This window comes from Mus musculus, chromosome 2 (genome assembly GCF_000001635.26).
Source record: "Mus musculus strain C57BL/6J chromosome 2, GRCm38.p6 C57BL/6J".
Classification (NCBI taxonomy): Eukaryota; Metazoa; Chordata; class Mammalia; order Rodentia; family Muridae; genus Mus; species Mus musculus.
The window spans coordinates 34,893,366-35,399,764 of record NC_000068.7 but is presented as its reverse complement, the minus strand read 5'-3'; the positions used below and the strand labels follow the sequence as shown (position 1 = coordinate 35,399,764).

The following is a 506,399-nucleotide window of genomic DNA, read 5'->3' as shown; positions in this document are numbered from 1 at the left end:
GAGGATTATCTTGTCTGGAGTCATTGGTACTGTCCATCTCGTAAGAGGGAATGACTGTCTGAGGGATGACCTGGGCCTAGGTACTTCTGTCTTAGGATTTGATTGCTGTGAAGAGACACCATGGCCAAGGCACATCTTATAAAAGAAAACATTTAACTGGGGCTGGCTTACAGTTTCATAGGTTCGGTCCATTATCATCATTGAGTTGCATGCAGGCAGACATGATGCCAGAGAAGGAGCTGAGAGTTCTACATCTTGGTCTGAAGGCAGCCAGGACAGACTCCCTTCTGCAGGCAGACCGGAGTAGGGTCTGGATCACAAAATACTTTAGTATGAAACACCTCTTCCACAGTGACACACTTCCTCCATTAAGACCACACCCCTAATAGAGGCACTTCCCTTGTGCAAAGCATATTCAAACTACACAGTCCCCCAAACGTGAATTTCAGGTGCTTTACTAAAACTTAGGTTCTTGTAGTTTTGGGAACGGCTAGCTGAGGGTGGGCAACTTCACGATAAAACAGTAGGGACAGAGGGAGGGCAAGGTCACTGAGGGGAACAAATCCTGGGGACAATCTTGCCTGGCTCCAGCCTTACCTAAGGTCTTTGCTGCTTCTGGGCTTTACAAGCTTATGAAACCAGCAAGTGGAGTGAGGCTTCCTTTTGTAAGGCAGTCATTCTATTGGACTGCTCTAGGATTGTGAGTTCCTCAAGATGCTGTGTGCCTTTGCACCAACCGACTCCTCTCTGTCATTCATCTCACAGGCTCTGTCTCACAGGGATCTACTGAAAGAGTGGGGGAATGCAGCAACATCTATTCCATCATGCCTCAGAGGACGTGTGTGTGTGTGTGTGTGTGTGTGTGTGTGTGTGTGTACATGAATGCACATGCAGATGTGTGTTTTGCACGTTTGTCTTTGTGCATTGTGGAGTCCAGGAGTTGACATCAGATGTCTAACTCAATTGTTCTCTACCCTATCTTTTGAGCCAGGGTCTCACTACCCCTGAACGGAGCTCACTGACTGTCTAGAGTGGTTGGCACTGAACTTGAGTGGAGTTTGCTGATTGGATAGACTGGCTAGCACTGAACCTGAATGGAGCTTGCCGATTGGCTAGGCTAACAGGCACTGAACTTGAGTGGAGTTTGCTGATTGGATAGACTGGCTGGACTCCAAGCTGCAGGTCATGGTCTGCAGTCTTCACAACAGCAGCCCTGGAGTTCCAGTGGCATGCCCTCACACCTAGACAGTTTATGGGCGTTCTCTGGGATCAGATTAGTGTTCACGTGGCAGACACATTATCAGCTGAGCCATCTTTCCAGCCTAGGCATGCTCCCCACTCCCTCCCAGTGTAACAGACATCGGGCTTGTCTACAAGGGAGTTGCTAGGTTGGGTGGACAGAGGTAACAAGGCTCATTCTAACTGGATGGCACCAGTCAATGTGGGGTCCCAGACTGAATACAAAGGAGAAGGCAGGCAGAGCATCAGCATCTCTCTGCTTCTCGACTGGAGATGGGACCAGCTCTCTCACATCCCTGCTACTAGCATTTCCATCTGTGGTCCAGCAGACAGAACCTTTTCCCTGTGGTTCACAAGCTGCGACCTCGGGGTTTCAGCTTGGGTTCAGGTTGAGGCTCTATGCCAGTGCCATGGCCAACAGGGTTCCGTGCTGCTCGCAGGGCAGTAAGTCCTGGCCTCCTTGTCTCCCCACAGCAGCACATCAGCGGCTCTCAGCTCACATCTCCCTTCCAGCCCTCGCAGCCACTTGGCAATGACAGTGGCTGCATTTGCATTTTTTTTTTTTTTTTTTTTTTTGCTTGTCCTAACTGGATCGTGAGTGTGGGTGCTACTGGCATGTAGTGGGTGGATACAAGGGCACTGCTAAGTGATTCACACTTGCACAGGGTGGCAAACTTCACCCCATCTCAAGAAATGTCATTCGTGGCAATCTTGGAGCGGCTGGAATTACACTCTTTCAGAGTTCACTAACAGATTTATCTGTTTGCCTGTGTGGGAAACTCTAAAGCTCCACTTCCTCCCTAGAAACCAGAGCTAAGACAAAGCAGTTCCCTCTCGTGGACACCAGGGGGCAGGAGTTCCAAAGAGAACCAGTTTCTGGAGTGATGAAAACATTCTTTTTGGTGCTATTAAAGGCAGCGTCATTTGTATAAATGCTATTGATCCTTCATATAAATGGAACTAGCTCTATAGCTTAGTGGTGCTGTAGGTGTACTGTGCAGTTTATCAAATAAACAGGTAGAAATCAACCCTACATATACCACAGTTAATAAAGAAGGCATAAGGGAAGTAGGAGGGAATCTTAACGCTGACTTAGAGGAGAGACACATTGCTTATGTGCGCCAAGGGTGCTACTGTTTGTAGGTGTGGTATGGTTGAGATGTGGTTCTCCCCGTGGAGTTCACACTGAGGTTTGGTTCCAGTGGATAGTGCTGTGTTAGGCATTGACTAGGGATTAATGCTTTTCTATGAGTGAGCTGTCGCTCTGGAGATGGGCTTCTGTGACATGGTTGTTAGCAAGCCTGGCAGCTCCCCTCCACCACTCAAACCCATGCTCCGCTCCACACAGTGCCTCTGGCTGACTGCCACATGGTTTTCAACAGAAACTGAATGGATTCTGGGACATCTGGAGCTGGAGGAACATTTTTTTTTCTTTTTGTAAAGCACCCAGCTTCGGTATTTTGGTGGTAGCAACACAACACACACCAAGAAGTGATCTGGAATTCAGTGGCCCTTGCTTCAACTGCTCTATCAAGGGGAGCTATAGCCTTCAACAACCTGTCCCACCCCTCTCTGGGCTACTCAACTTTATAGGTGACACTGGTCATCAGCATCCATTGGGTAAGAAAGCATCCCAGTAGCGGCGACCACTTGACGACCTCCTCCAGGGTTTCTTGGGCAGCTTACTGCTTTGTATATTTATCAGGTGGACAGGAGACAGTCGGACACTCCCTGTGGTGGAACACCGTCTCCAGAATCCACAGGCAGCCCAACGGAGTTTTTGTCTTTCTTAGTGGCAAGGGACACAACATTTATTCACAATTTACAATTGGCTGCATCTTGGAATTTCCTGGATTGAGAATATTCACATCTGGATCCCATCCAAAGATTGCTGCTGTTCAGTTGTCTTGGTGTAGGCTTGACATCGGGGGTTTTAAAACTTTCCTGTGGGACTGTTAGTCTTGGGACCTTGGAAATGACTGCCATTAGAACAATTTGCTTTTTGTGCATGGCTTTTATTTTGATGTTGTCTTTTTTGGTTTGGGTTTTGGGTTTTTTGTTGTTGTTGTTGTTGTTGTTTCTGTTTCTGTTTTGTTTTGTTTTGGTTTTGGTTTGGCATTTGTTAAAGTTCTTAAATTTCTCTATTAATCATTTTCTTCTAAATTGAATTTGGAAATTTTGGGTTAAATTTGATTTCTGCTCCATTTTCTGCTTTATTAAATTTGTTATATCTTATTTGTGTGGAGGTCCCCTTTAGAGGTCATAGGACAACTTGAGGGAATCAGTTCTGTTGTTTTACTATGTAGGTCTCAGTGACTGAACTCAGGTCCTCAGACTTAGCAGCAAGCACCCTCACTCACTGAGCCATCTTGCTGGCCCATTCCACTTTATCTATGAAACCAGATATATACACATGATAAACATTTTTTAAAAAGATTTATTCATTTATGTATATAAGTGATGCATTTGCATGTGTGTGTACATGACAGAGAGAACATCAGATCTTATTACAAATGTTTGTGAGACATCTTGTTGCTGCTGGAATTGAATTCAGGACCTCTGGAAGAACAGCTAGTGTTTCTTAACTGCCGAGCCATCTCTCCAATCCCAGCTAGACTTCTTTTTTTTTTTAATTCAACTAATTTTTTATGATATTCAACACAATATATATTTCTATACCAATCATAAGAATGATGGACATGTTATTAAATGAACATAAAGTAGATAAGTAGATTTTTGTTTGTTTGTTTGTTTGTTTGTTTTATTTTTAGTAGAGCTTTAAAATCTTGGCTTACTGTGGTACAAACCCTAAATAAGAACAAGTTTTAAACATTGGAGTTCATTGTAATAAGGCTGTACTTCAATGTCCCTCACATCATCAAAGGATTTTACCTCCATAGTAGCTAAGCTAAGAGTTGACAGTTCTGCTGCGCCAAGGAATGAATTGTAGGCACGATTATTTGGATACAGATTTCCTGCTATGTTCAAAGCTATTTGATTTGAGTGATTGTCATCATTCTCAGCCCACAGGGAACAGGTCACATTCATTTAAGAAATGGTGTGTGTATTAAGATGGTCTATCCACGAAGCCATTCATCAACTGTTTCAGTGAGCCATGGTTCTGCTTGGAGGGTGGCACAGACATGAGGTGAGGGTAAAATACTGATTCATTGGCTGTGATGATTTTGAAAAGTATTCATCTCAGAAAAAAGAGTAACTTATAAGGTCCTCTTCTTCAAAATTGATACAATAATTGTAAATATCAAGGAAAACATTCAATCTCACCCTTTGTTGTTCTCCTACAAGCCACCTCCCAAATTAATTGCCTCTGTTTCTTTTGGCTGTATAAATTATTTTCAAATATGTATGCTGTTCTGAAAACAATAGCATAGTGTAAAAATATCAAGTAAACAATCCTCCTAATAGAGAGGCTGAGATAGGGGAAGCTCGATTTCAAGACCATTATTCAGTACACAGCAAGACACTGTCACTTACAAACAAGCAGAAAATGTATATGAATTGTACAATATTGGACCTATTTCTCCAATTACCAAATTAGAGAGACCACTGCATAACAGCCCACAAATTTCTAATTCCTCATATTTTTGAATTTTAATCAATTAGGATATGCTGGTAATATTAATTTTCATATTGAGATATTAAGGAAAAGTGATCGTTACTTCCGGTTATTTTTGTTGTTAGAGGTGAAATTATGTTTGTGTGGGTTTGTTGAAAGATTATTCTTGCTTTTTGTAGGGTGTAGTTTCCCTTCTTGTATTGATGTTTTCCATCTATTATCCTTTGTAGGGCTGGATTTTTGGAAAGATACTGTGTAAATTTGGTTTTGTTATGGAATATCTTGGTTTCTCCATCTATGGTAATTGAGAGTTTTGCTGGATATTGTAGCCTGGGCTGGCATTTGTGTTCTCTTAGGGTCTGTATGACATCTGCCCAGGATCTTCTAGCTTTCATAGTCTCTGTTGAGAAGTCTGGTGTAATTCTAATAGGTCTGCCTTTATATGTTACTTGACTTTTTTCCCTTACTGCTTTTAATATTCTTTCTTTTTTTTTTTAAGTGCATTTGGTGTTTTCATTATTATATGATAGGAAGAATTTCTTTTCTGGTCCAGTCTATTTGGAGTTCTGTAGGCTTCTTGTATGTTCATGGGCATCTCTTTCTTTAGGTTAGGGAAGTTTTCTTCTATAATTTTGTTGAGGATATTTACTGGCCCTTTGAGTTGGAAATCTTTGCCCTTTTTTATATCTATTATCCTTAAGTTTCATCTTCTCATTGTGTCCTGGACTTCTTGGGTGTTTTGGGGTTAGGAGATTTTTGCTTTTTACATTTTCGTTGACTGTTGTGTCAATGTTTTCTATGGTATCTTCTGCATCTGAGATTCTCCTATCTCTTATATTCTGTTGGTGATTCTTGCATCTATGACTCCTGATCTCTTTCCTAGGTTTTCTAACTCCAGGGTTGTCTCCCTTTGTCATTTCTTTATTGTTTCAAGTTCCATTTTTAGATCCTGGATGGTTTTGTTCATTTCCTTCACCTGTTTGATTATGTTTTCCTGTAACTCTTTAAGGAACTTTTGTGTTTTCTCTTTAAGGGCTTCTAGCTGTTTACCTGTGTTCTCCTGTAGTTCTTTAAGGCAGTTATTTATGTCCTTCTTAAAGTCCTCTATCATTACCATGAGAAGTGATTTTAGATCCAAATGTAAAAAGCAAAAATCTCCTAACCCCAAAACACCCAAGAAGTCCAGGACACAATGAGAAGATGAAACTTAAGTGCTTTCTTTGATAAGAATTGCCTTGATCATAGTGTCTCTTCAGGCAATAGAACAGTGACTAAGGCAGGGTTTGCGAGAAGAGAACCAATGGATTACATACACACAATCCTATCAGTTCTGTTCCATTAGAGTACCAGAATATAGCTTCCAATAGTGGAATAGTGACACTTTTACCTTAGGGGTAATTTACAGTTGTCTAATTGGACTTAAGACCTGTTCAATAGGAGGGAGTTCTGCTGGCTACTCATGCTGACTCCAGAGGCAGGGAAAGGCTTTCTCTTTGTAAACTTTGATAACTTTGTAAACCCTCAAGGCAGGAAAGTGGCCAGGCACTGGCCTGAGGAGTTCCAGCAGCTAGACCTCTCTGTCATAACATATCTAGCCTCTGTGACTGTCACAAAGGTGGTTTTCAGCCCCTCCAGAGGACCCTCCCCAGATTTGTTAATTTTAGATGAAAAGTCTAAACCAAAGAGCCACCAATCCCTGAACAGGAAAACCCATCAATTCCTGAGCTTTCCGATTGGTCCCGATGAGTTCACTTGGTGGGACTTGAAATCCCACTGGGGATTTCCTTCCTTAGGGTTTTACTGTTGTGAACAGACACCAGACACCATGACCAAGACAAGTCTTATAAAGGACAACATTCAATTGGGGCAGCTTACAGGTTCAGAGGTTCAGTTGATTATCATCAAGGCAGGAATATGGCAGCATCCAGGCAGACATGGTGCAGGAGGAGCTGAGAGTTCTACATTTTCATCTGAAGTTCTGCTAGCAGAATACTGGCTTCCAGGCAGCTAGGATGAGGTATTATAGCCCACACCCACAAGTTCACACCTACTCCAACAATGCCACACCTCCCAGCATGCCACTCTCTGGGCCAAGCATATACAAACCATCACACCCACCAGTCCATACCCTGGAAATCTCTGCCCTTGAAATCTCCACTCCCTAAGAAATCCTATATTTGCTCAGTTCATGCTGTCATCTCCCAGGTACAGAGTCAGTAACCTGGATTCATCATTCTCCCCCTGGACTTGTCCCTCTAACAAATCTCTTTTATGAGATTTGCTGCCTGGTGTGACACTAACAGAGTCAGTGGAATTTATGTACATATGTAAATATGTTTATTTATTGGTAGAGGAGGTTACTATAAACTTGAGAGGGAGTGTGGAGGGAGACATAGAAGGAGTAAATGGGTGGAAATAATGTAAACAAAGGAGTCATTGATAAAATTCTTAAACAAATACATTTAAATAAAAACAGTTCAAAATGGAGTCTTCTGGAGAGCTGTCCCTGACTCTGCTGCCTGCAGATCCTGTTCCCTTGCCTCTGCTGCCTTGTCTGCCTTAGGTGGAGAGGATGTGCCTGTCCTGCAGGGACTTGATGTGTCAGGATGGGTTCTCAGGGGAGAAGGGGAGGAGGAGTGGGGGAGGGGCTGTGTGAGGAGGGGTTTGGGAGGAGGGGGGCTGTAATGGCGGCATAAAGTGAATAAGTAAGTAAATGAATGGAAGACACTAATCTTCTGGTTATGAAAAATAAACTCCAGCATGTGACTTGTTAAGATCACAGCCACCTGGTTCATCCTCAAGGGACACAGATGACATCATCATCCACAAAAGACTGGAATGATGAATCACAAAAGTGTGGATTGACAACAAATCTCACATTGAACTCATTTTCAAACATTTATGCTGCCTTCTCCAACTGCTCCCCCAGGCGTGGTGAGGGTCTGTGATGACGCCTGTGCGGAGTTACTTTGTGGTCTGTGAAAACAGTAGGTGAGAGGTTGTTCTTAATTTCAACCAAACTGACTGATACCCACCTCTCTTCTTGATGCACAGACAATTTCATTTTTGTGGATTAACATAATTTTTTTTCCTTTTTAAAAAGACTTTGCACTGGGCATAATGACACATGCCTTTAATCTTAGAGCTCCATGAGGCAGAGACAGGAGGATCTCTGTGAGTTCAAGGCTATCCTGGTGTACAGAGTGAGCTGCTGCCATCCAGTGCAACATAGTGAAGTGTGTGTGTGTGTGTGTGTGTGTGTGTGTGTGTGTGTGTGTGTGTGTACATATATATGTGGAACTACTGGGGGTTGAAATCAGGACCAGGGGTCTTTGTTTTTGAGCTCAGATCTCACTGTGGGTTCCAGTCAGACCTCGGGCTTGCACTGATACCCTAACCTCTGCCTCTGTGAACCCGGGGGTAAAAGGGAAACCTTGCCTGCTTGGCTGGGTTTTGTAAACTGCATGGCTGAAAATCCAAGGTTCTTGTATGGATAACTTACACGATAGCGTTGGGCCTCCAGGCAGCACACTGCACTAATTTCATAGTCAGTTACTCTGGAGAAGGAGCATAAGCCTCCTGCTGCCCTTCTGGCTGTGATCATCACAATACCACAGCACTGGTAAATTAACCATTTCCTTTATTACTGTACAAGTCTTTGGAGTCAAAGTTGGAAAGTCTCAGTACTTGGTTTCAATGAGGACTGTGAGGTAAGAGATTAGGAAACACAACTCAGTGAGGACTCTGAAGAGAGTTCAGACCCACTCAGCAATGTAGGGGTGCTCTTCTGTAGGTTTCAGGGGTCCTACAGCATGTAGTTGATGATGTGTAGCTCATAATATGTAGGTGTGGTCAGGGTGATTTCTGGGTATAATGAAGAGTGAAAATTTGGTAATTTGGACCTGTCATTCTGTATACAGCACCGTAGCCCCTGAAAGCTAATGACACTCGGTGAACTTCTCTTTATAAAGATTCTAAACAAACAGTGATGGGATTTCTGTTATCTCATTCACAGAAGCTGAGAGAGTAGAAAGAGAAAGAAGCTGCTGAAGGTGGACTTGGCCCGAGTAGCTCTTAGCCCAAACCTCAGATAGATATGAGCTCTTTGACTCATATCTCACAATGTGACTTAAGCTGAGAAGTAGAATTTTAATATCCAAGGAGCCACAGTGCCTTACCTGCTAGTCGGAGTCACTAGGATGAAGTCACAGAGAAGCTCGGCCAAGCTTACTCTGTATGCACAAGACTTTCCCACAGCATACTCTGTATACAAGGCTTCCCACAGGTCACTCTCTGTACACCGGGTTTCTCACAGCTCACTCTGAATGCACGGGGTTTCCTACTGCTTACTCTGGAGATATTCAACTTTTATCTTTTTCTTTTCCCTCTAGGAAAAGAATGAGATACAAAATATTAATCCTATCGCTATTGGTTCTAATGTCTCTCTATGCCCAGTATAGAGAATACCCTTTCAGGTAATTGTGAAAACTTAATGTTATATTCTTGATAAGAATCTGGTGAGTTAACAGGATTTGTCCCTTAAGGAAATCGGCCAAATGTGCAGATCCAAATATATGTGAATTATACTCGTGCCTGTCTCTGTAAATAGAGCCCCCTGTCCCAATGCTTTGTTTCTAATGATATCAGAGATTTAAAAAATTCTATAGATGACCAGGTGTAGTGGCACATGCCTTTAATCCCAGCACTTGCAAGGTAGAGGCAGGCAGATCTCTGAGGCCAGTGTATTCTATGGAGCTATTTCCAGGCAGAGAATCCCTGTGTCCACTGTGGTTGGAGAGGGCTGTAAGAGAAGTGTGTGAAACTACCACTCGCTGTGGCAGCAACAATGTTCAGAAAAGTATGTTAAAGATGGAAACAAGTAGCATCCTCTTTACTGCTGGTGACTTCTGGAATAAAATGTATTCACTCCATAAATATGAGACAAGCAGAAAGACTTCCTAGCTATTTAACAAGTTTCTGCTAAGGATGCTAATCAATCTCATGTATTTGTCTCTGAAATGTATTAGGCAGTGGATGTATTGTTTCCTAAAGCTGTAGCAAAGGGGGTGGGGGGAGGTGATGGTGGAACTCTGCCCACCACGAACGAGACCCTGAGTTCAGTCTCCAGCATAGCAAGGAATAAATGAATACATAGCACATGGGCGTTCACTTTAGTGGTCTTCACCACATTCACTATATTATCTGAGCAATCAACGATATACTTCCAACAGTGTATTTTGAAACATTAGATAATAAGAGAGCTAGATGATTTGTGAAAACCCTTTGTATACTTTTTGAAGTAATATAGTGCTCTTTTTTTTTTGTAATTTCCCTTAAGCATAAAGAAACTGCAGATGACGTATCAGTGCTGGTAAGTTTTTATTTACAAGTATGGTACGACTTGTCCTTTGTGGACAACGTTGGTTGATGATCCACGCTCCATGCTTCCTGCAGTCAGACTACACGAGCACCATGCGACACACACATCTTAGTGATAGCTAAAATTGGAGTGCCAGGAATCAAGAAAAGCAAGTGGGTAGTCAGCCATATTTGATGGAGGGCTGGAAACAGGCTAGGAGCAATTTACTAACAGGAGACAGAGCTTAGGCCCTGCAAACCTTTCCTCCTTGTGAGTTCTGGGCAGTCACACAGGTACAAGACTTGGTTGAAGATCATAAGAAGCCACACCCAGAACATCTCCCCAACATGTCTACCTAAGTATGAGTTAAACGAGGAGGACACCAATAGATGTGGCCAAGTGAATGGCGGGGGGGGGGGGTGTGTGGGAGGGGGGAAGGAGGAATCACAAGGCCTCTACAAAGAGCCACACACAACTAAGGAGATGCTGAGCACAGGAATAATAGTTGTCCCAGGGAAGAACGCACCAACCGGTTTTCTGATAGCAAGTGGTCATCCCTAAAAACATACATACAAGGCCATGAATTTGGAATACAGCAAGAAGGGGGTGTATTCGGGAAGGTTGGAAGGAAGGAGGGGGAAAGGGAAAATGATATAATTATCCTAGAATCTCAAAAATGGAAGAAATGATCATCAAAGGCTCTCAGGAGGTTGCAGTGGCCACACAGTCATGGATTCTGAGAGGGTTGTCATGGGAACCCACAGTGATGAGCAGCAGCTTTATTTTCTGATGCTTCCTATGTCCAGGAGCTGGGTCTCATGATGGTTCTGTGACTTATAACATCCAGAGAGGACCAGGTCTACCCGGGCCAAGCATGAAAGCAATATGTTAAAAAAGGAGTGGATTTGGTGCACAGGGGTGCTTGCTTGTGACTCCAGTACTTAGAACGGAGGCAGAAAGATGAGGAGTTCAATGTTATTTACCTCCATAGTGGGTTTAAGGCCAACCAGAGATATACAAGAACACGTCTCAATAACAGTGGCTACCAGGAGACTTTCAGCTGTTCATGTGAAACAGAACCCTTCTCCTGGCAAAGATTCAAAGATCCAAGGAATGCCCACTGCAGCAGTAGGTGGAAGAGGGAATGGGTTAATATAATTCTTGGGAATTTTTATTTACTTTCTGATACAGGGTTTCTCTGTTGTCCTGGAACTCACTCTGTAAACCAAGCTGGGGTCAAATTCAGAGATGTGCCTGCCTCTGCATCCTAAGTGCTGGGACTAAAGATGTGAGCCCATGCCCAGCCCTGGACAACTTATTTACTATCATACTTTCCAACAATAATAATTCCTTCTATTATCATTAATCCTCCCAGCATTGGAATTCTTTAACCTAACATATCAATACACACCATTTACAGGCAATGGCAGCCAGAGTTAGTTGAATATTATAGTTTAGTCACATCTTTGAGATAACCTTATGATACAACACAGTTCCACGCCTGACTAGTCCCTCTACCGACTCTCCTCAAGATTAACTCTCCACAGTGCCCTTATATCAGGGCTACCACTCGAGTGTATAGCAAAGAAGAAAAGGATTGAGTGAGGAGAATTACTGGACTTTCAATGCCCGTGACTTTGATTAGGATTATAAAAGATCTTTGCGCCTTGATTTCATTATCTAGTAAAATGGGGATGAGAATTATGATAACAATGATAGCATCTATCTTTACATGTGTAAAACAGGAAATAAATAGGAATTAGGAAATTTGTATATTTTTCACAACCTTGTTCAATAAGGATACTTTAATTTTAACCTCCCTTCTAGCCCATCACCCACCAGAGGTAGTGGAAAGGAAAGGTTCATAGGGCAAAAGAAGGTGTAGACCTGGTTAGAAGCAGTTCTTTGGGGCAATTGTCAGGCTAGCAGCAGTTCAGTTCACACAAACCAGTAGTAGGAGGTTGATCCACTTGCAAGCACCGTTCATGAATTAGAAATGGCAGTTCCATCCAGAAGAAACCTCGAGGCTCTGCCAATCAGCCTGAGTCTCCAGAAGCTGCAGGAAGCTGTCCAGACACCACCAGAAGTTCATTGGTGCATTTCTGTCTACAAAGTCCCAACAAATGATGATCAGCAAAGAAGGCAAGGCGAACCAATGCCACAGCATCGGCAAAGCCCAATGAAACCTGGCAAAGAGTGGTAAGGTGAACACAGCCTTGTCCACTGTCTGTTGGGCTACACTTATACCCTTTCCAAACATCACGTGTGTCCACTCTAGCAAAACATCACATGCCTTTTTTCCAGGCAGCTTCCAGAAAAACACCACATGTCTGTTCTCAACAAAACATCCTCCCACATGTCTGTTTCAGTAAAAACATCCTCTCATAAGACAGTTTCCATAAAAATATTACATGACACAACTGAGTCTCCAAAGAAACCAAAAAAATTTCACTTCAGAAAGTATTCAAAAAGTATGAGCTATTAATAGTGGAACTCTAACTTTATCCAGCAAATTAGGAAATACTTTACTTAGGAAAGGGTAACTCAAATGAAATCTGGAAACTACATGCAAATAACAGCCTCAAGTTGCAGTATGATTAAAGAAATTTGAAAAAGACCAATGAACTAGGAAAACTATGGTAGGTGCCCAGTAAGAGATGTGACTAGAACAGTGTAAAAGATGGGTCATGGGAAATTTGTGGCCATATAAGGAATGTGGACATGAACACAGTGAAACTGAAAAATGACATGGTAAATCTTGGGGCTTCCATAGCACAATATGAAAGCCCAAGCAGAAATCTAGAGAATGATTGGAAGGGGACAGAGAGGGAGCAGTCTGCTAATTCTGGAAGATGACATGTGGAAGTATTCTCTTCACATTTACTTCCTTTCAGATTTGGTTTCATCCTACAAAGAATTTTAAGTCTTCTGGATTGGGGATAAAGGTCAAGGTGGAGTGCTTATTTAGCAAGCATGAGGCCATGGGGCCACTCCTCAGCGCCAAACAACACACAAACAGACAGACAGACAGACAGACAGACACACACACACACACACACACACACACACACACACAAAGAATGAGGCCAATTAGGAAGCTGTCCCAATGGCCCAGAAAGAGATAATGAGGCTTGAAGATGCTGGTGGCAGGGGGTGGAATCAGGCAATAGACTTGAAAGAGATTTTGAACGTAAACCCCTTAGGACTGAATCCTGGGCTTCCAGGGGCCCTGAGAGGGTATTGACTCCTGCTATGCTTTGGCAGTGTACACACGTTCAGTGGGATACAAGCTATGACAGTAGGGACCTGGAGGTGAGATGGCAGCATTAAACACTTCACTGTGAGATGTCCAAACACTTAAGACCTCCAGAACACAGTCAAGGGTTAAATTCCTGGAGAAGTCCAAGTTGTATGTAAAAAGCCTGAAGCCACAGAGGAGTGTCAAGAAAATGTCATGTGGAGAAACAGAATGTCTCAGAGAAACCCTCATAAAAATGGTTGTCAGGTCTCAGATGAAGACTCCTCAGCAAATAAGATATTTAATGCTCATCTAGCAGCGGAAATAAGATCTCTTTCTACTGTTAAAACAAAACAAACAAGAGCACAGAGGTAGGGCACAGCTGAAGCAGTCAGATTTCTGTGAGTTCAGGGCTGGCCAGGGCTATAGTAAGACCTTGTCGGGAACAAAAGGAACGAGACATCAAACAATCCCGAGTAAATTTGGAAGCGGGATGGCAGGAAGTTGAGGGAGCTATAAATTCTCTCTGAGCTAGATGACTGTGCAAGAGAACTATAAAAAGCTACGAGGGCTGCCAGGTGACAGGGTCCCGGGCTGCTGGGTGGCAGGGCCCGGTGCCATCGCTATTGGCACTCATCAAGATTGTTCACTGTGAATTTTATATCTTTTATCGTTCTTTTAGGTCTCTGAAAAACCAACCAGAACTCCAGCCCTCAGACTGGTTTAACGCCACGTAAGAAAGCCCGTCTTGCATCTGTGAGGTTAATTCACAAATGTTGACAGATGGGATCAGTGCCACTGTTGGAAGTGTGTGCCTGGAGCCAAGGAGGCCAGAGCAGGGCACTGCATCTCCTGGAACTGGGGTTACAGAGGGCAATGAGCCACTAGTGTGGGTGCTGGGAACTGGACAGCTTCTCTGTTAGAGCAGCAAGTGCTCTTAACCACGGAGCCATCTCCCCAGTCCCAACTTTAAGCAATCTTGCTACTTAAAACTTGATCAGTGGAAGTGGGTGGGTAGGGGAGCAGGGTGGGGGGAGGGTATAGGGAAACTTTCAGGATATCATTTGAAATGTAAATAAAATATCTAATTAAAAAAAACTTGATCTATAACCGTTTGCATCACCTGAAATAGACACATCTGCTATTGTATATATGAAACACACATATATATAAAGTAATATTCCTGTTTATGGTCATTAATCCTGCTTCCTAAGCTTGTAAGCAGTCTAAATCTTTTTTTTTTTTTCTTTCCATTTTTTATTAGGTATTTAGCTCATTTACATTTCCAATGCTATACCAAAAGTCCCCCATACCCACCCACCCCCACTCCCCTACCTGCCCACTCCCCCTTTTTGGCCCTGGCGTTCCCCTGTTCTGGGGCATATAAAGTTTGTGTGTCCAATGGGCCTCTCTGAGTCTAAATCTTTTTAAAAGATTCAAATATTATATCAAAAGTGAAAACTAACATATAAAAATGTTCTGAGTTGATTATCCCTAACTTCCTGGCATTTTATATCCCTCCAGTGTATAGGGCTACTGAAACGTAAAGCTTAAGGAGTCAGGATTCTGTCACTCAAAATAAAATTGTTAATAATAATAATAATAATAATAATAACAGCCTATTTCAGGCCCAATATGTTTCTAATTGTATTTTGATCATCATTCTGAGCATAGACAATTATATGTGCCCAAGCACTTTGCATTCCAAGCCCCTCCAGTAATGATTTGGATTAAGGTCACTAGAAAATTTCATTCTAAGTGTGAAGATAGGACTAAACCAGAGGAAGGTTTCATCCCCAGGACAAAGAGCTTATATATAGCGCTCATCCTGAGCATAGGGGTAAATCTGCACATGAGCATTCCTTGGCTTTCCTTTCATGTCTTCTACTTAACTGTAAGTGCATACTTACATAATGCTCTGGCCTGCTGCCTTCTTACCTTCTCCTTCCTAATATATATACTTATATATTAGTAAATTATATTTATGTAATTATGGAATTCAATATGCATATATATTCAACAATAATTGGGGACCAGCAGGACCCAGGTACCCAGGAACTCCACCAGACCAGTGGCATGGGTTCCTTCGGGTCTGGGCGGTTGCCCTGAGCAGACCTTGGGCACAAACTCCACAGTCAGTCCCACAACACCCAAAGGAAGCTCCACTCCCAGGAGCTCTAACACACCCAGGATCATAGGATCAGAGGTGCCCTAAGCAGACCTTGGGTACTAACTCTGCAGCCAGTCCCATAACACCCAGAAGAAGCTCCACTCCCAGGTACTCCAACACACCCAGGACCCCGGGATCCCAGGATCCCAGTATCTTAGGAGCTTGGTCACACCAGGATCTCAGGGTCCCAGAATCCAAGGATCATAGAGACAGCTGAACTCTGAGGAGTTCTGACACAACCAGGATCACTGGAAGGACAGGATCCAGTCAGATATAGTGAGGGCAGGTAGCACTAGAAATAATCAGATGGTGGGAGGCAAGCATAAGAACATAAGCAACAGAAACCAAGGTTACTTGGCATCATCAGAACCCAATTCTCCCACCATAGCAAGTCCTGGATACACCATCATACCAGAAAAGCAAGATTTGGATCTAAATCACTTCTCATGATGATGATGATAGAGGAATTTAAGAAGGACATAAATAACTTCCTTAAAGAAATACAGGCGAACACAGGTAAACAGGTAGAAGCACTCAAAGAGAAAACACAAAAATCCCTTAAAGAATTACAGGAAACATAATCAAACATGTGAAGGAAATGAATAAAACCATTCAAGATCTAAAAATAGAAATAGAAACAATAAAGAAATGTCAAAGGGAGACAACCTTAGAGTTAGAAAACCTAGGAAAGAGATCAGGAGTCATAGACACACACATCACCAACAGAATACAAGAGATAGAAGAGAGAATCTTAGGTGCAGAACATAGAAAACACTGACACAACAGTCAAAGAAAATGAAAAAAGCAAAAAGCTCCTAAACCAAAACATCCAAGAAATCCAGGACACAATGAGAACAACAAACCTAAGGATACTAGGTATAGAAGAGAGTGAAGATTTCCAACTCAAAGGGCCAGTAAATATCTTTCAACAAAATTATAGAAGAAAACTTCCCAAACTTAAAGAAAGAGATGCCCATGAACATACAAGAAGCCTACAGAACTCCAAATAGACTGGACCAGAAAAGAAATTCCTCCTGTCACATAATAATCAAAACACCAAATGCACTAAAAAAGAAAGAATCTTAAAAGCAGTAAGGGAAAAAGGTCAAATAACATATAAAGGCAGACCTATCAGAATTACACCAGACTTCTCACCAAAGACTATGAAACCTAGAAGATCCAGGGCAGATGTCATACAGACACTAAGAGAACACAAATGCCAGCCCAGGCTACCATATCCAGCAAAACTCTCAATTACCATAGACGGAGAAAACAAGATATTCCATGACAAAACCAGATTTACACAATATATTTCCAAAAATCCAGCCCTACAAAAGATAATAGATGGAAAACACCAACACAAGGAGGGAAACTACACCCTTGAAAAATCAAGAAAGTAATCTTTTGAAAAACCCAAAAGAAGATATCTGCACAAACATAATTCCACCTCTAACAACCAAAATAACAATCACTTTTCCTTAATATCTCTTAATATCAATGGACTCAATTCCCCCCATAAAGACATAGACTAACAGACTGGATATGCAAACAGGACCTAGCATTTTGCTAGGAAACCCACCTCAGGGACAAAGACAGACACTACCTCAGAGTCAAAGGTTGGAAAACAATTTTCCAAGCAAATGATCCCAAGAAACAAGCTGGAGAAGTCATTCTAATATCGAATAAAAACTTTCAACCAAAATTTATCACAAAAGATAAGGAAAGACACTTCATACTGGTCAAAGGAAAAATCTACCAAGATGAACTCTCATTTCTGAACATCTAAGCTCCAAATGCAAGGGCACCCACATTCATGAAAGAAACTTTACTAACGCTCAAAGCACACACTGCACTCCACACAGTAATAGTGGGAGACTTTAACACCCTACTCTCAGCAATAACGGATAATGGAAACAGAAACTGAACAGAGACACAGTGAAACTAACAGCAGTTATGAACCAAATAGATCTAACAGATATTTATAGAACATTTCATCCTAAAGCAAAAGAATATACCTCCTTCTCAGAACCGAATGGTACCTTCTCCAAAACTGACCGAATAATTGGTCACAAAATAGACCTCAACAGATATAAGAAGATTGAAATAATGCCACACACTCTATCAGATCACCATGGACCAAGGCTGGTCTTAAATACCAACAAAAACAATGGAAAGCCCCCACACACATGGAAGCTGAACAATGCTCTACTCAAAGATAACTTGATCAAGAAAGAAACAAAGAAATTAAAGGCTTCTTAGAATTTAATGAAGATGAAGGCACATCATACCAAAACTTATGGGACACAATAAAAGCAGTGGTAAGAGGAAAACTCATAGCTCTAATTGCCTCCAAAAGAAACTTGAAGAGAGCTCACACTAGCACTTGACAGCACACCTGAAAGCTCTAGAACAAAAAGAAGCAAATACACCCAAGAGGAGTAGACAGCAGGAAATGATCAAACTCAGGTCTGAAATCAACCAAACAGAAACAGATATACAAAGAATCAACAAAACTAGGAGCTGGTTCTTTGAGAAAATCAACAAGATAGTTAAACCCTTAACCAGACTAACCAGAGGACACAGAGACAGTAACCAAACTATTAAGATCAGAAATGAAAAGGGAGAGATAACAATGAAATATATCTTAAAATAATTATTCTGCTTGTTGAATATGAACAGTTGAAAATATTAAAATCATGTTCTACAAACAAACAAACAAATTAATAACAAAAAGAGGCCATGAGTTTGAAAGAAAGTAAGGAGAGGAATATGGAAGTATATAGAGGGAGAATGATAATGAAGTAATTATAGTCTCAAAAGGGAAGAAATAACAACATCTTGTATTTTACAGATATAGATATATATATATATGTATTTGTATATATTTTCCCATATATATTAGGAAAGGACATTATATAATATAATAATGTATTATGTATGATATAATAATTATTATATAATTGCATATAATATATTATATATTATATAACAATGCTACATATTATATAATGTACATACACATTATATAATACTTATACATGTTACATATAATACATAAACTACATGCTATATATTAATTTTATATTATAAATTATATTATATTTTATATAATTACATTATCATTTCCTAATACATATGGAATTATATATAATTTAAATTATATGCATATGTGGGGATGTGTAGTTGTACACATGAATGGAGTGACCTACTAGAGAAGGTTGTGAGCCACCCCAGAACTGGAAAGTAAACTGTGGTTCTCTGCAAGAGCGGCATACACTCTTAATGGTGGGACCATCTCTTTAGTCCTTTCCTTTCTTTCCTTCCTTTTCTCATTCTCTCTCTCTCTCTCTCCCTCTCTCTCTCTCTCTCTCTCTCTCTCTCTCTCTCTCTCTCTCTCCTGGAGATCTAGTTTCAATCTATACCCCATGCTGACCTTGAACTCACAACTGTCTCACGCTCCTGATGATCTGATGTGGCCCTTTCTGACGTTACGCTTCCCTTGCTTCTCAGAACTGTTAAGACTTGGGGTTGATGTAATGGGATGCTGCCTTCAGATGCAAGGTATTAAGCATCATCAGCCCCCCCCCCCACACCCCCGCCGATGTTTTAGGATTATCTATTTCACTCTAAAATTCTGTCTTTCTTACAAATACAGAATGGACTCAACACACATGGGCATGAGAGCTACTAACTGGTCCGCTCCGATTGTGTGGACCAACACTTACAATGAGTTAGTCTTGGCAAGTTATTATAAGAAGCATCCAGTTACCGTGGGGTTGATCGTGTTTGCAGTGGGAAGGTAGGTAACATCAAGTGTCTTTTAAACTCGGGCTTTTCATTGTAGAAAATAGAGATGATCTACTGACTCTACTTTATGCTTATTCTCTTTAAGTCAATTCTTGTCACAATCCACAATACCACCACACAGAAGCAACCCAATCTCTCAGCTTCCTTCTATGATCTGGTTTTTCAGTCTTCCCTCCGATAATAACTTAATTTCATGGGACTTTTACCAATCACTGTAAAACAAGTGCATAGCACTTTTCATTATCTCTATTCACTCCAGTATTTTCCTACCTACTGTGTACCCACAGGTGATAAGTAACTGCTTATAGAGACTCCCGCTCACCTGTACATATTGACTGTCAGAGGAATACAGCAAAATAAAGCAGCTGTGATTTTATGCAGCAGGGTTCTTACAGGCTACATTTTCTGACCATTAATCATAATGTAAAAATTGAAAAAATTGAAAAAACAGGCATATAAAAATCACCCAGTGATTTTAAAGCCAAAGCAAACCCACACTGAATTCCTCCTAATCAAATAGAAAACCAGAGCCACGAGAGTCAACTATTTAAAGAGGAAAACAAGTGCAATGAAATGTTTCCACTTAAAGATAGAAGGGCTGACCTATAGACAATAAATATTGAGAGAGAGAGAGAGAGAGAGAGAGAGAGAGAGAGAGAGAGAGAGAGAGAGAGAGGAGAGAGAGAAGAGTGAGAGAGAAGAGAGAGAGGAGAGAGAGAGAGAGAGAAGAGAGAGGAGGAGTTCAGTGAAATTAGGACATACTGCAAATCAAACATGAACCTTGCCAGGTACAAAATGTGAACCATCACCACGTTGTGAAGACATCAAGCTGGGCGTAAGTATGCAATGTGCAGCTTTCAGACTCTGCACCACGTGGTCAAAGCATGAGGAGAGTTTGAAGCGGCCAGTGGAGAGCAGGGCAGCAGCTAAGGTGTGCCGCTCCACACGGTCTGAGCTCCTCAGGAGAGACAGGCTGATTCTTGGCCTCTCTGTTCAAGGTTAGCTGATCTTTCAACCACATTGTGACTTAGCGACGCCTCGCTCTTTCTTCATACTGCCTCTTTCTAGTATACACATTTAATATTACAAAAACATATATAGAACAGGCCACTCAACAAATATCCTTTCCATGTGTGTAAAGTACTCTTTGTGGTTGACCATATTTAACTCACAAGAGTTGAAATAAATAAAAAAATGAAATTGAACCAAATGTCATATGGGGGGGGGGAATCAATTCTAGGATAAAATCAGGAAAGCTCACAAATATGTGAACATTGAATTGAGCAACACAATTTTTTTTTAACTTAGCATACAAAGTCATGGGTTTCGTTATGACATTTCCACACTGTTTGTCAGTGCACTATGCTCAAACTCCCCTCTCATTATTCTAGCCTGCCATCCTACTCCACTATTCTAATGTTCTAATTCTGCATATGAAATAAAACAAGCTGTATTTATCTTCTCCATTATCCTCCCCTGTATTCCTCTCTCTACTCCCATTAGCCTTTTCCTCTTTCAGATCTTTTCACGTGTGCACCACTCTCCTACATTTCTTTATCCACTCATCTGAATGACACGATCTTAAATACCCAGTAGGCCAAGACTGGAGATGTAGTCAATTAGCAGAGCTTAAGAACCTGGAGCACATAAGGCCGTAGGTGACCTCCAGCCGTTCCAGAACAGGTCATGGTGGGTCACAGCTGTAATCCCAATACTTGGGAGGTGGAGGCAGAAAGATTAGAAGATCAAGTTCATCCTTGGCTATACAGCATGTATACTAGGATACATGCGATTCTCTCAGGGAAAAAAGTGAGGGATTTCCTACTTCTCATGAGTCCCTAGGCTTGAACTCTAGAGCCACACATGCAGACATACAAACATGCACACATACATACCACACATGCATAAATATATACTACACTTGCACATATACATGCCACATATGCACACATGTATACCACATATACATACCACACATGCACAATGCATAGCACATATGCACACATGCACACATACACACCACACATGCACACTTACATACCACATATGCACACATACATACCACATATACGTACCACACATGCACAATGCATAGCACATATGCACACATACACACCACACATGTACACTTACATACCACATATGCACATGTACATACTACACATGCACACTTACCATACATTTGCACATGCCACACATGCACACATACATACCACACATGCACACATGTAGGTAGGAATACATGCCCTAACCTTCATTTTTAAGGAGCTGTATAGAGAAAACAACCTAAGACAAGCTAAAATAAATAAATATGGGAGTGATGATAAATAAAACCAAATTTAAGCCCAACTTAGTCCTTTACAAAAGGTCAATAAAGTTGACAAACCCTGAAAAAAAAAAAGAAACAGATTAGGAGAGTTCCTGATAAATACTTGGTAAAGACTCTGCCAAACCACCAGTGGCAGGAGTCACAGCAAAATTGATGCAGGCTGGAAGCAGCTGTCAGGACTAAACCCATCCATCATGTGTCCCGGACTGCATCAAGACAACTGAAATGCGCTTACGAGATAAAACTGGGGAAATCCGAACACAATCTGTAGCTTAGCTGATAGAATACCACAGTTGAGGATTTCCTTATTTGGTACGAAGCATACTGGCCACAGAGAATGTGGAGAGTAGCTGGGGGACACATGGATTGGGAGACTCTGGCATACAGGGAAAGCTCTCTGTAACTTTAATAACGTTCAGAAGTAGGAAGTATGGCTCTACTGAAAAACACATGTGCTATGTTGTGCAAAGAGAAGAGACACACACGAGAGGACAAGGTGTGTTCAGGGTGAAGTGACAATGGCTGTAGGTGTGAATGACTAAAACTGTTTGGTTGGCTTGTTTTCTGGAGGGCAGAGAAGTTACTATAAGGCAGTGATACCAAGAAACATACTGGCAAAGATCTCAGGGAGACAGTGCGGATGTCATGTGTCTGTGACCTCAAGACTGTCTCTAACTGTGGGACTCCTCCTCCAGTGTGGAGTTACTAATGAGACTGGATGACTACACCTTCTTCATTCATTTATAGCACATCAGGATTTTAAATGATTAATTAACTGGACCCTTTAAACAAAGTTCCTCACCAGCTGATATGTAAAAATTAATGCAAACATGTAATTGGTAGCGGTAACGGTAACGGTAAATCGGCTAGAAGATGGACGAGAATGTTTTCATGAGGGAGGCAAAGATTTCTGAAACCTGCCACCAAGGAAACACGGGCAATGTTGACTTCTTTGGATTTGCGTGACAGCATCCAGCACAGTATCACAGAATCAGTGATTCTTCTCATGGCTCACAAATAATATTAGATTTGCTGAGCTACAACACTTTCTCCTAACCATTAGTTATAATTTATCATTAGCCTGTTTCCCAGAATGTAGACCAATACCCAGGACTTAGTTGTAAGGATCGCATAAGCGTTACTGAAGCGGACCCCCTAATGGTTACCTTTCCTCTTTTGAAGTTACCTGTTCTGTTCATTACCTGAGAATCTCTTACCAGTTTCCAGGAGTAGAAATGGGGAAATGTTCTCCAGCCCAACCGTTCTGCTGCCATCATAAAGCTCACAATACAAAATGCAGAGGACAGAGTGCCAACTGCTACACCAACTGTGTGCATAGCTGACGATTCTATGCAGAGATGCACAGCAGCAGAAGCCTGGAGAGATCCCTCTCTTGCATCATGTGTTACCCGGGGTCACCCTGAACTCTGGCTTTCACTTTGGGCAAGGCTCAAAATGAGACTCCTTACCTCACTAATGTTCATTTCTTCTCTCAAAGAGCCCCTCTTCTGTCCCACGATCTGTAGACCCTGCCAAAGAAAACAGAGTACATACTTTCATACTGCTCCAAGAGAGTAGTGGCTATCTGGGTGCTCAGCTTTCGGTCCTGGATAAGCTATGCCCAGGCGATTTCCATGTATGTGTTCCACCCAAACTGTGAGATGAAACTCAACTGCTTCTTGTTTATTCTGCAGATACCTTTTGTACTACTTGGGTCACTTCCTGGAATCTGCCGATAGGTTCTTCATGGTCAACCAGAAGGTCATCATTTACATCATGCTGGACGACTTCTCCTATATGCCATGGGTAGATCTGAGTCGCCATCGGACACTAAAGATTTTTAAGATTAAGCAAGAGCGGAGGTGGCAAGATATCAGCATGGTGCGCATGAAGGTCATCAGTGAACACATCGCAGGTCACATACAGCATGAGGTTGACTATGTCTTCTGCATGGATGTGGATCAGATATTCAAAGCCAAGTACGGTCTGGAGACTCTGGGAGACTCTGTAGCTCAGTTGCACACGTATTGGTACAAGGAAAGTCCAAGCAAAGTACCTTATGAGAGGAACAAGTCATCAGAAGCGTACATAGCAGTAGGCGAGGGGGACTTTTATTACCATGCTGCTGTTTTTGGAGGCACAACCACTCAGGTTTTCAAGATTACCAAGGAGTGTGCCAAAGCAATTATGAAAGATAAGAAAAATAACATTGAAGCAGTTTGGCATGATGAAAGCCATTTAAACAAGTATTTCTTTCTCCATAGACCCACTAAACTCTTGTCACCAGAATATTGCTGGGATTTAAGTAAGAATAAGACTTCTGATATTAAGACTGTCAAACTCGCTTGGAACTTTAAGAACTATAAATTTCTTAGAAGGCGCCTATAATTTTATAGCCCTTCCTTTGCATTTCTGAACTGTGGAGTATCAATTTTCTTGGAAAATTAGCAGCTGGCATATTCTGACAATAAAAAAACAATCATTACAAAGTGCCAAACCCACCAACAGAGAACTTACCTTCAGCTCCCATTCATCCTGAATGATGTAATAAGGGGCATAGCAGTCACAGAGAGTATGCTGAAATGATGTAAAAGGGGCATAGGGTCACAGAGAGAGTGCTGAAATGACATAATAAGGGACATAGTGACCACAGAGAGTCAGATGGAAGGTGATAATTTCACATCTGTGTCAATCTTGCAAGTATAATGTGTTAGTTCAGAGTGGAATGGAATGGATTCTGGAACTAGAAGAGGAAACTAAGTATCCCAGATGAGGAGAGCAGAAGCTGTTGTGGCTGCTTTGTTTAGATTGTATGTAGCCATTGCTATCTTGAATCAGAGAAGCCTTGGTCATTTGTGAGACACTCACAAAATAGGTCCATTAACATTCCCTCACAGGAGGAGGGAAGGGCTCATGAGATTCATGAGGCCCCTCCCTGCCTCCCTAAAAATACATAAATGGTTAATGATGGCTGAAAATAAAAGAAGCTTTTTGTTAGTATGACTAGACTGTAAATTGTTCATGCTTCCATACGTAACAGCAATGCACTCTTTGATTCACTAAGATAGACTGGAATAGAATCATTTCTTTGGTCTGTTGTACATCTGAATATTTTCATCTGGGATGAATATATCCAGACTTCTTAGGAAATGTCAAGTAACAATTGGGGGTGGAGTTGCATGACTTCTGTTATGTTGGTTAATACGTGCAGCTAAGGCTGAGCTATTTGAGAGGGCAGTGTCTTTCAGGGACCATTCTCCTTATCTCTATGAGGATATAATATAATATAATATAATATAATATAATATAATATAATATAATATAATATAATATAATATAATATATATGAGGATGAGTGTATATATATATATATATACATATATATATATATATAGTGTATATATAGTGTGTGTGTGTGTGTGTGTGTGTGTGTGTGTGTGTGTGTGTGTAGCCATCCTCCACGTGGCATGTGGTATGTGGTGGTATACCTTCTTGATATAGTGGCAACTGTGTAACCCCTGCTACAGATGATAGAGGCAGAGGAGGAGTATCCATGACAGGGGATTCCAGAATGGACATCTTTATGTGTTGTGAAATGGCATGGCTTCTTGATGAATGGAGTGTGCTATGAGAATATGTGTATGCCCCCAACATGGCCAGTGAACTAAAGACTACATTGAAATCCCTAGGGCTGGTGAGATGGCTCAGCAGCTAAGAGCACCAACTGCCCTTCCAAAGGTCCTGAGTTCAAATACCAGCAAGCACATGGTGGCTCACAACCATTGGTAAGGAGATCTGATGCCCTCTTCTGGAGCATCTGAAGACAGCTACAGTGTACTTACATATAATAAATAAATAAATCTTAAAAAAGAAAAAAGAAATCCCTAAAAATAGCACATATGGGGTGAGAGTGTAGGCAGGCTATGGCAGCAGTTACATGGTCTCCAATGTGTGACAAGCAAGTGACCACGGCTAAGCTGTTTGCCTAGAAAAACCTTGTTGGCATAAGGAAGAGATTAAAATAGGGAAAGGACATGACGATGCTGCTCTCTGCCTTGGCCTCTGGTTTTTCAGTAAATATGGATAGGGAATGAGAAGGAGATGACAGAGGTGAGAAAAGATTCCCCATGTGTCCCTTCTTTAGTTTTAAATTTTTATTATTTATTTAGTGTGTGGTGTGGTGGTGATGTGTGTATATGTGTGTGTGTATGTGAGAAAGGGGGAGGGAGGGAGAGAGGGAGAGAGGGACGAAGGGAGGGAGAGGGAGAGGGAGAGAGAGAGAGAGAGAGAGAGAGAGAGAGAGAGAGAGAGAGAGAGAGAGAGGAATGCAATGTATGTGAGTATAGAATTCAGGTTTCTCCTTCCACAGTGAATTCCAGGATTAAACTCAGATTGTCAAGATGTTGTAACAAGCATCTTTACCCACTGGACTGTCTCAACATTCCATGCCTAACTTTTAATACAGTGGAAGGGAATATCCAGGACTCAGTTTTAATAAAATAATCTTAGGATCTATGTTATTCAGGATCTATTAAGGGGTTTGTAGGTCAAGATTACAACGGTGATGAAATTATTGCAGATTTAAATATAATAACAAAGAAAGTGAGGTCATGCTGGTTCACGGGGTTGGAAGGCTCAGAGGGTCACAATCCAGAGGCACCAGGGATAACTCATTCATTGCTCTATGGACCAAAGCTTGGAGTCTTTTAGATCTCCAGTGCTGTCAGACAGAAAGTGTAAACTGCCAACCTAGCTTTACTTTGTAAAAAGATTAATTATTATTTTATGTATTTTATGTATATGTATTTTATGCATGCAGTGCCCTCAGAGGCCAGAAGAGGGTGCTAGATCCCTTGGAACGGGAATTCGGTTGCTAGCTACCTTGTGCTCATAACTGTTGAGCCATCCTTCCAACCCTGATCCTTGCTTTCTTTTTGCTATTTATTTTGATAAATAAGATAATATAGATAGTGATGAGAGACGTGCTTGGAACATGCAAAATGTTACATGAGGGGTGGCCATCACCATTACATCCTATTCATTATTCTGCGTTTTTACAGTGGGAGCCATATAATATGTGATATGTGATCCCAAAGATCCCTGCCTGAATCTCTGAATCTCTCTCTCTCTCTCTCTCTCTCTCTCTCTCTCTCTCTCTCTCTCTCTCTCTCTCTCTCTCTCTGTGTGTGTGTGTGTGTGTGTGTGTGTGTGTGTGTGTCTCACTCACTCATATTACTCTGTAGCCAGTCTAGCCTGCAACTCATTTTTGTTGCCCAGGCTTGTCTTAAATTACTGAGGCAATCCTCCTGCCTCAGCTTTACAAGTGCTGGGGTTACAGGTATGAGCCACCACATCTATCTTCTTAAGAATAATGCAATCAGCTGTTTTCTGCTGCATTCTACTGGGTGGTAGATACCTGTTTCCGAATGCTAACACATTGTTTCTATATTTTAGTTACATCTAGATGTAAACAAGACCCGACAAGCAATTTGATCTCCATGTCACCTATAATTCCCCTTCTGGCACCAAAGCCTCAATCTGTCAGGGCACCAAAATGTTTTGATTCACTTAAACAGAATAATTTACGAACAGGTAAATTTGAAAGGATTTAATTATTGAGTATCAATAGTCTAGCACAGTCAGGAGAAAATTTTCAGTCCTCCTACAGGGCCAGAGTTAGTTAAGGACCTGCAATCTGTGCTGTAGGGTTAGGTGCTGATCAGGAACAATAGAGAGTGTACCCCTGAGAATCCTTCTAGTCGGCATAGAGGAGGCGGAAGAACACTAGAGAATCTCACAGGAGGTAGCCGCTGATGCACACTCACATCCTAACCCTGTGTGGCACCATAACTATCAGACTCTCAGACCAGTTTTGTCCAGAGAGCTGTTGTTGACCATCCACTGGTCATCGACCTGTGCTTGCTGCTAGCATGACCAGTGACTCCCATGACAGATACAGCCACTTGCAGCACAGATGCACACCGCTGCTGGAGCACATTAACTAGATCCTTAGTGAAGCTGAGACACTGACTTGTGGTGTCTTAGCCATTACATAGGGTTTCTATCGCTGTGATAAGCAGCATGACCAAAATCAGCTCAGGGAGGAGAGGGTTTGGCTCAGCTTAGAGTTCCACAGCACAGTCCATCACTGAGGGAAGTCATAGCATGAGCTCAAGATGGAGGCAGGAGCTGAAGCACAGGCAAGGAGGAGGACTGTGTACTAGCTTGCTGTCTGTGGACTGCTCACCCTGCTTTCTTACACCCCCCCCCCCAAGACCACTAACCCAGGGAAACCTCCCACAGTGTGCTGGGCCCTTCCATATCAACCATACATCAAAAGACTGCCCCACAGGCTTGCTCATGAGTCAGTTCGGTTGGAGCATGTTCCCAGTTGATGTTCCGTCTTTCCAGATGAAGCACACTCACATCCTAACCTTAACAAGCTTATGTAAAGTTGACACAAAACCAGCCAGCACTCCAAGCACGGTGGCTCATACCCTGTCATATCAGAACTTGAGGAGAGGATTTCCTTCAGTTCAAGGCTAGCCCAAGTCACTGTGTGAAGGCCAGTCTCAAAACAAACAAACACAAGCAAACAAAGCAAACCCCAGAAAGGTGCATGATAGCTAGTGGACATTGTATAAAAACCAGTATATGAACATGTGAAGCTGTGAAGGTGAAGCCTAGATTTCATTGGAGACCCCAAAATGTTAGAGATGCCAGAGTCATGGGATACCTGCCAAGGAGAGCTACAGAGGAGAGAGAAGTGTGTTGCAGTCAACAAAGCAGAAGGAAGTTGGAGGTTTGAGGAGTGCTTTGCCATCAGACATGGTGGTGCAGAGTTTGGTTTTTGGTCTTGGTCCAGTATATCTTCACCTTGCTCCCTGGTCCCTGCTTTTGGATTGGTAATGTATATTCCATGCATTGTATGTTGGAAGTAAGTGATCTGCTTATAGGGAGTTACATTTAAGAGATTGCCATGTGTCTCAGAGAAGACTTTGAACATTGGACTTTTAAATAGTGTTGAGACAGTTAGGGACTATGGGGACTTCTGAAATTGTACTGAATGCATCTCCACATAAGGATATGGCTGTCCAGGGAATGGAATGTGGTGGTCTGAATAAGAATGGGCCCCTAGACTCACACATTTGAATGCTTAATCACCAGGGAGTGGCACTATTTGAAAGGATTAGAAGGTGTAACCTTGCTGAAGGAAGTGTGTCACTAAGGGTGGGCCAAAAAAAGCCCATTCCAAGCCCAGAGTCAATGTTCCTGCTGACTGTAGGTCCAGATGCACAACTCTCAGCTCCTTCAGCATCATGTCTGCCTGTGTGTTGCCTTTGTTTCCTGCCTTGATGATAATGGACTAACCCTCTGAAATTGTAAGCCAACCCCAATTAGATGCTCTGTTTTGTAAGTGCTGCTGTGGTCATAATGGCTCCCCACAGCAATAGAGCAGTGGCTAAGACAGATGGCTTGCCTCAGTTATAAGCAAACAGAACTCCATTTTGAGAATGGTGGAGCATCCACAGATCTAGTTTGGCATCCACGGGAGTCCTCTGGACACAGGGACGTCAAAACGTGGAGTGATGCTCTCCATCAGAGTAATAAACGAGAATCAACTCATTCACAGTGAGTTGATGAATATGATTAATATAAAAACAATTCCACAATATATTTACTTAAACTTTTACCTTTGACTAAGAAATTCTACTTCTAGGAATTTATCTTGCATATAAACTGTCCTGAGTTCAATTCCCAACAACCTCATGGTGACTTACAACCATCTGTAATGGGATCTGATGCTCTCTCCTGGTGTGTCTGAAGGGAGCAACAGTGCACTCACAAACACAAATAAATAAATCTTTAAAGAATAAAAATAACAATCTCTAGGAAGGAAGTGGCTTAGGCACAGAGAACATTTACTCCAGCATGGCATTTCTTAGAGCCAGCAGGGCACAGACAGAATGCCTGGCAATAGAAAAAGAGATGCATAATTATATTTGTGAATGAAATACAGCTCACTTATAAAAAGCTGTGAGATGCATCTATATTCAGTACCATGGGGTGGTTTTCAAACTATCCTGGGTGAAAGAGCAGAACTGGCAAGAGTCTGTCTAATATACTGACATTTGTGGGCCTCCAAAAAAAGCCATGTGTTTAAAATATACGTGCCTGTATGAACAAAGAGAAAATACAGAATAAAATCCATGAAGCCTGTAATGGGGTGGGGAATAATGACAAGAATCAGGTGCTAGGCAAAGGAACACCCACTGTGCCTGAAATCTCCCTTTTGGTATTGGAATGTTTTATCATATGTTCCAATCTATACATATGTTTGTATCTCTTTTAATAACAAAAACAAAATTAGTTTTAGAGGTGAGAGGGAAATAAAGGTACTTGCAATCTCAAATTATGTGTGGCTGTCTCAGTGTAATCGTGTTATCACAGTGATCATCTTTTAATAATCTGAAAATGTGTTATTTCTATAATCGTGAAAATAAGCACCATGAAAACATCTTAAAAAGGAATGATGTGGGGCCAGCTCTGCCTGGGATAACAGTGTCTAAAAAGCATGGGGAACAGCTGTAATTTTTCTCTGTCATCCATACACATACATCATTCAAGATACATTTCTATAAATAAATAACGGAGCCGGGAGAAGCCCCGTTCAGGCTAACCATCCCTGCTGTTATTCAGGCCCAGAACCAATGCTTTGAGTTTGTCCTTCCCAACATCTACTCCACCTATGGGCTGGGGAACCAGATGTCATCACTGAATAGGGGCCATTTCTAGTAGGTCTGCTGGCTGGCCCGCATCTTGGAGCTTCTGCGGCTGCAGGCTTCACATGGGGGATGGGGTGGGGTGAGGGTAGGCTGTGGGCAGGCTACAGGCACAAAGGAAGAGCCCAGTGAGCCTAAGGGAGGCCAACATCAAGGGCAGAAAGGTATGCACCAGCTGGATGGAACTCGCTCTGCCTACCTGAAAGAGCGCCCTGACTCCGGGCAACAGCAAGATATCCAACACGAGTCTGGGCAATCATCCGGAAAACAGAACCCTTGAACCAGACCGATGAGAGACAGAACTAGAGACTGGCAATGACAAGTGTGAGAGGAAACTGTGTCACCACGGAGAGCCACGTGGATGTCTGTGGTCTATGCTGCCACACGAAGCTACATTGATGTCTGTGGCCCACGTTTTCACCAAGGGACTGTTGATGAGAGTGGTCAGAGCTGCCACCTGAAGCCCTGTTGATGTCCCTGGTCCGTGGTTCATGCTGTGGCAAGGGCTATGTCTGGATCTGTGATCCTTCTGCAGCCAGGGACTATGTTGATATTTGTGGCTTGTGCCACTCACTGCCAAAGGCTGTGCAGACATCTGTGGTTTGAGCTGCAATGTGGGTGTGTGTATGGGGGGGGGGTATGTTGATGTCTGGGGGCCTGGCTGCTGACTGGGACCATATTGGTATCCTTGGCTGAAGTTGCTACTCCAGGTCATATTGATGTCCTCAGTCTGTGCTGCCACCAAGGGCTACGATGGCATCTGTGACCTGTGATGTGGCAGATGTGTTGATAATCATGGTCAGTACTGCCACTGCAGGCCATGCATGTGCTGAGGTCCCTGGCATGTGCTAATGCCATGTGGATGTCATTGTCTGATCTCCCAGTGACTGTAAAGGGCAAGGAAGATACTTTTGCAGTGGCATTAATGACTTCAGACTCACAGTTGAGAAAGAGGGACATAGAAGGCTTCAGTGACAGCCCTCACCCCCACCCCACCCACCCCTGAAAAAACTAATAAGAAACCACCAAAGAACTATTAAAAACTGTACAAGGATGCTGATGTGTAGCTCCCCACAAGGGCTTCTGGCGTGGGTTGTGGGAGGATTAAGTTTTTTAAAGGGGCTGGCTACTGGGAGTTTAGCCACACTCCAGTGAGGTATAAGCCATACAGATTGGACTTGTGGCCTTCTCCTCCTCCTCCTCCTCCTTCTCCTCCTCCTCCTCCTCCTTCTCCTCCTCTTCCTCCCCTACCTCCTCCTCCTTCCTTTTGGTGGGGAGGTCACAAGAGAAGAGGGTGGACCTGGAAGGACTGGAAAATAAGTGTGAAGGGATGCATGGTGTGAAATTCCCAAATAATAAAAATATTATGGAAAAAAGATAAACAAAGGAAACTCAAATCAGTTTTAAAAAACTTTGTAAAGGTTTTCAGATTAGACAAAATTCTATTTTTGGCAGCTATAGAACAAGGTGTTACCTCTGGGGTCACTGTGGCAGCAGCTTCTAAGGTTCCCATTATCAAAAGAATTCAGTGACGTCACCATGAGAGAAAACTCCGGCAACAGAAGGATACCACACAATACCTGAGCTGGTATTTTTTTTCCTGCCATTCCTCTTTACATTATCAAAACTAAAGGTAAAGTGACTCATAAGAAAGAGATGTAGCTGGGCGTGGTCGCACACGCCTTTAATCCCAGCACTCGGGAGACAGAGGCAGGTGGATTTCTGAGTTCGAGGCCAGCCTGGTCTACAAAGTGAGTTCCAGGACAGCCAGGGCTAAACAGAGAGACCCTGTCTCGAAAAACAAAACAAAACAAAACAAACAAACAAACAAACAAAACAAAAAAAGAAAGAGATGTATAAACTTTTGGATTATTATGATAAAAATCATAGTTATCAATCCCAAACTTTGACATAAAAACTATATTATTCAAAACAATGAATGATATATCAAGGTGTTCTTGGCTTTTAAGAATAATGTCATTAAGGTCACATGGACAGGAAACAGCCTGGCTAAATAAGCCACAGTCTTACTTCACTCAAACTTTGTTCCAAAGGATCTTGAATTTAAATAGTGAACATTTCACATTGCTCTTGGGACATAGAGGTTGTGTCCAACTACAACCCGGTATGGTATTATTTGCAGAATTTTCCAGTAGAAATGTAAGCTGTATTTGTTACCTTAAATATTCGAGGGGATACATTAGAAAGAGGCAAAAAGAAATGGATGAAACTTTACTCAAATATTTTCTTTTACTCATGTTTCCAAAATTTCAATTGATTAAATAAAAAAAAAAAATCAAAAACCTTAAAATTCTCTGTTTCTCTATATAGTCCTGGCTCTCCTGGAGCTCATATACACTAGACTAGCCTTGGACTCATATTCTCCTCCTTCCCCTCCTCCCCCTCCTCCCCCTCCTCCCCTTTCTCCCCTTTCTCCTCCCCCTTCTCCCCCATGCCCTGCATATTCTTCCTTGAAATCTCTGTTTTCAAACTCCACTTTTTGGAGTATGAATGGTTCATATGTTCACAACTCATGTGGCTGGTGGCTGCTGCATTAATAGGTACACACCTAAAACTTCTTCATCATTAAATATATGTTCAGGAAAAAGTAAACCTCTGTGTCCCTCCTGTACCCAAAGGCAAGGCAAGACCTGCTTTTGATTGATGCCTGCCAAAACCCAGTTTGTGTGCTGATATCTACTATTGCCCCTGTATCTCAGTGCATTAGTGGGTAATGCCTTTGTATACCTATGAGACAGTGTATATATTTTGAGGCTATCAGTTCTGAGGTCTTTAAGTCAATGACTGGCTTTACTATCTTTGTGATACACTTTGTTTGACTGTAGGGTAATCTGAAATCAGACACTGAAGTTGGTGGCCCAATTTCTACAGATTCATTGAAGACACCTAAGAAAGTATTTTTAACCTTTAACCGAAATTTTTCCTCCCTCCCTCTCTCCTCCACTCCCTCTCTCTAGGAAGGAATGCAGTATAAAAAAGAAGCACTGTTGCTAATGCTGTTTGCTGTATTGCTGGCACTAACTCAACGCTTCTCCTACTCCAGGTAACTATGTAACCCTGAGGTATCACAGTCGCTGATTGACACAGCTGACCTAAAATGCTGGGCTTTTCCACAAAGGCATCAAAGCACTCTCCAATGGCAATGGTGAACATATACCTCAGCGCTTTCACTTTTTTTCAACTGTCAAGAAGTACTGATCAAATTCTTGGTTCTAGGTAAGCCTCGTGCCAGCTGGTGCCGAGCCACACAGTGACTCTTGTCTTAGGGAGCTTTGCATTCTAGGTGGAAAGAAACAGCCTGTTTCCTGTGCTGTCAGAGTGCTGTGTAATGATGCTAAGAAGACAAGAAAATGAAAGGGCCGGAGGGAGCTCCTCTCTGATTTTAATCTTCATTTTTTTTTATTCTGCTTCATGTGTGAGTGCCTGCATGTATGTTTATGTGCCGTGTGCATGCAGTGATAGGAGAGGCTAGAAGTAGGAGCTGGATCCCCTTACAGAGGTTTGTGAGCCCCATGTGGTTGCTGGGAGCCCAAATCCAGGCCCTCCACAAGAGCAGCTGGTGTTCCTAGCTGCTGAGCGAGCTTTCCAGCTTCCTATTTTACTCTTAAGGCACTCACTTATAACAATGTTTTCTGAGCCCGCCTTTATTCCCAGCCAGCACTCAGGAGCAGAGGCAGGCAGATCTCTGAGTTTGAGGCCAGCCTGGTCTACAGAGTGAATTCCAAGACTGGCTACACAGAAAAACACTGTCTCAAAAAAAGCAAAGCTAACATTTACATTAGCTTGAAATTCAGTTCTATCTTTGTGCTTCTCTGCTGAGTCTGTCTTCAATGTATTAAACAAAAACATCTTCAAGACAATGGGCTGCTAGTTTAGGGTTTTTGTTTGTTTTTTTTTTTTAAGGGAAAAAAAACCCTTTTAACATCAAAGTTCTGATCATTGTTAATGAGGCTAAAATAGCAACTTTCTAAAGGAAAAACAAAACCAAAAAACCATTAACATGCTAATGTCCCCATACAGAAACATTTAAATTCTCAGCTCCTCTGTGCCCTACTCACCATTGCCTTCCTTGTACCAATGGTACCGACCGATGTTTGAAAGATAGCTAGCTGAGTTGGGTCACATAATGTCTTTAAGGTTACCCCTATTCCTTGGTATCCTAGGCTACATTTATTTGCCCTCCAGCGTTATTGTGTTTTAATGAAGGAAATTCACAGCCTGGCATTATAGTCTTAATACATGTCCCATAAGCTACTAGCAGGCCTAATTTGTCCTGTATTTCATTGCTGCAATCTTAAACCGGTCAGAGTGCTTAGTGCGTACAAACAGATGGAAGAAGAAGTTCAACTGTAGAGTTTTGGTTCTTGTGTTGTGTTTTGTTTGCTATTATTACTACTAATAGACTTTTTTTTTCAAATTTATAGCTAAATTGACTTTTTTTTTCCCTTAAAGAACAAAGGATCACCTACAGAAGATGTATGCCTGCTGGTAAGAGTCCGTCTGTGACCGTCCTAAGAAGTGTGGAGGGAAAAGTGCCTGCAGCAAATGGGTTTCTAGTAGAGATGCTGTACACAGAAGTGTGCTTTGGCCATTGACGTCAATGCAAGCATCCCCGTTCGGGACAGTGATTGCTTGGGTTTCTCTAGATGGATAGCTCCCTCCCTGAGAGCAGCCTGGTTTCCACACACAAGACGATGACCTCATCTTTTCACTTTACAGATTCTTTGCATACGTATCGCGGCTTCCAGCTTTGTGTTTTCATGAGATTCCTATGTATGTAAACATGTCTCCCTGTTTATACATGTTTCTTCTGCCTTTTCTTTCACTCTTTTTCTTCTGTTTGCTTGCTTTGTCCTAGTCTGATTTGGATGTTTGTTTGTTTGTTTGTTTGTTTGATCTTACTATTATTCTTTACATGCCTACCTGTTTTCTAACCAGAGACAGAAAGGGTGTGGATCTAGATGGGAGGGGAGGTGGGAGGAACTCAGAGGAGTTAGGGGAGAGGAAACTGTAGTCAGAATATATTGTTGAGGGAAAAAAATCTATTTGGGGGTGGGCAGGGCAGGCTGTGTTTGTTTGGTTTGGGGTTTTCTAGGCAGGGTTTCTCTGTGTAGCCTTGGCTGTCCTGGAACTCACTCTGTAGAGCAGGACAGCCTTGAACTCAGAGATCCACCTGTATCTGCTTCCTAAGTGCTAGGATTAAAGATGTGCACCACCACAACCAGCCTAAAAAATCTATTTTAAATAAAAGAAAAAAATCTCAAGACAATGTTGCTCAAAAATATAGACAGTTAACTTGATGTAAAACAAAACAAAACAAACCCCCATAAACAAAAGCAAACGTCTCTGTCTGTCAGTACACAGTTTAATGAATTTAGGCACAGATAATGTGGATGTAGAAAGAGAACCGGGGGAACCATACAGTGAAATATCTTTGGCTAGAGATACTTCTGAAAATTAAGAGATGCACTCTTTTTTACCTTCCACTTTATTTTCTTTTTACCTTCCACTTTATTTCAAAATAATAACCACTCACAGGAAGTTGCCTGCACCTTTCGCCTGACATTTCACCCGATGCTCCCTAATGTTACAGCTCCCACGACGGAACTCAAAGTCAGGGACCTGACACTGAGACAAGGTGCCTGTATAATTTTACCTTTTTATCACATGTCAATACTACTACAACCACAGCACCAATCAAGATATACTACTTTTCCATTACAGCCCAAACTATCCTGTTTGGTGCCATGTGATGCTTCCTGTTGTACCCCTCACTTCATCCTGGGAACCACTTCTAGGCATTTTTCTATCTCCATCATCTTGTCATCTTGAGACTTTTCTAAACAGGGTCATAAAATACATAACCTACTGATAAGAGGTGTTGTCGTACAGCAAGATGCCCTTGACAGCCAAGTACATTGTGTTTACTAACATTCTAGACCATGTTACTGATATGTAGTATTTCATATATGAACACAGCAGAATTTGTCAGACAGATTTTAGTGTAGAGTTATATATTTCAAAACCTAGTCTAAGGAGGGTACTCAAATGCTTTAACCTTCCTTCTAGCCCACCACCGACCAGAGGGAGTGGAAAGGAAAGGTTAATAGGGCAAAGGAGGATGTAGACTTGGCTAGAAATAGTTCTTTGGGTTGCATCCAAACTTTGTTGTCAGGATATCAGCAGCTCAGTTTACACACAGTAGCTCGATCCACGGGCAAACATCATTCTCGAGTCAGCAATGGCAGTTCTATCCAGAAGAAACATCTGTCAATCAGCTCAAATCCTTGGAAGCATCAAGGAGCCTCCAGAACACCACCAGAAGCTCTTTGGTGCTTTTCTCTCTGTGAGGTAATGACAAACGTTGATCAGCAAAGAGTGGCAAGGCGAACCAATACCACTCAGCATTGCCCAACTGTCTGATAAGTTACATTTATACCCTTTCCAAACATCCTGTGTTCTCTCAAGTGTCCACTCTAGCAAAACATCACATGCCCCCTTTCCAGGCACTTTCCAGAAAAACACCACGTGTCTGTTTTCAACAAAACGTCCTCCCATGTCTGCTTCAGCAAAAACATCCTCTTATAAGACAGTTTCCAGAAAAATATCACATGACACAACTGAGTCTCCAAAGAAACCAGAAATTTCATTTTAGCTAACAGGTTTTTTTTTTTAATTACTTAAGTGATCTGAGTTATATCTATTCCCCCTACCACTGTTGAACCCACCCACTGAGTTATTTCTATCCCCATTCAATACTATTGATAAGATTTCCTATTTCTGTTTCTTTGCATCAAACTATGCCCATGGTATCATACATTCAGCAATCTATTGAGTGGATGACCCCTGAGGTGAGTCTTCTCTTTGTTCCTAGGAAAGATCACTTAGAAGAACCTCATCTCTCCACCTGGTTTGATCCAAAGTAAGAACAAAATAACAATGTAACTCAATTTAAAGAGAATGTTATTCTGTTATCCAAGTGTAGGTACTCCAGATACCTAGAACCAGCTTTTTTCTAAGACTTTTTATTTTTTACTTTTAAGGGTTTTTTTCATATGTTTATGGTCTATTTTTCAAGAATCATGCAGTTAAGGGGTATATTAAGAAAGCTGTCATATTCAATCTGGTTTAACATTCCTGGTATTAATAGGGAGAAAATGTCTTTAAGTAAAATCTAAAAATGCCAATATTGACTCCTCTAAATTTTAATTTATGATCACTATAATTTGAATATTAATTATACAAATGAATGTTTCACTGTGACATTTCTACAGATGTATATATTATGTTTTGCTGGTGTCAATTCTTCTTGCTATGCTCATTTGCCATTGACACTCGAAGGAAATGATTATTCTGTAATGGTTGTATATAAATCGGTTTTATGTTTGTACAGGATAAACATGCTTATAAAACATTTATAGTGATTTCCTTGACATTGTCTGATAGTTGTAATTTAGGGTTTATTATATTCCAATAAATATAAGTGTGTGTGTGTGTGTGTGTGTGTGTGTGTGTGTGTGTGCACATACCATGTGAGAGTATGGATTTCTAGCATGGAGACTTCAGGTTTTAAGGTCTGGGAAGTTGGCTCTGTGTGGTAAAATGAATGCTTCATATGCATGAGGACCAGAGTTTGGACCCGCAGCATTCACAGAAATGCTGGGTATACGTGGTAACCAGTCTGTTCCCCCTGTGCTCGAAGCGTGGAGACAGAGGATCCCTGGAGCAAACTGGCTAGCTGGCCTCAATGGTAAGCTCTGAATTCAAGTGAGAGACAGCCTCAATACATAAGCTGCAGGGCAAGTACGGAAGATACCCCATGCCAACATCTAGCCTCTACATGCACATGCACCGACATACACCCACATATATGTAAACGTGCACATAAACATATACAGCACACACACGTACAGAAGTAAGAGTAAATACAAACAAATAGGAACTGTAGAGATGGCTCAGAAGTTAATGGTGCACGTTGCTCTTACAGAGGACCCAGGATTGATTCCCAGCACCTGCGTGGCCGCTCATAGTCATATATAACTCCAGTTCTAGGGGATCCCATGCTGTCTTTTGGGCTCATTGGGTACAGGCATACAGGTGGTAAACATGCATACATGCAGACAAAACACACTTAGAAAATGAAAATAAGTAAGCCTTTAAAATAAATAACTAGGGGCTGAAGAGATGGATCAGCAGTTAAGAGCACTGGCTGCTCTTCCAGTGGTCTTGAGTTCAATTCCCAGCAACCACATGGTGGCTCACAACCATCTGTAGTGGGATCTGATGCCCTCTTCAGAGGGTGTGTCTGAAGACAGCAACAGAGTATTCACATATATAAAAACATTAAAAATATAAATAAATAAATAAATAGTCAGACAGACAGACAAACAAACAAATAAATAGATAAATGACACAAAATTTAATCTTTGATTTAGGCTATTCAATTACTATTTATTTTCCAATCTATAATGGGTAAATATTAGTAATGTTTTACTTATTTTACATACTTTCTTGATGTTAGTTTTATAATATTAAATATTTCATTCTTGGCTGTGAGCATGCCTAGGCCTAGAAGAGCAAGTGACGCATGGTTTATAGGAGATCAGGGATTGCCAGGGCTGTGAAAGAGAAGCCATCCATCAGTGCCATCACAGTATCATCACAGGATGACATTAGCCATGCCCAACACTCACCCTACAAAGTAGCAGCAAAAGAGGAGAAAATAAAGTAACGTACACAATAAATCATTGTTACAGTCCTATTGCAACAGCTGCTGCAGAGATGGATACTAAGTGGAAGTAGATGATAATCAGATCCATGGCTCCCTTATCCACTGCTAATACACTCTTGGCCTCTGTTCTGATCACCTCCATTGACGACCCCAAGTCCCTCAGGGGTGCAGTCCTGTTGAGGCACCACAATTTCCCAAGGACCATTAGTCCTGGACATGAGCTTAGTGGAGAGCATCCCAGAGAGTTCTTTGGAAGGCAGTTCTCTTTGCTGTCATTTTTTTTGCAGTAGCAACTTGTATCTCCTTGGTAATGAGAATCATTTTCCAAGCCAGTATATTAATGATATTTTTACCTTTTAATTCAACAGTTAAGAAAACTCCAATGACCTGCAAGTGGTTTTATGGACCATGACTTTATTTCCTGAGGAAGGGATTCCTCTCTTGTGAAGTAGTATCACCCAACCCATGGAATCTGCAGTCATAAATCAAACACTATAAATTAATTATCTCATGTAATCAAGAGCAGACACTTTCTCACATCCACCTACCCTTATGGACTATGCATTTCAACTTTGAAAAACATGTAACCAGGAAAAAAAAATCATTGACAGGACCTCAACCTTGCAGAGAATCAAGCTCTCAATTTGCACTGAAATGGAGACTTCTGTTGACTCTCCCACTTTCTGGTAGGCTGGCTGCTTCTGGACAGACAGATGCATAGTAAGGACAGAGGCTGTGCTGGAAATAAGCCAACTGTGACACACTTCATCATAAAATTCACTGACTCCTCAGCTAGGCAGTGTGTATGACACTGGACACTCACTGCCTGCCTAGCTCCATCTAAGTGATGGACACATTGTTTAGCCACATATAATCTCCATTCCTGTGCTGGGGGCCACTCTGCACAGACTCACTAAGGCAGAACCAGGTTTGAGAGGCAAAGCTGTGATGATGGCATCTAGAGGACTGCTCCTGTTGCTCACTAGCATACTGAGCCTCCTTTGTATGGCGTGTCCTCTGACCAGCATTTCTCTCTCAGAGGAAGGGTTTCATAGTTAAGGACTCTAAAGATTTACCTCTTCATCTTCTGTTTAATCTTCTGTTAAACAATGTTGTATTTTAAAACGTTAACACTTTAGTTTTAATTGTGTGTGTGTGCGCACATAAGTGTACATGCCTGCAGAAGAGTAGAAGGGCTGCTGGGCTCTCTGCAGCTGGAGCTGCAGGCTGCTCTTAGCAAGTCCATATGGGTTCTGATAATCAAATTTAAGTCTTCTGCAGGAGCAGTACACTCTTAACCACTAATCCATGTCTTCAGCCCCTAAATTTGTTTATTGTGAGTGTGTATGCGTGCTCATGAGTATGCGTGTGTATGTGGGCCAGTGGCACTGGATATCTTCCTGTATCACTTTCCACCTTATATTTTAAGTCATGTTCAATACCTGTCTAGGCTGGCTACTCCCTACACCCCTAGGGTGCTCCTGTCTCCCCCTTCCACTGCTGGAATTACAGGCATGCACCAAAACGCCCCATTTAAAATACACACACACACACACACACACACACACACACACACACACACACACACACACTGCATGAGCTTGTATGCATGAGTTTGTGTGTGTAGGAACCCACAAAAGTCAGTAGATGGTGATCTCCTGGAATTGGAGCTACAAGAGGTTGAGAGCCATTATATATGGGTGCTGAGAACTTACCCAGGGTCCTCTGCAAACGCATCACCATGAAGTCACCACTTGGGTGTTGGGGGTTGAATTCCTTGTGCTTGTATAGGAAGAACTTTCTCACTGAGCTGTCTCCCATACCTGTTGCATGTAGCTGTGTTACCCTGCCAAAGCTCCCGGAAAGGACCATGTTAGCAGCACCTACCTAGAGAATATTGGATCCTTGGATGAAAACACAGACACACACACGGGTGTTCAAATTCAACTTGCTTTTTGGCACAATTGCTGGATGCTACTTATCTCCCACCTGGAGAAACATGCCCTTATAAATATTCTTTGCTCAGCATCCTAAATCTGCCCTCAACTTTAGTTGCTCAGTTACATCTAGTCCCAGCTAAACATCCCGACTACCCACCTGTATGTAGGAGCAGGTGTGTGGCCACTCCATCTAAGATCTCACATGGCTAGTCACCTTTTCTCCCTCAGAGGCATAGGAAAATCCTCTCCTCCTCTCCTCTCTCCTCTCCTCTCTCCTCTCTCCTTCTCTCCATCTCTCCTCTCTCCTTCTCTCCATCTCTCCTCTCCTTCTCTCCTCCTCTCCTCCTCTCCTTCTCCTTCTCCTTCTCCTTCTCCTTCTCCTTCTCCTTCTCCTTCTCCTTCTCCTTCTCCTTCTCCTTCTCTTCCCCTCCCCTCCTCTCCTCTCCTCATCCCTCCTCTCCTCATCTCTCCTCTCCTCATCTCTCCTCTCCTCTCCCCCTCCTCTCCTTCTCCCCTCCCTCTCTACCCCCCTCCCCCTCCCTCTCTCCTTCTCCCTTCCTCTCCTCCCTCTCCCTCTCCTTGCATCTGTCTCGTCACAGCAGAGGTTCCCAGCATCTATGAGCTGAGGATCTCTCTGTGTTCCTTTGTTCAAGTTTCCTGTGTGCTGGAGCCACCGTGTGACTAACTCTGCTAAGCTCACAGAGAAACCAATTCTCTCTTTCTAGACTTATATCACTGTGTGTGTGTGTGTGTGTGTGTGTTTTTTCCATCTGAGAATTCCTAAATTAATAGTGGATTCTTGCTCCACTTTGGGTGCCATCTGTTGCATGCAGCTTTGCTAAACCACCTAAGCTCTGGGAATGGACCCTGCTAGCATTTGAACAACTGTGTATGTCTGTGTTTTCATCCTCAGAGCCAATATTCTCTGGGTGGGGGCTGGTAACGTGGTCTGTTCCTGGAGCTTAGGCAGGGTAGCAGAAGCTACATGTAACACACTCCCACCAATTTCTTAACATGGATCTTTAAAATATTTTTTCTTTCATTCTGGCAAAAAAAAAATATTAGCCTAATTTATTGAGAAAATCAGTAATCTTGAAATTGTTTCACTGTCTCATATAGATTTGGGGCAGAGTAGCTCAATGGTAGAACACTTAGCTAGGATATATGAAGACCTGGGTTTAAACACCAGTACTACCAAACCACAAAACAAAACAAAATATAAAAAACCAAAACCACAATGGGCACTGTGTAATTCATGTTCAATACAGATTTTCTTTGAGTATATAGCAAATTTAATTTATGTCTCATCACTGTGACAAAATAGTGACAGGTTTTTGGTTTGTTTTGCTTTGGTTTTTGACAAGATCTCATGTAGTCCACACTAGCCTTGAACTCACTATGTAGCTAAGGATGACTCTGAACCCCTGAACCCTTTGCCTCCATCTCTCAAGTGGAGATCTAACATAAGACCATGCTAGGTAAGTACTCTACCAACTGAGCCACATCCATTACCCCAGTAAGTCTGTCTTAAAGTGTAGTTTAAAATTTGTGAAATATAAGTGTATGCTTATACATTTTCAGTACAGGGAGGCTTAAAATAAATATATGAGTTAAAGAATCCTTAAAATAGTAATGGTACACTTTTAAAGAATTTGTTACTATGTGTACTGGCTAGTTTTGTGTCAACTTGAAACAACTGGAGTTATCACAGAGAAAGGAGCTTCAGTTGAGGAAATGCCTCCATGAGATCCAACTGTAAGGTATTTTCTCAATTAGTGATCAAGGGGGAAAGGCCCCTTGTGGGTGGGACCATCTCTGGGCTGGTAGTCTTGAGTTCTATAAGAGAGCAGGCTGAGCAAGCCAGGGGAAGCAAGCCAGTAAAGAACATCCCTCCATGGCCTCTGCATCAGCTCCTGCTTTCTGACCTGCTTGAGTTCCAGTCCTGCATCCTTTGGTGATCAACAGCAATGTGGAAGTGTAAGCCTAATAAACCCTTTCCTCCCCAACTTGCTTCTTGGCCATGATGCTTGTGCAGGAATAGAAACCCTGACTAAGACACTATGTGATTTTTATCACTATTATTAATACACTGGTAAGGATTACCAAATTGTGTCTTTGTGTAGCTATAGATTTGTACTAAAATCTACAACCTCATTTTATATTCAACTCCTTCTAAGATGTGTATCTTAATGTGCTTGATTTAATGTCTTGACTTCAGTCAGATTATTTATTGCTACTAACACTGCCACAGGGTTATTCATCAGAAACAAGTCTAGTACTTTCTATTTGTCTTAGAAGTCTTATTTTCTCCTGCATTGCACCTATGTGCTTAAAGCATAAAGGAAAAGTTAAAAATGGAATAGCATATAGTGTACATGTGTGTGCATGTATGTACATGTGTGTATGTGTGTGCATGTGTGCCTGTGTGTACACATGTGCATATGTGTGCATGTGTATGCATGTGTGTACATATGTGTGCATGTGTGTGTATGCATGTGTGAGCATGTGCGTGTGCAGGCCAGAGGTTGATACCAATTGTCTCCTTCAGTCTGTTTTTATTCTATTTATGAGACAGATTCTCACTGAGGGCTAGGCTGGGTATTCAGTGAGTCCTAGGGATCCTCCTATTTCCACCTCTAGGTGTGCACCATGCCTAGAATTTTTGACACGAGTTCTAGGGAACCAGACTTGGGTCCTCATACTCTTGTGGCAAGCACCTTTAACTGGGTGAGCCATAGCCCCAGTTCCACAAAGGGGATACTATAGATCTTTCCAGGGGAAAAGAAAGGAAAAGTAGAAGTTAAAAACATAGTAAGCACTCTACAGCTACTAGCTATTATCACTTGCATAACCTATACTGTCACAGTAGGATAATCTGCTGGGTTTTTGTTTTTTTTTTTTGTTTTTTGTTTTTTTGCTCAACAGAAAACGTCCTGATGTTATAGCAACAACTGGTTGGCTCGCTCCAGTCTTATGGGAAGGAACTTACAACAGAGAAGTTCTAGAACAATATTATAAGAGACTGAACATTACCATAGGCTTGGCTGTCTTCGCTACTGGAAAGTATGCACTGCTGGTAGTTGTCCCTTATATTTTGTAGAAATAAGGATGCGCAGCCATGGACTGTCTCTAACCAAAGTACTACTTACTAATGAGTCTGTCATTACTTCTTTCTGCCCTGTGTAGCTATGGATAGCGGTTGTTCATTTGTTTTAGTTTAGTTTAGTTTAGTTTAGTTTAGTTTTGTTTTGTTTTGTTTTATCCAGCAATAGCTGAATGTTAGAACTTGTGCAAACATTTTCATTACTGTTCATTAAACTCTCTTTCCTTTTCTTCCTAACAAACTTTATGTCTTTTCTCAGGCCCCCAAGCTTACCAGATTATCTTTTACTAACCAATACAGCTGAAGGTACAGACCCAGCCAGGCTATCTTTATCTTCTTAGACACCAATGTCTTGTATGTTAATTGGCATGCTAAGTGGCACACACCTGCTGGGAATTAGTGAAGTGTTTGTTTATCTTTTGTTTTTGTAGCTTTTCAAAAGAGCCCCTGAGACGCTTCATAAAGTCTGCTGATAAGTACTTCATGGTGGGCTACAATGTTATTTTCTACATATTGGCTGACAGCACGTACAATCTACCATACTTTGAGTTGGGTCCTCTTCGGACACTTAAAACATGGAGGCTATTTGAGGAAGAGATGTGTCAAGACTGTAATCTCAGAAACATGAATAACATGCATAGCAAAATCATACAGTGTATACAATATGAAGTCAACTTTCTCTTCATGATGGCTGTGAACCAGACCTTCAAGAACAACTTTGGAGTAGAAACCTTGGGCAAATCTGTAGCTCAACTCCATGCATGGTGGTATTTTAAAAAGCCCAGAGACTTCCCCTATGAGAGAAGAACTAAATCTGCAGCTTTCATCCCCTTTGAAAAAGGAGATTTCTATTACCACAGGGCCATTGTTGGCGGCACACCCCTAAACGTCTTAAATCTAATTGAACAATATATAAAGGGAATTACAGATGACAACACAAATAAACTTGTTAGCACATTTGAAAGCCACCTAAATAAATATTTTTTTATCAACAAACCCGCTAGGGTGTTATCACCAGAGTACAACTGGGACCCAAGATTTAAAACTCCTCCGGAAATCAAGCACATTAAGATAGCTTGGAAACCATAAATCATACTATGGTTGTGCCCTGGGGTTTATGAAATCACAAGTAAATACCAGGGAATTCCTCAAAAATAAAACTCTGGAGAGCTTACACAAGTGTGTAATCTTTCAGAATAAATTGTCTTTGAAATTATAATTCTCCTTAGTCTAAATAAAAGTAACTCGATAAGTATTGCCTACATGGTGTGATGTTTTATGTATGCATTATTAATGTGGAAATTATTTTGGAGGTATAGATGATTTTTTTCTTTTTTAATATTTTTATTAGGTATTTTCCTCATTTACATTTCCAATGCTATCCCAAAAGTCCCCCATACCCTCACCCCCACTCCCCTACCCACCCACTCCCACTTTTTGGCCCTGGCGTTCCCCTGTACTGGCGCATATAAAGTTTGCATGACCAATGGGCCTCTCTTTCCAGTGATGGCCGACTAGGCCATCTTTTGATACATATGCAGCTAGAGACAAGAGCTCTGGGATACTGGTTAGTTCATAATGTTGTTCCACCTATGGGGTTGCAGTTCCCTTTAGCTCCTTGGGTACTTTCTCTAGCTCCTTAGATGATTTTTTTTATGAAGAAGTCATACACGTCAAATAGATATACACGAGGGAAGCTTAATATTCATGACTTTGCCCATTGGGGAGGGGTAGTATATTCCTTAGAGCCAATCTCCTTGATCAGTATCCAGTGTGCCTAGGATGTGACTGAAGCCAGGCGAGCTGAAGACATCCTACCAAATGTAGATCTTGCTTTTATTGCTAATTACGTTTAGTTCATTTAAAAAAAATGTTTCTGTCTTATTCTATGTGTGTGGATGTTTTGCCTGAAAGTGTGTCTGTGGACTATGTGTGTGCCTAATGCCCTCGGAGGCCCGAAGAGGCATTTGGACTCCCTGGAACTAGAATAACAGGCAGGAGTGAGTCACCATGTGGGTGCTCACAACTGAACCTGGGTCCTCTGAAAGAATGGTAAGTGCTCTTAACTGCTGAGCCATCTTTTCAGCTTTGAGTTCATGTTTTTTTTAAAAAAGATACAAGAATGTGATGCAGTAAAAAATTATCTTGTCCTTGAGGCACCTAATAGTCTAACGCAGGAGATAAAACTACCCTTAAATGTTTATTTCACAAATTTAAAAGTTAAAAAAAAAAGCCTCAATCCCCTCTCCCAGATATGCCAAGAACTAGATGCTGGTAATGCACATTATGCTGGTGAAGTCTCCTGCGCCATCTGAGCTCCCTAAGAAGCTGGCTTTGGAAGTGGGGTTGGTCCCTCCTCTCCAGGACTGTTTGAATTGTGTCTTCTGGGGGATGGTCCCCATTCCCTGTGATAGTGAGGGAAAGTCTAGCAAAACAACCCGAAGCAAAGCGTGGGCTTGAGAGCAGCTGAAAGGCAGGCTCTTTCCAACAGAGCTCACTAGTATTTATCCTCTGACATGAAAATGTCTGCAGAGGGAACGAGAACCCGGAAGTTCGGCCATAGGAAGCTCATTCGTGCAGATCAGCACAATTGAGAGCCCCTGCTTCAAATCCCCCAGTCCATTTCTGCTGTGTATCTGTAAGCTGTGACTTTGAAGAAGTTCTCTCTCTATGTTGCTATTTGTTCTTTTACTTGGAAGTCTCACTTGAGGCTACCTTCAACTCTTCCAAAGACTTTATCAGGAATGCCACCTGGTGGCATTCCCAGGGTTTCCTGGTGGATCTCCGCTGGGTGTCTGGAGACCTCAATTTGATGATGTTTTGCTGTTGATCCACCCTTGATATTTATTGCCTTACTCTGGGCCTTTTTATATACTCAAGAAATTATCCATTCTAAACCAGAAGTATGCCTATGGTAGATCATTCTCCAAATTGTATAGAAGAATACATATTAGCCAGCATTTACCAATAAAGGGTAGTGAAAAGAATGGAAACACACACACACACACACACACACACACACACACCACCTCAAGGCAGATCTTAACTCCATCTACTGATTCAAATGCTAGTCTCTTCCACAAACACTCTCACAGATACACTCAGAAAAAGTGTTTTAGCCTCTGTCCGATTGCACTTTAACTCACTCAAGTTCAGGCATAGAACCGACTATCATGGGTTATCTCCATGACATCTGGGGAAAGTAAAGCCATGAAGACAATGAGCTGATGGCCAGGGGACATGAGGGACCTGAAGGCAGGATGTCTGAATAGCAACAAGCACAGCACAGGAATCTCCAATGTGAGATTATCCCATATGATGCTGTATCAGTGGCTCTGTGTCATTATTCACGCATTAAACTCACAGAATTTGAAAGCCCAGAATGAACTGGGGCTGCAATCAATGCCTGTGGGCTTTTGGTTTTGTTTTTCAAAATCTCACAGAAGACCAAATGTTAAAAGGTGGATGGCGAGAAGCGCATAGAACTACCTCACTGGAAAGGAAGAGAAGAAAATGCACTAGTGTAACTTTGGAATTCAGGGAAGGATCTCTAGGAAGGAAAGGACTGTAAGTCTAAAAACAAAAACAACTGTACACAAAGATTGGACTCGGGGGCTGGAAAGATGGCTCAGCAGTTAAGAGCACTGACTGCTCTTCCATTTGTGAAGGTCCTGAGTTCAGATCCCAGCAACCACATGGTGGCTCATAACCATCCATAATGAGATCTGACTCCCTCTTCTGATGTGTCTGAAAACAGCTACAGTGTACTTAGATATAATAATAAATAAATCTTTAAAAAAAAGAGATTGGACTCTAGTTGATAAAATTGTTTCTGAAACAGAAGCTAAAAGACAGAGCTTCCAATGGGACAGTTTGAATAAGAAGATAATGCAAATGTATTCTAACTCCAGCTATAAAATAATTATCCATGTGGATCTGGAAAGCTAAATAATTGCAAAATAACTTCAAATAAATCATGTAGACACTCAGTTCTCAAGGAGACAGAGAAAAAACTTTCCACTCATTAACTGCATTTGCATAAAGAGACGTCTTTCCAAAGCTATCATCATAGAAGCTGGAAGAAAAAGTAACTTTGCAATGGAGCAAATAAAACTATCACAGTCATATCAACAGGCATAAGTTGTGTTAATGTCATGCACCCCTTATATGGTGGAATGGCTCCTTGTTACCAATTGAACTACATCCCTCCAGAAAATGCGTTACAATTCTGAACTGTGGCCAATCTGAATGAAACTGAAAAGAAGGGCCACAGTTTAACCTCCAGACAGAGAAAACAGTCACATGAAAACAGAGAGAAAAATTAAAGCACATTTTACTCATTCGTTTATTGTGTATGTATGTGTATGGTGTGTGTGTGTGTGTGTATGTGTGTGCGTGTGGTGTATTGATGTGTGTGAGTGCAGACACACTTGTGTTGCAACATGAACTTTAATTATTCATGCGTCAGTTAAAGGACATTTAGGCTGATGCCATTTCCTACCTATTATGAATGAAGCAACGTGAACATGCTGAGCAAGTGTCTTGGCAGGAGGATGCTGGTACCTTTGCATAGACATCAAAGAGTGGTCCAGCTGGGCCATGCGGAGGAGCTACTTTTAGCTTTGCGAAGTGATTTCCAGAGTGGCTGTATCAGTCTGCAATCTCACCAGTGGTGAGTGAGTGAGCACCCCCTTTCATCCTCTCCAAAACTTATTGAGAATTTTCTTTCTTTCCCTTTTACTTTTTGGTAGGGGGCAGACCAATAAGTTTATTTATTGAGTCGTTGGAGGAATATGGATGAAGTTAAAGGAGCATGGGTAACTGAGATGCATCTGCATGACTGGAGAAATCACACGTGACTATGAGGTGACGACCTTACCGAAACAGAGTCTGTGGGGTACCCCATTCAGTCAGCCTCACACCTCCTGTATGCTCTAGTACCACCTAAGACACATGAGAGTCCAGTGACTTCCCACCCCTCTGCATCTAGAGTGTTCACAGACCTGTTACTATTACCATACACCTAGCTATCTCTGTCCTAGATTATTTTATTGCCACCATTACAGAGGCCAGTGTAATAACCAGTGTAGACGCTGGTCATGCTATGCCCAGAGGAAGCAGCTATACCACAACAACCCCTTTCCGAAAGAGACACTGATAAAGAAGCCTACTAATGAGTCTCGGGGAGAATAATGCATCCTTAAGAGTGAGAGGCACAAGGACGCCAGGTCAGAAGCATGGGTAGTTTTAAATAAACTAGAATATTTGTAAATGAAATTACCCTGCAGGCCAGCAAGCCCCAAGGGCATGGAAACTGCAGAGATGGCTCAGCAATCAAGAGCGCTTACCAATCTTGCAAAAGACCCAGGTTCAACTCATTCGCACAATGGCAGCACCCAGTGCCTTGAAACTCTGGTTCTAGAGGATCCAACGCCCTCTTCCAACCTCTGCAGGCTTTCACATGCTCAAGCATGCACACACACAAATTTAAAGTAATTTTAAGTGAGATGATAATTAAATAAAAGATAAAACAAAAACTAACACATCGGAATTTGACAAAGCAAACAGAAGGAGCTTGTCTGCTTTTAGTTCTGTTATGGAGAGGTGGTTAAGTCGGTCCTATACACACTCAGTGTTGATTTTTGTTTCGAGGGACAGGGTGATTCCAATTCAGTGGTAACCAGGAGAGCTTACAGTTGTGATGCATAGCTGGGTTTGCTTTGCCTGAACTGGTGCACAGGCTGTAATACTGAACTAAACCTGGGAGTGTGGGGACTGGGAGGCACAGGAGTGGGGTGGGGTGGGGGGACTGACTGCTGCACAACCTGAGCTAGGCATCGTGGGAATAGTGAGACTTCATTGGAGGACTAGGGTGTGGGTGATTCACCAGGCTGGGCTGGTGCGTTAGATACAAGACCAAGAAACCCTGGAAGGTAGGAACAACAGGGTGTTTAGAGGGGCACCCTGAGAGGACAAGCTTTCTGCCTTCTATTAAACCTAACTGGGCCAAGAAGTACATGAACATGAACATGAACACTAGATGGCACACCATAGAAAGTAACTAACTGATTATCACTTGTAAAATGAAGCTGCCTCTAGGGGAGCCTGTTGATGTCGACTTGGTGGTAACTGGAATTCTACTGATTAACGTCTTCTGTGTGGTAATTCTGCGCTCCTACATATTCCCTCTGCTCTCCTGTGTTCCAGTAAAGCTGGTCAAATTCTTTCTCCTTCGATATTCACCCAAATCCTTGCAAACTTTCCAACTTGTCAGCAACTGAAGTCAGCAGTGCACCGGTGCTTTCCAACGAGCAGAAACCATGTTGAAGGAGATGACTTACAGTACCCTCACATTCTGCTAAGGCAGTCACGGATGAGCAGGGCGGTTCTTTTCTGTCTCGCTTTGGATCCCCCTGGAATGCTAGACTAGATGTGCTGTGGAATGGATCTGAATGGAGGGGCCATGCAACATTAAGAAATAACATTTCCTTGTCCCACTGAATATCCTTTACTGGGTCACAGTCACTAGAAAACTTCAGGGCATAGGAATAAGCCCTGACACTCATCTGCCCCCAAGTCACATTAGGCTGTGGCAGCCATCTTGTCTCAGTTACAGTGTTGGAAGTCTCAAATCCCAGATAATTAGGGTCTAGAGTAAACAAAGCAGCAAGTGGCTCTACATTAGACCTAGATCTACCTGAACCCCATGTGAACTCAAGCCAGGGAAAGCTGGAGAGATGGCTCAGGAGTTAAGACCACTGGCTGCTCTTTCAGAGGATCCAGGTTCGGTTCCCCACTTTGCTCTTTCAGCATAGCACTGTTTTGGCTTTTGGGGATCTTTTGTGCTTCCGTATGAATTTCAGGGTTTTTTTTTCCTAGTTCTATGAAAACCATATTGGAATTCTGATGACGTCTGCACTGAGCCCCTGGAACACCGTTAGCCCTGTGGTCATTTTCAGAGTACTAAAATGCAGACTACAAAAGAAAGACTATGTGAAGTCTTTCCTCTTCTGTCTTCCTCAGATTCTTTCTTCAGTGTTTTAAAGTCTTTATTGTAGAGGTCTTTCCCTCCCGGTTAAGTTTATTCATAGCTTATTTTCTTTCCCTGATTATTTTACATTCTCTTTCTCCTGAGCCAGCCTCCAGCGAATGATAGAATCCAGTCCACCATTCCTGGGGGTTTGAATCGCGTTACCGAGGCTTCCCCCTTAGTTTTCATTATCATCGGTGGAATCACCAAGAGCTATCCCCTGGTTTTTCTCCTTTCTCTTTTCAGCTGCCACCCTCTTTCCTTTTAACTAGAGAGGATCACTCTTCCCACAAAATACAAGTCAGTGAGAATGGGGGGAGGGGGAGAAAATATGATGAAAAAAGTTACTTTCTCTTCAACCACTTAACAAAGGACAGATGGTAGGGAAACACCACATATTGATTGATATTTCCAACACACACACACATGCATGCACATATGCACATGCACACTCATGCACACACACACATGCACGCACGTGCATGCACATGCACACACACGTGCACACTTCAAAGAAGAACCTCAACCTTATAACACATTGTTTCTTTGCCAATGTTGAGTTTTCAGTAGACTGTGCAGTCATATCAGTTGTTTGCGTTGGTTTCAAATGATAGGTGCATGTGGCAAGATTAGCCGTTTCCGTAGCTTAAACGTTTTAGTTACACTCTTTTGTTGTGTCCCACGGTCAGAAACTGTATTAAGTAGAATATCATGACAATGGACAGGGATTGTGTGGCTGTACTTGCAAAAACAGTTGAACTGGAAAAGTGACTCCATGCCCAACTGTTTGTTTATTTTAGTTTTTAAAAACTTCTTCCATAGTGGGAAGGATACACTACTCAATCATTTCTGTCTCCATTACAAGGCCTCCGCCAGGGTATCTGTTCATGGCTGTCCATGCAATTCCTTTCTCTTGTGCTCTTTTCTGAAAGATCCATTCATGTATCTCATTTTCAATCTTCCTTGTTAACAATCTCTCAAAAATGTTCTTTTCAAGTTTCTGACCAATGATTAAAGATCTGATTTCTATAAATAAGTGCAGACCTGTATCACCTCTTCTTCTGGGCCATAGTTACAGCTAGATACACTGCTCAAAGTCCTAATGTCTGGAACAATAGCTCTTGACTATCCCTCTTCGTTGGCATCCCAGTGTGAATATACTTGTACTACCATAAGATAGAGATGATTTTTTTTGAATGAAGCCCAAGTTTTTATTCTTCCTTCAACATGGAACGCCCATGACACCGGTGTCACGTGGAAGGTGAAAAGGGGACCAGAGGCAGCAATAGTAGATGCTGTGGGTGACAGAACCATGTATGCCTTCATGTAAGAACGTGTGCTGTCTGCACTCACTGGAGTCTGGCTTACACATAATTTCTGTCTGATGATAGACAGCTACTGTGCATGTCCAGCCTTGGCACAGTATTTAACACATTGCCTGAACAACTACTGCTCAAGATGGGTGGTGAAGGTAATGGTTTAGAATTCCCCATTAAACATTGTTTCTTCCAGGGTACAACAGAGTCTGCTATGGATGTCTCAAACAAGAATAAATGGTTCTCTCAGAAGAAGTTAGCATTGGTGTGATCTCAGACTTTAGATATTTGTTTGGTAATTTTCCTGTTGAGTCTTGCTCTCAGAAGCCACACAATGTTTTTAACCACTGACACTCTGGGCACTGTTGGATAGGCTTAGAAAAGCCTAGTGACTTGCAACACCCATAGAGAGTCTTCACCTGCCCTGGGCATGTTCCAGAAGCAGCGGTCATGTTTCTTGTTATTAATAAGTCAGACTAGTGCTTACAAACAGGGTTTCTGTTGTCTTGAGACAATGGGAGTCTTACAATTGACACTCTGGGGATCCTAAATGTGGAAAAGATTCCACACATCCTTTTGATAACGCGACAGGACATGAATGGCTGTTACCTACCCATATGTGATTGTACATAAAACAGCACAGTTTGCTAGGCAGGAACATCTTGGACTTATATTAATTAACGTAGGAAAATGTGTGTGCATCTTTGTGGGTCTACACACACAAAGGGACAGAGTTGAATTGCTTCTTCACTACTTCTTGTCCACATGAAAGGCTTTATTCTAACAAAAACCCTCTTTCCAATTCTGATGAGAATTTACCAAATAGAAGTCAGTCTAGAAAACAGAACTGCAGAAGCAAAGGCCTACGTGTGGTTCTGGCAGAAGCCATGAGTTCACTGTAAGCAGGAAGTGCGCTGGAGAGATGAGAGAGAAACTGGAAGGGCTGGGTGGGGCTAGACTGTGGGATTTCTGTATTAGGCTAGGAACATGGACAGCATTCTGTGGGCTGAGGGGATGGAGTGACCAATTTCCATAGGCTGTAGCCTGGACTGCAACCTCATCACAGGCCTTAAAGATTACAGCAATGGCACAAAACAAAAGCTATTGTCATTTGTAGATTATACCCACAGAAGAATTACAACAATATTAGCCACAGAATAACAGAAATTAGTGTGATCAAAAATGTTTCTCTGAAATTTTTATCTTCCAGATAAAGGTGGCAGATTAAATATAACAATACAACCTCTGAAATCCTGCTAAAACATAATAAATGGATTTGTTTTATTTATTTATTTTATTACTTATCTTTTTATTTTGGCTTTTCAAGACAGAGTTTCTCTGTGTAGCCCTGGCTGTTCTGGAACTCACTCTGTAGACCAGGCTGGCCTCAAACTATATAGATCCACCTGCCTCTGCCTCCGGAGTGCTGGGATTAAAAGCATGTGCCACCCAGCTGTAAATGGATATTTTAAATCCCACAACCCTACCAGTACACAGAGATAACAGAATTTTAGAAGCCATCCTCAAGGTTTCTACTTGAAACTACTGTGGGAAAAGTAGAGCTCTCAAATGGCATACAGCACATAATCTTACAAAGAGATCCTCCAAGCTGACCTGTACTCCTCAAAGTGTCTAAGGTCAACAAAAAGACAGACCCAGCACGTCATAGATTAGACACGAAGGAGTTAAGACAGCCAAATGCACTGTGAGTTTCTCAAATGGAAAAAGAACATCGATGGGAAACTGGTGACATCCAAATGAACTCTGGTTTGGTTATTGGTGGGACTTACAGTCGTCTCTTCATTTTGATAAACACGCCATGATTATGTGCAGTGTTAACAGGAGAGAAGGCTGGGTGGAACGCATATGGGAACTTTTTCTCCCATCTGTTAAGACTCTCTTGTAAACTTAAAAATGATTTCATTATCAAGCTTTGAGACTAAGCCAACACTGAAAGGAGAGAGAGCACGCGCTCATGTTCCCTCTCTCACCCAGTGCACTGGGCGGTCATTTCTAGCATTGATGGTCTCCAGAGTACAGACCGGCATGACTAGGTGTGCACGGCTGTGGTCCTGGGAAAGCGGGACATGAGCTGAGCATGCGTGCACACCTTGGTGATGCTGACCTTAGGGTAGATGGTGGGGCTGCACGCACGGTAAGACTCTGCATGTCCAACAGGGACAGGATCAACTTAGGGAAGAACACGTGGGTGTCTCCGTCCTGCAGTCGGGGCTAGTGGAAATTGCATTTTGCTCCGAACTTCAACTTCCACTTGTTTATTGATAATACTTGAGGCAGCCACGGACTCTTATATTAGCCTATTCCTGCCGTTTTGTTATAATCGCTTATTAGTTTAAAAAAGGTCTTATGTCAGTTCTTTGAGACTTTTCTATATGATTTTGTTTTTTCCTTCCCACACCTATGCCTTCTGTTTCCTTTCTGCATTACTATTATTGTTGTTATTATTATCATTACCATTATTATTTGGTCACAATGACTTGACAGGAACCACTTACAGGAGAGATTTATATTTGTTTACAGGAGCAATTGCAGTCACCACCGGGAAAACATGGCACCTGCGCCAGGGTAGTCCATGGAGGCAGGAGCCTGAGCAGCAGATAGGGAACCGGAAGTCCGAGGAGAAATGGGGCCTCCCATTCCCCGATGCATGGAGTGCAAAGCTTCTCTCAACGATGTGGGTTTCCCTGAATCTGCCTTGTCCACACCTTTATTTTGGCTTTTGTTTAATTTCGAGACAGTGCTTTGTATAGCTGAGACAAGCTGGGAACACCGCATGTCTGAGGATGGCTTTGAACTCCTCACCCTCTTCCCTCTGCTCCCGAACACTGGGACTGAGGCATGCACCACCATGCCGGGCTCTTGTGCATACTTTGAATGCGCCATTATCCTTTCCTCGAAAGCATCCCCTACCCCCTTTCTCTTCCCTCCTTACCCCAATGCTGATTAGAGGCAGTGGGAAGAATCACACCGCCATCTCGAAGTTTTCTCCACCAAACACATTGTTTTACTTGTCTGTTATCTGAGAACGCAGGGTAGCAATTTTTTTTTTTTTTAGGTCAAGAGCAGAACAGAATCACATTCTGCCAGAACATGCCTTAAATGGCCTCTGATCTAATTCCTGAGTGTGCCCTTGATCCCGTCTATAATCTCAGGAGCTCAGCCTTTGCTGTATCCACTCCAATCAGCATTGCAGACTTCCCATGCTCCCTCCCAAAAGACCCATTAAGCTCTGCTTACAGCATCCTACATCCCTCCTGCACACCAATTCCAAAGACCTGAGGACCACATGGTCAGGTCAGACACAGCAATGGCCCACGTCTCTGTACCAGGGTTTTGCTTTCAGTTATTTTTTTCAGTTATTTTATTTTTTATTTATCACACTTGAGGGAGGGTTTAATTTAGCACATGCTTCACAGTGACACAGTTGTCACAGTGGAGAAGGCAACTTGTAGTCTTGTATGTTATCATGAGTTAAAATACAGTACCCCCAAATTGAGATGTTAAAGCCTTGAATATCAGTACCTCAGCTCACTGTTGTATTTGGGAACAAGATCTATAAGGTAATTAAGTTGAAATTTGGTCCTTTGAGTAGTCCCAGATCCAATAGAGTTAGTTGTATTCTAAGAAAAGGGAAATCTAGACACAAGCAAAGGAAAGAAAAAGTAAAGATACAGAGAAATGAGAATTATTTACAAGTCAGAGAGAGAGAGACTTGGGACAGAACAGTCTCTGATAGTCCTTGGGTTGGGGGGAATCAACCTTGCTAATACAAAGAGTAGTGATTCTCAACCTCTAGGTCGAGACCCCTTTTGGAAGTCAAATGATCCTTTCACAGGGGTCACATATCAGATATTTACTTTACAACTCATAACAGTAGCAACATTATAGTTTATGAAGTAGCATCAAAAATAATTTATGGTGTATGGGGTGGGGTCACCACAGCATGAAGAACTGTATTAAAGGGTCACAACATTAGGAAGATTGAGAAACACTGCTCTAGAACAAGAAAGACAAATTTCTAATGTTTAACCCACCTAATCTGTGGGACTTTGCTATGGACTCTAACAACTGTCATGTACAAAGAGAATATTAGATCAATAAGATCAGGTACTACTCAGCACACAGTAGGTTTTCAACAAATGTTGGCCAAGTGGACTTATAGAGTCAATTAATAAGAGTCTCCCTTAGATAAATCTACTAAATACCAACACTGCTATTAATAGTAATGCCCCTCCCCCTATAGGTCCCCCAAGGCTGCTCCTGGACATCTTACCACATACTGTGATGTAATGGATCTGCTACCACACCCCGAAGGAACAAAGTCCTTTGGTGATGACTCACATCCGGGACCAGGAGCAATTTCCCTAAGAAGAGAAAAGATGGGGGAAAAAATCTTACTGTGATGCAGTAACTTAGAATTAAACCACCAGAGGAACATATCAGATTTGCCATCCTGGACAGACTGGCACAAAACGCAGCTTGTTACTCCACAGCTTCTGCATGGTATTTGATTAGCTGGCTTCCTTGAAGGCAGCAAGAACAAGCCTGGATCAGTAGTTTAAAGGACAAGATAGTCAAGACCTTTCCTGCTTTTACTGAAGCATTTCTTATGAGCAGAGGAAAAAGACTAATTAAATTTCCTTAGGACTCATTCAATTATGGACTCACAGCACATCTCTCAGCTCCATCTCTACATCCTAATGTCATCAACCAGCTATATCAATCAGTATTGAAATTGGTACCCTGAATATATTAACCAAAAACCAGAAACATAAAAGAAAACCAATAAGGAGTATTCTGATTTTTAGCTATGAAGACCCTTTTAAAGATGTCCATCTGGGGCCTGGAAGGATGACTGTGTTGTCAAGAGGGGTGATGCTCTCTCAGAGGACCAGAGTTTGGTTTCAGCACCCATGCTGGGCAACTCACAACTGCCTGTTTCTCCAGCTCCAGGGTTCTGGTCCAGACACCATCTTCTGATCTCCATGAGCACTACCTGCACATGCACAGTCCCACATACATGTATGAACAATAATAAAATAACAAATAAATAAACAAACAAATAAATAGACATGACTGCTCCAAGGAATAGAGGAGAAGAAGGTTCATTGTAGATATGAGGGAAAGAATAGACAGAGGCAGAGACTTCTGGGAGTCCAGAGTGAACCTGACCCTGAGCCAGGCCATGGGGGGAAAAGGGGGAGGGTGTAGGGAGGAGGGGAGAACCAGGAGTGTAAAGGGTAGAGCAGGGAAGGCAGGGTGACTGAAATGGCTGGATTATTTAGGAAGGGCAGCTGCGGGGGAAGGGTAGCCTGGCCCCTGAGCGGGAGAAGTTTAGAGGAGTGGGGTATGCCAGCCATACCTAGTAACAGGTAGAGACTGAGGGATGCTGGGAGAACCTGCTGGCCAGGTCTGTTTTGATATGTTAGATAGGCATCTCAGTGGGCCATTTGTCCCAGGTTTGATACCTAACAATAAACACATAATTACAAATAAAATCCTTTTTTTTTTTGAATTCTGAAAGTACTTTATACATACAAAAAAAAAGAAAAAAGAAAAAAAGAAAATTAGTATTTCTATCTGTGTCCTTGTCAGCATGATTCCGAATTGCTCTCAGGAGTACCTTCTCTTTTGTAAGATAAACACTATGCTGTTTGAAGTACACACAAAAAAATCTCATTTCTGTTCACTGCTCTGTACTTCCCATTATGGAAAGTTATTTCTGAGGAACTGAAACCCCAGAAGGTAACAGACCCCAAAAAGAAACATTTGAAACAAAATTCTAAATGATGAATCAGAAACAGACTTGAGCAGTCTTTAAGAGACAGGCAGTAGCAACTGTGATCTCTAAAGGGAGCTGTTCTAATTATTATCTTAAATGTAAAGTCACACAACTTTGTCAAGGTCATAAGATAAATTGCTACTTGAAAATTAGGTTGGCAAAACAGAGGGGAGATTTTTAAAAACCCACTGAATCAGGACAATGAAAAGGGTTTCAGGAGGATTTGAACTGGAGCAGAGAGACCCATCAGTCCCCAACGCTTCTGGTCGCCGCAGCATCTTGAATCACGCTGTTTCTTTTCCACGCCGTTTTGTTCCCGCTGTCCCCCATACCTCAAAGGCACATTCTCCCGAAACTAAATAATCGTTGCTATTTTGTTAGGATTCAGAATCTCAATCCAGTAGCCGTCAGGGTCTTGAATGAACGCCAGTCCTTTCATTTTCCCGTCATCAGGCTTCTTCACAAACTTGACACCTAGTTCTTCAAATCTCTTACAGGCACTGTAGACATCAGGAACGGCAATCCCAATGTGACCAAATCCACGAGGGTCCGAGTTGCCGTTGTGGTAACTCTGAGTCTCGTCATCTTCAGTGCCCCAGTTGTGCGTGAGCTCAAGGGTGGCTTTTCTGGAAAACGTCCATGCTGTCTTCTCGGACTTGTCCTTGGGGATATCGTTCTTATCCTCGTAAGCTAAGAAGTAGAGCGAGAACTTCATAGCAGGGAAGTCAAGCTTCTGCAGGAGGGTCAGTCCAAGAACCCTCGTATAAAAATCCAGGGACTTCTTAGGATCCTTAATTCTTAGCATCGTTTGCTGCAGTAGAAAATCCTTGGTGCTGGGGTCTGGATCGGAGCAGCAGCTGAAAGCGGTCTCATCAGTGAGGCCACTGGACGCCGGCTGTGGTTCTGCCATGGCTGCCCTGGAGAATCACCAACCTGCCCTAGTAGCAAACAGGCCAGCGGACCACACGCTCCGCAAGGCCCCCCTTTTTTTTTTTTTTTTTTTTTTTGTGGTTTTTCGAGACAGGGTTTCTCTGTGTAGCCCTGGCTGTCCTGGAACTCACTCTGTAGACCAGGCTGGCCTCGAACTCAGAAATCTGCCTGCCTCTGCCTCCCGAGTGCTGGAGAGATGGCTCAGCTGTTAATGGCTAGGCTCACAACCCAAAATATAAAATTTTCATCAAAATTATGAAAGGATCTGAAGAGATGGCTCAGCAGTTAAAGGTGTTTATGGTTCACATGCTGGTTTATAACCATCTATAACTCCAGTTCCCAAACATCGCATCTTCTCCTGAACTCTACAGTGGGATACAGACATGCATGGAAAGCAAAACACTCATATAACCTCTAAAAATCCTTATGATCGTTTGATTAATGGTGATAAAACTGCAGGCAAATTTCCTTTCTACTGACCCGGAACTCCACTTTTTAAAAACAATCTGTCCGCATGAGTATAGGAGTGCGTGTATGCGCAAGGGTGTGGACCTTTGTGTGCATGGAGATCAGATTTCTCAGAGCCAGATGCCAGACTCATTGTATGGGCGTTAGTGACACCAGATAGCAGATAGATTCTTTTTCTCTGTTATTAAGGAATTAAAAAGACAGGGAAATGGCTCAGCGTGAAACAAAAACTTACCTCAGACTCCAGAGGCTCCAGAGCCGAGAACCACTGACGCTCAGAGGTTTTTATGTGGGTTCAAGTATTATCTTTTTGATGACACTCGTGTTCTATGGGACTTACAGTGCTTGTGTGCCTCTTTTGGTGTAGTAATTTGATCGCCTGCTTCTGTCTATGAACATCTATCTCCCTTCCAACTGTCTTTCCCTCTGCTTCAGAGGTCCACAGTACCACTGGGATCCAAACTTCTCTTTATGATTAGGGAGCAAGCCATCTCTCCAGTCCTCTTTTAAAAAATTCTAACTTCTTGAAAATTCAAAAGGAGGTGTGTGTGTGTGTGTGTGTGTATGTGTGTGTGTGTATGTGTGTGTGTATGTGTGTGTGTGTGTGTGCACACGCGCGTGTATTACCTGCATGCACTTAAGCGCATACCATGTGTGCCTGGCTTTCACAGAGGCCTGAAGAAAGCAAGTGAATCTGTGGAGTGGATGATCCAGGTGATTGTAAACTGCCCGCTGTGGGTGCTGGGAACTGAACCCAGGTCCTCTGAGAGAACAGGAAGTACTCTTAACTACTGCGCCTCCTAAAATTATTTTTTAAAGAATATTTAGCCCAAACATTTACAGAGAATGTGTGTGAAAGTCAAAATTTGACAGTACTATGGGCAAGTGAAAGTCGAAATATTTAACTCAGAATTGGAAACTCTCATCTATTCCCTACAGTTTGTTCTTCATCTGGGGCCCAGAATTAATGCTGGAACTGATGCAATCTGGAGTGGGTGCCAGCAAATGTTTTGCAAACCCTCTGTCCCAAAGGGCAGCGGCTCACAAATGACGCTGGCTGAGATTGTCTTGAGAGTTCAGTTCAGGAGCACGAGCAGCACAGACAAATACACTTGGAAACACCGTTTTCCTTTCTAGTAAAAGAACAGTGAAACATAAATACTTTATTACAATAAGCAAGGATTAATTTCCTATTTGCACTGCTTCCCCGAGAGCCACAGCATATACAGGAAGTTCACACCCTGGGGTTTATTTATGGCAGAATGGGGAAAATGAAGCTGTGGACTTTGTCAAGGAAGATTCCGAGAGAACAGACCATTAAGCTACCATAGCCCCCGCCTTCTCTACGAGCAGCTTATCGATAAAAGGCTAACCATGTGATTACATGAGTTGGGACATCATCCCCAGGACTATAAATATTTGACCTATTTTATGGGAAGTCAATTTGAGAAAGCTGAATCACAAAGCTTAAAATTCTAGAACCTTCACCCTCAAGCAAAGGTCGACTTGATCCTTCCCACTGTCACTTTCCTGCTTTCTTCTGGACAATATCAGTGTTCCAGAGCTATAAAGTCAAGGGACAGCATTTCATGAGAGGGAACCACCACAAGGCATCTGGAATTACACAGCAAATACTGTGTGTGTGTGTGTGTGTGTGTCAGAGAGAGAGAGAGAGAGAGAGAGAGAGAGAGAGAGAGAGAGAATGTTTCCAAGAGGGAGCTCTCAGCAGTGATGAACTAGCTCTGTATCTTTATAACTGTGTTTATAAGAATGTATATACATGTGATAAAATGGCATATTTGAATACTTATTCTGTCAGGGCCAATTTCCTATTTTGAGACTGCACATAAAACAGATTTAACTATAGGAGTAACATGAATAGAGGGTCCTTGTGACCACTATAATGTCTTTTCAGCTTTCTGTGATTCTATGTTTATTCAAAATAAAATGCCTTTTAAAAGTTTATTTTGTGTACCTTAATATTTCCCTGAACAGTTTGCATTGGGACAGTCCAGGGAGAAAAACAAAAACAAAAACAAACAAACAAAAAAAAAAACCAGCAGTGATTTTTCAAACATGAGGTTTTCAGTTACAAACTGCAAGGGAGGCAACTTGAGACTGGGAGGGTTCTGGCAAGTGCTTCCTCCAGAGCCTGGACACTGTAAAATGTAATTTTAGAATCCAGGCCCGACCTTTCACCTCTCATGAATAAGTCTGCCCCCATTCCAAGGTTGGCTCTTTCAGGGGACATTTTTCACGGGCCACATCCTTATTTATAGAAAGAAGCCTTTCGGTTTTGATTAATCAAATGGGCTCCGTGCTGTTGCTTTCGAAACACCCTTAGCTTGTTTGTTTGTGGTATAATACAAACTTCACGAGGGCTGGCACTGTGTCCACCTCTGCCCACTGCATCAACTGGGAGGCCCTCGCCTGCTAGAGGCCAAGCGCTCCGTAAGTTAATTTTGTCTGAAAAAAGTAATGTACCGCCTGGAAATTGGTCTTCTTTGGGGCAAGAGCATTGACGCGAACTCCTTCCTCTCACTGCCTACCCGATGTACCAGGCTATACTCAGCACCCTCAGCACGCCCCTCAATCTGCAAGACCCCCACTACAAGAGGACGCCTTCCCCCTCACTAATGCCTGGAATCACAGGATGCCTTGCACCGCTCCTCAGCCCCGCCCTGTTCTCACAGCTTCTCCTCGGATCAACCCACTGGAAGCTGGAGCGAGACTCTGGCAGGGCCTTAAGCATTCTGGCCTCACTGTCTTACCCTCCTAGTATCTGCCTGCCAACACCCCCTTCAGGCCACGCCCCCTCCGGTCACGCACTCTGAGGGCGGGAGAGGCGTGTCTTCTCCTCCATTCCCGGGCACCTATTGGGCGGGCCGCCAGCTGGGGGCGGGACTGCACCAGAGCTTGAGCCCCTTCGTTGCTAACGGCTCTCAGTAAAGCTCCGGCTTTGGGAACTGACGAGTTTTTGAGCGACTCTGACTCCAGCACTATGTCTGACAAACGGCAGTCCAGCCATGTCCAGTCTCAGCGGATCCCTGAGTCCTTCAGAGGTGAGTCTCTCGTCCCCCGCACAGCCTCTTCAAGCCCCCCTCTGGGTCCCGAGACCCACCGCCTGCAGTGAGAACCCCCGCAGACCGCCGGCGTGCCTCCACTGCACTGTGTGCGCTTCGCAGAGCCGTCGTCTTCTTCATTCCTGGGTTCTCGGGCTGATACATGATGATTTGGGGGTGCTGGGGTGCAGCCTGCATGGCAGTCAAGAGGGCGCACTCGCGCGGCAGGGGCGTGTATCCATTGCTCGGCACCCTAGCAGGCAAGAACTGGCTTATCCTTTGGGTCCTAGATGCCAGGTGCCTATCACCAGCGCTTCTTTATCTCGGGCGGTGCACGCAGACCAGGACAGACCCTGGCAGCCAGGAGTGGTAGAGGCGCCTCTTCTGCAGCTTCAGCCTCCTCTGCTCATTCTTGTTTCTTTTCTGCCCCAGCGCCTGGGAGGGGAAGCAAGCAGTCCCAACAAGTAGCCTTCAGCAATCCCTACGTGATCCACAGTCCTCTGAACCAGGGAAGAACTCCCACCCTCTTCCTGCCGTCCCCAGCTTCGGGAAACTAATCAATTTCCTAGTAAAGGGCTAGGCTTCAACCTATGACACAGTAGGCGGTATAGGCAGAAGAAAGGAGGTCTCCCTGGCTTTCCTTCCAGTTCCATTGTCTGTCCCATACTGTGTCCACTTTTGTCTTAGAGATCTCTCCTTCCAGGTAAATAGCTCACCACTCTTCTGGAGCCTTCCTAGTTTTGAAGGCAAGAACTGTTAGCAGGCCCTCAGGCTATCTTCTATAAAAAAATTAGAGCCCTTGAGCGAACTACCTCCTTGAGCCTTTAAATTGTATAACTCCTTGGGGTCAGGAGATGCCCAGTAAGAGAAAATAAACCTCGCAGGAGTCCTGCTATCCTCCTGGGAGCTTTACTAATCTAAAGGAATTATTTCTAAAGATGGAATTTCAGGGAGAATGACACGGTGGAAGAGATTTAGGAGGCTGAGTGGGCTTTTCCATCATCCTGCGGAGACAGCTGTCATCCATTCGGATTATTTGCAAAGCCAACCTGGCCTCCCATCTAACGCCCATCCCCCTGCCCAGAAGCATCTTTAACTCTTTCTCAGGCGAATCTTGAGGATCTCAGATGGCTCCAGAGTGTTGTAATAGGAAACCTACAGGATTCCATCCTCGGGATTATGCAGAAAAGCCTGTGTGTGTATCATTCTCCATACTTTAACCCTTCCCCCAACTGGGAGCATAGCAAAATTAAAGAGAGCCATAGCAAAACTGACCCTTAATAGGCTAAGCACTACCCTAAGTGTTTTATAATGTGATCTTATTGAGTCCTCACAACTGATACTTAGTGACTTAGTCACAAAGGCTTAAAATTCAAATGTAATTCTAAAATGTGAACAGGAGAAAAGTGCCAAGTCTGCCTCTTCAGTGCTGGTCTCTGGCTTTAGATCAAAGTGTGGGTGTGTTGGCGGTCTCCTTCACCTGTACTCAGACCACCGAAGTGGGGTTGGATTTGGAGCCCCACCCTAGGACCCCCCTGTGGGAAGTGGATTTGGAGCCCTGCCCTAGGAATGAACTCAATCTCTATTCCTAAAGATCATTATATTTTTCTTGCTCACAGACCAATTTGAGTTTTGGTTCTAGACCCCTTTTCTTGGTTCTACACTTGGCTGTTTTAGACAGAAATCTTGAGTTAGTGAAAATGATTGGGCTTTTTCTCAAGTATTATACAATTGAAATTTTGCTTGGCTTTGTCACTTTTTTATTTAAAAAGCTTTGCTTTTACTGTGTGTGTGTGTGTGTGTGTGTGTGTGTGTGTGTGTGTGTCCATCTTGTGGAGAGATCAGAAGACAACTTTTGAGCTTTTTCCTTCCAACAAGTGTGATCCAGGGATCAACTTCAGGCCATCCATGCTACAGCAAGCACCTTTGTGGGCTGGGGTAGCTCACCTGCCCACCTTTTAATCTTTGTTTTCTCACTGGTAAGCCTCAGAGATTTAACACTAGGAAGAAATCTATTACTATAACATACTAAACAGAACTTTTTAAATGTGCGTCATTTTGCCAAACATCTAATTGCAATCCTGGGACAAGGAAATGTCTTTATTCTCTGTCTTTCAGTAAAGAAACTGAGTCAGAGTGATAAAATTTCAGACAGCCTAAAAAATTGAGAACCAGGTTTCCAACCCAGGCTCTGACTTCCCGAGGGATGTTCCCAGTCCTGCAGCGATCCATAAAGGAGGTACCACAATAGAGGGTCTGGTCCAGCCTCAGGACTTCACTGAGGGTAAGAGGGAGTAAACAAAGGGAGCCTAAAGGATCAGTGTGACTCAGGACCTCCCAGAGAAAGCCACTCCAGAGGACTGCTTCTGATGGAAGCATGCAATTACACAGTGCCAACTCTGCCTCTTTGTGTCTTTGTGGAGAAGTGGTCCCCCGTAGATAAACATGGCCAAAGCTAGGACCAACCAAGGAAGTTAAGCTAGAGCAGTGGACAATAGTGCAGGTGGATGGCAGAGGAAAGTGTTGTTGTAAAGAAGAGCCTTGTCAACAAGATAGATCCCTGGGGAGGATCCCTTGGAAAGAAGCAGAACCATGGGACTGATATGTTTATTTCAGTTGCTACAGTTGATCAGAATGGTGGGACTTTAACTTCTTCAATAATTGACCTGATTAAACCACCAGTGGTGATAAATGAACTCAAACGGAAGACTAAGACTGCAGAAGCTATTGTTTATACAGTTTGTGATGAAATAGATTTCAGTGTCACTGAATAGCATATGCTTTACACTGTAAAAGACAGAGTGAATAACTATCTGGCCTGCTTTTAAAAATGTAAAATGTTGATAAAGTGATTCAGAGGTGACTAAACTAGGTAATGAGTTTTAAAGAGGGCACAGGCAGGCAATTTCCTGTAAACTGTTATGAGCACATAGCAGTATCTGCCTAGAATCCTGCATATACTTGTGTCTTGACTATTGTGTAATGTAACTGTCAGTTGGACCCATCTGTTACCCTTTCCTTTTTTGCCTCATTGTAAGAACTCAGGGTGAGCCAGGTGGTTGTGGCCTATGTCTTTAACCTCAGCATTTGGGAGGCAGAGGCAGGTGGATCTCTGTGAGTTCAAGGCTAGCCTGGTCTACAGAGTGAGTTCCAGAATAGCCAGAGCTACACAGAGAGCAGCTCAGTATGAGGCATATAGCAGATGAATAAATGTTTGCTGAAAGAAAAGGGAAATGGGAGTAAATCATCTTGTTAAACGTTGATAGTTTATTGTTTTTTGATTTTTAGGATGTGGCAATTCTTTTCCTTATGTATTCTTAAGTCTGCTTATTCAGGTGTGTATTAACAATAAAGGAACTATAATTGGCAAGGAAAGATAGTGTACCTTATGAAACCCGAGAGAAGTTAGAGAATCTAGAGGATACAAGTGTGCCTCAGTTCTCTGTAACACACTTGCACCTCCTTTTTCTTTTCTGTCTCTGCCTACACTCTGGGACTACCAAAGAAACCTGGACCTCAAGCTTGTGTTTGATATTTTAGTAGATGGAACCTTGGAGATATAACCAAGAAAATGCCTTCAATTATGAGACAATAAAAAGGATGCCCACTGAGGGAAGGTAGCATGGTCCAGGGAAGTGAGTGGCATTAGAATGGAAAGCCTGGGTTGTGGGCTCAGTACCATCACTCACTACCTGGGTCACTTAGGCAAGTTCCCGGACTTCCAGAGTCAGTCAATTGTAGGCATAACCTTACTGCCCTATCTCCCAATAAGATCTGTGTAGGAGGTACAGAGGGCTTTGTGCTCACAGATAAGCACCAGGGAACCAGGAATGTTAAACACATAGGGTTGGCTCTGCAGAGAGGGGGATGTTTTCTGCCCAGAACGCTGAGAGAAGAAATAGGTCAAAGCTTGGTGAACTTTGTCCTATCTTTATGGCCAAGGCCACGCCAGGTCCTCCCACAGACCGCCATCATGAGCTTATTTTTCTCAGTCAATTGACTGACCCCATCTTTATGGAAGATGTCACGTGTACTTCACAGAGAGTTTCCATGTAGCATGGCTTAAGCTTTACTGTGCACACAGGATTGAGTTCACTAGCATCAGAAAATTTTTTTCAGCAAATTGTGCTGTGGTTGAATATGCCTAAAATAAACTACTTGGGGTCAGACTCTCAAAGTTTGAGCCAACACTGACTACTGAGTTGTGTTAACCAAACTGTCTTCTTATCTCTCACACATCAACACTCTGCTGGCCCTGGGATCTCAGAGACCCCCACAGATATATGTGAATCTTCTTTTGAAATGTTGAGGTTTTTTTATGATATTACTTCATAGAGAAAAGAAAGAATGAAAAGATTAAAGATGACTAGACTTGCAGGGATATACCCACTTCCCATTCAGTTCACGTTCAGGAGAAAGTGGGAAAGACGAGAGTGACGGATTCCCTGACAGAGTTCACAACTCTTTACTGCCCCACGTGTGATCTGTTCTCCCCCCCTGAGATGGAATCCCCAAACACATTGTTAGCCTTGATATTTTCTCCATGGCATGCAGGTCCCAGAAGACAGTTTACCCAATAAAACCACTTATTCCTTATGTGGTGGTGTGAATAGGCTCAGTGTTTGAAGGCTTGACCCATAGGGAGTGGCAGTTAGGAACTGTGGCCTTGTTGGAGGAATCTGTCACTCGGGGTGGGGGGATTTGAGGTCTCAGAAGCTCAGGACAGTCTTTTTCTGCTTCCTTTGGATCAAGATGTAGAACTCTAGCAACCATGTCTGCCTGGATACCATCACCATGAGGATAATAGACTAAACTTCTGAACTGTAATCTTGCCCCAATTAAATATTTTCCTTTATAGGAGTTGCTGTGGTCATGGTGCCTCTTCACAGCAGTAGTACCCTAACTAAGACACCTTATAAGCTATTTATTAATTGCCTTATAGTTGTATTGGTAATAGTGGTCACTGCTTGACTACCCTTATATGTCAAGCAAGCATTTTATGTATTTTTTTTCATTTGGTCTTCATAACACTGTGCACTAAGTACTGTTCTTTCTTCCATTTTACTGATGAGAAAATGAAGTGCTAGGATTGGAATTTGGCCCCAAATTGTCATGCTCCTACATATATCTTAGCAGTTCGTCTGAGGGAAGAATTAGGAATCTAATGATAAAGTGTCCTCTGCCAGAGCAAGCAGTGCTCCTAACTGCTGAGCTCTCTCTCCAGCCTCTGTCAATAGTTTTTACATTAAAAAAAAAAAAAAAACACCCTCAGTCCAGCGTTTATATTTTTATACGGTCTTTTTTAAGGGTCAATGTTTTGTTACAAATGAAAATCAGATGTCAGTTTATGTAAGTAAGTTTTATTAGAACACAGCCACAATCCTTGTCCCTGTGTGTTGCCCATGGCTGCTGTATGCTGCCATAGTAGACTTGAGTATTTGCTCAGGCTCTGTGGTCTGCAAAACCTGTTTTCTCTTTGCCTCTCTCAAGAAAACACTTGCTAAATTCTAGAAGTCTGGTGTGGGATGCTGGTGAAAGGGAGGAGGAAGAGGAGGAAATAGTTGTATCTTGAATATAAATACTTTTGGAAGTAAAAATTTGCCAAGATGAGAAAATGAAGTGCTAGGATTGGCCAAATTTTTCACCAGCCTGTTTCCCCTTTAAAAAGTGTTCTTAGACCCAGATAGCATGCATTTTTAAGATAAAATTCCCAACTATTTTATCTGTCTTTACCTAGATAATACTGTTCATGACAGTTTACAACAAGATGTTCACCTACATTCTGTGTAAGGAAAAGGGAAGGATTGCCTCTTAAATACTGCAATGCAAACGGGTTAGCCCATCCCTTTCCCTTTGTGCAATGGGGCATGTGACTCTGAGTCCCTTATTTTAGATATAAGTCATGTTTCTGGGCTTCCCCAGCAGAGGAAATCCAATACATTTTGGATTAATTAAATCTCAATGGTGAATGGGATTTACTCATGCTTTTTATTGTGCTCCAATTCATCTTAGAATAAAACAGCTGACACAGGACATAGAGTGTCATACACCACTCTGAACAGTCTAGGAGCTCCCAAGTGAGGCACTTCTGCTGTCCCTGTAGCCAGACGACAAAAGTGACTATACAATGTGAACTTTTACATTCTATGATTTGGTTTGGTTTTATGTTAATTTCCTTGAGGTGAGGTCAATTTGAATAATAATAAATTTAAATGTGTAGATATGTGTGCATTTTCAGTCCTTTTGAGATAAATTATTTATTATTATTATTATTATTATTAGTAGTAGTAGTAGTAGTAGTAGTATTGGTTTTCCAAGATAAAGTTTCTCTATCATAACCCTGGCTGTCCTGGTACTCACTCTGTAGACCAAAAACTGGTCTCAAACTCGGAGATCTGTCTGCCTCTGCTTCCCAAATGCTGGGATTAAAGGTATGTACCACTCTGCCCAGTTTATATGTTTTTATATGCACAGTCTTTTGCCTACAGGAATTTCTGTACATGCCTTGTCTGTAGAGGCCAGAAGAGGGCATTGGATCCTCTGGGATTGGAGTTAACAGAGGGTTGTGAGCTGCTGCATAGCTGCTGGGAATCAAACTCAGGTCCTGTGGAGGAACAGCCAGTGCTCTTAATGGCTGAGCCAGCTCTCCAACCCTATAAATCCTAGTTTTGATTGGTTAAAAGTTTATTTTTAATCCAGTTTTCAGAAAAGAGTTTCATAGTGGAAGAAGAAAATGCATCAAAACCTGTCAAAGCAAGGTTTACACCCAAGTACTGTGGGGTCCCTGATCTTCTCTAGTCTTCCCGCTGTCGGGCATTGAAAGGTATTTAAGCCAAATATCTCAGGAATATTGATTGCCCCTTGCTTGTGTGCCATTTCCCTCATATGCTAATAGAAGGAAACACCCTAAGTTAGTAACTGAGACACTCTGAGGAAGCTGCTTCCCACTTTCAATGCCATGTACCTATCTGGGCTTTGAAGAATCTTGATGTAATGGTGGGGCCTGAGCCCCGAAAATATCTTGGTCGAGCTTCCTGGCCTGTCTACATGGGGGAATCTTTGACAATGTACTTTCCACAAATCTTTGAATGTTAAGTGGAGAATTAACTCATTTTTAAGGGGATTTTTGTTTTTCAAAAAGAGCAAGTACTATTTCCCATTTTCAACATGGAAATTCGGATAGAATATTCTTTTCACTGCGTACAGTAGATGGTCTCAGCGACTTCTCATTTGTGGTTACTGAGCTCTAGCTATCTCAGTTCCAGAAGACCAATCCAATGCTCATTGTCCTTTTACAGTGAAGAAGCTAAGTTCCCATCAGTCGTGGGTGGTGGTGGTGGTGGTTGTTGTTGTTGTTTTGGTTTTGCAGAACACGTGCTGAGCATTGGGAGTATGGAAATGAACAAGAGGGACTGTATTTGTAATCCATGGAAAAGCACTTTCCAAGGATGTTCAAGCCCCTGGACTGGGTTCCCAGTACCATAAACTAAAAAACATGATTAAGAACCGTCCCTGCTTTGGAGGTTTTGTGGTGCACTGTGATCAGGAGCTCAGCAATTTGCCCACGGTGGGAGGGACTTACAGTGATGTTTTTGAGATCACCAAATGTTACCAGATAAACATCTTGTGGCCTGTCTGCTCATCTTTGGAATCCAGTTCACATAAAATCTAGACCTATGTGACTCAGAACTGTGAGCTTTTCTGCTAAAAATAGGAAGTCCACCTGGGGTGAAAGGCTTCCTCAGTTAGGATATAAGATTTTTATCCTCAAAATTGCCTGCCCACCCTTGGGCATAGTCTTTAGGGCCAGGGTTTTGTCCTTCCTGGCATGACCTGGTGAAAGTCATGTTGTTTCTGTTACTTTATTCATAAAATGCAATTAGAATTACTTAGCCTAGTCAGGTATGGTGGGCATTCCTCTAATCCCAGCACACAGAAGAGTTCCAGGCTAGCCTGAGCTACATAGCAAGAGTTTATTTAAAGACAAATAAAAAATTAAGACTTCACTGGATGGTTCTAAAATTTAGTGATACACATCACATTTTAAAAGTATTTAAAAAACACAACGCCTGCCTGGTAGGAGACCTCCCATATTGTCCCATGGGAAGGCACGTTGCTTCTGTCCCCTCATTTATAAAGTGCAATTACAACTGCTCTATTATCATCCATGTAATACTTGCTAGAACTTCCCTACAAGCAGTGCCTCACAGTGGCCCTGTCCCAGGTGCTCTGCCAGTGACTGTGTCTGTGCCCTAAGAATTGTGACTTAGATCTGCCAAGATAAACTTAAAGTTGTCTAAACAGTCCCCTGACACAGATCAGAACGTTACAAACATAACCAGTCTCCTGGCTGTGTTTTCTCGGTCCCCTCCTGTGTTTCAGAGGCTCGCTCTAGTTGCCAAAGCCTTTATCCACCCCCACCCCCCCGCCCAGCCCCCAGCCCTGGCTCTGTGTTGCCGAGTTGCTTTACCCCTTCCTCCTGAGCATTGACTCACCACACCAGGTACACCTCTCCCCTCCTGTCACTTCTAAAACTACAACAGCACCTGAAGTGATGGCAAAAGCCCAGGGTCAGCTGGCCTCTCTCAGTCCCCATCTGTTCCACCACAGAAACAAGGAAGATGCTGGACTCAGAAAATAGAAAACTCTGCACAAAAGGCCAAGGTGGATTGCCAGGCTCGAGGGTAAAAGGCAACTGCCGAATACTAACTGTGCAAACCAGAGAAGAAATCGAGGGGATGCCTGGCTGTTGTGAAAGGAGATTTAAACTGTGGATGGAGGATTACGGGTGGATCAGTCAGAACAGTAGCAGACTAAAGAAAGTGAAAAGAAACAAACAGGAAAAAAATAGTACTAGAAAGGAATGCTAGTTTGTCCTTTACCATGGCTTAGCTTTGACTGACATATTGGTGGTTATTAATCTAACCAAAATTACGATGCAGTTTTATAAGTCATGTTGGAGGAAGAGATAAGGAAGAACAACTTCTCTGGTATCAGGGAAAGTCGTGTGGTACTGCTCAGAACTGAAAACGCAGGGCGAGCCCAGGTTGAGGAGAGGAGGTTAGTTAGACCCGGGACGCAGCCAGAAGATCAGTTTGGTTTTGAGGAAACAGATATGGGGAGAAGTGAGCAGAGCAGACACTGTACCTTTTTGTGTTAACTTCTAGAACTGCTTGATTCTACACGTGGGCAGGCATACCATAGCATACATGCCACAGTGCCAATGTGACAGCACACACGTGGAGCTCCGAGGACAAGCTTCAGGGATCGGTTCTTTTCTTCTACCTTGTGGATTCCAGGGGTCAAATTCAAGTTTCTCCATTTTGGCAGCAAGCACTTTTATCTGCTGAGCCATCTTTCTTTCTGGCCCTGAGTTTCACTTTTTAAACTTCGGTAGTGTAACAACTTTGATTTCTTTTTTTTTTTAGGTCAAAAACAGGAAAAGCCCAAGTTCATGAGTACAGAGGCTAATAAAGAACAATAGCTAGAAGGGGGAAATATGCTACTCATTTTATTTATTTGAATTTTAAAATATAGTGTAAACTAGGAAAGAGATTGAAAGAATGTGTTGAAACATTTATTGTCTCTGGGTTTAAAGTAACGTTACTCTCCTTTTTATACTTTGCTACACTTTTGCAGCAGTCATGTATGTATTACATCTATAATCAGACAAAAAGCACTGTTTATATGCAGAAGAGGAAGGAAGCCCTAGGACTGTGACATCCATCATCACATTGTTCTTGCTATTGCAAGAAGCCAGAAACAGCCAGGTCACTAATCAGGAAATGGGTGATGGTTCATAAGCCCTGGGCACAAGTAATTTGTATAACAACAGTGTAATGGGATTATGTGTGTGGATCAGGGTTGTCATCTGGAGTCATGCTGTGCCCTCAGCTAGAATACCCATTTCTTTCTGTCTCTGCCTTCTTGGTGGCATTTCCCTTTCTGTTAGGAAGCTGACAGCAGCTGTCAGCTCCCCATCCCACTGTCGCTCACCTCCATCCTGGTCACTCTCCCTCCTTCCTCTCTGTTTACCTCCTGGTGTCATGACTGCCTTCGGTCCTCACTATACTTGATCTCATTAGAGGCTGAGTAGTCTCTATTTTTGTTATCTCACATCATGAGGCAAAATAAGCAAGTGGTATCTGAGAAGCATTTGCTGGGTAACGCAATAGGTGACGTGAGATAAGACCAGGTACACGTATTTCAGGGCTGAGTGAGACTGAGACAAGGACACTCAGGTGAAGCCAGCAGTCCACCAAGCACAGCTCATTCGTGAGCGGCTGGGATGAAGTGACAACGTGCCCTTAACAAACTGATTTTGTTTTTGACAGAAAATTCCAAGACAGAACTGGGAGCTTGTGGATGGATTTTGGTGGCTGCCTCGTTCTTTTTCGTAATTATAACCTTCCCAATATCAATATGGATTTGCATAAAGGTAAAGAGCATTTCTTTCCCTTCTGAAGCAAGGTCAGCTCCCACCTCCAGAAGCCATGTGATCCATGGGGCAGGTGAATGGATACCAAATTGGCCTGTGCTGTTTCTTTCATCTCTTGTGGATAGATTCTGCTGATGAGTTATAGCAAAATCTTAAAACCCAGCCCCTGTCTGCTCAGCCCTTCCTCACGAGTGAAGTGATGATTGCTATGCAACAGTTTTGTGTCAGCTGTGAGATGCTCCATCGAGGATGGTGGAGGGCGGGCCTGGGCGGGGCTGGGCGGGGCTGGGTGGGGTGGCAGGCTCCCTCCTAGATGGCAGTCCTTCCTTTGGATGATGGCAGGACTGAGGGAGCAGCCCGTGTCCACACACAGCCCGTGTCCACGCACTGCGGAGCCTGGCACAGAGCAAAGGCTCCCCAGTGCAGTTGTCTTTCCCACAATTACTAATACTTAGTCAAATAACTGCCACTTGCATATTGCTAGGCTAACGAATGTGCTGCCTGCATTTTCGGATAAGTTGTATTGTAACTAATGGAATCAGAAGAAGCACTGTAAGCTTTTCTGAGCGAATAAAACATGAGTAGTCGGCAGGATGCTAACAGCCAAGGATGGGCTGGAGTGGGTTTCTCTGCGCTCTGCGCTCCAGTGTTATGAGGCCAGGGTATCTGTTCTGTGTTTTGGGTCAGAAGCTCCTAGATAGAGCAGGCTAGTCTTGGACTCACTTTGTAGCTCAGCTTGGCTCGGACTCACTGTCCTCCTGCTTCTGCCTATAGAGCCCTGAGATTCGAGCATATGTCCCCCACTCCCAGGGGTCTATCGCCTTATTATAGTAAATAAAGATCTATGTGTATATAAGACATGAGCCTCGTGCTTGGAAACAGTGAACACCAGGTACAGTGTTTATAGATACTGTCAGGAAATAGAGCAAACAACAGGAGGCATTGAGCCTGGTCAGAGCAGAGACATGCTTAGGAAGCTATGCATGTAAATTGTGTTCCTTGTGATGAATTTTCATTCACATTTTTTATTCCAGATTGTAAAAGAGTATGAGAGAGTCATCATCTTTAGACTGGGTCGCATTTTGCAAGGAGGCGCCAAAGGACCAGGTCAGTACTCGACTGCAGTCTGGAAGCCAAAGTGTTGGGGTTTTGTATTTTTTAAACCCATCTGTATGTGTGTGTGTGTGTGTGTGTGTGTGTGTGTGTGTGTGTGTGTGTGCACGCGCGCGCACATGAGTGCTGGTGCCCACAGAGGCCAGAGGTTTGGGATCTCTCTGTAGCTGGAGTTACAGAATTTGGAGCCACCTAATGTACGTGCTGGGAATGGAGCTCTAGTTCTCTGGAAGAGAGCACCAGGAGTTCTTAGCATCGGAGCCTTTCTCTGGTCTATGAGATGAGCTGTCTTACTGATGTGCCAATGGGCCCTCTGCTTGGAGCAGAAGTTGTCTAACAAGGACAGGGGCTCTGGCCAGCCTGGGGGCTGCCCACCCTTTCCACTCCTATCTATTTAGAGCGCTTAGGTTATCAGTGGCCTTGACCAACAATGGCCATAGCCTTGGGAGGCTGAGCAGGAAAATCTTTTTTTTTTTTTTTTTAACTTAAGCAGTCTTTAATGAAAGCCGTGCATGAGAAAATCTTAACCAAGGAAAGGGCTGCAGTCAGTCAAATGCTGGGCCTACGGGCACATGCCACCATGCCCAGTGAGGCTCTGGGAATGCAAGGGAGAGCAGAACACTGTCCCCTTATCAAAGGCCACCAATAAAGAAACAGATAGCTGTGCCCTGCATTTAGTGTTAGGACCCAGTAGCCACAGAATCCTGAAAAAGAAGCCAGGAGACCTGGAGAAGAGCAACTGACCTGAAGTGGGAGCTCAGTCAAAGCTTTCCTATTGTAGTCTTATTATTTTAACATTACATGTCTATGTGTGGGTGTGGGTGGGTATGTGCACATGAGTGCAGGTGCCTTCAGAATCCAGAAGAGAGTCAGAGTCCTTGGAGCTGGAGGGAGTTGCCTGTATGGGTGCTGGGCACTAAACATGGGTTATTTAGAAGAGCAGTAAGTGCTCAACTACTGAGCTATCTCAGCTCCTCTGCTTCTCTCTCTCCTTCTCTCTCTCTCTCTCCTCTCTTTCTCTCTCTCTCTCCCTCTCTCTCTCTCTCTCTCTCTCACACACACACACTGTTGTTTATTTTCTTTTTGAGACCGTATCTCACAGGCTAACCTGAATCTCACTGTGTACCCTAAGCTAGCCTCAAACCTCAGCGGTCCTCCCGTTTCAGCCTTCCAAGTACTGTAAATACCTATATGCCCAGCTGTGGCTGGCCTGCCTGCGTTCTGAGGCATGGAGAAGTGCCAGCCACACAGAGGGATTCCTGACAGAAGTAACATCTGCAGAGCAGTGTAGCGGAGAGAATACAATGAGTGCTGCAGGAACTGTGTCCAGTCAGAATGCAGGACCCCAGGACAGGGAGAGTGACGAGAGGCAAGGCGAATCCTGAGAGACTGCAAGGGCTTGAGGTTCAGGACAGTGGGTCATAGGGAGAAACTCTAGTAAGTCTTTAGAGAAGGGTGATCAAGAAAGCAAGCTGTGTTATGAAAAGTGTCTGGGCTATTCCGTAGGACTGATCAAGGACGAGCTGAGCCTAATCGCACTCTCTGATCCTGTATGTTCCAGGTTTGTTTTTTATCCTGCCGTGCACTGACAGCCTCATCAAGGTGGACATGAGGACCATCTCCTTTGACATTCCTCCGCAGGAGGTGAGCAGTTCTCACTATGGCTACCTGACACTGGGTGGCCAGAGCTTGCCGCCCTGACTGCCTTCTCTTTGCCCAGCCCTGCCTCTTGAGCAGGTCTCTAAAATCTGTGTCAGTGTCCTCAACTGTGAATCGCAGGTTGTAAGGATGAGGCCGTGGGGTGTGGTGAGGAGTGAGTGAGAGATTGAGCGTGTGAAGTGCTTAGCACTGTGTGAGAGCTTGTCACAGTTGTTAGAGACACGGTGTGATGCCGAGGACATGAACTTAACATTACTGTTGTAACTATCATTCTGACCACAACTCTATGGGTTTCAGACAGAAAAGAAAAACGTAGTTTAACATCCTTTCTAAGGGCCTTCATTTTTATTTGAGATAAATTGGTTAGAAGCAAAGAATTAGAAAGTGCTCATCTGGCATTTTAGGAACCTCTGTGATCGTTTGATTCTTTTCAGACTTCTTCACAGACAGCTCCTAGTTGACTTTACAGCCAGTTCCTAGAAGGAAGCCCAGCTCTTGGGATGCTGTGTCTGGTGCTTTCCCCCAGCTCAGGGCTGACTACACCAGGCATAATAACCATTGCTGACAGGAAGCCAGCAGGCTGCTGAGGGGCTGGCTGTGGGAGAACTGGAAGAGCAGTGTTCCCTGGCACAGTCCGGGAACTCAGCATGGTGTTGGAGCCTGGCTTTCTCTTATCATAAGTCATAAGTGCAGGTTGGCCACTCCCTTACACTGGCACTGACCCAAGCACTGGGTAAGGCAGGCTTCTCCGTTCACATGAACTCAATGAAGCAGACGTACTTCCCACCCACACCTTAAAGAAGCCCGAGTGCATCCTGGATCCTCTGAATGCTTCCATGTCATTTAGGAAGATGGGTTCCCCGTAGCCCCTTTGAGGGGCTGGGAATTGTGGCTTTTTTTTTGTGTGTGTGTGTAAACACTGTGGGCATCTGGCATGTGGCTGCGAGCTTTTGCCTTCCACTGCTCTTTCCCTGCAAGCTACCAACCTGGAGTGATTGGAACTTGGCAAGCAGCTCTTTCCCAGCCCCTGGGATCTTACTGCAGAGGGAGGTTAAACACTCTACCCACAATAACCAGTGCTCAGAGAAGCTGCAGCATTGAGCGGGCAGCAGCTGTGGCAGCCACACTGGCAGGAATCTGTGAATAGCGTTCATTTCCCCACTGCATTACAAGAAGCTGTCTAACAAGATAGCAATGACCTGTACATTTGTTAACAAATGCCGCTGTTCCCTTGAGTCGGAGAGGTTTTAGATTTCGAAACTAAGGAGAGCGCTGCTTTGGGCGCCTGGCAGAACTAAGGCCTCAGAGAGGCTCTGCTGCTGTTACTTCTCATTGACAAGGCTAGGGATGCTTTCAAATACATCCTGCAGGACTCCTCCCTTGATCAGCAGGACTACAGTTAGGAAGCAGTGCTGCCAGTCTCTTACAGATAAAGGTCACATGGCTACAGCCCGCTACAGCCCAGGGTCAGGGCTCCACGCCTGCAATCCTGTCCTAGGGCCTCATTATAGTTCTGAGTCTCACCTCGTGGCCCTCCACCATGTCAGCCACACTGCCAGTGCTCGAGAGACAGAAGAGCCGCCCCTAAGAAACTCACCGTGGAAAGGAGAAGCAGAGGTGTCCATCGTGCATCCCCATCAGTGTATCACGGCACAGGGGCACAGTGGGTGTGCAGGGAGTGGCCTTCCTGAGAGCAAGAATCAGGAAGTCCACAGAGAACAAATTTGAATGGAGGGAATAAATGAGCCAGAGCAATGTCAGCTTTTAGGTGGCACCACAGCTTTTGTCGAGGGGTTGAATGAATCTGTGGACTTGGATAACTAGGAGAGCCTTATTAAATCTCTAAAGGGGTACAGATAACCTTCTGATGCTTTACCAAAGGGTATCAGCCATTGCCTAGGGGTCATGGAATGACAATGACGAAGCTCTGGCAAGTGTATGATTGCCTTCCTCTTCCCGTAGGTCCTCACTAAGGACTCGGTGACAATCAGTGTGGATGGTGTGGTCTACTACCGTGTTCAGAACGCAACCCTGGCTGTGGCCAATATCACCAATGCAGATTCAGCAACCCGTCTTTTGGCACAAACTACCCTCAGGAATGCGCTGGGCACCAAGAACCTGTCTCAAATCCTCTCTGACAGAGAAGAGATTGCACACCACATGCAGGTGAGGAGTGCCCACTGCTGGTTAGCTGATCAGAGCCAGAGAACTGAAGCTGAGGCCATGACCCTTCACCCAGATGGGGATGGTTGCCCTTTTTCCTTTTCAGGTTTTCTAGACTTTACTAAATATTTTCAGACAAAACCCATGGGATCATGGTACTCAGATGCATGCTGTTTTTAAATTCCTTTTGGTGTTCCCCGCCCTGAACCCATATTATTCTCCTCATAGATTGTAATGGCTCAAGGGCTACTCTGCAAGACAGTATAAGCATTGCTAAAGCTCTGGCCTCCAAACAAATCCCATGAGTCCCCATGTAATTACCTTGCTTTCCAGTCTTGCCTGTGATGTAGATGTTAATAGCTTATTCAATGAAGTTATCATACTGTAAATGCAAACTCCTATTCACAGAGGTCTCTTCATGGTTAAACTCTGCCGATTGTTTAGTTTTGAATAGGTGATCACCCTACACCACAGAGTGCCCTGTCACTTGCTCTGCAGCCAAGGTGGGCCTTGCATTTCTATCTGAGCATTACTACCATCCCCTTGATAATGTATGTGTGGTGCCATCCCAACCTCCTGAGATGGAGTACCATTCATTCCTGCCCTTGTAAAGGAGGAATGTGAGACAGGCTTGCACACACCCGTTAACTTGAGTAGGCAGACTGCTGTGAGCTTAGCCTGAGGCTGACCACTCTGTGTGTAATAATGGCTCGCTGGACCATAGCCTCAGCTGCTCCTGACCAAGGCAGAACATCTGGAACAGCTGCTGTGGAGACTACAAATAAGCAGTTCCTTTATGTCCTCTCAGAAGCTTGCCAACCTACGCGAGCACAGTAGTCACGGAATCAGATCTGTTCCTCGCTTGCTCTGTAGCCCCTGCTTCAGCGTTCCTCTGACGATGGTGCTCTGCCAACTCACCAGTCTTTATCCACCTCATCCACACCACTTTCTGGTGAATGGGCCCACTCTTGGCTTCTGAACAGGCGACGGTGACTCACTTGCCGTCTCTTCTCTTTGCAGAGTACGCTGGACGATGCCACGGATGACTGGGGGATCAAGGTGGAGCGGGTGGAGATTAAGGACGTGAAGCTGCCAGTGCAGCTCCAGAGAGCCATGGCTGCAGAGGCAGAAGCCGCCCGGGAGGCTAGGGCCAAGGTAATGCTTTCTGTTTGCGTACGTTCTGCTATTATTTCAGTTTAGTTTTCTTAAATTCCACACTCTCTCTGAAAGAGTAAAATAGCCATGGATGTTTAGGAAAGCCTTGCCCATCACCTAATATTCCGTTTCCTCAGAGGTCACCATTTTAAACAGGTGCGTGTGTGCGTGTGATGCGTGTGTGTGTGTGTGGGGGGGGGGGTTGATGAATGTGCATTTTTGAGACACGGCCTTTCTGAACCATCTGGTGAGACTGTCTGGTCAGCAAGGCCCCAGGAGCCACTTGCCTCCCTCCTCCACACTGAGGTTACAGATGTGTGCTATGTTACCATGTTTTTGCTTTTGCATGAAGGCTGGGGAATCCAAAGTCTGGTACTCAAGATGGTACAGAAAACACCTTATCCAGGGAGCCACCTCCCTGGCCTGTACTTGCGCTTTAATTGACTAGGTTGTTGCATTATTAGCACGGGTGGAACCGCAGTGCACACACTTGTATCTTAGCCTTTCCACATGGGTCTCATGGGAACATTGGTCTATTGAAGCTGTATCACTGTCTCAAGACTGTGAGCTGTAGGCTTTATTCCCCCGACTCATTAGTAAGGGCAGGTTGACTTTCAGAGCGCGTGACAGTGCATCAGCTTGCTCTGCCCATCCGTCCTCGATTTCTCTAGCCTTTTCCCTCCTCTTTCCCACCAGGAGGCTCTTCCCTCCTGCTGCATCTCCTTCCTCCTGTTCATTCCCCCATCTTTCTTCTCTCTCCATGTTTCCTTTCTTCTCATCTCTACCTTTGTCCTAAGCCTCCCCGAGTGAATGGCCCTTCTGGTAGTGCTGAGGAAATATTTATTAAGCAAACCTCAAAAAAACGTTTCCTGTAAGATGACAACATGTCAGAATATGAAGATATCCCATCAAACCCAAGGCCTGGAAGCACAGGCAGACCTCGTCGGAGCTGCACGGGGCTTTGTCTCGCTGCAGGCAGCCCGTGGTGGAGGGCTTTGTCTCGCTGCAGGCAGCCCGTGGTGGAGGGCTTCTCATTCCCAAGGTCACAGTTTTCCTTGGGGAGCATCAGTAAGGACAGAGATTTCCTGTTAGACGAGTGATTCCCTGGTACAAGGAAGAGGCCACACAGCCCCACCCTGTGAAAAGCTAGACCGGTTTTCATAGGAGGCTTTGCCTGCCTTTGACAGACCTCCTAAGCCAATTTGTCATCATCAAAAGTCATAATGGTCAGTGACTGGCGGACCACAGAACCCTCTCCACTTCATTGGATACCCATTTAAGCCACAGACTGGCTATTATAATTTCTTAGCCAGCCAGTTCTAAATAGAGGAGTACCCTGTTGACAGGTTGCCTCCGGAAGTTTCTATCAGCCAGAATTTCCATGTCTTCCAAGTACACTAATGGTGACATTGCAGGAATCTCAAGTGTTTTCTTGCAAATCCCTCCCTTTCAGGAACTAAAATATATGCAGTGTTATTAAATGTTCCCCGTTACCACCCAATTATTTGAAAAGTAGGAATTGCCTTTACCTTATTATGTGACATTAACTAGAAGCCCGTTATTAGATCATATGGAATAATAATGTCTCATACAGAGTATGAGAATTAAGGGACCCGGGAATCTTCACCTTCTATTCCCACGTCGGTGATAAACTACAGAGCTGTTTTCCACTGAGTGTAGGCTTGACATCCAGACCCCTTTGCGGGGCTCCAGATAACAACCCTCTGCTGCTCGGAGATAGCCCTAAACATGAAACTTGTTTGCCATCCTGCTCAGTGAAAACTGAAGCCTGAAAGAGCTGAGTGATTTCCTCAAGGTCCCACGGCTGATTAGAGATGTGATCGCTCCGTTGCCCCCTTCCCTTCCCTTCCCGATTCCTCTGGAGCCTCCCACCACGGACCTTCCATCACGGTCTCAACAGTTGCTTTCTTCACTTCACGACAAGGAGCAAAGCTAAAGAGGCCAGTTAGAGTGCTGTCCTTGGATGAGGCTGTAAGGTTACATGAGCCTGGCCCATAGCTGTTTGTCTCCAAGGTTAGGCTTCACACAGTGTGACCTGCTTCAGAAAAATACACTAGTAAATGAAGTAACTCTGAATTCGCTGTGAGCTCGCATTCAAGTTCTCATGGAAAATAGAAGTTGGCCGCCTCTTCAGTAAGCAAGTTACAGAGAAGAGAGAGTAGTGAGGTGACCCATATACATGGACTTCAGAGTAAAAGCCCTCAACTTAATTAGCCAGAGGGAAACTCAAATTCAAGCCCCAGGCTGATGCCACACCAGATACCCATCAAGATGGCTGAAAACGCACCATGAACTGGAGCCCTGTGTTCTGCTGTGGGGATGCCCATTGGTACTGCCACTTTGGAAGACAGTCTAGCAAAGTGTACCAAAGCTGGATGATGGCAGAACCTGTGGCCATAGCTCCATGCTCAGCATGGACCTCACAGATACACACTCACATTTACCAGCGGTATGCCCGGGCAGCACCTCCCCCACCCTGGAAGCATTCTGGTCCTCATCCTGAGCTGAATAGATAAGGGCATAGCTATTCATAGGACAGAATAGTATGCAGAGAAAATGAGCACAGAACTGCTCGCAAACATAATCTGAGCTCAGAAAGCTGCTCAAAAGTATCCAACAGGAAGGCACAGATGAGGGCAGGCCTCTAGCCACATTACCAGCTCTCATTTTAAAGTGTGTAGATGAACTCGTGGGTTCAGGCTCCAGCAGTGAAACAGAATGACGTGTGTCAGTCGACACGGAATCGCTGCACATTTGGCCAGAGACCCACCCAGCTACAAGGAGCTTGCTTTGCTTGAAGATGCTCTCCACATGCAAGTGTCCCAGGGCTCTGCCGAGAAAAAAGCCTGTGGCATCTTGTCACCTCTTTGGTGGTTTGCTCGCAGTAGCTTTTGGATGAACTAAATGTGTGCCCATCAGAGTGGGTCCTTCCTGGAAGGAAATGAATTATCTGTGGTCCATGTCCAGACAATGGTGTGCCTAATTGGATGTAAGAGATGGCACGGAGGAGAGTGAGGCTGCCACACACAGCAGGAGTGTACTCATGCATTCACCAGTGCTTGCCTCAGAGCACTGTTACCTACCTGGTTCAGTATAATGCCTGGTACCCTCTGTCCTATTTAATAACACTACACAAGGAACCAGGATTTGGACTTAGGACTCAGATCCTGTCTCCTCCCCTTCCTTATCCATCATTCTCATTAGAGGCAGGTGGGATCTCTGTGAGTCTGAAACTAAATTGGTCTACATAGTGAGTACTGCACCAGCCAGAGCTACATAGTGAGACCCTGTCTCAAAAACAAAACCCATATTATGTGTATACACACACACACACACACACACACACACAAAATCTGTATCAGTTCTTGGCTTCTCCTTTCTATTCCTCTATAAGTTTCCACTTAATCAATCAGAACTTGATTCCCCTGTTTTGTTTGCCATCTGCCTCATGATGATACCATGGAATGCTGTCCCATTTCAAGAGTGTAGTGTGTTAGCTACTTTTCTGTTGCTGTGCTGAATGGCCAAGGCAACTTACTCAGGATTAGTTTATCAGCCTACAGTGATGCTTTTAGGACACGCTAAAAGGAAAGCGTTCTCTAAATAGAAGGGGATTCTACGGGTGTTTCAGAATTTCTCCTTAAGTCATGTTTACTAGACATGCTCCTGAGTGCAGTGTGTGCGGCAGTCACTCACGTGTCAGTGGTTGCTCGGTACTCCTTACCGGAAAGAGAAGGCGTGCAGTACTATTAGTTTTTATTCTGATAGAGCTAAGAGACTTTGAATAACAGGTAAGATGGAACTTTGGTTGGCTGCCATGCACCTCCTAGCATGCACACAGTCAGTATGCTGAGACTCACACGTCATCCTCATCAAACACCATCTCTGAGTTTTCATTTCAATAAAGTCTCCTTTCTCTGCTTTCAAAGGACTGGAAATCCACCTGACTTGCAAAGGGCTTCTGTCCACACATTTAAGTCAGTTGCTCGCCCCTTTGCAGTGCTTTGGCCTGCGCCTTTGTCTGGCACCCTGTTCAGATAGTTTTAGCCCTGCCTGGGAGACAAGGCAGCAGTAGAAGAGAAAGCCTAGAGCCAGACACATCCTGACACAATTCAGTTTCAGGAAGAAGAGCCCCTGGGATCTGAGTGTCTAGGGATTGATGGGCTCCTGGCAAGTCCCGTATGCTGTCTTACTCGAAGACCACTATGTGGCACCATGCTATTTGCCAGCTGATCTCTTCTTCCCCCTGTGCAGGTGATTGCAGCTGAAGGGGAAATGAATGCGTCCAGAGCTCTGAAAGAAGCGTCCATGGTTATCACCGAGTCTCCTGCCGCCCTTCAGCTTCGATACCTTCAAACCCTGACCACTATCGCTGCAGAGAAAAACTCCACCATTGTCTTCCCTCTGCCCGTCGACATGTTGCAGGGCATCATGGGTTCTAATCACTGAGCTGTCCAGGTCTATGGAGAGCTGTGCTGAATCCTTCCCAGGGTAAAGTGGGGACAAAGTTAGCCTTTAACTCACAGGGAGATTAGCCAGAAACTTGACTGTCCCCCTCCCTCTTCTTTCCTGTATGTTCACTAGAGGGGCTTTTAGAATGGATAGAAATCATAAAGGCAGATGAGGGACTCACTCTGGAGCCAGGAGTGTAGCTCAGTAGCAGAGGACTTGCTTAGCATGCCTGGACTTAATCCTCAGCACCAAAACAGAGACATGTTGGCTTGTAAATAACGAGAGAATGAGATGGCTGGCTTATGCACAGTTCTCTTACTCTTTAAGTTTGCGTCTTTTTTCTTAAGTAGTTGAGGCCAACTTCTGACTTCCTTTAACTCATTCTGAACCATGAATGAGCAGGCAAGTCAGGGCAAGGGACACAGCCTAGACATGCCACCTGAGCCCAGGTAGATGTTCCATGACACTGAAGAATTGTGCCACCCACTTCTCTGGCCACCTGTGCATTCATTCCCTTGAGAGGATATTTTGGATTGTTTTGTTTTGTTTTGTTTTGAGACAGGGTTTCTCTGAGTGGCCTTGGCTGTCCTGGCCTTGCTCTCAGAGATCCCCTTGCCTCTACCCCCGCCCCACCCGAGTGCCACCACCACCACCTCGCCTTAAGGAAGGGTATTTCCCCAAAGTTCATCCACCCAGTCTAAGCCCAGAGCTTGTTTGGGAGGGATCCTCTCCTTCCTCCTGCTTGATCCTGTAGGAGCCAACAGAGAGGCCCACGCTGACCCTTCCGAGGCCGAAGGTCACTCCTGCCATAGTCCTTTTGAAAATAGTAGGTGCACTTTTAAAAAAACCTTCTTGGGCCTCCCCTCCCTGACTTGATGACCCCTCTGTGTGTGGCCTTTAAAGCAGCTAATTCCTGTCACAGAAGTGCTCTTTCTCACTTGTGCCTATTCTCATGGATCAGGTTTTTACATCATCTTGATTTTTAAAAATAACTTGGAGTTCTATCAATAAATTTTTATGTCCATTTGATTAGCTTAAGTACTGAAGTACCTTTAAATTTTTTAAAGAAAGCATCATACTTTGCTCTGTACATACTATTAACTGTTGTATACTGTGGTATGTTTTAATTACTAACCCTACCTAAGTAGCATAAGGAATCCCTAACACAAGAGCTTGTGATTGACCTGTGCAGACGCCCCTGCTGAGCCCTCCGTGCACAGGGAGAATGCTTATGTTTGATTCATTTTGTGGGGTTTTCTTTCTCATATAAAACCAGTAGAGGATCACAGTTCCTTATTGTGACATCCTTCCCTTGGCCTGGAAAGCTTGGTGGTGGCTTTTGCAACAGCTTGAGGGGGGGGGGGGATTCTTGACTCAGCTGGAGGAGCCTGGAAGAATGGTTCCCTGTCACAGTAGTACTGTTGACACCTGCCCTGAGCTGTTCACTGCCAGGCCCACGTGGAGCCCATGACAGACACTCTGTCCCTAAGCCTTGAGCCCAGCAGGGTTTTCTAGAGGTGTATAGAGCACTTCCACCTGGACTCAAGTTGCATTTACATTTTGAGTTTAAAAAGATGTTTTTTTTTAATCTGTTTATAGAAGTAGCTCACCTTCCACTGAGGACCAGGAAACCCTGTGTCCTGGTAAAACACCTTGGAGACAGGAAACAATGCCCCTGGTTTTCTAAATTTCCTGTCCAGACACCAACTGGCCTTTGCTTCTGTGCCTTGTGAATTAGTAATCCAGTAGGCTAAAACTCAGTCACAGGGAGGGGAGGAGAAGAGCAAGCCTAGAGGAAGGGGTGCTGGTGGGAGGGTTTCCACGCATTCCCCCCTTCAGCTGTGTACAATAAAGTGCGTGCCCTGTGACCCGACTCTGTGAGTCTTGTTTCTGTCTGCATGGAGGCTATTTTGAAGATGTTCACAGGACTTTGCATTCATACTTGAAGGGGGCCTTAAATTTTAACTTCCGTTTTAGGTTGTTGGATTTTATCAGTTCAGGACAAAGAGTCTGTAATCCACATGTTTACAACACTGGCCAGGATAGAACAAAGAAAAGAACTCAAAAGACTTGTTTGATTGTGCTTTCAAGTCTAGACCCAGGGGACTCAACACCCTCACACAGACATACATGCAGGCAAAACACCAGTGCACATAAAACATTAAAAAACAAAAATAGGTAACTTGGGCTCTCAACTCAGCTATGCTTCTCGGCGTCAGATTTTTCTTACCACTTAAATGGAGTTTGACTTCTGTTTGTAACATCACAAAAGAGCCTTGTAGAATTCTGAAGAGCTTAGTCCAAAAGTCATACTTCTGAGGGGTCCTCCCTCTGCACTGCTGCCTGGAGTGTGACTTGGCTGGTTGAAAGCTGTACGGCAGCTCTGAAAATTGCACACATGGGGGAACTTGTATACTTAAGGAGGGGACGCTCTGATCTGGCTACCATGCCTTCAAGACATCAGAATTGCTGGACAACTTTACACCTATATTCTAACTCGATGAATACTCAGTTACCTAAAACAGCTTTGTGCCAACTAAAGATTTCGCTAAGGAAGCCATAATGTCTCCAGCACCAAGTGCTGTGCTCAGCAGTTTGCATCTTTCACTTGCATGCACAGGCCTTCCTGGTGTGTGTGGACCAGCCCACAGGAACTCTGTGGATAAGTTAGGGCTGTCTGTCTCTTATAGTGATGCCTGTGGCATCAGGCAGAGAGCAGATCCAGGCTCAGGTGATGCCAGGATCTGCTTAAAGGAGATACTGAAAAGATGCAGGCAGCTTTTTTGAATCTGCTCTGTAGCCTGAAGGGTTAGGTAAGAGGAAGCCGAAAGTCATTGTTAAAACAGGTTTTAGGAATCTAGAAACTTGGCACTCATAACAAAAATTGTGGATCTTCCCTAAAAGATTCTGGGGAAGGGCCAGCAAGACAGCTCCATGAGTAAAGGCACCTGCCTCCACCCTAACGACCTGAGTTCAATTCCCAGGACACACAGTGGAAAGAGAACCAACTCCCCCTTGTTGTTCTCTGATCTCCCCAGATATGCCACGACACCCACACATACAGGACAATTTTTTTTTAAAGATTCTGGGGTAAGGAACTAGAAAGGTGAATCAAAGGTGAGGAGAACTTGTTCTTGCAGAGGACCCCAGGCTCTGTCCCAGCACTCTATTACAGGGAGCTCACCAGAGATGACCATTCAGACACAGCTTATAGTCAACTGAAATAGCCTGGAATGCCAGTATGGGACAAGTATTTGGGGACCCAGGTATAGCCCCAAATGTTCAGAGCACGAACATTTTGAAGACAGAAACCTCATTCTGGCATCTTGTGCTAAGACCGCCAGTCCAGAATAAGACCACTACCACAAGTTAAAGCCAAATTTGAAGCAAGCATTAATTAAATACCGTTCAGATGGATGGACTCGTGCCAAGTTGATCCCTGGGTCCCCAGGAAATGACTAGGAGTTGCATTTTGCAGGGACTTAAAAAGGTAAAACCCACAATTCATTGCATTCCCCATCAGGACCAATCAGGGGCAAGCATACACCTTGACATAATTTCTTGCCCACCTATCTCCTGCACACGTGTGATCAAGCCCAGATGGGTCAAACAAGCACAGAACAGACAGGAACTTGTCTTAACTGAAAACATGACTTTTAACCTGCAAGATATACTTTTTCTGTTTTGGTCTCCAAATAACTTGCAAGGTATATTGTCCTTGTTCCTGTTTTGTCTCACACTCGCTTGGCAGCTTCAGGGGATGGGGGGCAGGCTTCGTAGAAGCAAGCAAGCAATTAGACAGAAGCCATACTGGTTAGCAGGAGGGGGTTCCACACCAGCAGGCAGCTTAACAGATGTTAAGATAAGTTAGCTGGGACGTCCTGCCGTTGGGATCCTAAAACAGAGTTAGGTAATTGTCCAAGGGATTCTCTATCAAGATCAACCTGAAATGGCCTCAGCAAGAACACAAGATGAAGGAGCATCTGCACTGCCTTGCCTGTCACAAAAGGCAGCCCACAATCAGTTGCAACTCAGTTCTAGGAGATCCAACACTCTGCCTTCCTTGAGGACCAGGGACACATATGGTGCACATATATACATGCAGGAAAATGCCCCTGAAAATACAAGTAAATAGATCCTTACGATGGAAATCAAACCGTCTGGGAGTTACCATACACCACAAAGTTGTAGGAGGTCTACTGTTAAATTTTTAGCTTTAGCATCTGGTCCCGCCCCAAAATCAATAAAATTGCCATCCACTGCTCCCATTTGCCTCCTTCTTCCTTGGAACCCCTGCAGTGTTCCCAGGGATCTCACTGAGAGTGCTCATTCAGGAGAGGAGAAATTTACCTAGCAACCAGATGTATCTCTCTGACCTGTGACCTCACCAGGAATGGTGTGAGGACTCTTGAGAACTGAATAGTGGACTTGGAAGCAGCTCATCCTCTCTCTCCCAGGAAAACATTCTACAAACAATGACTCTGCCTTTCCCTAAGCTTGCCCATGCATAGTTGAGAGCCAAAATGCCTGTAGACATTTTGCTACCACACTGACACTAAAAGCCAAGAGAGACAGTGGAAAACTTAGACATAGCAGCTCCAGTCTGACACCCAGGCCCATAGACTCAGGACTCACAGAGAGATCCTGAGGCCATTTGATTTGGGCTGGTTCTCTATCACATATAGTCCAACACATCCTATCTGACCCAGCACAGGGCAGGCTTTCTCCCATGACGCACTAGAATCTGTACATGTAATTTTCTACCATTCAGCAGGAGTCCTTCGTTGGGTTAAGCCAGAACCACAGATTTCCAAGGGGTAAGCTGGCTGTGTCCAGAGAAGCCTCCCACCTCCCTGTAGGGAGAGCCTTGTTGTATGATGCTGTCCCTGGGGAGGTGCGAAAAAACCTGCTCACCTAGATAGTGAACCAACTGTAGAACAAAGTTAGGATACAACTGAAAACCAATTTGATGAACCAAATGGGTTTACTGGGGTCACTTACAGGATCAGAATGGCTCAAAGGCAGCTGTATCACTAAAGCCCACCACAGCACGGGGGACAGCTCACAGGCACTGGGAACCTGGAACTCACAGAGCTGCAGCTCAATAGGCTCAGGGATGTCTGTTCCAGGCCCTTCGGTCATTCTGAGCTGCTTTGAGGCAGCCTGGCTTTTCTGAGGGTGTCTCTCAGTGTCCTTAGCAGCTTATATAAACTTGGGAAGGGAGAGCCCTAGCAGATATGGTCAGTTTCAGGGACTTCCTGAAGCTTGTGTGTTGTCTACTTCTGGCCTGAGCTTCACCAGTTTCCCTCCAAGATGAAATGTTTTATCTCTGTGGGGAAAAAAAAAATTGCTCACAGCTCTAGGAACAGACTTCTGTTCTGCTATGCATTTTCAGCATGTTACACTTAGCAGGTCAATTGCTTTGACTTCTGAGAGCTGCCCTTTGGAGGTAGGCAAGGCAGACATAAAGTCAAGTGCAAGCTCCTTGGCACAGTGCTCAAGGTTCCTTGCCTACTGCTCAGCTTTGAAGTCCGGCACTCCCAAGCTACTCTGGCTACATATCTAACCCTGAGTGCACCAGTCTCTTCACAGAACCCCACCTTTGTTTTTGCTACACCCTGCTTGTAATCATGATCTGCCTCCACACCCAAACCATCGCCTCTTCTACCTGGAAAATTCCTCCTCTGTTGCCCTCTGGCAATGACTCAGAATCTCTTCTCTGATGCCCTCAACACTCTGGCAATGACTCAGAATCTCTGGAGAAAGGACCCCAAGGGAATCTTACTTCTAAAGAACTCCCTGGACGGTTTCAGGGCCCAGCCAGAGCTGGAAACAATAGTGTAAACACACACAACTCTCTCAGGCTTCCTATCATACAAACCTCACTCTGGGCTCTTCTACTCTACAGTTCACATACAGAAGCCATTCCATAACTGGAGTGGCGTGGACCAAGAGGAGGGAAGCCGGGAAGAAGAAACCAGAAGGAAGGAGGGGAGGGTACAGGCCTGCTCTTTAGTTCCTTGCACTGATCTGGCACCTCTGTGGAGAAGGGCTTTTGGGACAGTTTGTGGGAATGCCCAAGAGGGAGCTTTGATGCTGGTGCACCAGCAGAGATCCAGGCCTACAGGGACCACATTGAACACCAGAGGCTGCAAACAGAAGTATATCCAAGAGCATCTCTGGTTACAGCAGTTGCCAATGCAGAGATCTCACCAAAGAGTCTTGAGCAGCAGAATGAATAGAAGGGACAAGCTATAAAAGTTGGTACAGGTAGACATCACAGAACGTAGCTCTGTGATGATGCATGGTACCTACTTCCTACTCCAGGGAATGTACTTGGCTTTGAACTCTATGTCCACCACTGTTCTAAGGCTCTTATCCTGTCCAACAAAAATAAAAACGTTGGGATTGGTCTGGAGAGATGGCTCAGCTGTTAAAGAGAACGAGATGCTCTCAGAAGGACCCAGGTTAGATTCCCAGCACCCACATGGCTCACAAGTGCCTGCAACTGCAGCTCCAGGAGACCCAATGCCTTTTTCTCACCTGCTCGGATGCACACTGTGCATATCCATATATGTAGGTAAAATACACATACACAATTTTAAATTGTTTTTAAAGTTTGGGTACAGGTAGCAATAACAACTTATATCACATTATATCTCTGTAATATTACTGAATTATATACCTGAAAGTGACTAAAATTAAATCCTGTCATATACAGCTTGGTATATAAAAAACAAGACAAATTAAAAAAAAAAAAACTTGGACATGGTGGCACATACCTAGAATCTCAGCTTTGAGGGAGGCTGAAGAGATTTGCAATTCAAATCAAATCTGGACAACTTATCGAAACCCTTTCTCAAAACCAAATAGAGCAGATTCAGGAAAGAGAGACGAAGCTGCTCAGAAGGGAAAGGAGCTTTCAGCTCAAGCTCGGTGGCCTGCGTTAGTCTCTAGAACCCACATAGTGACAGGAGGAAAGATGGGACTCCTCAAAGCTGTCCTCTGACCTCTACATACACACCCGCACACACACACCCACACAATGCACACATGTGTGCATGCGTGCTTGGGGGCACACAGAGAGAGAGAGACAGAGACAGAGTCAGAGACAGAGAGAGAGAGACAGAGAACAGGTTAGGAATATAGCTCAGTGGTAGAGAGCACTTGTCTAACTTGCACAGGCTCTGGGGTTCAATTTTGAAAAAAGAAACAAAAACAGACCATTCCATCAAACTAAAACAAAATAAGACATTTCACCATTGATTGGCCCAGGCCTATCTAAAAGCTTTGCAAACTTTATTAGACTAGATGTTAAGAGATTGCTACTCTGCCTTCTCTCCCTCTTGGCCTCTCTTAGGTCAGCCCTGCATCTTGCTTCATTGGTTTCCTGTGCTCATTTGCTTTTGTCTGCTAGACACAAGCCAGGGCCATCTGGGGAAAGGGAACCTCAGTTGAGCAACTGCCTCTATTAGGTGGCCTGTAGGAAAGTCAGTGTGGACACTTTCTCAATTATTGTTTGATGTGGGAGGCCCAGCCCACTAGAGAAGATGCCACCCTGGGCAAGTTGGGGAGCAAACCAAACAAACAGTGTTCTCCTATGGCCTCTTTTTCAGTTCCTGCCTCTAGGTTCCTCTCTCGAGTTCCTGACCTGACCTCCTTTCATGACAGGCTATAAGCTATAAGATGGCACAAGCCATTTCCTCATCTAATTGCTTTTGGTCAGTGTGTTTATCACGGCAACGGAAAGCAGACCAGGATGCTCTGCAGTACGATCTATGCATGGCATTCCTCGGCGTGCCATCAGCTTCTCAAGGACCGAAATGCACACGCAGGATGGATAAAAGTTCATCTGCTCGCTCACTGGCCCATGGGAGGCGTCTGCCTGGGCCCCTCCGGATCACCGGGTCATGAACAGGGAGGGTAGCCATGGAATACAGAAAGCAGTGAGACACCTGGGGAGAACACACTTCAAAAAGCTTTTATTGGCTTTCATTTCCAAAGTACAGACATTTGAAGCAATTCTGTAAAGACCCTGAGTTTCCACAGGGCTTGTTTTGGCTACCGTAAAAAACAAAAACAAAAACACGCGCGCACACATCATAGTTTTCCTGCTTGCCATATGATGTCTTTGGGAGATGGACAACCCTCAAAGGCACTGATTGGTGACATTGATGGCTTTGGTCCTTACTCAGGCAGCCAGCTCAGCCAAGGCCCGGTCCAAAGGATCCACCGACCAGTAGTTGTCATCCCAGCCGAGGAACCAGCCCACGAAGGAAGGAGGCTCAAAGCCCTGCCTAACGACTGTGATGGGGGTCCGCCTGTCCCGATTTGCTGGATCTGTCTCGATGTACCGCTTAGCTGCAGACACACAAGGGGAAGGAGACGCAGGGACTCTCAGAGTGATCTCCTCAGGAAGAGAATAGCCCTACTGACCACCACCACTGAACACAGGCAAAGGCCCCACATGAATTCCCCCCAACACAGGAAGAACAGAAACTTCTACTTAAATTCCTGCTTTGCAAAGTCCTCAGCCCTTCCCTGTGTGTATCATTTCCCCTCTGGTGATTAAGAGACATTAAATAAACTGCTCTTAGGCTCCCAGCCTCTAGATTAGATTTCGGGATTCTGCTTTCCTACATGGGGCCCCTAACAAGGGAATCCTTGGACACACTGGGAATTAGACATGGCCTCTCCTCTTCCTTCCCCAGTAAGCCCTTGGGCATTCTGAAGGGACACACTGATCTCTTCATACCTGCTATAGGTTAGACCTGGCACATCCCTCAGAGCCTCTCTAAGAGCTGGTATCTTCTGTTCCTTAAAGGTGATGAAGGTGAGATCCTCCCACGCCTTCATCTCCCTTCCAAGTCCCCATGGCTTTACTTTGTACACACTTCCCACCTCCATGCCTCACCACAGGTTCTGTCACCAGAGTCAATCAATCTGGGCTGAAGCTTCCAAAGTAAACCTTCCGTCTTTATGAACGGATTGCCTCTGGTCATCACAACCAACTATTGGGATATCACCCTAACCAAGGCTCTAGAAGGTCAGACTATGAGCAGAAAGCCCCCATCCCTATGGATGCTAACCCCTAGGAGAGCATCAGAGGCTGTTCCCACCAAGCCCCAGCCTTTATCTCACGCCCACCTCCCACCCTCACCTACAGCCAAAGACCCCATGCCCACTACTGCCTAAGACTCACCCCCACCCACAACCAGAGAGGCCCCCCGCACCCCCACCCCAAGCCTCACCAGAAGTCAAGGCTTCCGTCTTTTCCTCTTCCTGGGAGTCTTTTCCAACCCAGACAAAGACCTGGAGTGAGATGTGAAATGAAAATCACGTGAGAGGTGCCGCGACAGTCACTGCCCCGTGAAGAACAAGGGTGGAGGAGGGTCCTGGGTGCTAGCAAAAGACAAAACTCCACAACTAACAGCCTTCAAACAGCAAGTAGAAGGGCATGGAACAAAGGCTGCAAAGCATCGACCTACAAATGTGTTTGTCATTAAGCTGTTGGCCTGTAATAGCACCGTCTGCAAATTTGGTTATCAATGATAGTCTAAGAGTCTGGCTTTCCAGCCTCTCCAGAAACACGAGAGAATCTAGAAGCTGAGCTATCACCTTCACTGGGATGAAGCTGAAAGGGAAGGTCCAGTTTACCTCAGGCTATACCTTTCCTCCTGTTTCCTCATCCCAGCCTGCACACCGGCAATCACTGCAATACAGCGGCAGCATTGGAACGCCCTCTCTGAGAGCTCACGAGTCACACCTTTAAAGTGTAGATTCACTCAACAGATGAGTGGACAGAGGTTCTTCATCACTCATCCAACAAATGCACTCGGGAAGGCTGCCCATCCTGGCATCTTGACTGACATGTGTCTAAAGCTTGCGATGAAAAGCCCAGGTCACTGTGAGCCTTAAGACACACACATAAAAAACCCTTGCTGATTTCTACACACCATCTATTGTTTATATCTTTTTGTGTATGTACATGTGTGTATTTGTGCCACAGTGCACACATGGAGGTCAGAAGACAACCTTGGGTGTGGGTCCTCGCCTCACACTTTGTTCGATGTGGGATCTTCTTGTTCATAGTGAGGCAGCCAGACAAGCTGGCCCGTGAGCTCCTGGGGAGTGTCCTGCCTCTGATATCCTCATTCCCCTCTTGCTCAGGAGCATGGTATCACAGACACACCCATCACTCTCGGCTTTTCCTTGGGTTCTGAAGACCTGAACTCTGATCCTCACACGTGTGTAGCAAGCACTTTATCCACTGGGCTATCTCCCCGCTCTGCCATCTATGTATTTATTTATTTATTTATTTGCTTCTTCCAAGAGAATTGCATTCAAGAGCAACTGCCATATATCAATGGCAATTAATTTTATCAAACGCCTTAAATGAGAAAATGCCAGGCTCGAGTCAGGACTGGTCTGGTGTCCCTTTGACTTGTCTCAGGAACCCAAGCACTTAGCATTTTGCCTGGAAGATAGTGAAGCTAAGAAACACTGGCCGAGGACTACCAAGGAGATGCATAAACAGGTAATGTCTCTAACCGCTTAGTCAATGATGACAGCCATATTGTTCAAACTGCAAACACAACTTCCCACTGAGCTTTCCCAAAGCTGCCCCACGGGAGAAAGACATGGGACTTTGTATTCAGACATTCTACAGCCTGGAGGATACTGGGAACAGGCACTTGATAGAAGAGTTACTGAGTTGACACTCCCACGGGAATAGATCCAGACCGGGCAGAGGTCAACTTGATGCAGTCCTTCACTCCCAGCGTCCCCAGTACAGAGCACTATGCAGATGCCCAACTGACACTGGATGAATGAATGAATGTTGTCATCCCTTCTGGGGCCCCCACAGCAGCTACCCTAGCAGATGGCACTAGAGGGATCAGAGCTGGGGAGTGACATTCTCAAGTCTCCAAATCACACTGGGCAGTAGAGCTATGTGACCTGGGTTTCTTTTCTAGGGTGCTGAGCAGATTTCAACAACCATGTATCTTGCCAGGCAGGTCCCACCACTTTCATGTTACAACTGTGGAAATGGCGTCTCAGGGAGAGGGTATGGCTTGTAGCCATTCCAGGAAACACCTGGTGTTGTCTCTTTTATGCCCTTCCCATGGTGACTCATCTTAGAACTAAGAGTCCAGCTTCTCCCTCTACCCAGGTCTTCTCCCTCTCTCCTTCACTCACCTGGTCCCAGGTGTCCAGGAGCATGACGTCATCAGTAGCCAGGTCTTCCTGCATAAGCTCGCCAGGAACCTCTTCGATCTGGGAAGGGTCAAAGGGGGTCAATGAAGAAACATCAGCCCTATTGGTTCCCAGAATGAGTTTAGAGAGGGATGGTCTGCCTGCAGAGACCCTTCCCTGGGCCATCAGACTTTCTCCAGGCTCTGAGGTTCACTGAGCCCTGGACCTGCCTCCTTCCCTAGGCACAAGCAGAGGTGGCACCTCCAGACTCACCACAAAGCGTCCGATCCTGTTGGAGCAGGCAAAGAGTCGAGGAGGATGGGCATCCATCTTCTTGTCCTTAAGCCTGGGGGATGTGCGGTAGGCAGTCTTCCCGCCCAGAGCCTCCCAGAAGGCATCTGTGAGGGGAGATCACCTTGGTTGCCAAGGGAAACCCTTGACCCATGAGCACATCTCACCAGACCCCAGACCAAACTGCCCAAAGCCAGCTGGCTGTTCTCCACTCTAAGATCCCAAGGGGCTCAAGATGGAAGAGAATGGAAAGAAAGGCCTGAGAGGGTAAGCAGGCAGAAAACAGTGCAGAGACGAGAGCACTACAGAACGGGGCTAATTATCTCTTCTCAGCACATGAGTCAGTAGATGCCCAGAGACAGGACAGCAATTTACCTAAAACAGCCTGGGAATGGAAAAACCAGGAGGCAAATCTGTTTTAAGTCCGATTTCCATGCTCTTTCTACAATACCTGCTGTCTACGTGTGTTCTGCATTTTTACAGAAATGTATCACCGTTAAAGATACAACTTCCTTGTGTCCACTCATTGGCTCCAGCTACAGTTCAAGTCCTCAAAAGCCACAGTGACCATCAGCCACCAAATTGGGGCTGGGAGGTACAGAACACTCATCCTCATAGATGTGTCTGCTGGATGGAGAGGCTGCATGCCCACACATGCGTGGACAGAGCATACACAGACCAAGCTGTCCTTCACTGCTTCTGTGAGATACCAGGAAAGGGGGAGGGTTCTGAGTATCAGCAGAAAAGAGGGCTGAGGGCTGAAGCAGGGTCTTCCTCTCTATAGATCTGAAGGTCCGGGGCCTCTTTGACTCTGTCACTCATCGCTCTTACAAGACTTCCTGGGAAATAGTCAACAGCCCCTGAGGCCCCCTCGAACCATCCACACCAAGTTCCCCCTTTCTTCAGGAGACAAGAGATTATCTATCACTGGCTATCACCCTCATTCCATCAATACACTCGAGGTGAAGGCACCAGAGAAGGATGTGGAGATGGAGCTCCAGGCAGTGGGAATTGGTGGGTCCCCGCACCTGGCTCACTGCCTTCTTCCACCTGCACATGCTGGGACCGAAGCACCTTCAGAAGCTCCTGGGCGCCGGTCTTCTCCGCCTCACTGGCTCCTGCGCCCACCCACAGGTAGGCAGCGGAGGGGGTTTTCAGCACAAAGGCATCGTTGGAGTTCAGAGCACCAGACTTAGGCATCACCTGGAGGTGGAGTGGGACAGGCAGCACTCAACTAATCAGGGGCCAGGAAAAAACAACCCTGCCCCTCCTTATAGCCAGGAGACTCTGCAGTAGGACAAACTTCTTCCCTTCAGAAATGGAGAGCACAAAGTTTGGAGACTGAGCGGGTCTGGCTAATTCCCATGTTTCTTGGATGCATGTGATGAGGGAGAAGTCTCCAGAATTTGGGGCTGCCTTAGCAAAAGTTGTATGTTCAAAACAAAGGAAGTGATAGAGTAATTCACAGCACCAAGACCATAGTGTCTGCTGGAACAGAATCACACATGCCGTCCTGGCTGCACAGAGTGAATTCTAGGGAAGGGAGTGTGGGAAAGCGTGTGAGGAATCCTGGAGGAGTAAGGGGCTGCCAGGGAGGAAGCTCTGGTGCGTCTGCCTCCTCCTCCCACCCAGGCCACTGGAGGGCAACCCACTGGGCCCAGAGGACTTGAGGAGGGCAGAGCTGCCCATGTTCTGGAACCTGGCGTTACCTCCACAGCCCTGGTGGCTCCAGAGCTGCTGGCTCGCACTTGGAAGAGGCGGATACTGGCAGGAGCTGTCTGCCCACCATCACGGGAGGTGCCACCCTTGTAGATGATCATGGGCTTCCCGCCAAACAAGCTCATGAGGTGTGCAGGCTCTTTGCCTTGGACCACTCGGCTCTGGCAGTGAGAAAGGAAAGAGTCAGCTTTTCTTTTTCTTTTTAATGGTCCTGGACCATTCCTCCAGGAAGGCCACCACACTGTGTCTGACTATGGTTGGGGGCACTGTGCAGGGAACAACATCAATCATACTCTGCAGCACCACAGTACTGAGAAGAGAAAGTTGGAGATGATGTCACTGCTCAGGCCCCCTGGGTGCTGTTTTCCCACCATCCATCCCTGTGAAGCCTTGCCTTACAGCCCCTGAGTCCGGTCCAAAAACCAGGGAAGTCCAAGTTTATAAACATGACCTTAAAAGGAAGGACGGAGTGCTTGAGTACATTCTTTCAGAATGCTGAGGTCAGTCCCAGACACATGAAAGCGTGAGGGAATGCAAAGAGCCTTTCGGGTCTGGAGGCACCACTGTACCCCATATGGCCCCAACTTCCAACTTTCCCCTATCTCTAGCCTGTCTTCTTACTTAGATCTAAACACAGCACATAGATTTCCTGTCCTAAATGTGCCCTGCAGGGATCAACTGTGTCATCCCCTGGTGGACAACCAAGGGAGATATATATATCTGGATACAGACATTAAGTCTAGTGCATAGGGGCCATGCATAAACGTTTATTGCATGGGTAGGTGAGTAGATAGACAGATGGATAGATGTATGGGTGGGTGAGTGGATGGATGGATGGATGCGTGGGTGGGTGGATGGATGGATGGATGGATGGATGATGGATAGGTGGATGGGTGGATGGATGGATGGATGGATGGGTGGATGGATGGATAAGTGGACAGGTGGATAGATGGATGGGTGGATGGATGGGTGGATGGATGGGTGGATGGATGGATGATAGATGGATGACGGATGAACGGATGGATAATTAGGCAGCTAAGTGAGCAAACAGATGAAGTCCTGACTGAAGCCATAAGAGGCAATACTCTGGCTCACCTGGACAGGAGTTCCTCCCAGCTCCTCATCCAGCTGGGCAGTCAGGATGGCAGAAGCAGCAACCTCATCCTGGGTAGACTGGGCACCCTGCCTAGAAGAGGGAGAAAGACTCAGCTCTAGTTTCCATAGTTCCTAGTTTATGGGCCTCTTTCTTGCTCTGAGCTCTAGTAACCCATGAAGCTGCTTGTTGTAGGGGTGACCTGGGATGGAAAAGTGCAGGGACTGTGGGGAGAGCCAGAGACAGCAGCTTTGTCAACCTGCCTACTCCTAGCTCAGGTACACCGGGAAGATTCCCTGTCCTAAATGTGCCTGCGGAACTCCCTGGGTCCTCTGATAGACATACAAAGAGCGTACTGAGACTCAGATGCACAAAAGTAGTCGGGGCATTTGCTGGTATAAAAAGACAGAAACAGCTGGCATGATGTGTGCCATCTGTGAGGAAAGACACCAGTCAATCACCCTCATGGGGACATGTGAAAAGGACTCCTGGATGTGTGCTGTGTGTGGTAACTTCCCTGAGAGGGAGAGTTAGGGAGACTCAAGGTCCCCCCACCTCAGCTTCTTGCCAAGGCTGGGCCTTATATTGTCCCTGGCACACACCATATGTCAAAAAGCCTCCTAAGACGTTTGAATCGTATGTTGAACTTAGTGATACAGGACTGCAGTTTCAGCTACCTGGGGAATTAAGGGAGGAGGATTGCAAGTTCAAGGCCTGCATGGGCAAATTAGTGGGGCTCTGTCTCAAAATAAAAGGTAAAAAATGGTATCACTGGCAGTGGCTTGCCTAGCATATGCTAGGCTCTGGGTTCAAACTTCAGCATCCCCATGTCCCTGCAATAACGATATCTGTATTTAGCTTTTAAATGCTGATGCTCTCAGTCAGACAGCAGTGGTACACTCCTTTAGTGACAGCACTTGGGAAGTGAAGGCATGTGGATATCTGTGAGTTCAAGGACAGCCAGGGCTACACTGAAAATCCCTGTCTCGCTCGAAAAACCGAAACAAACAAACAAAACAAAACAAGATAAACAAGCAAACAAAAAGCAGAAGCTTTTAAAAATATGGGATTGCCAGACAGTGTGTGCACTTGATTCCTGGGTACCACTCTTCAGGGGCTACGGTCATAAAGGAGCGGTAATCGGTGTCACAGTCCCAGAAGGCTTAGGAGACCCCTTGGGGTCCTAAGCCCTAGAGATGTCCCATGGGATCTTGGGTTAGGGCCTGGGCCAGGAAAGACTGAGGAATGCGGACCTGGTGACACAGAGTAGACACAGACAGATGCACAGCACTGCATCAGCCGGCCCACGGCTGCCTGGGCTGTGAAAGGAAGCAGGCGGGGCAGAACTTATGTGAGAACTGACCAGGGTTTCTTGCTTTGGTTTCTTTTGTGGGTTTTTTTTTTTTCAACTCTTCAGTAGGTCTAAAATTATTTCAAAATGAAACTTCAATGGAGAAGAAATATGACAACTATTATTCAGACAAAAGTCTGAGAGTGTCTAGTAACAGGGTCACCAGTATGTTATTGTTTATCTTTCAGTACTAGGGGAGGGACCCAGAGCCGCCAGCATGCACACAAGTGTTCTGCCACTGAGCCACACCCTGACCCCCAATGCAAACTTAAAGTAAAAAAAAAAAAACAACACTTTATAAACTATCCATGAGTTTTAACAACACAATCTGCTTAGGTGGATCCAGGGAAACAGGGACTCCTGCATGTAGCTGGCAGGAGTACAGGGATATGAAAGGCCCAGGCACTAGCCAGGGAAACTGGAGCTATCTATCAAAATGACTGACAGGTCCATTGACTGGCAATCCACTCCTGGGAACTCATCATAGAGACTTCTCTACACACCCACCTGTTGCTTAAAGTCACTGACACTGATGAGACAGCGGACTAGCACCCAAGCATGCATGGGTGTGGGAGCTTGTCAGTAAACCACAGTACAGCAACCCAAAGGGATGGCATGGCTGTTAGACACACACCCACTCCAGGAAGCTGTAAATTTCCAGGAAGGTAATAGCCAAAAGGCCAGCTACAGGGAAATGTGCTTAGTGTGCGCTTACATTATACATCCTTCCAGTAATCATGCAAAAAGGATAAATAAAAATTGCCAAACTGGTCAAGAGGAAAGGGTGGGGCTTGGCAGATGAGTCACAGGTGTAACGGAAAGTTCAGAATGACACCTTTGGGCTTTGCTTTGGATCTGGAGCAATGTGATTCTATGTTCTTCTGTAAAACAATTATTTAAATGATTGATATAATTAATAATTATAATTTAAATAATTATTATAATTTAAATAATTATAATTGATATATATGTATATATCACATATTTCTGTAGTATAGAATAATCTGTAATTATTACAACAGAAGCCTCTGGAAAGATAAATTAGTATTAGCACTTGGCACTGCCTGGCAAGAGCTGCTGGGTTGGTGTGTCTCTGTCCCTAAGTTGGGCATGACAAGAAGTTCAGGGTTGTGACTCTGCTTGAGAACGGGCCCCAGCAAGGTATGGCTGTCCAAGCTCAGGCCTCTATACTCCAGACTCCCTTTGTCAGCATATTCAGGCACAGTTATGGCTCCACAAACTCCCCCCTAAGACTCAGCAGTTAGCCCAGGCTCCTCACCAGTTGTAGATGATCTGTCCCTGGCGGCCACCGTGGCGGTAGTTGTACAGAATGATGTAGCTGTCGCCTCCATAGAACTGCCCGTATGTGGCAGGGTCCACTGGCACCTTGTTGGAACCTTCAATTCTCCAGATCTGCAGAGGCAGAGCTGAGGTCAGACACTGCAGTGTGCCCTCTGTCACCCTGGGCAAGCTGGGACCCCAGTATAGTGGACAGTGTGGAGAACAGGACAAGTTTTTCATGGGAACGCGGTGCCATCCAGGCCCAAGCAAAGTTAAATAAAGTTAAATAATTTGCCCGGCGCTCAGAGCCCTTGAGAGGCACAGCAGGATATGATCGCAGAGTTCCCGCTCTACCTCTTCCCACCACGTCTGACCAGATGATCTGTTTCTCCCCCCTGAAAAGCCCCTCAAGACAGCTCTAGATTAGAAGATTGAGCCAAGCCTGAGTCAAACCTAAGCCATGCCCCCTGAGAGGTCATATGACTTCCGATGGCCCCTCTCAGAGCCTCAGCTTTCTCACCTGAAAAGTGATGGTGACAACAGCCATAAATGGTGTCAAGCCTTCCATTCTAGTCATGAAGATGCCATGATGCCCCTACCACAAGCTAGCTCTATTAGGCCCAACTGCCATTAACAGGATCGGCATTATATCACCAGTATTTCCACTCTCCCTATGGATTTTATAGGTCACTTTATTCATCGGGGCCATAGTTGGGTGGGCTCATAATGACCTCCCTCTGCAGGCAGATCTGTACAAACAGCGCTAGCAACCAGTCATCGGGAGGCCCTCCAGTGACACCTAGTGGTCAAGTGGAGGCACTGAGCCCGCAGCATGGAGTCTTGGAGGTGAGGAGCATTTGAGGCTCAGAGAGGTTGAGTAAATGGCCAGGCTCAACTCTCTGTCTACCAAACGCTTTCGCTGCCTCCTCTGCACACTGGCCAGTAGTACGGAGAGAACAGCACCCGTGACAGTAATGGTGACTGTCGCTATGCCTCTTAGGGGAACAGTGGACGCTGACCTGGAATGGACTCTGGGCCCCAAGCATCTATGAGCACACCTCCACCTCTCCACCTGCACCCTGTCTCCCCACTCCCGGGTGCTTTATCTCTCCCCTAACCGATCAGAACGACCCCTCCCCATTCCCAGATGTTCTAGCTCATGTTTCTACCTCTTACCTATTTTTTATGGCGGGCCTTTAAAGCACAGAACCAAATCTGTCATACATCTACTAAAACCAAAAGAAAACCCAAGCTATTTTATTACTGCCGTACCCCATGTGCTGCACTCATGGTCCCTCTGGCACCATGCTCCTCAAAAAACAGGTCCTGCCTGGAATGTGTCCCTACTCCCTCACAGCAAACTCCCGCTCCTACTGTGCTAGCCAATCCCAGCCACCCCATTCCCACTGCCTTCCCTGTGTTCCCACAAAATCCCAGAGGTTCCCTTCAGCTCCGGGAACAACGGATTTCAAGACTCTACTGTGGCTGTGGTCACCTCCCTTCCCACCCAGGCACTCCTGGGGAGGAAGATGGAGTCTGGGAGCCTGGCACACAGTAGGTACTCAGGGAATGTTGATTGTTAAAAATCAAACAAACAAAAAAAGTGGAAGTGAAGAATCTCATGTACCACAGGCTGTGGTGTAAACTTGGGAGAAACACCCTCGGGGCGGTAGAGGTTGGGTGTGAGCTATAGCAGGTAGAGAGACAGGGAAGGGAGGCATCTAGCCAAAGCCAGCCCAGGCACAGTGACACTGTAACAAGTACTTAGAAACTGCTTTTTGTTAGAAAGCACTGGCTCACAGGGTAACTGAAGCCAGGAGAACACGGAATTCTCCATCTTGTTTAGGTCTGCATCACTTGCTCAGCTCTGCTTATAGACACGTTACTTCAAGAGGAGTCTCGCAGACCTATCTCATCTGCCTTTGCTCCTTCAAGGCTGAAGGCACTCAGATAAGTCATTGCCCTGAACCTGTGCTCACTCTTGAGGAGCTCGTCGCCTCCAGTGATGGGGAATATCCAAGAGAGCGGGGCGCACCCTGGAGTCAAACTGGCCTCGATATGCAGACTAGATATCAGATGATTAACCACGCCATGCTTGGCCCAAGACTGCTTATTCATACACACCTCTAGCCCCAACTCTCCCTATATCTAAACCCAAAGCTCAAGTCAGTGCTGTGAAGATGGACTTGGGGGAGGGCTTGGGGCCCCTTTTTTTTGTTCTCCCCAGTTTGACTACATTGATAAAGCCTCAATCTGCCCTTCTCTATCCTTTAGCTGGTGTAACGGGGCCAGTGACTGAGCCTGGGCTGTGGAATTCTTTGCTGTAGAACTGTGGTTGCAATTACCTGTTTCTGGCCAGTTCCATCATCATCCATGCCGTGCTGAGCGGCCATGGCGGTGGAGGTGTGCAGCGTAGCAGCATCGAAAGGTACGCGCTCCACGTTGGCAATGTGGCTGGAGAGGTAGCCCAGGCCGGGGCCGTCTGTCTGGTCTGGGTCCCGCCAGTTCTTGAAGAACTGCTTAAAGAGAGGGGTCTCACCGCCCTCTGGGAGAACTGAAACCTGGGAAGGGAAGAGAGGCTTAGGATGTGGCCAGGCTGCCTAGCAGGGGTCTTAGGGAGCCTCAGGGGCTGGTTGGTCCCTGAGGAGGATGGGGGACCCTCTCCATCCCTCACCCCCACTGAACATGCTTCTCCCTGACATGAGAACCTCACCTGGGTCTGCCTGGGGTACTGCATCTTGGAGATGAAGTCAGAGGCTGTTTTGAGGGCAGCCTTCCGCTCCTCCATGTTGGCCTGCTTGCCTGCCAGAAATCAGAATAACAATGTAAGGCTAGTAGCCAGAGGTCCCTGGAAAGGGGTAGCCAGTCCACCTCCCTGTTCTCCTTACATTTAGACAATAGCCAGAGAGCATCACCCCTAATCCCTGAGGGTTCCTAGCTCCAAGAGACACTCCCCATCTCCTGGCCAATAACAGCAACCATGATAACCACTGTGGTCAATTTACTGAATACAGATTCGGCGCTAGAATGACACTCAGATTATTCCATTTAATCCACACAACAGCCTTAAATCACGAAAGTCATGGCTGATTTGTGCCCTCTCATATATAAGGAAACGGGATCTCAGAGAAATCATAGGAAATTAGCCAGCCACATTGGTACAGACACCCAGGCTGCACACTTTACACAGAAGCCTCTTTCCAAGGCAAGGTGATCCTGCCTATCCACTGCCTGGCCTCTGTTCCAGCCCTTGAGAGCCTTTAAGAGTCAGGTGAGGCCCTGGCCAGTCCATGCCCACATCCCTCAGACAGACAGCCCAGACTCAAGGAGCCTCTCAAGTTCTTGCTGTCCCTACTCACTTCCCTCCCTCCCGTCTTCCCAGCATCAGTGTCAGAGGAAGCACTGGGGGTCTTCTCAGACATCTCTGGGCTCTCACAGGAGCCACCCATTCATAAGGACTTCCCTGGTGACTCCTGGTGCAATCTCCTTCACAAAAGGCCCTGATACCCAGCAGAGAGTTCCAAGTCTTATAATAACATATTGCTTAACCCCATTCAGCATGCTGGGGCTCAGGTAGCACAGAGCTCAATCTACACACACACACACACACACACACACACACACACTATATGGTATCCATTAACTTCTTGGAGGACTGATCTTGTCACACAATTGGCAAACACTCATTTGAGCCCAAACAGGGACTTGGGCCCAGCAAGGGCCTAAGATCACACAGTGAATCAGCTGCAAAATGAGACATTGATTCAGGATCCCAGGTGCCTTCATTGTCCCAGCAGCCTCTGTTCCCCCTGGGACTGAGATTCTAGAAACCTGTGGTGACCTAGGACCCGCCCCATACCTTTCCAAACAAAGATTTTCCCATCTCTGCCATGGTCCAGGATGAAGCAGTCCTCAGATCTCAGGGCGCCCTGGGCGAAGGGGTTCTCATCAGCCACTAGGGAGACTGACATGCTACCTGCACCGTTGGAGACCTGTGGGGACAGAGACGAGAGCATGTGAGCACCAGAGACAGGCAGGGGCGCAGATCAACATCCATGCCCACCAGCTCTGAGCACACTCACGCTCTTCCACCTTCCATGTAACACAGATGCTACTGCACCTAGAATAGGAAGGAGGGTAAGTGGAAGGAAGGGAGGAGGAACTTGAGGCCAAGCATGTAGCTCACAGTTGGTGGAGTGCTGGCCTAGCATGCACGAACCCTGGGGTTCTATTCTCCTAGCACCACATAAACCAGGGGTGGAGGTGCACACCCGCAGTCCCAGAACTCAGGAGGTAGAGGCAGGAGATCAGAATTTTATCCTTACCTATGTAGAAAGTTGAAGGTCAGCCCAGGATATGTGAGACTTTGCCTTAGTAAAAGTGTGGGGGCTCGGACAAGATGTAGAGTTTGCTGGGAAGCTTTTGAAATCATGAATAACGGAAAGAAAAATGTCAACCGGCAAACATGATGTGCCAGCCTGGACCATGCTTGGAACGAACTTGGGAGAACCAGAATCATGCCTAGAATTGGTGGGCAGCATTGGCCAGTCTCAGGCTCTTAGCTGACAAATGTGCCTGCTTACTTACGTTAGGCTAAGGAGAAGCGGGATGGGGGGTTATGCACTATCTGCAATATTCCCATAAATCTAAGAAATTCCAGTATAAAGAATTCATTTGACTTAGAAACAAGAGGTGTCCACTAGCCAAGATTTCACAAGACCACTTTGGGTAAGCAGGGATTTCTGAGTCCCCGGGGATGGAGATTCAAGAGCTGGGGACTGACACATAACAAAGTCCACGAGCATCACCCCAGATTCTATAATGACAGGGGCGGGCAAAGGCTGGCACCTGCCTGGTGTGCACAAGCCATGGCCCAACATGGGCCCCAGCAATGAGAAGGAGACCCAAGTATACACAAGGAAGACATTGTCCCTCACCTGGCTCTGCAATGTCCTGTTTTCCTAAGGCACTCTCTCATCCCCAGCATCCCGGCTCAGACACCCAGAAACCCTACCAACATTTTTGCAAAATTGACCTTCTCGATGGGCACAGTGGTGCTGATCTGCAACCCCGGGACTTAGAGGGCTGAGACAGGATCAAAGCTAGCCTGAGCTGTACAGTAAGATGAGATCCCGTCAAACAGATAACACTAACAAAACCCACACACCTAACCCAAGCAAACCAAAACACCAACAAAGGTTGTTTCTATTTTGCAGGGAAGGGGTGGTACGGATGGACTCAGCATCCCCGCTTACTCTCCGGCATCAGTTCCCCAGTCAGGACAGCTGAGGAGAGCAGAGCCTCCGGCCACCCAGCCTGACCCTGTGTGTAGTATGGGTGACAGTACTCCGGGGCTCACCTTGTAGAGCTTGGCCAGCCTTCGGTTGGCTGCATCTTCCTTGGCTGTGTCCTCGGTACCTTCAGGCAGAGCTGGCTTGGGGCCCAGCACCTAGGGGAGGTTGTCAATGGGGTGGAAGAGAATCCATGAGCATGGAGGTTTCTGGAGTCAGGCTTCATAGATAGCCATGTCCATGTCCCAGATGCAACCTGCCTGGCCCTGACATCTTGAATCTACTCCTTCTGAGAACGAGCTCTCATCAAGTACCAGCCGCCCTTCCCTCCCTGTGCCCTGCCCCCAGGCTGGACTTTCCTTCAGTCGTCTGCTTTGATTCTGAGCTAAACGCAATTGGCAAACACCTTCTAGCCAGGTCTGGAGAGGATCTTACCACTCAGACAGGCTCACTGGTCTACGCTGCTTCCGGGAGGCTGTCAGAATTGGGACCTCAGCTATCACCACGACAGAGCTCATATCTGCTCTGCTCCATCCCAGCTACTATCCCTGGTGTCTGGATCTTCCCCCCCACCCCCATAAAACCCCTTTGCAAAAATTCAGAACTAGGTGTCCCCAGCAAGTAGGAGCAAGGTGGCTCAGAACAGAGACTTTGGCTCCTCCACTTCCTGGGGAGCCTTGTCTCTCTGTTGGCAGATTCTCAAAGCATTGTAGCCTAGCTGATAATCCATCCGTTAACTGAAGGAGCCATAAATAAACAGGCATGTCAGAGGAGGCCACTGACAGCTGGGTCTCAATTGTTTCAGCTAGTCCTCAAGAGCTGCTGGGAGGACCTCTTTCTTAGCCTGCTTCTTGTTCGTAGCCTGCCCCCTGCCCACCCCGCCCATACCCCACAGACACCTGCAGCATGGCTTCTGGCTCTCCTCCCTCTTCAGACACGTGTACTTGAGCACGGCCACTCCTCTCGTTGTCCCGGATGCCCTTGGACACCTGTGTGGCCTTCAGCCTTTCAAATTTGTTGCTGCCAGAGCCACACCACTGATAGATATTCTGTAAGAAGACAGAGATCCCAGGAAGTCAGAGTCCAGCCTCTGCACAAGCCCGCCTGGCAGAATGGCAATATGCAGCCTGTGGCTATGTACAAGCTCCCCCTGGCCTGCGCTTGCCCAGGTGAGGGCTGGCAGAGGGCACACACGTCACCCAAGGGCAATGGAGTGATTTGCATTTGAGGATACTGACTGTACAATGACGTCTAGATTGCTGGCCGCTGTGGCTTGCATATGACTTGTTCCTCTAAAGTTTGATGGCAATTTGGCAGTGATGGAGAGAAAGGCCTACATTGGCTGCTAGGATTAACATTTTTCAGGGGGTCAGTTTTTCCTACTACAGAGCAGATCACCTCTGTATCTCAACTGTTTTACACACAGACATTTGCCTGTCTACACTGGCCACTTTATAAAGCAGCCAGTCAGTCTCCAAACAGTGCTGCCAGATCTCCCCCTCCCCAAACCCTAAGACGGACGAAATCAATGTTTACTTACAAGTTATAGCATCTCTGCCCATCTGTTATAGAGACCCCTGCTGGTGGAAAGCAAAACTGCAAGCACTATTTGTCTACAGCGTCCACAGCATTTCTGACCTACACCTTGCCTGTGTGCTAGTTATTTTTATCATCAACTTGACACAACCTAGAGTTTCTTGGGAAGAGGGAACCTCAACAGAGAAATTGCCCAAATCAGACTTGCCTGTGGCCATGTCTGTGAATGACTGTCTTGATTGGTCACTGATGTGGAGGACCCAGCCCACTGTGGGCAGTAACTTCCCTAGGCAGGCAAGTAAGCAGTGTGCCTCCATGGTTTCTGCTTCAGTTCCTACTTGAGTCCCTGCCCTGATTCCCTTCAGTGATGGAGTGTGATATGGAAGTGTCCGAGTGTTCAGAACGGCCCAAACCAGAAACCACCCAAGTTCCCATCAACAACAGGAATAATGAAGTATCTAAGTCCCTGTAGAGTTGAGTGAGCTCCCACAATATGGAGGAATCTCAGATATGCAAGATGAAGAATTCGATATAAGAGAGGAAGGTCTCCTGCACATAATTTCATAAATGTGCAAAAAAGAAGAAGAAGAACAACAAAAAACCCTGAGTCTATCCAACTGAGAGTTCCGATGGCCGCCCCTCAGGGCAGAGGGCCTGGGAGGACAACTGATGCTTTGCAGAGAGCTGTGATGCTTCATTTCTGGATCTACAGTTAAAAGATGGGCAGGTACATGCGTTGGGCGAAACACAGAACAGCAGCTGGAATTATAACACAGCTTGCCATGTCACATCAACAAGAAACTATGCTGAGGCCGAACAGGCAGCTCGGCAGTTAAGAGCACTGCCAGCTCCTGCAGAGGACCTGGGTTTGACTCCCAGCACCTGCACGGAAGCTCACAACCATCTGTAACTCCAGTCCCAGAGGAGCCAAGTCACTCTTCTGGCCTCTGTAAGTACCAGGTATACCTGGCACACAGATGAATATGCACCCCCAAACACCTTTACACATTCCACAGGCTCATATGCACAGAGGTCTTAGGGTGCAGTGTCTGGCTGTGACCATCAGCATGTTTGTGCTCATGCAGGGCTATGAGGCAAGACTGTAGGAAGCATCATCACTAACCTGTAAGTGGGCCTGGGATGTGTACCACGGGCATCATCACATGCTAGCCTCATAGGCAATCAATGATGCTCATGTCACTGTGGGTCTATCCAAGTCTATGGGTGCAGCACTCACTGTAGGGTTAGTATCCATGGTCAATGAGAATCTACAGTCTTGCACATAACTGCCATGTGCTTAGAAGTGAGTGTCTATATTCTTAAAGGTATATAACTGTGCATGTCAGATATCGGGGAGGCTGCATTTCAAGAACTCTGTGTAAACAGTGGGAACCCAAGGCCCATGCATACATGCGTGACATGAGTCTATGTGTGGGAATCTAGGACCAGACTTAGCCATTCTAGATCTGTCTGCCCAGCGCATCCAGCGTCTGGTCTCCATCCCCCAAGTGTTCATGCACCCCTTCACAAGTGTTTTCCCCTCCCCAGAGTCAGACCTGGCCAAGTTCACCACAGTGGCCTTGGAAAAGGGCAGGCAAGACTCACGTTTCCCAGGTCCAGAATGAAGCAGTCGCCATTGTTGAAACTGTCCCAGGACACAGGTACCTCAGTAGCACGGACTACACGGCGTCCTTTGACCTGGAAGAGCCTCTGGACCACCACCTCATTGGGTACCACGTGTTTGAATCCAGATGCCACACCTCCTTTCTGTCAGGTGAAGGAGACAGTGTTAGTCCAGGGGAGGAGATCTGGTGAAGTAGATACACAGGGGTCGCAGGACTGAGGGGAAGAAACTTCTGGCTGGTGGAGAGATGCTCAGCTCAACCAGGACTTTCGCTGTTAGTGTCTGATACCGAGACATTCTTTTCTGAGGTTCAGAAAAAAATAAATAACATCTACCAAAACCACATGGCTAAGATTCCCTCCACATTACATCCCTCTGAACCTTCCACTGCACCTAAAAGATCCTGAGAGCCACTTCCTGGATCAAAGGACCGCAAACATCTCTCTCTCAAAACCAGCATTTCCCAAAGGGCACACTGTGGCATGCTACACGGAGAATCTTCAAGGAAAGGGATCCATCATCCAAGTGTAGGGGGTGCTCCTACTCACGGACCCTGACTGTCACACAACAAACATGGACATACCAAAGGTTCCTATGGTGAACAGCCACGCTTGCCCTGTTTCACACAGTCTCTCCCTAGCTCACCACTCTTCCACCCCACCCCGTTGCAAGACATTCATTAGTTCAGTGGGAAGCCAAAGGAAGCTGTCTGGAATGTCTCCAGCTTCAGGTACTCAACAGCCCTCCACCTTACACTCATTGTGTCCAACCTGACCAAAGCCCAGAGACGTGAAGTGATTTCCTCAGGTGTGCTCAGCAAGCCTGTGGCACACTCAAGACAGCCTTGCTGTCTGCCCTGGGTCCCGTACATCTCCCTATTCCACACACCATGGAGGTGGGAGTTCAGAGGCTTCTATAGGTTCTCAGACCACCCCAGCCAGGACCCTATCAGCCCACCTCCTTGCACTGACCCTAGTCTTACAACCTTGATGGTGTAGGCAGAGGCAGCTCCTGTAAGGCACAGTAACAGTAAGTAGAATAGACGTGATCATAGTCACTACACCACACATTCCACATGTATCTCACAGGTGAGGGGGAGAAGAGCCCACACATGATGGGCCTCGCTCAAGCGCTCACAGTGGGGCAGGTGACGCTGGGATCAAACCCAAGTTCGTCTGAATCTGAAAAATTATGTCATTCTTCCTGATATCAGTTCTTAGGCCCAGGTTCAAGCAGTTTCAAGTTTCTGGGGACTGGAGCGCCCTCTGGTGTCCCTTCTTGGTGTGGACGTAAAGTCTATCAGCATTGCCCATCACCAGGAAGAGCTGTGGTGCCACTGGGTGGAATGACCTCATTGTGGGGCAAGGCTACACCCGTGGCTTCCATCCTGGATGGAACTTTCCCCATCACAGAAAGAATGAATCGGAGGCCAGATGGCCATGGTGCCTGAGACCCAGAGTGATGTGAGGGCTGGAGGAGGGCAAGGGCTGAGGCAGTCACTGGGGACGAGGTGAGGGGCAGACACTGGGCAGTATACCCTAGCACTCTGTGCTTCCTCCACAGTCACCCACAGGACCCCAGGGCCACATGAATGAGCAGCGATAAGGCTGGCACCCATTGTCCATGCAAGACTCACAACAGCCACTGAGGTAGGAACTGTCATGGCATCAACTCTTAGCTGGTGAGCCTGAGAGTCCTGATGCGTGCTACTCAGTGCTGCGCACACACACACACACACACACATACACACACACATGTAAATAAATATATATTATAGATATACATGTACATATGCACATACATATATACACATACACACAACCACATACACACATACATACACATATTACACACACATATACACATACATATATACATATATATATGCTTACATACACACACATACATAGATACATACACCTATCCACACACACATATATACACATGTATATGTACAGACACACAGACACACACACACATAATAAATAAAGCTAGTTCTTAGAAGACACCAGTGAATCTACAAGGGAAAGGATGGGAATTTGAGATTTTTTTTCTATTACTTTTTGTTTGTTTGGTTGGTTGGTTGGTTGGTTTTGTTTTGTTTTGTTTGTTTTTCGAGACAGGGTTTTTCTGTGTAGCCCTGGCTGTCCTGGAACTCACTTTGTAGACCAGGCTGGCCTCAAACTCAGAAATCCACTTGCTCTGCCTCCCAAGTGTTGGGATTAAAGGCGTGCACCACCACCGGCCGGCATTCTATTAGTTTTTTAAACTTTTTTTTTTTGAGGGATTGATTGTTGCTGTCTAATCTAATTTTGGGGTGAGGCAGGAAGAGATCAAATTCTTTGAACAAAATTCTCCAGAGTGAGCTGTTTAACGAGCCATTCCCTGAATTTAATATACAGTGATGAGAGGAGGTTCGTGGAAGAACCAGAGTGACCAACACTATTTGGTCTGTGCCTACAGGGGTGGGGTCCCAGGGTCCTTCATTTCAGAGCTGCTTCTTATTCTTGTCGAATGTATATCAAGCTTGACATAGCTAGTGAGATATGGGAGCAAGGCACTAAAATTTCCACGAAAAAAGATAAAAAGTCAAACTGTGTTACGTAACTAAAAAACTCCTTGGTGAGGCTGGAGCTGTGCATTTTCTAGCTCAGAGCCCTTTTCTAAGCAAAAGTCCCAGCGGATGTCTGGTTTCTAACTGTCTCGAAGTCCAGGGCTCCCGGGACTCATGGGCCCAGCTTCCCTTTGAGCAAAGGACTTAAAATAACCCAGCCTTTGGGGGGGGGGGATGCTATCAGGGCTCTGGATGAAGGTGAAGAGCAGGCCAGGTGACGAGAGATTGGAACCCTTCCCACCCCACCCTGGACAGTGACTTAGGAATGACCGCGGTAACAATAACTGTTGCTCTCCCTGGTGGCTCTGTGTCCCCTCTCTGCCCCTTCTCTGACTCGGAGACACAAGTGGTTCCCAGAAGGAGGCTTTCATGGAAACAAGTCTTGTGTGACAAGCCTGGCTCCTTCGCATCTATAATAGATGAGGGTGGGGAGGCTGAGAACCTTGGTCCGGGCCTGCCAAGTGCGGGGGCGGCCTGAGGACCGAAGAGGAGGCAAACAGGCCTGGCTATGGGCCTCCTCTGTCCTCCAGGAGCCAGTTTCCTTCATGACTGAAGGCTCAAATCTGAACTCTGGCTGGGATCTACCTCTCAAGTGGTCCTCAGAGTGTGGTTCGGAACATTCCTGAAATCCCCTTGATGTGGGAGCGGCTAGGCAGACATGCAGGTTATAAGCCCCATAGGGCTAAGACGGAAGAGGGTCAGGGACTCTTGAAACATCCACTCTGAGCTGGCTCTGGGCTGGGTTAGACCCTTCACGCTTGAGTCTGAACTTCCTTTGAATGACTCTCTAGATGTGTGACCCTGAGTGAGTGTTTAACACCCCTGCACCACACTTTCCTCAGCTACACAATGGGGTCAGTACTGGCCAGTACCTCACAGTCTAACATGAACTGAGTACAGTGCGTAGCACATTCCACGGAAGGCACGTGATGTAAGAACATCCTACTAGCTTGCAGGTTCATTCCACAGGACCTCAGCCTTCCCATCTATGAAATGGGACTGTCGCCGACACCCTAACAGCAATGGTGAGAATGAAACAGGATCCCATAGAAAAGCCTAATGTATCAAAACTATCACTTCAAACCTGCGTGCCCATAGCCTGCTCTGCAATGTTCTCTGGCCAGATAATCTGCCCTTGTGTTCATGACAACTGTCACATTTATATTTGCTCAGCTTTTCCCATAGCAACGGGTAACTGAGGCAGAGGGATGGCCCTAATCTCCGTGAGAGCTGACCATGTGAATCCTGTGGGTCCCCCTTCTCTTCCTTCTTGTCTTCAGTGGATCGACTCTCTGAAGATCACCAGTACTCTCAAATCCTTAGACAGGAAGGGATCTGCCTCGCCTGGACCCCACTGCTCAGTGCAGAGCCTGACAGACTCAGGGCGAGGCTGGGCTAGAACACAACTTCCACCACTTAGAGTTATGTGACCCTTCTGAGCCTCGGGTCTCCTCCCAGGGTTACCTTGGGGATAAAACAAGGTCACATACACTCCCAGTACTGTCTGCAGCATGACAGCCACAAGTGGGAGTGTTACAGGTCTGTCTTCCTTCCCTTGTTCCTTCATATATATGTGTATGTACGAGCCTGTGTGCATGTGCATGCATGTGCAGGTGTCTGTGCGTGCGTGTGGGTGCGCACAAGTGCGTATATGTACACACACACACGGTGTGTACATAATGGGGCCTCAGACACAGTATCTAGCAGAGGATCACCTTGAATTCCTGATCTTCTGCCTCCTTAATTCTGGGTTCAAAAGTGTGTGCCACTATGCCCAACTTGATCTAGGAGCTTGAAGCCATCTGCTAAATGAACAATGGATGGAGAGACTACACAGGTCTTTCTGCAGCCCAGGGCTCAGCTGCTCATCTATCCTTCCTCAGGGTTGCAAGGACCCCAGACAACAGCAGGAGGAGGGAATAGAGCAGCAGCTGCTCAGCCATGGTAACCCAGCAAAGGCAGCCCAGCCCCACACAGCCTAGGCTGCTGGTCCAGGACACACCAAGTCTCACAGGTACACTCCATCACTCAATCCCTGTCCTTCACCTGGGAAAGAGGGAGTCACATCTGCACTGACAAAGAGGACTCTGAAGCCCAGAGAGGGACAGTGGCATAGATAGGGTATGTGTCCTCCTTAGAACCGGGTCATGGGAGACAGGGTCACTTGCTGGGAACAACACTGAGAGTCAGGCAGGTAATGTGGGTTCTGGTCTTAGCCTCTGCATTAACTCACCCTGTGTCCCTAGTCTAACTGATCAATCTCTCTGTACTTTAGTTGCCTCAGCCCCAATAAAATGAGAGATCAGGACTCATCTTGTTCCTAAACTTGTAATCCCCTCTCTACCCTACACATAGAGCCGAGCTTCATCACTATTAGGCTTCTCTTGAGCCGTGGGACACTGCCCAGCTACCTCTTCACCAGAGCCTCTCCCTCGTCCTGTAGGGCAGGTATAACTGGCTCTCCAGCAACCAGAGCGGAAAGGCAGGCTCTGGGTATCATGGGGCTGTCTAGAGGTTACACGGTATATTGGGGAACAGTTTCCTGGGTCCCCAGCTTGAATTTTCTCTGGCTAAAAGCTTAGGAAAACAAAACAAAACAAAACAAAACATGGTACAGATTTGTAAAAGTACAAGTACAAGAGGAAAATGTGGCAGGAGGAGGGGGCATCAGGAAGAGAGATGTGAATGAAAGGGCCTGTCAAATACTCATCACAGGGCCCTCGGCCAACAAAGCCTCAACAAGGACCGGGTGCAGGATCTCAGGATCGGGACTTGGCACACTCCCTGGGCCAATGTGAGAAGGTCTCCTGTGTGCTCACTCTGATGCTGTCAATTGTCTACCAGGCTGTAGAGAATCTTTTCATTGTAAGATAAGGAATCAAAAGCTCAGGGCAGGAGTTTGGTGTATCCAAGACCACTCTGGTAAGGACCCAGGGTTCCTTGCTGCTAGGCTCCAAAGCTTAACACTTGGCCTGTCTGTCCATCTCTCTGCAAGGCTGAAAGACTGTGAACCATGCCATTGACCCAACCCACCTTGTACTTAAGTCCAGACTTGAAGTAGCCGGAGAAGGTGGACGACTCAAAGCCCTGAACCTCACGGTGCTGTACAGCCCGGCCGTTCAGGTAGTCATCCAGTTGCACAGTAAAGATGGCAGCAGCCCCGCTCTCATCCTGGCTGCATTCATTGCCTAGGAAACATGAGGGTAGCATGAGACTGGCTTCTAGAAGGTAGTCTTGGCCCTCTGGGGAGGAGGCATGCAGAGCCAACAGCTCTACTCTGACCTGGCTATAGATATTGAGCTAGTCCCTCCCTGCTTTTCAAGAGCCTGAGTTACTCCATCTGTATAATAAGGAGACCTTAAAACAAACAGAACAGAGCCAGTGTTAAAGACTCTAGGCTCCTAGCTGGGAAGAGAAAATGAGGGAGTGATTGGAGCTGATCCAAGAAAGCACAGGGGTGGTGGTAGGGGGAGGGATTTGGGGTCTCCATGACATCTACAAAACTTGTTTGTCCTCTTGAGGAAGCATAGCGGTCAACATGACCATTCTATAGAAAAAACCACTGGTGAGCTGCAGAAGGGTAGATCACAGGTCAAAGGGCAGAGCTGGGATCTGAACCTGTACAGGCTGGCTCTAGAGCGGTGTCATGGAAACCACTAACAAAGGCCTGGTGTAGAGAGTACTCAGTTCAGGTATATCCATACAGTTGGGGGTCGGGGATGGGGAGGGGCTAAGCAGGAGCACTCCCTCACCCAGCCAATAGTGGAGGTCATACTGCAGATTCCCATTCCTCAGCTGCACAGTCTTTAGGATGACATAGGCATCACCCGTGAAGAAGTCTCCATAGAGGTTGGGGGGCACAGGCACCAGGTCAAACTTCTCCACACGCCAGATCTGCAGGCCAGGCTCCTTCCCTGCCTTCAGGAATTCGGGGTGCTCCACCACCATAGTGCTGGGCTGCAGAGAGACAGGACAGAACCTGAGCAGAAGTGTGGGTCTCAGCAAGGAGAGACCCCAGGCATGAGGGAGGGCAGCTTCGAGCTCTCCCTGTGCTAGAGGAGAATCAACCCCTTTCTGGGAGTTTCTGGCCAGGCCAGGCTGTCTTCCTTTCTGCTCTCCTAGTTGGTGATATGACAGAGGAGGCAGAGAGCTCCCTCCCTTTTGGGGAGATAGCTAAGGCACAAAGAGGCAGGCTGTCTTTCAGGGGCCCCCATTTGGGAGACAACATAGAGGGATAGCCCTGGACTCCAAAGGCACTCTCTGCCCCTATGGATAGACACTCCCAGATAGCAGTGGCAAATCTCTCAGTCCCCAGTGACTCTGCATGCTCTCTTCCAGAACCTTTGTGGCTTAGGACGCATTATCCACCCCTACTCTGCAAATGGGGAAACAGGACCAAAGGGCAAGGGGCCCGATCCTAGGTCCCGTGGTTGGTTTTGCTCCTTGGAAGGGGAAGGATCATCACAGCCCACTAAGGACTGGCTTAGTGGGCCCAAGTGGCCTCCTGAGCTGTCTGCCTCCTCCCTCCTGCCCCGCCCCCAGCATCCCACCCACCAAATTTCCACATCTTGGGAAAGGGGGAAGGAATGGAGCCTGAAGTCTGCAGGGGGAACCTGTTAGGAGAAGGTTTGAGGGTGGGAAAGGCTGCCAGACATGCTCTGTAGGTGCCAATGGGACAGACGGTTAGGTTTGCGCCCAAGGAGGGATGTCAGCAGGTCACCTCAGACAGAGGAAGGTCTGGTTGGAACAAAAAGCAGGCAGAAGTCAGAAGCGATTGGGGAGAAAAACTCAGGTAGTGGAGAGTAGAGAACAGAAAGGGCAGACAAGTGGGAGGGGTCGGGCAGGGGAGGAGACCACAATCAGGGTAGAGAGAAGAGAATAAAATAACAGTCCTGTCCAGAGGCTTTCAAAGGGGAAACCGAACGGGAGGGGACAGACAAACAGCAAACAGCAAACGCAGAGGACTCTGAGAAAGACCAGCAAGAAGGGCAGTAGTTAGACATGATAAAGGAGATGGGATCCAAATCAGTAGTGGGGAAAGATCCGGCCAAGGTGAGGTTAGCCTGCAGGAAGGAAAGAGCTTTGGCCCCGGCCCCCGAACCCCGCCCCCAGGAGCCCCGAAGCAGCAAGACATACTTACAAAGCAACAAAACAGTTTTTCCATTCTACACCTGAATTACTCCCCTTTTCCTAGCGCTGTATCTGCAAGAACTTACAATAGACAATTACTCGGGGAGCCCCGGGGACCCCGGGCACTCACCCGCGCCTCAGACACCCGACTTTGGGGCGCCCTCTCTTGGGCCCTGCCCCGTGATGTGGTGGCTGCATGGGAAGGCGACAGTGCGCACAGCGCCAGGAGGAGCAGCGCGCAGAGCAGTGAAGAGCGGTACGGAGCCATGGCGACGGTGAGGACCCAGGCTGCGGCCGCGGACCCTTGGTCGCCCCAACCTTTAAGTAACCGGCCGTCCCATCCCGCCCTAGCTGAGGACCGCCCAGCAGGGAGGGCCTTGCGGCCCGCGGGGGAGGCGGGTATCTGTCCGGGATCTCTGAGACATCTGGGTTCCCTTCCCACTGGGACCAACCCGACTGGGTGCGGTCGCCCCTTGGACCCTAGTTTCCAATCAGAAGATCCGGCCTGTGGTCTGACATATAACAGATGCTAACTCAGTGAGAGTTTTTCTGGGGCCCGTTCAACCGCCTTCTTATTGGTCCAATAAGCAGATCCAACAAAAACTAACCAAAACAACAAAAAACACCTAGCATGAACTAACAAGTTCATGGCGGTTTCCAACTCAAGTACTCTTTTTGGATTGTTCTCCCCTCCCCCCAGTGACATTTTTTCTTTCTTTCTGTTTTGTTATTGTTATTTTGAGCAAATCTTAGTTTGTTGTACAAAGTTCTTGCCTGTTGACTGGTTGCCCCTGCCCAGGGCAATACTTGTATCCATCTCCTTTAAAGGATAACACCTCCATTTCCTTCTGCAACCTTTTCCCCCCACCTCCCCGCCCCATTTCAGGCCCTCTCCTTCCCTCGCTCCTCATCACTGGGAAATGTGGACCTAAGTTAAACTACTAAGTACCACCTACTATGTCTCCTAGAGGTTGCAGAGGGTTAGATCAGGCCTGCTCAGATAGCCTGGTCTGCAGGAGGCAATGCATCGCTGTCCCAGCTCCCTTGGGAGCCTACATAGCATGACTTCTATCTAACTTTGCTGTCTCCCTCCCCAGTTTCTTCCCACTTAAGGGGAAACAGTTCACAGCTAAGAGAACACAGAGAACAGCTGAGACTGAAGGTTATGGGGACTTCAGATGGCCTGGGTCTTGTCGCAGGGGAGACTGAGAACATTTCCAGGGGAGGGAACAGCATATAGGCAGAGGGCAAGCAAACACAGGCCATGCCCAGTAAATAGCTAGGATCTGATTTACAGGGGGGCAAGGCAAGAAAGGTGAGTACCCCTAGAAATGGGATTTTATCAGGTGTTTGTAGAGGCCTTGAATTCTCTGGGCTCCATGGTCTAGGAAGCCCACCTTCAAGCCTGTGTAGCCTACAGTGGGCTGCCCTGGGCACAACTCAGGGAGGTGATTAAAGCCCACACTGCTTGCAGGAACATTTCTGGAAGCATAAGCCATTTTCACCTCTCTAGATAGAAAGTAGATTGTGCATATTCAAGACACATAATACAACATTCCCTACAGAGCTGCTTGCAATGGACAAGGATATGCATTGAAGCATTGTTCAAAGAGAATTGGAAATGACCCAAATGCCCTGGGGACATAAGTGATGGGACTGTCACACAATGGACCACAAAGCAACTGTGAAAAGAAAAAGAAGTCAGAGCCAGTTGTGCCTGGTAGCACATAGTAGGCACTCAGTAGGCATGGAGAGACCTCCAGGTGCCAGAAGCAAATTGCACAATGATGTCTCTTCCTTTCTATAAGGAAAGAATCTGCAGTTGATGCACAAACCCTTGCAAAGTCAGTAAACGCTGCACTGTTAAAGCTATCACTTCGACTAGGAGAGAGACGTCACCTTGGACACTGCCGTGGCGTGGCTGCCCAGGCTGGAGAGAGTCCTCAGATCACTGTAATGGTGGGAAATTTTTAATACCACACCACGATGATGATCATACAACCAGTTCACGCCACAGAAAAATCACAGAACTGTGTGCTTCGGTGAGTGGACTGTGCATGCTACATGCGTTACATCCTGAGACACTTCCTGAAATAGCAGCTTAAAGCACAAGATCTAAAACATGACACAGATACATCTAGCCGGCCAGTGATGGTGCACACCTTTAACCCCAGTATTCGGGAGGCAGAAGCAGGCAGATCTCTGTGAGTTCAAAGCCAGTCTGGTCTATAAAGAGAGTTCCAGGACAGCTAGGACTGCCCAGAGAAACCCTACCCCAAAAAAGCCAAAGAAAAGAAATATATCCAATAGAGTTGATTGATTGATTGATTGATTGATTAATTGATTGATTTAGAACTGTAGTCTAGAAAGACTGCTTTAAGAACATGCCTGAGGGGATACTTGCTCCTTGGCTGACTCAGGAAATGACCAGGAGCCTGAGCCAGCAGCTGGCCTGGCTACACAGCCCCCTCAGGAACAGGGAAGCAGTGTGGCCCCAGCTTACCCAGTTGGTGATTAACAGAAGGCCAGTATGGCTTGGCCTCGACCCCTGGGGTCAGTGACCACTAGCCCAGGCTCCCCCCGAAGTTAATGATCACAAAGGTGGTGATCTTTGCTGGCTATGTAGCTATGGAGTTTAGGCCATATTAACCAAGGCCCCACCCCTGCCTTCTAAGACCCTGAAGCCTAGAAACTCTCACTCCAAGGCCTCAGTGAAGGAGACCCGGATGGGGCAGCGATACTCTGTTCCCTGCCTGGAAGAGGTTCGTGAGTTCAAGAGAACAAGGAGTTTAAGAGAGGGTAAAAGGCAGGGATCCCCTGTTAGAGAAGGGTCTGCCACAGATGACCTGGATGACTCTAGGCAACTCATTCTTTATGGGTCTAGGTGTCCATACAAAAGGTGCCTCAATACTCTTCTGGACCCAGAGCATGGCTGCACCATCCTGCCCAGAACCTACTTGCTTCTATGCTTCGATGTCCCTATCTGCAAAATGGGGACAGTGGACCATCTCACCTTGGCACGTCCTTCTGAATCAGACCACCTACGATCCCTGCCATATGTAAGAGGTTCTGAAATCAGAAACAGCAAGTCACCTCACCTCTAGATCCAGTGAGTTATCAAGCCCCATAAGACACCAAAGCCTGGAACCTCTCACTATGGTGCACCAGGGAGTAGAGACTATGATAGGGAAACACTGTCTTGCTCTGTTCCCTGCTTGGAAAAAGATGTATGAATTCAGGGGAGCAAGTAGATACACGTGCATAAGAAAGGAAAGCAGACCGATGGCAGAGAAACCAAGACTCGGCGCCACTCGTGTGGAAGGAGGCACTGCTGATATTCTAAACCTTGTCTGGGATTCCTGGACCCAATTCTGTCTGGGAGGCAGAAGCAAGAGCTCTGGCCCCACCTCACCTGGGGAGGGAGCAGTAGCCCAGCCCAGGAAAGGCTGCTGTTGCTAAACCAGTCCAAGCCTCTGCCAAGCAGACATCTCTAGAGCAGCAGACCCTACAACATCTCCCAGGCTGGGCGATGTCTATGTAGATCCTCAGGCCACCGCCACTGGGTGGAGAAAGACTGTGGTACCTCCATTCCAAGACACTCAGACCTGGGATGGCTGCTCTGACTTGAATGTAGCACTGTTAGCACTTCGACTGGTGTGGGTCTTTGGTCCCTGCTCTTTGCTGTGCCTCAGAGACCCCCTTAATCTCCCATCTTGGCTGTGTGTGAGTCCTGCCCAGTGTCCCCTTATACACCAGGCAGCTCTTAGTATCTGACACAGGATGGGTCAAGGGGCCCTTCCCTCCCCTATGGTTGGATCCAGGGTCCCAGAACCATCTCTTGAACCCTTCTTTCTTCTATGATTAGCTTCCAGTCAATCTGTGGATCTCCGTGGGCCTCCTAGGGTGGCTACCAGATGAGATGCCTCACCCTCACCCTCCACCCTCGGCCTCAGTATACAAAAGGCCTTGGCAGGCTGGGAAGACACCACCCTGTTCTGTTCCCTCACCCGAGACATTGCAGCGCTCTCTCTCTCTCTCTCTCTCTCTCTCTCTCTCTCTCTCTCTCTCTCTCTTTCTCTCTCTCTCCCTCTCTCTCTCCCCTTGTGTACTTTTAGCCCACTGCTGTTCTCTGGTCCCCCTGGGAGCACCCACCCTTCTGGCCTAGGATTTTGCCAATAGGGACAATGGTCAGTAAACAGAGAAGGCAGTTATGAAACCCAGTGGAAGCAAACAGGGTCAGCACAAGTTCTGGCAAGCCCCATGCATGGACTTGAAAGCACACAGGCCTCAGCACCTGTAACCAAGGCCTCAGTTTCCTCATTTTTAGAATGAAGAGGATGGTGTCAGGCTTGTGGAACAACAACAAAACCTAAGACCTGGCATGCATTAACTCCCAAAGGTTTCCTAGTTGCTGCTCTCTGCTCTCAGAGGCCTGGGCTGAGCAAATCCATACCTACTGGATGGCAGCCTAGAGGTAAGACCACAGGATGCAAATGGGACTTGGGCTCAGGTTGGGCTGTGCATTGTGGACTGGGTCAGTTCCCATTCTAAGCTCCAGTCACTTATTTGTATACAGGGAACTATGGGAGGAAATAGGAGCAAGCCACAAGACTGCCATATGTAATGGTCACTAGCTTCTTGTCTCTTTCAAGCAGAAAACGACATCTCCAGGCCATGGAGCCGTGTCCACACACTAGACTTAAATCTCAGGTCTGTGGACAACACCAGATCCAAGGCCTGGGGCTCATGGAACAGAGTTCCCCGATATGGCCAGCTGGGCCTCTGCCCTGGTGATGTCTATCCTGGGTGTGGACAGCTATTGGGAATCAGGCCAGTGGGGCTTGGTTGAATCTATCCCAGGGACTGAAGCCACTGACCCTCTCCCAGAGCCAGCCCCACCTCACATTGTGAGCCAAGTCAGGACATTAAGAGGAGGCTTGGCCCTACTGCTTCTGGCCCTATTCCCTGGAAACAAGATTTGTCCTGTCTCAGAGCCCAGGGACTCTTCCACCAGGACTCACTGTAGCAATCAGTTTCCCTGATACTGAGACAAACACTCTAGCCCTAGGAAACTTGGGACGTCAAAAGACTGAGCCCTAGCCCCTTAGTACACCCCTAAAACTCTGTGGTAACCCCTGGAGGAGCCCAGACACAAATGTATGTCAACAGCTGGACCAAGGGGCCCACGCACTGGCACAGTGACTTGAAGCAGGAGGCCTGGGTAGGGTGCTGATCTTGTGCTGCAGACAGAAGGCAGGGTCTGTGATGCCCCAGCCAGAGCAGAAAGGAACAAAGAGATGTTGCTGGAGGCAGCTGCTCCAAGGAAGGATTTGGGAAGCATTACCACTAGCAAAAGCTATGGGTTAAACTGCCACTTAACTAGCTGAGTGGCTCAGAGCCTTTTCCATTTCCTTATCTGTAGGTAGGGATTATAATATCCTCTTCCCATGAAGGTGGTAAGAATTTAATAAGGGGAACAGGCATGAATGCTCAGCTGTTAAGAGAACATACCACTCTTGCAGAGGACCTCAGTTTGGTTTTCCAGCACCCATATCAGGTAGCTCACAACCACCTGTAACTCCTGTCCCAGAGGATCTGACACCCCATTCTGGCCTCTACAGTTACCTGTACTTAACATACCACACACACACACACACACACACACACACACACACACACACATAGAGGGGGAGTACACAGAGACACACATAGAGAAACAGACAGACAGACATACACACAGACACACATATTCATAGATACAGACATACACAAACAGACATATACACACACATAGACACACACATACACACATAGACACACACATACACAGATACAGGCACACACAGAGTCATACACACACACATGAACACACAGACATATACACACAGACATTCATATACATAGAGGGGGCATACAAATAACTTTAAAAGAGTAAATTGTAAAAGATTTTAGCCAGGTGAAATATGTTAGGGGCTTGGCATAGCTTGATGCAGATGAAGCACTGTGAAAAGGAAGCTGCTATTTATGCTGGGTCAGTTGCTTGGGTGAGTTTCTATCGCTCTGGGTCTCAATGTTCATGTGTGTAAATTATAGGTAAAAAGGCCCTTCCCTGCCAAGCATGCTGGTGTGTACCTGTAATGCCAGCACTCAGGAGACAGAAGCAAGTTTGAGGCCAGCCTGGTTTACATAATAAGTTTCAGCTCACTCAGAACCGGTTAGCTAGCAAGATCAGATCTCAAAACAAACAACAACATGTGTGTGTGTGTGTGTGTGTGTGTGTTTAATGCTAGTGTAAAATGCAAATGAGACCACTAAAACAAAAGTTCCAAGGCCTGGGTTTTTCATAAGATGAATTTTCCAAAACACTGGGTTAAAAAAGCAAGCATCTAAGAGACATCTGTACACCCACATCCATAGCTGTCCTGCCCATCACAGCTAAAGCATGGAAGCCAACCAGCTGTTCATTAACTAATAAGAACACAATCAACAAAAATATTCCAACAGAGGAATAGTAACCTTTGAAAAGCTTACAGCCTGCTATAGGAATGGCCCCGGAGAACACTAAACCAGTACAAAACAGCAAATACTGTGAGCCCACTTCCATGAAGTTCTGAGAAGAACCAGGTACAGTGAAATGACCATTGTGAGGGAAGGGAAATGTGTGGCTATTGTCCAGAGCAGACAGAGCTTCAGTTTGATGAAGCAGCCTGCCTCCTTCCATCTTTGGCTTTCTTCCATGGAAAGCCGTCTTATAGTAAAGGCAAACTAGGTTCATTCCTGTTTATGATTATACCCGTTTCTCAAGGATTGGGCTATAACAGTAACTACAAATGGTTCTGTACTGGCTGTCCCAGAAAATGGCAACAAATCATGTATTTGTTTCAAAAGTTATTAAAATCTTGCAACCTTGTCTTTGTTTCAAAAGGTTGTTCTGACTACCGGATTATGACTATATTGTTACAATCACCTTGCAATCATGACTTTTGTAGCAGGAGGTTGTTAGGACTAACCTGCTATGCTTGTATTCTGCTCCTGTAACTCCACGTATTTTGCCCCCAAATCCCTCATTTGGAAACCCCCTACCTCTGGCTATAAAAGCCCTGTTTTCCTCACATCCAATGCTGATCTCTTGGACCCTGCTTTTAGAGAGAGCAGCTCATGCACACAAATTAAGAAGCTTGCTTTAATTAATTTGGCCATGATAATTTGAGCCAGTGGTCTCTCTCCTTACATCTTTGGAAGTAATAAGTTCTGCAAGGTGGAGAGTCCTGGGTACATGTGGTGGTGAGTGTAACACAGACAATGTATTTAACAACCATGGAACCATGTGTCTTTGATATTTTCAGTGCTGGGTTGTGTTACATCTACTCTGCCCATGATAGAAACATCTGCTCATTTTGAGGATCCAGTCAAGAGGAATTATGTGACATGAGTGACCAGCCCTTCTCCAGGACTGTTCACAACTGTTCGGGACTCAAAGACAAAGAAAGAGAAAAAGGTGAGCACTGCATGTGACCAAGTTGATTTGGAGGCTAAGTTTATTTGTCACCAGGATCCAACAGGTCTGGTGGACGCTCCCCAGGACATGACATACAGTTATATCAACCGGAGGGTACCACATCCTCCTGCTAATGGTTCAATACACTCTTCTACATTCCCACACCCTCCACAGCTAACCACCACCACAGTGTCCTCTGTGATGGGTTCTGGCCGCAGCTTGAGCCGATAGCCTGAATGGCACTCTGCAGGCTGCAGGCAGAGGTCCCAGAGAGGACCAAGGAGTAGGCTTGCTGAAGAGGGAGAAGATGATCGGATCCAGGAACCCATGCCACATCTCCATGAGCTCAAACGCTGCAGAGATGACAAGTGAAGGTTGAGTGACCTTCTGGCCAAGGAAGTACCAGGCCACGTTCAGGAAAGAAACTGCAGGAGGCCAGGGGACTGGGCACATGGTTCCTTTCTACAATGATCTTATTTCCTTTTATATAAAATGGGGTTACAGTGCCTACCCTGCTGGATGTCTGATAGGACTGAAGAAACCCCTAGCTCTGAATGTGCTACTGAACTGGTGCTTAGCAATTGTGATGTCCAAAGAAGGCCCTTACGCACCTGCAGCTCACTTGCTCCATACCATCCTTGACCCATCCTGGACCTCCACTTAGTTTTTCACATTGAAACCAAAGGACAGCTGGAGGGTTCCAACCAGAGCCAGAGATTGGGTGGTGGCTAGTTCAGGGATACGTGGGTGTCTCGGAAAGGGCCTTTACCTACCCCTAAAAAGCCAGCCTTGCTATCTACCTCCACTAATTCCATTCCTCTATGGATCTGGCCTTCTCTGTCCTCTCAAAAGAACACAGACCCTAACACTCCCCAGCTGAGTGTGAACCGGAAACTCAACCCCTCTAAACTTCACTGCCCTTGGACATAGAATGACTAGACTATATGACAGATTTGCTACACATACTATTAATTAAAAATAAAATAGCAGAAAATCCCCATGAAGAGATGAAGGTCAGAGGCTAGCAGGAAGCAGAGAAAAAGGATTCACGAGATCTCATGTTCACGTGGTAATCACTGTTCCAGACCCTTCCATGGCCCCAGTGCAGATAGACAGGTCTCCTAAGGCCATCCTCTAAGATCTGGTGCCCAGGAGCCTTAAGCATTAACACTGCCTGACCACCAGAACACCCTCTGCTATCTGACCTCAGCTCCCTGCCTACCACCTCCCAGAACCCAGGAACCTAGCTTTCATTCTGGGCATGTGTGACCTTGGAACTGGCACTCCGGTTCAGAAGAGACAGAATAAATTGGTGAGTTCCGGGTACCAAGAGGAGCTCCTTCTGTAACCCCAGCCTCTTCTTCTGCACCTCCCACAACAGCTGTTAGCAATTTGTTCATGGGCCCCAACAGCAGTGTAGCTGTCTCTCCCCAAAGGCCTGGAATGCAGTTGTTCTCAAGCCAGCAACACAGCCAGGGAGCCAATCAGAAGGAGGATCTGGGGAGAGGAAAATTACCCGTGCTGGCCCTCACCAGTGCTGGTGAGACTGGCTTGGAAAGAGGGGAGCTGGGGGCCTGGCAGCTCTTCCTGAACAATGAACTTGGTCCCATGCCTTGACCCCTGTCTGAGCTAAAGGGATAGTGGGTGCACTTGGGGCCCCAGTACTCCTCTGGAACATGCCTACTCTTTGGCATCCAGAAACAGGAGGAGGAACAGGCAGGCCTTTGTACTGCCTGCTTGCTGAGCCCCAGATCCTACCATGACAGAGCCTGCTGGGGCCTAGGGACACACAAGAGCCAGAGCTCAAGTACCAAGCTCTTGGGACCATGCCTGTCCATCTTATACGCCACACCAGTGTCACATACATACCATGTGACTACATCGCAAGCCAGGCCTTGTGTCCCTTAGGCTTCATGGTAAGGTCTACTTTGTATGTGAATTCACACTTGCCTTCAGTCATGACTACTGACCTGCACACACTGCTATGCCCACTGAACTGTGGCTCAGCCCTGAGCAAGACATGCCATTCCTTGTTTTGGACTCATAAATGGTGTTCCTCGCCCCGGGGGCATATGTAGCCTAAGGGGCAGGGACAATGCAGTGTCACAGTTAAAACCACACCCACCAGCCTCTTTCACCACGTGACCTTGCCAAAGCAACTTCTGTCAGTGCCTCACCTTCTTCAGATCTAAAATGGAATGACAGTAACATTTCTCTGGCAGAATGGTGTAGATTAAAGTAGATAACGCAACGGTTTGCATCCCAGCACCTGCATACTTGGTAAGCACTCTGAAGTATAGCCTGAGTCTGTGTGCCGTGCACTAGAATCCTATGTCTGCTGTGAATGAGGCACTGTGCGTGCTGGGGCAACCCTAACAGCCTGCAAGAGGGTGTGGTTATCCCTCTTACTGAGAAGAAATCCTAGGTTCAGAGAAGGATGACAATTTGCACAGGGCCAGAAAGGAGAGGGGGCAGGAAGCTAGACACAGATGCTAATTAACTGTGGGCAGAGCACTGGAGGAGAGATTGTAGGGAGCACTGGAGGAGAGACTGTAAACACAAGGGAGGTGTTGGGGAGGGGAGGGGAGGTGATGAAAATGTTCTTTCCACTTGTGATGACTTATGCCTTTAACCCCAGCGCTCAGGAGGCAGAGGCAGGAGAATCTCTGTGAGTTCCAGGACAACCAGGTCTACAATTTGCTTAAAAAAAAAAACGTTTATGGAAATGGAAAAATATATATATATACATTTTTCTCTAATCAGTTATGTAAAATATATTTTAGGGATGTTGTTTTGGAAACAAAAGCCCTAGTGTTCGGCTGGAGAAATCAACTTTCCATTGTCAGCAACTTGAGACCCGCCTGGAGCGGCTGCCAGTAGAGAGTGGCTATGAACATGTCTGCAGACAAGGTGGGCCAGCACAATCCTTGGGGGGACCGGGTTTGGAAATTGTGCAAACTCCCAAACCTAGCCCCAGCCTTGGACTGTGTAGATCTGGGTGGGCCCAGGAACCCAATTCTAAGAATCAACCCCCAATGGGAACCACTTGGTAAAAATCATAGTTGGGAAAACTGAGGCTAAGCAGGAGAAGGGGACCTGATGGGTCTCCTTAACCAAACAGCAGGACAGCTGGGACTAGCTGGTCCCTTTCCTGTTTTCTTCTCTCCTTTCCCTCTGCCTCCTTCCTAGGGCGGGCTGCTCCTGCCATCAGCTGTGACTCAGAGTTCTGAGTCATCATGTGGCACTACAGAAGGAACTTCTTAAGAAAAACAATCCCTTACACAAAACTCCCCTGTTCTTAGGAACAGGATAGGCCCCAAGGGCTAGGAGGAGGAGAGAGAATTGGGGCAGCGTGGGAAGCCAGGACTGCCCAGACCTGACTTGAGCAGAGCCCTACACAAGGAGCCTCAGTTCCTCACCTGCAAATAAGACTTCTACTGCACACAGATACTCAGCATGCAGCGGGCATCATGACAAGAACTCTGTGTGTGTGTGTGTGTGTGTGTGTGTGTGCATGTAGAGGCTAGAGATCTTAATTTGGGGGGGGGGGCATGTTTACTCCTTGAACTGGGAGCTCACATATTGGCTCTAACAGTCTAAGCAGGAAGCCCTAGGTGATCTTCTCTCTGCTTTCCCTTCCCACCTCGCCTTGCCTCGCCTTCCCTCTCTCTCCTCCCCTCCCCTCCCCTCCCCTCCCCTCCCCTCTCCTCTCCCCTCCCCTGGACTCTGGTTATAGAGATGCCAGGGAGCCAACAGGTGTGTGGGGCCAGCACTTTACCTTCTGAGCCATCTCCTCAGCTCCATGATATGAGCCTCATAAGCACCATTTAAAACTTACGGTGCCATCATCCAGCTTCGTAGATAAGGAAACGGGCTCACAGAGCTTCAGCTGAAGACCAACCACACAATTGGGAACCTCAAATCAGAGTTTAAATTCAGGGCTACTTGATTTTTTGAAGCCTGTTACTCTGTGTGTGTCTCTCTCCCCCTCTCTGTCTCTGTCTCTGTCTCTGTCTCTCCCTCTTCCTCCCCACCCCCCCTTACAAAGCACCTACTGGCTGCTCTTGCAGAGAACCTGAGTTCAGTTCCCAGCACTAAATGGCAACTCACACCCATCATCTGTATGTAACTCCATTTGCAGGGGATGCAACGTCCTCTTGGGGTCTCCTCAGCACCAGACACACATACAGCGATGAAGAGATGCAGGTGAAACACATAAAATAAAAATACATCGCATTTATTTGTTTATTTATTTATTTTTAAGATTTTATTTACTTGCATGAGTTCTGCCGGCCAATATCGCTGTGCCACATGCATGCATTGCTCTTGGAGGCCAGAAGAGGGCATCAGAACAGGCAGAGAACAGTTTGCTGGCTAAACTGGCTAACCTGCCTGCCCCGCCTGAGCATGCTGCAGAAAGCACCCTCAAGTCCCTGCTACTTGCCATTCCTGTTAGGGCTTCTGTCCTCAGCCATGGCCGGGCAGGGCAGAAGGGAAAAGGCCTTTGACATAGGCCAGGCTAATCACACAGGCCTATAAATAGGACCCTGTGGCTTGGGCTGAAATAGCTGCGCCAGCCCCGACTCCACAGGCAGCAGAGTACAAACAGCCTCCGCCTCCTCTCCCCCACAGTTAACCGAACATTATTCACGCTCCTTGGAGGCAGCGGGTTGGAGCAAAGAGCCACACCTACCTAGAGGGAATCCTGGACCTGGGCCTAGGCTCCTTTTTTTCTGCTTCTTATTTCCATTGCTTCTGCCTGGGACTCAGTTTCCAAAACTGTGAACTAGGGAGGTCAGTTGTGAGCCTTTGGGCCCTTCCAGCCAGGATGCTCTTAGTCTGCCTGTGGCACCCTCTGCTTTTCACACCTACTTCTTTGTGCCCTGCCCCATCAATTTGGAAACTGTGTTTTATCATCGTCCTCAACCTCCTCCTCCTCATCATCATCATCATCATCTCAGTCCTGGGAACCAATCCCAGGGCCCAGCCTACCCTAGGCAAGCATTCTTATTATCTGAGCTATATCCATAGCCTCTGTTGTTGTGTTGTTTAGGATTTTTAAGAACCTAGCCATCCTGAGTGCTGAGAGCCCAGGATGAAGAGTTGAACAAGTCCTGACCAGTTCCTCCATGCTTGGCCTTGGGCCAGACACCAGTGCTAAAGGCATTTCCAACCCTCCTTTCCCCACCCCCAAATCTTCCTGGTGGCCTCTGTGAGCTCTGCTGGGAACATCTTGTTTCTGGTTCAGATTACAGACTTGTGGCCACAGAGGAGTCCCCAGTGGGCAACTTGTGACCTGGGCAGGGCCTTCACCAACGGTAAAACCAAGGCTCCCCAGCCGTCCCATGTACTTAAACCAGGCTTCTCGGCTTCTTCCCAGCCACCATCCAGCCCTAGTTCATGGGTGCAGAAAGCCAAACTGAGAGGGACTGGGGCACCTTCGGGTTAGAGAGATAGTGACTCAGACTCAGACTCAGACTCTCTCACTCCTGAATCCAGAGCTGCAGAGATCTAACTCAAGTCAGCCTAGCTGGACAGTGGGGACAGAACCCAACAAGAACAAAGAACAGAGAAGACCAGCCTGGCTATTCGCTATTCCCCTCCCCATCTCGCTCCCCCACTTTGTGTGTGTGTCTGTGTCTGAGTGTATGTTTATGTATGTATGTATGTATGTATGTATGTATGTATCTGTATAAATGTGTATATGTGTATGTCTCTGTGTGCCAATGTGTGTGTGTGTGTGTGTGTGTGTGTGTGCGCGTGTGTAGTGAAGGGAAGCGACAGGGCTTCACTGGTAACACACATTCTCTCCTACCAGCTCTCAGCATTGCCTGCTCTGACCCACCCTCCCCTTTGCCTTCCACCAATTGGCTGCTCTACAATCCCATCAATCAAATTATTCCTCTCCTTGACAGCCATCTATGCGGTGACCCAGAAAATTGAAACTAACTTTCAAGGTCTCTCTAGACATCCCTGTCACCTCCGGCCGCTCCCAACTCAGTCTCCACCCATGACTCACTTGTCCTCAGGCACATTGGGCTCCTCCAGGTGACCAGCCCCTTGCACATAATGCTCATCTCAGCCCAGTGCTAATCTCAGGGGCATGAAAAGCTGACTGGCTCCCTGGGCGTCTTGGAAGTCAGCAAATGCACCCTGGGTATCAGCCACCACTGTCTCCTCATGGATTAAAGTATCACTGCTCTTGCAGGATGGTACAGCTCACCTCTCTTTCCAGTACAGAAGTCAGCAAGGGCTGCCTAGGAAAGGGAGGGTGGGGCAAAGAACCAAGAGGATCTTGGGAAAGCGCTCATTTCCCAGGACTTCTCAACATAAGGCCTCACATGAGGAAGCACTGGGGCACTTCAATGAGGAAAACCCTAAAGCAACAACACCACATTGGGTGTGTGTGTGCGCCCGTGTGTGTCTGTATGTGTGTGTACATCTGTGTGTGTGTGTATGTGCATGTGTGCATACATGATGGTTCCACTAATAAAATTCTCCTGGTCTCCCACTGGGAAGCTCCTGAAAGCCCCCAGTAGCCTGGAGTAAAACCCACAGTCAAGGGCAGCATGGCCTTATCCCCTTGTCTGAACTTTCCCCATTCCCTCTGAGGGATGCTCTCCCTGCCTAGCCACCCTGCTGTCCTGTACTCAAGCTTTTCTGCACTGTCCACCTGCCCCACCCCCCACCCCCACCCCCGGGCACCTAAACTATCTCCTCCTCCTCAGGTGAAGAAAATCTGACTCAGTGGCAGGAATGACTATCTACACAGGATGCATGGAAAGGATTCGTTCTTTGCCCATTCTCCAACACTCAGCTCAGGGCCTAAATATCTGTCACGTGATTCATGGATTCCAGAATCCGGTGAGCATTTAAGTAAAAAAAAAACAAAAGCCCAGAAAGGGTGGGGTGGGGCAGCTCAGGAAAACAGACCGGCCAGCCTCTCCCACAGCAAAGAAGAGAATGTTCTAGATGAAGAGAAAGCAATCAGTGTGCCAGAGACTTGTGACAAGGCTATCTGCGGATCTGACAGGACCCCGGGTCATCTTGCTCACATGGAGTTCATGGAGGTACAGGACAAGAACAAGCAGGCCAGCTCAGCAAGCGCTCATACTCAGCTAGACCCAAGCAGGTCTGCTTGTGGTCCTGCGGTGTTTGCAAAAGCAGGGCAGGCAGGGAGAATGCAAGGTCCTTGTGACATTGCTAGAGAGCAAAGTACACACAGAAAGGGACACTCCTTACTGATAAAAATCTCTCAGAGGCAGCTCCCTCATGGAGCGAAACAGCACCCCAGAAGCCAGACATGGTTCTTCAGTGTCAGCTGGGGCCAGGCCAGGCCTCTGTCTGGGCCTAGAGAACCTTCCAGGAACCCCTAGCTCCAAGGACTAAGTGTCTTGATGACCATCAAAGGCCCTTTTATCTAGACTTTAAGAGGGATAGTAGGCGGCTCCTGTCATCGCTCAGGAGCTAGGTGTGGCGGAGAGCTGAACAATGCAGGCACTCACTTCCTGATGCTATGGGCAAGCAACAGGGACATCACAGGCTGCTCACTGATGCCATGGGCTGAAGGGCTTTCTCTTCATACAGTAAGAAATTTTCTTCTGTTCAGAACTGAAACACTGTCACAGCGACCCTCTTGGCTTTCCGGCTCACAAAGGCCTTTGGCATCTACAGGCGCATCTGATCCTCCCACCCCCGCGCCCCGCACCACATCCCTGTTAGATGTATGGGAGTTGGGGGGCTGCGGAGTTGTGCAATGCACCTGCCTTACAGGGAGGAAAGCCCTTGGAAAGCAATCTGGGTCTCCTGGCTGGGAGCCCAGCTCTCTGCTCTCCCAGGGCTCTGCAGGCTCACCTGGAATCTGATAGGTGGGCCCGCCCACCCAGCCAGGTGGCAGTGACTCATCCACCCTCCCGTGACTCACACTCCTCAGGTGCCTCCTAAGGTCAACAAGCCGGGGACTTGATGGCCACAACCCAACTTCTCTCACCTCTCTGCCACATGCAGGGAGACTCCCTGCCTCTCCTCCTCCTCATGGGGAATCTGCCCCACCATACAAGGGGTCCCAGAAGACTTGAGAACACAGCAAGAAGCATAGCCCATAGCCTGGGTGGGAGCAGACATCTGGGCACTCAGCCCACCTCATCCCTCGCCCTCAGGGCTCCCCTCGCCTGCCTTCCCCTTGTTGAGGAGCAGATGAGTTAACACATTGACAGTAGCGGCCACAGGAGAAACCTTTAAATCCACAAAGGCTCTTCAGCCACTCCCACTCTAGAATCGTCTAGACTCCCCTGGACACTGGGTGGACAGTGGCTCTGTGTTCTACTTACCTTACAGGCTGCACAAGGAGAGAGCCACTCCGAGAGGAGATGCTATGACAGCGGCTGAAGCACTGGAAGAGAAGCTGGTGGTACCTGGAAAAGGGTCCAGGAATCTCAGTGTCAGAGTCTGAGGTCACATGGGTAAATCCCTCCTACTTGCATACCTCTAGTGATGAGGCACTCACTTCCTGCTAGCACTGCCCACACCTGCTGCTGGAGGGTTGGGCGGGGTAAGAGTGTGCCTCGGGGATGCCAGGCCATGAGCTCCTTGGCATAACTGCTTTCTCTGAGGCTGTGGTAAATGCCACACCCAGAGCATGTTAGATGAGGGGCTGAAGGTCCATCCTTTATCCTAGACCCAAACCAATGGTGGGTTGTACAGCTGAGTCCTCTGGCCTCTGTCAAGAAGGCAGACTCAGGCCCACTCTGGAAGATCTTGCTACCCAAATTGGCTTCTCCCTGCCAAGGGGAGAGTCAGGATCCTCGCACCGAGGGGCCTCACGGGCTCCTCAGATGAGAATACAAGCTCCTTCCTTGAGCACAGAACATAGCAGACATTGCTGATGGTTTCTGCAGTGTCAGTAGGTGATACAGATGTACAGCAGTGGCTGTGGAGCCACGGGAAGAGAGGTCAGAGGTCACACGTTTATCTGGGCCTGGGGAACTGGATTTCAATGGCACCTCTGCAAGCCTTTCACAGATATCTTCCAGAAAGAAAGCCCTAATTCCTAAGGGCAGGTCAAGGCAAGTTGGGTGTTTGGTTTTGGAAATGACATCCTCTACTTCAGTCCAGACTCATTTGTTCACTTGAGGGGCTGCATATGTTCCCAGATGCTTCACGGTCAGCAAAGGGTACCACCATCCATCACCTCCCATCCACCATCCACACAAGGGTCCTGGCAGGCATCACCCTCCTCCACCTCCAGTTCACTTTGACTTCCAACTACTTCCCGCCAGCTCAGTCTCTGACTACCCCAGAACACACCTCAGCTCTCCACCCCGACTGCCACTGCACAGCTGGACAGTCTATCTTTGACTCCTTCGCAGTGCACCCGCCTCAGAAAAAGAAAGCTCAGACCACATCACCGGGTTTGCTCTGACTCTGCTGGGCTCTGAACGGCACCCATACGAACCCCCTGAACCACAGTCGTCATCCTCAGGCATCTTTGGTCTGTGCCTGCCAGACTCCAGCCAGACACAAGCGTGTTCTATTTCCTGCATGCTCTGGGTAATCTTTGTGTGCGCTGTTTTCTTGAATCCCCCTCAGCACCCTGGGTCTTCTGCCACACGAAATTACAGCAGCGTATTTCTTTATTGGGCTATCCCCACAGACTAAGATCTGTTTACGCGGTTCCAGACCCTGGCCCACTGCAGCTCCGGATATGCCAACGGCAGAAGCCAGTGCTTGTACACATGCTTAACACATGTGCTGGCAGGCACATTCATTCCCACAGAGCCTGCTCACAGTACAGATGCTGCCATCTATGGGTAAGAAAAGGACTTGGTTCTCCTTGAGAGTGCGACATCAGGTTTCACACCAGGCTGGGTTTACAATGAGCCCCAGCTAAGTCTAAGTTTGAGGGGTTTCCCTTCTAGAATCTTAAAGCTGCAACAACTCAAAAGCAAGCTCTCCAGACGATGTTGGTACTAGCTAGGTCTCCACCTCCACACTCCCAACGGAGCAAGAAAGAGCGGGTTTCTGTGGCAGTCCTCACCAGCCCAGCTCAAGGTCTCTGGTTCTGAGTCTGCCTGCTGAACACCTCAGACCTCAGGGAGAGGAGAGAGAGTCGGGCTGTCCATCACAGAAAGGCTGGGCTCTGGCCAGGGAGCTCACTGACAGTCAGTGTGCACGCCACCTGGGGACCACACTGATCTCGTCTAGGCTGCTGAGAGGGAACGTTCGACCTGTGGGTGGTGGAGGCTGCCGCAGTGGCTCTTCTCATCCTACAAGGCCCTTCCTGAGTCAGAAGGATTGTTGGGCTTGATGGCCAGTCACACTAAAGGATTCAAACAGCCATCTCCAATGACAATAGCTGCCACTGTCTGCACACTTACTACATATCAGATTCTACAGGCAATACAGTAAGTCTGCCGGGCAGATATTACTACACACACCTTGCAAAGCAAGACCCCAGGCTCGGGGAGGTAAAGTAAGGTGCCATGAATCTGGTCACAGCTAAGATGTTGAGACAGTTGCCACGTCAGACTGCCTCTCTTAGGCCTAGCTTGTACCTAATACCAGGCTGTATAAGGCTAGGCCTCCTGCTCACTTAGAGAGATACCTGAAGCTTGGTTTGCTCAGGTTTACAAGCAAACTTCTGCAGAGGGCAAGAGGGTACACGATCTCAGCCAAGGCGGGCTACTGCTCTCTCTTGGTTTTTTTCCTCCTTTCTTATTTATTTGTTTATTTGTTTGTTTGTCATTTGGCTTTTAAAAACCACTCTTAGCTCAGATCCATACAGAAACAGACTGAAGCCCCTCTGGCCCAGTTAGTCATTCACATACTTACTGAGAACATGTTTATCATCTTAAGAGTGAAACCTTCTGGGGGAGATACTTATCAGAGCCACATTGCAGGCCCTTCATCTGCCTTCTCTCCCTTCAGATGGCTTCCCACTGAGTCAGTCTCTCCTACTGTAAGGCCCTACCTCTCCATGACTTAGCAGAAAACTATCTCAACAACTGCTCACATGCTAGAAACAGTGGAACAATGTCTGACCCAAAGTTCAAAAAGAAGAGGAAGCCCACAGGATGGGTATAAGGAATCCCGAGGGTGAGATAGCAAGAGTCCTGGTGGGGCAGCTCATGGGTGGAATGCCCTCTGGGTTCTATGCCCTGCTCTGAAGAAAAGAAAAAAGTGCCAGGATCTAGACTGACTATTTATGCCTTATCAATAGACTTGCCTTTTAGATATTCATTCTAAACTATCAATTGATAATCTGCCCCCCACTTGTTTTCTTTGAGACAGGGTCTCATTTATCCCTGGCTACCCTTGAATTCAATACACAGCCAAAAGTGATCTTGAATCTCTGATCTTCCTGCCCACTATATACAGGTGAGCACCACCACACCCATGTTAGCATTCCTGGAATCTAACTCTGAGCTTCAAGAATGCTATGTGAGCACTCTACAGTCCTCAGTTTAGAATCTTCCAATTCAGTATGGCCCCCAGACCAGCAACATCAGCATCGGCTGGGAGCTCATTAGGATGCAGAGTCCAGGCCCCAACGCAGCCTACACCTACATTCTTCCCGGATCCCTGGGTGGTCTGTGGACATGGTGAGTCTTGGATCTTCAGAACATCGTTTCTGTCTCCTTTCAATATTGCTAAAAGGAGTCTAACCACATCTTCTCAGGTGCCATGGTGTCACCTCCCTAGACCCAGCCCTAACTGGGTATGGAAGCAGATTTAGGAGAAGAGAAAGGAACATTCACATTTCACAGAGGAGTGGGAGCCGAGTTATAGACCAGGTTAGACCAGTGAACAAATGACTTATCCCAGCTCAGCACCCAAGATGAGCTAGGGGTATGTCCATGGCCAGGTTCCTCAATCTTTCCAAGCCCTTGGGTTGAATAGTAGCCAAAATAAAAATTATTTTGATTTGGATGATACTTTTGAAATATCCTAAGTGATGCCCCTCCCGGTATCCCCCGGTGGGTGTTCAAGACACACTCACTCTCTCGGGGCTTGGGAACCCCAGGCTTGGGGAGTGAAGAGGTGGCAGGCACTAAGCAGTTAGCCCATCTATGCAGGCTGGATCTGGAGACTTGTCAGGTGAGAAGACAGTCAGGAGCAATATCTCCTGCACCCCAGATACAGAGTCTCAGGGATGGCAGGCAACACAAAGGTTGATGCCACAGTCCCGAGTATGGAGGCAGAGAGAAGCTTGGTGTGGGCACCGAAGGGATGCTTAGCATGGTGGAGAAACTGGGGCCTCCAGAGCTGCCAGGGCCTCTGATTAGAGCCCAGCATCTTTCCCTTCGGCTGCCAACCAAGCAGTGTGACAGGGCCTTGGAACTGGGGTTCTTCTAGGAAAATTCCATGTAGGGAGCGAGGGTGAGCCACCCACAGGAGCCCTAACGCCAAGAGAAACCCTCAGCTATTATATTTATTTCCTGGCTTTTGTCTCTCTTTTCCCCTCTACACTTGCCACTCTGCTATGAGCCAAGCAGAGGCAGATTGCAACTCTCCCGCTCACCATCATTTCGGGCAAAACCACGAATAAATTAATTTTCCATTTCTCTATAGATTGTGAGTTTTTCTCGTAACATGGGGGGACCCTTTTGAGCTACAGACGGGATAAAAAGTCCCAGTCCTCTGCAGTATGAGAACAATATGGGAATGTGCAGATGTATACAAAGGACTGATGGGGAATTCCCTCCCAAGTACTATGGTCTACTGTATACACGCAGTTGCCACAAAAAGAATTCAGCTTGGTTTGACATCAGGGCCTCTAGCAACAATGTTTCCCACCCTTGAAACTGTGTAAGACTATCCCAGGAGCCTCCTGGTGGAGTGCAGAACTGATCCAGCAGACGGGAAGGAGGTAGGACTGCCTGATAAACTACTTCATGTCCATTTACATTTGAACTACAGATATGCACAGATTTTTCTTTATACATGTGCCCCCAAATATTGCAAAGAAGATGGTAATACTAAATCATTATTCATTCTTTATCTGAAATTCTAATTTAACTAGCATCCTGTTTTCTTAGTTGCTAAATATGGCCACGCTAAGGGCAGAGCTTGAGATTCAACATTTCTAAAAAGCTCCCAAATGCAGCCCTGCTGCATCTAAAATACCATTTACAGCTATGAGAATGGAATTTTATGCAACCATGAGTTCTACAAGGTTTTTAAAAAAGACCATTTATAGAGTCAGGCAGGCAGTTCCCAACTTCTAAAGGAGTGTTCTAGAATGGAGTGTTCTCATGCTTTATTGAGAAATGCTCTAGGAGAATGCAAAGGGCACAGAGCCCAGGCTAGCCCATGAAAACCCTACTCTGAATGGCATGCATCAACTGGCTTCTACTTCCTGGCCTGAAGCTCGAGAAGCCAAGTACACATGATCACAAAAAAAAAGAAGAAAAAAAGACAAAACAAAACAACAAAAAACAATGGCCCTCTCCCTTTTGCTTTGGTCCCAGGGTATTTTAAATCAGATGAGAAAACAGAAATTCCAAGAGTCTGAATGGTCTATCCTGGCAAAGTACCATGTCATCACTCCTCAAGACCCTAGGAATGGGTTGGGGCCCGGTTGGGAGAGTGCTTGCCCAGCATGGAGCTCTGGGTTCAGTCCTCAGGACTGCATGCTATCAGGCACAGTGGTGCATGACTGTAATCCTTGCTTGGGAGGTGGAGGTAAGAGTTCAGGTTATTTTCAGCAACATAGTGACTAGCCAGCCTGGGCTATAGGAAACCCTAAAAACAAACTAACAAAAAATGTAGGAAGCTGGTGTTGAAATCCTAACTTTACTCTGGAAACCAAAGCCTAGAGAGGCAAACTACTCAGGACTGAACCAGGTTCCCTCTGCTCTTTGACCTAGAATCTCAACTCTACCTTTTTCTGATACTTGGCTGTGCAAAAGATTTGTTGAGAGAATGAACTGAAGTCTAATGTTTTAGGAAAGTGGTCCCTGGATCAGAAGTCTAGAACAGCTAGACTTTAGATACCCAGCTACAGTACTCCTTCAAGAATACCATTTCCCCACCAAGTGTGCTAGGAACAGGGACCACTGTTATTCTTCCTGAGTAACAATTTGGCAAAATGTAACAAAAGCTATAAAACACATCACAACTGAGCCAGGAGCTCCATTTGTAATAATGAAGGAAGAACTCAGGGGCAAGCAGTAGCTCGGTGGGTGGAAGCATTTACTGCAAGACTCATGACCCCCAGGGTGGAGAGAATATATTCCATAAAGTTGTCTTCTGACCTCTGTTCCCCTGCCTTGGCATGTACACACACACACACACACACACACACACAAATGTAAATAAAAATTTTTAAAGAACATATTAAAAAATTGCTCACTAGGATGGACTTACTCCATGGACAGGCAATGGACAGATAACAATTATATACACATAAAAATAATGAAATAAATCTTTTTTAAGAAGGAAAATACAGGAAGGAAACATACCAAATTTTGTAGTGGTGGCAGTTATGGATAGTTCTTTGGTTTTGTTTAGTTGGTTTTGGTTTTATCCTTTAAAAGAAATTCATTTTCCAAATTTTCTATCACAAGCTCTTGTTACCATGAGGAAGGAAGGCCCATGAAGAGATGAAGCACATCCCCCAGTCAGGCCACTAAGCCACCCTGCAAATTTAATTAGTATTTACTCAGCCCAGCCCAGCCACAGCCACAGCCTCTACAACAGAGAAATCAAGAGCCCCACCCTCAAGGCTGACTTACATGGAATATATATATCTTTTGCTTGATAAGTACTTGAACCAAATGATAGATCTGTTGAGGTTGGAAAGTAACGAGACACCCTTTGCTTAACCAACTTAGCAAAATAAAGGAAGCCCACTCCCTCCAGCCAGGCTCCCTCATAACAGTTTCCCACCAGGCTCCATGGCTCAGACCCTTCTGGAGTCTTCTCAAAAAAGCCAGATTAGGAGAGACAATAACCAGAAAAAATAAAAAAATAACAAAACAAAGCCGAAAACTGATCAGATATGTTGGGACACAATTTTAATACCAGCATTCAGGAGCAGAGGCAAGTGGATCTCTCTAAGTTCCGGGCCAGCCTGATCTACAGAGTGAGTTTTAGGATAGCTGGAGTCCATTAAAAAAGCACGCCGGCACCAAACCTTACCCTTCGTTTTGTCAGCGCACAGACAGGGACCCCAACCCAGGCTTTTAGCTGCCTAGCCTCACCCACCACACCCTCTGCTTTTCTCTCCCCTACCCTGCAATTGCCCCTGTGGTCCAAGGCAGGGCAGGAGCAAGTAGGCACGTCTCTCAAGAAGAGGGGGAGGGGAAGTCAGAGGCAGAAGGAACTAAGCCTGCCTGTGGTCTCCAAGTTCACAAACCACATCAGGCTGAAATATGACACACGCTCATTCAGCTGGAAGGAAGGAGATATTTTTACTTAACCTCCCTCGGCTGCCTAAACATTGATGGCCCAGCTACCCCCACCCCCACCCCCCACCACCACACGTAACTCCTGGGACCCGCTTTTCTCTGCTTCAGCCCACATTTTCTTACAAGGTAACAGGGCGACTCCCTTTCCAGCGCTTCTTGGGGATGTCTAAGAGTTTGTCAAACAGTAGAAAGGAAGAATGCAGTTCTGGCTGGGTGCCCAGCTAACAAAAGACCTTGCCTGGGTCCAGGAGCATTAATTTCCTAAAAATAGATAGGAGACTGATCCACACTCTGCAGACCTGTTGATGGTAAAGAACATATGTGTTTATAAATAGTCCCGAGGCCTCTCCAGCGTTCCCGAACTGTGCATGCCAAGGCCCCAGCACACATGTAACAGCTGCAGGCGAGGGCAGGGGAGGGGGGAGGCACATCTGTATCTCCAGGGCTGAAGTCAGGGGACTAGAGAGACCCGTAGATCCCTGGAGCTCCTTGGCCAGTCAGCCTACTGAATTGCTGAACACCAGGTTCACAGAGGGGCCAGAGAAATGGCTAAGCAGAGTGACCACTTCCTACACACACCTGATGACCAGAGTTTGGTTCCCAGGACCCAAGTAAAGGTGGAAAGGGAGATGGACTCTACAAAGCTGTTCTCAGACTTCCATGTGTGTGCCCACACACATATATCACACACCCACACAGTAATAATAAATTAATAGCAAATACAAACGTAATAAAAAATAAAGTAAAAAGTGATAGGAGATGTTTGGAATTGACCTCTGGCCTCTGTGAATGCACTGATGGATGCACACCAGAGTACACACATGCACACACGTGCACACACACACATACACACACACACACACACCTAAGCTATCACTTGTAATTTCTCTTTCATTCTCTTGCCCTCTAACTTATCACCTCCAGTCAGCAAATACTCAAAAATTGTGGGCTGGGGCCAGAAGAGTTTCCTTGAAGAAAACCAGAGATCAATGTCTCAGCAAAGCGCTACAGGCCTGAATGATACCATCTCTATGGCCAGACAACATGTCATCTAAGAGCCAAATTTCCCTTCTGGAGTTAGGGGGAGGAACCCACAGGCTCCAGATGACCAGGAAACACCACGTCCTCCCTCCTGTGTACAGTTCTCCCTGTAACAGTGCGTGTCCTTGCACAGACCACTGTTCACAGTGGGACAACCAAGACAAGGCAGCCTATGTGACTGACTGTCCCTCGATTCATAGCTATAGTCTCTTTTAATTTAGAATTATTTTCTTAAGAAGAAAAACAGCAACAGGGAGACACTAACCGTAACAGTATCTACCTGCGAGCTTCGCCTCATCTGTTTTCAGATAAAATGTCCAGCTCCCATAAACCTGAAGCTGAGTTTCCAGGATCTGCCATTGATCTGCCCAGCAGGCATTGCTCTGGGTTGGATCTGCCTGCTGACTACCAGGCCACCTCCTCAGGGCCTCCCCATGAACTCCCACCTCAGTCACTGCGTCAATGAGAGTTCTTGGTCACTGCCCTGGTGACAAACTTGTCCCAGTATCCTTGTCAGTTCTGCCTTCACCTAACACTCTCAGTCCCAGGACTCCAACCCTGTGCCCTCCATTCTAGTCATGAAGGATGCTCAGTGCCTTTGCACAAGCTTCCCTGCTTCTTAGAATAGCTCCTTCCCCAGCCCTCTTCCCCTGGCAAACTGTTACTCATTTCCAAGGCCTGGCTCACCCAGACACAATTAGTCACCCGCTCTTACATGGCTGAAGAAACTATCACCTAGATGTGTCAAGATTAGAAGTTTAGGGAGCTCTCCTTAGGGCTCCTGGGCCCCTCCAAGGTCAGGACCAGAGCACAAGCCAGAGAATGCCACATCAGGGTAGGAGGGAAGGAAACAGATTGACAGGCGAGCTTCCCCTGGCTCTGAGAGTCCCTAATAAAAAGACTATGGAAAATTCTGGAGTAAACTCCCTCCCCTGGTTCACACGGAAACCTTTGCTGCTGTGTAATTTACACAAGTGCCAAGCCAAGCTCCCTTGGCTCTTTATGATTTTCCCTGGCATTTACAAATAGGGAGGCCCAAGGAAGGGAAAGAGTCTGAAAGAAGCTGGAAGCCACTGGTCCCTTGTTCACATCCTTCATCATCCTTACTTCAAAATCCTCCAAGGAATAGCAACCTCATCCCCAACTGTAGGGGACAGGGTGGGGCCTCTGGCCTTTACAGCATAGAGTCTAAGGTCTCACAGAAGTCAGAAAGAGTGGGCTGGACCTGGGTCTATCCCCTGCCACGGTCTCACTGTGTGACTCAGGCCTTTGGGTCACACTCAGAAATGCGGTGCAACTCCACAGAGAGGGGTCAGTACTAAGTGGCTCAGCAGCCCTGGTGACCAGGTCAGAAATATGGTCTGTAGGAATGGGACAGGACAGTTAAGTTTTCCTCTTCCGTTAGTCCCAGAGGCCAAACAAAGCCAGAGGCTACGGCAGTCCATAAAGGCTACCTAGAGGAACACCAGGAAGGACTCCTGGGTCTTTTAAAGGGTTCATCTCTGCTCTGTGGAGACCGCAAGGACTGAATAAAAGGATGGATGTCTGGGCTGAGGAGAACCTACAGTCGGATCCCCTGCTTGCCGGCTCCTTCGCCCCCAGATCTCCCAAGACTGGGGCTTCCCCTACAGGTCCATCAAGCCCACAAATCCAGAGTCCCGGACCATGGGGAAGTTGCTATAATAGAGTTGGGGGAGGGGCCTGCAAAGTGATGGAGGCCCAGAGACAAGGTTCTAATTACTCAAAAAAGAGATGGTGTTCAGTCAGAAGTTTCCTCTCCAAGCTTGAAGGGAACACAACACGGCAAGGCAAGGCGGGAACGAAATAGCTAGTGCCTTCAGGTAAGTTATGAAGAAGTCAGGCACCTACAAGGAGGAACTTTCTAACAGTTTCGGGCCCCAAGGAAGAAGGTATTGCTCAGGAGTGAAAGCTCCGCTTTCTTCACCTAGCCACTGTTCAACCGTGCGTGGGCAATCACCTGCATGCAGGGTCAGACACCCCCAAAGCAACAAAGACTCGGGCCCATTGCCCCGCACTCGCGGGGTGGGGATCAATGTGAGGTCCGGTGCTGCAGCATACCGAATCTAGGCGTGGCGGTAGCACCGCTCCTCTTCGCCTCTAGCCCCCAGCCACAGTCCTAGGTCCCTTAGAAGAAAGCCAAAGTGAGCGAGCACCTCTTTTCTCCCGCGATGCCCGCGCGTGGGCCCAGCTCCAGGCTCACCCGATCTCGGATGGGCACGGGAGGGAGAGGAAATTCAGCTCGGACCACGACCCCAAAAGTCTGGGACCCGGGCGGCCCGCTTCCTTACCTGATGCAGCAGAGCTGGTGACGGCGACAGCGACGGCTCAGTCCAGCTGTGTGCTCAGCTGGTTCCTGGCCTTGGGGCGGGGTGCGCTGTGCGAGCGGCAGGGTGGGCAGGGCACGCGCCGGAGCCGCCCTCGAGGCGGGCGGGGCAGGCTGGGGAGGAGCGCAGCTGGGAGGATGTAGACTCCGGCTCCAGGCTAAGCATTCATCCAGTGCACAACCGCTTCGCTTCCTCTGTCCCGAGGAAAGTGTCAATCAAGCTCTCTGCGGTCCATAGAAGGAAACTGAGTCTCGGAACATGGAAGGCAGATCCGAGGGGACCTGAGGTAGTGGGAAGGAGACTCAGGATTACACCAAGGCTAGACTCGGGACAAAGAGTGTACTAGGCGAGGGTAGCCTACAGTGCAAAGCTAAAGCTGTAAGGAGAGGGCCTTCAGAGGCAAAGCCCTCTGACTGTGAAATAGCTCCCTGCAAGAATAGCCATGATGTGCAGTCAGACGGCAGCTTGCCCTACTGAAGAGACTGAAGGAGATTTTTTTTTCTTCTAACGTCACACTGAAGTATCGAAGGAGAAATGCCAAGGCAATCCTTCCTAAAATGTGAACAGTAGCTTGGCATCAGAGTCAGGAGGCCTAGACTAGAACTCTGACATGTCCAGCCTACGACTCTGGGCAATGAACTTAGCACATCTAAGCCTCAGTGCAGCCTCTTGTCAAATGGGAGGGAAAGATACTTGACGCCATGGCAAACATAGTGAATCCCTCATAAACCAAGGTTCATATTAGCGTGAAGGCAAATATTCCCTGGGGAACTGGTCAGAGAAGCGAGGGTGAGAGCATTTTCAAGCCAGTGTGAAATGGGACTCCCCCTACCCCCCACCCCCGCCATGGCCCCAGACACCATTTGAAAAACAGAGCATTTATAATGGAGCAGGATTTATAATACAAACACGGCTTCTCTAGGGAAGAATTCACATACAACACAGGGGACCGCACCAAATGTCAGATGCCCATTCCAGGCTGAATGCTGACAATATTCACTTTCCCCAGCGAGAAGCTCTAACACAGGTAAAATACACCGGGATCCCATAATTAGTAGGTGCCAAGGCTGGTGTTTCAGTAGCAGAGAAAGCAAGACCTCAGAATGTGTTTCCTAGTTTGGTCTTTCATTGAGAAGTAGCCAGGAAAGCCACAAGGCCCGGGGAATCCCAGGCTGGCTCTCCCTGCGCCCCTCCCCCCCCCCATGCCTACTCCTCTTAGTGAGTACACCACAAGCCATTCCTGAGGTAGGCATCACGATGTGTACTGTTCAGATGAGATGAGCAAGCCACAGACAGAGCTTGGTCCTCTATGCACGAGGCTTGGCTGTGGCTCATTTGTCCCTGTGTCATACTCTGCCATTCTTCCTGGCTTGGTCAGCACTGCCCAGTTCCACTCTAAAAACTAGAGTGCCCACATGAAGGGACACTCACACCTCTCTCTCGGCTAATCGGATTTTTCCAGAAGCTGCCTGTGACCCTTGCAGTGTAGGCTGAAGGCAAAATCACAGGCTACTTGGCCCTGCACCCTGACGCTGAGCCCCGGCACACATGTACTTTGGAATTATCTAACACGTCATTTCCAAACCCGGGGGTATCTTCCAGACAAAGTGGAGGAAATCTTAAATCTGTGTCTCCCTCAAGCTGTAGAGTATCACGTTGGGATATAGAAAACACCAGAGAACACTTGTTCAAGCCCTCCTGTCAGAGAAGAGGGGACTGAGGTTCAAGAGAGCAGAGGGACTTGTTCCTATACCTCTGATCGTTCCACTCAGTGGCTGGAGAGGCAGAGAGCTATCATCCAAAATTACTACCTCTAGTTATAAGGATAAAGATGGGATGCTTACAGAGGAAGGTCCTTCACTTCCTGGTGTTCACAGATGCTCTAATACGTCCTTTCAGGTCAAGTTTGCTGTGCAGGAATTCTAAAAGTCCCTTCAGCTCCATGTTTGTCTTAGACTATTCTATTGCTGTGACAGAACACCATGACCAAAAAAGTAAGTTGGGGAGTGTGTATGCTTCCTCTGGGGAGTGTGTATACTTCCACAGCACTGTTCAACATTTAAGGAAGTCAGGACAGAAACCTGGAAACAGGAGCTGATGAGAGGCAAGGGTGCTGCTTACCGGCTTTGCTTCCAGCCTGCTTTCTTGCAGACCCCAGGACCACCAGACCAGGGTTGGTCCTACCCACAATGGGCTGGGCCCTCCCCCATCAATCACTCATTACGAAAATGGCTTACAGCTGAATCTTATGGAGGCATTTTCTGAGTTGAGGTTCCCTCCTATCAGATAACTTTAGCTATGTCAAGTTGACATGAGACCAGCCAACACAGTGTCCCATCCCCTTTCTTTTCTGGACTCCTTGAAGCTCGGCATCATTCCTGGATCCTCACCTGCAGACAGAAGGAAGAATCTTGATGTATTCTTTTGACAGAAGACTTCCCCATGCTCAGAATGAGGATGTGAGAGGTGAAGGCCACACGTAGGCCGCGCAGTAGACAACTGGAAGAGTTCACTTCCTTCCCAAGACTGCCTCTTTCTACCCACAGACACTGCTCTTGCTAGAAACCTGTATTTGTGCTATATTCCACATTTGTGACATACTCCAGCCAAAGTAGCAGGTTCACACTACCAAAACTTGGCTTCTCCTACCCTCATCTGTGGATGCAGGGACTCAGTTTCAGGGATGGAGAGATGAGGGGCTGTAGCTTAAATGATAAAATGCTTGCCTCACAGGTACAAGGCCCTGTGTTCAACCCCCAGTACTTCATAAAGCAGGCTTGGTGCTACATGACTATAATCCTAGCACTTAGGAGGTAGAATCATGAGGATTCGATGTTCAAGGCCATCCTTCACTATACAGTGACTCTCCAGCCAGCCTGGGCTACATGAGATGCTGCCTCAAAAAGAAATTCCTTGTTAATTAAAAAATGATGGAATTCTAGTCCAGAAAGACAGCTTTACCAGGCAGAAGGCAGAGGCATCTTTGGAAGGCTGGAGGAGCAAGAATGGACCAGCTCTTTTTCAAAGACTTAGGTGTATGGGAAATGGAGGGAGACAGAGCCGAGGAAGGAGAGGAATCTGCCTCCCTTCTGGGATGGCCACAACCAGCTCACACCAGCTCTCGAGAGTTGATTAGTAAATCTCTCAGAATGTTTTAAAACCAATTTTAAAACAATTCATATAAATAATAATTTGTGTGAACTTGTAATTAAATAAATTACACAGGTAATTCATTCTCAAAGCATGATTTCCAAGTTAAATTTGCTATAGTTCACTACCAACTAGACTTTAAGGTCATTTCGGCTATTTCGTCATATGATACAAATGTTACATGTATTTGGGCACTAATTCATGTCTCTTTCCAACTCAACCTTCCCTGATATCATGCATGTAGCCAGAAAGCAGCCAAGGTAGAAATCAGGAAAAGCCTTAAGTCGGGGCATCCAGCCCTGTATTCCTGAGAGCTTACTTCTAACACCAGCACAATAGTGCCTAAGCTCCGCCCCGCCCAGCCCCGCCCTGCTCCACAGCACAAGACTTTCCAGCCTCCCTGACTCTCAAGACACATTGTCAAGGAAGGACTCAACGTATCAGATATTCTTTCATTCTGCTGAGCCTACCACTGCTGCTCCCACCTCACACAGCAGGCCCAATGATGGTGATATCCACAGTAATAATAACAATGAAAAGTACAATTATAACAGGTACTTAATACTTCCATTAAACTGAGTTTACTTCAGTATCTCAATTAGTAAGCTAGGAGAGCCACAGAAGGGGGTTTAAGCCCAAATCTGTCTCTAGTGGCCAAGGAGAAAGGCAGTTGAGGGTCAAGGTCCTTTCTGTATCTCTTATACAGTATCAAGAGTTATTTCATCTAGGGGCTGGTGAGATGACTCAGTGGCTAAGAGTACTTACTGCTTATGAACAGAACCTGCGTTTCTGCCCCCAGCTCCCACTGTGGGTAACTCCAGCTCCTTTGATGCCTTCTTCTGGTCTCTGCAAGGACCTGCTTCATGTGCACATAACTTAATATATAATAAACAATTTAAAAAATAATTATCTCAGTGTTGCAGCACAATGTTAAGCCCCTCCTTGTCCACTTTAGATATTAACTGAGAGCAATTTATTCTTTTAAAGTCCCCCTACTCTGGGTTTTTTGAGATAGAGTTTCTTTGTGAAACCCTGGCTGTCAGGGAAATCAATCTGTAGACAGGGCTGACCTCAAACTCAGAGATCTGCCTGCCTCTGTCTCCCAAGTGCTGGGACTAAAGACATGCAATACCATAGCTGGCTTCTTTTGGAGGTAGGTTTGTGCAATGCTGGGAACTGAATTCCAGGCCACAAGGTGTTCCGTTCCACTGTTTAGCTACATTCCTTCCTTTTACTTACTAATTCTTTGCATGGAGGGTATTTGGAGTTATTTAAAAACTGTAGCAATATTTTCAGATAACTTATAAAAATGCTTTAAACAAAGAGTAAAGCAGGGATCGGTGGCATGTGCCTTTAATCCATGCACCAGGAGGCAGAGGCACGCCAGTCACTGTATGTTGCAGACCAGCCTAGCCACACAGTGAGTTCCAGGCATCCATGGCTACATAGTGAAAATCTGTCTCAAAATGGGTATATATATATATATAAAAGTAATTCCTAGAAATCCCTTAAATACCCCTTTTCCCCCAATAAGTTGTGTTCATTTGAAAAGCTTTGGGGAAGTTAAATTATTCATGCCAACACCTGGAGCACAGAAAGTCTCAGTCATCATGGGAAGCCCTAAGTAAAGGCCTGGAAGTGCTAACAGTGGATAAGCTTTAATGCCAGTGTGTGCAGCATGCTCGCTGCCTGGACTGAATTATAGACCAAGCCAGACAGCAAGCTGCTTCCAGCTTACAAGAAATAGGCAGAAAGCATGCTCATGTTGTTATCGCCTCCAGAACCTAACAACAGAGCTTTCAGACTGGCACAACTCCCACTCCCACTTCCCAGATGGAGAAACTGAGGCTCAGCAGCAAGATGATGGCTCTTATTTCTGTTGCACACCTGGGAAATGGCCGAGCTGGGATAGAACCCAGGTTTCCTTCTTAGCCTAGGAGAGAAAGAGGTGTGATGATCTGAATGAGAGTGACCACATAGGCCCAGATATTTGGATAAAATTGGTCCCCAGTTGGTAGTAGAACCGTATGGGAAGGAGGTGTAGACTTGTTGGAGAAAATGTGTTTCTGAGCATGGGCTTTGGGGTTTCAAAAGTCCACACCATTCTGTGTTAGCTCTCTCTCTCTCACTCTCTCTCTCTCTCTCTCTAACTCACGGTTGTCTTAAGGAAGTGAATTCTTAGCTACTGCTCCAGCACCATGCCTGCCTGCCTGCCTGCCTGCTGCCATGCTTCTCACCATGATGGTCATATTGAAAGATTTTGTGGTGGAAGAGTATCTTGGCGATCCTGGGCTAAGGAATGCCAGGAATACTACACCTCAGAACAGAGCTCACACAAGAGATTTATTGGGGCAGGAATGATGCAAAATAGCTGCCTCTGAGCATGGATGGAGACAGTAAGGTAAAGGTTGTGTTGGTGGGCTTTATAGCCCTCATATGGAAAATGGTGTCACATTGGTCATTACTGATGACAGGACCATTGGCACTGAGTCACAGAAGGCAGGGAGGAGCCTAGCTCTGGAATGTGGGCAAAGGACTTTTGGGGGTTCTTAGTATGCCAAACACATATACTCACCCTCTGAAACTGTAAACCTTAGTAAACTCTTCCATAAGTTTCCTTGGTCATGGGATTTGTCATGGTAATAGAAAGATAACTAAGATGGGGGTGGTACAGAGATAGAAAAGAGAGAGAGAGAGAGGTAGAGGGAGGAAAGGGAAAGTGAGGGAGAAAGGGAGTGGGAGAGACACAGAGAGACAGAGACAGAAAGAGAGACAGAGAGAGAGAGAGATTGATTCTGGTGGAGGACACAAGGGCTCTACTGGCCTCCCAGCCCATGCCTACCAGGGATTTAGCAGGAAGAGCTGCCTTTGTTCCAGATGAATCAGGCCAGCTGTTTGTGAAAGGCCAGCCCTACTCTTGGGGTGCCGCATAACAGAAAGCATTAAGCTGTCCATGCAGGTCACCAGTGGGAGGAGGGGTGGTGCTTTGTATACAGGACTGTAACCATCGACAGACTTATATTCTCAGCATACAGAACAATGGGCTTTTCAGATGTGGTGATGTGCCTTAGAGTTGGAACAATGTCAGGCTGGCAATACATTACCTTCTTTGGGATGTGAAAAAGAAAAAGAAAAACTTTGAGAAAATGAAAACCAGTAGAGCAGCTGATGGAGTTGAGAGTTTAGTCAATGATGACCTGAGGCTGGGGATGGTTGGTAAAGTGCTTGCCCTGCTTCTCACCAAGATGGGCATAAGCACCAAGGCCTGAGCTCCATCCCAGCGCTTGTGTGGTGTGCCAGTAATGCCAGGGCTGGGGAGGGGACAAGAGAATCCTTCCTGAGGCATGCTGGCCAGACATAAATAAGTAAATAAATAAAAGTGGTGTGTGTGTGTGTGTGTGTGTGTGTTTCCTGTGTGTGTTGAGAGTGATGGAGGAAGACACCTTAAGTTGACTTCTGGTTTCCATATAAACATACGGGCACATGTAACCGCACCCGCAACACACATACATACCCACACAAACAAGCAGATAAACAAGATAATCTCATGCAATTAAGGAAGCTGAGACAGGATGCTTACTAGTTTAAGGCCAGCCTGAGCTACATTGAGAGACATTGTTAAAAAGACAGAAGTTAACTCCCTCCTCCCCTTCCCTCCTTCTTCAAGAATTTCTTCTTTTCTCTTTTCAGTTTCTTTTTTGCTTCTCCTTCCTGATTTTCTTCTTTTCCTCTTTTCCTGAAGCACTGTTCAGCAGAAAACATTTTGCTGGAGTCCAGATATCCTTGCTGAGCCAACTGACCTGCCTCTTCCTTTCAGATGACGTGGGACAAGATGCTCACTTCTCTAAGATTGCCCCCCCCCCCATCTTATCTGCATGGAAGGAAACGTGTCAGAGAGCTCACACCTGACTCACGGCAGCAGGCACACATGCCGCAGCTTCTGGCTGTTCACCATAGCCCAGCACTAGATTCCTGGCCCAAGGATAAACAGTTATACCAACCAACAGACAGGCAGGCAGGCAGGCAGGCAGGCAGGCAGTGGCTGTCTCCTAAGACCCACTAAAGCTAACCTTCAGGTTACTAACTTTTATCAAAGTCACTCTGAGCTATCTGTTCTATTTTTTTTTTTTTTCAAATGAAAATCAAGAATTAAGAATCTCAGGCTGGAGAGATGGCTCAGCGGTTAAGAGCACTGACTGATCTTCCAGAGGTCCTGAGTTCAATTCCCAGCACCCACATGGTGGCTCACAACCATCTCTAGTGGGATCTGGTGCCCTCTTCTGGTGTGTCTAAAGACAGATAGAGTGTACTCATATAAATAAAATGAACAAATCTTTTTTTAAAAAAATGAAAAGAAATTAAGAATCTCAAATTCTGACCACTAAAAAGCCTGCCGCTTTGCTCTTCCTGATGAGTGGCCCCAGTGTCCAGCCCAAGACACACACACACACACACACACACACACCTGCCCCGCCCCCCTGCAGTGCAGTGTTGTTTTCTCCTGGGCAAAGAATGTTGCTGCTCTGTCCTTGACCTCAGGCTGCTGGCCTTGCAGGTCCTGGTCACTGAGCAGGTCCCAAAGACATATGTGGCTTGTCATATAGCCATTCTTCAAGGTCTCAGCTGGCTAGCAACCCTATACCAAAATTTGTTGGGATAACCCCTCACCACCCTTAGGACACTAGCTGCCTCTTGTTTTCTGATGGCCTCCACATTCCTGCTGAGGAATGAAAACAAAGCCCTCAGGCAAGTGCAAGGCAGAATACCCACAGAGGACTTTAAAGACCATTTCCACAATAGGAAAATCGTTAAAATTTCAGAGGCAACCCTAGGACTTATTATTTTATTTTGTTTTGTTTTGTTTTTGTTATTTCTAGACAGGGTTTCTCTATGTAGCCCTGGCTGTCCTGGAGCTCACTCTGTAGACAAAGCTGGGCTCAAATTCAGAGATCCATTTGCCTCTACCTCCCTAGTGCTGGGATTAAAGGCACGTGCCATCACTTGGCTCTATTTTTTATTAATTATTATTACTATATGTTATATATATGAGTGTTTTGCCAACATGCATGCTTGATGTCTACAGAGGTCAGAAGAGGGCATTGGATCTCCTGGAATGTAGATGCTATGAATTAAACCCCAGTTCTCTAGAAGAGCACCACAGAGCCATCTCTCCTGCCTCTGGGATTTGCTCTTTAAAGTGTCTAGTTTAATCACGGTATAAAATACACTAGTGGTATGATCTGGCCTTATAAAGACTCATGACTGACTCCAGGAACTTGATATGTCCAGGGCCGGGAGTGGGTGGGGTTGGTAACCACTGTGGTTATCACTGTCCAGACAGACCGGTCCCCAGCTTGCTTGCCTGGCATGGTGACCATAGGTGACTTGGCCTCTTTATCTCTCCAGCCTCGAGTCCCCTTCCTGCTTGAACTCTGTACCTGTAGCAGTCAAAGCATTTGCTAGTTCCCTGGCAGTGTACCCTAAATCCCTGACAACCCCCCCTCGACTACAAACTGTAACATGCCATCCACTGTATTTCTCCTTATCTTTCCAGACTCAGTCTTGGGGAAATCATTAGGATGCTTTCTCTGGAGGTGGGGCACTCCTTAGGAGGCTTTCTGTGAGGGGACCCTCTAGAAGGCTTTCTCTGGAAGCAGAGAAGGGCATGTTAGACTCGAGGAAAAAGCATTTCCATGACGTTAGATTAAAGCCAGCTGTATGTATTTAGAAGTATACAAGGAACTTGCCAGACAACTGTCTCCTTCTAAGTTGGGGTTTCAGTGAGCAGCCCCTTCCTGGTTTTGAGGTTCCTTTTATGAGGAAGGGTTAGGTTTGATAGAAAATACCTGTTGAGGTAATTGGCTGTTAGCACCTGGACAGAGAGGGGGGCCTTAGGCTCAAGGCTCTCTGTGGGTAGATAAGTGCAGGAATGTGCCAGGTGGAAGGGGGCATCACAGGTGTTCAGGAGCTTAGCAAGGCAAAGGGATGGGTACACACTATAGGGTCACAAGTTCAGCAGAGGTTGGTTTGTAGGATGCATTAGATATAGGAAACAGAGACATTCTTGAAAGGTGTAGAGACTTGGTAACAATGTATGACAATGTGGTAACAATGTGTGACAATGTTTGGTTTCACAGGGGAACCCTCCTCAGGAGGCTTTCTACAGAGAGATCTCCTAGGCTTTCTCTGACTCCTTCACAGTGTATTATATTAGCTGTCCCTCTCTGTCCCCAGGGTTCCCAACACTTCTCTATCCTTGTAGAACTGAGTTCCCCTATCCTGTTATTCTTCACTACAGAACCCCACTCAAATCTCTTCTCATTGATAGTTATCTATAATGGTTTACCTGTCTGTTTCTGCCCCTGAGCTCCCTCGATGCAGGACCAGATGTCTTTCTTCTCAAAGCACTGTGCCCTGGGTGAAATGGAGTCTCTGGCACACACCCTCTGAATGAAACTGACAAGTTAGCTGGTTATCACATCTTCCAAGATAGCCCTGGGATTCCCAGATGTACCAGTGAATGCAGCACAGGCAAGAACTTGCACAGGAGTACTCTCTCAGTGCTGGTACAGAATTTAGGACATAATAGGAGACTAGTAAATATGGAAAGAAGGGATGGATGGACGGTTAGGTGGATAGTTGGATGGATGGACCAATCAGTGGGTAGAATGACAAGCTGGAAGAGCTAACATGAATGCAGGATAATAAAAATGATCAAATAAAAACATTTATAAATAACCCGGTAGATGACCTTATCATTGCTGCTCACTACTGGAAGGCTTCTCTTTGATTCTGTTGGCTTGTACTGATGCATGGAGGAAGTGTGACTTCCAATGGAGTTGGTCCAATCACCATTAAAACCCAATGACTAGGCAAGGCATTGACACCACCTTACATTCATTAGTAACACTGGGATAACTTCTCCAGATGTCTGCTCCTTAACTTCCTAGATTTGTGTCCAATATAACCCTTTAGTTTTCCCAAGTTTTATATTAAAAAGCAAAAATGCAGTCTGCTTAGGTGTCTTCTGCATAGCGTTTGGCTTTAAGTAGTCCTATGTCCGAAAGCTGCCCAAACTAAGAGCACAGCATCTGTTATCAGCTGGAGACCATGTTGAAGTGAGTGGCCTGTATTCACTGGTCATGAGGGGGTCTGTGGCTCATGCTGCAACTGGGAGCAGTACTGATGTTCATATTCTGTGCTGCTGTAGGACGCCATGTTGATGTCCCTGGTCCATGTTACTATGAGGACCTCATGAATTCCTGTGGCCTATGCTGATACCTGAAGTCATGCAGCTATCTGTAGCCCAGGCTGCTGCCAGGGTCCATGTTGATATCCATAGTCTGTGCTGCTGAAGACCATTCTGAGGTCGGTGGTCCATGGTCAGAGATGAGGCCAGAGGACATGTGCATGTCTGTGGTACGTGCTGTCACCAGAAACCATGTGGAAATCCATGATCCCTGTTCCTGCCGACTGTAAAGGGTAAGGAAGCTTCCTTTGCAGAGATATCGATGACTCCAGGTTGAGAACAAGAGACATAGAAATCTTCTGTGACAACCTCTCTCCCCCATCCCACCCCATCCCCTAAAAAGAAACAGGCTACACAGGAAACCACTGAAGAGAGCTCATAAAAATGTGTGATCGGAATACTAAAGTGTAGCTCTCCACAGTTGTTGACTTCTGGTGGGGGTGTGGGTGGAGAAGGACTCACTTTTCTGTAAGGGGCTGGCCACTGGGAGTTTGACCATGTTCCAGTGAGTATATGGACAACACAAACTTGGTCTATATTTTTTCTTATTTCTTTTATATATTTTCTTTTTTGTTTTTTTCTGCTTCTTGTTTTGGGAGGAGGGAGGTCACAAGGGTAAGGGGGTTGGACCTGGGAAGACTGGGAGGTGAATGTGATTGGGGTGTGTACGTGAAACTTCCAAATTATCAATTAAAATATTACACTTGGGGGGAAAAATGCCATCAACCACAGTCATTAAGCACAGAGCTGCCCTGGAATGTTCTGGTTGGGTAGTCAGGACTCCCACACATATTTCTATTTCCACAAAGCTGTGATCCTTATATTTAGATAGTTGTACACACAGGTTTTTTTTAACCTCCTGGTTACATTGTTTAACACATTTCCCCATGCTCTGAATTCTCTCTATATTCCTCTGACTGTGTCACTTCAGGCTCTGCGCCTTACCTGCCATTACTCGCACTCCAAGCACATCTTGTTATGCCCCGATTCCTCGGGAAACCCAAAAGAGCTCAAGAATTTCGAAGTCTTCTGCAATTTGCAAAAGAGTCTTGACTTGATCGCAAACCCCTACAGTGTAGATTCAGAGTGCAACCCCCAGCTCCGATGTTTTAGCACTTATATACCGAGCAGTTAGAGGTTCTTTCAATGCTTAGGGTGAAGAGGAGAGAAGGCAGGTTAGGTGAGTTGTAACTCAGACAGGATACCATGTGGAATTGCAAAGCTGGGAAGGGGATTAAAGATTGTCTTTTGTGGGGCTATCAGGAACTAGTCTTTTGGCTGGCCATAACTGTCTGTGACCTCTGATTACCTCTTTTCTATGATTTAAGCCTGGGACCCTAATCTCCTTTCTTCAAGGATAGGCACCAGCTACGCCTGGTTATCTGGTTGCTTGCCTTGGAGACACCAAAGCTGAGGAGTTTTTGTCATTTGTCTTACTCGGGCTGGCACCCTCAGCTCCTTAAGTCTTCTTGGAGCAGCCAGGGAGGTGGCAAGTACCCCCGAGTTTGCTGCAAGTAGAGTGAGGGGAAGTAGAGCTTCTGAAGGGCAATGCAGAGGCAAGCATCAGAAACCAGCCTTACCCTGCTTACTGTGGGAGAGAGCCTAGGAGGAAGGGGAACTTCTGCAGGAGAGTGCAGAAGCAAGCCGCCTATGCACTTCAATGTCAGAGCTCAGTTCCAGCCTGGGACTGCTTCTGGTTATTCACTCACCCAGCTTGTGAGAGGGCAGACTGTGAGGAGAGGGTGGGCTGTGAGGAGAGGGCAGGTTGTGAGGAGAGGGAGGGCTGTGAGGAGAGGGAGGGCTGTGAGGAGAGGGCAGGTTGTGAGGAGAGGGAGGGCTGTGAGGAGAGGGTGGGCTGTGAGGAGAGGGCAGGTTGTGAGGAGAGGGAGGGCTGTGAGGAGAGGGAGGGCTGTGAGGAGAGGGAGGGCTGTGAGGAAAGGGAGGGCTGTGAGGAGAGGGAGGGCTGTGAGGAAAGGGAGGGCTGTGAGGAGAGGGCAGGCTGTGAGGAAAGGGTGGGCTGTGAGGAGAGGGTGGGCTGTGAGGTCATGCATCTTTCTAGAATACCTGGCTCTGAATCCTTGTCATCTTGGATCCTTAGCTCTCTTTCATCTGAAAACTGCAAATTACAATGCCTCCTGCAGTATGACGCAAGACTAATCTTTAAAAGCATGATTGCATTGATGGACTGATTGATGACTGATTGGGGGTGCATGTGCTTTGGGGCACATACAGGCCAAAGTCATTTTTCCCCTTCTAACACAAACATCCAGAGGACTGAACACATGTTGTCAGGCTTGTGTGACAAGAGCCTTTCTACCAGCTGAGGAGTCTCATCAGCTCCATGCACAACATTTAACCTAGCACCTGACACAATATTACCTTGCTGGTAATATTACTGTTCCAAGATGTGTGATTATCATTGTATATTGTCCCTTCTCATAGGGTTCAGACATCAGGGTTGTTAAATCCTTAGCATCATTACCCAAAGAATTCTTATTCCGTAACTCTTACAAGTAATCCTGCAGAATCCATCCTTGGGCAGTGTGTCTTTCTTTTCCTCAGATTAAGATTTCCTTCCTCAGATTAAACTTCCCATAGTGCTCTGTACTGGGAATTGTGAAATGTTGGTTTCTTTAAAAAAAAAAAAAAAAAACACAGAAGTATAAGAATATGCTTGTGCTGTAATCCTGGTTGGGGCTGCTTTGTAGCAGCTGACTATGATTTGCCTCGTGCTCTAGCAGAGGTGTGATTTTGCCAGCTGCAGATAGTTTCTGATAGTGTGTGACATTTGGAATTCTGGGGACTTTTTGGCTGTTAGTTGGCTTTTTGTTGCAGTTTGTTAAATAGTTATGCACAAATAGGAAACAAGAGGAAGAAAATGAGATATCCTGACGTGAAGATCAGACTTGCCTCAAGGAACTTGACACCCCAATCAGCAGGAAGTCGCCTAACCATAACATTGCCTCATTTCTAACCCCTGACTTTATTCAGAGATCTCGTTCCTCTCCTTTCTATCCTTTTTTCTTTTTTATCTACTCTTAGGGGTTGACATGGTGGGAGAAAAAGGGGTAGAGAAAGATTGAAGAAAGAAGAACCCACAAAGTAGCAAAAGCCAGCTACGACGCTCACCCCTCTGCCTCATGATCCCCTGAGTGTTAAGGTTGACCTGAAAACCTTCCTACCCCAGGAAGCCTCTTCGACACTTGTGATAGTTTGAATGAAAAAGGAATACCCTCTCTGGGCTCAGGCATGTGAACACTCTGTCCCCACTTAGTGTCATGTTTTCAAGAGGTTTAGGAAGAGTGGCCTTGCTGGGCATAGATTTTGTGACTTTCTTTGCCCTACTTCCGGTTTTTTCTCTCAGATGTGATCTTTCAGCTTCCTACTCCTGCCACCAGGCCTGCTACCTGCTGCTATTCGTCTACACCATGATGCACTCCTACCCCTCTGCAACCAAAAGCCTAGATAAAGTGTTCCTTCTCTAGGGTGACTTGGTCATGGTACTCTATCACGGAACATAAAAGTCAGCTACTATAACCTTCAAAGAGACTGACTGCCTCCAGATCCACTTATCAAGAGCACACAATCTCTCCTATGGCTGTTGACCTCCAGTTACTTCCATGTTGATCCTCCAGTTACTTCCATGAGTCTCACAAGGAGTTTTCTAAAACCATTTTCAGGATATAAACCAGTATAAGCCAGCAAAAGGACAGTTAGAAAATTATTTTCTTGGCTCAGAAATTCCATCTCCAAGATTGTTTACTGCAGACAGACTCACACACATTGAAAGGACATATTGACAAGATTAGGCAAATGCTGTCAGAGCAGCAAAAATTAAAAACCACCCATGACCCCCCCCACACACAAGGGAAGCTTATCTATACCTAGACTAAAACTCTTGTGTATTGTAAACTGACAATAGGAAAAGTCCTTGGGTAGGTTTAAGGAGTACTCTCAAGATTAACTAGCTAGGCTTTGGGACATTCAACTTTGATCCTAGCACTTGGGAGGCAAAGAGAGGCAAAGCTATGAATTCCAGGTCAGCCTGGTCTATGGAGCAAGTTCCAGGATAGCCAGGGTTACAAATGAAGAAACCCTGTCTTGGAAAAACAAAACAAAACAAAACAAAAAAAGATTTAACTATAATAATAAGTGGAAACGAAGTTGCAAAAAAAGTACACAGAACTAGAATACCAGCATGTGTGTTAATAATAAAGAAAAGACTAGTTTTGTGTTTGTGTGTACTTGCACAAGCTGTGTTGGAAGAACACATGAGACACTGGTATTGTGGTCACTTGTGGGGAGAGTACTGAGTGGCTGGCAGCTGGGAGCAGAAAGGTTGTTATCTTTTCATTATGTCTATGTGCCTGTGTGTGGTTATGTGCACACGAGTGCAAGTTCTGGAAGAGTCCGCAAGAGGGTGTTAGATCCCTTGGAGCTGGAGTTACAAGCAGTTGTGAGCGGCTCATCATAGGAGCTGGAACTCAGACTTGGGTCCTCTGTAAGAGCAGTACCGCTGGGCAGTCAATGCTGCTCCCAAAGAGAGATTCCCCCCCCCTTTTTTTTATATCTTTCTGCTGCTTTTAAAATTTAAACCATGCATATATAGTCTCCATTCAAAATAATAATAATAATAACAACAAAGATAATAACCTATTGTGGACACAAACACTGCTATGTATGCATGGTGCTATAAGGTTTGCCTGAAGGATTCACATTTGGGAAAGCCAAAGCCTGGGGTCCAGTCTGGAAGGGAACGGCAACCCACCTGCCATAAAAGTGAGGAATGGACTCTTAAGGTTCCAACGTAGTTCTGATTTTAAGTAACTTTTTACCTCCCCTAGGGTGGACTTAAGATATCTGGACCAATATGAAATGGGGGAAAAGAGGAAAGAGAAGGAACATAGCTCTAAATAACAATAGAAGCCAGAGCTGAACTGGCCCCTGTATGTGACTAAAGCTCTAGGGCTGGCTGCAGAGAAGCCATCTTGTGTTATTGCGGGACAGAGCCTGCTGTTGTGAGTGGGTCAGGGTTGGAGAGTCCAACACTGCTTCAGCATCGAAGCTTAGCTGATCTCTGTCCCTCTTGGTCTACCTAGCGTGATCATTTGCCCTTATGAACAGCAGAAGTCAAAGACTACCAACTCTTCAAACAGAAGAACCCTTTCCCTCTCCTTCCTTCCTTTCTCGGTTCCTGATTTAACCAGTATCAACCTGTCTCTTGGCTTAATAGGTTGCTGCGTTGATCTCCTCCTCCTTGGAAGAAACCACTTGACAGAGCAACTTAGGAGAGGTTTACCCCGGCTCACAGTTTATAGGGAACAGCCCTGTTGTGACAGAGGAGGCAGGGAAGCTGGAGAAGTTCCTTCTTGTGGTAGCAGCTTGCAGGTGTTGCCTCTCAGGTCTTGGAAGGTCAGAATGCAGAGAGCTCAAGCTAGTACCAGAAGAAATTTCAACTTTCTGCTCCTGAGATTCTCCTAGAGGCTCCACAGCCTCCCAGAACAGGGGTACCTGCTGGAGACCATGAGTTCAAGCTCTACAGGGACACTTCTCACTCAAACCACAGCCATCAAGCCTTCTGTTAAGTAGAACCAAAAAGCTAGAGACAGGAGGAAAAAGAAGATGCTAAAAAGAACTTTTCTCAAGGTCATGTGGAGGTCAGAGAAAGGAGGGGGAAGGAAGTGAAGGTAGGGTCACATCAATGCCCAGCCAGCCCTGAGAACTGATCTGGAGCAGTTTAGCAAGAAGTAGATCAGCCGAGACAAATGACTGTCTCTGAGCAGGGCCTTGGGGGTGAGGGGAGGGGGGGTCTAAGCGGCAAGAAGCAGGCTAGACCTGAGTCACTGACACAGCCATAACCACGGAGACCCTCCCGTTGCTTCCATCAAAAGTATGTTCGAACTCTGTTTCTCAGTAGCTCATCAGGTGTTATGTCACCCCACCAACACCAACAGCTCACCAGTCGAATGCCAACCGTTTGGAAATAGGCCCTCCCAGCAAGCAAGCTACTACTCCAGGAGTCATGTCCTGTATAATGCTCCAGGCCAAATACAAAGCAAGAAACTGAGGCCCTGGATCCAGGGAGATGGTAACTACACAACTAGATGCCCGTGCTCAGTGTGAGAAGGGCAGCAAGCAGCAAAGGGGGAGATAAATTTAATCGCAAATGCCAGAGGTAGGCACATCTGGGAGAGTCCAGAGCAGGTGTGACCCTGCACCAGACCATGAAGGGAGAGAGAAGAGCCAGACCATGAGGCCAGGAGGATGACGGGTAGACCAGAGAAGGCATGGTAGCTGATGTCCCTGGTTGGCTTCTGCCCTTGGGGTGTCCAGCACTGTTGCACAATGGGCTGGGGAAGGCATGAAGCGTAGCAGGCATGGGTTCCACAAATCTCCATCAGCAAGGGTGCTGGGGAGAAATAGCCTTCTCCAAGACGGTTTTCAGTGAAAGAGCCCCTCGTTTTTGGAGGTAACAAGAGCCATACAGACCTTGGGGAGCAAGTACGGGTTTTCGGGGTGAGTGTACATGATTGGTTGGTGCACAGGTGCTGGGAAGGGTTCTTTTGCATGAAGAATATTTCCAGGTGCTTGCTGGACATGTCCTTATAGGGAGAGAGGAAGCTAAACCTGTGATTTGGCCACCAGGCTACGTGACTTCCTCAAGGGTTGCAGAGGTGGGGGCAGGGTATCCATACAGACTACATGCCCTGGAGCATGAAGACCCAGAAGAGGGGAAGGAGCTATCCTAACTCATGCTGGTCTCAGGGTGAGATTTTCAGGGTTTGGGCACATCTTGCCCTCATTCTTGCTCCAGACTGGCTCCCCCAATCACACAGCTTTCCGACTCCAAAGGTGACCAAAATGGCTGGATTATATAGGGAAGGGCAGCTGGTGTAAAGACAGCCCAGCCCCTGGGCTGGAGAATTTAGGGTAGAGGGAAGGATATGCCAGCCATATCCTGTAATAGGCATAAGTGAGGAGTACTGAGAAAACCAGGTAGCCGGGTCTGCTTTAATATATTAAATAGTAACCTTAGCCATTGTCCCAGGGTTGGGACCTAACATTACAACCTCCTTGTTGACAATAAATGATAAGGGGTGATGTAATCTTTTCTATGACTACGTCCTGCTGCCATCAGAGCATTGTTGTTGAGATCTGGAATGCTGGCCAAGGCTGGGAATAGAGAGGGGAATGTAGGCTGTTTCAATTACTGTCCAGGCTCTGCAGGACTGTCTGAGGCTAGTGAAGTGCAGGCTGGACCACAGGGCTAGCCACACTAGAGCCATCTAAGATACAGAGGCTCAGGATGGTTGGAAATTCTGTCAGAAACACCTAGGGCTGGTGAGTTTGGAGCAGATTGCAGTATTTAGTTGACTGAAAATCGATTGGAACAGATAGACTAGAGACGGAAGATAAAATTAAGGAATTTAGAGGAAAATTTTTATCCAGGGTGTACATTTGAAACTGAGGGGAGTCCCAAGGGGACAGAGAGAGGGAGAAGGAAGGAGATGGGAAGAGGGAAGAGAGGGGCTGAGGGAGAGGGAGGGGGAGAGGGATCCAGCCTCCGGAATAAGGGGGTGGGGGAAACATAAAAGTACTTCTCTGAAGTATGACTTGTGAGAGGTGGATTCAAATTGATTCGCTGAAGCTTTCAAGATGTTTAGGTTTACAAAATGAGATAGAAGTTTTAGATAGGGGCTGGTGAGATGGTTCAGTGGCTAAGAGCACTGCCTGTTCTTCCAGAGGACGGGGAGGGGGCGGGTTTCAATTCCCAGCACCAGCATGGCAGCTCACAACTATCTGTAACTCCAGTTCCAGGGGATCTGACACCTTTACACAGATCTACATGCAGGCAAATGCATGTAAAATAAAATAAAACAAATTTTTAAAAGGTTTAGTTATGTTAGAGATACCACCATTTGTAATCTGTACTGAAATCCACAGTGTAGAAAAGGCAGACCCTTGAGGCATAGTGAAAGCTTGGGAAACCAAATTGATTTGGGGTTAAAAGCTCCTTGGAGTTTCTCTCCATTTAGAGTTTTGTGTTTCTCAGCTGGAGACCAAGTAGCTCTAGGAAAGTGAGGCCAGAGGCCTGATGTTTACTCATGAAGAGAAGAAGGCAGTTGTATCCTTGGGGGAGGAACAGGGTGCTTGAGCTGTTAAAGCTACAGTTAGAGTTCTGAGAAGGATAAATTGTAGCAAGAGATATAATCCAAATGACCTATGTATCAATTAAGATGACAGAGACCCACCCACCACCCAGATCTCTGCCTCAGGCTCCCGTGATGGCTTCGTTGCAGGAAGTGGTCAGAGGCCTTTGGCTGTAATATAGAACAGTCTTTAATCTTCAGCTACCACACAGAGCAGCATCGGCCTTTGACTGCCAGACCCAGGTCTGAGAGGTTTTCCTGTAGAGAAGGGAGGACTAGGGAAAACTGACCTTGCTTTGACCATGCAAAGCAGGGCAATCAACCCAACAGTGCCCACAGCTTGGGTAGACCCTGGCAGCTAGCGAGGTATGGGGCAATTTTTCCCAACGGTTAATGTCACCACAATTCTGGTGTAGTCTTCCTTCCCACCTATCTTCTTTATGGAAAGCTTTTTATTAAACATTTAAATGCCATATTCAGCAGACCTCTGAAGAGCTAAAGGACCATCTATTAAGTATGTCCGGGTTTAGGCTTAACCTCAGAAATACATTAATTGTCCAAAACTGTTCCAAAAATAATTGGAAATATATTAATACATAAAATATTGTATGTCTTAATTATCTTTGACAGTTTAAGTTGGTAGCTTTTATAAGTCTAGGATTTTACAGCTTTATCCCTGTTAAGTTTGAACTTTAAAAAAAATTTGAGTTGAAGATATAGTTGCATTACCTTTAACCTCAAAATAAAACTTTAAACCATAAATACTACAAACTTTAAACCATAAAGACAGGCCATAGGGTGGCTGGGAACTTTTGGTTCACCATTATAGAATATCACAGTTTTGTTTTTGTTTTTTGCATGATTTAGTTTTATCAAAATAGCTAAAGCTTAGCAAAATGAACAAAGGCAAAGGGGCTAGGCACATAATACCATGAACCCGAGTGGACCTTAGGAATTTATGAATCTTATTTATCAGATATATGTTATTACTTGTCTAAAATGAGAGAGCGGGGCCAAAGGGAGACAGTAAGTTTCTTAGCACAGAGACCCAGATGAGTGTAGCAGGCCAGAACCCAGAGATGCAAGATCCAGGCGGGTTCCTTGAAAGGTTGGAGAAGGCTCTAGGAGCCTGAGAGACAGAGAGAGGAATTGTTAGGGGAGAAGTAGCTGAGAAGGCGGGCTCTAGAATTTGGGTCAAATTTGATGGATGACAGGAGCCAGCAGAAACAAATGATCCGGCCATACCTTAGGAGTCTGATCGGCAGCTTGGTTGTGAGAAGCCGAGTTCCTTAGAAGGGAGCTCATATACCCCGATCCCGTGGTTTTGTCACCAGTTGAACAAAAAACAAAACAAAACAAAACAAAACAACAGAAATAAAAAGGAAAGACATGGCCCTCCTAGGAACAGATGGTGGAGAAGGTTTACTGTAGATAAAAAGGGAGAGGACAGCCAGAGGTGGGGACATCTGAGAGATTCCAGAGTGGACATGACCCTGGGCCGGGCCATGTGAGGAGAGAAGAGAGGAGAGAACCAGGCCTAGAGGCCAGGAGGGCAAAGGGTAGACCAGAGAAGGCAGGGTAACCACAATGGCTGGATTATATAGGGAAGGACAGTGGGGGGTGAGCAGCACAGCCCCTGGGTTTAAGGTAGAGGGTTGGATATGCAGGCCACACCCTGTAACAGGTAGGGACTGGTGGCCAGGTCTATTTTGATATGTTAAATGGACACCTCGGTAAGCCATTTGTCTTGGGTTTGAGACCTAACAAGGCCACCTTGCCATCAAGTGTCACTTGGACCCATTTTGGTCTTCAGAGCAAGGCAAGAAAGGTACTGTACAATTCAAACGCGCTCTTTTGTGCTCTAGCTCGGAATCAGAATGGGAGAGGCCAGTTCCAGCTGTTGGTGAGACTAACCTAACCAGGTGGTTCCCCACAATGGTGGAAAAACTGAGAAATGGGGAGAGTACATGGAAATATGACAAGCAGGAAGTTCCTCTGTTCCCTGTGGCACTTAAGACATGGGGTGGCACACATCTTTAATCCCAGCATTCGGGAGACTGGCAGGCAGAGCTATGAGTTTGAGGACAGCCTGAGTTACAGAGTGAGGTCCAGGACAGCCAGGGCTACACAGAGAAACTGTGTTTTTAAAAATATTAAAACAAAAACAATTAAAAAAAAACAAATAAAACCTTTTCTCTGTCTCAGGAGCCCTCCAGTTTTGTTTCCTGACACTATAATCTCCCAGGCTCAGAGCAGTGAGTTTCCATCTTGTATCCTGAGAGTCTCTCCTCCATTGATTGACTCACGATAGTCTCTGAATGTATATTCTCGATCTTTCTACCCTCTCCATCCACTGACTGCAAGCCCAGTTTGGATGTTGTCTTCTCCATCCCCCAATCCCTCAGGGTAAAATTAGTTAACTGGTATAGTGTGGCCCCATCTCTTTGATTAGACTCTCTCCCATTCCCACCTCAGTCCCAGGAGACCAACCCTTGGTGTCTTTCCAGTGCCTGGCATAGAGTGGGCACTGAGGGAACGATTGCTGAGGAATTGCTCCTGCTTTAGAATTTTTCAAATGGCGATGAAATTGTTTGTGTCTCTCGCCCTCATCCGCATCCCCAGTAAGTAATAAACTCCAGATGATGGACGGGGTCTTAGTCATCTCCATTGGCTGCTTACCAACCAGCCCTGGGACTCATGTCAGGACATGCTCCATGGGACTCCATCCATTTGTTTTGTTTTTAAGTGTGGATAATAATTTTAAGATAATTGCAAGTTGGTCTTTAGAAACAATGAATGTTATCTTTGTGCGTACTGCCCCTCAATTTAAAAGTCTTTTTAAAAATGCAAACAGGAACAATAAACAAGGGAGCTATTTAGAGAGTAGATTTCATGAATGCTAAAGTACTTCTAGCAGTTGCAGTCCCGGTGTGTGGGCTTTGAAATGTTATCTGTAGCTAAAGCAATTAGCAGTCCCTTGGGTTGAGTGATACCAGCCAGAGCCAGAGCAGTAAGGAACCCGAGGGCACCATCGTGCCAGCCTCAGGAGAAGGCAGAATGTAGACTTTGTCGTCTGTTTCTCTCTGGGCCTAAACCTTATTATTCTCACTCAATAAGCCTAGGTTTTTTTCTGCTCTGAAAACAACCATTTGAGCTATAACCAACAGTAGCCCAGGTCCCAATTCCTTTCAAAGCACCAGTAGCCATATTCTTTGTTCCAGTTTCAAGATTTCAGAGAAGGGCTGTGCTCAGTACCTGAGTGGAAGCCGCCAACTATACTGGTGGCTACTACACACGACTTTGCTTTTACAAAGAAACTAACTCCAAGGATCAGGAACTGGGAGAAAAGCAATCACTTTTATGGACGTTAGGACCTATTCTTGAGAAAATGGCTTCATATGGATATGTAACTATACACATTTCCATGCAAACGATGGGTGTAAAGACACAGTATTGTGGGTTAGCCACCAGAGAAGACTGCTCGGCCATGGGTTTAAGCCAATAGAAGTCTCTATTAGCCAGCCGGAGTCTACATTGGGTGTTTAGGATCCCAGTGTAGACTTTCCCAAAGTGAGCTTGTAAACACAAAACCACGTTCTGGGTTGACATACTTCAGTTAACAAGAACAGTTAGCCAGAAATGGAACTACAGAAGCCACAAAGCAAGGTGTGAGTACATTAGAGTCTTTCCCAGGACTGTGTGTGGACTTTGATGGATTAGGTCTTTGTTTCAGTGCTGGCAGGTGGTACTGTCAACATGCTGAGGTTTGTGGCCTGCGTGGGTACTTCCATCCTGGGGTTAGTGGTGCAAAGGTCTGTGGCCCTGTTACAACAGCATCTGAGGAGGACTTCCCACCCCCTGCTGTCCCTTACACACGTGCCTGGCCTTCCAAGCATTCCTGTCATCAATGCTGTCTTGTAACTCTTTTAACTGATGCCTCACAAGCTCCTTGCCTCAGTTCATACTTTATCACCTTTGGTTTAGACTGTTGCAACATTCTCCTGTCTTGACACCTCTAGCCTCATTTTGCCTTTATCATCTACCCCATGATAGCCTCCAAAAGACCCTTCTCACAAACATATAATTCTGTCACTGCACTGAGTCAAGCCACGCAGTATCACGGAGCCTCTTGGCATAGCTCTGAGGCTCTCCCTGATCTGTCCCCAGCCCCTCTGCTTTCACCAGGGTTCCTCCCCAGCTGCTCCCCACCAGTCTTCTGAAGTGTCTGCCCTCTCTTCTCCCTCCAATCCCATACCACCATCTCTGCCTGATGCTGCTGCTAACTCTTCAAGGCCCACATGCTGTGTTCTCCATGAGGTCTTCACAGGGTGTCCACTTAGTTCTGGGCACACTGCTTCCCCCCCGCTGTGTTTTCTCACAGGAGTAATCTGTGTCAGGCTTCCCTTGAATCTCCAGTTCTGAGCCTGTAGCCTGGCTCATGTTAGGAATTCATGGATACTGTCTAATGCACAGCCGCTTGGGGGTGGAATGAAGGCGACACCATGGAAGTATTTTGTTTGTTTCTATGCAAATATTGGTTATTGTGAATTGGTCTCTGTTTTGCACCGGTTCTCTTTAAAGACAACAATTCTTAGTGGAGTGCTTTTTCATTGGTTGGAGTCCCTGCGGTGGGTGGGACATGAGGGAAAGAGGAGAGTTTGATTGTCTGTGTTTAATCGGTGACTGTTTGCTAAAATCTTGATTTGGGTGGGGCTGACGTTAGAGTTCATTTATATTTCAGTGTAATAATTGGGCACGCGATGACATTCTGTTCGGATGCCTTTTGTGCTTATTTTAGACCTTGGGTACCGGCTTCCTCTTTATTCAAATGAATACTACAGACTAGCCACAACTACTTAAATCCAGGCAAACACTTTCAGTTGGCTTCTCTTTCAAACTTCCGGGTGAGTTTAACTGAAAATGGCTAAGGGCTGGGGATACATCTTACCTGGCATGAGCGTGGCCCTGGGTTTAATCCCAGCACCACCTTGTGCGGGGCCCCGGTCCCGTGGCTTAAAACTGACCTTACAAAGGCCCATGGTAGAAAGCTGCTGCACTTCACTTCCTATCTGTGTGGAGCAGGGCTTTCACAACACAGTGCAACCAAGACAGAAAACACAAAAGAAGATGTGCATAGGGTCAGCCTAGAGCTACTGTGTCTTCCTTGTCTGGCAGGCTGGGTTCAAGACTCATTGAGTTTTGAGAAATGGGACCGTGTGGAACAAGTTTAGGCTGGTACTGGGCAAGGGCATCCTTCTGTAGAAGCAGACGGGTCCTCCATTGCCTGTTGGTCCAGCAGTCTGTGAGCACCAGAACCTCAGCATTTTAAGTCTGTCAGGCTCCTCACTACCCATAGATTCCCTGACCCGAAAAACTTGCCTGTGTGCTGCAACAACTTCTGAGCTAAATCAAAGAGCAAGACGAAGAAGAGATGCTCTCTGTCCTTTCCCACCGTCCCTGACACACAGGCTGCAGTCTTGCTCACTGGTGACAGCTCTTATTAGCCCAGGGGTGACAGCAGTAAAACAAAGGTGAGTTCAGCCACAGACACTTTCCTGTAGCCAGTGCCCCCCCCCCTCCAAAGACTAGCACTGCTTTCCAGGGTCCCATCTCACTTCCCTAAAACTTCCTGTTCTTTGGCTAAGTGTTTTTTTTTTTTGTTTGTTTGTTTGTTTTTTTTTTAAGCCTCTGCTTCAGGCTATCACTCACTTGAGGTTTCCCTGAGAGGTGTGTCCTGTGTGTCACAGTAAACTTATTCATTTTCTCTTGTGAATTGGCTTCTGTCACAAGGGCCTGGCTCAACTCCAACCTCCTGAGGGTGGAAAGTTCTTTATCAGCAGTCCATGCACCACAGCTGGGGTGGATGTCACTATGCTAAGGGAAAGTGGCTGGAATAGCAAGCTCCTACTCCCGTGATTCCAAATGCGTGGCTTTTTCAAAAAGGCAATATATCACAGGGCCAGAGATGGAACTAGTGATTGCCAGGGGCTGGGTGAAGGGATGGCTTGACTGGGAGCTATGCTGTGACGAAACTGTTCTCTCTTGATATGGTACATTCCCAGTCACACATTTGTTAAGACTCATATAATTGTACATTAAAATGTTGTTTATTTTTCTCAATATGTATGCATGCGTGCACATATGTGCATGTATGTGCACCATATACATGCAAGTGTCTGACATAATCAGAAGAGGGTATCGGTGTGAGCTGCCTGGTATAGGTGCTAGGAACCGAACCTGAGTCCTCTGCAAGAGCAGTCAGTGCTCTTAACCACTGAGCCACCTCTCCAGCCCAACTGTATTTTACCGTATATAAGTAAAGCCTACCTGTAAAAACAAACAAACAAACAAACAAAGGCACATTCCTATAACCCCAGCCACTTAAAAGGGTGAGAAAACCATGGGGTTCAAAAGTTTGAGGCCAGCCTTGCGACTTAGAGAGACTTAGTTTCAGAGTTAGGGAAAAGGGGGAATGTGGAAGAGGGGAGATGGATGTCCGCACAGCCGCTCAGAGCCGTATGGTAGAGTACTAATTTAATATGAGGCCATGGGCTCAGACTCTAGTACCACCAAAAATGGAAAAAAGAAAGAAAGAGAGGGAGAGCAGAGAGGGGGAGAGAGGGTAAGAAAGGGGAAGGAGGGAAGGGAGGGAGAAACAGAAAGGGGAGGGGACAGAAAGGGGGGAGGGAAGAGGAAACACAGGAGTCTTAGTCAGGCTTTCTATTCCTGCACAAACATCATGACCAAGAAACAGCTGGGGAGGAAAGGGTTTATTCAGCTTATACTTTCCATATTGCTGTTGATCACCAAAGGAAGTCAGGACTGGAACTCAAGCAGGTCAGGAAGCAGGAGCTGATGCAGAGGCCATGGAGGGATGTTCTTTACTGGCTTGCTCAGCCTGCTCTCTTATAGAACCAAGACTACCAGCCCAGAGATGGCCCCACCCACAAGGGGCCTTTCACCCTTGATCACTAATTGAGAAAACGCCTTACAGTTGGATCTCATGGAGGCATTTCCCCAACTGAAGCTCCTTTCTCTGTGATAACTCCAGCCTGTGTCAAGTTGACACACAAAACTAGCCAGTCCAACAGGTACCTTGCTAATTAGTGCCCAAATCCTCTTCTTATCCTAATTAGCAGTCAATACAGATTCCTAAATCCTAGTTCTTAGAATCCATATTACCTAATAAACCCAAAGGGAATATTGCTGGTATGATTTAAGAATGTCAACATGGAAGGGTGTCCTGTAATTGCAGTCTACCCACCCCACCCCCACCCACCTCCACCCCCCTCCACCCCCACCGCGGCGGGATTACAGGTATCCTTAGAAACGGGGGGTGGGGGAGGGGGCAGAGGGAGATTTTATGAAGGAGAAAGCAGTGTGAGGACAGAGCAGAAACATTTGAAGAGTCAGAATTGCCAGACTCGGAGCTAGACAGAGGAAGGAGCCACGTGCTGAGAAATGTTACAAGAGGAATGCTACAAACCACAAAACTTGAAAAATGCATTCCGTTGCTAACCTATCAGAGGGAACACAGACTGGCCAGACTTGAATCATCTGTGTTGTTTTAAACCAAGTTTGTCGGGATTTGTTATGTGTAATAACAAGGGAGTGTACCTTTCCTCTGAAGGAACTGTGCTTTTTAAGGCTAGGCATGATGGGGTCCATGCCTGTAACCCCAGCACTAAGGAGAATCCTCGGGTCAGGGCTAACGTGGGCTTCATGGTGAGTTCAAAGTCAGAGACTCTACCTTTCAAAAGAGAGGTCAACAAAAATGAACAGATACACAGCTTGTCTGTCTTTATTAATTTTTGACTGAATCTCACTACGGAGCCCCGGGTGGCTGGCTCAGCCTCGCCTCTGGATTTAAAGATGGTCACAGCGGTGCCTGCTATTTCTAAGAATGAAGAAAAATTTCCCTTTGAATCCTCCTATCTCAGGTGCCCATTCCTAAACCAAGCACTTTTAAGAGTGATCAGGATTTCTTGCCCTTGTAGAAACCAGACCGTTCTGTCCCGAGCCTCCCAGCCCCAGACCATGAACTGTATCAGGATTATAAGAAGGAAAAAAGGCCCACTTTGAGGCTGGTGATCAACAGCACCTACCTCAAAAGTTATTTTCAGGGAAAAAAAAAATTCTCAATTTAACAAATGTTTTATATGAGTAGAAAAACAACTAAGGGGAGCTGTCAGCTCCAGTTCTCAGATCGGCCTCCTTCTTGAGCTCTCACACAGGAGAGATAGCCCGGCTGAATGCTTGAGTCACCACCATTAAGTGGGGCCCGGGACACAAAGCCATCTTCCAGATAGCCATCCCACTTGCAAGAAAGCACAACCATACAGCGTGTACTATTCATCCTTTAGAGACCTAGTGAAGTTCAGAAACCCTGAAATTCAGGTTAGCCGAAGAATCAATGAATCTTAAGTATTAGGAATTCATCTCGACAGAAGAAAGGACGGGATCCTCCCGAGGGGCTCAGCAAGCAAGAGAGAAAGCAAAACCCGGTGGCTTTCAAACCGGCTGTCATCTGGCCGTCCGCTCAAGCAGATGAAGCAAAGGTTTGTCTTTCCTGCGTTAGCCGGTTCTCTCTGACACATTATCCTACAGTTTCAGAACTGCAAAAGCCCCGAGAGTACTAATAATGCTAATTGCCGTAGATAATAATTTAAGTGGTCATTTACTGAGCATTTACTAGGATCTAGACACTGTGTGCTATCACATTTAGTCTTAAGTCTTCTCAGTGAGGTGCGTGCCAGCACCAGGCATACCTGACAGGTGCTGACACCTAAGGAAAGAGAGGGGCGAGATCTCCAAGGTACTGCTCAACGGACAGTTTGTTTATGTGGGAAAGGCTTTCTTCCTCTGAAAACTCATTAGAAAGAAATGTCATTTTACTATCTCAGGGTTTTCACTCTTTATCCTTACTGCCTCTGAGGAGATTTTTTTTCTATTTATTTGTTTGTTTGGGGTTCTATCCCAGGTCCCTGCACATGCTAAACACACGCTCTTGCCCTGAGCCCACCTTAGCACTCACAGTGGCTCTGTCTCTCCTACAAAGAGAGGCAGAGAAGGAAGCAGACATGAGAACTGAAGCCGACAGCTCCCCTTAAATGTTTACTTATATAAAACATTTCTTAAATTGAGAAACTGCTTTTTCCCTGCAAATAACTTTTGAGGTAGGTGCTGTTGATCGTCAGCTCCAAAGTGGGCCTTTCTTCCTTCTTACAATGCTGATACAATTCACTGTCTGAAGCTGGGAGGCTCCAGACAGAACGGTCCTGATTCTGAAAGGGCAAGGACGCCTGTTTACACTTATAAGTGGTTGGTTTAGAAGTTAACTTGAATAATACTTTTGTTTCTGTTTGCTTTTTCTCTAATTGATTTGTTTTTATCATCAGCAGCAGCATCTCCGGTGGCTTGCTAAGTGGCAGAACTTCTTGTTTCCCCCAGCTTTTCAGTTGACTCCAGTTTTGTGGAGAGAATGAAAGCCACCTGTGGATACTGAGCAGCGGAGAGAAGCCGGCTTCCATGTGCTGCTGAGTGTTCCCAGAGCTCTGCGTTTTCCAGATGACTGAATGAGTCCTTTGTTTTTAGAGATATTTAGAGACACAGGTGCCTAACATGGAAGTCCTTTGCAAATGAGTTTCTATGAGCAGCCATCATCTAGAAGCTTTTGTTCAACCCCTCCTGATTCAAAAAATATTTGGTGGCATTGTTTCCAATCACCCTTCTCAAGAAGGACCTGACCCTCCCCCACTCCATCAGATCCTAAGAAGATTATCATTGATTGTCATTGATTCCACTTCCATGCCCCAAAGAGGCCCTGGTTCCACCATAGGCCAACCTGGCAAAGATGTGTGTCTTGAGGGTCAACAATGGCTAGAAGGTGCTTGCCACCAAGCCTGATGGCGGGGAGTCAATCCCTGAATCCACATGGTGGAAGGAGAGACTCTTTCTTCAAGGGACAAAGCAAGTTGTCCCTTGACCTCATAACTGTTGCACACACTCACACACACACACACAATAAATAAATAAATAAATAAATAAATAAATAAATAAATAAATAAAAAGCACACACGTCTTGAGAGACCCTGAAGCTGACCAGAGGACACTGTAGCAGAACCTTCTAGAAGATGCCTGGGAAGGTTTGCCTGGGGCTGCCCTGTTTCTGTCTTGCCCAAGGTCTTGTTTCAGTTCCCTTTGATCCCAGTGTTACAGGTACAGATCTGGGTTCTGGGGGCACCCGCTAGTTCTATGTGTTCCTGGGCAAAGAATTGCACAAGGACGCATGGTAAGGTTGTGCAATCAGAGACACTGGGCAGGTGTAGTAGCACTTGGCTTTAACCCCCTTGTTCAGGAGGCAGAGGCAGGAGGATCTCTAGGAGTTCAGGGCCAGCCTGGACTACATATGGAGTTGCAGGCAGTCATAGCTTCATAGTAAGACTCTGTCTCAAGCAACAGTAACAAAAATAAGCAGTTTATTAAGAAAGACTAAGCATTCAAGAACGCAAACTGCCCTGTGAATAGGCTGTTCACTCTGTGCCTGCTTCTCGTGTTTGTGAAACCACAGGCTCTTCTCTCACATGATCTGTCACATACATGATCTGTCACATGTAGCCCAAGTAGAGAAGCATTTCTAGTCTCCTGTCACCTAGCTGCTTTTCTTCATTTCTTCCCATTCCCTCTCCCTCTCCCTCTCTCCCTCTCTCCTTCTCTCTCTGTCTGTCTGTCTCTTTCTTCCCCACCCCCTCTCTATTTAATTTATTTTAATATATGTGGCTGAGTGTGGACATACAACTGTTCCTTAACACATACAAATGTCAAGAGGTTTTTCACGTCTCTGCCTTTTTTTTTTTTTTTCTTCTGTTTTCACATTAAGGAAGCCATTTTTTCCTTCCTTGCCTCCAATCTGGAGTTCTGGGATACAGATGTGAGCCACCACATCTGGAGACTTTTTGTTTTGTTTTGTTTGGCTGTCCTGGAACCAGGCTGGCCTCGAACTCAGAAATCTGCCTGCCTCTGCCTCCCGAGTGCTGGGATTAAAGGCGTGCGCCACCAGGCCTGGCCCGGAGGCTTTTTATGTGATCTTCCTGGTTCCCATCTGACTTCTTTGACCTTAGGCTTTCTCTAGTCCCCACCTTTCAGACACTGGGGGACAAGGGCTCACTCCCTTCCCTGGTCAACATTCTATATTCAAAACTCTGATTTCCTCTTTTATTCCCACGACCCAACAACAAGGCTGATATTGCCAAGAGCTGCACCGCAGCCTTCTTACCCAAGTGGCAGGATCTACAGCAAGCATTTTGCAGGGTCTGTTTCAAGTAGACATGATGAGAGACACCCAGGCCAGTGGAATGTAGCCCTGTGACACAGGGCGGCTTTAAACAATCTCAGGAGAAAGCATCTTTAGTTTTCTTCATAACCTTCCTCCACCCTGCTGCCTGAAGTGTCATTTTGATCCACAAGGCCAACATCATGTACAGTGTCCTTCGAATGCTGGACCAGTGTTCCAGCCTGGACAGCTCACCCGGACTTCTTTGAGAGAAAGAAACGTCTGGCGTGTTTAAAGCTCTGCTGTCTGGAGTTTTCTGTTGTTCGATTTAGCCAAACCGAATCTTTGGCTGTGCAGTTGGTTCAGGAACCAAGGGGTAGAACAGGCCAGACCCACCTGCCAAGTGAATCAGCTACCCTAGAACTCTGGGTCTCCAGTATGGGGCTTCTTTTGTTAACCTATTATTATGTAATGATCTTCCCCCAAACTTTATGGTTTAGCAGCCGCTTTGCCTGATGGGTTGGCTGGGGGCAGGGGGTGGGGGGGACGGGATGGGACTGGGTGGTTCTAGCCTTGAATCTCTGATGAGGTTGCAGTCCAGTGTCAGCTGGGTTTGGAGGTCTGACTGACCTGGACATCAAAGATGGCTTCTGCAAGGATGCCTCCAGTTCTCTGATGCTCTTCCTGTGGCCTCGGTAAGACCTTGAGTTCTTTTATTGGGGGGTGGAGGGTGTCCAGGGATCTGAGAGGAAGAGGAAGATGTTTGCTTTGTCAGCTCAGAACCAACCGAACTTCTTTTCTACCTCAGAGTGTTGGTTACCAAGACTCAAGTCAATTCCCAGTCAAGTCAAGAGGGATCAAAGCTAATCTCTCAACAAAGAAATAAGAGACTTACAACACCTTAAATCTACCACAAAGCCCTTGAGAGAAAAGCTGCTACCCAGGGACGCAACTGTGTTTGAGATGTCGTCTGGCTACCTGGTCCACTGGGATCACAAAGCAGGCATCTAAAACAGGAGACACTATCAGTCACTCTTCTGCTGCTGTGACCAAAACACCATGACAGAAGCAACTAGTAAAGAGTTAATTTTAACTTGCTGGTCCAGTGGGGTAAGAGTCCGTCAGAAAGGAGGCACGGCAGCACATGGCATAGCCGCAGAGCAGTGAGCTGGGTGCCCACACCTGAAATAGCAAGCACAAAGCCGAGAGAACAAACCGGAAGTGGTGGAGGCTTTTAAACCTCAAGCCCACCCCTAGCAATTTACTCCTTCTAGCAAGGCTGCACCCCTAAACCTCTTCAACCAGCTCACCAACTGGGGCCAAACGCCTGAGATTGCGGGAGCATTTCCTATTACGTCGTCGCTACAGAGGGCAAAATGGTGGTGCCGTTATAATCCCAGCACGTGAAGGGATGAGGATGGTTGATTCAAGGCCAGTCTGAGCTACAGGGAGAGTCTGTCTCAAAGAAAACTCAGGGCTTAGAGAGAAGGCTCAGCCGGTAAAGCACTTGCCTCTTAAACTAAAGATTTAAAGGAAAAAAAAAAAAAAAAAAAAAAAGCAAAGGGGATTTGCTCCTGGATTTGAGTGTTTAGCCTTCCCAGACCAACCTCGTCATTACTCTGTGAAATCCAGGCGTATGCCAGTTCTTCCGGTCAGATCCACACCAGGACACCTCCCCTTCCCATCCCTTGGCTTAAGATGACAATACTGGTTACGTTTTAGAGAGCTTCTGTGCCACATGGCATCAAGTGTATTGCGCACACAGAAATAAGTTGAAAGACTGGAGCTTGTGTTATGTTCTTACCACAAATAAAACAGAGCAATGTTGGAGTCTTGTTCCTAAACAACACGCCCATCTCCCGGGAGAAGCATGGAGGTCGGGAAAGCTAGAGCAGCAGACTCCTGATTTGCCTTCTCATGGACTGCTGATAGGTCCTGTGTTGAGGAGGAGTGTGATCATGCTTGCCCTTTATCCGTAGCAACGGGAATGGAAGTCCCCGGCATTCAGCGGAGATGCAACATATTTGCAGAGGAGGGATCTGTAGAAGACCCTTCAGGTGGTCGGGGCAGGCAAGGAAGTAAGCGGCAAAGAAGTGAGCATGCGCAAAGCAGTGAGCATGAAAACCGTTCAGACTGACGCGTCATCAACCTGGATCACGACCGTGAGGAGTCTGATGCCAGGCAGTTCGTTATCAGCAAGTTTAAAACACAGTACAATTTGGAAAAGAAGTTTTCTGGTGTAATACAATCCCCCGTGCATAAGAAATTCGCCTCAGGGTACATGTCATTTCTTCCAAGAAGATGGGTTCCAAAGATAGACTACCTGTGCTAGCTTGAGGGCCTAAGGAAAAGTCTGGCTTGGTCTTCATCATACAGATAGCGGAGAGGTCATTTGGGCAATTACTCACCTCTGGTCCTGCTTGGCGGAGCTTGGGGGAGCTTGTAGCTATACAGATAATTTAACGGCCATTTAGACTCTTAGTTATCTCCAGTCCTACTTGTGGGACCTACTGGTGGTAAGGGTCATCTAGGTTACTAGCCACCTCCAGACCTGGCTATGGAAACTTGATGTGGCCTGGCCCAAGAGATAACGGAGATCGCAGAATGCCAGGCTATTAATCACTTCCAATTTTCCAGCTTAGGATAGAAGAACAGGTTTGTTTTAACCTTGTTTTGCTTTGTTTTGTTTTACATCTTCCCCATTGGAAAGACAATCCAGTGCGCTTAACCGTCCTGTTTTCCCTGGACATCTGTGAGCACAAGGACCTGTGGGATGTGCTCCTAAGAGGGATAAGAAGTCTTAACATACACAAGTAAAGATAACCAAAACCAAAAACATACAGTTCCTGACTGTGGCAAGGACTTGTTCAAGTCCCTGAAGCTGGACAGCAGCCTTCCAAGTCCAAATCTTCTACCTTTTTGCCACCCAAGTCTTAGAATCACAGAGTTTTCTCAGGGTTTTTTAAATTTTGGGTTTCTAGGTCATGAACCCAGGGTCTCACACATGCTAATCCTAATGAAAGCACTGAGAAGTTGTGATTTCCATGCACACTTCTCGGCCCCGCAAAGGCACACGATCTCTAAGTTACCCCTGGTCGCTGATCCTGTGTGCAGCACTGGAGAGAACACCCGAAGCCCAGGCCCCAGCCCCCACACCAGCACATGTGCATTTCCATAATAATTAGAAGAGATCCACAGACCTCCACTCACACTTGGTAAGTCTCATGGTGGAGCTACACACTTCAACCCTCTAGGATTTCAATGTTAACAGAGGCACTCTCGGTAAAGGTAGCTTTCATTTATTGGGTGTTTAATATGCGACAACTACTACATAAGCACTGCCTTTAAATGACTCCATTTAAATTTATGAGGTGCATATGATCTTCCCATTTCATGGTTGGAAGGCTGGGGCTCATCCAGGAAAAGTGAATTACCCAGACACAAGGGAAAGTCTGCTCCAGTGTGTAAGGGAAGCCGGGTCCTTCCTGCTTCTAAAACCCAGTCTTCTCTCCACATTACAACTTCCTCAATGAACACAATATCCTCGAGACACGGAGCTAATTACCTAAGTTCAAAGTAATTATCCAGATGTGCCCATTAACCAACAGCTTCATGTGCAGTCAGTCAGCTAAGGCCGTCTGGCTTTAGGATCCATCCCACACATCTTGAGAATATCCTTGTGCAACACAAGTTACTTCCTTGAGAACATGTGATTTTAAATACACAATTTCTGAACCTTCCCCCTCCTCCAATATTGTGAATAGGCCTAGCATTTTCTCTCTGAGCCCCCCTTTTATTCCTCCTTTAAGAGAGTGAAGATGAGTCTGGAATATCTTGTAACAGAAAGCAAGGAAGTGTTCGGGGTTGTTGGAGACAGGTAAGAACACACAGGCACCAGCTCAAAGCAGACCCCACAAGTCAAACTTGAGATGATTCAAACATAAAACTTGTGGTGGTTTGAGTAAGAATGGCCCCCCATAGGTTCCTATCATCAGGAAGTGGCGTTATTTGAAAGGACTACAAGGATCTGGAGGTGTGGCCTTGTTGGAGGGACTTTGTCAAAAAAAAAAAAAAAAAAGTTTCAAAAGCCCAAGTCAGGGCCCAGTGTCATCTCTACTTCTCTCTCAGCTACTTCTCCAGCACCATGCTTTCCTGTCACCATTCTCCCTGGCATGATGATAACGGCCTAAGAGCTGAAACTGTAAGCAACTCCCCGATTAAATGCTTTCTTTATAAGAGTTGCTTTGATCATGGTATCCCTCCACAGCACAGAACAAAGGCTAAGACAACAGTGAATAATGACCACAGTGGTGGCTTGAATAGGAATAGCCTCCATAGGGTCTTATATTCGAATGTTTGGTTATGAGGGAGTGAAGATACTTGACAGGAAGTAGGAGAGGTGGCCTTGAAGGAGAAAATGTGTCACTAGGAATGGGCTTTGGGGGTTTAAATGCTTCAAAACCTACTTTTAATAAGGATTCACAAACACTTCGACATCTCCCACCCCACCCCCCAATCTAGCCCACACCACCCAAAGGTAGGGAAAAAAAAAAGATGATAAATAGCATAAGGGGATGTGGACCTGATTAAAAGTAGTTCCTTGGGGTGATTCCAGCAGGATACCAGCAGTCCAGTTCAGTAGTATTAGGATACCAAACAGAAATCAGCAGCGGTGGCAAGATCTGGCAGAAAATGCCAGTCTTCTGCCAAATTGGTGGGAACAACCCGGACCAGCCAGGACTCCAGCAGTTTTCTGCTATGCCTCTCTCAACAAACTGAAGATAAGCAAAGATGAAAACGCAAGACCAACCAATGAAGTGTTGCAAGGCTAGCTATGCAAGCACACTGGTGCTGTCTGTTGAGTCCTATTTATACCCTCTCCAAACATCACGTGCTCTCCCACAGGTGAGTCTGCATCAGCAAAACACCACGTGAATCTGTATCACCAGACTCAGCCAGAAACTTCCACTTCAAGTGTCTTTCTTTCTTGCCTGTGGATCCTGATGTAGACCCCTCTGCTACCTCTCTAGCCTCATGTCTGTCTGTTTGCTAACATGCATCCCGCCAAGCTGATGACAAACTAAACCTCCGAAACTGTAAACAAGTCTCAAATGCTTTCTTTTGTAAGAGTTGCCATGGTCATGGTGTCTCTTAACTGCAGTAGAACATTGATTAAGGCAGACTACAAAAGACTACTATACACTGGATTGACAGTGTTATTATTACTCTAATGGGAGAGGGAGGAGAGGGAATTAAAAACCCGTCTTACAGCTACCCCAGTGATATCAGATTCCATAAGATGATGTAGGACTTGAAGACCATGCTCATGAGCATCATCATGTGAGACATTGTCTAGGAACAGAGCAATCCGTCTCAAAGCATTTCTTCCTAAATGTACTCGTTGATTACAAAGAGTAGGGGACACCCTTGCAAGCTACTTTTAGCAACTGGTTTAGTTTAGGTCCCCCATTAGAAGTTGACACCATGTGCTCTCTGACACGTGAAAAATACAGCCTGCCTGAATGCGCCTTTGTCCTTTGTCATGGTCACTTGATGGGTTTAGAGTCATCTAGGACATATGCATTTCATCTACAAGGAGTGGCACACTGGGTGTGGGGAGCTGGGGTCCTAGGCCAAATAAGAGAAGAGAAGGAGGAATCAAATGGAACATAAGCATTCATCTGTTTCCGTACTGCAGCTGCGGTGCCACCAGCGAGCCTATGTGCGGAGCCTACGCGCCTGCCCCCAGGGCTTGCCGTCTGTGATAGACAATATCCCTGACGGCTTGGGCATTCAGATTACGCTTAGAGTAAACTTTTGTTTTTCTTTACAGCAAAGTTATAATTTTACATTGACTCTGTAGAGGGGAAAATTTAGATCAGAAGGGGGACCCACCCCTTACCAAGGTAACACAGCAAGCTGAAAAATCACTACACTAGCACAACCCCAGCATCCAGGGTTCTGAACAATGCTTTCTCCCTTCTCCATACTAGTCATGAAGTGGGTGGAAGGCCAAGCCAAGGGAACTGGCCTCAGGAAAATGGCACAATTCGATAAGAGAAGGCCAAGGCTGAGCTTCTGGAAGCTTTTCTTTAGAGGTAGGGAGAGTGGAGTCCCTCCACATCTGGGGTTGGGTGTACAGGGGGACCACCCTCATGACCTAATTTTCTCCCAGACCTTTGCAAAGCAGCCTGTCCTTTAAGTCCTTGTTGGGGGAAACTGGTTGCTTTTTTGTTGTTTGCTTTGGGGAAAACCTTGATCAGAGGGTAACTGTTATGAGAAGGGATTTGGAAATTCTACTTGAAAGGGAACAGCTAAAGGGAAGGGCTGAACTTTTTACATGGCTTTCCTTCACGCTGGAGTTGGGGCTGGGCCAGGGCACCTCTTCTCAGGTTGCCAGAAACAAGAAGGGACAGCTGAGCCCTGATGGGGCCAGGTCACCGAGCCTTTATTACCTGCTTAGCTTTAAGGACCCCAAACTCAACGTTTACTATTTTAGTGAGCTAATCACATTGTTTGCTCACTATTTTTTTCTGTAGAAATTTATTCTCTTTAATATTATAGCTATTTTTATTAATGGTTATCTAGCCAGGCCAATTGTTTCCAACTGGAAAAAAAAATCCTCAATTTTTATGGAAATCAACATCATTTCCATGAAAATGAGTCCAAAGAAAACCAAACAGCCAAACGAGGTGATTAAATTCTACCTGGATACTGGTGCCAGGCTCCACCTTTGTTGGAAAAGGAGATTAGGCATGTTAGGGAATGTTTAAAGTCTGTTAGAAATAACCCGATGCTTTTCTTGATTTAATCAGAGGCTCTAAAAGGCAGGAGAGAATGGGATTAGTACTCACTGGTCGGTTAGGTTTCTTAGGCTTTGTGTGAAATAGCTAAAATTAGCCGGGGATCCCACCACTGAGCGCAGCCAAACTTCAGGAGGTGCTTCAGCCAGGTGCCTCACATGATAACTCCAGGGTGGAGAGTAAGACCATGGCCACGTTTTTGAGCCAAACTTGGAACAAGCTTTAACTTAATACTGGCCATGATGATAGACTCTGGCCAAATATTACTGGACTGAAGTCTGTGTGCTTCCACTCAAAAGCCAAGAAAGACAAGGATGCACTGGAAGGAAGGAAGGAAGGAAGGAAGGAAGGAAGGAAGGAAGGAAGGAAGGAAGGAAGGCAGGCTTTTGTGGTGGTCTGCATATGCTGGGCTCATGGAGAGTGCACTGTTAGGGGGTACGACCTTGTTGGAAGAGGTGTGGCCTCATTGGAGGAAGTGCGTCACTGTATGGCGGGTTTTGGGGTCGCCTAGTGCTCAAGCTCCACCCTTTCCTCCATTTTGGGACAGCAATGTATATCCTGTGCCATTATATGTTGGAAGTGTGTGATCTGGTTTTTGATTTTGCTTTTACAGGGGATTACAGTTTAGAGATTGCATGAGTCTCAGAAGAGACTTTGAGACTGTGATAGACTATGGGGGCTTTTGAAGTTGGACTAAATGCATTTTGTATTATGTTATGGCTATAAACCTATGGGGGCCAGGGAGTAGTGTGCGTAGTGATTTGAGTAAGTTTGACTCCCATAGACTCATGTGTTTGAATGCTTGACCCATAGAGAGTGGCACTGTTAGGACCTGTGGCCGTGGAGTAGGCGTGGCCTTATTGGAGGAAGTGTCTCACTGTGGTGGCAGGCTTTGAGGTCTCCTATGCTCAAGCTAGGCTCAGTGTGGCACACAATCTTCTTCTGCTGTCTGCAGATCAAGATGTAGAACTGTCAGCTCTTATGGGGGTGGGGTGGGGGAGTAGCAACTCCACAAAAGGCAACTCCCAGAAGCAGCCTGTCACACAAAAGGTAACCTGTCAACACCTGCTAACTGGATGGCCCTAGAAGATGACTAAAATGATTTCTATCTCAGTCAGGGTTGCTATTACTGTGGTAAAATGTCTCCACCTAAACAACTTGGAAAGGAAAGGGTTTATCTGGCTTCTACTTCCACATCCATAGTCTCTCATAGAAGGAAGTCAGGCCAGGAATCCCAGCTGGGCAGGAACCTGAAGGCAGGAGCCGATACAGATCCCACAGAAATTTTCGTGGTTTGCTTTCTTACAGAACCCAGGACCATCAGCCCAGGGGTGGCACCTCCCACATTGGTCAGGGCCCTCACACATCAATCACTGATAAGAAAATGCCCTACAACACAATCTTGTGGAAGTATTTTCTCAAATGGGGTTTCCTCCTCTCAGATGATGCCAGCTTGTGTCAGGTTAACAGAAAATTATCCAACACAACCACTGTCCTCTATTTTACATGTAAGGAGAAGGAGTCGCTGAGTTATTAGGTGACTGCTAGGAATTGCATAACAGACTTATATGTTTCATGCCTCTACCTTCTAATATTTGAACAACTATTCCGAATGTGTTTAGTCACAGATAATCTCCAGGTCAAGACAAGGGTGAGAACGGCACATAAAAAAATGAATAAGATGGAGATTTGTCAGTTAGATGGAGTGGGATGGTGCGGGAGAGGGGTGTTAGCATTCCATTTGAAGTTACAATAATGCATTTCTGTGTTTATTTTAAATGTAAAGAAATAACTGTTATGGACCAAATCATGCAACCTCACCCCAGATGAACTGGAGTCCTCACTCCCAGTACCTCAGACATAACCGTATTCTGAGGTAGGTTATTCTGTGGTTGCCATTTATATGTCTGTGATAAAACAGGTTGACAAACAATTAGCTTAAGAGAAAAAGGGTTTATCTAGGTTACACATCCAAGTTACAGCCCAGCACTGTGGGGAAGAATCAAACAATCACATGGCGTCCACAGTGGAGAAAAAAGTGGAATAAACATATCTCTGGGGTCTTCACCTTAGCTTTTTTCCTCTCTTACCTCTTGTCCAGGGAATGATGCCGCCCACAGTGGGCTGGGTTAGTCTTCCTATATCAACTAAAGTCAATACAAGGCCCCACAGCCCAGAAGCCCCCTGACCTGTGTAATTCTTCATTGAGGCTCTCTTCCCAGATGATTCTAGGTTGTGGCAAGCTGACAAAACGAAGCCAGCATTCAGGAGACAGAGGGAGAGTTCCAGAAAAGCCAGGGCTACATAGTTTGACTCGGTCTCAAACAAAACAAAACGGTAAGCATCAGAGTCTTTAATGGATAAGTTGAAATAATACCATAAGGGTGTGTCCTTATCTAAGGGTCTGAAACTGTAAGCCTAGTCTGACTGCAGACAGAAGTACATCAGGATGTGTGCTTGTTTCCACCGGAAGAAGGTGGTAGTGTGTAGCCTTGTTGGGTTTGCTTGTTTAAGTACCTGACCAATGTAGCTCGGGCATTTTCAGGGAACCCTGGAGTGGGCCTGGCAAGAGTTCATCATCCTGGCCAGCATTTAATTACAACTTGCTCTAAATTTGGCTCGTTTGCCCAGAGGGATTGATGGAACCTCAAAAAGTATAAGCCAAATTAATTATCTCAGGTATTTTGTTATGGTGATGGATGTCTAACAAATGCATGTAGCAAGCTCACAGGGCAAGATCAATTTCCTTCTCCAGGAGCCCCCAGCCTAGTCAGAGAAGCAGGGTCTTATGGTGAAGTATTGTAATTCCAAGGAAACTGGAGTGAGATGCCTGGCAGTAATCAAACAGGAAGTGGTTTTAGAGCTGGACCTTGAAGGTGACTAGCAAAGAAAATCAGAATCTGGCAGGGTTGAGAGTGGAGCTAAAGCTGGGGAGGGAAAGGGAGTAGGGGTGGGGCCACTCCATAAAGGGTAAGGAATCGCTTCTGTTACAGGAAAGGTAACCTCTAAATGGACGATCCTAGGAAATGAGCAGAATAATTCATAGTCTCTGCTCTCCACCTAAGGAGAAGGAGAGGCCAGCAAGGCCAGCCATGAAGCTCTGGTCTGGGTCAGGGGAAAACAGGAATGCAATCCTTGAGCACACGATGGAGCAGCAGTTGTGTTAGTCACCATGATGTCAGACATAAGCTAAAAAGAAAGACATGTGTCAGTTCACAGTTTTAAAGAGTTCACCACTTGTACTGGCTAGTTTTGTGTCAACTTGACACAGCTGGAGTTATCACAGAGAAAGGAGCTTCAGTTGGGGAAGTGGCTCCATGAGATCCAGCTGTAAGGCATTTTCTCAATTAGTGATCAAGGGAGGAGGTGGTGCTTATGGGTGGTGCTATCTCTAGTAGTCTTGGTTCTATAAGAGAGCAGGTTGAGCAAGCCAGGGGAAGCAAGCCAGTAAAGAGCATCCCTCCATGGCCTCTGCATCAGCTCCTGCTTCCTGACCTGTTTGAGTTCCAGTCCTGACTTCCTTGGTGATAAACAGAAGTATGGAATTGTAAGCTGAATAAACCCTTTCCTCCCCAACTTGCTTCTTGGTCATGATGTTTGTGCAGGAATAGAAACCCTGACTAAGACACTCCTAAAACTGTTGCTTGACCTTGTGTACTTTGGTAGAACATCGCCTGCAATCAAAGCAACACAAATATGGAGGAAGGTTTAACAAGTGTTGTGGGTCCCTCCTAGACACTGGGGACTTACCTCTGAACCAGCTGCTGGGGTCCCCTACCGAATTAAGATGGGTCTTCCCACATAAATGAACAACATCGACACAATCCCCACGGCCTGTCTCCCAGGTGGTTTTAGATCCCTTCAAGCTATCAATTAATCCAAAGGAACGCTGTTCAGAACAGGCTAGAATGTAGTCTTAGTTTTCTTTGCTCTTAAAAACAGCTGCGCCTTGTTCCTCAAAAGGAGGTAAGTGACTGTTGTTACATCTTGTGCCTTGCCACAAATCTATGGGCCACCTTCCCATTTATGGGTGAGAACATGGGTCAGAAAGCTCGTGAGCTGCAGAAACGAACACTAACACTAATCCCATGCCTGTGAGGCGCCAGGCCCTATGCAGAGCGTCACAGTCATGCTCTCATTGAAAGTTCACGAAACCCTCCGGGGTAGGTATTATTTTCATCTTTGGTCTATGCTTTCCGCCACAGCCGTGAGGAACCCAAGAGCCAGCAGGTCAAGTACTCGCCCGAGTGTGTAACTGCGGAAGCCGGACCATGAATGCAGCACTTTGTGTCTTTGCTCCAACAGAAAGCCCGAGCTTGCAGCATAAAAGGGCTTTCTATCTTTTCATTCCTTAATGAATGACCCTCGCTTTTCATGGGTGATGGAGACAAGAGCTGGAGTCCAGAAAGTAAGCCATGGGCTCTCTCTCTCTCTCTCTCTCTCTCTCTCTCTCTCTCTCTCTCTCTCTCTCTCTCTCTCTCTCTCTCCAAGCCTGGACCTCTGGGCCCTGATCCGTGAAATGTTAGGGCGGTACTGACCAAAGCAGAAGGCAGGTTCCTTTGTGTGCCAGGAGGTCTATAATTCTAGCTTCCCCAGGCTTGGGAAAAAGTCACTAATTATTAATCAGAAAGAGAGCTAACTTGCCAAGATTTCAGCAAACGGCAGAGCCAGGATTTGAATCCAAGTACACCTGACTCCGAAGCTTCTCGGTTTACTCTTAGGCTGGAGAATAAGAGGCATTAACAAAGAGACTCAGGGAAACAGCTGCCTAACAAGGGGTGGGCCAGCAACACCGATGGGCTCAGTGGACACGGGCAGGGCAAGCTGGCTGCAAGAGCGGCCCGGCACGGACAACCTACGCCCTCTTGTGGAGAAGTGCTGAAATGCTCCGCTCCCCTGGGTTTTCCATTTTGACTTCAGACTAGGCTAGATGCAGGAGTAGCCAGGGGAGGAGGGTGTTTTACTCAGCTTTAGAAAACAGTGGCCTCAGCTACCATCTCCTACACCTGCACGGAGACTGCCGGCCGCTCTGGGAAGCCCAGCTGCGCTGGGTCCAGTTGTTGACCAAACAGAGATTTTGTTTTGTGTTTTGGTTTTACATCATGTCTGTACTTAACAGCAGCAAAACACAGTACATCTACCTGAAGTGGACTTTCGTCTGCAGTGTAGAAGTGGAACATAAATACGCGAAACCCCCGGAACAAATAATGTTGGCAGGAAGAAATTCAGCTTCCTTCACGTTCCTTTTCTTTCACTTTTGTTGCCATCTCCAGAGTGGGGAAAGATCTCTGACAAGCCCAAGGCACGAGGAATGCTATGGTTTGCCTGTGTCTGAAACAGTTGGGAGTGCCAATTGGGTGCAGAGTGGAGCCTCTGGGCGGTGGGACCTAGCTGGAGGAAGTACGTTGCTGGGACTCGGGCAGTGAGGCATATAGCTGGGCCAGCCTCCTCCCAACATGCCTTCCCCATGATGGGTTGGGAGTTCTTAAACTGTGAGCCAAGATAAAATTCTGCTTCCTGTAAGTTACTTGCTGCGACGTTGCAGCGATGAAAAAGGGTGCCCATACAGGGAGTTTTTAATGCAATAATGCATTAAATGCATATGAGTTCATTTGCCACATTAGAAGCGCACACTGGACTCTGGTGGTTCTAACACAGCTAGGTCCTCAACTCTACTGAAGCATTGCCTGCACCGCCTCGGAGGCTGCTCTGTGGTCCTCCTCGGGGTAGGGGAGGTGGCAGCTAGATCCTGAAGAGGAGAGCAGGGTGTGGAAAGGCTTAGCCAGCGAGCCACCGTGATAGAGCCCACCACCCACCTCAATCAACCAACTACCACCAACTCAATCAACAAGAGTCTCCCCTCCTGCCCACTCTTATTGCACGGGCAAGGACACTGAGGCCCTGAGACATGAAGAAGCTTGCTTGAGCCTCGGACCTGATGAGCTGCCGTTAGATCTCGAGGAAGCAGGAAATAAAACGTTCAAAAGCCATTACCTAGTCCCAGCGTGGAGGCTTGCTATGTGGCTGCTGGGACCTCTGTTTTCTTATCAGCACAACAGAAACTTAATTTAAAAGGTGCCCATGGCTTCTTGACGTTCTACCAGCTACTACAACAACCGAAGTCAGAAAAACACAACGGGGCCCAGAGGGGCTTGAGGGGACCTGAAGAGAGGAGGGCCCCAGGTAGAGGCCAGTGTTTCTTCACGACAGGGGGAATGCCCTGTCAGCTCCGGGCCTCTCCTGCTGCACCTCAGACCCTTATCAGTAAAGAGCAGAGAGCGTCAGCAACCAGAGAGATTTCTTTATCTCTCTGTTTTTCAAGTTTTGACCAAAATCACCAAGCCATAAATCCTTCAAAATGGCTGCTGTGTATCACTGCCACCATTACTACCACCACCACCACCACCATTTCTTCCCATTACAAAGGTGTTGAGGGGGAAAGCTGAGGGGAATAGAGCCTCGGTCACCCGAACTGTGGATAAGCCTGTGTCCCTAGGGCTGAGAAACATGGAATGGACTGCTGAGTTCAACTAATCTCTTCACTTCTCAGATCTGGAGGCAGAGACCCAGAGAGAGAAAGCAATTTCCACAGGGTCCCAGTTGGCTTCGACCTCTCCTCACCCCCTTAGTCCTTAGTTAAATAACAGCAGGTACACCTGAAAGCTACTGTTTATCAGCATAACAGACTACGGAAAGCCACCAGTAAATTACATAGTGGTTACAGAATCTGTTATGTGAGTTCAATTACCTAAGACTTGAAGAATTTGCGGTATTTTTCAAAATAAAAAAAATTTTTTTTACTACAATGTACTTTTTTGGGGTAGTAGAATATAATATATATCATTTGTTATTTTAACCCATATATATATATATATATATATATATATGACTGTATATGTGTGTAGGTATATTCGTATATGTGTTTGTGTATAGGTGTGTGTGTGCATGCACACATACTCACAGGGGTATATATGTGCAGGTGCATATGGAATTCAGAAGACAATGGTGCCATCCCACTTTGGTCTTTGAGACAGGATCTTTTACTAGTCTGGAATTCACTACATAGGTGAGACTGGCCAGGGAGCCTCAGGGAGCCCACATGCCCAGTGCTGGGATTACAAATATGTGCCACCATACCAGCTCTTTATGTGGGTGCTGGGGATGGAACCCAGGCACACATGTTTATACAATGTGCTGGCTAGTTTTTACTGTCAACTTGGCACTCTTGGGAAGGGAAACCTCACATGAGCAGTTGTGCAGTTCAGATGTGTCATATCTCTGAGTGATCGTCTTAACTGATGATTGATGTGGGAGGACCCAGCCCACCGTGGGCAGCATTATCCCTAGGCAGGTGGGTCTTGGCTATATAAGAAAGGTAGCTAAGTGGCTGGGCATGATGGTGCCCACCTTTAATCCCAGCACTTGGAGAGACAGAGGTGGCTGGGTGTCTGAGTTCAAGGCCAGCCTGGTCTAGTTTCAGGATAGGGGGACACATAGAGAAACCATGTCTCAAAAAAGAAGAAGGAGAAGGAGGAAGGAGGAGGAGAAGGAGGAAGAGGAGGAGAAGAAGGAGAAGAAGAAGAAGAAGAAGAAGAAGAAGAAGAAGAAGAAGAAGAAGAAGAAGAAGAAGAAGAAGAAGAAGACATGACAGCCAGGAGTCAAGAGTACCTTGGAAGGAAAGAAAGAAAGAGAGAGGGGGAAGGGAGGGAGAGAGGAAGGAAGGAAGGAAGGAAGGAAGGAAGGAAGGAAGGAAGATCAAGCAAGCTATCTGAGATTGAACAAGGGAGTGAGTCAATAAACAGCTACTTCATAGTTTCTATTCCAGTTCCTGTTTGAGTTCCCTTGATGGTGGACTATGACCTAGAAGCAAAATCTGAAGTACCCTTTCCTAAGTTACTTTCGGTCACTGTATCTATCTCAGCATCAGAAAGCAAACTAGAACACGTGGTCTGCAGGTCTGCATGTTACCTACTGAGCCAGCCCCTGGGCCCCATTGAAGCACCTTTTAAATGTATACTTAGCAGTGTTAGATAGATACTCACTGTAGTGTAACTCTTGCCACTGTTGAGCTTCAGAGATCCTTCATTACTGAAGACTGAAACTCTGTATCAATGGAGCGAGAGCTCCTGTGTTGTGGCTCTCCATTCCTGCTAACAACTCTTTATCCCCTAGGTCTGTGCATTTGAGTATTTTAGGGACTCCACGGAAGTGGAACCATACGATACCAGTCCTGAAATGGAACCATATGATACCAGTCCTGTGACTGGCTTTTTTTTTTTTCCCCACTAGCACACTATGCTCAAGGTTCAGCCACATGTGGCATGAGTCTGAATTTCCTTCCCCTCTGAGACTAAATAACATGGCACTGCATTTGTGTACTTATCCTGTGAGTGGCCTTAGTGGCACTACTAGAATACTTCTGAGGTCTGATCAGGGCAAGGTGCTTACATAATGTGGCACTATATGCTAACATGGTCAAAAGACTTTTCCTGTGTGCAGAGAGAGGATGAGGTAGAAAAATTACACTACACTCAGGCCTGGTGGTGCATGTCTTTAATTCCAGCACTCGGGAGGCAGAGGCAGGTGGATCTTTGAATTTAAGGCCAGCCTTATCTACAGAGTTCCAGGACAGCCAGGGTTACACAGAGAAACCTTGTACCAAAAACCAAAGATAGGCAGACAGACAGACAGACAGACAGACAGACAACACTATTATTTCCCCCAATATTCAGAGTGGTAAGGAAACTCCCTATTAGGAGTTTGGGACTTTACAGTTTACAAACACCCTCAGATCTGTACTTCTCACGTACATTCCCACCCATTCTCTGTAAAGTTCACAAGGCAGATATTACTGGGTCCATTTTTGCAGAGGGCAGCTCTTAGCTGTCTCTTGGGCTCCTGAGTGTAACTGACAGGGATGGAGTCCAATGTGGTAGGCTGGAATACCATCGACCTGTGTGCATCATTCATCGTTCAATAGAATTATACAACCCAACTCTCTCAACTTGAGGTCACACAATATAATTTCTGCTACTTTGGAGAGAAGCCTGATAATCCAGTCTATTCACTGATCTTTTCCTGTGAAGTCTGGCAATGCTTCAGAAACAGAAACCGAGTGCGCCCTCCATGTCCTGGAATAAAGATGGCAAGGCACTGGGAAGCAGTAGACACATTATGGGTGCAGGGATGAGCAAGAAGTAAATGTTTGTAGTTATAAACACTGAGATCAGGGATGATCTAGACTCTTGCTAACGTGTCTATGAAAGCAATGTCTATTCCTGAAACAGAGAGCTGTGACTTCATGTTCAATAAAATTCTTGGTTCTCTGTGTGTGTATGTATTCCTGCATGTGTGCATGCATCTATGTGTGCTCACATGTGTGCATTTGTGTGCGTGCATGTTTGCATGCATAGTGTGTGCACATATGTGTGTGCATGTGTATGTACATATGTATGTGTGTATATGCATATATGTGTGTATGTCTCTATGTGTGTGGTATGTGCTCTTGTGTGCATGTGCCAAGGGATATGGAAGATCCTGCTGAGACCGTCCCAGATGTCAGCCAGCTTTTCAGATAGCCAAGCCTATAGATACCTACTTCCTGATCTTCTCTCTCTTTGCCTATTTGTTTCTCTGTGAACATCCTTCTGATCTCTCTCAAATCCCACGATAGCAGGGAAATGTCTTCTCCTTTCCCAGTTTATATAACGGGATTGCTTCTGCAGCTGTTGATTGGCCCTCAGACTTGATATCAGCCACTCCTGTTTCCTGGGCAGGCATCCATGCCTGCAGGTCCCCTGCTAAGCTTGCATGCCCTCTCTCATTCTAGCTCACTGGCCACTGGGGGAATTTGATGCCACTACTTTGTCATTTTGCAGACAAGGAAATAAAGTTCCTTAAGGAACTTATCTAAAGCCTCAGTTACAGAGAAGAAAGCTGAGCTCAAATCCAGTTATGATGTTGGATCGCTCTGACCTGTCGGTTTGGGGACTTTTGCAGACTTGCTTGGTCTGCTATTTCTAAACCCCACTCAGTTCATCAGGACAGTAGAGGGGATTTCTTTTCTCTAGTTCCCATTTCCATTGGAGAGGATTTTCTTTCTGAGGATGGCCCTAAACCTCTTCTGTTTCATATACTCTTGGAGACATGAAGGACTGATTTGTCTACTAAACCTGAGAATACGTGGCCACACTCAGCTTAGCCTGCTTCTGGCTTCTGTTCACCATTTTTGGAACTTGCCTTGGTCTTTGCAGCCCAGGTCTGGGGTTTGATAGTGGTGCGTTCCTGCTGCTTGATCTAATATCCTCTTCTTAAACCAGGCAGTATCAGCAACGGCCTCCCTCTGCTCCTCTGTTTCACTTCCTCAAGAAGCTCAGAACACAAAGAGAAGACACTGACTTAGAGTTCTGCAGCTAGCCCTAAAGGGGTAGCCTGAGGGAATTACCCTGGTGGGAAAGACTTCAAGTCCTATTGCTCACCTCTCCTACCCCAGTCCATTATGTTAGCCTCACACACACATACGGAGAGAGAGAGAGAGAGAGAGAGAGAGAGAGATCCCTCCCTTAAATTATTTTATTTTACTCTCAGTGCCCTCTCAGGCAAAGAGTGTAGAGTGACAGGTGTGGGTGTGTCTCGTGGATTGAAGACGGAGTTCCCAGCCTGCTTTTCGAGTTAGCACACTTTGTGATCAGGTGACTCATCTGTGGGATGTAAGCAGAAATGGTGTGTGCAGCTTCCGGGCAGACACTACAAGTGTTTTTGAGCCACCAGACAGAAGTTTTTTGTTTTTTGGGTTTTTTTTGATGTTTGTTTATTTGTTTTTCTGAGGGAGAGGCAACAAAACATCTTGAGGGCCCTTGGTTGGTTGTAGTATCTGAATCAAATCTTCTATCTAACGCAGATGGAGTCCTAGAAGTTGCTTCCCAATATGAGAGAAGAGGGAGGCTCTGGCTGGCAAGAAGTCTCAGGGGTTCTTCTAGAGGACCCAAGTCTGTTTCCCAGCAGCCATGCGGGGGCTTACACACACTCACATTTATTTTTCAGTATTTATTTTTTTTTGAAACAGCCCACCCTGTGTTCTGGCACCCACTCATATTAGCATCCCAGGGCCCAGTGATGAGGAAACTAATTCTGTCTAGTAAGCTGATGCTCAGGCTGCTTGAGAGTCAGTTTAAAGTGGAGATGGGGAAGTATTTTTATAATAAAATATTTCTTTTTCAACTTTTTTACACAGTTGTATTGATACAGCACACAATTTTTTAGTGACCATTAACTGGATTGAGTCCTTTAAAAAAAAACTTTATTGATTCATTGTGAGTTTCACATTATGCACATTCATCTCCCCATCCATTCATACCCGCCCTCCACCCTTGCAAACATCCCCTCCAAAAGAAAAAAAAAAGCACACAAATATAAACAAAACAAAGCACAGAAAACATCTCATCATGGAAGCCATAGTGTGTCACAGTGTGTCTCACACGCAAATGTTCACTAGTGAGTCGTTGGTCTGGTTCCAGACCTCTGGTCTCTGTCACACCATCAACCTTGGATCCTCACCAGGACTCCTCCCAGTTATCCTGTTATTGCTCTATGTCATGGAGAGCTTGCAGCTTTGGATCTGGCCCTTTAACACTTCATAGATGATGTAGATTTGGGGTGGGCAAACTCAAAACTCTGGATCTGGGAGTGGGTGGTAGCTGGGCTGGTCAGCCTGCACACAAGGACGAACTGTCCCCCACTGCTCTGGCCAGGTCACTGAGCTCTGCCATCAGCAGGAGGCAGGTCAGCTCTCTCACTCTCATGCCCTCGAGGCCTTCTCTCACTCATCCATGTCTTCAGAGCACAGTGGTGCTGCCCAGTCAAGGTGTGGGGCCCATTCTCCAAAGTACTGCAGCTTGTGAGGGCCTTCACCATTTGAAGGTGGTGCATTCAACACAACTCCATTGTGTTGCCCCATTGAGGTACAGAGCCTGCTCTCCCAAGTGCTACAGCCAGTGAGGGGTGGGGCCAGCTTTGCATGACCCTTTGACATCTACTTGCTCCCAGACGACTTCCCTGACATGGGATGTTCTCGTGGTCTTTGGTGGTAATATGAGCCATAGATATGGACACTGACCCTTGCCAGTGCATGGTCACAGATGCTCGCCAGGCATGGCCCTCTGAGGCAGCATGGGTTGGGACTTCACCAAGACTTTTCCTCTGTAGCCTTGCTTTTCCAAGTCTCTCCTCCCAATGCTTAAACTGTCCTGAGCCTCTTCCTCTCCCACCTATCCACCACATACTTGCACATTGTAGTGGCTCCTGCTGCAGGCAGCCCATTCATGCCAGGAGAAGCTCTGGGTGATCTCTGTGGGTGCCACATGACATGGCTGCAGACAGGCCTCTGTATGTGTAGTGTGGTGGCAGGGAGGTTTGTCAGCAAGGTCTTCTTACAGTGTCAGCCAGGCCTGGAAGCACAGGCCTTTAGTCCCAGCTACTCATAAGGGAGAAGAGTCAAAAGTTCAGGCTAGCCTAGGTAACTTATTGTTGAAAGATAAAAAACAAAGGCTGGAAATGTAGCTCATTGGTAGAACCTCTGCCCAGGGTGTGCAAGGCCCTAGTTCAATTTCCACGACTGTGAAACAAAAAAGGTTTCCTGTTATGAGTTGATTACTGATAGAAGAAAAGGGTTCTGTGTGACTGGGAGCAGGTATGGGAGCCTAAGATGCACTGTGCCGGTTGGCCAGGCCCCTTGGCTCAATGACTGTTTAAGACTCAATGGGTGAAGGTGCTGATCCAGATTGTGGCCTTCCCTCCCCAGTCTCCTTGACTGACCTTCTGGAGAACACCTTATCTCTCAAGGTCAGTTCTGAGCTTCATTATCATCATGGAGAGAAGCTTGGCAGCATGCGGGCAGGCATGGTGCTGGAGAGGTAGCCAAGAGTTCTACATCCTGACCTGAAGGAGACTGTGTTCCACACTTTTTCAATTCAGTTAGACTAAAGACTAAAAGGTCCCATGAACTTGATTTTAACTCGCTTCTCAATCTGCTAAATTTTGGAGCACACCATTTATTTCTTCACCTGAACTAGGGTTTTTTTTTGTTGTTGTTGTTTGCTTGCTCGCTTTTTGTTTAGTTTTACTTAATTATGCATCTCTGAGAGTTAATCAACTACATTAAAAATATATATTTGTTTTTAATTAGGTAGCATTGACATACTGCATACAATTCAGATTACAAATTGTGCAAATTCTGGTACCTTCTAAGGCATTAGGGCAGCAATAGTTTAACATCTGATTCTGGATTGGTGTCAACTCCAATACTACCAGACAAAAATGGATGAAGAGGGAAGCCTGGGAGAGAAGAAAAGAGAGTGAGAGGAAGGAGGAAGGGAGAGGGGAGAAAAAATGATCTGCAGTCCAATATAAGTTTATGGACCAAAAATCCAAAACATATGAGGAAAACTAGCCAACAAAATTAAGATTGTAAAACTAATAATAAAAAAAGTATTATTTTGGTTTAATAAGCACGGTAGATCTGAAAATGACTCTAATTTTTTTATGTTCTGAAATAAGATAAAGAATAAAATAATATTTTTTTTAGAAAAGAAAATATATAAAGTACATAAAGAACAGTGAGACAAGACCAGGTGGTCATGGCAATGATTCAGTACTGAGGGGGTCCGCAATGCCTCCCCTGGGAGCTGGTGACCCCCGAGTAGCTGCTGTATTGTCCAGATGACTGCCGGTCCCAGTGTTTTGGCCTCAGCTTTCTGATAACACCCCATTGAGGGACTGGGAAGTGAGGGAGGAGAGCTGAAAGCAGTTTAAATTGTTCTCCCTCCATACTTTGCTCTCCCCCTCCACAAGCCCCTGCTAGGCTGACTCCCTCCCTCCACCAGTGCAGGCAGCAATTGGGCAGAATGGATCAGTTAAATCTGCTGCCTGAACTGATATCCAGTCTCCCCTTGCTACAGGCATACTTGGTCTTCCTTGATGAATTAGAGCTCCTCTCAACTCTAGAAGGGGATATGAGACTCTATGCAGAGAGTGGAAGGAGAGCCCCTCCCCACTGCATTTTCCATGGAGACCGATGTCCCTGTCATCTCTCCAGCCCATCTTTCCACTGAGTAGTGCTGAGGGTATGTGTCTGTGCGTAGCATCTATGAATGGGGGAAAGGATTGAAAAGCAGTGGAGTGGAGGTGGGAGCTTCCTGGAACAAGATCCACACCTTGAATAATAGGTGTTCAAATCCCTTGCTAGAAGGTCCATAGTTCCAGCCACTCATGGCCCTTTGCATGTAAAATATGGACTCTTTGGAGACTTTTGTTTTTAGGTTGGCCACAGGAGGAGTTCAAAGACAACAGAAAAGATGCTTCCCGATGTCTATTACATAAGTGAGTCACCTTTTTAAAGAGCTGCATAATATTCTACAATGCGGATGTGCTGTAAGTTACTGTAACAGCTATCTATTTTCGTCTCTAGTCCTTTGCTATTACAGTGCCCCTATAAATATTGTGTGTATATCTTCCAACATACAAACAGTGTTTTAATAGAGTTAGCTGGAAGTGCTGACAGATGTTCAGCAAGACAGCTCTTAATGATACAGCATTCAGTTACATTGGGCTTAACTTTAGAAATTCTAGGATCGGTTACAGAAATAACTTTATAATGATTAATGATTATAACTATATAATAACTTTATAATTTCCTTGCTTAGCATGAGTGGCAGTCTTCATTTGCAACAATGTTTCTGTTCAATACTACTTCAAAATGATCCAGTAAGCTGCAGTCCAGATCTCCAAGTGCAGCTAAGGAAGAGTAGCAGGGTAGAGCTCAGAGCAGGAACTCTGGAGTCCTGTCCTGCCAGGCTCCTGACTCAGCACTGCCAATTTTTACCTATAGGACAACTTTTACCTTTAGGCCTATATGACATTACTCCTTTTCATCTGTAAAATGGATGGATACAGTGATGAATTCATAGAGTTGTCTTAGAATGGGACCAGAGAGATGGCTCAAAGGTTAAGAGCATGTATTCTTGCAGAAGACCTATTCCATTCCCAGAATGTACATAGTGGCTTGTAACCATCTATAACTCCAACCATTCCAGGGAGTCTGGTGCCTCTTACTTCTGTGGACACCAGGCATGCGCACGGTGCATAGGCATACAGGCAAATCATTCATACACTTACAATTAAAAATTAAAAAGGCTTATAGAAACTAGGTAAGAAAATGACTTTTGGATAGTTCTTGGTGTGTAATAATTGTTCAGTAACACCAGAAGGTTTCACTTCAGGTAACAAACAGACAGAAACTTTCTGGTTAGGTACAAATTCATCCCTGAGCAAACAGTGACAACTGATGCTCAGTTTTCTCCTTTAGTTACCAAGACAGTATCAAAGCAAAAAAAAAATTTTTATTCTTTGCCATGTTTAAGAAGGAATTCACATCCTGGTACATACAAGTGTTCTACAACTGCCTAGAAATTTCCTTGATTTAAAAAATGTCAAAATATGTACATAAGTATAAAAAAATGTATAAATGTCTTAGTCATTGCCAGTTGCTGTGAAGAGACCTCAGGACCAAGGCAACTTGTAGAAAAGGAAGCATTTAATTGAGGTTTCCTTACAGTTTTAGAGGCTTAGTCTATTATCATCACGGCAGGGAATATGGTGGCATCTAGGCATGTGTGAGAGCAGTACCTGAGAGCTGCATCTCACTCCTTAGGCACAGAGAGGGGTGGGGGACTGGGCTAACATTTTGAAATCTCAAAATGCACCCCTAGTGAGTGACACACTTCTTCCACAAGGTTCCAACAGGGCCACAGCTCTTAATCCCTTTAAACAGTTCACTCCCTGGTGACTCAGCATTCAAATCTATGAGCCTGTGGGAGCCATTCTTACTCAAACCACTACTTTTCACTCCCTGCCCCCATAGGTTTGTAGCCATGTCATAATGCAAAAATACATTCAGTCCAATTTCAAAAGTCCCTGTAGTATATAACAGTATCAACACTGTTTAAAAGTCCAAAGTCTCTACTGAGACTGATGGCCATCTCTTAACTGTAATCTCCTGAAAAATCAAAAATAAAAAGCAGGTCACATACTTCCAATATACGATGGCACAGAAGATACCATTCCCAGAAGAGAAAAGGAAGCATAGTGAAGACATACTGGACCAAAGCAAGACTGAAAATCAGCAGGGCAAACTCTAAATTCTGCATCAGATGTGTGATATCAAAGCGCTCTCCACATCTCCAACCCCCTTTAGCTTTGTTGGCTGAAACAGACTTCTTTCTTGGGATGGTTCCACATTTAGTCGGCAGCTTTCCTTGTCAGCTCTCCTACAACTCTGGCATCGCAAACATCTTGGGGTCTCCAAGGCAATCCAGGCTTCACCTTCACAGATCCATGCAGTGGTCTTTCTAGATCTCCATGTAGAGGACAACGCTGACTCATTCCTGGCTTCAGTGGCTTTCCTTAGCCATGGAGAGAGATTCCACAGTCCATATCTGGTATCCTTGACTCTAAAGTCAGAACCATGTGCCTGAAGCTGCCATGATCTTCTCTTTGCTGGGGCTGGAACATGGCCCCTTGTTCAAATACATTTTCACCACCTTTCTGCTTTCTATGGTTTCTTTAATTGCTTAAAAATTTCCTTAATCCCTTTTGACAAACTGGCAGCTTAGTTGAGTGGGGTCCTCCCCTGAGGCCACCACTGCCTTTATTCCATTTAGCATCAGGCTTTTCTTTTAAACTTTTTCCAGAGCCCAAGACTCTTAGCTCCATTATACTTTCTAGTGCTATAACTGTGCATTCTGTATTTCTCTCTGCCCAACTTGCTTCTTTTCATTGTAGATCTAAATAAAAGTGACCACTAGTGACACAGTCAACACTAGGCTATCTTGAAATCTCCTCTTCCAAGGCCATTAATTCATTAATTCTTCAATTTATCCTCCAGGAATTTTTAGGACAAAGTGGCCATATTCTTTGTCAAAATATCACAAGGATGGCCTCTAGGCCACTCATTATTCCCCTCTGAAATATCTTGAGTAGGTTCCTATTCAAATTGCCCTCGGCACTGTCTTCCATGTTCCTACCAGGATGGCATATTAAGCCCCACTTAAAATCTCCAATGCTTTTTCTAGTCCAAAGTCCCAGTTGTTTCCATATTCCTCCAACAAATGGAATGGTCATGACTGTCACACAACACCCCAGTCCATGGCACCAATTTCTATCTTATATATGTCATATGGGGCCCATTCTTATTTAAACCACCACAATGAATTAAACCACTGACCTCCAGGACTGGAAGAGAGTACCTTATGCTTATCAAATAATAATAGTCCCCATTCAAGGTATTATATGCCAGGAATTTTGTATGCATTGTCTATTTAATTTTAACAAGAAAGATAGGAATTAGATATCACATCCTTACTTTGGAGAAAAGTCTGAGGACCTGAGAAAGTAAATGACATGTATAAAACTGTTGTCTGTATCATGTATTTATCAAAACAAGAGATTTTCAAACTGCTATGTATTTTTCTAATGACATCTCACTTTCCTAAGGCAGAACCAGTTTACAACGAAAGGTTTTAAACGCTTAGAATTGCGACTTTTCTTTGGGGGTTCTGGAAAGGGCCATTTTATCCACTAGGCATGGTAGGGATAATGGTTACAGTCCATAGTCCCTTCAGAGACACACAAGATATGTACCAAATCCTTTAAAATCATGGGGGGAAACCTGGGTGTGATGGTGCATGTCTTTAACCATAACACGGGAATACAGAGACTGGCAAATCTCTGCAAGTTAGAGGCCACCCTGATTCACATAGTGAGTTCCAGGGGAACCAGAAGTACATACTGAAATCCTGTATTGAACCCCACTCCACTCCTCAAAAAAAATCAGGAGAAAAAAGGTCAACTTCTATGCTGAAAAAAAAAATTGCTTTGCTTTGCGTTATTAACATATCCATCCTTGTGGCAATGTAATTGTAAAATATAAATTAAACGTAAATGTAAGATAAATAACGTAAATGTCAAATAAATAATAAGATAAAAAAAGGAAATGTAAGATAAACGTAAATGTAAGATAAGTAAATCCACATCCAGGTTCTACAAGGCAAAAAGACGAAAGACCAAGAAAGTGAAACTGTTGCTTTCACCAAGGTGTCTTGGGAAGGTGGGAGTGGGAAGTGTCTTGGGAAGGTGGGAGTAAAAATGTCAAGTTTCCCTCTTCCTGTTGCTGGTGTCCGCAAAGCAAGGTTAAGCTAGACAAAGATGAAACACAAGAAAGGGCCACCTCCTAGCTACATGATTATACAAATGGGTTGGTCAATGTGAACCACCCTTTTGCCTCTGATGGCACGAGAAGCGTCTCTGGGTGTTGGCCAGCCTTGTTCCTACTAGTCTCCAATTGGTCTGTAAATGTTGAATAAATGCAGTAAATACGTGTGTGTTCCAGAAGCCGGTATACAGAGGCGGCCCAGTGATAAGCAGTTACGCGTATTAAAAATAGTTAGGTCTCTAACGGCGACAATTCTGGACAGACACTGTCAACCCTTAGAAAACAGCGTGCGAACCTGCGCAGTAACTCCGCCGGGAGGCGTGGCACACGACTACGCTTGCGCAGGCTCCTTTCCCCGCCTCCTTCAGGCGTGAGGACCAGTGGGGGCGGGCCGAGGCCGAGGCGGGTCTACTCCGGAGGGGCGAACTGACGAAGGGGCGTGGCCGTCAGGTTAGTCTCCACCACCCTCTTCCGGGCTCCGCTGGCTGCGCGCGCATCCTCCCCCCTTCTTTTGTGGTCCGGCCCATTGCGAGGGTGACAGGAAACCCTGTGCAGGGAGCGCCGCCATCTTGGGCCAGCCCGAGGAAGATCCTGAGGGAGCCGCAGGAGCAGCCGCCGCCGCCACCGCGACTGCCACCCGAGTGTCTGCAACCTCCGGCCAGCCCGCCTACCTGCCAGGGCCTCGGCTGACGGATTCCGGCCTCCCTCCCGCCGCGTCCGCCCTCCGCTTCCTCGTCCTGACGTCCCCCTCCCGTCCGGAAAGCTGCCCAGCCACCAGCAACCCCCCAGGTAACCAAGGCCTTCCGCAGGGGCCGCCGGAGCCAGCCTCCCAGCCCGGCCCTTCCAAGGGGCGGAGGCGAGCCGAGAGGTAGGCGGGCGGCGTCCCGGGCTGGGCCCCGCAGGCCGCGGCCAGCCCGGGGGTCGGCGGAGGGCGCCGGCCTGACAGGACTCCGCGGGGCGAGCTGTCGCCCGCGCCGTCCCGGGCGGCTCGCGCTCCCTGCCCGCAGCCGGGCTCCGAGGCGTGCAGGGAGGGTGTGTTCCCACCTCATCCGTCCGACCTGCGGGGCACAGCCGCGGCCTCCGCAGGCCCGAGTCTCGCCGCCTTTGCCCGCGGCTGTAGAACACCCCCGCAGTGTTGCCCCACGCGTGGCGCGCCGGCCTGCCACCCACGAGCCCCCAGCCGTGGCAGTCCCACCCTACAGGGCCTCAACAAAAGGCAGCGCTTCGGCGTCTCGGGCTGGCTCCCGTGTCCTTGTAAGCCACCGCTCTGTCGTCCCGGCTGAGGATTGGGCGTGTGGGACTGTGCGCGAGGTTCTCCGAATCCCTGTAAAGTCCCTGGCCAGCCTGCACTGGTTGGAACCTAGACAGCATCTAGAAAGAACGAAGGGAAAAAGTTTGGGCATCTCGAGAATTTGAGAAAAGACGATGGAACGGGAACGCTAAAACTCCAGTGTGTGCCAGACACGGGTTTAGGTGTCTTCACACATAGCTTGCTTGCTTCGAGTGCCTTTTGAGAGTTTTCCGCATTTTTTTAATAAGGGGCGAGGGACGGACCGAAGCCAGAAGTTGTCCTGTAGCTGAGTAATGATGGAACACAAATGATGGCTTCTCCCTATCCTGGCTGGTATGTTTTGTACTACAGTACATTCCACGAGGGCTGAGATACACAATACTGGATCGGTTCAGAGAGGAGACAACTGAATTCCATTTTCTCTCCATTCACACTGGGTGAGAACTGATAAGACCCAAAATCTATCATGTCAGCTGCTACTCTGGCAAATGCTCCTTGGAGGAGAGGTGGTGGTAGCATGTCCTCCGTATTTGTGAAGAAAGCTATGTTCTTGGTGGCTGCACAGCCAAGTATGGAAATTCTTGGAAAGTTTACTGGTCATGACATGTTGTTTCAATTACCTTTTATGTAAATGTGATTGTTGAGTACAAATTTGACCCATTAATAATGCAGCTTCCTCTTTTCCCTTCCCTGCAGCAGGCGATTATCTCGGGAATTCAGTGTAACTAGGAAATGGCAGAACCCAAGGCACAAAACCTTAGCCTACACGCTTTCGTGCATGGTCAAGTAAAATCGCCCAAACCATACCTACATGTTAGTTACTGAATTGATCCTAACCAAGTTAGCTAACCTCCCAGACTCAGTGTCCTTATAAATTGTGCCCACATTTCAGGGTCATTTTAAGGATTAACTAGAATTAAAGAAAGCTCAGGTTTGACATGCAAGTTGCCTGTAGTTTTGCTAGCCATATAATGGGTGTTTAATATCTGTTGGACAAGTACTGTCGAAGTAGACTCTGGCTTAATCTTACCTGCCCATTTAGTAGTATATAACCATCAGTAAATCACTTCTGACCCGGTTTCCTAACTTGTAAAATGAATTTTTAGGGTTAGAAATTGTTTATAAAGTAGCTAGTTTATATTAGGGGCTCAGTAAGTGGAGTTATTGTAAAGGTGTAAAAACCTTAGATTATAATTGCTATTGAAAATTCCTTGGAATTAAGGCTTTTTAAAAAAATTTGCTTTATATTTTTCATGTTAAATTGTATATTTGTAAACTTAAGCTTTGCAACAGAGCTTGAAAATTTCTTGCAGCCAGGTTTTATAGGTCTTATTTGCATACTCTTAGCAAGACTTGTAAGATAAAAATGTTCAAACTATAGCTCTCGAGGTGTTTATGACATTAAAAACGTTAGCAATGTGGGCCTGGCAAGATGGCTCAGTAGGTAAAGTCTTTTGCTGCCACGCTGACAACCAGACTTAGATTCTGGAACCCACCCAGAAGGAGGAGAGAAAGGATTCATGCTAGTTATTCTCTCTAATATCTACATGTGTGCCACATGTGCACACATACAGTCATACACAAGTATTTTAAAAGTATGCAGGAGACAAATTATTATTAATATTAAGTTATACTATATTTCAAACTTTTTAAAGTTTGCAAAATAAAGCATCAGTATAGTGAGCATTAATACTGTATTACTGATCAGTGTCTGCAGTGAACAGTCTTGGTCTATCTCTACACTGCTCCTACCAAACTCACCTGGGTCTGAGACAAGTCATTAGTAAGCTTTTACTAATTCTTTCAAGTGCAGGTACCATTGTTTTGTTGTTGTTGTTGTTAAATACTTTTATGGAAATCAGAAAACAGATTTGGGAGTACTTCATTTCTTATTCATAGCACACTATCATTAGTGGGAAGGTTTTGTCTTTCTCTGTGGACATTGTTAAGCAGTCTGGTATTTTAAATTTTTTATTACATTAATTTACACAAAAGTGTAATCTTAAGTGAGTTATGAAAAGTTGGTTTCAGAAATGGGCAGGTTATTTTCCAAGGTTGTATTTCTATTATGGAAAGAAAATTGACCATTTGGATTAGATTGATTATTCGATTAATTATAGAAGTTTCCTGTCCACCTGACTAACATGTGGCATAGAATTCCAGTTCAGGGGCCTCTAAGCAAGGATGCACCCATTCTTGAGTTCCATGAAGGTAGAGACAATGTTACTCCCTTTTTGATTATTGTTAAAACCTTTCAACATTGTTTGTGATTAGTAGATGTGGGGTATTTTTATGTTGTTGGTGTTTAATCACAAAAGTAGTCTGGTCTCCAGTGTTTATAACAAAATACATAAAAACCCTAAAACTGAAGAGCAGTATTAAGACTTTAGGCCACCAGGAGTACTTAGTGTGTTGCTTTCCTCTTGTTATTGTAAAGATTGCCTAGTAATCTAAGGAATAGACTACAGTAGCTGTAAACAGTGAATGACAGTGTATAAATAAACACATAGGAGTTAAAATATAAGCCTGAGAAAATGCCTGTTAGTAGGAGCTTTGTTTTTTACTCTGAGGCCTCTACCAGCACCTTTAGAACTAGTCATTTGGGACTGGAGAGATGGCTCTGTGGATAAAAATCTGCTCTTGTAGGTGCCCCAGGTTTGATTCTCAGTACGCACGTGGTGGCTCACGACCATCCATAACTCCAGATTTTTTTCTTTCTTTTTGGTTTTTTTCGAGACAGGGTTTCTCTGTGTAGCCCTGGCTGTCCTGGAACTCACTCTGTAGATCAGGCTGGCCTCGAACTCAGAAATCCTCCTGCCTCTGCCTCCCAAGTGCTGGGATTAAAGGCGTGCGCCACCACGCCCAGCCATAACTCCAGATTTAAGGGGCCTGACAGGAGTATGTACTATACATGTAGGCAAAATGTTCTCATAAAATACATTTTGTTTAAATTAAAACTCATTTATATAACCTTATTCAGTAAGAGATCTGATTTTGTTTGACATGACAATGACTAGCATGCAATATATGTTTCATAACCATTTAATATAGATGTTTTGACTCAGGAATATGTCCGTGATTTCATTAAGTGTTGCATGTTTTATATAATTGCTATGTTCCATCTTTAAGTAAAGCTTATTTATATACCTCCTTAACATAGGTACATTTCATACTAAGGTAAAGTTGAAAACCCCTTTGTTAAAGCAACATTAAGGATACTTAATATTTAAAACTGGCCACCTGATTACATAGTGCAACAATTATCAGTGCTTAAAGGCACTTTGTGAAGGTTTCTTTTGGTAGCCAAGGACATTTATGTGTCCACCTTGCATGTCTTCAATAATTAGTTAAGTAGAGAGCATTATGCTCTTTGGTGTCAGGCCTCTGAGCTTAAGTTCTAGGTTGTCCATTTACTAACTTTAGAACGTTGGCCAATGTAGTGAATTTCACCAAATCTCAAGTTCTTCAATTTTTGCATGAAAATAATAGCTTTACAGAGTTGTAGGAATTAAGAATTAGTATAAGTCACACAGATCATTGAATGATTTATTCTCAAATTTTCCTTATTGTTACTATGGATAAATAATAATAAATCAACATTACCAATTATTTATATTTCTTAAAATTGTGTATACTCCTAGTGTAATTATTTAATATTTCTTATTCAGAGTGTTAAATTAGAAGCAAAGGAGTGAAAGGTCTGTGCCTTAAAAGTATCACCTGGAGGAGGCAGGGTGGTGCTGTTTGGAAAGGGGAATTTGTGTTTTTAACTGGGCTGGATACAGTATAGACTTGGTCCAAACTGCCTGAGCTAGACAGACTGCTTTCCTCTGAGACCATTTCCTCTTTTGTAAAATGAGGAACCTAGTAGCAGTCTTACAAGGACAGCAGTCAGATGAAGTGGCACTTAGAGTACTGCCTGGTATTTGTTAAGTGCCCCCAAAATGGAAACGATAGAAGCTGTTACTAATTTACAAATTGTTCATCACGCTTGTTTTCATAAACGCAGCAATCCTTTTGTTTTTTTATTTTTAAAAAAATCAGAAGCATTAAAGGTGATCTTATGTCAATTTTATCCAAGTAATTTTTATTTAAAAAAAGGAACAAAGGGTGGCACTTCCTGTAGTCAGACTCAAGAGGCTGAGACAGGAGTATTGTAAATGGTTGGTGTAGTGAGTCCCAGGCAAGCCGGGATGATATCATGAGACCGTATTTCACAAAACAAAATGGGAAGAAGATGCATTTTAACCACACAAGTTACAAAATATTGCCAAGCTCTAAAAAAGAAAGAAAGAAAGAAAGAAGGAAGGAAGGAAGGAAGGAAGGAAGGAAGGAAGGAAGGAAGGAAAGAAAGAAAGAAAATCAGCGGATACTGCAGTGTTGTGACTTGTGCTTTCACCATGAGTTAACCCACATTCCCTGCACATCCCCCACCCTCTGCCTTTTTTGACCTTTGAGCTTTTAAAACAAACTTGCTCTTAAATAACAGAGGACTATTTTTTCTCTTTCCAAAGCTAGGCAAAAATCTTTTGTTCACTTTCTCAGTGGCATGCTTTGAGAAAGTGTGCATTGCTTTGTTCAGAAAGGAGCCCCTTGCATATGACTTGTAAGCATGTATCTTAACTAAGAGACAGACTATGGGATTATTTAAAATTTACCAGTTTCTTATTTTTGAATAAGAAAGATGTTTTGCAGAAATGAATAAATTTGTATTTTGTTTGTTTGCTTTTGAGACAGTATCTCATGTAGCTAAGGCTATCCTCAAACTTAACATGTAACCAAGAATGATCTCAAACTTCTGGACTGGTGTTTTTCCCGAGTGCTAGGTTACAGGCCTGTGCCACCAGGTCTGGTTTATGTGTGCAGCTGAGTCTTGGTACATGTTAGTCAAACACTTATCAATGAGGTACATTCCCAGCACTGTCTCCCTGTTTATGTTTTTCAGGGCTTTTATTTGTAATTATAAAAGAAACTTGAACCAAAAAATTATTGTGGTAAAGTAAAAACAAAGCATCTGTGTTCATCCTGAATAGCGATTATCTAGAAAACGCTTATTATTTTAAAAAATTCATCATTTTAGTTGATATTTTAGAGGATGCTATATGTGACTAGTAGCATGTGCACAGTTAGTCCAAGTAGAATTGAATTATAATTCACAGTTGCTCCTAGAACACTTGAAGTTAGTTGACTTTGGGACTGTTTAAAGACCATGATTTTTGGGTGTTGTGTGTTGGGGCTTGAAGCCAGGGCCTTGTGCATAACTAAGCATGCATTCAACACTAAGATACAGCACAAGCCCTGTAATTTTATTTATCTGTTTACTTGTTTGTCACCTGTCTATCTATCCACCCACCATCTACCTATAACAAGGTCTCTGCATAGCGCTGGTTATCCTGGAAATAATTATACAGAGTATGTAAGTAAACTCCCTGAGATCTGCCTGCCTCTGTCTCCTTAGTGCTGGATTTTAACATAATAAAATAGTAGGAAGCAAAAGTATGTACACAAAACTTTAGTCAAAAGACTAAAGTTTTCTTTTAGTCAAAAGAAAATAGGAAAATCAAGGGGAGGAGTAAATTAGAGAACTAATTTACAAATGATTACTTTGGAAAGGAGTTTTAGGAATTAAAAACTAATTTGAGGAAAAAATATAACTGTTTCCATACAGAAGAGAAATTAATAGGTTAGGAATTTAATAATCTTGAAAATTACTTAATTTGAGGGTTTCTTCTACCCCTTGTAAGTAGCTGGTTCAGAGATCAGGTAAATAATTTAAATCAAGTTTAACCTTGAGGCCAAGTTGTAGTGGGGTTTTTGTTAGTTTGTTTGAGACAGAGTTTCTCTTTGTGTAGCCTTGGCTATCCTGGAACTCACTCTGTAGACGAAGCTGGCCTTGAACTCAGATATCTTCCTGCCTCTGCCTCCAGAGTTCTGGGATTAAAGGCATGTGCCACTTCACTGCCTAGGTTAAGGCCAAGTTCATTTTAAAGTGAGTCCCAGTAGTAGCTAGAAAAGAGGTAAGAGTTACCATCTAGGAGCCCAGCTGATCCAACTAGAAAAACTCCTCCTGAAAGAACTGGTTAAGGGAGTTTTCTGAGATGTGGAGGACTGATTATGTGTCACAACATGCTGGGTGCATTGGGAGCAAGGCATGGACTTGGGTTGACTGTTGTCTGTACAGCAAAGTAAGGTGACTGTAATTATGAGATGCACTCTTTAGTTTTCTGTATTTAAGGATTTCTTTTTCCTTGATTCTTCACCTATTGCAGATGTTCCTCCTATAGATTTAGTTTTGTTATGTTGAAATTTTATTTGAAATATAGCATAAAATTATCACAAAATAGTCATTAAAACACTAGAAAGCACAAGTTTTTGAACAGTTCATAAGTCTTGAGATGTATGAGTTTTGTCTTTCCTTAGCTGAAAACTGGTGAAAAAATAACTTCATTAGATGTTGTTATCGCTATTAGGATGTGTTTCTCTAGAACATAGCACAGTGTTAGACACATTGAGACACCACTACCCCAACATTTTTAAGTATATTATTAATGGGTAAATTTATTTAATGTGTATGCTTGTCCTCCAAAGAAAGTTAACACATGAAACATTTATACAGCACATGAATTATTTGGGAAGATTATTGTTGTTGAGACACAGGTCTCTGTATTGTCCAGGCCGACCTCAAAATCCTGGATTCAAACAATCCTTCAGTCTCCTGAGTATCAGCCAAGATTAACGAGTGTGATTGTGCCTGTGAGATTGAAGGTTTAGGAACAAAATTGGAATTTTTCTTAGGTTAAGTTTACCTGATGACTAAGGAAAGAGTAGGCTGTGGTCTTTGGAAGTATCTTAACATGTAAGCTTTTGGGTTTCATAAGTGTGAATACAGCTTTATAGCATTTTTTTTCTCCTAGAATAGTATACAGAACTCAATTCATGTGTTTTTAATAATTAAATACTATATTAAGCTGAACCATATGAAATTGCTAATTATGTTCTCCTTTTTAAAATTCTATAGGAATGACACTTTTGTGTGATAAAATCTAATTTTGATGTCAATTTGATTTGGATTACATGCTCATTCTAGACTTCAGATTCTTTGCTAAGTATTGATTTAAACTAGAGGAGAAAGTTATTTTTGTATTTATGTTAGTGATTACTTTTGATATTATAACTTATTTGACCAGTTAACAAGGAAAAGGACCTTAAAGGGAGAAGGAACTATGTAATGATGTTTGAATTTAAATTCATAAAGACTTTCTTCTTTGTAAGATTTCCAGAATAACTTTTTTCTTTATATAGTTCCTAGAGTAAAACTCTTTTTTTCCACATTTTTGTGGATCACATGAGAATACTAAAGTAGCATTCAAGAGAGAGTTTGGTCAGTTTGGGAATTTTACTGGCTTAGATAAAAATTTTGTTTGTGTAGTCAGTGTGTTTTCTTAATATGTATGATAATTTAAAAGATAAGTATGCGTGTTTAATATATCTGCTTTGCCTTTGGAAAGGCAGTAGTAATATTGGTTTCTATAACTTGTAAACTATTTTCTGAAGTAACATAGTTTTCTTTGTTTTTAGTGCCACCATGGCAACTGCACCGTACAACTACTCTTACATCTTTAAGTATATTATTATTGGTAAGTTTACTTAATGTGTATGCTTGTCCTCCAAAGAAAGTTAACACATGAAACACGTATACATCAGTACCTAACATACTGCTGCAGAAGTGCTTGCTTTATTGGCTTCAGAACTAAAGCTTTTTGATGAAGATGCATATGTCTTTTCTAACATGGCACTGGGTACTTATCTAGTCTCTGGCCACCAATGAAATGATGGTGGTTGTTCTTCAGGGCCACCTGCGAACTTGTTGAGGTTATAAAATTAACTTCCTGCTAGTGCCGAAATATCCCAATGTCATAAAAGTTTTCAGGTCCTCTTGAATTCCAAAATAAGTAGAGAACACCGATTCAGAATTGGTTGTGACACACAAACACACACACAAATAGATTTGTTTCTTAAATGTCAAGACTTTGCTTAGATTCTCTTAATGCATTTATCCAGGAATGGTTATAAATAACAGGTAAAAGCCCAGATGCTGTGCTGAGACCAGTGGAAGAGCTCTTACAAGCTTATCCTGGCTGTGGGCTTGTGTTTGATCTCTGCAATGGAAAACAAAACACAACAACCCGTAAATAAAGGAAAGAAAAGAAATGTCATCTCTTTTGCTTTGATGTCAAGTTTGTATAGCGTTGTGAGATGGCCTCTATTGTAATATAGAGGTAAGACAACACAGTTAGCCAAACTTCCAGATTTTAATTTGTTATTTATTTGTTTGCTTTTGTGATAGTTCATTTGCATAAACCAATAAATGCACTTGGGATACCCACTTGGAAACAGTTCAAATTTAAAAAAAAAACTCACCACAATAATTTTTCTGTTATAAGTCCTGTTGAACTTGTTGTCTATTTACTAAACACTAATTTACGGCAAAATTCTATCCTGCTAAAAGTTAGAAGTGCTCAGTTAAACGTCTTTTGAATTCATAATAAAGGAGGAAGATGCAGATATTCCAAGTGTTCAGAAACTTGAGGTGTATAGGATATGCTGATATGCAGCAGTCATTGCTTATGATTATACGCGTAAAAATTGAGAAATATAATTACCATCTGAAACATTTTCTTTTTTTAAACAGGGGATATGGGAGTAGGAAAATCTTGCTTGCTTCATCAATTTACAGAAAAAAAATGTAAGTTCAATACTAAAGGTAAAAAAAATTAGTAGTTTACTTTATTGTCACATTCTCTACATTTTAAAAAGTACTATTTTTAGTGTATTTTATGCATTTAATTATAACCTGTCTCTATATTTACACTTAGGTTTTTAAAGTGCCATGATTATTTTTCTGCAGTTTGTTTTAGTAGATTTATTTTTAAGTGTGTGTGTGTGTTTGTATGTGTGCTTGTAGGGTTATATACCTGTGAGTGCAAGTGCCCTTAGAGGCCAGAAACAACAGATCTCCAAGAGTTGGAGTGAGTTACAGATGGTTGTCAGCCATCTGGATGTGCTGCTGGGAACCGAACTTGGATCTTCTCTAAGATCAGTACATAATTTTAACTGCTGAATCATTTCTCGAGACCCAAGGGGCATGGATTTTTTTTTAATGGGTTCAGATAAAATACAGTATTGCCAGTTAAATTGTTAGTTTTTTGTTTTTTAACATCATGATGTCTGATTATATTCACTTTGATTCTTCTTATTTATTCATATATAAATAAAGACAGAGTCTCACTGTGTAGCTCTGGCTGACCTGGACTTGACTATGTAGACTAAGTTGTCCTCAAACTCAAAGAGATCTGCCTCCTGAATGCTGAGATTAAAGATGCAAACCATCATGGCAGGTTTTTTTGATATGTTTATTTTGTCTTTTCAAGACAGAATTTCTGTGTAGCCCTGTGTGTCCTGGTATTCACAGAGATCCACCTGCCTCTATCTCCCAAAGTGCCGGGATTAAAGGTGTGTGCCACCACTGCATAGTATGTATTAATTTCTAAAAGTGTAGAATGTTAAATTTAAATAACCCCATCTTTTTCTTTCACTTTAAATATGTATCTTTTTAATCAACTTTTTATTTGTGTGTGTGTGTGTGTGTGTGTGTGTGTGTGTGTGTGTGTGTGTGCGCGCACGCCTGCGTGTGCATGCACACATGCACCTGCATGATCATGCATGTTGTTCTGTATGAACATGTATGTTACATATGGACTGGTACACACAGAGGCCAGAATAGGGTGTTGGATTCCCTGGAGCTGAAAGTTATAGGCAGTTGGGAATTGTTCAGTGTAGGTGGTTCTGGGAACTAGACTCTGGTCCTCTGGAAGGACAGCAAATAATGTTCTTAACCACTATGACATCTCTCTAGCTCCCCACCCCCAAAATGCATTATCTCAAACATTTTTTTCCTGTATGTATCATTTATTCACTATAATTTAATTTTGAAATAATAATAGGATTTTTTCTATCTTTATCACTGGCTAAAGTTTAGAATACAATTCTTATCATGGGTAGTGGAAAAAGAGGCCAGTATGTTGTAATTGATAAGTAAAATATAATTGAGAACATAGCATTTTTGTGCTGCTTTCCACACACATTTTTTGAAATTTGTCTATTTCCTCTTCTCCAACAGTTATGGCTGATTGTCCTCACACAATTGGTGTTGAATTTGGTACAAGAATAATTGAAGTTAGTGGTCAAAAAATCAAACTGCAGATTTGGGATACAGCAGGGCAGGAGCGGTTCAGAGCGGTTACACGGAGCTACTATAGAGGAGCTGCAGGTGCGCTCATGGTGTATGACATCACCAGGTAAGATGATGTCCCACTTTGGAGTAGACCACTACTTTGGGCAGTATGGTTTCTTTTCTATTGATTTGGGCCTCCTTTAGTTTATAATTGGATATCTGTAAACTAATTTATTTGGGTTTTATGATTTCTACTCTAAAGCTTGAAAAATTAACATTCTGATCTTCTTCCCTGGAAGTTGGTTAAAGAAAGACCATGAGATAATGGGGACCTAAAAGAAGAGCACAGTTTGTGGAGCTGAGTTAGTTGTTGCAGAGAGGTGGCTTTGTATGAGACTTTTCTCTCAAGAAAGGCAAGCCAGTGCTTCGGAATTGTATTCAGTCTGTGTTAAAATTGACACCCTCTGTAAATAGTAGCAGTGAGGAGTGAAATACTTAGTCTCGTTGGAAGCATGATAGACTGAAACAGATCCTGTTTTCTCATCTATAGGCCAACAAAAGGTTCTTTTATGATAAGTTGACTTTTTTGACATTTTGGTGTTGGTTTATGTATGATGTTTGAGTAATTACTCATTTACTTAAATTCATTTTTCTACCATGGATTGAAGTGACTTAAAACATTGCATCAGGATTCAATTCATGACAACATGGCTCTTTCTAGAAACTCAGAACATTAGACATGATGTCACAAAACAGGAATATAAAGGTTTGACTTTGGAGCATGTAGTCAAACTGCCACTTACTAGACCTGAACAGCTCTCTCCTGTAAGATAAAAATGAACCAGTCTCCTTTCATCATGATGCAGAGCGTCAGCCAAAAGCACCCCTAAGAAGACTTCCTCCTTAGCGAGAAGGGAGTGGAACCGAGGGACAGCTGGAGAGTTACTGAGAAAAAGCTTTATGCTGTTTCATTTTAAACAGTCAGCGAACCTGAGCATAAGACTGAGCCGTCCACAGGAAAGGAGCCCCTTGCTAACTTCTCTGACTTTGACACACTCTTGAAAATGCTGCCTTTAGAATATTTATAGGGACTGATTATAATCATGTATCTAAAACCTCAGTAAAGTCTCAGCACACAGTAAAGGAAGTCTTCATTTTCCTCACTCAATGGGCAGTTGGTAACACGATCAGTAAATGGAGACTGTAAACCTGGCTGTTGTACAGAACTGCCTCAATATGAGTTTTTATTGCATTCCTGAAGACTTAATGTAATTAAATGTCCCATACATTACCAATACACTTAAATATGATGTGTGCTTAAAATGCAATTTATTTTGCTTTTTAAACATATCTTTTAAGTATAGTAATACTGTGGTGAAATTTATGTGTATTCAAGTGTATGCAAGCACTTCATATGGAAACAGCAGAAATGTCCATCAGCTAAAGGAATGAATATACATCAGGTGGCTATCCACACAATGAACTGTTTTTGAGCTATAAAAAGGATGACTGATAAATGCTATATGTAAGTGTAAAGGCCACTTGTGACTCTATTTATCTAGAATAGGCAGGAAGATTACAAGGACATGGCAGTTACTGGGCACAAAATTTCTCTTTTGGGGATCCTGTGAATGTTCTAGAATTTAGTAGTGATACTAAAAGTAAATTGTATTTTTAAAGGGTTTATGGTGATGCGTTTTATTTCAGTATTTACTGAAAGAAGTACTTTGGATGTTAGATGACTTTAGACAGTTCATAGTCACAGGTTGCTGGTAGAGAAATGACACTATTTTCTACCACTTATTTCTGTAAATCCTTAACATTTTACAGCTTAGAAGTTCCTGCTTTAATAATGCTTTTTATCTTCGGCATCAGCTATAATTGTTACAAGCCATTTTCCTAAATTGATAATGAAGCTTATTATGTCAGTTGTTTTGCCAGACAGTCAGAATATATCGTGAAGTCAAGAGTAGAAAGCTGAGCCATCCTAACCCAGAGACCGTCTGTGCGTGGATTGATTTGTTGTGTTAGGGTCAACTGGACTAGTGCAGATGACACCATGTGGAATAGAACAGTGCCATAGTCTGAATCTCTAGCGGCTTTAAGTGCCATGCAGATAAGAGTGACAAGATACAAGCTTTCTTTCCGGTAGCTGAGGTCTTGAATTTTTAGATGAACTCATTAAATGCCTTTTTTAAAGGCAGTTTTTAATCTGTGTATTAACTCAGTCCAGAGTAGTAATCTGGGCATGGTGTCATATGCCTGGAATTCTAGCATTTAGGAAGATGGTCACAAGTTGGTGGGCCTGGGAAACATTCAAAAAAGGAAAAAGAAAAAAGAAACTAAAAGAACAATTTAGGAAAGATGAATTATGTACTAATTTAATATGTCTGTCTTTTATTTCTGACTAAAAATCGTAACTTGAAGGTAGAAGCAAAAATATTTTTTCCTTTGGGAATTTTGCTTGGTAAACATTTTGGTACTGTTATCCAATTTGTGATTAGAAAATATGGATAATTTCAAGGAATGTTAGTTTTGACTCTAAACTGCAAATCTTGGTTCTGAATATTCTATGTACCTTGCTTGCACATTGGTGTGTTTATATATATACTTCTGATATTATTAATATAGTTGGATATTGAGCTATTTAAAATTAATGAGTTTGGGAGTGGGTGGGTGGGGGAGCACCCTTGAAGAGGTAGGGGGAGGGGAAATGGGATAGGGGGTTTTCCAAAGGGGAGACCTAGAAAGAGGAAAACATTTGAAATGTAAATAGAGAAAATACCTAATTAAAAAAAAATAATGGGTTTGTGGCCAGGTATGGTGGCACACCTGTAATCAAAGACATGGGAGGATTGAGAGAAAGTTGGCTACATTAAGAGAGGGAAGATGGCTTGAACTACAGAGGGAGACTTTTCAAAACACAAAACAAAGTTTGGCTAGAGTCTTGAGAATTATGTTGGTTGTGTTTACAGCTGTTCTTTGGAGTAGCCATCTCATCAAAGTAAAAATACACATAGTTTGGGTCTTTCAATTAAATTCTGTATATGTATTATGTACAGACTTATATGTTTATTTGCTTGTTTGTTTTTGAGACTGTTGTACAAGCCATGGTATAAGGAATTCACTTAGTGCCATGGTGGCTCAAATTCAGGGCTCTCGTGCCTTTGGCTTGCTGGGATTACATGTGTAAGGCACATCACACCTGGTTCTTTGTTGTTGTTGTTCTGAACAAATGGCAATCGTATGTAGAATCAACACATTTTAATTTTAACTTTTGCAGAAGAAGTACATATAACCACTTAAGCAGCTGGTTGACAGACGCAAGGAATCTCACCAATCCAAACACTGTAAGTCAACACTTAACTGTATAGAGATTTAAAATCAGCTAACCCAAACAGGCTGGCCTTGTACTGGTGAGATATTGTTATTTGGGTGCTAAGATTAAGAGACCATTCCCTCATTCTCTCACTCACTCATTTATTCATTGCATTCAGATTTTCTTTAATGCTAGAGATGCAGGCCTCATTTATGCGAGGCAGATGATCTGCCATGAAGCTACATCCCCAGCCCCAAGTATTTTTATTATACTTTTTATGTTTGGATTTGAAAACAAAAACAAAAAGCTATGAATGAGGTGGTGCTATCAGTTGGAGTTATTATAATCTGAAATTATAAATTTAAAACACTTCTAGATTAAGTTTGTAAAATATTACCATTAGAGGAAACTGGGCAAAACTGTGCAAGGGCTCTTTTTGGTTTTTTACAGTTGCATGTGAATTTGTAATTATCTCAATAAAATGTCAACTAAAAGTAAGTATTCTATATACTTTAAGTAATTAACTTCTTAGCAAGACAGAAAAGATACTGAGCTATTGAAGGACAGCTACCATGCTAGATTTCACAGTATGCAAAGATAAACATGTTTCTGGTCCTCAGTGGGTTATTGTCTAGCAGAGAGAACCTTCAGGTTTACTGAGAAGCCATAAAACCACCTGAATGATGAATTAGAAATGTGAATGGTTCAGTGGTGGAGAGCACAGTCGAGCAGGGCCTTCTGGTATCCTGGAGGGTGTTGCAAGAACAGTGTTTCACTTAGCTTTGTACCTCCTGCACTTGGTAAGAGATCTGTTTTGCTAGTGTAGAGCCTAGAGCTTTCATTTTCATTTATACTAAACTCGGCTGTTGCTATGCATAGAGACCTATGGATAAATGTTCATAGCAGCTTTATTTGTGATAACTAAAAACGGAAATCAGTCCAGCTACCACAGATATGTGAACAGCAACAGTTTGGTTGCAATTCCCACTTCAGTGACCTGGTATTCAGCCACACTGAAGAAGCAATTAGGGTAACAGCATCAGCTGATAAATCTGAAGAGAATTTTGCTGAGTTTAAAAAATCTAAAAGGCTTACATATTCTATGATTCTATTGACATATTTCAAAATGACAGTATTGTAGATAGATAAAGAACAAACTAGTGATGGCCAAGGGTTGGTTAGTGACAGGTTAGGTAGTTGATAGAACTGGGAAAAAACAGCCAGAGCAGTTTCTTGGTGATGATGTTGATAATTCTGTGCCCAGATTGAGGTGACAGCCAGAGTCTATTCTAACACTGCACAGAGCCACATGTGGGTACAGCCACATACACTTTTGAAAAACAAACAAACAAAAAACACTGGTATCTTAGGGCAGTAATTGTACCAGTGTTAGTTTCTCGTTTTGACAGTATAATGTAGCCCTGTGAGTTACTAAAAAATTTTGAAAATGTTTTTTGAAGCACACTTTATTTATATTACTATGTTTCCTATGAAATTGCCTTTTGTTTTTATGGGGAAAGTATGTATTCTTCATTTTTGTTAATGTTTTGTGCCACTTTGTTACAAGACTACCTCTTGAGGGAGGGAGGTGGGCAATGAAGATTGGAGATTGATATGTAGTTGGGAAAGAGAAAATACTTCTTTTTGAAGAGAGTTGTGGTAGAGTGGAGTGTTGGAGATTAAAACCATAGCTGAGTGCCTGCTAGGCAAATGCTTGCCCATACTGAAGATAGTATTTCTTGATTTGAATGGGTTTGATCTTTTTGTTAAGTGCCATTATTTTATTGTTCAAATGACTATGAACATTATTTTCCCTTGTCAGTAGTCACTTGCACTTTGAAGAATGATTTTATTATTGCTGCTGTTGTTGTTATTGTTGTTGTTATTATACCCATGTAACTTACTTGGAAATAATTGATTAGTTCACTGGACCCAAATATTTGAAAGTGGAAGAGACAAGTACAAGTACTAATTTTATATGGAAAAAAAAAGTTGGGAAGCACTTTTTTGTTGAAATCATTGATTCCTAACCTCTGTATCTGGTTAAAGGGGGCAGGAAGTAGAAGAGGGGCTGATATCTTCCCCCTTTGTGCTTTAAATAACAAACAAAACCCCTTTGTTTTCTACGGCTACCTTTAGTCTTTTAACAATTTTACTCGAGTAGGTAACTCCAAAGTAGATGACAGAGTGTGGTATTTGTTCCAGGATTTGAACCTATTGCGTATTTATCCCATCCTCAGCTTCTTTCACAGACACACGCATTGCTGATAAGTTGATAGAAATTTACACCTCTCCTGGGATAGTTTGTCTTTAGGTCACAGTTTGCATTCTCTAAGGTTCTAATGCCCTCTTTGCTAACTCTGTCTTGAATTTAAGGGGAAGGTAATTACTGTTACCCTGAATGAATTAAACTAGTGGTTTTCAAGTTTCCTCAAGGTCCCAGAATCTTTTGAGAACTGAAAGCTATAAGCCTTCTCCAGGGAGTGTTCATGGTAACAGCACTTTGCACTTAATTTTAGGGCCTTCTTATTAATTTTGCTTATTTTTTTTTGGCCTAGACCAGATATGAACAAATTGGCTTGTGAGCCATATTCACCTAATGAATGACTTTTCTATTTTTAAGAGATTTGTGACAACAATAAAAATAATATTCAGCAAGACTTGTGTGGGGCCCACAAATCTGAAATATGCCTTCTCTTCCTTACAGTCATTTTTCAGAACCTGAGCCAGCTTGTTGTGAAAGTTCTGCTCAGTGTTCTTGCCTTATGCTGTGTAGTCCAGGGCTCATCTTTTTTTCTGTCAAGGCTTTTGTATTTGAGAATTTTCATAGGTATTTTTGTTCTAAGATATCTTTTCTTTTGTTCACGAATTAGGTAATAATTCTCATAGGAAATAAAGCAGACTTGGAAGCACAGAGAGATGTTACCTATGAAGAAGCCAAACAGTTTGCTGAGGAAAACGGTGGGTTTGAGACTTAACACTCTCCTATGGGATTTTTTAAAAGAAAGGAGAATTAGATCATGCCGGCTATTCGAATTTTGTTTTTTTAACTTGTTCTATTCAGAAATCTCAATAAGGAAATAAAGTGTTTGTTTCTATGATACCTGTTAGTAGTAGTGCAGCTACTGAGTGACAAGTACTGATCTGCCCCTGCACCTCAGACACGTGCTCCTTCATGAGGGCTGGAGTAGGAGTACTGACAGCTGTGGGGCCTACTCACATGTGACTGGAGCACTCCTGACTCTGCAATGTCCTAATTTTAGTCTGAATTTTATTTTTAGGCTTATTGTTCCTTGAAGCAAGCGCAAAAACGTAAGTATGGCTAAAATGTAGATCATGTTTCAGTTCCATGCAGAGTAGAATCATGTGCTGTGTAAGTGAGTGATGCTGTAGACAGGCGTGGGAACTGTGCTGTGTAGTGAGGCCGTGGACAGCAGGAAGAGCAGTGAGCAGAAGAAGCTCCTGTTTCACTTTACAAGAGAATGGGACCCTTTTACTTAAAGGGTTGTACCTCATTGTGTCCACTGGTAACCCAGCTTAATAAATGAAACTGTGCTGACATCTCACAAGTGTTTGACTCTCACAGCTGAGGTTGAGTTTGGTATCTTGAACATGCACTGGGCCAGCATGTTCACACAGCACCTTAATGATTCAAGGACTCCATACTTAGTGACTAATGAGACACAGCGAACATTTCCTGATTGCCTTGGAGTTTAGCATTGATCCCAGCACTCCCAGTCATAGTTCTGTATCACACCAGGCAAGGACAGGCCAACCTGTTCATGTTATTTATCTCTGCTGTTGGTCCCAAGAGAACTGAGCTGTGAACATGGTTAAACATGACTATGTCACCATTGCATGATAAAGATAGCATAGTTTTATACATGGCTGTTCATAAAATAATGGAAAGCCTGGAATCCTGTCGGTACATTTGGAGAAGTTTTATTTGGAGCACCTGCTCATTTCAGAGTGGCCGTCTCAGTTTTCATGCAGTATATTAACAGAGCCCTGCAGTGAGTAGACGATGTAAATATGCAAACTGAGCTTTAGAAACAGCTTGGTACTGGGTTGTTTACTCACCACCAAAAACATTTCCTATGTTCTCTTAGCTCAGTCTTCTGGTAATCTCTTATTAGATGACAGTGGCTAAGTGGAAGACATCATGGCAGTTGACTAAAGGTTTAGCAGGTCAGTGTAAATGCCTTACATTTTCTAGAAAGCTGTGCTTTGTAAATAAAGTTGTTGATTGTCTCTTAGGGGAGAGAATGTAGAAGATGCTTTTCTTGAGGCTGCCAAGAAAATCTATCAGAACATTCAGGATGGAAGCCTGGATCTGAATGCTGCCGAGTCTGGTGTACAACACAAACCCTCAGCCCCGCAGGGAGGACGGCTAACCAGTGAACCCCAACCCCAGAGAGAAGGCTGTGGCTGCTAGTGACCTCTTTGCTCTGGCCCCTCATTTGACCTTTCACCTCTGTCTGTTGGAAGCAGTACTTTTTACTGCCTCCTTGTCTTCTGTACATCTTACTGGGTTTAATTAAAAAAAGAAAAAAGAAAAAACAACTCTTGTAAAAACAGTTTAACAATACTAAACTGCTAAACATCTAGATGTAATCAGGTTATCAAAGGCAAGTAGAGTAATAAATCTCTCCTGCATGGTAAATCTAGACTTTCCCCCTTTGATTGTCCTTGTGATAGGTTTGTCACCAATATATGATTTAAACTGAGCACTGCTGCTGGACCTGATTTTTACCTTCCCTTTTGGCAAGGCTTTGTCTCGCTGTACGGTTTAAATTTGATCTTTTCAGCCTTCCTCCCATCTTTAAACTGTTGAGTATGTCTGTTGTAGCCAGTAAGTTCATTGCTGTGAAATGACTTTGGATGGTAGAGAAAAGGGGTCTGCAACTGCTTTTGTTTTTGTTGGATAAATTCCCTGTTGTAGGGGTGGCATTTTTCTTGATGAGGTTTGCTTCTGTCTTAGCCTTGCACAGGGAAAAATACCCATTTATCTTTTCTTGTGCTTAATTAATAGCTTTATCTTTTTTTTTTAATTTTTACACTATTTTATCCTTTTCTCTTTAACAGAAAGTAAATATGTATAAAATTTGAAGGAACCTAACTAACAATACCTTCTGTGTATATTATTTTAATGAAGAAAATAAATTGATTACTGGCATTGGAACAGTATAAAATACCAGTTTGTACAGTGTGACCTATATGTGACCATGTTACTCTTCCATTTCACACACGGAAATAAGACACAACAGCAGCTCACAAGTAATACTGGCTCCACTCCTTGGTGCTGGCAGTGTTTGGGGACAGACATAATGCTGGAAAGAGCTCCTGGCATCAGCGGAAACACTAGCGGATTCTACTCCATCTTTGCACTGTGGCATACCTGCTGATTTTCTTAACTGTTCTTGTGTAATCAACGCGCTCACCTGCTTTTCTTTTTGTAAACATTTTGTGTTATAGGCTGCATTCTTGCCTTACTGTATAGGAAAAGGAAGAAGGCTGGGTTTAATATTGCACATTTTAAGCTTTTATACCTTTATCTTGGAATGGTCAACTTCTGGACCAGATAGCCAGAACCACAGGTCTGCTGTTAAGGGATTTTAAATTGTGCGTTTTTAACACTACAGTGAGATAATTTAGTATTATCCTTTGTGTTCATAGTATGAGGGGCTATCTTATGTCATGTTGGCATAAATTATTTTGTAAAAGGGAAGGTGTTTCTAAATGTGTATGCTGACATCATGTAAGTTGCTACTTTGCACTGGGTGGTCTGGCCACGGAAAGAACGCCTTGCAAGAGAAACAGATCTCTAGGCAGCATCTGCTTCACTCAGTTCTTCCCTTCTCTTGGTTGGTTTCTAGCTGAGTTTAAAGTGGCTGGGAATTGAGAGGTCATTGGAAGTGCACGTAGGTAAGCCCCAGCACATTATATAAAATGCTCTCTGCTCATTGCTGTGTTAAAATACACATTTTAAATCCCTCTTTACCAGACACTAATGTAAAAGTACATCTTCTGGATTATAAACATGTGGTAGTTCCAGAGTTTTGTATAGTCAATGTTAAATAAAAGCCAAAACTGGAATGTGCAGAAAATAGGATTCGGTTTTCTTGTGGATTCACCTTTTTGTCCTTGTTTAACTTAAAGGAATCTTGGAGTAGACTGATCTATTCTGTTAAAGATGTAGAGTGATCCATTTGCTTACACTGTTGCATCACAGGGGATTCGCCCAGGGACCATGACCTGCTGGTGTGTGTATATATTTACAAAACAAAACAAATCACCCATCGGGACATAAGGTAGCAATCACAGAGTGAAGACCTTCGGCTTGTTTAGGTGCAATACCCCATTTCCCAAAGTGACAGTGGGTCCTAATTGTTTTTGTGACAGAAGGATTTATTCAGACTGCTGTACTCTTCATTTGATGTAACAAAATGCTATTATCTAAATATTTGTAAATAAAGTACCTGTATCTAGATTAAATTGAACATAGTTGCATTATTTTTGATCTGTAAGACTTTTCAGATGAATATTTGAACTATCAGTTTTTACTACAGCATTGCACTTAGTGTATGGTGAGGTCTGAGTAGCAGTAAAGCTACCAATTGAGCTGGAGTTTCATCCATGTATGTTGCATCTTTGAGGCCAGCACATTGCTAGCTAATAGTGTTCTCCCTTTTCTGTATATGGGGCCAAATTCTATTTGTTTGTGTAACCAGCGTGTAATAAATTTGGGAGCTTAAAGATAAGCAGATTGTCATAGTGCAGCATCTGTGAGCCAGTGGATCTGGGCAGAGTGGATTTCTGTTCATTTTTAACCCACAAAAGCTTGTCATTGTGCAGATGCCTCCTCTGGCTTTCTCACTCTGCTTTTGCTGTGGAGGAACCCCTCTGGTGGTAACTAGTACTCCAACACAATGTGGAGTTGATTTTTGGTGTTTTGTTTTGTTTTTGAAGTAATAACGTGTTCAATGAAATGATGGCTGGAAGGAGTTGGGTGGTGGTGGTCACATGGTACTAGTAAGGCTATACAAGGTTTTTTTAAGATGTCCTCTGGTTGTGTTGGTGTGTGTGGTTGGTCAGACCCAGGATTCTGCACAAACTAAGCAAGCAGCCCCCGGCTGTAGGTTTTGAAATCAGGTGTTTTGAAAGCTCAGTTTTGAGAACTGCTTTAAATGTGGCCTTAAATAGATGGTGTAGTTCCCTCATCATAAACAGAAAAAAAGACCAGGCAATTTCTATTACTATTTATGTGGTAGTAGAGATGAAGATTTATGTGGGAATAAGACTACTTCACCTTCATTAGGTCCTATTCCTGTACTGTGTCAATAGTTGGGATTAGTCCATACCTTTAAGCATTTTGCAAAGACATAAAGTAAAAGTATATGAATACAAAAGACAAGTTTTGTGTTGGAAATACAGGTCATCTAGATAATGTGCAGTAAGCAGTGTGACTTCTATTGTCTCTTGTAATTATACGTATTCTGTAACTAGCCAGATAGCTTAGTGAGGGATGCTGGGCTGCGCTGAGCTGACATGCTACAATGCTGATGGTGGCTCAAAAGGCTGTCTAGTCAACATAGTCAACATCATCAGACAGTTACTCTTGCTTTTAACTAAATGGATCAGTCACAGAGTTGAATGCTTAAAGGTTGTCTGTAATATACTCACCATCAGAACTGAGTCTCCACAGTATAGTCTTGATGTTTTCCACCAAGAATTACTATTTTAATAAGGAAAAGCAGCCTACATGTGATGAATTCTTAATAGGTACTTCTGATGAAGCACTTGCTGCTAAGTAGACCAGGTAAAAAGTGGTAGGAAATGACTGGGATATTGTTATTGTCTTAGAATAAAGGTAACCTGCGGATGACAGACACAAGTTGACTGTACCTTTATTTTCATATTAAAAATAAACTTTGGATCAGAATCAAAAATAATAACTTATTAATTAAGCCTAGGGGCTTTTAGTACATTCTTTTCCATGGTAACTAGACATACCAGTTATGGACTCAGTATATGTGGTTTCACTGTCTTTAAAAAATATTTCATCATTGGAGGAGGAGGAGAGTCAAAAATAGCCCCTTACATCCTATGTTAGATACACACATCTAGTCCCACAAGTGCATGTGATTTACAGACACCTCGGTATAAATGGTACAAACTACAATGCATTTTCAGTCTTCACAGGATCTTGATTGACATTCCATTAGGATGTCAGTGAGGTAGGAGAGTAGCTATTTCCTCTTATGGTTACACATGGCTGTATTCCTGACCTTGGCTGGAGCTTCTTTTCCTACAGTAAGACAAGCAGAACGGATGAGTTAAACCTCTAACCAGACAAGGCCTTACAGGATGTGGTGGTGGTGTGATGACTGGCAAAATAATGTGCTTAAGGACCTGCTGGGGATTGAATCTGGGGACGTACATGTGCTAGGCAAGTGCTCTACCATCAAGCCATAGATAGCTCCAGCCCCCAAATGCTTTAAGATGAACTGCTATAAAATGATGAAAGATGAGGTTAGTTTTCCTGGGGCTGCCAGAATTCCATGTTTTAATTAAGTGCTGGTTGGCTAACGTACCTGCAAGCAGGAAACTTAGTGGCGGTAACTGTTTGGTTCTTCTAATGGAACTTGCAGAACTTGGAAGGAGCTCTGAAAAGAAGGGAACTCATTTTAGGCACAGAATCCAGCCCCCAATCCCAACCCTATTTAAGGCTTCATGCCACTGTGGCTCAGATGACAACCACAGACTAAAACACTGCCTACAATTCACCTATGCCTCTGATATCTTGTAGAGTACCCCCAAGGCTCATGTATGGGCCCTGTGCTATTGCCTTACAGTCTAAGCTCTGGAGGGCCATATGGTCTGGGCCTTTACCTGACTTGTCTCAACCACAGGTGGTAAGATAACCATATTAAAATCTTAGCCCCGCTGCTCATTAGGTTTGTGTCTCAGGTTAGCTATCTGCCCCTCAGGCCAGTCAAAGAAACAACTGTGTATCCATCGAAACTTGGCTGTAGGCTGAGTTCCTTTTTCTACCACCTTTTCCCACTCCTCTTCTTCCACCCTTTCAATCTCCCAACACTAGGCAGGAGAGAAAGACTAGAGGGGAGGGGAGGGGAGGCGGTGGATATTATTAGACTACTTTCTGCTGTTTAGGGATGTTGAGTTCCCTGGGGCAAGTTTGATCTTTGCAGTCAGGATATCTCATGATTTTCTACACTTGACCACTTAACCAACAACTAACTACCAACTGGCTAACCAGCGGGAGCGATGCCCTTCGGGGCTCTAGCACTTATATACCCTTTCAAGAGTCCCCAGAATTCCAAACATCATACACTTGTGGAAACTACTGGCAGCTGGCAAAATCACACCCCCCACAAAAGCATGAGAGCAGCTCCGTATCCCATACCTGAGATCAAAACAAAACCATATTCATGTAACATTTCTGTATTTAAAGAAACTAAAATTCTCACTACAAAACTGTCCTTGGCTAGTCCTTGTGATTTACAGTATACTCAGGATCCGCTGCTTCTTGGTAAAGGTAGGTTGGCTTCTGTATCCTGATCTGTCTGTCCTTTGCTATACCCTTGACCTGTTACTTACAACTTCATGTAGTTCCTTACCTACACAAAGGGACAATTTGTACCTTTCTAAATGGGGTGTTGTATGTATGGTTTTTAGTATGTACATAGAGTAAGCACCTGAAAATGGAAGCCATTTTCTGCTCACAATGTGTTACTGTTGGTCAGTTCCACGAGTTATTTTTTTTTCTATTAGATGACTGATAACTAAGTCCCACACAGAAACCTTTGTGATGTCCAGAGTTTTATAAATAGGAAGTGAAGTCTGCATTCAAATGTCTTTGAGACATGAGAGGTACCACCTAAAACCCAGGGAAACCCACATTTAACCTCACAGGCCTAAGCTCTTACTCCTTCTAAATGTATATGGCTGTTTTGCCTGCATGTATATGTCTGCACTGTTGGGGTGCCTGGTGCTTGTGGAGAAAAGGGTGACGGGTCCTTTGAAATCAAACACATGAATGTGAGAGCTGCCAGATGAGTGCTAGGAACTTAGTCTGGGTAAAGCTTCAGTGCTCTTAACTGCTGAACCATCTCTCCAACCCTCTATACTGAAAATAAATCCAGAAGTTGAGGACACACACTAAATCTCTCCTGAGTCATCCTAGCTCCAATTCCAATTCACCGTCTAAGCTACAGCTTGCCTATTCTTTCTGCACCTATAAGCTTTCCCCAGCGATGGCAGACAAATAGTCTTTGCTAAGACAGTTGAGGGTGGCATTTCAGTCTTTCTGGACCACCTACCCCGAAGTTTCCAAGTAACTCTAGAGAGCTTCCTCTTACCTGACTATGCCCATGCTGGGAGTCCTCCACAAGGGAAGGCAGACTGGGTGATGATGCTGAGTCTGTGGAGGTACTAGTGACCAGTTCTCCTAAAGCATCAACTTGTCTCCTCAGACTGTGTAGGGTGCCCTCTGTCTGCTGCTTTCCTTTGATCAATACTTCTGCTTGCTTAGACATACAGTGTCGAAGTTGAGCCTGGAAAGTGTTATCAGATGTGGGGTTTACATGGAAGAAATGCTCCTGAATGTACTCTGCTTCTTCACATTTGATAAACAAGCTAACTTTAATAAACAGATATGAGGGTAGGGCATGGCAGTAATCACCAATCCTTGCACTGGGGAAACAGGCCAGACAGCCCCAAATTCAGGGCTACCCTGTAGTACTAGGATATTCTAGGGTACAGAGAGACCCTGTCTCAAGGAACAGCGTTATAGAGGTTAAAGAACACAGCTTGACACCAAGATTCTAGATTGGACCCAGTGCCTTGCATGTGCTAGACAAGTGCTGTACCACTGGGCTATCCTCCAATGCCCTAGAATTCAGATGGGCTTGAATGCTGATAGCCATTTGCTATCTGTAATGTCAGCTTCTCTGAACGTCTTAAGTGTGATCTATAAGCATCCTCCTGAGTGTTGCAGTAGACTGCACATGGAAATCTTTCCCTACTCTTGCCAAGTGCCAATTATCTCACAGGGACTTTCTCTGGTTTTTTAAGAGGCAACCTTGAGTTGATCTTCATGGCGGCGCAGCCTTTGACGGAGTGCTTCTCCACGCCAGTGTTCATCCTTTTTCAGAGAGAAAAGGAGACCAATGAGTCACCGACTGCCACAGGTGGGAGCCAACCATCTTTCCCTCCCTCCCTGGTGCTCCCAAATCTGTTTTTAGCTTTCTCGGGGGAGGCGGGAATCAGATTCTCACTCTGAAGCCCGGGACAGCTGGACAAACGTTACCATGATGTGAACTTGGGGAAAGTTGGATTTTTCTTCAAAAATCCTCTCTTTTGTGGTAAACGGGAAGTTCTCTTTCAAGCTTTCCAACTCTCTTAAGTTTTCATTTCTTTCCAAAATAGACGCTAGATCTGCTGGAAGTTCTGGAAGGAACTGGTTGAGGTTCCTCAGACTGGTTCTGATTTCGTCTTTCACCTCCGACTTCAGCGTCCTCATTGCGTCACTGACCTCCATCTGCCTCCTCTCCAAGTCTTTCTGGTTTGCTACCTAAGCAGGGTGGTGGGGTCAAACATCAGGACTTAGAACTGAGTCGCTTAGTGCGTCTTACCTGGAAGATCACACACCCTGGACAGGCTCAGTTAGTACACGCAGTTCTTGATTTGCAAGCATCAGGACCCGAGTTCAATCCTCAGAACCCACAAGGCTGGGTGAGGGACCATGCTTGTCATTCCAGGACTAGGGAGGTAGAGGCAGGTCAGTCTTTGGGGCTCACTGGCCAGCCAGCCTAGCCTAGCAGTGAGCTTAAGTTTCAGTGAGAGTCCCTGTCGCAAGGCAGTAGAACAATTAGAGGAAGATATCGAGTGCTCTTCCCTGGCTCTCTACATGAACCATTTAAGTGCATGCAACACCCACACTCACAGCAAACAATCAACAGAAACAGCTGGGGAGAAGGTTCCATTAGTGCAGTGCTTGCTGGGCACGAGGACTAGAGTTGGATTTCCAGCTTTCCCATAAAAGCTAGTATAGTGGCATGTGCCTGTACCTCCGTGCTAGGGCATAAAGACAGGTTCGTGGATGGGGCATATCCTAATTGGTAAGCCTCAGGTCCCAGTGAGAGCTAGTGAGTTAGTTAGTTTTATGTCAGCTTAACACAAGCTATAGTCATTTGGGAAAAGGGCCTCTCAATTGAGAAGATGCCTCCCTAAGACTGGCCTATAGGTGAGTGCATCAGGCGGTTTCATGACTGCTGACTGATGTGTGTGTGGGGAGGAGGGGGTCCCACAGACTGTGGCGGGGCCACTCCTAGGCTGATGGTCCCGAGTTGTACAAGAAAGCAGTCTGAGCAGGCCATGAGAAGAACGCTAGTAAGCAGCTTCCTGCCAGTAAGCAGAGTTCCTCCAAGTTCCTCCAAGGCATGCTTCACTTCCTGTCCTGATGAAGTGTGGCCTGAGGGCTGCGAGCTGAAATTAACCCCTTCCTTCCCAAGGTGCTTTTGGTCATGGTCTTTTAGCATAGCAACAGAAACTCTAAGATGGGAATCTTGTCAAAAAGCAAGGTGGACATCTGAGGAATGGCGCCTGCGTGTGATCTTTGCCCTCCACATGTATGTGTACAGATGTATATTGCTACAGACAAGGGCATGGGTGCGCATGCACACACACAACACAAAAAGTCAGCCAGTAAACTTGCAAGCATGAAGACCTGAGCTCAAGCCCCAGAACACACATAACCGTGCTGGGCATGGGGGCTCACTGCAGGCCAGTCCATCTAAACACATGCTGGCATTCCTGAGAATGAGAGCCAAGGCTCCTCCCACTCCCACACACATATCCACCAGCACACTCAGGTCCTGGGCCTGCACACCCACTTAAAGCCAGTCAGCTGAGCTGGCTTAGCAGGTAAGGCACTTGTTAATAAGCCTCACACCGAACTGAATCCTCAGAGCCCAGTTCACGAGCAGAACGGCCTCCCACAAGTTGTCTTCTGACCTCCTCATGCTCACCACGGTGTGGGCGCACACACGTACACATTCACACATAACCATAAATCTGTAAATAAATAAGATCACTTTAAAACGCTAGTTCATGGGCTGGTGAGATGGCTCAGTGGGTAAGAGCACCCGACTACTCTTTCGAAGGTCCGAAGTTCAAATCCCAGCAACCACATGCTAGCTCACAACCATCCGTAATGAAATCTGACTCCCTCTTCTGGAGTGTCTGAAGACAGCTACAGTGTACTTACATATAATAAAAATAAATAAATCTTTTTTAAAAAAAAGCTAGTTCATTTAATTTTAAGAGTAGATTTTCAACCAATTCTTTTTCCTTAAGTTTATGTCTAAATTTTAAGGCTAAGAAAAAAATTAACTTGAAGAACACTCTTTACAGTCAGCTTTCACAAGTCCCACATTCCTGTTAAAGAGATACTGACAACAATAAACCCTGCCTGTGCCCGCACAGTGGCCCGGGCTGGTCAGCTGGGGTTCTGGGGTGCACACCTGTTTCTTGAGTTCCAGGTACTCCTGCTGCATCTGGCTCAGCTCCTTCATGAGGCGCCTGGCCCTCTCGTGGTTGTCCTGGGCCACCAGCTCAATTGTAGCCATTTCCTTTTGCATGCAGCTGTTCTCCTGCTTCTGCTCCTAGCATGCAGGGAGGCAAAGGACTTTGCAGACACACACGGGTTCCACACTCACCAGCAATGTAAAGACCTCAGTTTCTACAACTGTGAAATGGAGCATTCTGGAGGCAGGTGTAGTGTGACTGGGAGAATTTGAATCCAGTGTTTGAAGCCAAATCTTTAGCAGTACCTCTGACAAGTCACCTTCCCCTCCCTCAGCCCCATCAGTGACCCATGAAAGGGCAACATCCTTCAGGGGCTGTAGGGATTATCATTTATTGATTTGAGACAGGGTCTCACTGTGTAGCTCTGGTTGGCCTGGAACTCACTGTAAGACCAGGCTGGCCTCGAACTCACAGAGATCCTCCAGCCTCTGGTTTTGAGTCTGGGATTAGAGGACTGGGCCACCATGGCCAGCTTAAATCTATCTTTCCGATCATCCTGCCCAAGTCCTAGTTAAAGCACACCACCTTCTGATAACGCATCAGATTTCCTTCATACAGCAGTTCTACTAGTCCCTCCAGAGAGCGCTGGAAACAGCCACTCCTGGAAACACTGTGCACACTGCTCTGACTGATGTCATCACCACCCCACCCCTTAGGTCATGGGTAAAAGCATGGTAGACCAGGCTTCCTGGTTTTAACGCTTGATAAAAATTAATGCTGAACAAAAAGGGCAGATTGCCACAAACAGGCTGCCTGAGGCTCTGCAAAGGTGCCTACCAACCCAATGCCTAGAGCCTGCAGTGGGCTGAGCAGAGGGCAGAGCTCCCTACTGTGCTGTGCTGTCCACAGGATGGCTGCTGGCAGCCAAGACTCACTGTGTGCTTCAACAATCAATTATGACAAAATACACCAATAATAACCACTGGGGTAGGGCCTGGGTTGATGGATGATTTATTTTCTTCATAATGAAGCTGTGTATAAGAAAAATGCATGTGTCAAGTCGGGTAAACGTATTGATTTCCCTACACTCCCAGGGCAGCAAACACTCACCAGGAGGTTTTTCTCCAGCTGACTGCGCTGGATCTTCAGTGCTTCCTTTAGCCCGGCCACCTGCTTCTCTGCCTTCTTCCTTTCTGTTAAGAACTGGTTCCTCAGGAGGCTGAAGTCGGCCCTCATATCGTCAGCCTCTTTCTGCAGGGCCAGCAGCTCACCTGACTTGGCCATTAGCTGCTGCTCCCGTTCTGAAAGCTGCTGTTCTGGAATGTGAGTGTGCACACTTAGTAGGGTTGGCCGTGGCCCTGGGCCAGCTGTGGGCAGAGCCCTGTGCTCCTTAGTGCAGGCTGCCTGTTAGTGAGTGGAATGTTCCCTACTCTGCTGTTTCCCTCTAGTACTGGCTCGCACAAGTCTGCGGCCTACTCCACAGGCTCAAGAAAGTTTCGCCAAGGGAGAGCAAACTGACTCCAAAGTAAATCCAACTCTAGCTTAGCTCATGCATTCAACCTTCGGCTGCTGACACTGTGTTTCCCAATAGCTGAGGTCACTACTCCCAAATAACTTGTCCTTCAGAGACTCTAACATCCCACTGTAATGTCCTGCTTTCCTGTGCACGGTTCAAGGGCACGAAGAGACACATTGGCCAGTCTCAGGGTCAAACTTCACCATAAAGATACATTCGCCCTACCTCCCTGCGTCCTTGGCCATCCTTCCCAGGGCTGTTGCCTTCCTTCCTGCTTTGGCTCTCCTGCCTCCTCCTGGGGTGGCCAGGTCTGGGTCTTCCTCACATACTTCACCAGACGACCAGGACAGCCCCGCTCCCACCCTTCCCTGGATGGTGGCCGTGGACTTACTGGCCTGGGACAGCATCCTCTCCAGGCCCTCAATGCGCCGCTCCTCTTCCTGCAGGGTTCCCAGGCGTCCTTCAGCTGCCGACACGTCTGTGAGCAGCTGCTTCAGCCTGCTTTTCTGGTCCGTCAGCTCCTTCTCCAGCTGCCTCTGCTGCTGCTCCAGCGTCACTTTACCAGCCTCGAACTTCTGCTCCTCACGTTCTCTTTCTTTCTGGAGTTTTTGAAACATCTGAATAGAGAGACAATAACCTGAGTCGATCATTAAAAGAACAAATGTCCCAGATGATCCTCAGATTCCAGTTCCAAAGAGAGAAGCGCTTACAGAGAAGGGGAGACAGACAGACAGACAGACAGACAGACAGAACAAATGCCAGTGCCTCTGTAACGATGAAGCCACCTGGCCACTGTGAGAAGATACAGGTCGCTAATTAACTAGCATGTGGCCACTAAGCTCTTTACAGGATGAGTGCTGGATGACTTAACAACCTATCAGTTATATTAACCAAAGAGTCCCAGAGAAGGTGCACATGGGCAGTGTGACCTGGGTGGGGAGGTGGGAAGCCCAGAGCCCCGGGAAGCGAGTACCCCTCTGAGCACAGTACCATCTCCTGCTGGTCCAGCCGGAGCTTGCTCTCTCTGATCTCATCCTGGAGCTGCTGGACTTGCTGTTCCTTTGTCTCCGTCTCTTTCTGGCAGCTCTCTAACCTGGCCATCCATTTGCTGATGTCCTCCTGCAGCTGCGTCTGCTCATTGAGCAACTCGTTCTGGCACTTGGTGGTGTGGATCAGGTCCTTTAGGCAAAAGAACACACGGAAACACCTCACAGAGCCACTTCCTAAGGTGACGGTGTCAGTCCAGAGCCCACCAAGTCTGAAAAGTGCCACCTCCTTTATCCTCTCAGCAAACTTAGAGGAAGGTACCCAGGACTAGAAGTTAATTCCTGGCTTTCCTTGTCTTAGCGCCTAACAAGTAGATGGTGAGACCACAGTGAGAGCTTCCCGGCCTTGCCACCGAGGCAGGAATAAACGCTGCTCTGCAAGTAACCCAGGGCTGTCGAGAAAATGAAGGTGCTGGACTCAAGAATTAATCTGCCTTTGTTACTGTATCAAATATTCAGACAAGTTCAAAACTTAGAAAAAATTCTGAAAAAATTTTAACACAGAGAAATTTAAGAATCTAACATCTTGGGGGCTGGAGAGGTGGCTCAGTGGTTAAGAGCACTGACTGTTCTTCCAGGGGTTCTGAGTTCAATTCCCAGCAACCACATGGTGGCTCACAACCATCTGTAATGGGATCCTATACCCTCTTCTGGTGTGCCTGAAGACAAGGACAGTATACCCACATACATGAAATAAATAAATAAATCTTTAAAAAAAGACTGACATCTTAAAAGTAAACAGGTTTTTGTTCTAAAAGTTTTATGTCTTAGAAACACAGAACCCTGGAGGTACAGAAGAAAGATTAGGTGTTTCATCTCATTTGCTTGAAGTCCTCTGAAACACAAACTGTAGCCCTATTCTCACAGGCTGACTCAGAGTCACCTAGAGCAAGGTCATCAGAAGCACAGGGCCACAGCTGCTCTAGTCAACACCTGACCAGACCCTGCTCTGAATGGACAGCTGCTCTGCACACGGATCCCTACATCCCAGCATCCTCGGTAAGGCTTCTTTGAACTGCTGTTTGACTTTGGTCTAACTACTACCTTACTTCTTCTTAGCTTTGAGTAAATGAATCAAGAGCTGAAATAGATCAGAGAACCACCTAAGGACCAAAGCCTTATCTGAAGGCTGTGCTGGGTAAGGAGGCCCTCTGGTGCTGTGTGAGGGAGTGTGGGTGGTCTATGGGGCTGTGTAGACGACCTTATGATGCTGTGTGAGGAGCCCTATGAGGCTGCAGTGCGAACTGTAAAAAGCCAATTATATTTTGAGCCTTACCTGCTTTGCTAGGTCCAAATGGTCTTGGGTGCTATCCAGTTCCTCCTGCAGAGAGTTTATGGCTTCCTGTTTACCTACCAAAACATTTTCATAAAATGCTATTTGCAAGTATACATATAGCATATATGTTTACATACTGGATCCCCCTTCAAAGTACATTGGAACTGAATTTACATTTGTTTCTGTTAAATCAATGATGCCAAAAGACATCAAGGTTATATATATAACCTTGTGGGATTTAAAAAGGTTTCTATATTAAAGAATCTCATAAACATTTAACTAATAATGTTGGTGAGATGCATGGTTTAAAAACAAGTATATTTGGCCGGGCGTGGTGGCGCATGCCTTTAATCCCAGCACTTGGGAGGCAGAGGCAGGCGGATTTCTGAGTTCGAGGCCAGCCTGGTCTACAGAGTGAGTTCCAGGACAGCCAGGGCTACAGAGAAACCTTGTCTTGAAAAAACAAACAAACAAAAAAACAAAACAAGTATATTCTACATTGCTGCTGGAAACGTAAGACTTGGTACACTCTTTCATGAAGACAATGTATAGACAGCATTGCTATCTATTACTAACTATGTGATCTTGAGCAAATAGCAAGAAAACCCCCAATAGCACCATCTGTAAATAGATGAAATACTGGTTCTATGTCAAAAATGCTATGAAGTTTTTATTTTTGATACAGTCTCATGATGTGGCCCAGTTAGCTTTGAACTTGCGTTTCTCCTGCCTTTTCCTACTGAGTGCTGGAGTTACTGGTGTGTCACCAGATCTATTGGTGTTATGTGAATTAAATGAGACAGTACATACATCATGACTAGAACATAATAAAGGCTCAAAAAAATACATCATTAGCTATAAATACTTAGCCATTTCTCCTAAAAAATTATTTGGTAATAAAAGACATTTTTACCATTGCCTTCAACCCCCCCCCCCCCCACATACATAGTCACGGTTATGACCTGAGGGTGATGTCAGCTCATTAGTGTGTGTACTGTGTGTGGGAGTGAGTGTGAACATGTGCCATGCACCAGTGTGAAGGATGAAGGGCCACATCTCGGTGTCAGTTCCCAGGTCTCTCCTTTTAGTGTGCTCTTGAACGACAGAACTCAGCCTGTCAGGTTTGGTGGCAAGTGCTCTTTACCTACTGAACCACCTCACTGGCCCAAAAGTAATTTGTATTAATTTAACCTTTTTTGCTCTATTTTTAAACTGTTCCCTAAGAAACATAAGTTAAAATTTTAAAAGCCAGCTTAAGATGAAATTCATGTACCATGTGTGTCTTAACGTGTACAACTTAGACTTAGTATGTTCACAGAGTGCTATAATTAAATCCATAATCTAATTTTACACCATTCTGCACCAATCACGTCAGCGGAGGGAAGTCTGTGGGTGGAGCCCGGCCTCCAGTTCAGCCTCTTCCTTACCTTGTAGCTGCTGCTGCACCTCGGCTACCTCACTGTGTAGGGCAAGCTTGTCTTGGCTCAGCTGCTCCAGCTCCTGCCGCAGCTTTCTGACACTCAGTTCCAACTTCCCAAGGTTGGACTGCTCCATTTTGTTGCTTTCTTCTGTGGCTGCTAGAACTCTACCACAGAATAAAGTGGACTGTTAGACAGAAAACACCCACACTAACGTGGATGAGGGCAGCCCTGCCTTCCACAGTGCACAGACAGTGGACGTCACCGGGGTGAGGGTAAGGCTGGAGATGGAAGACGCCAGAACTACATGTACAATGGGTCTTCGGGTATCAGCCATTCTAGCAGGCACATTATCAACTGTGGTTTTAACCTGGATTTCCCTCATGCTTATTTTCCATTATATATCTTCTATAAAAATATAAGTTCAAATGTTTTTCCCATTTAAGAAAACAGGTTATTTCTTATCAAGTTTGGAAGACTTTTTACACCAGACGTTTGTGGCCCTAAGTCCTATGTTACATACCAGGTTCAAACTCTTTTCTCCTAACTGTTGTCATGTATTTTTCTTTAGTTTTAATATTATATTTTAGAGTGATCCTTTAAATGTCCAGTTTTTGTTTTTAATTTTATTTTATTTTTGGCTTTTTGAGAGAGGGTCTTTCTACATATCCCTGGCTATCCTAGAACTATGTAGTAGACTAGGCCAGCCTCGAACTCACAGAGATCCACCTGCCTCTGCCTCCTGAGTGCCACCACACCTGTGTAGTTCCTAGTACGATCACGTGTTTCTTATCACTGTGCATTCATGTGAGCACAGGGCAGAGGACAGGCTCTGGGAGCTGGTTCTTTGCCCTGACTCGTGTTTCTGCTCTGCTATGTTCTCCAGGCCAGCTGGCATGTGGCTTCCAGGTGATTTTCTATCCCCGCTTCCTGTCTTGCCACAAGAGTGCTGGGATCTCAGATGCATACCCAGAGCATCTGTCCTCCTTATTAGGTTCCAGGGAATGACCTATGGACATCAGCATTGCCAGGCTTTGAATCCTCACCTCCACTGTCCATAAAATTAAACAAATAAAACAAGACATTTAGCTTTAAATGTCTTGTTTTATTTGTTTAATTTTATGTGCCTGTGTGAGCACACGCATGTAAGGTGTGCTTACCTGTACAGGCACGTGTGAAACAGATGCTCTCTCACTGAACCTGGAACTCACTCTGTTGGCTAAACTGGCTGGCCAGTTGGGTCCACTTACCTCCACCCTGACTTCCTTGGTGATGAACAGCAATGTGGAAGTGTAAACTGAATAAACCCTTTCCTCCCCAACTTGCTTCTTGGTCATGATGTTTGTGCAGGAATAGAAACCCTAAGACAAGATCAATCTGAGAACAATCTGTCTTCTTAGAGCAGTGAACAAAATCTTCCTTTCTACTTATTTCCAGCAAAAGACTGTGTGTCCTGGAGGACAAACTTGGGGGTCTAAGAGCTGCTCTTCTTTTCCCTTTAGAGTCAGGGTCTCACTGGCCTGCAGCTCATGGAGGGTAGGCTAGTGCCCAGAGATGCAGTTGTCTCTATGTAATCCCCATTGCTGGATTACAGCATCTGTCACCGTGTCTACTATTTCTGCTTTAACATGGAGACCTAGAGAGTGAACTCTGGTTTTTCTGGGTTTCTGTTGTTTTGTTTTTTTTTTTAAATCTTTGCTCTTTTGTTGTTTGTTTAAGATGGTTTTTCTGTGTAGCCCTGACTTATCCTGGAACTCGCTCCATAGGCCTTGAACTCGGAGATCTGACGCTTCCGCTTCCTGAGTGCTGGGGTTAAAGGTGTGCACCACCGCATGTGGCTTCTGCTGTTGTCTTGAGATAGGTTCTGACTAAGTGGCACTATGGCTTGCAGCCTACTGTGTAGGCCATGGTGGTCTCAAATCCACAGCAACACTCCTGCCTCCACTTGGTGGGTGCTGGGATTACAGAATGCACCCCCATGAGCATCTCTCTGTTCTCATGGTTGCCCCCATGTCTCTATCCTTGCCCTTACCTTTGGGCGTGGGAAGACTTCTTTTCCCAGCTCTCGCACTGTCCTTGGAGATCCTCCTTTTCTTTACTCAGACATTCGACGCAGGACTGCAGGGCCTGGCTCTCTGCCCTCACTCGCTCTGTCTCCCGCCTGTCTCTCTCCAGGAGCTGTCTCTGCCGCTCTAGCTCCCTTCTCTGCTGCTGCGTTGCCTGCTGCAAATTCTCCAGCTCTAGTTTCTCCTGAGTGAGAGAGAAGATTCAGACACCTTGAAAGAGAAAGGCTGAGGAGGGTGGCCGCGGCTCAGAGGCGTTCTTTCCTCCGTACCTCCAGCACGTCCACCTGCGCCTTCTCCAGCTCCACCACCTTCTGGTCATGCTGGAGCTTCAGACCTTGGAGCTCGCTGGTTTCAAGCTGCAGTATGTCTGCAACATTCTTTAGTTCTGACAGAGACAAAACAGGGTCAGGGTTTGGGAACTGGAAACTAAACAGAACAAACTATAACTCCTTGTTCACTGACCAGAAAGAGAAAAAAATTTTTTGCTGTGTTGCCTAAATGGTATTAATTTTATTTGTAAAGAAAAAACCTTTTTGAAAGTACTGTTAAAAACATTAATTTGCGGCCGGGCGTGGTGGCGCACGCCTTTAATCCCAGCACTCGGGAGGCAGAGGCAGGTGGATTTCTGAGTTTGAGGCCAGCCTGGTCTACAAAGTGAGTTCCAGGACAGCCAGAGCTATAAAGAGAAACCCTGTCTCGAAAACCCAAAAAAAAAAAAAAAAAAAATTTAATTTGTGCTGGGCACTGGCAGTGCACATCTTTAATCCCAGCACTCGAGAGACAGAGGCAGGTGGATCTCTGAGAAACCCTGTCTCAAAAAAACAAAAACAAAAACAAACAAAATAAAAAATCCAACACTAATTTGTTAAATACACTGTAACAAAAACAGTTACAATGCCCCGACTCTAGGAGCATTTATATCCACATCTCTGTATGAAAAGATAGGAAAAATTTTACACTATGTGTATTTGTTCTCTGCAGAAAATCTAGAAAAGGAGCCCAATGGTAAATGTGCTAAGAAATTTCTAGAAGGGGTGGTGACATGATGACCTGGGATGAGTATGAGGGAACCAACTCCCCAAATCTGTTCCGACTCCATGTCCATTTTGTTTGATTGTCTTGTCTCCCCCTCTCTCTGTCTGTCTCTCCCTCTCTCTCCCTCCTCCCCCCCTTCACACACACACACACACACACACACACACACACACACACACGACAATGTAATAACTCAAAAGCTGACTACTATGACAGCACTTTATGGTGTTTTGTTTTATTTATTTATTTATTTAGATTTTTCGAGACAAGGTTTCTCTGTATAGCCCTGACTGTACTGGCACTCACTCTGCAGACCAGGCTGGCCTCGAACTCAGAAATTCGCCCGCCTCTGCCTCCCAAGTGCTAGGATTAAAGGTGTGCACCACCACTGTCCGGCTGGTGTTTTATTTTAGAAGTACACTGTTTGACACGACATGGCCTCAGACCCAAAGTCAAAGGTGATGATCTAAGAGCCTCAGGCAGTCATGAAAGCTCTGGACAGGAAGTTGACTTGACAGAGCGAAGCCTTGCTTCCCCTAGCCTGAGTATGAGTGCTGATGGTGTGTACATATGCTAGCTACTGCAGCTGCGTCCCCCCAGCTGCTTATAGCCCCAGACTGCTAACCAGGCCTATAGAGACTTCCTAGGAGCCTGTGCCCCTCTGGAACATCTCAGAAGAGCTCCAGAACCTCAGAAGAGAAGGTAGAAAATACGAGAGCCAGAGGACCAGGAAGTCTATAGTGAGAGTGATCTTCTAGCTATGATAGGGGCACTATACTCACCAAGTCTCAACCACACGCTGCCTAAACAACACTGGCACAATTCCAAACAGGCTATACAAAATTCTGTACTGCTGAGCTGTACTGCTGTGCATAACAAACTGGGGACCTGGGCTGCTGGGTAACTGGTACTGCTCTAGCAGAGTGATCATGACCCACCTGATCCCCCGCTTCTCTAGGTGCCAGACTGTATATCTGCTTTTTCCTCATTCTCTTCCTGACCTAGTCAGGTGTCCAGGACACAGTAGGTAAAAGCATTTGCTATATAAGTATGAGGACCCAGGTTTGACTGCCAGCACCCACACAAAAAGTTGCGTGTGGCTATGCGTGTACCAGTGACCCCCTGTGTGGCTGTGTGTGTACCAGTGACCCCCTGTGTGGCTGTGTAGGGTGGGGGTGCGGGGCAGAGGCAGAAGAGTCACTGGGACTTGCTGGTGGACATCTGTAACTGCAGTGCTCTGCATATGTGTTGAGGGTGTGCAGAGACAAGCGATCACTGGGACCTGGCTGAGTGAGAGCCCTTGTCTCAACAGCATAAGATAGTGACCCAACAGGACATGGGATGGTCTCCTGTGGGCTGTGCACATACACGGGGATGCACACACAAAAGGAAACAGGGTAACATGAGTAAGTAAATAAGTGGGCTCTCTCCCACACTCACGACTTATCTCAGATGTTTACTCTAGTTTTACGTGGCATTAAAGGGTAAACATAAGCCTTTTCTTTCCAGGTTCCTAAGTGTAAGTCTTGCTGTGGCACACATAAAGGACGGATAGAGATCTCTGGATGAATAGCAATTGGCTCTTTGGTTTTACAAGCTTGAATGTTTGGAGTGCTGAAGCCCTGGCCAAGCATCTCAGTTCCTCTCTCACCAGCTGTGAGAGTCCTTCCCTGCTCTCACCAGCTACCAATATGCTTAATTGCTTTAATAATCCTTAGCAAACTGAACTGAATGGCAGGAAACATCGAGTTCCTTTTAGAATTTGCTCATTACTGAGCTTACAGTTCAGAGGTGAACTTGGCCAGGTGCACTTCGCTGTGACCTGCAGGGCAGATGTGGCCAGCCTCACATTCTGCGACTTGCTCTTTAAACTCACCAGTCTTATGTCTCGACAGCTGCTGTAAAACCACCTGAAGATTCTTTTCCTCTTTCTCCATCTCCTGCTGTATAAGTGCGAGCTGAGTCTTCTTTTCACTGATGTGGACATTCAGTTCTCCTTTCTGAAAACTTAGTTCTTCCAGAAGTGATTTTACTTCCTGTGTTTAAATAAAAGTCAGCTTCTCTGTAAATTACAAATCAAAATCCCCTTTACACCAGTCAGTTCTGTTATTATTCTATTTCATATATCTAATTTGTAATTTAATTTATATTAAATTATAATTTTTTGCCTTTGGTACAAGAACAGTGCTGTATTTTGCAGCAGCACCTACTGTGTAATATGAAGAAATAACCTATGTTCATGCAGATGTGTTTGTGCAATTACCCCATGCAAGGCTGTTCCCAGCCTCAGTGACTGTCAGAGGCAGAAGGCTGGAGGCACAGACAGTCACAAACTGAGGTGCTCAGGACATAGGCAGCTATTATTAAATGCAAGATAAAGAAACTCCTTAAGAGCTGCTTAGAAACAAAAACAAAAACAAACAAACTAACAAAAATCCCAGGAGGTTGCATGTGGCTGAACCACGAGAAACAGGCAGGATGCGATGTTGCCTATGACTGTGATAAGGGCATCCCTGGACAGGAAACACATGAGAAAGCCAAGAAACAAGAGAACCCAGAGTGTACTCAGAGGCCACATGACTGCCTCAGCACCAATACATTAACACCCCAAATGGTGCTATAGGGGGCACTTCTATCTCAGAACACTTTAAAATAAACCTCAGTACTGCCCTGGACTTCTAAGAAAGCTTACAGCAACCATACCCTAATGTGACTGCACTTCTCAGCAACTTCCGTCTCCCCCAGTGTCAGGGCTTCCTGGAGGTCAGCTTTTGCCTGGGCGAGGCTGTCCTGGAGTAGAAGCAGCTCCTCCCTTCTATGCCCCAACTCTGAGTCCAGGACAGCCAACTCCTGCTGCTGGCTTGTCACCTGAAAAGGGAGATGGCAAGTTTGACTCAAGGACACATGTATTCTCCCCACACCCCCCATTGGCCTTGAGCCTGCTTTATTCTCTCTCTTTCTCTTTCTCTCTTTCTTTCTTTCTCTCTCTCTCTCTTTCTTTCTTTTCCTTCTTTCTTTCTATATATTTTCTTTATATACATTTCAAATGCTATCCTGAAAGTTCCCTATACATCACCCCCCCCCACCCCAACCCTGCTCCCCTACCCACCCACTCCCATTTCTTGACCCTGGCTTTCCCCTGTACTGAGGCATATAAAGTTTGCAATACCAAGGGGCCTCTCTTCCCAATGATGGCCAACTAGGCCATCTTCTGCTACATATGCAGCTAGAGACACGCGCTCTGGGGGTACTGATTAGTTCATATTGTTGTTCCACCTATAGGGTTGCAGACCCCTTCAGCTCCTTGGGTGCTTTCTCTAGTTCCTCCATCGGGGGCCCTGTGTTCCATCCTATAGATGACTATGAGCATCCACTTCTGTATTTGCCAGGCACTACTGGCATAGCCTCATATGAGACAGTTATACCAGGGTCCCTTCAGCAAAATCTTGCTGGCATATGCAATAGTGTCTGGGTTTGGTGGCTGATTATGGGATGGATCCCTGGGTAATCTCTGGATGGTCCATCCTTTCATCTTAGCTCCAAACTTTGTCTCTGTAACTCCTTTCATGGGTATTTTGTTCCCTATTCTAAGGAGGAATGAAGTATCCACCCATTGGCCTTCCCTCTTCTTGATTTTCCTGTGTTTTGCAAATTGTATCTTGGGTGTTCTATGTTTCTGGGCTAATATCCACGTATCAGTGAGTGGATATCTAATGACTTCTTTTGTGATTGGGTTACCTCACTAAGGATGATATCCAGACACATGTATTCTTAATACTTCAGTTTATAGTTTTCCATCTCTTCTACAACCAAATAAACCTGATCCAGCAATCCAAAATACGTTTAAAAACAGTCGTTTCCAGGTATCTGCTGTCATACCTGGCTTTTCAGTGTTTCCAGCTCAGCTCTCTTGGCCTGAAGGAGAGTCTCAGACTCTCTAAGGACCTGAAGGTGGTGATCCTCACTGTGTTGCGCTGCCTTGATGTCTCTCTGCAGACTCTGAAGCCTACATGGCAGGGCAGGACTTCAGCAGCCCTCCTCTAGAGGAGCCAGATGCCCACAGCTGCTCCAGAACACTCTCTTCCCATTCTATTCCATCCCACCCCACCCCACCCCTACCCCTCAAAGGCCTTACTCTTCTGTCAGTTTTTCCTTCTTCTCGTTTAGACACTGGAAATCGGCATCTTTGGCTGCTACAACTTTGTTTATTTCTTTCAAGATTTCTTCTTGTTTGATTTTGTGCTGCTCCAAGTCCTCTGCATCAGCCTGGAGCAGTCTACAATGGAGCATTCATCCCCCTGGCCCTTAGGGCATAGCATGGAAGAACCATTCCCCTGAGTGCCTGAGCCCTCAGCACCTGGGCCCCACCCACCCAAGGCCCGAGCTCCACCCACCTCAGAGGCCCTGGCTCCACCCACCTTAGCTGCTGCTCTGCTTTCACAAGGTTAAGTGCAGTCTCCTGGGCTCTCTTTTCTAGTGCCTCAGCGTCTGACTCGGTTTGTAATAAATTTCTCTTGGCATCAGTGAATTTTTCAACAGCACTCTTTGTCTAGAAAAGAAACGGCCATTAAAAATAATTCGGCTGCAGTACTCACTACAGTTATTGGCAGTATTAACTGGTACAACTCTTAGAAAACAAGATTAAAACCAGAAAAATGTAAAAACATTCCTTTGCTCTGAATCTAATGCTTAGAAAATTATCCAGAAGCAAATAATTACTGTGTAAAAATGTAACGAGATAAGATGAATCTTGACAAATAAAAATAGTGTAATAAAACAGAATGCTATTTAGTCTTTAAAATGACAATGTTGCAGCATGCAGATGTTAGAATATGCTGGACCAAAAATAAATCTTAAATGGTATAAGCACTATGAGAGGAACTATATAAAACTATGTTTGTGTCAACAAAGATGGAGCGTTTATGAAAAAAGTCATCTGAAGATGAAGAGAATGGAGATACCTTTTTATTCCAAAAATGTGATTATCAAACCTAGCCAACTAAATGACAATGGCAAGCCTCCATCCACACAGATTCTTCTTACTTGAGACATTATGAAAGGACCCTCACTTTGTGATGGCGACTTACTTTGAAGTCTTTAGACTTCATAGAAGTCCTCCTATGCAAGATTTGGCAAAAAACACTTTCAAAAAATCAACTTGGTTTCCTGATTCATCTAGAGTAAGAAGTTTAATATATCTAAGATTTTAGTTTGCACTGACTCACAAACAGTCTCCAGAGTCAGATGTGGCTGCATGTGAAATCTGTCTATTAACTGGGTGTCATCTCTTCGGCAGGATCCACAATGCTAGACATATCACCGCTTCTCTTCAGACAGCTGCTTTCTGCTGGTTCATTAGCAAAGCCTTGGGCAGGGTTCATCATCTACTTAGGGGAGTCCCTTGGAGGAGAGTGTCTCCACTGTGGTCACTCTGCCTCTATGTGTCTACTGCCAAGGTCACTGATTAAAACAAATATAGGAGATATGTTTTCTCTAGTTCCATAACACCTACATAACATAAATACAGGGAAGATGTTTTCTCTAGTCCCATAGCACCTATATAACCTACATAACCACAGCAACCTAACATTTACAGTAAAAGGACTGCCCATAGGAAGAGACATGAGGATTTCCTTGTTCTCATTTAGAACCATGTGAAGAATTCCGGGAGAGGAGCTATGCCTGTAAAGGCAGATGGACTGTAATGATGTGGAGGGGTTGGAAGTCTGCAGGTCCACAGACTCACTGCAATTTATACTCCGTTAGCTTCAGCCTCCTAAGGAGGCATTCCTTGTCCACCTCTGGTGGTGACCAACACCCTGTTGACTAGCAGAGAAAGCTGATTCAACATCCTGAAAAACAGATTAAAAAACAAAACCAAAAACCGTTTGGGCTCTATGAACTTACCAGCAGGCTTCCAGACAGTACCCAAAGCCCGCAGCTGCAGTCTCTGCCTGGCTGCCCCCGCCTCTCTAATGTTCCCACCAATGCATTTGAAAATGTCATGGGTTATGGCTTTTTTGTATGTTGTTACTATAAAATCTTTATGAAACTATTAATACATCAGAACATGAAATGTCAGGCCATTGGCTCCAGGATAAATTATCTTGTACCTCTTTGAGGTGAGAGCTGTGTTTCTGTAACATCAGTCATGATACACAGAATGTAATAGGTGAAGCCAATCACTCAGTTACAACTACGGGTTTCTATTAACTTAAATTGATCCAAGTTGAACTAACAAAGTAAAAACAGTTCCTGAGGTACTTTGTGTGCCAGGGCCTTTTTTTCTCTGGAATTCTCATTTAACTAAAGAACTCTAGAGAAGGCAGAGCTTCAACTATGTGACTCTGGGCTGCATGTGTAAGCTGAGTTAACACCACGTCCCAGGGCTGCCAGGGAAGCTAAAGGAAATGGCGTTCATGAAGACCTAGGAAGTCACTTTCCCTCTTTGGGTTTATGCTGCATTGTGTCTTAAAGAATGCTACTACCACTCACTCGGTAGTCCAGAGGTAACGTGCCAGCAAAGAACATCTCAGAACCTTTCTTTCTTTCAATTTCAACTTGGCTGAACCTAAATGAATAGAAATCTATGACCCAGAAATTGAAAATAGATCATTACTTCTGTTACCAACTTGATGAAGGAAGATTTCTGTAACAATCGATTTGTTATTTAAAAAGACGCAGATTGAAAAGTCCGAAGTCAAACCAAACAAACAACCACCTCACCTCTGCCCCACAACACACTCAGCCGGGCAAGCAGGACATGCTGGGAACTAAACAGCACAGTGTCTGGAATCTAAAGCATGCATTTAATCCACACTCAACAGACCACACATTCTTAGCTTGAATTTACAGACAAGGTTAGCAAAGTCAGCGGACCTAGGTGACTTGCTCAGATGCCCAGCTCGGACAGCGTGCTCTTTGCCACCATTGCTTTCCAGTTTTAGGTGAAGAGCAGGAGGTTGCCTGTGTCCCCTAGAGGGCCAGCCTGAAGCACACTAGACACACCTTCTCCTTGGTGCATGCAAGCTCATTCTCGGCTTCCGCCAGAAGTCGGTCAGCTTCCCTGAGTTCCGAGCGACGTTTCAGGAGAGTTTTCTCTAGGCACTCAATTTCATCTACGATATCCTCATGATGTTTGAGAGACTTTTCTATTTCTAGTTCAGTCATAAGATTCTCAACATGTCCATCAATGAAGTCCCTAAAAATTACATAAATATCAAAAGATTTTAAACACAGGCAATACGGACATTGATAGCCTATGAAGAATGTTCAAATTTTTACTGTGTTTTGGTTTTGCTTTGTTTTGGAGGCAGGGTTTCTCTGTGTTGCCCTGGCTGTCCTGGAACTCACTCTGGACATCAGATTGGCCTCGAACTCAGAGATCTGCCTGCCCTTGTCTCTCAAGTGCTGGGATTATAAGTATGTGCCACCCAACACCCAGCTAAGGAACTTGCTGACTTTTTAAGAGAGTAGCTACATGTTCAAAATACATTTTTATTATAAACACAGAGTATTCCTGGCAGTAAAAGCACACTATGTCACAAGGCTTGATGGACTTGGGTCAGCATCTGGCCGAGACAGCATAACCACATCATTTTCCTGAAGAGTAGAGATAAAGGAAGTGACTACACAAAAACTCCCAGTCCCTTAGTCCTCAAGGACAGCCCCAGAGCATGCAACTCCACACACTGTGCTGTTTTGTGACTGACTTCTTTATGTTGGAATACAACTGTCATAAAAGATTTGGCAAAAAGTCATGACACAAAATTCAGTAACTCGAGGCTAACAAGACAAAATTATCTGAAAATGGGCTGCTTGGCAGAAAAAACATGAAATCAAACTCAGCACATGGATGCTTTTCTCTGACTAAGTGTTACCCAATTTTCCTGGAGTAATCATTTATACTGCTACCGTGGGAGAAGTGGGCCTATGCCCTGCCCACTCTGTCCTCTTCCCAAAATGTCCACGCACGTGAAAAGAAGCTTTATCCCCCCACAAGCAAGAAGCAAGTTCCAGTCTCCTCAGTGTGGCTCTCACGAGAGCCGTCCACTCCTAGACAGCAGTGGTCACGTCTCTCTCACTCTGCCTGCCTCACAGGCCTCCCTATCACACTGAGGCCCAGGCTGGTCTACATTAAATGACAAAAGCTAGGGAACTGCCATAACTCATGGACTAGCACAGAAGACAGCATTTCATGTACCCGAGCAGACAACAGAGGCATGTGAACTAGCTGACCCCATGCTAAACACAGGCGCCCACAGATGGAGGGCCGGCTATTCCCCTCAGTGACTCTGGCTGGTCACAGCACTGCTCCAGCAGGACTATGCTAATGGTGACTAACCCTGCACTGTACAAGATACCTGAGGAGAAAGAAGGCCTACTTCAAAAGGGACCCCTTACCTTTCATGTTTTTAAAAGGTTTTATGTGTATAAATGTTTTGCTTGCATGTCTGCATGTGCACCACTGAGTGCCTGGTACCCAAGAGTTCAGAAGAGGCTGTATCTCCTGAAACTGGAGTTATAGACGCGTATGAGCCACTATGTGGGTGCTGGAAATTGAACCTGCACCCTCTGCGAAAGCAACAAGTGCTTTAACTTAAAGCCTGAGCCACCTCCGCTGACTGCCCATCGTCACTTTTGTTTTGAAAGGCAGGACAGACAGACAGGGCTTGGGGAAGGCATGTGAAGGTGCAGAGGCAGAGCAAAGTGGTCCGTGGGGAGACCACAGGTTCAGGCCAAGCACTGTGTGAGGCTGAACAGTAACAGAGTCGGGCAGCTGACACTGAATCACAGTGTTTTCTCCACAGACTGGAGAGAAAGATTCTAAAAATGGTGGCAAGTATGGAACCTCCTATGGCGGTCGAGAATTCCCCCAATTAAAGGCCACAGCATAGAAATAACAGAAAGGGTTAGTTAGCTTTTTGTATGCAAAGTCAAAAGGACAAGGAAATCAAACCAATGCCTTAGAGAACGAGGGTCGGAATTCCTGTTGTCTACTTTGGCTATGGTGGATGGGAAGGAAAATGATTGTGCTGTTCAAAGACAACTATAGAAAGAGCTGATCTGAATTATTAACCAGGTGGCCTTAGGTGTGCGCTGTCCTAAATGGTATTTACCATGTGGGTTGTAAGTTAAGTGGAATTAAATTCTGTTTCTTAGTTCCTATTGCCAGCTCCACCTATACATGGCCAACATTTATTATTTTGCAGTTATGATCTAGGACATTTCTAAAACGAGAGGAGAGAATGATTTACAAGGCAATGCTGACTGAGAATGTCTGTCAACACTGATATTATACCCTTTGAATTATAAAATTAAAATGGCGAATGCTTACTTTCGTTGTTGATGTCTCTCAATAGTTCTATGTAATTCTTCTACTTCAAGTTCTAATTCTTTCTTCTCTTGCAAAAGGTCATCAATATCACGGTGCAGCCCATCCACTTCTTCCTCAGAATGCTGCGTGGATGCTTTCTGCCGCCGCTCTTCCCGCTGTTTTGATTTTAAGTGCTGCATTATGTCTTCTAGTCTAGACACTTCATTCTCCTGAACGCAGAAAGTGAATGCATTATAGAAATGCCAGAGGGTGTCTCTCCTGCTTTGCTGTCAAAAGTTGAAACTAATTGGTTAAAGTGGTTATCCTGAAAGATAGTGGGAGAGTCTAAGTCTTCAGTATGGAAAGAAAAATTGAGTCAAGCCACATGACACAGATGAAACTGACAGACTCACATAACTCTTCCATCAGTATAACCATGTGTTTGAAATTTACCACCCCTCTCTGACTCCAGAGTTTAGCATCTAACAGAAGAGACAAACTGAAGTCTCTCTCCACTCTGGGCGCCGGGAGAACTGTTTAAATAAGTTCCCAGAAGAAGAGGTATTTTGCCCACATTTTGTAAAAAATAATAATAATAAGGGAGACCCAGTCTCAAGAAACAAGAAGGTAAAGTGTGAGGAGGTCGGAAAGCACAAGAGAGGCTGGCGAGTCATGCACTGCTGGAGAGACAAAGCAATCTGGCAGAGTGTTCCTAAGTGCTCAGACAGAACTCTCACAAGCGGAGTGTACAGCATAAAGCCGCAGAGAACCTGAGTGATTCCTGCATGGGGGCCTATGGACTAAGTGTGGCCTGCCAGCAGGGACTGTGGCCAGAACACTATCCTCTCCTCACTATTCCCTCAGTGGTGAGTTGGAAGAAGAACGAAGGCCCCAAAAGCACAAAAGAGGAGCTGGGATGAAGTTTAGTAAGCTAGAACCAAAAAGTTAGAAAACAATCAGACTGGGATCTAGCCTACAACAAGAATACAAGGCACATGTACGAAGTCACAGTCACCTAAAACATCTTCAAATAAAGAAACGGTAGATAGATATTAAAATGCTGCTTAATCATTTGTAGAGACTGAGATAGCTCAGTAATACTGTTCTGTGTGTGACAGTTTCCTCCTAGACTGAAATTTTCCATCCTGCAGAAAGCCCCTTAAGCAGGAAGGTAAAGAACTCAAAATAGCTTCAGGGCGTCTCTGAAAGTGACCAGATTCCCTTTGCCCCTTCCTTTCAGCACAAGCTGAGAGCTGCAAAAAGGCACTGAGACCAGGCCAGCTGCCTGGATGAAGCAGAAACCAATGCACTGCCTGCGAAAGGCTTAGAGGAGGGAGTCACTTTGGAAGGGCCGCTCTCAACCTGCTGAGCTGCCTGCTGGCTGTGCAATGTGCTTCATGTCCCACATTTTGTGAACCTGCTGGAGTTAGCCGTGCAGATGCAGCTCTGGGAGTTACTGCCCGTAAGCAACCCCAATCAAACTCACTGGTTCACTAAGCTGGTGTCTGCACTTTAGTCTGTTGTAGCCACCTATCTGGGGTGAGTAGATATGTTTGTTGTGTCGCCTGGGAAACTGTCACACAAATGTTCTTTCAGAGGACTTAGGTTCTTCTCCCAGAACCCACACCAGGATTCTTACAATTGCCAATAACTCCAGCTCCAGGGCTTTGACTCTGACTTCTGACTGAGGGCACCACACCTTCCCCAACACACATACATATGTAATTAAAACTAATAAAATCCTAAGAGTGTAAAGTACTGGGTATTACTAACATCAAATAGGAAAACAAAACTCAAATGTCCATATAAAAGTAATGAAATAATTTATAATCATCAGTTAACCAGAGATAATTTCTGCATGCTGTTTATACATATCTGCATATACAGGCACATGTGTACATGTGGAGCATACTTACATATGCATAAGCTACAGGTACTAGTATGTGGTAGCTTTATATAAACACTAATGCATGGTACAATATGGAGGAAGTTGCAGTCCCCACTTACTAGGTTATGGTGCTCTGGGATGTTGCAATGCTGCACACCCGCGGGGACAAGGGGAACAGCGAAGTTGGCAGGAGGAGGTCCGTATATGATGGGGGCCCCAGCAGGAGGTGGCCCATAAACCACAGTGCCGGGGGTCAGAGGATGGCTGCTGTTGGGCAATGGAGGCGATGGTGCATACAGGGCCACTCCCTGGGGTACAGGAGAACCATCAGGAAGTACAGTATACATTATGTACCCAGGGGGAGGCACAAATGGGGGTTCCTCCTGGTCATCCAGTCCACTTTCTTCCTGGCTATCTCCTCCACTGTCTGCATCTTCTAAGACATAAACAGGAAAGGAGAAAAACAGATTTAGGAAGAAACAACAGTACTTCAATCAAGACACTGGAGATGGAAAACAACTGTGAAAATGATCAGCTGTAGGTATAAGAAGCAGATCAATACAAAGTGTTTTCAGAAGCCAACATCTCATATTTAGTCACCATTAATTATTAATGTATTCAGCAATCATTTGCATATGTGCTTCATACTATATAAAATACCAACAGAGATGTGTTAGGTCAGACAGAACTCTAAATTGATTGCCGCCACATGTGCCACTCTAATTTGATGGATTACTTCTTTCTTATTCCCTAAAGGCAAGGGCTATGTCTGCTAACCCGACAATAAAGCAAGCACACAGTAGGCACTTTCCCAGTAATAGTCCCTGTTTGTTTGCTTTTGTGCTGTTAGGGGTTATATTAACAATGAGATACATTCCTATCCCAGGAAACACTTCCTTAATTAACAGATCATCAAAATGGAGCACTACCAAGTCATGTAGATCAACTGTCTCAGAGCAGCAAAATGATTGGACTATGGCCACAGAGCTATACAATACAAGAGCTTAGACGGATCCAAGTCTTACTCTTTGTGCAGAGGTTAGAAGACTAACCTCTGACAATTTTAGTAAAGTCATGATAAAATAAATGGTACAATGCTCCTGACTCAGAAGCATAAGCCAAGACGCTGCTCAGCTGGAATGGAAGAAGGAGAGTGGAGGGAAGAACCATGCAGTGAGCCGTCTCACTAAACCACAGGATGGCTTGGGATTACAGAAAAGTGGTTTAAAATGTGGAGGTGTAGGGGTGAGACTGTAACTTGGTGGCATATGCTAGGCCCTGTGCTCAACCCACAGCACTGAAAACAAAGGCAGAGAGCCCCGAGAAGCGGGCATGCTGCAGGTATCTATAGATCAGCAGCTTAGCCTTCCTAATGCTGTAACCCACTAACACCGTTCCTCATGTGGTAACCCCCAACTGTAAAATTATTTTCATTGCTACATCACAACTGTAATTTTGCTACTGTTACCAATTGTAAAGATCTAATATGTAGGACATCTGTGAAAAGGTCATTTGACTCCAAAGTAGCTGTGACCCACAGGTTGAGAAACACTGCTTTAGATAGAAACCCTATGGGAAGATAGGTTACTAGTCAACAATACAGGGTCCCACAGGATACCTGAGTAAGAAAAGACTTTGGGATGCATCTATTTATTTCAAGGAACGGTAAGAGGTTATTAACTAGGTAAGAAAAGTGAAGCTTTCCTTATGCAATGCGGCCTACCTCTCTTTGAAAATGACTTATGCAGCGTGCTTCTGATGGGGGAGTAGACCCAGTACCCTGAAGCAGGCAGAGGTCCACTGCTGTCCTTTTCTTCTTGCTGTCCAGGCTGTGGTTTTCTAAGAGGAGTTGAGGCTGTGTACTTTAGACCCAAACCGGAGTCCTTGGTGGCCTGAGAACTATGGCTGGAAACCTGGAGCGATAGGAGACACTGCCTATCATGGAAAGGCTGACCTTTAGACACGTCAAAGTGGACAGCCAAGGCGAGATACATGGAAACTAAGAAAGAATTTGTTACTTCCTTATCATGCCGCTCATTTCTTACAGATAGAAATAAAAAGTGATTACAGGTATAAACTACAGTCCACACACATGGCTCAGCATATTAAATCTGACACAGTAGTGTCAGGTAGGCTGAGCAGCGAGGATTATGGAAGCAGTAGCTGGAGTCCTGTCAGACTGCTCTGTGAAAGAGATGGGCTCTCTTCAAGAAGTTATGCAATAGCGTCCATTTCCCACCCCGCTCTTTTGGCCGTTCTCTGGGCACACGGGTCCTCGTGGTACTGTGGTGGTAACGGCGTGTTACCTGGCTGTGTGAATTTATTTTATGGCACAACTTGCCATAAGAGAGAAGTAAGTCCTCTAAGTGACTAGACCTGAGTGCCCCTTCCTCACACCTGCACTCGGCACTGCCATGGTTTCTCCTCTGCCTTGTCCTCAAGGGCCAGCAGCTGAGGTAAGGGACCCAACACCTTCAAGGAAGCTGGAGCGCAGTGTTCTCTGGGAGCATGCTACCCCTCCCTCCCTGCTTCCCAGTGTGTAGGTCTCGGCTCCAGGAGCACACTCAGCACAGGCGGACAGTGTTGTCTCTTCCTTGGTGACAGGGTGTTGGCTTCCTTCACATTTCTGGGGGTATTCTGCATGTAGGTTATGACTACAGTCAGAGCCCTGGGACCCTGGTGTCCGAGGTGCATCTCCTTGCTATTGCCCTACAGTGACTCTCAGAGTGTCATTAAGGCCCTCTGCTTTGGATAAGTCCTGCTTAGATCCACTCCTCATGTCTAAGCTCAGGTAGCAAGCTCACCCCTTAATTGTACCTTCTTTCCAGCTCCACTCATCTAGCTCTGGTCTCTTCTGTCTTTCACGTGGGTGTTCATATAGTGCACAGAAAGCTCACCTTGCTGTAACTCTATCCTGTGCTCAGCTACAACACTCTCTGATCTACTGAGTCTACTAACAGTAATCTCATTCCCCATGACGTAGAGAATGGCCCCTTGTAAAGGACGGCCCCGTGGGTTTAATGAAGATGCCCCATAGGCTCTTGTATTTGAACACCCAGTCCCTAGCTGGTGTGCTGTTTGGGGAGCTGTGGCCTTGCTGGAGGCAGGCCTGGGGGCTCAAAGCCTTTCACCATTCCCAATGTGCTCTCTGTATCTGTGGTTCAAGATGTGCACTTTCACAGGTCTGTCCCCGCCGCCATGCCTCCCAGCCACGACAGACTTTTAACCTTTGGAACCAGAGCCCAAGGAAACGCTTTATTCTCTGAGCAGTGTTGGTCATGCTTTATCACAGCAGCAGAAAGTAACTAAGACAGCCCCAATCTACCTTTCAGCTCATGCTTCAGCCCTCCCAGCAAACCATCTAACCCTCAAGGTTCCTCACTAGAGCCACAGCAACCTTCCTCTTTACACACGCTGTGTCTCCCTCTTAACACCCCGCTGGGTGCCCGCTCACTGCTCAGCTCACAGCCTCATCTATTCCGCTTCCTTCCTGAACTTGCTCACAAGAAGAATCCCTGAAACCAACCTCTCTGTACCTAGAGCACACACACAGGGCAAACCTACTGTCACAGCATGTCACTGTTCTGTAATTCCACTCACACGGCCCATGAGTTCCGAGGGCAGGGCTGTATCAGCCATCACAGCACTCTAATACAGCCTAGCACTGGCCTAGACTGGTGAACACCCAAGGATTGTTTTAAGAAGGAAATGAAACCTAGGCACCCATTATCCTGTCCACACCTCTGCACAATTCTACAATCATTCTCAGTCAGCTCTTTGGCCTTAGGCCATCCTAACCTTTTATCTACTTCTTGACACTGGCCATAAAAAGGCAAGCACTATTTTCTGTGGGATAGCTCGATTTTTACATCTTAAATAACACACAACACTGAAGAACCTAAGTGTATGTCTCAGCAGAAAAGTGTTTCAGCACCTGCTAACAAATTTGGGGAAGGAGAAAAACTCAGTATATACTTCTAGCAACATAGGATTCCTACTTTTGAGGATGGTGCTGGTGGCATAAAGTACCACCAGCCTTGTCTTCTGAAAGGATCTGCCATGCTGCTGATGTACTCGTTCTGAGCAGAGACTGCATGCCGGAGCTCAGCGATTTCCTCTAACACGTTCTCAATGCCTCCTTTTGTACCTGGAAAGGAAAGCCACTGTATGAAGCTGCCACGCAGTCACAGACTTCCTTTCTCTCCCAATACAGAAAAGAGACTTCAGGAGAGCCAACAGAATCTACCATGTCTCCAAATCTGACTTTAAGCCTGCCCTTGGATAATTAAATTATTTTTTGTTGAACACCAAGAAAACATCTTTCTGTCCATCGATTATAAAGTAATTTGCAAAAAGTTAACAGATGTATAAACACTTTGTCTTGCTAAAATCAAATCCCCTAGTACCACACTCTAAAATGCTTTTTAAATTCTTTAACTTATCAGGAAAGCCATGACTCTCTAGATCAGGCATGGAGTTGACTTCCTCAGCTAAGTGCTTTTCTCTACAGGCAGGAGAAGGCACTTGAGTTTCATAATGACAGCACCATCCCGAATCAAAGCCCAACAGTACTTTACCTGCCCCCGTGAGGTTTAATACATCCCGGAGTCTCGTGATCTCAGCTCTTTGCTTCGCCATGGCCTCGTTCAGCGCCTCAATCTCTAGCAGCTGGGAGTTTGCTCCTTTAGCACCTAAATCTGCATTTTCCATCTCATCTCGGAACTATTAAAAAAACCATACACAAAGTGTCAATGAGCACGCTCAGCTGCATTTACACGTGTAACTAAGAAGCCTATCTTCTTTTTTTTTTTACTTTTTACCAATGAGGAAACCATCTTACCCCTTTCATTTTCATGGCACTGAGCAGGCAAGGCTAAAGTGCTGCCTACTGGATGTACTTCGGTGCTTTGAGCAATCGCCTGCAGTGCTCAGTCTTAGCAACCCAGAGCAGCTAGCCAGAGGCCACCTTGGGTACCAGCACTGACCTGGCCCTCTCTCTCCCTGAGAAGGTGCTGCAGGAGCTCGATCTCTGCCTCCGCTCTGCTCAGGTCCTTGGCTGCTTGCATGGCCTCTCTGCTGAACCTCTCTGCCTCCTGCAGCTCCTATGGACAGATCGTGAGAAGGGGACTGCTGTCACAAATGCTCATCTCCAGTCCTCCTTCCTCTCAGAGTGATCCCCTGCTCCCATCCTATAACCAGCCCGGCTTACGCCTTCACACGTGGTGCAAAGCCTGATCCACCCTGGGGTAGGTGGAGGGTTTTTTGCAAGAGGAATAAAGACTCCCTCTTCATTATCCTAGCCTGCCATGGCTGTCTTTCTGGGGTCTCATTCATCATTTTTTCCTACTATAATCTACTATCTCAAGCTCATTAAAATCTGTGTCCTACTGAGCATCAACACCATTACTGCACAGAGCACTAACAGCCTGTACAGTAGGATTTCATATATATACACAAAATAAACATTTTAAGGCTCAAGATGAGCATGGTGGCACTCACCCCTAATCCCAGAACTTGAGAGGCAGAGGCTAGTGGATCCCTGTCAGTTCCAGGCCAGCCTAGTCTACATAGCTATTTCTAGGATAGTCAAGGCTACACAGAGAAATCCTATCTTAAAAAAAAAAAAGAAAACAAGCAGCAGCAGCAGAAGAAGAAGAAGAGGAGGAAGAGGAAGAGGAGGAGAAAAGTAGAAAAAGAAGGAGAAAAGGAAGGAGGAGGAAGAAGAGGAGGAGAAAACAATTTGAGGTTCAGAGAGACTGAATGGCAAGCCTTCAAAGCTGGAATCCCAGCATGTATATGACAGTAACTTCTCCAAGGAGTCGGTTATCCTTTAATATTCATTTGATGGCTCCAAATAGATTCTTGGGAGTTGTGATGGAATATAACCACTGGTTCTTAAGAAAAGCAGACAGACTCAGCGGTGGTAGTACACACCTTTAATCTCAGCTCTCAGGAGGCAGAGGCAGGCATATCTTTGTGAGTTCTAGGCTAGCAGAGTAGTTCCAGGACAGCCAGGGCTACACAGAGAAACCCTGTCTTGAACCAAACCAAACCCAACAGAAAAGCAAACAGTGTCACAGTGGCTTGTAAGGTGACCAGTTTGCACCAAGGATCAGTAACGCACACTTCTTCACTCTGAGACAGTGCTGATGAGCACATCCTGACTGACTTGGGTACCGACCTCTGCTCGCTCCTGATTAATTCTCACAACAGTTCCGTGCAGGGACTTGAGCTGGTCTTTGGCAATGGTGAGCTCAGCCGCAGCTAATTTATCAGAAGCAGCCACCGCTTTCTTCAGACTCTTCAGTTCTTCATCTAAACCAAGAAACTGTTCCTGAGATCTGGCATCTTCACGCTTCTTCTAAAATAAAAGAATCATAAATGAAGTAAAAGAATCACTTAAAAGCAGTAAATCAAGGTGTAAGCTCCAAGAGAGCCAGGCTCTGTCCCCCGATACAGCACATGTCTAGAATAGTACCTGATGCATACCAGGAGCTTCATAAATAGTCACTGAACATTAACTTCACCAGAGATTTAAAACAAGTTGTGTGTGTGTGTGTGTGTGTGTGTGTGTGTGTACAGTGTGTGCAGATTAGAGGCAGAAGAGGGTATCATATGTCCTTCCCGATCATTTCCCACTGAGTCCCTGAGCCCTTTGAGACAGAATCTTGCTTAGGGCGTGTGTTTTCTGAGCTGGGCTGGAGCCAGCAAGTGCAAGCATCCTCTTGTGTCAGCGTTCTTCACAGCTCAGACTGCAGGTGTATGACTGATTCCGGTTTGCTGTGCAGGTTGCCAGACTCGGAACTCTGGTCCACATGGTTATCAGCACTGCTCCTAGCAGCTCAGTCATCTCTCCAGCTCCCTACACATAAACCCTTTTAAATGTTTTTCTTAGTTAAGAATGTTGAGCTGGAGAGATAACTCGGGAGAGGTTAAGAGCACTGATACTGTTCCAGAGGACCCAAGTTGGATTCCTAAAACTCACATGGTAGATTAAAACCTGTAACTCAAGTTCCTGGGAATCCAACACCCTCTTCTGGACTTGGCAGGCACCAGGAACACACATGGTACATAGCATAGACACAAATAAAACACCCCTACACATAAAAATAAATACATATATACATACATGTATACATATATACATACACACACAGAAGAATAAACTTAAGCAAATAACCTCCCAAAACCCAGCCTTATCTGTTAGTAGCATAACAGATGGGCAAACCTTTAAAATAACTGTATCAGATCCTGGATAAGTGATAGTGAAGACCTTGACATTTTTGAGGGTATCAAAATGGACAAATCCAAATGGTCTTAGGCTTAAGAAGTTTGCTCTTTAATAGTAGAGGTTGGAAAACAAAGAGGGTCTGACTCCAACCATTTTTCCATTTTACGAAGGGAGGTTGATTGCTCTGTGGATTTGTGTCATCTGTAGAATTGGGAAATCAGCTAGGTAGACACAGCAATTGTCCAGGAGGAGGATGGCTAGACAAGGGTGGTGGAAGTCAACAGGTCTTGGTGACTTAACGGTTCCTAGAGGGTAGATCACTTGCTGAGGCAAAGAGGAGAGGGAGGGCAGATGAGAAGGAGGAGGCCCCCCTCACAGTGGGGTGAGGTGAGCTTACTGGCATAGACTGACGCCATGTGAAATGTGACAGTGAGACTGTAATGAGACTAGTCATTGTGCTAGAGACTGATACTCTACTTCCCCAAGGCACGCAGACCCCAAGAAAGTAGGGATCTAAGTTTTGTAGGGAAGCGAGACAGAAGAAAGACAAGGAACTTGAAGCTACTTATGGGTGAAAAAAGACTCAGTGGACTTTAGGCTGGACAAGAAGGAAAGCAGAGACTGAAAAGCTAGAGATCGATGAATCAGAAGTTCAAGGAGGCTGGAAAAGCATTTACATGTGGGGGCCAGAAAGACAGGGTCTGGAATTAGAACAAGATGCTGCAGTCTGTGGTTTCAGAAGTACAGAGTGAAATTTCTGAATGTGACTCAGGAGATGACACTGGGGTAAGTAGAGGAAGATTGAGAAAATGCCACCGGAGAGGCCAAGGTATTACAAAGTGAGGTGAAGAGTGTCAAAGTAATTCCCATGAATGTACCCAGGTTACCACCATTCTGTTATCATTGGTTAACTATCACCTAAATGACCCTACAGCTGGGTCTCCCATTTCCAAGTCTCATTTCCCTCTACAGCCTCAGGTCCACGCCTAAGTAACAAGTGAGGTCCTGTGAGGTCCTGCTCAGCACTGTGCAGGCAACACAGACAGCTGAGTGTGGGCTCCACCTCTGACCCTGTCCCCAGGAAGGATCTGGGAAACAGGTCCCTTACTTTTCTAGGCTTCTCACCTTTTTCTCTAACTCCTGGAGTTGGGCCAGAATTCTTTCCTTCTCTTCATCTGCTTCCTGAAGCTGAAGGTCTGTAAGGCCTTGGATTTTTTCCATACTTTTTAGGTTCTCTTGCAAATAGTGAATTTCATTTTCTAATTGCTGGATTCTTGCATTATGTTGTCTTTTATCAAACTTAATCTGTGAGGAAATACAATTAAGAACTTTTTTTTTTGAGAAAAGCTCTTGATATACAGACCAAGCTAGCTTTAAACTATGCTCCCACCTGCATATCCTGAGTGCTGGGATTTAAGGCTTGTGCCTGTGTGTGTATGTATATATTATGTACATATACACACATAAACAAGTATGTAAACATACACATATAAACACACATATTTATACATACATGCGTACATATCTATATGTCTTAAGCAAAATAAGAGTGCTGTAAAGCTATCATTTCCTTACTAGGGAACATAACAAGGTTTTGTACTAAATAGTGACCAAAGATGTTTTTATCTTGTTCTCTGGGATTTGAATGCTTGCCTTAATATGAACATCAGTAGGTTAAAAACAGATTCTGGCACAACACTATACTTTAGCAAATGTGGTATTATTTTTGTGCTCATTATAAAATATCTCTCACTTGCATTGTAACAAGGAAACCAGTGTTACAAATAGGCCCAGATTTGACATCAATAGCCATATTCAGCATTGGACTTTAGCACAGCACTAAAACGTATTGTGAGGGAAAATAATAACGGGTGTGCTAATTTACACGCTGTAAACATTTGCTGAAGGCCTCCCTCCGCGCAGTCTCTGCCCTTTCTTACTCTGGCTTCAAGTGCTCTTTCGCAGGCCTGCCTGAACTCCTCTTGACCATTCGCCAGTTTCTCTTGCTGGAGAGCCATTTCTTCATGGAGCTTCCTCTCTCTAACTTGGGCTTCCTCTTTTTCCCACTGGGATCGTGCAAGGATTTCACTGAACTGTTTCTGTAGGTCAGCAAGACTTTTCCCTAAGACATCTGAAGGACTATGGATTCTATGGAAAAAAAACAAGAAGGTATAAGTTTGACGCAAACATGCTCATGCTAACATTAAGAGGAGGGAGCACTGTGTGAAGGGACTGGTATCAGTGGAAACCATTGTAGTGAACCACTGGGCCATTCTGCAGACACAGGCTAAGGATGAGTGTCCATAAGCTTGACACTATCCTGCTTTGTACTGGTTCTCTGCCCAAAGTCTATAATGTGGCCCTTCTTTCTGATCACACACCATGTACTTTCAAGAGACTCTTAGATACTTTAACACCATTATTAGAATTAAGCAATCTTGCATCACAGCCTTTCAGAAACATAGTCAGTATTACAGAGCCCGAGCAGGACAGGCTCATGGCTGGTCCCAGCCACAGCTCTGAAGAGGGAAAGTTAATGCTAACTCGGGGTCCTGTTTCCCCTTACCTCATTTCCCCAGCTCCTAGTTTCAACCTTTTCCTTAGCTCGTCTACACGAGCTGCTACTTCCTCTGGGTGAATCAGACCATCAACCACATGGTTAAGGTGATTCTGAAACTCTTTCAGCTGCTTCTTTAACAGGCTGTTGTCATCCTGTGTAGAGGGAAAATGGAAAGGATGTGTTATCTGCCAGCAAATGAATTCATTACTAACAAATGCATAAACATATCTTGGCTACAGAATGAAACTCATATGATGCCTCCTTCAAATACAAAGAATTGCTAAAACATCCCCACAGTATAAAGAAAAACGTTTATATATCCTAAGTGATGAATGCTACTCCCCTGAACGTCCCTAACGACCTCAGGGTCACTCTCCTGCACATCCAGTGCAGCACCTACAAGGGCACACCCATTTTTAAGGGCCTATGGCATTTAGAGGTCTCATCTGTAGACTGACTCCCTAGTACCCTGAGACAGCCTTCTCTGGACAAGAGATTGTCCTCCCCTACTTAGCAGCTTTTCAACTTTCAGAAGAAACCATACTTTGTGGTGTGAGAGACCCACAAGAAGCTCCAGCTCATAGACAAACAGGCCATCAGGGTAACAACCACTCTACAGAGCACCGAGATGCCAAGTTCTTTACAGTCTTTCTTGTGTTTTTGTGTACCATCGTGTTTCTGATAAATCACATCAGAGAGTCAGTATTTCATTAAAAAATAAGCTTTGTGTTAAGGTAATTTTTCCTTACTATAATAAATGTCAAGAAGACTCTCGCACACAGTGGGGGTTCCCCTTCTGGCCCTGATGAGGCACAAACCACACCCAAACACCCGTTTACAGAGAGAGCCTTTACTAAGTTGGGGAAGAAAATTAAAGTGGCTGCCTTCTGATACAAGCAGGAAAATAGCAGCAAATGACCTTGCAGGTGTAATTTTTAAGTAGAGAAAAAGTGGTAGTCTGTGTTAGAATGGGCTACAATGTGGTAGCATATTTTAACTGGGCATGTTAGATGACCCAAAGGGGGCTTTTAAGGGTTCCTTTCTTCCTTCCTAATGTATATAAATTCTCTACCTGAATGTATGCTTACATGCCAGAAGAGGATACCATATCCCAGTATGGATGGTTGTGAGCCACCATGTGGTTGCTGGGACTTGAACTCAGGACCCCTGGAAGAGCAGCCAGTGCTTAACCACCTAGTCATCTCTTCAGCTCCCTAAGGGGGCTTTTAGTTGATGGCCTTCAATACTTTGATTGCTGGGCCTTGGTAGTTAGCCTCAGGAGGAGGAAATAACCAAATAAAGGAATAAACCTTGGTGGCTAGCTTTAGGAACACAATCTAATGTTTTGTTTTGTTTTGTTTTGTTTTGTTTTGTTTTGCAAGGCAAAGGGAATGGGGGAGAAAAACAAAGCCTGCCAGAGCCATATTTGCCAGTTCTCCCTGGCCATAGTCCCTTCAAAATGTATTTATTATGAGCATATTAAAGATAGTTAGGTTACAGTGTCATCTTCAGGTTAGGTATAGTAAATGCATTTGAGATATGACATTTTCAACTTGCAGTGGGTTTGTCGGACATAATCCCATCATAAATTACAGGACATCTGTCCTGCTTAATCCTGGCCATTCGTGACCTCACTCAAGACCCGTCAACCTACTAATTAGCTAGAAAAATAGGATCTACTATCTTCATAATTTGAAGCAAGATACAGTACATGTAAAGTCTGTACAAGAGTTGGACTTGAAACAACGTATCAATTCAGGGTTGTGATTCAAGCTGTGCCAAATATACACAGATAATTAGCAAAGAGAAATGAGAGAGCAACCAAAAGACTGAGCAAAGGACTTTGGTTCTTAGCAAGTTTTGTATTAATAGTTTCCCTAGATGGAAACACTCCATCCTTCAGGCAAGTTCCTTATGTAGGAAGGTAAAGAACTCGAAATAGTTTTGGGAAGTCCCCGAAACTGACCAGATTCACTATGCCCCTCTCTGTGGGATAGCAGAGCTAAGCTGCAAAGATGTCTCTTTTGACCAGAACAGCTGCCTGGAAGGGGTTTAGGCCACCTGAGTCACCTGGAAAGAGCTGTCTGCAGGCTGTATAGCATGGCCTGTGCTGGGGTAGGCTTTGGTAATATAGCTGTCTTTGAGTCATTTCTGTTCCTATTAAGCAATCCCTCACCCATATTCCTGAAAGTAACCCCAATATACAATGCACTGGACCACCAAGTTGGACTTTGGTGGTATTCATCCTTTGGTCTGTATACTCATTCCTATTTAGAGTGAGTAGACATGTGTTGTGTCTTCCCAGGATAAGTTTGTCACACAATAGGAACTATCTCTTTCTTATGTTATCATGAGTTCACTTTAACAAACTGACTTTTAAGAAAGATAAGAGTGCAAATAAGTTATACTCTACATCAGGAGGCCAGAAGGCCAAGTAGGATCTAGTTCTAACTAAGGCAGACCATGGAAAGGACCAGGTTTGGAAAGTTAACTTCAGCTTATACCTTAGATGAAGGCACCCCTGAAGACTTGATTTTAGTTCTTTTCAGTAAAAGTTGCACAGTAAGTATTTTTAGGTGAAAATATATTGGACTTTTTTTTGAGACAAGATCTCACTATGTAGCTCTACTGTCCTGGAACTCACTATGTAGACCAGGCTAGCCTTGAACTCACAGAAATCCACCTGCCTCTGCCTAGAGAATTCTGGATTAAAGGCAGGAGCCACTACTCCCAATTTGAATTTTTCTTTAAAATATTTCAAAGAAAAAGGTAAACTAAAATGAGACAATGTTAACAACTGAATAAATCAGGAAATGGACCAAAGGGATTATTCCGGTTTTATGGTCATTTTAAATTTTCATAGTAAAAATAAAAATTAATAATCCACTAAGACACATAGGGATCTATATAATCCCACACAAAGATGAAAAACTGATTACAGTTTTAATAGCATCTTTACTGAGAAGACTGTGAGAACTGACTATAATTAAGAAATCTTTTTAAAAAGAAAGAAAAAGAAAAGGTCAGGTATGGAGGTATACGCCCTAAATCCCAGTACTCAGGAGCAAATGTTCCAAAGAAATTGCACCCAGAGTTGATTTTCACCTAGTAACCCAAGCTGCTAAGTGCCAGAGTAAAGCCATCACCATCTTTGGGTGTCCCACGAGCACAGATCTTTACCTGCAGCTGCTTCAGCTGTGTACGGAGCTCGTTGTTCTCCTGTTGTTTCTCTTCTGAGGACTGGGCTTTGCCCAGGGCATCCCTGAGGGATTCTCTCTCCTTCTCCAGTTCTGTTTGAAGCACCGATTGCTCTAACTATCATCAGAGGAAGCAAAGTATCAAAGTGCAAAACAGTCAAAGTTCACATTCCAAAACAGCAAATATACATTTATACATGCATCATGCATTGCTATAGTTCTAAATTTATACACTGAAACGTACACACACAAGATCATTTTCTACATGCCCTTCTGACTATTAATACTTAATAATGAATGCATATCAGAATTTGCTCAGCCTGGATACCCCATCAGAGTCTTTAGCGTAGTCCCCAGCACCCACCTTTAACAGTAACTGTGGTCCTCAAATACCTGTATCAAAATAATTTCACATATCTATTAAAAATGAGGGGTCTAGAGAGATGGCTCAGAGGTGAAGAACACTAGTTGCTCTTCCAGAGGTCCTGGGTTCAATTTCTAGAACCCACATAGTAGCTCACAACAATCTATAACCCCAGGTCCAAGGGATTAGACACCTGCTGGCCTCTGCAGGTTACAAAAAAATATGCGTGTGGTACACAGACATACCTACAGGCAACACTCATACACATATTTTTGGAACATGCAGATGAAGCTTGGCACAGTGGTACATTTCTGTATTCCCAGCTCTTGGGAGGCTGAGGCAGGAGGAGGGAGAGGTTGGCCTGGGCTACAAAAATGAGACCTGATCTCAGAGAGGAAGAACGTGAAAGATATAGAGGAAGGGAGGGAGGGAGGGAGGGAGGGAGGGAGGGAGGGAGGGAGGGAGGGAGGGAGGAAGGAAGGAAGGAAGGAAGGAAGGAAGGAAGGAAGGAAAAAGAGGAAAAGGAAGAAGGAAAGCAGGAGAGGGGAGAAGGAAAAAAAACAACAAAATAAAGCACAACAGCAGATGACCAGTTTCTGTCTCAGATCTGACAGGTCAGAATATCTATGGAATCTGCATCCAACAAGCTTTGCAAAGGGTTTCATATAACTAAAGTGTAACAATCCAAGAAACTTAGATTCTTTATACTCTATACTTTCTATGTGGTTTGAAGCCCAGTTCTGGTAGTTAAGGGTTAGAGTACGGCTTTCAATAACTAAACATCAAGGTTCTTAAAATATTTTTGCCAAGACTTACCTAAAATTCAAGTGTTAGGCTGGAACCCCTGTTCACCACCCTCCTTGCACAAGCTGGGAAATACCATCTGCCCTTCCTTCCCTAACCCCACCCACACAGAGAAAGCTCCGGGCTAATAACTAACATGCCATATTACTTCTTGTCTTCTCTGTTTCTGGCAACCCACTCAAGAGTGCCTGCCCAGGGACTCAGTGTTTGACCACGTATGGACACAATCCAGCTCCTAGCTGGTTCTATAAAACCCTCTTGCTTTAACCTGGATGAATGACTTCACTGACCTCTACCTGTGAGATCAGAGAGCCCACCCGAGAGCTGCCTCTAATAAACCTGCCTTTATCTACTTTTAGTAAGGTCTAATCTGACCTATATCTGCATCACTGGGGGAGAGAAAAAGCCTGTCACCAAGTACAAAAGACCATCATTCAAAGTAGCTTGGGCAAACCAAAAACAAAAAGGAGTTCATTCTAAAGAGATGGCATTTAGAAATTTTATTTGCTGCTATTAAAAAATAATAATAATTTCTTTCCCCTAACCAGCTGCTTTTTGCTACTCTGATCCTGCCAAGGGTTTTATAAACTGTAGTGCTCTTGGAAAACACAATACTGACACTTGGCAAGACACCGATCTCTGGTAAGACAAGAACAGAACATTAATCACTACAGCACAGGCCTACTCTTGCTTCCTCTTCTAGTCACACACACACTCTAGAGCATGTGCCTTTACATTTATCACTTTGTACTTTGTGTGTCTGTGTTTGCTGGCAAGGATGTCTGTGTCTGCAGAGGCCAGAAGAGGACATGGAATTCTCTGGAACTGGGGTTTTGATGGTTGTGAGCCACTATGTGGGTGCTGGGATCCAGCCTGGGGCCTTAGGAGAGAGGTCAGGTGCTCCTAACTGCTGACCATCTCACTCTGATGAAGGACAGGCTACGGTGCCCACTTTCACCCTGCTACTTAACTTTTATCTTCTTTCTGCACTTTCTTTGCCCTGACATCTGAAGATCTTGCAGTACACTGCCCTCTCGAACCCTTTGTCAAGGTCACCCACCTTCCCTTTCTATCCCTTTCACTCCCACTCACCCCCATGCCCTAATGAGGCGTCCTTTCTAAAGGTGGTTACCAGTATAACAAACGAGTGATCTTTCAATCAATCATAAAAGGAAACAGCAAACTAAAATCTAAAGTCAATTTAAATAGAAGTTCTTAAAGCTATTCTGAGAAAGGAACCCTAGGCCTATCAAACCCTAACTTACCAAGGCATTCATGCCCACCGTCCCCAGCATCTGCTGTCTAAAACAGGGGTTGGGGGGGGGGGCATGAAACAATCTGGCCACATTTTAACAGGGCTATTGTTTGATTTCAGAACATCAGACTCCCAAAATATGCTCCTTTATATGTTCCATTAATCCATAGCCATTATATTAAAAATATCTGTATTAAGACAATGCCAGGTGTGGTGGCCCATGTTTATAACCCCAGCACTACAAAGCTGAGGCAGGGTGATTTCCATAAATTCTAGGCCAGCCTGGGCTACATTATATAGTGAGATGCTATCTCAAAAGAGGGACAGACAGCACAGGCTGCTTGGTTTGTATTTGGCATATGTTCCTACTTACCTGAGTACGCCTTAGGAGTTTTTCCAACTCTTGCTTGAGCTGGCTGGTTTCAGCGTCTTTTAGTTTTAACTGAGTCTCTAGCTCAGTTTCATAGGCGCTGAGATCTCCCTGGGCTTGCTGTAGGGATGCATTCACCTCATGCTGTTCCTGGAGGGCACTTTCTAGCTCTGCAAGCTCCTGCAAAGATTCAGCATGTTTAAATGCAGCGTCCTGAGTGCTGCATAAGCATCTGCAAGCCACTGTAACTAACCTGAGCACCAAATGCTGGCCAACTGCTACTGCCCAGCACAGACAGACTTTATAAACAACAGGACGCAGGGTCATGCTGGCATATCCAAGTTGAAATACAAACTCTTCTACTAAATGTCACCCGAAAATTCACCAAGTTACCAACAGGTTGCTTTCCAAAGTAATTATCTCTGTGACACTCTAGTCTGAAAGTATATGAGGAAGACAGGAGTGGGAAAACATTTATAAAAAAGGAGAATAATAAGTGTAAGTAAGGCCTGTCCTTCCCTGGACTTGGTGTTTTTACATTCACTGGTTCATCGGATAACAGCCCTGGACATTACAGTTTATACTAAGCAACTGGAGAAGTGTCTCAGGGATCACAGCACTGTGCGGCTAGAAAAAGGAGGTGAGTTATGGACCCAGATCTCTGATTGCAAAGCCCACATTTTTCTGATTAAACCATAGTGTGTCCCTTAACAAAAGAACATGAAAGCACTGGCATTCTAAAGATGGTACACTGGAGCAGGGCATGGTGGCGCACACCTTTAATCCCAGCACTCAGGAGGCAGAGGCAGGTGGATTTCTGAGTTGGAGGCCAGCCTGGTCTACAAAGTGAGTTCCAGGACAGCCAGGGCTATACAGAGAAACCCTGTCTAAAAAACAAAAAAAACAAAAACAAAAACAAAAAATAGCACACTGGACTGAGGGCTTACAACTATCCAGTTAGCACTAAGAAAGACAAACACTTTCATAGCTAAATTCTCATACTGACAAACCTTCAGGTGTGCATATATAATTTCTACCTATTTATTTAGGTATGAAAGAATTAGCTCAAACTACTCTGGATAAACACAAAGATCCTGGGTAACTTCTATTTAGTTTTTCAAGGACCACTTGGCACTGCTTCATGAAATAAAGTATTGTATGTATTCAATAAAAGATTAACATCCAAAATATAAAGGTCTTGCAAATCATTAACAAAAGAAAGATGGTCCAGTAAAAAAAAAAAATGGTCAAAGAATTCTATGAATAGGAATCCACTAGGCTGAGGAAATCAGAACCATAAAGAACAAATGAAAGGTGTGGAACCGCTCCAATGTCTGGAGAAAATAAAGTTTAAAAGAGATACTGCTTTATAGGGAGCATGGAGAAACAAAGTACAACAGCACAGAGAAACAATCAGAAGGTGTTGTAATGGTTAGATGAGCCTTGGGAAGGAGCCTGAGTTTTCCTAGGTGTAATAATGCATTCATTGCAGTGACACTGGAAACTAAGAGCAGACGGATGGAAGGGTGATGTCTGAGACTTTCTGAGCACAAACAAAAGGGATATGTTTATAAGGGCCAGACTAAAGTATTTATTAATCTAAGGAGGCTGAGGAACTTCGCCACTCTTTCAATATTCCTGCAAATGTGAGTTTTTCATAATATAAAGTTGGGAGAGAAGACACCTTTTAAAATTCAGCAGATTAACAAACATGAAATCTGACAAACTGTAACATTTCCTGCTGGTGTGGTGAACTCAGGCAGCAGAAGCAGGAGAGTCACCAGTTCAAGGCCAGCCTGAGCTACATAGTAAGATTTTATCTAAAACAGGTCGTTAAAACAACATAGGGAAATCCTCAAAGCAATGAGGATGAGCAGAAGATGAAAGGTGTAACGTAACTCATGTTCTATTAGCTGTAAATAATGTCAGTTATCAAGTAATAACAGTAAGATGAACCATGGTATTCCTATAATTTTGCTCCATGAACCCAACATAAACATTTGATACAGCATTTTGGGTAGACACACGTTCATATTCTTCAGTTATTTGATGACCCGTTTCTAAGTGAATTTGACATACGTCATTTACTTCCGAAGCTCAAAAAGCAGAAAAGCAAGTCTTACCTTCCTCATATTTTCTGCATCCATGGCAATGAGTTCAAGTTCCTCCTTCTCCTGCTGGACTTCTGTCAGTCTCTGCAGCAATGTCTCTTTCTCATCCTGTAGCTTCCTGCACTCATTCTGGGCCTGAGTTGCCTGGCCTTTGATGGTTCCAAGGTACTCTTGCAACCCACTGATGACACCTTCTAAATCCTTCTTCAGAGCTTCGTTTGCTGCTATCTGGCCTATGCATGATAAAAACAGAGGGGTAATATGTATTTTAGAAGTATTTTGTCTCTTTAGTGATTGGTTATTAGCCCACAGTGAAAGTCTAAGTTTCTTATATATCTAATTTTTGAAAATAGGATAATATATTTCCTATAATACAGGAATATTGTACAAGTATGCATAAATAAGACAAGCATACTTATGACAAATATTTACAGAATGCCTGAATAATGCTGTAAAATTTAATTTTTTCTAAAATAGGAAAAAAGGCATTGCTGGGTGGTAGTACTACCCACCTTTGATCCCAGCATGTGGGAGGCGGCAGAGGAAAGTGGATCTCTGTGAGTTTGAGGCCAGCCTGGGCTACAGAGCAAGTTCCAGGACAGCCAAGGATACATAGAGAATCTGTGTCAAAAAACAAAACAAAACAAAACAAACAAACAAACAAAAAACCCAGAGAGAAAGAAAGAAAGAAAGAAAGAAAGAAAGAAAGAAAGAAAGAAATAATATTAAAGTATAATAAAACTATGAGTTCTTCCTGAATACACAATACAAAACCAGTCAATATATAAGACTCACACGAATCTCAGACTGGCAGCATAAATATATATACCCTGAAGGGTAAAAAGCTATCATAGGGACTGGAAAGATGGCCCATCAGTTAAGAGTAACTGGCTTCTTGTCATGAAGGTTCACATCGGTCTGTAACTTCAGTTCCAGGGGATCCAACATTCTCTTACAGATTCCATGGGCACGGCATGCACATGGTACATAGACATACTTCAGGCATAACAAACACATACATACATTTTTAGTTAAGTACTTAAAAAGTGTATGCTGACACATGCTATTTTACAGGATACTTTTATGAAAACTTTAAAAAGCCTCTCTCAACAACTATTTATCAAGGCAGAGACAAACTGAAGGTGACGATCAACGGATGGAACCTTTCCTTACCTGGAGCTCAGGCTCCGTCACACACCTGATTTACTTCCCTCTTCCTCTACTCTGAAAATGCTATTTAAATTTGCCTTCTTTCTATACACCTTCTATAACTCACAATGAGTTTCCTAACGTCAACGGGCTCCTGAAAGGACTGTATGCCACAGAAGGCAATCACTGACCAAGCTTTTCCTGATCAGCTTGATTTCTTCCCTACTGAAGCCTGATTCACTGGTCATCAACGTAACAAACCATAATAATACAAAATACTTTAAATTTCACTAAATGTTTTTGGGTATGTTCAGCCAAAATTCCCCATCGAACACTAGTAAAAAGAGCTGAACTGTATCCAGCCAAGTCTTGGATTGTCCGTGTGAGCATCTTCTGTGTGCCCTGAAGCTATTTACCCTAAATCACACTTGAGTTCTCACCATCTGTAAGCTGCTGTTCAAGGTCCTTGATCTCTTCAGTCTCTTTGGCAATTCTACAAAGTATCTCGTCCAGGCGGCTTTCGAGCTGTGTGTACTGTCTGTTCATAATGTCAAGCTGCTGTTCTTTGCCCCTCTTCTGGGCTTTCATGTGGGACTGAATTTCAGGGAAAAAAATCATCAATACAACCCAAAATTTTAACACTATTGAAAATAATAACTCTTAGCAACATTTTAAAAACCAGTATTGAAAATAAAGTGTGACAATTTCATCTGCTCTGAGTTAGGCCCTTTAGAACTTTCATATAGATGGTTCTTGTTTAACCTTAGGGTGATCCGAGATGAGATGAGAACACAGAGCCGATCAGGGAGGATAAGCCATTTTTCAAGGGCACAATATAGAAATTTCAGTGTTTTATGCATAGCATTAAAATATGTCTTTTTTAAAAAAGGTTTTCAGAACACTGGTTACACTGACAGCATATTTACAGGGAACATCCAAAGATAATTTCAAAGTATAAATAGGCATTATATTTATGTATAAGGACTCTAAGAGATTTTACTTATAGTTTTTAAAATTTACAAAAATTTTAGGTTGGGAGTTTTATAGTAAATAACTAAAGTCTTTTTAATTTGAAAGAAATAGCATTTAATTATACTTTTAAAAGGTTTCTCAGGTAGGCTTGGAGAAAATGGAGACTTCAGATCAATAAACACATGGGATTCAAATTTATTTTCTATTTCCATTCATTCAAACATTTTGTTCTTAGATATAATTATCTGGGAATGGAGAGGAAGCTCAAAAATCATTTATCCCAGCAGGAATTCATTTGTAGGGCCCTGGGAGGCATACCCCTTACACTCTCCGCGCTCTGGCCCACACACCCTCTTGTTCCTGTGCCCTGACAATTATGATATCATGGAGCCACTGCTAAGTGACAGGAATGTATTATCTCCCCCAGGTGTGCTGAGGAAAACAGAGAGCAAATGATCTAGTCTAACCTTCCACTTCAGAAATGTAAGCCTGAATCTCACGTCAATCAAATGTCTTGACTGGTTTCCTTAGGCAACAGTTCATTTGGAGACAAAATAATTCCCGAGAGAGACATCTGCCTTCCTTCCCCTCAAGGCTCCCAAGACTCCAACCTTATCCAAGAGGATCAGAAGAACAGAACAATAACTGAGGGAAAACTCATTAGGAGAACAGTTAGAGCCCGAGCAACAAGTGCTACTGTTTCCAAGCCTAAGACATGTTAGCTTCTACAAGAAAGAGCTTAGTTTGAGAGGTACCCCCCCCCCCTCAAATGGGGAGCAAATGAGTGGCCACCGCCACCTTTGAGGCCAGCTGTTATTTTACAGGTGGTAGATTTGACGGGGTGTTCGAATCACCTTTTCCCACTCCCCACATACCCATCTTAAATCTTTCCTACAACAGTTACTGTAGGTAGGTAAGAGTTTATATCCTAATAGTACACCAAACACTTTTGTGGCTCAAGAATGAACAAAAATTCTACTGTCCTCTTAATCAACAGCTTAAAATTCGCTGTTAAAAGTGCACTGCAACCTCTATACGCAGGGCAAACATGTGGTTCAGAAGACGGCACTGCTGTGTGTGAAACACGCGGCGCCACGGCCGTTCCTGCGGTTCTTCTGCAGCGGTGGAGCTCACAAAAGAGTTACTGTGAACAAACAGGAACTTACAGATCTGGCTCCTCCTCCGTCCAAGCCCTTTCTTTATACACAGAGGAACGACCATACCTTAACTCCGAATCTTTCCTGTTATGACAGAGCCGTGGGGAACAAAAACAGGCTGCGCAAAGCTTTCTAAGTCTGTCTTCAAATTCATGTGCACTTCCCTCTCTGACAGCCACATCTTGGCAAGCGCCTCCGTGCCCAAGTAACTTCCCAGCGCCTCAAACTATGGGCCTAGTCAAGCATGAGTGACAGCGAGCTAGTCCAGTCACCAGCAGTCTCTGTGGTCAGGCCCCGCCTGCAACTTTAAATCAAAACACAGGAAGCTCCCGAGGGCCAATCACACCCAAAGGCTGAAAGATCACTCCAATTCCCTCTAGGAAAGCAGGACAGATCTTCATTGTGTTTGCAGTTGACAATTGTTCCTCTAGCTGGGAAAACTTGGTAAATAAAACGGGATTCGACTTTTAAACGCCATTTCCCCTTTTGAAACCTAATAAAATGTTTATGTATTTTTTAAAAATCTGAATAGGCTTGGTTCTGAGCTAAGATTTCATTTTTCATTTTTGGATTTTAAAAATCCTTTTGTAAGGAGAGGGTTGTTGTAATAACTTAAGCAAGGGCTCCATCCCTTCCTAAGAGTGCTGAGGGGCAAGTAATTGAGTTTTCCTAAGTCACAATTCTACCCTCTGCAAGTGAAAACCTTGAGAACTGTGCTGTGGTATCAGGACTGGAGTTTGGTCAGTGTGCCTTACTCCTACCTAGCAACCCTCAAGACTACACAGAGAAACCCTGTCTTGAGGCACATCCCTCAAAACAACAACAACAAAACAACAACAACAACAAAAAAGAACACACAAAAAACAGGGAGGTGATGGTACATCTTTAATCCCAGTACTGAAGAGGCAGATGGATCTGAGTTCCAGGACAGCCAAGGCTACACAAAGAAACCTTGTCTCAAAGAAAGACCAAACCAAAACAACAACAACAAAACAAAAACAAAACAAAAGGTCTCTTTAGCCCTTTCCTCTATGTGATACTGCTCAGAAATACAGGGAAACTTAATTTCCCCTTATGCCTAGAATGCCATGGTCATTTGCTGTAGCAAACACAATTGTGGCTTTAATCTGACTCAGGACCAGCAAGCTGCTTCATTCTTGCCTTCTGGGGGATATAGTTTTCTATTGTCATGGCAACCCTTTCACAGACGGAAGACTTAATATGTAAATATAATATAGTAAGATACTACTGACTGTTATACATTACAGGACTTAAAAATCTCTGATTTTTCATCTGACAAAAATTCTTGAGAATAACCTGGGGAGGTGGGCATATAAGCCTAAGAGCTGATCTGGATGCCCAGCCCTCCTGTAAGGCAGGCACAGAGCAAGACCATAGAACCCCAGTGTGGGTTAGGTGGAGGGGACAAAAGCCAACTGCTGAAGCTCCTGACCTAGCTCAATTAATTGGCTTCAGACTCAATAAGAGATCCTGTCTCAAAAATGAGTGAATGAATGAATGAATGAATGAATGAATATATATATAAACAGAAAACAAGTGAGGATGCCAATGGACATTGACCTCTACCCTCCACATACACATGATGCTATGTGCACACACAAATGTACACTACACACGCATGGACGCACACAAATAAAATAATGCTTTCAGTAAGAATACCAAGGCTTAGGCTTCTTTTTTGAAGATATTTTATACCTACAACAATTAGTTTATCCTTGTCAAAATTACATGGCCTCTATTTATAGGTACATACATACAAACATATAAAACTGATGTTAAAAGAGAAATCTGACAAGTACTTAGAGCATTTCTAGTGCACTGTCCTTATCACATTACATTCTGATTCCTGTTACTCCAGAGATCTTCATTTTTTTTATTATAACTTTACAATTCCACCTGTGACAGTAAATTATAAAGGAAATAGTGGCTAAAATATACATCATTAGTAAGATTAACTAGGGTATAGATTGACAGAAAGAGACAAGAGTCTAACCCTATCGTTCACTCATCTTTATTTCACAACACATCATGGCAAACTCTAGAGAAATGTTTTCTTTTTAAGGACAAAATAAATAGAACCAGCAAACAACGTTTGTGGATTATCTGCATGAAAACTTAAAGAGGTACAGAAGTCCTCTGACCTTGCTTCAGCACTTCCTGTCTTTAGGAGACCAATTTACAGAGCACCTTGAAGAAAGTTTCTCTTGCTCTAGAATACTACAAAAATCAGCCACTAACCCCAGTGTGTCATGTAGCCTTCATTTATTGAAAACCAATTTGTTCAAGACTAGGTGGTTCCATTTTGGATATAAATGTTTGATATGAATACATTCATATCTTTCTATCTAATTATATTTATTCATATACAAATAATTTACATATATAATTAATAAATATAAATAATAAAATATAATTATTTGTATATGAATAATATTTTTTTTTCTAACTTAAATCTGTATAGCAAATGAAAACTTTCAGAAAGGATTCTGCTATTAAAATGGTAAGGCAAATACTATCTATACACAGATATAAAGTAGCAGTTCCACGGAGACCGTGGAACTAGTCAAGATTTCCCATTTTACTTACATGTTTTGGGTCTTTGGGATCCAGGCTGTCTGTGGCTAGCTGCACGGTATTGATCTCTTCATGCTTTTCGGCAATTTCTTTTCTTTGCTTTTCCATCTGTATTTCTAGGTCCAGAGCTTCCTGGCGTAATCTGTTTAGATGTTGTAGTCTACCACTCAACTGCTTGAGAAGGAGGTCTTTCTCTGCTTCTGAAATCTAATTCTCCCCAGCCCCCAGCACATAATTAATAAAGGAGAGCAACAACAATTTATGAAGCTAGCACCTATAACTTCAAAAATACTCTGTTATAGAAGACTTTTAAAGTAAGAGCTGTGGTAATTGTCTAGTGTTGTGCTTTGAATGGGAATTGTTCCCACATGCTTATGTATTTGAATACTTGGTCTCCAGTTGTTTTAGAAGATTTAAGAGGTTTGGCATTGTTGGAGGTGTTACAGGCTCGGAAGTTTCAAAAGCCCAAGTCATTCCCAGTCAGGTCTTTCTGCCTTGTGTTGTGATCTCTCAGCTACTACTCCAGTGCCATGCCTGCCTGCCTGCTGCCATGCACCCTGCCACAAGGTCATAGATTCTAACTCTCTAGAACTGCGAGTCCCCAAATTAGACAGGTTCTTTTATAAAGTGCCTTGGTCACGGTGATTTGTCATAGCAACTGAAAAGCAGCTAAGACAGCTAGGCAGTCTCTATGCAGTTTGTAGTTTTATGCTAATTATAGGTAGAAACCCCACCTCTAAAAGCTTATGAACACTGGGAATGTGGTGACAAGTGCACTTAAAGCTGTCATCATCACAGCAGTAGAATGGCTGACTTGATGCATGGACATGCAGCAGGTACGACTCTAAATTGCATACCTTGTAATCCTTGAAACATGTAAGGTAGAAAGATACCACGGCAATTTATTATATTTATTTTTGAGATAGGGTCTTGCTATGTATCCTTGGATGGCCTAGAACTCACTATTTGGACCAGGCTGACCTCAGAACTCACAGAAATCAGCCTGCCTCTTACTCCCGTGCGCTGGGATCAACAGTGTGCTCTATCAGTGCTGCAGTTCCACGTGTAGGACAATAACATCACGGGAAATCCAGGTGTCTTCCTCAATGTCATATTAGGAGGTCATAGGACCAAGACTGTGTGACTTGAGACATTTTATGAATTGGTGTACTACAGTTTAAATATGGAGATAGTCTACCAGTGAGTTCTGAGGGTTGACACAGTAACTTAAAAAAAAACAAACAAAACAAAACAAACAAAACAAACAAAACAAAAATCCAAAACCAAACTCTGGTCCTCTGGAAGAGCAGTAATTACTCTTATAAGTAATATATTGTTTGGTTGGTTGGTTTGGTTTTTTTGAGACAGGGTTTCTCAAGACAATGTTTCTCTGTCTAGCCCTGGCTGTCCTGGAGCTTGTTCTATAGACCAGACTGGCCTTGAACTCAGATACTTGCCTGCCTGTCATGTGCCACCCCACCTGAATTTTTTAAGTAATTTATTTCTACATATTTTATGAAATATTAACAGGATATCATTATGAATAAAATACTGTAACCATATTCTAGTCTACACTAATCCAATAATTAATTTCAAAATGATTTATATGGCTGAATATCCCTGGCTGGTCTGGAACTCACTCTATAGACCAAGCAGGCCTCAAATTCAGAGTTCCTCCTGCCTCTTCCTTCTCAGTGCTGGGATTAAAGGCAAGCACCACCACTACTGCAGTTTTACAGGTAGGAAGCAAGCTCACATTAACAGTGATTTCTCTGGCATGATTCACATACCTTTTTTTGTTGTATAGCTTCTTCCAGTTGTTTAAATTCTTGAGTAGCCCGTAATACTTTTTGTTCTGCTGTTTCTATTTCATGGTGTAGTTCTGACAGTCGAGTTTGTGCTGCAAATTTAAAAACGATTCTCACATACACAAATGAAAAAAATGTCGACTTCTAGAATTTTTACTACTTTCTTTCTTTGCAATGAACTCCACCCAGTTAAGGTGTTCCATTGCAGAACAAAGCTATGTCTTACTTATGATGGCTTCTATCTCTATTAAGCTCTGTACTATAAAACCCTAATTAATCTTTTTTGTATAATTCATAACATCAGAAGGACTGTGCCTGATCTCTCTTACCACTGTTTTAAGATACTAGGACTATATTGTATGTGTGCACGCATTACCTTTTGTAGTGCTGGACACTGAAAAAGAACCTTGCACATGCTAGGCAAATGTTCCACCATGCAGTCATAGCCTGTCTTTTCTTTTCTAAGAACTTAAGAGTACCTCTGTTTACCTGCACTTATTTTTTTTTCCGTATCTTCCAACTGTAGATCAGGTGGTGCTTGGACTCTCGGGGGTGTGTGCTCGTGTCTAAGCTGTCCTCCTTCTGGCACCATCTTCCTGATCTGAACTGCCTGGGCGTCGCTGACAATGTAAGTCTCCGTGGCAAACATATTTCTCTTGTATCTGGATTTGCCAATGTAAGGGCTTTCATCTGGGTATTTGTCAATTTCAGCATACTAAAGCAAGCATATTAATAAGATTTATGGATTAAGAAGCAACTTCCAGTCAAATGACATTATTTACCTTATTAATGGCAAACTTATCACAGAATACTTACATTTATATTAATCTAACATGCCTAGAGGCTAAAAGATATGTTATTCATTCTCTTCTTTTTCATATAGCGAAAAGGAACTAGAACTAAAAATGGTCTCAAAAGGATTACTCCCTCTACTTAACAGTAGAGTTTAGATTAACTGACTAGACTACCCACAGGATTACTCCCTCTACTTAACAGTAGAGTTTAGATTAACTGACTAGACTACCCACAGGATTACTCCCTCTACTTAACAGTAGAGTTTAGATTAACTGACTAGACTACCCACAGGATTACTCCCTCTACTTAACAGTAGAGTTTAGATTAACTGACTAGACTACCCACAGGATTACTCCCTCTACTTAACAGTAGAGTTTAGATTAACTGACTAGACTACCCACAGCTACGGGATTGCTTAGCACTGTTTCATCTTTAAATCAGAAGTCTCGGTGTATTACATTGTTTCCTGATTGATGTAAGATCTCAATCTAATAACTTTTAATATTAAATTTCTAGGAACTAAACCATGCGCGTGCTGTTGAACACACTGGCCTTGGCCACTGGGCAGCTCCTTGTTGATATGGTATTGTTACTAACAGTGGCTAACTATAACTGATGCGAGAGAGCAGAGGCAAGCAAGCTAGGAGCTACCACTCAGAGGTGCTGAGGCACTTCCACTGAAAGTTTGCATCTCACTGAGCTGCACCTAGAGTAAGGTAACAGACAGCTTTTGACTGCAGACGGGGCTGTAGGCAGCAATCTCCCTGGAGCTTTTATCTTTAGAACACGATTTTCACTCCATCAGCCACATAACTCACAAGTACAACCACAGTACAGTTAGCTTTGATGATATCTTTACATCAAGAAACTGGAGTAGACTGGAGATGGCAAGACTGACAACCCAAGTTCAATCTCTGGGAACCATACAGTGGATGCAAAGAAGTAACTTCTGAAAAATGCCTAACCTCCACATGCATGCCCTCCTCTACACATATGAGCACAAATATGTATTTAAAAAGGTAACAGAGAGATTCATGATAAAATCCCCTTGATATTACTATCACTTGTCTTCTTCCTGCCTCCCCCAATCCTGGCTTTAATTTTGGATTACTAAAAAATATAAACTTACCTCTGATGGATAATAATTTAATGGCTCAAACTTGGCATCAATTTTATAAAAGGCCAGTTCCTGCTCCAGCTCATACTGCTTCTGACATGCCCGTGTTAGTTCCACTGTTTTCTGTTTTAGCTATTGGCCAATATGAGACGGATAAGTATCAGTACGTTAACGTAATCCCATGATGATATGGGCAGTTCTAGCAAAACTATATCAAATAGCACAACACTGAGAATATTTCATCTCAATCCCACATTACAAAAAATGCAACACACTTATCATTTCAGAAGAGGTCACATAAAATACCTCTGATATGCCATTTCAGGACACAGTGAGTCATAAAGAACAATTCAGATTGTTTCATGTGAACATGAAACAAATGCCAGGCATCCTGCAATGCTTTGCATCCTGGTCCTGGTTCTGATCACTAATACAGATGTAGTAAACCCACTCTTTGCTTCAGTTCATGGAAGGACATTTTACAGAGGAGGAGGAGATGGGTTTAGCTGATGAATCTTAGCTGTGAGTGTTCAGTATGGGTGGGAGTGGGAGCAGGGGATCTCACTATGTTTGCCAGGAATTTGTTATGCAGCCCAGGCAGGCAGATTGTGTGAACTCCCTGTCTAAGCCTCTTGAGTACCAGACGTATAGACAAGTGCCTCAGTGCTGGGTCAGAATAGCAGAACTCTTTGTAGCAGAGGTTAAAAAATGTAAATGAGCTCAATCAGATGCAAATATGTAATATTAGTAACTTTTAATAATCCAGTAACTTTACTCTAACTGCAGCTTTTTGGTACTCTTGGAGATTTTGGCACTAGGAGGAGAACGTAAGGATAATATAATCTAATTTCTGCATTTGCAAGTGCAGAAGTTGTGTCTCAGATTGGTGAACTGCCTTGCCACAGGTGACCTGACTTCCAAACAGATCGTTTGAGTTCATTCAAAGGTCCGCTAAGGGATTTTTCACTTTTTCTTTTCTTTTTTGACAATCTGAGGGTTGCTTTCAGACAGAAAAGCATGCAGAAATATTTCATCAAAATGCAAGTTGAAAAGAAACAAAGCATACACACGAACATTTTACAAGGCCAGGAGCCCAAAATCGTGCATAAGTTAGCGTGCAGTCCCCTCCTGAGTATCCATCCAATGGAGTAACACTAAGTGGCGCTCTCGCACAACTGCTGTGTGATCTGCATGTGCCAGCTCACCCAGGCTTCACTACTCTACTAGGAGGCGATCAAAGCTGCTCAGAGATGTTAAGCGACTTGCCCAACTGAGCAGTGTTCAAATTCTAGTATCATGGGTTCAAGTCTAGCACTCTGCTGTCCCATGTTGCCATCAATGTCCTCTTGCTGTCTAGTGCATTGCCCACACTGATGTATTCAGTCAATGTTCAAGAGGACCTGAGTCTCAGAGACAACTCACAATCAACAGCATCACTTATGTTTAGGGTTTTTCCCCCCAAAGCAAACTGACAATAGGGCCAAACAAAGGCGGGCATGGCTTTTTTTCAAAGTGATTTTGTGTTTTTCATAGATCTGGACTTAGATGATAATAAGCCCTCAGCAAATATCCGAAGGCACAAGTGCATAAAGGACTGCAAACAGGAGTCAAAGGAAGTAGGCTAGCTGCGTACTGGCTGTGAATAATCAAGAGATGACTGCAGTTAACACATTACTAACAGGACGAGTAATACTAAGTTCCTCACATATTCAAATTTACTCTCCTGTAGACAAAGTCATTTATAACACATCACACAAACACAAACACATTCTCAAAGAAGCAAGCCAGTTTGAAAACTTAAAATGTAAGCAAGCATATTAAGACAAGTCATCATGCGACACCACAGAACACAGTGTGCAGCTCAGCCCTGGAGGAGCTACCTTAGAGAAGAATAAAGACTCAGTGGAAAATGACCTGTAAGAAACCAAGACATGGGCTCAGAGAAGAAAGAATCAAACAGACATGTCACCTGAAGAACAGTGGGGAGAGCTAGGCTCTGATGCCACTAGCATCTCTCTATTGATGACATACCATGGAAGGAAATGGTTATTAGTACTCTCTCAATCTGCCTCTACACATGGTTTCACCGAGCATAAACACCACCTGGCATTACTTAGCTTGCTTTACTCGGAGTTATTTTCACACTCAGAGCCTCAAGTCCTCACAGTTGTGAGGGTGGCAGGGCAGGTAAATATTCCCATTTAAAAAGCAAGAACTGTAAAAGGTCAAAGTTAAGTAGCTTGCAAAACAATAAAACAAAAAAAGAAACCAACATACAAAAACCCCCAACAAATAAAGAACAAGTTGGTTAGTATTTGCCGATGGTGAGGATAGGGGTGTTAACTACAGTTTAAATGGCTCTTAAAAGACTTAATTCAACATGACTTTTATTAAAAAAAAAACTAGTTTAATGCACAATTAATTACTTAATAAAACTGCAAATCACTAAAGATGTTATCACATATTCTGCAAGAGACAAAGAAAAATATAAGCTCTCAAAATAAGACCTAGAATTCTTTTTTTAATCATACATGCTTCCAGTACTTTGGAATAACAAAAAAGAGAAAAAATAATGAAATGGGTAATTTAAAAAAGAAAAATAAATGTAAATGAGGAAAATACCTAAATAAATAAATAAATGAAAAGGAAAAAAATAAAATGATTATTATCTTAAAAAAAGAAAGAAAAATAAATGATCAATGAATACATATATACTATTCACTTCTCCAGCCATTACAAAAACAAAAAAATAAAACTGTAACAAGATTCCATCCCCCCCCCCCATAAATTCACAATAATAAACCCAGTTTGTTCCTTTTACTCACTGCTGTGGAAAGCATAAATTGGTAATAAGCTTTTTAAAGCTTTATCAAGATTTATTATATGTGTGTGTGTGTGTGTGTGTGTGTATACATGTGCACGCACTGGACTTTACTTTAACATATTACTGTTACCATTTCTATTGAAAAGAAGTCTCCATGACACAGGATATGTTATCAGTCTTATCTGTGATGCTATTTGAAACATATCCTAAGCAGTTTGACCAGCTCCTCCCAGCACACAGCATTATGCTCCCCATCGTGCCGTTCTTCACACATTCTCCTTCGAGCAGCACATCACAGTCACCTACAGTTCACAAAGCCCTTGTCCATGTTCCTGTTAACCCCCATCTTCCAATGCTACAGCAGGACATAGTGCTTTTACATGTAAGAGCAGTAACAGAATACAGCCAAACCAATGTATAACAGACTCACCAACTCCTTCTTTGTGCTGAGGTCACTTTCTAGCTCCTCACAGCTCTGTTTTTGTAACATGGCTTCTTCTTTTAATGACTTGTTTAGTTTATCCTGATTCTTTATTTCCTCGAGAAACTTTGTTTGCTTGTTCTTAAGCTCTTCTGTTTCCACTGTCTTCTTCTCCAGGTCTTTTTCCAGTCTTTCTATCTCCTCTGTCAATAAAAAACGAAGTAGCTAACATCATTATATTCTCATCTTGGAAAACATCAAGTATGCTCAGAACAGTGCAAAACAAGTCTAAGAACTGTGTAGCACAACTGACTTCAAAATCAGCTGCCATGCTGTTTAGGGAAAAAGTTGACCACCTTGAATCTGAATCTGACCTATATTAAAGAGTTAAGAAAGGTATGGTAACTTGAAGGGATTTTTTACTATAATTATTATTTGTGTGTGTATGTGTTTACATGTGTGAGTACACACACACACACACACGCACACACATACACACACACACACACACACTCACAGAGGCTCTTCTCTACTCTGAATCTGACCTATATTAAAGAGTTAAGAAAGGTATGGCAATTTGAAGGGATTTTTACTATAATTATTATTTGTGTGTATGTGTTTGCATGTGTGAGTACACACACACACACTCACAGAGGCTCTTCTCTACTCTGAATCTGACCTATATTAAAGAGTTAAGAAAGGTATGGCAATTTGAAGGGATTTTTACTATAATTATTATTTGTGTGTGTATGTGTTTGCATGTGTGAGTACACACACACACACACTCACAGAGGCTCTTCTCTACTCTGAATCTGACCTATATTAAAGAGTTAAGAAAGGTATGGTAACTTGAAGGGATTTTTACTATAATTATTATTTGTGTGTATGTGTTTGCATGTGTGAGTACACACACACACATACACACACACACACACACACACACACACACACTCACAGAGGCTCTCTTCTACCCTTCTGTGGGTTCCAGGATGAGCTGTGTCTGATCAGGCTTGCACAGAGAGCATCCTTCCTCATTGAGCCATCTCACTGGTGTGAAACTGCCATTTTTGTAGATCAAAAGTAGATTAACACCGATTTCAAATTCAGATCAAAGAGAGGCTGATTCCTCAACACTCTAAAATAGTCACTTCATATCCTTTCTCCTCAAACCTCCCATCCTCCAACTAGTCTTTCTCAGCAGAGAGCTTCATGTTTCATTAAGGGAGGGCCCTAATTCTCCTACCGCAAAGACAACAAAGGTACTGACACATACATATTATTTTCTCTCTATTTTTTGATCAAGAAAGTATCCCTGGGGCTGGTGAGATGGCTCAGTGGGTAAGAGCACCCGACTGCTCTTTCAGACTGCTTTTCCGAAGGTCTGGAGTTCAAATCCCAGCAACCACATGGTGGCTCACAACCATCTGTAATGAGATCTGACACCCTCTTCTGGAGTGTCTGAAGACAACTACAGTGTACTTACATATAAATAAATAAATCTTTAAAAAAAAAAAAAGAAAGTATCCCTCCTACCAAAAGATGATCAATGAGAGCTCTCCCCTGCCCCTCTCAAAATCTAATCTCTTTGGACCTCGTTTTTATGAAGTAAAGGAATAAAGGCCTGACTTGCCTCTCCCTTCTGATCTCAGGAATGCTATTTCATTACTAAAAATTTTGAGGATTAATTGCATGTCGTCTCTTCCCATTTCCTTGAAGCTATCAGTGAGTGTTTAAGTCTTAGATCTTTTCTTTACCTTTAATACTTAAGAATTACAGTTATTAAGTATTGGAAGAGTGAGACTGCTGTAGAAATTTCAAACCTTTGATCCAATATCTCCTTCCCATTCCTTATCTACCATCAGTTCCCATCCCTCTCCAGCTTCTCTGAGCAGGAACACTAATCCAAAGCATTTGTTCTTTCTTTCTTTCTTTCTTTCTTTCTTTCTTTCTTTTTTTTTTTTTTTTTTTTTTTTTTTTTTTTTTTGAGGCAGGGTTTCTCTGTTATAGCCCTGGCTATCCTGGACCGAGCTGGCTTTGAACTTAGCAATCCACCTGTCACCAGCCTCCCAAGTGCTGAGATTAAAAGTGTGTACACCACTGCCAGGCCTAAAGTAATTCTAAATCCATGTCTGTGTTAATCTTACTTACTCATATGTCAGCCCATTCACCATGGGGACCACTGGCTCTCTTGAAATCTTTTCTGGGCATCTGAAACTCTGTCTTCTGTACTCTGATCTCACTAGCTTGTCATTTACTGTTTTCTTGGCTGCTCACTGTTCTTCCTCTTCTCACACCTTACACACACACAAACACACACATCACTTTTGAGGTGGGGAACTTTCGGTACATAGTATATGGCAACAGATACTTGCTTGATTAACCAGTTTATGGTGCCATTTCCATTTTAGTAGGATTATCAGGTTTATAATTTACCCTTCCTGTTTTAAATGTTAGGTGTGGTATATTTGTTCCTTTATTCATTGGCTGAGAGTAGGGCTGCACACCTGACATGGGGTAGGTAATACAGGTAATAGGACAATTTGTAGGCGTTTGTACTTTCCTTCCACCAAGTGGTCCTGGGAACTGAACTCAGGTCCTCAGGTCTGGCAATAAAAGCCTTAACCCTCTGAACCATTTCAGCAGACCCTATCCTTCTACAGAACTTTCAAAGGTCAGTTCCCTTCTCATTCCAGTTTAGTGTTCTCTGTCTGTTTGCTTGCTTTGTAAGCATCACCTTACCCAAGCTGAATCTCTCGAAAGCCTCTTGTCTATCCTGAGTGGTTACTGGCTGACCTTCCAAACTTTCCAGGGAACGGAGGTGGAAAATGATGAACTGGAGGTAATGCGGAAGGGCCACAACTGGATTGTCAATGAGGACTAAAGAAGTCAAATCTTGAAGTGGCTTCAACTTGCTTACATCCTGGAGCTGAAATGGTACCACAGCAGTATAGGAATGATTAAACGAACAAAGGAAGTAATAAATCAACAGCATTGCCTTTAGCATGTCAAGAAATCTATTTATGAAACTCATGGCCCCTAATTAGCAGTGTGAGAAAGGGGCACCAAGGGCCATGTGAGCACTGGTGTGTCAGACAGTACTATGCATTGTCAAGGTTCAAAGTGGGACTTGCCTTAGCTCAGACTCTGTAAGTGAATAAAATAGAGGTTCAATCTCAGTCTATATTGCAATGTCTTTATTTTGTATTGATCAAGTATGCATAAAATGAACTGCTATGAAGGATTTTGGTAAATATGAAGATAACTGAGTTATAACTGATAGTTAAAAAATATAAAAACATATATAGATATTCAAACATATGTAGATATTCACATTCTTTGAAAACTCTTTTGTTTATTCAAAGAACTTATGTAGGTTGGGAGAATTAAATTAAATTGCTAGTACAAGTACATATTTTCCCCCAAATAAATATCTATTACCCTTAATGATGTCAATGCCAAACATATAGATGAGAAGATGATATATGATTACAAATCATCAATACTGAACAGTCTTCCTGTTTTTCAGCAGACACTGGGTATGACCTAAAATCAAGAACCCTGAGAAATACTTGGGGTCGACTGTAAATCCAGGGCTGCGTCTTCCTGTAATCCCGTGAGTTTCGAGAGCTGTCAGTGACATACTGAATGGTCTAAGGCTTCCACTCTGAGGCTCGGGAGCTCTGGCAGTAGAAGGGAGAGTGTCTTTCCCAGGTCTTTTTAACAATGGGATAAGAAGGAAGGATTCCTGCTGAGTGTGGCAGAGCATGCCTGTGCACCAACTTGTGAAGACAAAGGCAAGAGAACTACAAGTCTGAGGTGTGCTTGGCTTACAGAGAGAAGCCTCACCACAACCTCCATGTAAGGAACAGAGAAGCGAAATAATCAACAGTAAGATGAAAAAAACGGTGTGTATTCTAATCTGTCTTCACACTTGAAGGAATAAAGAACAAGCCTTAGTTACTCATTGTTCTAAAGTTTCTGAAGCAGTTTTATTCCTCTCGGTTCACCTGAGCCTCTTAGAAAGCATTTTCTCTATTTTAGACAATTTATAGAAATCAAAAGACTCTCCAGGGTCATATTAGGGCAGTGTAGGCCTGTGGACTTTCCCTTTCTAATCTATGACAATTGTCATTAAGTTATATCATGATTGTTCCAGTTGTAACAGCCAATGTATTAGGTATTCAGGAGGCATTTTCTAACAAAGCATGAAAGAAATTAAGACTTTATCTGAAAAATAGGAATCAAATTTCCTATCTCAGAATAACTTTAAATAGATATCCATTGCATCCTTATTACCTATGAAGAATGGCACTAGGCAGAGGGATGTAAGGCAGTGCAATGTGTTACCACTGAACTTAAGAACATGAGGGCAGTCTGTATTTAATACACTGAAGAATCTTAGGTTATATCTGAATATGGCATATGGCCAATGAAACAAGGACGCCAAAAGAAATCTCACTCTTTAAATATTTTCCCAACAAATAAGAAATCTGAATAAAGAAGATTTTAGGAGGATAAAGGGACTAGGAGCAAGGGGCAGTAAAAGAGAGGGTGCTGGGCAGGAGAGGGATAGCGCTCAATGTAAAATACATACATGGACAAAACCTTTACCGTCCAAATCATTTAAATTTTAGGAAAAATAATCTTGCTATTTTGAATAACTTACCGATGATATCTTATTGCCTTTCAGATTGAGGACTCGTAAAGATTTCAATTTCTTTGCGAACCACACTGGAATATGCTCGATTTCATTACCTGCTAGGTTTAGCTTCTGCAGGTTACACATGTTTTCTAGTCCTTCAATTTTGCTAGAAACCAGAGAAGAAAATCAAACATGATGAGTAAATGATCAAGCCCTTTCGCTGTAGTTTACAGTGAAGAGCCGCAGCAGACCAGGCTACTTCTCACAACTATAATTCACGAACTCTTTTCCTGAACGACAAGCACATGGCCAAAGTCAAATTTCCCCAACCCACCACTGCTCTATGAGTATGCCTAGCAACCCTGCCCACCTTACTATATGCAGGATACTATACTATACATAACACAGGAGAAAAGAGGATGCCCATGGCCAACGCTCGACCCCACTGTGTGCCACCGTGCTACCCAGATGTCCACAATAATTGCATTGTCATCACCAAAGATGTACTGTGCCAGCAGCATGTGTGACACATTCTAAAATGATACTGTTTATGGATATATGCGCTGCAGTGAAAATATTTCAAATTAATGAAGCACTTGCCACTCATGCTCTAAACCATGGCGGATGGCATGCTCTTCACAGTCTCTACAATCCAGCTGTCAATCTAACCCTAGTCCATGTGCCATTCTCAACAGATATTCCTCGGCTTCTCTAGCTTCGTTTTTACTAAGAAATTACTTTCATTAGATCAACTCTTTTGAATGTTTTCATATTATGACCTTGATTTGCCAGGGTTGTTTTTTAACATTTCATTTCTGTCTTGGAACTTCTCCAGGCCCACTCTTCATTTGTCAGAAGTCTGAGTTGGGGAGACGGTGCATAGAGGTTTTCAAGATTTGATCCTTGCTTCATTTCCCCATTATAGTTTTCTAAGTAGCTTAAGTCATCATTAGATTTTACTACACTGGTTTATCCCTGTAGTTGTATATTTGTATGTGTATCTGAATTAGAAATGAGACATACACTCCTCATTTCTAGTAGCAATAGCAAAGAATAAAAGGATAAATATACAGGATCAAATTATTTGGAATATCTTCAGGATCAAAACAGCATTTTCTTCACATATGTATTACTCACGTACTAAGGCAAGGAATCACAGATAACAACTAGACAAAGTTACTGCTTAAAATAGAATTACGTTGGTACCATGAAAAGGTATCTGCTTTCGCAATGCTAAGTAAAAACTACTCTATACTTATGTGATACTGAAACATAAAGGCAGATGTGACGATCCAGAATTCAATAAACAAGACTCAAAACTCCTGTTACTTCAAAGCACTCTTTCAGTAGCACAGATACTATTAGTCCATCTCTGGCAAAGAAGACCTAGCAATGCACCCAAAGGAGCAGTCACTCACCTGATTTTGTTATATGATAAGTTGAGTTCACGTAATCGTAACAGCTTGTCCACTTTCTCTATCTTCACTATTAGATTATAGCTGAGATTTAGTACTTCAAGTTTAACACACTTTTCCAAATTTTCGATGTACTAATTGGAAATAAAGGGTAAATACTTTATATAACAGGCTTCTTGACACTTTTAGAGGCTGTTTTGATCAGCAAACCCTAACAGCTTTCCTGGACAATCCCTGCTACAGCTTTCTTTGACCACAAGTAGCAAGGCTCTGCTGGTATTCTCCCTGACCCCAGCAACTCCTATAGAGTAAGAGCCTCAAGCTATTCACCACCATCCCCCTGACCTCAATCTTTCTCTGCCCCTCCCTCTTCCCTTCCACTGTCCTATCCTTTCTTCCCTCCATTAATTAATTTATTTATATCCCCATTGCAGCCCCCCTCCTCTCATCCCCCCTCACATAACCTCTCCCTCAACCTCCCTCCACTTCTCTAAGAGGGAGGACTCCTGGGTATCAACCCAACCTAGCACATCAAGTCACATCTTCTCCCACTGAGGCCAGAGGAGGTGGCCCAGTTAGGGGAACAGGATCGATAGGCAGGCAGCAGAGTTAGGGACAGCCCCTACTCCAATTGATGGGGGAGCCACATGAAGACCAAGCCTTACTCTTTATAAACTGACTACTCCACTATCTAAGGGCCTCCTGTCCCCTCCTCTCAGTTTAAAGGCAGTCACTTTATAGTAGATGTGCACTGCATGGCTAATATATATAGGTGTGGTACCACGCAGGAAGCCTATGGCAGTGACCCAGGTCATTTCCCTGCTACATAGTTCATATTCACCATGTTCACATTTCTTCTGTACTCAGTAAGTTGCGCTGTACTATACGGCGTTTCTACTGCACCTTCCTCTTACCTCCCTCATTTGTCATGAGTACACTTACAAGAATTGTCCACCTCTGCTTTTCTTGCCTTTCTCATTTACTGCTACTGTCCTGATGTCTTTAGCACATCATTGCCTCTCCATCATCGTCCATTCAGCAAATATTTATCCAACATGGACTAGGTGCCAGGAGCTGTTCTATGTATATGAAATGCATATGCACACAAAATGTAGTGGCAAATAAGACATAGGATGTCTTGACTTTCTTGGGATATACAAACATCAACAAGATTTTAGACAGTGAAAACTCAAAGACAATATGGGAGCATCTTGTGCCAGCATGCAAGGCACCACAAGGCAGATTTTTGCCTGCTGTGTACACTGCTAAGCTCTACTGCTGACACAGACTAGATGCCAAATAAATATCTGTTGAACGAAGAGGAGAGGGTGTCTGTCTATAACACCCTCAACTGGTTGGTAAGAAAAAGTCTCACAGATGGCGTATATCCAGCAGAGAACTTAATAACATGTCAGTTGAATCAATTGTGCGTACACCCAGGAACAGAGAACACCAGGCTAATATTTTTTAAAAAGTAACAAAAATCACAAACAAGGATGTGGAGAGATGGTTCGACACTTGCTGCCCTGGAAAAGGACTACAGTTTGATGCCCAGTACCTACATGGTTGCTTACAACCACCTGTAACTCTAGTTCCAGGAGATCCAGTGCCCTCTTCTAGCCTCTGCAGGCACCAGGCAATGCATAAGGTACACAGATATGCATGACCGCAAAACATGCATACATAAAATAAGATTAAAAAAAAAACTAAAAAAAAAAATCCCTACTGTACATAATCCTTGTGAAAATAGAGTTGATGGGTTTGAGAAACAGAAGGAAAGACTTCTAAATGGCCAAGTCCTGTGCCTCCTGTTGTCATCTTTAGCTCCTATGTGCCACTGTTGTCCTGGCTGTCTGAGGTTTCTACCTGCAGCCTCGTGCTCCTGGAGATTTTCCAGCACAAAAGATCCTTCTGACTTTCACATCGGTTTGGCCTCCCCATCCCATTCTCTCTGATTCTCCCTATTTCTACACTTAATCCTAGACACTTTTCACGCCAAACTCTAAATTTTCCCCCTATATCTGCCTCTTTGACTGACATGTCTGGTGTGCGTAATAGCCACAGAGCAACTACATCCTGACGTGATATGTCATTCCTACAACTTTAAAACTTCTGCAGTTTCCTTTTCCTCTATAGCTGTACAACCTAGACCTAAATATATTCTAATAACACTTACAAACAAAACACAAAACATTCTTACTGAGGTCTCACTAAACCTGGAAGAATCACACTGCCCAGTAAACCACCATTAAGAGGCTAATGTGTCTATACTTAGACTCTCCTATTCCTTTCTGTCTGTATATACAGCAGAGAATTTCTTTTAAAAAAGAAAGAAAGAGAGAAAAGAAAAGGAAAGAAAAGAGGTTTGAGATTATATTAAATAAAATACCTGAGAATTTTGTTTTCACTGAAACTAATATGAAAAAAAAAAAGTCTGCTTTAAATGAGATTGGCCCCCATTAACTCATAAACTGATGAGCTAAGAATCAGGAGGTGCGTCCTTTTGAAGGAGGTATGTCACTATCAGGGTATGCTTTGAGGCTTCAAAAGCCCATGTGTCTTGTTCTCCCTCTGCCTGCTGCCTGTGGATCAGGATGAAAAGCTCTCAGCTATCTCTCACACACCTGCCTGCCTGCTGCCTGCCTGCCTGCCTGCCTGCCTGCCTGCCTGCTGCCTGCCTGCCTGCCTGCCTGCCTGCCTGCCTGCCTGCCTGCCTGCCTGCCTGCCTGCTGCCTGCCTGCTGCCTGCCTGCCTGCCTGCCTGCCTGCCTGCCTGCCTGCTGCCTGCCTGCCTGCCTGCCTGCCTGCCTGCCTGCCTGCCTGCCTGCTGCCTGCCTGCCTGCCTGCCTGCTGCCTGCTGCCTGCTGCCTGCCTGCCTGCCTGCCTCCCTGCCTGCCTGCCTGCCTGCCTGCCTGCCTGCCTGCCTCCCTCCCTGCCTGCCTCCCTGCCTGCCTGCTGCCTGCCTGCCTGCCTCCCTGCCTGCCTGCCTGCCTGCCTGCCTGCCTGCTGCCTGCCTGTTGCCATTCTCTCTGCCATAATGATACCATGAAATAAAAACTTGATGTTTCCAAAAGTAATATTTGCTAACTGGGTGCTGGAGAGATGGCTCAGCAGTTAAGAGCCTCCACGACTGTTGCTGAGGACCTGGGTTCAATTCCTAGCACTCAAGTTGGGTAGTTTTCAAACATTAATAGCCCTAGCTCCAAGGGATCCAACGCCTCTGGCCTCCAAAAATATCTGCACTCATGTGTATGTTAAAGGAAAAAAAAAATTCCTAAAAAAAAATTCTGGCAGGCTTAAGACATAAGAAAGTGAAATCAATGCTTATGTTTAGAAACTGCTTGAAACCTACCCTAAATTTCTTGCCGCCATCTTTAGAAAGTGAAAGATTCAGAGACTTCACCAAGGCCAAATTGTCCTGTTTAGTGAGTTTTTTGATGAGGGCTTCTGTAATATACCGGACTCCTACATATGACTCAGCTCCTGAAATCCAGAAAATAGTTCATTATCACTAGGAAGATATGAATATCAATCACCAAATATAAGTCATTTTTACACTATACATAAGAAACTTTAATCCATGCAGATAAACAGATGTTATCTGGCTGGCTGTAACAGTACCTTAATATGTCACTTTATATCATTTCATTACCATAATGAACACAGTCTATCACTTTGGGCTTTGTAGTAAATGTTTTACATTTAAATATGTAATTTGTATAAACCTTTGAAGAAAAACTATTAATGTTCATATTTATGAAAAATTATTTGATCATGAGAGGTGGCTCGATGGTTAAGAGCACTGGCTGCTCTTGAAGAGGACATAGGTTTGATTCCAGTACCCACACGGCAGTTCACAAACATCTGTCACTCCAGTGGTAAGAAGACTCTCTTCTGATCTCCAAGAACACCAGGCACACAAGTGTACACAGATATCCAGGCAAAGCACTCATACATAAAAATAAATAAATATTTTAAATCATTTGCTCAATATCCTGCAACTAATATGGTACAAATTCTAAAATTTCAACTCAAGCAGATACATTTAAAACTGGTATTTTGTTTTATTTGGGGGTGGGGGTAACATGTGTGCAGGTGCAGGTGCACGTGGAACACAATATGGAGGTCAGAACATCAGTTCTGAGAGTCAGCTCTTGCCTTCCACCATGGGTCCTGTCGATCAAACTTTCAACCACATGCATCACTGAGGTTTGTTTCAAAGCTCTAGTTTATTACTTGTTGCTTTATGAAATAGAAAGTATCATAACATTTTATGGACTTAGGGTATCAACTTGGTAGACAACAGACATTCGTTTTTGGCCTTTGTAGAAAATGCCATCATATTGCATTTAAAAAAGACAAAATAGTCTCTCGACAAAACCAACATTCTAGAATAACGATCAATTCAGAACCAACCAGGGACCAAGAGACAGTGAAGCTGTACAGTAGAGTCTAAACTAAGTGTGTTAACAGAAAACCGACAGGTACTCAGGTCAGCAGAGGCTGATGCGATCTCACGACCTAGCAAAGAATAAAGCATTTCTGAAGGCAAACTAGAAGGGCAGCAATAAAATAAAAACTTTAAAAATGCCAGTGGGACCTGTGCATGTTCTATAAGTGGAGGGCAATGCCCTTACAGATCAGCAGCCTGAAGAGCCCAAGCACAGCTAGCACACTTAGATCAAACTTTTACCTTGAAAGCACTCTACTCTCGGGTGAGGAGGAGGTGGAAAACTTCTAGTAAGAGCTTAAATGAACTCTCTACAAGAAATCCACCTTCCTCTCCTAGAAACTTTCCACCGCTAATCCCTTCAGACACCTTTACCTTCATCCAGAAGTAGTCCCTTCTCCATTCTTCCACAATTTCTAACAATTAAAGCAGCAATACAAGGTGGTTTGGGGACAGGGGGTGGGGTGGGGGAGGGGTATATCTAGATTCCACATTTAAGCTCAGTATTTCCCTTCTCGACTTACATGTGAGACAAGACACAGTTTTAGCAGTACCTTTACGTTGCTGGGGCTCCAAAGGCACAGTGCTTTCATCTGTCAGCTCAGCCTGTGCAGGCCACTGTCCGCCAGGATGTAAAGGCTGAGTCTCAGATCCAATTAAAGGTGAAAGGGACCTAGATCGCATGCTGGACCTAAGAGATGATGGCCCAGGAAAATGAGATGACAGCGGCATCTTTGCTTTGGAGAGCCTTCGTTCAGAACCTTTCTTCATTGCAAGAATAAAACCAGGTGGCCATCAAAACCTGTAAGAGTTTCCGAGGTCTTTAACAAGGCTAAGTCTCCACAGCTACTGAGAGTGTTACATTCTCTCTAGAGCTATCAGATCATATGCTGTCAACGGGAAGGCTATGGAATAGACTCTGCCCACACTTCTCCAAGCTTATGGACCAGTGCTTCCTTAACCTCTGATCAGCCTCCACAGAAGGAGACCTGGAAGGCCTGTCATTGACACATGCTCAGCTCAGAGTGTCCCTAGTTACTTCTTTTCTCAGTTTATCAGCTCAAACTTTTCACAGGTCCTTTCCATACAAGGTCACATACAGGAATATTTGACAACCAACACTTGTAAGCACTCTATCCTCCCAGAAGCTGGTCTGGGACACCATGCTCTACTGACATAACCCTGTTCTACTCCATGGCCTCCTTTGCTGGCTCATGTTCCTCTACTTCCTCTAAATGTCAGCGCTCCTCCACAATTCCTTTTTGTTCCCTTTAAACATCACCTTGGGCAACCTAATGTAGACCCTCAGTTCTCAAACGTACAGCTAATTTTTAGGAAAAAAAATATTTAGTGAGATAGTATATTAAGTAGTTTTCAATCCAATGACAAGTTGGTATCAGAAAAGGATATTGTAATAGAATGTTGCATACAAATCTTTATATAAGTTGAATTTGGCCTGAGGCTGCTTTCCTTTGGCCTTGAGTTTCCCTATAGCCAAATACTACCTTCATGTACAAAACGAAACTGAAAGCCCAGTTTAACAATATACTTTTGAAAAAACTAGCTGAGTGTGGTATCAGACCATCTTCAAATAAGACAAATGCTCATCTGCAACCAACGAAGCTGTCCTTGCAGATTCTATTTCTGTCCATAAGTGCTGTCCATTCTCAGAACCCTGATTCACTGAGAGGGTCAGCCTATGAGATAGTGTGTGTTTCTACATGCAGACTTCACAGGAGCTATGGCAACTCAGGGAGGGAAGCAGGGGTGTGGAACCATCACTTAATCTTTCAGTGATCCAGGTTTCTGGAACCCACTGAATACTTCCCTAATTCTATAGGAATCATTACTTAGAAGTAATAATTTACTAATCAGGGGAAGTAACATAGGACCTCATAATAATTTAATGAGGATTTGATAAGAATAATTCTAGATGGTTTATAATTTCAGATTTTTTAAGAGAAGACTATGATGTAGGATACAAAATAATTGAATTGTCTAGTGATATAGAATGCACTGCAACCAGAGACATGGGAGCCAAATAAACCCTTTCCTCCCGGAGTTGCTTTCTGTCACAATGTCTTACCACAGCAATGGAAACCTTAACTAAGACATCTAGGAAGTGGTTAAGGGACATGCCCAGAGCCCCAGTGAGATGGCTCGGTGGGTAAGGGCATTTTCTGTGCTAATTTGACGTTCTAAGTTCTGTATCTGTAGCCCACGGAAAAGTGGAGAAAACCCGACTCCACAAAGTTGTCCTTTGCCCTCCATATGCGCATCACGATATGTGTCCCGTGTCCGTCCCCCCACCCCCATCATCCACACATGCTTCAAAAAGGAAAAAAGGAACAAGCTCAGAGTCACAGAACTGAGGTTAAACAGCAGAGCCCTCAGGACCGCCAGCCCATCTCCATCGCAGTTATCCCGCAGACGGTGACACACCCCGGCACTCTTCCCTCTCTGCGGGAACCTCATCCTTCTAAGCGCCGCACCCCAACTTTGCGACTCAGCAGCGCCCCGACCTAGGCTGTGCACGCCTCTCCTCCCCTGCCCTCCCTCCCCTGCCCACGCCGGCCCCGGCCCTCCTCCTTCCCGTCCAATCCCCTTTCCAAGCACACTCCCCCGCCCCGAATGCGTCCGGAGCCGGCACACCTCACGCTGGACCAGGGCTTTCCGGCCTTTGCCGCCCGCCACCCAGGCTCGGTCCGGACGCCGAAGTACACTCACCGCCTCAGCACGGGAAGGAACGGCCTAGCGGGAGGGGCGAGGCGGAGACGCCGGGATACTTCCCCTCAGGAGACCGACAGCACAGCAGCCATTTTGTTGTGTTGTGCCGGTTGCCGAGAGGGCCAGCTTGGTGTGGGCGGGGCTTGTTATCGCCACGCCCCCGACACGGACTAGTGGACGGGACGGGGCGGAGGCGCTTCCCGCCACCCTTGCCGCCTCTGCGCGCGCTCAATTTGGGGGTGCGAAGCTTCCGGGTATGAACCTGGCGGGCTGTGGTCAGCCCTCTGGGCGCCGAGTCTGTGAGGAGAGATTTTTTCCACTGAAGCAATGGGGGAAGGCTTACGTTCCTCTCCCTAAGGCAACAACCGGAGGAACCAGTATGGAGATGTTCACAGCATTCGATCTTGGGATGATGGAAGGCAGGCCTTGAGCTCTCCCGTGTCTCGATGCACACTATCCTTTACGCGACTATTTTGGAGGCAAATTGTCATACTTGGAAACTGATCGAGCCGGACGTGGCTGCACCTCAAGACTGCTTGGGCTCCAGTGACCATTCACTTGAGCTATATGATCCTAGGATTCACAGTCCAAGAGTGCCCCTTATGTTAGTACAAAAGAACTAAAGCAAGCATTTACAGAGACTTGAGCAGATCATGCCCCAAAGAGCAGCCTTCTACTGTATTTCCTAATTGTCTGCACCATGTGCTTGCGGAGGCCAGAAGAGGGCATCAGATCCCACATAACTGCAGGTACAGACCTTTGTGAGCTGCCATTTGGGTAGAGGAATCGAACCTGGGGCCTCTGGAAGAGCAGTTATATGCTCTTAAGCACTGAGCCATCTCTGCACCCTCTCCATCATCTTTCTTAACTACCTTGTTCTCCAGTCAGGCATTAACGTTTCCTTTCTTTACCACAAACTTCCTGGCTCATTTTTCTAACACTTTTACAAATTTCCTTTCTGCCTCAATTTCTACTCTCATGTAACATATAATCGTCCCCATTTCCAGCAGTTAACCTTAATGATTTGAAAGAACTTAGAACAGTAGCTGATAAGTCTAATTTTTATCATTAAGCAAGACTTCTTAGAAGTCAACTTTCATCTTAACTCTGAAAGAAGAGTTTAACCAAGGGCAGGTGTTTGCTTGGCAAAGAGAACAGCTTGTACAAACCCCAGGAAGGATTGGGAAAGTTGGCAATGAGCTGGACATTAAGTAATTCAGGGCGGTTTGAAGAAAACATAAGTAATGCACAAATGCAGTTCAGTATGAATTATGCAAACGTCTGGTGTGGTGACGCTAAATATGAAGGGGAACCTTTTAAGCAGCATGAAGCCTGTTTGTAGAAGCTGAGGTCGTTTGACCTAATGGGAAGTTCTGATCATTTCCAGCAGGAGGCACTATTGGATCTGGTGGGCATGGTCCTCTCTTTCTCCGCAACTTTGCAGCACAATTTTTGGCTGTTGGAAAGCAAACTCTATGCAAAGATCTATTTAACCTTGAAAGGACTTTGGACCTATTTTCAGACAAAGTTCAGATGTTAGGTATTAGTTCAGTGTACATTGGTGAGATTCTGGTCTTTGGTACTTGTCTTTCAGCCAGAGACTTGGATTAATTGCACAAACTCATGATTGTTTTCCCTAATCTGTAATGGCATTCAGATGAGTTCCATCGTCAGATTACACTGTGCCAGAGTCAATTCATCAGTCCAGTCAGTAGTCATCAAAAAGTACACACAAAATCCAGGGGTCTCTCTCGGAACACTCATTTTTCTCTGCTTTCATGTTGCCCTATTTTCCTCCTTTATAGAGATATAGTAACTAACCTTCTCTGGGTCTAGCATGGTGGAAATCTTGGTTGTACCTCCAGCCTCAGATACTTGCCATGATTATTAATAGTCCATCTTAGCACACTGGAAGAGGCACCCCCAACAAGAGTAAATATACAAAAGAGTGAGGGCAGCTCACATTCCATGCTAATTTATTCCCTGGTATGAGCTGTAATTTTTCTGGATTACATTTAGATTACAATATAGATATTAGCTGGGGAGATGGGAAGGCCATCTGGCTTCTGGCTGTGACTTGTCTCCAGGGCTGGAAGATGAGCCAGGGCACAGTGACTTAGGTTTTTCAAGATCTTTTGTCCAAACCCTGGCAAAGCTATTGAGATTGCTCTTCTTGGATTCTCTTACGAAATCCACACTAAATACTCTGAGCATCACCTTTAAAAGAGAACCAGAGGAACTTGTCAGGCAGAGTCGGCCAGCTTCCACCATTGCCATTACTGTGACTTCCTAGTGTGACTTTAAAAATTGACTAAATTATGGCTATATTTTGAAATAAAGCTTGTTCTGTTATTTGGAAATCTCATACATTCATGTAGGGTATTTTTTATCTGCCTGTCTGTCTATCCCATTGGGTATTTTTGTTGTTGTTTTTTTTTTGGTTTTTTGTTTTTGTTTTTGTTTTGTTTTGTTTTGTTTTGTTTTGAGTCAAGATTTCTTTGTGTAGCCTTAGCTGTTCTGGAACTAGCTGTGTATACCAGGCTGGCCTCGGATTCACAGAGATCCACCTGTCTCTGCCTCCTGGGTGCTGGGATTAAAGTTGTGCACCACCACCACCCAGCTATGGAGTAGTTTTTGATCAAACACAACCCCCTCATTTCCTGCCCAGTTCACCGGCACACACTTTTCCTTCCCAGATTAATGTCTTGTTTTGTTTTGTTTTTCTGTAAAGCCACTGAGTTTATTTAGTGCTGTCTGTATGCGTGTGGGCATTAGGGTTGTCTACTGGAGCATGGGTAGACTCTCAGGGGCCTCATCCCTGCGAAAGCTGAGTCTTCTAACACCCATCCATTGCCAATACCTCCTCAGCTAGGCTGGAGGCTTGATTCCCCATCCATGCTGGGATTTTGCCTGACTTGCTCATTTCTGCTTTTTACCCTCAAGTCTCACAGAGTAAGGTACAGTTTACAAACAAAAAATATTTTCCATGATAAATATAAATCCTCTCTTAGAGGCTTGCGAGTGTAGACATGAGAAAATGACCTGATTCTAGACGAAAATATCAGATCGCCTGCTGCCGTTTATAAAGTATCAAACTTCACAGGCTGCTTTTACTATCTTTTCTCAATTAACTGGGTTTTTGTTGCTGTTCCTGTTTTCTTGTTCTGTATTCATTTTGTTAATATGTGGATACGAAATAACCCTAGCATGTAAGTATTCTGTGGGTATGCTTTAGGAATGAATTTAGATACCATATTGGCTCTCAGAGAGATGGTATGCTAGTTAAAAATGCAGAAGACTAGGGCAGGGAGATAGGGTAGTAGGATTCCAGGCTTCCCTTCTGAGACAGTGTGAATGCAGGAATGCTTATGTCCAACTCCATGCACCTGAAACTTTGTGTCTAATTTTAAAGATCTTCTAAGTCGCCTATGTGGGTCACTATATAAAGAAAGTGCCCCCACTGCTTCTATTTTCAGAAGAATGCTAGCCAGTTAATATAGAGAAAATGACCAAATTAGGAATACATCTTTTTTTTTTTTTTTTTTTTTTGCAGCTCTCAGTATAATATTTCTGATTCCAAGAAAGATCCCCAGGAAATGGTAAAACCCTTGCATGCATTTGGCTGTGGTAGCATACACCTAGAACTCAATTCAAGAGGCCGATGTTGAAGAATCCCAAGTTGCTGAACAGGCTGGCCCACACAATTATACCATCCCTCAAACAACTGCAGACAGTGAGTAAATTTTAAAAAAAAGTGCATGAAATATTGTTGATGAAATCACATCTACTTGGCCTCAAAGCACCACTCTATAGATTATCCGTGACTTGTAGCAAGAGGGAAAGACTTTACAGTGGGCCGTGAAGAGGGAGATCCAAATTCTTCTTATTTGCTTGTCTTGGTGACATATCCTTCCTGACCCCACAGTGTCATGATATGTAAGCGATACCTCAAGTCCCGCATGTCTAAAGTAATTTCTCAACTACTCCTTGAATGCCTGAAAAACTCAATTCCTCCGAAGTATACAAATCATGAGCTGTAGCTCCCGCTCTATGAAGCTCTTTCCTGCAGCTAGAACGACCCGGGGAGCTGATAGTTTGAACATTCTGCCCTTTTTATAAAGGAGCTCTCAGGACTGACACTGAAGAGGCCGCAGCGAGAAGGGATGCTTTGTGTTTATCCAGCTGACTCTGAGATTTTAGTGCCAGCACTCGAGGAGAACCCCTTGCGGTTTTGAAAGCACATATACGAAGGCATAATTCACATCTATAAAATTTACCTGTTTTAAATACACTGAGTCAATAATTTTAAAGTGAAGAACCGTCGCTGTGGCTGGTTTCCTCATGCTTGTTTGAATTTGGTCTCCATTCTCAGCCCCTGTTCCATGTCATTGCTACCTAGTTTCGGTCTCTATAGCTTTAGCTTTGCTGGACATTTATTCTAAATGGTTCAAATTTACTACAGATAGTTTAGTTAAGAAAAAAAACCACAGAAATAGGGTCAAGGTTAAGGAATTAAAGCGATGATAAATCACTCACAGACTAGGAACAAGATAAAGGGCCCTAATTATCTCTGGAGTAAAGGGGAAGGAAGAGCTGATACTGGAACTCTGGGACAGAGAGGGGCACTGCTAAGCACTGACCCCACAGGGAGGAAAAGGGAAGCACACCCTGACCTCTCTCCACCTATTTTCTGACGTCTTACTTTCTCTCTCATCATCTTTATCCAAATTGGAAACCAGAGAGCTGGGGACCTCTTGCTACTTAAAGAGAGATCATCCTAGAGTAGAGCAAAAATCTAAGCGTGGCAGGACAAATCTACAACAACTAAAATACTCATAAGTTAATTCAACAATTTTGGGCATTATTCTCTACATTTTTTTTCTTGTGGAAATGTTCTCTTCTCTTGGCTTCTGTTGTAGTTACTTTTCCTTTGCTGGGATAAGACACCATGACCAAGGCAACTTATACAAGTAAGAGTTTATTGAGGGCAGTTTCTGTGGATGAGTCCATGACCATCAAGGCCAGGAGCGTGGGAGGAGGCAGGCAGGCATGTGATGGTACTATAGCAGTGAAGTCACATCTTGACATACAGCCACGAAGCACAGAGAGAGAGCTAACTGGAAATGCTGTGGTTGTCATCAGTAGAGCAATGGTAGTTGAAGTGATGACTTCTGCAGGTACAGCAGAGGTTCTCAACCTTCCCTTTCATGCAGTTCCTCATGGCGTGGTAACCCCCAACCATAGAATTATCTTCGTTGCTAGTTCATAACTGTAATTTCACATCTGTTATGAATTGCAATGTAATTATCTGTTTTCTGATGATCTTAAGAGACCCCTGTGACCTTCAACCCCCAAAGAGGTCACGACCCTCAGGTTGAGACCCACTGATGTTCAGGTAAAGGATGTATGTGGTGGTGAGGAGTTTCAATGGAAACTTCAAACAGCTCCCATAAAGAGCCTACTGGGTTCTGTATATTTAATAGGGACACAGGCTTCATTCTCCACAAATTCTAAGCTGTGCACACACCAACCCAGAGATTTCCAACAAGGGGCCTCTGCCCTCCCTTCTCCCTCAGGAGCCTTTGGCAGTATGGGTGGGTGATTTTATTGCTCCGAAGGTTCTACTGACATCTATTGTGTGAAGGCCAGATTTTCCCAGCAGCCTGCTGTGCCCAGGACAGCTGTCCATAGCAAAAGCCCACCAACCAATCATTACCCCCCTGCAGGAGTGCTGTGTCCAGAAACATTGACTTTACCTGAACTATTTTTTCTTCTGTTTGACACAAGTTGAAAAAAAAAGAACTTTGAAAGTTGCAATATTTGAGGATGCTAAAGGTTTGTGTGCTAAGTTACACAAGCTCTGGGAGCAGTGTGAAATTTGACCTGCGGAGTTGTTTTGGCTCCAGTGTTTGCCGCTGCATTTGCTTCTCTCCTGGTGATAATGTGAGTCCTTGCACAAACTCGCACACAAAACGAACAAACGGTGTAAATTACCCTTCTCTGGCTAACAGCTTGAGACCAGCACATCACAGACACCTTTAAAGGAAGCCTAGCATTGTGGCTTTCACTTACATGGTTTGACTTTTGCCCAAATGATGCCAAAAGCCCTCTGTTTAAATTACATTCATCTTTCACAACCCAGCTGAACTATTTTACAGATGTCCTTCTGAGATAATGCACTGGGTGGTCAAGACATAATTGGTCGGTTTACATCTCTTCCGGGACACATGTAAGAGACACCTTCAGAGAAATTTGCACATCAACTTCTGCTCTGCCCTCTTATCCCTCTAACAAGTATAAACATGTTGGTAAGCTGTAGCTGAGCTGCCTTGACAGTTGGTGGCTGCCGGGGAAGAATTGTCAGCTTCTTAACTGGTGTGGCCCCTGATAGGTTGACCAGGCTTCGGTGGATAGCCCCACACCCATACATATATGGAAAGCACAAACTAGGCCCAGTATGATATATGTGTGTATTAATGTATGTGCAATATATGTAATATATATAAAATAAGGATGTGCAATAGAGCATAGGGAACTTGTCTAGGAGGTCCTGAAAGGGTGGAGTGTGATATGAAAATGATTAAAACACACTATCTGTATGTATAAATTCTTAAGGAATATGTTAGGAATGCAAATTAAATAGTGCTGACACAGCATTGACAAGCACTGGCAGTTTATACTAATATGTTTAGAGACATTTGTTTTCTTGCAAATAGCAGATATATAGGGAGATAGAAAGAATAGTAATAAAGAAATACATAACTAAAACACTTTCTCCTGAATATAAAACATTATGAAAGTAGATTTAATTAAAAATCTTAAAGGTAAGGTGTATATTTATCTACATATGCATTTATTTCCCAATATATTTGCCTGTGGTTTTATTTACATATAAATAACTAGTGTCAGTTGTTACAGGAATCTTCATCTTCAGTTCTTACATGAAAGCTGTGAAAATCCATTGAAAGGTATACATTTTTTAAACGAAATGCATTGTGTCTGAATGAACTGAAGATTCCCAGTGTGGGAGTGTGTGTGTATTCCCTGCTAAGGAAATACATTGTGTCTGAATGAATGCAGATTCCCAGGGTGGGTCCGGGAGCATATGCATTCCCTGCTAAAGACTAAACTTTTGGGTTACTTAGTAATGCCATCATCACTAAGGTGACATGGTAAGCGCATTGCCCCTTCTCTAGGCTGCCAATTGATGAAGCATTCCTTGTCCCTCCATGGAAGATGTCGGTTGTTCGTAGACTATTTCCAGGACCAAGGATGCTACCACTCAGGTGTTCTCTAAGAGGGATCGCCTTGTGAGCCTTGTCCAATTCAGAGCCATCCTCAAATCGTGTCAGCATGAAAACAAATGTACGTGGGTTTCTGTCACTATCAGAACTAAGTAGATCCCATCAGATATTATTAAGGTGTGGTGGTCTGAATATGCTTGGCCTATGGGAAGTGGCACTATTAGGAAGTGTAGCCTTATTAGAAGAGATGTGACCTTGTTAGAGGAAGTGTGTCACTCTGGGGGTGGGCTTTGAGACCCTCCTCCTGGTTGCCTGGAAATCAGCCTTCTCCTGTCTGCCTTTGGACCAAGCTGTAGACCTTTTGGCTCCTACAGTCCCATATCTGCCTGAATACCGCCATGCTTCCCACCATGATGATAATGGGCTGAACTTCAGAACCTGTAAACCAGCCCCAATTAAATGTTTGCCTTTATAAGAGTTGCTTTGGTCATGGTGTCTATTCACAGCAGTAAAACCCAAACTAAGATGTAAGGTTTGAAGCTGCAGCGACAACAGACACTTACATGTTAAAGGCTTCTTTGTAGCTGTTGTGTGTAGCAACAATTTTGGAATTTTGGTTTCTATAAAAACACAGAAATATAAGAATGTGTTTTCATTTTAATCCCAGATGTGGGATATGGGGCTGCTTCGGACTGTCCACAGCAGCTGACTATCATTTGCCTCGTGCTCTAGCAGAAACATGGTCTTGCCAGCTACAGATAGTTTCTGCAATTGTGTGACATTCAGAATTCTGGGAACTTTTCAGAGGGTACATAAATGTGAGGACATCTAGAGTCAGGTTGGTTGCTGTTTGTTAGCAGGCATGGTCAAAGAAGAAACAAAAGGAAAGAAATTAAATTCAGTGATTTTTTTTTTCTAATTTCTCTCTCCCCTATCTCCTTGTATCTCTCCTATGTAGTGTTAAAGGGTGAAACCGGGAATGGAGGAAAAATAAAGGATGGAAAAAGAAGAATCTACAAACTAGCAAAGACCAGCTCTTTCATGGGAGCAACTGGACTGTGAGTGCTCTGGCCTATCAATGAGTGATTCCACTATGGGGTCAGAGTTTGATGGCCTTACTGGGAAGTGGCAAGGACTTAAGAGATGGGCTTATTTATAGAAGTAGATGACCAGAGACACGCCTTTGAGAGATCTGGTCCTTGTCTGTCATCGGCTCACCTGTAAGTTACGAGGAGAGGGTGCTCCAAAGCATGCTACCCACTGTTCCTGTGTGGCTCACTGTGTCTGGGCCAGAAGCAGTGAGGACAAGTGGCCATGAGCTGAGACCGCAGACTCTGTTAGTGACATAATTCTCTCTCCTCCTTTAAATTGTTTCAGGTATTTGTCACAAGTGTGCTGAGCAGTGCCAGAGCATCAGAGCCAATGACCTGAAGAGAAAGCCAAAGGCAATGAGACTCCTGCCTTCTAGCACTAAGCCTGTCTTCACAGGGCCAGGCTCCCATGGCTGAGTCCTCATTCTGCGTTAATTGAAGTAAGTGTCCTGATGCGAAATCCTACACAATACCTGCTGCTGCCTGTGTTCCTGGGCTTGAAATGGTTGTTCTGTTCTGATTTCAGTTGTCATATGTGGTGATCCCTTCTCCTTGTGTTAATAATTAACACGACCTAGTTGATCCCCGAATTTCAGGTTCTCTTTACTTACATGCAAAGTAGCCTCAAAGAGGTGACAGATATGGTTTTGATACCGTCTCAAGCTATGGGCTTTTGGGGAACACTTCTGTTTCTGATCTTCCTTGAACAAAGTTGGGGACAGGAACAAACGTAAGTGAAGCAGAGAATCTTTGCTGTGTGGTGTGTGTGAGCTGTGAGGATTGATGTCCGTTAGAGTGTGTGAATCTGACCTTTTTGGTTCCTCTGAGACACACATCTGAATGAGAAAGTCCTGCCCAGTTAGAGTCAGTGAGTGGCTAACCCACGGCAGCTGTTGGACCACCCCTGCCTGTAAGGACAGAGCTATTACTCACAATACTACTCAACAAAAACTTAACCAAAGACTACATGCCCAAGTGTGCACACATGTGCATGCACGCGCGCACACACACACACACACACACACACACACACACACACACACACACACACACTTTGTTGTTTTTGTTTTGTTCATTTATGTTTGGTTCTTAGTTTCATTGTGTTTTTTGTTACAGTTAAGCCACGGTTACTTGGGGACCAGCTCTTTTTTTACTTAGTTTATTTTGCATTTCAAAAAATGTTTTGACCATAATTTTTCACCTTCCCCAATTTCTCCTAGATCCTCCCCCCGTCTAACTTCAGATCCTTCTTTCTCTCTTCAAAAACAAACAAGCAAACAAGCAGTATTGAGGGAACTCAGGTCAGAACCCGGGCTCCCATGGTACATGCAGAGAAATATTCTGAATTCTTTGTACAGTGTCGCGGTGGCCCTTACTGGAAGGCAGCTCCTCACTTTTTCGGAAACAGTGACAAAGCATCTCATGAGCAACATGGGAATCAATCACTTCATGGATAAATTGCTTGGTTCGATAACTGCCCATTGAGCTCTTACTCAGTGGCCCGAAGTGAGGGTGTGACAGGCAGAAGAGCTTTCCTCGAACTTGTATCATTTAAGTTATAAATTAAAATACAACAGTATAACTTAAAAATATTATAGTGTTGGCAGTTGCCTGCAATAATTCTCAGCTTGGGTGATGGGTGCACCCCTATCTGTTGGGGCCCCTAAATGACTCAATGTCTGAGTCCTCTGAGGTTCATATGTAATTCTCTTCTGTGTAGTCTCACTCCAGTTTTTACTACTCAGGTCAGATGCAGTTGTGATTTGTTGTTGTTGTTGTTGTTGTTGTTGTTGTTTTCTAAATTCCCACTTAATAAGATTATTAAGAAAACCATACAATTTAAATTTTATATTTCAAAACCAGGCATGGCTGGGGGTGATAGCGCACGCCTTTGATCCCAGCCCTCGGGAGGCAGAGCCAGGAGGATCTCTTGTATAAATTCCATGCAAAACAAAACGGTGGAGTTGAGGAAGACTCGTAACCTTGACCCTACTTATAGACATAGACACTGGAGTAAAATCCTGCCTCATTCGCTTATAAACCATCTGGCCTTGATCAAATTACTTTTGCCTACATGTAGCATAGGAATAATAGCCAAGCCTGGGACATCTCCGACTTCCTGCAGGGAGTGAAAGAGTTCTATAAATTCCTGTCAGAGCCTGAGACACGGAAAAACTCATATCAAGTCACATGCTGAGCTACTGCAGATTAGCTCACACTCAGGACTCTGTCCTTTAGCTTGTGCGTAGTCCTCGGGCTCATCTGTATCGTAGATTTACCTTTACCCACTGATGTAACTCATTTCGAAGATCTTTCTTTCAACTCCGGTTAGTGAGTGCCATTCTTTCTTAATTAGTAGCATGCTAATGTTTTATACCATGCTCTTATTTAGCTCACCACAGAAAAAGGTGACAGAACAGGCCAGGGGCTTAACCTCACACAGCCATCAGAAGACAGAGCTGGTGTCCGATGGCCAGTGCCCATTTGATATTTCTCTTCATTGGAGAACAGTGACCCACTTACATGTTCTAGTCAACTTTGTTTTTGTGTGTTTTTATGTTTACATCAGCATATGAAACGTTATGCTTTATGGCCTTATTTAGTCCTCTTCAAGTAGAGTAGGCCAGTGACCCACTATTACTAACTTCTTAACTATAAACCCACTATTACTAACTTCTTAACTGTAAACCAAACCCTCTGCTCTGTTTTTTAGGACTTAATTTCAAGTTATTTCTTCTTGGAAACTATGGTGAATTTGTCATAGATCATAGAATGAGTGTAGTTTTCTAATCATGACAATTAGAAAATACATTTACAGTGAGATGATCATGAACCAGGGGTACAAGAATGTATCCCTGTCCTAGGGTTTCATTGCTGTGAACAGACACCATAACCAAGGCAACTCTTATAAGGACAACATTTAATTGGGGCTGGCTTACAGTTTCAGAGATTCAGTCCATTATCATCATGGCAGGAAACATGGAAGCATCTAGGCAGACATGGTACTAGAGAAGGAGCTGAGAGGTCTACATCTTGTTCCAAAGGCAGATAGGAAAAAGCTCATTTGCTCACCCCAAAAGTGACATACTTGCTCCAACAAGGCCATACCCACTCCAATAAGGCCACACCTCCTAATAGTGCTACTCCCTGTGGGTCAAACTTATTCAAACCACCACAGTCACCAAAGCTACTGAGCCTTTTCCTGTTTCAGCAGATACATCATTTCAACCCCAATTGTCTTCCGAGTTGGAGCTCCTGAAAATGTTACAGTCCAAGCCCACGGCCATACTGAGGCATTTGACACAACTGTCTCTGTAAAAAGTTATCCTGATGAAAATGTTCGTTACTCTTTCAGCACTGTTAATTTATCACCAGAAAATAAATTCCAAAACACTGCAATCTTAACAGTAAGTATTTGTCTTTCTTTAGAAAATCTAAATAGGGCTGGAGAGATGGCTCAGTGGTTAAGAGCACTGACTGCTCTTCCAGAGGTCCTGAGTTCAATTCCCAGCAACCACATGGTGGATCACAACCATCTGTAATGACATCCGATGCCCTCTTCTGGTGTGTCTGAAGACAGCTACAGTGTACTCATATACATAAAATAAATAAATAAATAAATAATTCTTTAAAAAATATAAATATAAAATATTTTTGGTAAAATATGTATAGTTTTGAATATTAATAGCATAGAGATCTGATCATTTGTATCAGTCTACCATTGTATAAATATTACATGGTTATCACTAACGGATAACAATATGAGTTTATCAAAATTCCTTTTTTATATATTTGGTAAATGATTTATTTATTTTTATTTTATTTTATGTGCATTAGTGCATGCATGTTCATGTGATTGTCAGATGTCCTGAGACTGGAGTTATAGACAGTTGTGAGCTGCCATGTAGATGCTGAGAATTGAACCTGGGTTCTTTGGAAGCCAGTGCTCTTAATTTCTTCAGCACCTGACCCCAAATTCATTCTTTAAAAGTTCTATTCATCTATCCATCCATCCATCTATCCATCCATCCATCCATCCATCCATCCATCCATCCATCCATCTATCTGTCTATCTATCTGGATGTCCCTCTTTGGGCTTATGTGTGCCATGTGTGTTTGGGTGCCTAGGAGGGCCAGAAAATGTCAGATCTCCTGGAACTGGAGATTGTGAGCTTCCTGATGTAGGTGCCTGGAACAGAACCCCAGATGCAAGAGCAGCAAGTGCTCTTAGCAACTGAGACATCTCTGCAGGCCCTGAGTTAAACAATATTCTAAACAGAATTTTGTTTGCTTTTCAAGCAACACATCCAAATGTTAACAATTTTTATTAGAAAATAAAACTGCATCAATATGGAAACATTTGGAGATGAGTTAAAAATAATTTTGTCTATGAATTATCTCTAAAATAGTAGAGAAACATAAACATGCATGCTTTTAACATTTGTCCAAGCTTCAGTAGTCTTTGGTTATATGCATAGTGTCCCAAAGTAATACAATTTTTGTTTTCTTTTTTCTTTAAACAATACATGGCTTTCTTCTTCTCTCCAGTGATCATGGGGCACTGTGCATGGGACCAGGGTCTCATGTTAGGCCACAGTGCTAGCACTAAGCTACAGCTGCACCCCCCAGTGAAATAACTGTTACTGCAGAGAACAGTTCTCGTTGACAATCAGTGAAAGAAATAGCAAGCTTATGCAAATGACTTTTTCTTCTATTACAACATTTCCAGACAGAGGATATAGTGCAGTGTTTGAGCGCTTGCCTGGCATGCCCGAGGCCCTGGGTTCAAATCCCAGAGCCAGGAAGAGTCATTGTAATACATTTGCTTGGGAAAATACTTGCAACCCATCTTATCAAACAGAAAACTGTAAAAATGAGAGAATGTCAGCTTTAGAAGAGGCTCCGTTGCTCCATAGAAACAAACTGATGTTTCTCCACAGTGAGAAAGTCATAAGGGTAGCAAAAATAAAAATGTGTGTGCTGGGAACTGAACTTTTGTCTTCTGGAAGATGATCCAGTGCTTCTAACTGTGGAGCCATCTCTCTAGCCAAGTGAACCTCTTTTAAAAAAAAATGGTGCAGCCGGACAGTGGTGCCGCACGCCTTTAATCCCAGCACTTGGGAGGCAAAGGCAGGCGGATTTCTGAGTTCGAGGCCAGCCTGGTCTACAAAGTGAGTTCCAGGACAGCCAGAGCTACAAAGAGAAACCCTGTCTCGAAAAAAAAAAATGGTGCAATGCTCAAGCTCAGTCTTGGTCTTAATGAGATGATGATGACGACGATGATGACGATGACAATGATGATTTAGGTCAACACACTTTACAACTTTACAGTCACACTTTTCCATTGATGGATTTTGTTCTTGTCTTACAGATTCAGGCCAAACAGTTATCTGAAGGACAAAACTCATTTTCAAATTCGTATTTAGAAGTCGTGTCAAAGCATTTTGCAAAATTAGAAATCGTGCCAATCATCTATGACAATGACTCTCTCTTCGTTCAAACCGACAAGTCCGTGTATACTCCACAACAGCCTGGTAGGGTATATGATGCTTTCTCAGAGGGGGGAAAAATTGACACAAATATGTGCAACTTTTAACATCTGGACTGAGTGGAGACAATTTCTACCTAAGAGAAACTCAAATCCTAATGACATTCATACTCTCTAATAACATTTTCATTTTTACCTTTTAGAGGGGTTGCTAAATAAATCACACAATCAATGATCATTGTATCTGCCCTGATAAAGAAATTGTTCATCAAAAATACGGAAGACATAACTACAAATACAATTTTGGAATTGGGAAGTGATTTATTTTAAAATCTTGCTTGTAAAACATTCTTGGGGGCTGGAGAGATGGCTTAGAGGTTAAGAGCACTGACTGCTCTTCCAAAGATCCTGAGTTCAAATCCCAGCAACCACATGGTGGCTCACAACCATCTATAATGATATCTGATGCCCTCTTCTGGTGTGTCTGAAGACAGCTATAGTGTACTCATATACATAAAATAAATAAATTTAAGAAAATTCTTGGGTTCAATAGCCAATCATGTTAGAAAAAGGAAATCCAACAGAAGAGGGTTAGGTGTTTCGCAGGGATTCAAGTACACTATAGAAATGTCTAGATACTGATGTTCTATGTTTATCCACCTAAGAAAGAGTCTGTCAAGCATGGTTTCATATTTTCAGTGTTACTGTTTGAGGGAACTGACAGAAGCCATGAACGTCGTGAATGAGGAAAACCTATTACTGCCCCCCTCAAAAAAAACTAAAAATAAGACAAAGAAAAATGTCAACTTTGTTTATAAAATATTCTGGTTTTTTTTTTTCATCCGAAATGTGTCATCTAATCCAGAGTTAGGGATGGATTTATGCAAGACCTGCATGTGACAGGAGGAAGCTGGCATGTTTCATCGATGGTACTCAGGAGCAAGGACCAACAATGGCAGGGAGGACCCAGTTTTGCTTTGCTCTGTTTCTTAACCTTGTGCATAGTAGATATCTCCTAATTTTGGTGGCGCTGATGATGTCAGTAGTGAGGTAGACTGGAGCTGTATAATAGCCACCACACCACTCAGCAAGGGCACCGCTTACACTGGCTAGGCAAGCAAAGACCCAGACAGGGTGAAGATGTTGCCTCCAGCTTAGCCAGAATGTCAATGCCAGAACTACTGCTCTGACCCCAACAAGACGGTTTGGTATATGAGACAGTAACCTCTGCCCATAAGAATATTCTAAAATCCTATTGATGTATGTAATGTGAAGATGCATGAAGGATTATCAGCTTAAACATCTTTGAATAAAAGCTTAAGTCTCAGGGCTGGAGAGATGGCTTAGTGGTTAAGAGCATGGAATGCCCTTCCAAAGGACCAGGTTCAATTCCCAGCACCCACATGGCAGCTCACAAGTGTCTGTAACTCCAGTTCCAGGGGATCTGACACCTTCTCATAGACATGCCCCACCCCTACCCACATCTTCACACTCTCTGTCTCCCAGGGCCTCCTACATCCCAGGCAAGTACTCCATCACTGAGGCACGACTTGCTCAGCCCTCTTGTTTTCTCCAAAGCCGCAGTGTCCTCTGTAGCAACCATGCACCTGGAAACTCACACAACTGTATTTCCCCTCTCCTACACAATGTTAGAAGACATCCATACCTGACTGGCTTGCACTACTCGGATTTTGCTGTCTGGCACACAGAAGGCATTTTAATACATCACATCTTCGACGTATAGATTTTATTGATCTTGCCTCTGATACGCTAAGGTTAATATTCTAAGTTAACGAAAAGCTAGGTTAGAAACTATGCAAATAATAGTCATTGAAATAATAATGATAATGTAAACGTCTGTTACTTCTTTTGTGCTGAGTCTCGTGGAAACTAGTTCTTTGTATCTGTGAGTAAGCAGTTGAGGCAGTGTTCCTGTTTTACTAATTAGCTAAAATACAAAGGTCAAGCTAACCCTGAACAGAGGAAGCCAGAAATGAGAGGGACCACAGTTTGGAACTTCAGGACCTGTGATCTTAGCTTTTGCCACATGCTGCTAACAGTTCTTTCTTAATAACTGGACAGGGAAGGTGGGTTTGTTTCCAGTCAGGAGGGAGAATTTCAAGTGGAGGACATGGAAGGAAGGAGATAGCAGGGTGTGGGTTACTGATCATAAATTTTACCTTGTTACCTTGGTGAAATAAGTTTTAATGGGCCTTCTTTGAAGAGTTTACTCAGTACCAGTGAAGAGTGGGAATGGCTTTGGGTTTATGGTACTATTTTTATTTGTGTGTGTGTGTGTGTGTGTGTGTGTGTGTGTGTGTGTGTGTGTCTGTGTATCAAGACTTGGCTGTGAAATGGTTTGAAAACCCTCGAAGAATGAAATTGTGTCACTGTGTCCCCAAAGAGCTGAGTTAGAAGTTTCACTATGCCAATCCATGAGCATGGGAGATCTTTCCATCTTCTGAGATCTTCTTTAATTTCTTTCTTTAGAGACTTGAAGTTCTTATCATACAGATCTTTCACTTCCTTAGTTAGAGTCATGCCAATGTATTTTATATTATTTGTGACTATTGAGAAGGGTGTTGTTTCCCTAATTTCTTTCTCAGCCTGTTTATCCTTTGTGCACAGAAAGGCCATTGACTTATTTGAGTTAATTTTATATCCAGCTACTTCATTGAAGCTGTTTATCAGGCTTAGGAGTTCTCTGGTGGAATTTTTAGGGTCACTTATATATACTATCATATCATCTGCAAAAAGTGATATTTTGACTTCTTCCTTTCCAATTTGTATCCCCTTGATCTCCTTTTGTTGTCTAATTGCTCTGGCTAGGACTTCAAGTACAATGTTGAATAGGTAGGGCGAGAGTGGACAGCCTTGTCTAGTCCCTGATTTTAGTGGGATTGCTTCCAGCTTCTCACCATTTACTTTGATGTTGGCTATTGGTTTACTGTAGATTGCTTTTATCATGTTTAGGTTGGCAGGATCAACATTGTAAAAATGGCTATCTTGCCAAAAGCAATCTACAGATTCAATGCAATCCCCATCAAAATTCCAACTCAATTCTTCAACGAATTAGAAAGGGCAATCGGCAGATTCATCTGGAATAACAAAAAACCGAGGATAGCAAAAACTCTTCTCAAGGATAAAAGAACCTCTGGTGGAATCACCATGCCAGACCTAAAGCTGTACTACAGAGCAATTGTGATAAAAACTGCATGGTACTGGTATAGCGACAGACAAGTAGACCAATGGAACAGAATTGAAGACCCAGAGATGAACCCACACACCTATGGTCACTTGATCTTTGACAAGGGAGCTAAAACCATCCAGTGGAAAAAAGACAGCATTTTCAACAAATAGTGCTGGCACAACTGGCGGTTATCATGTAGAAGAATGCGAATTGATCCATTTCTATCTCCTTGTACTAAGGTCAAATCTAAGTGGATTAAGGAACTCCACATAAAACCAGAGACACTGAAACTTATAGAGGAGAAAGTAGGGAAAAGCCTCGAAGATATGGGTACAGGGGAAAAATTCCTGAATAGAACAGCAATGGCTTGTGCTGTAAGATCAAGAATCGATAAATGGGACTTCATAAAATTGCAAAGCTTCTGCAAAGCAAAAGACACCGTCAATAAGACAAAAAGGCCACCAACAGATTGGGAAAGGATCTTTACCTATCCCAAATCGGATAGGGGTCTAATATCCAATATATATAAAGAACTCAAGAAGGTGGACTCCAGAAAATCAAATAACCCCATTAAAAAATGGGGCTCAGAGCTGAACAAAGAATTCTCACCTGAGGAATACCGAATGGCAGAGAAGCACCTGAAAAAATGTTCAACATCCTTAATCATCAGGGAAATGCAAATCAAAACAACACTGAGATTCCACTTCACTCCAGTCAGAATGGCAAAGATCAAAAACTCAGGTGACAGCAGATGCTGGCGAGGATGTGGAGAAAGGGGAACACTCCTCCATTGTTGGTGGGATGGCAAGCTTGTACAACCACTCTGGAAATCAGTCTGGCGGTTCCTCAGAAAATTGGACATAGTACTACCGGAGGATCCCGCAATACCTCTCCTGGGCATATATCCAGAAGACGTCCCAACCGGTAAGAAGAACACATGCTCCACTATGTTCATAGAAGCCTTGTTTATAATATCCAGAAGCTGGAAAGAACCCAGATGCCCCTCAACAGAGGAATGGATACAGAAAATGTGGTACATTTACACAATGGAATACTACTCAGCTATTTAAAAAAATGAATTTATGAAATTCCTAGGCAAATGGATGGACCTGGAGGGTATCATCCTGAGTGAAGTAACCCAATCACAAAGGAACTCTCACAATATGTACTCACTGATAAGTGGATATTAGCCCAGAAACTTAGGATACCCAAGATATAAGATACAACTTGCCAAACACATGAAATTCAAGAAGAACGAAGACCAAAGTGTGGACACTTTACCCTTTCTTAGAAATGGGAACAAAACACCCATAGAAGGAGTTACAGAGACAAAATTTGAAGCTGTGACGAAAGGATGGACCATCTAGTGATTGCCATATGCAGGGATCCATCCCATAATCAGCTTCCAAATGCTGACACCATTGAATACACTAGCAAGATTTCGCTGAAAGGACCCAGATATAGCTCTCTCTTGTGAGACTATGCCGGGGCCTAGCAAACACAGAAGTGGATGATCACAGTTAGCTATTGGATGGGTCACACGGCCCCTAATGGAGGAGCTAGAGAAATTACCCAAGGTGCTAAAGGGAACTGCAACCCTATAGGTGGAACAACAATATGAACTAACCAGTACCCGGGAGCTCTTGTCTTTAGCTGCGTATGTATCAAAAGATGGCCTAGTCGGCCATCACTGCAAAGAGAGGCCCATTGGACTTGCAAACTTTATATGCCCCAGTACAGGGGCACGCCAGGGCCAAAAAGTGGGAGTGGGTGGGTAGGGGATTGGGGGGTAGGTATGGGGGACCTTTGGGATAGCATTGAAAATGTAAACGAGGAAAATACCTAATTAAGAAAGAAAGAAAGAAAGAAAGAAAGAAAGAAAGAAAGAAAGAAAGAAAGAAAGAAAGAAAGAAAGAAAGAAAGAAAGTTTTGTGAAAAAAAAAAAAAAAAAAGAAGTTTCACTATGTAGTTTTGCAGTTTAGGCAACCACATTACTGAGCCTTCAGAGGCATTCTGCCTTCTGGTCCACAATGTGTCCTGAATCGTAGGTAGAGGATTGTGTTTTAGATGTACCATTCGGGACTGGGCATCCATGGTCATGTTATCTCTGAGCAGTTGATGAGGAAAAATTTAAAAGACCTCAATCCTAGATGAAGAACTATAGGCAGTCATCCAACGGCTGATGGGATCAGAAGAGTCAGCTTTATCCAAGGATGAGCCCCCGATAGCTGATCCAATCCTGAGTCCTAAACACATGTACATAGGAGGGACATAGTATAGTGTGTGTGTGTGTGTGTGTATGTGTGTGTGTGTGTGATAGGAAGGGGTAGAAATGATGCATTTATAGTACTCATGCTTGTAGTTATCAAAACATCAAGATATTAAGTTAAAGAAATATTGAACACAATAAACAAAGACAAAGAAGATATGTTAAGGACTCAAATTCAGACTTGTAGAGATTTAAAAATGCAGTGTTCGAGATAAAAAATATGCCAAGGTTCCACAAACGTTTTCTCTGTGAACCTATCGTTAAAGTATAAAAATAAGAAAGCAAATTTAAAAATAAATAAGCTTTGATACACATACAAAATTTAAAAAGTAGAAGGTCTGGTAGGGTGTCAGGGTGTAGCTATAACCCCACAACATGAGAGGCAGATGTAGGAGGGTTGTGAATCACAGGCTAACCTGGGCTACTTAGCAAACAAACAAAGGTTTAGTGATATGTTTCTGTGACAGAATACTAGCCTAGCGTAGCCAAGGAAACTAGCAGTTCTGACATGTTGCTACTATTCTTTTAAAGAGGAAAGAATATTCACATGTTCTTCACGTGTGCACAAATACAGCGCAATCACGTGATCACGGTAACTTTGCAGAAAGAGCTAATCTGGAGCCTTGCTAGTGTTTGTAAATGGGAGGATGTATGCTATCTGAACCTAACTCCCAATGCCCCAGTAAACTCTTCAGCCCTAAGGGAAGGTAGTATTGAATGCTTTCATATAAACCACAGTAGATCTCTCTCTTTTGATATTATGAAATTCCTAATAAATGGTGGCCTAATTACAGACCTAAGTAATTCTCTACTATATACATATTCTCAGCAAGTTTTACGTATTTTCATAAACTATCTTATTCTGTAGAAGTAACTCATAAGGATTTGCTTTAAAATCAAAGAATCCTTAGTAATGTATATGTTTCCAACCATTTTCTTTTAAATGTGTTTTATCTATAGATTTTATAGCTTTTAATGAGATCTCATTAAAGATGTTTAACAATATATATTATTTTATTCTTCCTCAAGAATGCCATCCAGTGTATTTTAGATCATTTACACCCTGAAGGTGTTTGTTTCAAAAATTAGATTAGTCTTTGTTTAACAAGGATTTTGACGATATGACTTATTCCTGCAGTAAAGGTTCGTGTCTACTCTGTGAATGATGACTTAGAGCCGGCCACCAGAGAAACAGTCTTAACTTTCATAGTAAGTATTTACTTAGTCTCACCGCACTTTCTTCACAGCTGTACAGACTGAGAAGGGCTATTCTCATGGGAGAGCCCTAACTCTTCATAAGTGCTTGCTTGCTCTTCTGTTTTTCCATCTAGAGCTGAAGTCGTATGGCTCTCCTGTTCAGTATGGGCTTCTTTCAACCAACTCCAGCTTCCAGAATTGTGGGACAAGATAAATCTCTATTCTTTAAAGCTTACCTGGCACCAAATATTCTTTGATAACAAATAATGAACTAAGGCAGGGGTGGATTTTCTTGTTGTTTTGTTTTGTTTCCCCACAGGATCCTGAAGGGTCCCAAGTTGACACAATAGAGGGAAATAATCTCACCGGGATTGCCTCTTTTCCTGACTTCGAGATTCCTTCTAATCCCAAGTATGTAAAACTTTTCTGACAAACACCTGGACCTTCTGTTGACAGGCAGAGGTAATTCAATGGAGCCACTGACTGCTGATAAAGGACAACACAGATGTGGACATGTGAAACCTCTCGAAGTATTGTAGCAGTTAGGCCAATTATTGTTAAAATAAAAATGAATCCCAGATACTATAGCACAGCTCCAACATGCCAGAATCTCAGCTACCCAGGATACTGAGGGAAGAGGATCACTTGAATGCAGGCTTTACCAGCCAGTTTGGGAAGCGTAGCAAAACCTTATTTCAATAAATGAACACATGCATACATACATACATACATACATACATACATACATACATACATAAAAGGTTCCAATTTTTTCCCATCCATTCTTTTTATAGAGAGAGAAATAAAAGTTTAGAAAAGAATTTTTACGTAATCCTTTTTTATTTTTCAACAAAACCATCTAGAGCTGTCTCTAAAGGAACCTAACAGAGCATCCATCTATAGGCCAGTGGGGGGTTGGTTACAGTCTAGCACTTTTGCCTAGACAGTACAGAGATTTGGTTTAATAGAAATGTGTGTGAAAGTGTGTATGTATCTGTGTGTGTGTGTGCATGTGTGTACATATGTGTGTGTGTGTGTGTCTGTGCATGTGTGTGTGTGCATGTCTGTGTGTGTGTGCAGGAAATTTTGTACTTTTTTGGACTCATATGCAAGGATTTAAGACCATCTCTATACAGGAGCTGATGAAATACATGTTTAATGAGCACCCCTGGTATGTGTAAACCACAATAAGAGAGCAAGATCCCAAATAGAAATCAAGGAACACAGAGCAGGATATAAGACCAAGGCATTGAGGAATGCATGACATAAACTTACAGCAGAGCTGTTTCCAGTCACCTTCCCTCTGTCCTCTTTAGGGGAATTTGTATTGAGTTCATTTTGAAAACATTTCTCCTAAACTCATGGACTGAAGTTGGAACATTTTAAAATTATAGAATTTCTTTAAATACCACAGATTCCCTACTGCAGAATTAGGTTTGTTATATAATTACTCTTCTTATTTCCTAGATTTCTCCTCATGCCAGTTGTTCCATAGCAGATTATTGGAACGCATCACGGCTACACTCTCCTCCCTCAGCAGCTTGGCATATGTCGTCCTCTTTGCAAAAAAATGCACTGTCTCTTACACTATCTCTTACAGTTCTCTTCTTCAGGACGTGGGAAAACAATACTTTGCACAAATACCATCCCTGGATGTGATGTAATGTCCTCTTTACTCTCTACCTCTGAATTTTGTGTATGTTCTTTTTATCTCTATGTCTTGTTCTCTCTCTCTCTCTCTCTCTCTCTCTCTCTCTCTCTCTCTCTCTCTCTCTCTCTCCCCCCCGCTCCTCCCCCACCAACACTAGACTGTCAACTCCCTAAGAGTGAGCCCTTGTCTGTATTGCTCATTTTACTGATAGGCAGGCACTTGGTTAGATTCTTGTTAAACTGCTGATGATCATCATGGTAACCCTGATGTTCACTTCCACTGATCACATCGTCTATCTGCATGGTAGATAGTATTCTTCTCCTTTCCCAAAGGAGAAGGCATTAACTTGTCTGAATCAAACATGCTAGGAAAGAATTGGGAAACTCTGAGTTGAGTGGGCTGCCCACTCTGTTGTCTGTGCTTCTTTGTCTTGTGTGTTTCTGATCTCAGCGAAGTGCTCACTAAATAGTTTTGAATGAAGGTTGCTGGCCAGGTTAGTTTACTCTTTAAACACGCTGTACTGGTTTCCAGAAAGAATTTTGTTCATATGAGGTGTGAATTTCATCACGGGGATGCCATCTTTCTGGAGACGGTATTTGCAATGTTTTACTATATTGTGGATTTAACTTACACATTCTTGGGTTAAGTAAATTCTGAACTTGTCATCAGCTCTCAAACCATGATCGCTATATTAAAATAAAATATGTGAGAAAAGAATACTATATGAAAAACTAATTGTTAAACAATCTATGTTATCTTTGAAATGTTCTGTTATATCTACTTATTGTTTAAAAACATTTCCTCCAAACTTTTACTTAGGGTGTGTGTGTGTGTGTGTGTGTGTGTGTGCGCGCGCATCCGTGCACACACGCATGTGCAGTTATGTACATATATTCTCACCTCCTCAAAAAGAAACTATTAGACCGACTCTTGGTAACTAAAACTATCCAGTACCCTCTATGATTTCAACTGTTTGGCTTTCCCAGGCACGGTAGATGGACAGTCAAGGCTAAGTATAGAGAAGATGCTTCAAAAACTGGAACTACATACTTTGAAGTTAAAGAATACGGTAATCCTTGGCCATTTTGAGTTATTTATAAAAAGTTAGGTGTTTCCCCCCAGTAATCCTTCTTAGTAATGTAGCTGATACAAACCACTCCTCAGTGCAGATGGTGCACCCTGCCAGGGTTATGGGAAGTGCTGGTTGGGTATAGGTCTGGGCAGTTAATGGTTGTTACAGGTTGTCAGAGGGTCACCATGATGTAGGATAGAATACTGTCATGGGACTGTTTTAGAAAGATTTGATGTCTTCCCCACTCCCTTCTTTCCCTCACAGATAAAACTTACAGAATATCTATCATGCCCACAATTGATCTGCAACCCGAGGTGGAAAAGCAAGGTACTGTGACGCTTAGGTGGCTGTCCAGGAGTCTTCGGTCAGCTTGCCTGCTAGCCCCGAGGAAGCCAGCCAGCCTCTGTAGATCCATGTTCTTCTTAATAGATGTGGTGCAGTCTTCAGGGGAGCCTGGTTTCCTGAGACCTTTCTAGGCTTATGGTTTTAGGAAAGCTAAACAATTATGGGCGAGTTAAGTAGTTACATAAACAGATGATTCACTAACTCCAAGTTGATCAGAGTGTTGAGAGTTGATCCTTGGGGGACAAGAACAATTTTTAACACTGAGCCTGAATGCTGACCCTGAACGCTCCTAACCTATTCATTCTTTCCCTCACAGAAGCACATGGCATGTGTCTTCATCAGCCAACAGAGTGTCTGCGACAGAAGATAAACGAGCAAGGTACTGAACAAGCTCAGTGAAGCTGTAAGCCACTGCGATTACAGCATTCGAAGGACCAGGGAAATAAGACATGGGGTTTCGCCCATTAAAATGCAGCGGGTGGGAAGAAAGGCAGATGTAGAGGATTAATTCACCCCTCAAAAACATTCATGAATTCAGGATTTTATTGGCCATATCCTTAACCTGGGGCAATTCTCTATTTCTTAATGCCTAAAACTATCTAAAAGACTTGTTTTCCACAAAGACATTTGGGGAGGGAGTCTTTGATGGCAGAGAAAGTCGCTGTAAGATTCTCAAGCCTGAGATGTCATGCATGTGTGTGGCTACCATTTCAGCTTCTACATACAAACATCCAATGATAAAAAAATGCTGTTACGATGGGGCCAGATATAACATACATGAGACCTGTGTGCAGCGAGCTGCCCGTGTGAAGATAGGCCCGATCTGTGTCAAAGCCTTCACTCTCTGCTGTAACATGGCACACCAGATCCTAGAAAACAGCACCTTTAAGCACATCCATCTGTCAAGTCACTGTAAGTATGACATTTTCTATCAGAACTTTGCCAAATATGGGTAATTTCTAAGAAAAGCAGTTTTCTTCCCCCACCCCCCAGCTTTCTCTAAATTACTTCATTTTAAAAATTGATTATTCTATTTATTTACGTTTCAAATGTTATTCCCCCCTTCCCAGTTTCCTCTCCACAAACCCCCTATTCCCTCCCCCTCCCCCTGCTTCTATGAGGGTGCTCCACCCACCCACTCCTACCTCACCAGCTTAGCATTCCCCAACATTGGGACACCAAGCCTCCATAGGCCAAAGGGCTCCCCTCCCATTGATGCCAGATAAGGCCATCCTCTGCTACATAAGCAGCTAGAGCCATGGGTCCCTCCATGTGTACTCTTTGGTTGGTGGTTTGGTCCCTAGGAGCTTTAGGGGGTCTAATTGGTTGATATTATTGTTCTTCCTATGGGGTCATCCAGCCAACCATCAGGCAGAGCACGGGGACCCCCAATGGAGGAGTCAGGGGAAGGACTGAAGGATCTGCAGGGGTTTGCAAACCCCATAGGAAGGAAAGCCGTTTTCATGTCCTTGTTGCAACTAAGAGTTGGAAGGCAGACGACTTGTAACGCCCAGATGAAAGTCTGTTGTTTTTCTCGGTAACTGGAAACACTATAGCACCCAGCAGACAACACCTGTCCAGAGTCAAGGCCCCAGGAAACCATAGGCAGCTCGTTATGCAGACTGGAAATGGCCTCCGGATGACAAAGTGCCATGATTCTGTCACAGTCACTAAAAGCTGAAATCTTTCTGTGTCAGCCTTACTAGATGTTTCAGAATTAAAGGACTTTCTTAATATTCTCAAAACCTTAAGGACTCTCATTTATAGATTGTCTTTAAGAAAACAAACCATGGGAATGACACATTTCTGATTTTACTCTTGATTATTTTTTAATTAGTTCTTTTATCTGTAATATATAATATTACACAGTATTAGCTATTATGTATACATTCTACATGTATTATGTTATGCATTGTATATGTATATACATTTGTATATATTATATGTGTGTGTTATGTCTATATTGTATATTATGTATGTATATATTATATAATAATATATATTGTGTAATAATGTTATATAATATAGAATATAATGTATAATATAACCACGTCATTTCCCCTTTCCTCTGCTCTCTCCCAAACTGTCAGTATATCCCTTTGCTCTCTTTTACTTTGCTCTCTTTTATTGTTAATATATATATATATATATATACAGATATGTATATATATATACAGATGCACATATATTCCTAAATATAACCTACTTAGTCTGTATAGTTTTATGTATGTTTTCAGGGATAATCACTTGGCATTGGATAGCCCTGGGGAGGGTGGTTGCTCCTGCTACAGCGTTCCTTAGTGACCTATAGCTCTTTGTGCAGAGTTGAGGCCTCATGGTCTTTACCCCTCCACTCTACTGTGTCTACTGCTGTGTCCGTATTTAGCTCACATTTGGGCAGTCATATTGTTGAGACTGCATAATATAGCTTCTGACATTACCAGGAGACATAGTCTCACAGCAAACACTTGATCCTCTGGCTTACAACTGCCTATGACTGCATAAGATGAAATCCTCTGCTGGCCACTGAGAGCACCTACCCATGTGCACATACCTACACACAGACACCTAAACATATGCATGCTTAAAGTAAAATAAATCTTTAAAGCAAGAAGGAAGGGGGTGCATATAAGCCTTTGGAATATGGGGAATATTAAGTATTTCCCATATAGCACTTCATTTTTGACTTTCCATAAACCTATTGTGTACAGTATGCTCTCAGGAGCACAGGTGAGGAGACTGGGGTTGGAAATTGATGAAGCAGGTGGTATATCTAACCTATTCTGCTCTGACCTACTGTGTGTTTGTTATATGGACAGAACAGAGTAAAAATTAATTGCTATGAAAAAGGTTTTGGTAAATTCCAGGTAACTGACCTATAATTGATACCTATAAGGCTCAGGCCATACAGACATACACATTCAAAGTACAATTCTTAGGTTGGTTTAGGAGGAGTTTTGACAGGCTGAGAAACAACACTCCAAACCTCTAAAACAAATGAGCCTTTTCTCCCACGTGAGTGGGTAGATCCCTTTAATGGTACCAATATTGGTACAAGCAAGCCAGATGAAACTATCATATAAAATTGGAAATAATAGATATTTACTGGATGATTTTCCTGGTTACTCAGCTGACACTAAGTACCAACTATTTTTAGGGAAAATTTGGAACAAACTCTACATACACAATAACTTCTTCCTTTATCCAGGCTTCAAGAGCTTCAAGATGATTCTAGAAAACAAGGCATCAGGACATGTCTAGATGCTCTTAAATTAAAACCCGTGAACATAGTTAAGAATATGGCATTGACCGGGGAACATATGGGAGCCACTCAAGCTAAGACTCCTAGCAGGGAGGATTATGGATCCTGAAGTGACCACTTCCTCCAGCCAGGCAGGACTCCCAGTAGAGGCATAAAGACAGAAATCCACCCACAAAACCTTCGACCCAAACTGTGTCCTGCTTACAAGAAGTGCAGGGACAAAGATAAACAGACCAAGGGAATGGCCAGTGAAAAACTGCCTAAAATTGAGACCCATCCCATGGACAAGAATCCCTGACACTATTAACGATACTCTGTTATGATTACAGACAGAAGCTAGCATAATTGTCCTCTGAGTGGCTCCACCCAGCAACTAAGGGAAAGAGATACAGAAACTCACAGCCAAACATTAGATGGAGCTCGGGGAGTCTTATGGAAGAGTTGGGGAAAGAACTGAAGGACCTGAAGAGGAGAAGGAAGACCAACAGAGTCAACTAACCTGGTCCCTTGGGGGTTCCCAGAGTCTGAATCACCAACCAAAGAACGAGGACTGACTGGACCTAGGTCCCCTGCACATATGTGACATATGAGCAGCTTGGTCTTTATATGGGTGTCCCAACAAACTGAAGAAGCTGTCCCTGAATATGTTGCCTGCCTGTCTGCCTGCCTGCCTGCCTGCCTGCCTGCCTGCCTACCTGTGGATCCTGTTCCCCTAAATGGTCTGCCTTGTCTGGCCTCAGTGGAAGAGGATGAACCTAGTCCTGCAGGGGCTTGATGTGTGAGGGGTAATACCCAGAGTGGGGTACCTGCTTCACAAAGGATAAGGGGAGGGTGGAATGGGGAGAAGATCTGCATGGGGGTACTGGAAGGAAAGGCAGGGTTGATATGGGAATGTAAAGTGAATAAATAAATTTAATTAAAACACAAATATGGCATTGAATAAATATTATGTTTATTGGCGTCTGTGGGTGAGGTTTATTTGGTATTTATTTGGTGTTTCAAATTTTAATGCATGTTGACGTTTTTAACTTGTCATTGGAGCTGAATAATACCCCAGCAACAGATTAGTTTTCTCTAATTACTTTGTGTGTTTGTATGTATAGGTATGCATGTATATATGTGTATGTGGCATATGAATGTGTTCACATAGGTGAGAGCACATATTTACACGGATGTGTGTCCACACGTGGGGGCAAGAGGTCCATATTGGGGTTCTTCCTCAGTCGCCCCCCACTCCATCTTTTTTGAGACAGGACCTCTCATTGAGTGTGGGTTGCTGCTGGGATGTGACCCCAGGATCTTTTTTTTTTTTTTTTTTTTTTTTGGTTTTTCGAGACAGGGTTTCTCTCTGTATAGCCCTGGCTGTCCTGGAACTCACTTTGTAGACCAGGCTGGCCTCGTACTCAGAAATATGCCTACCTCTGCCTCCCGAGTGCTGGGATTAAAGGTGTGTGCCACCATGCCCGGCTGACCCCAGGATCTTATGTCCCTGCCCTGCCTCTCCCATGCTGGGAATGCAGAGCTCTGCATCTGCATGGCTACCAGGAATCCAAACTTAGGTACTTAAGCTTGTGCAGCAAGCACTGTTCTGACTGAGCATCTCTCAACTACAATTTTCTCTGATTGAAAGAGGGCATTTTCAAGAAATTAGGGATTCCTTTTATCATTATTATTATTATCATTATTATTATTATCTTATAAAGGAAAACTGAGGCCCACAGATTCTATGACTAGTATTCTTTAAAGTGTAGCATGATTTCTTTCAATGAATGTTTTACATAGGAAATGAATATTGAATATCTAATTGTAAACAAGCAAGAAGGAATTAATAAATGATTTATTAATATATAATTTTATTAGTAAATTATTATTTCCTCTGCATTTATTATTAATTTTATTGTTAATATATTTGCTTATAATCATCTATTATACATTACATATTATATTTATAATCTAGCATATTTATAAATATATTTATAATAGCATTCAAATATTATGTATAATATAAATAATATATAATTATATTTTATACAGTCATATTAGAATGTATCATATAATTAATTATATAATTATACAATAATTAAATGTCACATATGTTATAAAATATAGAAATAAGTATATATTTATGTAATATATATTTATAATATATTATAGATTATATTATACTATATATTATAATGTATTATATTAAAGGCATGTGCCACCACTGTCTGAATGAGTTGAATTTCTTTAGTTTTAAAATTCTTTGTGGAATGAAACAATGCATTGTAGACAACATCTTGGGAAGGTTCCTACTAAAATACTATTAAGATAAAATGTGATGTTCCAAAATGCTTTTGCTTCCTAGTAATGGTAGGCTGGGCTAAACTATCTAAAGAAGTAGTTGCCTGACTACTGAGTTCCTATCATTTTTATAACTTTTCTGCTTTCTCAAGCTTCCCTTTTGGACTATAGCAGCAATAAAATACCACAATTTTAATCTGTGTTTCCTCAAATTCTCTATGTATTAGTTGGAAACAAATCAGTGGCTACTTTACATGTTGGATGGCATAAAGCACAGCGCACACATACATGCACCAGGGACTGCTGTGGCTGTTGGAAAACAGTAGGACCTTACTGTCATCCTGCACAGCCCCTGGTATGCTGTACTTGACCACGGTAAGTCTCCTAGAGTCATACTCTCTTGGTGACCCTCAGTGGAAGCTTGAATTATCCAACCTGAATCCCCCATGTTGTTCTGCCTACCCCAGCATTCACCTTTCCCTCTTCTCTCCTTTAAGAGATAGCACTCTCCTTTAAAATGGGTGCTGGGCTAGAGAGATGGCTCAGTGGTTAAGAGCACTGACTGCTCTTCAAGAGGTACTGAGTTCAATTCCCAGCCACCACATGGTGGCTCACAACCATCTGTAATGAAATCTGATGTCCTCTTCTGGTGTGTCTGAAGACAGCTACAGTGTATGCACATACATAAGATAAATAAATACATAAATATTTTAAAGGTATATATAAAACTGGGTGCTACTCTATATAATCTCACTCTCGTTCCCATGTCTAAGGCACTCAGTCTCCCTCTTTCTCATCAATCTTTGTCTCCAAGTTAAAGGCAGTCACTTTATCTGACATCCATGCACTCAGTGCATCTAAAGTGAAGCAGGAAGCAATGGAGCTAAAGGAGAGAATTTAGACACATTCAACTCACCACATGGAGTTTATATTTATTTTACATAGATCCTAAGGCCTTATTTTCAGTTATACTTCAGAGCCATAGCGACACAATAGTGTGATGCTAGCACAAAACCAGATATATAGACCTATAAAGTAGAGGACACAGAAATGAACACATGAAGCTGCAGCCATCTTGTTCTAGACAGAAGCTCCAACTGATGTGTGGCAGAAGACAGCCCTTTGACAAACGCTATGGGAAAAGCAGTATGTCACGGAGAAGAGTGAAACTGGATCCCTCTCTCAGCTGGTACAGAAATCAAGTCAGAGGTGAACGTTTGAAACTCCAGCGAAAAATAAAGTGGAAAACAAGATCTAGACAGAGGCAAGGACTTTCTGAATAGAAAATCAGAGCAAACATTGACAAATGAGTTTGTGAGAAAGGAAAGGCTGCACAGCAGGCTTGGGAGACAATGCCGGGGCAAAGGCACTCGCTTTGTAAGCGTGAGGACCTAGGTCTAAAGCTCTAGCACTCAAGGTTTTTTGGTTTTTGGGTTTTTGTTTGGTTGGGTGTTTTTGTTTTTGTTTTTGTTTTTTCATTTGTTTAATGCCAGCATTAGAAGGTGTGGTTGATCCCACTGTCCAGCCAGCCTCGAGGAAATACTAGGCTTCCTATAATAATGAAACAGCAAGCCTCCCAATATTCTGCACGCTGCCGGTACAGAAATCAACATTTGGATAATACAAAGACAACCTTTACTCAGGGCCCAAGATTATCCCAACAGCTTCCAGTTCAGTGAGAGCCTCTGCCTCAAGGCAGAACACACTAGCAGGCAGACAACATCCTACTCTGTCCACCCCAAGTGTGTTCATAAGCAGGTGCACACCCATACTCTATGCACAGGCCACACTATGCATACACCCATCACACACATATACATGCACCACAAAAAATTTGTATAGGAATGTAAAGAGCAGACTGAAGAGACAGCATATGGAAAGGAGAAAGTCCTTGCCAACCATTAATCTCTCAGGGAATTAGTAGTCAGAATGTATAAAGAGCTAAAAAATTAAATGCCAAACAATCCACAATCCAACCAATAAAAGAGTAAATGAGTTGGATATTATTATTATTATTATTATCATTATTATTATTTTGGTTTGGGTTTTCCAGACAGGGTTTCTCTGTGTGGCCCTGGTTGTCCTGGGACTCAATTTGTAGTCTAGGCTGGCTTTGAACTCAGAGATCTTCCTGTCTGTCTCCTGAGTGCTGGATTAAAGGTGTGCACCACCATCACCTAGCCAAGTACGGCTTTCAAAAGAAGTACAAATACAAAGAAGTACTTGAGAACATGACCCTCACTGTTGTGTGACATCCCACAGAGTCATGAACAAACATCTACTCTCTCAGACTTAATATCCATGACAGATCAAAGAAACAATTCTACTCAAGTCTAGCTTGGCAAACCGCAGAGCTTGTTGGGGTTATAGAGTATGGAGTGACTCTGGGGCAACTGAATCAATAAAGACCCACCCTAATGTGGATAAAGAATCAGGAAAGCTGCATCCTTGGAATCTATGGCCAAATCTCCAGGCAGTTCCACTATCAGTCTCTTATCCTCTAGCAAATATATATTGCTTACAAAAACTCCAGTACAGATCCAGTGAGTCTGCTAACTTCCAGGGCTTTCAGAGCCTGGTTTCATGAGCTTCCTGAGCCTCATGAGTTTCCTTAGGTATTGAGTCTTATGAGTTGCCCAGTCATCTCCAGAATGATTCAACTCGGAGGAAATGGCTACATAGCTGCCATCTTCAGGCATCAGGGAAGCATAAATCAAAACTATATAGAGGTTTCATTTCACCAGTCAGAGTCGCCATCATCACAAAAAAAATCTGATGAGGCTATAGGAGAAAGGAAGTCAGTATTAAAGTTTATCGAAGAACAGATCTGCCATATCATCCATACCGATCCTGAATATGAACCCCCAAAATTCAAGTAAACATATGATAGAGATAATTGCAAACCCAAATTTATTGCAGCAATATTTATAACAGTTGATTTAGGGGATCAGCCTAAGAGCCCAGGGCTGAATGAAGAATAAAGAAAATGCAGTATATGGATAAAATGGAGTTTTATTCAGTCATAAAGAAAAATAGAGATCACCAAAAAAGAAACCTCTTGCTGCATCTCAGTGTCTCACTCAGGAGGTGGGGGAGCATCACAAAGTAAGTACCACTGACTGGGGATGGGGGAGACCTTGCATTTGGGGGCTCATCTTGGATTCGAGGAGCACACACACACACAAAACCTCACTACCTTAAGTGACCACAGACTAGATCTTACTTTTGGCTCACAAGCCCGGTATTGGCTGGAAAGTCTGTGGTCTAGTGCGGTCAATTGCAGTGGGCAAACATTCCTTAATGCCATGACTGTGGGGAGTCTGAAGGATGCTTCAGGCCCCCCAGAGGGGGTTGAGAGGACTCTGCTCCTTATGGAAATGGCAAGACAGTATCAGTGAGAGCCAAGTCTTGTTATAACCTGGTTTCTGCGCCCATGGAAAGGGCAAACTGTCTGTAACTGTGACCGTGGAAGGGGCAAACTGTCTGTGTATTGATTGTCTTTCTCTGTGTTTGTTGGTGTTGGTTATATCGTTCTGTGTTCATGGACTTGGATTGACATTTTTGGACATTGGACAAACTAAATCTACCCTGTTAAACATCCTAGTTAAGAGGAAAACTTGTCAGTAGTAATAAAGAAGGGGAAGTCAGTTACTCTCTGCTTCTTTGAATGGCCCACCTTCAGAGTAGGGTGGCCATTCATAGGGACCTTAGACCTGGAGGTGATCGAAGTAGTAGAAGAAAAAGTTCTTAGGCCAGGATCCCTCGGGCACTCAGACCAAGTGCACTATATATTTACCTGGAAGACTCTAGTGGAGGACTCCCCACCACCCCCCATGGATAAAAGCTTTTCTTCCCCCAAGACCCACCTCATGGGTTCTGGCAATCAGGAAAAAGGAAACGGGAGGAGGGATCTGGACCTGAGAAGAAGTCGATCCTCCAAGACCCTTCAATAGCAGAGCTGTTGTTCCAAGACCCTCCTCCTCTACATCCCCCTACCCTTGCCCCCATGGCCTCCCCAGTGCCAGCACCAGCTCCAGGATCTTCAGCCCATATGGGACTGGGGCCATTGTACCTCCCCTATACCGGAAGGAGGAGCAGGAGGAGACCCTAACTTCCTGATCCCGCCATGTGGACCTGAAATCTGAGAGCCACCTCCCCTGAGAGTGCAGTGGCTCTCCTGCTAAGTCCTCTAACAAAGGGGCTAGGCACTTTGTCTTCAGCCAACTTGTACAAATGAAAGGCCTAACACCCCACCCCCACCCCACCCCACCCCACCCCACACTTTTTCCGATAACCATAAGGGGCTGATTAATCTGAGACTGTTTTATTTATTCATCAGCCCACATAGAATGATATCCAACAACTCATGAGAGTGCTCTTCATCACCAAGGAGCAAGAGAGGATAATGCAGGAAGCTAGAAAGAATGTCCCCTTCAGACATGGGGGCACCATTGATTGACCAGGCTGTCATTGACAGCGGGTTTTCCCTGACTAAACTTGACTGGGACTTTAATATGGCAGAAGGTAAGGAGCACCTGAAGGTCCACCGCCAGACTCCATTGGCAGGTCTCAAGGGGCCTCATGATGGCCCACAAATTTGACCAAGGTACATGAGGTTAAAGAGGGGTCACCTGCTGCCTTTCTACTGTGACTCATGGAGACATTACGTCAGTATACATCCTATGACCCCAGCAGCAAGGAACACAAAGCTACTGTGACAATGGCTTTTATAGACCAGACTAGTAGAGATATCAGGGAAAAAGCTTCAGAGACTAGAGAGACGAAAGGATACATCATTGAGGGATTTAGTGCAAGTTGCTGAGAAAGTCTACCATAATAGGGAGACAAAGGAGGAGAAGGAGCAGAGAAAGAGAAAGAAAGAAGATGAAAGGGAGACAAAAAAAGAGAGATAGAGAAAGAAAGAAGGGAAGGAAGGAAGGAAGGAAGGAAGGAAGGAAGGAAGGAAGGAAGGAAGGAAGGAAGGAAGGAAGAAAAGTGACGGGGAAGGAATTTACAGAGAATCTTGGCTACAGTAGTTAGAGAAATCAGAGAAGAGAGACTCCAACCAAAGAGAGACAGAAAATCCCTTGAAAGGGTCCAGTGCACATATTGCAATCAAGAAGAGGCACCACTGGGCCTGAGAGTGCACTAACAAATGGAAGCTGGGGGCAGAAAATCCCAGGCCTTGAGAAAAGCACTCTCAAACAGGGGTTTTATGGCTTGATTACAAGCTTTCCAGATCAGCCATCAGAAATTTGTGGCCTAAAATTCGTGCCCTGTATAACGCAGGTACCTCAGAAGTTCCACACAAGTACCAAGTTGGAGATTGGGTAGATGTGCTGAAACTTGGAAGCAAAGTGAAGAGGGTTGTTCCTGGTGGTGTTGACCACCCCAACTTCCATTAAAATGGATGGAGTAACTGCCTGGGTTGACATCAGACCAGCACCTGTGCCTGACACCAACTGGATATCAGCCAGACACCCAAGCAACCCCCTTCTGCAAGGCCAGAGAAACCATAAGATGGCTATGATCTATCTTCCAGTGCTGAGCCTTGGCAGCATCCACAACCTCACCAGGGTGACTTGGCAGGTGCTCTCAGTCACTGGGGATGTGGCTACATCCACTACAGAGGGACACCTGCATTGTATCTGGTGGCCGGATCTTGTTTTGATCTCTGTGATTTAATGGTGGCCTTGACTTCTGGGGTGTCCCTGCCCTGGAGATACAGGGGCAAGGATTGCCTGAATGTGGAAGACAAGAGACTTGTGAATCTAAACCATACCCCAGAAGCAGCCTTGGAGGGTGGGGCTTGGGGTGTGGACACCCAAAGTTGAGGAGTGTCCTGCGAGAAACCCCCATGTATGTGTGCCCCTGAGATGGGAGAAGTCAGCAACAGGCCCATCAGTGTTAGGGGGCCAACCACTTTCTCTGTGCTACAGGGGGTGTGAAACATTGGGAAGCACATACTAGAGACCATTCAGGGGTAGTTAAAGATTCAATGGCCAACGTCAGCAATTGCTGACCTTTGGACTCTGCATATTGAACAAGCTTATAGCCTTCATAAAAGACAGAATAGGAGCAGTGCAGCTGATGGTCCTGTGCCAACAATATGAGACTCTGAGACCAGGACCTGAAGAATATGAGTTAGTTACCCAAGACTCCTGAGCGTAGCTCCAGGGTTGGAGCTTGTACAAGAAAAAGGGGGAAATGAGGGACTCTCAGGGCTTTTCCAGTCCCACACCCTCCTTACAACTTCCCCCTCCTGCCTGGAGTCAAGGCTAGGCCAAGTTCTATTCTCCATCAACAGGAACATTCTTGAGTAAAAAAATTCTCAGAATGTACTGACTGAGAGTCACCTGACCCTTTGAAAAGTTCCAGGTAGAGTTCAAATGCGTGTCATGCTTGCTAGCCAATAGATTTAAAGGTCAATATGCTTAGCCAGTAAGTTTGAACTGTAACCTTGATGATGTAACCTGTGCCCCTAAAAAGTATAAAAACTGCTTGTAATAGCCATTTGGGGTCATCTTCTTAGTAATTGGCCTTGAGGGACTATTTGAAGGTTGACCCCAACACACCAAAAAATTAACCTCTTGCTTTTGCATCGGAAAAAAAAATAGAATCGGGGATGGAGAGATAGCTCAGTGGTTAAGAGTGAATATTGCTTGTGCAGAGGACCCAGGTTTGGTTCCCAGCACTGACATGGAAGCCTACAACCACTTGTAACTCCAGCTTCAGGGTGTCTGTTCCTTCTCTGGGTTCTGAGATTCTAGATTCTCACATGTACACATAGCTACATGCAGACAAACAGGTACATAGACACACACAGACACAACTGAAGACAAATCTTGAAAAAAAAGCACAACAAAATTTCATCATTTGCATAAAAATGGATAAAACTGGGTATCAACATGTTAAGTGAAATAAGCAAGTCTCAGAAAAACAGAAGTAATACTCTGTAAAATTCTGTAATATTTTGAGTCCAGTGACTTAGTTACTTTTCTATTGCCATGACAAACACCATGACCAAGGCAATTTGCAAAAGAAAGCACTTAATCTGGGGATTACAGTTCCACAGGGTTAGAGACCTTGACCAGTATGGTTAGGAGCATGGCAGGCATGGGGCTGGAGCAATATCTGAGAGCTCACATCTGATCCACACGCACAAGTCAGAGAGGGAAAGAGAGCTAACTGGGAAGGGTTTGGGCTTTTTAAACCTCAAGGCCCACCCCTAAAGACATGCCTCTTCCAACAAGACCACACCTCCTAATCCTTCCCAAAGAGTTCCACCAACTTGGAACCAAGCATTCAAATATATGATCTGATGGGGGCCATTTTCCTTCAAACCAACACACTCAGGAATATTAAAAAGACATTGGTTTGGTTCCTATTGCCCACATGCCAACTCACAACTTCAGTTCCAGAGGGTCCCACAGTCCTCTTACCCATGTGCACTGTACTTACAGATATGTATGAAACACAGGATACTCATACACATAAGATAAAATTTAAAATACAGTATTATGGTGCTGGGAATAGCAGTGTGCCCCTGTAATCCTAACCTCTTATGAGGCTGAGGCAGGGGGATCACAAGTTCAAGATCTGCTTGAACTACATGGCTGCCATGAGGAGCTTGCTGCTATAGTAAAGAATGGATTTTATCCCTAGGTGGAGAGAGTCTTGTCTCTTCCCTTAAGAGTTAATCCAGTTAGGTAGGTCAAGGCCTTGGCTAAGTGGACATTCTTAGGAAAAGGAATCCACTTTAAAATAATGTTCTTTTCTTCCCAGAACTCCTGACCTACCCCCACCTCCAAACGCAGTCCTTACAAGTAAGTGGTCATGAGGTTTAGCTGGGTCTGTTTGCCCTTCTGAGTCCCACTTCAGAAACACTTAATTATTCTTTTTGTCTTCTATCTTTTCTTGTGGATGCCAGACAGACCCAAAGTGTGCTTTTTTCCTGGCACCCTGGGATTCCTTACTCAGAACCCGTTCCTCACTGCCTGCCTGCCACCTGCTTGTCAGAACAGCATGCCAGGTTTTTTTCTCTTTCTCTCTCTCTCTCTTCTAGGCAGCTGTGAAATTTACAGTTTGCTGCTCTGGTTTGCTTTGTTTTAACTGTAACAAACTGTTAAGCTTCCACTGGAGTCTGCTTTTAAATTCTTACAACAATGAGACTAAAATCCCCAAGAGGACACCCTGGTACTCCTGGTATCAGATGACAAGTTTCCTTCTGGACTCTTCAAGATTTATGGTAGTGATTTCGTTTATACATCCCTAAATAGTATCACACCAGAAAGACTGACTGAAAATAAAAATAAAAATAAAAAATGGAATGAGGTTCTCTGGTTGAGCTATTGCCTAGCACATTGTAAGGTTATGCATTCAAGGCCGGTACTGAAACAATATTACACTGTGGTCAACCACATCCACCTAACCCTACCTGTAACACTGTCTTCCTCCTGTCTAAGACTGGAAAAACAGATTCTGATAACTGCTGTATTTGGGAATATCAAAGCTTGGGGCCTAAGTCACACAGGTTCTGGTAACAGGATGAACTTTAAACCATAGTGTTTCAGCACTCAGGAGGCAGAGGCAGGCGGATTTCTGAGTTCGAGGCCAGCCTGGTCTACAAAGTGAGTTCCAGGACAGCCAGGGCTATACAGAAAAACCCTGTCTCGAAAAACAAAAACAAAACAACAATAACAAAAACAAAAACCATAGGGTTTGTCAGGCTCCTCGCCTCTGTCACTTTGTTGGCTTTTTCTTGGTGACAATTTAAGTTCATGAGCATACATTGTCTTTTTGTGGCTAAGAATCTGAGAACTGCTGGAGAAGGGCAGATCTATGGCCCGCGTGTGCTGTGAAATGGAGCTTATGTGACCTCAGTTACTAAAGCAGCTGGCCTTACGCTGAAGCAGGGGTACCACCATTCTCACCAGATGTGACAGTATTGCCTGTCGCCATTGGTCGGAAATCTGTCTGGACTAGACAGGTGCCAGAGTGACCCAACGCTTCCAACTGTCATGGAGATCCTTTCCCACATTCTTAATTGTTGGTTAGGAATTTTCCTGTGTCTGGGTCAGCAATACCCTGTTTGATTTGGTTTATAACTCAAACAGTGGTTTAATTCTTGTTCTCCTGCCCCAGGTCAGATATGCACAAGTGTCCAAGGTGTTACACACATCAGAATGGTCATTAACTCAGGCCATCCCATTCATCTGCTTTGTGTCGTGAGACCCCCTACACCACACACTGAAAACTTAATGGTGCCACAGTTAACAACGTATAAGTTGCTATGGGTCAGTGTTTGATGTAACATTATCCTTGCATCCCACCTTAGAGGACTATTTCTCTAGTCACTTGCACAGCATGCCCTGGGTGGTGGGCCTTTTGATGAATCAAGGAAGATAAGTTGATCCTAAAGAGATAGCATCTCCAGGATTGAGACAGCAAGGGTCAATGTCTGGCTCCAGACTCCCAAGCATAGAATTCCAGGCTACTCACAGGTTGCCTCAAGCCTGCCTTTCAGTGTGTCCTCTGACCCAGCCATCCCTCAGCAATCCTCTGAGTGTCCACTGCCTTTAAGTTCCAGTTTCATTCTCCATTATGTATATTAGACCTGGAACTTAAGAGTAAGGAAGGAAAACAAACAAGACAAGATGCTCCTATGAGAGCAGTCATTAACTATTAATATATTTAGAAACTTGAACTTGAGTGTAGGCCATATATGCAGTTAAGTCAGGCTGCAGAGAACCTAAGACAGGTCACCCTCACAGCTTCCCGGCCCATGTGGCTTATTTCTGGTCCATGGGTGGATCTCAGATCTGCTCTAAGAAGGATTAGTACAGGTCTCATCTAACCCAGTTGGCACCAGATCATATCCAGAGCAGCTGCACCACTTTCTCCAGACCTTGGATACTCTGTATCAAATTCTTTAAGTTTGGGTTGCTTCTTTAGAAGTGAGGCCTGAAACAGGGATATTCCCAAGAGAAATCCGTTAGGAGTGAGCAAAGCACACGCAGCAGGAGAGCCAAGCAAGGGTCATGTAATAAAGTAAGGCCAACCTCACACTGCTCTTGTGGGGGTGTCTGGGGCATTAAGGTACCACATGTGCCTCAGGGGCAAAGGGCAATCACTCAAGTATAAATAGGGCAACAAACTCAGAGAGAAGATGTAATTTCAAGTACATTTCCTGGCTGAGTTGAATTACATGGAGGCGGGTGTACATAGGCGACTCCAGCCATGTCTGCATGTTGAGTGCATTGGCCAAAACAGAGGGCCTGACTGTGGGAGTCACTGCACCGGGTAGCAGCAGCCTTGAGTGTCTCTGACATGTCTTAGTTGCACCAGCTTTGAAACCACTTCTGGAGACTAGCATGTGGATGTCTTCTTTCCATTTCACACTTCAAAGTGAAGATTTCCGGCTTGGAATTCCAGAATTAACTATGGAAGGTAAAAGGCTGTAGTGTGAACACTGAGTCTTCCCTCCGTAGTGCTAATCATTAACTGGAGGACAAATTCAACCAAATACAAGATGAGATCACACAAAAAGATGGCAGTCTGAAGAAAGGCTGTGCTGATGATAGCTCATCCCACTCTGGTCAGAAAGATTTTAAGCATAATCTATGGGCAGGAGGAAACATAAGCTTCCATTTGCCTTCGAAAACTATATGGTTGTCATTTTTCAGAGCCCAGAACTGGATGAGGGACACATGATGTTAAATCTGACTTCTGGGCTCTACAGATGAATTTCTTCCTTCTCTAACATCCAGTGTTACTGCTGTGGGAGTGTTTGTGTAGCCAGAATTCAGATTCTAAATACCTTGTGGTTTTCCCAGGGTATTACCCTGTTTCCTGCTCCCTCACCAACCCTATCACCGGAAGAGTGACTTCCTGGTTGGGATTTTGTTTCAAAATGGAGTCTTGGAAAGGCAGAAATGTGATTGTAGTTTGAACTTCTAGGGGACCCTATTAAACATCCCCAGTGTGCAGCAGATCATAGTCGCTTGTTTGCTTGGAAATCGCATCTCTAGTATGTCTTCTGTAAGCTACCACACATTCACCATGGCCAGCAGCAGTTTGAGAAATGAAAAGCATACCATTGCTTAAGAAACAATAATTTGTGTTGACTCTGAGGGAAACAATATTAAAATCATATTTGACTAAGCTATTGTGTAATTCCCCTATTTGAACAAGTAGTCACCTCTGTACCTAAGGCATCCTGTGACACTTCACAAATGTAGTGACTCAGGCTCCCAGAAACACAGAACTGTTTGCTGTGACCATGGCTACTGAAAGCTATCCTGACAGAACCTCTGCATTCAGTGATGGGCAAGTTATCTGAAACCTAAACTCCCAAACTCTGCAGCCTTAACTGCAGGTATTTTATATAACTTAACTCATGTCTCTTATATGCAAAATGTGTCCTTGTACACCATACAAATGAATGTCTGTGGATACATTTTATATATTTGGATTAACACGTGATAGACTATCGGGTGAGCTCACAGATGATTATGGAACAAATTCACATTTATAATTAATGGGAAATATTAAATGAATTAATCTCTCATTTAGAGTCATTGTAATAAAGTAGAAATGCCTGAAAGTAGATAAAAATCTGAATATACATTATATATGGTATATCATAGATTTAGTGGTTTTGCTTTGTGATAGAACCAAATGTGTTTTACTTCAACACATTTGTTGAAATGTTTAAACACATGCTTAAAGAATGTTTAAAGAAAATTAGAGAAATGTTCACATCCTATCATAAAATATAGACTCAATCAATATATGTTAAGAAATTTACATATTTATTAACTAAGAGAAATGAAAACTATTGGTAAAAGGAGTTACATTTTCAGCACAAATCTGAAAGCAATTATGAATGAATTATGTTTTATTGTTTTATAAGCTATTTAGTCCACAGTCTGCCTGACATGGATCCCCTCTTGTCTTCTATGTCTTCATTGTTGTCTTAGGGTTTTACTCCTGTGAACAGACACCATGACCAAGGCAATTCTTATTAGGACAGCATTCAGGAGCATGGCAGCATCCAGGTAGGCATGGTGCAGGAGAAGCTGAGAGTTCTACATCTTCACCTGAAGACAAACAGGAGAAGACTGACTTCCAAGGAGCTAGGACAGGGGTCATAAAGCCCCCACCTACTCCAACAAGGCCACACCTACTCTAACAAAGCCATACCTCCTTATAGTGCCACCCCCTGGGCCTAGCATATACAAACCATCACAGTTGCTAATACATTTCTGAGCTTTCAGTCTTTCCTTAATGGCAGATGAGTCAGAACTGGAAAAATGGTGGAGGTCAAAAATCAACACTGGTAATTTATAGGAAGGATGGTCCAATTCTTACAAAGGAATTGGCTACAGATTAAACAAAGTCCATATGGCTCCTAATTTTCCAGAATGAACACTAGTTTTAAAAGTTAGCTATATTCTTGAAGACATTCTTGCAATATAAGGAATATTGCAAAATAATGTCTTTTCATATTTTTGGTGGAATGAATCACTTCTTATTGCCTTAAATGGAGGCTATCATCTTACCTCAAGGAATTAGAAGGTTAGCTTGGAGGAAAAACCTCCAGTCATGTGACTTTTCTGGATATTGCTTTATCAACTGAGCTATCCGAGGAACCTACCTGGGGCTCTTGCGTGTCCTCATTACATGCCATCTGGCTCCTCCCAGAGCAGGCAGGCAAAGCAATGTAATTAGAACTAAGGTCACAAGTCACACACCTTTACTTTTATCACAGTCTACACAAGCCTACAGATACTTGGGAGTAGGGTCCAGGAAGGGATGTCTCCGAGCCTGGCCACTCCATCAAGCCAATGGACAAGTAACAAGTCATACGATTCGCTTAAAGAACTAACATTGAGCAGTAAGACTGTGAGGACAAAAAGTATATCCATGCAATCAGAGGTTAACGCGCGAGGCATAAGCCATTAGGAAGTCAAAAGCACTCCGAGAATAGCCCGGGGGAGTTAGTAAGCCCTTGGGAGACGGAGGGTGGGCAGCGCCGTTTTCTCTCCTTCCACTGGAGACTCTTGTTTCTTATGAGGGCCATGTGCTCAACCATTGTCATTAACTCTTGGTTCTCTCCGGAGCTGATTTTCCACCCTTTCCCAGCTCCGTGTTCCATCCCCACCCACGACTCCAGTGACTTTCAGTACCATGAGTCACAGCTGCAGGAGTCCAGCTCCAGCAGGTCAGGGGTCTGAGGAAGAAACGCCCAATCCGTGACGTGAAGACGCACAGATGTCTTATCAATGTAGCAAGCTCTAATTCTCTCATCTTATTTTTAACAAAGTTCCTCAGAAGCCCACGTGTGGTTGAAAATATGTGTCTTGTGATTATGAGGCGATGTTTTTCCTGCATAGACTTTTGTTTTGACTGGTTTATAGGGGATATTTTTTTTTAAATCAATACAATATGAGAATTAGAGCTTGCTCCACCACTAACTTATCTGTGTGTCTTCCTCTTGCCAACTCCGCATTTCCTCCTCAGATCATGTTGGATCTGGACTCCAGCAAGTAGTTTTATCGTTCCTTGGTGGCAGGTCCAGACAAGAGGAGAGAGGCGCCGGTCCCACCGGGGTCTCTCCATGGCTGAGCGGGATGGCGAGTGTCAAGGGCCCAAAAGAAACACAAGGAGTCTTGTTGAAGCAGCAACTCTGCTTATGTAAGTTCGAAACATAGGGAAGGGGATTTTTGGTGGGGTAGGATGATGTAGGAGGCGGGGAAGGATGACAGAGGGTGTGGAGTGACTGACAGGACCAATGGCAAAGCTCTACATCAGCGGATGCAGGGCCAAATCGGTCTTGCTGAGTCACCCTGATATGAAAGTGACTGAGACAGGTCTCAAAACTCGAGCCAGGCTTAGTCTCTCCCACAAGGCCACAGAAACTCAAACCAGGCTCCGGTTTGTCCTCAAGCCCAAACCAGGGCCAATATGGGGCCCAACAATTCCTGAATTACCATGTGGCATGGAAATATAAACTCACCTACAGTTGATTTATATACCATGTATTTATATAACTTGACAACAGCATGCAGGCAGGCAATGCCATTGGCTTTTGTGTGCTCTTAAGCTTATATAAATGTTATCATGGTTTTTGTGCCATTTCAAAACATGGCCCATGCAACACTGTATCCCATAATATGGATGTTCTAGTGATTGCTTTTCCTTCTTTTCTGAGGTTGCAGCCTTATTCTTGAAATTACAAATGACTTAAGGAGCATTCCTATGCCCATCTCTTCAGAAAAATGTGTGAAGGTTTTCAAAGGTGTCTGCTTTATAGAGTTTGCATATACAGCATTCTCTCTCCATTATTTAGCTGTGTGCTAAACTCTGGATAAGATGCTGAGCTACTGACATCTTGGGTATGGATAGTGGTGCAGATTATGAAGGAAGGGGAGGGTGTTGGGGGTTAGTATTGACAGTTCAAGTCATCTGGGAGAGGGAACTCTTCTGTTGTCTTGTTTTTGTTTATGGAAGGGTGGTTTTAAACTGCTATAAAGTTAGTGCATGTTGCACACTAGGAGAAAGGAAGTTGGTGGTTCTGCTGCCATTATTATAACAAGTCACTGGCACAACAATTCATAAACAGAAAAGGGTTGTCTGGGCTCATAGTTTGGGGTATCTTTGAGGTAGACACGTTGCTTTCAGGCTGGGGTATGGAGAGGAAGTAGCTTATCATGATGGAAAACAGAGATGGAGAAGAACCAGGCGGTTCATGACAGAGAAGAGAAATGGAGAAATGCTGTTTGTTTTACTTACAACCGGAGATTTCTGGCTAGGCCCATTGCTATAAGGGTTTCATGGCAGGCACACATGGTATCATGTGTCTGCAATCCCAGCTCTGGGGAAGCTGAGGCAAGGCAAGAGAGTAGAAAGTTCCAGAAGGGCCTGGAACATAACATGATCCTCAAGTCTCAATTTAGACTAATTCAGTTCTGAGGAGCCATCTCTGTTGCTTTGTAGGATAACCATGTCTCACAGAACAGCAGTCCAGTGAGCAATGGTCCTCCGGCCTCCCAGAAGCACCACTCTGAAGAACACAATGTTTTAGTTTTCTTAGTCCTACAAGATATTTCCTATTATCCGTTATTAATTTTGTTATTTGACAACACCACACATTTGTACACTATTTTGATTACTCTTCTCTTGCCGTCTTGAGTCTCTCTCTTGTTGATCCCTACCAGATTCATGGCTTCGGGTTTGTTTTGTGACCCATGTAGTTTAACCAGGACCATCTGTAAGAAGGTTTTAGTAACTGGCCTTGTGGGGAGTTTTTTAGATCAAAACTATAGCAGAGGAGTTTGTCTTAGTCTGAACAATCAAAAAACTTCACCTTGTGTATGCTTGAGTAACAGGAGGTGAATGAAAGCAATTGCTTAGTAGTTTACAGCAATGGCTTAAATGCCATGTGCCAGGGGTCCCAGAGTTCCCATGTAGCTTTTCAGTGTGACCCTGGGATGCATGTGAGGGAGAATAAGCAGAGAGCAGGGCTGCCCTAATCTTGTTCACCCAGAGTGACTCCATTCTGTATACACTGAGAATTTCCCCATGAAACTTGGTTTGGGTGAGCATTTTTCAAAACTAAATATATTTTAATCCAATTTAAATATACATACACCCTACACCAAGACAACTGAATAAGAAGTGGAACTTTGCTTAAGATTCTCCAACTGGAAATAGTTGCACTACCCTTGTGTGAGATGTAAAACCATGGCAGGAAGTTTGGTAAAGTTGAGCAGGTTGAGACCCAGAGACTCGGTGGACACACACCTGGCACTTAGGTGACTCCCTGCTCCCTGCAAGATTCCTGGTCCAGTACATGTGCCATCCTCCTCACATAAGGAAACGTGCAGTCATGTAGGCCCAAATCCAAGTTCTCCATGCTAATGAGGTACCTGTGGTCCCAGAGGGCTTAGCCAATAAGCTTCCCTTTTCAGACATTTCTCCCTGCAAACGGTATTTGATGTCAGGTCAGATGCTGAGAAAGGGGCTATGCATCCATTTTCTGCCATAAACAACCAATAAACTGTTTAGAACCACAGATTGTCTCTTTCATCAAGATCTGCTGTGGGGAGCCATGGAGAAGGCATTTGATTACAGCACTGCAGCTTAATTCTCCTGTAGAAGTAGAAGGCCTCTCTGCAATCCCAGCCTTAGCCACCATCTAGGACAATCACTGCTGAGACAAACCGTGAGCTCGATCAGAAAGCAGGCTGAGCAAGCCCTGGTAAACAAGCATTCCTCCACAGTCTCTGCATCAGCTCCTGCCCTGACTTCCCTCAAGGATGGACCAAGATATGAAACCATAAGCTGAAACAAGCCCTCTCCAAGTTGTTGTTGGTCATGGTGCTTGTCACAGCAATAGCAACCTCAAGGAAGACGACCTGGTCCTCAGAGCCCTTCATGGCACCATTAGCCCAGGGGTGACACTGCACACAGCTGGGCCCTCCACCTCAATTATTTATCAAGAAAATGCTCACAGGCCAGTCTAGCGGTAACCTTCTCAATTGACATTCCCTTTTTCCAAGTTGTAGTGAAACCAGCCAGCATGTTAGGGAAAGCCATCTGCTCTCCACCTTAGGATAGACACTAGGTGACAGTTGTGGGAGGTTCAGTGACCCTCAGGGTTTCCAGCAGAGCTGAGCACCCATCTGCAATATTTGTACAAAATAAGAGTCAACACCTACTCTCCTCTTCCACAAGCAACATCAAACACTAGTGCAAAGGTCACATAAATTAAAACCCAGTGGGCACCTGTCTTTGAACTATATTTAGAGGATAGCTAGATTTAAGCAGTTTTGGTTAAACACTTGAGACACTATGAATTGTTGAGAATGGTCATTTGTTAAACATTTTCTCCAAAAGTGGTTTGAAAATATCACTTACTAGTATTTGCCCTGGGGGCACGAAAGTCTCGCCTTCCCTTGGACTTGAAGTATAACTATTACTATGTCAACCAGGCGTTCCTTCACTCTCTCAAGTTTTGTTTCCCGAAAATGACCAAAAAGTCCTGTTTGCTTTAACTTGACCCATCTTTTGCAACCCGGCTTAATCATTCTACAGGCTTTCTTTGGAAATAAATGAGCTAGATAGTCAAATAATAGTGGCAGCTTTTTTCCCCATTTCAATGATATGTATAAAAGAAATACTAATAGTAAAATAGTGTAAAAATTTTTTCTTGCTACTTCACTTTCTTTTAATAAATTCAGTATTAAAGAGTTGGTAAATAAAACCTTATTGACTTAAGGAAAGTATGTCATTGCAGTGTGGCCAAAAACATAGGACATACAGGACTATGTTTAGACATCTCTTTATTGCTATTATTATTATTATTATTGTTGTTGTTGTTGTTGTTGTTGTTGTTGTTATCATCATTGTTATAGACAGGGTCTCACATTGCCCAGCCTGGCCTCAAACCCACTATATTGGCGAGGATGACCTATAACTTCTGATTCTCCTGCGTCTACCTCCTGAGTGCAGTGCTCACAAGCGCACACTACCATAGCTCATATTCATGCAGGGCTAGGGATTTACCCAGGACTGAGCATGCTAAGCAGACACTCTACCGATGGAATAATACCTCCAGCCCTGGACATTTCTTTTGTTACCTTAAAATACAACACATATCATATACTAATGTACAAATGAACACTAACAAAAGGAAGATTTAAATCAAATTTTTTAATGAGCATGAAACATAATAATAAATTTAATTAAAAATCTTAAAGTTATCTTTTGCTTAATTATACTTAATTATAAATGAGGCATGAAGATCAGCTGTTGTGAGGTCTAGTTGTGTATGCTTCTAATCCCAGCACTTGGGGGACAGGGGCAAACAGATCTCTATGAGTTCGAGGCCAGCCTGGTCTATATCTATACAGTAAATTCCAGGACAGCCAGGCCTGGGTAGAGAAACCCTGTCTCTGAACACCAAAATTTTTAAAAAGAAAGAAAGAAAACAAACTGTCATAGGAAATACTACTGATTTTTGTTCATATTAAGTTCTTGTATTAAGCTATTGAAATCCTCAATGAAAAACATAAATACTTTGAATAAAATATTCTATTACTGATTGTATGTGAATTTTGGAAGAGTGACATGTGAATTTATAGACAGACACACATCCAAGTGTCTGGTTAGGGAATGACATGAGCATCTCGCCGGGATTTCCATCTACCTTTTTCCATCCAATGACCCGTTCCTTCTCTAGACTGGTGTGGATCCCTCTGCAGACCAGTACCGAGGATGCTACTATCATTTCTCTAAGTTAGACTCATTCATTCTAAAACCATCCATTTAAAATGAAATCCCAGCCAGGCCTGGTGGCGCACACCTTTAATCCCAGCACTCGGGAGGCAAAGGCAGGCAAATTTTTGAGTTCAAGGCCAGCCTGGTCTACAAAGTGAGTTCCAGGACAGCCAGGGCTATACAGAGAAACCCTGTCTCAAAAAAAAAAAAAGAAAGAAAGAAAGAGAGAGAGAGAGAGAGGAGAAGAGAAGAGAAGAGAAGAGAAGAGAAGAGAAGAGAAGAGAAGAGAAGAGAAGAGAAGAGAGAAAAGAAGAGAAGAGAAAAGAAGAGAAGAGAAGAGAAGAGAAGAGAAGAGAAGAGAAGAGAAGAGAAGAGAAGAGAAGAGAAGAGAAGAGAAGAGAAGAGAAGAGAAAAGAGAAAAGAAATCCCAGGGAGTCAGTCTCCAGTCAACCTCAGGAACAAATGGAACCTACCAGAAGCAAGTTCAAAGGTGTCATGAACCATCTTGAAGGTGACAAAAGAAAGCCAGAGCCAAAGTGACTCCTGGCTGCCGGCACTGAGCCTTCACGGGGGCAGGCACCCACATGAGAGTCCTTTTACGTATAAAAGTAAGTCTTTGGGTTTAAATTAATGTTAAATACCCCCATCTTTATTACTGGACATGATAGGATGTTAAAACATATTTTATGTTCATTAAAACACCCTCTTTTGTCCATTTCTGAGTTTAGCTTTCTCACTTAAAAGATCTTTTTCTCTGACATTAATAATTAACCGGAGAACTAATTTATCCAAACTCTTCAAACTCAGTTTATTTAAAAGGAAAGTGGTTACAGGGAGGCCATGCCCATGGGTTTATGCCGCTACCAGCCATGGGTCTTTGGGGAATACTTTGTCTTTTAATTTTCCTGGACAAAACTTGGGGACAGGAACAAACGTAAGTAAACCGAGCCATCTTCATTTTCCCAGGCACCTTAGTTACAGTGAGTGAGAAGGAGGTTCATAGGGCTGGGCTAACTTGAAAATAACTGTCCCCTTCTGAAATAGTAAATGGATAGCCTCAGCTCCACACGAGAAAGCTGTGGAAGGGAATTGATTTGCTGAGGAGCTAACAGCTCGACCGTTTCTGTGGGACAGCCACCTATAAAAACGACAGAAATGACTGTTCACTTTCCTGTTCAGCAGAAAGCAAAAGCAAGATCCATCAGCTTCTTGGCATTCATCACTTCCTTATCCTTAACACTCAGTTCTCGCTTTCTGGGTCTAAGTGCAGTGAAGCCCTGGTAACGCATATGGCAGTCTTATAAATCAAATCATTACTGACCACAACTTTAATTAATGCTATATTAGATTACTTTATAGTGGTTACTGAAGCATTCCCAACTAAGGGATCAAATTCAAAACTGTGGTTGTAATACTCCTATATTCATGACCCAATTTGTCATATAATTTCATTGTTATCAAAATCTTGTGCTTTTCAACAGTGATTGTTGTGTATACAAACATCTTAGTATTGGAAGTTAACTGAACACTACCTCACTGAACCCTATCTATCTATCTATCTATCTATCTATCTATCTATCTATCTATCTATCTATCTATCTATCTATCCATCTATCTATCTGACTGTCTGTCTGTCTGTCTGTCTATCTATCTAAAGATGAGGTTTTGCTGTGTTGTCTAGACCTGTCTTGAAGCATATGCCCTCATAAATCTCCGGCATCAGAGCCCTGGCTAGTTGGTACTACAAGTGTTTGCTAATATGCTGAGCCTACTCAGTCCACATATGATGACAAGCCCAGACAGGAAAGGTGACTGGCCAAAGGTCACCTTGATAGAGAGAGGAATTTTACCGAGGTGTCCTGTTCCCGCTTCAGTTCCTCCTCGACTTCAACAGAAATGCATCTGTAGACAGGCAAATGGAAGGACAGGATAAACAGGTGCCATAAGCAACCGCACATGTCCACTCTGAGATTTGATCACAAGGCCACAGTCACTCCGTTACCTTAGCTTCTTTTATTTATTACTTTTAACAGATAAGCTCAGGGAGATCAAGATTAAACATCAGAACCCAGGCCCTTGTGATCTGCGTCCTGAGTGAATTCTTCCTGGCCCTTATACAAAAGCATCTCCTCGCGTTCTCTGAAAACATGAGCAAGGATACGGTTTACATCACAGTGCTTAATTGCTTGGTGGTTCAGCAAAAATATTTGAACCTCATTCTAGTTAGCTTTCTTACCATTGAGACAAAATACAGGATAGGAGCAATTTAAAAGAGGAATTTGTTTCATTTCACAAAGATTTCAGAGCCATCACTTACTGGAAGGGTGTGATAGACAGGGCAGTTCCTGATGGGGCAGCTCAGAAATAGAGAGAGAATGCGTGCCCTCAAGAGGCCACCCCCTTCTCTTTGCATGTGATCCCTTGGTCTATGGCATGTTGTCATTACCCATATTCAAGGTATGTGGATGGCAGTCCTTAGTTAATTAATTCTCTCTGAAAACAACTCATAGACACAACTGGCCAGATGTGCTTTATTACTGGGCCTTGAGACATTTTTCAGTCCAAGAAAGATGATGCCCTGAACAACTTCCTTGTAATAGGTTCTTCAGGTAGGAGAAGAGCTTGTATTCTAGATAAAGAAGCAGAAAATGAATGAATGACCCAATGAAAGAATGAATAAGTAAGGACAGGTAGCTTTAGTATTATGAAGAACAAATGAGAGAGTACAGAAGCCAAGGGGCCATTGTTTTAAAGCAACACCAGGAAAGGACCTTTTACAAATGTCATATGCAAATGGAACCAGAAGGAAATAGGAGGATGCTGTGCAAATGTCTGCAGAAAATAGAAACAACCCGAGTAATATCCCTGCCTGTGCCAGTTCACTGGCCTGAGCTTCTGAGAGTGTGGAAAAATATGCAAGGTGAAATTTCTTCCTAGACACAGGCTGCTGCATCCATACGGACCAGCTTATATGGAGGGAAGTTCTGCTGCCAATGTTTTAAAACATTTATGTATTTATTTGTCTATGTGTGTATGGGAGAGGTGTAGGCATGCCCATTACACAACAGACATGTGGAACTCAGAGACACCTAATTGTCAAGTCTCTCCTTCCACTATGTGGGTTCCCAGAACCAAAGTCAGCCCATCAGTTGGTGGCAACCCTCTTTACCTTCTGAGCTCTCTTGATAGCTTGCAGAAAGATTGTGTGTGTGTGTGTGTGTGTGTGTGTGTGTGTGTGTGTGTGTAGAGGCTGGAAGAAAATTTTACTAATTTCAAAACTCTTGATTCAGTTTAGGACAGCTATTGAGAGTCTTAATTCTAGAAACAGACTATATAAATTCAGTCAGATTATTTAAAGATCTTAATCCTTAACAAACTAATATCTTCATTACGAAAGATCTAGTGATTTTTGTGGCTTTAAAAATGTCCTAATGTCATTAGAAGCTTGCAATGATTCTTAGGTGGTGTGTGGGGAGGGGTGCACCCTGAGCCTGTGAGAGACTTAATTTTTGGGGTTAGCATATTTATTTTCCTATGTACTCACATATGCAGCTCTCACTATTCAAACTTAATGTTCTTGTAATGAGTTGTTAATAAACTCATGTGCACTTCTAAGTTAACAGAACACTCTTTAGAACCGTGTTTCAAAAGCTTGCATAAAGGAAGTTCCCTTCTTGTATCAATTGCATGGGGAAAACAAGAGGACAATCTATGGTTGACCAACAGTTGAACTGTTGCCCTCAGTGACACATAGGAACCGAACCAGACCTGGATGCAAAGTCCCATCTCAGTCATTTATAAGCCAAGTGACCTTGAGCAAATTAAGCTCTGATTATGCATAAAATGAGGATAGCTCTGCAGTCTAAATCATCTACCTCTTGTAGAGGTTAAGAATTCTGGGTAAAGTGCTAACTAGCAGATACCCCAGCATCTGACGACACCCCGAGTCTGCTGTTACTGTTAGCATCACTGTTGTATGTTATTACTGTCACTATCATTTTTTAGCCCTTGAAAAACCTCCATTACTACTTCTACAGATGCCCACAGTGGTCTTGCATTCTATCCTTGTCTGTAGTTACCTATCAGTATAAGATATTTCAATGATTCCCTCCGGTTAACTGGTTTGTGATTCATGTCTCAGACTAGTGACTTTACTTTGGTTGTTCTGCTCACAGATGGGAAGTCTACCATTCACTGCTTTGTGCCTATGCTAAAATCTTCCTGGCCTAGAAATAAAAATGACCAAGTTTTGTGTTTTAGTCAGCACCATCAAATCCTCCTTGGGTGCAGCATCCCGGGGAGGTTCCACTGCGGTCTTTCTAAGTGTAAACCAACCTCTTAACTGTTGCTTAGGTTTTATTACACCCTGTTCCTTCTTGGAAAACTTGCATTTTCTAGCATGATAAATTTTGACTTTCAAAATATTATTTTAATTAAAAAAATATTTTTAGCCGGGCATGGTGGCGCACGCCTTTAATCCCAGCACTCGGGAGGTAGAGGCAGGCGGATTTCTGAGCTCGAGGCCAGCCTGGTCTACAGAGTGAGTTCCAGGACAGCCAGGGCTACACAGAGAAACCCTGTCTCAAAACCTCCCCCCCCCCCAAATTTTTTTCGAGACAGGGTTTCTCTGTGTAGCCCTGACTGTCCTGGAACTCACGCTGTAGACCAGGCTGGCCTCGTGCTGCAGGAAAGGCAGGCACCACCACGGCCTGGCTTGAAATTATTTTTAAAAAATTATATTGAGTGAAGGAAAATATCAGAATGTAAGAAAGCCTTCATGCAGAGGTAGTGAGCTTTCTCATTTCCTGTTTCAACAGCTACGTCATTTCAGCACCCAAAATCCTCCGGGTCGGCTCGTCTGAAAATGTGGTAATTCAAGTCCATGGCTACACTGAAGCATTTGATGCAACTCTTTCTCTAAAAAGCTATCCTGACAAAAAAGTCACCTTCTCTTCAGGCTATGTTAATTTGTCCCCGGAAAACAAATTCCAAAACGCGGCACTGTTGACAGTATGTATTTATTCCTCATTTTTTTAAAAAAATATAATTTTTGGTAAAACTTATGCAGTCTGAGCATTGATAAAATTATATTCTTTAGCGTTCTTCTACAACTGTGGGGTTACAAGATGGTTAACAGTCATTAGTGATGAATGAAACACAAGGCTCTGAACAGAAAAATTATATTTGATTTTGTAATGTGCCCCATGTCCACGTCCTTAAAAATAAAATATTTTCTATGAGGACATCTGGAGATGAACTGAAAATACTTTTAAAGTAAAAATTAGAAATGGAAAAATAGGAATTGAACGTGCATATGACCTGTAGTATATTGCTGGATGCTTGTTGATTACTTGTTAAACTTTACCATTCTAAATTGTGCATATAGTTCCCCATGCTATGGGCTGTTGACGTCTGTAGCCAACAACTCTCACTGAAAACACAAAGAGTTAAAATAACAAACCAATCAAATAACTTTTCATTGAGACATTTTAGTCCTGATTGGTTAGAAGTAAGAGTTCAACTCTTTTTTTCTGTTTGTTTGTTTGTTTGTTTGTTTGTTTTTTTGAGCATGTTCACTGTGGATACTGATGGGTTTATATAAACAAATTCTTTTAAGTATGTCATGTGCTTTGACCACCGAGATCTCTCTCAGCCTCTCCTCCTCCTCCCTTCTCCCCCTCCCACTCCTGCTAGCTTGCTTCCTTGCCAAGTCTCCCTTCTATTTCTTTATGTCAGTGTGTATGTATACCTGTGTATGCGTCAGTGTGTGTGCACATGTGCAATGTCCGTGTGTGTGTGTGTGTGTGTGTGTGTGTGAGAGAGAGAGGGGGGGGGAGAAAGAGAGAGGGGGGGGGGAGGGAGGGAGGGAGGGAGGGAGGGAGGGAGGGAGGGAGGGAGGGAGGGAGGGAGGGAGGGAGGAAGAGAGAGCACGCACAAAATCTAGGACCCACAATAACAGAAAACATACAAACATGCATGTTTCTGAGTCTGGCTTATTTCATTTACTCTGAAGACCTCTAGATGAACCCATTTTCCGGCAGTTTTATCCTTTGTGGCTGATTAAAACTCCATTGTGTGTATATACTGAAGTTTCTGCATCCACTTATCTGTTGATGGACAAGCAGACTGGCTCTGAAGCTTGGGTACCGTGATTGGCGCAATGATAAAGGCGGACATGGAAGCACCTCTGTGGCATGTACCCCTCTTGGTATATACCAGAGCACTGTATCTGGTTATCCCCCTCATAACTCTGTTTTTAGGACCTTCCATACTGCCTTTCCTAGTGACTGCACCTATTCATGTCCCCACTGGCAATATCTAAGTTCCATTTCCATACACCGTCACCAGCACTGATTGCCTTTGTTATCGTTTGGATGATAGCTGTTCTTACTGGAGAGAGATGGACTCTCAATCTCATTGGCATCTCCAGATGGCCAAGGATGTTGAACAGATTTCCATAGGCTCATTAGTCACTTGTGCTCCATTGTTTATGAGCTGTGTCGTCATTTCAGTAGCCAGTTTATTGCTTAGGTTGTTTGGAGTGTTTTTGTTTTGTTTTAGTACTTAGTTTTAGAAAGTTCTTTTTTTTTAAGCTTTTTTAAAATTATTTATTTACTATATGTAAGTACACTGTAGCTGTCTTTAGACACCCCAGAAGAGGTTCAGATATTATTACAGATGGTTGTGAGCCACCATGTGGTTGCTGGGATTTGAACCCAGGATCTTCAGAAGAGCAGTCGGTGGCTCTTAACCACTGAGCCATCTCTCCAGCCCCTGGAAGTTCTTTATTCTAGATGTTAATTCTCTGTCAAACAAATAGCAAAAAGATTTCTTCTGTTATGTAAGTCACTTTTTCTCTTGTTTTCTTTGTTCTACAGAAAAAAAATTAATTTTTCAACTATGTTTGTTAGTTCTGGGTATTGTTATTTCCTGAACTGTTGGGGTCAGTTTGTTTCTTGTTTTTCTGATTTATTGTAATACAGGTTTTCAAAGTTTATTCTAGTGGTCTCTGAAGTTTGTTAATATCTGTAGTAATGTCTGCACTTCATCTCTAGTTTTAGTTTGCCTATTATCTATCCATCATCTATCTATACCACCTACCTATGCATATGTGCATAATCTATCATCTATCTTTCATCTACCTATCTATATGTGCATAATCTATCATCTATCTTTCATCTACCTATCTATATGTGCATAATCTATCATCTATCTATAAGTATGTAATCTATCCTCTATCTATCTAATCTAATATAGCTAAGAGTTTATGAATCTTGTTTTTAGATTAATTTAATTTCAATTGCATGACTGCGTCTTTGGGAGTGGGTGTGTATGTAGCATGAATGCTGGAGCCCACGGAGGTCACAGGTGGCTGTGAGCCCCCTGACATGGGTGCAGGTGCCCATCAGGTCCTCTTGCAAAAGCACTCCCCGCTCTTTCCCCTGAGCAATGGCTCCATCTGAGGCTCATCTCTTCAGAGAAACAAGTCATTCATATTATTCATTTCTTTCCATCTGCTTATTTGAGGTTTGTCTTGTTTGTGTTCTTTAAGAATGTAAAGTGCATCGTTATTTGTGGTTTCTGGTGTTTTTTAATGTTGGCATTTATAACTCGAAAGTTCCCCTCAGAACTGCTCCTATGGGTATCCTCCAGGTTATTTTTTTATGCTTTATTTCTATTTGATTCTTGGAGCGTTTTCATTTCTCTCCTGGTCTTTGATGACTTGTTCACTAGTCAGTGATGTGTTGTTCAATCTCCGTAACTGTGTGTTTCCTATAATTTCTCCCACTACCAACTTGCCATTCGAGTCCACTGTCATTGGACAGAATACAAGAAATCATCTCAGCCTTTTTATTTGGCTAGATATGCTCCATGTCCTAAAAGTGGTGTGTTTCAGACAAATTTCTACGCGTTACTGCAAAAAAAAAAATAAGTTTTCTTCAGTGCTTGAGTCGAATATTCCATGGATGTTTTATTAAATCCATTTGACATAAAATACCATTTAAAAGCTGATGTTTCTCGGTTGATTTGGGGGCGGGCTCTGGTGAGGGTATGATACTGAAGACATCCTTATTACTGTCTTTATGTCGGTCTGTGCCTTCATGGGGGGTGCTTGGCTTATGTTTTGGGTGTGCTCATGTGCAGCGCACATATGTCTAGGACTGCAATGTCTTCCTACTAGATTGTTGCCTTAACTGATACCAAGTAACCTTCCCATCTTTTTGGCTGGTTTTTAAGTTTATTTGTTTCAGGTATCACGGTAGCTGCACTTGCTGGTCCAACTGCTTGGAATTCCTTTTGGACCCTTCCACTCTAAGACAGTTTTGTCTTTGCCAGGAAGGTGTGCTTCTTGCAGCCAACAAACCGAGAAGTTCCACGTTTAAGATCACTACACAGTGCTTTTTGATTGGAGATTAAGACTACTGACATTTAGAGTTATTATTAAAAGTTGTATTAGTAAATCTTATTGTTTGGTGCTCTCTGGTCCTCATTTGAGAATTACTGTCCTAGTGTGCCTTATTCTTTCCTCTGGTTTAATGTTGTATCTTTCTCTTCGTGTTGAAGGATCCTTTCAAGTGGCATCTAGGATATTGACGTGATCACAAACTCCTTTAGCCAGGGTTAACTGTTGGGAGGTTTTCTTACACGTTGGTTCTGAGGGATACCTTTGCTGGACATAGTAATCTGGTTTAGCAGTTGTCTTTCACAGTTAAAAATGCATCACCCCACACTCTCTGGGCACTTGGAGTTTCTCCCGAGGATGCTGCTGTTACTCTGTGTGCTTTGTTTTTATAAATGCTTCTGTGTTTCTGACTTGCACCTTTCAGTCCTGTCTTTGTTCTGTGTATGTGGTGTTTTAGCTATAGTATGCTGTGGGGAGATCCTTTTCTGAGCCAGTGTATCTGGAATATTAAATGCCTCCTGTGCCCAGAAGTCCATCTCTTTCCCTCGATTTGGAACTTGTTCCATTCTGATTTTGTTGACTATGTTTTCTAGGCCTTTAGCTTGAACTCATCTATTCCCACGAACAATAACTTAGTTTTTTTTTCGTGGTGTACGTTCTGTTCACATTATTATTTTATTATATTCATTATCTGGCCGTGCTAAGTTATCTGCATTGCCTTAAATCCACACCTTCCACTTGATGCACTCTATGGATAGTGTTCACCTTGAGTTTTTAAATTCATCTTATTGATGTTTTCATTTCTGGATTTCAGTTTGATTTTTTACTATTGCTTTTTATTGATTTCCCCTTTCATATTGGCTTCCTTATTTCAATTCATATTTTTTGTATTCTCTTATAATTCATTCAGGAATTTATTAATGTATTTTTGAGTTCATTGACCATTTTTATAATCATTTTAAATTCTTTGATTCTTCATCTAATTCCCATTCACTGGGACCCATTTCCATGGCTTGGTAATTTGGGGTGAGTCATGTCGTGATTTTGTTTCTTTTGTTTCTGCAATTGGATTTAAGCAACTGGGATTAGGTCTCTGGTTATATTTTTTAAAATCACCTCTATTTTTTTTTCAGTTAAAATATTTCCCCCTTCAAGGGGGACTAAGTCATAGTAGGACTGAGCTGGCATTCCTCCAACTCTGGGCTGGGGACATAGCCCAATGGCTACACTCTCAGCCCACACGCTCAGGGGACCAGACAGAGTCTCTGCTGCTGCTCTGAGAGTAGAATTTTAACTGCAGAAGCACCCACAACTGATAAGCAGGCCTGTTATGAAAATGCAGTGAACGAGTTCTTACTGTATTCAAAACAATCACCCTTGCAACTCCAATGCTTTTAGGACAAAGAAGGATCAAGGACAGAATAGTGTCTATAAGTGTAAGAATGGGGAAGAAATATTAGTTAAAGCGGCCTTGAGTTAAGTCAAATGAGCTGTTAACATTAAAACATCAAGGGAAGATGGAGAGAGGAGTAAATGAAGATCAATGAAGGCGACGAGAGGAGTGAAGCAGCTCCAGTTAGAGGTGGAATGAAAACAGAAAGGATTTTAAAATGTAACCACAACCTAAAACAGTCGGGTCACCACAAAGTGGCATGGGATGCTCCTGTGCACCTTGGAAGAATAATACAGTAAGAGGTCGTCTACAGCTTCACATTTAGGTATTAAATAACACCTGTTCCTGCATGGTCACATGTCTCAGTACAAGTACAGACTGTCTCCATAAAGCCACGTGTGTGTTCAGGCACAGACCATCTTCATGTGGCTGTCTCGCGAGTGCATGCGTGTACTCGTGTGTGTGTGTGTGTGTGTGTGTGTGTGTGTGTGTTCAGGCACAGGCTGTCTTTATGTGGTTATCATGTGTGTGTCTAGGTGTATGTGACTGTGTGTCTGTGTGTGTCTGTGTCTATGTGTGTCTGTGTCTGTGTGTGTTCAGGCACAGACCGTTTTTATGTGGTCATCATGTGTGTGTGTTCAGATACAGACCATCTTCATGTGGTCCTCACATGTACAAGGGTTCAATATTCTCAGTGGTCACACACCTCAGCACAGGGGCCATCCCTCTCCAGTTTGGACACTAACTCCGCATCATCTTGGTTTTCCTTTGCCTCTTTGGCTTGGTCTCTTCTCATGAGAGCTGAATCTTTGTGGTGTCTGGTTTCCTGGGTTGATCCCGTGTCATGTGTCTCAGAGGCAGAAAGTGTGTGTTTAGGCCAGGCAGGAAAACAGTAGTGAGGGGGAGTCTTGAGGTCTCTGGTGCTAGAAAGGGCTATTGGTGAGCTTTCTGCTGGCACGCCCTCTGCAGCTGGAAGCACTTGCCACGCTCATCCCTGTTCTGCAGAGCCACCGAGTCTCACTCTCATCTATGCTTCAGACATTTCAACACTGCATCTACAGGTAGTCTGCCAGAGCCAGAACAGTCCTGACACTCACCCTGGATTCTCAGAGTGGGCTGTACAGGAGAGAGCTTTGCCTCTAGAACCACCCAGCTCTGTTCCCACTAATCCCAAAGAAGAGACCCTAGCACTCGGTGGACTGTGGCATGGTATTTAGATCCCAGATTTCTGGCTGGCTAGACTGCAGATCTGCTCAGTCATCCTAGCATTGTTTGTTGTCTCTGTGCCCACCTCCTGTGTGTGTCTCCTCAATTGCCATCAGCTTTGTTTTTATGACAGGGTCTCTCATTCTCATTGACCTGGAACTCACCAGGTAGATTAGGCAGGCCAGGCAGCAAGCTCGAGGAATCTGTCTAACTCCCAGGTTCTGGGATTACAAGCTCTGACCCAAAACACCCAGGTCTTTTTGTAAAATGGGTTTGGGGCCTTGAACTCTGGACCTCATGCTTGTAAGATAAGGACATTGCCAATTGAGCTATCTTCCCAGTCATTCTTCAGAGTTCCTACAGTAAACTAAAGACTTTGAATGGCTTTAAGGTAATTTTTCATCATGACATTAGACAATGAAGGGCTTTTGGCAAAACTAACTTGCTCTTGCAGCTCTCTGCCATTTTCTTGCTTCTGATCGTCGGTTTTCATGGTTGGGTTTAGTGGACTGGGTTTCACTATGTAGTCCACAATGACCTTGAAGGTCTGATTGCTAGGCTTCAATGCTAGGCTATACCACTTTCCAAATGATGTAGCATGCAATATCGTGTTTTGGTTCTAATGAGTTGGCTGTGGTTTGTGGCATGCTTAGAGTTATGCTCGTTTGTTGTTACTTTTACAGCTACAGCCCAATCAAGTTCCTAGAGAAGAAAGCCCAGTCTCTCACGTGTATCTGGAAGTTGTGTCAAAACACTTTTCAAAATCAAAGAAAATACCAATTACCTATAACAATGGAATTCTCTTCATCCATACAGACAAACCTGTTTACACGCCGGACCAGTCAGGTAGAGTATCAACCATTTTTGTGGGGAAATTGACACTGTATTTTTAGACCTTTGGACACATGAAATTGAGTAGAGAAAGGTTTTTACCCTGCCCCCACCCAATCAAAGACAGTCGTTAGTTCCTAATGGCTTTTATATTTTCAAATAGCATTTTGGGTTTTAATTATAGAGAAATTTCTAAATAAAGTAAAATAATAAAAAACAACAAATCCATTTACTTCATTATCAGTTATTTCTAAGTAGATAAAAAGCCTCCTTGAAGCCGGATGGTGGTGGCACATGCCTTTAATCCCAGCGCTTGGGAGGCAGAGGCAGGTGAATTTCTGAGTTCGAGGCCAGCCTGGTCTACATAGTGAGTTCCAGGACAGCCAGGGCTACACAGAGAAACCCTGTCTCGAAAAAACAAAAACAAAAACAAAACAAAACAAGCCTCTTTGAAGGTTGGTGGTGGCACACAACTATTTAACCCCAGCACTGGAGAGGCAGAGGCAAGTGGATCTCTCTGAATTCAAGGCTAGCTTGGTTTACGGAGCTAGTTCTAGGACAGTCAGGGCTACACAGAAACCCTGTCGGGGGTGTGGGGGGCACTTTCTAAACTGTTAGAACTTACTCATTAGCAAATGGATTTTATTGCAAATAAAATTTTGACAAAAGAAAAATATTTATTATAGAACTGTGTTCATAAAAAATAGGGGGACAACACCCAACCTGGGGAAACTAGATGTTCAGAAGAGACGGGCAAGACCATGAGACGGTGGATGCTAACATTCAAAGGTTATCTATCAATGAGAGTGCTCAGACAGTGACATAGACGTGACTCTTCTGTTACAGAGGGACGGGGGGGTAGCCAGCCTAAACCGTAATTTACACAGAACAGTATGGATGTTTCTCCTCATGCTCACCTGTCTGCAAACTCAGTCACGTCATCTCTCTGCCTTACCAGCACTGACTTTAAAGCACAGCAAGGATGATATATAAGAGGTGTGTAGATAAAAGGAGGAAGCGAGGAGATTCCGTTATTAATGTTGTTAGGGAAGGACAGAGGATGGTAGGCTGGATCGGAGTGCTTCACTGTAAAGCACCTTGCAATGTGCTAATGTTGGTGGTTGTGGATGACCACAGCGGTGATGTGAATACAGCACCTGCTATGATTGGCTCAGGCAGGAAAAACCTGGGGAGGATGAGGATGCCGTTACCATAATAGTATGAGCTCTTGACTGGCAAAAGATGACTGGGGGGGGACTAGAGAGATGGCTGAGCAGTTAAGAGTACTGGCATTAATAAACCCAGGTTTGATTGCCAGTACCCACATGTGGCTCACAATTTCTGCAAGTCTGGTCCCAGTGAATCTATCGCCCTCTTATGGCCTCTTCAGGTATTGCATGCACATATTACACAACTCCCTTCCCCACACTTTTTTTAAAAACATTTTTATTAGATATTTCCTTCATTTACATTTCAAATACTATGCCGAAAGTTCCCTATACCCTTGCCCCGCCCTGCTCCCCTACCCACTCACTCCCACTTCTTGGCCCTGGCGTTCCCTGTACTGAGGCATATAAAGTTTGCAAGACCAAGGGGCCTCTCTTCCCAATGATGGCCGACTTCTTCTGCTACATATGCAGCTAGAGACATGAGCTCTGGGGGTACTGGTTAGTTCATATTGTTGTTCCACCTATAGGGTTGCAGACTCCTTCAGCTCCTTGGGTGCTTTCTCTAGCTTCTCCATTGGGGGTCCTGTGTTCCATCCAATAGATGACTGTGAGCATCCACTTCTGTATTTGCCAGGCACTGGCATAGCCTCACAAGAGACAGCTATATTAGGGTCCTTTCAGCAAAATCTTGCTAATGTATGTAATAGTGTCTGCATTTGGTGGCTGATTATGGGATGGATGCCCGGGTGGGGTAGTCTCTGGGTGGTCCATCCTTTCGTCTTAGCTCCAAACTTTGTCTCTGTAACTCCTTCCATGGGTATTTTGTTCCCTATTCTAAGGAGGAATGAAGTATCCACACATTGGTCTTCCTCCTTCTTGATTTTCTTGTGTTTTGCAAATTGTGTCTTGGGTATTCTAAATTTCTGGGCTAATATCCACTTATCAGTGAGTGCATATCAAGTGACTTCTTTTGTGATTGGGTTACCTCACTCAGGATGATATCCTCCAGATACATCCATATGCCCAAGAATTTCATAAATTCATTGTTTTTAATAGCTGAGTAGTACTCCATTGTGTAAATGTACCACATTTTCTGTATTCATTCCTCTATTGAGGGTTCTTTCCAGCTTCTGGATATTATAAATAAGGCTGCTATGAACATAGTGGAGCATGTGTCCTTATTACCAGCTGGAACATCTTATGGGTATATGCCCAGGAGAGGTATTGCTGGATCTTCCAGTAGTACTATGCCCAATTTTCTGAGGAACCGCCAGACTGACTTCCAGAGTGGCTATACCAGCTTGCAATCCCACCAGCAATGGAGGAGTGTTCCTCTTTCTCCACATCCTCGCCAGCATCTGCTGTCACTTGAATTTTTGATCTTAGCCATTCTGACTGGTGTAAGGTAGAATATCAGGGTTGTTCTGATTTGCATTTCCCTGATGATTAAGGATGTTGAGCATTTTTCAAGTGCTTCTCAGTCATTCAGTATTCCTCAGTTGAGAATTCTTTGTTTAGCTCTGTACCCCATTTTTAATGGGGTTATTTGAGTCCAGCTTCTTGAGCTCTTTGTATATATTAGATATTAGTCCCCTATCAGATTTAGAATTGGTAAAAATCCTTTCCCAATCTGTTGGTGGCCTTTTTGTCTTATTGACAGTATCTTTTGCCTTACAGGAGCTTTGCAATTTTATGAGGTCCCATTTGTTGATTCTTGATCTTGCAGCACAAGCCATTGCTGTTCTGTTCAGGAATTTTTCCCCTGTGCCCATATCTTCTAGGCTTTTCCCCACTTTCTCTTCTATAGGTTTCAGTGTCTCTGGTTTTATGACACACTTCTTTTTTAAGGATGAAAAAAATTATGATGATTTTTTTAAATAAAGGAAAAACCATCATCTTTTTCATCCTTTCAGCCTAACTCCACATAAAATTAAGTATAACCTCTCACCTTGCACTCCTATCATAGAGGATGCATCCTGGAAATGGTACCGTCCACACTACCCATCACTTAGCGTCATCACTCTTGTATAGCAAGTGTGTAGTCTCAATCCCGAACCCCAGGGCCTTTCTTGGTTGTTAAGGCTTCTTTTGGGAATGGCCTCCTGTTTTCCCATCATGACTTGACTGATAAGAAAATCTGGTGTCTTCATTTACTCTAGATAATGAGATAACTTCTTATAAATATTTTTCCTTTGATGACAGATAATGAGAGAGAGTAGTTAAAAATCAGACTCTGGTGCCATTTTAACTGGGGTCAGATCCAAGCATAGCTTTTATTGACTGGTAGTCTGTGAATTCATTTCTCACAGCCCATCTTCCCCATCTGAAAAAAAAAAAGATACTAATACAATTTGTTTCATGGAGTTGTACCAATTATTGATGTAGGTGGGTCCTGCCCATAATGGGGGAGGTGGGTGATGCCCCTGGGCAAATGGCCCTGAATTTATAAAAGCAGGCTAAGCAAGCCAGAAAGAGCAAGCCAGTAGGCAGTGTTCCTCCACAGCCCCCGGTTCAGTCCCTGCCTCTAGACTCCTGCCTCGAGTTCCTTGCCTAACTCCCTTCAATGATGGAATATCACCTGAGAGTTGTGATCTGAAACAAATCCTTTCCTCTCCAAGTTGCTTCGGTCATAGTGTTTTAGCCCTGTTGGATTTTGTAAGTAGAGAAATAACATACTGTCTGAATCAAACTGCCAATTTCCCACTAACTCTGATAAAAAACACCTCATACTCCCATCCATCCATATGGTAGCTACTTGGTAAACAGTTACAGACACAAGTTATTTTACACTAACGATGCATTCCCAAAGGCTTCCTGGGGTTGCAATGTATTTAACACATTGAACTGTATGTTAAATTCAATACAAGTAGTCTCCTTATATGAATCCTAGGGGTCTCTTTTTTTCAACATACATTTTCATTTATGGATTGTGAATACAGTCTTTCAAATGAGAGTTAGCTCATTAAGAACTGTGAAATTAAAACAAAAATCTACTGGGCTTGGTGGCATGAGCCTATAGTCCCAACTATGTGAGAGGCTGAGGCAAGAGGATCATGAGTTCAGGGTGAGTTCGAGACCAGGCTAACTAATTGAATGAAACCCTGACTGAAAAGTTAAAGTGAAAAGATAGGTGGGTGGTTAGGGGAGTGGGGGTGGGTGGGTATGGGGGACTTTTGGTATAGCATTGGAAATGTAAATGAGCTAAATACCTAATAAAAAATGGAAAAAAAGAGAAAAGATAGAGTAAATAAATAAAGGAAAGATAGAAACAATGTCTGCAGTTTCTGATGATGTTACTTGGTTTTGCAGTAAAGATCAGAGTCTATTCTCTGGGTGACGACTTGAAGCCAGCCAAACGGGAGACTGTCTTAACTTTCATAGTAAGTATTTTCTTTCTATAAATAATACTTTAGCATATTTATCGAGCAATCTCCCTCCATGATCCCATCCTCACTCTACACTAAACCATATGATGTCACTAAACACCCAATGTGAATGAAGCATTATAGATTTACGTCTCCATGACAGACACATAGGATACCTGTACAAGCTAAATTAACAAGGGGAGGATGCTGATATAAGCCATCAAAACCCATCCTTGTTCTACTTCCTTTTTAAAAGCACGGCCATCAAGAAGTAATTAAAAGAGTTGGCTCCTTGACCAAGAGCTCTTGTTGCTCTTGCAAAGGATCCAGATTCGATCCCTACACCCACATGAAGGTACACCACCTCCTCAGACACCAGACACACATTGGAACACAGATGTACACACTGGCAAAGCATTTATGCAATACAATAATGGCAAATCTCCATCGCTTGTAAATTATCCACCTTGGATATTCTTTTATGGTAACAGAAAGTGAACTAAGGTGTGGTCATCGGTTTCTATTCAAAGGACCCCGAAGGATCAGAAGTTGACATTGTAGAAGAAAATGATTACACCGGAATTATCTCTTTTCCTGACTTCAAGATTCCATCTAATCCCAAGTAAGTACAAAAAAATGTTTGTTATTAAACAAATTTTCTCTAAAATGCACATCTGGAACTTTTGGCTGGTAAGGACCTACACAATCAAGTGGAGCCACCTAGTGTTAGCAGAGTGCCATAGATGCAAACATGAGGCTGCTTCCTGGTAGGGAAAGCCACAACTCAGTGTTGGAATCCAGCAGAGCCCACCACCATCCCTGATACTCAGGAGACTGGGGCTGCAGGAGCCCAGGACTTCATCTGCAGCCTGGGAAACAGAGCTCTGTCTGAAACACACATGCACAAACTTCTGATACCTATTAGCTACCATGTGTCTGTATATTTGAATACAGCTACAATGTAACGGAGAGTTCTGGGAGCAAAGCAATGTAGAGATGGAGACCCGGTCCTGCTTCTAAGGGAGAACAGCAGTGCATGTATTAGACATGAGCATCTGCAAACAGCTGCTACAGAACCTCAACCAGCCACTTTATGCTCGTTTCCCCCTTCCTTCTAAAAAAGGAAATCAGCCTGTTTGCATTCTTCTAAAGTATAGGTATTTTATAACTGGGGAGCTTCAGTAAACTGAAAATTTTATTTTATTTTTGGTTTTTAGAGACAGGGTTTCTCTGTATAGTCCTGGCTGCCCTGGAACTCACTCTGTAGACCAGGCTGGCCTCGAACTCAGAAATCTGCCTGCCTCTGCCTCTCAAGCACTGGGATTAAAGGCATGCACCACCACTGCCCAACTGGATTAATTTTTCAGTTGTGTACTTACTTGAAAATACAATGCACTCTACAGTGCAGAATTGAGCTTCTTGCCATTACTGTCATTATCTCAAGCTTTATCTTGTCCCATGGCCGTTATGCATCACTATGAGATTCTATGACTGGCACTGTCCCACCCCGGTACCTTTACACTAGTCACCTCATTTAGCGCACACCTCACCCTGTCTTCCACACTGAGCTTCACCTCATCTTCAGGGCGCTGTCTCTGGGTGTGGTCTACCCCCACACCGCCCCTTCGTATTCTCTTTGAGATGCTTACCTCAATGTCTTTATTTTCTTGTTTCTTTTGAGTTTTGCCGTTTGCTTGGCTTTGAGGCAGGGTCTCACTGTAGCTCAGGGTGACCTGGAATTCATTCTTCACTACAAACCGACCTCAAACTCCTCCTGTCTCAGTCTCAGTAGCAACAGCGCCAGGGTTACAGACGGGATGCCTCTCTGCCAGGCTCTTGTCTTTACAGTTTTCGATAGACTGGGAACTCCCTGAGGGCAGCCCTCTTGTAGACTGCTTGCTTCATCTCAGCAGTCATGGGATGAGGTACTTGATAGAGATTCTTTAGTTATTGCTGAAGATAACTGCAATACACACAGTACAACCAGGACAGCATGTTCTCACTTCACAAACGAGGCTCAGAGGCTTGGTCTCTTCAAACCTGCTCCTTCCTGTACAGAAGCACGAGGTCTCCAACTCACATGGGCTGTTAACTCTGAAGACCGTGGCACTTCCTGTCATTCTTTATTATCATTATTTTTTAACTAAGTAAGTCTTTTCCTTTTCAGATAAACCCTTGCTTCCAATCATTATTCTATGTATGTAAGGTGTAAACTTTATGATCCATAGAAGCATGACCTGTGCATTACATGTTTCTAGAGACGTCACTATGGATTTTCTGATATATTACAGATTGTAATATCGGGTTAACATCCTTAAACTCAAGAATTAAGTAAATTCCGAAGTTATCATTGGTCCTTTAAATCAAACAAAATGACTGTATTAAGATAAAATACCTGGAAAAATAATACAATATGTAAAATCTAATTAATAAATCATTTTTATTATCAAAAGAAAAATACTCAACTATTTCTGTTAATTGTTTTAGAATCTCTCACAAGATATTTACATGCCTATGTATTCTAACATCTTTAAATAGGAATTAGTTAAATTGTCTAGGGCAAAATTAGAAGTATTTAATGACATTCGTGTTTTTAAATATTTTGCTTCCACAGGTATGGTGTTTGGACAATTAAAGCTAACTATAAGAAGGATTTTACAACAACTGGAACTGCATACTTTGAAATTAAAGAATATGGTAATCTCTAATATTAATATATTATTATAACTAAGAGGGATTTTGCAGTACCTTTGGTATGACTGGAAGTACCAGAAGAGGGTGGGGGGAGACAGATGTACGTAGTCATTGTTTGAGTAGCTAGTGCTTAGTTCTAACTTGCCCTGTCAGCCTTGAAGAAGCCAACTGATCTGCCTGGACTGTGTCCTTCATGACATTGTTGAAAGAAATGCAGTCCCTTGAGGAACTTGGCTTGTTAAAGTCCTTCCTAGAATTATAGTCTTGAGATAAATAATTAGATAAAGTGAGTAGAGCCCGATAGCTCACTTAGACCTTGGACATACTCCTATTTTGAGATCGGTCATATTACTGGGTCGTGAAGTAACTACGAGTAGCTGAATCTCCCCATTTCTCATTAGTTTACTCTAGGGGTGTTGGGAGCCGCCCTCACATTTGCCATTACAAGATGGCGCTGACAGCTGTGTTCTAAGTAGTAAACATAATCTGCACACGTGCAGGGGCAGTTTTCCCGCCATGTGTTCTGCCTTTCTCGTGATGACAACTGAGCCGATGGGCTGCAGCCAATCAGGGAGTAATGCGTCCTAGGTGGAGGATAATTCTCCTTAAAAGGGACGGGGTTTTTGCCATTCTTTCTCTTGCTTTCTTGTTCTTGTTCTTTCTCTTGCTTTCTTGTTCTTGTTCTTTTTCTTTCTCTCTCTTGCTCTCTTGCTCTCTGGCTCCTGAAGATGTAAGCAATAAAGCTTTGCCGCAGAAGATTCTGGTTTGTTGCGTTCTTCCTGGCCAGTCGCGAGAACGCGTGTAAGATAGGGGGTCTGTGCTGTAATCAGATTGGGCGTCTCTGCTTAAAGCCACTCTCTCTTTCCTCAGGAAGATTCATAAGAAGGGCAGATAGATGCACTGTTAACAATCAGCAGGGAGACAGTGACCAAATATGCCCTCGTGGGACTCAGCCTTGAAGATTAAGCCCGGTGCCTTGTCCTGCCTGACCTCACTGCTTCCTGCGTTTGCCGCTTTCTGTAGGCATGCAGATCCCTCCTGTCTCTTACTCTCTGTCTTTGCCCCCAATCCACTCACCTCACCAGGTTTACGCCAAACAGGACAGCAGCCGTCCTAGCATCGCTGTTTATCAGTCAAACCATCTCAGGATGACAGTCATCATAATGATGATGCAGAAAGCACCTACTACTCGCTCTTTATACCTCTACATCCTTAGCTTGAATTGCCCCTGCTCCTTCTTCAGCCTCATTTTATATCACACTTGCCCCCCCCCCCCGGCTTTGGAAATATCACACGTGGTGTTTTTCCATTTCCCTCCTGGCCCGGTCAATTTCGCTCACATCTCGTGTCTCAGTCTGATGTTCATTTACTTGGAGAATCTCTCTTTGGATTTGTTTCCTGGGTAGCATCTCAGCACTCAGTGTACTCTGAGATTATTTCCTTACCCTGCTGTAATTCCACTCGTCCTACGGCTACTGTTCCTATGGTGACACACCACAGTCAAAGCAATGTGGGGAGGAAAGGGTTTATTCGGTTTACACTTCCACATCAAAGTTCCACATCAGGACAGGAACTCAAAACAGGGAAGGAACCTGGAGGCAGGAACCTGATGCAAAGGCCATGGAGGGGTGCTGCTCATTGGCTTGCTTCTCACATCAATTCAGTCTGCTTTCTTATAGAACCCAAGGCCATCAGCCCAGGGGTGGCACCATCCACAGTGGGTGGGGCTCTGCCCCATCAATCACTAACTGAAAAAAAAAAAACTCTACAAGGCATTTTCTCAACTGAGTGTCCCTCCTCTCAGGTGACTATAGCTGGTATGGAGTTGACATAAAACTAGCCAGTACTTCCTCCTGCAGCAGATGGGGGCAAATAATAGATACTCACAGTCAGGAATTACTGAGAGAGAGAGAGAGAGAGAGAGAGAGAGAGAGAGAGAGAGAGCTTGGAATACACAGCTCTATAGGAGATGTCTCCATCTAATCCCTCCCCTCAGAGCTCAGAGAACCCTACAGAAGAGGAAGCAGAAAGAATGTCAGACCAGAGGGGATGGAGGACACCAGAAAAATAAGGCCCACTAAGTCAACATGAGCAGGGCCTGCATAGGTCTGCACAGGTCCTCTGTGTGTATGGATAGACTGTAGCCTTCAGCTTAGTATGTTTCAAGACTCCTGAGTGTGTGAATGTGTGGGTCTCTAATTCTTGTGCTTTCTCTTGGGCTCTTTTCCTCTGTTGGGTTGCCTTGTCCAGCTTTGATGTGATGGTTTTGTTTTTTTCTTGTTATATCTTATATTATTATTATCCCTTAGAAGCCTGTTCTTTTCTAATGAGGAGGAAAAAAGGGAGTGGATCTGGATGGGAGGGGAGTGGGGAGGAACTGGGAGGAGTAGAGGGCGGGGAAACTATAATTGGGATATATTGTATGAAAAAAGAATCTATTTTTAATAAAAGACAAAAAACCTAACTAGCACAAGTACTATGGCCAGAAGTAGCTTGCGGGGGGGGGGGGTTGATTTTTTTGGGGGGGGGGCTAGACTTCTAGTTCACAGTCACTGAGAGAAGTCAGGACAGGAACCCACACAGAACCTGAAGCAAAGGCTATGGAAGAACACTTTGGCGCATTGTTTTTCAAGACAGCATTTTTTTCTGTGTAGTCCTGGTTGTCCCGGAACTCACCCTGTAGACCAGGCTGGCCTCGAACTCAGAAATCCTCCTGCCTCTGCCTCCTGAGTACTGGGTTTAAAGGTGTGTTCCACCACCACCTAGTGTGGAAGGACACTTCTTGCTGGCTTGCTTACAAGCTCATGTTTGCTAGATTTCTCCACAGCCCAGGACTACCTGCCCAGGGAATGGTGCCGCCCACAGTAAACTTCTGTATTAATCGTCGATTAGGGCAATTCTCCATAGACATGCACAGAGACTACGACAGCACTTAAATACTGGCTAGATTTGATCTACTAATGAGAGATGCTCAATAAACCCACATTTTCATTTCCTATTTTCAATTTAATAAACTCATTGAATAAATATTTAAGACTTATAAGAAGGATAGGACTTACAGAGTGAGAGACAGAGAGAGAAACAAAGACAGACAGAGACAGACAGACAGAGAAGTCCTTGTTCTGTTTTTAAGGAATTTCTATTCTACTGGAGAAAACAATTTATTGTCCATTATAATTAGTATAAACAAGATATAAAGAAGTGATTTGGGTACATCAAGCCTGGATTCACTCTTGATTTGGAGAGAGGGAAAGCTTATCAGAGATATGGTTGTTGTTGTTGTTGATAATGGTGATGATGGAGATGTGATGATGATGATAGTGGTGATGATGATGTTACCTCTTGTCCAATGAGAAAGTCTCGCAGCTTGCTGTGCTTCGAGGCCACTCTAGTTAAATGGTGACACTGTGTCCTTATTTCTGTTTTCAGTCTTGCCACGATTCTCTGTTTCAATAGAACTAGAAAGAACCTTCATTGGCTATAAAAACTTTAAGAACTTTGAAATCACTGTGAAAGCAAGGTAAGGGCATGGCTTCCTCAGGCTAGCTATGTTAGGTTCTGGGAGTTCAAGGTCAATCTATGACTAGCTGTGTTCCATGACTTTGGGGATGGTCAGGAAGCCTTACACCTTCTTTACTAGATATGTAGTACCCTGCTGGCCTAGTGGTGGCTACATTGACCAAGCTGACCTTGAACTGGGATTAAAAGTCATCTTTTTCTTACTATGGCCTTCTAAGGGTGGAATACAGTAGTGGGGTGGGGGGCAGCATATCATGTGCCTTGTCTAACTTAAAACTGTTAGATCTCATCTGAGTCACCTATTATAACAGTGTTAGGAAAACAACTTTCTGATATTGTTGTGCAGATATTTTTATAATAAAGTGGTACCTGATGCTGAAGTGTATGCCTTTTTTGGATTGAGAGAGGACATAAAAGATGAGGAGAAGCAGATGATGCACAAAGCCACACAAGCCGCAAAGGTAAGATGTTTGCTCAGACCTTGGTTACGTGATGAGCAAGAGTTACTCGCAAACCCTCCAGTGCAATCCCACATCCTGTGGACAGTGCGGCTTAAAGTTTCTGGTTGGCATCTATTGCCCTTCAGATAAATTCCCCCTCCCAAACCCTGAAGCAAGCTAGCTACAGAAATGGGGCACACCAGTGGTCTCTGGGCTTGATGAAGAGACCCTGCCTCAATAAGTAAGGTGGCAGAAACATCCAGCATGATCCTCGATGTCAGCCCTGGGCCTTACCATGCACAAACCCATGCCTGTGTGTTCACACACATGTAAAAAAAATGCGTACATACATGTGCATACAACAAACACAGCATACACACATGCATGCAAAATGAAAACAGAAAATAAAGTGCCCTTTCTTTGGCACCAGCCTCCCTTGCCAGTTAATATTGCGCCATCTCTTCCCTTCCTTGGCTCCAGGTCTGTGCTCCTCCCTCCATCCTTCCTGTCTCCTCTGTGTCTAATTCCTTCTTATTTCTTATGTTCCAATGCTGGAAGCTTTTCTTTGGGAAGTAGTCCCTGACCACCTGAACATGGTTAGCTGGCATTCTATGTGCTCCTAGGCTGTGAGTCTCTCGTATTAAAGCACGTTTTCTGCTTCCTGGTAGAGTGGCTCTCAATTGGGGTGGAGGGCATTTACCCCACTGGGACGTTCAACAATGCCCAGAATTACTTATGATTGTTCTAAAATGAGAGTGCTTCGGGCACTGAGCAGCTAGAGGGAGGGATCTCTCTTCAGTGCAGAGTATCCCACACAACATGGAACCTGTCCACGGTTAAGGGCTGATTTAATTCTGTTACTAGAACTGAGATTAAAGCCCTGGTTCTGTCTTCTCTTACTTAATGTTCTTTAAACACCACTGATGACACAGGGTCGTGTCTTTTTGTGCACATTTTGTACAATCAAGTACTTAGCTTCTGTTTTTTAAAAGATGGTATTATTAATTCAATATGCAAATTAAGAGGCTTTTTAAAATTCAAGGTTCTACTTTAAGCGCTGAGATTTAAAGGAAATAAAGACAAGGACTGTAGCTCAATGATGAAGTGCATGCTTAGCTCGACGTCCCGGCTCAATGCCAGCATCTGTCAATCAAGCTAAATCAGATAAAAAGGCCTGCCTTCGGGTCAAACCATTTTCAAATGAATTAGAAACAGAAGAACATAGTATCTTTTAATAATTCAACAATATAACTAGTAATTAGTGATATAAACAAACTTCATGTCTCTTTACTTACTGTATACTACATTATCAACTTGTACCCGAAAGACCTCGCAATGACCAAAACCTCCCCACACCTGCTACTCTGCCATTCACTTTACTTGTGACAATAACACATGGCTCCTATAGTTTGCCTTCAGTCTAGAGGCTAGTAAGAGCAGACTGATCGTTTTCCTGATATGGTCTTCTCTAACTTGACTCCTTCCGTTTGCTCTTTTCAAAAAGTTGGTTGACGGAGTTGCTCAGATCTCTTTTGATTCTGAAACAGCAGTTAAAGAGCTGTCCTACAACAGTCTAGAAGACTTAAACAACAAGTACCTTTATATTGCAGTAACAGTCACAGAATCTTCAGGTAAGTTTTGTGTGTGTGTGTGTGTGTGTGTGTGTGTTATATATGTGTGTGTCTGTATATGTGCATGTGTAGTGTGTGTGTGTGTGTGTGTGTGTGTGTGTGTGTGTATCAGGGAACCTGTTTCAAAAATACTGTGTGTGCTCTAAGCAAAGAGCTCAATGCTGTTAACCTGTAAAAGAAGGCAGGCTTCTAGAGGATTGTAGAGTAGCCAAGAGCAGTGTAATAAAGACAACCAGTCTTGGAGAAAAAGTGGAGGCAGGTGGGGCAGGGGGTGGAGCAGAGCAGGACCCCCTCCACAGAGAGCCAGAAAGAGAGGGGCAAGGAGTGAAGCCCTGACTTCCAGGACAGCAAACTGTCTAGTCTGAGTGTATGGGGAAACGGGATGAAATGCTAGAAAGAAGGTTGAGGAAGCTAGAGCCTTTATATTGTCCTTGCTGTTACTTAACTGTAATCTGCAGAGTAATATATGAGTACACCATAGCTGTCTTCAGAAACACAAGAAGAGAGCATCAGATCCCCTTAGAGATGGTTGTGAGCCACCATGTGGTTGCTGGGAATTGAACTCAGGGCTCCTGGAGGAGCAGTCAGTGCTCTTCACCGCCAAGCCGTCTCTCCAGGCCTACTATTGCACTCTTTTTTTTTTTTAAGATTTATTTATTTATTTATTATATGTAAGTACACTGTAGCTGTCTTCAGACATTCCAGAAGAGGGAGTCAGATCTCATTATGGATGGTTGTAAGCCACCATGTGGTTGCTGGGATTTGAACTTCGGACCTTCGGAAGAGCAGTCGGGTGCTCTTACCCACTGAGCCATCTCACCAGCCCTATTGCACTCTTAAGACAAGACTTTTCTCTGGGTCAAGCTGATTCTTCCCCAGTTGTCCCCAGATCCCAATGATCTAACGTGGACACCTGTTGAGGCTCAGCCTCCAGGTCCCCTGCCTCTTCCCTTGACCCTTTGAACACACTCTACTGCACCTGAACCTGGAGCGGCTGCTGAAGGCCACTGTCCTCTTTCCAACACCCAGCCTTGTGCTGCAGCCTGACTTCCGGAGACCGTCTTTCTACAGGCGCTTTGGAAGCTCCCGACTCTTGTCTGCACTTTCCCTCAGTTGGCCAACGAATGGAGACAGGTCAAGGGAATGAATAAGCACAGAGAGCAGACAGACGTCCTAACGACCACCATCACCTTTCCGGGAACACTAACTCAGAGTTTGCTGTCCTTGTAGGTGGATTTTCAGAAGAGGCAGAAATCCCTGGAGTCAAATATGTCCTCTCTCCCTACACACTGAATTTGGTCGCTACTCCTCTTTTCGTGAAGCCCGGGATTCCATTTTCCATCAAGGTAGGTAAGGCAGTAAGTAGGAGGCAGAGAGGAGAGAAGCCATCTCAGATGTGATCTGATTTGAGACACGATGAGATTCTCCTGGGATTGATCTGAATTGTTCTGGCAAACAGGCACAGGTTAAAGATTCACTCGAGCAGGCGGTAGGAGGGGTCCCAGTAACTCTGATGGCACAAACAGTCGATGTGAATCAAGAGACATCTGACTTGGAAACAAAGAGGAGCATCACTCATGACACTGATGGAGTAGCTGTGTTTGTGCTGAACCTCCCATCAAATGTGACGGTGCTAAAGTTTGAGGTGAGCTAAATCTTCTTGCTGTGTTTCCTTAAAACCGTGTGAGCTTTTAGTTATGTGTTTGGACTGCTGTACAGAGAGATGTGGCTGATTTTATCCTCAAGTCTTGAGAATAATTCCATAATTTTGCACCCAAAATGAAACAAGTACCTTAGACAATCTGCTAATGTAGTGGGGGGGGGGTATTGTCAAAATTTGGGGGCAGGGGTGAGATTGGAAATTAACTATTTCCTTTTATACCAAAAAGGTTATATCAGAATGCAGGCATGTCAGAGTAGCAAAACTGTCGATGAGTGGGAGAAAGTGCTTCTTCCAACACGTGTATTTTATCTTTTCTGGAGTTAGATGTGAAAGCCCCACCCATTTTCCTGATGCATAAGCTACTCTCTTCCACAGTTCATCTTCTCTCCCAGAAAATGTGCTTAATAAAATCCCAGTGAGCTAATAATCACGAGGGTCACTGGCTGAAGCAGGCTTACACTGGCGCTTATAGAGCCCTTATGAGGATAACCGGGGTCACTGGCTGAGGCTTACACTCACTGGCATCCACAGAGCCCTTATTAAGAGCTCTGTGCTATGGGCCTTATAAAAGATGCATTTCATCAGTGGGATGAAATGCGACCATTCTCCTTGCTGTTCTGTTGCTACAAAGGGAAGCTTCTAACCTCTTTTAGCCAGAGAGTGGATCTGGAATTAGTAAGTGACAGGCAGTTGCATGGGAACCAATACTTATCTAACTCCGGGGCATGAGCTAGGGCCCCTCCCACTGCCCGAAAGCAGGCATCACTGCCCGCTGGGTTTATGAACAATCCTGTGTCACACCTTCCAGTGGAAATTGGGTCAGACTGCCACTATGCTATGCACCCGTAACCCCTATGCTCCAGTCCTGAGCAGTTATGGCTGCCTCCCGGTCATTTCTCCCACCACTGAACCATCTCTGTATAGCCCTGGCTGTCCTGGAACTCACTTTGTAGACCAGGCCGGCCTTGAACTCAGAAATCCACCTGCCTCTGCCTCCAGAGTGCTGGGATTAAAGGCGTGAGCCACCACGCCCGGCTCCAGTGCATCAGGATCTCAGGTGCCCATATTCCTGCCTCAGAATGCCCTTCTATTCGGGTCATCAGGCTCCTCCACAGAGCCCACCCTGCCCTCAGTATTTCCCATACACTTTCTAGGGTTATGTCACACGCCAACTATACAAACACTGGAATGACTGACAAGGGTGTGTCTTCTCTTTAGCAACCGGCCTTGTGAAATTTAGGAATCTGGAGACAAAGATTTAAAAGACATGTTTTACAGAAACCACTACTCACAGACCACATGGGCTTTTGAAATTTTCCTTTCCAGATCAGAACTGATGACCCAGAACTTCCCGAAGAAAATCAAGCCAGCAAAGAGTACGAAGCAGTTGCGTACTCGTCTCTCAGCCAAAGTTACATTTACATCGCTTGGACTGAAAACTACAAGCCCATGCTTGTGGGAGAATACCTGAATATTATGGTTACCCCCAAGAGCCCATATATCGACAAAATAACTCACTATAATTACTTGGTAAGTCCAGCCATGAGAGACCCTGCCCTTCCCCCACCAGGACACTGTCCTTCTGAGGCGGAAGCAGCACTGAGACTTCACACCAGATTTCCAAGCTCGTCCAAGCACATCGCCTCCGGTCTTCCCAAACTACCAGGGCAGGCACCATCTCATGCTGATTTCAAGGGGTGGGGGGACGGGACTGAGAGGTTACAAGATCACACCTCCTCGGAGTTGAGAAAGAGAAGGCTGTGGTTTGAACTGGGGACTCCTGGTTTCCCATCCGATGATTCCATCTAAGTCAGCCCATCTCATGTGTCGTTGAATTCTATCTCACAGCCAACAGTTACATATCTACACCTAACTCAGTTGTGTGTATCTCATTGACCTAACAGGGGACCCAGTGGCTGGTAAGAATGGAACAGCATCCTGTTTCTAGCTAAGCGATGCATCAGCTAAGCACCTGGGAGGGTTCAAAATGTGCCTAAAGGTTGCCAAGGAGGTGGAATGAATTATTCCAGTGTCCCTGGGCAAATGGGCAGTGATCTCTCAGTGTTGTTTAGGAGACAGTGAAACACAAGAACAATAAAAAATGTTAACCTACTAAAGAATTAGGGGAACTGTTTACAGGCTTGTAAGATGTTCGCAGTCCTGCTATCTAGACATGAGTCAAAGGAGCTTTGAAGACGTTTTGGTTTCATGGTATTTCTTTTTAGCTCTAAACTCCCCATTTAGAATCTAATGCAGGACTTTAAAACCTAATCCCCAGATAAGGATTATCTACTATGAGTTACTTACTCATCTGTTGGATTTTTTTTTTTAAGTTAACAATTTAGTGGAGTAAGCTTGAGATTTCAAAAAGGTTTAGTTTGAAATATAGCTCTCGAGGACTCCAGGCCCAGCCCCTGCCCTAGAGCCAGGACTCCAGGCCCAGCTGTGGGAAGGACCAGAATACTGGGTGACCCAGTCAGGACAGAATTCAATTGTTCTGGAAGATGGTGGGCAGAAGAATCAAACACTGGAGGAGGACAGGTCTGTGTATCCTGTTCATGGAGACCAGAAAATGATGTTGCCCCCTCCCCAGGAGCTAGAGTTGTGAGACCCCGACTTAGAGCATTTCTCCCTGGAAGCCAGAGATATGATAATTGTAGGAAGACCTACAAAGACATGGAGATAGACGCGCCGGAGAGGAGGCTGCAACTCACTCTCCCCCCCCCCCCCCCGTCAGAAAGGAGCTGTAGCCAACTCTCCTCCCACTTCGTACTCAACTAGCTGATAATAAAACCTCTTGCAGTTTGGAAAAAAAAGAAAAAGAAAAAAAATATAGCTCTCTAATTTCCTATTATGTGATTTTGAACTAAAATCGCATGACATTTATAGATAGCTCCTGAGCCTCAATGTCCTTCTTTAATTGGGGGGGGGGTGAGGAGGGGGAAAGTTCCAGACAGGGTTTCTCTGTGTAGCCCTGGCTCTCCTGGAACTCACTCTGTAGACCAGGCTGGCCTCGAATTCGGAAATCCACTGCCTCTGCCTCCCAAGTGCTGAGATTAAAGGCATGGGCCACCACTGCCCTGCCCTTCTTTCTTTGTATGTGTGTGTTATACATGCTGGTGTGTGAGTTCATGTGTACATGAGAGCATGTATGTAGGTACATATGTATCTGCCTATACATGTGGAAGCCGGAAGCTGACATCAGTGCCTTCCTTGATCACTCTCCTCTGTTTATTGAGGCAGTGTCTCTCCCCGAATCCAGAACTTATTGATTGGCTAATCTTGCTACCCATCTTGCCCCTGGGGAACCTGTTCCTGCCTCCTGAGTGCTACCGGATTACTGGCAGCTGCTGCACCTGCTGTGTGTGGATTCTGGACTTGAACTCTGTTGTGCCAAGAGCTTTATCTACCAGAGCATCAGTTTCTTTGGTGGAGATAAATATTCCCGTCTCGATGGTGTGTTGTTAGAATTAAAGAGTCTTAGTAAATGTGAAACACCCAGCACACAGTAGAAACATATAGGCTAATTTCCCCTTTTTCAATGTAATTTTTGCTCCAGCTCCAAATGGTGCCCTAGTGAATAGGTTCCGTTTCTGTTTTGTTGATTGTTGTTGCTGCTGTTTAATTCCAGATTTTATCCAAAGGCAAAATTGTACAGTACGGCACAAGAGAGAAACTTTTCTCCTCAACTTATCAAAATATAAATATTCCAGTGACACAGAACATGGTTCCTTCAGCACGACTCCTGGTCTATTACATAGTCACAGGGGAGCAAACAGCAGAATTAGTGGCTGACGCAGTCTGGATAAATATTGAGGAGAAGTGTGGCAACCAGCTCCAGGTGAGACATGTTAGAGCACACTGCAATCCTCTCGTGGCTGGAGGAGGTGGGCCAAAGTAGCAGCCTTGGATTGTTTTTGTCGCATACAAGTGATCTTTCCCTTTTCAAATGCTCTCTTAGGTCCATCTGTCTCCAGATGAATATGTGTATTCTCCAGGCCAAACTGTGTCCCTTGACATGGTGACTGAAGCAGACTCATGGGTAGCACTATCAGCAGTGGACAGAGCTGTGTATAAAGTCCAGGGAAACGCCAAAAGGGCCATGCAAAGAGTTAAGTGAATTTCCGTGGTGACCATGGGGTTGGGTAGCTTCACAAAGTATGGCCACTGGGGCAGGTTGTGGGGGAGGAAGTAAGGGGGCTGCCTTAGTCAGGGTTGTACTGCTGTGAACAGATACCACGACCAAGGCAACTCTTATAAGGACAACATTTAATTGGGGCTGGCTTATAGGTTCAGAGGTTCAGTCCAATATCATCAAGGTGAGAGCATGGCAGCATCCAGGCAGGCATGGTGCAGGAGGAGCTGAGAGTTCTACATCTTCATCTGAGTGCTGCTAACAGAATACTGGCTTCCAGGCAGCTAGGACTAGGGTCTTATAGCTCACTCGCACAGTGACACACCTACTCCAACAAGGCCACACCTCTTAGTAGTGCCACTCCCTGGGCTGAGCATATACAAGCCATCATAGAGGCCCTGGCCTCCTTTTCTACAGTACATTCAACAAAGAGTTTCTTCTGTCCCTAAAGCACGGGTCATCCACCATTTTGGGCTCTTCCAAGTGTAGACACCAACATCATAAGCAGATGGAACTATGAGAGCTACCGTCCTCAGCTGAGGTCTAAGATGGAAGATCTGGCTCAGGGGTGACAGTAGTTACAAAAGTAGCGCAAAGATCCCGGAGAGGGGATGGGGAAATCACTGCATTTGTTTGAACTCTCACTTAAGTCTGTGTTTAGAAAAAAGAATTTGGAAATGGCCAGAGTCCATATGTTCCCATCTATTTCCATGACAGTCAGCTATTAATTAATTAATTAATTAATTAATTAATGAGTTCCTTAGGAGAGGCAGAGAGAACCAAGAAACTATGAAGTTATAAACACTTAGAGAAAAAAGGATTTTTTTTTCTGAGTCAAAATTAAAGCCAAAATAAACTACTTACAGTTCTTTCCCATGTAGAATCTAGACTTTTTCCATAAAACAAAAATTAATGTTGTTTGTTAGTTCATTCCTTCATCCTTTATCACATTAATTTATACATACATACATACATATAATTTATACACATTACACATACATATTAATTTATACATACATATACTATATGTTATATAGTATATACATGCATTACATTATATATAATATATAATCATAGATTCTGCATAGTATATGCTCTGGGATAATTCCTAAGATTCTACTCATCAATGCTATTTGCTTAAGGTTTAATTCTTGGCTGATTTTAAATAGGAAGGTTTTTAAATATATACAATGGAAGGAACGAAGTTGGGAGTGTGGTCTTTGGGCCTTAGGTGTATGAATGCCCGTGAGTTTCACAGATTTGGTGACATGGTGTGATGGCTCATTCCTTTAGTCCTTTGGACGACTTAAGCTCAGTGTCTCTCCCCTTCGGACAGGTCTTTCAAGCTTTGGATGAAAAGAGTGACCTGGGCTGTGGGGCAGGTGGTGGCCATGACAATGCAGATGTATTCCATCTAGCTGGGCTCACCTTCCTCACCAACGCAAACGCAGATGACTCCCATTATCGTGGTAAGACACTCCACATTTTCATTACTGACACGTACCTCCCCCCCAGACATCATTCCTATCCCACTTCCTAAGACTATCAATGGCTCTGTAAGTCTCCTTAAGGTGCGCGCGCGAGCACACACACACACACACACACACACACACACACACACACACACACAAATAAATGTGTAACAAAATTAGAAAAGAAAAAGATAACTCAATAAAAAAAATTTGCTCCCTTTAAATTTGTACGTAGTATATCAGTTCATTGTAGTCTGTGGATCCAAAAAAGCAGCCATACTCAAAACCAAGATCATAAAACCAACCAGGCATCACATTCAAAGGTGTGACACATAGAGCCTAATCTGTGTCTTTTTATCTCTTCTCTCCTACCACACATCCCAACTGCAGCTTCTTCTCCTTCCACTTCTCCCAGATTCCCACCACCTCCCCCTCCCCCAGATCCACTCCTCTTCCATTTTCCTTCAGAAAATAGCAGGCCTCCTGGTCATAATGACTGACCCCTACATAACAATATGCAGTAAGTCTAGCCACAAGCCCTCATCTCAAGGTTGGATGAGGTAACCTAGTAGGAGAAAAAGGATCCCAAGGGCAGCGAAAGAGTCAAAGACAGCCCCCTCTCTCGCTGTTAGGAGTCCCACAAAACCCCAAACTACACAACCACAGCATGTGTGCAGAGGAGCTAGGGCAGACCCATGCAGCAAAGCCTAATCCAAAGCAGCCATACACACACACACACACACACACACACACACACACACTGGGGCTGTTTCAAACACTCACTTTCATGAAACTTACTTTTTCAGATTTTTATGTCCTTTGCCCCATGTTCTAAGCCTCTGTTTTTTTCTAAACAGATGACTCTTGTAAAGAAATTCTCAGGTCAAAGAGAAACCTGCATCTCCTAAGGCAGAAAATAGAAGAACAAGGTACGCGTTAAGTTTCTTGTGACCATAACACATTATGATCACATAGAAAGCTGTAGAAATGAGACACCGGAGAGCCGCCCCCGATTCCAGAAGAATAGGTGAAAACAGATGTGTGGAGGTCTAGCTCACCCCTTTCAGGAAGTTTAGTCCAAACAAAGCCAGTATTTCACTGGCTGTAATCTTGACTCGGGGACTCTCCATCTTTTCTGTTTGTATCATTATGGCTGGCGATACAGCTCAGCGTGGAGCTCGTCCCGCATGCACAGGTCCCGCATTCAGTTCCCTTCTCAGCATGAAGAGGAAGCATTCCTACCTGTAAACACTAGAAAGTAATGACTACTACTCATCACAAGTGTTTCCTTTCTACAGACCCAATAATTAAACTCATGTTCTTTGACTTTGTTCTGGCAAAGATATGTAAAGATAGCATAAGATATGTCATGGCAGGTTATACAAAGATAACACAGATATGTATGTTATGATTCGTAACAATAGCAAAATTAAGAGTTATGGAGTAGCAACAAAAATAACTATGGCTGGGGGTCACCACAACAAACTGTATTAAAGGGTTGCAGCATTAGGAAAGTTGAGAAATGTTGGCTTAGATTATTCTTTAGAAACTACAGCTACTGAAAATTATTTAAATAGTAATATGATAACTAACCATCTTTTGTAATAATTTTAATTTTACTTACTATTTATTTGCATGCTAACATGTGCAGAATGCAAACTGAGACGGGCCACCTGGAGGAGCTCACTGACCTTAATGCTGTCACTAGGAGAGCACTGAGAAAACAGGATGGAGCCCTTACTGAAAGTCTATAAGCCATGTCAGAAAAAAATGTTAGAAAAGGCAGGATATCCAGTTACAGTATAATAGCAAAAGCCATCTTCAAATATGCCAAATTCTCCTGAATATTGCATTTGTTTTACTCGAAAGGGGTTGAAGCCTTTTGAAGGTTAGTATTTAGCTTAGTTACTGGGGGCCCTTCGACCATTCAGTATGAGTTGGAACGGACTACCTGCTGAGGACAAATTGTCCCTGCTTTTGGAGAAGTTTCAGGGAGAGGCTGGTCAGTCGTCCAGCTGGGGCTTCTGAGTGAGGGGGTCCTCTGATGACAGGGACCAAATATCCCTTGAGAGTGCTAAATCTGCGATGCCTCAGCTGCACATGGTAAGGTCCATATGCTGCCACCATTTCAGCTGCTAAGTACAAACATAGTGTGCCAAAGAAATGCTGCTATGACGGAGCCCGAGTGAACTTCTACGAAACCTGTGAGGAGCGAGTGGCCCGGGTTACCATAGGCCCTCTCTGCATCAGGGCCTTCAACGAGTGCTGTACTATTGCGAACAAGATCCGAAAAGAAAGCCCCCATAAACCTGTCCAACTGGGAAGGATCCGTAAGTATGAGTTTTCCTACCAGAATCCTATCTGATATGGGAGATTCTATGTAAATTAGTGCTGCTAAGAAAGGTAGCTTTGATGCTTCAGTTAAAAACTAGAAGTGGAAAAGAGACCTCATCTGTATCCAAATACTTCCATTGTTCTTGGGGCCATTGGAATGGTACAGTGCCCAGTCAAGTTTGAATCCAGATCCAGTGTAACTTGAAAGCCAACTCATCCCCAAAGCTTGAGTGATGGTTTATCCTGTGAGCCTCAAGCAGGAACCTTTGCTTAGATAACTGTATTACATGCTTGAACTCTAAAATTCTATGTGACATCATACCCGTGACATCATACCTATTGAAAATGAAGTTTGTGCTTACACTGACCAAATACAGCAAAAGACTCCTAAAATGAGCAAGTCATTAAGTTTACTTGTGACTGGGGGACTTATTTCAGTTTCAGCCAACAATGTGACTTTTAGAATCACTTATGCATCAGTTTTAGGAAAAGAAGCAAAAGCGAAATGGCATCTACCCTTTTCTACTCTGTTTTGCTTAGCGGTGTATCTTAAGTGTTGTCTATCTCAATGGATACATTCTATAGACATAAATGGTACTGCAATTTAAAAAACATGCTATTAGGGATCATTTTGCCATAACTAGGTACATTAAGTTGCCTCCCAGTTTCTGCTTCTCCAAGTGTAATTCTGATGAATAATCTAGCACATATTTTTTTCACTGCCCAGTTTTTCAACTAGCATCCTCCAGTTGGCTTTAGCTACATGGTACCCACCATCGACGGCCCTTCCTCCCTGCTGAGTCTACTCCCCATTCTAGACAGCGTGGCCTCCCCACAGTCTCATCTGTGCAGCCACCAGCCTTCAGGGCTGTGTGTAGCTCCCTGCCTGACCTGGTCGGGAGTTGGGACAGGTCAGAGCCGGCTTGCTTAGCTCAGGGATCTAGGTCCATACTGCTAATGTCTGGGAGTCACTGTTTCCCATAGTGGAATCTGGTTTTTAGGTTTCTGAGACTCAGTGGTAAATCCACAGTCCCTATTAGTACATCTCAGATGGAGCAGAGATTCCATCCACCTTATTAGTGGAAATAGAAATTAACAAGCCAGAAATCACAGAAAACGTCCATGTTTTCTGATATAAATCTAACTGTCAAAATCACAAAATTATAAATAATTTTATAGACCCACTGATGTTGTGTAAAATCTCAGCTATCCCCTTGCTCTTTCGTCAGTATAGGAATATGCTAAGGTCTAAAAACTCAGTCATAAAACCATTAAGCAATGCCTTCCTGACCCCTTTTGGAGACAGGTAGGTCATAGATGAATGGTTTTACATAAAAATTCACCTGAAAGCAGAACTAATATTGGTTTCTATAACTAAATATATTTCTACAGACATTAAGACCCTGTTACCAGTGATGAAGGCAGATATCCGAAGCTACTTTCCAGAGAGCTGGCTATGGGAAATTCATCGCGTTCCCAAAAGGTACCTTTGATGTTCCTGTGGAAAAGTGGGGAAAGTTACCAAAAAATCTGCATTATTGCCAAAAATCTGGACATTACTATTTCCCCTATAGTTAAGATAACGCCACTATCTGGTTAAATTTTGTTTTGTGTTTTAATTTTGCTTAGTGTACTTTTGTTGGAGAATTGAGAACAGGGCGGCATTAATTATTAGTAAAGAAGGGTACCACTCTATAAAGGTATCTGTATATAAAACAAACAGGTAAAACAAAAATGGAGTTGTATTTTGGTATCTTGGTTAGAGTTTTAATTTTAATGAGAAGCCTCTCTGTAGCAGGTATTGGAAGCAATGCTCAAAACACGGAGCCCCACCTCTTTGTTCTCAGGCCACCCCCACACTAGAGACGAGCGCGGTACTCACTCTCCCTGTGCCTCTCCTCGCCCTTCCCATTGGAAGACCTTTTTCCACATCATTGTCCACTCCGCACTTCTAGTAAAATATCCCAGTGCTATCCTGCATCAGAGCACGACTGGATTGATTACCCGTGCTGCAGGAGTCACGTGGTATTACAGTGGCCCGTCTGGCCCGTCTCCTTACCTGTTTCCTCATTAAAAGAACTCAGTACCTCCAAAGAAAAACCTGACTTCAGATCCCTACTTTAGATCCAGGGCCTGGCCTAGAGTCCTGCTTGTAGAGACATGGGTTCAAATGTGTTGAAGGCACTCTTTCAATGCCATCTTGAACCAACGGTTACACTGACATGCAACTCATTTTTATAGCTTTCTTCCACTAGCCAGGAAACCAGTGGACAGCAGGACCACAGCTTACAAGCACTGGGTACTTGGTAATCATTGATATCGTGCCTGATAAAGAATGGCTTAGTCACAGGCAGCAGGTTTTAGCTAGACTGATTTGTTACAAGCAGTATTACAATTCATTACTTTACTCCTGTATTCTGGCACCTAACATTAGGGAATGTATCTTTCTTTGTATTTTATGCTCTGACAGGACAACAGTTCAGAGATATCCTTCTCACCGCCAATGCTCACACCACAGGTGCAATGTCTGCAAACCTGAGATGGGTGGGCAGATGCTGAATATTTTTGTCTGGATGAGTTTTTCCTTACTAGCAACTCTAATGTTTCACTGTAGTTGAATATTGTGTTTGTTTCTCTTCCTGTTTCTGCGGTAAAATACCTAGCAAAAGCAACTTAAGGGAGGCTGGGTTTGTTGTGGCTCACAGTTCTAAGATTCAGGCCATTGCTGCTGGGAAGTCTTGGCTGCAAGAACCTGGGACATCAACAACTAGGAGGCAAATATAACAAGCACTCCTGCTTCATGCAAGAATCCAAGCCTAGGGAATGGCACTGCCCACGAATGGCACTGCCCACATTGAAGGGGGAATCTTTTCTACTCAGCTGACCTAATCAGAAAAATAGCTCCCAGGCATATCCAGAGGCTAACCAAATCAAGAAAACCCTCCATGGGGACAGCCAGAGGTTTGTCTTGTGGGTAGTCCAGATCTTATCAAGTTGGTGATATTAACCATCACAAATATCAATGTCTGAACTTCCAGAAAACAGCTGCAGGTCACGCTGCCTGACTCACTAACGACTTGGGAAATTCAAGGCATTGGCATTTCAGACAATGGTAAGAAACTGTAAGTCACATGCTCAGTTGAGCAGGATTTGAATCAGCAAGATGGAGTTCTTTGTTACTGTACAGTCCATTCATCTAGGATACAAGGCAAAGTTTTTAATTTTCCTTTCCAAAGGCTCTAATGTACCTACACCTTTGAAGCGACTGAGTTTCTTCTGCTCCTCTACTGGCTGCCAACTATAAAGCTGAGATCAAAGCTGTACTTTCTTTCCCTTCTGACAGTGAGTGGGAGTTCGAGGACAGTTAGAACAACTCAATGTTTTCTCCCTTGGCTGACATTCCTGAGACGTGACTAATGCAGATACTTTATAAATAACTGCTAGATTACTTTCATTTGTTTAATTTTATTTATTTATTTATTTATTTATTTATTTATTTTACAAAAGCTTGGCCTCCACAATCAAAATTTTATACTCATTAAATGAAGCCAACAATAAACATCTTTAAAGATTTGATAATCTAGTTAATAAGCATTCTCGTTTTAAACAGAATTAAATATCTGGCAAGCAAATGAAACATTATTTTTTTAAGAAAGCAAATGTGACAAATTAGTACCAACAAAATGTGACAAGAATTCCCTAACATGATCCTACCTTGCTTTCCCTTTGGGCTGAAGGTATATGTGTTGCTGATACACTCAAGGCAAAGGTGTTCAAAGAAGTCTTCCTGGAGATGAACATACCATATTCTGTTGTGCGAGGAGAACAGATCCAATTGAAAGGAACTGTTTACAACTATATGACCTCAGGGACAAAGGTGAGTAGTGCTTTGAGGTATATTAGAATAAAGAGAGAAATGTGGTTAGAATAAACACACACACACACACACACACAAACACACACACACACACACACACACACACACACACACACACACACACTTTAACTCCAATAAGCATGTGCGTTGAATATTGTCCCGGCAGTACACTTTGGTACATGAAGAGAGACAGCTAGGAGGAAGGGACAGGCTAAGGGTTATGTGATGCCAGTCAGAAGGACAACGTGCAGTAGGGAAGGATGTTCAGGTGAATGTTCAGAGAAAGGAGAGCCCTAGTGTGGTTCACTACAGTTCCTCAGTCATCAGACTCTTACTCCCCACTCTCAGCCACAGCCTGCTTGCCATTTCCCTATCTTACCATTGTTAGTACCCCCACAGCAAGTCTGAACGTCAAAGAAACCCCCAACCCACTGACTGACTCAACCCTTCCCATCATCCTCCAGCCTGCTGACGCCTTTACTCTCCTCTCTGTACAAAGTAGCACTCATGAGTCATCATTTAGCCACACTCTCTGAAATTATATCAACCCTCATCAACTTCCCCCACCCCATGGACTGGACAGTGATGAACTCTGACCACGGGGAACCTGGCTTTTCTTTGTAGAGCACCTATAATAGGTTGACAGGTTTTATCACAGTCACAAGATGTTAGACAGGGACCCAACATGGTTCACAATTCTAAATATATTTTCTAATTTTATTCCTAGGACTGAGTATTTCAGTGATTCCCTCACCCAAATTTTGTATATATTCATATTTATATATGTATGCATATATTTGTATAAAGTTTGTATACACACACATTTCAAAGAAACTATGTATTCCATTGGTACACTTTCAAATCAGCTTCTAAAATTTTCATCTTAAGTTTTTTAAAGATACCAATCTGTAACTTTTTAAACACTTTTAAATATTTAAAAATTACATCAGTAGTTGAAATAAGACTGACACATCATTTAACGTATGTAGTGGGATCTAACTAGTGCAGACGAGAAAGGCATTTTCTGCCAACCCGTTGCTAAGGTGACTGCAGAAGAAACAAGGGGGTTGGCTTTACTGCTTCCAACCCCACTATGGTGGACAGATAGTCAATGGAGAGAGGAAAGACAGAGGGGTGCAGTGGTGGGTGGTGGAGAGGCAGAACTAGAGATGAGACGGTGCTGATAAGTGTGAGAGAAGCCTGTGGTGGCTGGGGGAACATGCACTGCTAAGGAGGGATGACAGGGTGGGTTGTGTGCAGCAGCCTGGGGCTTACACTCGGACTCAGCCCCACAGGCACATGGCACACTGGCTCTGAGCAACGACAGGATGTCCAAGATGAAGAACTTTGGTATCCGTGGTCCACTGTCCCATGCCCATGGTCCTACAGTAGCTGAGAGCCATGTTTATGTCCCTGGCCCAAGTTACCACTGAAAGCCATAAGGATGTCCTTGGCCTGGTCTGCTACCTGAGGCCATGGTGATCCAAGTCCATTCTGCCACCGAGGGCCAAGTCCAGGTCTGGGGTCCTACTGCAGCTGAGTTCTATGTCTGTGGTCTGTGTTACCACCAAAGTCCAAGCAGATGTCAATGGTCTGTGCTGTCACCTGAAGCCATGTTGATGTGCATGGGCCATGCTGCCACAGGCGACATACTGACCTGAGTAGCCTTTGCTGCCACCTAAGGCCATGGTACTTTTTGTCCAAGGCCATGCTGCCTCTAAGGGCCATGTGTGTGTCTGTGGTCCTACTGAAGTGGGGGTCTGTGTTGATGTTCATGGAAGTCCGTGGTCTGTGCTATCTCCAGAAACCATGTGCAAATCTAGGATCCATAATCTCGCAGACCAGAAAGGGCAGGAAAGCTACTTTTGCTATAGATGACTGCAGACTCACAGTTAAGAAAAGGGGACATTAAAACCTTCTGTGACAATCCCATCCCATCCCATCCCATCCCATCCCATCCCATCCCATCCCATCCCATCCCATCCCTGAAAAAGTAACAGCCTAAACAGAAAGTCACCAAAGAGAATTCTTTAAAATGGTGATAAAGATGCTGAAGCATCGCCCTCCACGAGAGACGCCTTCTGAAGTGGACGTGGTGGGGAGGACTCAGTTCCATTTAAGGGCTGATCACCAGGAGTTTGCCCATGCTCCAGTGAGTGCATAAGCAACACAAATTATACGTTTTTTCTTTCTCTTTTTTCTGTTTTTGGGGGGCCTGGGGGTGGGGAGAGGGTCTCAAAAGGTGGGAGAGTTGAACTGTGAGGACTGAAAAGAAGTGCACTCAGGGTTCATGATGTGAAATTCCCAAACAGTCAATAAAATTATGAAAAGAGAGTAAATGTTTTCTGTTAGTCTAGTCTAGTGGGTATATATTTATTCTTATAAATAATAGTAGGCACAGCAGAAATTCCACTCTAAATAAATCACAATCATTTTGACAAATCAAAAAAATTGGAAAACTAGAATACTGACCATTTTATTATCCCTATATCAACATACTTTTATACAATCATTTCTACTTTAAACACTGGAATTTTAATTCGGCTCACTTGTACGATGTCTTCGGCTTCCATTATATCAAAACAAGTCATCATGACAGCTCAGGGCCAGCCCTGTTTGTTCCCTCTCCTCTTAAGTATAAGTTATGTTGTCCTGTGCCCTGTGACCTCATTCACTGAAGTTATATAGAGAATCTGGGTTCTATTATGTTTCTCTGTTGGGGTTTGTTTACATATTTTAGCAGGCAATTACCTAGATATCATCCCAAACTCTAAAATCTCTGTTCAGTTTTTTTCAGCCTGAGCTGAAAGAGACTGTTCTGTGTGTCGTTCAAGGTTCAGCAGGGTTGAGTAAGGAATATATGCAGAACTCAGAGTGCCTTCAGTTTCCAGCTGTGGTGACCCTCCTCGTGCTCTGTCCTTTGGGTCCTCAAGCCATCTAGGTGGGAGGTTTCTGCTGGATACCACTAATGGAGCCACCCTCAGTTTTAAAAAGAGGCTGTTGTTTGCTTACATGTGCTGTCTAGGGTTCACAGTTGGTCTTGGCCTCTTGGCAATCCCAATTCAACTCTTGTTGAATGTGGCTTTTTCTCCATATCGCTCCATCAGTTTAAAAAGTTCTTTCTTAATTTCAACTTACTTCAATGACTTATTGTGGTTATTACTGTTTGGATTTGGGCTTTTGGGTTTAGTTTGGTTGTTTTGTTATTGTTTGAGACAGGCTCTCACCATGCAGTTGAGGTTAGCCTGGAACTTCCTGCATACCCCAGACTGATCTCAAAGCTATGGTCTTCCTGGGATAGCCTCTCAAGTGCTGGCATCAAACCCTTATGACACCATGCCCAGCTGTTATGATTTTTTTTATAATGAACTTATGTTGAATGCTATCAAATGACTCTTCTGTGTCTTCCTTCCCCTGTTCCCCGTGTACAACACTGGGGAACCCTTGGTCCATCGTCTCCTCCATCTCCTTCTATGTCCATCACGGTTGGCATTGGCCCAAAAATGTGGCCAATGGGCAGAAGTCACTTTACATATGCAGGGAACTCCCTCCAGATTAGCTACTGAATGTCTGCATTCTCTTGCACTTATCTGCTTGATTCTGGATTTTATGGATGCTATTCTTTGGGCACAGCTCTTGACTCTATCAGTTCACCAAGTTGAAGATGTAGATGTGTTCACTTTTTGAGCCAGAAATCAGTGAATAGTTAACAGAAGATGAGAGCGCTCACACAGTCTGTTCCCATAACAGTTCAAATGAGGAATGCCCAAGTTTAAACCTACATATTTCTAGAGCTGGTTTTATTATAGAATGGGGCCCAAATGGGAAGATAATAAAATAAGAGACTTCAGTTGGGTTTATATTAGGTAAGCTTTTAAATGAGCCACAAACAGAGTTTTCAATCATTTATCACTCTACCATTTATTATAAGTCAAAGGCTGAGGTAAAGGCACAGGGAAGATACCCAACAGCTAAACCCAAGGCCCCTGCTACCCAAAATGCAGAATGGAGAGAGAACCAAACAACCACATCACCGTAGCATGAACAAAGAATCCTGGTAGCTGTGACATAATCAAGTGGGCAGCACCCTGAGGAAGGGATGACCATTCTAAGCTAGTGCAGAGTTTTCAGATATCCCACGACATCGCTATGACACACATCAGTTCGTATGTAGCTGTAGGAAGTCTGAAACGAGCCTTCTACCAGGCCTTAGAACCAGGGGGCTTACTTTGAACTTGCTAAGAAACCAGGGGAGAGTTTGTGTCCAGACCAGCATAATTCAGGGTGAACATATATAACATAACAAAACATAACATAACATAAATACATACATACCACACATACACACATACATATGTTGCTCTTTCATCAAATGTGGCTCAAATGATGAGCTGTTCTTACACAGTTCTTCACCTGTTGCATTCCAGTTCTGTGTTAAAATGTCTGCTGTGGAGGGGATCTGCACTTCAGGAAGCTCAGCTGCTAGCCTTCACACCTCCAGGCCCTCCAGATGTGTGTTCCAGAGGATAGAGGGCTCGTCCAGTCACTTGGTGACCTTCACCCTGCTTCCTCTGGAAATTGGCCTTCACTCCATAAACTTCTCACTAGAGACCTCATTTGGGAAAGACATCTTAGTAAAGACATTACGGGTAGTGGTAAGAAAAAATATGGTTCTTTAAAAAATATGTTTCTGGGGAAAATGCTATCAACAATTTGTGTCAATAATTATGTTTGGGGCCAGGAGCAAGGGAGAGAAAGGATGGTATAAATAGAACATGGTAACCGTTGAGGGATCCCATCAAAACTCACACGTATTTGTGATACTTTCTTGCAATTTACACATTAATCTGAAATTATGCATAAAATTATTAAATAGAAAAATGATACCTGCTTACTGCAGAAAATAAAAATACCAAAGCCGCAAAGGAAAAGAAAATCACCAATAAAGCCCAAACTCCGGGCTTCCCAAGTTTTACTATTTGATACGCACCTTCTGAGTCACCCCTGCTATCTTATTCAGAAAGTATATCTCGAAATCTATGTGCAAAATATGAGGCTAAATACTGAATATAAAGTAGTGACAGACATTTAAAGACCTCGCCTTGTAGATTTCCCACTTTATAAATAGGTAATAAGCAGGCCAAAGGGGCAAACAGCAACACATTAAGTATTGTTGGCCCTGCCATTTGCTGAGTGTTCTCCTGACATTAAAATTCCACAATTATGATTTTCTAATTTAAAATGAAATATTTTTCCTCCAAGTGTTACATGGCTAGTTTGGCGAGTTAACGACTTCTCAGGTCATCCGAAGCCTTCATTCTTTGGCTTGTTTTGAGCTATGCCATTAACTTCAGCAAATGCGGATTCAGCCAGCACATGACTTATGTCTGTAATCCCAACTACTCAGGAGGCTGAGGCAAGTTTGAGGCCACCATGGCCAATTCACAGAGTCCCTGTTGAAAAGAAAAGCTGTGCCGAATCTTTTGTGCCGATTCTTTCAGGCCCTGCTCATTCCTGCTCATGTCTGTATCACACTAGGAAATAGAGCAAGCTTCTTCACTTTCAGTCCTGGCTCCGAGCTTCCTATCAGCATTACACAGAATAAATGACTGATCTCCTTGTTGGCTTCCTCATCTGTTATTGTAGCACTTACCTCCCAGAGGTTCGTGGAAACTGAATGAGTTAATATGTACAAAGTATTCCGACCAATAATCTGGCCGATAAGAACATCCATTTAAGCATTCACTCTGACCAATGTTCAAATAGCCAGAATCTTTTCATTGCATGTATGCATTGAAGTATTCATATCAAGTTTGCCTTTTCAGAGAAGGAGCGTTTGTTTTTTTTTTTTTTTTTTTAATTTTTTAACTGGCAAAGTGGACTGGAGGAACTTGATCCAAGGAAATTCATGTCTTATATATGTAATTATGCCCTTAATGGAATGTTTTCTGGTTTCTCTTTAGCCAGAAGGAGTCAAGAGGGAAAGCTATGCCGGCGTGATTCTGGACCCTAAGGGAATTCGTGGTAGGAAAAATGATTTTAATTTTTATGTGTTATTTTCCAGCCACAGAATTAAAATGTAACTTTAATGTAACTGTCTGGATCTGTTTGAGTGGGGTCAAACATAACTCTATTTAGTGGACATTACAATTCGAACACATTGCAATACAACTCATCCCCTGCACTCCACAGTCTATTCATAACGACAGTAACAGGCTGTTTTATTATAAAAGCCTCTGTCTAAAGAACACCTGAAAACAAAGTCACTCTGCAAAAGGCACTTTTAGAGACAACACAGTCAGATGATCTCTCAAAGTCCCCTCCACTGCTCCATCTCTTCTTCTTCAGCTGATACACTATGAATCTTCTCAACGAAAGAGCTTTTCCCACATTGGCAACTGAATCCTGAGCTAAGTACAGGCTGCTTCTAAAAGTTAGAATCTGTGGGCTACAACTATTTTCAGCCAGACAGACTACTACAGCTCTTGTTAAATTGTTACAACATCACTGTATTCTGGTTCTTTGTCTGCATTATTTTTACCCTCAAAAAATCCTTTGAAAACATCCTTACCTCTCTGTAACAAAGGAGTAAATGCAACATAGAAACACTGTGTTCTACCTGGAGGCACATGCCATAGCTAACTAAGCTCTGTAAACTCCATACCCTGTCACCCTTAGTTCAAACTTCCTAAATACCTTCACTGACTCATTTTAACTCAGTATCTTCAGGTTTATCAAGGGCTAAATAACAAAGATGCTTCTTGAGGAATGTTCTTATATCTTTACCAAAGCCATCTCATCCATGAGATCTCAGAACTTACGCATAGCATCTTCCTCTTGCCAGGGACTATGCTAAGTGCTAGAGCTGGATTTTCACCATGGTGACTTTGATGAGCCCTACAGTTGCACCTTGGATCTTGGCACCACCTGTAGTATCCCTGTACAATTTTAAAACAATAAAAACAGCCAGGCATGGTGGTGCACCCCTTTAATCCCAGCACTTGGGAGGCAGAGGCAAGAAGATCTCTGAGTTTGAGGCCAGCTTGGTCTACAAAGTGAGTCCAGGAGAATCAGGGCTCTGTTACACAGAAAATAAAATAAAAACAGCTTGTATAACAGCTTAGTTAACTTAGTGGAAGCTTGGCTCTCTGTCAGTACAGTGACAAATAGTATCATGTTTTGGGGGGATGGTAGGATATTTTAACAGTATTTTTATTCTTTAAATGTTTCATACATTAATACAATCTTGATCATAGCTAATCTCCACTACCCACCCCAACCTCTCTCAAGTCATCTCCTTCCCAACTTCATGTTCTCTTTTATTTATTTTTATTTATTTACTTCATTATTTTTATTTTTTTAGCCCACCGGGTCCAATTAGTGTCACCCATATATTCATGGATATGAGGTCATCCACCAGGGTATAGGCAACTTACCAGTGTCTACCTACCTAAAGAAAACCGACTCTCCCTTCTTTGGTAGCTATCAATTGCCAATAGCTTCCTCCAGGAGGGACATAGTCTGTTGTGTGACAATACTTTCCCTGGGGTGACTAAGCACATATCTCCCCATCCACCATAGGGAATCCCCAACAGACCAGAGTCAGAATACCATCAAAGTTCAACTTGGTGAACCAATGAGTTAGACAGGGCTTACTTACCAGAATCTGAGTGACAGGTGACTTACAGAAACAGACATGATTCACAGACTGATGCATCACCAAAGGTCACCTCAGAGTTAGTGACCGATCACAAAAGCTGGGGGCCTGGAGCACACTGCACAGTCTGTAGGCAGCGCCACAGGCTGGAGGGTGTGATTTCCAGTTCTTTCTGATCTAAACCTCTTCCAGGAAGCCTGGTTGGTTTCTGCTTCTCCCAGGAAGCTGGTCTTGTTGCAGACTCTTCTTTGCAGCTTTGCTTGTCAGAGAGGCGGAAGTTTTACTCACTTAGTCTGGCAGGAAGGGACCCAGTGAATCTGGTCTTCCTGGAACTTCCTGTGGCTACTTTTGAAATGTTTACCTGTCTGCTTAAGGAGCTTCCTGCAGGATGGAATGTTTCCATCTCGGAAGAAACTGTTACACAACCGGCCTCAGAGGCCCCTCCCTCATCCCTGCAGGACCTTTTAACTGGCTTGACCCTGAGCCACAGCCGCAGTGGAGCTCTTCCCCCGTCTTCTGGCTCTTATATTCGTTATGCCCCATCTTCCAAGATGTTCCCTGAGTGTAGGGGTGTGGGGGGGAGGGCCATACAGATAGTCCATCTCTAGTATTCTCAGCCAGTTACTCTTAGCACTTGGGACAGTCTCCATGTAACCACTAAACTGGTCCTATTTATGACATACAATAGGAAACAGCTGTAATCTAAAATTCTCTGACCCTGGCCTTCTGAAGCTGTGGAGCTGTGTGCATATAGGAAAGTGCTTAAGTCAGACCGGGGAGAGGGGAGGTAGGAAGAGTGTCTGGTCGCGCTTCCCGATGGAGCTGATGGTCAGACAACACAGAGATTCCATATCAGTGATTTGGGGCAGGCCACCTCTTCCTAGTGGATAATGTTGATATATAAGTCATTTATGTCATACCTTTTAAAGACCAGAAATCTTACACGAAATTCAGTGTGTTCTTTAAGAAAAGTATACAAGCCTAGGGTTTGATTAAAATCCTTGACTATTTTTCTCTTTTTAAGACTTTAATGTTATTATTAATGTGCTTTATTGTGAAAAATTATTTGTTAGTAGATATATAATCAAAACTTGTTTTTTTTCCATTAAGAACTCTGGGCATGTCTGAGTTGAAGGATACCCAGGGGTCCCCCATCCACTCAGAAGATTGGGTAGGAGTGACCGGGACGGGAGCAATGAACAAGACATAATGTGAATAAGTAAAATAGTTAGATTAAATTTAAAAAAAGGACTCTGGGCAAACCTAATCTTGTATTATTGTTGTTTTTGTTACTATTTTTATTGTTATAGGTATTGTTAACAGACGAAAGGAATTCCCATACAGGATCCCATTAGATTTGGTCCCCAAGACCAAAGTTGAAAGGATTTTGAGTGTCAAAGGTAAGTTAATAAATCCAACTTCTGGGCCAGCTGGTAGAGTGGCTGCCTAGCATGCATGAAGCCCTCGATACAGTGGTGCCTGCCCTAATCCCAGCCGTGGGAGACAGAAGCAGGAAGATCAGAAACGGAAGGTCAGCCACAGCTACATAGTGAGGTGAAGCTAATCTGAGTAGCCCTGTCTGAAAAACAGATAAATAAATAGATTTTTTAAAAAAATTCTTTTTTCACTCTGTGCTTCAACCAAAATCAAACATATTCGTGATTACTCTTTATTTCTCTTCATCTCCACACACAGGTTGGCTTATGACAGAACTCTGTCTTCCATTTTCCTTGTCTTCAAACACTTGGTTACGTTTCTAACTCCCTTCCCCTAATGTATTTGGAAATTACCCTGTGAGGATAGGGTACCTGTTGTGAGCCCAGGACATCTCTAGAATGGGGTACAGCTGTTTCACACTTCACTTCCAGTGGTCTCAGCAGTCAGTCCACTAAAGACTTTGCGACCTGCAAATGGCCTTGCGGTACCAGCTTTCCGTCCAAGCTTAAGTCCTGGAGTGGTCAGGCTTGCTTAGCCCATTTGTGTAGCTACAATGAAACACCAGAGTCTAGGCAGTTTATAAAGAACAGGCTCCTATTCTGGAGTTTTTCAAGTCCAAGACCAAGGTAATAGAGAGGCTGGCAAAGGTTGTTCCTGTTTTTACAGCTGCTGTCTTAGTGGGTCACCCTCACATGGCTAAAGTATAGAAGAGTAAAATGTCAAAGGGTAAATGGCTCTCCACACCCTCCCAAAAAGCTTGCCCTCTTACACTACCACCGGTGTGGGTTAGGCTGCAGCAGATGGAGGGTCAGAGGTATTCAAACCAGAGCAGGGATTCTCTGCCCTCCGGGGTGTTTGCCAGAGGGGCATCATTCTTTGCAGTAAGGTAACACATCACTAACAGGACAGAATGACCTGCCTGCATTTTATCTTGGAACCACAGAGTTTCAGACCTGGAAAGGGCCTTTTTGATCACGTGCGATCTTGACATTAGACTTATAAGAAGTTGGCTTGCCCAGGGTTGCACAGTGTCACTATAGACTGGGGGGCCAGCGCCTTTTCCATTCAGGCTCCTTTGCCCTACTTCACCTGAGGATTGGTCAGTGTGGGTTATGACGTCAGCACCTAACTATGCAGCCATTTGTCTACCACATTACCTTATCTGCCACCAAGACTTTATGCTGCTAATCAAATCCAGCTTGCTCCCCTGATTTCTGGGACACAGGTAAACTGCTTATATTAAAAGGGGGGAAAGACGTTGGTCATTTCCTCTTCAGAATACACTGTTGGGAGCAGATAGCGGGTGGTTACGTCCACTTGGGTCTCTTTTTCTTTCAGGACTGCTTGTAGGGGAGTTCTTGTCCACGGTTCTGAGTAAGGAAGGCATCAACATCCTAACCCACCTCCCCAAGGGCAGTGCAGAGGCAGAGCTCATGAGCATAGCTCCGGTGTTCTATGTTTTCCACTACCTGGAAGCAGGAAACCATTGGAATATTTTCTATCCTGATACACTGAGTAAAAGACAGAGCCTGGAGAAAAAAATAAAACAAGGTAAAAAAAAAAACCCAATAATTATTTTATACATCATTTTTCAGAATTCTAAGCAAATATCTTATTGAACATAATATTTAAATTGTTAAGAATTATACATATATGATTACTTATAAAGAATTTTAACAAGAAAGAAAAACCACGGCATGTTCTCTTTTTGAGGCATTTTGGCTTAACTTACCAAAATACTTGCATGCAAACCAAGACACCTATCTCCAGACTCTGCGGGGCTCTCCCATCCTCTCTGAATGGGAGCAGAATGTTCTATTTGATTCCCAGCTCAAGTAGTTCACACAGTTCCTGTGAGAAGCCCAGTGTTGGCCACACCACAGAGGGCTCACCAGGCCCATCCAGCTTGCCCAGGAAGTGAAGGGCTGTGTTCTTCTGTTCTGGTTCCTCTCAGGGGTGGTGAGCGTCATGTCCTACAGAAACGCTGACTATTCCTACAGCATGTGGAAGGGGGCGAGCGCTAGTACCTGGTGAGTAATGGCTGTGCCTTATATTTTCATGCAGTAGTTGATCCATTCATTAGGAATAACAGCCACGGGATAGTGGAGATGGCCCAGTGGGTAAAGGCACCTGCTGCCAAACCAGGCAGCCTGAATTCCATCACCAAGACCCATATGGTCTAAGGAGAGAACTAACTTCCACAAATTATCCTCTTGTCCCACATGCACACACTAGATAATGTGATTCAATTGATAAATTGAATGAATGAATGAATGAATGAATGACTTCCATAGTGAAGCTCTCTTCCATTTGTTCAGACTGACACCCCAGTCCTTCCACACACCTCTCTTGCTCTTACAACTACATCTGATCTAGGTGTGGGGTGTGGATGCACCTTCAAATAGATTCTGGACTTAACTGCCTTTCCCCAGCTTCAGTGTACCACCCTGCCTGGAGCCAGTTTTCTCTGTTCTCGTTCTTCTAACTTCAGACAGACTTGATCTCCTGCGTTGACACTGAGCACAGGAGCCCCAGCGGCCTCGGGGCCAGAGCCATTCAGATGCTTCTCTTCCCACCTAGGGTGAGAACCAACGGTTCCTAATTTTCCCCTCACTGCGCACCTTGCTCTGTGCTCCACTGGAGCCCTATGGTCCCTCATTGCTCCTCTAACACACCGATAGTATATGCTCCCCCACTCAGGGCCTCTGCACCGACTCCTCCCCGGGGGAAGGACTGGATGCCTTATTTCCTTCGGGACTTACTGAAAGTTACCCTCTTAAGGTGGCCTCTGCTGTCTCCTTCTGCATAAGACCACACCCCAGTGCACCCAGCGCATCATGCTTCCTCTCTCTGTGTCCCCAAAGGATGTGTGCAGTGTGTGGGCAGCTTCATGAGTTCCTAGGACCTCTTATCTTCAATAAATTTCATTCAGCAAGAGATGCTTCTGTAACCCTTATAATTTAAGGAAAGACAGTTTAAATGAGGCGAATGTGTATACAGCAGTCTGTTTCACAACATGCTCTCCTGCTTTGACAGGATTCTTAACTTTATCTACTTTATTTTATTGGGTTTTTTTTTTCCCCTCCTATTGAAAGATACTTAGCTTTAACAAGCAAAAATGGCTGGGCGTGGTGCTGCGTACTTACAACCCCAGCACCTGGGAGGAAGTCGAGGGTGGAGCATAAGTTCGAAGCTGGGCTGCATCCCAAGGCCATATCTGCAAAGAATGAGAGACAAAAAAAAAAAAAAAAGACTTGCTGTGTGCCCAGTACTCCATAGGCCCTACCGCATAAACCACGCTTACAGTCTGCAATAATTTAGAATTTTTTGAGAGTCTTTTTATGTAGACCTGGCTGGTCTGAAACGTAAGTATTTAGTTTGGGCCTGGATTGCAGCCATCCTCCTGCCTCTACCTCCAGAGTGTTAGGACTGTGCATATGTACCACCATTCCCAGCAAGGGATAGTAAGTGAATCTTAGATGTTTCTGAAATTTTCATCTTTGGCTTCTTAGTCCTTGTAATCTCTCTTGAACAGTCTGATCTTTGCCCAAGACCTCTATCACTTCTATGTAAATGGCTCCCTTACCAATGTTTCTAATGAACTTCTCTTCTGGCCCAGATCCACATTTCTGGGTGTCTAGATACAAAGACTGCCAGATGCAATGCACCCCCAAAGCCATTGCTTTCTTTCTCAAACACTTTCCAGTTCCTCACTGCACCCTCTGTCTTTCATTAAATCAGAATCCTAAGTTGGTTTTTGATAGCCTTCCTTTAGATCTGTGGCCAGCCTCAGCTCACAGGGTATCTGGGGCTACACAGCAAGACCCTGCCTCAAAGTAAAACACAAAAACCACAAAGAGGTTAACGGGGAAAGCCGCAAGGACAGGAGAATGTAACTATTATACTGGTGCTTTGACACAGTGGAAGCTTGTGTGCTAGCAACAGTGCAGCTGTCATGCGTGAGCCGTTGGCATTCGTTGGCTGGATCTTGGAAGCAGTGATGCCTGTTGAGAGATGGAAGGGGACTCAGAGAGGAGAGAGTGGTGGTGGTGGTGATGATGATGGTGATGGTGATGGTGATGGTGATGACGATGTGCTTTTGTGCTTTGAGATTTTTGAAAAGTTTTGCTCCTGAAATTTTTTCTTTAAAATGCATTTTAAAAATACAAGTTAAAACAGGCTTGGTTTTTTTCAAGACAGGGCATCTCTATATAACCACTCTAGTTGTCCTGGAACTTGCTTTGTAGACCAGTCTGGCCTCGAACTCACAAGAGATCCCGCCTGCCTTTGTCTCCCATGTACTGGATTAAAGGCGTGCATCACCACCGCACCTGGCTAAAGCAACTTTTTTAAATCAGGAGAAAGAAGAGCCCAAAAAAAAAAAACAAAGGACATGAGAGGGCTTCCAAGAGTGGGCTCTTACGCAGCTAGGGAGGTCAGGAGTTCTGTCCTTGGTGTTAGTCTGGTGTGGTTGTTGGAGGGTAGGAGCCACTTTCTAAGTAGGTGACATCAGTAACACTCCCTTGTCAGGTGGGGGTTCTGAGTGCACAGCAGAGCTTAACGGGAAGGGAGGCTGCAGAAAGGAGTCGGACCTCAGAGAGGCTCAGATGCCAGTGAGTTTCCTCTTGTCCATGTGCATCAGTAGTTTGACTCCAAACTGTTTGCTTCCCCCTGGGACCTTTGACTGTAATATGGCTTTTTTTTTTTAACCAGAAATCAATTTTTAGCTTGAGTACTAACTTACAGTGTCATCAGCAAAGGTGTGTTGTTCATATTTGTTGACTGAATGTCTTGAAGATTTTTCAAATATCTCCCTTTGTCATCCTGTAAAATGATGACTTACTCTAGAATTGTCTATCTGAATAAAGTCTTCAAAGAAACTACTCTGTCACTAGAAAGCCAGGAGAGACTTGGTGTTATAAAATCTGTGTGCGGTTTTGTCTTGAAGGCTGACAGCTTTTGCTCTGAGAGTGCTTGGACAGGTGGCCAAGTATGTAAAACAGGATGAAAACTCAATTTGTAACTCTTTGCTATGGCTGGTTGAGAAGTGTCAGCTGGAAAACGGCTCTTTCAAGGAAAATTCCCAATATCTACCAATAAAATTACAGGTGAGGAAATCAGATATGTAAATTAACATTAGTTTGATTTACAGTCTCTCATTTTATTCCCATTCTATTATAGGAGGTTAAGGAAGAGGGGGAAATATACAATTGTCCTAGCTTCACTGTGTTACATGATAAAATGCCCTGACAAGAGCAAGTTCTGTGAGAAAGGTCGTACCTCACCTTACAGGTGCAGGCCACAGCCCACTGTACCCAGGTAGTCATGGCAGCAGGAACCAAGCTAGTCAGACTATGAAGAAAGAATGAATGCAGGCTCCCAGGTACTCAGCTCACTGTATCCACTCTCCTGCAGTCCAGGACCCCAACCTAGGGAATGATGTTGCCCACAGGGGGCTTATCTTCTCACCAACAGTTACCCACAAAGATGCCCACAGGCCAACCTGATCTAGACAATCACTTTCCAGATAATTTCAGAGGGGGTCAGGATGACAATTAGCACATAAACCAGTCATGAAGGGTTTTCAACTGTGTTATACTTGTTAGTGAAAGGGAGGCGCCTTCATTGACAGCTGAGGATCAAGCCTACATTGTCGCACACTTGTCTCCTGGGAAATGTAGGAGGGGCAGAAACAGGACCCTGAGTCAACTGTATGTCTGAATCTTTCTTCAAAGTTAACTCATTTGTCCTTTTTACCAAAACTGTTTGTGTTTATGATATAAAACCTGTTTTAAAATGTATATTGTAAGCTGGGCGTGGTGGCACACACCTTTGATCCCAGCACTCAGGAGGCAGAGGCAGGCGGATTTCTGAGTTCGAGGCCAGCCTGGTCTACAAAGTGAGTTCCAGGACAGCCAGGGCTACACAGAGAAACCCTGTCTTGAAAAACCACACACAAAAATGTATGTTGTGTATGTCTCAAATCTTGCAATTATGAGCAGCACTGCAGTAAACATGGGAGTCTTTTAGATCCTGATTCCCTCCCTGGGTATATACCCTCCTGGAGTGGAGCTGGTATACCAGTGGCTTTGTTTTGAACTTTTTGGAGAACCCAGTACTGTTTTCTATATTTGGCTGTGCTAATTTCCCAGCAATGATGCACAGTGGTTCTCTTTCCTCCACACCCTTGGCAACATTCACATCTTATCTTTCTGCCATATCCATGGTAGCAGCGTGCATTGGTGACTCCTTGTGCTTCTAGTTTGAATTTCTCTGATGACTGGTCACATGAAATGCTTTTCATATACCTATTTGTGCCTGGAAATTTTAATTCCAGAGTGGAGGAGGAAAGAGAAATGGAAAGAGGGAATAGAATTTATTGAAAGAACTACGGCCAAGAGAAGTAGACTGTGAGAGGCATAAGATAAGTCAGGAGAGGTAGAACAGCTCTGGTGGAGGTCTTGTAAGCCTGGCGTTGGATCACCCTGCAAGTCCTACAGAGCCTCAGAGCAGATGTGGTATTTTAATAGGGTCTTTAAGGGGGTGGGGTTGAATGTGGTGAAGATCGTGAAATGGAGCTGACAGATGAGGATGGGGAGTCGAACTAAGGCAGGCGTGACAGAGCTCCAGGGTTCGTGGGCAACAGTAGGCATCCAGCTGCAGGGCATGCTGTAGAAACATAAGAGACAGCCCTAAAAGAGATTGAACCACATCATTCACTTCTTTTTAAACACCCTTTGTTCTAGGGTACTTTGCCTGCTGAAGCCCAAGAGAAAACTTTGTATCTTACAGCCTTTTCTGTGATTGGAATTAGAAAGGCAGTTGACATATGCCCCACCATGGTAAGTACTAGTTTGCTTTCCCTAGTCTGACTTAGCCTAGCACAAACTTGGGGGCAGATAGGGCTCACCAGAGTACACTTCATTTCAAACCACTTTGCACATTATTGGGAATAGCCTTAAGACCAGAATCTAAAGGTTTCTAACTGGGATAGATTCTAGTACATAGTGTGGCCTGTGGACTCATCATGAGTTGACAGAGCTGACACTGTAGACATTGTAAGTAGGAGACCTCCCATGGTTCATTGTTACTGATCACTAAATTGTAAAGCTGGGATAGTTATCTGGGACTGTGATGGAAGAATGATTCAGTGTGTCTAGCTCCCCTCGATTTTTAAATTTAAAATTTTATCTTTGTGTGTGTGTGTGTGTGTGTGTGTGTGTGTGTGTGTGTGTGTGTGTGTGTGCACGTGCCTGCTTGTCCACCTTAGAGACCAGAAGGAGGCATCAAGTCCCCTGGAACTGGAGTTATAGGCAGCTGTGAGCCACCTGATATGGATGCTAGGAACTGAACTCAGGTCTCCTGCAAGAGCAGCCAGTTCTCTTAGCATGCTGAGCCATAATCTCTCCAGCCCCTGGGTTTCCACTCTCCTCCCTGATCTTGTCTCTGCTAAACCTTGCTGCTGCTTTCAGTAGTGCAGAGACTCCCTGGCATCCAATTAGTTTTACTTTTTGGGTTTCACTCTTTTGTTTGCTTGGATGCTGGGGAAGTAAAGAGAAATCTTCCTCCTCATGCTATCATAGAAGCTTCCAGAGGTGGAAGATGGGCGATCAGTAAAGTGCCGGCCACTGAGGCTTGAGGATCTGAGCTCATATCCCCAGCATGAGCATAAAAAGTTAGGTAGACATGACCACCACACAACTACACCTATATTCCCAGCCCTGGGAAGACAGAGACAGGAGGGTCCCTGAGACTTGCTGGGCAACCATGGTAGTCTATCAGGAAGCTCCAAGTCCAGTGAGAGTCCATGTGGGAAAGAACAAGGCTGTAATAGCTTCTGAAGGTTACTATAGATACCAGCCCTTTGATGGAAAGAGCTAGAGACTAGCGCTGAGGTTAAGGACCCCTGCCTGCAAAGTCGAAGTCAACCAGACATGTCCTGTAAATCATGCTACACAACTGGGCTGAAATTTCAGTTCCCAATGGGATTTGCTGAATCCGAGCCACAAACACAAAAGCATTCTGCTTGGGTAGTCCCAGAAGCATTGGAGTTCACACTGAGAGAGAAAATAGTCAACAAGAACCTGGTTCCCAGCGGGAAGGTGCTGGTTGACACTCACACCCACAGGATGCACAGGTTGATCTAGGGGAGGAGCCAGGCAGGATGTTTGCTGGCACTCCCTGGCCCTTCATCCAGAGCAGCTCTCTGGCACTCTCAGGAACTCTCCCTAGGCATTCTGAGGGCCCGAGAGCTCGGGCAGCTCTGGTTGTTTTGCTGCTATGGTTTGGTTCTGTTTCGTTTGGATATTATCCTTTCTAACACAAGACTGTCTCAGCTCTGATATCACAGGATGAAAATCCTGTCTGGGCAGGTGCTTCTCCCCAGGGGCTGCGACAGTGGTGAATCAGAAATTCAAGGGACAAACTTCTCACCAGAAACGGGAACGCAATGACAAAGCATAGGCCAAACTGGACACCCACGTGGTTTCTTCTGAGATAGTCTTTACCCCTTCTCTCTAAAGGGTCTGCTTTGTTGGTTGTATTCACAGGTCTCCAAGGTCTTCATATCCCCCACATCGGCCACTCTCCCACCTCCCCTTCTTCCCAACCCCTCCCACCTCACCCACTTCCCCTACACCCCACCCCACCCCACCCCACTCCCAGCCATATGCTAGCAACCTTAGAGTTGCTCTCATCCATTTGCAGGCTGATGCCGGGGAAGGAAAGGTAACTGTCTTCTGCTCTTGCTTCCAGAAAATCCACACAGCGCTAGATAAAGCCGACTCCTTCCTGCTTGAAAACACCCTGCCATCCAAGAGCACCTTCACACTGGCCATTGTAGCCTATGCTCTTTCCCTAGGAGACAGAACCCACCCGAGGTTTCGTCTAATTGTGTCGGCCCTGAGGAAGGAAGCTTTTGTTAAAGGTAGGACTTGCTCCACATAGTTTCTCAACAGGCACTGGCTGAGCACCGAGGGTCTGCACTTCTGGGAAGTGGTTGCAATGAAAGCAGAGGAAGATGGCATACTTGCCCACATGGAACTAACCATCACACCACAGGGTGATGAATCCTGTTACCCAAATCATTATTCACTCAGAAAATGCGTATTCAATCATTCAATGCAGAGGTAGTTAGCATCCTATGGCTTCTTCCTGTGTCTGGGCACTGTTCTATACTCAAGGGACAAATCAACAAATCTAACCAGAGCTGAATAAATATAAACTGACTGGGTGTGGTAGTGTACTTCTGTAATTCCCAGCATCTGAGAAACTGAGGCAGGGGGATGGAGAGTTCCAGACAAGACAAAATGAGAAAAAACAAAATATCTAGGGCCAACAAGATGGCTCGTAAGTAAAGGGGCTTGCTGTTGCCCAGCCTGACAACCCGAATTCAATCACCAAGACTGGTGAAGGGGAGAATCAATTCCTGCGAGTGGTCCCCTGACTTCCACAAGCATGCCATGCACAAATGCACCCATTCACATACACGTACAATAAATAACGTTTAGTTTATGTAACTGGGTGTAAGCCACAAGAACAAGATAGAGTGGAGTGTCACTCAGTGTATTCAGAGAAATGTTTATCCATTGTACCACAGAGTATACTGACATGAACCTAAATACTGTGGCCATGGAGACCAAGGGGTCCATAACATCACATGTGGTCTGCCATTGGCCAAAATATCATTGTGCAGCATATAACTATATTTGAATGAAAATATGAAAGGAGAGGAAGCAAGTGCCAAGGCTATAGAGAAGGCTGTTTCTGGTAGAGAAAAAGCAAGTGCAAATGTCCTGGGGCCTGAGCATTCCTGGTGCTGCAGTAGCAGCATGGAGGCCAATGGGTGCCAAGCAGTGAGAAGAGCAGGAAGTAAAAGCAGGGAAGGAGAGGTGAGGGAGCAGTGGAAGTCAGGCTGGGACGTTAGGGGTCAGTACAGGGTCTCCAGGATTATGCAAACAGTAATGCAATGGTTAAAGTGCCTGTCTTGGTGTTTGTTCTGTTGTTACAATGGAGTACCAGAGACAGGCAAAGGAAGGCTTTTCTGGTGAAGCCCTCATGGTGGGAAGGCAAGTGGGAACTTTGGGGAGACAGAAAAGAGGACTGGACTAGAGTAACTAATCTCTACCCCCCTCCCCCCCAGAAAAGCATCCACTTATTTGTCCTCATGACACAGGCTCCTTCTATCCAACACTGGTTCAGTGAGAGCAAACCAGCGTGAGCCACAGCAGTGTCCAGGCAAGCAGATAAACTGAAGCTGAAACTGGCCTGTGCTGCCTCCACTTCCCACAGCAGGCTCTTACTTAAGCCACTGAGACAAGACATGTGTGGCTTGACTTCGTCTCACTGGGAGGCAGGAGTGACCGATCATCGGCATGGCTGCAGTTCTGAGCCTGTCCCAATCTGAACTTTTTAAACATTAAGCAAGTTCTATACGAGGTTTATGACTGTCTACAAAATGTTACCTTTGCCATCATTTAAAAATGTCTAAGTTTGCCAGGCAGTGGTGGCCCACGCCTTTAATCCCAGCACTTGGAAGGCAGAGGCAGGCAGATTTCTGAATTCGAGGCTAGCCTGGTCTACAGAGTGAGTTCCAGGACAGTCAGGGCTACACAGAGAAACCCTATCTCGAAAAAGACCAAAAAAAAAAAAAGTCTAAGTTTTAACACCTTGAAACCACGTCTTTGATGCTTCAGAAATAGCATAAAATGTCTTGGGTTTTGTAAGGTGCATTATAAAACCATACACTTTAAAAGATGGGGGAGGGACTAAATAATTCAAATAATATTTAAAACCTAAATAAATCTTTCATTTTAAGTATGGTAAATCTGAGTATGAACGGGACAAAAAAAATCTTGTTCAGAATCATGTAAATCATATGATAGTTAATTGTAAAAAGATACCTCAAAATTGTATGTAAGTTAGGATCTATGTTGTGGGAAATGCTGCACGCGGGTGCTTTCTGTCAGGAAGAGAGAAGGCCTACCTGCCAATCTGGGTGTCACCTCATACACTCCAGGCTGTGATCTTTTTCCTCCAAGGAGAAAGACATTATGTCAAGTTTGTTCTGCTGATGTGAAAAATGATAAGCCTTCATCTACGGCTAGTGTTTGCTGGCCTATAAATTCTTTCTCCTGTGTATCTCGTGACTTTCACCAAATGTAAGTGAATATTATCTATGTACAGTATTAGGAGACTGGGTTTCACAGAACTAATAAACTTCCTGGGTTGACCAAGCCAGCTAATAGGAGAGAATAGAGGACAGAGCCAGATAGCTGCATCTGCTAAGTCCTAGCTGATCAGGCTTGCTGCTCCACTGTCAGACCATGTGTGGCCATCCTTCTACAATGGGGACCAAGGGCACTTTTTCTTGGCCATCTTGATGAAGTTCTTACAAAGAAGAGAACCTTCTAGAAGTGAGAGAGCCGTCACCATGTGCTAGGATTGCATCAAGGTCCCGATCTTTACTTTTACTGAGGAGTGTCCTGTGCTGACCTCAGGTGATCCGCCCATTTACCGTTACTGGAGAGATACCCTCAAACGTCCAGACAGCTCTGTGCCCAGCAGCGGCACAGCAGGTATGGTTGAAACCACAGCCTATGCTTTGCTCGCCAGCCTGAAACTGAAGGATATGAATTACGCCAACCCCATCATCAAGTGGCTATCTGAAGAGCAGAGGTATGGAGGCGGCTTTTATTCCACCCAGGTAACACGTCCTTAGTGTGTCCTTAGCGTGTCCTTAGCGTGTTCTTAGTGTGTTCTTAGCCTGATCCATGTTCGTGTTTCCCACATACACCTTTTACACTCTGGCCTCCATGATTCTTTCTAACAAATGAGCTGCCGTAGGTACAATTTCAGTCTAGAATCATTGGACCCTGGAAGTTATCTGTATTGGTAACTTCATTATTCAGGAGAGGACATGAGCCTAAGGAGGCTAATTCAAGGATCCACATCAGCACCCAGGAGTCCTGAGTCTATGCCCGGTGTGCTTCTTTCATTGTCTTTAAAGACCATGGAAGGTTGGTTGGTTATCAGCAATTACATCACATCCTGTTTAATGAGTAGTGATTGCCACAGGATCAAAGGCACTGATGATTCCTCTCCTGCACGACTATCACTATCGCTATCTACCATCAAATACGGTTTATGTTCTGACCACTGTTATGCAGTTGGTCACTGCACGGCCATGTATTACATAGCAATGTTTTGGTCAATAGCAGACCACAAGTATGATAACTTATAAAATTATAACAGAGCTAAAAAGTTCCTATTGCCTACAAGTAGATTTGTGGTTATCTTTATGTTGTATATAACACATTACATGTTTGTGCTGATGCTTAAGCTTGATGTGAGCAAACTTACTGCCCAACCAATCACATACACATGTAACACCTAAAACTACATACAGTGATGCTTGGTCAAGGATGATAGGCAACTACATCACGGGCCTGTGTGCTTATTTGGGATTTCTATGGATTAAACACAGGAGCTCTCAGCTACTAAGGACATGTTCTACGTCCAAATGCATCCCATCCATATACCATAACTTGTCCTTTATTGAGAATCTATTCGTTTTGCTTCTAAAAGAGAACCATATTAATACATGCATATTTCACAAACAACACGCTCAGGTGTCATGTTCACTGTGTCTCTTGTTTAGGATTGACTTGTACTACCCAGGTTTGTGTGAGCACTCAGTGATGCTTACACAATTATGAAATTGCCCAGCAATCCATTTTCAGAGCATGTTCTGTCTTGAAGTAGTTCATGACTGCATCTGTGTTTAAAGTTGAGCTCTGATGTTTGCCCTCTAGATGTTTAGATAATGGTGGTGTGACTGTGTGAGACGTACAGGGGTTTCTCTAGATTAATTTAGTGAATGTTTGATGGGTTTTATTGCAGAGACAGCCAGGCTTAGCAGGAAAATGTGCTCTATTGATTCGCATTGCTGTGAAAGACACAGGAGAAACCAGACATTTAGTATCTAGTCACAGTTACTCATATTATAGGAGAAGATAAGGAAGATACATAATGATACAATTTATTCAAGTATTCCTTCCTCAAACACTGTTTGAAGAGCAACCATGTGTCCCTTCTCAATGCAATGCAGTGTCCATGTCTGGACACTGTCTCAGTCATGGCTGTAGAGGGACAACACAGCTGAGTAATTTATAATTAATAAACGAGTATTAGCTCATGTTTCTCAAGGATGGAAAGACCAAGACTGAGGGACCATAACTGGCAAAATTAGCTTTGCTGTGTCATTCCAGGAAGAACAAAGAGAAGAAGAAAGAGGAGAAAGAAGAACAGAGAGAGGGAGAAGGGAGAAGGGGGGGGGGGAGAGGAGAAGGAAGAGGCAGAGTCACTCTTTTATTAAGGATAATGACATTTACCCACTGGTGAGGGTGGTGCCACCATGACCTGCACTCCTCCTGTTAGACACCCCGCCCCAACACTGCCACTTTGAACATTAAGTTTTCAACACATCAAACACAGTCAACTACCACACACACCAAGGAAGACATAGGCCTGTGTGCTTCATGGATCTTATATTATAGAGGGGAAGACAGCAATAACTATAAACGACAGTATCCTAAATTGAGGGGCAGGAAATGAACATTAATACAATCAGGAAGGGAGATCTGGGCCTCGCTGTTGGGGTGGTTAAGCTGAGGCTACCAGGCAAGAAAGAGAAATTCCTACAGAACGAGAGGCGATTTTCCGAGTGACTTGCTCAAGGACATGTGTACTGAGTACATAGCAAACCCAGACCTGAGGCCATATTTCCTTCCTGTTTCCGCTGAAAGCAATGTCCTTCCTGTGGCAGAGAGTGACCTTCCTTAGACCTCCCCCAACAGCCCCTCAACCTGCTTCACCTGGTCAGCTAGAGTTTCATCTCTAGACAGTGCTGCCTACCATCTCCCAAGAAGGAAATTTATAGAGCTGGGTGCACATAAGTGTTTAGGAGGCTGAAGTAAAAGCATTTCAAGTTTAAGTCTATGTATCAGAATCCCGTTCTCAAAAAGAAGATGGGTCTGTTTTTAAGCTGAAAATGAATAAAGAAACTAAATGTGCTTTTGTGCCTTGTGGATTCTTGCTAGGATACGATTAATGCCATCGAGGGCCTGACAGAATATTCACTCCTGTTAAAACAAATTCATTTGGATATGGACATCAATGTCGCCTACAAACACGAAGGTGACTTCCACAAGTATAAGGTGACAGAGAAGCATTTCCTGGGGAGGCCAGTGGAGGTAAATGACGACATTTTCATAATATTTTGCAATCGGATGAGATGTTTAAGTCATCCCTTCCGTTCTTACTGTATGTGTGCTTTTATTCGCTGCTTAAACAAGTGTTGAGTACCTCCTGACTCCTAATTAGGGATCCTATTATATCATCATCATTGCTGATTCAAGAATAAAATACAAAGAACTCAAGTCCTGAGAAGGGACAGTCATTTAAATAAGCAAGAGTTCTGAAACACTTCTGTTGAAGTGCAGAGGGGGCCTCCTGATCCAGGCTGGCATGTTCTGTATAGGGAAGGGTTTATTTAATATGTCCATGTGTATAGGCTCTATCTGGAAGAATCAGAAAGGGTAGTCAGGTAAAGAACAATCGTCATATGTAACAGCACATGCAAAAGTACCATTGAAGAGACATGAAACGTGTCTGGGCACCTGCTGCTGCTGGTCCCTTTTACCCTTGCTTGATCTGGGACACAGACTGTGGCTGGCTTGGACTGTGGCTCTGGATCTCTGGACTCCTTGCTCCATGTCTTTCCAAAGCTAGATTATTTTTTAAAGGAAAAATTCTAATGTGTTATGAAAATTTCCCAAAGACAAAGATACATTAGGCAAAGTATATCCTATATTAGTATTGTTGAGAGTCTGCAGTCTAATGCACATTTTTCTAGTTATCTTGTGTGAATTTAGTGCATTTAATATCTAGGCAAATGAAATAGCCCTCACTAACTACATGCCCTACAGATCCATGCTTGTCAGAGTAAATAGATATGAGAAATAAAACTTAAGCAAAAATCATAAATCAGTGGCTCATAGCAAAATAATAATATAATAATATTATACAATAATAAGGACACAGCCATAGAAAAAAATCTAAGCCAATAATTGATGACCCAAACATTTCAAATACAGATCTGATTTCCGACTTCTTTTGAAAAAAATCAGTTCTGGCAACAGGGCTCTAGACATTAGGCATGGCCTTTCTTTTCTTTTAAATAATTTATTTAGTTTTATTTCATGTGCATTCGTGTTTTGCCTGCATGTATAGTTGTGTGGGGGTGTTGGATCCCCTGAAACTGAAGTTATGGGCAGTTACGAGCTGCCACGTGGGTCCTGGGAATTGAGCCCAGGTCCTCTGGAAGAGCAGTCAGTGCTTCTGACCACTGAGCCATCTCTCCAATTTAGGGCATGGCTTTTTCAATCTGTACCAGTCATTTGATATATGCACATCCATTGTATCCATATTCTCAATCTCTCTCTCTATCTCTCTCGGTGGCATACTGTGGGTGGCCTCTAGTTGAGAATATGTCCAAGGGAACATTTAGAAATCACCAGAGACACAGATTATGATTCTAATCTCTAATGAGGAGCTGTAGGTCTGAGCAGCATAGTAGAGCTGCTCCTATTTTCGTGTCCTGGGCTGTGATAAAAATACTCAACAAAAATAACGTATGGGAGAAAAGGTTTAACTCACAGTTCTGGGATACAGTCCATCATTGAGGAGGAAATCAAGGAGGCTGGAGCTTTAAGCAACTACTCGTGCTCGTAGTCCGGCGAGCATGGGAATGTGCTTATGTGCTTACGTTCAGCTCACTTGCTCTAGTTTTTTCAGTCCAGCATCCAGAGAATGATGCTGCCCACAGTGGGCGGGTCTTCCTGTATAAATTAACATAACTAAAGCTCTGCTCTACAGACAAGCTCACAGCCAACCCAGTATAGGCCAATGTAGTCCCTCGTTGAGATGCTTTCTGGGTGATACTAATGATGTCACACTGTCAATTAAAGGAACCATCACACCCTCCTTTGAGTAGGCAGAATTACTTCTCGCTTTAAGAGTAATGCTGCGAGGGGCCTTTAGCCATCTTCGAATCGCATGACCTCAGCGTAGATGCTTCCACATGCAGCTTGGAATTCTCTAAATGTGCCTTTCCCTAAAATGTGCCACAAGAAGCAATGTGTTAGGTAGTTGAATAATAGACATGGGTACTCTAGTCAAAATGCAGTTAAATCTGGTCTCTAATGTGTGTTACTAAGCACAGTGACTCTGAGAGGTAGCGGGACAGAGATGGAGTACAGTGCACAGCATTTCCTAGACTCTTTTAAAGCTTTTCTCATTCGGCATCTGGAATGATGATCTGGATCGGTATCCTGTCAGGGAGACTAGGAAAGGTGATCTATTTCCCTGGGTTTACTAAAACTTGAAGGAAAAGATTGGCAAACTTGAATGTGCACCAAACCTACTTTGCACCATTGTGCCAGGCAAAGAGAACTGAACAAGGCGAGTGTGGAGGGAGTGGGGGCTGAGTCTTCAGCCTTGATCAAAGTAATGGCTCTGAACTACGACAGGTGGATGACAGAGTGTCTCTAGGGAGGACGGTTGTTTAGCTGAATCTGTGTCTTCACTTTTCTCTCGGGGAGTGGGAAAAAGAACAGCAAGCATAGATTTTTAGCAGGATTATGTGGGGTGGCCAGAGGCTTGGGGTAGAGTTCCAGGGGCTTAGGGTCAGGCATCTGGGTGGGGTTTAAATAAGAACAAGCCAGTCAGAAGCAAAGACAATGTACCATCAAGAGGTGGAAAAGAGGGGCTGGAGAGATGGCTCAGTGGTTAAGAGCTCTGACTATTCTTCCGGAGGTCCTGAGTTCAATTCCCAGCAACCACATGGTGGCTCACAACCATCTGTAATGAGACCCAATGCCCTCTTCCGGTGTGTCTGAGGACATCTATGGTGCACTCACATACAAAATAAAGTAAAAATGGAAAAGAGGTGCAAGTGGGAGGTCGTAGAGGACAAGACACATATTGTGGCCACTTCAGAGCCTTGAATCTTGGTGCTTATGAAAACAGACCCTACTGGCACATGAGCTGCTGAGTCTTGAACTAGACTCCAAAAGAAATTTTTTCACTTAGAAAGGGAACTACATTCCTGGTCTCACAATGAATATTTATGTGTGTTATGTATATATATCTATAATTAATGAACATCTAGTTTTATATAGACTATATATTTTATATATTTTATAAATATATAATTTATACATATTTTACATAGAATATATATATATATATTATACACAAACACACACACCTCTGCTTATTGCTTTAGTTGGCTTGCTAAGGAGAGGAGCATCCTGTTACAGGTGAAAGGCAGGGGTGAGAGGTCATAGCATCTTTTAAAGCCTGCTGAGTGCAGATCTTCAATGTCATCCACTTAATTTCATAAGATCCAAGAGAGAAGACTGGCAAGCCCCCACCACCCCAACTCTTTTCTTGGCTCTCTCAAATCAAGAATGAAAGCATGGTTTCTCTGTCCATCCCTCCAGGTATCTCTCAATGATGACCTTGTTGTCAGCACAGGCTACAGCAGTGGCTTGGCCACAGTATATGTGAGTATCTAGCTGGTGCAGAAGAAAGCTGTGTGTCTAGGTAACATGGAAAAAAAATACTTTACTCAAAGTTACAGAAATATGTCTTGGATTACCATGACTAAAGTGGGATTCATTTATCTAATTCTTTGTGATGTCTTGACCATTCTCATGGTTTATTTTAGATACTAACTGATGGTACATGAGTACATGCCCTCCATGCATTTGTGGGAAATTTTATATTTTGCATATATCATGCACTGCATTATGACATTTCTGCCAACAAATGGCTACCTACAGTACAGTCATGTAAGACTACAACAGCTAGTGATGTCATACTACCTTAGTTTGTATAAATATATTCCAAGATGTTTGCACAATGAAAAATTTCCCTAACAAAGATACATATATATATATAAGGCAACTTAGAAAATATCCACATTGTTACATAGTATGAGATCTATAAATTTTATGGTTTTGTGTGTGTGTGTGTGTGTGTGTGTGTGTGTTTCTGAGGTGCATGACATGTGTGTTGTATGGTCTGTAACAGTTGTTTCATTTACTTGGTATCTTTGGGGGTTGATGTTCTTTGTGTGTGTTCACACAACTTAGAGTTGCCCATTCTGAGCAGAAATCACATCGATGCTTCTGATTATGCTCCCTCCCACCTTTTGCACATTTGTTGCTTGAAGGACTATCTATAGATGGCTCGGAGGAACGTGGGTTGTCTGGTTTCCCCTCAATTCTTTTTGCTGTCAGTGTATCTATTTCTGACAGTATCCTACGCATCCAAATATTTACAGGGACTTGTTTGCCTCAAAAGTGTGTAGAGCAGTCAGCTCTTCGTAGGCTAGCTGAGAGTAGAGTAAGAAGTGAATCTGCAGGCCTGGGGAGCTAGCCTCCATGCAGTGAGGTGTGTTAGCCCAGGGAGCTAGCCTGCTGCATGCAGTGAGGTGTGTTAGCCCAGGGAGCTAGCCTGCTGCATGCAGTGAGGTGTGTTAGCCCAGGGAGCTAGCCTGCTGCATGCAGTGAGGTGTGTTAGCCCAGGGAGCTAGCCTGCTGCATGCAGTGAGGTGCGTTAGCCCAGGGAGCTAGTCTGCAGAGTACTGTTAGCATTAGCCTGTGCTTGGCCAAGAGTCATCATTTGGGTTTTTCTGGTTCTTCATGTTTGTTTGAACTGTGGAGTCACTGACTCACGCACATGTGCCGTTTGTGCTAGGCACCAAAGCCACCAGTCCTCCTGTCTCCACCACAGTCCTGCCAACAGCCTTTCCATCTTCCCATTTTACATGGAATCTTCTTGTTTCTGTATCCCAACACAGGTAAAAACTGTGGTTCACAAAATTAGTGTCTCTGAGGAATTTTGCAGCTTTTACTTGAAAATTGATACCCAAGATATTGAAGGTAAGGCAGCTTAATGTGTGAAGTGTTTTAGCTACACAGTAAAAACGCCAAGGAGAGAGTGTCCTGAATTAGGAAACATGTGCTTGTGCAAAAACAAACAAACAAAACAAAAACACAAAATTTCTTCATCTAGTTATTAAGTAGGGTGGTATCCAAGTAACATTACTGCCATTTATTACAATAGATGTAATAATTTTACATATCATTGTAGCTACCATTACAAATGAATATCAAATGATAGAGCAACTAAACTGTATACATTTGGTACTGCTACTTTGTAATTGGTGCTTTTAAAGAATGTAGCAGGTTGTACCGAATGTAGCAGGTTATAAGGCTCAGGGATGCTTTGACATCCAATTGCCATTACATGTGTAAGGATTCTATTTCAGGAAACCTCCTTCTCTCCCAGGTTTCTTTATAACGTCATTCATCTCCACCCCGCCCACGTTGTCCTTGCTGTTTCTCTAGTACTTATGGTCTTTTGAAAAATGTGCTTCCCCCACCCCACCTTTCTTCAAATACACAACCTTCCCTCACCTCAGCTAATAGGCCCGCTTGTCCATGTCCAAAGCCAAGTTCACCTGTACGTTCCTGCCCTCCTCCTCTGACCTTTGCTCCAGGGTCACAATGCCCTCTGATACCTTCCTCATCCGTAACTTGGGCCTGTTCCTTCAGGAAACGTCTACACTAGCAAATGCAGCTCTCTCCATCTTCTTTCCAGATTCCCCAAAAGCATTGCCCACTTGTACTTACCTCCTGGGGGCGGGGGGGTGAGAGATTTGAGAGTAGAGCTTGTCTCCAGCAAAGGAGACATTCTGCTGTGGTCAGTAGCTTTAAAGTCTCCACAAATGCCAACTTCCAGATCACAAATCATGTTTAAGTATGTTTAGAGACTTTCTCATTAACAAGTCTATCAGAACATTCTCCAAAACAACTTTAAAAAGAAACATTTACTTCCCACTTTGTAATGTGTTTGTGTATTTCTCTGACTGCCAGCATCCAGCCACTTCAGGCTCAGTGACTCTGGATTCAAGCGCATAATAGCATGTGCCAGGTGAGACCAGTTCCACAACATGGAGTGGGTGGGGGTTCTGAGCTCTTGCTTCTGCTGCACTACCCTCAGTTTGAGCCTTTGAACATATCCAAGAGTATTTGATTGTTCATTTCTGGTGCTGGTGGTAGATGGTTGGTTGGTTGGTTGGTTGGTTGGTTGGTTGGTTGGTTGGTTGGTTTGGGGAGTTTTGTTTTGTTGGTTTTTCAAAACAAGTTTTCTTCTCTGTGTAGCCCTGGCTGTCCTAGAACTCACTCTAGATCAGGCTGGCTTTAAATTCAGAGATTCACCTGCCTCTCCCTCATGAGTGCTGGGATTAAAGTTGTATTCCACCACTGCCTGGCCAGTTGTTTGTTTTTAAGTGTAGAATACAGCAGGAATCCTTAAATAGCTTACTTTAGAAGGCAGCTTCAGGTTTGCTCCTATGTCATCTCTCCTGGGTTTTGTTTTGTTTTGTTTTGTCTTCTTCTGATTCAAATAGTATATATAACAACCTTTGGTGATCTTTCAGGATGGTAAAGATCTGATATAATTATTCGGGAAAGAAAATACAGAAGGTTGGTCATATGTGGATCATGTCCTGGGGGGGGGGGGGGACATCTCATTCATCAGCAAAACCCTGGTCCTTACAGCCAGCTGCTCTCAGCTCAGGCTGCACACTTGGGTCAGAAACTTCAGAAACGCCCAAAGCTCGGGCCCCATCGGATGCTGCTAGCATCGAGAACTGTTGATGTCAAACCATGTGCTGGCTAAATGCAAAGCCCTAAACTGGTAACTCTATTAGTTTCCTATTGCTGCTAGGCAGCATCCTGGCTCACTCTGAATTAGATCCTTGTCATCATTACTCCTTCTCTGCTCTCCTTCATCTTACCTTTAGAAAGAGTCTTGTGAGTCCAGTGAATGCCTCCAAATAGCATATGCACACCCACAAGCAAATAATCCTCAGCATGGCAGTTCCTTCTCTGGACCTTTCCTATAAAGCATATTGAACTGCCCTACCTCTGAGTTTCTGCCAGTTTTGATTGTCCCTGACCCTGCTGTTCATAAAAAAGGCCCTTTCAAAAGTCATTCCTGTGACATTCTTGACAAGATGCCTAATGCCAACGGTCAACACACAAAAGGAGACTACATGGCATGTCTTTTGGGGGTTGCCTTGGTTTGGTTGGAGGTATTTATTTACTTTTATGGATTAGGGGCAGATGGTTCTAAAAAAGGCAAGTAAAAGTTCTTTTGGTTCTGTGACACTGAAGTTAGTTTGGGTAGATTCCAAAGTAACTAAGCAGTCCTTATTCATTAAAGAAATTCTTTGCCTTCAAAATTCTCTCCTGATTAAAAAATTGCAAGCATAGCCTCATGTTCAAAGGTCTCTTTTATGTAGCTTGCTTGCTTTCTTTCTTTCTTTCTTTCTTTCTTTCTTTCTTTCTTTCTTTCTTTCTTTCCAACCTCTTGTTAGACTCATAAAGAAAAGCGGAGGGGGCTGGAAGGATTTCATTTCTACAACAAAATGCCTCTGGGGAAGACTGCTGGATTTGGCAGCAAGCAAAGGGCTTCTTGAAGGAAGGATTTCTGTTCCGTGATTGAAACAGTTCCCATGGCAACCAGTCATCAAGCTCCACTGACCTTTTCACAGACACTCTCCACCCTGGAGTCCTTTCGCACCCTGCAGAAGCAGTATTTGCATCTGTGAGCCAGAAATCCCTGCTTCCTCCTACCCAGTTCAGAGGATGCTAAGACTTTCTTTCTAAATGACTCCTTTGGTGGGGATGGAGTTACATTTTTATGAGTTAGGGATTTTTTTTTAATGCCTTATTGTGGTAAATGGGATTTTTTAAATTCCTAATAAGAGCTGTTTTGTGTCCTCTGCATGGGGAGGCTGAGGAAAAGATACACTTTCGAACCTCTGCCGCTCCCTAGTCACCTGCTTCCCAAGACAGTTCCTTAGGATGAAATCCCTTGTGAACTAGCTCCTCGTCCCGCTCTCCTGAGCCAGAGCATGCAGATGCTTTTGACTCTCCTGAGGTGAGGTTGGGACCCAGGGTCACCTTGTGTTGCTGGCTCTCTCCCTGCTTCTCCTGCCTCTACCCCAGTCCCCTTTCTCCTCACTTCTCTGACTCAGCCTGCTGGTAGCGCTGAACACCTGCCCGCCATGCCCAAGAGTCAGAAAGATGGTTTAAAACACCTGTTCATACTTCTGGAAAATAAGAAGGTGATTTGTGGAAATTGCTCAGTGAGACTGGACATGACCCAGATTGACTGATCTTCTTACAAAGAGAGAGAGAGAGAGAGAGAGAGAGAGAGAGAGAGAGAGAGAGAGAGAGAGAGAGAGAGAGAGAGAGGCAGAGACAGAGAGAGAGAGAGGCAGAGACAGAGAGACAGAGAGAGGCAGAGACAGAGAGACAGAGAGACAGAGAGAATTCCGATTTTACCCACTTTGCCTCTTCTCAACTTCAAACTAGCCAAATGGTCTTTGAAGCGTTATTTTTTTTTTTTTTTTTGTGGGGGACCCATGCCTGGGCACTTAGAAAAAAGACAAGAGTAAAGGAGAAAAGAAATATAACCAATCACAATCTAACAGACACAGGAAGGAACTGCTGATGTGTTAGTGTGTTTTCTTCCAATCTATTCTTGGGGTTAGGGCTAGCTTTAGGGCTGGGATTGGGCTAGCATTAGGGTTTCAGGTCTCTTTCTAATATACAACTAATATTTTACCTTGGAAGTAGTCTGTTAGAAAAACAAGAATAAAAATCAAGCAACCTAGATCCATTCACTGCTCTGCATGAGTCAGCTGTATAACCCTGACTGAGTGCCGGACTCTGGCTCCAGTTTCTTCATCTGTTGTCGTGGAGTGGATGGTTTCTGTGTCCAGAAGGGCAGGGCGCTGGGATTGTTCCTCAAGGGAAACATGAGGATAAATATCTCCAAGATCTTCTGTGCTCTAAAGCTCTCAGGGTCTGACCCATATACCTTAATACATAGAACCAAATATAAATTTGAAAAGCTGGTAACAGGTGTAGTGGTGCATGCCTTTAATCTCAGCACTAAGGGAAGCAGAAGCAGGTAGATCTCAGTGAGTTTGAGGCTAGCCTGGTCTACATAGGGAGGTAGCTTCAGGACAGCCAATGGCTACATAGTGAGACCCTTTCTCAAAAAAAAATATAAATAGGTAAATCAAGGCTGCTAAGTAGCAGGGCCTTTTCTTAAAGAATCTTATTATTTATTTAATCCATCTCTGATTTATTAATCAATCTCTGATTTATTTTAGCTACAAGCCCAGCAAGGAGGAGTCAACATCCGGGTCCTCCCATGCAGTAATGGATATATCACTGCCGACTGGAATCGGAGCAAACGAGGAAGATTTACGGGCTGCAAGTGTTCCCTTTGAGATGTCGTGAATGCTTGGGTTTCTTTCCTATGTTATTTTATGGGCAGACTTCTATTCTTTTACTTCAATATCTCACTCTCATACAACCACCCAAAATATTCTTTCTAAAACAAATATGTAACTGTGATTTGACTTATGAAAATAATGCAGGAGCATGCGCAGTGATGGTGCTCAGTCCAGAACATGGAATGGTCCTTCCGCTCAGAGTAATGGGCTGTGGTGCGGCTTAATATTTCCATCAATGGGAAAGTCTAATTAAACACAAAGATTAGAAAAGTACATTCAATCTCCCCTCCCCGCTTTCTTCCGTAGCTTGTGGAAGGAGTGGATCAACTACTAACTGATTACCAGATCAAAGATGGCCATGTCATTCTGCAACTGAATTCGGTAAGCTCCGCCTCTCAGCACCCGCACCTTAGCACCACATCTTCACAGGCTGAATACCTCTTCCCCACACCTTCCTTAAAACCTTGACTTTGTCAAACAGATCCCCTCCAGAGATTTCCTCTGTGTCCGGTTCCGGATATTTGAACTTTTCCAAGTTGGGTTTCTGAATCCTGCTACCTTCACGGTGTACGAGTATCACAGACCAGGTAACTGGCTCTGACCTATTCTACGGTTTCCCTGAAGACCCTGCTGCCGTCTTCCTGTAACTGAGAAATGCAAGGAGGCCCGAGAGTCTTAGAGACTGTATTTCTTAGTGCGAAATTCAGAAAGTCCAACCTGTACATTCATTTTTAAGTTCTGCATTCAAGCGACTTTGTAACCAGGCCAATCAGCTCACATTTCAGCCTTTTCCTTTTTCACACAACTGGTCTGTGTCACCCTCAATATTAAAATGCTTTGCCTCAGGTTCCTTTGTGGTAGTCACAGCCTGTGTCCCTTCTCTAGAGAAGCCCGATTACTGTTCCAATTTTGTTTCATCCTCCCAGAAAGACCCCCCCACCCTTTCTGTATTCTCACAGTTGGCACAAACCAACAGTTGCCACCTTGCACTGGAACGGCATGGTTTATGCCATTCCCACCAGTCCCTGACACATGTTCATTCATGTTCATGCCCTTGGTATGTACAAGTGAACTCAGTTCAGCTCCTTCTGAGGAAGTGGGGGATCACACACAGCTTTTTATCCACTTTGGGCAGTTCTGTTTGTTAGAAAATCCTTAAGTGGAGCAAATGCTGACCCTAGTTTTATCCTCTGAAATCACATAGAACGCAGCTAGTCTCTCTTCTCATATATATGCATATATGTGTGTATATGTATCTATCACACATGTCTCTGCAGTGTATACATGTGTGTTTGTGCACTTGCATGTCATCAAGCCTAAATAACTATAATTCCTTCTGAAGACCCTGAAGTAATATAGTTTATTTTATTCTCATTTTTTTTGGAATATAAAATACCTTCATTCTAAGAAGTGACTATTGAACAGTAAAATTCTGAGCACAGAGCCAAAATAACAAAGGGGGAGGGGGTCTTCTCCAGGATAGCTCATTCATAATTTAACCTCCTCAAGCCTGGCCCTTTTAAAGACCATCTCTGAGGCCTCTTGTAAGAGACTCAGTGGCCAATAAATACTGTGTTTCAGCCCAGCCACTTTCTGTAACTCTGTCTCTGTCCTCACAGATAAGCAGTGCACCATGATTTATAGCATTTCTGACACCAGGCTTCAGAAAGTCTGTGAAGGAGCAGCTTGCACATGTGTGGAAGGTAAGCGCCTGCTCAGTCTGCCTTTGCCTGGCCAAGAAATCCTTTCTCTGAAGTAGATACATAATTGCAGCTGACTGAAAAGTGACAATTCCTTACAGCTCCCAAACACCTGGATGCAACACTGTTCAAGAACAGACAAAGGCCACCCAGATGGCTGTTTGGGGGGGGGGGGGGGGGTCCAGGGGACACAATGTGCTTTCCTTTTTACTTTCACCTACTCCCCCCCCCCAAAGGACAGTAGCCAAAGAGAACAGAGGCGGGGCTTGGCCACCACGTATTTTCCTCTCTCTTTTAATTCTGGGGGATCATTTTATGTTCCATTAGACTCCAAAAGTGACAAGTTACTCTCTACTCCCTTCCTTCAAGGGAAGGATGTGCATTTCTGAAGCGCTGGCTGTGGAACAAATAACCATGAGATCATAAGTCCATGTTCAAGACTTTGGTCAGCTGGGTTCACTTTCATTGTAAAATGTTTCCTTTCATTGAAGAGAAGAAAATGGACAGGTCTTAGGAATAATGAAGTTCCTATATGTGATTCTAGATTGCCTCAGGGCTCGTTAGAGATTGCTCACTCCCACAGAGAATGCCTGCTTCAGTACACTAACCTCACTCTCACCCTTCTCTACTCGATCCAGCTGACTGTGCGCAACTGCAGGCAGAAGTAGACCTAGCCATCTCTGCAGACTCCAGAAAAGAGAAAGCCTGTAAACCAGAGACTGCATATGGTGAGTGCAGGTGTTCAACAGAGCTCTTTAAACATGACATGTCAGCAGTGCCTGTTCAATTAGAGAGATAAGACACTGCACACTCGTGGCGCTCCATGGAGATGACGTTCCTCTGGGTCCCTTGTTTGAGTAGAGGTACTACACTTATTCCAAGAAAGTGTTTGAAAATTCACAGATGTTGGGACTTAAGGGATGGCTCAGTGGTTAGGCATGTGTAATGCTCTTCCATAGACACTGAGTTTTGAGTTTTATAACCTCTGGTTTTCCACAAACACTCCAGTTCCTGAATAACAATTTGGAGGTTTATTTATTTATGAATAAAAGCCTAGACCATAGGCTTTGGCTCATTCCCTGACTAGCTGGTAACTTCTGTAACCTATTTAAACTACTCTGTCTTCCACACGGCTAGCTCGCTCTCTTCCATTTCATTTGTCCAATTTCCTCGGTGTCTGGGCTGAATCTCCCACCTCTGACAATCTCCCAGAGTTCCAATCTTTCTACTGGGACTCCTACATACTACTTCCTACCTTTTGCTAATAGGCCATCAGGTTTTTATTGACAGGTGATGTTTCCACACAGTACAGGAGAGATTGTCCCTACAGAGTTTAGTTCCCAGAACCCTTGTTAAGCAGCTCACAACTGCCTGAAACTCCATCTCCAGAGATCCAGCCTCTGGCTTCCATGAGCACCTATGTACATGTGCACAAACTATGGGGTCTGAGAATCGCTGCAGAATTGCTACACAAGCCACTCAAACACCAATCTCAGTCAAATAGGGATGGCTTATTGATCACCACACCCCAAGACTGATTGATCAGGGCCATGTTGCAGGCTTCAGAGCTGAACCATGACCTTGAGTCAAGCTCCTTTAAGGCTTTTTAAGCATGTGCTCTACAAACATCTCTGCTAAGTTATCCCACCAATCATGATTTAGGGATAGAGGACTTCCTTAGGGACATGTCTTTGTTGTACATTTATTCTGCTCCCATTGCTTGGGGTATTCAACTGTAGCAGGGGACTTGCCTTGTCTAACATTCATGTCTTGTCAACCAGGATGTCAGTTACCCACATACATGTCTTTTTCTGCCAAGTAGAATCTCAGTTTCCAGGGAGGTCTTGGGAACTTAAACTTTACTTGACCCCTATTCAAGATGGAAGTCTTATTCTAAATAAGTGCAGGTGTCTCTCTTATGTCGGGGTCCATCCCAAGGGAATGTTCTAAAAGCAAATACCATAAAAGTTTACACACAGGGGCAGGGAGTACTACTGTATAGTTGGTTCACATCCAAGCTTATAGTGGGTAACTATATAAAGCAATTCTACTGACTTCTATCATGATTGGTTTCTAAGAACACAGAACATAACAGGATGTATAATCAACTTGGGCATGAGAAGGTTTCCTAGTAACAGGAGAAACAGCATATGAGAAAGTTTCCTTATAGTATTAGTAACAGCAGAAAATGGCAGGCTTAGCCAGGTAACAGTTACCTAGGCCTTAACATTCCATCTAGGTCTCTCTTTTTAGATTTATTTATTTGATTTATATAAGTACACTACTTTATTTATATGAGTACACTGTAGCTGTCTTCAGACACACTAGAAGAGGGCATAGGATTCCATTACAGATGGTCGTGAGCCACCATGTGGTTGCTGGGCAGGACCTCTGGAAGAGCAGTCAGTGCTCTTAATCACTGAGCCATCTCTCCACCCCACCCCACCCCCATCTAGGTCTTAATATTTTACCTAGACCCTAACTAACACAAACCTAACACAGACACAAAGATAATTTTTAAATATATTTTAAATTTTAAAATAAAATTAAGTTAAAATTAAAGTTTTAAAATACACATAATTTTACATTTTTAAGAAAGAGAGAGGGGGGGGAAGAGAAGTCACAGAGTCTTGCGATTTCACCCGTGTGTTCTCACAGTGGATAAGCAGAGGCGGTAGAGCAGAGGAGGAAAAAAAAGGTTCCTACCTTAAATTTCTCTTTAAAGCAAAGAAGACTACTAAATGGTTTTTAGATGCGTGTAGAGTCACTATCCGTGCCTGAGGCTGTCTTTATTTCTCATTGTCTGGAGCTCAGATCTAAGTTTCCATGAACAGGGGCGGGCTGTCTCAAGTCCCTGAGAGAATCAAGTCCTCGTGTTGTCGTGAATAAGAATGACCTCCATAGGCCCATACATTTGAATACTTGGTCCGCAGTTGGAAGACCTGTTTGGGAAGGAGATGTGTCACTAGGGGTGGGTTTTGAAGTTTAGTTTCAAAAGTCCAATCTATTTATTCCCAGCCTTCCTCCCTCCTTCCACCTGGAGGGTCAAGATAGAAGCTCACAGCAGTTCTGTCATCTTGAGCTCTGCTGTCATGAGCCCATGCTCTCTGAAGCCATAGGCTGTTCTTTCTGCTACAAGTTTCCTTGATCAATGTATCTAATCACATCAAGGACATTAAATGTTTGCTCAAGGCCATGAGGCACATAAGGAACAGGAAGATATTTATTAATAACTTAAGTGACCCTGGTCCTGATGTTGGTGCATCGCTCTCTACGTAATCTTCTCTGTACAATTACTGATGTCAGAATGGACTTTGGATTCTTTCTATATTTCTTTCCTTTGAAGTCATCATCCTCTTTTTAATCTAGAGATTTGCCTGAGGTGGGTTGGGAAGGAAGATCCTTGGAATGAGTGAAAGCTACTTCAGGGCACCCTTGGCATTTGCCATCCTCATCCCTCACCTGAGGGCAAGCCCCGGCATCCACTGCGGGTGGCATTGGAAGTGTTCATTCACCCTGGTTTGTTTTCACCAGCTTATAAAGTCAGGATCACATCAGCCACTGAAGAAAATGTTTTTGTCAAGTACACTGCGACTCTTCTGGTCACTTACAAAACAGGTAAGAACTACTCCTTCCCTTGAATACTTGGACCAGGCACCGTGTGAACCAGGCGTTGGATCGGGCACAGGGGAGATGACTTAACTACAGGAGCAGAGGTCTCACCTTCACGAAGCTTCTAATTCCCGTGAAATGCTCTTATCGCAGACTTCAGCAAATGCTCTGTATGTCAGCAAATGACATAGCCACCTTTTGCCTTCAGCGTTTCACTTTAAGTTATTTAAAGCACCCTTTTAAAATGTGTGTTATTTAAGCATCACATTTATTCGTGTGTGCATGTGCACGTATCGATGATATGCATGGGGGAGGTCAGAGGGCAACTTGCAGGAGGTGGCTTTCTCCTTCCGCCACATGGCACCTGGGCATTGGGCTCAGCTCATCCCGCTTGGAATCAAGTAACTTTCCCTGCTGGGCCATCTTGCTGACCCTTAAAACACATTTAAAATGGAATAAGTGATTTATTAAATAGCTTAAGCTTATTGTCCTATTGATATCTTCCAAACAACTAATCTCCCATTTCAGCGACTCTGAATTCTCCAGTCGGTGGGATTATAAGTCTGAATCTTAATACATTTTTAGTGACATCTATCTTCTTGGTAAATTCTGTCAAGAATTTCAAGTCAGAAAACACTTTGTTCTTGGAGAGAGACAGAGGGGGAGAGGAGGAGGGAGGGGAGGGGGAGGGGGAGGGAAGATTAGATTGAGGTATACAGATATAAAAAAAGGGGGGGCTAGGGTATAGTGCTAGAATGCTTACCTAATCTGTTCAAGACCCCAAATTCAATGTATGTTACTATTACACAGAAGTGAACAAGGGGGGCTTAGCTAATACTCTGAGACATGAAAGTAGGCTTAAACAAAGGGGAAACTCGACAGGTCAAACATGGGGAAGACTGTGTTCTGGGCAGAAGTATCAAGTCATAGCTACTTCTGAGTCCCTTAGGAGTCCCAGAGTTATCTTCCCTTAAATTTGTAATCCCTTCACACCATATGCCTTTCTAGAAAGCTGACCTGTGTCAGCTACCAAATACTTTGTTAATTGGGTACATAAGTAATGCACAGCTCTTAAACAGTGGTCCTGAGGCTTTGAGAGGCTATACCACTCCGTGGCTCTTGCTTTGCTCTTGGCACTTTTCCTGTGGTATCGCCCATTCTCCCTAGTAGTTCTGCAGTAATGCCGAGTCAGCGTTCCGAGGAGAGGCTAAGGCCTTACTACAGGGAGTTTAAGTCAGTGGCCAGAGCCACGCAGTGGGAACCAGCACTGCTGGGTTTTAACCCGGACAGTCTGGCTCCAGAGTCTCAGTCAACCACAGGAGTAGAACATCTTCAGCAATTTTCACCTCTCTGAGGATAGGAGCAGCTCGAGAGAGGTCATAACTAAAGATTAATGTGACTGTGATAAGCTGCCTTGTGTGTATGTCTCAGGGGAAGCTGCTGATGAGAATTCGGAGGTCACCTTCATTAAAAAGATGAGCTGTACCAATGCCAACCTGGTGAAAGGGAAGCAGTATTTAATCATGGGCAAAGAGGTTCTGCAGATCAAACACAATTTCAGTTTCAAGTAAGTCACCAGCATTAACTGCCTCTCTGGCTTCACTGTCCTTTAATACATTCGCGTTCCATTGGTACCTTAATTTCGACCAGCAAGTGAATCATTAGAATTGGCTACCATCACTGTACCTAAAGCCTTGGCTGAGGGATCAACCAACCAAGAGCCTGATGGAAATTGAGAATACATGTCTACATCCACCAGCCTGCACCCTCATATGCAAAGAATTCTAAGTGTAAATAGGATGTTTAAATATGCACCTTATTATCTGTAAAGAGCTGGCCTTCTGAGCTGAGATGACAGCTTCATCAGTAAAGTCCTTGCTGGGCAAGCATGAAGAACTGGCGTCAGTGACCAGAAGAACTATATCAAAACAAAAAAAACAAAAACAAAAGCAGGCATTGGGTCTGGAAAGATGGCTCTGTGATTGAAAGCACAGGCTGCTCTTCCAAAGACTCCAGGTTCGACTCCCAGCACCCATATGATGGCTTACAATAACCTGGAACTCCAATTCCAGGGGATTGTATTCTCTCTTCTGGGCTCCGTAGGCACCAGACATCATGTGTGGCGCACAAACATACAGGCAGACAAAACAGCCACACACATTAAATACATAATAAATAATCAGCTTTTTTAAAAAAGACAAACACACACTAAGTGGTGCACACTTTTGGTCTCAGCGCTGGAGAGACAGACAGGTGGATGGATCCCTGGGGCTCACATGTCAGGCCGTCTCACCTGCTGGCAAGTTCTAGGCCATTAAGAGGCTTTGTCTCAAAAAAAAAAATGTAGACAGTGCATGAGGAAGAACACCCAAGGTTGACCTCTGGCTTCCATTAAGTATGGAACATTGCTGCACCATTACCAATACCAACACTGTTTCCATTTTGCCTTGCTAGGTATATATACCCTCTAGATTCCTCCACCTGGATTGAATATTGGCCCACAGACACAACGTGTCCATCCTGTCAAGCATTTGTAGAGAATTTGAATAACTTTGCTGAAGACCTCTTTTTAAACAGCTGTGAATGAAAAGTTCTGCTGCACGAAGATTCCTCCTGCGGCGGGGGGATTGCTCCTCCTCTGGCTTGGAAACCTAGCCTAGAATCAGATACACTTTCTTTAGAGTAAAGCACAAGCTGATGAGTTACGACTTTGTGAAATGGATAGCCTTGAGGGGAGGCGAAAACAGGTCCCCCAAGGCTATCAGATGTCAGTGCCAATAGACTGAAACAAGTCTGTAAAGTTAGCAGTCAGGGGTGTTGGTTGGGGCCGGAAGAAGAGACCCACTGAAACTGTAGCCCCTTATCAAAACATATCCTTGCTTGAAAGAAAAATACCAAGGACAGAAAATGCCATAAAATCTTGACTTTGCACTCAACTGTGTTGAAAATGGTGTTATTTTATGCTGGCTCAGCCTCAGGCACACCCAGGGGATGGGAGAGATCTGTCAGTAGAGGACCTTGACCCGGGAAGGCCACCCCCAGCCTGGCCTCCTGAGCAGGCAGGGGAGTTGCTCTGCACTCTTGCTTTCTCTGTGCCCCTGACAGGAAAGCCTTTTGCTCTCCCAGCTGCCTCTCCCTCTCAGTATCCATTTCCCCTGGAACTTACTCTTGCCAGTAATTGCTCTACCAGAAGACAAAGCCCCGTGCAAAAGCCCCGGGAAAGGAAACCAAGACTCTGGAGACTGTCATTCTGGCCCGGACCTAGTCTCTCTTGGATCCTCAGTCTGTGCTGTACACAAATGACTTACACAGAGGTTAGATTTCAAGTGACATCATGTGTCGCACTTCAGGTCTCAGGAGTTCACGTAGAGATCCCCACTCAGTGGCTCCAGAGTCTCCCAAAGTACAGGGATGCTCATAATCACCATTTTAGAGTTGCCAAAATGGAGGCTCCAAAACATACAGCAAACCCCCGGGGTATCCCAGGTCCACACTCCTGCCCAGCCCTCTACTAGATTTTTCAGATGAAAGCCAATGTAACCAGAGTTTCTTAAAGCATAGGCTAACTGAATTAACATAAGAAACGTGTAAATAGGTCGCTGACTAGGCAACAAGGACAAAAGGAATCTACCCTTCACCACATCGAGACTAGCAAGGCAGCGTGTCTCATTATTGGCAGAGACTTTTCTACTTCCAGGAACTTCTGTGTCACTGCCCACAGTGCGCATGCAACCACGATGCCAAGCAAGAGTGGAAGGGCTCCAGCTAATTGTGCCTGCGCCTGGCCCCTGCCTCTCCTTGCTGAGGGTAGCGGGGGCCCTGCTTCCATGGCACAGGCCTCCAGGCTATTAGGCTTCTGTCCCCAACTGTGGTGGCAAATAGGCCAGACCACAGTCACCAGATGAAGCCATAAATGCAGCTGAACTGTTGATAGCGTGTGTCATCTCCTCCTCTACCCGACACCTTCTGAGCATGCTTCCTTTAGTCACGTTTTGTGACACCCCAGACTGAGCCAAATCCTGACTCAGCCTGCACTCCTCCTCCGAGACTCTTGCACACCTGCCATCGTTTAATCTTATAGAATTGTGTAGCGTGTGGCAGCCTGAATCCATTATGAGCTCCACATGGGCAAGTGTGCTGGTTCAGCTGGTACAAAGGAATAGTCCTCTGAGGGGGGAGTGCGGATGATTATAAGAAAGATGGAAAATATATATATATAAGAGAAAGATGGAAAAGAAGACTCAGAGACAAAGTTTAGACATCGGAAGGGCTGTCTGGTCAGCACTGCGGCAGCCTCCACTTTAATTCTCTTAGGCTTTATATATTTTACAGCATTGTGGGAAACAAAGCCACAAGCTAACAGAAACAATTCGCTTAAACGTACAGAAAATATCCGTTCCCGCCCCAAAGGCCTCTGCTTTTCCACCAAGGTTAATGGAATCTTCAGCCCCTAGCCTTGCACCTCAGGTGTACCTCTCACGGTTCCATTGCCTCAGCAGGCCGGGAAATCTGCCGACAGGTGACAGGTCCCGACCTGCCTTGACTCTGCCTGCCAAGCAGACTTTTACTTTCTATTTTTTCCCTCTGCTTCAGAGAAGCAGCGAAATGGCTCCCAACAGGTAAGGTCTGAGAGCATTCTCTTCACCTTATTTTCCAGTGTCTGTCACGATGCCAAGAACTTGACAGGGATCCAGGAAGCTCTTGCTTGTGGGCTACCCTACCAACAGATGTTGAAGAATATCAAGATCCAAGTCCTAGACTCAGCTTGGCCCCTAACTGGTAGATTTAGCTCCCTAAATCCCTCTGATAGTCTGAGAAAACAAGGGGCCTAGATGTTTCTCTCTACAGTGCTAAAATTATCTAATACTCTCATGGTGAGAAACAGGAAACAGAAACAAAGGCAGGCATGCATGCAGCAGTGGGGTCTATAAATGTAAAGAGAGCTGAGGATGCCATCCATAGCTTCTGAGGGAAGGGTGCAGGACCTAGCGAGGTGAGGGGGCATGAGGGCCTTCAAAGCAGAAGCGAGACACATAAGCAAGTCACCCCAGAGGTTAGCCAGAACGGCAACAGTTTCCATAGAGGAGCGCTCTGAAGCGAATGCCGAGAAACACAGAAGCAGTTCGTCCAAGTCCTGGTTTAAAATCTTCTTTTATCATAAGTGTGTCCAAAAGTAACTCTGAGGAAAAGTCTAGATTTTTCTTAAGGAAAAGCTAACCTGACACATAAATAATTGAGATTTAAGAAGTTCATCTTCTGGTGGGCAGATGGCAGAGTCAGGAAAACTTAATTCCCAGACTCTATAAAGTGTGGGGAGTGGTGACATATACTTGTAACCCCGTTGCTGGGCAGGTGGGGACAGGTGGGTTAAAAGAGCTCTCTGACCAACCATCCTTGTTTTGGTGAGTCTCAGACCATGTCGAAGAAGGAGAAGGAGGAAGAAGAGAAGAAGGTAGAGGAGGAAGAGGGACAGAAGGGCTGGGTTTTTTTTTTAAAGATTTATATATTTATTATATATAAGTACACTGTAGTTGTCTTCAGACATTCCAGAAGAGGGAGTCAGATCTCGTTACAGATGGTTGTGAGCCACCATGTGGTTGCTGGGATTTGAACTCAGGACTTTTGCAAGAGCAGTCGGTGCTCTTACTCACTGAGCCATCTCACCAGCCCAGGGCTGGTTTTAATAAGCATATTGCTTGATCATCTTTGTTGCGGCCTGGAATGAAGCTTCTGTAAACACGGCAGGCGACCCAGGTCATGTGGCCTCTGTAGCAGCTAGCTGCTCTGCAACCACGTAGTCCAAACACAGCGGGGGACAACACATAGGGAGCTCAGTGGATTTGACCCTTGGGCAGCAGCATAGCCCCCCTTGACCATGACCATCAGCAGGAGGCAGACTATGTGAAGCAGAAGCTAGTCGGTGAGCAGATGTGCCGAGAAAGCTCATGTCTCAGAAACCAGCAGAAAGATCATGCAGACTCAGGATGGAAAAAGCCAACAGAGGCATGCAAGGAATGGGATTGTCTAGAACAAGAGAAACTGAGCAGACGAGGGGTGGATAAGGTACTGTCCCTCAGTGGGAGGAATCCACTGGAGTTTCTTGACATGAATTTAAAGAGAGACTGGTCAGCCTGTGTTCTGGGATGTTTCAAGCCACTTTCAGAATCTAAAGCTACAGACCATGTAGTCAGTTCAACCAGGAACAGTTGTACTTGGATAGAATCTGTTGACTTTGCTGAGGAAGAACACATCGTGGGGTGGGTATTAGCAAAGACTTATGGGACTTGGGCTGTGGTAGGGGGCCATTCTAGGGAGCAGAGCTCCTCTCTAGGCTGAATGCAGGAGCAATCCTATAATAGGCATCTTGACTCTCTTCTAGTTGGAAAAAAAAAAGATGCCTCTGGCTCTCATATTAGCCAGAAGAAGGGGATGTGGTCGTCTTGTGGTTTAAACAATGTTCTTGTTTTTTATTCTCTGCTCAAACAGGATAATAGAGGCACTCTTTTCTTTTTTTTTTTTCTTCGTGTGTTTTGTCTGGCCTTGGCCACAGTACACAAAGAACACTGTAGACTGACCTCACCCACCAGGCCAGCTCATACAGACACCAAGGCCAATGTCCATGTCAGGGGCCGCTCCCCTCTCTCACACACAGGCATACCATTTCAGAGGTGCCCCCTGAGAGGCCATGCAGAGACCTCTCAGAAGTGAAAATCCCTGCCTGGAGAGATAACTATTTATCAGCCAAATCTGAAGGTTCCTGAAGACACAAGACAAGTCTGGGTTAAGTGTCTATGGACTTTTCCTACACCTGAGACTGGTTCTATAGAGTTAGTGAGACAAGAATACCAGTGACATGATCTTTAACTTTTATTGGGAGATTGAGCTGTATCTTTACAGAGCTAAAGAGACGATTCAACTGATAATATTCTTGACTTGCAAGCATGAAAACCTGAGTTTGATCCTCTAAACATACATTAAACAAAACAGGCTAGCTAGTGCATTGTGTTTTATTAAAAAAAACAAAAACAAAAAAAAAAAAACCAGGATATGTTTTGTAGAGCACAGTATGATGAGATGGGAGGGGTGCCTCAGCAGGCCCGTGCTGAGGTGTCCCTCGCCCTGAGGTACCAGCCATACAATGGGTCTAGTATAGAATAGTTTATATGGGGACATGGGAAGAAGAGTTGAGAAGGGAGAAGAGAGAGAGAGAGAGAGAGAGAGAGAGAGAGAGGAAGAAGAAAGAAGAGGAGGAGCAAGAGGAGGAAGAAGAAGGAGGAAGAAGAGGAGGAGGAGCAAAAGGAGGAGAAAGAGGAGGAGGAAGCAGAGGAAGAGGCCTGCCAGGAACACATGAGGTGAGAGGGGGAGGGGGAAGAGGTACAAAAGGGGTTGGGGAGAGAAAAGAGCCAGAGAGTCAGAGAAGGGCAGAGAGAGAGAGGAGGAGCCAAACAGCCCCTCTTATAGCAAGCCAGGCCTACCTGGTTATTGCCAGGTAACTGTTGGGTGGAGCCTAGAAGAAAAGCCAACATAGTGCATGCTTACAATCACAATGGTGTCCAAACAGGCAGATCGTGGAGGGCTCAACATGTCATCGTCAGCCTAGGCAACTTGGTGAGTTTCCTCCCAGTGAGAAGCCATGTCTTGTGGCCTCCTCACACAGACACTCACATGTATATATGCATGCGTGTACACAAACACACATATATAATTAAATAAAATGAATAAAGTTTTCACCGGGCCAGGACAGAAGTCCAAGGCCTCTGACTGGACCCACTGTTCTTTCAACCACAAAGATAAGCAGAAAGGATGGAGCAATCAAACCTCCCTGGGTAAAAGCATAGCCTTCCAGCCAGCACTGTTCAAAGATAACACAGAACTCTGTAGGAGGAACTGAGCTCTGAGCACTGGGGATAGCCAAGCAAAATCTGATACCATGTTCCAAGAATATTGCATGGGCAGGAAGAAGCAGGCCTTGGTGATGGCACAACATCCTTGTATCTGTGAGGCAAAACATCAATAAAGAGCATTTTACCTCCTTGGGTCTCAGGTCTCACATCTGACAACTAGAAGAGCTAATAATTCCCAAGTCGGAGGATTTTGGTAAAACTTGAATGAGAACACAGGAAACTTATAAAATGGCAGGCACAGTCAGAGTTAGGGTTAGTGTTGCTTGTCAATCCAATAGACATCTGGAATCACCTGCACAACTCTAAACACACCTTGAGGCATCCCATGGGATGGAGTCCTGACCTGAATAAAAAGGGAAAGGTGAGCTAAGCATCCATCTATCTGCGTGCTGACTACGGGTGGACCAGCTGCATCAGCTCCTGCCATGTCTCCTTCACAGCTATGGGCTGTGCCATCAAACCGTGAGTTGTACTACATCCCTCCATGAAGTGACTTTTGTCAGGTAGGTTTTCACAGCAGTAAAAAAAAGTAACCAGTGCACACATGCCTCACTAATACCACAGGTGATAACATTAATAGCCTGGCGGTGGTGGCACATGCCTTTAATCCCAGCACTTGGAAAGCAGAGACAGGCAGATTTCTGAGTTCGAGGCCAATCTGGTCTACAGAGTGAGTTCCAGGACAGCCAGGGCTACACAGAGAAACCCTGTCTTGGAAAAAAAAAAATTAGAAACTGTTAACAGTCCAGATTTCCCCCAGAAGTCACGTGATCAGGACCTCCTCGCTTCACAGGTAGAACAAGGAACCCAGGACTCCACAACAGTTAGTTAGAATCAGAGCACCAGGCTCTACAGGCCTCTGTTGCTGGCCTGAGCCACTCCCGCCAGCTCCAGAAATGGCACCAGAGAAAGGAGGTGTTACCCTGCGGAAATGATAAGAAGAAGTGAGATACTGAACCATGAGTCAGAAGCGCTTTCCCCAAAAGCCCAGTACAAAGGAAACCCATCTCTACTGCTGTGTAACTTCTGCTTATATGTGGGGAACTGCCCAGCCTGTGAACCTGGGAAAGTTCTAGAACCTCACCCAGAAATCAAAAGTGACATTCTTAGCCCTGAGGGCTGCAAAGATTACATGCTGCTATGTGCCAGCTAGGTGGCAAGGGCCATCACTGGCTGCGAGATTCACCTCCTCTCTGTGCCTCCCTTCTCTTGGCAAAGAAGTGATCGCTCTCACCAGGCACGGCTTACAGATGTGTTGCAAGGATGAAGCAGATCAAAGAGATGGCTCAGCAAGTAGGAGCACTGGCTGCTCTTGCAAAGGAACTACATGGTGGCTCACAACCATCTGTAACTCCAGTTCCAAGGGATCTGATGCCCTTTCCTAGTCTCCATGGACAATAGTCATGCACATGGAACATGCACATACATGCTGACAAAACACTTATACACATTAAATAAATAAATAAGCCTTCTTTTAAAAAAGAAAGTGTGGAAAGCATTTCAACTTCAAATACAGGCAGGCTCACACTCTTAGTTTCTTTGCAAATTGCTAAAGCAAAATAATCCGATCAAATCATCTTGAGGGAGGAGAGGCATAGCCTGGCTTATAGTTCCAATGGGGTACAGTCCATCACTGTGGGGAGAGCAAGCGGGAGTGTGAGGTGCGCTGGTCACGCTGTGTGGGCAGTAAGGAAGTGGAGAGAGAACAGGAAGTGGGACTGAGCTACCAAACCTCAAGGCCCGCCCCCAGTCATATACTTCTTCCTGTGAGACTCCATTTCTTAAAGATACCATAAATTTCCCAAACAGCATTGCCTGGGAACCACAAATACACAGAGACCTGAGTCTATGGGGGAACTCTTCACCTTCAAACCACAAGGGACAGCATTAACCCCCACGGTAGCTTTGTGCTGAGATATCACAGAGACTTCGTACTATGCTTTTAAAAAAACTTTATAGGGCTAGAGAGATGGTATCTTTGTTAGGGTTTTTAATTGCTGTGAAGAGACACACATGGCCACAGCAACTCTAGAGGGAAGTATTTAATGGGGCTGACTTAGAGTTCAGAGGTTTGTTGTGATGGTGGGAAACAAGGCAGCATGCAGACAGGCAAGGTGCTGGAGAGGTAGATGAGAGTTCTATACCTGGATCCTCGGGCAGCCAAAAGAGAGAGTGGGAGAGGGGGAGGGGGAGGGGGAGGGGGAAGAGGAGAAACATGAGCTTATGGGGGCCATTTTCATTCAAACCACCACAGACGGCTCAGTGGCACTTGCCACACAACCATAAGAACCTGAATTTAGATCCCCCAAAACCACACAAAAGCCAGGCAGACATGGTGGCCATCTGTAATCCTAGTACCCAGGAGACAGAGACAGGGAATTTCCAGGGTAAGATAGTTAATGATACTTGTTAGGAATTGAAGTTTGAGTTCAGTTGAGAGACTCTGCCTCAATAAATAAAATGGAAAACCACAGAGAAAGACACCCAGTGTCAACTTTCGACCTCCACAATCAGATACACACGTGGACATATCTACCCACAATAAACATGTGTAGTATACATACACTACACATAAAATAATGATTGGGAAAATGCACTATTTTAAAAATAATCTTCCCCACAACCAGCTTCCCTGTTAGCAACTATGTTCTTGGCTCAGTGCCCCTCAAAAACACATCCTCTGTCTGGCGGCATCCAGATCACCTAGGAGCCTCTTAGAAGTACAGAGTCTCAGTCCCTACATACAGTCACTGGAAACCTATATTTCAACAAGTTCCCAGCAGCATTATAGGGGAAATAAAGTGTAAGGAGTATTGTTGGTTCTGATTCTGTGGAGCCTGACAGGGCCACAACTTTTACATCTATATAGTGCCAAAGATGCATCATAGGCCATGCAAGACACTGGGCTATTGTGTTGATTAGTTTTCACTGTCAATGTGATACAATCTAGAATCACCTGGGAAGATAGACTCAGTCAAGGAATATCTAGATCAGGTTGGTCTGTGGGCATCTCTGGGTTGGGGGAATCCTCCTGATTGTTAACTGATATAGGAAGATCGAGCCCATTGTGGGCGGCACCATCCCCTAGGCAGAGTCCCAGAACTATGTAAGAGTGATTGACACTAGCTGAGCACAAACAGAAACAAGCAAGCATTCGTTTGCCTCGACTCTTGGCTGTGTGTGTGATACTTTAACTTTCTGCCTTGACTTCCTTGCAATTAAGGCTGTAACCTGGAACTGTCGACTAAATAAGCCCCTTCCTCCAAGTAACTTGTTCTCGAGGTAGCATAGCAAAGCCACAGAAATGAAAGTCAAGTAGCTTTCAGACAGCAATTGACACTGAAGACACAGCAGATGCAATTAAGTAATTCTTGGCAGCCAGAGTACAGGGGAACTGCATGGTGTCCTACACAGAAATCCATACCAGTGAGGGACATGGGAGAGAGTGCACACGCCATGTGGACTCACAATGGTTACAGAGACACTCGCCTAGAATATATCAGTGCAGAGGGAGAGTGCCTCTCGTGAAGCCTCCTTGGCTTGAGACTGTGACTATCAGAAAGGAGCAGGACCATGTTCTACAAACACTGGGTAGGAAGATCCAGGAAACATTGAAGAAAGGCGAGAGAAGAAAGGCCTGGGTGAGAGGCAGGCATAGGTCTCCACGGACAGCTGGTGCAGCAGACCTGTTTGCACTGAAGGGTTCAGAGGTTTAAGGGAGTGCCCACCCAAGGTGGAGGCAGGAATCTCATTGCTGTTTAGATCCAAGCATACCACATCATAATTAAGCCCACCTCCACAGCCATCTATCCACCACCCAAGGCTCTTAAACCCCCACATCTTACAGAGGACACTGCGTAAAACATCCACCCGTATTAACTGATGTCTGATTAGCATGCTTGCTCAACCTGTGCAGAGCATGCTCACCTCAGCCACTTGGTGAGAAGCGAGGCATCGCTATCTTGGTAAAAGCTTGAGGGAGCCGAGACTCACAGTCGCATACCTAGAGAGCATCACAGGAGGCTCTGGTCCAGCTCTTCCCTGGACGTCTTCTCGGACAACCCCACAGGGGTTGCCTTCTTTCTCTTTTACAGATGATGAGAGAAGCCCCAGGGAGAGGAAAATGATTTGCTCAATGCCACCCTCAAGGCTGAAACCCAGGCCTTTTTAACTCCATATCCCGCTGGCCACAGATGGTCTTGAAAGAAGAACATAGAGGTAGGTACCCCAGATGAGGCCCAGCACCCTAGTAATATGGCCTGTGGAGAGGTAGAAAAGGGACAAGTCCTAAAGTAAGCCCTTCAGTTATTCCTCCTGGTAACAGCTTCTCAGGGGCTTGGCTAGCCTGGTTCCAGCCAAGGCCCTTGCGAGCGCCTGCATGGCTGGCCTACTGTCCTAGTTTGCCTTCTGTGGCTACCAGGGGTCGGGGGAGGAACGAGGTTTATTTGGCTTAGACGCTCCAGCATAGTTGGAGCAGGAACCCAAGCAAAAGCAGAGGCGGAAACATGGAGGAGTGCTGCTTACTGGTTTGCTCCCTGTGGCTTGTTCAGCCTGCTTTCTTACACAACCCAAGACCACCTGCCTAGGGGTAGCACCGCCCACAGTGGACTGGGCCCTCCTATATTAATCATTAATAAGTAAAGGCCCCACAAGCCAATCTGATGGGGAAACCTGAGCTCCCCTCTTCACGCGTGATTGTAGTTTGTGTCAAGTTGACCAGACATAAACTAACCAGTGTATCACTCATGGCCATCCAGGACTCGGCCACTCCATTGTGGCCACAATGTGTGCACTCCTTACCTGCATTTCTACCTGATACCCGAGTTCAGAATTTTTACTTTCCTTTAAGCAGCTTGTCCTGCCCCTGTGGTTTATCACTCCCTGTAAGCTTTTTCAAGATGGGGTCTTGCTCTGTCCTAAGCACGGGATCTGGAGCCGGGCAGGTATGAATTATAGTCTGTGCTGCAGCAGAGCACCGGGTCAGAAGTTGGTTGTCTTAGAACTTCCAACCCAGGCGTGAGGATAAAAGGGAGCCCCTCACCCTGAGGACAGCTGGGTCCCCAGAAGGAGGAAGCCGGAAGCCTGATGCAGCCGAGTTTTGTGCTGACGGTTAAGTGTCTCTGACTGAGGCAAGCACACACTCTTAGCTGCAAGGCAGAAAGCAAACACCCGCAACTGGAAGCACTAACTAGAAGAGATTCATTTCAGAGTGTAACAAATGTGGTACCTGAATGCAGCAGACAAAACTCACTACATACACTCAGGAATCACATTCTCTCCTTACCACCTGCAAGAGCTTATCCAGGAGCAAAGAAAATGGAGTCCTGTCTCTGCCTTCCACTGAAGCCTTAAACACCTATGCCAACCTTGATCAGCCTTGAGAGGTAGGAGGTCCTAGAGGTCACACCGCCAGCAAATGACATTCAGTATTCAGTCCCGCCCGTACAAAAGAAAGATTCCAAACTTGAGTTAAGATGCAGACATTTTACCCATGCTGGCAGGGCCCACCACAGGTGGATTCCTATAGCTGGAGGTTTGATTGCAGTGGCTGTTTTTGCTCTCAAGACCTCCCTCCTCTGTTTTCTAGCTATGGCGTCTCTGCTGACAATTGTGGTGATAAATCTTAAATGTGTGGTGTGCTATTTACTATCCCAGTGTCTTCTGACTGAGCTCCAGTGGCACTGAGTGTATTCACATCTTCCGCTGCCCTGCCTGGGCAGAGATGGGTAGGGAGGAGACATGGAGGCAAGCGACAGAAGAACTCTCACCTGATCAGAGCTTTGTAAGATGGCTCCCAAGGGCTTTGGCTCTGTGTGCACTTGTGGGTGGGGCTCCAGACATCTCCTTAGAGCAGTCTCTACAACTCCTTGTCCTTGTTTGATGCTGCCCTATAGCAGCAGCACATTGCTAACTTCTGCAGCTGTCTGAATCCAGCAGGACCCGCTGCTCTCTGATCCCTCCCCATTCTGTGACTTGTCCCCTCCACCGCATGTGAGATAGGCCTAGAAGGACTTCACATCTCCTTTGTGTACGGCCGTCATCTTGTACACAAGAACAGGAGGAGCTCAGGCTGATGAGAGCAGAGCCATTTTCCCTCTGCCTTGCTTGTCTAAGTGGTTGCCCACCTCCAGGCTTTCCATTCTATGAGACAGTGTTTGTGCGGTCTCTGCTCCTCAAACCACCATGCCATGGACTAACTCTGAATCAACTCCAGAAAGCTTCCCTTTCTTGACTTGAGAAGTGGAAAAGCTCATTTATCTCTTGCTTTCTTTAGCAAACTCCCATTCAACCCCAGTCTTTAACAGTTCTTACTGGGACAGTATACAAAAGCCATATAAAGTGTACACATCACATGCACACTGTGATGCCTGTATGGGGGAGATCAAAGTTGAACCTGCTAGTTTCCCAGGATGTTCCACCCACAACAGGGCCTGTGAGAGAAGAGCGAGGCAGAGTAGACTTGCTGGACTCTGGAGAGAAGGCTCCACAGAGGTGACCTCTGAGAAGGGTTTTAAAGAGTGACCAGGATTGGGCTGAGAAGGCTCTGTTAGTAAAATGCTTGCCGTGTCAGCATGAAGAACTGAGTCCAATCTCCAGAACTGGCTGTGGTGATGTGTGTGTGTGTGATCCCAGCTCTAGAAAGGAAGAGGTAAGAGACCTGATCCCTGGAGCTAGCTGGCCAGCTAGCCTTGTCTCAAAACACAAGGTACACGGCTGCTGAGAAGCAACACCCAAAGTTGACCTCTGACCTGACATGCTTAAAGAAAAACAATTAATGATTCAGTCGATTAAAAATAATGGCCAGGATTTGGATTTCAGACAGGAGTCATAAAAGGAGATGAGGACAGGCAGTCCTTTGTGTAAATGAGGCCGAGTGGGAAGGGAAGCCAGGTGGGACCAAAAGCCAGGGGAAGAGTCTCGTGATGCTGAAATACGTTCTGCATTTCTTTGCACCATTAACCAGAACCCTTTAAAATGAAACGCAAACCCATCGCCTTCCAGGACCTGCTCTCTTTTCAGGACAGCTGCAAAGCAGAACCGAGTATCTAGAGAGGCACCTGGTCCTGAACTCACTGCTCTGGCTCTGGGTCCCTACTCCCCACTGAAGCCCAGGGCTCCAAGAGCCCCATCAGGGCTGGGAACAGCACCCTAGGAAGAGTCACAAGCAAGGACTTTCATCCCAGAGCTGGAGCACTGTGCTGTGTCTTGTCTCAGCCTCTGCTCTGGGCCAAATGGGGAAATCCAAGAGTCTCTGAAGACGAGAGGACAGCGGGTTGGATTCAAAACCCAAGACAATTCTCCCTTCTCTTCCTTACGTGAGACTTCTGTGTCTTAATATTTAAATAGAGAACAAAACTAGGCACCTCAAGAGGCGTAGGTAAATGGCAGAGATTTCGCAGGTTTAACTATCTGTGGACAGGTGCTCAAAAACAACCCTCCCACCCCTCTCTCAACACCTCTCTGTGTCTTAGCTTCCCACCTGTTAAATGTGATGGGCACTGAAGAGTAAGGCTGAGTTAGGTGATGTCCCTACTCCTGTCACTGGTCCCACTCAAGGGCCCTAAGTAGAGTCCAGTACCTTTAGTTGGAACTCAGAATTACTTTTCTCTTTTATTTTCAATAATGAAAACACACACAAGTCCACCCACTGGTAGCACACACATTAGCACATACTTAGGATGAGCACACACATCCCAGCATCACCCTCCCCCTCCCATCCCCTTAGCCACCCTTGGTTTCCCTGTTTGATGACATATGAGAGAGACCACATCCCCTCTGCAAGTGCCCACTAGGTTGGGGGAACGGTGCCCAGCAGAGGGCGCTCCAAGTGTGACCTCCTGGCCGAAGTCCTGGAAAAAGGCAATAGGCCAAGGAAATTTCTAGTGGAAAAATTAAGGAAGGATTCCAGGTTTACGAAACCCAGACTTTGAAAAAACAAAAGTGCCGATTTGTCTCCTGGGTTAGGGAAAAAAGACCACAGCCGCAGTCAGATTTCCAGGAAACTCTCGGTGAAGACTAGATGAGGCTGGCACAGGGCAGGCAGAGAGACTGTGGGGTGGCCCAATCTAGACTCAGATGCCCTAGGAAGTGAGAGATGAGGGCAATGGCATGCATGATGGAGCGTGGGTATGCACATGCATCCATAACTGGTTATGTATGTTTATGTGTACCACGTCTGGATGCATATTTGTGTGCAGCTGTAAGTACAATCCCTCAAGTTGCATGTTGCATGATTTCTATGTTCTTTTTGCAGACATGATTTAAAAAGATACCATCGCTAACCTCATGGGGCTTAGCAAACTAACATGCAGTTTCATTTTGGGTGTCAGAGAGGCAGCTTGAGTGGTACTGACAGACACTGGATTTGTAGCCAGACAACCTGGCGTTCCAATCCAGCCGCCCACTCACTGGGTGACACCTGGCAGCTTCCTCAACATTTGCTCTTCTTGGAGGAGAAATCTAAGTATTAAGACCATGTCCTAAGAGAGAACATGCATGTGCCAATTTTCAGTGATGACCCTGGTCGTAAATCCACATCTGGATAAACACTAGAATGTGTCCAGCCTGCATGAGTGGCATCTCGTCAAATCCACACCTTTACTGACGATGTTTATGGGATGCCAGGTTCCACCAGAGGTCTCACCCAGTGGCCCACAGACAGGAAATGTGGACAATCTCATGTGGTTTGAGGGGCTTTTTGTTGCTGTTGGTTGGTTGGTTTTGACTTTTGTTCGTGGTGTGTTCTTAAAAATGATGGTATCACAGGAAAAAAAAAATCTAGATTTCCACTTTCCTTTGGAGGGTTCTGCAGCCATGAGCATGTGTGTGCCTGCATGCCACAGCTACTGCTCCTCAATAGACGTGTCCTTCCCAGGGGCACCCTAGCCTCTCTTGCCTGGTTGGTTTCCAGGGCAGTGCTTGGAGGGGATCCAAGGCAGCTCGGGGGTGCTTTGTGTAGACGTGTTCTCTGGGAAGGAGAAGGACAGGGCCAGGAGCTGATGCTAGAGAGCTGGCCTCCCCCATCCTCTCTGGTCCCAACGGAGGACAGAGAGTGCCTGACTGTCTTCTGTGGAAATCTGTGGCTACGAGCCAGACACTAGTTACAGAAAAGAGCTGGCAAAATGCTTGCCGTGGTCGCCTGAGGACCTGGGTTTGGCTCCCCAGGACCTACATAAGGAGCTGGGCACAGCAGCATGCACCTGTATTGCTGGCACCAAGGAGATCCCTGGGGCATGCTGGCCATGAAGCCAAATCACTGAGCTCCGGGTTCAGTGAGAGACCTTGTCTCAAAATAAATGAGGCAGAGGGTGATGATGGCCTCGCCCTAAAAACAGCCTCTGGCCTGCACAGGCTTGCACGCCCACACACATATGCACATGTATCCATACACACGTATGTATTCGTGTATTGCAAGAATAGGTCTGGAATATGGTAGACAATGACCTCCCCAGAAAGTATTTAGACATCTTTTTAAAAATGAGATCCTTAAATACATTTTGGAAGCCCACAGATGTGAAGCCCAGGAATGATGGTTTCCTGGTGTCACTGGGTCCTCTTAGGATGACAAATCTATTCTAACAAATATTAATTGGGCTCCCACTGCACTCAAGAGGTAGGGTAGGGCTTACAGGGGCCTTCAGAGTCATGTCTATTCTGCCCCTTGGCCCTTGGGGTCCTGTCTTGAAGAGAGATCGTCATCTGAGCAGAAAAATAAACAAAGCACCAAAAGTAGAAGGTATTACTGAGTAGTTCTAGAACAAAAGGCAGGGAGACAGAAGATGTATGTGGCCCTTGAACAGACGGTGCAAGCTGGGTTCTCTCTCTGGGCTCCCCATTCCCCTGTGTAAGGAAAGGAGGTCAAAAATGATGAGCAAGCAACAGCCCCCTTTCATAGCCCTCCTGGCCCCCCAGTATGGGATTCTTTGAGGAACAAAGGCTACTGCCCTGATTCTCAGTCTTATACTCCTACCCTGCATTCCTACTCCCAAGTCTTGGCTTGTGCTGGGAATTCGTCTAGCTTGAGCTGTAAGAGGAATCCATCAGAGGAGTGGTTACACATAGTTTCCCTCAAAAAAAAAAAATTAAATCCATAGTTCAAAAAAAACTAGGCCTTTAGTAGAACCTTTCAGCATTTTCTTACCGTGGTTCCTGGTGTCGCTGTAAGCTCAAATATGGAAAGCAACAGGTGGGCTGTACCCCTTCCCCAGCTTCAGGGTTTGAACAATAAAGGATGCGATGAGAAAATTCTCCCCCATTGCTACAGGGAAAGCAGGTGTCCGGTTTCTAAGAAACAGCCCTCCTCACACCTTGTGGGATGGCTATTCTTGATTGTCAAATAGATCACATCTAGAGCTAGCTAAAACCCTAAGCTGGCAGGCAACCTGAGAGGGATTTTTAGTTTATAGGATCATTTGAGGCTGAAAGACTCTCCTTAAATCCATATCTTTTTAGGTTAGAAAACACACCTTTAGTCTGGACCACACCTTCTACTGGCAGCCTGTATAAATGACATGGAAGAAAGAAGTTCACTCACCCGGTTCTTTCTCTCTCTCTCTCTCTCTCTCTCTCTCTCTCTCTCTCTCTCTCTCTCTCTGTGTGTGTGTGTGTGTGTGTGTGTGTGTGTGTGTGTGTGTGTGTGTGTGTTTCTTCTTATTCTTCCCCTTGCTGGTAAATCCATTCTGTCACTAGCATTAGAGCCCACTTCTTCAGTATCCTGGTATATACTGAAGGCTGAGACATCCAGCCTCATGAACTGAACAACTACTGGGTTCTTGAACTTTCCACTGGTGGACAGCCATTGTTGGACTAGCTGGTCTACAGCCTGTAAACCATTGTAATAAATCCCCTTTCTCTATATATAGATTTACTCTATAAGGTCTGTTGCTCTGGAGCAGTAGTTCTCAACCTTCCTAATGCTGTGACTCTTTAATACAGTCCCTCATGTTGTGGTGACTCCCAACCATAATATTATTTTCATTGCTATTCATAACTACAATTTGTCACTGTTATGAAATGTAACATAAATATCTGTGTTTTCTGAAGGTCTTAGACAACCCCTGAAAAAGGGTCATTCGACCCCGAAGCAGCAGCAATCCACAGGTCGAGAACCCTGGCCAGTACACCTCATTTTTCTCCCTGAGCCCGAGTCCTCAGGGTGATGCGCCAGAGGGCCATCAGACTGAATCCTGCTTCCACCAGACGCCAACTGCCACTGATTTCAGGCATAAGCCTTATTCTTCTGCACTAGCCAATAGCCAACAAAAGCATGGCTCACACAGTGTAGAGTAGTAATCTGGAGGCCCCTGCTGATGTTTCTGCTGTTGGGAAAGAGCCTTGATTTCCACAGTCCATAAAAGAAGGAGTTGATACAAAGCAAAAACAGTCACAGAGCACATGGCACATGGGCAGCCAGCGAAGGCAAAGAGGAGTGGGTTCGGGTTAAGGCCTTCCCCAGTGTGGGATCTCAGGGGTTGTTTTTATCTGTCAAGCTCTTCCCCTGGACCTTGCCACCTGTTATAATCTCCAGCTTTGCCACCTGCTATACCCTCCAGCTTTGCCACCGACACCCAAGTTCCCCAAAGTAACAGCTCTGAGACGGAATTCTTTTTTTTTAAATTGTTTTATTTATTTATTTATTTATTTTCTATATGTGTGTACACTTAGCTGTCTTCAGACACACCAGAAGGGAGCACTGGATCCCATTACAGATGGTTGTGAGCCACCATGTGGTTGCTGGGAGTTGAACTCAGGAACTCTGGAAGAGCAGTCAGTGCTCTTAACCACTGAGCCATCTCTCCAGCCCAAAGACTGAATTCTTTATGAATAAATTCTAGGCCAATAGCTTTGGCTCTGTTCCCCGATTAGCTCCTATCTCAATATCTTCAGTCTCATGTCTCTCTCCATCTGCGTTCTGGTGAATTTCCCATGCCTCCGACTCTCCCAGAATCCTCTCTGTGTACCGGAACTTCCACCTCCCTATTTCCTGCCTAAGTTAACATTATTGACAGGTGAAGCTTCCACACACTGCACAAGACTCCTTCTACAACCTGCCCCTGAGGACGGTGGCCTTTCCATGACATGGCATCTACATCACCTGCAAAGTGCAATCAAGCCCCCTCTGGCTCTACATCTCAAGAAGAGTGAGAAAGCAGGACCATGTCAGGTGGCTGCTTTGGGCCGGGTGAATTCATTCACTTCCTTCTGCACGTTGTCCTGTTCTGGGAGACAGCCACTAGGGCACCAGGACCTTGCCTGGTGGCCTTTACACACACACACACACACACACACACACACACACACAGTGGAGCTGTGTCTTGAGGGGGTGTTTGGGGGGAGGCTGGCTGTGCTCTCAAAAGCGCCCTCTAAAGTGGAAATGTGGATAAGTGATTCAGGGTCTGCAGTCTGCGAAGGAAATGTCAAGAGTTAAGCTGCAGAAAGGCTGGTGTGTTAGGGATGCGGAGTCAGGTGGCCCCACAGTTCCCAACCGTCGCCCTCATGATGTCGGCATGCAAAGTGTCAGAGGAAGCATAATTTCCATCCTGTAACTTTGCCACTCCAGGCCCAAAGCGGGAGAACATGGTCAGGTTTGAATTTGGCTTTGTCTGGGATCACAGTAGAAAAGCACAAGTATCTAGGGCAGATGCCTACCCTTCCCAAGGCTGCCAATCACTGGCTGTTTGACCTGAGCCTAATTATGTACCTCAAGGCCTCAGTTTTCTAAAGACAACAAGACTCGTTCAGAGCCATGACTGACATCAAATTATAGGGAGCCGCTTATTCTCTTTGCTATACGTTTACCACGACCACAGACCCCAGTGTTCCAGGCTGGAGCAGAAGGCTGGTGAACCAGGCCAGTGTAAAGTCTTCCTTGTAGCAACTCTGTCGTGAAGTACAGGAAGTGAAGGTGGGCGTGCCGGGGGAGGGGAGGGGAGGAGAGGAGCGAGTGGGCGGGGACTGCAGAGGCAGGCTAGGCACAGAGAGAATTCCCTTCCCATATCTGGGACCTGAGAACATCTAATTCATGCATTATTTGTAGATTGTGTTCCAATGGCTGGGGGGGGGGGGGGGGCTGGAGTCCAAGATTCAGGAGGCAGCAGAGGGGACAGCCCGTGCGCAGGCTCCTGGCCACCTCTCCTGCTTACATCCTTCTCTCCATCCATCTGCTTGTGTATTTGGGCTCCTTTTGAGAGTATATGAAAATAAGATCTGTAGACAGACTAAGTTTGGAAAAATCCAGTGTGTTTTATGATCATTAAAGTCATTTTCTGCCTTAAAAAAAATTAAGTAAATCTAACCCAGCAGTGGCGGCACATGCCTGCAATCCTGGCCCTCGGAATGCAGAGGCAGGTGGATTTCTGAGCTCAAGGCCAGCCTGATCTACAGAGTGAGTTCCAGGACAGCCAGGACTTCATAGAGAAACCTTGTCTCAAAAGTCATACAAGGGTCCCTCGTCGCCATGGTGAAGCTGAGCAAAGAAGCCAAACGAGGCTGCAGCAGCTCTTCAAGGGCAGCCAGTTTGCCATCCGCTGGGGCTTTATTCCTCTCGTGATTTACGTGGGATTTACAAGGGATGCAGATCCTGGAATGCCTGTACCATCAGTTTTAAGCCTACTTTGGGGATAAAGGACTGTTTGGTCATCTGGATTTGGATGCGATCCAACATGGAAGGTGTATACTCCAGCTGGACAAGAAAGGAGACGTCATTTCAACACTTCTGTGGCAGAGTGGAGGAGCCTGTACTGACTTATGATAGACTATCAAAATAAATATTTTTAACAATGAAAAAAAAAAGTCAAACAAAAACTGAAATAAAACAAAATTCTCTAAACTGGATTGGGGAAGACAGTTCATTCAGTAACGCGCTTTCCACACAGACTTGAGTTCCTAAGGCCTCACGCTGGAGCCACACAGAAACAGTAGTCAGCGTGGTCCTGGGCACTGGAGTACTGGACACAGAGATCTGCTGACCTCTGGGGCTTGCTCGCCAGCCTGCCTGGGCTAATCTTCAAATCCCAGATCTCAGTAAGAAATCCTGTCTCTATAAAACATGATGAACAGCTCTGGGATGGGGGTCGGGGGATGAAACCCAAGGCTGACCTCTGACCTCCATCCACACATGCACCTGCACACACAAACGCAGAGGGAGAGACCAAAAATATCTATAAACTATTATGTCTTGCATTTTCTACCTAAGTGTTCACTTCCATCCCCCTTCTCAGAAAAAAAAAATTTTTTTTGAGTGACTGAGAAACATAAAACAAAACAGAAGCCGCCTTAGCTCCCAGCTCAGTCCTCATCCTGGAGTCTCTGTATCTGGGGGGTAGGGGCAGAGCACAAAGCCTTTCAAACCCAGCCCTAAGGCATCAGGACCACCTCGGTTTTCACCAGTTTTCTGCTCTGTGTCCAAAAATTGGACCATAAGTCTACCTCTAGGAAGCATGGCCAGACACTTGGAAGCAGTTCTAGGGCGTTCACTAGGAGTGTCTGACTCTCCAGCGCACAATGAGTCCTGTGTTAATTACCCAGCATCCTCCTTGTCATTCAGCCCGCCCACAACTGCATGGCAGCTACCACAAACTCCATATAAACTGTAGAAAGCCAGGCGGTACCCTTCAATGTCAAAGGTCTGACTGCTGCGGAACTGAGACAGAACTTGAGACTGAAACCTTTGTGGTTCAGTGGCTCTGAGATCCAAAGGAACAGGTGTGAGTGAGAAGGAAATGGGCGGAGACATACATGATCACGTGCTCACACGAGCATGCGCTTCTCTGTATAACTAAAGACAACCTTATGCTTCTGATCCCCTTCACCCATATTCGGGGTGTTTGACTCCACGCCCAGTTTCATGTGGTGCTGGGGAGAGAAGCCAGGTCCTCAAAAGTACCAAGCAAGTTCTTCATCAGCTAAGCTATGCCCCGTCGCCCTTGTCTGCTTTCCTGATCCTCCCACACAGCCCCAGTCACAGCCTACCAGATATGAGGCCTTTGCCAGGGAGACGATTCCTCTTATGAAACTTATCTTTAGAAAAGTAAAACAAGTGACCTGGGTAGAGGCGAATGGTCTCCAAATGGTTTATTTTCTTTCTGAATCCAAAGCTTCATCCATGCTCGGCTTTTGATTTCCACTGCCTGGCTGATCCCTGGGCACTTAGTGATCCTCCGGTGATGCCCACTCTGTTTCAAGAGCCCCCAAATTTAAGCCGGGTGACTACAGATGAGTTTTGGGTACTTTCCGAAATTAAACTATTTCCCTTGGTAAATTTCCAGCATATGAACTCACTCATCTGAAAACAGGATGTGGCGCGTGAAGTGTGAGGTCAGACTGCCTGCTCTTTTTTCTTTACCCTAGGGCAGAGAGGAAAGAGGGGTGGTCCCAGAAAGGTGAGACCAGAGAGGGGATCTTACAACGTCCACACTTGAGAAATGTCACTTCACCAATTGCACTTGAGAATCGGCGACTTTTATGTGCAAGAGGTAGATCAGCCATTAAAGCTAGGGTCACAACCAAAAACTAAGAAAGAACCAGTGACTTTTAATGTCAGAGACACAGGGAGCTCGTAGACTCCGTTACTGTTAGAATTCAAAGGCCCACAGCGGGCTGAGTGGCATATGCCTGTGATCCTAGCACTTGAGAAACTGAGGCAGGAGGCTTACCAATTCTAAGCCAGCCTAGACTACATAGCAAGACCCTGTCTCAAAAAATAAAATAAAATAAAATAAAATAAAATAAAATAAAAGCAGATGAATGGAAGATCCTTAGAGGTCACCTCTGACCATGCTTGCACAAATCACAGAGGTTGTATTTCGTGTTCCTGAGACACAACACTTGCCTTCAGGCAGACATCCCCTTTCCAAGTCAAGCCCCAGAAGTCTTTATTCCACCAGCCACCCAGATGCAGTATCACCTGCCTGCTAGAAACCTGAAGCCAACAGCAGACCTGCTATGGGAGGGAGACATACACACCTCCCTCATCCAAACAAAAGCCCAACCAAGTAGGTCCTGTGCTTGGGAAGCTGAGGCAGGAGCATGGCTTACAGTTTGGAGTCTTCAGGGCTACACGGGAAGACCTTGTCTCAAAACAAACAAATCAATCAGTTAGAAATCAAGTAAGGAGCCCAAGCCAAATTAACCAGATAAAGAAACACTGACCATCTGACCAGGAGCCAGCGGACATCTGCGGACAGACGGCACCCTTGTGAGATTGCTGGTTTGCAAAAATTACACCAGTTGGTTGGTTGGTTTTTTAATCTTTTAAACTAAACTTATATCCTGACACTAAGTTCCCTAACTCTTTGGAGTAAGAGTGAGTGAGTGTGTGTGTGTGTGTGTGTGTGTGTGTGTGTGTATCAAATGCTGCGTGTGTTTAGCTTAAAAAGCACAACCACTTCCCTGCTTCACCCAGTTTCTTTAGCGCCCAATGCCAAGAGCACTGCACTATCACACTGCCATCTGCATTGTTCACAGAGATTGGCAGAGTTTACCGGGTGCTGGGCTCTTAACAAGAATCCACTGTGGTAAAGCTTGCTGTTTTTCCACTCTTGCCTTGCGGCACTTCAGGCTGGAGCTCAATGTTGTTTGTGTGTGTGCTGAGTATCTCAGGAGTGCAGCCACTGATGGAATGCTAGGAGTCAGCTAGCACCAGGACCCCAACAGAAGCACTCCAGTTCTGTTTCCTTGAGGGAGGAGCGATCAGCCCGCCCCCCGGCCAGCCTCCGAAGCCAGCCCAGCTCAGTCCCACCCGCCTGCCCAGCCCAGCTTCCCTTGGCTTCCGCCAGCCCAGCCCGGTTCTCTGCCCCAAGGACGCTACCGCCCGGTGCGAGCAGAAGGCGGCGCACAGGTTGGTTGCCCGTCCCCCGCGGGTCCCCAGGGTCCCCAAGTGCGACCATACTCAGCCTCTCTCCCTTCCTGAGCGGTGCTCTGGTCCTTAAGCTGTCACTTCGGTTCTGCCCTCAGCTCTGAGCTCGTTCTGATGTGGCAGGGGACATCACCTGCTGAAGGAAAGGGGGCAGGTAGGCAGGAATTCATAGGTAGGCGACTAGACAGCATGTCCAGGCTAAAGGCAGCATGTAGGCCATGGGATCCCAATCTGGACACTGTCACCGAGATGTTCCAAAGTGTGGGGTGTGGCCCAGGTGGGTCCCCAAAGACTAGAAGGAGGATGAGACGCCTCTGTTCAGCAGATAGATTGTCCATTCTGGGAGCCATGGAGATGAGACTAAGGAAGATGGAGGTGAGAAGGCGGTGAAAGAGACCTGTAAAAAGCCACCGCAGTGTAAAAAATAACTCTGAAGGGTGTGAAGGAAAGTGCTGTCATAGAAAGGAAGGCTAGAAGTCCACTGGCCTGCTTCTGATGGGACTGAAATTAGGGCAGGCCCGGAGCATTTGACAGTGTGTGGGCTTATGACAGGGCTGAGTAGATTCCCTGGAGTTTCAGCAGCTGTGCTGACAATCTTCTTTAAACTTTGTATTGCAGTGTGAGAAGAGAGAGTGGATATGGGAGAAGAATTTGGGATAATTGCCAAGCTCATTTTAAAGCACAGGTCTGGTCTCAGTCCTTCCTGCCTCTCTAGCTTTAAGGTCTTGAGCAAGTCACTCAATTTATCTGTGCCTTGGACCCCTGGGCTATAGAGTAGGGGAGGGTCTCCAAAGACTGGAGGGAAATATTGACAAAATGTTTGTTAAAGTACTTAAAACGAGGCTGGAACTGTGGCTTGGTTAGCAAGCACTTGTACGCAGCCTTGGGTCTGATCCCAGTACTGAGAAAAACAAACCACTTTACAGGTAGCACCAGAGCAGCAGTGCCTGTTGTCTTAGCCCACAGCCGTGTGGGAGTATTCTAATGCTGGTAGCAGGAGCTGGGAGATGAGCTGGAGTGGGGGGGGGGGGGCGCCCGTCTAGGACAAGAGAAAAGGATCCAGAAGGTTGGGTGCTTCCCTTGTGTCCCAGTCGGAAAAGGAAAGGACATGTGGGGTGCAGGGGGTTGCTGGTCAGGCTGAGGACGGAGTTAAGGGAATGCCTTTCTGAGAGCAGGCAAGGAGATGAGAGATCATTAGCTGAGCAGGCTGGGGAGGATTCAGTTGGAAGTCTGTAGGATGGAGTAACCTCTTGGCCACTAGATGTCCTGGTGTCACCCCAGGCTTGGTAGACCATTGACTCTATCTAGAGACATAACAGAGTCTAACTTGACCTGACCACCTGGGAGAATCAAGGAAGCTGATAGATGCCAAAACACTGTGTAAGTGTCATTTGCCATTTTAAATCTCTCATTGTGAGAAACAAGAAGGGTGTGACCATCACCTGAATAAATTATCGAAGCTTTTGGAGCAGGTCACTTCAGTCAAGGCCCCTGCCACACCTTTGCCTACTGTGCCAGCTAGCTATAATGGTCAACTTGGCATGACCTGGGAAGGGAGTCTCAATGAGAGATTGTCTACATTGGGTTGGCCTGTGGGCACAAAGTGGGAGATTGTCATAATTGAGTTAATTGATGTGGGAACATCCAGCCCACTGTGGATGGCACCATTCCCTAGGCAGGGGGTTGTAAATTGTGTAAGAGTGGAGAAACTAAGCTGCGTGCAAAGGAGCAAGTATCCATGCATTTGTTTCCCTCTGTCCCTAACTGTGGATGTGATTTGACTAGCTGTTTAGAGTCTTACCTTGACTCCCCAACACACCCCATCAATGATGGAATTGAACCTGGAATTGTAAGCCAAATAAATTTCCTCTCACTTTGCTTTTTTTCGTCAGGGTGTTTTATCATAGCAAAAGAAATGAAACTGGAACACCATCTCATTTGATCACCTCAGCTACTGGGTAAAATAGACATTTTTTATCCCCCATTTTACAGATACAGAAAGTGAGGCTCAGACATATTGAAGACCGTGTGGTGAGTGGGGTGTGGGAAGGCTGCCATAGTGGCGCATGGTGGTGCTCAACTTAATGCCAAGCACTTGGAAGAAGAAGCAGGCAGATCTCTGTGAGTTTAAGGCTAACCTGGTCTACATAGCAAGTTCTAAGCCAGCCAGGACTACAGAGTGAGATCCTATCTATAAATAAATAAATAAATACGACCATGTGGTGGATCTGTGATCCCATTCCAGATCTGTCTAGGCACAGGGCAGTTTGGTTGGATGGAAAGGTATACAGAGGTCACTTTGTCATTTGACAACCTGAAGAACCTGATGCTCTAACACACATCCCAGGCTCTGAAACTTCACGGTGCTGCCTCATTCTTACCTCTTCCATGTTGGAAGAGCACAGCCCACTGCTCTACCACAGGCTGTGCCTTCTTGAACCTCACACCTTCCTTCACTGAGCTGTATGTAGCTGCAGAAGGATTGTAAGGATCGCAGGAGCAAGTCTGCCCAGGACACAGTCAGCCCAGCACACAGCTGTATATTTTCCATGTTCTCGTCTCATGCACGCATGCATCTCCAGTCTGATGGGCTGCTGAGAGCAGCCCCCCATGCACCTGGACTCCTCCAGGGCTTTGTTCTCAACAGGAAAGTGGTGACTCCTGACCAGATACGCAGCCACCTATGACTTCCTGAGTGGGGCTTGGGAGGAAGGTGCTGCTGAGTCTGAGGTGGGGAAGTCTTGGGCTTAAGCGAGGTAGGGCCCTATTTGTCACCATCGTGACTCATGCACAATGCCACCAGCAGAGTGGGGTCATCGGAGGCCTTTCTGCTGCCTCTGGTTGCCTCAGTCATAAATCCTAGAGACCACTTGTCGCAATCCATTTTATTTCAGACATAGGGTAGCCAAATGACAGTGTGAGAAAGTGACATTTACTCAAGGCCACCCAGATATCCTGGAGGACCCAGAACCCTGGAGATTCCCATCAGAAAGGTGAGCCCCATTGTTCCAGAGGTACTGGGGGGGTGGGGGGCACAAAACAGCCTTGGCCTCTCCACCAAGGGTCCGGGAGGAGATAGAGAAGGCAGCCCGTGGTTCTCAGGCGGAGGAATTGTGACTCTGCTGGAGAGCCAGGGCACTACTCTCTTCCTCTGATTCTGTCTCTTGCTCGTTCTCACTCTGAAAAGTGTCTGGACACTCCTTAAAGTTTTTAGCCTCTGTCCAGGGGATTTTTTTAACCACAAAGGGTAATTCCTACTCCACCCTTGCTGTGACTCAGCTATGACGTCGTACCACACAAGCCAGAGAGGAGAAAAAGTCACCAGAAAGGGTGGCCCGGAGCCAGAACCCACCTCTCTCTACAGACTCCACAAGGCTGGTCCTCTGCTCTACTTAACAGACCTTCTGGCCACCTGAAACCCCAAGATGGCCTCCAGCTCAGCCCCTGATGAAAACGAGTTTCAATTTGGTTGCCCCCCTGCTCCCTGCCAGGACCCATCGGAGCCCAGAGTTCTCTGCTGCACAGCCTGTCTCTCTGAGAACCTGAGGTGAGGGGACAAAGCCAAGGGCCGGTGGGAAAGACTGCCAGGGAGGAACCCCTGATGGGATTCGGGGCTGAAGGGAACTGGTGACTGTGAGCAGATAACTTCACCTCTCTGGGCCTAAATTTCCACACTCTTTTCTTCTGAATACTGCCCATGCCCTGGGCTGTGGGTGGATGGATCAGTAGCCACAGGAAGCTGTCAGTCAGTTCAACTACTGTTAAGATGGAACTTTAAGCATCACTCAGCCACTTACTGGGTGACCTGATGTGGACCTTGGATGTCTCCAAGCCCCAATGTCTTATCTGTGGAGCTGTTTTCTGCCTCACAGAATTGTTCCAAGACTCCATCAATAACGTTCCCAGAACTTCTTACAGTAATTAATGTGTCTCCCCTTGGCAAACATCAAACTGTGATTAAAAAAAAAAAAAGAACAACACAATTTTGTTCCATTAGACCCAGTTAAAGGGGCAAAGATACAGTAAGGTATACATTTATGCTTAAGGAGTAAATAATTGGATCAATAGCAGCATTAATAGCCTGCCTTGAGCAATTGTTATGCACCTGCTGTGTGTCACATACCCAGCCAGTGCCTGTGTCCTCAGACCAGCTTCCAGAAGGCAGTACAATCGCTCCCCTATTGCATAGATGAGAACTGCAAAGTCCCCCAGAGAGATCAAGCCTCCTTGCCTCCTGTGAGTTTCCTGCTGAGGATACTCCTAAGTGGCCTTGGGCCCTGAGCACGGTCTTTTCTTTGGGACTTTACAACGGTAAGAATGTGGGGAAACTGAATCAGCCAAATGAGAAGTCCGAATTTGGTGACTGAAGGGGAGGAGGCTGCAGGAGCAGGGCCAGAGGTTGTGGCTGTGGAAAGGCCAGGAAGAGGGTAGAGGCCGCAGTTGTTGGGCTTCCTGGACAGCTGATGCTCTGAGCTTATATGGGGTTCTCCAACCCCCCACCTCACTGAAAACCTGGCAGAAGAATAAGCAGAGCTGACTGGAGCATGCAGGCAGGGGCCCAGCCTGAGGTGCTGTGCTCTGGATTTGCCTTGCTATCCTATGGCCTCGGTCTCCTCACCTAGAAAGCAATTTGCACACTTGCTGTCAGTCAGAGCTATGTGCACAGATATCCTATAGAGCACCCTTGTCTGAACCTGATGCCCATTTCCAGTAGACAGACTCTGAGGTCTCTTCTTGTCAAGATAGGTCAACATCCCCTGGCCAAAAAAGGAGAGACCAGAAGCATATACAGGGTACTGAGAAAAACATACAGAGTTCCAAGCCCAGAACCCCTTGCCTAATCCCTTGGGATTGGACATATTGGGGGAGATCCAAAATTTTTGCAAATTTGGGAAAGGCAATAGATAATTCTTCCAAAAGAGACCCTGTAACCAGGCGCTTGCATGGGTATTTCTACAGTGGGACAATCATAACCACACCACATAGATAAGGAAGGGAACATCAGGTGAAGGCAAGTGGAACTGCAAAAGCAGCTAACAGCAAGCTTCAGGTAACAGTGTACACCCATGGTTTCGAAGACCTTAGCAGCAGGCCTCTAGGATCGTGGAGTTACTGCAAGAGGCAAGGTCCGGGCTTTGAAGTCTGTCAGGAAGGTACGAGTGACCGATGGCAGGTGCCAGCAAGGTGTGGTGCCTTATATGAGACACTTATTCGTGTTTCCCCAGAGATGATGAGGATCGGATCTGTCCTAAATGCAGAGCAGACAACCTCCATCCTGTGAGCCCAGGAAGCCCTCTGACTCAGGAGAAGGTATGTTAGCACAGACAAGAAAGAAGTTCTGTCCATCTTGTGGAGACTAATGAGATGTCTCTGTCTGTGTGGGCCTGAGTTTGATCACTAGAACCCATGTAATAAAAGCTATGTGTGTGAGGAGACACGTGGATCCCTGGGGCTCACTGGACAGCTGTCCTACCCCACATAGTGACTTCCAGGCTAATCAGGACCTGGTCTCATAAAAAAAAAAAATGAAAAAAAAAAAGTAGGGTGGCAGGCCCCTGAGGACCAACTCCTGAGAAAGTGGAGTGAGGAAGAGAGGGGGAACTCAGGCAGGCAGGTGCAAAGCAGGGCCCCTGACTGGTGCATCTCTCCTTTGTCTTGAACCCACAATGAGTTTGCTTTATGAGCAAGGCAAGGTGTTTGTTCACAGTGATGGTAGCACATCACCCTAAGACAACTGACATGTTCTGATTCATGAACAATTGGAACCACCAATTGTAGACTAGACTAGAGCAGAGGTCTATAAACTGGCTCCTGAGCCAAATCCAGCCCACCTCCTGGTTTTATATGCAGCCAATGGGATAAGAATGGTTTATAGGCTTCTAATTGATGGAAGAAATCACATTTAGGAACTCATGAAGCCTCTAGAAAATGCAAAGTCTATGTCTACAAATAAAGTTTTACTAGCATCTAGCCACCTTCACTCTCACCTGCTATCTGTGGCCACTTTCTCCCTACAGTGGCAGAGGTGAGCACTCATAATAGAAACTTCAAAACCCCAAATATCTCTGGCCCTTGACTTGAGAAAGTCAGCCAGTTCCTGATTCAGGTAGAAGCCATTTTCAGATCACCTCTTGTATGAGCCAAGCTGGGAGTCCAGGAGTAAAAGGACCTTTGGAGGGGGCCAGAGAGACATACTTATTCAACACAGCCTTGAACTCTGCACCCCTCCCCCTCCCAAGCTGAAAGGACCTTCGTGTGCCTGTGTAGCACAGAGGCCTTCTGGTCCCACCAGCTCATGCCGACATGACAAAAGTATAGAAAAATATTCAGTTTTATGAGTTCAACTATCTCCATTTAGAGAGTTGGTCTTTACTCTGAGTGTCTCCTTCCTTTATATTTCTTTGTGGAAATGACATGAAGGTAACTGGGGGTTTGTGGTAAATCTTCTACTGGATACAGAAAAGGGATGGCGATCTTTATGTTCACAATTCAAATCCCAAACAAAACTGGTGGAGTCCAAAAGTCCAACTGCATAAAAGCCACCACATAAACCCCAGCCTCTTAGTTTACATGTGAGGAAAACACACTGGGACTCTCAATGCCAGAGCTCCTAGTGGCCAGAATCTCTACTTGGTCATCCTCTCTGTCCCCACAGTGAGAACAATGCAGGCTGCTTTCAGCCAAAGCTCCTCTAGCAGTTCACAGGGCCTTGGGGTGCAGGTTTATGCCTCTCAGTGTGTGACTGGAGGCAAAGTCTAGACCCTATTTCTCCCTTAGTAAAATGCTTGGAAATGCTAAGTTGGTTCTAGAAGGTTCTTCCCAGGATCTGTGACTTCTGAGTCATAGGTGAACAGCTGCCAGGGCTCCCCTTCTTCTTACCCATTGGTCCAGATGTAGTAGGGGCTCCACACCTATCTCTTCCTTTGCACCACTCCTTGTCATTCAGAGAGTGCAGGGACTTCCTGCCTTGCCCAGAGCTGACTAAAGGGCTTTCCCTTCTATTTCTTGGCATCCCCCACACACCCCACCTCTGGTGGACTCTCAGACAATAATAAGGGTCAAGTTCATTTCCATGGAAGAACTTCTGAACCTCCCTGTTTGGCTGTTTTTGGACCAGCTACCACCACATGGGGACAGACACAGAGGCCTTACTGTGGGCCTCTGTGCCCCGTGTGTACAGCACACGGGACAGGCTGTATACTTTCCAAGGCTTGTTTGTCCTTTCCTCTCAGGAAAATTAAAACACACCACTTATATAAATGTTAGGTAACACTGTCCAGATAGACTTTAATGTCACTTAATCTGGCAGCTTTAATTATTTCCATCTCTATCAAGATAAAACCTAATACAAGCAGGCTTTAATGGAAGAAGTACCTGGAGCCAGGTCTCTTATTTAACCCATTTTTTTCTCCTGTCCCAGCTTCTAAGAGACTTTAGGGATGTCCAGGGCTTTACAAGGGCACGGGCTGAAATTTGCTGCCTTGGGACAAACAAAGTAAAAGGCTGGAGAGATGGCACAGTGGTTAAGCCACAGTGTAGTTACAACAGAAATGACTGCCCCTGCCCCTGATGGGAACTTTGGGGGACTTTTGACCTAAGGAAAGTGACTAATACTAAGCCAATCCTTTGCATGTGGTCACTCCTGTGATTGTCTGTGTCTTAGAGTACTTAGGAGATAGAAACTGGGCAGAGAAGCCAGGCTAGAGAATAAATGAGTTCAGTCCAAGGCACCCATCTCACACACCCTCCCCACACCATCTGCTTACCAGCCTGCCATCGTCATCCCTAGTTCATGATACATCAGTATCTCCTTACTAAGGGCCCAGTTACCAACATAGCAAGCCAAGATTAGAAAGCCAATGATAACCTAGTTAAGAGGGGCCATTCTTGCCTGGAATGATCCTCCTGAACAATTGACAGTGGGGTAGGAGACAAACCAGGGACTTGGGGCTGAGGAAGGGCTGGGCAGATAAGGGTGGCTGCTGTGTGAGTATGGGGACACATGTTCAAATCCCCAGCACCTGGGCTTAGCCATGCATACCTATAACACCAGCACTGTGGAAGGTGGAGACAGGATCGCTGGAGTTGGTCTACCAGCCTAGCTCTAGGTTCAGTGAAAGACCCTGTCTCGACAGGTATCTGATGTCCTCTTCTGCTCCCCATGTGCACCTGGGTGCACACATACAGCACACACACACACACACACACACACACACACACACACACACACACACACCAGGAGCTAGAAAATAACATTTGATTCAGTTTACTGAGACCCACACACACACACCTCCCACCCCACCCCCAAACAGGAAACTGTTTCTCTCACTTTCTCCCCTCTGAGGTTCAGTCAAGCAGATTGATTTGTGGCTCACGATAATGCCATGGCTTTTTCTTGAGCCCCAAATGACAGGGGTTTAAGCAGTCGAGTCGAACTTCCAGTGTGTATATATACAGTGGGCTCCTGCCACATGGGGTTATGTCTATGAATCATATGTGGCACTATCAAGTGACCCCCACAAACACTCATATATTGGGTTCTGGCCACAGCACCGACTTCTTTTTTATTTGTACTGGGCTGCAGCAGGCTTCATTTAAGGATGGCCAGTCAGTCTTCTGTTCCCAGGGTCCCTGTGTGTGTAGATCTCCTGCATTTCTTCCTTGTCTCTGTATCAGTGTCCTCTGAAGTGTGATGACCAGTGTGAACTCCCCATCCTCACACTCCTAAAGTGGACAGTTTGCATCTATAATCTTGGCAAGCCAGTGGCATCCTGACAGTCCCATTGATTTATTGATAGGCAATATATCAAGGCTCAAGGCAAAGAAGCTACCTGAACATAAATCATATGGCAAAGCTGTTCTCCTATGCCCTGCTTCATAGCCTGGTGGCATTTTCTTCCTCTCAACCTCAAATGCTTTATACATCACGCATGGACCTGGCAGGAACAATCATGGGAGTCAAAGACCCTGTAGACACGAAGGCTCCTGAGGCGGGGAGAGTGCCCTCAACTACCTGGGTGCACATAGAATAACCACAGGGGCCTTGTGAGAAGGAAACAAGCATCTGCAGGGATGGGAAGGTGATGCAGACTTTAAAGATAGAGGGCCCGCAGGCCAGGGCTGCAGGCAGCCTCCAGAGGAACATGCCGCCGCCAGTGTGTCCTGGTAGACTTCTAGCCTTCAAAACCATGAGATTGTAAGTGTGCATTGTGTTGAACCATTACATGTGAAGTGTGTTTTCACACCAAGAGGCAACCACTATGAACACTTATGTATGTTGCCTCATAGTCTTATGATAACTGTAAGACCAGTTAGGGTTATCATCATTAGGATGAGCCAGACATCCACAAGGCCCACAGCAGGCTGTCCTACCCACAAGCCCTGCTTACCTGTGGGTTCATCCCACTGTGTAGGCGATGTCCGAATCCCATTGTTCTCTGTACTACTTTCTTCTCCTTATCCTTTTGAGCACTGTCAACTTCAAGCCACAAAGGGTGGGAACTGTGGACATGAAGGAGTCATAGAACCTTACCTAGGTCACAAATACCTGCGTCTGGTGTCCCTGAGCCACATGTCAACAGCAGTGACCCATGGGAGAAGCTTCACTGAAATGGAGTCCCCAGAGCCAGTGTGTCTCCCTGATGTGGCCACCCTCTGCTTGCTCCCATCAGACATCTGTTTCCTATTCTTGGTTGGGAACAGCTTGTCCCTGCAAACAGAGGGCAGTGGGACAGGTGGGTGGGGCTTTGCTAGGCTAGGCTCTGCATCCCAAACCAACCACATGAACCAGCTATGAGAAAAGCAAGTCCTGTGGCCTTGTGTCTGCTCAGCCTGAAGCCCTCTGGCTCCCCTCCTTCCATCCTAATCCCCTTTGATTATTCTGTCAAAACAAGTTCTCATAGAATCAAGCTATTATTTACATGTAGGAAAAAAAATGTGCTCATTTTAAGTGTACATTTTGATGAAGTCCTGGTTAATGTACAAAGTCAGGCAAGTCCCCACTGGCAAGATGACAAATGACTCTGTCCTACAAAGAGCTGGTTACTCACAGCACACACAGCCCCTGCAGCCTAGCATCAGACAGCATGTCTGCTGTCAGTCAGGGCCACCATGCTTCTTCTGGACTTCTTCAGTAGGATATCCTGGAGTAGGAAGTCTTTTAACACTCGACTTCTTTCCTTTAACACAATAGCTTCATGTTATAGCCAATGTTAGTATTAATTCTGTTGGATGTCTGAATAGAGTTCTGTAGGGAGAAGATACTTTTTGTGATCCATTTTGTGAACCCCTGGCTGTTCCCAGATGGTTTCCAGGTTGGGCTACACCTGTCTGTTACTACTTTCTCCACCCCCTTTCTTCCACCCTTTAAACCCCCTAACACTAGTTAGGAGAGAAAAAAGAACAGAGAGAAAAGGGAAGAGCTCCCTGAATAATATCAGGAGTTAGAAAAGGGGAGATGCTATTGTTAGACTACTTCCTGCTGATTATGGGTGTAGAGTTCTTTGTAGCAAGTTTGATCTTGCTGGCAGGTAATCCAATTTCTTTTTCTTCTTTTATCTTCTTTGTGAATGACTACTTAACAAACCATAACCAACAGCGACCAACCAAGAACCCACCCCACCTCTCAGGGCCCTAGCATTTATATACCACTGAAAAATTCCCCAGAATCCCACATGTCACACAATATCAGAAATTATCTGCAGCTGGCAAAATCACACCTCTGCTAGAGCACGAGGTAAATCATAGTCAGCTGCTGTGGACAGTCTGAAGCAGCCCCGTATCCCCACACCTGGGATTAAAATGAAAACACATTCTTATAATATTCCTCTGTGTGTGTGTGTGTGTGTGTGTGTGTGTGTGTGTGTGTTAAGAAATCAAAATGCCAAAGTGGTCAGTACATTGGGAATGTTGTGAATTAAATTGCTATGTGTATTCACACACATCTCTGTGTAGACATGACTTTCTGTTTCTCTTGAATAAATTCCTGGGAGTGGAGTATGGTCGACTATGCCTTGTCAGCAAGTAATTTAAGTAAGTAGGGTTTGGCTTTTTGTAATATACTTCCATAGCGCTGGCTGGGAACATAGCCCAATTAGTAGAACACTAATGGCCCTGGGTTCAGTCCCCTGATCTCATACATCAAGACTGTGATACACGCTTACACTCGGCATGTAGGAAATGCAAGCTGGAGACTCAGAAGTTCAAAACTGGCTGACTATGATGGTGCATGGCTTAGTTCAGCACTTGGGAGAGGATTTGATGACAGAGGCAGGGAGAGTTGTGTGAGTATGGGGCTAACCCGTTCTACATAGTGAGTTCCAGGCCAGCAGGGGCTAAGTAGTAAGGCCCTTTATAATAATAATGAGGAGGAGGAGGAGGAGGAGGAGGAGGAGGAGGAGGAGGAGGAGGAGGAGGAGACCCTTCCATAAGTTTTTCAAGGTGTCTATCCTGTTTTGCTCTCGTTACCCCTACCCACATCTTTGTTGGACGGGCCTTGCTGCCCTTTATCTTAGCTGTCATGACAAATGTATCGTGCTCTCATTGTGGTTACGTACAGCACATTGTAGTGACAGTTTTGGAGTTTTGGTTTCTTTGAAAAACACAGGAATATGATAAGAATGTTTTCATTTTAATCCCAGGTGTGAGCTATGGGGCTGCTTTAGCTGGTTCCCAGCAGTTGTCTATGATTTGCCTCGTGCTCTAGCACAGGTGTGATTTTGCCAGCTGCAGATAGTTGCTGATATTGTGTGACATGTGGGATTCTGGAGACTTTTTAGAGAGTACATAAATGCTAGGGCCCTGAGAGACATGGTGGGTTGTTGGTTGGTTGGTTGTTGGTTGCTGTTGGTCATGACTTAAGTACTCATGTGCAAAGAAGAAACAAGAAGAAATTAGACATCCTGACGGCAAAGATAAAGCTTACCTCAAGGAACTCAGCCCTCCCTAATCAGCAGGAAGTAGTTTAATGACAGCATCACCCCCTCTGACCCGTGACTTAATTCAGGGATCTCTTTCCTTTTCTCTCTATTCTTTTTTCTCTCCTACCTAGTATTAGGGGGTTGAAAGGGTGAAAGAAAGAAAAACCCACAAAGTAGCCAAAGGGTCACCTACAGCACATTCCACTTCCATCTACCTCTTTTTGTGACATATCTGCTCAGCATTCTGAAACTGGAGATTGAGGGTTAGCTCCATTTTGCTTTGCATCTGTGTGCAGTAGGGCTCTTTCTGTAGGACAGTTATAGAAGGGCTGAGACTCCTAAAGTGGAACAAAGTAGGCCAGACAGAAGGAACGGAGTGGGTCAAACCATGTGCCTGGCCAGCTCTGGCCTTATCAGTTCCTGTTGCTTTGAGTGAGCCTTGGAGATGCATCTAGCATCCAGTGACACAGTTATCATTTCCAGGTTCACTCTGATGTAGCTGAGGCTGAAATCATGTGCCCCTTTGCAGGTGTTGGCTGTTCCTTCAAGGTAAGAGATTGGTAATGTCAAATCTCTCCATGGTCCCAGACCCTGTGTCTCTCACTCTCCAAACCTTCCCTTCTGGGTGGCTCCTTTGCTAATGAGCTACCAAGCAACAAATTCCACCATTACATCATTGTTGCACTATGGGAAGTGGTTCTTAATGCCCTTGCTTAATTAAGCTCTTGTTGAAGCGTCACTCAAGTGTCCCCCACGCAACACCCCTCTCCATGGTCCTGAATTGTCATTATGCTGAAGGGCAGGGCAGGATGGTTACACTGAAGACTGGGATGTATGATGCTCCCTTGGGCATATCTAAGGACTATAGTCCTGCATATAGCTCCACTCCACCTCTACCATATACAGACAGCTACTTCCCCTTTGCTGGGATAGTGTATCTGGTTTTGCTTGGTGGCTTTTGGTCCATCTCTCCTTGCTGGTCCCCAAGGTCTCCTTCTACTTGGCTATTTACTAAAGGCCCTCACTCTGTCATCAGGGGAGCCCACAATCCATGCAGGAGCATGAGGCTACCTCCCAGTCCTCCCACCTGTACCTGCTGCTGGCGGTCTTAAAGGAGTGGAAATCCTCACCAGGCTCCAACCTAGGGTCTGCACCCATGGCACTGGAGCGGAACCTGTCAGAGCTGCAGCTTCAGGCAGCTGTGGAAGCGACAGGGGACCTGGAGGTAGACTGCTACCGGGCACCTTGCTGTGAGAGCCAGGAAGAACTGGCCCTGCAGCACTTGGTGAAGGAGAAGCTGCTGGCTCAGCTGGAGGAGAAGCTGCGTGTGTTTGCAAACATTGTTGCTGTCCTCAACAAGGAAGTGGAGGCTTCCCACCTGGCACTGGCCGCCTCCATCCACCAGAGCCAGTTGGACCGAGAGCACATCCTGAGCTTGGAGCAGAGGGTGAGTGAGATGGGCATGTTTTCAGAGTCAGCTCAGGGAGCCCCTATGCCATCCAGCCTTCTTGCCACTCATCCCTCTCAATGAAGTAGCCTCCATCCAAGACCAACTCCCCTGTGTACCAGGACCTATTATCAAGACCCTGAGTCAGAGGCTTGGGTTAAAAACCAAAGCCCCAGTATCCAGTGCAAATCAAGTCTTCCGCTTTGAATTCACTGGGAACTTTCCCTCCAGGGCTCACTCCCTGGCTGCGCATTCCATCGCTGACGGGTTGTCATTGCTATAGAATTCTTACCACAAAACCGTGTCTTCCCTGTCTTTGTTCCTGGCTGTGCCCTTCGAGGCCTGTGGAACAACCTGAATCGGCTTCCCCACAGCTGCTCTGGACGGATAGTCAGTGTTCACATCCTAGCAGAAGAATTTTCCCTTCGTGCCTTCACCTGCTCATCAGAGCATGGTGGGCGGTGATGTTCTCTTACTCTCCGCCTCAGTCTCTACTTGCAGGCTGTAGTTCCAGACTTACCTGAGCCTGTAGTTCTCAGTCCTCCTCTTCTACTCCAGAGACTGTACTTTCCACAATGTAGCCAGTCACCGAGATCCTGTTACTTTAAAAAAAAAAAAAAACAGCAACATTGTCTCGTTATTATTATTGTCTCCCATAAAACTGCGCCTGACCCTACATAAGTTCCACCCCTACATAAGCTGCTGAGAGGATGTGATCCATTCACCTTCTCTCTCATGACTGGTTTGTTCTTTAAAATTTCTTTGGGGAAAACTATTACAAGGTCCAGGCACTGGGCCAGGCAAAGCCTCAGTCTATACAATTTACACCCTCAACCCAGTTGAAAAGTACATTCCATGGTTTCCATCTCACCAGACTTCTGGCTCCACTTTAGCAGCTGGGCACTATGCAATGGGTGGACAGAGAGGAAAGGAGCCCACCAGGGGGGAAGCAGGGACAGCCTGGACAGGAGGATGGAAATCATCAGAACTGTAAAACACAGTGAGGGAGACCAGCCAGCTAGGGCAATGGCTGGAGGCTTTACAGGAAGGGATATGTGGACTAGGTTCCTGATGGGTGATTAGGAGTTGGTGGCCAGGGGATCAAGAAGAGAAAGGGACTCCAAGCATGGGGCAGCATGCAGTACAAATGCAGTCTCGGGCTCTGGATGATGCTTGGTCAGGAAAACCTCTTTGGGGTGAATGTAGTCCCATGCCTCACTATCCCCAACTGTCCCTCCAAGCTGGGTGCTGGTACCTCTGGCTGACCAGCCTTCCCTACAGGTGGTGGAATTACAGCAAACCCTGGCTCAAAAAGACCAGGTCCTGGGCAAGCTTGAGCACAGTCTGCGACTCATGGAGGAGGCATCCTTTGATGGTACTTTCCTGTGGAAGATCACCAATGTCACCAAGCGGTGCCACGAGTCAGTGTGTGGCCGGACTGTCAGCCTCTTCTCTCCAGGTGACTCCTCCTCGCGGCCACAGAGACTGGTAGGAGAGGGAAGGCATGGAGTGAAAACAGCCATGCTAGGTCAGCTGGGGTCCCTGACAGTGATTAGAGGGAGACAGACACCGTGCTCTGACCCATGGCTCTCTCCTCCTGAATGTCACCTGCACTCTGTAAAGAGGAACAAAAGTCAGGTTCTTCTTGAGGCTGTGGGATGAGAAGGGGCCTTGGGAGCCTACGTTCAATGGTGAGAGTGGAGCAAATGAGGAACTCTCCAGGAAGCAATCTTCAGTAGGAGGCAGAGGAGCGAGTCAGGCACTGGGGAGCTGTGTGCACGATGGGCAAACCATGGCAACGGTAAATGGGTGGCTCTTTGTTTCTGGGTCCCTTGCTCAAAACAATGATTTTACAGAGTAGTGACTTGGTAGGACCTTGCCATCCCTGAATGTGACCTTTGAGAGCCTTGCCAAGTGCTTGTCCTCCCAGCCTCATTTTACATAAAAATAAACTGAAGCCAAAGAGGTGGGGTCCCCAGCAGGGGCTGCTTAGAGCTGTGCAGAGCCCTTCCCAAGAATGTGCCATCAGGGAAAGAGCTCCATAGGACCCCAGGCTTGGTCACTGGCGATGTCTTGCCTCTTGGAGCCATTCCTAAGGATTTTTAGCAAAACCAAAAAGTACCCTTCTCATACCAGCCTCCAGGGAGGGCCCAACCTTTGGGTAACAGAGAAGACTCAATGCCAAGATTTGGTAGGCCTGGGCCTTAACCCGAATTCTGTTCTGGGTCATAAAACAATACCCAGCCACTTCCTCAGTCTCTAGCTATTTGATGGTTCGTTAAAATGGTAGCTCCCAAGTGTAACTGGGAGGCAAGCCTCAAGGCACCCCATGGAAGAATTAAAACCACAAATGCTAGCTCACCCCCACTGCTGAGTCAGCACTGTCAAATATGGGGCCTTCCCTGTGATCAGAAGGGCAGGTGCCAGCCCCAGGGCTAGGCAATTAGAGCATGACCTACCTCAGCACTTTCCTAGAGAAGAGGGCTGGGCCCCAAACCCCGATATCCTCAGGGTTCCTGCTGAACCCCACCCCCTCATCCTCACTGCCCAGTGCCGCCCTGCTGCCCTGTACTGACACTGGCTTCACCTTGCAGCTTTCTACACTGCCAAGTATGGTTACAAGTTGTGCCTGCGCTTGTACCTGAACGGGGATGGCTCAGGCAAGAAGACCCACCTGTCCCTCTTCATCGTGATCATGAGAGGAGAATACGATGCTCTCCTGCCCTGGCCTTTCAGGAACAAGGTATGGGGAGAAGATGGTTTGAGGGGACGGCATGGTAACGTGGGCCCTGCTGACTTTAGCCATGGACTTGAAGACCTGGGCAAGCCTCCTTTAGTTACTTTAATCCATTTCCTTCTATAAAATGAAGCCGAATGCAAATCCCGCAGCCAGGACTCCCCCAACCCTCTGAGCAGGAGCTGCTGTTTCTGGAACAGGGCATCCCGAGGAGAGATTAAACAAGCGCTAGCCTATCTAAAGCCCTCCCCAGGAATTCCGGTGCCAGCAAGTTTAAAAACAGCCTCAGTGGATAGTGAGAAGCAGTGTTTCCTGGGGTATATTCAAGGGCTTGTGCCAGGGCAGAGTTTGCGTCGTGCTTAGGTGATCCACTTCTCAGGGAGGTTAAGTGGTCTGCTCTGGGTAAAGACGCTCAGCTCTGCGGAAGTCCCAAGACTTGACAGAAGCCCCGCCCCCAGCGGAAGTAGGTTTCTCTGCAGAGTGGAGGGAGGTCCCAGCTCGAGTTTCTGAGTCAGAAGCCAAGGCTAGGTGCCTGTGTCCAGCCTTCTTGTCAGTACATCTTAGTCTCAGCTGCCAATGTAACTATGACATCAGAATCCCCACTGCTGTTGGCCTAGGGAGAGGGCTCAAATGATGAGTCCAGTTCCCCAGAATCCACATCAAAAATCAAGTACAGAGCCGGGCGTGGTGGTGCACGCCTTTAATCCCAGCATTCGGGAGGCAGAGGCAGGCAGATTTCTGAGTTCGAGGCCAGCCTGGTCTACAAAGTGAGTTCCAGGACAGCCAGGGCTATACAGAGAAACCCTGTCTCCAAAAAAAAAAAAAAAAAAAAAAATCAAGTACAGGCACCTGCCATCCCAGAACTGAGAAGGAGGGGACATGAGGACCTGTGGAGCTTGCTAGACAGTCAGCATACATTAATTAACCAGTTATCTCCAAATCTAAATAAATAAGGAAAGCAATTAAGGAAGACACCTAAATGGTGACCTCTGTTTATACACACACACACACACACACACACACACACACACACGTATACACACATGCACACACACACAGAATTTCCACTGCCTTCCTGCTGTGTGGGCCAGTGAAGGGTAAAGCCTGAAGCTGCCACAGTACCAGATGTTCCTCCCACTCCCACGCACAGATGTGAAGTCCTGACACTGCCGCCTCCACTCCGTGTAAACTAAGGGTCAGAGGCACAGCCCAAGCAGTGTGCATGCAGCCCCTCTGACCCCAAACACTGGCCTTCCATGAGGGAGAGTGCCGTCCTCTGAAGCCTGACCATCTACCTGCCTCTACCCTACAGGTCACCTTTATGCTACTTGACCAGAACAACCGAGAGCATGCTATTGATGCCTTCCGGCCTGACCTGAGCTCAGCCTCCTTCCAGCGGCCACAGAGTGAGACCAACGTGGCCAGCGGCTGCCCGCTCTTCTTCCCCCTCAGCAAGCTGCAGTCACCCAAGCACGCCTACGTCAAAGATGACACAATGTTCCTCAAATGCATTGTGGACACTAGTGCTTAGGGATGGGGGGAGGGGGTGTCTCCTGACAGAACCAGCTTAGACTGGGGGACTTAGCTAGACAGCCAGGCCCTGCCTGCCCTTGGAGCCCACAGCCCACGACAAGGAGGAGCCAAGGCTGGCATGACTTCAGCGCCACAGCATGCTGGTTATGGCTGATGTGAGGCTGGAGAAACGTGTGCGTACAGAGACAGAGTGGAGGAGAAGACAGAAGTGCTCTTTTCACACAGACTACACGACACCAGGAGGCCAGCATGCCAGCAGCTTCTGAATGTTGAGACCAGCCTAGATCAGGATGAAAAGAGCCAGGCCTGAGGCTTGGACATTGAGCCAAGGCTATGGGGCCTAAGTGGAGGGGCACTCCTACCAGGACATTCTCTCGAGGTCAGGGCATAACTGGAAAAATGCCCCCATCTCTCTGTTCAGACTCAAAACTAGAACCACAGGGCAGAAGGGTCAGACATTAATGTGAATTTAACCTGCCCTGGACTGAGTTCCTATGTTAACAGACACGCAAACAGGTAAACCCAGAAACTGCCCTGGGAAATGCTTTCTGGCTGCATCTGGAGATCTTTGATGTTTTTACCGACAAAACAAATAACAAAAGCCTTGAATTGCAAGCTTCAGGTGTGAGACCACACCCACAGAGGATTCTGGAGCAATACCCAGGGTCCCCCTCCCCTTCAGCTTCCCATTCACCTAAACCTCTAAACCTAGCAGCCCAGTTACCCAACAGACAGACAGAAGCACACCCAAGAAAGAGCTCACCATGCAAGTCTGAAGCTGGTGTCCAACACACAGCACCTTCACGACTGCTCACAGAGTGCCCAGCCAAAGGGAGACTACACTGCTAGGGTCTGCCATTCCTCCATTCATGCACCTACCTTCCTTCCTTCCTTCCTTCCTTCCTTCCTTCCTTCCTTCCTTCCTTCCTTCCCTTCCTTCCTTCCTTCCTTCCTTCCTTCATTTATTCCTTCCTTCCTCCCTTTCTTCCCCTCTCCTCTTCCTACCCTTTCTCTTCCCCCTTTCTCTCCCTTCCCCCTCACCCCATCTCCTTCTAAAACTAAGTCTCATGTAGCCCAGACTGGTTTCAAACTCAGTATATAGTCAAGAATGACACTGAATCCCTGATTCTCCTGCTCCTAGCTCCCAAGTGCTAGGATCACAGGTGTGTGTCACTCTGTCTGTTACCCAAGGTGCTGGGGATTGAGCCCAGGGCTTCCTCCGTGGTGGACAAGTACCCTGCTTAGCTGCATCCCCACACCTTTAATGGCGCACTTCTGAGGGGAGGAGAACCTTGTCTTCACACAGTGTGAGAGGCACTGTGCTTTCAGCGAAGCACGGACAGCCCTGAGTGTCGTCTGTGCCTGGACACTGCAGCTGCAGGGGAAATAGTGAGATCTGCAACCCACTCTCCTGAATCTTCTAGTTCATCGGGAAGCCTGCATGATAATAATTATCACTAAAAGCAGAATGGCGGGGAAAGCAGACGGACAGATGAGGGAAGGCTTCATGGAAGAAGTGAGCCTCAAACCAGCCTGAAATATGTGGAGGATGTGGGTGTGGAGGAGAGGACAGCCTTGGGGGGATGGGACGTGTCTTGGCTGCAAGCAGGGGCTGGGTGATGAAAGGAAGGCTGGACCAGCCAAAACATAGATAGGCCAACTGGCCAGAACACAGAAATCAACATCTATGAGCTCTTGCACACCTGCAGGGCCTGGGCCTGTTAACAGGAGGGCACGACAGTGGTTTAAACAGACAGATCATTTATCTTCCAGAGAAGCTCTGTGCTGTTCTCTTCCAGGTGACTGAGGGATCGGGGAGGCAAGCTGCTGGCAAATCTCATTTCACTGTGTCCTCACAGCCGCCCACTGAGGTGCACAGGCTTGCACCCATTTGCAGATGGGAAAGCCGAGGCCAGAGCAATCATGGCAGGGACACTAACATTGCAAGCCCTATCTTCGGTGTCCGGTCTTCCTCCCTTCCTCCAGGTTTCCCTCCAGCCATGAAATGGTTGGAAGGTCTTTCACCCAGCCCGAGGGCCAGCTCTGCAGGATATTGCCAACCTTGCATTTGCTCAGAGACCACAGTGAGCCACAGACAATGATAAAAAGTGGGAAGAACTGATTTGTACCCTTAACTTCGAGGTTCTATGTAGATGAGAATCACTTGTAGAAAAGACGTAAAAGAAGCACCAGGCAGAAAGAAAAATCACCCTGATCCCAGAGTCTCGAGAGCACTGCTGGAGATATTTTAGTAAGTTTTCTTATCTTTTGAAAACAAGAAACCAGCTCAGAGAGGTCAGGCAGTTTTCTCAAGGGCAAACAGGCAATAGGCGGATCTCTGCCTCCTGAGCCTGAAGCTTACCACTCACAGTGGTATCCTCCCCAGGGACTTGGGTGAGTGGTAGGACATCAAATGAGAAGTGGCATGCCTCCTGGAACAGCTGCCAGCCCTTCGGGCTCCCTCTCCAACAGAGGCGCCTTTTGCTCGCACGCAGCACTCTGCCCTGGCAGGGAGGCTTCTTGGGTGGGATCCCCTAAAGACCCTGCGCCAGAAGCTGCATTTCATTTGCCTCCACATCTGGGGCGTGCGTGCACACACATGTATGTGTTTAAGCAGAGTGCGTGCATGTGGCACAGATGGGATGTAGGGAGCATACCAGAGGGAACTGGGTATTATAGTCACCTGGGCCATCTGCTAGAAAGCTTTCCTCAAGCCCCACCTGTCTCTAGCTTTTTCCTCCTGGGAAAGTCGGAGAGGTGCAGTGTTAACATGGTCAGCCAGAAACCACTGAAGATCAATAGGAAGATGCAGAGTGGGGCAGACACTGGACCAGGCCACCTACCAAGTTGGGAGCTTTTCCTCCCCTCCCACGATACCTAGATCCTCAGCCTCCCACAGCCAATGGAGTGGTTGGATCCACTCCCTATACACTCCCAGCAACAGGGATTGGACTCCTTTTCAGAGTTAGCATCCTTTCTCTCTCTCTCTCTCTCTCTCTCTCTCTCTCTCCCTCTCTCTCTCTCTCTCTCCCTCTCTCTCTCCCTCCCTCCCTCTCCCTCTCCCTCTCCCTCTCCCCCTCTCCCTCTCTCTTTCTCTCTCTCTCTCTCTCTCTCTCTCTCTCTCTCCCTCTGTCTCGTGTGTGTGTGTGTGTGTGTGTGTGTGTGTGTGTGTGTGTGTGTGTGTGAAGGGGCTTGTAGGTGGCTTTTTATGTAGATGCTGGGCACAGAATTCCAGTCCTCACACTTGCGTAGCAAGAGCTTTACCGACTGAGCCATCTCCCCAGACAGGCCCCATTGGAGAGGTTTTAGGGAAAGAGTTTGGGGGTGTGAGGCACTCAGGGAAGCAACCCCTCCAGAAGAGCCAAGCCACCCACCGTGGGCCTAAGTCTTCAGACCATGGCTGATAGCCTGCCTTACTGGATCAGCCAGGAGCCTGCTGGGGCTACTCTGTGGAAAATTCCCTTGTACACAAAGCCAAGATCTCGCTCCATACTCTCACCCCTGAGCACAGATCCATCTATGCCGTAGTCCCCAGCCCAATAATGTTGGAGCCTATTTGAGACACAGCTCCTCCCTGTCACCTCTGTCCTCCCTGGGACATTCATGTCCCATATGTATTGTGTACTGTGGGGTGATGAGGGCACCCCAAGGCCCTCAGAGCACGTGCTGTTAGGACAGTCACTTGCTGTCTCTGAGGTCACACCACGGGCAGGAGGGTGATGATAGACATAGACCCTGAGCAGCAACTATTTCAGAAGTGCATTTTCACTTGGCCTCAGTCTTCCTATCTATTGAATGAGGCCACTAAGCCCTATGAGCTAACTCGGCACACCATCACACACTGCCAGAACTCAGGTCTCCTACTACATGGGAACATATACCACATGGACACACACACACACACCATGCATATACACACATACATTAAACAGCACATACCACACAGATATACACATACCACACAGATACACACATACCACACAGAGACACACAGATACACACATACACCACATATACACACACCATATACCACATACCAAACACCATACACAGATGCACATACACCATACACACACACACACACACACCTTTCTGCTAGGAAAGCTCCCTTTGCAGATGACAAGGATTTCATCTTCTAATTCTGTTGTCTTAATCTACGTGGGTTATCAATTTCACAGGTAAGACAAGTGCAGTCTTGTCTTGGGATATGAAGTAACTTGCCCCATGGCCCACAGTTAGTTTGTGACTGAGCTTTGGCTTCAGCAGGAGACTGATTATACTCTCACCTTTGACCCCTGAATCTACCTATCCAGCATAGTGATCACTAATGCATGTGGGTGTACGGCAGTAAGACAGGCTCAAGACAGCCCGTCATTTGCGTAGACTTGGACATGGGAATGTGTTGCAACTAAGTTAAATATCTTTATTTGAGAAAGCATCTTGGATTCCCCAGGGGGGTACAAGGTCATCACCAGAGAGATTATAAAAAGCATCATAAGAGCCCAAGGCAGAGAAGATGAAAATGAAAAGAGACACAGAGATGACAATAGAAACCAGTAAGTAGCTGACCTAGAAGCCTGTATGCAGCACAGGGGGGCACTTTTACCAGAGCCTGACAACTTGATCTAACCCTGGAAATCTCACTTCGGGCTGCTAACCTCCAGGGCTGGAGGAGAACGTGGCTTTGAGCCACTGAGTTTGTGGTAATATGTTCCAGCAGCCACAGGAAATGAGTGAAACCCTTGCATTGCGGCTGCATCCAGTTGAGAAGTGTTGAAACCTACCACACAGACTTGATAGCAGAGAGAGAATTTTGCTTATCTCATTAATGTTTCATGTGGCTGACATGCTAAAGTGATTTCAACATTCTGGATATTAGATTTCTAGGAAACTTAGAAACATATCCATAGGCCACGTGAGCTCGACACCCACCCAACCACAGGAGAGGACTCTTTCCATTGCCTTGGCCAGAAGAAACAGGCCCTTCCCCCTCTGAGTGGCCTGTGGCCAGCTCTGCAGAGCTGGGGATGGGGATCCCCCTCTACACACATCCCTTCAGGTGGGGAATACTGTGGTGGGGGAGTGTCCCCCACCCCTCCTTACTCCCCACCCCTGGTGTCCCTGTAAGAAGTGATGGTTATTTTTAGCTCTCGCTGGCTCAGCACAGCTGGCTCTGAAACCTTGCTGGGTTGTAAGCCAGCCCCAACTGCCATCTCCTTGCCAAGGAGGGTCTCGGGAGAGGTCAGTTCCGTGGTTTTGGGGCCTTTCTGGGCCTATGAGCAAACTCCCAACCTCCCTGGCAAGGATAACCATAGTCCATGGTTTTTGGATAATGAAACTGAGGTTCCTTCGAGGTTCAGAAGTGGCTGCACTGGGTCTTAGGAGACCTTTCTCTGGCACTATGACACTTGGCAAGGCTGACACTGTGGGTCTGTCTGCCCAGTGCCAGATGCTTTGGGGCCTCACACAAGCTTTTTTTGAGGCAGAGAGATAGCACTTTGTACCTTGCAAAGTCTTCTTGCTTTCATTTTTTATTTTCAGTGATGGGCTTGACCCCAGAGTCCCTGGTGTACTAAGCCCTAGGAAAGTACTCTAATCAAGACAAGAGCTAGCCAGCAACGTGAAGGAGGCTGGCACGCAAGCCCTTCACTTGCTGAGCCATCCCACCGGCCCATGGGCAAGAGTGCTTGTGAGTGTTCTGTAAAATGGCATCACAGATGTGCTCCTGTAGGAGCTCAGGGTGAAGTGAGGAAAGTAATCTGCATAAATTCTTAGCCCCGAGCCGGCTCAGGAAATGTTTCCTTATAGCTAATGCTGATCCATAACCTCGCTGGACCCTCTCAAACACCGGTGTGTAGAACAGAACACGTGCAGTCAATTTGTGCTCGCTTTTATGCTGGGGATTGAATCCAGGATCGCCTATGTGCTAAGTACCTGCTCTACCACTGAGCTACACCCCAGGCTCTCAGCAAACACCCAGTGGCTGTGGATGTTTTTGTAACCTGCAGACTGAAGCCCCGGATGCTTAGGAAACATGCACAGGCGTAAATTATCTATCAAGGAGCTATTAAACAAAGCCCCGCTGCTGCTTCACCTTTCTTTGCCCAGGTCAGCCTTCCCTCTGCACCGCACTGCTGGCTCCTCCCTTAAACCTCAGCCTCCGGTCTGTCCTTGGCTCAGGCTGCCTCCCTTGTTCTCCTGTAGCCTGAGGAGGTAGCAATTTCATCAATGCCCAGGTTAATTTGAAAGACCAATCTGGCTTCTTTATGGCCTCTAATTATTCAGCAATCATCTAGGTGTGACTGGAAAGGAATTTTGTGGGTGTAATTACCATTTTTAATTGGTCAGTTTTAATGAAAGGATTATCCTAGTTGATCTGTTAGCAGGTGCTTGGAACCAAACTGAGGCTGCCCTGGAGACGAAAGTCACCTTGAGTGCAGGAAGGGCAGCTGGCCTTGCCCGCTGCCTGCCCTGGGGTGGGTTAAGGGGGTGTCTACTGGCCTCGGTGGATCCCACAATCAAGGCAGTTATTTGCAATAAATCAATCCAAATGATTTAGTCTAGAAGATCTTATTTTGTCCTCACACAATATGATCTCTAAATGTAAGTTTGGTTTTAAGCGTACAAAATAAATCATGATTCAATGTAAGGTCGGGTCTCACTTTAAGTAACTAGGACATCAACAAAGCCACTGGAAAACTTATCCTAAGGTCCCTTAGCTATTACATAAACAGGTGCAGCAATCGTGTTCCCTAAAGCCCTGGATGCGGCAGCAGAGGAAGGCTTAATGCTGGCTTCTGTGCTTTGTGTCCTTAAGGGGCCAGCTCCTACCCTTATGAATCTTAGTTACTGTGGGGTTCCAGAGAGGAAACTCCTTCAGGAGGCCAGAGGAGATGGAGGGGGAGGGCTTCCTCCCTCCTTAAGGAGCTTTAAGACTTCATTGTATCCTCCCGATGCCTTTCCAGAGTCCTGCCCAAGGCTAATGCCAGTGCTCCAGGTGTGTAGAGAGTACTCAGGGGCACTGTCTGGTAGCCAGAGGTGTGCCAATAGCTAAGGGGTAGGAGGGCTTAGTAGCTAGACCCATTGGCCAGTGCCCCTGCCCCTTACAACAGAACAGGAAAGACATTCCAAAGGAACTCAAGGAACTGAACCTGAGGCTCCTGCAGGGTCCCCTGGAGTGGGACACATTTAGCTGACAGCCTCTGGTGGCTTGCAACTTCCCCCACCCAGTCAGGCCAGGGCCCAACTTGCCCCTAGGTCAGACCACCTCTTGGGAGGTGATCTGGAGACAAGGGTCCAGGTGGCCCCAGAGATAGCAACTCCCAAGGATCTGTCGCTCTGTTGAAGGAATGTAACCTGAGCCTCTGTTGGAGGCAGGATGACCGGGGAAGCACTTTTGGTTTTCTACTTCCATTCACCCCTGCTTAACAACTGAAATTCTGTAAGGAAGTTCGTGGCTTCTGGATTTATACTTTCAATTATAAGTTGATACCCAGGACAGACGCAAACCTAAAATTTAAACATATAAACCATGTTAAAATGATTCCTAATTCCGACGTCAAAGACTAAAAAGTGAAGTCTGTCTCAGGAAATGCGATGGACTTAGGAGAGTAGTATTATAGGATATTATAACACTACTACTCATCGGACAGGGGCCCTTTGTCCTCCTTCCTCCTGTAGCTGAGATCTTATTGTGGGGTTGGGACTGTCACAGAACAGCACTGGTGGAAGCCGGTCTGTGAGGAAGCCATTGCTTAGCACTAACGTCTGCCAAGCAGGGTCCGTGAGAGTTTCACCAGATTTGGGAACAGCTGCTGTTCACAAACTGAAATCAACTGATAGGTCCAGAGGTCCCAAACCTGGCTGGGAACCTGCTCTCGCACAGGTTATCACAAAGAGTACCAGGCCCTCCCTTCCATGGTTTCGTGGGATGGAGGATTTGTATTTGTGACAGGCTCCAGGTTGATGCAGATGCCCTTAACCTGGAATGCCCTACACAACACTGCCTCTCTCTCGATGACTCGATGACTCGCACTTAGGCAGACCCTAAGTTCACCACAGGCCACTTCGCAGTGCCAGAGAGTTGAACTTTCCTAATTGTCCTACTGTATTAGTCAGGGTTCTCTAGAGTCACAGAACTTACGGATAGTCTCTAGTTAGTAAAGGAATTTATTGATGACTTACAGTCGGCAGCCCAATTCCCAACAATTGTTCAGTCGCAGCTGTGAATGGAAGTCCAAGGATCTAGCAGTTACTCAGTCTCACGCAGCAAGCAGGCGAAGGAGCAGGAGCAAGAGCAAGAGCTAGACTCCCTTCTTCCAATGTCCTTATATTGTCTCCAGCAGAAGGTGGAGCCCAGATTAAAGGTGTGTTCCACCACACCTTTAATCCCAGATGAAAGGCGTAGCCCAGATTAAGGGTGTGTTCCTTAAACTCAGAGATTCAATCTTCTGGAATCCATAGCCACTATGGCTCAAGATCTTCAAACCAAGATCCAGATAAGGATCTCCAAGCCTCCAGATAAGGGTCACTGGTGAGCCTTCCAATTCCGGATTGTAGTTCATTCCAAATATTGTCAAGTTGACAACCAGGAATAGCCACTACAATCCACCCCTTGTCAACTTGACACAAATAATATCTCATGTTCACATGAAACAATAACAAGGTTGTAAATATGCCTAACATGATATAACTATCCCTCGTACAATCGCTAACGCATTAGTAAATTTACAATGGGCATTCATATTACTTTATAATCCTCGTTTCTGCAACTGGTTACGTGGCCTTAATTGGTATTTATAACTACCTTCCTCTACTACCCATTCTGTATTTCCTTCTCCTTCAGCCAGCACCTCAGCAGGTCTTGGCTCTTTTCCTGGAGGATTGACCCATACCTTCATTCCTGATGGGTCTGCGTCCTTTGTCATCCTGCTTGGATTAGGCTGTTGTAGTTTCCCATTGACTTTAATCACAGGACATGGTAGTACTAAGAGACGCCCTAAGGGATCTCCTACACTCCAGACATAATCTTGCTTACCACCATTGTGAAGAGGTAATCCAATTTCCCCATGGTAATCTGGATCTATCACCCCTCCTAACACTGTTATTCCTTTTTTAGCCTGTTGGTTTAAGGGCATTAGAAGCCCAAAATGACCAGGGGGAAGTCTGAGCTTCCAGTTCAATGGAATGTTTGTTGTAGCTCCTGGTAGGAGCACTCCCTTCTCTGGAGCCAAAACTTCTAGGCCAGCAGAACCTAGAGTTATGGGGACAGGAAGCAAAAATTTTCCTAGAGGGTCACTAGGAGTGATAGTAAGTGGAACTATTCCGTTTTCCACCCCTTGATTCCTGGACCCATGAATCCTGGCTATGGGTGAAACTGTACCATATATCGAGCGCTGATTCAAAGCATATACTGCCTTCTGAAGAACTCTGCCCCAGCCTTCCAAGCTGTTACCACCTAATTGGCGCTGTAACTGCGTCTTCAAAAGGCCATTCCATCTTTCTATCAGACCAGCTGCTTCAGGATGATGGGGAACGTGGTAAGACCAGTGAATTCCATGATCGTGAGCCCACTGTCGTACTTCTCTGGCTGTGAAATGAGTTCCTTGGTCAGAAGCAATACTGTGTGGAATACCATGACGATAGATAAGGCATTCTGTCAATCCATGAATGGTGGTTTTAGCAGAGGCATTACGTGCAGGAAAAGCAAATCCATAACCAGAATAAGTATCTACTCCAGTAAGAACAAAACGCTGTCCTTTCCATGAAGGAAGTGGTCCAATGTAGTCAACCTGCCACCAGGTTGCTGGCTGGTCACCTCGAGGAATGGTGCCATATCTGGGACTTAGTGTTGGTTTCTGCTGTTGGCAGATCTGGCAATCAGCAGCAGCTGTAGCCAGGTCAGCTTTGGTGAGTGGAAGCCCGTGTTGCTGAGCCCAAGCATAACCTCCATCTCGACCACCATGGCCACTTTGTTCATGTGCCCATTGAGCAATGACAGGGATGGCTGGGGAGAGAGGCTGACTGTCCACAGAACGGGTCATCTTATCCACTTGATTATTGAACTCCTCCTCGGCTGAAGTCACCTTTTGGTGAGCATTTACATGGGACACAAATATCTTCACATCCTTTGCCCATTTGGAGAGATCTATCCACATACTTCTTCCCCAGATGTCTTTCTCACCAATTTTCCAATTGTGATCTTTCCAAGTGCCTGACCATCCAGCCAATCCATTGGCTACAGCCCATGAGTCAGTGAATAATCGTACATCTGGCCATTTCTTCTTGCAAACAAACTGTAATACCATGTGTACTGCCCGAAGTTCTGCCCACTGTGAAGATTTCCCTTCACCTGTGTCTTTCAGGGTTGTCCCAGAAAGGGGTTGTAATGCTGCAGCTGTCCACTTCTGGGTGGTGCCTGCATAACGTGCAGAGCCATCAGTAAACCAGGCTCTAGTCTTCTCCTCTTCGGTCAGTTGATCATAGGGAACACCCCATGAGGCTATAGGCACATGTTTGGGAGCAGATGGCATTGTAACAGGAGTAGAAACCATAGGCATTTGAGCAACTTCTTCATGTAACTTGCTTGTGCCTTCAGGACCTGCTTTGGCCCGATCACGTATATACCACTTCCATTTGATAATAGACTGCTGCTGTGCGCGTCCCACTTTATGACTTGCAGGGTCTGATAGTACCCAGCTCATGATGGGTAGTTCAGGTCGCATAGTAACTTGGTGTCCTATTGTCAAACGTTCAGTTTCCACTAAGGCCCAATAGCAGGCCAAGAGCTGTTTTTCAAAGGGAGAATAGTTGTCTGCAGATGATGGCAGAGCTTTGCTCCAAAATCCCAAAGGTCTTTTCTGTGATTCACCTACAGGGGCCTGCCAGAGGCTCCAAACAGCATCTCTATCAGCCACAGACACCTCAAGTACCATCGGGTCTGCTGGGTCATATGGTCCAAGTGGTAGAGCAGCCTGCACAGCAGCCTGGACCTGTTGAAGGGCCTTCTCCTGTTCCAGGCCCCACACAAAGCTAGCAGCTTTCCGAGTCACTTGGTAAATAGGCCTAAGTAACACACCCAAGTGAGGGATGTGTTGTCTCCAGAATCCAAATAGACCCACTAAACGTTGTGCTTCTTTCTTGGTTGTAGGAGGGGCCAGGTGCAATAACTTATCTTTCACCTTAGAAGGAATATCTCTGCATGCCCCACACCACTGGACTCCTAAGAATTTCACTGAGGTAGATGGTCCTTGAATTTTGGTTGGATTTATTTCCCATCCTCTGATACGCATATGTGTTACCAATGAGTCCAAAGTGGTTGCTACTTCCTGCTCACTTGGTCCAATCAGCATAATGTCATCAATATAGTGCACCAATGTGATATTTTGTGGAAGATCCAAACGATCAAGATCCCTTCTAACTAAATTATGACACAGGGCAGGAGAGTTAATATATCCTTGAGGCAAAACTGTGAAGGTATACTGTTGGCCTTGCCAACTGAAAGCAAATTGCTTCTGGTGGTCCTTATGGACAGGTACTGAGAAGAAGGCATTTGCCAGATCAATAGCCGCATACCAGGTGCCAGGAGATGTGTTAATTTGCTCAAGTAAGGAAACTACATCTGGTACAGCAGCTGCAATTGGAGTTACTACCTGATTTAGTTTTCGGTAATCAACTGTCATTCTCCATGATCCATCTGTTTTCTGCACTGGCCAGATAGGAGAGTTAAATGGAGATGTGGTGGGAACCACCACCCCTGCATCTTTCAAGTCCTTGATAGTGGCAGTAATTTCTGCAATTCCTCCAGGAATACGATACTGTTTTTGATTCACTATTTTCTTTGGCAGAGGCAACTCTAAAGGCTTCCATTTGGCCTTTCCAACCATAATAGCCCTCACTCTACAGTTCAGGGAACCAATATGAGAATTCTGCCAATTTCTGAGTATATCTATCCCAATTATACATTCTGGAACTGGGGAAATCACCACAGGATGTGTCCGGGGACCTACTGGACCTACTGTGAGTCGGACATCAGTCAAAACTCCATTAATCACCTGCCCTCCATAAGCCCCTACTTTAACTGGAGGGCCACAATGTTTCTTGGGATCCCCTGGGATCAGTGTCAACTCAGAACCAGTATCCAGCAGACCCCGAAAAGTCTGATTATTTCCTTTTCCCCAGTGTACAGTTACCCTTGTAAAAGGCCGTAGGTCCCTCTGGGGAAGAACTGGAGAAAGGGTAACAGCAAAACCTTTGAGTGTCTTATCAAGATCCTTCCTCAGAGGAACCTGGCCACCCCTTCATTCAAGGGGTTCTGGATCTGCAAACTGTCTCAAGTCTGGAAATTGATTCACTGGCCGAGATTGCTGTTTACCACGATCTAATGTAGCCTTTCTTTCATTTGGCTGTTTACCACGATCTAATGTAGCCTTTCTTTCATTTGTTTGAGAATTTTTCTGCTTATACAGATCAAACAAATATGCAGTAGGCTTCCTATGTATTTCATTCCTGGAAACACCATGATTGGTTAGCCAGTACCAAAGGTCCAACCGAGTCATGCCATTATAAATTTCACCTCTCCTGTGCTGACCATTACTGGGTATGTTATTATAAACATTCTTTTGTCTACGCTGTCCATTATAATAACTAGAATCACCTTGTCTCCGGCGATTCAATGCTGCCACCTGGCCCTTGTTACCTCGGAATCCAACTAAACCCAGTGAATTTAATTCATCTAATTGAGCAGAAGCATCTCCAATGCTAAGATCTGGCACAAGGAAAAGGGAAAGAACAAAACCCTTCAAATGTGCTGGTGCCCCTCTCACCAATTTGCGTCTTATAGAGCTAGTGAAAGGCATATCTTCTGGACCTTCCCATTGTGGACAATTATGCTTTACACAATATATCCACTCTAGCATTGCAATTTCCCTAAGTCTTAAAATCCCTTCATCAACACTAAGCCACGGAATATCAGGCATCTCCAAGTCATTTCCAGTAGGCCATCTTTTGATAAACACCTCAGCCAACCATTCAAACAAACTTTTGACACCTTTTTTAACTATGCGAGCTTCCGTATTAAACCTAGAATCTCTACTCAGAGGACCCATGTCAATAAACTCAGCCTGCTCTAGTCTTATGTTCCTTCCACCCTTATCCCACACCCTTAAAATCCATTCCCACACATATTCACCAGGTTTCTGCTTGAATGAATTAGCAAACTCATTAAGCTCCTTAGTAGTGTAGCGAATTTCCTCATGGACTACACTTTCTACCTCCCCTCTAGGAGCCTGTTTTGCTTTGAGTCTGGTTACAGGTCTAGAAGAAACTATTGGTGGGCCGTGAGCAGACTCTGCAAAATTAATTTCCTCATGTGGGGAAGGCATTATTTCAAGGGGTGGGGCTGAGGGTACTACTTCCTCAGGTGGGGCAAACCCTTGAGAATCTGAAGATTCAAAATTCTCAGCTTCAACATGGTCTTCCCACACATCCCCGTCCCATGTTGTAGGATCCCATTCTTTGCCAATTAGAGCCCTTACTTTAACTGTCGACACACTCTGAGGCTGAGACTTGAATTTTCGCTGTAGTTCAGCCAACCTTACAATGAGAGTTTCTGTTTGATTTTCTGCAACTTGAGCTCTATTGCTACAAGAGAGAAGATTCTCCTCAAGGACACACTTAGCAACTTTTAGATCGTTTACTTGTGTCTGGAGCCTTTCGATTTTATCACACAACTCCTTCCTTTCATTCATCATTTTTTCCACAGATACTAAGAGCAGCCAGCCAGTAAAATCATTTTTCGATTTTTTCCCCATCTTGTAGAAAGCTTTGTGCACTGAATCACCTAATTCATTAAGAAAATCAAGGGCATTAGCTTCTTTAAGTTCGGAATATAGTTTCAACCATGGGTCTTCAAAATTCTCTGAGCTCCCAGGAGGGAGAGAATCTGGAGAGGTTTCAATAGTTGAAAGTGCTGGTGGATCAACAAGCCAATTCCAGAATTTTAAAAGATTCATCCTTGTACTTCTGTTACTCTAGAACCACTCCTGGTACCAACTTCTGTATTAGTCAGGGTTCTCTAGAGTCACAGAACTTACGGATAGTCTCTAGTTAGTAAAGGAATTTATTGATGACTTACAGTCGGCAGCCCAATTCCCAACAATTGTTCAGTCGCAGCTGTGAATGGAAGTCCAAGGATCTAGCAGTTACTCAGTCTCACGCAGCAAGCAGGCGAAGGAGCAGGAGCAAGAGCAAGAGCTAGACTCCCTTCTTCCAATGTCCTTATATTGTCTCCAGCAGAAGGTGGAGCCCAGATTAAAGGTGTGTTCCACCACACCTTTAATCCCAGATGAAAGGCGTAGCCCAGATTAAGGGTGTGTTCCTTAAACTCGGAGATTCAATCTTCTGGAATCCATAGCCACTATGGCTCAAGATCTTCAAACCAAGATCCAGATAAGGATCTCCAAGCCTCCAGATAAGGGTCACTGGTGAGCCTTCCAATTCCGGATTGTAGTTCATTCCAAATATTGTCAAGTTGACAACCAGGAATAGCCACTACACCTACCCATCCCGTCCCTCCCCCCCCCGTCCTTCCCCCCCCCCATCCCTCCCCCCGCCCCCCCGCCCCTGGGACTGCACTCCATAGTCCCCAAGACCCCTCCAGGATACCATGTGACACATACACAGCTATGAAGCTAGAAGGTCAAGTCACTGTCTAGGATGACAATGGAGGGATTAGGAGACAGCTGGAAAATGTTTGCCTCTCAAACATGACAACCTGAGCTCAATCCTCAGACCCCTCAGATGCATGGCACGCATGGCACGTAGCAGTGTGTGCTCATAATCCCAGCTCTGGGGGCTGGGAGGCAGGAGGACTTCTGAGGCTCATTGACCAGCCAGCCTAGCCTACTTAGGGAACTCTAGGTTCAGTGGGAAGCCCTGTCTCAAAGGACACTGATAGCATTCCAGTGAATGACATCCAAGATTGTCCTCTGACCTCCATGTGTGTGCATACACAACATATACCCGAATATGTACAACATAAACACTCACAAACATGCATGCACACATCTACATAAAAATAAAAAAGATGGGGGTTGAGAGACAGGTCGGCTGTTCTCGGCTCTGAGAGCCCACATGGTTCACAGTCACCCGTAACTCCAGCTTCAGGGTGATCTGATATCTCTGGGATCCAGGACATCTGCATGACTGCACACATATCCATACACAAATGTGTAGTTAAAAATAAAATGAATGTTTAAAAAGTAACATTTTAAAAAATGACACCATGGAACTCAGCTCAGAGCCATGGACGGAGCAGGGAAGTTTGCAATAAAACTGTCAAAGATTTCCAGAAAACAGACACAGACGGGGTAAGGTCAAGGGCAAGTGAGGTGAGCGGTGGGGCAGACAGGAAACACCTTCAGCCCCTAAGCATGCTGGGAGAGTAATGGGGCAGCCACTAGTAGAGTTAGCTACCTGCTTGTACCCAGACTTGGTACGCAGGCGAAGAGTGGAGAGAACATGGACAACTGTGAATTGCTTGCCAAGACTCTAGTCACTTAATGGAAAAGGGAATGGCCCCACTCAAGCACAAACCTCATCTATTAGATGCCTGAATGACATTTACATGCCAGGATATGTGTTGATTATTAGAATATCCTCAGTTGCCTCTTACTGGGTGGCTGTCCTGTACCAGACACTTAACCTCCTCAGTCTCATCCAGGCCTCTCAACAACTCTAATGAGGCAGGTTCTGGAGTCATCTCCATCGAGTAGCTGAGGAAGCCAAGGCTGTGGGCTCTTGTCTGTAAGCCCCGCCCCCACCCCACCCCCACCCCCACCCACCTCCACCCCCTCTCTGTCAGAGCACCTGCTCTGTGTGAAGCCCTGGGTGGTCCATTCTAGTGGTGACTCATCAGAGCAGTCTCTTATCAGACATCTCTTCTCTTTTGGAGCACTTGCCATTTATCTGGACTTAATTGTTTATAGCACGCCTTATTCCAGAAAGCACTTTGTGTCTTTGGTGGAGAGGTAAAAGAATATCTTTTTACAGGCACAGCTATGACCATGTGGAAGGATCAAAAGAAGCCAGGCATGAGACAAAAACCCAAAGGACAGGCATGAAGTCCTACATACTCTGGGCAGAGGTCCCAAATTGTTCTCAGAGCTTTCTAAACAACAAGGCATGATCCCATACAACAGTTCCTGGTGTCTGCAGACCCCCACATATGGTTACTGAATCAAATGAAGCTCTCCAAGGCCCTCAGACCAGGAGTCTATGAGCACACCGCTGCTCCTGAGTAGCGATGTCCCCAAACAGCCTTCTGCTGGGCGTGTGCAGTACACGCCTCTGAGTGCTGATACCTGAGCCTTGCTCCATGTGAACCTACCACCTGACAGGAAAAGAGGCCAGAGCAGGCACGTCTCTTTCTAGTTTAATCTCTGGAGGTCAGAGCACACACCTATAGCAAATGCTGCACTCTTCTGGGGGCTGTCATTGACCTAAGCTTTCTTTTAAATTGTTTGAATTAATTGTCAGCTTTCAGAAGCCAGAATTTGGCCTGGTAGTGGTAGCAGTGAACACCTTTAGTCCCAGCACTCAGGAGGCTGAATCTGAAGGATCTTTATGAGTTCAAAGCCAGCTCTAGTCTACAGAGTGAGTTCCAGGACAGCCAAGGCTATACAGAGAAACCCTGTCAAAACAAAAACAAAAAAACAGCAACAACTAAAGTTAGAATCTTTCACACTCATACATACACAAAGCCAAATTTTTGCCAATCTCTTTTAAAACAAAAGAATTTTGACAAGGAGCCCATATTCTCAAAGGGCAAAAATTGACTATAGCTTCCTTTTCCATCCCTCTATGGTTCTATGAATGTCCTATTGGCCTCTAGTGTCCCTCCCTAACTGTGCAAGATACCTGGAGTCTGCAGACAGTCTTAGGACATTTTGTGTACCAGAACACCAGGTAACCAGCATCCCAGGGCAGACTCCTGGAACTGAAGCAGGAAGAGCATACACAGGCATTCCTGTAGCTGACTGTGAAAGGTCATGTGATGGGGAGAGGCCGGGCGAGCATCATACAGCTAGCTACACAGCACTGCCCATCCAGAGAAATGGATGGTTTTCTTTCAACATATCATTGGGCTTCAGAGGTTATGAGATGAAGACCACACTCCCTGGCGAGTGGGTGTCCAGAGCATAACTCCTCTGAATGGCTGTGTCAGAGAACCACTTAGAAGAAGCCCTTCCACCCACACTCTCCAACCCCATGCCCAGGGCAACCCTTGACCAGCTCAACAGAAAGCTATGTTGCTGTACCTTGTATCAGGCATCCCTCCCAAAACATGATGAGCAGAGAAGTGGTGTGCCCTATAGGAGTGCACAAGCAGAGGTGTCTAACCCTGCAAGTGGAATCCTAACCACTCCTCTACAGGAGAGGTGGGGACTGTCTGGGAAGTAAATATTCAGCCACAAAGAACCCAGCCCAGGTGAGTTATAATCCAGGATTCTGAGTGGAAACTGCAGGATACAGTGTGAAGCCAGTCTTAGGCTGGTGTGTGTATCAGAAGACCAGGTTGGGATAGAGCGTATGAGAAGCTACAGACATGGCCTGGGTGAATGAATTCCTTGTAGCTGGGCATAGTGGCACATACCTATAATCATTGGGGAGACAAAGGCAGGGTTGTGAATTTGAAGCCAGCTAAGGTTAAACTTGACCCTGAAGCTAGAAGGTTCCTATGGAAGGCTTTAAGTCCCACTGGTGCACAAATCTGTGCTGAGGTAAAGCTACCAATGAGGACTTCCAGAAAGGACTCACACCTGGGACCAGGAAGAGATAGAGGCAGAAAATGAGCGTCCTCATCAGCCTCTCCACCGAAAGCGATGGAAACTCTCGTCTGTCCATGCCCTTTCAAACAGTCTGAACTAGAGACCCTGTGTGTAAAGGATGTATTTATCTGCGATCTGAAAGCTGCGGTTTCTCTTTAACAGCTCCTGGGCCTCATCCTTTGACCAGGCACCAGGAAGGAATGAAGGAGGACCCTCTTGATAATGAGCGCGGTGGGTCTCAGCCTGGCCTGTGGCGTCACTGGCTCTGCTGCCAGCCGTTTCTCATTTCTAACTGGGCAAAGTTTTCAGGACATTTTTATGGGCTGCCCCAAAGCCAGCTGGAAGCACTTTTTCCATAAACTCTCCCGGAGACAAGTAGCCAGGTTTCACATATTAAAATGAAAATGTCAAAAGGGCTGCTAAAAAGAAAACATTGTGGGCTCATTTATGAGGTTGCAGCTCACAAATGCGGTACAGAGGCATCTGCCCATTGTGTTAGGTTGGTGATGGTGTGGGATTGTTTGCTTGCTCAGTGTTTGTTTGTTTGTTTGTTTGTTTAGCACAGGGTCTCAAGTAACCCAGGCTGGCCTCAAAACTTACTTTGTAGATGAAGATGACCTTGAACTTCCAATCTCCATGTCTTTCCTTTCTGCAAGCTAAGATTACAGGGATACAATGTCATGCCCAAAGCTATGCATTGCCAAAGTGAGAACCCAGGACTCCGTGCACGCTAGGCAAGCAACCCAGCTACGGTCTCAGGAGCTACACAACTCTTTCTTGAGTTTTGTTGTGGTATCACTTGTGTGTTTTTGCAAAAGCAGCGGTCAAATTGGGACGATGAGGATTGCTTGCTTCTCAAGTTACTCAGCAAATGGGACAGCTTGAGCAGAACCCCAAGAAGCTACGTTGGCCGTCAGTCCCCACCCCTCATCCTCAGCCTCGTAGTTTTCCACTTACAGTGTCTGTAGGTTCGATGCTCTCATTTCTCAGAGGGGGGGAACCACGGTCCTTCGAGATCAGCTATCTTAACCAGAGTTCTGATCTAGTAGAGGGCAAAGCTCAATCTTGAGTTAAGCTGGATCTAAATCCAGGTTCTGTGTCGCTGGCTTAAGTTGGGCTACTGCTCCAAGAGATTTAGGGGTCACTTGGAATCTTCCAAGCATCTAGCTCCACCTTAAAACGCCTTTAGGGAGAATTCCCCATTTTGAGGACTGGAAAACGGAACGCTTACCTTCCAAGGCCAGCGTCATGGTAAACGGAGAGTAGAACTACCAAGTCTCTCTGCCGGGAGAGCAGATAGGATGTTTGAAATACAGCTTGGAATGACATCAGATCACATTCTCAGGATGACCCTTGGAGAGGAAGCTGGGTCAGACTGAGCCTGCAGCCTTCCTTACCTTGGGTGGAGTTCCTGTAGCTCCCTGACCGTGGCCTATGACTATGCTCTGCTCTCTTGCTGGTCCTTCAGGTCCTTACTAGCCTCCACTTTGCCTAAGATGGGCAGTTTAGCCTGGTTGCTGGTAAGCGAGAGCCTCCATGGCTAGCACTCTGTTACAGAGCTGGAGAAAATGAGCACTTCCTGTGGTGTCGTGGACACCTCTGGATGCTGCAAAAGCCCTGGTACAGCCTCTCTTACCAAGGTCTAGGGAATACCATACAATAGACCCAACAGGTGTGACCATATGACAGGCTCAATAGGTGTGAGTCTGCCAATGCCCTAAGGGACCAGGCAGAGTCTCTCATCTGTGGCTATGAGGCTCTAGATCTCCCCAAAGTTTTCTCTGGTACATCTGTTCCCATCTGGACCCTTCTGGCCTTTGAATGGTCACACATGTGGAGGAGGTAGCTACAGACAAAGCATGGCTGTGGTGAGCTAAAGAAGAAAGGTGGGAGATTTTTGCCCAGAAGATGAGACTGGCAAGGAAGAAAGGAGCTCCGCCTGTTGTTGGGGTGCAGATGAGCCTCAGGGAACCTGAACAGGCTCTGCCCTCACAGCCTCTGAATGCATGTATTTCAGTCTGTGTGGGGAGAGACAGAGCCAGGATGAGACAGAGACACATCCATAGGTAGTACTTACAAGGAATTAATTTGTGGAATTGGCTCGTTAAGACTGTGTCAGGCCAGCAAGCTTGGAATATGTAGGGCAGACTGACAGGCTTGTGGCTCAGGCATGCTGCAGTCTTGAGAGGAATTTCTTCTCTGGAATCCTCGTTTTTTACTTTGCAGGCCTTCAGCTGGTTGACTGGGACCCGCTCACGCCACGGAGGATTGTTTCCTTCATCGTAACTGGTGTGGTCTAACTTAGGGTTACCTTCACAACAACACCCAGATCAGAGCCCCACAGCCTAGCCAAATTGACACCGAAGCTGTCACTAACCAACCCAGAGGAGGTGGCCCTCATTACATCTCCTGCGGTACAGGCTACAAGCTGGACGGACTGACTATGGAAATGGGAAGTACCAGGGCTGAAGTGCAGTCATGTAGAAGCCATGGCCACACAAAAGGTGTATGCCCAGGGCTTGGATTGGCCCGGAAGGCTGGGTGAGCATGTTATCGGTGATTTCAGGTTCTCACACAAACAACAGAAACAGACTCAGAAGATTATATTTGTATGTATTTTATATGCACACACACATGTATATATGGAACAATGACTGAAGAAGAAGAAGGTGTTATCTTGAGATTAGGGGAGGCATGGGAGACGTAGGAGGGAAGGAACTTGGGAAGAGAAGGGAGGAAAGGGAAGGGGGAAGGGAGATAATTATTTTAATTTAAAAAGATTCAAAAATAATTTAAAGAAAAGACTCCTGGGGACTGCCTGAGAGCTGAGTGCAGATCTGGGCAGGGAGAGACTCATTGCTTTCTCGCTCCTCCACTGATTTCTGGCCCAGCCTGCAGTGAGTCTTCCCTGCGTGTTCTTAAATGACCCCTCCCCTCCCCACCCCTCCCTCCTGCCCCTGCCTCCCGGGTCAGAAAATGAGGAATTAGGTGCTGACCTGGGAGATCTTCTCAGCCAGCTCCCTGACCCCACTTTTTGTGTCTAACTTCCAGCTGTGTGACCTTGAATAAGACACTTAACCTCCTGAAGCATTAGTCACACCAAACACACAAACTCCTCACACCTTGCTCACCTTGCAGCTGGGGTGGGGGTGGGGTGAGGTAACACTGGAGGGTGAACTACCACGTGATATCAAGGGTACCTGAAGCTACACATGGACAGGAGCAAGGGCTGGGGAGGGGTGCAGAGCAGGCACCCTGGTTGATGGCTTAACTTTGTCTCATTTACCATCTCCTCAAAACCAAAATGAGGCAACATGACATAAAAATAAGGAGACAAACGATTCTCAATGAGGGCCAGTGGTGTTAACACACCTTTAATCTCAGCACTCAGGAGGCAGATCTCTGAGTTCGAGGCCAGCCTGACCTACAAAGTGAGTTCCAGGACAACCTTGTCTCAAATAAATAGATGGATGGATGGGCAGACAGACAGACAGACAGATTTCAAATATAAAGACTTGGAGTTAGAACAGGCCAAGTATTTATGTGAGATGCTTTATGACAAATGACAGAAAATCACAGATTTGTTCTAAGTTTTAAGTTTAACCAGTGAGCAGCTCTAATGCCCTGGTAAGTATGTGTCCCAGGTTACCCCATAAAGGAGACACAAGGACGAAGGTCACAGGGTCAAATAATTCAATGATTGGGAGTCAGAGGAATACTGGAAGTCATTTGTGTGTGCCCAAAGCCAGCCTGTTTATCTGAGCAATTACCCACTGATTTGTCTGTCCCCACTTCTCTTCCCCAGCAGCTCCTGGCCAGGAACATCTTGAGGCCAGTGGTCTGACTTTCTTCATCAGCATAGCACACCCAGATCCTAGCAGAGAATGTGTTCACAGCATAGCTCCTCAACTGACTGTCAGATGTTGAAAGGAGATATGAAGGACCACTTAATTTTTAACAGATGGACAGACTGAAATTCATAGGAAGGAAGGAGACACTGGATTCCACAGTGACATGGGATGGGGTAGGGACAGTGCTGTGAGCTGGCAAAGGTTCTCTTTCTACAAGGCAGACCCTCGGCTTCTGCTATTTACCCACAAAAGCCACAGGTAAAAAGTGTTTATGGCTTGGCAGGTAATTAAGGCCACAGGCACTTTTGTTTCAAATGTGTTAATGCAATGTTTTCTACCATCATTTGAGAAATCAACACCTCCATGGAGAGAGCGTTCTAAACTGACCCCCAAATTTAGACAACATCAGCTAGTCACCTGCATGATCAGTTTATTCCAGAAGACTGAATATTCAAATATTTTTTAAAAGATGGTAATATTCAAATATTTTGAAAAGCATGTTTGCTTCGTGTAGCACACTCATGGATGCTACGTTGCTTATGACTTGAGCAAGTGGTCCTGAAACAAAACAATGTTCTCTCAAAGTCAGTGACTGCACAGGAAACAATGAGTTATTGTTTGGGAGCCGCATTCCAGGAAAGGCGGTTCTAGGTGTAAAATGGAGAACTTCTCCAGGGGCATTGTTTTCTTCCTTGCATAATTCTACATCTTCCTTAACTGAATGAAAAAGGGAGCAGTGCTGAGGAGGAGGAGGAGGAGGAGGCACAGCTGAGGGGATGGAGCATGCCCTGGTGTGTGTGTGTGTGTGTCTGTGTGTGTGTGTCTGTGTGTGTCTGTGTGTCTGTGTCAGGGTGTGTGTCTGGGTGTGCATCTGTGTGTGTTGTGAGTGCGTGGTATAGTGTGTATATCTGTGTGTGTGATGTGTGGTATTTCTATGTGTCTATGAGTGTGTGTATGATGTGTATATCTATATTATGTGTGTGTGTGTATCTGTGCGTGCATCTGTGTGTGTGATGTGTGTATGGTGTGGTATGTGTATCTGTGTGTGTATGTCTGTGTGTGTGGTGTAGTGTTGTGTAGTATGTAATTCTGTGTGTGTGTGTGTGATATATCTATGTGTCTATGAGTGTGTGTATAGCGTGTGTGTGTGTGTGTGTGTGTGTGTGTGTGTATGGTTGTGTTTCTGTATTATGTGTGTGGTATGTGTATCTGTGTGTGTGGTGTATCTCTGTATCTATGTGTATGGTTTGTATATCTGTGTGTCTCTGTGTATTTGTGTGTGTATGTGTGTGTTTGGTGTGTTTATCTGTGTGTGGTGTATCTGTGAGTCTATAGGTATGTGTATCTATAGGTGTGTATGGTGCATGTATGTGTGTGCTGTGTGTGTGGTATATCTATATGTGTATGTGTGCTGTGTGTATGTGTGTGTGTGTGTGTGTGTGTTGTGATGTGGTGTGGTGCGGTGTGGTGTGGTGTGGTGTGGTGTGTTGTGTAGAAATCCCACTGCCACTCTAAGCCCCCAACCCCTCCCTGCCTGATGTCTGCCAAGCCCAGCTCACCAAGTTGTGATAAGTCTTAAGAGAAGAGGACAGCTAAAGCCAGACATCGCGGAGCTGTGATCCACAACCACCTGCACACCTACCGATCTGCCCTGCCTCAAGCTTCCTGTGCCTCTCATCTTTACAATGGCCAGATGTCCCAACCTGGAGTCTAACTCTTCCCTAGGAAACTTGAACCAGCACCTGTTCACATCAAATGGCTAAGTATAGCAGCATGGGTGACTCACAGGCAGCTGCATTGCCAACCCCCCACCACCACCATGAGTGACAGCTCACTAAATCCACACCCCTGGGTCTCTCACCCTACAGGCAGCTCCATTGGAGCCCTCTCTCTCCAGAACCCATTTGCTCCCTTGGAGGGTGGGTACATGCTGTGTGTGCAGGGGCATGTGACCACGTGTACACAGGAAGGCCTGAGGTCAAGGTCGAGTAGCTTCCTCTCTCCTCTTAGGGTCTTGTGAGCCTCACCTTTATGACTAGATTACTTGGATTTCTTCCCTGGGAGACGTAAATACTTTTTTTTTTCTGAGACAGGCTTTCTCTTTGTAACCTTGGCTGTCCTAGAACTCGATCTATAGACAAAGCTGGCCTGGAACTCACAGAGATCTGTCTATCTCTGCCTTCAGAGTGCTTGGAGCTGTTCCAGTTAGTCTGGGTGGCTGCAATATCTGCCTGCCTCCACTCTGACACAATCCACTGTGCCCACTGTGTCCACTGTGCCCACTGTGTCCACTGTGCCCACTGAGCCCACTGTGCCCACTGTGCCCACTGTGCCCACTGTGCTGGTGCAGTGCATTCTGAGGATCTGGTGTCATTCCCTCATGGTTATCAAGCAAGCACTCAGCCCACTGAACCATCTCTCCAGCCCCCTCGTTAACTACTTTTAAAACCTTTTGGAGGAGGGGGGTGTGGCTTGTGAATCTTCTAATTTTCATGAACTTTTGAGGCCTTGTGAGTTTCCATGCTTCTAGGTACTCCCTCTTCCCTCCACTAGGGAAAGTTTCAATCCTGAGGAAAGCAGCTACAAACCATGTAGAACGAGGGAAAGCCACAGCTAGGAAGAGGAGAAGCAGAGATAAGTATGAACCAGCTGCTCCATCAAATCCTCACACTTTGACATATTTGGTTTTTCTTCTAAGAAGGAAAGTCTTACAGACCCGACTAAACCCACCTCTGTGCTTCTTTCTGAATCCCAGCTAAGACAGGTATCTTTCCTTGCTCGTGCATAGTTAATACTTCTGCATTACCTGACTATCTCTAAAGCCACGCACAGCAGAGCCACACATGCTTAATTTTCCATTACACAATACCTAGGTGCGTCCGTGCCCATTTCCCCCTAGAATGTATGCATGCTAGGGCTCACTGTCTTAGCTTAGGTTCTCTTAGGATACAATTCTATTGAGTGAACCCATCACAATTTATGTATCTGGACTGCTGTTAATGAGGAACCGATTTCTTTCTTCCTCTCTTTTCTTTTCTATTTATTTGTTTGTTTGTTTTTGCATGCCAAGTGGCACTCAACTGAAGGCACCAGCGTCTTAAATCCCACGTGACAATACCCAACAGCTCTCAAAAATACCTAGCAACTGACATCTCCATCGGCAAACCTGAGAGGCCCCTGTGCTGCACCCTAACTGCCCCCATTCCCTAAGACAGACACACTTTAGCTCTTGGCCACACTGGGGACATCTGATGGTGAAGCACAGTCCTTCAATTTACGTGGCCGTGAGTCCTTCTCACATGGCCAATGAAGGTGAACATCTCTTCTTATTTTTGGCCACTTTGGCTATTTGGGTTTCCTCTTTGGGAGATGCTCTGTTAATATCTTTTGCCTAGTTTTAAATTTTAAATCAGTCTTATTTGAAGCTTTTCAACATCAACAACTCTGGGGTCTGGGGTAGGGGTGGGGAACACTCAGAAAACACAGAAATGCAGCTAACAGCATTTTTATGGAGCATGATGGTTTAAATATGCTTGGCTCAGGGAGTAGCATTTGTTGGAGGAGGTGTGTCCCTGTGGGGGTGGGCTTTCAGATCCTCCTCCTCCTAGCTACCCAAAAACAGTCTGCTCCTGGCTTCCTTTCAATAAAAATGTAGAGCTCAGCTTTTCCAGTACTATACCTGCCTGGATGCTGCCATGCTCCTGCCTTGATAATAGACTGGACCTCTGAACCTGTAAGCCAGCCCCAATTAAATGTTGTCCTTCAAAAGAGTTGCCTTGGTCAAGGTGTCTCTTCACAGCAATGGAAACCCCAACTAAGACAGAAGTTGGTGCCAGGGACTAGGTAGGGTATTGGTGTGATAGAGCTGACCATGCTTTTGTTCGGAGGAATGTGGATTTTGGATTTGGAAAGCAGTGGAATGCCTTAAATGGGACTTAATGGGCCATCCTGGTAGGAATATGGGAGACTTTGTTGCTGAGGGTGATTTGAACAGTGGAAACCTGGTTATAGAGATTTCAGAGGAGAAGAATTTTAGTATGTGGCTGAGAGGCTATTCTTGTTGAATTTTGGTGAAGAATGTGGCTGCTTTTTGCCCTTGTCTGAAGAGTCTGTCTGAGAGGTGAAGAGAGTTAAATTAATTGCATTGACAAAGGAAGACTCAAAACAACCCAGTTTAGACAGTGCTGTGGTCTAGTCTCATGAAGAGCATTTTGATGAGTTCAAGGTCAATCTACAAACAAGTTCCAGGACAGCCAAGCTTAGGCAGTGAAGGAGTTGGAAAACAGAAAGCTGGTGATAACGTAATAGAACAAGGAGCCATGTTCCAGCCCCAGGGAGCAGCAGAACTCAGCAGCTTCGGCCGTGTGGTTCTGGCTTTAGAATCCAGAGTAGGAGTCTACTGGAACAATTAATGCTGGTTCGCTGGAGCTAAAAAATTAGCAGTGATTAAGAAGAGACTAGCATCACTGAGGTGACATCTTCTAGGGGGAATGTTTTTTTGAGAGCACAAAGAAGCTGTGTTCCAGAGATCTCCAAGGTTGTAGCTCATGTTTCAGCGGGACTTGGTAATGTGTAGGAATCACCCAAGTGGTACTGGTTTTGAAGGCATGAAGGGGTCACGCAGAGCAGCTAAGACTCGGCACTGTGAGAGGCCATGGAAGGCTGTTGGTGAAGGTGCAGCCTCAGTTGCAATTGATGGCCCAGGACTGAAGAGGTCATGCAAAGGAGCTGTAGCTTGGCACCATGAAGGGAGCCTATGAGAGGCTATTGGTGAAGCCTCGTTGCAGTGGAAGACCCCAGAGTACTGGACATGTCAGTACCATGGGGTGATCATCAAGAACAGCAGCAGCAGTGGAGTGGAGTCAACCAGAACCTAGAGTGCTACAGAGGGCAGAGCTGGAGAAGTGACCCCAAGCCTGGAGGAGTCCAGAAGATCGTGTGTGGATCCCAGACATTGGAACAAGAAGCTGTAAAATTGAAGTTGCCTTGGATTCCTCAAGATGTTCGAGATGCCAGAGCTGTGGGATACCTGCTGAGGAAAGCTGCTGACATGGAGTGAACCAGCCCAGGAGAAAGAAGTTTGTTGCAGTCAACAAAACTGAAAGGAGTTGGAGATATGAAAAGCACTTTGACATCAGACATGGACATGCAGTTTGGAGTTTGCCCAGCTGGTCTTTGGTCTTGCTTTGATTTTCAGTATTTCCTCACTATGACATTTTGGGATGGTAATGTATATCCTGTGATGTTGGAGGTATGTGATCTGTTTTTTGCTTTTTGCTTTTATAGGGGACTACAGTTAAGTGATTGGATGAACATCTTAAGAGACTTTGAACTTTGGACTTTTAACATTATTGAGACTGTTACAGACTAGAAAAACTTAGAAGTTGGACTAAAGGTTTTAGCATTATGCTATGGTTAGGTATGGTCCCCATAGACTCATGTGTCTAAACAAGCCTGTGGGAGCCAAGGAGTGGAATGTGGTGATTTGAATATGCTTGGTCTAGAGAGTGGCACTATTGGAGGTGTAGCCTGTTGGAGTAGGTATGACCATGTTAGAGGAAGTGTGTCGCTGTGGAGGTGGGCTTTCAGACCTAGCTACCTGAAAACAGTCTGCTCCTAACTTCCTTTCAATGAAGATGTAGAACTCTTGGCTTCTCCTGTACCATGCCTGCCTGGACACTGGCAGACTCCTGCCTTGATAATAATGGACTGAACCTCTGAACCTGTAAGCCAGCCCCAATTAAATGCTGTCCTTTATAAGACTTGCCTTGGTCATAGTGTCTGTTCATAGCAGTTTCCATCACTAATCAAATTAGCAATTTCCCTAAGACATGAGGGAAACATGGGATGCTTATTAATCTGCATGCCACCCTTGCACAGGGGCCAGACTAAGTTTCTCTGTATCATTCAAATTTTAGTATCTACGTTGCCTAAGGGAGCACTGATCGTTTTTTTTTTTTTTTTTATTACTCTATGTGTTGGTTTTTCAGGACGGACATGGTTTCTCTGTGTAGTCCTGGCTATCCTGGAACTTACTCTGTAGACCAGGCTGGCCTCGAACTCAGATCCACCTGCCTCTGCCTCCCAAGTGCTGGGATTAAAGGCCTATGCCACCACACCTAGCTAGCACTTCTTATTTTTTTAACCTGGATTATTATTATTTTTTTTTTTTTTTGATCAGTCCCTCCTGAAATTCCCTCCTCCTGAAATACGGGCCTCTCTGTTACTGTATCCTGTCCAAATGCTAGTTTCTCCATGGACCTTAGCCTGTAAACCACTGTGAATGACACACAACCTTTTTGGTGACATTACAAGTCTCCTGTCTTTAGTATGTCAACACCTTCTCACTTCACACACTGCTTTGGAGTTTACCAAAGCACCTGCTCCTTCTTGAGCCTATGTTAACCTCTCTCTAGGCCACGGCCCCGTGAGGCAGAGTAGTGTTGCCCCCGCTTTGGAACAGATAGGACGGGGTATATAAATAAACCTTGGGGGCTAGCTTACCCACAATCCCCCTGCTCAGAGGCAGAACTGGCCTCATAGCAACAATTCCCTAATTCCATGCTAAAGACCTTTTTTATATAAAAGTGTTACCCCTGTACTGGCTGCCTCACCAGATTGCAGGCCCCATTTCTCTTACTTGCCTTTGTGCCCAAAGCCAGTTGTAGCCCTACACAAGAGAACAGTGGATGAATACAGACTAGACAAAGCACGGTATTTACCTTCTGCCCACCCATGGGGTGACAGGGACTTTGCATACAGTGCCTCTAACCTTCCCAACAGCTGGACAACTAAAGTGACACACTCAATCTCACATCCAGGAATAGGTGGCGCCAGCCTGTGAGTTACAAAGCCAGGCTTGCTCTGTTGTCTCTGTCCCTGGAATCCTAAAGGTGCCTCTGGCCAGCCTAGAGGCTCATGACAGAGCTTCCTGTACAGAGAAGGGTTATCTCTGCAGAAAGTGGTGTGCAGCTATGCCTTCCTGGGCTGGAAGAGCCTGTCTGGTGGGGCTGCTACCAACTTCCTTTCCAGGCTCAGCCAGATTCTGCTGTGGGTCAAATCCTCAGGAGGAGCAGTAAGACCCAGAAGTAAAGGGGAATGTGGGCATGTGGAAGAGGACTCCTGTATCTCAAACTGAGGGGGCAGACAGGAGCTGCAGGCCAGACTGCCCACACCCCAGGGAGCAGAGGGCCAATGTGAACCCTGAAAAATGAACAGGGAAGGCTCTAGGAGGAAAGAGCACACCAGGAATGCACTCATCCCAGCAGGGTGTGTCTGCAGGGAGCCATTCGAGCAGGTGCAGTGGGCAGTCCAGATTGAAAGCAGGGATGCAGGTAGGGGGTGTTGACCGACACTATCTCAAGCTCTGGCGCCAAGAGTGCGTCTGGTTCAGGACACTCTGGTTTTTTTCTCCTGGAGGGAGATCTTATCTGATTGGAGCCCTATCCACAAGATCTGTCTTAAGCTTGCCCTTTTCATATTTGCCGTGTTTGTGCACATGGTCTGTGTGACTATCTCTTTTACACTGTTAACTCTACAGTGCGTGACTGGCATACTCGAGTGGGTCTTGTGGTCACTGTGTCGGGGCTCTATGTTGCTGACTTGTGTATGCCTTGCACGTGGTTTCGCGGGAGTCTATGCTGAGGGCAGTGTCATTTGAGTGTTGTGACTTATGGCACACATATATATGTGGTGTGTGTCCTGTGTCTGATTCTCTTAGGCTTTTCCTGGTCTCCAAGGAGTAGTGTGGAATGTTGGTTCTGTAAGATCAAGGTGCTGGGAGACCAACCCGGGTCGTGAAGGGTCTGGGTGTAGTAGCTGTGTGCGTGTGGTGTGCGTACGCTCGCCCAGCCGTGGTTCTGTACAGCTGTGTTTCCGCGTGTGCCCGCTGGACTCGCTGCGCGGGGGCGGCCCCGGGAGACGCTGCGGGGCCCCGCCAGCCGCGGGCTCCAATGGCAAAGCCGGTGCGGCCCCTGCTAATTACATAAGCGGGGACGTCAATAATTCGCGGGAAAACGCGAAAAAGATGGCGCCCCGCGCCCGGGGGGCCCCTTCCTGAGCTCACCGGCCCCTCCCTCCCCGCGTCCCCTCCTCCCCGCGGCGCCCCCGCCCCGCCCCGCCCCCGCCGAGACCCCTACCCCGGCCCCAGGGGCGGACACTCGGCCAGGCAGCCCTGGGCCGAGCGCACCGCCGCCGCCGATGTGCCTGGTGGCCAGACTCCAAGTGGGACCGGCTGACGCGCTGCCTCGCGGTAAGTCCCGCGCTGCGGGCGCCCCGGGAGTGTCCGCGTTTCACGCTTTAATCCCTGCACACGACCCCTCTCCTAGAAACCTAGATTGAGCCCTAGGATCCCCGGGCGGGGGCTGGAGGCTGCGCGCTTGTGGGATGGGGATAGAGATGGAGCCCGAGCGGTACCCTCAGGGCAGCGGGAGTCCCAGCCACAATCCCAACGCTGGCCAGGGTGTGGGTGACAGGTCTCCGTTTGTGGCCGTGTGCCTTTTCTTTTCCATTTAAAGCTATGGAGAGGAGGATAGGCAGGACATTTGGGATTTTGCTCACGTCCAAAGTAAGGCACGATCGGCTGGGAGCGGGAGAAAGTTTGCAATTAGAGCAACTGAGGAAAGGAGTGCCTGAAGCTGAAGGGGACACTTTCTGCAAGCTATCCTCCCCCCTGAACACCCTTTTAAAAAGCCAACGGCCGCCCTGGAGAGGCCTCGGCGCATGAATCATGCGCGCTTCCTGCCCCCGCCCGGCCCCGCGCGCCCAGTGCCGCGGATTTGAACTGGACTCCGACGGGAACCCGCAAACAAGCATTTCTGTGCCGATGGGTTTGAATCAGCCAATCACAGCCCTCGGGGGCCCTCTCCAGGAGGATGGAGGCGGGATGGGGGGGCCACCACCCGGGGGCCCAGCACGGCCTCGGGGGCGCAGCGACCCGGCTTGCCCCCAAAAGCTCAGTGGGGGAGGAAATGTCAGTTTGTGAACCTGCTGAGGCCGGCCGGCCCTGCGGTACTCCAGGCCCAAGCAAGCAGGGACCTCCCAGCTCCCAAAGAGCCAAGTGCCAGGGAAGAGGGCAAAAGTTCTGACTACAGCCCACACCTGGTGCTTGTGCCTCTGCCCTGGAATAAAAGACAGGAGGGAGAGAAGGCAAGAGGAGCTTTACTCCCATCATCGGGAGACCCAAGACCCTGACTATGCCCTGCCGCCCCAGGCCCCTCATATGTCCACGTGTATTTAGTTTTACGTATAGGACTAGCACATTGCCAGACTAACCTTCTCTGAAGAGGCACTCACATGGAAACACACCCAGAGCTGTCTTCTTGTGGGCTGGCAGGGCACCAGGTGCCCAACACCTAGGCAGAGGGAGAGACCCTGAGCAGGAGCGCCCCCACCATCCCCACACACGGCAAGCTGTGTTTGACCTTAGAGTGTATGTATGTGGAGGAATGTGATGCCAGGTGAGCCCCCCGGAGGGGAGAAAGCAATAATGCTGGCCACTCCTGAAGGTTTGGGAAGCCACAAACCTTCTGGAAGATTCCTGGAGGGAAGCTGGGTGTCCTGAGACTCCCCGTACCAGGTGCCAGCCAGTAGTAGCAAGCGACAGGCTCAGGAAAATAGGCTTGGAAAAGATGAATGAAATAATTGATGAAGAAAACTGAGACAGAGTTGGAAGCAGAATACGCTGGGGAATTGGGCAGGATGCTCCAACCATTCTAGGGTGGAGATTTGGAGATTCTCAGGCCACTGCACCAGGAGCCACTGTGGCAGGGAAGCGAAAGGCAGCACTTCAATGAGATGGGGGAGAGCCAGATGTGTTAGGTGCAATGGGAATGGCTTAGCTGCTGTGGGCAGATGTGCTTCAGACAGGTTTAAATGCCCCAGACTGGTTCCCATGAAGTCATCAGTTAATTGAGAATAGAAAGGGGAATTACAAAAGGAGGGCATGTAGCTATGTCACACGGTTCCCATGCCACCTCAAAAGTTTTCAGTACTAGGTGGGCCTTTCTCTGAACACATTTTAGGGGAAACATAACATCTTAAGTGCTTGCATCCTCAGAACTGGCCCACATATGGGACAAAGCCTCAGCCTCCTGGACTCGTAGTGGGGTTCAGATCCATGGGTCCTTTGCGCCAGGCACAGTGGGAAGATTCACTCTCTTAGAAGCAGCTAGGTATGGTATAGAGCCACCTTGACTCCTTGTGAGCCATGGCCCTGCCTCTGGGTCATCGGCCACTTCTCCTTGCGTCTCCTGTTTCCCTATCCCTAGAATGAGATAATAATGTCTCCCTCCCAGAGTTGTCCTGTCAATAAATGCATTTGAGAGCCTTACAGAATTTCAGGAGCAGGTGGCAAGATAAACATTGTTCTTTCTTCTCCGATGTCAGCAGAAGCTAATGGAGACTCAAGCTCTGGAACCAGGGACTCTGGAAGCCTTTGGTGCCACCAGTCCTAACAAGGGGGGCCTGTCTAAGACCAAAAAGAACTTCAAAGACTTGATGTCTAAGGTGACAGAGGGACAGTTCGTGCTATGCAGGTGGACAGACGGGCTATATTACCTTGGCAAGATCAAGCGGGTGAGTCTGCTCTGGTCCTTGGGCCCAGGTTCATGTGTCTTTCTGCTCATCCCTTTTTATCCCTCATGCCTGGAAACTGGAAGTGGAAGGGAACAGAGCTGTCCTCAGGGGCAATGTGGCCCAGCAGGTTCTTCAGAGAACTTAAGCAAGCATCAGACTGGACAGGGTACAGAAGACTCTCTGGCCTGCTCTTCTGTCCTTAAAAGCAGCCCCATTAAGTGGTGCCCCTGTTCCTGGTGGTCATACTTCGAAGTGGGGAGCATATCTCTCCTTCTGAAGCACACGGCCAGGAGATGGAGGAAGACTGAGACCCAGCTCCTCTCTGCTGCTCCTCCCTGCTGCTCCTCCATGCTCTCCTCTCTTTGCCTCAGGTCAGCAGTCCTAAGCAAAGCTGCCTTGTGACTTTTGAAGATAATTCCAAATACTGGGTCCTGTGGAAGGACATCCAGCATGGTGAGTGTCCAAGTGTCTACCGCCCCTCCCCCATGCCTGCTCCTCTCTGCCTTCAGTTCTTCCTTCTCTGTCACCTTTTTCTCTTGCCATCTGTGTTAGTCCATGAACTCCGTGCCTTGAGTACACATCTTGGGCCCATCAGAAAAGATAATTAAACGTCTACTCATGGATCTCTGTTCTGAATGCTCACACTTCAGGCGGGGGGGGGGGGGGGAGCAGGGCAGGTGGAAGAGGAGCTCCGGCTTGTCTTGGCACTCAGGGTGCTTGGACCAGGTCTCAGGCCTGCAGTTTGTGTCCTTGAATGGCGTCTGCTATTCTGGCTCTCCTAGAGCTAGAGAGGAGGAAGAGGCCAGAGGAGAAGGGCTGCCAGTTAGAGACTTGAACTGTGTTCCCTATTTATATGTGAAGAAAATGGGTGGGGGGTGGGGGGAGTGTAGCCAGGAAAGCATGAAAGTGGCCATGCGGAGAGGGAGCAGGGGCATCGGCCAGGATGAAAGGGAGCTAGACTGAGTACCAGCCCTGCCTTCAGATAGCTGACACTGTGCTATAGATATGGCCAGTTGGGGTCATTCAATCTACCTAGGACAGACTTGGGTGATCACTAGTCATGGTACCTATGTGTTTTTATCATGGAACTATGACCCTGGCGTAGCACCCATGACCACTAACATGAGAGAAGAAACTTATTGAGTATCATTTATGATGTGGCCCACTGAGGCAGGTTCTAGGGTCAGACAGACTCTGGACCTCGTTCCCAATCTATCTACTACAAAGCTACACAGCCTTGAGCAATGATGTCACTTTTCTAACGTCGCTGTTGGGAAGCTCAGATATGGTGATGCATGCATGTAGAATGCGCGTCCCAGTGCTGCTACACGGTAAGAAAAATGTTTATAAGAATCTGTTACTGAAAAAGATTATTTCAAGAAGCCAGCCAAACAGGCCACAGGGTGAAGCCACTTTTTATGTCTTTCAAACTATTTTTTTTTCTCCAAAATGTGGCCAGGGGATACTGTTTTTTTCCCCCTCTAGCCCCTTGCAACCTAAATCTGTTGATGCAAAGCTATAAGCATTCCCTGCTGGCTACACTGCTATGAAAAGCACAAAACTCCAGCAGCAAAGGAAAGATGTTTCAACATTCAGGGTCTAGAAAGCATCCCACTGTGTGCCAGGAACCAGGTGGAAGCATCCCACTGTGTGCCAGGAACCAGGTGGAGCGCAGTAGGTACGTAGCTAGGAACAGGTTGTCCCATAAATAGCCGATTGTTCCTGGCAGGCAGGTGAGCCTTTGGCATTCCCTAGGATGAGTGCTCAAGGCTGGGCATAATGCAGTTAAGATATATCACTTTATCAAGGAATCAGAGGCTCAACCACCTTCCTTGGGTGTTGAACAAGGCAAGGTCCTTAGTCAACAAATACGTCTTGAACCACCTACTACCTGCCAGAAATACCATTTCTGCCTTTACAGAGCTTTCATCCTAAGGAGAATGAAGAGGGAAGATTACCAGTTCAAGGCCAGCCTGAGCTACATAGCAAGACTCAAAATCTATAGAAACAAAACCAGGAAATTTTTCAGGGAGCCTTCTGAATAAGAAAACAGAAGTAGGGCATCAAGATGTATTTAAGGGGCTGGAGAGATGGCTTAGCAGTTACCAGCATGCACTGCTCCTGCAGAAGACCTGAGTCTGGTTCCCAGAACCCACATGGTGGCTCACAACCACCTGTAAATGCAGTCCTGGGTGATCCAACACCCTCTCTGACTTCCACAGGCGCCAGACTTGTGAGTGGTGCACACACACATCCATGCAGGCAAAACCTGTACTCAGAAAAAACCCAATGTATCTTTCAGAGAAAGCTGGCATAGTGGTTCATACTTGTCATCCTAGCTCTGGAGAGGTAAAGACAGGCAGATAGCTGGAACTCACTAGCCAGTCAGCCTAGTCAGTGAACCCTGCATCGCAGTGAGACACTCAGAAAGAAAGATGGCTGCCCCCGACCAATGTGACCTGCACACATGTGCATCTGCACACACGCTAACCTTCATGCATATATAGACACCGGAAAGTTGCATTTGTAGGTCAGGGTATGCGTTACCTAGAATGTACAGTCTTTGGTTTGATGCCTAGCATCACTGCACCCTCCAAAAGGAGAAATATACTTAACATAGCCATTCAAACACTTGAGATATAAAAATATATTTAACAAAAGAAGACAAAAAAGGGAGCCGTTCCATAACTGTATTAGCAGTTGGGGTTTACTTCAGTGGGAGAGAGAGTACCCAGCAAGAACAGGCTCTGGGTCTAAACCCCAGGTCTAAAATAAGCTAAGATAAACAAATTAACTGGTCACTAAATCTGGACTTTGTATTTTGATTCAAAACACAAATTTGTAGTGACATTTCAATTTCCTAGACATTTGGAAATAAAAGTGACTTCAGATGCAATAAAGGCTATGCAGTGTGCTTTAAGAGAACTCTGACTAGAAATGTAGCTGCAGTGGTTACAGAAAGATGAATGGGTGTCTGGGTCTTGAATTGAAATAACAGGGAGGAGATGTGAGTGAGGCTGTTGTTTAAATAGGACTTTCTGTGAGTTCACGATTGATGGGAACATAGTCTCATTATAAACCTACATTTTTAAGCTGGGCGTGGTGGCTCACACCTTCAATCCCAGCACTTGGGAGGCAGAGGCAGGTGGATTTCTGAGTTCGAGGCCAGCCTGGTCTATGGTCTACAAAGTGAGTTCCAGGACAGCCAGGGCTACACAGAGAAACTATTGTCTCGAAAAACCAAAAATAAACCAAAAACAAAAAAACCTACATTCTTATCACAAAGTAGGCATTTTAAATGTCACTTGACACAAAAATGTTTAAACATAAAACAGGTTGGAATAGGTAGGAGAGGGAACTGGATGTGCCCGAGGTGCAAAGACTTAGCGGAGCAGTGGTGGTGTGTTTGAATCTCACTCTCGTGCTTCCCAGCTGAGCAAGGACCCTGACTTCTTGAGCCTCAGTTTCCCCATCTTTGGAGCAGGTGTTAGGAGACACCTCTGAGAGCCTGGGGAGATTCATCGAGGCTGCTTGTGGGGTGGGGTGGGGTGTGAAGCGCGGTGCTCAGCAGCTCAGTTCCTGCTCTGCGATTTTTATTATGATTGCTTTAACAACTAAAGTCCCTGACAGTTTTATACTGGTACATTCTGGTTACACTCTCCTCAATCCTCCCTAGTGCTCCCCCCCCATCTCTTCCCTCCTCCCTCCCTGCCCCTTTCCCAGATGGTTGATGTTTGGTTTTGTTGTGTGACCCCTTTGGTCATCTGTGTGTCTGTTGGACCGGGACTACCTACTGGAATCCAGTAGAATCAATGGGTACACAGCTGAAGGCAGTAACTCACCATCCCCTCCCCAAATGTATCAATATGAAATTGCTCAGCAGGGCAGGGTCTTCACAGTGAGCTGTTCACCCACTCGCCCAGGCCACACTTCCCACAGATGAGGATCATGATGGGAACATAGAGTCTCATTATAAACCTACATTCCCCCCCCCCCCAGACAGGGTTTGCTCAGCAGTGAAAGATAGGCACCCTGTGGCCCTGCCGTCAATATCTGGTGTGGATGGATCCATTCTTATGTAGACCCTTTGTCATCTGCAGTTGCTAAGAGTTCATTACAGGGGCTACACTCAGACAATGGCATTTCACAGTCCTTATTCCGGCCTCTCAGCTCTTACGTTCATTCTGGCCCCTCTTCAAGAGTGTCCCATGAGGGTATGGTGTGGAAGTCGTGTTTAGAGCTGAGCTTCAAGTGTCTCTTATTCTCTGCATTTTATACAGCTGTTTCTGCACTCTCCGAAGCTCACAGGAAGCAGACGCATCTCTGGTTAAGGCTGAATGGGTATAACGTATATCTAGACTCTGTGTCAACTTAGCTGAACAGCAGAACTAAATTTCCCAGTAGGGGGCCTAAGAGCTCCTCCCCAGATCCAAGTGTAGATTCCCTCCCAGCAGATGATTCTGACTAGTTCTTGGTGGTGTGAGCTGGATCTGAGTTGAGGGGACTTCTTTTTCAGCTGGTGTTCCGGGAGAGGAGCCCAAGTGTGACGTCTGCATGGGGAAGACTTCAGGGCCTATGAACGAGATCCTCATCTGTGGGAAGTGTGGCCTGGGTGAGTGGGTGAACAGCTCACTGTGAAGGCACTGCCCTGCGGGCCCCTCCCACTTTGTGGTCCCTCCCACTTTGTGGCCCCTCCCACATCGCACTTGCTGTGGTCCCAGCTAGCTTCCTATTTCTCCTATCCTGGGTTCCTCCTGCCTTGGGGAAAGGTGACCAAAAGCAATGGGAAATGTAGTTTGTGGCCCTCCTAGGCAGAGGAAGGCAGGTGCTGAAGCCAGCCCTTGGTGCCTCTTGCAGTGGCCAGTACTGTCTTTTTGTGCCTTACTGGTTATCAGCTTGGCTTCTGGGTGGGTACCACCAGCCAGTACCCTGAAAGCTGGCAGGCAGAGCTCCCTAGGGCTTGCCATAGCTCAGCTAGTCTCGCTGCCTATGGCCAACTGACCTTGGGCCACTGTTCCCTTGTGAGTGAGTGATTCGCAATCCCCACCTTCACCCCAGGTTACCACCAACAGTGCCACATCCCCATCGCAGTTGATGCCAACTGGCCCCTCCTCACTCATTGGTTCTGCCGACGCTGCATTTTCGCACTGGCTGTGAGGGTGAGCACCTCCCTACCCCCACCCCCAGTCCCACCCCCCACCCCCAGCCCTTGCCTTCCGACTGGCCAGACCAGAGCCCCAGAGACTCAGGCCTGAGACTTCATTGCTGATGCTGTACTCTAGGCAGAAGGGCTTCACTTGGTCCATGGAGACACAGGGTGCTCACTGTCTTAGACCAGATTTCAGAATCTCTCTAAACCTCAAGTTTCCCCAACCATAAAATGGACAGTTTTGTGTCAGTAGGAGGTCCCCAATAAAGGGCCATGTGCTATTAAAAGACAATGATATGTACCTGCCCCTAACACGTGGTATTATTTTTATTACTTCTTTTGTTTGGTTGGTTGGTTGGTTGGTTTTGTTTTTTGTTGTTGTTGTTTTGTTTTGTTTTGTTGTTTGTTTTTGGGTTTTTTGTTTGTTTGTTTGTTTTTTGGTTTTTCGAGACAGGGTTTCTCTGTATAGCCCTAGCTGTCCTGGAACTCATTTTGTAGACCAGGCTGGCCTCGAACTTAGAAATTCGCCTGCCTCTGCTTCCCGAGTGCTGGGATTAAAGGCATGTGCCACCACGCCCGGCTACTTCTTTTTTTTTTTTTTTAACTCTTGTTAAGATAAATATATTCTTTCACAGACTCTGTGTGTGTGTGTGTGTGTGTGTGTGTGTGTGTGTGTGTCCTTACTACAACTGATGCTATTAATGAATATCTCTAAGGGGAACAGGATGGGTTTAGGATTGGTAAGAAAAAGTTCCTCGTTTTTCTGATGCTCATAAAATGCCTGCGTCTCCCCAAACCCTGGCAGCATTTCTCCTGATAGCTATGTGCTGACAGGTGTGGTTGGTGACCTGGACTTTATCTCCCCCTAGAAAGGTGGCGCTTTGAAGAAAGGCGCCATCGCCAAGACGCTGCAGGCAGTGAAAATGGTGCTGTCCTACCAGCCGGAGGAACTCGATTGGGACTCGCCCCATCGCACTAACCAGCAGCAATGCTACTGCTACTGCGGCGGGCCTGGAGAGTAAGGCTACAGAGCGGGGCACGTGGGACTGCAGGGTGGGACTGACAGGCTCCGGGAGAACCTCAACTCAGGGGGCGGAGCCTGAGTGACAGCCTGAGGGGCGGGGCGGGCTTGAGTAACTGGCTCTGGAGGCGGAACCTGGAGGGGCGCACTCCAAGTGACAGCTTAGAGGCGGGGCCTGAGCGTCAGACTCTGGAGGGGTTAACTTGGAGTGACAGCTGGGCTGTGGGGTGTGAGCGTCTGGAGGCGGGATCTGGAGGGGCGGACCTGGAGCCATGGGGCGGGGCCTTAGTGTCACGCTGTAGAGGCGGGACCTAGAGAAATTTGACAGCTCAGGGGCGGGGTCCGAGTGTCAGACTGTGAAGGCGGGATCTAGAGAGGTGGACCCAGAGTGACAGCTGCGAGGCGGGGCTTTAGTGTCAGGCCTTGGAGGCGTGTCTTGGATGGGCAAATCCAGAGTGCCAGCTGAGTATTAGGTCTAGGGAGGACGGGCCTGAAAGTGACAGTCGGAAGGGTGGAGCCTAGGTGTCAGGCCATGGAGGCGGTATCTGGAGGGGCGGATCCGCGATGTCATTTTAGGGAGGGCAGATTTTAATGTTGAGGCTGTGTCACTTTGCAGGAGGCTTCAGGAGGGAGACCCAGAGTGGTCTGTGAGGGCCAAGCTTTAGAGGCGGGCCCAGGGGGTAGAATAGCTGCCATAAAGCAGGTCTGGTCCCAGGGGAGCCAGGAGAGTTACCTAGGAGTCTTAAGAGAAGGGCCCTGAAAGTAGGCTCAGAGAGAACATGTACAGATAGCAATGGAGAGTAGAAGACGGAGTGCTTTTCTTGGAGTCGCCTGAGAAAGGTGGAAGTAATGAGACAGCTAAGAGCCTAGACTTGACAAATGTCCATTACCTGGCACAGAACTTTGCCAGCTGTGCCTTCCTGGATTCACAGTTCACTTACTAGTGTTTCTTTGTGTGGTTGTGAGCATCGGGAACTATATAAAAGCTCACATGGGCTGGGAATTGATAATCAGCCACTGGTGGTGGAGGAGATTCTTGTCTTGCTGAGGGGCCAGAATCTGGTCTAGCTTGCCAACCTGGGCCTCTAAGGACAGTGAAACCTGCTCCTTTGGGCTGTCTGCACAGAGGCAGGATATCTACCCTCAGTAGATGGCAGACTGCTCCTCCCCCGGTCCTGAGTTTTAGAGTGTCTGGAAGCTATGTTTATGGCCCAGCTAGCCTCTGACTTTGCCATTTGAACTACTTCATCTGTCAAATGGGCTGTGATGGCTGACCTAGCTCTTCTGTGCCTCCAGGTGGTACCTTCGGATGCTACAGTGCTACCGGTGTAGGCAGTGGTTCCATGAGGCTTGCACACAGTGCCTTAGTGAGCCTATGGTGTTTGGAGACCGGTAGGTGATCAGCTTCCAGATAGCATACAAAGGGGGGTCTGTGATAGCCTAGACTTGTCAACAGGAGACAGCCAAGATAAAAGGGACCCTGGCTATGCTGGGCCAGCAGACAACAAAGGAACATGCTGGGCTACATGCCTAGTTGCTGCTGATTTGTGGGGAACCTCAAGCACATTCCTGCCTTTACAAGTGCCAGACTCTACAAATATCTCAGGAAGGAGAGATGAAAGTCTCTGCCTTAGCCTTACCAAGAGTTACTGTAAACACCACTAGGGAAATGGATGGTCTCTAAGGGATGGGCTAGGCTAAGTCAATTATTATACTTCTTTGGCTGGTGGCTGGCAAAGGGGAGGGGAGGGGTCTCAGAAGGGACAGTGGTGACCACTACCACCCAGCCTGTGAACTAAGTAAGCTAAGTTCTAAGGCAGTGATCTTTGGAGAGGGGTGGAGACATATTCCTTGATCCCTGTCCCCTCCACTGTTCAGAGGCTGGCAGCCCAGAAGTGGATGCTATCTATCTATGGGAAGCAGGTGGGAGGGGGAGAGGTGGCCTGGGCCAAGGAGCAGAGGCGCTCCCATCACAGACCCTCCGGTCACAGACCCTCTCCTCACAGCCCCTCTCTTCTACCCGCAGCTTCTACCTGTTCTTCTGCTCCGTGTGTAACCAAGGCCCAGAGTATATTGAGAGGCTGCCCTTGCGATGGTGAGAGGATGGGACCTGTTCCTACCAGCTCTTCCTTTGCCCTCTGCCCTCTGCCCTCACCCTTAGCCTCACTTGGCCCTCGCTTTCTTACCCAGGGTGGATATAGTTCACCTGGCTCTCTATAACTTGGGAGTACAGAGCAAGAAGCGGTACTTTGACTTTGAGGAGATCCTGGCCTTTGTCAACCATCACTGGGAGCTCCTGCAGCTTGGCAAGGTACATATGGTCTCAGGGGCCAGACGTGCCCGCACAGGATCGCTCAGTGCAGGGCAAGGGTATAGATATCCGAGTTCTCACCCTTGTGCTGCAGTTCCTTGAGTCAGAACCTCCAAGCCAGTGCCAGGGAGGGGCTTTCTGGCCTCTGGTTGGGGCAGTGGTCAGTTGGAACCTCACTAACTCACTATAGGGAGCTGAGGCATTGCGCCAAGTGTGGCTGGAGTGGGCGGGACTCTCTGCTAAGGTATTTGGCAGATTTCCTGGCTAGGTTAGAAATTACAGTGGCTTTGTCTTCTGCTGATCTTGTTCTGCATTGTGTTTCTGGGGACCTCAGTGCCCTGTAACTAACAGACTTTGAAACTGTCAGAGCTGGAGAGCTACCTAACACTCCCATGGGGGTTACATAACCCTCTGCCCTAACATTTCCCTCAGAGTCCTCTTTACTATTGCAGAATGAAATGTCTCCCACTCACTACCCAACCCTTCTTTGATAAGCTATGATTGTAAAAAACAAACAAGGGCCATTGTGTTGGCTCAGGAGGTTAGGGTGTTCTCCACCAAGTCTGACAGCCTGAATTCCATCTTCAGGACCCTGGGAGTGGAAGGAGAGAACTGAGCCAGGGCCCAAGTTGTCCTCTGCCCACCAAACATGTGCTATGGCGTGCACATGCTACACACCACATACACACACACACACGTATAATTTTTAAAATATAACAAATAGGTAAATCTTACCATGTACTATCAGTTGTATGTATATATGTCTTCATTTATGGTGGCGTTTGGTAAATTATAAGGCACACAGAAAGCCTTGAAGAATAGAGTCAGTATGGTTTTTAGATTTATTTAATGCACATGAATGTTTTGTTCACGTGCATATCTACACACCATTTGTGTGCCTGGTGACCACAGATGCCATAAGAAGGTGTTGGGTTCCCTAAAACTGAAGTTATGGATGGTGGTTAGCTTCTGTGTTGGTGCTGCAAATCAAACCACGGTCCTCGGCTGGAACAATTGCTCTTAACCACAGAGCTACCTCGCCAGGCCCTAGAGCTGGAATGTTTTAATAACTTTTTCTGGTGTATATATGCATAGGAGCTAGCGAGATGCTCAGCAGGTAGGAACACTCACACTGCCCTTGCCAGATCCCAAGCCTCACTCCCATACATGCATGGCACCTTACCAGTGCTGTCTATAACTCCAGTTCCAGTGATCCAGCGCCCTCTTCAGACCTCCAGGGGGCACTGCACAGACATGATACACACACACACACACACACACACACACACACACACACACACGCAGGTAAAACACTCATACAAATAAAATTTTTTTTTAAAAAAGTGTTCCTAATGGAAAATTTTAAATGATCAAAACAGAAGTTTACTTTTTAAAGATTCATATTTTCACTACTCAGAAATAACTAGAAATAAATCATGGCTATATCCTGTTCCCTTTTTATGGTTTACAAGAATTTACATACTGTTTTAGGTCATCTCTTCTCAGTTAGTGTTATGCTGTTTTAGGCTTTTAGTGTTCTCATAACCTTTTAAATGGCTGAGCTGATGTCCTCCCTAGTTTACTGGCTGGGCACATAGTTTATCTTCTCTCTGCCCACCATCAAAAACAGTGCCACTGGGCACATTTGTGTATGTGAAACTTGCGTTCATGTTCCATTACTGATAGACCTCATAGGGTGGCGTCACTGGATAGGCGTGTGGATGTTTAGAAAGCAGCCCTGAGGAGTGAACCCAGGGCCTTATGCGCGACAGGCAAACAGTCTTCTGCTAGGCTCCAGCCTCGGCCCTGTAAAGCTTCTGAAACACGGAGGCCAGGAGCTTGCCCTCTATCACACATGGGGAAACCTGACCTCAGAGAGGTAGAAGGTTGCAAGCCAATGGTTGTCCCCTGGAGGCCACTGGAACATGAGATGGGGTGACAAGGTCAGGCCGGTGCCCTCTAAGATGCTTCTATAGATCTAACTCTCCTGCTGGCCTGCTTCCCATAGCTCACCAGCACCCCCATGACAGAACGAGGGCCACATCTCCTCAACGCTCTCAACAGTTACAAGAGCCGGTGAGTGCAGGGAGGGAGGGAGGGAGGGCTGTGGATCCTGACTGGGATTTCAGTCTAAAGACTCTTCGTCTGCTCCAGCTGGGCTCCCTGCCTGGCTCTCCTTCCTCCTCCTCCTCCTCCCCCCTCCTCCTCCTCCTCCACCACCACCACCACCATCCAGGGAATAAAGACATCTAGAGGCCTTCCTTTGCAAAGTCTTCCCAAGTGTCCAGAGCCTTGACTCAGTTGTATGCTAGGCTCCATTCTATGCCTGGGTCAGCTAGAGGGCTTCAGCCTCTGGGCTACTTCATAGCCTTTGCCTTCCCATCCCAAGTTCTAGCACTCACTCGCCCTTCAGCCATGTTCAAGGTCTTTTATGACACCACCCTCCCTGTCTGCATATTACATTGTTATCCTTTTGCTTTATGGTCTCTGGGTGTCAGCCAGCCCTGCTCAGCCCTTGGCTTCCTTTCCATTTGTTGGTTGGTTGGCTGGTTGGCTGGCTGGTTGGTTGGCTGGCAGGCTGGCAGGCTGGCTGGCTGCTTGCTTGCTTGCTTGCTTGCTTGCTTGCTTGCTTGCTTGCTTTTTGAGATAGGGTCTCACTCTGGCCCAGGCTCAAACTCTTGATTCCCCTGCCTCCACCTCCTCCATGCTGAGTTTACAAGTGTGCACCACCACGTCCCGTGTATTGAGCACTTTGTTCCTGTCCTTGCCTCGGCATCTTGTTCCCAACCTTCATTCCGTTTTTTGGCAGCAAGTAGTTTCTACAGAAGTGTAGAAACTTAGTTATGGACTATTTAACGGGCCTATCTAGGTGGATTCTGAGCTTCAGGGAGAGTCTGGGCTACGAGATACAGCCCCTGCTTCTGTGAAAGCTTGCCTGAAGCCTCTTGCAGGGAGGGTGACCTGCTTACACCTTCCTGCAGTTTGAGGTTCGATAAGACCTCCCCATTGAGGATGGGACCCCTTGGCCTCCCAGTGCTCAGCTTCCTGAGAACAGGCCTAGGTTTGAACACAGCCTCAGGGCCTCACTCAGCCAGTGTTGAAATAAGAGATATGCCCGGAGGTGCTTCCTGGCCACAGAACATTAAGCCCTGGCACCCGTACCTGGGTCCCGCTGTACCCGGTGGCCTTGCAGCTGCCAAGGCTAAGAAGCCTCAAGGAAGAGCAAGAATAGAATACGTTCAGGTGGCAGGGACAGGGAGGCACTTGGCCACATTCTCCAGCTGGGGACTGTGAATTCTCTCGGGGCGGGGAGGCCCCTGGCCTTGGTGGCAATCTGCTTCAGTCTCCGGAGGATCAGCTGACAGCCCAAGCCTCTCTCCTGCCACCCCAGGTTCCTGTGTGGCAAGGAAATTAAGAAGAAGAAATGCATCTTCCGACTGCGCATCCGAGTCCCGCCTGCCCCTCCAGGAAAACTGCTTCCCGACAGGGCGTTGATGCCAAGTGACAAAGGGACCTCCGAGCTGCTTCGTAAGAAAGGAAAGAGCAAGCCTGGGTCAGTGCTGGTGGAGGGCCACCATGGCTGCAGCCAGCTTGGGTTCTCTGTCTAAGCTCCCACCTTTTGCAGATAGTAGAGAGCTCTGCAATGGGCCCAGGCAGTGTGGCAGCACCCCTGTAAACCTGGAGTCCTAGACACAGCAGGGTCCAGCTATAGGCACTCTGGGAGAGCTAGTGAGACGCTCCTAGGTCCCTCTCAACACAGTCCCCTCACTTCCTAGCTCCAGGGAAGCCTGATCCTGGGACCCAGCCCTGCCGCACTAGGACTGGGCAGTGAAAGGACACAGAAATGTGTGGCATGCCCCTGTTCTCCCTGCTGGGCAGAGCCTCCTCTCTAGGGGCGCTGGGGCAAGGAGGCACCTCTCCTTTTTCTCCTCTCTAAAGCCCCTCCACATTCACTGCCCCAGAGGTTGGCCTCCTCCCAGGCTCTGTCTACCCTGCCCAAACCCTCCTGATCCCATACTGGCCACTGCCCCCCAGCACTCCTGAGGCCTCTCCCACTGAGCCTCTCTCTGCCTGGCCCTCCCCGGCTCTGACTGGGCCACCCTCTCCCTTTTCTGTCTCCACAGTTTGTTGCCTCAGGAACCCCAGCAGCAGAAAAGGCGAGTTTATAGAAGAAAAAGATCAAAGTTTTTGCTGGAAGATGCTATTCCCAGTGTTAGTTCCTGGTTTTCTTATTCTCCAGTTCCACGTGCAGGGGCCACACACGTTAGGGGTCCTGTGCAGAAAATAACGCACTATCCCCGACCCAAAGGGACACCCCAATATCCTACTTCCAATTACAGAGAAACAAGGATGAGTCAGGCACCCTTAAGACCGCTATTGTGGTCTCATCTCCCACAAGTTCTCCTGAGAAGACGGGTTAGGGCAGGGGTAGATAATATCCCAGTACCAGTGTGGACAAAACGGGGCTGTGTCGGGGCAGCAACTTTCTATATGGGACACTTGAAGGTCCTGGCTGAGCCCAGCCTAGAACCAGGTCTCAGAGAACAGTTTCCCTCTCTGGTTGTCCTTACTGAAACCCTCCCTATGGATATTAGTGTTAACAGTGTGCCTCTGCACTCCTGCGCTTTACAGTTTGCAAAACACTTTCATAGTCATGACTGAGTCCTAACTGCTTCTGTGGCCCCCCAGGAAAGCAGGCTCTGCGTTATTCCCATTTTGCAAATGGAGGCAGCCAAGACCCAGGGAGGCAAATGAGAAATCAGGTGGCTGGGAAAGAAGTCAGGGCTAGACACCAGGGTGACTTGGCTCTCTGCTCACAGTTTAGAGTCCAGAGCAAGTGGCAGGTTTTACCCAAGGAATGGCAGCCCTCACAGCCCTGGCTGAACAGCAGGCACCCCTCAGCTGAGGAAAAGGCTGCCTGGGGAGAGGCGGGTCCGTTGGTCCATTGACTGACCCCGTCTCTGTTGTGTCCACAGAGTGACTTCACCTCAGCCTGGAGCACAGACCACCACCTAGCCAGTATATTCGACTTCACACTGGATGAAATTCAGAGTTTAAAAAGGTACCTGCTATTCTAGAATTGACAGTAAGGGGGCGCTCTACGCCCCAGCATGAAGGAGGGACATCCTGAGGGTGTGGACACGCCCCTCATGGGCCTTCTGAAACTTCAGCTGAAAGGTCCGATATGCACAGGGCTGCCTGAAAATTTTGTACACTACAGCTTTCCACATACCGCCCTCTGCCCTCCAAAGCAGTGGTTCCGGCTGACTTGCCTGCAGTCCACCTCTCTAAACCCCTCCCTTGCCTCACATCTAAGACCAGAAGGTCTATGAATACGTACTGTCACTGTTTCACCCATGTTGATACTGAGTCCTCTTCCTGGAACACCCTGTGCCCTGCCCAGCCAAAAACTCAGAATATTGCTTCCTTCAGGAAGCCCTCTCAGATCCTCCCAAGCTGCCTTGGGAGCCTGCTTCTATCTGCTCACATGGATATGAAGTACCCCTATTTGAGTATTTGAAGGGCAAGAATTTCATCTTTTACCACTTGACTCCTGAAATCACTGAAGACCACGCTGTGTTGGTCATGGATCGGGAAGGGGAGGGATTTAGAGCCAGATGGGAGCTCTGGGCTATGCTTACCAGTTCTTACTTTGCAGCGTTAGCCGACTTCCTTAATCACCCAACCGCCTCATTTCCCCCAGTTTGAATCCATGAAACTTTGTACGACTGCCCACTGGCTCGTGGACCGTGTCACCGGCGTGTCCGCTGCCACAGGAGATTGGTCTGGGAAAGTTTTCTTGACAGTCGGCTCTGATGACTGAATGGTGAAAAAGCAGGACAGATGGACATAGGGTGAAAATCTTTGGCAGTGAGGAGACTGGCCCTGCTGAGATGGAGGATGCCATGTCAGAGACGGAAGGTGGAGAAGCTCCTCAGTGCTGGGCCAGGCCAATAGCAGGGCTCCTCTTCTCTCTTCTCAGTGGCAGCTCAGGCCAGACCTTCTTCTCAGATGTGGATTCTACCGACGCAGCCAGCACCTCGGGGTCTGCCTCCACCAGCCTCTCCTACGACTCCAGGTGAGCTTCCTGAGGGTGTGTGCTGCAGCCTTGCACAGGACCGTGGTCTGCAGCCTGGCCACTCCCTACTGCTGGCTGCAACCTTTTGGGATTCTTTGCCTGCAGTGGCTATGTGATCCCTCTAGTCAAGTGACCCAATTCTGGGACCGTTTGATTAAAGAATCCATTTCCTTCTGGGCTTCTTGGCATCTGTGGGTCGTAACTGTGCCATCTGTGCCTCAGACTCCTGTTCTCCGTTCCTGGCTGTCTGGTTTGTATTCTAGGATCATTAAGAGGAAAATTCATTTCTTTTAAGCAGAGTAGAAAGGTAGAGTGTGAGGTCTGGCTGAGAGTATAACCTGGTTTACTGCTGGCCACAGCCCCCTCTGCATTCGTATTCTAGAGTATTTGGAGACTTTGTGGGTATAGATAGAACTTGTCTGCTTGTGCACCTCTCTGCCTGGGCTCCTTCTCTGCTGTTGCCTCTGTAGCTTTAGGAACCAAGCCCAGGGCTTCGTGCTTACTAGACAAGTGTTCTATCACTGAGCGACACGTCCCTAGTCTTCCTGCCCCCTTGAGTTCTCACTACACCTCCATGTCTCGGCATCTGTTAACAGGCGGTTTGTCTAATGTGTCTGTTTTGCTAGCTCCTCTGCCTGCGTGGCGCAAAGCCCTTCAGTTTCTGTCCCTACGTAGCTCACCCAGCTCATACAAAGGACTGAAGAGCCTAAGCAAGGTCTGCACTGCGGGACTTCAGAAGCACACACCGCAGTGACCCACCCTTCCAGATACAAACAGCATACGCTTTAAAACTGAACATACCCAGCTTGAAATCCTGGCCTTTGTACTCCCCAACCAATGTCCTCTCTGGAGCCTCAGTTTCCCTAGAACAGGACTACTCTGAAGTTCCAACAAGACAATCCATGCCCAGGGTCCGGCCTAGTCCCTGGTACCTAAAGGCCTCTCGGGTTGTTTCCACTCATCCCTAGCATCTCCCTCTTCCCCTCCTGATACAGATGGACGGTAGGCAGCCGCAAGAGGAAGCTGACAGCCAAAGTGCACAGGCCCCTGCGAGCAAAGCAAAGGGCGGCGGAGCTGGAGGGGCGCTGCGCCTCAGACAGCAATGCAGAGGGAGCTGTGGGTCCTGAGCAGCCGGATGAAGGCATCGACAGCCACACACTTGAAAGCATCAGTGGAGACGACTCGTCCCTGTCCCACCTCAAGTCCTCTATCACCAACTACTTTGGTGCAGCTGGGCGGTTGGCCTGCGGGGAAAAATATCGGGTGTTGGCGCGGAGGGTCACTCCAGAAGGCAAGGTTCAGTACCTGTTGGAATGGGAGGGGACCACCCCTTACTGATTACCCTCAGAGGCTGCCCAGATCCCTGCAAACCAAAGGAGGGGCAGAAGAGGCCACTGGGTCCCTGTTTTCGCCAGGCTTGGGGTGGTGGTGGTGAAACAGGACATCCTGCCTGTGGCCCCTGCCTGCTGCCTGCCAGGCCAAGGCCTGTGTGCTGCTGTACCTGAGTCTCTGAGACCCCATTGGTATTCTCTCGTTGTCAATACTACACTCCACACCCCTCAAACTTTTTATTGGTTCCTCTGACAGTATCCTGGCTCCAACCCCTGGATCTGTTTTTTGTTGTCCCCAATTCTCCATCTTCTGCCCTCTCACCCCTTTCAGGTGTTTTGTGTGGACACACATCTTCCACGGGCATACACCCATCTGTCCCTCACTGGGCATGCTTCACTGGGTCCTCACTAGGACCACAGTGAGGGAAGGGAACCTTGGGGGTCTTCTGCTTTCTCACTAGTACCCCTCACCCCAGGAAGGTAGGGGGTGCCTGAGAAAGTTTAGGATGCCTAGGACCCAGAGTCTGGGGAGTGGTGAGCTGGGTCTCTGCAGAAGGGACAAGAATCAGGGTCTTTTATTGAGGAGGGGAGACTAAGGAAGTCAGGCAGGGCCAAGGTTTCCAGAAGTTTGCCTGTCCCAGCAACAACCCTTTACTGTTGTCAAGGATTGGGACCTGGCCCTGCTGCATAGACGTGTCTTAAACACACAGATCTGGGAGGAAAGGATGGGGAAGAAGACTAAGCCAGATTAAATCCCATCCCAAACACTGTGTGTACAGCCACCACCTACTCCTGCCAGGGCCCCCTGGCCCCCCGTCCTTGGCCTCTTCCAGGGATACATGCTGCAGTTAAATGTGAGAACCAAACCCCTGCCTCCTCTGGCCTGTGAAGCAGCCTTGGCCCCACAGAGAAGCACAAAATATACCCCTCTCCTGCATGGCTCCTGCCTTGCCCTGGAGCTGACAATCACTTTGGGGACAGGTTTGGAGTTTACAAGGGCCTGAATCGTTGGTTCCCTTCAGAAAGGAAGGCTTTGTCATCAATGGTACAAATAGAATTCTTAGAATGGTCAAGCTTAGCCGTGTCTGGGGAGAAACCAGGAGGTGGGCAGGGAGCCCTTACTTTGCCTACAGAAACAGAAATTGACTCACTCAGTTGGAGAAATGGAAAGAACTGCCATTGAAGTGGGAGGCAAGGGCACCAGACTGAGACTAGCCTCCCTGACTGCTGCTGTAGCTTCCAGCTGGGGGTGGGAAGATGGACCACATGGTGACATCAGACTATACCAAAGGTGCTGATATTCCCATGACTAGGTCTGACCCCTTCACACCTTCCCGTGAGCATTAAGGAGGGTCCCTGCAGTAGGTTAGATGTCCCCTGCCTTAAACCTCAGCCACCATGGTGCCTTGCAAAGAAACCTCGCCTCTCATAGACACAGCTACCTACTTCCCTCTGCCTTCCTGTCTGGGCTCAGGCAGGGATAAGCAGATGGACACTGGGCCCAGTTGTCAGTCCCACAGCTGCCGCCACTGAGGTCCCAAAGTGGGGCCTGGTGGAAGGAGAGTTGGGAAGCCAACTCCTAGGCTTGTGGGAACTGGGGTCAAATTTGTGGCTTCCTGTTGGCTTCAGTGAACATGGCAACCTCCAACACGTGTTTTCCAGGCCACTGGGGAAGCCAGAGTTAGGATGGCTATCTGTACATCTGCCCCTCCTCTGCTGTGCCCCAGAAGCTCTGGGCCTGAGGAGCAGGAAGGCAGGAGGGGTGCCCGTCCCGTTGGGGATCCTAGCACAAGGCCTGACCAGGTCCCTGGACTTCCCATGGCAGCATTTCACTCCTACAAAATAATAGCTGCATTACTGCCAACTGATGGTATAACCCTGTGCACCTTTGAAAAGATTTTGGTTTTAAATTGCTGCTTTTAATAATATTTGTTATATTAAAGTTATAATTGATGTGTCTGGTTTACAATGTAAGCGTGTCCTTGGAGCTGGCTGTGAGTTCTTTTCTTGGCTTCCTAAAGTTTAGGCAGAGGATGGCGAGGCCAGCCCTCTGCTCTCTCTCTCTCTCTCTCTCTCTCTCTCTCTCTCTCTCTCTCTCTCTCTCTCTCTCTCTCTCTCTCTCGCTGTTGAGTAACAGCAACCATTCACCCTTAGGGTTTAGGAATAAATTAGAACTCTCAGGAAGTCCTCAAATCATGTTAGTCTTAAAATACTTTGTCCTTCACATTCCTTTCCTCATTATTATATTTACCTGAAAATTGTTGACTAAAGAGGCATACCATGCCTTTTTATTAGTACTAATAATAGAGGACTATAGCCTGGGGTTGACCATAAAGACTGGAGAGTGCCTGGGAACGTCA

At 45.0% G+C, this 506,399-nt stretch overlaps 10 protein-coding genes, 8 long non-coding RNA genes, 1 other non-coding gene and 2 pseudogenes across 72 annotated transcripts; 11 read left to right on the top strand and 10 right to left on the bottom strand.

The window, feature by feature from the left end:
- Positions 1-2,590: 2,590 nt before the first annotated feature.
- On the top strand, positions 2,591-24,294 carry 4930402F06Rik (RIKEN cDNA 4930402F06 gene). 3 transcript variants are annotated; one of them, NM_001080709.2, is made up of 6 exons: positions 2,591-2,859; positions 9,208-9,291; positions 10,155-10,187; positions 14,096-14,146; positions 19,239-19,382; positions 23,414-24,203. In NM_001080709.2, the coding sequence occupies exons 2-6, from the start codon at positions 9,215-9,217 to the stop codon at positions 24,105-24,107; spliced, it is 999 nt and encodes a 332-aa protein (NP_001074178.1). In that variant the 5' UTR covers positions 2,591-2,859; positions 9,208-9,214; the 3' UTR covers positions 24,108-24,203. The 3 variants fall into 3 exon arrangements, with proteins under 3 accessions (NP_001074178.1, NP_001258969.1, XP_006498458.1); NM_001272040.1 differs by lacking the exon at positions 9,208-9,291; XM_006498395.3 differs by lacking the exons at positions 2,591-2,859; positions 14,096-14,146 and having other exon boundaries at positions 9,276-9,291; positions 23,414-24,294.
- On the bottom strand, positions 12,056-32,014 carry Gm39797. The gene is made up of 5 exons (XR_866159.3): positions 31,977-32,014; positions 24,237-24,337; positions 23,418-23,775; positions 23,189-23,248; positions 12,056-12,281 (listed from the first exon to the last, which is right to left on the bottom strand). It is a non-coding gene; the product is annotated as a predicted gene, 39797 (long non-coding RNA).
- A 21-nt stretch (positions 32,015-32,035) lies between these two features.
- 4930568D16Rik (RIKEN cDNA 4930568D16 gene) lies at positions 32,036-45,547 on the top strand. 2 transcript variants are annotated; one of them, NM_029463.1, is made up of 6 exons: positions 32,036-32,135; positions 33,481-33,566; positions 34,976-35,011; positions 37,398-37,445; positions 44,120-44,257; positions 44,729-45,547. In NM_029463.1, exons 2-6 carry the CDS (start codon positions 33,487-33,489, stop codon positions 45,384-45,386), a joined length of 960 nt encoding a protein of 319 aa, NP_083739.1. In that variant the 5' UTR covers positions 32,036-32,135; positions 33,481-33,486; the 3' UTR covers positions 45,387-45,547. The 2 variants fall into 2 exon arrangements, with proteins under 2 accessions (NP_083739.1, XP_006498459.1); XM_006498396.3 differs by having other exon boundaries at positions 32,058-32,090; positions 44,729-45,546.
- On the bottom strand, positions 58,778-59,427 carry Glo1-ps (glyoxalase 1, pseudogene; annotated as a pseudogene).
- On the top strand, positions 62,756-85,775 carry Stom (stomatin). Its single transcript, NM_013515.2, has 7 exons — positions 62,756-62,906; positions 73,241-73,344; positions 74,379-74,451; positions 76,019-76,101; positions 78,079-78,282; positions 79,300-79,434; positions 83,710-85,775. Exons 1-7 carry the CDS (start codon positions 62,846-62,848, stop codon positions 83,902-83,904), a joined length of 855 nt encoding a protein of 284 aa, NP_038543.1. The 5' UTR covers positions 62,756-62,845; the 3' UTR covers positions 83,905-85,775.
- A 6,087-nt stretch (positions 85,776-91,862) lies between these two features.
- Gsn (gelsolin) lies at positions 91,863-143,406 on the bottom strand. Of its 8 annotated transcripts, none has more exons than NM_001362945.1 (19): positions 143,292-143,406; positions 132,862-132,945; positions 117,044-117,114; positions 115,656-115,860; positions 114,937-115,091; positions 109,271-109,432; positions 107,029-107,178; positions 106,198-106,287; positions 104,698-104,830; positions 103,552-103,640; positions 103,184-103,399; positions 100,837-100,970; positions 98,209-98,299; positions 97,104-97,274; positions 96,423-96,597; positions 95,377-95,501; positions 95,107-95,184; positions 93,159-93,219; positions 91,863-92,268 (listed from the first exon to the last, which is right to left on the bottom strand). In NM_001362945.1, the coding sequence occupies exons 3-19, from the start codon at positions 117,065-117,067 to the stop codon at positions 92,099-92,101; spliced, it is 2,229 nt and encodes a 742-aa protein (NP_001349874.1). In that variant the 5' UTR covers positions 117,068-117,114; positions 132,862-132,945; positions 143,292-143,406; the 3' UTR covers positions 91,863-92,098. The 8 variants fall into 8 exon arrangements, with proteins under 8 accessions (NP_001349874.1, NP_001349876.1, NP_001349877.1 ...); NM_001362947.1 differs by having other exon boundaries at positions 117,044-117,105; NM_001362948.1 differs by lacking the exon at positions 117,044-117,114 and having other exon boundaries at positions 115,656-115,882.
- Gm39795 lies at positions 126,086-137,100 on the top strand. Its single transcript, XR_003954036.1, has 3 exons — positions 126,086-126,811; positions 127,315-127,441; positions 131,260-137,100. It is a non-coding gene; the product is annotated as a predicted gene, 39795 (long non-coding RNA).
- A 2,191-nt stretch (positions 143,407-145,597) lies between the features above and the next one.
- Gm13605 lies at positions 145,598-177,505 on the bottom strand. 3 transcript variants are annotated; one of them, XR_866155.3, is made up of 4 exons: positions 174,953-177,505; positions 173,152-173,890; positions 147,243-147,352; positions 145,598-145,717 (listed from the first exon to the last, which is right to left on the bottom strand). It is a non-coding gene; the product is annotated as a predicted gene 13605 (long non-coding RNA). The 3 variants fall into 3 exon arrangements; XR_374278.4 differs by lacking the exons at positions 145,598-145,717; positions 147,243-147,352 and having other exon boundaries at positions 173,077-173,544; positions 173,779-173,890; positions 174,953-177,221; XR_866154.3 differs by lacking the exons at positions 145,598-145,717; positions 147,243-147,352 and having other exon boundaries at positions 173,077-173,890; positions 174,953-177,221.
- Gm52553 lies at positions 173,750-174,241 on the top strand. Its single transcript, XR_003954037.1, has 2 exons — positions 173,750-173,843; positions 173,957-174,241. It is a non-coding gene; the product is annotated as a predicted gene, 52553 (long non-coding RNA).
- Positions 177,506-198,644: 21,139 nt separating the features above from the next.
- On the top strand, positions 198,645-219,560 carry Rab14 (RAB14, member RAS oncogene family). Its single transcript, NM_026697.4, has 8 exons — positions 198,645-199,005; positions 207,086-207,144; positions 208,200-208,253; positions 209,688-209,865; positions 213,025-213,091; positions 215,934-216,021; positions 216,342-216,372; positions 217,318-219,560. The coding sequence occupies exons 2-8, from the start codon at positions 207,093-207,095 to the stop codon at positions 217,493-217,495; spliced, it is 648 nt and encodes a 215-aa protein (NP_080973.1). The 5' UTR covers positions 198,645-199,005; positions 207,086-207,092; the 3' UTR covers positions 217,496-219,560.
- Positions 219,561-220,942: 1,382 nt separating this feature from the next.
- Cntrl (centriolin) lies at positions 220,943-290,289 on the bottom strand. Of its 16 annotated transcripts, XM_030251617.1 has the most exons (45): positions 290,136-290,284; positions 287,963-288,210; positions 286,311-286,441; positions 282,963-283,093; positions 281,569-281,710; positions 279,642-279,828; positions 276,912-277,105; positions 275,538-275,571; positions 273,670-273,789; positions 272,235-272,460; positions 271,728-271,837; positions 269,950-270,144; positions 265,654-265,807; positions 264,077-264,297; positions 261,957-262,133; positions 259,144-259,278; positions 255,970-256,115; positions 255,344-255,551; positions 254,529-254,708; positions 252,354-252,533; positions 251,158-251,274; positions 250,750-250,894; positions 250,171-250,319; positions 247,896-248,085; positions 246,292-246,608; positions 244,306-244,514; positions 241,977-242,169; positions 239,387-239,517; positions 239,104-239,244; positions 238,848-238,974; positions 237,672-237,836; positions 236,845-237,004; positions 234,203-234,318; positions 233,900-234,117; positions 231,877-232,034; positions 230,450-230,523; positions 229,118-229,306; positions 228,519-228,744; positions 227,722-227,927; positions 226,608-226,748; positions 224,393-224,656; positions 224,165-224,227; positions 223,443-223,637; positions 221,655-221,726; positions 220,943-221,368 (listed from the first exon to the last, which is right to left on the bottom strand). In XM_030251617.1, the coding sequence occupies exons 10-44, from the start codon at positions 272,392-272,394 to the stop codon at positions 221,670-221,672; spliced, it is 5,817 nt and encodes a 1,938-aa protein (XP_030107477.1). In that variant the 5' UTR covers positions 272,395-272,460; positions 273,670-273,789; positions 275,538-275,571; positions 276,912-277,105; positions 279,642-279,828; positions 281,569-281,710; positions 282,963-283,093; positions 286,311-286,441; positions 287,963-288,210; positions 290,136-290,284; the 3' UTR covers positions 220,943-221,368; positions 221,655-221,669. The 16 variants fall into 16 exon arrangements, 13 of the variants coding, with proteins under 13 accessions (XP_030107477.1, NP_036148.2, NP_001366203.1 ...); NM_012018.2 differs by lacking the exon at positions 275,538-275,571 and having other exon boundaries at positions 252,354-252,530; positions 290,136-290,273; NM_001379274.1 differs by lacking the exon at positions 275,538-275,571 and having other exon boundaries at positions 290,136-290,269.
- Positions 290,290-295,384: 5,095 nt separating this feature from the next.
- Gm46734 lies at positions 295,385-298,978 on the bottom strand. Its single transcript, XR_001783276.2, has 3 exons — positions 298,944-298,978; positions 298,598-298,806; positions 295,385-295,418 (listed from the first exon to the last, which is right to left on the bottom strand). It is a non-coding gene; the product is annotated as a predicted gene, 46734 (long non-coding RNA).
- AI182371 (expressed sequence AI182371) lies at positions 298,221-317,872 on the top strand. Of its 8 annotated transcripts, none has more exons than XM_017319351.2 (10): positions 299,066-299,200; positions 301,682-301,877; positions 303,842-304,004; positions 310,556-310,626; positions 310,934-311,025; positions 313,252-313,334; positions 313,602-313,664; positions 313,999-314,061; positions 314,397-314,594; positions 316,891-317,252. In XM_017319351.2, exons 1-10 carry the CDS (start codon positions 299,082-299,084, stop codon positions 316,941-316,943), a joined length of 1,101 nt encoding a protein of 366 aa, XP_017174840.1. In that variant the 5' UTR covers positions 299,066-299,081; the 3' UTR covers positions 316,944-317,252. The 8 variants fall into 8 exon arrangements, 7 of the variants coding, with proteins under 7 accessions (XP_017174840.1, NP_001230032.1, NP_001230031.1 ...); NM_001243103.2 differs by lacking the exon at positions 316,891-317,252 and adding an exon at positions 317,274-317,872 and having other exon boundaries at positions 299,080-299,200; positions 301,685-301,877; NM_001243102.2 differs by lacking the exon at positions 316,891-317,252 and adding an exon at positions 317,274-317,872 and having other exon boundaries at positions 299,080-299,200.
- A 13,147-nt stretch (positions 317,873-331,019) lies between these two features.
- Gm39794 (predicted gene, 39794) lies at positions 331,020-336,255 on the bottom strand. The gene is made up of 2 exons (NR_168708.1): positions 336,151-336,255; positions 331,020-331,328 (listed from the first exon to the last, which is right to left on the bottom strand). It is a non-coding gene; the product is annotated as a predicted gene, 39794 (long non-coding RNA).
- On the top strand, positions 331,259-416,436 carry Hc (hemolytic complement). 2 transcript variants are annotated; one of them, XM_017315669.2, is made up of 42 exons: positions 331,259-331,286; positions 332,804-332,925; positions 342,330-342,522; positions 349,199-349,361; positions 353,825-353,895; positions 354,411-354,502; positions 356,495-356,577; positions 360,004-360,094; positions 360,440-360,554; positions 362,038-362,164; positions 363,395-363,510; positions 363,624-363,809; positions 365,154-365,357; positions 367,459-367,668; positions 367,789-367,938; positions 369,299-369,431; positions 370,292-370,363; positions 371,567-371,764; positions 373,161-373,251; positions 374,807-374,880; positions 375,506-375,645; positions 380,073-380,300; positions 381,609-381,669; positions 384,613-384,702; positions 386,078-386,290; positions 386,694-386,769; positions 389,688-389,847; positions 391,486-391,581; positions 393,494-393,665; positions 396,238-396,443; positions 398,839-398,991; positions 402,304-402,366; positions 403,668-403,749; positions 404,746-404,803; positions 408,063-408,165; positions 408,495-408,569; positions 408,670-408,775; positions 409,808-409,891; positions 410,527-410,616; positions 413,423-413,506; positions 414,932-415,067; positions 415,955-416,436. In XM_017315669.2, exons 2-42 carry the CDS (start codon positions 332,849-332,851, stop codon positions 416,085-416,087), a joined length of 5,055 nt encoding a protein of 1,684 aa, XP_017171158.1. In that variant the 5' UTR covers positions 331,259-331,286; positions 332,804-332,848; the 3' UTR covers positions 416,088-416,436. The 2 variants fall into 2 exon arrangements, with proteins under 2 accessions (XP_017171158.1, NP_034536.3); NM_010406.3 differs by lacking the exons at positions 331,259-331,286; positions 332,804-332,925 and adding an exon at positions 338,353-338,446.
- On the bottom strand, positions 415,342-448,470 carry Gm52552. The gene is made up of 3 exons (XR_003954034.1): positions 447,649-448,470; positions 438,293-438,395; positions 415,342-415,418 (listed from the first exon to the last, which is right to left on the bottom strand). It is a non-coding gene; the product is annotated as a predicted gene, 52552 (long non-coding RNA).
- On the top strand, positions 434,846-435,185 carry Gm13450 (annotated as a pseudogene).
- On the bottom strand, positions 436,460-437,062 carry Gm46733. Its single transcript, XR_001783275.1, has 2 exons — positions 436,684-437,062; positions 436,460-436,577 (listed from the first exon to the last, which is right to left on the bottom strand). It is a non-coding gene; the product is annotated as a predicted gene, 46733 (long non-coding RNA).
- Traf1 (TNF receptor-associated factor 1) lies at positions 437,953-458,015 on the top strand. 13 transcript variants are annotated; one of them, XM_011239051.3, is made up of 11 exons: positions 437,953-438,241; positions 438,878-438,944; positions 440,252-440,290; positions 441,154-441,252; positions 441,539-441,806; positions 443,485-443,569; positions 450,661-450,726; positions 451,214-451,624; positions 452,906-453,083; positions 454,219-454,367; positions 455,674-456,451. In XM_011239051.3, exons 5-11 carry the CDS (start codon positions 441,685-441,687, stop codon positions 455,890-455,892), a joined length of 1,230 nt encoding a protein of 409 aa, XP_011237353.1. In that variant the 5' UTR covers positions 437,953-438,241; positions 438,878-438,944; positions 440,252-440,290; positions 441,154-441,252; positions 441,539-441,684; the 3' UTR covers positions 455,893-456,451. The 13 variants fall into 13 exon arrangements, 11 of the variants coding, with proteins under 11 accessions (XP_011237353.1, XP_030105269.1, XP_030105267.1 ...); XM_030249409.1 differs by lacking the exon at positions 440,252-440,290 and adding an exon at positions 440,152-440,217 and having other exon boundaries at positions 441,659-441,806; XM_030249407.1 differs by lacking the exon at positions 440,252-440,290 and adding an exon at positions 440,152-440,217.
- Positions 458,016-483,409: 25,394 nt separating this feature from the next.
- On the bottom strand, positions 483,410-483,515 carry Gm24905. The gene has a single exon (XR_003954163.1). It is a non-coding gene; the product is annotated as a U6 spliceosomal RNA (small nuclear RNA).
- Positions 483,516-485,411: 1,896 nt separating this feature from the next.
- Positions 485,412-506,013, top strand: Phf19 (PHD finger protein 19). 7 transcript variants are annotated; one of them, XM_006498379.2, is made up of 15 exons: positions 485,688-485,824; positions 487,960-488,148; positions 488,520-488,601; positions 492,665-492,760; positions 493,207-493,307; positions 494,167-494,315; positions 495,615-495,710; positions 496,345-496,413; positions 496,509-496,629; positions 498,638-498,705; positions 500,021-500,182; positions 500,754-500,841; positions 501,606-501,691; positions 502,613-502,708; positions 503,704-506,013. In XM_006498379.2, exons 2-15 carry the CDS (start codon positions 487,969-487,971, stop codon positions 504,044-504,046), a joined length of 1,737 nt encoding a protein of 578 aa, XP_006498442.1. In that variant the 5' UTR covers positions 485,688-485,824; positions 487,960-487,968; the 3' UTR covers positions 504,047-506,013. The 7 variants fall into 7 exon arrangements, with proteins under 7 accessions (XP_006498445.1, XP_006498446.1, XP_006498447.1 ...); NM_028716.4 differs by having other exon boundaries at positions 485,789-485,824; positions 487,963-488,148; positions 503,704-506,010; XM_006498382.4 differs by lacking the exon at positions 503,704-506,013 and having other exon boundaries at positions 485,412-485,824; positions 487,963-488,148; positions 500,754-500,786; positions 502,613-502,704.
- The last annotated feature ends 386 nt before the right edge of the window (positions 506,014-506,399 follow it).

Bases quoted from the DNA above. Each gene is read 5' to 3' on its own strand.
- 4930402F06Rik (NM_001080709.2), top strand. From the start codon at position 9,215: ATGAGATACAAAATATTAATCCTATCGCTATTGGTTCTAATGTCTCTC. The intron at 10,188-14,095 runs GTAAGTTTTTAT...TCGTTCTTTTAG, and splicing joins CAGATGACGTATCAGTGCTG to GTCTCTGAAAAACCAACCAG. The intron at 14,147-19,238 runs GTAAGAAAGCCC...TTACAAATACAG, and splicing joins TCAGACTGGTTTAACGCCAC to AATGGACTCAACACACATGG.
- 4930568D16Rik (NM_029463.1), top strand. From the start codon at position 33,487: ATGCAGTATAAAAAAGAAGCACTGTTGCTAATGCTGTTTGCTGTATTG. The intron at 37,446-44,119 runs GTAAGAACAAAA...TTTGCTCAACAG, and splicing joins TCCACCTGGTTTGATCCAAA to AAAACGTCCTGATGTTATAG. The intron at 44,258-44,728 runs GTATGCACTGCT...TTGTTTTTGTAG, and splicing joins GCTGTCTTCGCTACTGGAAA to CTTTTCAAAAGAGCCCCTGA.
- Stom (NM_013515.2), top strand. From the start codon at position 62,846: ATGTCTGACAAACGGCAGTCCAGCCATGTCCAGTCTCAGCGGATCCCT. The intron at 62,907-73,240 runs GTGAGTCTCTCG...TGTTTTTGACAG, and splicing joins GATCCCTGAGTCCTTCAGAG to AAAATTCCAAGACAGAACTG. The intron at 76,102-78,078 runs GTGAGCAGTTCT...CTCTTCCCGTAG, and splicing joins TTGACATTCCTCCGCAGGAG to GTCCTCACTAAGGACTCGGT.
- Gsn (XM_006497990.3), bottom strand. From the start codon at position 117,301: ATGGCTCCGTACCGCTCTTCACTGCTCTGCGCGCTGCTCCTCCTGGCG. The intron at 103,641-104,697 runs GTATGGGGCGGG...GATTTCTGGCAG, and splicing joins GAAAATCTTTGTTTGGAAAG to GCAAGCAGGCCAACATGGAG. The intron at 97,275-98,208 runs GTGAGCCAGAGT...TCTCACTGCCAG, and splicing joins TGGGAGGAACTCCTGTCCAG to AGCCGAGTGGTCCAAGGCAA.
- Rab14 (NM_026697.4), top strand. From the start codon at position 207,093: ATGGCAACTGCACCGTACAACTACTCTTACATCTTTAAGTATATTATT. The intron at 207,145-208,199 runs GTAAGTTTACTT...TTTTTTAAACAG, and splicing joins CTTTAAGTATATTATTATTG to GGGATATGGGAGTAGGAAAA. The intron at 216,373-217,317 runs GTAAGTATGGCT...ATTGTCTCTTAG, and splicing joins CTTGAAGCAAGCGCAAAAAC to GGGAGAGAATGTAGAAGATG.
- Cntrl (NM_001379274.1), bottom strand. From the start codon at position 288,179: ATGAAGAAAGGTTCTGAACGAAGGCTCTCCAAAGCAAAGATGCCGCTG. The intron at 239,518-241,976 runs GTGTGTCTAGTG...TTTCTTTTCTAG, and splicing joins TTGCATGCACCAAGGAGAAG to ACAAAGAGTGCTGTTGAAAA. The intron at 227,928-228,518 runs GTAAGTCCACGG...CTCACATTCCAG, and splicing joins GAGGATGCTGTCCCAGGCCA to AACAGCAGCTTTCAGAACGG.
- AI182371 (XM_017319351.2), top strand. From the start codon at position 299,082: ATGCAAAGTAGCCTCAAAGAGGTGACAGATATGGTTTTGATACCGTCT. The intron at 313,335-313,601 runs GTAATCCTTGGC...TTTCCCTCACAG, and splicing joins CTTTGAAGTTAAAGAATACG to ATAAAACTTACAGAATATCT. The intron at 314,595-316,890 runs GTAAGTATGACA...TCCTTTATCCAG, and splicing joins CATCCATCTGTCAAGTCACT to GCTTCAAGAGCTTCAAGATG.
- Hc (XM_017315669.2), top strand. From the start codon at position 332,849: ATGGCTGAGCGGGATGGCGAGTGTCAAGGGCCCAAAAGAAACACAAGG. The intron at 342,523-349,198 runs GTATGTATTTAT...TTACTTTTACAG, and splicing joins AAAACGCGGCACTGTTGACA to CTACAGCCCAATCAAGTTCC. The intron at 370,364-371,566 runs GTACGCGTTAAG...CCACCATTTCAG, and splicing joins GCAGAAAATAGAAGAACAAG to CTGCTAAGTACAAACATAGT.
- Traf1 (NM_001326601.1), top strand. From the start codon at position 441,685: ATGGCCTCCAGCTCAGCCCCTGATGAAAACGAGTTTCAATTTGGTTGC. The intron at 451,625-452,905 runs GTGAGTGAGATG...CCTTCCCTACAG, and splicing joins TCCTGAGCTTGGAGCAGAGG to GTGGTGGAATTACAGCAAAC. The intron at 453,084-454,218 runs GTGACTCCTCCT...TTCACCTTGCAG, and splicing joins TGTCAGCCTCTTCTCTCCAG to CTTTCTACACTGCCAAGTAT.
- Phf19 (XM_006498379.2), top strand. From the start codon at position 487,969: ATGGAGACTCAAGCTCTGGAACCAGGGACTCTGGAAGCCTTTGGTGCC. The intron at 492,761-493,206 runs GTGAGTGGGTGA...CCTTCACCCCAG, and splicing joins CTGTGGGAAGTGTGGCCTGG to GTTACCACCAACAGTGCCAC. The intron at 494,316-495,614 runs GTAAGGCTACAG...CTGTGCCTCCAG, and splicing joins TACTGCGGCGGGCCTGGAGA to GTGGTACCTTCGGATGCTAC.